Here is a 535942-nt window from a genome sequence, read left to right as displayed (position 1 = left end):
CTATTGCACATTTAATTTCATCCATTTTATTCTTCAGCTCTAGAATTTCTCTTGATTCTTTCTTACAATTTCTGTCTTTTTGTTAAGTTTATTTTGTTCATGTTTCTGGATTTTGCTGAATTGTCTTTGTGTTTTCTTGTAGCTCACTGAGTTTTCTTAAAACAGTTATTTTGCATTCTTTATCCGTTAAGCCAGAGATCGCCATGTCTTTGTGTTCAGTACCAGATCATCATTGGTGGTGTTATGTGTCCTAGATTCATCATGTTCTTTTGAGTTTTTGTGTTGCTGTCTTCACATTTGAAGTAGCAATCATTTCCTCTGCTGCTGCTGCTGCTAAGTCGCTTCAGTTGTGTCCGACTCTGTGCGACCCCATAGATGGTAGCCCACCAGGCTCCCCCATCCCTGGGATTCTCTAGGCAAGAACACTGGAGTGGGTTGCCATTTCCTTCTCCAATGCATGAAAGTGAGAAGTGAAAGTGAAGTTGCTCAGTCATGTCCGACTCTTAGCGACCCCATGGACTGCAGCCTACCAGGCTCCTCTGCCCATGGGATTTTCCAGGCAAGAGTACTGGAGTGGGGTGCCATTGCCTTCTCCCAATCATTTCCTCTAGCCTTTATTAAATGCTCTCTTCAATGCATCTTTTTTTTTTTTTTTTTTTGCTCCAATGGAGTATGGTCATTTCTCCTCCACAAACATGGACTTCTACAAAAGCTCTTTGTTTTGTGAGTGATTGTCTAAGTCAGTGTTCTCTAAGGACTACCAGATCTTGATCAAGAAAGGCTGAAAATAGTTTATGGATCACTGCAAGGACCACAGTTAGAATCAAGGTTTGTCTGCCTGTCACCTGACATGGGATAAGACTTCTCCTGGGTCCCTTGACATATGATGCTAGAATCCACAGCTCCCTCAAAGGCACTACTGTCCATGGATGTATGCTGACTTTTTTGTTGTTGAGGTGGGAGGGAAGACAAAAATGAGGGATGTCTATGGCACTATCATATTAACATCACTGCCTCCGCCCTTAAACAAACAAACAATTCCTGAAACCAAGAATTAAACCGTAAGGGGAAAGGTTGTTTAAAAGTGTCAGATTTTAATTTTTGTTTGTGCATGTGTGTCATTAAAAGGGGAGTTTTACAATTAATTTAGCAAGTTATAATTTCAAGACTCCTGAAAAGTGATTCAACTGTTGCAGCATTATATCATGTCAATAGTGTTTTAGGATTTTTTTTCTTCTAGAGTTTGTAACTCAGTAATAATTTGTTACACATGGGGAAAATATGGTAGGCGTCTGATGCATTTGTTTAAACACTTAAAATTTGTTATTTTAAAATTGTTATCAATATAAAACTCCACTGATAAAGATAAATATATTTGAACAATGTTTATATTCATGTAATAGAAAAACACAGCTCATAAAGAAACATAAGAGATATAAAAAAATGTTTAACCTTCCAAGAGTCAGGGAATGTAAAATAATTATCAGGGTTCTATTTTTCCTCCAAAAAATTATGAAGTTAGAATAGATCATATAAATGTTAAGAAAGGTAGATAAATAAACAGTATCCAATTTTATTTTATAAATGATGGTACAATATGAATCTTTAGGAAACATTCTTTGGTAAAGATTAGTTATTTAATTTTTTTTAAACACTTTGGAAACAATGTAAATGGTTTGTTATAGAAAAATATTTGTTTATAAATAAGTTTATTCTACATATTAAAATAAGTAAATATTATATTTAAATGTAAATAGAATACCTTGTTCTTAAAATAATTTTAAAAACAGGGTACCGGGATTTCCCAGGTAGACCAGTGGTTAAGAATCTGCCTGCAAATGCAGGGGACATGGGTTTGATCCCAGGTCCAAGAAGATCCCACCTGCCATGGAGTAACTAAACCTGTGGGCCACAACTACCAAGTGGGGGCTCTAGAGCCCACAAGCCTTAACAAGAGAAGTTACCGCGGAGAAGCCTACATACGATAACCAGATAGTATCCCCTACTCTTGACAACTAGAGAAAGCTTGCAAGCAGCAACAAAGACCCAATACCACCAAAATAAATAAATAAAAAAAAATAAAAACAGGGTACCACCACAAAAAGAAAAAAAAGAACTCCTTAGTCCTTAGTTGTAAGTGAATGAATATATATTAATATTATGGCAACAATTATGTTTAAAACAACACAAATACAATAATTGGAGAGAAATATACCCATACCTCAAATACATTTGTGTTTATATAACAGAAGTTTGAATAATTTTACTTTCTTTTTAACTTTGAAATTTTTTATTTTCTTCATTCATTACTCTATAATGTGTTAAAAAATAACTTAGAAACAAAAAGTCACTAAAAATTCTAAAAAAAGTGCCATCTTATACCACATAAACCTGGACTTTCACTCAAAGTTGCATCTATTTACATCTGTTTATCCAATTTTAAAATTATAAAACAATCCTTCATAATTTATTTCCTCAAATAGCCTATCCTAATAGAAAGAACGCTTGCTGGGAGTTAGTAACTTGGCTCTATCACAGGCTATCTATATGAACTAGGGAAGATGACTTATCATTCTTGAGTCTTAGCTTCTTCATCCATAAAATAATAGTCTGGATCTAGTATCTCTAAGATTTCTTCTAGCTCCTAGAGCTACAAGTCATATGAGATGCAAATACAGGCTAACTATATACCAAAAGGTACTTTACGGTTCTAAAATGTACTTTTTAAAGAAAAATACAATAATTATCACACAGAAAAAGTAATCTATGAGGGAAAAAATAAGGAATCATTAAAATACAGTGTCAGTTCAATAGGTGATCATAAATCACAGAAATGTTTATTTGGCAAGAAATTCTATCATTGGAAGAAAACATGAACCATAATAAAGCTCTTCTAGACTTATTGGCCTAAAGTTATTTTTCCTTTCCTTAGGTAAAAATGAATCATTCAACTTTTACAATACTTATAACTAATTTATTACATGTTACTTTATAGAGCTTTAATGAATATAGAATTGCAAGATCAAGTCTATAATCAGTAGTAGAGATCTCAGCATCCAACAAAGGAAGTTGTGTTCTTTCTACTCCTAGTAAAGAAGTAAGAAGAGACTTACTTCCCTAGCTATTCTGAAAAACATACATATAATGAGCTTTTTATTGGCTTATTTCTAGTAAATGAAGGTCTCATTAATTTTAGAAATTCTTTGATCACCTACTTAATAACTGCATCTCTCTAGTTTTTAAATTATCTTTTATGCTAACTCTTTTACTTTTGTTGTTTTGAAATGTTATTCTTTCCAGTCTTTCCAAGTCCATGTAGACTTTCTAAGTTCATCCAGCCCAGGCCTTTTCCACAGCTGACAAGTCAGGGTAGCAGAGTTTTAACTAGACACATTTATCATTAGTAAGGATAGGAATGGAGAAGGAAATGGCAACTCACTCCAGTGTTCTTGCCTGGAGAATCCCAAGGACGGGGGATCCTGGTGGGCTGCCATCTATGGGGTCGCACAGAGTCGGACATGACTGAAGCGACTTAGCAGTAGCAGTAGCAGGGATAGGAAGGAGTCCAAACTCCGCCTCTTTGGGGTTAGAGACCAAATGTGCCTCTCCTTCCTGCAGATTTGCTGGGCCCCTGAACTTGTCTAGGCTGGGCCTCAGGGAGGGGAGGAAGGTGGGCACTGCAAGCACCTACCTGTATTACCACCCCTTTAACTGACACTGCAGCGGTGGACTTTGGGAAATGGAAGGAGAATCTGTACAAATGGGCACCTTCCTCTTCTGAAGTAGGTGGGGCCTGTGCCCTGTGGGAGTCCAGGAAGATATGAATGACTCTTGTCTCTTCAACCAGAGACCAGAGGAGGCATACAAGCTCTGTCAAGCTGTTCAAAGACAGTCAGATACTCTGGCGTCATTTTATTCTGAAAGGAATGGAGGTACTGCGCACTAGCCTAGAGTCAGAAGACAGGAAGCTCCCTGCTGACTTGTGACCTTGACTGAAAAGGTAATGCCAAAGAATGCTCAAACTATCGCACAACTGCACTCATCTCACACACTAGCAAAGAAATGCTCAAAATTCTCCAAGCCAGGCTTCAGCAGTACATGAACTGTGAACTTCCAGATGTTCAAGCTGGACTTAGAAAAGGCGGAGGACCCAGAGATTAAATTGCCAACATCCGTTGGATCATCGAAAAAAGCAAGAAAGTTCCAGAAAAACATCTACTTTTGCTTTATTGACTATGCCAAAGCCTTTGACTGTGTGGATCACAACAAACTATGGAAAATTCTGAAAGAGATGGGAATACCAGACCACCTGACCTGCCTCGTGAGAAATCTGTATGCAGGTCAGGAAACAACAGTTAGAACTGGACATGGAACAACAGATTGGTTCCAAACCAGGAAATAAGTATTTCAAGGCTGTATATTGTCACCCTGCTTATTTAACTTATATGCAGAGTACATCATGAGAAATGCTGGGCTGGATGAAGCACAAGCAGGAATCAAGATTGCCAGGAGAAATATCAGTAACCTCAGATATGCAGATGACACCACCCTTATGGCAGAAAGTGAAGAAGAGCTAAAGAGCCTCTTGATGAAACTGAAAAAGGAGAGTGAAGAAGTTGGCTTAAAGCTCAACATTCAGAAAACTAAGATCATGGCATCTAGTCCCATTACTTCAGGCTAATAGATGCGGAAACAATGGAAACAGTGGTAGACTTTATTTTGGGGGGCTCCAAAATCACTGCAGATGTTGACTGCAGCCATGAAATTAGAAGACGCTTGCTCCTTGGAAGAAAAGTTATGACCAACCTAGACAGCATATTCAAAAGTAGAGACATTCCTTTGTCAACAAAGGTCTGTCTAGTCAAAGCTATGGTTTTTCTAGTAGTCATGTATGGATGTGGGAGTTGAACGCTGAGCACCGAAGAATTGATGCTTTTGAACTGTGGTGGTGGAGAAGACTCTTGAGAGTCCCTTGGACTGCAATGAGATCCAACCAGTCCATCCTAAAGGAAATCAGTCCTGAATATTCATTGGAAGGACTAATGCTGAAGCTGAAACTCCAATACTTTGGCCACCTGATACAAAGAACTGACCCCTTGGAAAAGGCCCTGTGCTGGGAAAGATTGAAGGCAGGAGGAGAAGGGGATGACAGAGGATGAGATGGTTGGATGGCATCACCAACTCGATGGACGTGAAGTTTGAGTAAACTCCGGGAGTTGGTGATGGTGGACAGGGAAGCCTGGCATTCTGCAGTCCATGGGGTCACAAAGAGTTGGACATGATTGAGCGACTGAACTGAACTGAATGGAAGGTAATTGACATTATCAGATCAACATTAAAAAAAAATCATTCTGATAATATATGCCTGTAGTGGGTAGGGTAAGATGAAAGTAAGGATGTTAGCCTGGAAGTATTACTTCCAAGGTCTGTGTGAAAAGAGCTGAAACCTGAATAAGATAGTAGCAGGAGGGGTGGGAATAACTGGATGGATTTTAGAGGGGCATAATACACAGGACTGCTGGACTTTTCCAACTTCGCAAAAGGGAGGAGTTAAAGATGACTCCAGAGTTTTTAAAGTCATGGGCAACTGGGTAGGTGGCACATTCACTTAGAACATATAGCAGAAGGAGGTTTGTATAATATTGAGTTCAGTTTGGGGATTACTAAAGATTGAGAAATTGTGAGACTTCCAAAGTGAGATTCTGGTAGGCAGTTCAACATATAGTTGTGGACCTCAGGAGAGAGATTTTAGTGAAATGTAGATATGAATACCTAAAACATTAACAGTATGAAAAAGCTTGGTAATTCACTCAATACTTTCTTAAAATTTAATGCAGTTGTCACTTATACAGATTATTGAAAAACATTTAGAGAAATCATGTACGTGTGTACGCATGCTCAGTTGCTCAGTCATGTCTGATTCTTTGCAACCCCATAGACTGTAGCCCACCAGGCTCTTCTGTCCATGGAATTCTCCAGGCAAGAATACTGGAGCAGGTTGCCACTTCTTACTCCAGGGGATCTTCCTGACCCAGAGATTGAACCCATGTCTCCTGCATCTCCTACACTGGCAGGCAGATTCTTTACCACTGAGTCACCTAGGAAACCCCTGTAGAGAAATCATAGATACCAAAAAAAAAAAAAAAAAAAAGATGAGGGAAAAGGAGGAAGAGTAGGATGGAAAGTAAGGGATAAAGAGGAAGTGTTGGAGGGAAAGAGAACAAAAAGTTGTACTTATCTCCTTGAAACTACTCATTTTATTCCATGTTAAAGAGTGAATCATCTGATCCTTCATATACCTTATATTGAATATGTTTGGGAGTATGTGAATGGGACATTATTCCAAAGAAAACTTGCATGAGAACCATAGTGGGCACCTTGTAAGTCTGTGGCCTCTCGGAATCTTTTGAGTATTCTAACTGTTCACAATTTCCCACACTGTGAATACCAGGTCTGCAAGCTAGAAACTATGCTTGTTACCTCTCCAATCTCTCTCTCATCTCAGACACCCAGCGTATGTTCTAGGTTCTGCCGTCAGTGGCACTCATGGAATGCCTTTGACTCATAAGAGCATTATGAAGAGTCTGGCTGAGGCACAGAGCTCTCAGTGGCGTCAGAGGTGAAGGTTGGTGATACTATCTGTGCTCATTGTTCCCAGAGGCACTGTGGACAGTCTCATGGCTTTGGTTACAGCTCCAAGAAGCTTTGGGCTTCCCTGGTGGTTCAGTAGTAAAGAATCCACCTGCAATGCAGGAAGTGCAGGAGCTGTGGGTTCCATCCCTGGGTTGGGAAGATCTCCTGGAGGAGGAAATGGCAACCCACTCCAGTATTCTTGCTTGGGAAATCCCATGGCTAGAGGAGCCTGGGGGGCTACAGTCCCTGGGGTTGCAAAGAGTAGACACAGCTGAAGGGACTTAGCATGTATGCACCAAGAAGCTCAAACCTCTGAGAATGATTGGCCCTTCTCTGTTAAAACTAGCTAGACTGAGTTGGTTCTGTTGTTTAGAAGAGAAAGAAAGCCCAGATATAACCATTTATAGAATAAATTCACAATGATGATGATTTTTATTATTTTCTAAACACAGCTTATTAATACATGAGAATTCCTGAAGGCAGACACTAGCCAGTGGTGGCACATACATAGGAAATAGAGGAAATACAACTTAGTTGCTTTATTCTTTTTCCTTTTTTCTATCCTTCTACAGGTCTGTGCTATGTGCATGCTAAGTCGCTTCAGTCCTGTTCGACTCTTTGCAGCCCTATGGACTGTAGCCCACCAGGCTCCTCTGTCCATGGTTTTTTCCAGGCAAAAATACTGGAGTGGGTTGCCATGTCCTCCTCTAGAGGATCTTCACCACCCAGGGATTGAATCTGTGTCTCCTGTGACTCCTGCATCGCAGGCAGATTCTTTACTGCTGAGCCACCAGGGAAGCCCATTTACAGGTCTATACCACCGCATTTCCAGAATTAAATTAATGAATGCACAGGATAAAAACATATGCTGAACCTGATATACATATATAGTTGCCTGTTTTTTCCAAGACACAAATAAACGCAATGCTGAGGCATCTCTAAGAATTTATAGAATTTCAGAATAGAGTTATAAAATCAGTGAGGGGTATGAGGAAGAGCATTGACATCTAGTTCTAGTTAATTATTAACCAATCCTGTGATCTTGGGCTTCTTTGATCTAGTTTCCCCCCTCTGTAAATGTAGGGTTGTGTTAATAACAATAGCTATTATTTCTTGACCACATACTTTTGCTAGTCACTGCTGAAGGGGTGATAAGCAAAATTACTACCTCAGGGTAAGAGAGAAGATAAGAAAGGTTAAGAAAATTGCTCAGAGTTCCATGTATGATGGACTTTGATACATAGTCACCAAAGTTTTACTCCTTAACCTTCCTTAGGTGATCTCTTACTTTCTTTCAGCTATACCCCTCTAAATAAATATGTGTTCTTTTTTAAATCAAGAACTGCAAGGAAGATGTAAGTTGACTTTCATAAGCAACACTATGCATTTTGATTTTTAAACAGCCTAAGGTATTTTTAGGTTCTTGTTAGGCTTAACATCCTGTTAACGCCTGTTGAAACTGACTAAGAAAACGAGTCAAGAGACTTAGCTGCTAAGGGAAGAATCTGATTAACAGTGAACATGTTTAGAACAGCGTAGCGATAAGGCAGAGACCCTGGGGTAGGGTCTGCGCCAGCAGTGAGGGAACACTAAGCACAAGGTGGCGGTAGCAGAGCTATGGAATAGAATTAAAATCCCTATGGTTATAGAACAGCAGGAACAGGACTGGCGACTGCAGAGAGGTCCCAGCAACATCACCAGCAGCATCAGAAACAACTGTGGAGTATTTTTATGTACCAGGCCATGTTCTAACTATTTTATGTACACTATTTTATTTAATCTTTTTTGGTTAATATAGTTCTAATTTTACTATGGATAAATGAATATATTTATAAAAATATAAAATTTATAATATTAAATTTTTGTCACCTGCTTTTGTAATTTCATATACTTGAATACCTTCCCCTGTCTTTGAAAACAGAGTTTTTCAAATTGTCTGTGAAGGACCAGGGTCCTTCCCAAACCTTTCAGACCAATATATTGTTAAGTGACTCTGCTCATGCTCTTGAACGTCACAGCAATGTTAAAATGGTATTAAAGTTTATAAATGCTTACTCACAATTTCTGTATTTATCTCACTGTGAATTGATAAGTGTATTGACTGGTTCTAACATACAGATCACACTTTAGGTAGCACTGTTTTGAAGCCCCTAAAATTATTGCATAGTATGAAGGAAACCCAATTTGATAACCAGTCCAGTTGGGGATATAAGAAAGCACTGTTCCACAGCAATCACTCCATTGAGTGGCTCTAATAATTTTATTGCTTTGAGAAACAAGGCCTTTGTTGTGAATATGCTACACCTTTGTAATAAAATCGATTCCCCATAGCATGATACCAATGACAAAAACTTACATTTCAACTTAATCAGTTAGCAGTTAAGTCTTCAGTTTTGTTTACCCTACCTCTGACATTTGCCTTCTTTTTTACTGCCATCATCCTGTTGGAGACCATAGAATCACAATTCCTGGACTATTTTAAAGGCTGTCTTAATTGTCTCTTTGCCACCAGCATCTTTTCTCTTTTTCTTCATTTGAAAAATGAAGTGAGCAGAGACTGATTTTAAGGTGTTCTCTAGCTTTAATAGCCATCATTTATCCCTTGCAGTTCTTATCAACACTGGCTTCGTTTCTGCCCAAAATAGTATATCCTAAATTTTCCATTAGAGTCTTTGCTCCAAACATAATTTTGAAAGGAAGTACAACCTGGAGATCAGCAACTGAGATTTGAAACCAGGCTGAATATACTGACAATTGAGAAATTGTACCTTGGCTACTCTGCATTGATGTTTTCTGCTGTTTAATTTGGCACTACAGTACTCAAGGTAATTAATATTTCTGTAGTTCTAGGAAGGTAACCTCTAAGGGCAATGAGAATAATAGGAATCATATAGAAATAACGAAACACAAATTTAAATCCACAGTATTAGTACTTTTTAATTGCTTGAAATATAAAAGTAGTAATAAGTTTTATAATCAATATAATCTGTTTTTTAGTTTGATAAATGTGTATATAATATTTAAGAAGATCTGATATCTAGAATGTGAGGTCAAGTGGGCCTTAGGAAGCATCACTACGAACAAAGCTAATGGAGGTGATGGAATTCCAGTTGAGCTATTTCAAATCCTAAAAGATAATGCTGTGAAAGTGCTGCACTCAATATGTCAGCAAATTTGGAAAATTCAGCAGTGGTCACAGGACTGGAAAAGATCAGTTTTCATTCCAATCTCAAAGAAAGGCAATGCCAAAGAATGCTCAAACTATTGCACAATTGCACTCATCTCACATGCTAGTAAAGTAATGCTCAAAATTCTCCAAGCCAGGCTTTAGCAATACGTGAACTGTGAACTTCCAGATGTTCAAGCTGGTTTTAGAAAAGGCAGAGGAACCAGAGATCAAATTGCCAACATCCATTGGATCATGGAAAAAGCAAGAGAGTTCCAGAAAAACATCTATTTCTGCTTTATTGACTATGCCAAAGCCTTTGACTGTGTGGATCACAATAAACCGTGGAAAATTCTGAAAGAGACGGGAATACCAGACCATCTGACCTGCCTCTTGAGAAACCTGTATGCAAGTCAGGAAGCAACAGTCAGAACTGGACTTGGAACAACAGACTGGTTCCAAATAGGAAAAGGAGTACATCAAGGCTGTATATTGTCACCCTGTTTATTTAACTTCTATGCAGAGTACATCATGAGAAACGCTGGGCTGGAAGAAGCACAAGCTGGAATCAAGATTGCCGGAAGAAATATCAGTAACCTCAGATATGCAGATGACACCACCCTTATGGCAGAAAGTGAAGAACTAAAGAGCCTCTCGAGAAAAGTGAAAGAGAAGAGTGAAAAAGTTGGCTTAAAGCTCAACATTCAGAAAACTAAGATCATGGCATCTGGTACCATTACTTCATGGAAAATATACGGGGAAACAGTGGAAACAGTGGCTGACTTTATTTTGGGGGGGGCTCCAAAACCACTGCAGATGGTGACTGGAGCCATGAAATTAAAAGACGTTTACTCCTCTCAAGGAAAGTTATGACCAACCTAGACAGCATATTCAAAAGCAGAGACATTCCTTTGTCAACAAAGGTCCATCTAGTCTAGGCTATGGTTTTTCCTGTGGTCATGTATGGATGTGAGAGTTGGACTGTGAAGAAAGCTGAGCGCTGAAGAATTGATGCTTTTGAACTGTGGTGTTGGAGAAGACTCTTGAGAGTCCCTTGGACTGCAAGGAGATCCTACCAGTCCATTCTGAAGGAGATCAGCCCTGGGATTTCTTTGGAAGGAATGATGCTAAAGCTGAAACTCCAGTACTTTGGCCAGCTCATGTGAAGAATTGACTCACTGGAAAAGACTTTGATGCTGGAAGGGATTGGGGGCAGGAGAAGAAGGGGACAACAGAGGATGAGATGGCTGGATGGCATCACTGACTCGATGGACACGAGTCTGAGTGAACTCCGGGAGTTGGTGATGGACAGGGAGGCCTGATGTGCTGCAATTCATGGGGTCGCAAATAGTCGGACATGACTGAGTGACTGAACTTAACTGAACTGAACGTTTGAGTAATAATCAATGTTTAAATATAATTTATTTGGATTTAGTATCTCATAATAATTCATGCTTAAATAATTAGTGCAGTAAGTTAGCATTGAACAAAGTACCTATAGGAGCGAGAGTTCCTTCTGTAAAATGCTCCATGATGTTGAAGATCCCATCAGCACTCTCACCGTTGCCCTTAAGGAAGTAGGCCATTTTGTGTTTCAGAAGATTGGAAGGAAGAAGGAGAAGACAGAGATCAGTTCCCTGAGGTGAAGATGGATTCAAGTCTGGCTTTGGCGGCATTTTTCCTGAAATATGATGGAGGCAGTCCTGAGAGTGAGGAAGATCTCAGACACATGCAGCTCCCCAGGAGACCGAAGAAATGGGGCAGCTGCTGAATTGGAGCAGTTTGGAGAGGACTGGGGATTGAAACCAAGTCTCTTGATTTGTAGAATAGATGCTACTCTTTTTCAAGCATGGTATTAAAAGAGTAGGTGTACTTCCCTGGTGGCTCAGTGGTAAAGAATCCGCCTGCCAATGCAGGAGACTCAAGAGATGCTGGATATATCCCTGGGTGGGGAAGATCCCCTACATCAAGGAAATGGCAACCCACTCCAGTATTCTTGCCTGGAAAATCCTATGGACAGGGGAGCCTGGCAGGCTAAAATCCATTGCATTGCAAAGAGTCAGACATGTTTTAGCAATTAAACAACAACATGAAAAGAGCAGAGGTGACTGCCTGTAAATAAGTTGTGTAGGCGTCAATAATTAACATCTCAGAGGTGATCAGAGGGTTTGGACAGAAGACCCAAATCCTTTCCTCCAAATTTTCTGATGGGACCCAGATTGTTTATGATCCTAGAGAGAGGTGGAGCCTGTCTGCCTTACATGAATTCTCCCATATAATCAGCTAAACTTCCCACCAATTCTTTTGAGTAGAAAGCTTAGGCAGGCATCCCTAATTAAGAACAATAAAGAAAATGAAGTTTTTTTTGAACCCAGGATTGTGAAGCAGATTCACATCCTTTACAAATATAGTGGAGCCCAGTGTACTCTGACTCAGTCTGAACTATTAATATTTAGGACCTACTGAAAAGGAAGGCCACTATGGGATTACTGGTTCCTGACAGAGTGTGTCCACATTTGAGAGGAGACACAGAAAAGGACCACCAAGTGAAACAGGTAGAGGTAAAGCCCAAAAATGTGATGTAAGCCAAAGATGATAAACTGGAACCTAGTCCTTTATTCCTATGGTCTAGGAAACAAAGCCTATCCTTAAATCAACTTCTCCTGCTTCAAGAAAAGGAACTGTGCCACAGTAAGAAAACTTTTTTCTGTTTTGAGGCCTAAAGTACATTCTGGAAATCAAGTCAGACCTTGCTTAAGACAGTAACAAAGTCTGCTATACTAGAAATTCTTTTCCCTATAATAATCTTTTGATAATCAAACATATATTTGGTTTTTCTTTAGAAAACTGAGTAAGATAGTAAATATATTCATTACAGTTCTAACAAGATAATGTAGTAGACTAATAGACTTAAAACTTGTCTATTTTTGTTTTGATTTATACTATTACTTGTATAGTTTATGGATAAATGAGTTAATATCTAATTAAATATTATTAAAACTTAAATTCATAAATATATAAATTGTGGTTTCTACCTTAAGGTATTTCAAGAGTCTCCAGGAAATGGGTCTTTTAACTTATGTTCCTTATTTTTAAAGCATGAGAAAATATTTGTACTTGTTACTTGGGAGAGAGTTGGTAAAAGACCTTGGATGTTCATGGGAAAGTGCCAGGATGTATACTATTGGTAGCAGGAAGTCAAAGGTTTGGTAAGGAAAATGGCACAATTAGGGCTGTTTTGTTTTCCCAAGTTTTAAATTATAAAAGTAATCCAGGTTTACAATTTTAAAAAATCAAACAGTACAGGAGTGCTGTCTAAAATTATTTCCTATATGATAAGATATTGGCTTTTAATTTCACATTGGTGTTCCCAAGAGTAGTGATTTAATATATACCAATTCTGTGGTCAGTCACATTCATGCAAAAAAAGAAAACAAAGAAAGGATTCTAATTAGGAAATGAAACAATGTAATTTGAAAATATTGATAAACATTTCAAGTCTATGATATTATACATAATAGCTCCATTTAATCTTCAAAAAGAAAAGCATGCAAAATGTTAATGAAAAATTAAAGGAATTATGCTTAATGAAGGAGAAAATAGCCTAATATTTTAATAGGCTCTATAAAAATAAGTTCAACTGTGTGTGAAAGAGTAGGTAAAAATAATGAGAGACAAAGCATTAGTGTTTGATTTTTTTTTCACGTCTGTGACTATATCAAGCATCACAACTTTCATGCTAGTATGCATTAGAAAAACATTTTTTATTTTATATATATTAATGTAAAATTACCTATTATGGATGGTGAGCATGCAATTTTGCCTTGTGGACTCCAGCTGTAAGAAAAGGAAAGCACTGTGATGAAATGGAGGTTGTCAAAACAGAGCTCACTAAACTCTGAGGCTAGTGGTAGCAAAGGCCACACCACCAAGTTGACAGTTTTGTCCTCAGTGCCTAGCACAGTGTCCAGTGCATAATAAGTACCTAAAAAAATTGTCAAATACTTAGTAATGGTAATGTCTAACATTGATTGCTATGTGTTATTACTTTAAGCACTGACATCATTTTACACAAATCTTGAAAAAAAACCTCACAGACTACTTCATGAATTAGTTTTTTCACCATAGGGCAAAAGTTAAGCACTTCCAGAATTACCCAAATACCTGAATTTTAGGTTTCCTGTGATTCACCTTTGTTGTCCAAAATATGGAATTTCTTTTCCTGTGAGTGGCTCTCTGGTCTTTAGCATCTTACACACTACTTAATCCCTAATGCTTGCTAGAATTTCAGGAGCTCAGTCATTGTCTGTTTAAAACTTCTTGAGTCCCAGCACCTTTGAGTTCATATCCCATAAATTGTGAATTCCTGCACTGGGTCATTCTTTTGTTCTGTTTCTGCTCCGGAACTTATATATCACAACCATAGGAAAAAAGGGAAAGGGAGGGAAGTCGCTCAGTTGTGTCCGACTCTTTGCGACCCCATGGTAAATTCATAAGGACAATTTACATGGATAAAAAAATATAAATTTGGGGAACAAACAAAGAAAAACTTGCAAGGATCTCAAAAATCTGATTTTCTTATTTTAGAATGTGTCTTTAAAAGAGAAGATATTTTAAAAGACTATCACCATAATACCATTATCACACACAGGAAAATAATTCCCTAATACTATCAAATATCTAATCTGCATTCATATTTCATTGCTATCCCCTTATTTTAAATACATTTTTATTAAGTTTTTTCCTCAAAATTTTATTGTGAAAATTTTCATACCGCAAAGTCAAAATAATTTTACAGTGAACACCTATTTTCAGACCATCTAGATGATACCATTAATGTTTTACTATTTCTGGTTTTATCATATCTATATATATCTGTGTATATACATTAGTTCATCTGTTTTTTTGTTTGTTTGTTTACACATTTTTAATGTAAATTACAGGACTACTCTGGTGGTGCAGAGGTTAAGAATCTACCTTCCAATGCAGCGGACATGAGTTTGATCCCTGGTCAGGGAACTAGGATCCAACATGCCTCTGGGAAACTGGGCCCTCACAGTCACTTGAGAGCCCAAGCTACAATAAAGATCCCATGTGCCACAAGTAAAACATGCTGCAGTCAAATAAATAAGTTCAGTTCAATTCAGTTGCTCAGTTGTGTCTGACTCTTTGTGACCCCATGAACCGCAGCACGCCAGGCCTCCCTGTCCATCACCAACTCCCAGAGTTCACCCAAACCCATGTCCATTGAGTTGGTGATGCCATCCAGCCATCTCACCCTCTGTCGTCCCTTTCTCCTCCTGCCCTCAATCTTTCCCAGCATCAGGGTCTTTTCCAATGAGTTAGCTCTTCGCATCCGCTGGCCAAAGTATTGGAGTTTCAGCTTCATCATCAGTCCTTCCAATGAACACCCAGGACTGATCTCCTTTAGGATGGACTAGTTGGATCTCCTGGCAGTCCAAGGGACTCTCAAGAGTCTTCTCCAACACCACAGTTCAAAAGTATCAATTCTTCGGCGCTCAGCCTTCTTCACAGTCCAACTCTCACATCCACACATGACCACTGGAAAAACTATAGCCTTGACTAGACGGACCTTTGCTGGCAAAGTAATGTCTCTGCTTTTGAATATGCTGTTTAGGTTGGTCATAACTTTTCTTCCAAGGAGTAAGCGTCTTTTAATTTCAAGGCTGCAATCACCATCTGCAGTGATTTTGGAGCCCAGAAAAATAAAGTCTGACACTGTTTCCACTGTTTCCCCATCTATTTCCCATGAAGGGATGGGACCAGATGCCATGATCTTAGTTTTCTGGATGTTGAGCTTTAAGCCAACTTTTTCACTATAAATAAGTCAATTAAAAAAAAAGTGAATTACAGACATCAGTACAAATGAACAAATCTCAAGTATATATTGAGTTTAACAAACATATCTGAAACTCAAACTGCTATCAAGATACAGAATATTGTCACTGCCATCATGCCCCTTCCAAATTATTCCCTATCTCCATTCCCTAATGGAGAAGGCAATGGGACCCCATTCCAGTACTCTTGACTGGAAAATCCCATGGATGGAGGAGCCTGGTGGGCTGCAGTCCATGGGGTCGTGAAGAGTCAGACATGACTGAGCGACTTCACTTTCACTTTTCACTTCCATGCTTTGGAGAAGGAAATGGCAACCCACTCCAGTGTTCTTGCCTGGAGAATCCCAGGGATGGGGGAGCCTGGTGGGCTGCTGTCTATGGGGTCACACAGAGTTGGACACAACTGAGGTGACTTAGCAGCAGCAGCAGCAGCAGCAGCAGCAGCAGCAGCAGCCATTCCCTAAGAGATAACCACCGTTCTGATTTTTTTTTTCCCAGAATAGATTAGATTTGACTGTTCTTAAACCTTATATAAACAGCCTTCCTCTTTTGTGTGAGGCTTTTTTACACTCATCATAATGTTTTTGAGTGTCAGACATCCATATTGTTGTGGGATTCAGCAATTCACTCCTTTTTACCTACTGAATAATATTACCTTGTATAAGTATACCACAGTTTGTTTATACAGTCTCTGATGGACACCTGGGCTGTTTCCAGTTTGGGGATATTACGAATAAAGCTATAAAAAATCTTATACAAATCTTTTATTGTGGTCAGATGTACTGATTTTTCCTAAGTATTAATGTCATAGGGTAGGTACATACTTAATTTGGTAGAAAACTGTCAGATCTTTTTCCAAAGAGCTTGGAGCTTTTTACATCCACCAATAATGGTTGGTGTGATTTTCTCACATCACCAAAATTTGGTATCAGTCTTTTTTTATTTCAGTTCAGTTCAGTCACTCAGTCATGTCCAACTCTTTGCGGTCACATGGACTGCAGCACACCAGGCTTCCCTGTCCACCACCAACTCCTGGAGCTTGCTCATGTCCATTGAGTTGGTGATGCCATCCAACAATCTATCTATCAGATCTAATCCCTTGAATCTATTTCTTTCTTCCACTGTATAATCGTAAGGGATTTGATTTAGGTTAAACCTGAATGGTCTAGTGGTTTTCCCTACTTTCTTCAATTTAAGTCTGAATTTAACAATAAGGAGCTCATCATCTGAGCCACAGTCAGCTCCTGGTCTTGTTTTTGCTGACTGTATAGAGCTTCTCCATCTTTGGCTGCAAAGAATATAATCAACCTGATTTCAGTACAGACCATCTGGTGATGTCCATGTATATAAGCCTGTGTTGTTGGAAGAGGGTGTTTGCTATGACTAATGTGTTCACTTGGCAAAATTCTGTTAGCCTTTGCCCTGCTTCATTTTGTACTCCAAGGCCAAACTTGCCTGTTACTCCAGGTATCTCTTGACTTCCTACTTTTGCATCCCAGTCCCCTATGATGAAAAAGACATCTTTTTTAGGTGTTAGTTCTAAAAGGTCTTGTAGGTCATCACAGAACCATTCAACTTCAGCTTCTTTGGCATTAGTGGTTGGGGCATAGTCTTGGATTACTCTTATATTGAATGGTCTGCTCTGGAAATGAACAGAGATCATTCTGTTGTTTTTGAGATTGCACCCAAGTACTGTATTGTTGACTATGAAGCCTACTCCATTTCTTCTAAGGGATTCTTGCCCACAGTAGGAATAATAATAGATAGATATAATAATAGTAGTAGATATAATAATGGTCATCTGAATTAAATTCACCCATTCTGGTCCATTTTCATTCACTGATTCCTAAAATGTTGATGTTCACTTTTGCCATCTCCTGTTTGACCACTTCTAATTTACCTTGATTCATGGACATAACATTCCAGGTTCCTATGCAAATATTGTTCTTAACAGCATTGGACTTTACTTCCATAACTAGTCACATCTACAACTGGGTGTTGTTTTTGCTTTGGCTCCATCTCTTCATTCTTTCTGGAGTTATTTCTCCACTCTTCTCCAGTAGCGTATAGGGCACTTACCAACCTGGAGAGTTCATCATTCAGTGTCATATCTTTTTGCCTATTTTAATACTTTCCATGGGGTTCTCAAGGCAAGAATACTAAGTGGTTTGCCATTCCCTTCTCCAGTGGACCACATTTTGTCAGAACTCTCCACCATGACCTGTCTGTCTTGGGTGGCTCTACACACTATGACTCATAATTTCATTGAGTTAGCCAAGGATGTGACCCATGTGATCCGTATGGTTAGTTTTCTGTGACTATGGTTTTCATTCTGTCTGCCCTCTGATGGATAAGGATAAGAGGCTTGTGGAAGCTTCCTGATAGGAGAGACAGACTGTGGGGGAATCTGGGTCTTTTTTATTTATCAGTCTTTTTACATTCTAATGAGTGTATAGTGTTATTTCATTTTGCTGTTTATTTGCATATCTGTGATGACTAATGACATGGAGCACTTTTTTTTTTATGTGCATCTTGGTCATTACCATTAGTTTGTATAATTTTGTGAAGTGTCTGTTTAAATCTTCCAGATTTAGATATATCATTTATTACTTTTTTTTTGATTGTCAGTTTTTTGTTCTTTCTTTTCCCTTTTCCTGCCTTCTGGTTTAAATGTTTTTGAATTTTGTTGTTTTAGTTGCTCAGTCATGTCCGACTCACTGTGTGACCCCATGGACTGTAGCCCATGAGGCCGCTCTGTCCATGGGATTTCCCAATTTTTCTTTGCCTCTTTGCATTTTTATTTGAATTCTTAATTTAGTGTTTTCTCTAGGGATTACAGTATATAGTCAACTTTCATACTCCACTTCACATAACATTTGCTATATTCTCAATGTTTGCATCCTTGCAAAATTCATATGTAAAAATCTCAGTGCCCAGTGTAATAGTGTTGGAATGTAGGGCCTCTGGAAGGTGCTTATGTCACGAGGGTGAAGCCCTCATGAATGGGATTGTTTTTCCTATAAAAGAGAATGCACAAAGATCTCTTACCCCTTCTACCATGTGAGGATACAGTCAGAAATCAGAGGTCTGCAACCTGGAAGAAGGTCTTCACTAGAACCTCACCATGCTGTAACCCAGATTTTGGACTTTCAGCCTACAGAGCTGTGAGCAATAAATTACTGCCATTTATATACCACCCAGTCTCTGTTACTTTTGTTCTAACAGCCTAAACAGATTAAAACAACATGTGCAAACTTTGCAACCATTTGAGTTCATTTACCATCTCCTGTCTTTCTTTAAAAAAAAAAAAATTTATTTTTGGTTGTGCTGGGTCTTCATTGCTGTGCATATTTTTGTTGTTTGGTCTCTCAGTCATCCAACACTTTGTGACCTCATGGACTGCAGCACACAAGGCCTCCCTGCCCATCACCATCTCCCAGATCTTGCTCAAACTCATGTCCATTGGGTTGGTGATACCATCCAACCATCTCACCCTCTGTAATCCCCTTCTCCTCCTGACTTCTATCTTTCCCGGTATCACGGTCTTTTCAAATGAGTCAGCTCTTAGCATCAGTTAGCCAAAGTATTGGAGTTTCAGCTTCAGCATCAGTCCTTCCAATGAATATTCAGGACTGATTTCCTTTAGGATGGACTGGTTGGATTTCCTTGCAGTCCAAGGAACTCTCAAGAGTCTTCTCCAACACGATAGTTCAAAAGCATCAATTCTTTGGCATTTAGCCTTCTTTATGGTCCAACTCTCACATACATACATACATAAATGATTACTGGTAAAACCATAGCTTTGACTAAACAGACCTTGTTGGCAGAGTAATTGTCTCTGCTTTTTAATACGCCGTAAGTGAGCTTTCTCTAGTTGTGGACAGAGAAATACCCTTTATTGTGGTGTGCAGGCTCCTCATTGTTTTGTCTTCTCTTGTTGAGGAGTATAAGCTCTAGGTGCACCAGTTTCAGTAGTTGTGGTCCGCAGGCTTAGTTGCTCTGTGCCATGTGGAATTTTCCCAGACCAGGAATCAAATCTGAGTCCTCTGCTTTGGCAGGAAGATCATTATCCACCCTACCACCAAGAAAGTCCACTATCTCCTGCCTTACCTTATGCTGTAGTTGTTATATGTATATTTCATTTCTATTTCACCCCATATAAAAGGCTATAATTTTTGTTTTAAGCAGTTATATGTGTTTTAAAGAAATCAATAGAGTTCAATTACATTTATGCAGTTATCTACCATTTCTTAAAGTTCTTCATTTCCTCCTGAGGATTAAAGTTTCCAGGTAGAATCATCAACCTGAAAAACTTTCTTTAGCATTTCTTGTAATGTCAGTGTGCTAGCAATTAATTCTTAGTTTTCCTTTATTTGAAAATGTCTTTATTTTGCCTTCATTCTGGGAGGATATCATCACTGGATATAAAATTTGGGTACTAACTGAAAAAACTAAAACTAAAAACTACTGCTGCTGCTGCTTCTGCTGCTAAGTCGCTTCAGTCATGTCTGACTCTGTGCGACCCCATAGATGGCAGCCCACCAGGCTCCCCCGTCCCTGGGATTCTCCAGGCAAGAACACTGGAGTGGGTTGCCATTTCCTTCTCCAATGCATGAAAGTGAAAAGTGAAAGTGAAGTCGCTCAGTTGTGTCTGACTCATCACTACTAAGTTTTTTCTTTCAGTATTTGTTTAATGTTGTACCACTGGTCTCCTGGTCTCCACAGTTTCTAAAGAGAAGTCAGTATTATTTGCAAATTGTTGTCCTCCTATTTGTAATGTGTCTTTTTTTCCCCATGGCTGCTTTTAAGATGTTGCCTTTTCTTTGGATTTCAACAATTTGACCATGATATGCAAGCCATTCTTTGTATTTATCTTAATTCGTCTTGAAATAGAAACTTTTTCTTCTGGCAAAAGCTATGTCTTTTGCCAAATTTGAGAACATTTTGGTCATTGTTTCTTAAAATTATTTTCCTCCTTTCTCTGTCTCCTTCTGGGATTCCAATTATATGTTATACTTTCCCACAGGTTCCAAGAGCTCTCATTGTTTACCCCCAAATTTTCTCTTTGTTCTTATAATTGGATACCTTTTATTGATTTATTTTCAAATTGACTGACTCCATTATATTATTAAGCTCATCCTTCTCCTTAGTGCAGTAGGGGTAATCTACTATTTAGCCCATTATTATTATTATTAATCATAATCTACTATTTAGCCCACCCAGTTAATTTTTTAGTTTAGGTATTATATTTTCCACATCAAAAATTTCCACTTGGTTCTTTTTAAAAGTCATGTTTATTAGAATATTACTCAGTACAGTAAAATTCATGACTTTTGGCAAAGATGTACATTTGTGTAACTACTACCAAATCAAGACATGAGTACTTCCATTTATCATCCCAAAGAGTTCTCTTGTGCCATTTTGCATAGACTGACTCCTACCCCTTTGCCCTGTCAACCATTGTTATATTTTTTGCCCCTTTATCGTTGTCTTTTCCAGAATGCTACATCAATGGAGTTATACAACATGTAGTTTTTTTGTTTCTGTTTTTTTTTTCACTTAATATGATGCTTTTTTTCACTTAATAAGAGTTATCCATTTTGTTGCATGTAAACTGCTGATTATTTTCCCAGGTTTTGTATTTCCTTTTTATGCATTCACTAAGGATATACACATGGGTTTTTCCTAGTTTTTAGCAATTTTGAATAAAATTTCCTCAAAGTCTCCTCCCATGCACATCTTTTGGATTACCTCAGGTTGAGTTTTTCCACATGTGTGTGTACAAGTAGCATTCTGCCTACAATTCAGACAGAAGTCACCAAAAGGTCTTTAACTCACGAAAGGTAAATATCTGTATTTGTTACGATATTTTATATATAGTGCTCAGTTGAGATATATATTTAGCAAAATTATTTTTAAGTTGAAACAACACAGTAAATAATATAAGGTTGCTTGGATGTTGCCTCCTATATAAATCTATTGTATTATTATACTTGTTATAATTTTAACTATTAAATCATAAAGGTCTAATTGTTTCACAGCCAGTCTGGGATGAGCTTCATTCATTCCAGTTATGCTGTATATGAAAATGAAAGTCACTCAGTTGTGTCTGATTCTTTGTGACCCCATGGACTGTAGTCTGCCAGGCTCCTTTTCCCATGGAATTCTCCAGGCAAGAATGCTAGAGTTGGTAGCTGTTCCCTTCTCCAGGGGATCTTCCCAACCCAGGGATTGAACCCAGGTCTCCCACATTGCAGGTGAATACTTCACCGTCTGAGCCACCAGGAAGCCCTATGGTATATATACTTTGAATAATATATAAATTGTTCCTCCTCTTGACCACCCCTTCCCATCTCAGTATTTTGCAAGATTTAATTAGTTGTACATCTGTTGCCACTTACTTGCTACACTTGTTATAATTTGATGGCAAACCCACTCCTCATCATTGAAGGAGAGAGAAAAGATGTGTGTCTGATTAATCCCAGGAATTTTTTGAGCTGTGCCATGCATGATTCTCTCTGCCTAGGCAACTCCATCTTGGGATTTTTTTTGGTCTTACAATTTTAATCACTCTATAGAGAAGAGGCTAGTGATGAGTACTAGTCTTTTTTTAAGATTATTTTAAAAATCCATTATTATTTGACTGGGCTGGGTCTTAGTTGTGGGATGTGGGACCTTTAATTTCAGCATTTGGGCTCTTAGTTGTGCCAGCATGCAGGATCTAGTTCCCTGACCAGGGATTGAACCTGGGTCCCCTGCATTGTGAGTGCAGAGTCTTATATGCTGGACCAAGAGAAAAGTCCCCAATACTAATCTTAAATACAGTTTTATTTTTTTCTGTCCACAAGTAAATTAATGTCTGCTCTTAAATATCTACTCACACTATTTTGGGGGAAAAAATCCAGTATCAGTACTAATAGACGTTGCATGTAAATTGTTAGCAAGTAATGACTACAACTCATATGATTAAGAATTTTGTAACAGAAAGTTCTACTAAATCTTAATTTTTACATACAATTATGATAATTAGCACATTGTAAGAATATAAATCTTTGCTTTTTAAAGTTTATTGTTTACTATTTCTTTATCACCATTGGCTTCATTATGTAAATACTAAATATAGAATAAATTAAGTGTCAATTTTTTAATTACCATAGTTCATGTTACTAGTGGGACCTTCAAGTGTTTAGAGATTTTTTGGGGGGGTTAATATTCAATGCAAAAGAACTAGATGGTGTATAACTCCAGAGTTGAATTTTAAGATTCACTAATATGCATACTATTTTTTTATCTGAACTAATAAATGAGCTATGATCTTGAGAGTGGGGAAAAAGAAAAAGACTCGTACATAAGAATGGTATTGCTGGGTCTTTTGGAAATTGTGTTCAATTTTGTAAGAAACATCCACACTAGCAATGTATAAGAGGTCATGTTACTACACATCCTCACTGGAACTTGGTACCAAATCTATCTTGAAGTGAAAAAAGGATTTAATTTACTTTGCAAATTCACAGAATCAGTATAATAGTCAACCTTGAGAAATGGGCAGAAGCTGGAGAGCTCCAGAGATATAGGCAGTGGAAACATAAGCCAAGATTACTGTACCCAAAGAATCTGCTCTGCACGCTGTTGAAGCTATTAGAATGTATATGATCCTTAACTCTTTCCACATGTTTGTACGTGTGTGTTAGTCTCTCAGTCGTGTCCAACTCTGCGACCCCATAGACTGTAGCTCACCAGGTTTCTCTGTTCATGGAATTCTCCAGGCAAGAATACTGGCCTGGGTAGCCATTCCCTTCTCCAGCAGATCTTCCCGATCCAGGGATCTAACCTAGGTTTTCTGCATTGCAGGCAGATTCTTTACCATCTGAGCCACAAGGGAAGCCCTTCCATATCTTTTGCACATGCTAAAAATTCAAAGTCCTCTGAGAAAGCATAAGATTGACTGAGCTCTAATCATGGGAAGAGGATGGCTCCACTCAAATCTACGGTAATAGACAAATACTACCTCCCATTAAAACCATATTCAATGAGGAATTCCTCAAAAGGGAAATCACTGTTTTTAGAAGGAACGGTTTAACAGCCAGGAAAACAACTGTCTACTAAAACACTCATGATAGAAAATTTGAAAAGTACACACACAAAAAAAAAAGGAAAGGAGAGAAAGAAATAATCTCTCTAAATACAGCAGTCAAGATACAAACACTAACAACATTTTGTATATTTCATTTATGTTAATTTTTTTCTAGGCATGGGATTTATATATAGTTGAACTATGCACTTGAATATCACAAAACTATCTCACCTTTAAAATATTTTCCAATGCATTTCTATTATTTCTTACATGTAATTTTTCCTCTATTATTAAGCCCACAGTAAATCTGCTTATGCTAAATGTTTATGCCAACTGAGGCCAAATATCCACAATTTTTTGATGGCCTAGGTTCCATTTTTATTTCAACTGAATCGCAATTATATTTTTTCCATTCATTTAAATAGCAGCAACAAAAGATCTAAGTATAATCAAAGTATTCAAATTATTGTCATAGTAAATACTACCCTACAGAGATGGAGTTACTGTCAAACTAAAATGAAGATAGAATCACTTTAGGATAACTTGGATGTTTACAAGTCAGTTGATAGCATGGAAGAGGCAGTTTATAAGTATTAGTGTATAATGAATGAAAGTGTAGGTTGCAGGAAAATTGAATTTTTGAAATGGAAAATTGCCTATGTTCATAAACAATGGCACATTTTATCTCATCAGTTTCGTACCATTAATATTAACTCTTATCCATTCATAGCTGGACTAAATATGGTATTAAAAACCATTCTGTTCTTTGGTAATTTACTCAACTGTCAATTAAAGATGTAAATTATTTTATCCTTTTGTAAATTTATTAATTATGGAAATATACTGCTTAATTTTCCCTGAAAAATTGTCATATATATGAATTAAAGTAAAAATAATAGAAACCTTTTTTAGGGGAGAGGTCACTCACCTATGATCACTCACCTAGAGCCAGACATCCTGGAATGTGAAGTCAAGTGGGCCTTAGGAACAAATCTAGTGGAGGGGATGGAATTCCAGTTGAGTTATTTCAAGATGATGCTGTGAAAGTGCTGCACTCAATACGCCAGCACATTTGGAAAACTCGGCAGTGGCCACAGGACTGGAAAAGGTCAGTTTTCATTCCAATCCCAAAGAAAGGCAATGCCAAAGAATGCTCAAACTACTGCAATTGTACTCATCTCACGTGCTAGTAAAGTAATGTTCAAAATTCTCCCAGCCAGGCTTCAACAGTACATGAACCATGAACTTCCAGATGTTCAAACTGGATTTAGTAAAGGCAGAGTAACCAGAGATCAAATTGCCAATATCTGTTGGATCACTGAAAAAGCAAGAGAGTTGCAGAAAAACATCTACTTCTGCTTTATTGATTATGCCAAACCCTTGACTGTGAAAGTGGAGAGTGAAAAAGTTGACTTAAAGCTCAACATTCAGAAAACAAAGATTATGGCATCTGGTCCCATCATTTCATGGGAAATAGATGGGGAAACAATGGAAACAGTGTCAGACTATTTTTTGGGGCTCCAAAATTACTGCAGATGGTGATTGCAGCCATGATATTAAAAGACGCTTACTCCTTGGAATGAAAGTTATGACCAACTTAGATAGCATATTCAAAAGCAGAGACATTACTTTGCCAACAAAGGTCCATCTAGTCAAGGCTGTAATTTTTCCAGTGGTCATGTGTGGATGTGAGAGTTGGACTGTGAAGAAAGCTGAACACCGAAGAATTGATGCTTTTGAACTGCGGTGTTGGAGAAGACTCTTGAGAGTCCCTTGGACTGCAAGGAGATCCAACCAGTCTATTCTAAAGGAGATGAGTCCTGGGTATTCACTGGAAGGACTGATGCTAAAGCTCAAACTCCAATACTTTGGCCACCTCATGCGAAGAGTTTACTCATTGGAAAAGACTCTGATGCTGGGAGGGATTGGGGGCAGGAGGAGAAAGGGATGTCAGAGGTTGAGATGGCTGGATGGCATCACCAACTCAATGGACATGAGTTTGAGTGAACTCCAGGAGTTGGTGATGGACAGGGAGGCCTGGTGTGCTGCAATTCATGGGGTCGCAAAGAGTCGGACACAACTGAGTGACTGAACTGAACTGAACTGAACTCTAAGTTAAAAGAAAGAGGATTAAAGGAATCGGTAGAGAGAAGAGTATATGCAAAAATCCTTTAGAAGAAAGGCGAGAATAGAACTCAAGGGGAAGAAAGTGAGCATGGAAATGAGTAGAGGTCAGGTCATGTAGGCCTAGTAGGATTGAAGGGTTTTAAGGAGATAGGGATCTGATGAGTTTGGATTTGCATAATGTCATTCTGAATGCAGATTGGATAATTAATTAGAGGAAGGCAATATGGATTCTTGGAGATCAATTACAATGCTATTCATGCAATAACTTTTGAGAACATCCTATGTGCCAGGAACCGTTGCTAGATGCTACAGATCAATACATTGGTGAACATGACTAACAAGGCTCTTATGGGACTGAGAGTATCTTAATGTATACAAAAATAAAATATAAGCAGTATGAATAAAGATATTGGTACTTTTAAGTTTGGGCTACCCAGGTGGCTCAGCGGTAAAGAATCCACCTGCCAGTGCGGGAGACGCAGGTTTGATCCCTGGGTCGGGAAGATCCCCTGGAGTAGGAAATGGCAACCCACTCCAGTACTCCTGCTTGGGAAATACCATGGACAGAGGAGCGTGGTGAGCTATAATCCACAGGGTCACGAAACAGTTAGACACAACTTAGCGACTAAACAAGAACAACTTTTAAGTTTAATGTGAAATATAAATTAGTATTGTTATTATCTTTAATAAAGGACAAAATAGCTTAATAGAAATAATTTTTGATATTGGTTTTGGCATTAACTAGTTACCCGACCTTGGTAAAGGAATATAAGCTTTATGTTGTAGGCCTTCGTAATATTCATTTGTAAAAGAAAGAATGAGACTAGTGAACTGAGATTTCTTTTTCCACTAAAATTTTACTAATCAAATTACATAATTGAAAAAATGGCCTCATCATATTTAGAAACCTCTTGCTTCATCAAGGAAAGCTAATTCTATTTGTTCAAGTGAAACTTTAAGTGGTAAATTTGTATAGTCTTGCAAATCTATTCAAGTGATTTATAGCCTAATGATTCATAAAAATAAAGCAATGATTCATATCCTAATTACTGACTATTGAGGTATATAAAATAACTTCTTCTGTATCACAGTGATTATAATCTCTAAAGCTTGTTTCACAGGCAGAGATGACAGGTTAGAAGATGTTATATTAAAACCAACTTGGAAATATGACATTTTAATTGGAAAATGTTAATGACTGTACTTCAAGAAAGTACAGAATTCCATGGCTACTCATTAAAGATTTTGAAACAAAACTCTTAAATGATAAATTCTTGGATAAAATGAATCTTTGTATCCGTACCCGGTGTGGCTTTATATATAGCTATGTATGTCATAAATGCTTTGAGGGGAAAAGTATGACAATATAGGATAAAAACAATTACATGAGTTCTGTGCACCATTACAATATCTAGTTATGGTAAAACATTTAATCCTATAATGAAATATTAAAATTTACTATAAAATAGTATTATTGGTTGATGACATTTCATACTTAAAAATAAAACCTAGAAATTGTAACATATTTCATCACATCTTTAGGTAATAGAAACAAAGTTCATCACAATGAATATTGCCCATTTATTGCAACAAATTTAATAATTCTTTTAGATATACTAGTTCTCATTAGCAGATCAGAACAAACCGCAAAGCTATGAGAAATCTTGTTCATTCTGATTTGAAGAGTGATGGCATGGGCAATGTGCATATTTGTGAATGTGTGTGTGGGGGGTATAGGGTGGAGAAAGATATTCCATAATTCTAAACTAACTTTTCTAACTCCCCATTCTCTGCTGCCCTGAAGGAGTACTGATGAAAAAAGAAGACGGAGATGGACAGGGGAGGGAGTAAGGAAAAAAAGAAACTATACACAAAGAGGAGGGGATAAACTGAAGTAGAAACCTATAAGTTTAGAGTCAGGAAAGATGGTCCAGTGTGTCACTCAATTCAGAGATGAAGGTAGGGAAGTTGATCCTCAAAGGAAGAATTTCAGTAGTTCTATCTTGTACATTTCATTTCCCCACCTCAGAAGTTATCTTATTGCTTGATGAAAATGTCACTCACTTTAATATATTAAGTACTTAAATTTAATTCAATTTCTGTAGTATTTTTTGTTTGAAACCTGTTCATTCAGCATCTTAGGAGTCGTGAATGACATAAGAATTTTTTAAATGGTCTATTCTTTCAAGGAAGTTCTCATTTTTGATCTATCTATCCTGTACTGTGAACAGTTTTGTCCCCTTGATATATGCATTCAATAACTACATTTCCAGTGAAGGTACCTGAAGGAAGAGATTCACATATCACATAAAAACTCTTGGCTGGGACCTGCCTTGGAAGGGGACAGAAACCTGGCCAAGGCCACCAACAAGATGGCCTTATCTTCCAGACAAGAGGAGACATCATGAGCATTGCAAGCTTTCCCTTAAAAGAGAAGAGAGATCAGGTTTGGTGTGGAAGAAGGACTGTCCTCTCTCTGGTAGGAGAATAACATGATGAAGGTCTTTGCTACAACAAGCTTGGTCTGGCAGGATTTGTGGCTGGGGAAATGATGGGGCAAAGGGAACAGAAACATAGGAGCCTTGCTCCTATGGTCAGAGTTGAGAAGGTAGTGTAGAAAACATCAGTCCCATCAGGTAATTATAGGGCCGCAGCTGAGTTGGTAATAGCAGCAGCAGCAGCAGCAGCCAGAGTAATGGTAAAAATAACAGTAACAGTTAACATCTATTGAATGTTTATTATCTGCTTTGTTGTTGTTGTTTAGTTGCTAAGTTTTAATTATACATATCAAATTTTAATCCTCACAACAACAGTGATGAGGTAAGTGCCCTTTTATAAAAACTCAAACTGAGGCATAGAAAGTTTAGTTATTTGCCTGCAGTTATGTGCCTAGGAGATGAAAAGGATGTCACAAGATTAGGAAATATTAGAACATCATCAGTTCAGTTCAGTTCAGTCGCTCAGTTGTGTCTGACTCTTTGGGACTCCATGAATCGAGGCACGCCAGGCCTCCCTGTCCATTACCAACTCCTGGAGTTCACTGAGATTCACGTCCATCGAGTCATCATAGTGCCTGTTTATTTGCTAGTCAAACTGCCATATATCCCTTAAAAGGAATCAAATATAGGGATTTCTCCGGCAGTCTAGTGGTTAAGACTGTACTTCCAATACAAGAGGCATGGGTTCAGTCCCTGGCTGGGGAACAAAGATCCCACATGTTGTGGGGCCAAGAAAATAAACTATAACTTTTCGTAGGCTATCATACAATTTGTGTGGTGATTCATTGTAGGAAATCAATAAATTTGTGTACAAAGCTTAACAGGAAGCAATACACAGAGGAAATAAGTTGCTTTCTTCACTGTGTGTATGCTCAGTTGTGTTTGACTCTTTCCTCACTAGGTTAATATCTTTTCAGTCTGGAGGCTTTCTGGAATGCTGGCCACACCCTAGTTTAAATACAAAAGTACATTCCACAGGGAAATAGCTGTGTGCCTGAAATTTCAGTAACTGTTTTTCCACACCCGTTTAAATACAAAAGCACATTCCACAGTGAAATAACTGTGTGTGTGTGTGTGTGAAATTTCAGTGACTGTTTTTCTTTGCTTTTGCTGTAACCTTCACGTGCATGCTCAAATGGAGCCCAGCTCTGCAACCCCAAGGACTATAGCCCCTCAAGTTCCTCTGTTTATGGGATTCTCCAGGGGTTGCCATTTCCTTCTCCAGGGAATCTTCCGGACCAGGGACTGGACTTGTGTCTCCTGTGTCTCCTACACTGCAGGCAGAGGCTTTACCACTGAGCTGCCAGGGAAGTCCTTGCTGTAACAGTTATTATGGCATTAAGTGGAGGGCTGAAGGTAAATATTCTTCAGTTATGAAGAAGGAAACCAGCAATTACCACATGCTTCACTCATTCTGTGGAATGCATTATACGCTTTTCAGGCATTCTAAAGTGGCCTGACAAAATTAGGAAAAATTCTAAATACTGAGGATCTGTTTGAGATGTTAGGAAGTGTTCCATTACAAAGTATGTTTTCCTTCTCTTGTCCAAATTTAATGTTCTAGCAATGGGTTCTCCTTTCTGCCTTTATTTAACTAGCAAATAGTTTGAAACTATGCAGAACTCACCTTTGGGAGGTGTGTTTTTTTTAAGAGACGGTGGCACAGAGCATTATATTTATTAATAGGAAACAAAGGAAAGATTTTCATTATAGCAATAGGAATTATAGGAAAGATGATAAACTTGGCTAGATGTCAGAGGAAAGCAGCAACAGACCTCGAGGAAGAGAGGGTGCAGCAGGAAACAATTTACTTTGGCTTCAGAAAATTCTAGAATCTCGTGCCATAGTTTTACATTTGTTCAAATGCAAGTTTATATATTTTAAAAAGTGCTAGAAACACTAAGAATTTATTGTAATCATGCGTGAAATTCCCTAGACTAGAGTACAGTGCTTTACATACGTCAGGATATAAATAGGTGGCTTCTGAAAGTCCAGCTGTCGAGACCCCAAGTTCCCATGTGTTGGACACCAAGACAACTACCAAACTCTAAGCCCCTTAACACACGTTTAAATTCCTGAGGCCGGAAGCATACAGGCAGAAAAATCTTACAACTCACAGGAACCACTGAGGAAAAATTCATCTGTCAAGGCACAGATTACATTTAAGGGATCTGGCAGAGTCTAATCCATTAAAAAAAAAAAAGAAAAGCTGAGGGGACCGAAAATCCACTCAACCTCTCCCTAGAAATGGGATGTTTACTGAGTAAACAAGCGGTAGCCTCAGACACACCTGCTAATCACTCCCACAGAAACCCAGGAGCCTCTATCGCCACCTACCGGTCGCATCCCGGCGCTTCTCCACAAATTCGTGACGTTCTGACGTCGGAGCCGTTGGGTTTATTTGAAACACACGCTCGACCAATCCGTCAGCGTCTGCGGGGAGGTGCGCAGCGGCCAATCACCGCCCCTCTGGAGACTCCAGCAAATGGGAAAGAGGTTGACATCACGCGCCAATCGGCATGCCTTTTAGAGAGAGCGACTCACTTTTTGAATTGGCTGTGGCCGCGGCCGGCGAGGAATGGCGGTAACAGTGAGAAGGACCTGTGCTTGAAAAGGTGGAACTTCCAGGGCGTCCTTTGAGAGTGGTGAGGGCTCTGTGGGTGCGCGTGGCGGAGGGGGGAGTGGGCCGGCGTCCCCAGAGCAGTGGGCCGCTGTGCTTGTGCCCCACGGCCCCGCCCCGGTGACCGCGAATTCCGGAGCACCCAGCCCTGGCTTCCCGGCTCTGGAAACCACCCCGCCGTCTTCCCAACAGCGGGGCCGGGTTGCGGCCGGGGGCTGGAGGTCATCCTGGCTGCTATGCTTCGTCATCTCTTGCCGGGTTGGATATTTTTTCCGAAAGAGTTTCTGGGCAAAGGGGGGAGTTGTCGGAAAGGGGGTCTTGGCAAGCCACAATGGGCTCTGCGGATCTGGGGGCCGGCAGCTGTGGCCTTTGGGGGCTTATCTCAGATTACTTAGTGGTTTCAGTCTTGGATTCTTCCTGGCATCTTTAGTTTTTAGTATTTAATGTAAAATGCCAGCACTTTAGGGCTCTCCACCCCGCGTACAGATGGGTATGGGTTTAAGGGTTAAAAGCGCAGCCTCTGAAAGCGGCTCGGAATGGAATGTTTTGCCACCAACAGTTTGACCTGGGGGAAGTTTATCTCTCTGCTCTAGGTTTCTTATCTGTAAAATGAGTATAATAACAGTACCTGCCCTTTAGGATTGTTGCAAAGATTAAATGAATGCAAGTAAAAGGTTTAGAACAGTGCCATAAATTGGTTAAATAAAAGTTCTTTGTTAATGACAGTATTAGGTAATGTGAACAGTGTTATTGTCAATCACACCACCAACATGTCCAGTATGGCGTTTAGCTCCTCCACCCTGAAAGATGATTGCCTAAAAAAATAAAAGGAAACTTGTTTAAATGACAGATTTTTATCTTTGTTATGGAAAGAGGCATATGTTGCATTTAGTTAAAAACTCCTTGAGTATGTTCTCAGATGAAAAGTAATCTGTATGGGTTTATGAACACTGATTTTTTGTGTGTGTTTATCTTAAAAGCTTACAGAATACATGAATGTGAAAAAATTATTAGTGCTTTTCAGTTTGTAATCAGACTGTTGATACATGGTAACTTTAGCATGCATCTTTTTTCTAAATGTTAAAGCTGTTTTCCACTGTTTCCCCATCTATTTGCCATGAAGTAATGGGACCGAATGCCTTGATCTTAGTTTTCTGAATGTTGAGCTTTAAGCCAACTTTTTCATTCTCTTTCACTTTCATCAAGAGGCCTTTTAGTTCTTCTTCACTTTCTGCCATAAGGGTGGTGTTATCTGCATATCTGAGGTTATTGATATTTCTCCTGGCAATCTTGATTCCAGCTTGTGCTTCATCCAGCCCAGCATTTCTCATGATGTACTCTGCATATAAGTTAAGTAAGCAGGGTGACAATATACAGCCTTGACATACTCCTTTCCCAATTTGGAACCAGTCTGTTGTTCCATGTCCAGTTCTAACTGTTGCTTCCTGATCTGCATACAGGTTTCTGAAGAGGCAGGTCAGGTGGTCTGTATTCCCATCTCTTTCAGAATTTTCCACAGTATATTGTGATCCACACAGTCAAAGACTTTGGCATAGTCACTTCATGGCAAATAGATGGGGAAACAGTGGAAACAGTGGCTGACTTTATTTTTCTGGGCTCAAAAATCACTGCAGATGGTGACTGCAGCCATAAAATTAAAAGACGTTTACTCTTTTCAAGGAAAGTTATGACCAACCTAGATAGCGTACTAAAAAGCAGAGACATCACTTTGTCAACAAAGGTCCATCTAGTCAAGGCTATGGTTTTTCCAGTGGTCATGTATGGATGTGAGAGTTGGACTGTGAAGGAAGCTAAGTGCCGAAGAATTGATGTTTTTGAACTGTGGTGTTGGAGAAGACTCTTGAGAGTCCCTTGAACTGCAAGGAGATCCAACTAGTCCATCCTAAAGCAGATCAGTCCTGGGTGTTCATTGGAAGGACTGATGCTGAAGCTGAAACTCCAATACTTTGGCCACCTGATGCAAAGAGCTGACTCATTTGAAAAGACCCTGATGCTGGGAAAGATTGAGGGCAGGAGAAGAAGGGGACGACAGAGGGTGAGATGGTTGGATGGCATGACCGACTCAATGGACATGGGTTTGGGTAGACTCCGGTGATGGACAGGGAGGCCTGGCATGCTGCGGTTCATGGGGTCACAAAGAGTCAGACACGACTGAGCGACTGAACTGACTAAAAGCTATTTTGGCAATAAACTGATCATATATAGTATCATCAGTGACAATTTTACTTTTTAGTTACTTCCCTATTTTGATGGTCTTTAAACAGAGAGGCATAAGTGAAAAAATGTGAACTCATGGTATTTTTGATTTATTAAAGACTCGCTCTTATGTTCCTTAAAGCAGCAATCATGTCTTGATTTTTCTTTTGTTAAAATTTTATTTTTGGTTGCGCTGGGTCTTTGTTGCTGCATGTGGTCTTTCTCGAGTTGTGGTGAGCGATCTGGGGCTACGCTCTTCATTTCTTGTGGCTTCTCATTGTGGTGGCTTCTGTTGCCAAGCACAAAAATTCAGTAGTTGGGCCCTGGCTTCAGTAGTTGCAGCATATAGGTTAGTAGTTGTGGTGGATTTTTCTTTTTAACATCCTTTTAAGGGGACTTGAAATGAAAGCCTGTTTAGAGCCTTTCTTTTTCACTGGAAACATTTAAGTGTGAGAGAGGTAACAGAAAAATAAGGGCTGGATAGAATTTATTATTTATTCTAAGACTCTTACTAACAACTATTGGAGCTCTCCTTTGGGGAGCCTTTAAATAATGATTGATGTGGATGTATGGTAAAACAATGGGAAATGTTCACATTGTGAATATTATCAGTTCAGTTCAGTCACGCAGTCATGTCCAACTCTTTGCAACTTCACAGACTGCAGCACACCAGGCTTCCCTGTACATCACCAACTCCCAGAGCTTGCTCAAACTCATGTCCATTGAGTCAGTGATGCCATCCAACCATCTCATCCTCTGTTGTCCCCTTCTGCCTTCAATGTTTCCCTGCATCATGAGAATGAATAATTGTCACTCATGTAAAGACATCATCTAATAAGTTTATCACAATTGGATTTGAGTCCTGGTGTGGAAACTGAGATATAACCTACTAAGTGCAGAGTTGAGACTGGAAGCTGAGTTGCTTGACTTTGAAGCAACTAGTATAAGTTAGTGCACTTAATAATCAGGCTTAAGTCTACTATTATTAGTGTGTACCTTGTCACACTGTTTGATATCACTTTGCAGAAATGAGGCTAATAATACTTTAAACATTACTTTGTTAAAAATCTAGTGAAAGTTAGTTGTGTATTTTGTTATTCTGAAAATGTAGGAAAAGGTAAATTAGATCAGGTATGCACCTTTAAATAAGATATGGCCTCTTCTTTGTATTTGCCCAGTATTCTGGAAATTTACCTCAAGATAAACTTACATTAAAAACTCCGGTTTGAATTGATAAAGGTCTATTCAGCTTTTTCTTTATTCCCTGTTTGCTTAACGTTTCAACTCCTAAGTCCTAGAAATTTAAAAAAGAAAGATTTTCTTTCATAGTCCAGGATCATAATGACACTTGTTAACTGTCTCATGAAATCTTTTAGAGGAGAAACTTTTGTAAGGTAATATGAAAATACAGATAAGGGAGCAGTCCAGTTATATATGAGAAGTTTGGAGAAATCTACAGAAGATAAGTCAAGTGGTGTGATGCGTTGAAAGACATGCTAGGTGGAGAATTGAGCCCTATTAAATGCAAGTAGGTGTGGAGTAAGTTGTTTGCAAAAATCTGGGAAATTCTTTGTGGCCGGAGCAGTACAGTCCATATGGACTTGGGGAAACAGAGGAGGTGAGGTTAAATAGGTGGGCTAGGATGAAAGTGTAAACTGGATGGTGAATTTGAACTTGATTGTCTAAGAAGCCCTTCTCATGCACGTTTGAAGGAGGGAAGTAACATGGTCACATTTATTTTTAGAACCATACCCTGAAAACCATGTGGATCGTGACCTCTGAAGAAACTGGCGATAGAGACAGTTGTCTGGAACTGTTGTTTTTCACCAAGTGGGCATTGTGGCATTGGCCACAAAAAGACTGGCTGGATCCCAGAGATACAGAGATGCTTGAGGGATTGATAGCAATTTGGGGGAGGGCAAATGAGGTAGATGAAAGAGTAAGGATGGATCAGGTTTTTGACTGGGATTATTTAGGGGATGATGGTGACATGATAAATGAAAATAGGAAGAGAAATAGTTTGGATGAGGGCAAAGGTATGGAGGGGGAGGTAGCATAGTATTTATGAGTACATTTTGAGTACTTTTTGACTGTCTGGTAATATCCTGTACTTTTGTACTTTTATACATATAATGTACTTTTGTTACATTGTTATTTTACTGTATCTCTATGAGTCAGGTAAGAGTATCTTTATTTTATAGATAAAGAGCAAACTGAGCCTCAGAAGTTGATTGACTTCCTTCAGTTCAGTATTTTTAAAAAACGGGTAATGATATTTCTTGTAAGTTGTAGGTGTTAATGCTTGTTTTTGCCTAACAATTATGTTCGTTTTTTGTAATTTTATTTACATTTTTTTTTCAGCCATCATAGAAGAGAACAAACAATGGCTGATAATAGTGCATTAGCATCCACTGCTGGCAGTACAGGCTTGGCAGACTCTTCCATTTTTGATTCGAAAGTTGCCGAAACTTCTAAGGAAAACTTATGTATTAGATCTGCCTCATGTGTTGAAGGTAAACATGTTATCTGCTTTAAAATGCCAAATCACTCTTTTAATCCTAAGCTTACTGACTAGCAATTTTCTTATGATTTGACTGTAATATTGTTAAGTTAGGGTACAGGCATTCCGTAAAAATTTGTTAACAAAAACCCATTGCACTAGATTTTTTTTTATTATTGTTTGGCATTTTCCAACTTCGAAGGAGAGGGTGTCTTGTTGGATATTGCTTTTGCTGTATGTGAGGGCAATCTAGCTGCAATATTGTTTACTAGAATATATTCATTTAGGACTGGTAGGTGAAGAGCCACTTCTTCCCTTTCCACTATGTTAACGTATCTTTCATAGAGTTGTATGCACTATTTAAGAGGATGACTGCAAGTTGGTGAATGCTTTCTTTGGTTATGAAGAGTGCTAATGTTTGAATACTTTGTTTATAATACAGTATGTTTCTCTTCTGAAATGATACCTGATGAGATTTTTTTAAAAAGCCAGGAATTAAGTCATTTTAATTTCAGGGAATGTTATTATCTCAAAGATGGAAAACATTACAGATCTAGCCAAAAAGGGGTTGGAGACTACTGATTTCGATGTTAGTGAATAATAAAAGTGTTTTACTTAAACGTTTTTAATTTTAATAGAAGAAATGCCTCAGATTGAAACAAGAGTCATACTGGTTCAAGAATCTGGAAAACAAGAAGAACTCATAAAAGCCTTAAAGGTATGGAGATTGAGCTTTTTATTTTTATTTTTAAAGAGACTATTTTCCTTCCATCGGTGCATAAATTATAGTTTTTTTAATCTCATCACAGACTATTAACATAATGGAAGTCCCTGTTATAAAGATAAAAGAAAGTTGTCCTGGAAAATCGGATGAAAAATTAATAAAAAGTATTGTTAATATGGTAGGTCAAGCTTTTCTTTGCATGTGGCATGCTGCACTTCCTTTGATTGTATTCTATAGTCCACTTAATGGTGATTGGGCCTAAAGTAGACGTGAGGTATACTTTGAACACTCTGAAACTAGATTAATGAAAACTATGACATTTATTTTAAAATTTGGATGTTTCTGAAACCTCAAACTATAATGTTTTATAAATAATGAAATCCTTATAGAGTAATTTGGCATTGTTAAATTTAAATGACATTTCACTTATTGTATTTGTGAAGATCTAATACTTTAAACTCTACTTTTTCCTCAATAATTTTATTTTATTCCAAATTCTTGCATTACTTCTACAATTGCAAGTCAATACTTGACAGTCATCAGGGAATTTACCTCACTGTATGAAATATCTCTAATTCCCTATACCAGCTAATACTAGATTGTGAGGGTTTCCATAATAACATATGCTGGGCAGCTCAAGCAATAGAAATATGTTTTCTCACTTTCCGGGAGGCTAAAGTCCATGATCAAGGTGTCAGCAGGTTTGGTTTCTGTTGAGGCCTTTTTCCTTGGCTTGTCGATGACTGCCACCTTCTTGCTTTATCCTCATGTGGCTCATCTTCTGTGCATGCATATCTCTCTTGTATGTCCAGATGTCCTCTCTTACAAGGACACCTATCCACCTCTAATACAGTCTGACTAGAATCCACCCATGTGACTTCATTTAACCTTCATTACATCTTGAAAGGCCATATCTTGAAATAGTTACATTCTGAGGTACAGGGGATTAGAACTTCAACATGAGTTTTGGGATACGCAATTCATCCCTTCACATCAGCCTGGGAAGTAAAGCCCAAATATTGACTCCCCCATTTGAATTTTCTTTTAAATGGTTCTGTTCTTTTTATACAAGTCATGTAGATCCTTAACTATCTTCATTCTTTGTCATGGATGTACATTACAAAGTTGTCTTTTTAAATCCTGTGTATACAAAGTTGTAGTTGCCTCCATATTTTCTTATCTTTCTCTTATTTCCCTCATATATACTGAACTTTCTGTAGATGTTACATGTCATAGTATTTTTTTCTTTTTTTCTGACTATAATTTGTGCAGGAAGAACTATGTGTATGGCATCATTTTCTCAGTCAGAATAAAAAGCAACTCTGGATATCTTTCTAAGGCATCCTACTATCAAAATATGTGTACTTAAAAAATTCATCATCCCTATTTTTATATCCATACTAGATGCTTTATAATGGCTACCAAGTCATGTCAGAAACTTACGCCTTTATAATAATTTTCAAAATTTAAAATCTTAATGTCGAGATATATTTATATAAATAAGTAAAGAAATATGACTTCACTATTAAGTATAATGCTCATTGTATGGTTTAAAACTTAAGTTTCTACATTTCTACAAATATACAAATAAAAATGTTGATACTGAGTTGATTTGGGGGTCTTATTTAGAGAGATTTATAATTGATTTTATAATATATAAATTTTATTTCTTAATAATGCCATGGAAAAAAATCAAGGAAATTAAACTGCCATTTGTAAAGATGGAATCAGTTGAAGAAGTTAAAAGTTTGGATTCTCCAGAATTTGAAAATGTATTCATAGTCATGGACTTCCAGGATTCTGTCTTTAATGAGTTATACAAGGCTGATTGTAGAGTTATTGGACCACCAGTTGTATTAAACTGTGCAGAAAAAGGAGAGGTAAGAAGGAATATATGCTTATTATAACTTTTCAAGGTTAATAAAATTTTATTAATGAATTTTTTGCAGAAAAATCTCATTAATTGTTGAGAATATGAAATATTTAAAATAGGAATAGTAGTGGCTACTCTATAGTACTACCTTCTGTAGAACTCAGAAGTCCTTTAATCATAAATAATATGTGTGTGCGTGCGTGTTAAGTCGCTTCAGTTGTGTCCAACCGTTTGCAACCCTATGGACTTTGGCCCGCCAGGCCATGGGATTCTCTGCCCTCCCTCCTTCAGGGGATCTTCCCAACCCAGGGAACGAACCTGACCCAGGGATCAAACCCCCGTCTCTTTACATCTCCTGCATTGGCAGGCAGGTTCTTCACCACTAGCGCCACCTGGGAAGCCCGAAGAATATCATATGTATATACAAAATCTTAATACCTGCAGTATCTTGGGAAGAAATAATTTGCTTTAAACCTGAGTACCAAAGATATGTATATATAAGTACATAAACTTTAATTTTCTTCCACATAGAACTGCTACCACAATTGCATTTTTATCAGTTTCTACTGATAAATTAGGGAAATTACTTTAGCTTTTTGTTTTTGAATAGCATTTCATTCAAGTTGTAGCAGAGGTGATACATATTTTATTGCTCTGTTTTGGCATTCTTAAGCTTGCCTTAGTAACTTTAAACTGCTTAGATCTTTGTGCTTCTTTTATTATAGATACTAATGATGAGCACATTATAATCTTTTAGTTTTCTGTTTTGATTCAGAAGTCTTGTTTTTAAAAAACACAAACATTTTAAAGGCCAAGATTATGGAAAAGTATATTTCTGCCCAATAGTGGGAATTAAATTTATATCTGTTTTTAAGCATTCTCTTTCATATATAGATAGATAAAATCACTTGTTAAATTATTTAGTATCTCCATTTTTTAGCTGAAAAGTTAGAATCATATTTGGTTCAAGTATATATATGATCAGTATTTATTAGAAAAATATTTTTGACCTCTTAACTTTAATTTGAAGCTTTTACAGTAGTATATGGAAATCTTTTATTATAGACAATACCTCATGTATCAAAGTACATTTTGGAAACAAAGGTGTGGGTATGGATATTTATGTTTTATTTGGCAGTAGTAAAGTGTGTTTAGATTATGTGTATCAAATATGATATGGGAAATCATGGGAACTTTTATTGTGAAATTGATCCTTGCGATTTCTTGCATGTTGAAAGATGCAAGTATATTTTGGGGTTTGGAGTGTTAAATGGCAAGAGAGGGAAATATGTTTAGTTTAGAAAGATGTGTTCTATTTTTGCTGTAGAGAGTCTCACAGATTTAAAATTGTATCCTTCAGCCCCTGCCATTTGCATGTCGCCCACTCTATTGTACCAGCATGATGAATCTAGTAATATGTTTTACTGGATTCAGGAAGAAAGAAGAACTAGTAAGTATTTTAAAACATTCTAGTCAAAGAATATTTTCTCTAGAAAAATAAATTTAAATTTGCCTTTTTTTGGTAGTTGTATCATGATTTTATTTTTAAAATATTGAAGGAGAAATTACTGTGAACGTGAAGTGAAGTGAAGTTGCTCAGTTGTGTCCGACTGTGCAACCCCATGGACTGTAGCCCACCCGGTTCCTCCATCCATGGAATTTTCCAGACAACAGTACTGGAGTGGGTTGCCGTTTCCTTCTCCAGGGGATCTTCTTGACTCAGGGATCAAACCTGGGTCTCCTGCATTACAGACAGACGTATTACCGTCTGAGCCACCAGGAAGCCCACTATGAGTATGAAAGGGGTCTTAAACTTTGTGAAGAAACACTCTGAAGAGCCTTGTGAACAAACAGATGTTTTGTCTAGGGTGGCTGGTCTGTGAATTAGGAAAACTTCGTAGCTGTCTGTTTAAATTGTCTTTTTAAGTATTTTATTAGCATATTATTTGAAGTTTTTGTTTATGCATTGCCATTTTTTATTATATATATCTAGTCTTAAAGTATTCTCATTGCTCTAGAGAATTCATAGAAATTTCTTTCTTTGATCTGTAAAATTATTTATGTTGGAACTAATGCCTGGTATGCTGCAATTTATGGGGTCGCAAAGAGTCAGACACGACTGAGTGACTGAACTGAACTGACTGAATGGGGTATTAATAGAATTCAGTGGGAAGAATCTTGATGTGATGACAACCTGGCTTTTAAAAAGTAATAAATTGAGGACATACATTTTTTTGGGACACAAGCCTGTTGTGTCCCCCTTTGCCTGGCAAAGCAACAAGCTTTTTTACTTCACCACCCACCTCTAAGAAGTAATATCTTTACTTTTTCACTTGTGTGAAAGCCAGTCTTTAATTAACTTAGTTTTGTATGTTAATCTTAACTAGCTTATCTCTGTATGATTTTGCCTATGCCAGTAAGGCAAATGAATCTTTAATTTTTTTAACATAAACTTTATAAAAATTCTTTCATGTACCTGATAAATAGAAATCAGTATATGCTAAATGAACTATAAACATCATTTAAAATTTTGTTTATATTAATCAAAAAAAAACAATGTTTACTTTTTCTTTTGAGGTCAGATTGGTGACATTGGTTCATCACATGGGTGGAGTTATTAGAAAAGATTTTAATTCAAAAGTTACACATTTGGTGGCAAATTGTACACAAGGAGAAAAATTCAGGGTATGTAAATTTTAGTGTTTTTGTGTATTTCAATATAGCACTGTTTGGTAATGGATTTAATGAAAGTGTTCTCATTTTGTCTATTTCTCTCACAATTTATTGAGGATCAGAAATTCAGTTTTTGCTATATGTGTGTTTAGTAAAAAATTTTAAATCATAGGAGTGTGGCCCCTGAGGTTTGAAGGAGGCAGTGGAGCTTGAGTTAGGTCTTGAAAGATGATTTGGATAGTGGAGGTTGGTAAGTGAATAACATTTTAGATGAGTAATATTAGGAAAGAATTACTATGAGCGTTGGTGAGTAAGGGGGTCAGAAGGTGATGAGGGTAGGTATTTTTCTCTTATCTAGAGCAGAACTTTGTTCTTATAAAATAGTTCCAAGATTTAACTTGTGAAAATTATAGAACAGGAGAAAATACTTTTATTGGGATTAAAGTCTTAGTTTAAGATTGCACTTGAAGAGTTTATCACTTTGTTCTCACCCTCCATCAGTGTATATATGTAGCAAATGGTAAGTTTAGGGTAATCTTGAATTCCTGGAAGGTATACTTAGAATTCATATCTAAGATTTGGTGACCTAATCAGATATATTCTCTTAAACTCTTAGTGCTATCATGGGGGTTAATACTTCTAAGGAGACACAGAAATAGAAATGTAATAAAGATGAACTGAATTAACTTGGGAGATGTATTTATTTAAAATAAAATGAAACAGCTTGGACCTTGTGGAACTTGTTTTGGAAGTTATTTTAACCTGGATTGTATGATGGAAAGATAGTTTTTTCTTTAATTTTTCTTTATATTTTGTTACAAAGCAGATGGGCAGTGATCTAAGAATGTAATTATAATTGTTCATATTTTATAAGAATGCAGTTATTTAAGGTAAAAATGCATCATAATTAATGTTTGTGTTTTTAGGTAGCTGTGAGCCTGGGTACTCCAATTATGAAACCAGAATGGATTTATAAAGCTTGGGAAAGGCGGGATGAACAGTAAGTATTTAGAAATTCAGTTGTTAATTATGTGAATCAGTCACATGTCATAAGGAAACCCATGTGCCCAAAATTCATAAATTAATATATGAAAAGTTAATTCCGTCTTCGTGAAGCTTAGGGAATAAAGTATAGGAGGAAAAAAATTTTTTTTATTATTATTATAGTTATTGAAAATGGAAAGACATCTATGATATCTTTGAACTTTATTTTATAAAATAATTTAATAACCAATAAAAGCATTCTAAAATTATCAGGTAATAGCTTACTGCATCTGGATGTTTGGGTTGTGCTATATTTTTTCTTACGTTTGGCTGGTTACATTTTAAGTGGTAATTGCATTTCATAACCTTGTTAAGCTTTCCAGTCTCACAATTCCTTGCTCATGTACTTGATTATTACTTAAGATTTCATGAAACTGTAGAACCCCTGTAATACATATAAAATTTCATGTACAGAGCAGATATTTGCATCTTTAACAATTACCTGTGATTAAACTGTGTGGGAAGTTACTTCTGGGATGACGGAGGACACATCAGTTTTTTTTTAGCTATAGTTTTTATGAACATTTCAGGACCTAATGTAAAATATTTTCAATAAATGGATTATGCTAAAACCTTGAAAGTTACTGTAGATTTATAAATTGATCTGCTTCACTTATATTGAATTTCAGTTAAGCTGGTTTTAGAAGAGTGTACTTTGTTTTTAGGGACTTCTGTGCATCAGTTGATGACTTTAGAAATGAATTTAAAGTTCCTCCATTTCAAGATTGCATTTTAAGTTTCCTGGGTTTTTCGGATGAAGAGAAAACCAATATGGAAGAAATGACTAAAATGCAAGGTAGAATTCAGCATAATTTAAAAGCTAACATATTTTATTCCCTACTCCTGCTAATCACTTCCTTGAGAATATGTCTCTTTAAAAAATTTGGGCCTGGGGATAAACAGCTGGTCTTATGTATGCTTGTATGCTTTCCTCTTTAGGAGGAAACTATTTACCAGTTGGAGATGAAAGATGCACTCACCTTATAGTTGAAGAGAATATAGTTAAAGAACTTCCATTTGAACCTTCAAAGAAACTTTATGTTGTGAAACAAGAGGCAAGTAATTGTAAAATAAGAGTGATTTTTAAAAAACATTAGTAATAGCTTTTCTGATGAGATAAATTCTTAATTAAAGTCTTCTTTCCACTAGTGGTTCTGGGGAAGCATTCAAATGGATGCCCGAGCTGGAGAAACTATGTATTTATATGAAAAGGTATGCTGTTTGTCCCTTTTTTCATTTGTTCTGTGAGCTTGATTGTATGAAGACGACACTTTTTTATTCCAAAAGAACCTAGGATAATTAGCACATAGATCATGTTTTTTTGTCATGTTTAGGAATGTCAGAATAATTAAACAGTTGGATATTGAGGGATAGTCTATGGAGATTTAATGTATTGAATCTTATTTTAATCTGTGTCATTCTGTGCTAATTCTTGGTGATACTGTTATAAACCGTAACATCCCTATCTTAAAAAACTTAGAACCTTAAAGGAACGAGAGATGTGCATACAATTACAGTACACAATGAAATGTGCCATAATTGAGCAATGTATGTATTCTAGCCACTAACTCAGAGACTCAGGAAGGATTGAAAAGAGCAAATAAATGCTGAGCCATCTTCCTTGGCTAACTTAGTAAGGAAATTCATGTTAGACAGCAGGTGGGAGAGGGTATGAAAGCTTAAAAGTACATTAAAAGTATGGCTTCAGGAAAGAGTGTGGGAAAGAAGGCCAACAGATAAAGCTGACTAAATAGGCAGAATCAAGTTTTTAGTATGTTAAAGCGTTTTGATTTGTCCTGTAAGTATTGGAGCAACTGAAGAATAGGGAGAGATGTCATTTAAAAAAATGACTGTAGTAGAAGGAATTATAGGCAAGGAAAATCCAGCCTTCATTGCTGGATCTTGGTGAAAATGGTGTCGTTCACCAGAATGTGACAGAAAGATATAGAAGCAGGCTTCAAGGGAAAATTTACTTCAGTTTGGGATTTAATAATTTTGAATGGAATGTTGAAGGTGAAGTATAAAATCTAAATATTACTCTGTTATGTTCTCTTTGGGCCCTTATTCTCAATACAAGTTTCTGAGCCTAAAGTTTAAAAAATATGCCTCAGATTGCAAGAGAGAACTCTGAAAAAAATCTAATGGTAGGACTTCCCTGGCAGTCCAGTGCTTAAGAACCTGCCTGCCAATTCAGGGAACATGGATTTGATCTCTGGTCTGGAAGGATTCCACATGCTGTGGGGGAGCTAAGCTCATGTGCTGCAACTACTGAATCCCACAAGCCTAGAGCCCGTGCTCACCTCAATTCGTGAAAGCCCTTGTGCAACATCGTCAATGCATTTTTTTTTTCCTTTTTTTTTTTTTTGTCAATGCATTTTTAAAGACAGTACAGTTTAAAAAAAAATCAAGTGGTATTTGAGAAATATTGAAGAGCACTGTATCCAGGCACTGTGCTAACTGCCAGAGATACAGTGAACAAAATATGAATGAATGGTCCCTGCCTCCCCGGAATTTATGGTCTAATGGAGAGTAGATTATAAACAAGCTTATAGGCAAATATGTAATGGTAGTATTACTGTGGAGAAAAAGAATTAGGTGTTAGTGGTTAGACAATTACAATAGTCCTTTGATTATTATGTTTTATGAAGCAGCCGAATTATGTGGAAAAATGTGTAGTTGTAAAATTATTGTGCAAAACCCAGATTTTATCAGATTCTTAAGTTTGTTTTTCTTTTGTTCTTGTCTCACTAAAGAACCACAGAAGTAAAATTGAGCTTTTGTGCTTTTGATTACAGGCTAATACACCTGAGCTCAAGAAATCAGTGTCACTGCTTTCTCTAAATACCCCAAACAGCAATCGCAAAAGACGTCGTTTAAAAGAGACACTTGCTCAGCTTTCAAGAGAGGCAGACTCGTCACCTTTCCCTCCCCGTAAGCGCCCATCAGCTGAACATTCCCTTTCTATAGGGTCACTCCTAGATATCTCCAACACACCAGAATCTAGCATTAACTATGGAGGTAATTCACATTTTTAAATCTTTAAATTTAGTGGAATAGAATAATTATTAGAATGTAGATAAATCCGTACGACAGTGACTGGCCTTTGTTCTAGCTGAGGAGAAGAGGCACATGGAAATGCTTAGATTTAACAGTTGCATGCTATATACTAAGTGTTTGTATGTTTTGTGTGTTTATAAGATAAGTTTTATTGCTCCTGTTTTACAGATGACTGTACTGAGATTAGAGAAGTAAAACTTGTCTAGAGTCACACAGCTAGAAAGTGATAGAGCTGTTCAGAGAGCAGATTGTTAACACAAAGAATCACAGGAGATGTCACATGAATAATGGAGAAAATAGGTACAATGAAGTCAGAAAAAGGTGAACTTACTTTGTTTATCAGCTGATATAGGAAGCTGCATATAATTAGTTCTTGTACCTTGATCTTCAGTTTTTTCCCCTCTTTTTTTTTTTCAGTCTGCACACAAGTATGTTGTTTTCTAATTTATGAAATAATCAAAACCTTCCCTTGACTTCATAATACTTTCCACTGACTATCCTATTTCTCTCTTCCCTTTCATATAACTACTCTTGAAGGATTTATCTTGATCCATTGTCTCATTTCCTTTCTTTTTACTGTCTTCAGTTCATTCCAATTGAATTTCAGTGCTCTTGCTGGGGAGCCTGACAGTTTTTGTATAGTCAACAGCATTTAGCACATGAGCAGCTATTCCTTCCTGGACACATTTTTAAATTTTGGCTTTTGTATATCACTCATTTGTCTTTCTCCTTGGCCTAACTTACCTTTCCAACTCTAAATGTGGAATGTTATTCCTGAGTCATTTCTTTTCCATTGAATTCTTCCTAAGTGATCTCATTTAATTCTATGGCTTTTCTTTCTATAGCTGATGATGCCCAAATTTGAGGTTTTTCCTGTTCAACTGTATTCTTCACACCTCCTTGTTCATGTCTAATACACAAGCTGTTCTTCACATAATCACATTAGAAATCTTGATTCAATCTCTATTCCTTTGTTACCCTTCCTTTATCAACCTTTTTATAAATAGTCTCTCTTAGATAATTGCAATGGTCCTTTAGATGGTCTCCCTATATTCATCTTTGCCTTTCTACATTCAGCACTTAGAGAGGTCTCTAAAAACATGTAAATTAGCACATGCTGTTCTCTGCACAGACAGTAAGCTCTGTATTGCCACAGCTTCAGGTTCCTGGGTAACCCTTCCTCAGTTGTTTCTCCTGTCATGTGCTACTGTCCTCCACTAATGCTCTCTGGGTATTAGTCACAGTGTCTGTTATTCTTCAGATTTTTCTACTGTTAAAACCATACCTCGGAAACTTTATACTTGCTCTCCCTATTTTAAAGAAATCTTACCGGGTTCTCTGTAAAGGTAAGGCCCTGTCCCACTACTCCTTCCTACCAACCTGACTGTGGGTTGTCATCTTCAGTAGTAGTTACCACTGTTAGAAATTGTTTGTTTACTCCTTTATTGTTTTATTCTCTGCACCAGCATGTAAACTTGAAGAGAATAAGTACCTTGTCTGTCTTCTCTGCTTTATTCCCAGTGCCTGGAATAGAGTTGTTGTTTAGTCCCAAAGTCATGTGTGACTCTTGGGACCCCATGTACTATAGCCCACCAGGCTCCTCTGTCCATGGGACCTCCTAGGCAAGAATACTGGAGTGGGTTGCCTTTTCCCTCTCCAGGGGATCTTCTCAACCCAGGGATTGAACCCGAATCTCCTGCTCTGGCAGCTGGGTTCTTTATCACTGAGCCACCAGGCAAGCCCTTAGTATAGAACAGGTAGTCACTAAATATTCATGGAAGGAATTAAAAGTCAGTTTCAGATAGGTGTAGAAAGCTGAGCTGGATTTGAGATTTATTACAAGAGGAGCAAGAATACTTGTAACAGCATACAGAATGAGTTTTTAGGAAATAGTTTGCTTTGAATATGGAGGAGTGAGTCTAATTAGGTTAATTGTAATTAGGAAATTAACATTTAACATTCATCTACTCTATAGACCTTCAGATCTTACTAGTTGTTCCACTAATATCCTACCATGCTATTTGGCAAAAGCAAAAAGGTTTTTCTGAGTTAAAATTCAATCCAGGATTATAAATTGTGTTATCTTTCTTTAGTCTCTTCTTATCTGGAACAGTTCTTCTTTTCGGTATTTCTTTGTTTTTTAATGATCTTGACGTTTTTGAAGAGTACATGACAGTTATTCCTTTCTGGCCTTATTCTAGGATGAAACTCTACTTTAATGAAAATATATATGGTGGTATATTTATAAGAATAGATACCCTTCGCTCTCTCTCTTTTTTTTTTTTGTTAAATATGTACAGTGTTTGGTGCTTATATCTGGCTTCCATTTTAAATCTTTCCTCCTTTTTCCTTTAGAAACACCAAAGTCTTGTACTAAGTCTACTAAGAATTCTACTCCAGTTCCTTCAAAGCAGTCAGCCAGGTGGCAAGTTGCGAAAGAGCTCTATCAGACTGAAAGTAATTATGTAAACATATTGGCCACAATTATTCAGGTAAGAATTTGGAAAAATGATCTCTGTTTCACCATTCATAAGTAAAAACAAAGAAATGTGTTATTTTTTGTAAGAGAATTGTATAAGCATAGAATTTAAACATAGATATTGAAAATCTATGACAGAAACTGCTGTTAGGGAAATGCCATTTAAAAGTAGCTTTTTTTTCATGCAGAAATAGCCTTTTTTTTTTTTTTTTTAATAATGACTTTAAAAAGAGAAGGATCCTCAATAGACAGTCTTAGAGGAGACTGAATTTAATTCACAATGTTGCAGCTTCCATGTCAGGATACTGCATTTACATTTGGAAGTGGTAGCTTTTTATGATAGTGTGTATTCAAGTCATTGCTTTATTTAGTACTGTTTATATATGACTCATTGGAAAAGACCCTGATGCTGGGAGGGACTGGGGGGGCAGGAGGAGAAGGGGACAACAGAGGATGAGATGGCTGGAAGGCATCACCGACTCGATGGATATGAGTTTGAGTGAACTCCGGGAGTTGGTGATGGACAGGGAGGCCTGGCGTGCTGCGATTCATGGGGTCGCAAAGAGTCAGACACAACTGAGCAACTGAATTGAACTGAACTGATATATGAAAAAACAGTTAGCGATGAAGCATAACAACATATTTGTCAGTAAATTTTTATTTTTTAAGTTTATTTTTAATTGGAGGTTAATTGCTTTGCTATATTGTGTTGGTTTCTGCCATAGTAATTTTTTAAAAGTTATCCTTTAATGTGTCATTTTCTAAAATTTTGCAGTAGTCAAATGTTGACTCATTGCTTACTACTATTAAAATGTACTATGAAGTTATTTCTGAAGAAAAACAATTCTAAGAAATCCTTGTAGGATGAGAGCAAGGAAGATATTAAGGAATAAATAAAAATTCAAGGTTCTGAAAAGCATAATAATAGGACATTATTTTGGAATCTGTAGAAAGAAGGAATAAATTTGTTTGTGGTAATGAAGAAGATAATTTGTCAGGAAAATAAAGTTGATACCACCTAGCTTAACTTTGAATAGAAAATGATAAGGAGTTTCTTATTTGGGTTTAATTTTTAATTCTATTTTAATTATTAATATTGTTCATTAAGGTCCAGTATAATGGCCTTTAGTTGCTTGTACCATTGATAAGATGCATGAATAAGAAATGAAAAACTTTTTTCTTGGTATTCATGGAAAGGTTATTCTTCATAGTTGATTTGTTTAGCAGTAGTCAGGGTTTTATGAGGCCCTCTGCTATACTAAACTAAACTTGTTTTAAGTCAGTTCTGCTCTTCCTCAAGGGAAGCCATCCTAGAGGAGTTTCCTGTTGAAGTGTTTATAGTCAGCCAAAATGTGGCTGAGGAGCAGAAAATCCCTTTGGCATGTACTGTTCATGTACTTTGGTAGCATTTATAACCTAGAAATGTAAATCCTTTCAGGCCATGGTAAATGCCCTGGAGTTTCAAATTTTAACCTGCATATCAATTACATGCACTAAAACTTCTTTTTAAAAAGCACTTGTAATTATTACACTGTAGACAAACTTCCACACTACTGTGCTTAGTATAAATTCACCTAAGTTTACTTAAACCTCCATGGGCCACGTTCATTATAGTGTTCTCTTCAAGCTTGTTGTAGGACTAATGTGTCCTACTAATGTGTCCTACAAATTTTTTTTTTAATTTGAATTTGGAATAGCTTAATTTTTACTTAACCTCCAAAATTAAGTGTAGCTTCTTGATTTTTTTCCATTTAATACTTAGGTGCCTATTAATATAAGGTGTTAAAGAGGATTCCTGTTTTAAAGGAACTTAGACTGGAATAAGAGTTAAAACATACACACCTAATTATAACTAAATGGAAAGTTTTGAACCTCATGAGAGAGGTTTAGTTACGGTATTTGGTGATATGTGGGGTGAGAATTTTGCTCCTCTTCCAGTTTAGGGAAGGTGTTGGGCTGGAATTTTCAGTGGTTGAACACTGAAAAAGTATACAGAAGATGCAAATTGAAATGAGTTTTAAAGCATGATTATGATTAGTGCATGCAAAGAATATGGGTGGGAAGTGTATTTGAGATTATTCCAACAATACAGAAAGACTAATCCTTCCCGGTATTACTGAATAGTCCAGGGGATTTTGAGTTGAGGGTGGGTTAAGGGTAGGGAGGAGCTGAAACACCAATACTTTGGCCACCCAGCGTGAAGAGCTGACTCATTAGGAAAGACCCTGATGCTGGGAAAGATTGAAGGCAGGAGGAGAGGGGCGACACAGGATGAGATGGTTGGATGGCATCACCGACTCAATGGACGTGAATATGAGCAAGCTCTGGGTGTTGGTCATGGACAGGGAAGCCTGGCATACTGCAGTCCATGGGGTTGCAAAGAGCTGGACACAGGTGACCTACTCAACTGAACTGAACTAAGGGTAGAGTTTAGGGTGTGAATATAGTAAGAGTTGAGATAAGATATCTTACTCCAGACTGGGGAAGGCCTTTGTACAGTGTGCTAGGTCATTTGTTGTTAAAGAATTTTTGATAGGAAGGGAAAGATGGTAACATTTGACTTGTATTTTAGAAAGTCATTTGGTTCACTTTGAAGGAGGTATTGAAGAAAGAGAAAGAAATCGTGGAGGCGAGATCAATTTGAAGATTATTTCAGCACTCTTGGTTAGAGATTTTAATAAACTAAACTTCTTAGGATAGTATCAGTGAGAATGAAAAGAGGATAGATTTGAGATATATTGGAAAGGTAGAATCAGAGTTTTTAGCTAACTAATTTTATATGTGGGATTAAAACAGTAAAAATATTTTAAGATATTGTGTCTTAAGAGTATGAGAAGTTTTAATCTTGATGTGTTTTGATGGTCTGAATATTTTTGTTTAGGCTATTTAATGAAATGTTGACTATATAAAGGAATGCTTATAAATGGTTATAGATATCTTTGCATCTTCTATTACATTTTTCCCCAATCTAGTTTCTTTTCCCTCTCTCATAGATAACCATTACCTGGAGTTTTGTGCTTACCATTTTCCTGATAGATCTATCATATATATGTATAAAATCAAACTGTCTAAATGTAACAGTATATATTTTTTAGTGAATTGCTTTTTTTACTTGATGGAAATGTTCTTAAGATACATCTGTGTCATTGCATGTGGCAGTAATTCATTTTCCTGTATGATTATACCCACCTAATTAACTTTTATTTTTAGTAGACATTGGAATTTGTTTTGGTGTTTTCATTGCTGTTTGTTTTTACTGTTACTAGTAGCGCTTCTGTGAGTGTTCTTACTCATGGCTGCTTAAGAACATATTGTGGGCAGAAATCTGGAATTTCTGGGTCATTGGTTAAACATACTTCTAACTTTACTGGAAGTTATTAATATGTTGGAATCTAGGTTTTATGTGGGTCTTCTGTTCTCACTGAGGCTTTTATAGGTGATGCTTAACTTTAATTGATTTAGGCAAATGTCTTTGGGAAAAAGGTTGGTTTAGTACTCAGCTTTCTACTTTCACTTATATTTTGGCCTCTGAAGATACGTCACTTTCTTGTCAGCTTGTTGATGTATTTAGGCAGAAGTTTTTCTTACTTCATTATTTTGTTTTCAGCAAGTAGGTGCTCACCATGCTTGCAAAAATGGAAGGCCTGAATATACGTATGTGTTTTTTGTTGTAAGAACAATTCATCATCTTTATGAAGTTTCTTACTATTTACAATGTTCTTTATTTTCCTCCTCTCTCTCACCCTCCCTCCTTCCTTTCATTAATCCCATCCTGGCCTTTGTGCCATTTTCATTTTACTTCTACATATGTTAACTCAATAATACATTATTATTTTTACTAGAATTTTAATTATGAAGTAAAATTGACTCTTTGATACATTTAACATTTCTATCTCTCCCCCAAACCTCTGTTACTATTCCTTTATGTCATACCTTTTTCTCATTCCAACTCCTGGTAATCACTAATCTCTTCTTTGTTACTATAATTTTTTTTTTTTAATGTCATAAAATAGAGTCATAGTATACAACCTGTTCCTTTGGGTTTTATCTAACTTGTGTGTATAAATAGTTTGATCCTTTTGGTGACTAGTATACCACTGTATGGATGTACCACAGTTTATCTATTGACTTATTAAAAGGAGGACATTTGGGTTGTTTCCAGTTTTGAGTGGTTATCAACAGAGCTGTTACAGACATTTGTGTACAAGTTTTATATGGACATAAATTTTCATTTCTCTTGGGTAAACACCTAGGAGTGATACTGCTGGATCATATGGTAAGTAATGCTTGATTTCAAAGTGAAAGTGAAACTGAAGTCTCTCAGTCGTGTCTGACTCTTTGCGACTCCAGGGACGGTAGCCTACCAGGCTCCGCCGTCCATGGGATTTTCCGGGCAAGAATACTGGAATGGATTGCCATTTACCATCAAGCGTTTTTGCAGAGGGGCTGTACAATTTTGCTCTTCAACCAGCAACATGTAAAAGTTCCAGTTGCTCACGTCCTCACCATTGCTTTATGTTATCAGTGTTTTTTATTTTAGCCATTCAAACATGTGTGTAGTATTATCTCATCCTGGCTTTAATTACATTTCAAAAAGACTAGTGATACTGAACATCTTTGTCCTTATTTAATATCTGTATATCTTGTTTTAATTGAAATAACTAAAGATTTTACTTGTTTTTAATTGGACTGTTTTCTTTCCAGAGTTTTGAGAATTCTTTATATATTTTGAATATAGTTCTTTGTTAGATAATGTGATTTGCAGACATTTTTTTCCTATTCTATAACATGTTTTCTTGTAAGTTTTTTGCTGAGTTGTTTTTAGTTTTGATAAAGTCTAGTTTATCAGGTTTTTTCTTTTATACATCATGCTTTTGATTTCATATTTAAATACTCTTTACATAAGCCTAAGTCACAAGGTTTTCTCCTAAGTTTTCTTCTAAATATTTCATAGTTGTGGGTTTTTTCTTTAGGTCTATGATTAATTTTGAGTTAATTTTTGTATAAAGATTATATTTAGGCTGAGGTTCATTTGTTTTGCCTATGGCAAATGGTGTTTTAGTACCATGTGTTGGACAACTAGCCTTCCTGCACTAAATTGCTTTTTCACCTTTGTCAAAAAATTTGCATGGATTTGTTTCTAGAGTCTGTATTCTGTTCTGTTCATCTTGAATGTTTCTCTCTTCACCAGTGTTGTGCAATCTTGAATACTGGAGCTTGATAGTAAGAAGCTGTTTGCCCTTCCATATGAATCTTTAGAATCAGATTTTCTTTATCTATGAAAAGTCCTGGCATTTTTGATAGGCATTAGGGTAAATCCTTAGGTCAATTCGGGGGTGGGAGACAGTTGACATTTTTACTGTGTTGAATCTTTCAATCCATGACCGTATGTCTTCATTTATCTAGGTCTTCTTTGATTTCTTTCATCAACATTCTGTAGTTTTCGGCATCATGTACGTGATTTATTCTATTTATACGTCAGCATTTTAGTTTTTTATTGTAAATGATACTGCTTTTTAACTTTCGGTTTCAGTTTGTACAGTACTGGTTTATAGAAATATGATTTTTTTTCAGCGTGCCTGCGTGCATGTGTGTGTGCATGCATGCATGTGCCTGCTGACCTTGTATCCTAAGACCTTGCTAAATTCACTTCCTAGTTGTAGGAGCATTTTTTTAAGATTGATAGAAGCAGCAGCATGGATACAGACAGGTCTTCTAGCTTCAAAACCAGTCTTTTTCCCCTAAAGCAAGTTTTTTTTGCTATCAGTTCAAAATATTTAGTACCTATATTAAGAGTATGATTCCTTATTGCTTTCTTCCTTAGTAACTTGAATTAAAAAAGTAGAAATTACTCTGTATCACACTAACAATTTTAATGATTTGTAGGACTGTGATAAACTTTTACTAGATTCCAATTAATATTTTGTTACCAGATTATGTATATATATACACACACACACAGATGTGTAAATCAATAGGATAAAATAGACTAGAAAATGTTATGAGAAAAGGTCTCAAATTTAGGTTAGGAAGAAGTATTTTTCTTTTCCATTAATATCTTATCTCTCCTTTATCACTGTATGTATATTAGATTTTTAAAAATTCTTTTCTTCTTCTAGTTTACCTAATCTAGTCTTGTTTTTCCCTTTAGTTATTTCAGGTGCCATTGGAAGAGGAAGGACAACGAGGTGGGCCTATCCTTGCACCAGAAGAAATTAAGACTATTTTTGGTAGTATTCCAGATATCCTTGATGTGCACACTAAGATAAAGGTAAATTTGTATATGTTAGTGTGGTAGTAATTCTTTTTAGATTATTTATATTTCCTATGATTTTTCATGTACTTCTAGTTAGCTAAATAAATTTTGTATTTAAAACTTTTTAACCCTCATTTATTCCTTTGAATCATTTGCCTCTTTGCTCTAGCACCTTATTAATGTTTCTTTCCTGCTACCTGTGTTTTTACTTTGATTAATTTGAAAACGAAGACTTTAGACCTTATAAAGTCTTTTCTATTAAGATAATGTGTTTGCTAGTACTATTTTTCTTGTTTTTCTACTGCTATTCATCTTGGGTTGTATGTTTTTGTTTGGGTTGTTTAAAAAATGGAAGTTGGAAAGGGTTAGAGATCATTTCATTCATTCCTCTCTCTCTCTCTATGTATATAGTCAGATAAATGCCAAAACTGTAAAAGACAATGCTGTCTATTTTTTTAATAATAATTTTCCTTTGTTGAAGGATCCCTGAATTCCAGGTATCAATCTCTCATAGTAAAGTAATTTGGGGAAAGATTTAGATGAACTCTTAAAAGTAATTTAGCTTTATTTCCTCTTCATATATGATGCCTGAGCACAACTGATCAGTTTTCTTCTCAGAACAACCTGTTTTGATGTTTATAACAGCTTTGCGGCAGTATCATAGCCAGTGAGGTTTATTTGAGGCACAGTATTATTGCTAACTTATCTTTTCTCTGATGTTTACTCCGTGTTACAATAAAATGATCAGTCTGAGTTATAGAATGTTTTCAAACAAATACATTAACTTACTTTTTATTCTAGTGCATGTTGTAGACAAAAATATGAAAGATCTGTAAGTTAATAAAAATGCAGTTTATCTAATGCTTATATTTTGTATTTTTTCAAAATCCTTGACCATATTTCACCTGTTTCTAGATTTACAAGTAAGTTTGAAGGAGTTTTTTCTTAAAAGATTAAAAAGCTATGGAATCTCAAGCTAGTTTATCCCTATTTCCAATTAGGATTCTGAATATTTGAAGAGTAAAGTCTTCTTGGAATGGTCTTTTTTTTTTTTTCCCTCATGAGAAACATTGAGAGGTATAAAGATAGAGTAGAATGGCAAGCAGATTTTCATCTTGGTGTTTTACTTGCTAATTTGTAGATCACTTGGTGTCAGTCATGTAGCCATTCTGGGCATGCAAATGCCCACCTAATGTAAAATGTTATAAACTTTCTATGTGTACAGAATCATAATCTCAGTTTGGCAAATTTTGTTCTCTGATTCACTGGACCTTTTTTGTTGATAATAATTTTTTTCTTTTAACTGAATAAACGGTTATTTAAATTCTATGTTGCTTTACAGTTTTGAAAAGTTTGCGTACATGATTTCATATAATCTCATAATAACCCTGTGTGCCCTCACTGTCGCTGTATGCCCTTCTCACTTCTGTCTCCCCAAGGGTAGCCATTAGTTGTACTCTGTATCTGTGTCTCCTTTTATGTTTCCTTCACTAGTGAGTCACTGGAGCTTTGAAAACGATTGTTACGCTTTAGTTTTCTAATGTGTAACCCAAATTTTTAAGCTTCTTCTACAAACTTGGAGTACCAATATTTCAAGTAGTAGTGGTTTTTTAGCTAATTTCAGGTTTCTCATGCATTTAAAATATTAAAGCCTGTGGTTTTTTTCCTACCACGAAACCAATATGTGCTGTCAAACATTTATTTGTAAAGTAAAGGAGAAAAGGAACAAGTAGAAAATACCTATAATTTCATAACCCAAATAGTCCCAAAATTATGCTGTATTTTCTTTGTCTTTTTTTGCATAGCTTTTTTTTTTTTTTTCTTTTCCTCCTTTTAAATGTAGCCTGCCCTTTGTCAGGTACTGCCACATCCACTGAACATTACCAAGAAGTTGATACTATAATTGTCTACATTTTACAGATGTGAAACTGCTATGTACAGAGATTAAATTATTTTTCTAAAGTCAATCATCTAATGAATGCTGGGCATTGACTTTGAACCCTTTTTTATCTGACTTCAGAGTCTGTTCTCCTAAACCCTTATGTTTTCTTGCTCCCAACCCCCTTTTTTTTGAGATAAAATTAACATGTAACATTGTGTTAGTTTTAGGTATACAGCAATAATGGATTCATATGGGTATGTATTGCAAAATGAACACCACAGTGTTGAGTTAAGATCTACCACCACACAGTTTTTTTTTTATGATGAGAACTTTCTAGTTCTGCTTTCTTGGCAACTTTCAGATACACAAATTAGCATTGTTAACTGTAGTCACCATACTCTACATTACATCTTCAGGCTGGAGTAAGTAAAATAACTGGAAATTTGCCTTTTGACCACCTTTACCCATTTTACCCACCCTCCTTCCCCCGTCTCTGGCAACTGCCAGTCTGTACCTATGAGATTTTTGTGTTTGTTTTTTGTGGGATTTTTTTAGATTCCACATGTAAGTGAGATTATATAGTACTTATTTTTCTCTGACTTATCTCATGTGTCATAATGCCCTCAAGGACTATACATGCTATTACAGAAGGCATAATGGCTTTTTCATGGCTAATTAATATTTCATTGTATATAGCACAGTTTCTTTATCCATTCATTAATTCACGGACATTTCGGTTCTTTCCATGTCCTAATTTACTACTGCTATATTGCTTCTTGATTATCATGCTGTAGATACATTCTTTTAGTATGTAAATGAGTAAATCATGTAAATATGGCTTAAACTTGTACAGTTTTTCATATCACATTGGTATGGTATTCCTAAGAAGCATTGGTATTTGTATTTTATAACATTGCATAGTTGTTACAAATTTGGACTGTGGAATAAAGAAGATTTGGGTTCAAAGTAAGTTAACTTTATTTAATTGCTTCAGTTTTCTTCTCTGTAAAATGGGGATAGTAGTGTCTGAATCATGAGTGGTTGTTTTGTGAAGGATTAGAATCATTTTTCACCCACTGTGTTTACAACCACTCTCTGGCAGTTAGATTTGTGTCAGTAGATATTGACTGAATATTGGTCATGCTACTTTTTAAATGTCCAAATCAGGACTGGAAGTTAAATTTATTTTGTCATCTTAGATATCATGTGTACACCTTTAGCCTCATTCTTCATTTGTCTGCAACTTATAGCATGCTAATAGTTAGCTTAAGATGAGGATGTCTGAGATTGTTATCAGCATCTTTTTCTGTGTGTGAATTTTTCCTTTTCAGTGCTAATCAGCATTGGTTCTTGATGCGCAAATGCCTGCTTTTATATGGAACTACTGAAGTGACTTAGCAGCAGCAGCATGAAGAAACAAAAGAGAAAGAGGAGTTGAGGGAGGACCTTTTCTTTCTATGTTTATGCTTTGTTATTTGTTAATTTAGTGTTAAGTCTCAGGGTACTTTGAACTTGTTTCAGGAATAGGTTTGTATTGGGTAATCTGCTGATTTGGTGTCTTGTGCAGTGAGCTAAGTAAAAGAGAAACCCATTTTGTGTAAAAGTAGATGGTAATGGTATAGAAGAAATCTTAGCAAGGAAGAAAAGAAAGAGCTTAACTTTTTTAGGCCAATCTGTTTACAGCTTTCTCTACTTTTTAAATAGGCTTTGGGAGCTCTATGCTCAATGTCTTAGAACTATAGAGTTTTCCTTTCTTACTGCCAGGAGGTAATGTTGGGAGCATCCTATGGAGAATTGTATATGGACAAGGAGGAGACATGTCCCAGGGTCTGTACTAAACTGAGTCAAGCATATTCCCACAGAAACATTGTAAGAAATGACGGCAGTATGACTAATGCTCTTGGGGGCTCACCTGCCCACCTGACTCCCCATTTCTAATGGTGATAGCTGTGCTATAGGTCTAGTAGAATAACGTGGAATCTGGAGTCAGACAAGCATGAGTGTGAATACTGGTTCACAACTGTGTGATTTGGGGCAAGTTAATTTCTCTAAGCCTTAGTTTCTTTATTACTTAGTCTCTGAGCTGACCAAGTGATTAGGGCAGAGATCTTTATTTAATCAACAGGCTTAAGGATTTAAAGGTTAACCAGAAACAGTAGACTTTTTCAGGTGGCCTAGAGATTATTTTGCTTTCTGATTACAGTGGTCTCATATAACTATATACCGCCATCCTGTAATTGTTTACACATTAAAAATGTACCACTAGATTATATTTGCAGAGCTATAGGTTTTTCTCTTTTACATCACAGTTTTCTAAATAGCTCCCATATTTATATTAAATACATAGGAAAAGATAGTTACTAGTAACTTACTGAGCACTACTCTCTGTTAGGGTTTCTTCTAAGTGCTATACAAATATTAGCTAATTTAATCCTTTATAAGATAGGAGTCATTTATATACTTATTTCTCAGAATAAAAAATTGAGGCACTTATAGGTTAAGTAATTTGCCCAAGGGCACAACACTTAACAGGCTCTAGAGCCAGTATTTAAAACAGACTAGTCAGTGCTAGAATTCACTGCATTATATTGTTCCAATATTATTCTTATGTATAATCCTTTTATTCTCTTGTTTCATTCAAGTGCAATTTTAAATAGTTAAATCTTAATTCTTGACTCTGTAGGCTGTTTAATTATTTTTGCTTGAGTTCACCTTAATGCTACTGAAAGTAAATTTTTTCCCATTTGACTTTTCTGAATTTGCAGAGTATAGAATGTGAAGTGAAGTGAAGTGAAAGTTGCTCAGTCGTGTCCGACTCTTTGCGACCCCATGGGCTCTACAGTCCATGGAATTCTCCAGGCCAGAATACTGGAGTGGGTAGCCTTTCCTTTCTCCAGGGGATCTTCCCAACGCAGGTATCTAACCCAGGTTTCCCGCACTGCAGGCGAATTCTTTACCAGCTGAGCCACAAAGGAAGCCCAGAGTATAGGATAATGGTTCTTAAATTATTTGGTTTCAGGATCCCTTTTCATTCTTAAAAAATGATTGAGGAACTTGTATTTGCTGCTGTTGCTAAGTCGCTTCAGTCGTGTCTGACTCTGTGCGACCCCATAGACAGTAGCCCACCAGGCTCCCCTGTCCCTGGGATTCTTAAGGCAAGAACACTGGAGTGGGTTGCCATTTCCTTCTCTAACGAATGAAAGTGAAAAGTGAAAGTGAAGTCGCTCAGTCGTGTCTGACTCCTAGCGACCCTAGGCTCCTGCATCCATGAGATTTTCAAGGCAAGAGTACTGGAGTGGATTGCTGTGGTTTATGTGGGTTTTATTTATTCATATTAATTGTTTTTGAAATTGAAACAGAAAGTTTAAAAATACTTTTAAAAATATATGATTCAGTGATTTTAATAAGTCACCAAATCAGGCAGCCGTCACCATGTACATTTTAGGACATCTTCATCTTACCCACTAAGATCCTTCATGCCCATTCCTAGCCCTGGTCCAGGAAACCACTAATCTACTTTCTGTCTTAGAAATTTGCCTTTTCTAGACATCCCATATAAACATAAATATATAATAGATACTGTCTTATGTCTGGCTTCTTTAACTTAGTATATTTTTGAATTTCATCTATGATTTAGCACGTTAGTAGTTTGTTCCTTTGTGTGGCCAGGTAGTAGTCCATTATAAGGATATGCTGCATTTCTTTATCCATTCACCAGTTGATAGAAACTTACGTTGTTTCCAGTTTTTGGCAGTTATGAATCATGCTAATATGAACATTGTTTGCAGATCTTTGTTTGGGTGTGTTTTCATTCTCTTCTATAGATACTTACGAGTAGAATTGCTGGGTTATATTGGCAGTCTTCATTTAAAAATTTTGAGAAACTATCAGGTTTTTCCATCATTTTATATTCTTAATAGTAATGTATCAGCATTCAAATTTCTGTCCATTCTTGCCGGTACTTACACGTTTTCCTTTATAACCATTCTAGGATATAAAATGATTTTATTTGCATTTCCCTAATGATTAATGATGTTGAGCATCTTTTCATCTGCTGCTTTTTCATTTGTATATTATCCTTGTGAAATGTGTGCTTAGATGTGGTGCCCATTTTTTGGTTGGGTTGTGTGTTGGCTTACCAAGTTGTAAAGGTTCTCTGTAAATTCTTGGTACAAGTCCTTTATCAGCTATGTATTTTGCAGATATTTCCTCCCAGCCTATTGTTGCATATTTCATTTTTTTAATGGTGTCTTTTGAAGTACCAAAATTTTTAATTTTGATGAAGTCCTGTTTATCCATTTTTTTAAATGTAATATGCTTTTGCTGTTATGTCTAAGAAATTTTTGCCTAACCCAAGATTTTGAAGATTTTCTCCTATGTTTTCTTCTAGAAGTTGTATTGTTTTAGCTCTTACAGTTAGATCTATAACTTATCTTGAGTTCATTTTTGGCTAGGGTGAAGGTTTAAAGATCATCTTTTTGTATGTGGATATACAATATTGAGAGGAGGTAGCAAGAATACAAAAGAGATCTTCATGACCCAGATGACCATGATGCTGTGATCACTCACCTAGAGCCAGACAGCCTGGAATGCAAAGTCAGGTAGACCTTAGGAAGCATCACTATGAACAAAGATAGTGGAGGTGATGGAATTTTAGTTGAGCTATTTCAAATCCTAAAAGATGATGCTGTGAAAGTGCTGCACTCAGTATGTCAGCAAATTTGGAAAACTCAGCAGTGGCCACAGGACTGGAAAAGGTCAGTTTTCATTCCAATCCCAAAGAAAGGCAATGCAAAAGAATGCTCAAACTACCGCACAATTGTACTCATCTCGCATGCTAGCAAAGTAATGCTCAAAGTTCTCCAAGCCAGGCTTCAGGAATACGTGAACCGTGAACTTCCTGATGTTCAAGATGGTTTTAGAAAAGGCAGAGGAACCAGAGATCAAATTGCCAACACCTGCTGGATCATGGAAAAAGCAAGAGAGTTCCAGAAAAACATCTACTTCTGCTTCATTGACTACACTAAAGCCTTTGACTGTGAGGATCACAATAAGCTGTGGAAAATTCTGAAAGAGGTGGGAATACCAGACCACCTGACCTGCCTCCTGAGAAATCTGTATACAGGTCAAGAAGCAACAGTTAGAACCAGACATGGAACAGTGGACTGGTTCCAAATTGGGAAGAAGTATGTCAAGGCTATATTGTCACTCTGCTTATTTAACTTATAGGCAGAGTACATCATGAGAAATTCTGGGCTAGATGAAGCACAAGCTGGAATCAAGATTGCCAGGAGAGAAATATCAATAACCCTAGGTATGCAGATGACACTATCCTAATGGCAGAAAGCGAAGAGGAATGAAAGAGCTTCTTGATGAAAGTGAAAGAGGAGAATGAAAAAGCTGGCTTAAAACTCAGCATTCAGAAAACTAAAATCATGGTATCCTGTCCCACCACTTATGGCAACTAGATGGGAAACAATGGAAGCAGTGACAGACTTTACTTTGGGGGGCTCCAAAATCACTGCAGATGGTGATTGCAGCCATGAAATTAAAAGATGGTTGCTCTTTAGAAGAAAAGCTATGACCGATCTAGACAACCTATTAAAAAGCAGAGACATTAGTTAGCCAACAAAGGTACCTATAGTCAAAGCTATGTTTTTTCCAATAGTCATGTATGGATGTGAGAGTTGGAATGTAAAGAAAGCTGAGTGCCAAAGAATTGATGCTTTTGAAGTGTGGTGTTGGAGAAGACTCTTGAGAGTCCCTTGGACTGCAAGGAGATCCAACCAGTCCATCCTAAAGGAGATCAGTCCTGGGTGTTCATTGGAAGGACCGATGCTGAAGCTGAAACTCCAATACTTTGGCCACCTGAGGTAAAGAACGGACTTATTTGAAAAGACCCTGATGCTGGGAAAGATTAAGGTGGGAGAGGTAGGGGATGACAGAGGATGAGATGATTTGGATGGCATCACCAACTCAATCGACATGAGTTTGAGCAAGCTCCAGGAACTGGTGGTGGACAGAGAGGCCTGATGTGCTACAGTCCATGGGGTTGCAAAGAGTTAGACATGACTGAGCGACTCAACTGAACTGAACTGAATTCATGCAATTTTAAAAATATATGTTAATAATAATGACTCCTTATGTGGTAGCATAAATAACATGTTCTTTTTGAAAATAAGTAATTTCCAAAACAGAAACAGTGAAGAGTGATGTTGATTTGTTTTGCTTTTTGTTTTTTGTCTGGCTCAATAGAAAAACTTGTTTCTCCTGTCTACTTAATTCATTCTATTGCGGTATCATACATCATGTCGCCTCCATGTTGTATCCTTATGAGAGAATCAAGGAGTCAAATAATGCCTTGATATTGTAATGAAAATAGTTTGATCTTATGGATCCCACTAAAAATATCTGTTGGGAGAGTGTCTGTATGTAACAGTTTGAGAATCTCTTGTATAAGTTTATTGATTAATTTCTACTTTAAAGTTACTTTTTTTTAGAATTTCAGTTAGTCATTTCTTGCCATCTCATTTTATCATCTGGTTTTATTATCTCAGAAAGCTTTTAAATATCTTCTAAATTTTTACAAATAAGTAATATTTTAGGATGCTGATTGAGAAATTTTACTGCCTAGGAAAGATCAATGGACCAAATCCAGCCAGTTTAGCATTTTGGTAAAGTTTCGCTTACTTTCATAAAGAGAGTTTTATTGGTACACAGCCACTCACAATTATTTATATATTGTTTATGATTCCATTCTACAAATACAGAATTGAGGACTTATGACAGAAACCATATGGCCTGTAAGCCTTAAAATATTTACCATTTGGCCCTTTAAGTAACGTTAGCTGACCTCTTTATAGATTACAGTTTCTAATGGCTGATGCTTCAGCAGCCAAGATCAAGGGTGCTTTTCTATAATTAATTAATTCTTTAGTGAGCCAATCAGCTGTACAGTTAAATTAATTATACTTCCACATCATACTGGGAAATTAGACTTAGTCTTATTGATTTGACATTCTTTATGTTTTCTTAATTATTTTTCAAAGGATATTTTTCTTGCAGTCAAAAAGTTAATTTCCTATTGAGAAAGAATGTTATTGTTATATATGCCAAATTAAGGTACTCTGTAAATTATGTCTTTTAAATGAATGTTCAGATTTTAAGAGATGCTTAAAGTGATTGCCAGAATCACTTATTGTCTCATTTTGTGTTTTTTCAGGATGATCTTGAAGACCTTATTGTTAATTGGGATGAGAGCAAAAGCATTGGTGATATCTTTCTTAAATATGTAAGAGTTTTATTTATTTTTTTAAGTATTCAGATTAAAGTATCATCTCATCAAGAAATGGCAGGGAATGAAAGTTACCTGTTTAAATGTGAGAACTTTTTAAAAAACTTAGGCATTGTTGTGTTTGTAAAATATTTTGAAAGTGTTCTTGTCTTCTGAAACATGCCTTCCATAGACAATCCAACACTTTCCTGATAGCTCATCTTTATTATTAACTGTTGTGTTACAGTCATTTTACCATATATCATGTTATTTGCCTATCATAAACAGCCATAGGTTAATGATTTTTTAGTTTTCTACAGTTGAGTTTTATTTTTTTCTTTCTTTAGTTGATAGCACTTTGTACTGTCTTTGTGTCTGCGTAAAACCTTCCAATGAACTGTTTCTTGTCTAAGAAACATAGGTTAAGTTTATTAAATAAAGTATATTAATTTTGAATGAGGTGCCACAAACAGATTTTATAAATTTCCTTCAGTCTCTTTGGATATGATTCATTCCAACCCCATAAGTTTCAGTCCCTTGGATTCTTATTTAGTTTTGATTTCTAAGGTCTCCTAACTTTAATCCTTACTGTATAGCCATTAGATGTTCTTTCTGGTTAACTGAGACTTTCAGATATGCAAATTATTGTCCCAGATCTTTTTGGTATCTGTTGGTCTCAATTTGTCAAGACATTTTCCTTGTATTTCAAAATTGCCCAGTACAGTAGGTCTTTTAATGGTTGTTTGGATCCTTCAAAAGATAACAGCGTGTTCTTGGGTTCTTCATAGATCAGTTATAATTGCTACTATATTCTAAATTAATAAAAGTTTTAAAACTTTGTCATGTTTATCAATATAATAAGCTTATATTGAAGTTAAAAGTATGTCAACTTTTGTTTGTTTCTGAGTATTTATTTGCTTTTCAGGTTTTAGGCTCTGTTTAACAATTGATGCATTTTCTTTAGCAATTAACTCACTAGTTAGTGTGAAGTTTATGAAATAAACTTCCTGTATTTACCTTGAGAAGAAATGTATTTTGAACTTTTCTTTTGCATCTGATATGTCAGATTTTGACTACTGGTTATTGAACTTTAAGTTTCATTGACTAAGGGTAACAGCCATCACGAATTAATGGGTTTGGCTTTTTTTGTTTGTTTGTTACTAGTCCAAAGATTTGGTAAAAATCTATCCTCCCTTTGTGAACTTCTTTGAAATGAGCAAGGAAACTATTATTAAATGTGAAAAACAGAAACCAAGATTTCATGCTTTTCTGAAGGTAATGTATATTTCTTTCAAATAAAAATCAGAATTATTTTCTGAAGGAATTTATTAAAATTAAATTTTAATAGTAAAGATGTATCTTTTAGTAAAGATATATCCACGTCAGAATACCTTAATGTTATGTGTTTAGTTTTACTTGAAAGTGCAGTGATATTTAGCATCAGAAGGTTTGATATGCCACAAGCAGGATCCAAGAGGCAGCTGAGTGAATATGAATGTTGTGTGTATATGTTTTTTAAGTTAGGCATATTCTCAAACACTTCTAAAAATTTGCCAATGAGATTTTGCTTTGCTTTTAGTGATTTTCTTATTGGTGGCTTACTTTGTTTATCCAAATGGTATCAGCATAATTAATATTTTTATTTTTTTTTCCTTTTTAATGATATAGATTTAAGAAAAACTGAAATGAAATGTGTAAGAGTGCTTAGAGGAACTCACTCTCTATTTAAGGTGTTAATCCTTGGCTTGCCAGGAGGCTATTTCAGGCCTTGGGGGATTACTAAACCACAATAATCTGCCAGAGAACAACTACCACCCTGCTTCTCCCATTCTTATCAGGGCACAAATGATAAGGTGTAATCTAATAAATGTAATATATAATAACCTTTGCAGAAAACATTCAAAATAAATTTTGAATAAATTAATTCTTTCCAGATAAACCAAGCTAAGCCAGAATGTGGACGGCAAAGCCTTGTTGAACTTCTCATCCGACCAGTACAGAGGTTACCCAGCGTTGCATTACTTTTAAATGGTACTTGTCTGATATCTTTCCAGACAATTTTGGATGTTTTTATGTAATTGTTTTATTCTAAAAAATTGGCAAATTTCTCATTTTCAAAGTGCTTTTAGGTTTCAGTTTTAAAGTTTGTCTCTTTTATGTAGAAAATATCTTTATGGATAATCTGAATAATCACTGGTGCTACAAAAATTCACTCTGACCTAGAAATGCTTTATTTGTTGTGAAATCAGTTTTGCTGACTAGTATTGAACTTTCTGCCTCTCTCCTAAAAGTCTTCTTATATTTCATGATATGTCACTAACTCCCAAAGAGTTTACATCCACATAAAATTCACCCACAAAATCACAAGATGAGAGATGATTACTATGTCTGAAGTTATTTAGTCTTTTTCTGACTCTTAGTAAAATTCTTTCTGCTTGATCTTAATGTTTTTTTACTTATAGTTTGTAGAATACTCTTGAGACATCCATCCATATATTCTAAAACTTAAATTATAGATTTCAATGAAAAGGACATCTATAGCAGAGTTAATTTTTATAAATAAATTATACCTGCATGAAAAGAAAGGTGTATTTATATGCTTTTATATTTTCCTGACTAAAGTAGTGAATAGGTCTAGAACAGTGTCAGTTTTTCAGTTTTTAAATTTATATTTTATACTTTTAAATTTAAGTATGAGAACTAAATTGCATAAAACAGGAATAAGTATAACAAAGCAATTTGACCTCCAGACCTTAACTACAATAGTGTGTGTAGCAGTTAAGGAGGCTAAGTTTCTGACTCTTTTTATCTATTATTGTCTTTGAAATATATTGGTTAAACTATGAATTGTGGTAGGAACTACAAAAATTGGTAATTTTTATTCTCTTTTAGGTTATCTAATATACTTTAGAATTATTAGCATATAAAATGATTTCCACAGTCTTTAAAAACTATTCTATTTTACAGATAAGGAAAATATATGAATATGCAACCTTTTTAACTTTACAAAATAGGCTATTTCTTACTTATCTCCATTATTGTTTTATTAAGTACTTATAGGAATCCATCAAATGTTATCATGACTAAAATGAACTTGATATCTAAAGCCTTTCTTCTATTATTCCACTTAAAAGATTAGGTCGGGGCGGGGGGAGATATAGGGAACCGTTGGGTAGAACATTATAAGCAACTTGGGTAAGAAGAGTCAAAGTCTAAGCACCTCATTAAAACTATAAACTAAACAAAATCTTCTCTTCACACCATCTGCTCTGTGTGATGGAGCCATGGGGCCCACTATGAAGTATAGCATGTATAATGACTTCTTAGTTAATTGAGGATCATGAATTCAGAGAGAGTTTGAAAAATTTAGGAGTCATCAAACTTTACTAGAAGGGAATTGAAATAGTGAAAGAAAATCTGGTACATATTCTGAAAATGTATTCAGTGAAAAAATGTGGAAACTTATTTAATACATTAAAGAAGAGAGCTCTTAAGGGTGCTCAGATACTCAGTCGTGTCTGACTCTTTGCAGCCCTGTGGCCTGTAGCCCACCAGGCTCCTTTGTCCATGGGATTCTCCCAGCAGTAATACTGGAATGGGGTGCCATTTCCTCCTTCAGGGAATCTTTCCGACCCAGGGGTTGAACCCATATCTCTTAATGTCTCTTATATTGGCAAGTGGGTTGTTTACCACTAGCACCACCTTGGAAACTCATTCTTAAGGGAACATTGTATAAAACCTTTTTTTTTAAAGGAAAAGTTAGATACTATTTTTTTAAATTAACCTGTGTCTGTCACAGTGGACAGCATTTTTAAGTCATAATGGGAAAACCATTGAATTTCTTTTAATCATAGAAAAAATATTTGATAAAATATTACAGATCTTAAGAAGCACACATCTGAAGAAAATCCTGACAAAAGCACTCTAGAAAAAGCTATTGGATCACTAAAGGAAGTAATGACGTGAGTACATTATTTCAATTTTTTTGTTATTCCTTAGATTTACAGTGGAATTGGTGGAACAATTAGAATCGTAAATAGAAAAAGATCAATAACAAAATTCTGTAAAATAGTATCTAAATTATTTTTAGTAGTGTAGTCACATATTAAAATGTTAGAAATATTGTAAAAATATGATTAATCAAAAACATACTTGTGAACGTATGCATGTAGAGAGGGTAACAGTGGTTTAGAAATTTGAAAATGTTATAAATGCATCAATAGACATTTTCTTCATATATTCCAGTCTTAGCTTGTTTTTGTCTTCATATTCTTATTAACTACCCAAATGGAATTTGGGAATTTGACCATGATGAAATGAAAAGGTTAATACGTTTTTCACATTAGCTTTGACTTTTTTTTCTTACTTTGAATTCTGTGGACTTAAATTGATAGGGTTTGTTGGAGATGTATTCAAAGTACGAACTCAGTGAAATTTACTAGGGGAATTGATTATTAAACTTAAGCTGCTACTGCAGGGCTAACTTGGAGACAGCATTGATCAGAAGTGATTTTTTTTTTTTTTTTTTACTAATATGATCAGAATTAAAAGCTGTATTGCTGTTGTTTTGCTTCCTGAAGGATGAGGATATAGCACCTTTTTGAACTTACATATAAGCATATTCAGTTGATTTAATTAAATAGCTTCTGAGATTCTATGAGGTGCTTCTGTATGATATAGAGTTTCTTTCTTTTTTTTTTTTATGTTATAAAACCTAGCACCTGGATTCTTTATTTGGCTGCACTAGGTCTTAGTTGCTGCATGCAAGCTTTATCTAGTTGCAGAGAGCAGGGGCTACTTTTGTTGCAGTGTGCAGGCTCCTTATTGCAGTGGCTTCTCTTGTTGGCTCTAGGCATGCAGGCGTCAGTAGTTTCAGTGTGTGGGCTCAACAGTTGTGGCATTCAGGCTTAGTTGCTCCTCGGCATGTGGAATCTTCCCAAAACAGGGATCAAACCTATGGTCCCTGCATTGACAGGCAGATCCTCAACCACTGCTTCCATGGAAGTCCTGAAATAGAGTTTCTTAAAATACTTGTAAGGAGCTCCTGTGTAGAAACTACCAGCTGTAGTGAAAGGATCTAGCAGTGGAATAATGCTCAAATTAATGGATATGAGCTTCTGTTGCTACTGAAAGCATTATGCATATTTTGGTTTTTGCTTATACTTGTATTTTATATGTTGATCAGCCAACTGTCATGCTTTTGGTTTGTTATTTTAGGATCAGGATAGTAGTGTTTTTCAATACTTTGTAGTTTAACATACACATTCTTTACCTTGATCCTTTCTACAAACTGTGAATTATGCAGTCAGTGTTAACATATTTTCATAAAAGACGCTTTTAATTTTGTTGATTTTTTTTTCTATTATTTTTATAGTCACTAGCTCATATCTTTTGATTTCCTTTTTTCTGCATGCTTTAGATTTAGCTTGCTCTTCCCGCCTCCCCCCTCCATGTGTCTTAAAGTAGAAGATTAGGATATTGATTTGAGCTTATTTTTTTAATTGTTTACTAGCTATAAATTTCCCTTTAAACACTACTTTAGTCATGTTCTTGGTTTTTGTTTTTAGCTGAAACTATTTTCTGATTTCCCTTGTGATTATGTCTTGACTTATTGGTTCAGGAGTTTGCTATTTAATTACCACATATTTGTGAATTGTTGAAGTTTCCTTTTGATACTAATTTTCTAATTTTACTTCACCATTTATAGAAAATATGCTTTATATTATTTCAATCCTTTTAAACTTCCTGAGGCTTATTTTATGGCTTAACCTGGTGAAGGTACCATGTACACTTGAGAGGAATATATTGTGCTCTTACTGGATATTTTCATTATTTTACTTTTAGACTATTCATGTCTTTGGTATAAAATGTACCTTTTGTAGATGAGATATAATTAGGCTTGCATTGTTTGAGACATTGACTTGAAAAACCTCTTTCTTTATACTTTGCTGGGTTTTTTTTTAGTTATTTCGGGCAAAGTATGTATTTTTCCTCTTATTCCATCTTGTCTGGAAGCAATAGTCTTAATTTTTATTTCAGTGAAATGATTAGCATATAATTTGGGAATGATTTGCATAAAACCTTACCTGAACTTAAAACTTCTGAACTTGCAGTTTATACCAGTGTAATGTATTTTAGGAAGTGTATGATGAGTATAGTTTAAAGTGAGAGAGAGAGAATATAGTAAGGAGTATAAAGCAAAACTTACTTTTCTGAAGGATTCTATGAAGAATTTTTTAATGTAGTGGGATACTTTTAGGGAATATATTAACTGATATGGTTATCAAAATTAAGACATATTCACATGGAGGGATTTTTGTGTGTGTGTGTGACACAAGATGTGTATATATACAGTTTTTATGGTCTGTTGTTTTAAAAATAACTTTATTAATTTTCAGCCATATTAATGAGGATAAGAGAAAAACAGAAGCTCAAAAGCAAATTTTCGATGTTGTTTATGAGGTCGATGGATGTCCAGTAAGTATTCATTTTTGATGATTGTCGACTTATTCTTTTTGTTCTTTTTGTTTTTGTTATAGTTGACCCTTGAACTACTGGGAGTTAAGGGCACCAACCCCCTGCCCAGAGTAAAAGAAAATCTGCATATAACTTGATAGTTGGCACTCTGTTTCTGTGCTTGTGTATTCATGGATTCAACCAATCATGGGTCATGTAATACTGTAGTACTTATTTACTAAAAACGAAAACCTGTGTAAGTAGACTAGTGCAGCTCAAACCTGTGTTGTTCAGGGTCAGCTGTATTTAGATTCTGCCAGTTATAATATAAACAGAATCTTGGCACAACTTTCTTTTTAATTATAACTTTAAAAAAGTATTTACCATGAAGTAATCTCTTTTATTAATATTTTCAATCTATTCAGGCTAATCTTTTATCTTCTCACCGAAGCTTAGTTCAGCGAGTTGAAACAATTTCTCTAGGTGAGCTCCCCTGTGACAGAGGAGAACAAGTAACTCTCTTCCTCTTCAATGACTGCCTGGAGGTAAAGTTGTCCTTAATACAGTGTAATAACACTGCTGTTTGACTTCATTGAATCTTTAAAACTAAGCTTTGATTGAAACAATAAGTTTTAATTAAATTAATTGATTAAAGAAGTTTAAAGTAAAGTTTAATCACTTTTTTGATGAGACCAATTGTTGATTTAATGCTATTAATTGAATGCTTTTAGGAGAGGACCTAACATTAAGAAATATGATATTTTTTCATAACTTCAAATCCATGTCAAAATAAAAATTTAGTTTATTTCCTTGCAAATAAATGCCTAGATTAAGAATTTTAGGAACTTCTTGTATATATGTATATTCCTTCAAGATTTACAAAATAATTATGACTTGTTTTTAAAATTAAGTACATTTTCCCAGCAGAGAAATCTGTATTTTGTTGAAGATGGACATAACTTGATTATTTAATATAATGAATTACAATCCCCTGCTGATGAAACTATAGCCCACCGGGCTCCCCGTCTATAGAATTCTCCAGGCAAGAATACTGGAGTGGGTAGCCATCCTGTTCTCCAGGGAATCTTCCCAACCCAGGGATGGAACCCAGGTCTTTATCCTCTTGAATCTTTGGAGAGTTGTGGCTTGCTTTAAATTTTTTTATTTTACTTCCCCTTCAGTTTTTGTGATGTCTTCTACAACTGGCTCATTGACTTACCTTGCACTCTAATTCGTGCCATTGGTGTTTCCTTGTAGCCTCCAAGTCTGTTATCTCATAGCTTGGCCTCTTACTTCCTTCATCTTTCCTGAATTCACTGACTTTTTTTCTACTCTCTCTTAGTCTCCATGTCAAAATCACATTAACTATAACAGTTCTAACATTCAATTTGGACCTTTAGATTTATAAGCTCTTATTCTTTAGCTTGTTTTTTTTTTTTTTTAACACCAAAACTTAGAGCAAATTTGGAATGAAGAGAATGGTAAATGTTAGAAACATTTAAAATGAATAACATCTGAACTGACATCACTTAGATATGACAGGTGATGTATCTGTATTTTGAGTTCTTACCTTGATGGACTAGCATTTGTTTCATAAGTATTAATACTTGTCATTGTTTTTCCTTTTTAAAAATGAGCCTTAAAATTATTTATTTTACTTAGCTAAATTAAAAGTACATTCAAATATTACAGTGGAAGTTAAAGAATTACTTTTTTTTGCCACATTAATATAAATGGGCTTTTAATATTTGGTATGTATCATAGATCTGTGTCATATTTCTGCATCAATGTGAATGTGATACTGACTGCCTTTTGATCTTTTCTCATTAACCAACACAGATTTCAGCCTTACTTTGTCATATTCATCATGATGAATATGACCAATCAATCTCAATTCATTAAGCAACTTAATCTAAATTATTTTGTGTTAGTGTCTTTTAGTAAATAAGCTCAAATGGTCAAGAATCCACATGCAATGCAAGAGACCTAGGTTTGATCCCTGGGTTGGGAAGATTCCCTGGAGAAGGGAAAGGCTACCCACTCCAGTATTCTGGCCTGGAGAATTCCATGGACTTTTTATAGTCCAAGGGGTCACAGAGTCAGACATGACTGAGTGACTTTCACTTTCATAAGCCCGAGAGAGATGTTCTTTTAAAAAGACAAAATAATATACTATGATTTCATAGAAATGAAAAATTTAAAGACCTTATAAAATTCTCAGAATTTATATACATCATAAGTCACAGGATCCTTTCTGATTTTGCTCCTGTCTTCTCCAGCAATACTTTATCTGTCTCTCCTTTTGGTGAGTTCCCAGTTTAATTAAAGTTATATCAGCACATTGACTTTATAATTTGCATCAGTTTGTAATGTATTGTTACTTTGATTTTCATATTTCTCAATAGTATGTAAGTGTCATGAGACCCAGAACCATTTCTATATTATTTGCTCCTTTATCCTCAGTTCCTTGCATGGGATCTAAGATAACTGTGAATTCTGTTTTTAAACTGAAGTCAGTTATTTTTTTGAACCCAAGGAAGTGATCCCAGAGCAACTATTCCCCTTTCCGAATTCAAGGCCATTTATTGAAGATTCCTTCATCCTTTGATCCCATTATTTCTCACAACAATTCTTCTAAGTTCTTTCACACCTCTGTAATCTTTTCCATAGATCCTGTTTTCCTGACTTTTGAGCTCTTTTCATATTAATGTGAACATTTCTGTTACATAGTTACATGTATGAATTTGTCACATAGTAACTATGCTGCTGCTGCTGCTCCTAAGTCACTTGAGTCGTGTTCAGCTCTGTGCGACCCCATAGATGGCAGCCCACCAGGCTCCCCCGTCCCTGGGATTCTCCAGTTAAGAATACTGGAGTGGGTTGCCATGTCCTTCTCCAATGCATGAAAGTGAAAAGTGAAAGTGAAGTCGCCCAGTTGTGTCCAACTCTTAGCAACCCCATGGACTGCAGCCCACCAGGCTCCTCCGTCCATGGGATTTTCCAGGCAAGAGTACTGGAGTGGGGTGCCATTGCCTTCTCTGAGTAACTATGCTACTTACAGATAATTTTGGAATGACTGATACTTAATGAGCTGCATATTGATTTATGTGACTAGTGCCATTTTATTTTTAAGCATTTGGTCTTTGTTTTTGTTACTGACATCAACTTTTTTCCCCCCCAATAATCAGATAGCAAGAAAACGACACAAGGTTATTGGTACTTTTAGGAGTCCTCCAGGCCATACCCGACCCCCAGCTTCTCTTAAGCATATTCATCTAATGCCTCTTTCTCAGATTAAGAAGGTGCTAGACATACGAGAGACAGAAGGTATGGTCATTGGATAAACTGTTGGCTAAATAAAAATAGTGAATATTCATTGAAAGTTTAATTCCCTTATATGTATATTTTTAAACTGGTAAATTATTTTTCAATATTGTTGATTAGTTCTGGCAAAGTAGTTGTTCTTTACTTTTATCCCACTACATTTCTAGGAACTGATTTGATTTTTAATTTTTTTCAAATGAAAGTACTATTTCATTCTGTAGAATATCTTCATCTCTTAAGATACAAAGAGCTTTTAAATGGTTACATGGGTTAAAATAGTGCCCATCCTCCCCATTACCACACCAAAACTTATTCCTTCAGAATCCAAAAGCAGTTGTAGTCTATTACCTGTGCTTCCACATCTTACAACATTCCCTGTTACCAGAGCCTGCATTGTGAGGTGCGATGCATTTAGGATATTACCAGAAATAGATATGCATGAGTAACTATGGTAGACTCAACGTGGGCTCATATGTGTATTAAGGAAAGCTTTTACTCTAAACTTTGGGAATGTTAAGAAAGGGTTCTTTGAAGGCTTGAAATTGGCAAAAGTTTATACCTACCATAAGCAATATCATTTTTTAAAATAGTAACTAATGATATGTATGCTTGGCAATATTTTGCTTGTTTAAGCATATATTTTTACCATGTAAGCTGGTTTTAGCACTGATCCTATCCTCTAATGAAGGAAAGCTTTCAATTTATGAGAAACAAAGAAAACTTGAATAGCAACTTATATTGCTCTCTTTACTCAGTTGTCAAATTCTGGATTTATTAAGGGCTACATAGAGCATTTACTTAAATCGTCTGTATTTTTTAGATTATAATTTTGGAAGACTTCATTGTTTAAAATAGGTTCTGTTTTAGCATCTTGATCACAAAACCTTTTGTAACAGTTTAATATTTGAGTATTTCTTTCAGTTTAAGTAGGTTGAATTATTGAATTATTCTTACAGTGTCACTTTAAAAATGTAAATTCTAGAATTCTAAGAAATGATCTAATTTTTTAAAGCTTCATTAAAGAAAATATTAAATGTTATGGAAAGTACTGCTTACCTAACAACATTAAGTTATTACTGTTGATTCCTCACATGGTATGTCCTATTATTTCCAATGTTTCAACATAATATGATGCTGCTCTTTGTCCAATTAAAAACTAAGGGAACAGGAAAGATAGAGATAATTTACTGGGTAGAGAAGAGAGAATTCAGTGGAGTTTTCTTGCTCTGAGGGAACTAAACTTGTGTTAAATCTGTCATTTTCCAAGGAGTAACTTGTAGTGTTTGTGATTATTCTGGAACCCTAGATTGCCATAATGCTTTTGCATTGCTTGTGAGGCCACCAACAGAGCAAGCAAATGTGCTGCTCAGTTTCCAGATGACATCAGAGGAACTTCCAAAAGAAAACTGGCTAAAGATGCTATGTCGACATGTAGCCAACACCATTTGTAAAGCAGATGCTGTAAGTTCTTAAGCTACTATTGTAATGAAGGTTTGAACTCCATGGTAATGTACATACTAAACCTGTATGTTTCTAATGACTTGTTAATTATGAATACAAGAGAGTTTTAGTTTTGTGTTTATTGAGGAAAAAGTTGTTTTGGAAAAGATGGTTAAAAGTATAGACACATGCAACATTTTTTTGAATCCCTAGCTTACAGATAGGCCCTCATAGCCTTAGAACTTCTGTGGCTCTGCTTTAGTGAAGCTTTTGGAACTTGCATTTTCATTTATGCTCTTTGACTTTACTATTTGTGGGAGGATATTTTGTTCTGTTGTTCTTTTATCTTATTGAGAGCAATATGGTGAGTTGCTTTTCCTGTCAGGCAAGTTGCCAATCCAGTTTTATCAGTGCAGTCTCTTAAAATCAAAAGCCATTATAAATGTATAATCCCTTTTATCCTGTACAGATTAAAGTAAAGATATATGAGAAAATCAAAATCAGGTAGCTTGTGATAGATCTTGGATGAAGTCTAGGTCCATTTAAAGATAATTTGATTTCATCATATATGGGAAGGATATGTGATAGATATTGATCCCTTCATATTTGCACAAATGATATATTAGATGGAGGAGAATGTATAAATAGATGACCCTTTTCAGTATAGTAGATTGCCTTGGACATTTCCTGTGGGAATAAAATGTTTATTATAGTTAAATATGATCTTCAAAGACATTGAAGTATGATTATTATTATTTATAAATACTTGATTAAGGATAGTTACATAACTTTAGAAAAATTAAGAGACTTTAAAGAAATTTTTTCAATTGAAGTCTAGTTTATTTACAGTGTTGTGTTAGTTTCTGATATATAGCAAAGTGATTCAGTTATACATAAATATTTATATTCTTTTCCATTATGGTTTATTATAGGATACTGAATATAGTTCCCTGTGCTGTACAGTAGGACCTTGTTGTTTATCCATTTTATATATAGTAGTTTGTATCTGCTAATCCTAATGTATTCCTCCCCCACGCCTTTTCCGCTTCGGTAATGATAGAAAACATATGTCTTTGAGTCTGTTTCTGTTTTATAAATAATTTAATTTGTGTCATATTTTAGATTCCACATATAAGTGATATTATATAGTATTTGTCTTTGTGATTTACTTCACTTAAAATGATATAATCTTTGTGTGTGTGGGCACGTGTGTGCTCAGTCATGTCCAACTCTTAGTGGCCTCATGGACTGTAGCCCATCAGGAGGTTTCCCAAGCCAGAATACTGGAGTGGGGTGCCATTTTGTACCCCAGGGGCTCTTCCCAACCCAGGGATCAAACTTGCATCTCCGGCATTGGTAGGTGGATTCTTTACCATTAGTTCCACCTAGGAAGCCCACGATAATCTCAGGTCCCATCCATGTTACTTCATGGCATTCTTAAACTATTTTTTATGGCCGAGTAGTATTCCATTGTGTATCTATTCCACATTTTGTTTATCCATTCAGCTATCATGTTGCTTCCATGATTTGGAAATTGTAAGTTGTGCTGCTGTAAAATTTATTGTAATTTGTAAATTGTGCTGCTATAAACATTGGGGTACCTGTATGTTTTTGAATTATAGTTTTCTTTGGATATATGCCTGGGAGTGGGATTGTTGGGTCATATGGCAACTCTATGTTAAGGTTTTTTTGGTTTTGTTTGTTTGTTTTTATTGTTTTTTTATTTTCAGGTTTTAAGGAACCTCAGTACTGTTACCCTCTCTGCCTTTGTTATTTGTAGACTTTTTAATGATGGCCTTTCATTCTGGTGTGAGGCAGTACCTTTTTGTAGTTTTGATTTTCATTTTTCTAATAATTAGTTATGTTGAACATTTTTTCATGTTCTGGTGTCCATCTGTATGTTTTTGGAGAAGTGTTTATTTAGGTCTTTGTCTAGTTATTGATTGAGTTATTCTCTTGTTATTAAGTTGTATGAGCTGCTTCTATATTTTGGAAATTAATCCCTTGTTGGGCACATTGTTTGCAAATGTTTCTCCCATTCTGTAGATTGTCTTTTCTTTGTATGGTTTCCTTTACTGTGGAAAAGCTTTTAAGTTTATTAGGTCCCATTTGCTTGTTTTCACTCTTTTTTCTGTAGCCTTGGGAGACTGATCTAAGAAAACAATTGGACTTTTATGTCAGAGAATGTTTTGCTGATGTTCTCTTCTAGGAGTTTCATCGTGTTATGTCATATATTTGGGGCTTCCCTGGTGGTTCAGATGGTGAAGAATCTGTCTGCAGTGCAGGAGACCCAGGTTCAATCGCTGGATCTGAATGATCTCCTGGAGAAGAGAATGGTGTTTATTGAGTTTATGTATGGTGTGAGAGACTGTTCTGACTTCCTTGATTTATATGCATCTGTCCAGCTTTTCCAACACCACATTGAAGAGACCTTTTTTTTTCCCCCCTCAATTCTGTACTCATGCCTCCTTTGTCAAGAGTATACAGTAGTTTCAAGGTATCTTCTGATTTCCTCTTTGATTCCATCATTGACTCTTTGATATATATATATATATATATATATTTTTTTTTTTTTTTTTAGTAGCATGCTTTTTAGTTTCCATATAAATTTTTTTTTTCTTCTCTAAGGTTGACTTCTAGTTTCATGCTATTATGTTCAGAAAAGACGCTTGAAATAATTTCTGTCCTCTTAAATTTGTTCAGTCTTGTTTTGTGTCCTAGTATGTGGTCAATCCTAGAGATTGATCTATGTGCACTTATAAAGAATGTATTCTGATTTTTCGGATGTAATGTCCTGAAAATATCAATTAAGCCTACCTTTTTATTTAATTTAAGATCATTTATTTCATTTAATGAAATTTATTTCATTTAAGATCTCTGTTGCCTTTTTCATTTTGTCTGGAAGATGTATCTGTTGATGTGAATGAGATGTTAAAGTCTTTTGCTGTTGTATTCCTGTCAGTTTCTTCCTTTATGTCTGTTGATACTTGCTTTTTGTATTTAGGAGATGGTGATGGACAGGGAGGCCTGGTGTGCTGCAATTCATGGGGTTGCAAAGAGTCGGACACGACTGAGCGACTGAACTGAACTGATATTGCATATGTTAAGAAGTATTAAATACATGTAATGTCTTCGTCTTGTATTGACCCTTGTATCATTATAGAGTGTCCTTTTTTATCTTTATGACTTTTGTTTTACAGTCTGTTTTGTCTGGAATGAGGGTTGCTAGATCTGCTTTGTTGTCATTTCCATTTGCATGAAATATCTTTTTCAGTCTCATCACTTTCAATCCATGTGTCATTGGCCCTAAGGTGTGTTTCTTATAGGCAGCAGGTTGTAGGCTCTTTTTTTTTTTTTAATCCAGTCTGCCATTGTCTTTTTATTAGAGTGTTTAGTCCATTGACATTTAAGGTAATTATTGATAGATATGTATTTATTCCATTTTAAGCCTTATTTTCCAGCTGAGTTTATACTTCTTCTTTGTTCCTTTCTGTTTTCCCTGTTTTGGTATGATGGTTTTCTTTTGTATGCTTTTTTCTTTTCTTTTACTTTTTGTGAACCTGTTACATGGTTTTGATTTGTGGTTACCCTGGCTATCAAGTGTGTTAACCCACAACTATATTGACTTGCTGTAGACTGATAGTCATATAGGCTCAAACACATTCTTTAAAAAACTACATTTTTATACTCTCTTTCCCCACATTTTATGATTTTGATGTCCTCTTTTACATCTTTGTATTTACTCTTTTGGTGTTAGTGGTAGTTATCATTACTTTCAGAAAAAATTATTTTATTTTTTAAATTTGTGTACTAGTTTATGTAAGTGATTTTCTTTCCAATTGTGATTTTTCTCTTGATTTTCTTTTCAATTGTGATTTTCTCTTTCATGCAGATATTTTTTTTCTTTATTCTACTTAGAGAAACCTTTGAATATTTCTTTTAGGATAAGTTTAATGTTGCTGTATTCTTTTTAGTATTTGCTTATCTGAGAAGTTCTTTGTCTCTCCCTATTCTAAGTGATAATCTTGCTGTATAGAGTGTCCTGGGTTGCAGGCTTTTCCTTTGTAAGACTTTGAATAAATATATCCTGCCACTCCCTTCTGGCCTTCAGTTTCTGTAGGTAGAGATATCAGTTGACAGCCTTGTGGAGGGAGGTATCCTTTGTAATTAACTCTGTTTTTCTCTTCTGCCTTTAGAATCCTCTTTATAACTTTAAATTTTATTGTTTTAGTTATAGTATATCTTGGTGTAGGTCTGTTTGGCTTCATCTTGTTTGGGACCCTCTGTCCTTCCTATACATGGGTTTCCGTTTCCTTCCTTAAATTTGGGACATTTTCAGCCATAATTTCTTCAAATATATTTTAAAATTCCTGTTCTCTTTTGTTTTCCTTCTGGGATTCCTATTGTGCACAGATCTGGATACTTTATATTATTCCATAGGTCATATATATATATATATATATATATATATATATGTATGTATATATATATTTTGTATTTCTGTCTGCTCTTTTAGTCTGATAATTTCCACTATTCTGTCTTCCAGATCACTTATTAGTTCTTCATTATCCAGCTTGCTGTTGATTGCCTTTAGTTCAGCTTTTGTCTCAGCAAATGAGTTTTCTACTTTTGATTGACTCCTCTTTATATATATATATATATATATATATATTCTTTTTTATTTTACAGTAATCTCTATTTCTATCCATATCATTTCTTAACTCCTTCAGTATTTTCATTATCTCCTTTTTGGACTCAGGATGTGGTAGACTGGAGATATCTGTTTTATTGTTTGTTCTTTCAGGGGAATTCTCTTGGTCTTTTAATTGTGTGGTTCCTCTTCTTCATTTTACTTTTATTTCTCTGACTCTGAATTAAGGAGAAACAGTTATCTACCGTGGTCTAGAAGGGCAGTTTTTATGAGGGAGTGTCCCTGTGTAGCCTTTGTGAGTGTAATATTTTTGAGCAAAGACTGTTTCTAGTATGGGTGCCTGCCATAGTTTTCCTCTCTGTGTGTTACTCATTAGATTGTTATCATGATGCCCAGAGCCTGCACTGGATGTTGAGTGTGGCCTCCTCTTTGCCCTGTGGTTGTTACAGCTCTGTCTGGGACAGGGTCTGCCCACCTTTTGGATAGATGCCCCAGGTCTGTTTCTGAACTCCAGTGTGAGGTAAATAGGACTGGAATGCTCCCACTGGGAGAGATGCTACCCAATGAATATTGGGGAAGGACTTGTCCACGGGAAAGTGCACTCTATGATTTTGCCTGTCACTATTGTGCTGGTTCACAGAGTACAGTCTTTAGCACACCCCTTGGTCCCACCTCAGCTGTGGAGATTTAGATAGTTAGCTCTGGTAACCCTCAGGTCTTCTACTCACAAGGTAATAGCACAGATCTGTTGACACAGAACTACTGAGGTCAGGCACTGGGACCAACATGGCTGGGTTGAGCACCTGGACCCGCCGTAGCTGTAGGAGCTACTGAGTCAGCTCAGACCCTTGGCCTACCTCTCTGTGTGAGTGCTAGCAGAGCCTATTATCTCTAGACCTGCTCCAGCCACAGGAGCACAGTAATCTACACCAGTGTCCTACAGGCACTGAGTTTACCAAGCCATCTCAGGCACATAAATTCATGAGCCATGGGAACATTAAGGTTTCAGCCCTGCTTTCTAAGTTGTAAGGCCACTGGCAATTGGCTAGGATTGCAGCCTTGCCTCTGTGAATGAGCAGCTGGGCCTGTTGTGAGCACACTGAGAATGAGGCTGCTATTCTGTGCCCTACCCTTTCTTTGAGCTTGCAAGTTAACAGTGGGGGTTCAGTGGCAGATCCAGTCTCCTTTTTGCACATGCACCAGATTGTAGCTTGGATCATACTCCAAGCCCCTTCAGACAGTCTTCTTGCAGGCAACTCCAGTCTTCACCCCAGGTCTGACCTTTGAAGCCCAGATTTTAGCAGCCAACCTTCTCAGATGGCTCAGAAGGTAAAGGATCCACCTACAATGCAGGAGACACAAGAGACCTGGGTTAAATCCCTGGTTCAGGAAAATCTGCTCAAGAAGGAAATGACAACCCACTCCAGTATTCTTGCCTGGAAAATCCCATGGACAAAGGAGCCTGGCAAGCTATAGTCCAAAGGGTTGCGAAGAGTTGGACACAGCTGAGCACCTGTGTCCACCAGCAGACATACCTCTCAGGCTGAGGATTGCAGTGAGATGGCCTGGGCCTTCTTTGCAGGTCTCCCTCTGTTCTACTTGTTGCAGACCAGTTGCTGTATTCTCTCTCAAGCCTCTGAAGCTCTCTTTCTCTCCACACTGATCTCCCCTGCTGGTGAAGCGTTTTCCTGTGTCAAGGAACATTTTCTCTTTCATAGCTCCCTCCCAGGGGTACAGATCCTATCCCAATTCCCCTTTTCTTTCTTTTCTCCTACCCTGTTATTTGGTGATCTTTCTTGCATTTTGGTTTTATGAGCTCTTCTGCCAACATTTAGCAGGTATTCTGTGAGCTTTATTCTACATACACATATGTCTGTGGAAGGAGGTGAGTTCCATGTCTTTCTATTGCACCATCTTGCTCTGGTCCTTGATTTGTTTTGTTTTGTTTTTTTTTTCTAATTTCTGTGGGCCAACAATATATTGTTATAAATAAAGGATTGCTCCACACGAAGGTTCATTGAAAGAAATACAGTACTAGTGCATACAACAGAATGCTGGCTAGGAAAATAATGGAGACAGCTTTTTGTAAAGCCAAAAAACTGTTCATTATAGGGAAGAATTTTTTCTCATAGTGCTAGGTAGCCATATATAAAATGGATCTCTGCAGTATAGTGATTTCCTACTATAGAGATTATTCCTAAATTTATCACAATGTCCAACTAGATGGCTTTTGCAGTCTTTTATAAATTTATAACTATGATCTGAAGTGTAAACAGTAATGGAAAAATGCTGAAAATAAAATCTATTGAATTACTAGCCGCAGAATGGCTAGTAATTCTAGAATGGGAATATAAACAATTAATGAAAGTATTTCATAAAGTAAGATTAACCACAAGGTGGCAGCAAACATTAAACCTATATCCTAATTTATACTATTTTAAGCCACAAAATTCTTCCCAGTTATAAAATTTTGTTACTAAAAAATGTTTATAAATTCAGATATTCGGGGACTTCAGTTGAACTCTCTCTTACATTTCAAATAGTATATTTTAAAATGCCCTGATTTGGTGTCTTTTCTTTTGAGAACTTTTGCTGTGTTGAAGAGAAAATTATTTGTATACTCACATATGCACTGTAAAAAACAGCAAAAATTTTGAGTAGTTTGATTTATATAAGCACCTGTGTGTGCATGTTAGTTCTTACAGGTTTGATTTTAGGAACAGCTGTGTATTTTTATTTTATTATTTTAAAAATTAATATTAATTTTCAACAGGAGAATCTTATTTACACTGCTGATCCAGAATCCTTTGAAGTAAATACAAAAGATATGGACAGTACATTGAGTAGAGCATCTAGAGCAATAAAAAAGACTTCAAAAAAGGTAAATCTCAGTGACATTATTATTCACCGTGTCTCCAAAATGTATTTTTCAGAGTATATTAAAATAATATAGCCATAGATGTCAGTGTGAAGGTAATACATAAAACAAAGTTGTTTTTTGGTTTTAGGAAATGGCCTGCAGAGATAATAGTTAAACTTAGCAAATTCCTTGGCACAGTAATTGTAACAGCTTTTGTAACCCTTCCCATTCTAGTTAACTGTGATATTTCTGATGGTGTTTTAAGTATATGTGCATTCATGTTAGAAATTGCCTTAGATATTTTTCAGCAAAGGGCACACCATAGAGTCAGGAAACCTGGGATCTGTTCCTTACCATAGTAAGTTTCAGACTTCTAATGATGAAGATAACTTTCCTACTTACCTTACCTTACCTTATCGAGGTTGTTCAGGACTATACAAGAGGACTATACAAGGACTATATAAGTTGGTAATAGGTTTTTTAAAAGTAGAATTAGAGTTTTAATTTTATAGGTAAATTAATAGCCAGAGTCTATTGTTCAGTTTATAAGTTTTTGATTGTTGTTTTCTTTGCCTACTTTAATCATCATTGTATCTCTGCATTTAACATGAATGATATATAGTAGATAAACATTAACAATGGTGATTCAAATGAAGTCCTACCCTTTTTCAATTAAATTGAGGTTTAAGTGGCTTTGGATCAACGATCTCACAACTGAATTATAGCAGAATTAGACAATAGCAAGGTTTCTTCTCATGCCAAATTTTCCCTCCTACTTTCTCCTGCTGGACTAGTGTTCTATGAATGCAAGATGGAATAATCCACAATATACTACATTTTCACTGCTTTGTCCAGAGATTCTCATTCTGTCATACACTTTTTATAGAAAAAAGTATATGGCAGAATTCCTCCATATTTTTTATAGAAAAACTTTTAATGTGAATTTGGCTTTGTTTTACATATAATTGTTCTAGTCAATTATATATTAGATTTATCTAGGTTTTTAAATTGATTGTATCTTGTTTTAATTCTAGGTTACAAGAGCATTCTCTTTCTCCAAAACTCCAAAAAGAGCTCTCCGAAGGGCTCTTATGACATCCCAAAGTTCAGCAGAGGGAAGAAGTCCTTCTAGCAATGAGAAGCATGTAATGAGTCGTCTGGCTAGCACATCATCATTAGCAGTAAGTGATTTTGATTTAACAGGCTAAATAACTTCAAATTTATCAAGTTGGTATAAAATTTGTTGACTTTTTAAAGGTGGAATTCTTAAATTTCCATCAATTTTTTTGATATATCTAACCTCATTGTTGGGTTAAGATAATTTAGAAAACCTCACTTAGTGAATTAGAGACTTACTTAAAGTGTACTTTATTTGATATGAAATTTTATTGGGATTGAGATGTTAATCTCTGAGAAAGAAACGTTTTTCAGTCTAGCCTATCACTTTACTGAGGTACAGAATGATAGTTCTATTTATAGATTGGCTCCAATAATATAGCAGAGACTGAGTTTTATTTCCTTTATTATTTCTGTGAATAGATCATCACTGAAGTGAGTATCAAAAGGTGTTATGGGTTCTAAATTCATGTGTTTATTTTTAAATGCTTCCTGAACAACCCAAATTCCCAATGGTGTCAGAATTATTAGACATTTAATTAATATTAAGGGCATTTCTGGAAAAGGTCAGTTTTCATTCCAATTCCAAAGAAAGGCAATGCCAAAGAATGCTCAAACTACCGCACAATTGCACTCATCTCACATGCTAGTAAAGTCATGCTCAAAATTCTCCAAGCCAGGCTTCAGCAATATGTGAACCGTGAACTTCCTGATGTTCAAGATGGTTTTAGAAAAGGCAGAGGAACTAGAGATCAAATTGCCAAACAACCGCTGGATCATGGAAAAAGCAAGAGAGTTCCAGAAAAACATCTATTTCTGCTTTATTGACTATGCCACAGCCTTTGACTGTGTGGATCACAATCAACTGTGGAAAATTCTGAAAGAGATGGGAATACCAGACCATCTGACCTGCCTCTTGAGAAATCTGTATGCAGGTCAGGAAGCAACAATTAGAACTGGACATGGAACAACAGACTGGTTCCAAATCAGGAAAAGGAGTACGTCAAGGCTGTATATTGTCACCCTGCTTATTTAACTTATATGCAGAGTACATCATGACAAACGCTGGACTGGAAGAAACACAAGCTGGAATCAAGATTGCCGAGTGAAATATCAATAACCTCAGATATGCAGATGATACCACCCTTATGGCAGCAAGTGAAGAGGAGCTAAAAAGCCTCTTGATGAAAGTGAAAGAGGAGAGTGAAAAAGTTGGCTTAAAGCTCAACATTCAGAAAACAAAGATCATGGCATCCGGTCCCATCACTTCATGGGAAATAGATGGGGAAACAGTGGAGACAGTGTCAGAGTTTATTTTGGGGGGCTCCAAAATCACTGCAGATGGTGACTGCAGCCATGAAATTAAAAGATGCTTACTCCTTGGAAGAAAAGTTATAAGGGTAGTTATAAATATAAACGATAGTATATTCAAAAGCAGAGACATTACTTTGCTGACTAAGGTCTGTCTAGTCAAGGCTATGGTTTTTCCTGTGGTCATGTATGGATGTGGGAGTTGGACTGTGAACAAGGCTGAGTGCCGAAGAATCGATGCTTTTGAACTGTGGTGTTGGAAAAGACTCTTGAGAGTCCCTTGGACTGCAAGGAGATCCAACCAGTCCATTCTGAAGGAGATCAGCCCTGGGATTTCCTTGGAAGGAATGATGCTAAAGCTGAAACTCCAGTACTCTGGCCACCTCATGTGAAGAGTTGACTCATTGGAAAAGACTCTGATGCTGGGAGGGATTGGGGGCAGGAGGAGAAGGGGATGACAGAGGATGAGATGTCTGGATGGCATCACTGACTCAATGGACGTGAGTCTGAGTGTTGGTGATGGACAGGGAGGCCTGGTGTGCTGCGATTCATGGGGTCTCGAAGAGTTGGACACGACTGAGCGACTAAACTGAACTGAAGGGCATTTCTAACATATATTACTGTTACTAAATAGTGATGTATCTATCCTTTGTAAAAATTATTTTTAATATAACTTACTATGGTTAAAAAACGCAAGTGACTGTCATTTCTTAGCTATATGTTCTTCAGCAAGTTTCCTATTGTCTCTTATCCCCAATTTGCAGATGAAAGAAAGGAGTACTTACCCTGTGTTGTTATTGTAAAGGGTAATTACACAGACTATCTCACATATATGATGTGATTATTTTCTCAGAGGCAGTTTGAGTAGTGGTTAAGAGCAGGAACTCTGAAACTCCTAAGTTCAGATCCCAGTTCTGCTGTTCACTAGCTGTATGACTTTTGTCAACTTATTAAAGATCTTTCTGTTTCAATTTCACTGTTTATAAAATGAATATAAAGTAGTAGTTGTAAGGATTAAGTAAGGTAGTATACAGAAAGTGCACAGGGGTAATACCTTGGTGTTTTATAAATGGTTACCTTTAATTATATAAAATGTATACAAAAAGATATATAATGCTCAATAGCTTATTTGTTATAAAGCTAGTTAAGTCTTTAGTTAATATACATCAAAAGTTATAGCTTATTATGAGTATGTTTATATAGATTTGTAATCAAGATTAACCTTCCAATGGAAGAGAAATCATACTTGGTTGACAATATAAATTCTTTGCAAAGATGTTAGTTAATGAAAAAAAGTATTGAAATTGATAAAATACAGTAAACATTCATTTACTAAAATTAGATTGTAAGCTTTCTGAAGCCCAGTGCACTATCCCTTTTTTATTTCCTGCATCTGTTGTAGCTATTATAAATATTACTGCTTTTCAAATGAAGATAATTGGATTTTATAGAAAAATTTTGGGAAATTAATATATATTACTTATGGCTGGACTGGAAGAAACACAAGCTGGAATCAAGATTGCTGGGAGAAGTATCAGTAACCTCAGATATGCAGATGACACCACCCTTATGGCAGAAAGTGAAGAGGAACTAAAAAGCCTCTTGATGAAAGTGAAAGAGGAGAGTGAAAAAGTTGACTTAAAGCTCAACATTCAGAAAATGAAGATCATGGCATCTGGTCCCATCACTTCATGGGAAATAGATGGGGAAACAGTGGAAACAGTGTCAGACTTTATTTGGGGGGGCTCCAAAGTCACTGCAGATGGTGACTGCAGCCATGAAATTAAAAGATGCTTACTCCTTGGAAGAAAAGTTATGACCAACCTAAATAGCATATTCAAAAGCAGAGACATTACTTTGCCAGCTAGGGTCTGTCTAGTCAAGGCTATGGTTTTTCCTGTGGTCATATATGGATGTGAGAGTTGGACTGTGAAGAAGGCAGAGCACCGAAGAATTGATGCTTTTGAAGTGTGGTGTTGGAAAAGACTCTTGAGAGTCCCTTGGACTGCAAGGAGATCCAACCAGTTTATTCTGAAGGAGATCAACCCTGGGATTTCTTTGGAAGGAATGATGCTAAAGCTGAAACTCCAGTACTTTGGCCACCTCATGCGAAGAGTTGACTCATTGGAAAAGACTCTGATGCTGGGAGGGATTGGGGGCAGGAGGAGAAGGGGACGACCGAGGATGAGATGTCTGGATGGCATCACGGACTCGATGGACGTGAATTCCCAGAGATGGTGATGGACAGGGAGGCCTGGCATGCTGCGACTCATGGGGTCGCAAAGAGTCGGACATGACTGAGCAACTGAACTGAACTGAACTTACCAGTTTTATGTAAATAATATAAATAAGTACCTAAAGTATCTTTAAGACATTCCTGTCCTCTTCTCAATTGCCTATTCTGTTCTAACAGATTACCCGTTCTGTTTCCACAAGCAATGTAATTGGATTTACTAAGCATGGTTATGTTCAGCTCTCAAAGTCTACTGGTGCGCACTGTCAAAACTCCTGGTTTTGATCTGTACTTCATTCTGCCTCATGAGCTAGTTTTTCAGAGATGCTAGAAGGAAATTCTGAGTTTTCAAATTTCAGAAAAGTTCTATCCAAGCAAGCTTTGATATTTGTGAAGAATTAGGAGATATGTCAACCAGTAATGGAAACAAGCCTTATGAAGTCTAATGTGAGCTTATTAGCTATTTGAAATTTGTATTTATTATGAAAAAAAGAGAATATTTTTCTCCACTGAATCACTTATTAGGTGTGAGGGCTTTTGAATTCACAACTTTATAACTGCTTTGAAATCACAATAACTTAGGCTTAATGGAGTTTCTCTGTTTATTGGCACATAAAACTATTTTGCAAGATAATTTACTCATAAAGCCTGAAAAAATCAGTCCCATTAGAGATTTTCTTATTTATGGAAGTAATTACTTAAAAATAGTAGTAATTGTCCTATGAAGAGGATTTATATTCCAAATATGATTCTTAATCTTAGAATTATGACATTTGTGTAAAATTTGTGCTTTTAATATGGCAAGTGATAAAGGTTTTACCTGAGGAAAATGTAAACTTTTATACAATCTACTTAAATCATTGCTTTGCTGTCACTTGAATGTTAATACTTTATACTAACTCAGCTCTTTAAACTCTTCAAACCTTGTTGATGAGAACTTACAGCTAGCTGCCTTGTTGGCTCTAAGTTTGTGTGTGTTAGTCGCTTAGTCGTGTCCTGCTCTTTGTGATGCCGTGGACTGTAGCCGACCAGACTCCTCTCTGTCCATGGAATTCTCCAGGCAAGAATACTAGAGTGGGTTGCCATTCCTTTCTCCAAGGAATAGTTAACCATTCATGTCTGTTAATGGAGAAGGCAGTGGCACCCCACTCCAGTACTCTTGCCTGGGAAATCCCATGGACGGAGGAGCCTGGTAGGCTACAGTCCATGGGGTTGCTAAGAGTCAGACATGACTGAACAGCTTCACTTTCACTTTTATGCATTGGAGAAGGAAATGGCAACTGACTCCAGTGTTCTTGCCTGGAGAATCCCAGGGACGGGGGAGCCTGGTGGGCTGCCGTCTATGGGGTCGCAGAGTTGGACATGACTGAAGCGACTTAGCAGCAGCAGCGTGTCTGTTAAAATAGTACTTTTCATAATTTGTTTTGATTTATATCCCCTCTTAACTTTTTGGTATTGTTTCTTTGTTATTAAAAATTCTGATAATATTTAACTTTGACACTCTGAAATAGTAAAGTTTAGACAGCTTAGTATATTCTCTATTATAATCTCTATTATCAGAAGCACTGCTGTTTTGCTTAGTTTTATTTGAAGCAAAATCATACATACACACATATTAAACATGGGTTGAATACATAATATAAAAACTTTTTCAGAGTATATGGCTTTTAATTTAGAAAATTATTTCACATGAAGTAATTTTACTCTTCTTAATTCTGCTTATGATTAAGAGGAAACTGCTGTGGTTTGTCTTTTTAACCTTGAAAATTTGTCTTCTAATTTATAATTTTAAAAAGACACCTGAAACACTAAATCATGTATATCTCACAGAAGTACCACTACTAGCAGTAAGTATATATCTCTTTCATTTAAGTTAATATGCAGTAAACTAGTCTATCCATTTTTCTTGTTTTCAGAATGCTAAAATAGTTCTATGTGTTCTCCCAACCCTTCCCTCCTAATTTTAAGTTTTTGTTTCTTTTAAGAGTTTCGATTTTCATGTGTCTTACTTGTTATGATAATTTGTAAAATGCAAAAGTAGTATGTATGATACTAAGCTATATCTTACTTAAAAGAAAAAATACTTAAGTATAAAATATTTGTCTTTACAGGGCATCCCATCTCCCTCCCTTGTCAGTCTTCCTGCCTTCTTTGAAAGGAGAAGTCATACTTTAAGTAGATCTACAACTCATTTGATATGAAGCTTTAAAAAAAATCTTAATTTGTATGAAGTTATAAACACCTCATTCTCAAATAAGAAACTGACTTAAATGGTACTTACTGTTAGCACTTAGTGAAAGCTGGAAAGAAGGTAACACTACACTATGCCATTTTATTTTTCTCTTTAAAGAGTGAGGTTAACCTCTGACATTTTTTGAGTTAATTCATGTAAAAAGTTATTGATTTTGGTGTAATTTTTCTCTTTGTTGAATCCAGTTGAAGACCAGTCATTTAAGTTATTCATGATATTAATAACTTTGCCACATGATACAGTAAATAAATTTTATTGTTTGATGCCAAATACTGCTGTAAATCTCTTTGTATAGTGCCCGTGAATGAATTTTTAGAAATAAATGTGTATCTCAATTTGTTCAGAAATTAAGTGATATCACAAAGGAAAACGTGCATAGATCTCTGAATAGTGGGTTCTTGGTTCACATACTCTGTTCAGTTATTTAACTGCTCCTTTTGCAGTTTATTTTATAAATAAAGATATCGCATGTGGATTTTGAAAGATTTGCCACTATTGACAAGAATAACAATTAAAGGAGGTGGTTTCAGAATATACTTGCAAATTGAGATAAGGACAGAAGGATTAAAAAATCATGTATATTTTGCACAAACATGATACTGATGTATACTTGTTTAAGGGCCAGTGTACTTATGGTGATTTTAGCCACAGTTCACTTGATTTAGTTTGATAGTGTGTGGAATTTTATTTGGAAAGATAAGACCATGGGGACATTGTGGTTTATACTCTTTATGAAATAATTCCTAAGTTGGCTAATCTGCTGTAAAATGCATAGATATGTGTATGGTTAAATTTTTATTGTGGCCTCATAATTAAATGTAAAATTGAAATACACTTACTTGCTGTTGTAAAATATTTTTCAAACTCTGTCTTTCATAATAGGGTGTTTTTTTAAGAGTACAAAATAATCAAGTTCCTATGAATAAATGCATTGTTATTTCCTACTTGTTTAGGGAGTACTGCAAATGTTTGTCATTTAACAATTTTCAATTATCTGTTATAATACTTTGACTGAGTATAGATTTTTTTCTATGCCACATATGTACCACTTTTAAATAGTGAATGATCTTTTATTACTATATTTTAAAAGCAGTTGTATTAGGAAGAACTTTGTAAATAAATGTCTAAAACTCAAGTATATTTTATGTTTCATATTTTAAACAGTTCTTTTATACAAATTTTCATAGGCCAGTATGAATGCTTTTGTCAACCTTTGCTCTGTTGTGTATTAGTTTCCATATTTATTTGCTTATTCCTCCCTCTATTAATATTGGGCAGTATGTAAGTTTTAGGTGTCTTTAATCTGGAATCTACTTTGCAGAATGTAGGTAGTGAATGCTATGATAGTTTATATAAAATAATGTGTTTATAAGCATCTATGCATTTTTTTCTGGGCTTTCCTGGGGTGACTCAGTGTAAGGAATATGCCTGCCAATGCAGGAAACACAGGTTCAGTCCCTGGGTCAGGAAGATCCCCTGGAGAAGGAAATGGCAACCCACTCCAGTATTTCTGCCTGGAGGATTCCATGGACAGAAGAGCCTGGCAGGCTACAGTCCATGGGGTCACATAGAGTCGGACACAACTTAGTGACTAAACAACAACTTGATTACCTCCAAATATGTGGGTTTTCCAGGGAGAGGAAATGACGTGAGATAAGGCATGAAGTTGGATGTTTGTTCATTGGCAAAATATAGCAGGTAGTTAGTTTTAACTTTAAAGGGAGCTTTAGAGTCAGTGTGAAAAGGTACTATTACCCAGGAGTGTGGATGCAGGGAGATGTGAGCAAACTGGAACTCATTACCACAGCAGAATACCATAATTCTCATACACATATTTCTAGAAAAATATAACTTATTAATACTGATACAGGAAGAAATAGAACACATATAAATATTCCTATAAACACTAAAGAAATGGATTCATGTTTAAAATTATTCCTGGAAAGCCCAGATGGCTTCACTGGATAATGCTATTTAATATTTAATGGAGAACTAATACCAATCACCAATTCTTAAAGAGAATCGAGGAAGGAATCTTCCCAACTTATTTTATGAGTTCTGGACAACCTTGGACATTTTAAGAAACACTGATCTTATCTGGGGCTTTCCTGGTAGAAATCTGTAAACAGTGAAGAATCTGGTTGCAATGCGGGAGGCCCGGGTTTGATCCCTGGGTCAGGAAGATCCCTAGGAGAAGGAAATGGTAGCCGACTCCAGTATTCTTGCCTGGGAAATCCCATATATAGAGGAACCTGGTGGCTACAGTCCATGGAGTGGTAAAGAGTCTTATTTGTGAAAATACTTGTAATATTGCAAAATTTTAACAAATGAGATATTGTAATATATTAAAAGAATAATATAACTAAGTTGGGTTTATGCAAGGCACACGAGGTTATTTTAATTTTAGATAATTTATCAGTATATTTTCCTAACAGGCTAAGGGAGAAAAATTATATTACCTCTGTAGTTGCAGAAAAACATCTGATAAATTTGTCTGCTGTGATCAAACTTCTTGCAGATTAGGTGTAGAATGGAACATCCTTAAACTGATAGAGGTTATCTACTAAAATACTATAATGAATGTCCTACTTAATGATGAAGCCTTGGCAACATCTTCTTTGTGATCAGAAAGAAGAGTACCTACTGAAATACTTAATTATAAGTCTAATAAAAGATGTAAAAGATCTTCAGTCAGTTCAGTCGCTCAGCCATGTCCAACTCTTTGTGACCCCGTGGACTGCATGCAGCACGCCAGGCTTCCCTGTCCACAAACTCCCAAACTTGCTCAGATTCTGTCCATTGAGTTGGTGATGCCATCATCTCATCCTGTGTCATCTCCTCCTCCTGCCTGCAATCTTTCCCAGCATCAGGGTCTTTTCAAATGAGTCAGTTTTTCGCATCAAGTGGCCAAAGTATTGGAGTTTTAGCTTCAGCATCAGTCCTTCCAATGAACATTCAGGACTGATTTCCTTTATAATTGACTGGTTGGATCTCCTTGCAGTCCAAGGGACTCTCAAGAGTCTTCTCCAACACCACAGTTCAAAAGCATCAATAAGTCTGTCACTGTTTCCATTGTTTCCCCATCTATTTGCCATGAAGTGATGGGACCAGATGCCATGATCTTAATTTTCTGAATGTTGAGTTTTAAACCAACATTTTCACTCTGCTGTTTCACTTTCATCAAGAGGCTCTTCAGTTCTTTGCTTTCTGTCATAACGGTGGTGTTATCTGCGTATCTGAGGTTTTTGATATTTCTCCCAGCAATCTTGATTCCAGCTTGTGCTTCATCCAGCCCAGCATTTCCCATGATGTACTCTGCATAGAAGTTAAATAAGCAGGGTGACAATATACAGCCTTGATATACTCCTTTCTCTATTAGGAACCAGTCTGTTGTTCCATGTCCAGTTCTAACTGTTGCTTCTTGACCTGCATACAGATTTGTCAGGAGGCAGGTATGGGAATGTATTTACTTTAATTAAAAACCTTAATGGAGATATTATATCATAGTCATGGATTAGTTCCTTTGCTTTTGAACAGTGTTTCCCTCGAATTGATTCAAACAAAGCCAGTCAAAGGACAAAGTATGTGTTTGATTGTGTGTACCATGATGGATTGTTTTCCAATTTTATATGGAAATACATGAGTTATGAATAATCACTCAGTTGAGGAAGTGAGAGGACTGGCTTTATTAGAAACAAGGTTATAAAGTTGTAGTCATCAGGACATTGAGGTGTTGGAATATTGGTGTATTCATATAAAAATAATGGGTTGTAATTGAAAATCTATAAACAGACAAAATGGCACTTTAAAACTTTGGAGAAAAGATAGTCTGTTCAATAAATAGTGCAGAGAAAAATGGGTATCTTTATTTTAAAACCAGAAGAGAAGGAAATTAGTTTCTTCACATACTATACAAAAATTAATTTCAAGGGAATTATAGACTTAAATATGAAAGGTAAAACTATAAAGATTTTATTAGACAATATAGGAGAGTATCTTTAATCTGAGGGTTGGAAAAGATTGCTTAAACATGTTACCTTGTTTAATTATAGTGGGAGAGGTTGATAAATCTACATTAAAATTAAGAACTTCTGGTCATGAAAAGACATCATTAAGAGAGTGAAAGTCACAGAGTAGAGGTTTGCAATTTATATAACTGATAAATGACTCATATCCAGAATATATACTTAATTAAAAGTCTGAAAAATCAGAGATCTCTATAGAAAAAAATGGCATTTTACAAGTGAAGAAATCCAAATGGCCAATAACCTTATTAAGAAATGTTCCTCATCCATAATGCAGAAAATGCTAATAAGGCACCATTGTACATGCATATTTGCTTAGCACAAATAGGAAGCAGAGAAGTCCTTTCACTGCTCTTTGGAGTGTAAATTGTATAATCACTTTACAAAATGCTTGGGCATTAAACTATAAGGTTTAAAATATGCATACCTTGATACCAAACAACTGCAATCCCAGATATTTATTAAAAAAAAAAATAGGTACACAAATACCAGAATCCATGTACAAAAGAATGTTCTTAGCTGCATTATACATAATAGGTTGAAAATGAAAAGGTAGAAATTTTTATCAGTATTATAATGAATGAATATACTATGTTATAGTCATGCATTGAATGAACTGAACATGAAATGGCCTGGATAAAGTTTGAAAATATTAAGTGAAAGAAAATAGATATAAAAATAATTTTTTATTCTATTTATATAAAGTTTAAAAATTGACAAAGTATTACTTTATTGTGTAAGGTTGCAGAGTTATCTGATAAAAGTTTAGGCAAGCAAGAAAATCACTACTCTAAAAGCCAAAATAGTCTAACCTCCCTGGGGTAAAATGAGAAGGGGCACATGAGACCTTATATGTACTGCTGGCAACATTCTCTTGATATTTCTTAACCTGTATGTTATACGGTTGTTCACTTCATAGTAACTTCTTGCTTTATTTAGTTTTTTGAGACCAATGACATTGACAAACATCTGTCAAGGTTGAAAGAGCAAATATAAAACATTCGATGTGATATATTGACACATTCATATGATATTATGAACAACTTTCTCCCAAATTGAAAACAGTTGAAATTGATCAATTTTGAGGAAAATACAAATAAAACTGACTGAATAAGGGGGAAAAAAATCTGGTTGGTTCTGTTATTAAAGAATAGACTCCAAAGTTAAAATTCTTTCTTACAAAGAAAGTACTTGGTTTCAATAGTTTTAGGGTAAGTATACCCCAAATTTGAGAAACAGAATGAAGAGAGAATATTTTCCATTTTTAATGAGTTTAGCATAACCTTGATATCAAAACAGAAAAGAATGACTGTCAATGGAAAAATTCTAAATTGCTAATATTCTGTTAGCAAAGTCAGTTCAGCATTGAATAAAAAAGATTATGCATCATTACTGAGTTTATCTTTGGAATGCAGGGTTGCTTTTAACAATACAAAATCAGTGTAAATAACCACATCAACAGATGAACGGGAAAACCAATAAATAAAATGCATTTGAAAAATAATGCATAAAAAAGTATTTCCTTAAGGTAATAAAGGACTTCCACCAAGAAAAACAACAGCAGACATCTTACTTAATGATGAAACTTTAAAAGCGTTTCCTTCAAGATCAGAATACAAGGAGTCATTATATTGGAGGTACTAGCCAGTGCAGTGACAATTTTTTAAAAAAAGAAAGTACACAAATTCATGAGGAAAATAATTATTCACAGGGGTGTTATTGTCTGCATAGCCCTATCGTCTCTCCCCTCCTCCACAAAGAACGTGCAGATACATTGTTAGAGTTAGTAAGAGTAATAAAGTTCTGGAAACAAATAAAAATCAATTTTATTTCTTTATACAGACAAAAATCAAAAGCTATAATTTTAAAAAATAACAATTATAGTGTCAACAAAAAATGTAATTCATTCCAACAGAAGATTGGCAAAAGTTTTTTATGGAGAAAATTGAAACTTTATTGGAAGTCATTAATTTAACAATACAGAGTGTATTCTTTGATATAAATTCCCTAAGTTGATTGCCCATCCTCAATGAGAATTTTTAATTTATTAAACTGGCTAATTCTAAAATAGACTTGGTAGAACAAGTAGCTAATAAAGTTAAGATACTTGTAAGGAGGGACAAGGTGATAGCATTTGATTTATAAGATAGCAGGACTTACAAACAATATGATATTTGATGCAAAGATAGGTAAATTGATGTACTGATGAATTGGTTTATTGCACAGAAATCAGTTTGTCATCATGTGGTAAAGTTGTACATGACTAAAGCAGATAGTATATCCATTCTTCCTTAGGGAAGCTCTTGCACACATGTATCTGTTGGTGTCCAGGTATAAGAATGTCCACAGCAGCATTGCTTACAGTATTCACAAATTAGAAACAACCCAAATGTTTACCAGCAGTAGAATGGATAATTATAGACTATCCATACAATTTTGGGGGGCTTCCCTGGTGACTCAGAGGGTAAAGCGTCTGCCTGCCACACAGGAGACCCAGGTTCGATCCCTGGGTTGGGAAGATCCTCTGGAGAACGAAATGGCAACCTGCTCCAGTACTCTTGCCTGGAGAATCCCATGGACAGAGGACCTTGGTAGTCTATAGTCCACAGGGTCGCAAAGAGTTGGACATGACTGAGCGACTTCACTTCACTTCATACAATTTTATGACATACAGTGGTAAAATGAATGTGTTTTATCTACATCCAGTAGCATTAATTTCAGAAACAGTGAAAAAGCAAGTCCAAAAAATAGATACAGCAATAATCTATCTGTATAAAGTTTAAAAACAAAAAGGACAGTTATTTAGGGACAGGTAGATGGAGAAGGAAATGGCAACCCACTCGAGTGTTCTTGCCTGGAGAATCCCAGGGATGGAGCCTGGTGGGCTGCCATCTATGGGGTCACACAGAGTCAGAGATGACTAAAGCGACTTAGCAGCAGCATCTGGTAACATTTTAAGGAAAAGTACTGGGCATAACTAGCACAAAATCATGGGTAACAGTTACCTCTTGAAAGCGTTTGCTTAGGGTGAGAGATGTGGTAGGAGAGGAGCACAGAGGAAGAATCTAAGGTATTGCTGACAATGCAGTATAGTGTATGTGTGGGTATTATTTCCATAATATTCATTTAAAATTTGTATTTCACATTAAAGTTATATTTCACAGTAAAGTTTTTTAAAGAGAAAAAAATCCTCAATTAATAGACATCACCTAAACATAATACTTAGTAACAAGTGATGGCAAATAATCATGTTACATGCAATATGAACAGAATTGCATTAAATTGGAAAAGAAGGATTCACCCTCCATCACCATAGCTATTTACTCTGTTTTTAAAGCCTTTAGCTAATTGAATAAAACAAAAAATTAAGTAATGTTATACATTAAAAGAATAGGCAAGTTATTAATAATGTGGCTGTATATTCCAAAACTTCCTTAAAAAAATCTTACAATTAATATTTGGCTGCTTACATGATTTGTAATACAGAAATCAAAAGCTTTCCTTCAAGTTGGTAATAGCCAACTTGTTGATACACCAAATAAAATAATTTCCCTACAATAATGACAGTTTATAAAAACACTTGGAATAAATTTAATAAAGGAATAGGCCCTGTGTAAATACGAACCCTTATTAAATAAAGGGCATAATGCAACCCTGAATGATTAAAAAGATTTTTTTTCCTAAATGGGAATACATAATATTAAATATAATTAATACATAAATTCACTACATTTCCTTTAGAATCTTATTTATTTATAAATATTGTGAGCTATACTTGGCATAACCAATGATTAAGAAGCTGAAGTTGAACGGTTCTGTGAAGACCTACAAGACCTTCTAGAACTAACACCTAAAAAAGATGTCCTTTTCATTATAGGGGACTGGAATACAAAAGTAGGAAGTCAAGAGATACCTGGAGTGACAAGCAAATTTGGCCTTGGAGTACAAAATGAAGCAGGGCAAAGGCTAACAGTTTTGCCAAGAGAACACACTGGTCATAGCAAACACTCTCTTCCAACAACACAAGACAAGACTCTACACATGAAAATCAAAAGATGATCAATATCAAAATCAGATTGATTATATTATTTACAGCCAAAGATGGAGAAGATCTATACAGTCAGGAAAAACAAGACCAGGAGCTGAATGTGGCTCAGATCATGAAATCCTTATTGCAAAATTCAGACTTAATGAAAGTAGGGAAAACCACTAGATCATTCAGGTTTGACCTGAATCAAATCCCTTACGATTATACAGTGGAAGTGACAAATAGATTTCAAGGAATTAGATTTCTTAGAGTGCCTGAAGAACTATGGATGGAAGTTCGTGACACTGTACAGGAGGCACTGACCAAGACTATTCCCAAGAAAAAGAAATGCAAAAAGGCAAAATGGTCTGAGGAGTTCTTACAAATAGTTCAGAAAGGAAGAGAAGCTAAAGGCAATGGAGAAAATAAAAGATGTACTCATTTTAATGAAGAGTTCTAAAGAACAGCAAGGAGAGATAAGAAAGCCTTCCTCAGTGGTCAATGCAAAGAAATAGAAGAAAACAATAGAATGAGAAAGAGTAGAGATCTCTTTAAGAAAATTAGAGATACCAAGGGAACATTCAGACTTAAATTGAAGAAACTAGGGAAAACCACTAGACCATTCAGGTATGACCTAAATCAAATCCCTTATGATTATACAGTGGAAGTGAAAAATAGATTTAAGGGACTAGATCTGATAGAGTGCCTGAAGAACTATGGATGGAAGTTCACGACATTGTACAGGAGACAGGGATCAAGACCATCCCCAAGGAAAAGAAATGCAAAAAAAAAGGAAAATGGCTGTCTGGGGAGCCCTTACAAATAGCTGTGAAAAGAAACGAAAAGCAAAGGAGAAAAGGAAAGATATAAGCATATGAATGCAGAGTTCAAAGAATAGCAAGGAGAGATAAGAAAGCCTTCCTCGGTGATCAATGCAAAGAAATAGAGGAAAACAACAGAATGTGAAAGACTAGAGATCTCTTCAAGAAAATTAGGAGATACCAAGGGAACATTTCATGCAAAGATGGGCTCGATAAAGAGCAGAAATGGTATGGATCTAACAAGCAGAAGATATTAAGAGGAGGTGGCAAGAATACACAGAAGAACTGTACAAAAATCTTCACGAACAAGAAAATCACGATGGTGTGATCACTCACCTAGAGCCAGACATCCTGGAATATGAAGTCAAGTGGGCCTTAGGGAGCATCGCTACAAACAAAGCAGTTGGAGGTGATGGAATTCCAGTGGCGCTATTTCAAATCTTGAAAGATGATGCTGTGAAAGTGCTGCACTCAACCTGACAGGCAATTTGGAAAACTCAGCAGTGGCCACAGGACTGGAAAAAGTCAGTTTTCATTCCAATCCCAAAGAAAGGCAATGCCAAAGAATGTTCAAACTACTGCACAATTGCACTCATCTCACACACTAGTAAAGTAATGCTCAAAATTCTCCAAGCCAGGCTTCAGCAATACGTGAACTGTGAACTTCCAAATGTTCAAGCTAGTTTTAGAAAAGGCAGAGGAACCAGAGATCAAATTGCCAACATCTGCTGTATCAGGGAAAAAGCAAGAGAGTTCCAGAAAAACATCTATTTCTGCTTTATTGACTATGCCAAAGCCTTTGACTGTGTGGATCACAATAAACTGTGGAAAATTCTGAAAGAGATGGGAATATCAGATCACCTGACCTGCCTCTTGAGAAACCTGTATGCAGGTCAGGAAGCAACAGTTAGAACTGGACATGGAACAACAGACTGGTTCCAAATAGGAAAAGGAGTACGTCAAGGCTGTATATTGTCACCCTGCTTATTTAACTTATATGCAGAGTACATCATGAGAAATGCTGGGCTGGAAGAAGCACAAGCTGGAATCAAGATTGCCAGGAGAAATATCAATAACCTCAGATATGCAGATGATACCACCCTCATGGCAGACACTGAGGAGGAACTAAAAAGCCTCGTGATGAAAGTGAAAGAGGAGAGTGAGAAAGTTGGCTTAAACTCAACATTCAAAAACAAAGATCATGGCATCTGGTCTATCACTTCATGGAAAATTGATGGGGAAACAGTGGAAACAGTGTCAGACTTTGTTTTTTGGGCTCCAAAATCACTGCAGATGGTGACTGCAGCCATGAAATCAAAAGACTTACTCCTTGGAAGGAAAGTTATGGCCAACCTAGATAGTATATTGAAAAGCAGAGATATTAGTTTGCCAACAAACGTCCATCTAGTCAAGGCTATGGTTTTTCCAGTGGTCATGTATGGATGTGAGAGTTGGACTGTGAAGAAAGCTGACTGCCGACGAATTGATGCTTTTGAACTGTGGTGCTGGAGAAGACTCTTGAGAGTCCCTTGGACTGCAAGGAGATCCAACCAGTCCATTCTGAAGGAGATCAGCCCTGGGATTTCCTTGGAAGGAATGATGCTAAAGCTGAAACTCCAGTACTCTGGCCACCTCATGTGAAGAGTTGACTCATTGGAAAAGACTCTGATGCTGGGAGGTGTTGGGGGGAGGAGGAGAAGGGGCCGACAGAAGATGAGATGGCTGGATGGCATCACCGACTCGATGGACATAAGTTTGAGTGAACACCAGGAGTTGGTGATGGACAGGGAGGCATGGTGTCTGTAATACATGGGGTCGCAAAGAGTCAGACACGACTGAGCGACTGATCTGAACTGAACTGGAGCAACGTTTCATGCAAAGATCAACACAATAAAGGACAGAAATGGTATGGACCTAACAGAAAAGGAAGACATTAAGAAGAGCTCTTCTGTGAATACACAGAAGAGCTATACAATAAAGGTCTTCATGACCCAGATAGCCATGATGGTGTGATCACTCACCTAGAGCCAGCCAACCTGAAATGTGAAGTCAAGTGGGCCTAGGAAGCATCACTATGAACAAAGCTAGTGGAGGTGATGGAATGCCAGTTGAGCTATTTCAAATCCTGGAAGATGATGCTTTGAAAGAGCTGCACTCAATATGCCATCAAATTTGGAAAACTCAGCAGTGGCCACAGGACTGGAAAAGGTCAGTTTTCATTCCAATCCCAAAGAAAGGCAATGCCAAAGAATGTTCAAACTGCCGCACAATTGCACTCATCTCACATGCTAATAAAGTAATGCTCAAAATTCTGCAAACCAGGCTTCAATAGTACATGAACCGTGAACTTCCAGATGTTCAAGCTGGATTTCGAAAAGGCGTTGGAATCAGAGATCAAACTGCCAACATCTGCTGGATCATCGCAAAAGCAAGAGAGTTCCAGAAAAACATCTGCTTTATTCACTACTCCAAAGTCTTTGGGAACATAACAAACTATGGAAAATTCTTAAAGAGATGGAAATACCAGATCACCTGACCTGCCTCTTGAGATATCTGTATGCAGGTCAGGAAGCAACAGTTAGAACTAGACACGGAACAGCAACTGATTCCAAATAGGAGAAGAGGTACGTCAAGGCGGTATGTTGTCACCCTGCTTATTTAACTTATATGCAAAGTACATCATGCGAAATATGGGGCTGGATGAAGCACAAGCTGGAATCAAGATTGCCAGTAGAGATACCAGTAACCTCAGATAAGCACTTGACACCACCCTTATGGCAGAAAGGAAAGAACTAAAGAGCCTTCTGATGAAAGTGAAAGAGGAGAGTGAAAAAGTTGACTTAAAATTCAACATTCAGAAAACTAACATCATGGCATCCACTCCTTTCATTTCATGGCAAATAGATGGGGCAACAATGGAAACAGTGACAGACTTTATTTTTGGAGACTGCAAAATCACTGCAGATGGTGACTGCAGCCATGAGATGCTTGCTCCTTGGAAGAAAAACTATTACCAACCTAGACAGCATATTAAAAAGCAGAGACGACTTTGCCAACAAAAATTCATCTAGTCAAAGCTATAGTTTTTCCAGTAGTCATGTATGGATGTACCAGCTGGAGTATAAAGAAAGCTGAGTGCTGATGCTTTTGAACTGTGTTGTTGGAGAAGACTCTTGAGAGTACCTTCGACTGCAGGGATATCCAACCTCTCCATCAAAGAAATCTTGATTCTAGCTTGTGCTTCTTCCAGCTCTGTTTCTCATGATGTTCTCTGCATAGAAGTTAAATAAGCAGGGTGGGCGGCCCCGCCCCCGCGACGCGACCGGCGGTCACGTGATGGCCGCGCACGCGCGTTCCCGGCAGCTGCAGGCTAGGAGGCCGAGGAGAAAAGACGGCTAGGCGGCTTTGGCTGTGGCCACAGAGCACAGGATGATCCAGCAATGGAGGAGAAAATTCTGCAAACTGGCTGACTACTCATGAAGATGAGATTTTATTTTTGTGGCAGGTATCTGTGGGGTCTGTAATAGAAATGATGGCTGGCTGTGGAGAAATTGATCACTCTATAAACATGCTTCCTACGAACAGGAAAGCGAATGAGTCCTGTTCTAATACTGCACCTTCTCTAACTGTCCCTGAATGTGCCATTTGTCTGCAAACATGTGTTCACCCAGTCAGTCTGCCTTGTAAGCATGTTTTCTGCTATCTGTGTGTGAAGGGAGCTTCATGGCTTGGAAAGCGATGTGCCCTCTGTCGACAAGAAATTCCCAAAGATTTCCTTGATAAGCCAACGTTGTTGTCACCAGGAGAACTCAAGGCAGCAAGTGGAGGAAACGGTGAATATGCTTGGTATTATGAAGGAAGAAATGGGTGGTGGCAGTATGACGAGCGCACTAGCAGAGAGCTGGAAGATGCTTTTTCCAAAGGTAAAAAGAGCACTGAAATGTTGATTGCCGGGTTTCTGTATGTTGCCGATCTTGAAAATATGGTACAGTATAGGAGAAACGAACATGGACGTCGCAGGAAGATCAAGCGGGATATAATAGATATACCAAAGAAAGGAGTAGCCGGACTTAGGCTGGACTGTGATGCTAATACCGTAAACCTAGCGAGAGAGAGCTCTGCTGACGGAGCGGACAGTGTACCGGCTCAGAGTGGAGCTCCTGTTCAGTCGTCGTCTGTGAGGCCCCTGACGTCAGTAGATGGTCAGCTAACAAGCCCCACCACGCCATCCCCTGATGCAAGCGCTTCTCTGGAAGACTCTTTTGCACATTTACAACTTGGTGGAGAAAGCATAGCGGAAAGGAGTCATAGAGGGGAGGGAGAAGAAGAGCATGAATCACCATCTTCAGGCAGGGTACCAGCACCAGACACTTCGATTGAAGAAACCGAATCCGATGCCAGTAGTGACAGTGAGGATGTATCTGCGCTTGTTGCACAACACTCCTTGACCCAACAGAGACTTTTGGTTCCTAATCCAAATCAGACAGTATCTGATCGATCAGGAACTGATCGATCAGTGGCAGCGGGTGGAACAGTGAGTGTCAGATCTCGAAGGCCTGATGGACAGTGCACAGGAACGGAAGTTTAAATAAAAGTTTTCAGATCCATGCTCAAGATGAAAATGGTTATCTGTAAATTTCTGCCCACGTAACATTATGCTCATCCCTAGTAGTGCATTTTGGGAGTTGGGGTGGGAAGGGGTATGGGAAGGATAGCCCTGTAATTAAAATGTCTAACACATCTCTGTTGAGAAATTTATTTAATATAAAGAACTTGGATGTTAATAGTTGAGAGCTGTTTAGTAATAATGCAGTTTTCTTGAGGTCTGTTTATTTTATAGTTTTTTTTAAAATACCTTCAGTTCTTTCGGCCAGCGTGTGTGTATTATCTGTGCATTGATGGTCCTCATCTGACTACTGCATTGGTTCATGTTTTTCTGCATGGATTGACATAAAACCATTACTAAAAGTTGGCACCTATGAGATATCTGGTATCAGTACGAACAGAAAGCTTAAATAACGTGAGAACAAATGTGAATTTGGGGTTTTAAAATAGAATAACAACAACTACTTAATAGTAAAGTTACTGAAATGGAAATGTAAAGAAAACAGCTTATAACTTATGTTTCAGAATCTTGCCTGTAACACACTTCATGGCATTCTCATAGGCTTTGCTATCTAGTCCTTGTAGTTAGAAGTTTCTCTTGATCCACATTTTTTTTTAATTTCAGACTTTATAATTTAATAAATACTAGAATTTATAAAAAATAAATAAATAAATAAATAAGCAGAGTGACAATATACAACCTTGAGGTACTCCTTTTCCTATTTGGAACCAGTCTGTTCCATGTCCAGTTCTAACTGTTGCTTCCTGACCTGCATATAGGTTTCTCTAGAGGCAGGTCAGGTGGTCTGGTATTCCCATCTCTTTCAGAATTTTCCACAGTTTCTTGTGATCCACACAGTCAAAGGCTTTGGCATAGTCAATAAAGCAGAAATAGATGTTTTTCTGGAACTCTTGCTTTTTCCATGATCCAGCGGATGTTGGCAATTTGATCTCTGGTTCCCCTCCTTTTCTAAATCCAGCTTGAACATCTGGAAGTTTATGGTTCACATACTGCTGAAACCTGGCTTGGAGTATTTTAACTCATAGCAATTTTCAAATATGCAATACAATATTCCTCATTATAGTCATCATGCTCTGTATTACATCCCTATGACTTATTTAATACTGGAAGTCTGTACCTTTTGACCCAGTTTGCCCACCCTACTCATATTCCTCACCTCTGGCAACCACCAATCTGTTCTCTGTGTCCATGTACTTGTGTTTTGGGGTTTTTTTTGTGTGTATGTGTGTTGTGTATTTTTTTTTTTTATGGTTCCACATATAAGAAGACCATAAAGTATTTGTCCTTCTCTCTCTAACTTAATCCTCAAGTAGGTCTCTCCATGTTAACTGAAATGGTAAGATTTCCTTTTTTAAATAAAATAGGTGAATAATATTCCATTTTTCTTATCCATTCATCCAACCAATGGACACTTAGTTTGTTTCCATGTCTTGGCTGTGGTAAATAATGTTACAATGAAGATGGGAGTCATATATCTTTTCAAGTTAGTGTTTTCTCTGTCTTTGATAAATACACCAAGTGGGTCGTATGGTAGTTCTATGTTTAATTTTTTGAGGAACCTTCATAATGTTTTCCACATGGTTGCCCCAGTTTATATTCCCAACAAGTGTAGATATGTTCCATTTTCCCCACAACCTCACCAGGTCTTTTATCTTTCTCGTGATGGCCTTTGTAAACAGGTGTGAGGTCATATTTCATTGTGGTTTAGATTTGCATTTCCCTGATGATTAGGGATATCTAGCACTTTTTCTTGTTGGCCATCTGTGTGTCTTCTTTAGTAAAATGGCTATTCAGACCTTTAGCCCATTTTTAAATTGGATTTTTCAGTGGGAGGGGATTCTTGAATGAGTGCTTTATGTTTGGATATTAGCCCCTTATATATATGATTTGCAAACATTTTCTCCGATTTAATAGGTTGCCTTTTCATTTTGTTGATAGGGAGAGAGTCATTTCTGAGGCAGGTTGATAAAAAGTCTAGGGATCCCCAAGGAGAGAGCGGTCTAGAATTCTCAAGGAGGAAGAAAAGACAAACTTTTAGATGGTCAACACCGAAATCAGACTGATTATATTCTTTGCAGCAAAAAATGGAGAAACTGTATACAGTCAGCAAAAACAAGACTGGAGGCTGACTGTGGCTCAGATCATGAACTCCTTATTGCCAAATTCAGACTTAAATTGATGACAATGGGGAAAACCACTAGACCATTCAGTTCAGTTCAGTCAGTTCAGTCACTCAGTCGTGTCCGACTCTTTATGACCCCATGAATCGCAGCATGCCAGGCCTCCCTGTCCATTGCTATCTCCCAGAGTTCACTCAGACTCATGTCCATCGAGCCTGTGATGCCATCCAGCCATCTCATCCTCTGTCATCCCCTTCTCCTCCTGCCCTCAATCCCTCCCAGCATCAGAGTCTTTTCCAATGAGTCAACTCTTTGCATGAGGTGGCCAAAGCATTGGAGCTTCAGCTTTAGTATCATTCCTTCCAAAGAAATCCCAGGGTTGATCTCCTTCAGAATAGACTGGTTGGATCTCCTTGCAGTCCAAGGGACTCTCAAGAGTCTTCCCCAACACCACACTTCAAAAGCATCAATTCTTTGGTGCTCAGCCTTCTTCACAGTCCAACTCTCACATCCATACATGACCACAGGAAAAACCATAGCCTTGACTAGACGGACTTTAGTCGGCAAAGTAATGTCTCTGCTTTTGAATATGCTATCTAGGTTGGTCATAACTTTTCTTCCAAGGAGTAAGCGTCATTTAATTTCACGGCTGCAGTCACCATCTGCAGTGATTTTGGAGCCCCCCAAAATAAAGTCTGACACTGTTTCCACTGTTTCCCCATCTATTTCCCATGAAGTGATGGGACCAGATGCCATGATCTTCGTTTTCTGAATGTTGAGCTTTAAGCCAACTTTTTCACTCTCCTCTTTCACTTTCATCAAGAGGCTTTTGAGTTCTTCTTCACTTTCTGCCATAAGGGTGGTGTCATCTGCATATCTGAGGTTCTTGATATTTCTCCCGGCAATCTTGATCCCAGCTTGTGTTCCAAATAGGAGAAAGAGTACGTCAAGGCTGTATATTGTCACCCTGCTTATTTAACTTATATGCAGACCATTCAGCTATGACCTAAATCAAATCCCTTATGATTATACAGTGGAAGTGAGAAATAGATTTAAGGGCCTAGATCTGATAGAGTGCCTGGTGAACTATGAACGGAAGTATGTGACATTGTACAGGAGAAAGGGATAAAGATCATCCCCATGGAAAAGAAATGCAAAAAAGAAAAATGGCTGTCTGGGGAGGCCTTACAAATAGCTGTGAAAATAAGAAAAGCAAAAATCAAAGGAGAAAAGGAAAGATATAAGCATCTGAATGCAGAGTTCCAGAGAAGAGCAAGAAGAGATAAGAAAGCCTTCTTCAGCAATTAATGCAAAGAAATAGAGGAAAAGAACAGAATGGGAAAGACTAGAGATCACTTCAGGAAAATTAGAGATACCAAGGGAAAATTTCATGCAAAGATGGACTTGATAAAGGAGAGAAATTGTATGGAACTAACAGAAGCAGAAGATATTAAGAAGAGGGGGCAAGAATACACAGAAGAACTGTACAAAAAAGACCTTCATGACCAAGATAATCACGAAGGTGTGATCACTCACCTAGAGCCAGACATCCTGGAATGTGAAGTCAAATGGGCCTTAGAAAGCGTCACTATGAACAAAGCTAGTGGAGGTGATGGAATTCCTGTGGAGCTATTTCAAATCCTGAAAGATGATGCTGTGCAAGTGTTGCACTCAATATGCCAGCAAATTTGGAAAACTCGACAGTGACCACAGGACTGGAAAAGGTCCGTTTTCATTCCAATCCCAAAGAAAGGCAATGCTAAAGAATACTCAAACTACCACACAATTGCATTCATCTCACACACTAGTAAAGTAATGGTCAAAATTCTCCAAGCCAGGCTTCAGCATTAGGTGAACTGTGAACTTTCTGATGTTCAAGCTGGTTTTAGAAAAGGCAGAGGAACCAGAGATCAAATTGCCAACATCCTCTGGATCATGGAAAAAGCAAGAGAGTTCCAGAAAAACATCTATTTCTGCTTTAATGACTATGCCAAAGCCTTTAACTGTGTGGATCACAATACACTGTGGAAAATTCTGAAAGAGATGGGAATACCAGACCACCTGACCTGCCTCTTGAGAAACCTATATGCAGGTCAGGAAGCAACAGTTAGAACGGGACATGGATCAACAGACTGGTTCCAAATAGGAAAAGGAGTACCTCAAGGCTGTATATTGTCACCCTACTTATTTAGCTTATATGCAGAGTACATCATGAGCAACACGGGGCTGGAAGAAGCACAAGCTGGAATCAAGATTGCCGGGAGAAATATCAATAACCTCAGATATGCAGATGACACCACCCTCATGGCAGAAAGTGAAGAGGAACTCAAAAGCCTCTTGATGAAAGTGAAAGAGGAGAGTGAGAAAGTTGGCTTAAAGTTCAGAAAACGAAGGTCATAGCATCTGGTCCCTTTATTTCATGGCAAATGGATGGGAAAACAGTGGAAACAATGTTATACTTTCTTTGGGGAGGGTGCTCCAAAATCACTGCAGATGGTGACTGCAGCCATGAAATTAAAAGACGCTTGCTCCTTAGAAGGAAAGTTATGGCCAACCTAGATACCATATTCAAAAGCAGAAACATTACTTTGCCAACAAAGGTCCATCTAGTCAAGGCTATGGTTTTTCCTGTGGTCATGTATGGGTGTGAGAGTTGGATTGTGAAGAAAGCTGAGTGCTGAAGAATTGATGCTTTTGAAGTGTGGTGTTGGGGAAGACTCTTGAGAGTCCCTTGGACTGCAAGGAGATCCAACCAGTCCATTCTGAAGGAGATCAGCCCTGGGATTTCTTTGGAAGGAATGATGCTAAAGCTGAAACTCCAGTACTTTGGCCACCTCATGCGAAGAGTTGACTCATTGGAAAAGACTCTGATGCTGGAAGGGATTGAGGGCAGGAGGAGAAGGGGATGACAGAGGATGAGATGGCTGGATGGCATCACTGACTCGGTGGACGTGAGTCTGAGTGAAACCAGAAGTTGGTGATGGACAGGGAGGCCTGGGGTGCTGCGATTCATGGGGCTGCAAAAAGTCAGACACGACTGAGCGACTGAATTTTACTGAACTAAACTGGTCAGGTCTTTACAACCTCCAGACATTCTTTTGAATCACTGGAGAGTATATAACTCCATTGCTAACACTAGCAAGGGAGTACTCTTTCTGCCCCCTTCTGATGCCTATTTCAGTAGCTTTCTCTTATCTCCTTTATACTTTAATACAACTTTATTACAGAAAGCTTGAGTGATCAAGCCTTGTTTCTCACCCCGGATTGAATTATTCTCTTCCAGAGGCCAAGAATCCCGGTATCTTTGGTTGGTTCAGCAACAACATTTCAATAGTTTCTTCTGCTGTGCAGAGCTTTTGAATTTGATATAGTCCTACTTTTTTTTTTAAGTAGGGTTTTTTTTTTTTTTTGCATCTTTTTAAAGAATAGTACGAATGATTCTAGTAATAATGTCTGTAGGACAGAATAGACATCTGAGAGTAGCCAAAATTCTTTTGCAAGTTAGTGAAGGAGGATTTGCATTGATACTTAGCCCCCAAATTTCTATAATTAAACTCACTTTGTACTGGAATGATGCTAGGTTAGTAAATAATATAGAAGATTCAATAAAAAAGATCAGAGTATATGGATCAGAGAAACTAATTAATGATAACAGGGTCATTTCAATTTGGACATAAAGGGTGGTTTATTTATGAGGATACGTTGGCATAATGCGCTATCCATCTTGAAGAAAATAAAGTTTTGTTTACCGCTTATATCATTTTGTAAATAAGTTCAGTTTTAAAATATAAATGCAATAAAATATAGAATAAAATTTAGGAAAGGAGCTTCGTAACCTCTGTATCTGGGGAAAAGAAGAAATGTCAAGATAGACATGTTTTACTTCATAAAGATTAATAACTTGTTTGTGTATGTGAAAATTTTCATTAGGGCATACCTTGGAGGTTTTGCAAGTTCAGTTCCAGACCATTGCAGTGAAGTGAGTATTGAAATAAGTCACAAGTTTTTTGGTTTCCTGGTGTATATAAAAGTTGTATTTACTCAGGAGTCTGTTAAGTTTGCAATATCATTGTGTCTAAAGAAAGCCACTATCAGTTCAGTTCAGTAGCTCAGTTGTGTCCGACTCTGCATCCTCATGAATCGCAGCACACCAGGCCTCCCTGTCCATCACCAACTCCTGGAGTTCACTCAGACTCACATCCATCAAGTCGGTGATGCCATCCAGCCATTTCATCCTCTGTCGTCCCCTTCTCCTCCTCCCCCCAATCCCTCCCAGTATCAGAGTCTTTTCCAATGAGTCAGCTCTTCACATAAGGTGGCCAAAGTACTGGAGTTTCAGCTTTAGCATCATTCCTTCCAAAGAAATCCCAGTGTTGATCTCCTTCAGAATGGACTGGTTGGATCTCCTTGCAGTCCAAGGGACTCTCAAGAGTCTTCTCCAACACCACAGTTCAAAAGCATCAATTCTTCGGTGCTCAGCCTTCTTCATAGTCCAACTCTCACATCCATACATGACTACTGGAAAAACAATAGCCTTGACTAGATGGACCTTAGTCAGCAAAGTAATGTCTCTGCTTTTGAATATGTTGTCTAGGTTGGTCATAACTTTTCTTCCAAGGAGTAAGCGTCATTTAATTTCATGGCTGCAGTCACCATCTGCAGTGATTTTGGAGCCCCCAATAATAAAGTCTGACACTGCTTCCTCTGTTTCCCCATCTATTTCCCATGAAGTGATGGGACCGGATGCCATGATCTTCATTTTCTGAATGTTGAGCTTTAGGCCAACTTTTTCACTCTCCACTTTCACTTTCATCAAGAGGCTTTTGAGTTCCTCTTCACTTTTGCCATAAGGGTGGTGTCATCTGCATATCTGAGGTTATTGATATTTCTCCCAGCAATCTTGATTCCAGCTTGTGTTTCTTCCAGTCCAGGGTTTCTCATGATGTACTCTGCATAGAAGTTAAATAAGCAAATACAGTATACTGACACATATATATGGAATTTAGAAAGACGGTAATGATGACCCTGTATGAAAGACAGCAAAAGAGACACAGATGTGTAGAGCGGACTTTTGGACTCTGAGGGAGAGGGAGAGGGTGGGATGATTTGGGAGAATGGCATTGAAACATGTATACTATCATGTAAGAAACGAATCACCAGTCTATGTTCAATACAGGATGCAGGATGCTTGGGGCTGGTGCACGGGGATGATCCGGAGGGATGGTGTGGGGTGGGGGTGGGAGGGGGTTCATGTTTGGGAGCTCATGTACACACGTGGTGGATTCATATCAATGTATGCCAAAACCAATACAGTATTGTAAAGTAAAATAAAGTAAAAATAAAAATTAAAAAAAAATACAATAAGCAATAAATAAGCAGGGTGACAATATACAGCCTTGACGTACCCCTTTTCCTATTTGGAACCAGTCTGTTGTTCCATGCCCAGTTCTAACTGTTGCTTCCTGACCTGGATACAGGTTTCTCAAGAGGCAGATCATGTGGTCTGGTATTCCCATCTCTCTCAGAATTTTCCACAGTTTATTGTAATCCACACAGTCAAAGGCTTTGGCATAGTCAATAAAACAGAAATAGATGTCTTTCTGGAAGTCTCTTGCTTTTTCCATGATCCAGACAATGTTGGCAATTTGATCTCTGGTTCCTCTGCCTTTTCTAAAACCAGCTTGAACATCAGGAAGTTCATTAGGAGAACATCACGGTTCACCTAATGCTGAAGCCTGGCTTGGAGAATTTTGAGCATTACTTTACCAGCATGTGAGATGAGTGCAATGTGCGGTAGTTTGAGCATTCTTTGGCATTGCCTTTCTTTGGATTGGAATGAAAACGACCTTTTCCAGTCCTGTGGCCACTGCTGAGTTTTCCAAATTTGCTGGCATATTGAGTGTAGCACTTTCACAGCATCATCTTTCAGGATTTGAAATAGCTCCACTGGAATTCCATCACCTCCACTATCTTTGTTTGTAGTGATGCTTTCTAAGGCCCATTTGACTTCACATTCCAGGATGTCTGGCTCTAGATGAGTGATCACACCATTGTGATTGTCCAGGTCATGAAGATCTTTTTTGTACAGTTCTTCTGTGTATTCTTGCCACCTCTTTTTAATATTTTCTGCTTCTGTAAGGTCCATATCATTTCTGTCCTTTCTCAAGCCCATCTTTGCATGAAATATTCCCTCAGTATATCTAATTTTCTTGAAGAGATCTCCAGTCTTTCCCATTCTGTTGTTTTCCTCTATTTCTTTGCATTGATTGCTGAAGAAGGCTTTCTTATCTCTTCTTGCTCTTCTCTGGAACTCTGCATTCAGATGCTTATATCTTTTCTTTTCTCCTTTGATTTTTGCTTTTCTTATTTTCACAGCTATTTGTAAGGCCTCCCCAGATAGCCATTTTTCTTTTTTGCATTTCTTTTCCATGGGGATGGTCTTAATCCCTGTCTCCTGTACAATGTCATGAACCTCATTCCGTAGTTCATCAGGCACTCTATCTATCAGATCTAGGCCCTTAAATCTATTTCTCACTTCCACTGTATAATCATAAGGGATTTGATTTAGGTCATACCTGAATGGTCTAGTGGTTTTCCCTACTTTCTTCAATTTGAGTCTGAATTTGGTAATAAGGAGTTCATGATCTGAGCCACAGTCAGCTCCTGGTCTTGTTTTTGTTGACTGTATATAGCTTCTCCATCTTCGGCTGCAAAGAATATAATCAATCTGATTTCGGTGTTGACCATCTGGTGATGCCCATGTGTAGAGTCTTCTCTTGTGTTGTTGGAGGAGGGTGTTTGCTATGACCAGTGCATTTTCTTGGCAAAACTCTATTAGCCTTTGCCCTGCTTCATTCCGCATTCCAAGGCCAAATTTTCCTGTTACCTCAGGTGTTTCTTGACTTTCTACTCTTGCATTCCAGTCCCCTATAATGAAAAGGACATCTTTTTTGGGTGTTAGTTCTAAAAAGTCTTGTAGTTCTTCATAAAACCGTTCAACTTCAGCTTCTTCAGCATTACTGGTTGGGGCATAGACTTGGATTACCATGATATTGAATGGTTTGCCTTGGAAACGAACAGAGATCATTCTGTCGTTTTTGATATTGCATCTAAGTACTGCATTTCAGACTCTTTTGTTGACCATGATGGCTACTCCATTTCTTCTGAGGGATTCCTGCCCGCAGTAGTAGATATAATGGTCATCTGAGTTAAATTCACCCATTCCAGTCCATATTAGTTCACTGGTTCCTAGAATGTCGATGTTCACTCTTGCCATCTCTTGTTTGACCACTTCCAATTTGCCTAGATTCATGGACCTGACATTCCAGGTTCCTATGCAATATTGCTTTTTACTGCATCGGACCTTGCTTCTATCACAGTCACATCCACAGCTGGGTATACCTTAAATAATACTTAATTGCTAAAAAATGCTCACCACCATCTGGTGTTCAATCTGTAAGTGGTGTTCGACTCTTTGTGATGATCATCTGAGCCTTCAGCAAATTATAATTTTGTGCTGGCAGGGAGTTGATGGCTGCTAACTGTTCAGAATTGTCTTTACTGAAGGCTGGGGTGAAAGTGACAGTTGCTCAGTGTGACTGACTCTTTGTGACCCCATGGACTGTACAGCCCATGGAATTCTTGAGGCCAGAATCCTGGAATAAGTAAAATGAAAATTGAAGTCAGTCCTCTCAAACCCTCTTCTGCCTTATCAACTGAACGTCTCTGTGTTACTCAGTTGTATCCTACTGTTTTGTATCCTATTGTTTGTGACCACAAACAAACAAAGCCTGCCAGGCTTCTCCATCCATGGAATTTTCCAGGCAAGAATACTGGGGTGGGTTGCCATTCCCTTCTCCAGGGGATATTCCCAACCCATGGATTGAACCAAGATCTCCTGCACTGCAGGTGAATTCTTGACCAATTAAGCCACCAGGGAAGCCTTATCAACTAAGTTATGTAAATCCTCTGTTGTCATTTCTACAGTCTTCACAGCATCTTTACCAGGAGTAGATTCCACCACAAACACATACACACACACACGCACACACAACACTCTGCTTATCCATAAGGAGCAACTCTTATACTGTTAAAGCTTTATCATGAGACTACAGCAATTCAGTCACATCTTAAGGCTCCCTTTCTAATTCTGTTTCTCTTGCTATTTCTCAGTTCAGTTCAGTTACTCAGTTATGTCCAGCTCTTTGCAACCCTATCGACTGCAGCACACCAGGCTCCCTTGTTCATCGCCAACTCCTGGAGTTCATTGAAATTCATGTCTATCAAGTTGGTGATACCATCTAGCCATCTCATCCTCTTTTGTCCCCTTCTCCTCCTGCCTTCAATCTTTCCCAGCATCAGGGTCTTTTCAAATGAATCAGTTCTTTGCATCAAGTAGCCAAAGTATAGGAGTTTTAGCTTCATCATCAGTCCTTCCAATGAATACTCAGGACTGATTTCCTTTAGGATGGACTGGTTGGATCTCCTTGCAGTCCAAGGGACTCTCAAGAGTCTTCTCCAGCACCACAGTTCAAAAGCATCAATTCTTCAGTGCTCAGCTTTCTTTATGCTCCTGCTCTCACATTCATACACAGCTACTGGAAAAGCCATAGCTTTGACTAGATGGACGTTTGTCTACAGAGTAATGTCTCTGCTTTTTAATATGCTGTCTAGATTGGTCATAGCTTTTCTTCCAGGGAGCAAGTGTCTTTTAATTTCACAGGTGCAGTAACCATCTACAGTGATTTTGGAGCCCAAGAAAATAAAGTCTGTCACTGTTTCCATTGTTTCCCCATCTATTTGCCCTGAAGTTATGGGACCAGATGCCATGATCTTAGTTTTCTGAATGTTGAGTTTTAAGCCAGCTTTTTAACTTTTCTTTTTCACTTCTCCAAGAGGCTCTTTACTTCTTCGCCTTCTGCCATAGGGAGGTGTTATCTGCATATCTGAGGTTATTGATATTTCTCCCAGAAATCTTGATTCCAGCCTGTGCTTCATCCAGTCTGTCATTTCACATGATGTAGCCTGTATATAAAGTTAAATAAGCAGGGCAACTATACAGCCTTGATGTACCCCTTTCCTAATTTGAAATCAGTCCATTTTTCCATGTCTAGTTCTAACTGTTGCTTCTTGACCTGCATACAGGTTTCTCAGGAGCAGGTAAGGTGATCTGGTATTCCATCTCTTTAAGAATTTTCCAGGTTGTTGTGATCCACACAGTCAAATGCTTTAGCATAGTTAATGATGCTTGCTATTTCTACTATATTTGAAATTAATTCCACCGCTGAAGTCTTGAATGCCTTAAAGTCATCCATGATGGTTGGAGTCAACTGTTTCCAAATTCCTGTTAAAATTGATATTTTGTCCTTTTCCTATGAGTCGTGCATGTTCTTAATGGCATCTAGAATGGTGAATCCTTTCCAGGAGGTTTTCAACTAACTTTACCAAGATCCATAAGAGGAATCACCATCTTTGGCAAGTATAGCCTTACAGAATGTACTTTTTTAAATAATAATACTTCAAAGTGAAAATTACTCCTTGATCCATGGGCTGCAGAATGGATACTGTATTAGGAGGCATGAAAACAACATTCATCTCACTGTACATCTCCATCAGAGCTCTTGGGTGACCAGGTTCATTGTCAATGAACAGTGATATTTTGAAAGAAAGCTTTTTTTTCTGGGAAGCAGGTCTCAACAATGGGCTTAAATTGTCCAGTGAACAGACATGCTGTCATCCAGGCTTTGTTCCATTTATAGAACACAGGCAGAGTTACTTAGTATAATCCTTAAGAGTCCTAGAATTCTTGGAATGGTAAATGAGCAATGGCTTCAACTTAAAGTCATCAGCTTACAGCTTTTACAAGAGTCAGCCTGTCCCTTACAAGAGAGTCCTTTACTTAGCCCCTTTGCAAGAGAGTCAGCCTGTCTTTTGATGCTTGGAAGTGAGGCATTGACTTGCTACAAAAACCCTAGATGGGATCTCCTTCCAATATAAGGCTATTTTATCTACACTGAAAATCTGTTGTTTGGTGAAGTCACCTTCATTAATTGTCTGGTTCTTCTGGACAACTTGCTGCGGCTTCTACATCAGAACTTGCTGCTTCACCTTGCACTTCTTTGTTTTGGAGATGACTTCTTTCCATAAACCTCATTAACTAACCTCTGCCAGTTTCAGACTTTTCTTCTGTAGCTTCTTTACTGCTCTCGGACTTCACAGAATTGAAGAGATTTGGGGCGTTGTTCTGGGTTAGGCTTTGGCTTAAGATAATGTGGCTGGTTTCATTTTTTATCCAGACCATTAAAACTTTCTCCATATCATCAGTGAGGCTGTTTCACTTTCTTTTCATTTTCACTGGAGTAGCGCTTCATTTTCTGTCAAGAACTTCTCCTTTTCACTCACAACTTTGCTAACTGTTTGGCTCAAGAGGCTTATCTTTTAGCCTATCTCAGTTTTTGACATGCCTCCCTCGGTTAGCTTAACCATGTCTAGCTTTTGATTTAAATGAGAGACATGCAATCTTCCTTTCACTGTGTACTTAGAGGCCATTGCAGGGTTATTGGCCTAATGTCAATATTTTGGGGCTTCCCTGTTGGCTCAGACAGTAAAGAATCCACCTGCAATGTGGGAGACCTGGGTTTGATCCCTTGGTTGGGAAGATCCTCTGGAGGAGGGCATGGAAACCCACTCTAGTGTTCTTGCCTAAAGAATCCCATGGACAGAGGAGCCTAGCGGGCTACACTCCATGGGGTTGCAAGGAGTGGACACGACTGAGTGACTAAGCAGAGCACAATGTCAATACTCTTGTGTCTCAAAGGATAGATGACTGAGGAAAGGGAGAGAGGTCAGGGAGCTGGTCAGTGAAGCAGTCTGGACTCACACAACATTTATAGAAATTTCACTGTCTTATATGGGCATGAATTGTGGTGCCCCCATACAATGGTAACATCAAAGATCACTGATCACAGATCGTCATAACAAGTATAGTAGTATGAAGAAGAATGTGTGAAACGTGGTAAGAATTATCAAAATGTAACACAGAGAAATGAGTGAACAGATACTATTGGGGAAATGGTGACAGTAGAATTGCTGGAGGAAAGTTGTCACAATGTAAGGTTGTCACAACCATTCAATTTGTAAAAAATGCAGTGTCTGCAAAGTACAATAAAGCCAAATGTAATAAAGGTAGGCCTGTATCAAAAAATACATATATATATATCAAATGTATTTTTTTATAGAGTCAAACTCCTTCCACAAAATTGATCATAGGCAAGTAGACAGGTATGTATAGCTGTATTACAGGATTGTCAGTATAAAAATGTTTTATGTTCTTTAATAAGAAATTGGATATGTAAATTGTGATACATTCATGCAATGGAATACTACACAGTCATTAAAAATGACTTTTTAAAAAATATAGATGTATGGACATGGAAAGATGTTCACTACCTATTATTATATGAAAAAATAGGTTATAAAATAGTATGTAGAATATGATTATATTTTGCTGAAAGTATTACATATGAATAGGAAAAAGTCTAGAAAGAGACATACCAAAATGATAGTAGTGTCTATGAATGGAACTAAAAGTGATTTTTAAATTGTCTGAATTTTTAAATAATGAACAGATGATCTATCTCTCATTAAGGTAGAACAGATCTGTCCAACCATCTATCATCTATCTATATCTCTGGTCAGGGGGTGGGTAGAGAAAATTCTATGTTGTTGTTTTTTTTTTCTAACTTTCTTATTGCTCTTCCATTTACTCTGTAACCCACTGCTATTTGGCTTTAGCACTTACCTCCACTGAAACTTGTTTGCCAGTGTCACCTGTGACTTTCCACTTGTCAAATCTAATGTATACTTTTTGGTTCTTATCAATTGTACCTCTGGTTCTGTTCTCATAAACTATCTCTTCCTTTTAAAAACATTTTCCTCCTTTGAAATGTGTCACTTCTTTTTTTCCCCTTCTTCTTGAGCTAGATCTCAGTATAATTCATTGAATTATATAGATGCCCCAGTAGATGTTCCCTACATGTTCATCTTTGTTCCTCAGTTCTTTGTATTTTATGTACTCTTGGTATACTATTTTATGCATGTATGTATAGCTCTATATCTATCATATATATATGTATGTCTGTGTGTATATATATATATATATATATATATATATATATATATATATATATATATATATATGTACAGCTTTTGATAAAATTTCCCACAGGACATCATCCCCTGGATCATTTAAAACCATCTCACATTTTATATATAGTCACATCCGAAGTCTCTTCTTCCTTCACTCCTCCAGTATTGTTTCTTTTTTCTTTACAGCTTTCTGGAAATGGCATCACCATCCACCCTACCACCTGAATCAGACACCTGAAAACCTCCTGGGCCTAGGCTTGTCTCCTCATCATTCCTCATAGCCAGGCTCCTGATCCCACATCCTTAAGATCGTATGAATGAGTTCATTTCCTCGTCTCCATTCCCGCTGCCAGGCTGTATTTCAGGCACACGTGACTTTTTCTGGGATTTATGTGATAGTCTCTAATCTTCAGGGTTCCACAGAAGCAGAATCTAAAACAAGGGCTTGTGTTAAGGTTTATTTGGGTAGTTCATCCTGGGGAGAAGGAATGAAGAAACTGAGAAAGGGAAAAGCCAACAGTCTGCTCTACCAAGCTGGCCACCACCACAACCACTCTTGCTCAGATCTGTTATGTGAAAGGGGGAAGTGTTGATTTCTCAGTTCCCATTCTGGCTGTTTAAAGGTGGCATCATGGATATAGGGTGGTCCCTAGCAATTCCAGGCTGCAATTGGCATGAATGCCGAGCAGTAATCTTGACACCCCCTACCCCACAAAGCTTCAGGGATCTCTGGTGCAGGAAGTGACAGGTAGGTAGCACATACTCCAACAATGGCTTCTGTAAGAAGAGGTGGGGTGAGAGAGTTTGAAATAACCCAGAGGAAGTATCTGATTTGCCTTCTAACTGATATGCTTGTCCTTCTGAAATCCATCCTTTAGAGTGAGAGTAGCCTCCCTAAAACAAAATTATTACATTATTGTCCTGCTTAAAATGGTTCAATATCTCTCCTAGAGAATTCCAGAGAAATATATGCTCCTTAGCATATTATAAAGTGTGAAAGGCCCTCCCTTTATGATCTGGCTCCTTCTCACTTCCTTGGAGACATCACTCACCACTTCTCCAAATAAATCCTTCCCAGAACATGTCTGACTTCCCTGACATGCTCCTTTTCTATCCTGTACCCTCTCCTGAGAATGACTTTCTTTTCCTTTTTAGCTTAACTCAAGAAGATCAAACCAGTTAATCCTAAAGAAAATCAACCCTAAGTATTCACTGGAAGGACAGATGCTGAAGCTGAAGCTCCAATACTTAGGCTACCTGATGCAAAGAACTAACTCATTGAAAAAGACCCTGATGCTGCATAAGATTGAAAGCAAAAAGATAAGAGGGTGACAGAGGGTGAGATGATTAGATAGCATTACTGACTCAATGGACATGAGTTTGAGAAAACTCTGGGAGATAGTGGAAGATAGAGGAGTCTGGCATGCTGTAGTCCATAGGGTGGCAAAGAGTCAGACACAACTTAGTGACTGAACAACAAAAATTCTCTCCTTCAAAAAACCCCACTTGACAGTCTATCCTTCCCAGGCTGGGTTAGTGCCCTTTCTAACTGTTCAGCAGCACCTGTGTTTACCTTCGTCATAAAATTTACTATATTCTGTTACATTTTGGGGATGTCTAATTTATCTGTTAAACTAGATTGTCAATTCCTAGAACATAATAAGTGCTCAATAGCTGCTAAAATTGTTCCAAAGTCTATGGGAAAGCTGCCTATCAGGCAAGATCAACCAACTGTATTACTGAAATGAAGAATAACCATATCCAATGTATATCTTAATACCTTTGATGTTTTAGTTCCTCTCAGAAGGTGTTAACCTAACACATGTCTACTAGATGTACCTTAGGGAGAATGCATATTTTAAGCATTGCATGAGGTGTGGTAGGTGAAGAGATGAGAGAGGTGGTCGCTCTGACATGCTAGAATGGTTCAAAGAGCAGTCTTGTATTACTGATGGAAACACCACCTCTCAGATCACCTGCCTACAAGAGGTGTGAAAACTGATAACTGGTGTAACAATTTGCTAGAGGAAGTATTTCAGACCCACAGATAAGTTACATGCACACACTGGAGCTGGCAAAGCTGTCATGAGTCTGGATGAAATTGGGCTCTGGGCCAGCATATTTCTGTTGATTTTGAAAATATGACATCAGACACTAATATTGTACCTTCCCAAGAACTGAGTCTTTTCTTCAGAAAGTGTGGTACTTCTATAACCCCAGAGAGTGTGGCAAAGACTTGGGAAAATATTGTAGGTGGAGAGATTATTTTTCACTTCCAAATAAATCTGCCTGGCTGAATCCATTTGTAAAAGAATCGATTTGGCTTGATTCATTTGGCTTTCGTGGTTCAGTTTTCATAGAATTAATTTGTGCCAAATATAATTCCATTTTTTAAATGAATAATTGTATAATTCTTTACTTGATTAGAAAAATAATAAGTATGGATATATAAACTATTTCCAGTTTTCATGTTTCTAATGGTTGCCTTTCTGTCTTTTATAAATAATACCAAACAGTGTTGTTTCTTCAGCTGTCAACTTCAGGCATTATTTATTAGCTGAACTTCTGAGAAGCTGGGAGGTATTGTGTCTACTTAAACTGTACTTTCTCTCCTCCCCTTCCACCTCCAACTTAAAACAATTGTTACTATTTTAATTTTGCAGAGACAGCATCTCATGACTCCTCAATGATGTTAGATAATGTTAAACATTTATTTGGAAGAGGGTGTTTGCTATGACCAGAGCATTCTCTGGCAAAACTCTGTTAGCCTTTGCCCTGCTTCATTTTGTACTCCAAGGCCAAATTTGCCTGTTACTCCCGGTATCTCTTAACTTCCTACTTTTGCATTCCAGTCCCCTATAATGAAAAGGACAACTTTTCTGAGTGCTAGTTCTAGAATATCTTGTAGGTCTTCATAGAACCATTCAACTTCTGCTTTTTCAGCATTACTGGCTGGGGTATAGACTTGGATTGCTGTGATATTATACTGTGATATAAATATTACTGTGATATCTCCAAGGTTTGCCTTGGAAATGAACAGAGATCATTCTCTCGTTTTTGAGTTTGCATCCAAATACTGCATTTCAGACTCTTTTGTTTACTATGATGGCTATTCCATTTGTTCTGAGAGATTCTTGCCCACAGTAGTAGATACATGGTCATCTGAGTTAAATTCACCCATTCCAGTCCATTTTAGTTCACTGATTCCTAAAATGTCTGTGTTCACTTTTGCCATCTCCTGTTTCACCAGTTCCAATTTGCCTTGATTCATGGACCTGACATTCCAGGTTCCTATGCAATATTGCTTTTTACACCATGGAACATTATTTCCATCACCAGCCACATCCACAACTGGGTGTTGTTTTTGCTTTGGCTCCATCTCTTCATTCTTTCTAGAGCTATTTCTCCATTCATCTCTTGTAGCATATTGGGCACCTATCGACATGGGGAGTTCATCTTTCAGTATCCTATCTTTTTGCCTTTTCATACTGTTCATGGGGTTAGCAAGAAAAGAATACTGAAGTCGTTTGCCATTCCCTTCTACAGTGGACCACATTTTGTCAGAACTCTCCACCATGACCCATCCATCTTGGGTGGCCCTACATGGCATGGCTCATAGTTTCATTGAGTTAGACAAGGCTGTGGTCCATGTGATCAGATTGGTTAATTTTCTGTGATTATGGTTTTCATTCTGTCTGCCCTCTGATGGATAAGGATAAGAGGACTATGGAAGCTTCCTGATGGGAGAGACTGATGGAAGGGGAAACTGGGTCTTATTCTGATGGGCGGGGCCATGGTCAATAAATCTTTAGTCCAATTTTCTGTTGATGGGCTGGGCTGTGTTCTCTCCCTGTTGTTTGACCTGAGGTGAAACTATGGTGGAGGTAATGAAGATAATGGCACATCCTTCAAAATGTCCCACGCACGCACTGCTGCACTCAGTGCCCCTGACCCTGCAGCAGGCCACCGTCGATCTACTCCTCCACCAGAGACTCCTGTACATTCACAGACAAGTCTGGGTCAGTCCCTTGTGGGGTCACTGATCCTTTCTCCTGGGTCCTGGTGCACATAAGGTTCTGTTTGTGCCCTCCAAGAGTCTGTTTCCCCAGTCCCATGTAAGTTGTGGCAGCTCTATGGTGGGGTTAATGGCAACCTCCTCAAAGAAGATTTATGCCATATCCAGGTCTGCTGCACCCAGACCCCCTGCCCCTGCAGCAAGCCACTGCTGACCTGTACCTCCTCAGGAGACATTCAAACACAGTTCTGGCTCAGTCTTCTCTGTGGGGTCTCTTGGTCCTGGTGCACACAAGGTTTGTTTGAGCCCTCTGAGCATCTCTGGCACATAAAACTAAAATCAGATAGATTATATTCTTTGAAGCCAAAGATGCAGAAGCTCTATACAGTGATTAAAAAACGAGACCAGGAGCTGCCTGTGGCTCAGATCATGAACTCCTTATTGTAAAATTCAGACTTAAAGAAAGCAAGGAAAACCACTAGACCATTCAGGTATGACCTAAATAAAATCCTTTGTAATTATACAATGGAAGTGACAACTAGATTCAAGGAATTAGATCTGATAGACAGAGTGCCTGAAGAACTATGGACACAGGTTCGTGACACTCTACAGGAGGCAGGAATCAAGACCATCCCCAAGAAAAAGAAATGCAAAAAGGCAAAATGGTTGTCTGAGGAGGCTTTACAAATAGCTCAGAAAAGAAGAGAACGAAAAGGCAAAAGAGAAAAGGAAAGATATACCCATTTGAATGCAGATTTCCAAAGAAAAGCAAGGAGGGATAAGAAAGCTTTCCTCAGTGATCAATGCAAAGAAATAGAGGGAAATCATAGAACAGGAAAGACTAAAGATCTCTTCAAGAAAATTAGAGATACCAAGGGATTGTTTCATGCAAAGATAGGCACAATAAAGGACAGAAATGGTATGGACCTAATAGAAGCAGAAGATATTAAGAAGAAGTGGCAAGAATACACAGAGGAACTATACAGTAAAGATCTTCATGACCTAGATAGTCACAGTGGTGTGAACACTCATCTAGAGCCAGACATCCTGGAATGTGAAGTCAAGTGGGCCTTAGGAAGCATCACTACAAACAAAGCTAGTGGAGGTGATGGGATTCCAGTTGAGCTATTTCAAATCCTGAAAGATGATACTGTAAAAGTGCTGCATTCAATATGACAGCAAATTTGGAAAACTCAGCAGTGGCCACTGGACTGGAAAAGATCAGTTTTCGTTCCAATCCAAAGAAAGGCAATGCCAAAGAATATTCAAACTACCACACAATTGCACTCATCCCACATGCTAGCAAAGTAATGCTCAAAATTCTCCAAGCCAGGCTTCAGCAATACATGAACCGTGAACTTCCAGATGTTCAAGCTGGATTTAGAAAAGGCAGAGGAACCAGAGATCAAAGTGCTGACATCCGTTGGATCATCAAAAAAGCAAGAGAGTTCCAAAAAAAAAAATCTATTTCTGCTTTATTGACTACACCAAAGCCTTTGATTATGTGGATCACAACAAATCATGGAAAATTCTTAAAGAATTGGGAATACAAAACCACCCGACCTGCCTCCTAAGAAATCTGCATGCAGGTCAGGAAGCAACAGTTAGAACTGGACATAGAACAACAGACTGGTTCCAAATCAGGAAAGGAGTACGTCAAGGCTGTGTATTGTCACCCTGCTTATTTAACTTATATGGAGAGTACATCATGAGAAATGCTGAGCTGGATGAAGCACAAGCTGGAATCAAGATTGCTGGGAGAAATAGCAATAACCTCATATATCCAGATGATACCATCTTTATGGCAGAAAGCCAAGAACTAAAGAGCCTCTTGGTGAAAGTGAAAGAGGAGAGTGAAAAATTTCACTTAAAGCTCAACATTTAGAAAACTAAGATCATGGCATCTGGTCCCATCACTTCAGGGCAAATAGATGGAGAAACAAGGGAAACAGTGACAGACTTTAGTTTCTTGGGCTCCAAAATCACTGTAGATGGTTACTGCAGCTGTGAAATTAAAAGATGCTTGCTCCTTGGAAGAAAAGCTATGACAAACCTAAACAGCATATTAAAAAGCAGAGATGTTACTTTGCCAACAAAGGTCTGTCTAGTCAAAGCTATGGTTTTTCCAATAGTCATGTACAGATGTGAGAGTTGGACTAAAAAGAAAGCTGAGCATTGAAGAATTGATGCGTTTGAACTGCGGTGTTGGAGAAGACTCTTGAGAGTCCCTTGGACTGCAAGGAGATCCAACCAGTCCATCCTAAAGAAAATCAATCCTGAATATTTATTGCAAGGATTGATGCGAAAGCTGAAACTCCAATACTTTGGCTACTTGATGCAAAGAACTGACTCATTTGAAAAGACCCTGATGCTGGGAAAGATTGAGGGCAGGAGGAAAAGGGGATGACAGAGGATGAGATGGCTGAATGGCATTACCAGCTCGATGGAGATGAGTCTGAGTAAGTTCCAGAAGTTGGTGATGAAAGGGAAGCCTGGTGTGCTGCAGTCCATGGGGTTGCAAAGAGTTGGACATGACTGAGCAATTGAACTGAACTGAAACTTTTATTTTGTGCTTACTAAATACCAGGATCTGTCTTAATGCTTTATATAACTGATCCTGGTATTTGGTAATATATATGAACTCATTTTTCCTAAATTGGCTCTATGCAATAAAGATTATTATCCCCATTTTTCAGAGTGGAAACTGAGGCACAGAGCAGTTGCACAACTTGTGCAAGGTTACCAGTTGAGAAGTGGTAGAACTGGGATGGCAATATTACCTGTGATATTAATTGTTATGATCTAACAGTAACAGGCAAATTTGGCCTTGGAGTATGGAATGAAGCAGGGCAAAGGCTAATAGAGTTTTGCCAAGAGAACGCACTGGTCATAACAAATACTCTCTTACAACAACACAAAGAAGACTCTACACATGAACATCACCAGATGGCCAAGACAGAAATCAGATTGATTATATTCTTTGCGGCCAAAGATGGAGAAGCTCTATACAATCAGCAAAAACAAGACCGGGAGCTGACTGTGGCTCAGATCATGAACTCCTTATTTCCAAATTCAGAGTTAAATTGAAGAAAGTAGGGAAAACCACTAGACCATTCAGGTATGACCTAAATCAAATCCCTTATGATTATACAGTGGAAGTGAGAAATAGATTTAAGGGACTAGATCTGATAGACAGAGTGCCTGATGAACTATGGACAGAAGTTCATGACATTGTACAGGAGACAGGGATCAAGACCATCCCCATGGAAAAGAAATGCAAAAAAGCAAAATGGCTGTCTAAGGAGGCCTTACAAATAGCTGTGAAAGAAGAGAAGCGAAAAGCAAAGGAGAAAAGGAAAGATATAAGTATCTGAATGCAGAGTTCTAAAGAATAGCCAGGAGACATAAGAAAGCCTTCTTCAGCGATCAATGCAAAGAAATAGAGGAAAACAACAGAATGGGAAAGACTAGAGATTTCTTCAAGAAAATAGGAGATACCAAGGGAACATTTCATGCAAAAATGGGCTCGATACCTAATAGAAGCAGAAGATATTAAAAGAGGTGGCAAGAATACACAGAAGAACTGTACAAAATAGAGCTTCATGACCAAGATAATCATGATGGTGTGATCACTCATCCAGAGCCAGACATCCCGGAATGTGAAGTCAAGTGGGCCTTAGAAAGCATCACTACAGATAAAGCTAGGGGAGGTGATGGAATTCCAGTGGAGCTATTTCAAATCCTGAAAGATGATGCTGTGAAAGTGCTGCACTCAATATGCCAGCAAATTTGGACAACTCAGCAGTGGCCACAGGACTGGAAAAGGTCAGTTTTCATTGCAATCCCAAAGAAAGGCAATGACAAAGGATGCTCAAACTACCGCACAATTCTCCAAGCCAGGCTTCAGCATTACATGAACCGTGAACTTCCAGATGTTCAAGCTGGTTTTAGAAAAGGCAGAGGAACCAGAGATCAAATTGCCAACATCTGCTGGATCATGGAAAAAGCAAGAGAGTTCCAGAAAAACACCTATTTCTGCTTTAATGACTATGCCAAAGCCTTTGACTGTGTGGATCGCAATAAACTGTGGAAAATTCTGAAAGAGATGGGAATACCAGACCACCTGACCTGCCTCTTGAGAAACCTGTATGCAGGTCAGGAAGCAAGAGTTAGAACTGTGCATGGAATAACAGACTGGTTCCAAATAGGAAAAAGAGTATCTCAAGGCTGTATATTGTCACCCTGCTTATTTTACTTATATGCAGAGAACATCATGAGAAACACTGGGCTGGAAGAAGCACAAACTGGAATCAAGATTGCCAGGAGAAATATCAATAACCTCAGATATGTAGATGACACCACCCTTATGGTAGAAAGTGAAGAGGAACTGAAGAGCCTCTTGATGAAAGGGAAAGAGGAGAGTGAAAAAGTTCGCTTAAAGCTCAACATTCAGAAAACGAAGATCATGGCATCTGGTCCATCACTTCATGGGAAATAGGTGGGGAAACAGTGGAGACAGTCTCAGAGTTTATTTTTGGAGGCTCCAAAATCACTGCAGATGGTGACTGTAGCCATGAAATTAAAAGACACTTACTCCTTGGGAGGAAAGTTATGACCAACCTAGATAGTATATTAATAAGCAGAGATATTACTTCTCCAACAAAGGTCTGTCTAGTCAAGGCTATGGTTTTTCCAGTGGTCATGTATGGATGTGAGAGTTAGACTGTGAAGAAAGCTGAGTGCCAAAGAATTGATGCTTTTGAACTGTGGTGTTGGAGAAGACTCTTGAGAGTCCCTTGGACTGCAAGAAGTCTCAACCAGTCCAACCTAAAGAAGATCAGACCAGGGTGTTCATTGGAAGGACTGACGCTAAAGCTGAAACTCCAGTACTTTGGCCACCTCATGTGAAGAGTTGACTCATTGAAAAAGACCCTGATGCTGGGAGGGATTGGGGGCAGGAGAAGGGGATGACAGAGGATGAGATGGCTGGATGACATCACCGACTCAATGGACATGAGTTTGAGTGGACTCCGGGAGTTGGTGATGGACAGGGAGGCCTGGCGTGCTGTGATTCATGGGGTCACAAAGAGTCGCACATGACTGAGCATCTGAACTGAACAGTTTCCCATGGACTGAGAAGACTGGGGGGCTACAGTCCTTGGGTTCAGGAAAGATTCAGACTCAACTTAGTGACTAAACAACAACAGTTTCCTTTGGAGGAAACTATTAGAAATCAGGGCCTCCTAGGATGCTCAGTGGGAAAGAATCCACTTGCCAATGCAGGAGGGTCAGGAAGATCCCTTGGAGAAGGGACTAACAACCCACTCTAGTATCTTGCCTGAAAAATCCCATGGATAGAGGAGCCTGGTGGCTACAGTGCATAGGTCACAGAGAGTCAGACATGAGTAAGCACTTGTCCTGTGTAAGCATCTAAGTATGTGTGCACCAGAAATCATGTGTCCACTGACTCCCTGCATCTAACAGATCTATTTCCCTTTTCACTCCCCATGCACATCCTGCTCACCTTCTACATTGGGAGTTTCATTCTTCCTTCCATTCACTCTCTGGCTCTTCTCCCCCAGAGCACGCCCTCTCTTCTGTTTGCCTGTAGGTTCCAGAATCCTGGGCAGTGTGGGAGGGAGAGGTGGTACCAATGGCGGGTGTGCTCTGTCCAGAATTATGCGCTGTCCAGACTTCAGTGTGATGAGTGTGCTGAGGAAGGGGGCTGCATGGAGGTCATGTGGGCAGAATCTCTTAATTTTATATTGTCAAAATTGATAATGTTTACATTCTGTTATGTAACATTTTAAAGTGTTACATGTTCAGTTTATAGATTAATTCAAATACTGAACATTAATAAGCAACATTTATATTATCATGACCAAGTGAACATCATCCAGTGTGGAGACAAGTAAATCATGTGTTAGGATTAAAAACTCCATGTTTCAACTTTGGTACCGACCAAAGCCAAATGATCCTTGCATCTGGTTCAAGTGGATTTCCAGTTCTTATCAAGAAGCTCTCTTCCAGCTGCTCAAAAGCATGTCACACTTTAGTTTACATGGCTCCAAGGATATTCTTTACTTCTTTCCTCTCTCTCTCAGCTCCACCCTCCCTCCTTTCCTTCCTCTTTATTGCTTAACAAAAAAAAAAAAAAACCAAACAAAAAACCACCAAACACTTTAAATGTTCCTTTAAAAAAGCACCATAGGTGAGAGTCATTTCTTGCCCCATTTCTCCCTTCTTCCGCTACGCCATCCCAGGAAAAGGGAAGAGGGTGACCCACAGATGACTGAATCAAGACACTGTCCCTTGGCTGAATAGGGATCGCAAACAAGTTATCTGCTGACATAAATAGTCACAAAACGCACACACTTTCTAGAGAGGAATTTTGCAATTTTCATTCTCATCTGTATAACAAAAACAAATTTTGAGTTTACAAACTTATAAAACCACAAATCAATCCATCACAGCTTAGTAACCCATAGCCAAAGAACTCACCATGTGTCTGGACTCCCCCTCACCGTCTTCACTTCTTTGCATCTCTGCCTCTCATTCTGTGCACCTCGCTCCCTATTTCTCTCTCTCTCTCTGTCTTTCCCCCGCCTCCTCTCTCTGGCTCTTCCTGCCCTTCTCCTTCTGCCTCACATCTATCCTCCCTCGCTCTGCAAACCTGTCCCCTTCTTGTTGCTCTTTCTCCCCAGTCTTTCTTGTAAGGTTCTTTCCCTTCACCTGTCCCTACAACCATCTCCCAGAGTGTTGTTTACAGAGGATTTTTAATCTCTTTTCGGCCCCCTATCTTCTTGTCCTCCTCCTTACCTCTGACCTTGAATTCATTATCTCTCAGGCATTCTGCATCATGATTAACAGTCTCTTTTTTGCTGCTTTTCCTCCTGTGAATTCTAGATCTCTGCTTCCTCAGTTGATTTTATTATTCAACAGGTTTCTGTCATCTTCCCGTCTTTTAGAAATGTGTTCAAACCTTTCCTCTATTGATGTTTTCCCTTCTGCTTGTCCACTTTTATTACAGTATTTCTTCACTCTTTCTTATTGAAGTCTTTATTGGGTAATTATTTGTGACTAAGCTGCATTGGCACCCCACTCCAGTACTCTTGCCTGGAAAATCCCATGGATGGAGGAGCCTGGTGGGCTGCAGTCCATGGGGTTGCTAAGAGTCAGACATGACTGAGCGACTTCACTTTCACTTTTCACTTTCATGCATTGGAGAAGGAAGTGGCAACCCACTCCAGTGTTCTTGCCTGGAGAATCCCAGGGACAGAGGAGCCTGGTGGGCTGCCATCTATGGGGTCACACAGAGTTGGACACGACTGAGGCGACTTAGCAGCAGCAGCAAGCTGCATTTTGAGTGAGAAATCTTAGTTGGTCCACATTATAAATGTAGTAGTCAATATATACATATATACACACACAAATAAACAATGATATATATTCACATATATATCATGTATATGCACATATATACATACATGTGTATATATATATAAAATCTTGCATGTGTACAAATAGCATTGTTAGACAAGCACAGTATTGTTTCTTAAAACTAAATGCCTTTGATATAGATGAATGTTTACTTAGAAATATCTCAGAATTAAAGAAAATGATTTCAGAGTATTATTCTTCATTCCCCACCTACCCCAGGCTAGTAATACAGAGAAAGCTTCTTTATTGGATCTACCATTAATAAGACTCCGTATTAGCTTAATCACGCATATAGCACAATAATATTTGATGTTCATATTGATGTCCTTAAGGCAATGCTAGATGCTAAATACCTTCACAATTATCAGAACAAAGTTAAGTTATGTTCAAGATTAATTTTAGTGCAAATCAGTTTTATTATTTGTGATAAATATATTAATTGCTGTACCGTATTTTAGAAAGAATTTGAAGTGGTTTGCATAAAAGCATGCTACACAAAAAGATAAAAGAAAGCCGTGGGGGAAAAGAATAGGAATGATAAGTGAGAGCTGGGATTGATGTTAGCACTCAAAATGCTTGCAGAGTGTCTGGCCTATTGTTAGACATGCACTACACATTTTGCTCTGGATGCTTGAACAGCTGAACAAAACCCAGTTCCACTGTCGGCAGCACCAGTTCCTGGATTTCCAGTTAGTATAATACAAAAACAGACACTTTGCTGTGGAGGAGAGCTATGTTGAAACAGAGCTGGGGTGAATTACTTCCTGTGGGCTCTGGCAGAGAAGCTGTGCTCAGTGTCGGATATGGCGTACCCCATAACTTCTTCCTAGAAATGGTAACAATATGGCACACATGGGAGCGTTAGTAAATGCGAACAAACAACTTGATAAGGTGCAATCATAAGCAACGTTCTCCTCCCACTCCCACACTATCATTATTTAATGCCTGCTGATTTTTGTGAAATTTAGGACAGGTCCCTCAGGTTCTTTTATCATTCTCAGAAGATGAAATGTTTCCACTCATTTTTAGTCATCAGAATAGTCTCCTTTTAGGGTTTTTTTTTTTTTTTTTTTTATGTTTAACCCATGAAAATAAAACTCTGAACTTCATTTGAAAGCTGAACTTTTCTTTCCAGGCTGGGCTGGAAGTCTGTGGTGATAAAAGAGGGCAAAGTCTTGCATCTCACTTCTAAGTTTTGAAATTTTGCTTCTCCCATTCCTTACTACACAGTACTACTCCCTGCCCGCCCCGCCCACTTGTTAGCACCATGACTAAGTTGTCCCAGATTCCTCCACTCTGAAGAAGAGTGGAGAAGTCCATGTCAGGGAGCATCTTACTGGGCAGGTGGTGCTGTGTCCTCCCTAGTGGGGCAAGTGTGGCTACTGCCCCTGCTGCCTGGGCTCTTTCCAGGCTCTTCTTCCTCAGGTGGTGGATCACTGAGGCTGTTCCAGGGGCGGGAGGTAGGGGGTCAGGGTGGGGAGGGATGCCAGAGATCAGTCCCCTGCGCCCTTCCACATTCCAGAAAACACATATCCAGTTCTTGCAATGTGCTCCTTAAAGCCCCTTTCTCCAAGCTGAGGTAAAACTGAAGGAAACGTCCTTTTTCCTCCCAAGGGAAGGGGTGAGGGAAAATGTCACAGCACCGCAAGTTTTTTGTCCCACCTCTTCTACAAAGCCTTTTTGTACCTTTGACAGAAGGTTCCACTAAAGGTTTAAAACTGTTGTCTCACGCCCTTTGTCATCTTTTGTTTGACTCTGAGCTTCTTGGTGGCCTTTGCTGAAACTGATTCAAAACAGAGTCCTATTTCAATATCTTGCTACTTTTTTTTTTTTTTTTTTGGCATTGCTGCGTCTTCATTGCTTCTCAGGCTCTTCTCTAGTTGTGACGACTGGGGCTACTCTCTAGCTGTGGTGGGCTGCTCACTGTGGTGGCTTATTTTGTTGCAGAACTCGAGCTCTAGGACACATGAGCATTTGTGGTAGGAGGGCTATGGATCACAGGCTTCAGTAGCTGTGGCACACAGGCTTAATTGCTCCATGGCCTGTGGAATCTTCCTGGATCAGGGATTGAATCTGTGTCCCCTGCACTGGCAGGTGGATTCTCATTCACTGTACCACCAGGGAAGTCCAATACCTTGCTACATTTTAAATAAAGTTATGCAGCATAAGTGGATGGAAAATATTGTTAAAGTGCCTTTATGCTTGGAGGACCAAAACTGTGTTTCAGCCAAGAAATACTCTGCTAGTCCAGGTAGATGGCATTGTATTCTACTATCTATTTTCTCCATTTAACTGTAAAACTGATACATACTCATTTTCAATAGATTATAAGACTTGATAAAAGGAAATTTTTTTTAAATTACTTTGTTCCATCTTTCAGGGATAGTTACTATTAACCTTGGTTAGTATCCTTTTATGTGAATGGTAATTCTTGCCACCTTAATCTCACTATCCAAATCTTTGTTTAAATGACTTATAAATGACTTGTAATTTTTTTTTACCAAAACACAACATCTGAAAGGAAGACTTGTTATAACAAATCCACATTGTTACAGCAGCAATGCTGTTTGATCTGTGTACAGATTCAGGAGAGAAAAGAGCGTGCTGGCGTAGGCTTTCAGCTCTTTTGGCAAGACTGAATCCTGTGCTTGCACACTTTAAACATGTTATGCATTATCTCATCACCTTTTCCACATTATGACATGAAAATGTCTTCTAAGAATGCCAAAAAGCCTGTTAAGAAAGTAGATGAGCCCATGAATCGTAGAAAACTATTGACAAAGGTGACTGAACTGCAAAATAAAATTTTAATGTTGATGAAATTGGGTTATTTTGAAAACAAATGCTATCTCGTTCGTTCATTTCAGAAAAAAGGAGATAAAAGTGCCAGAACATAAACCATCCCAAACAGGCTAAGACTGTTCAGAAGTGAATGTGATTCTAAGCTAACAGCTCTGCTGGTGTATCACTTCAGAACCCCCGTTGCCTTTTAGAGACTGTTGAAAAATAAATTGTCTGTTGTGTGATATTCAGTTTGTAAAGACTGGGGGACCAGGGCAGCGTTCAGTGATTACACGAGGAACTAAATGTTTCCATTCATCAATGGGTACAAAAAGATGGAAAACTTGCAAACAATGCTTTTTTGATAATAGACAATGCTCCCAGATGTCCTTCTAGTGTTGACGATTATGGAGATAATGTCGCAGTGGTCTTTACGCCTCCCAGCGTTATGTCTTATTGTAGCCTCTGAGAGTCCTGCAGCCTTCAAGGCACATTGTTTACAGATGGTGATGTACTACGTGGTGCTTATATGCTGATATATGGTCTGGTGTTGCCGGCAACACTGCTTCGATTCAGGATTTATGGAAGAGTTTTGACATTCAGAAGGTCTTCAGATTTATCAACTGGGTTTGGCATGTATCATAACAAACAGTGAATGGAATATGGAGAAAAACTGGTCCCACAATTGTTGCTGACTTCCAAGGTTTCAAGGAAGTGATTAACGCAAAACAAAAATCCTAAATCTTAGGCAGGAGGTTAGATTTAGTGAAGCAGATGGTACAAAAAACTTACAACCAAGAAACTTGCTTAACCTGACGTTCATTCTAGGTCAAAGGAAGAGACAGAAAGGAGCCAGAAATATCTGTAGCTGGATCTTTAGGAAAAGTGGAATTATGCAGATAAAATATTTGTTTTTGCAGTCTTTTGTTTACTTCTTTTGGTCCTTGGTTATCTACCATTTCAGATAATGGTTCATGGCCATCCGCTTCTGGAGACTCAAGGGCCACGAGATGCTTGAACACAGATGCACTGAGGGTGTGTGCTGTTTCACTTGCTCAGTGTGAGCCCACTCCCACACCGCATCCATCCCTGAGAGCCATCACTGTCTACAGAACTGAGGTTTCATCTTCCTCTATAGAACTCACTCCTTACTGGGTAAATAATCATTTAAAAATTTTTCATGTTTGATTATTTAACCAAGTTCTGTCTACATTCACTTCATAACTTTAAATATATAGTTTTTGTTTGCATTACAGCATATGCTTGCACAGAAGAAAAACAAACTTCTACTTATTGTTGCATATTATTATACATGAAAATACATCTACTAAAAACCCATTAAATAATTATGTGATTGACATTTTACCTAATAGATTTATGCAGAAATCCTTGGAGTTATACAGGTGTTTATATCATGAGTGTGCCCCATCTAAAGTTTCAATTTCTACTTTATGTCTTTGGATGTAGAGTACTTTTTGGTAGGTTCCAGTTTTTCTTTTCTTTTTTTCGAATAGTTGTTAACCAATTAGTTGTGACTTTGGTGTTTTCTGAGAGGAATTCAAGGTCTTTCTGCTTAGCCATCTTATCTCCCTATATAGGTGTTTAAGAGTATCTAGTTAAATTTTGGAAAATTGCTTAGGGTTTCTGGATGGGCTTGAAACAGGTATAAGGCCCATTCCCCACTACTTGCAAATTTGATATCCATCATATCAAACCAAGAAATGATTCGATTCAGGTAACAAGCAATGCCTGCATATAAATTTATTCATTTATTATGAAAGTGGGATACTATCTTATTGATTTGAACCTGCTTTCTCATAATATACTGTAACCATATCTCTATGCAATTTAACAGTACATGTTTAAATTTACAAAAATAGATCATTTGCCCTGTTTGTGTAATGGATAAGGGAAGCCAAGAATGTCTGCCATGCCCTTTGCTCCCTTCTGAAGATATTCTATCTATATTCATGGCCCTCTGCTGAGGGAGCAGGACCATATCATTTCTTACAAATAGGGGCTTGTTTCTTGTCACCTGACTCCACCCCTCTGGCCACAAATGATTGGAGCAGAGAAGGGCACTTCCTCAGGGTTTTCAAACTCAAAAGCCAACAGAGGCCAGGCAAATGAGCAGGAAGATGTATGAGACAATAGGGAGAATTCACTGGAGACAGGAAAGAACTGGAGATGGCACGTCCCATTTTCATGGGGATGCTGACACAGATTTTGCCAACTGTTGTCATCCAGGAATGAGGACTAAGGATAGCCCAGATCTTTAGCTTTTCAAGAAAAGCTAAAAATTCAGATTTTAGATGACATTCCTTACAGTGAAAAATGATTTTAATTTGAGTTTCATTAATTTCTGGTAAGGCTAAACTTTTTGTTATGTATGTTTTTCTTTCTTTTCCTCTTCTTTTTCTTCTTCTTCTTTTTTTTTTTTTTTTTAGTAAATAAACTGAGCTGTTGATAATTATCAAAGGGCAAAGAGATTGAGCTCTTAATCTTCTAACAGGTACTTAGAGCCATTCTGTGTTTCTAGTGAAACGTGGAGACTCGAGCTAAGAAGGGTCACTGCCGATGGTTGTGGAGATTGTGTTCCAGCTGGCCCCAAGAGGAGAGTCCCCAAGAGGAGAGTCAAGACTGAAGAACAGCCTATACTTACCAAGGACATGGAGCTACACCAGGCTAGAGGAAGGGGAACTTGTTTGGAACTTTTTTAGGCTGTATTTCTAACAATTTGCTGAAAGGCATGTTTTGTGCTAATAAGGACTGAGTTTATTTAGTAGGAATACTGTTCTCCTTACCTCTTCCACCACCCATAGCTGAGTCTTCTGAGAAAGGGGACTTTTCCAGATTTCTACAGAGACCTCACCACCCTACCCTAAGCTTACTCAGACAGGCTTAGGGCCTGTGTCCACGTGGCTATGAGTTGGTGGAGGAGAGAACCACACACTATCACCGATATCAGTGTATTGCATCCCACAGGAATGTTGGGACGAAATACAAGTTGAAAACTAGTGCCATCATATATGGCAGTAATAATCTTAGCCTTCAACATTGTTCTTTTGTCAAATATCTTTTAGAAAACACCCACAAAACCTCCTTCCCCAGATTTACCAGATCATAGAACAATCATGGAGAAGGCAATGGCAACCCACTCCAGTACCTGCCTGGAAGATCCCATGGACGGAGGAGCCTGGTGGGCTGCAGTCCGTGGGGTTGTGAAGAGTCGGACACGACTGAGCAACTTCACTTTCACTTTCCACTTTCATACACTGGAGAAGGAAATGGCAACCCCCTCCAGTATTCTTGCCTGGAGAATCCCAGGGACAAGAGCCTGGTGGGCTGCCATCTATGGGGTCATACAGAGTCGAACATGACTGATGTGACTTAGCAGCAGCTGCAGAACAATCATGGGGGTTTCCCAGATGGCGCTAGTGGTAACCCTGATTGTGAGACAGCAAAAGAGACACAGATGTATAGAACAGTTTTTTGGACTCTGTGGGAGAGGGAGAGTGTGGGATGATTTGGGAGAATGGCATCGAAACATGTATAATATGATATATGAAATGAATCGCCAGTCCAGGTTGGATGCATGATACAGGCTGCTTGGGGCTGGTGCACTGGGATGACCCAGAGGGATGGTATGGGGAAGGAGGTGGGAGTGGGGTTCAGGATGGGGAACATGTGTATACCCACGGCGGATTCATGTTGATGTATGGCAAAACCAATACAATATTGTAAAGTAATTAGCCTCCAATTAAAATAAATAAGTGTATATTTAAAAAAAGAGAGAACTCACCTGCCGCTGCAGGAGATGTAAGAGGCATGAGTTTGTTCCCTGCATTGGGAGGATCACCCGGAGGAGGCACAGAGACCCACTCCATTATTCTTGCCTGGAGATTCCCACAGATAGAGGAGCCTGGTGGGCTATGGTCCATAAGGTCACAAAGAGTCAGACATGAATGAAGCGACTTAGCATGCACACATGCGCAGAGCAAAGAGCAATCACGAAACACCCTTTAGAGTCCACACATGCAACAAACTCCCCAGGGATGCCTCTTCCAGCAAGGGACAGCATTTATCAATCTTCTACTCATGACAGTCCCAATTTGTCCAAAAACCCAGTATTTCCAAAATAACCAATACAGATACATTCCATTTTGTGAATTACATAATTCAAACTATTAGAATAATTCAAATTAAGATGAAAAGTGTCATTGGTGGCAAATGTCCCATGTATTGGAACAAATATGTATTAATATTTAAAAATTAAAGACCTGAATTCAAATCTCAGCTGTACCACCCACTGTCTATAATATCCCAAGTAAGTTTCTTTTGTAATTTTTTTCTGTATCGCATTTAATTTGTAAAATAAGGATAATAATGTTTTCTTCTTTGACTGTTGTCAGGAGTAATTAAAATTATGCATGCAAAGACAATATCCCCAAAACATTAATAATTTCATGAGTTAATGAAGTTGCTCAGTCATGTCTGACTCTTTGCGACCCCGAAAACTGTAGCCCACCAGGCTGCTCCATCCATGGGACTCTACAGGCAAGAATACTGGTGTGAGTTGTCATTTCCTTCTCCAGGGGATCTTCCCTACCCAGGGATCAAACCCAGGTCTCCCGCTTTACAGGTGGACGCTTTAACCTCTGAGCCACCAGGGAATTCCATAATAAACATAATAAAATGTAAAAACCATATAAATACCTCCAAATGGTGACCACCCTAGGAAAGCCTCATTGATTAAGATCATAACCATGATCCATTAGATATACATATTGGAAGACATAAAACAGTAACAGGTAATTATGTAATTTTTTTCACTTGGCCATACTGCACAGCATGTGGAATATTAGTTCCCCCAACAGGGATCAAACCCATGCCGCCTGCACTGGAAGCACAGAATCTTAACCACAGACCACAAGGGAAGTCCTACATTTATTCTTTTTTATTTTTATTCTCACTCAGATCATAGTATAAAGTCTTTGTATTTCCCTTAAATGACATTTGATCTGTAATAATCTGCCAGACTAGCCAGATGTAATTGCCTTTTTCCAAGTTCAGTTCAGTTGCTCAGTCGTGTCTGACTCTCCAACCCCATGAATCACAGCACACCAGGCCTCGCTGTTCATCACCATCTCCTGGAGTTCACTCAAACTCACGTCCATCGAGTCGGTGATGCCATCCACCCATCTCATCCTCTGTCGTCCCCTTCTCCTCCTGCCCCCAATCCCTTCCAGCATCAGAGTCTTTTCCAATGAGTCAACTCTTCGCATGAGGTGGCCAAAGTACTGGAGTTTCACCTTTAGCATCATTCCTTCCAAAGAAATCCCAGGGCTGATCTCCTTTAGGAGATCTGGTTGGATCTCCTTGCAGTCAAAGGGACTCTCAAGAGTCTTCTCCAACACGACAGTTCAAAAGCATCAATTCTTCACAGTCCAACTCTCACATCCAGACATGACCACTGGAAAAACCACAGCTTTGACTAGATGGAACTTTGTTGGCAAAGTAGTGTTTCTGCTTTTGAATATGCTCTCTAGGTTGGTCATAACTTTCCTTCCAGGAGTAAGTGTCTTGTAATTTCATGGCTGCAGGCACCATCTGCAGTGATTTTGGAGCCCCCCAAAATAAAGTCTGACACTGTTTCCATTGTTTCCCCGTCTATTTCCCATGAAGTGATGGGACCAGATGCCATGATCTTCGTTTTCTTTAAGCCAACGTTTTCACTCTCCTCTTTCACTTTCATCAAGAGCCTCTTTAGTTCCTCTTCCCTTTCTGCCATAAGGGTGGTGTCATCTGCATATCTGAGGTTATTGATATTTCTTCCGGCAATCTTGATTCCAACTTGTCTTCTTCTAGCCCAGTGTTTCTCATGATGTACTCTGCATATAAGTTAAATAAGCAGGGTGACAATATACAGCCTTGAAATACTTATTTCCTGGTTTGGAACCAATCTGTTGTTCCATGTCCAGTTCTAACTGTTGCTTCCTGACCTGCATATAGGTTTCTCAAGAGGTAGGTCAGGTGGTCTGGTATTCCCACCTCTTTCAGAATTTTCTACAGTTGATTGTGATCCACACAGTCAAAGGCTTTGGCATAGTCAATAAAGCAGAAATAGATGTTTTTCTGGAACTCTCTTGCTTTTTCCATGATCCAGTGGATGTTGTCAATTTGATCTCTGGTTCCTCTGCCTTTTCTAAAACCAGCTTGAACATCTGGAAGTTCATGGTTCACGTAATGCTGAAGCCTGGCTTGGAGATTCGTGTGAGATGAGTGCAATTGTGCAGTACTTTGAACATTCTTTGGCATTGCCTTTCTTTGCGATTGGAATGAAAACTGATATTTTCCAGTTCCTGTAGCCACTGCTGAGTTTTCCAAATTTGCTGGCATATTGAGTGCAGCACTTGCACAACATCATCTTTCAGGATTTGAAACAGCTCAACTGGAATTCCATCACCTCCACTAGCTTTGTTCGTAGTGATGCTCTCTAAGGCTCACTTGCCTTCACATTCCAGGATGTCTGGCTCTAGGTGAGTGATCACACCATCGTGATTTTCTGGGTCATCAACATATTTTTTATATAGTTCTTCTGTGTATTCTTGCCACCTCTTCTTAATATCTTCTACTTCTATTAGGTCCATGCCATTTCTGTCCTTTATCGAGCCCATTTTAGCATGAAATGTTCCCTTGGTATCTCCTATTTTTTTGAAGAGATCTCTAGTCTTTCCCAATCTGTTGTTTTCCTCTATTTCTTTGCACTGATTGCTAAGGAAGGCTTTCTTATCTCTCCTGGCTATTCTTTGGAACTCTGCATTCAGGTACTTATATCTTTCCTTTTCTCTTTTGCTTTTCACCTTTCTTCTTTTCACAGCTATTTGTAAGGCCTCCCCAGACAGCCATTTTGCTTTTTTGCATTTGTTTTCCATGGGGATGGTCTTGATCCCTGTCTCCTGTACAATGCCATGAACCTCCATCCATAGTTCATCAGGCACTCTATCTAACAGATGTAGTCCCTTAAATCTATTTCTCACCTCCACTATATAATCATAAGGGATTTGATTTAGGTCATACCTGAATGGTCTAGTCGTTTTCCCTCTTTTCTTCAATTTAAGTCCAAATTTGGCAATAAGGAGTTCATGATCTGAGCCACAGTCGGCTCCCAGTCTTGTTTTTGTTGACTGTATAGAGCTTCTCCATCTTTGGCTGCAAAGAATATAATCAATCTGATTTCCGTGTTGACCATCTGGTGATGCCCATGTGTAGAGTCTTCTCTTGTGTTGTTGGAAGAGGGTGTTTGCTATGACCAGTGCATTCTTTTAGCAAAACTCTATTAGCTTTTGCCCTGCTTCATTCCGTATTCCAATGTCAAATTTGCCTGTTACCCCAGATGTTTTTTGATTTCCTACTTTTGCATTCCATTTCTCTATAATGAAAAGGACATCTTTTTTGGGTGTTAGTTCTAGAAGGTCTTGTAGGTCTTCATAGAACCGTTCAACTTCAGCTTCTTCAGCATTACTGGTTGGGGCATAGACTTGGATTACCGTGATATTGAATGGTTTGCCTTGGAAACGAACAGAGATCATTCTGTTGTTTTTCAGATTGCATCCAAGTACTTCATTTTGGACTCTTTTGTTGATCATGATGGCTACTCCATTTCTTCTAAGGGACTTCTGCTCATAGTAGTAGATATAATGGTCATCTGAGTTAAATTCACCCATTCCAGTCCATTTTAGTTTGCAGATTCCTAGAATGTCTACTTTCACTCTTGCCATCTCCTGTTTGACCACTTCCAATTTGCCTTGATTCATGGACCTGACATTCCAGGTTCCTATGCAATATTGCTCTTTACAGCATCGGACCTTGCTTCTATCACCAGTCACATCCACAACTGGGTATTGTTTCTGCTTTGGTTCCATCCCGTCTCTCTTTCTGGAGTTATTTCTCCACTGATCTCCAGTAGCGTATTGGGCACTTACCGACCTGGGGAGTTCCTCTTTCAGTATCTTATCATTTTGCTTTTTCATACTGTTCATGGGGTTCTCAAGGCAAGAATACTGAAGTGGTTTGCCATTCCCTTCTCTAGTGGACCACACAAGTAAGGAAATTTTCCCTCGTAGCTTAGCTGGTAAAGAATCCACCTGCAATGCAGGAGACCCCAGTTTGGCTCCTGGGTCGGAAAGATCCCCTGGAGAAGAGATAGGCTATCCACTCCAGTATTCTGGCCTGGAGAATTGTATAGTCCATGGGGTTGCAAAGAGCCAGACATGACAGAGTGACTTTTACTTTCACTTTCAAGGAACTTTTCACATCTTTCATTCTTACCAAGTACCTGGAGCATAAGACATGGGCTAGGCCAGAGACCTCATTTTACAGATGAAGAAATTCAGTGATTTATTCCTAACTATGACAGATCTCATAAATCCTTATAGTGCAGGCAAGGGAATAGGTCTTGACGAGAAGAGAATGTGATGGGTTTGTGTATTATGTGTGAAAAATTTGACCAACATTATTGCTGCTGCTGCTGCTAAGTCCCTTCAGTCATGTCCGACTCTGTGCGACCCCATAGACGGCAGCCCACCAGGCTCCCCCGTCCCTGGGATTCTCCAGGCAAGAACACTGGAGTGGGTTGCCACTTCCTTCTCCAATGCATGAAAGTGAAAAGTGAAAGTGAAGTCGCTCAGTCGTGTCCAACTCTTCGCGACCCCATGGACTGCAGCCTACCAGGCTCCTCGGTTCATGGGATTTTCCAGGCAAGAGTACTAGAGTGGGGTGCCATCGCCTTCTCCAACATTATTGCTACCATGCTGTAAAGCTTTTTTCCACATTAAATTGTGAATTGATTAACACTAAGGATCCTCATGAGGAAGACTTCACCTCTTACTCTCAGTAGACACTTCAGGGATTAAAACAATAAAATTTACATGATTACGCCACAAATGTCTTATGACAGCATTAAAAAAAAAATCAGATTCAACTTACTTATTTGTTCTCTCTGAAACTCATAGTCCCACCCAGGAATGAAAGAGTCCATATAACCCATGTTTCCCCACTTTGCTTTCTCTGAGGGAATAGGTGGATGACTGAAAAGATAACAAATGTGAGGAGAACTCCCTGGAGGAAAGACGTTTATAAACAAGAAGTAAAGACTTTGGCTGACACACATATTCTAACAGCTCAGAGATAGGGATAAAACCTTTCGGTATGAAACCTAGATGCTTAGTCTAGCCACCTCATGCACACCTTAAACTTGGATTCTGGAGAGTTTCCAAAATGTCAAACTGATCCTACTTACAACAAAATTCGCCATCGAATTTGTAATTAACACCAAGTATTTATGAAATTAACTGATTTGTCTCTCAGTGCTTTTGCAGAGTGTGAAGCTGATCTAGGTCTAGCATGGAGTTGGAAGGCCCATGTAACATAGCCAAAGCTGCTCTGCTTGGCTGTTCATGGTCTTTTAGGATAAAAAGTGCTATCTCAGAACCACTACTGTTAAAACAAATGGACATTTTTTTTTATTACCTGAAGCTTTTCTAGGAGAGTAGAAATGAATTGGTAAAATTTAAAAAGCAAGAGCAAAAGGTAAAAACTCACAGCTGGAAGAATTGAATGAGTACTATATCCAGCTGTTTTCCAAGGACCTAAAATATGTCAGGAATGTCAAGATGTTATTGTAGATGTGGCTAGAAGCTCCTCATTATGCCTCTGGCTCTGTAGGGTGAAATGGAAAAAATTTCAGAAGAACAAATAAAGAAATGATTTTCCAACCCAACTTTTGAGTTAAATGAGGGCCATAGCATTTTGTTAGATTAGAAAATCACTCAGGAGACACAGTATAGTCATGCACATTTAAGATTGTTATATATTCTTGATGAATTGACTTTAAAAAATCATCATAAAATGTCCCTTCCATATGAATTTCCTTAGCTCGACTTCATTTGTCAATGCTCTTCTGTCTGCTTCGTGTAACAATTTTGGAAATGTCTTATCTGTTGCTGGTTTTCCTCTCTTCGTTGTTGCAGATTTAGAAATTATTCGATGGCATCTCCAATCACTGGAGTAAAGCTGAACTTTTTAATGGTGCTGGACAACTGGGCCATTTGGAAGAAGATAAAATTGGACCCATTTCTCATGTTATACACAAGGAGAAACTCCAAAGGCATTAGGGATCTAAATGTAAAAAATACTATCATATAAGTATGTGAAGAAAACATGGATAAATTCCTCTTTAACATTATTAAAGGTGCAGGGAAAGACTCTCTGTGACTCAAAATCCAGGGTCAATAAAAGTAAAGATTAAGAAATCTGACCATATAAAAATTTAACAAAAAAAAGCTTTTGTTGTTGCAGGAAGGCGGACCCCTTCTAGGGCCGGAAACTGGGCTCTTGTCTAACACTTGGAAATGAATTGTCCGAGGAGACACATGTGCTGACAAAGCAAGAGATTTTATTGGGAAAGGGCCCCCGGGTGGAGAGCAGTATAGTAAGGAAACCCAGGAGAACTACTCTGCCACGTAGCTCACAATGTCGGGTTTTATGGTGATAGGATTAGTTTCTGGGTGGTCTTTGACCAATCATTCTAATTCAGAGTCTTTTCTGGTGGCGCACACATGGCTCAGCCAAGATGAGTGCTAGCGAGAGGGATTCTGGGAAGTGGACGGACACGCAGTGTCTCCTTTAGACCTTTCCCAAACTCTTCCAGTTGGTGGTGGCTTATTAGTTCTGTATTCCTTATCAGGCTCTCCTGTCATAAAACAACTCATGCAAATGGTTACTATGGTACCTGGCCAGGGTGAGCGGTTTCAATCAGTGTGCTTCCCCTAACATTGTGATAAAACCCTCCACATATTATGGGTGGTTTAGCTGCTAAGTCGTGTCTGACTCTGGGATCCCATGAACTATAGCCCACCAGGCTTCTCTGTCTATGGGGTTTCCTAGGCAAGAATACTGGCGTGGGTTGCCATTTCCTTCTCTAGGGAATCTTCCTGACCCAGGGATCAAACCTATGTCTTTTTGCTTGGCAGGTGGATTCTTTACCACTGAGCCAACAGGGAGGAGCCACATATACACAAAACCAAAGGGAAAATGAGGAGAAAATCTCTGTAACATATACCACAGACAAATACATATATATGTGTGTGTGTGCGTGTGTGCGCGCGTGTGTATGCTCAGTTGCTCAGTCGTGTCCAACTCTTTGTGACCTCATGGACTGTAGCCTGCCAGTCTCCTTCGTCCATGGTATTCTCCAGGCAGAAATACTGGAGTGAGTTGCCATATCCTACTTCAGCAGATCTTCCTGACCCAGTGACCAAACCCCCGTCTCTTTCGTCTCCTGCATTGGCAGTTGGTTCTTTATCAATTTGCCACCTAGGAAGCCCATATACACATATATATAACAGAGAGAGAGGGAGATTGTAGGCATTGAGAGGCAAAGGGCTGAAATGAGCCTCATGGTGTTGGATTGGAATCATAGGCATGATTCATGAATATGAATTTATAGATTTACATATATACATAGAGACAGATATATGTAGAAATAAATGTAGATGTTTATATGTAGGTTAGTATTCATATAGATATTTCCCATCCTTGCTCACTGAGCCTAGAAGTAATGATAACCTAGTAGGCATGAGCACACCTAGTGGCAAAATCTTGGTTTATAATTTTGCTTCTTCTGTGAAAGAAACCAGACCTCTTTGGAAAAGATGGGGTGGACAAAAAAAAAAAAAAGAGTTGAGACTGGAACATCTTGCAATGTCAAAAAAAAAGATATACTCAAAAAAAGGATGACAGAGACTTCCCTGGTGGTCCACTGGCTAAGACTCGGTGCTCCCAATGTAGGGCGCCCAGTTTCGATCCCTGATCAGGGAACTAGAGCTCACATGCCACAACTAAAGATCTTGTGTGCTGCAACTAAGACTTGGCACAGCTAAATAAAATATGTAAAAAGGATGTATCATAAGGACATGGGAGAAGGCGATGGCACCCCACTCCAGTACTCTTGCCAGGAAAATCCCATGGACGGAGGAGCCTGGTGGGCTGCAGTCCATGGGGTCGCGAAGAGTCGGACAGGACTGAGCAACTTCCCTTTCACTTTTCACTTTCATGCATTGGAGAAGGAAATGGCAACCCACTCCAGTGTTCTTACCTGGAGAATCCCAGGGACGGGGGGGCCTAGTGGGCTGCCGTCTATGGGGTTGCACAGAGTTGGACACGACTGAATTGACTTAGCAGCAGCAGCAGCAAGGACACGGGAGGTAAGTTGGAACTCCCAAAGGCCATAATGGAATGATCTGAACAATAAAATAAGTAACTATAATATTGGGATTATGACCAGTAGAATAAAATAAGTATCCTTGAGTCAGTACAAATATAAATACATGATGAAATAAATAAATGAGGAGAAGGGACAACTCTTCCTTATACAGTTGAAGGAAATGTAGAATTCTTACTGTGAAAATCCAGTAGAAAGAGTCACTAAGTAAGATAGATGCTAAAATCTTTGGGCAAAATTTGAGGGAATTCCCTGGTTGTCCAGTGGTTAGGGCTTCAGGCTCACACTGCAGGGGGCAGTTGGTGCTCAAAAGACCCAAACTGTCCAATGGCTTTCTAGAAAGGGCTTTTAAAAGCAATATTTGGGGTGAGGGTTGCAGCTTGTGGACTTTCTTCTGATTTCAGTTCAGTTCAGTTCAGTCGCTCAGTCATGTCCGACTCTTTGTGACCCCATGAATTGCAGCACGCCAGGCCTCCCTGTCCATCACCAACTCCCGGAGTTCACTCAAACTCCCGTCCATCGAGTAGGTGATGCCATCCAGCCATCTCATCTTCTGTCGTCCCCTTCTCCTCCTGCCCCAAATCCCTCCCAGCATCAGAGGCTTTTCCAATGAGTCAGCTCTTCACATGAGATGGCCAAAGTACTGGAGTTTCAACTTTAGCATCAGTCCTTCCAAAGAACACCCATGACTGATCTCCTTCAGAATGGACTGGTTGGATCTCCTTGCAGTCCAAGGGACTCTCAAGAGTCTTCTCCAACACCACAGTTCAAAAGCATCAATTCTTTGGCACTCAGCTTTCTTTATCATCCAACCCTCACATCCATACATGACCACTGGAAAAACCATAGTCTTGACTAGATGGTCCTTTGTTGGCAAAGTAATGTCTCTGCTTTTGAATATGCTATCTAGGTTGGTCATAACTTTCCTTCCAAGGAGTAAGCGTCTTTTAATTTCATGGCTGCAATCACCATCTACAGTGATTTTGGAGCCCCCCAAAAATACCACCAGTAAGTCAGAAGAAGAAGAAGAAAAAGCTCTTCTGACTTACTGGCTGTTATGTAACAGTGATGTTTTGAAACTTTAATCATCAACCTTCTGATTCCAACCAGTCTGGGTCTACCTGCCCGTGGTCAGCATGGAGTCAACATCTTTCACCTGGGTATGGGAAGTGGGGGGTGTCTTAGGTTCTGCAGAACAGCTCAAAAATATGCATCAGATTGATACCTTGAGGATGAACTAGGACTCTGCTTTATTCCTGAGCTCTTGTTTAAGTGATCATTACTTTTCTTGCTCGACTGCTTTTCCTTGTTTCTGTGTTTCCTCACTTCCTTGATTAGTAACTGCTTGAATCCACTCTTTGGGACTCAGAAGCCCTAGAAGATTAAAAGCCTTTTTCTACAAACAAAAAATGGGGGACAGAGAAGGGCTTTTATACCTGGGAGAACCTGCAGAGTCCTGCTTGGTTTCAATCCCTCTTTCCTTTGAGACTCTCCAGTCCTGAGGGGAGTAGGGCAAGAAAGAGAATAAATAAAGTTTTGGATAGAGAGGCTAACCATAAATTCAGCGGGGGAACTTGGTTTTGGGGAAGGGCGCTTGGTTTTGGGCAAACCACAAACTGAGTGAAACACACTCAGTTTCACTTCTTGTGTGAGTGCGTTACACTCATGTGACTATGAGAGAGACAAGATATACTCCTTCTGCTAATCACCATCCAGTAAAAAGCTAGATTTTAAAACATTTTCTTTTAACAACTTACATTTAAAAGATGACTCTATTTCTTGAACACATGCTTGTTCCTATGTTCTTTAGAAATGGTAGAATATTTTCACAATTGCTGACCATATGAAATGCATTTACCTTCACCAGTTTCGTAAATATTCAGCTATTGTACCATTCCCCAAACAGGCAGAGATTCATTCATTATATTGAATTGCAATCTCACCCTTTCTTTCTGCTCCTTTGTAAAGAGAAAGATAATATTTCGGCAGTTTTTGCGACACCTCAGCCTTGAGGGAATATAAATATAAGCGTAATTGATTTTCTGAACTGGCTTTTCCCCGCTCTGTGTTCCAGTGCTTTATGCATTGTAGGTGGAGTGACTGACAAACCAACTCTGACTGCTAATTGGAAAGCAGAATATATTAAAAGCACAGCACATATATCCAGTTTGTTTTCAGTGCAAGCTCTGGAAATGTGATGCTCTAGTGCTCTAGTGCGCGCCGTCTAATTACCTGCTCTTTTGCTTTGACTCCATTCAGGAATCACATTGGCAGTGTCTGGCAGGTCAGGGGTGATTGCTAATTAAATGGTGGAATTCACTTTGCCTCACCTTGACTGTCTTTCTTCCCCCTCCCCACTCCGCAGTGACACTCTTCCTCAAAAAGCATTTCTTCCATCCACGTGTAGGCCAGAAAATGAAAGCTGGTGCTCTTATCCCTGTTTGAAGCCCAAATTCTCAAGGTAATTTTACTTCAGGGGTTGGTGAAATAGGAATTCTGTCCTCTCCTCTTTCTTAACTCCCGATATAAAGAGGTCTTTTTGTGTCAGTGCCCTTAATGGCAAGGCAAGACCCCTGGGGTTTCTATTCTTCCCAGCATCACTTCTGCAATCAACTAGCGGCCCTGAAAGGAGAGGCCATCTTTGCCTTTGTGTTTGAAATGAGAGTTCACGGTGCACACCGGGAAGTCAGTGGGCACCTGCAGCTGAAAAGGAAGAATTGATTTCCTTTTATCCTCCCACTAATCTGAATGTCACCTCAGAAGCGCCCAGGATTTAATTGATCTGTGATGACTTCGTGGCAACCTCGAAGCCCTGTTGAATGATTAAAAATATTAAGGAGGCTGGAGACACTATCTACACTGAGAGGGAAGGGTCCCCTTCTCCTGGGACCTCGTCACTAAGCATTTGAATAGATCTTGCTTTAAACTGGCTTCTCTTTGTGTGTCTGAAGGTGGCTTGGAAGCATTGTGAAGAAAGAATCATATAAAAGTGCCAATATTTGTGTGTTTTTCAACTTTGAAGATGGCATTTTCATACAGTTCAGTTTAACATTAACTACTGTCAGAGCAAATGGACGACTGAAGTCCAGATAAATGCAATGAATCCTGAGTTCCCATCCAGAACTCATGCCCTTATAACTAGTGGATTCATCAAGTCACTCATTTATTCATTAACAAGACATCTGTTGCTTATCTTTTCTTGTCTTGAGCATTGAGACAAGAATGCCAAGTGCTGGGTATGTATTGATTCTGTTTCATTACCCAGAAGGCAAATTAGGCATATGCATAAGGCCTCGCAAAACGGGGCACTATATTGTCTGTGTTTCAGTTTAAAATTATTTAACATAGAAAATGTAATACATATGTATGCATTTACTTCATTTAACCAACCTCTAGGGGCAGATTGCTAATATTTGAAGTGCTTTAATCAGAAATACACACTCCAAGGGAGGTTAGTTAGCATTTGAAAGACTCTATTCAGGTAGCTACTGTAAATGTTTAAGTCTCCATCAATTCATTTGGCACTAGAGGGTTTACTAGGTAGCCTGAGGATGCTAGCAATAATTGTAAAGGAGTATTTCACTATAAGGAAGTACTATACAAGATAAACTATTGGCTAGGAATGTGGCACAAGCGTCACTGCTCTTGCATGAACAAAGCATAAGAATCTAGGGTCCTCTTGACCTAGGGCTCTGACTCCCATTAGAGAATATTGGCTGAATCCTGTTATGGGGTATGGTTGTGTTTGCCTTGACTGACTCTTTCATAAAAGGCACCTGTTCCAGTGTTTTTAAAAACAGAGAAAGAGGAAATTCATGGACTTTGATGCTGGACATACAACTTTATGTGAGAGAGTTTGTTTTCAGAAAACAACATTCTGACAGAGGTGTAGAAGCTGCAGTGGGTGATCAGGAGCTAGAGAGAGACAGTGAGAGATGGGGGCCATGGTAGTTACACAGGATGAAGGCCTGAACTAAGGTTGTGGCTGTGTGAGTGGAGGGAATAGAGAAGACAGACTTGAAAAGTTATAAGAGAAAGACAAAGGAATATGATAAATAATTGGATGTGGGGAGAGGGCATGTGAGTAAAGGAGTCATAAGGACTACCCTCCAGTGTGTTTGATTTGCATGGTGTCGTTTACTGAAATAGAGAATCAAAGGTAAGGAAGAGGTTGGGGGCCAGTAGAGAATAGGCCACTTTTGAACAAGATAAATGTGAGATGCCTGAAGGACATTCAGATGGAGTAGTCCAATAGGTAGATATATAATATATATACCTCCATATACATATATACATATTTATTGTCTGGGGCTCAGGAGAGAAACCTGAGTTGGAGATGGATATTTGATGCATTGAACAAACATCTATTAATTACTTTCTATACCTCAGGCAAGATTGCTGGGATCCTTGCTTTCATTATGATTAGAGGAGACAGATTGGCAGACACAGTATAAAGGACCTATTTGACATCTTGAGGGTGAGGGCACCTAGGAAAAGTATAGTTAAAAGTGCAGAAGCAGAATCCCAGGAATCATTAATATTTAAGATGGAGAAAGAAGGGTGAATGAAAGATTTTATATGAGTAAAAATGAGGAAGATTGGCCAAACAGGAGGAAAATGGGATGTAAAATAAGGGATGTAAAAGTTTCAAGGAGGGAATGGTGAACAGTATCCCATACTGCAGGGAGTAAATAAATAAGGAGTGGAAACATCCATGCAATGTGACTCTTTGGAGGTGCATAAGTGAGATCATTTTCCTGTAGTAAAGGGAACTGGTGGTTGAAGGCTGAGTACTGAAGGGAATGAGAAGTGGTAGAGTAGAAAAGGATCTTGAAAAAGATGGGCCAGAGATGGGTATTAGAAATGATTGGGCTGGGGGTTTTGGAGCAAGACAGTGAGCCAGAGCTCTGCTTCCTGCTCTAATATAGAACAGAACTCTATAAAAATGACTTGCAAGCATGGGAATTCTCTGGTGGTCCAGTGGTTAAGACTCCAAAATTTCACTGCTGAAGGCCAGAATTCTATCCCTGACTGGGGGACTAAGATTCCCCATGCAGCCCAGTGCAGCCAAAAAAAAATGACTTGCACAGAAATGAAGTAGGGTAAAAACAAACAAACAAAAAAAACAAAACCACAACCCAAAATGAAACGCTGAAGTTAGTAAAGGAGAGGAAATAAAGGACTAATTTCAAACTTTGTTCATTTTGAAGAAACTAAATGCCCTGGTAGCTACATAGTTTAGGAAAACCTGAGAAACACTGCCTCTAGCACAAACCTATCACGTGAGCATCAAGCAGACAGAAGATATCTCGTGAACACTCTGGATGGAATGAAGGGGAAGAGATGCCATGATCACAGAGGCCTCTTTGTGTCTGCTAGCATTCTGACAGGCCACTTTATATGGGACATGATTCCAGGAATGATGTTCCATTACAAGTGAGTCAGCATTTCTGGGACTGTCCCAGTTTTACTGGAAGTAAGTACCACCTTATCTTTCTGAGTTATTACTTTTAAGAAATATGATGGGAAAAAATTTCAAGGCTCTGACCTCTCCAGATTTCTTCTTCATTTTTTCAAATTCTCTGTAGAGTTGTTCAAAGCTGAGAATTGTTTTCTTTAGAAAGTGCTTGTGGAGTCTATTGGCAATTAAAAGCTGTAGAATCTAATGCCAGAACCAGAAATGAGACACCACCCATCAATCTGGAGCCAGAAACAGGACTTTGAGGTCAGATAGGCTTGGGCATAAGTCCCAACTCTAAAATTCATTAGCTGTGTGACCTAGGGCAAGTTACTTAGCTTCTCTGAGATTCAATTTCCTCAGCTGCATAATCAGGGATAATAAAAACAACTTTACAGAAATGTTGTAAGATAATATATGTATAGTGTTTTGGAAGTAGTTTGCTCAATAACCAGTATATGTGTGTATGTGTGTGTGTGTGTTGTTGGTATATAAATCTACTTGACTTGATTGGTTATATTTGAACATTTGTTCAGCATGATAAGCAATGTACTCTGTCCACATATATTGCAAAGAGGTAAGGCAAAGCCAGTATGAAAGATGGTAAATGACTTTTTTTTTTTTTTCTATTTACACCAATAGGTCAAGAAAGAATGAAGTGAAATTGATGCAGGAGGGTTTTAGATTAAAGTGCAGCAGAATACAATTTCAAACCACAGTGAAATGCCATCATGCCATTATAAAGAGAGTCAATAAGAAACCTTTAGTGCAGATTAAAAAGAAAAGCGTAGTTACTTTGAGATGATTTAAGTGCTAGAAAAAGATGATGTCATTTCCATGGTTTCATGCTATCCTTATTATTTTATATTCTCAGAGATGTCTGTGTCACTTCCACACTTTGAGGCACTCAGTATATGTGCAAATGGAGAAATACTAGAATAATGCTAGAAATCGTACAGCATTAACAATATGTGTATATCTTTTACCAATTGTTTTAAAACAAAAATACAGTGCAATATAAATAGGCTTTTCATAAGATGCAGTGCAGATTCTTTACTGACTGATCTACAAGGGAAGCCCCCTTTCATAACATAGTCACAGGATTTAGAAACTTATTTCAAAGTCCACTACAAGGCACTATGAAGAACAGTCTTCAGTCTTGCCAGTGTATCCTTGGGAAGATACCACAGCCTATATTTGTCTGGACTACACTGGCCTTAGAGCATGTGAGTTTTGGAGTTTTGCCATAAACTCTTGGAAATGGGCTTTGTCCAGCACGTCTGAAACCTCAATCCCTGGCATAACATAGATGCTTAAGAAAAGTTAGCTAAATTAATCAGTGAATTCTTTTGCACTGATTGTTTCCCAGATAGCGTCAGTGGTAAAGAATCTACCTGTCATTGCAGGAGACATAAGCAGCAAGGGTTCGATCCCTGGGTCAGGACGATCTCTGGAGGAGGAAATGGCAACCCACTCTACTATTCTTGCCTGGGAAATCGCATAGACAGAGGAGCCTGGCAGGCTACGGTCCATGCGGTCGCAAAGAGTCAGACACGAGTGAGCATGGATGCACACGCCACCAAGGAAGCTTGCTGAAGGTCTTTGAAACTGGTTACTGCTAGACTGGGTAACAACTTGAGATTCCATTCATTTTAGAGGGAAAGAAGACACTGCTTGTGTTGGGCTTCTGCACTCTTTTTATGGGTAACGGCCTTTCAATCACAAAACGCCCAGTGAGGAGCAGAAGAGGGGAAGTAGAAGACGGTGAGATATGTGAACAAAGGAGCTCCTTCAGTTCCAGTTTACTAGGACTGTTAAGGATCAGAACACTTAAGGATTTTGGATTTTTATGAAGCCCAAACAACACAGCATCAACCTTGTGGTCCGCTAATAGAAGTTGATTCTATCAGCAGCAGCAGCTGGGCATTTCTAATTTCCCTAGAAATTAAGAGAAACCCATTTGTTTTTAAACACAAGGCTATTCTTTTTTAAAAAACTTTTTATTTTGTATTGAGGTATAGCCGATTAACAATATTGTGATAGTTTCAGGTGAACAGCGAAGGGGACTCGCCATACTTATACATGTATTGCAAGGCTTCTTTTTAATCTCAAATCCCTGTTCTTAATAACTCAAAGGTGTGCTGACTCCAGAGATCCAGCTGCCATCTTCACCTTCATGTATCAGGGATAGACTGTGCCAACTGACCTCAGGCCAGAGGCTTGCTATCATTGCTGGGCTTTCTTCTCATGGCAAAGTGATTCATCTCTGACACAGAGAGAGAAGGACACAGCATTTAAATCTTCCTTAAACTGATGCAGCTTAGCAGGCTCAGCTTTGAAGCCCTCTGAGTCCCGAGGGCTTGGTTTTCCCATTCTAGACGGGATAACGCTTCTGTTCATTCCCCCCAGGTAAGTAATTAATTCTTGCTGGTATTCCAGAGAGAAGGTGAAGGCTGGTTGCTTTATAGTTTTGAGTCTTCAAAGAACTCCAGTCTTCATTACCTTTGGGAATCTTTAAGTACTCCTGGGCTCAAGAGGTAGAAATAGCAGCAGTAGTTGCAGTAATAGTAATAGTAATGCTGTTGCCACTAATAAACCCACTATAATTTTGACTTTAGGTTACCTATCTACAAAAATCTGTGGATTTTAAAAAGTATGGCTACATATCATATCAGCCTCCCTAAAAGTGAAAGAAGAAAGCAGACTCACTTCACTGAAAATATTCAGTTAAGCAAATCTTTGTGTTTGATTCTTTTTTTTTTTAATGTATTTATTTTTTTGGCCACTGTACGTAGCATATGAGAACTTAGTTCCCTGACCAGGGATCGAACCTCTGCTCTCTGCAATGGAAGTGTGTATTCTTAACCACTGGACCACCAGGGACGTCCAGGCCAATGGAAGGAATAAAGATGGTGGCCAAATGATTGCACCGGTGGAAAACAGAATATACCCATTTAGCCCTGAGGAGAGGGAGGCTGGGCATTTTTATCACTATGGAGTGAATTCTTCCCTGTGCCCAGGGAAAACCCAGGGTACAGTGGTCCAACCACCCAGGTGGGAATCACAGCTAAAGGTTTGTGGCACACATGTGTGGCTATCCAATAAATACTTGGGCAGAATGACCAGTCAGTACCAAACCAGTCATCAGGCGCATTACCCAACACCACAGGAGTAGCAGAGGTCCAAGGTCAGATATTCAGTAGGAACTTGGATGGGAGCCTCTTTCCTTTCTGTAAGAATTACACCATGACCTGATCCTTGGATATCAGTGTGGTGCAGTTTTAGGAATTTGACCTGCTTGTGTACGCCTTACATGTTGGCCAAGGGAAGCAGCACTGTCAGCTTTGAAGAGATGAATAGGGACGGGATATGCCAAACCAGGACACCCAGTGATACATGTTCCATTCCAGGTACAGTGCATTTCAGCAGGTCTGGTCTGCATTGGACAACAGGAACCCAGTCGAGACTGAGTAGGTCTCCTTCACCCAGGAGTATGAAATAAGTCCCCCATCCCATTACAAATTTTGGTAGATAACGCCTTTCCCAGTCGTGATGGGGCTTGGTGTTCTCAAGCAGCATAGAACATTCATGATGAGAATCAGGGCAGTGGCTGTTTCCAACAACTTCCCAGTCTGGCACATGAGGTAGCAGGTCCTCCTGGCTAGTCATTCACATGTATTAAAGCCTGAGATGGTGCTGTAGTCCCCCTGGCCAAGGTGGCTTTACCTGTATTCTAATCTGCTGCTTTAATATTCCATTCTTCCTTCCCACTAACCTGGGTTTGCACAGAGACAGGGGAAAGCTTGGGTTAGGCCAGACACAGTGTCCACACAGATCCAGGCATATTTAGAACTCTTTCCCAGAGGGACAGGGTCAAGATAATCAGTCTGCGAATCCCTCTCCAGTTAGGAACTCCAGTGGATGGCCCCAGTTTCTTTTGGCAGTTGCCTAGGACCTTGTTTAGAACACACAGGACATGGTGTTCATGCATTAATCAAGTTGCTATATTTCAAGGGCAATACAGCATCCTTGGCAATGTGCATCCCACCCAATCTGCTGTATCTACTGAAAGATCAGTTGCTAGGGCTTGCACCTGAGAAAGGACATCCGCTTTCTGATTGCCGGGGGGTGTCAGCACCTTATGAGTGGGGACGTGGAAGACAGTGAGGAAAGCTGAGGCCCTTGAAGGTGAACCCAAACGTCTTCCCGCATGTCTCAACCTCACAAGGGCTTATTCATGACTATTACCCCTCGGTTTTCCATTCTGCAAGCCATTAGGGTTAATCCCTTTGGAACAGCCCAGCCATCAGTGCAGAGTTGAAAGTCAGCGCTCTTGCTGAGTTCAGTTCACTGGCTGCTGCAGTTTATTCCCGTTTTCATCCAGATGGTGTCAGTGTTGGGCTGAAGAGAGAGCACAGTCCACGTGCAGGAGTTGTTTGCCCTACTAGACCCACCCGTGTAGTGTAGTGGGTGTCAGCGGGAATTTCCCCCCCTCCCTCCCTACAGGCTGCAGGGGCTGCCACCAGGATAGGGGTGGAGGCATTTTGAGAATCAACATACACTGCAGGGCCAAGTAGCCCCCTTTATTTCTAGAGACAGGGGGCTGGCAGACAGGATATTCTACTGTTGCAAATGGTGCTGTGGTGTGCTCAGTCACGTCTGAATCTTTGTGGTCCCATAGACTGTAGCCCGCCAGGCTCCTCTGTTCATGGAATTTTCCAGGCAAGAATTCTGGAGTGGGTTGCCATTTCCTCCTCCAGGGATTGAACCTGAGTCTGTGACCCAGGGATCGAACCCACATCTCCTGTGTCTCCTGCACTACAGGCAGATTAGGCAAACTGGGAGCCTGAGCCATGGCAGAGGTGGCTCACTGGAACACGTTCTCAACTCCTTGCTAGGGAGGGATGTCCTTACATATGACATGCTGTTCCTTTCTGAGAAGCTCTAGTTGGAGGGGCACTGTGTATGCTGCCAGGAGCTGTTGCTCTCTGTTGTTTTTTTTTTTTTTTTCCAGTTCCTGCCCTCTTCCAAACCTGGGTTCCTCTCCTTTTGTTGTCTCTGCTGTAGTGCCCAACCCATACCTGCCAGAGTCACAGACCCATCTAACTCAAATGGTGGCCCTGCTTGGGAGATGATGTCCACATCTGTTTCACGAGTAATTTTTCCTTCCTCATAGGCAGATTGCTGCTCTGAACCTCAGTTTCTCACATGCCCTTTCCTTACCAGGAAGTAGAAGGGATGAAGGCACTGTCCCAGGTGGGAAATCAAAGTCCTCCCAAACGCCTAAACTCGAATGAAAGCTTGCACTTCTCACGTCCTTAGGGACTCGACAGGCTTGCACCATATCAATCACACCTTCTGGGACAATACACATCTCACCTGACACAAATAACTCCCTCAAACTTTGCGGTGGCGTCTGTGCCTTGAGTTTTCTGTGGCGTCACTGCCCCTCTTCTTGCTCTCAGATGTTCCAGGGAAGTCTGCAGAGTGTTCTGCAGCAGAAGCAAGCCTTCATGTTAACATTTTACCATCAAGGTCATGGGCTCATTTTATTGATGTGGGAAAGAGGACAGGGACAAAGCTCACACTGCCATCCCATGCCATTTGGTGGGGCTGGGCTGGTAATATTGGGGAAGCTCCTTAAAGGGCCCTTGTTGACCCTCTATGTGAAGGCAAAATGATCTTGTGACTCAGAGGCCAGGGTTATACTGAAAAAAGCATTTGCTGAGTCCAGTACAGCATGGTCCACTCCTAAGACAGCGCAGTGCTGGGCACAGCCACATGGATGACTTGTTCAATTCTTGAGGGACTTGCTCAATCTTTTGCAGTCCATGGTCATCCTCCAGGAGCCATTTGGCTCTTTTTTTTTTCACTGGCTACCCTGGGCTGTTGCGGAGAAGGCAATGGCACCCCACTCCAGTACCCTTGCCTGGAAAATCCCATGGGCAAAGGAGCCTGGTAGGCTGCAGTTTATGGGGTCATGAAGAGTCGGACACGACTGAGCGACTTCACTTTCACTTTTCACTTTCATGCATTGGAGAAGGAAATGGCAACCCACTCCAGTGTTCTTGCCTGGAGAATCCCACGGACGGGGGAGCCTGGTGGGCTGCCGTCTATGGGGTCGCACAGAGTCAGACACGACTGAAGCGACTTAGCAGCAGCAGCAGCTGGGCTGTTGAAAGCACTGCAGGCAGGATGTACAATACCCACTCAGTACAGTTCTCAGATAGTTTCTCTTATGATGCTCCATCCTCAGCAATTTATATTGTTTAACAGTTGCCATTCTTTGATGCCTTTGAATTGTGCTGCTGGAGAAGACTCAAGAGAGTCCCTGGGACTGCAAGCTCAAATCAGCCAATCCTAAAGGAAATAAACCCTAAATATTCACTGAAAGGACTGATGCTGAAGCTGCTATACTTTGGCCCCCTGATGTGAGAGCAGACTCATTGGAAAAGACCCTGGTACTGGGAAAAATTGAAGGCAAAACAGAAAGAGGACAGCAGAGGATGGGGTGATTAGATAGCATCACACACTCAATGGACATGAATCTGAGCAAACTCTGGGAGACAGCAGAGGACAGCAGAGCCTGATGTGCTACAGTCTGCAGATTCACAAAGGGTCAGACACAACTTAAGACACCGAACAACAACAACTCTTTGAGGAGGCGGTAGACTAACTGCTTGTCAGCTGTTGTTTCCCCTCAACACTGGTTTGATTACTTTAACCTGTAGGTGGAATTCATAACCTGTAGGTGTAATTAGAGGTTTACAAAATTTGACCTTGTATAATATCAAAGCCCAGCATGATAAAAACCTCATATTCTGGTGCAAGCAAACACCTGATATCCAATGCAAAAGGACCTTTCTGACCATAACCATTTGACCTCCAAAACCATCAATCACTGCTTCTGGAGGTTACCGTAATTAGAGTTCATTTGGTACTAACATCAACCAGAGCCATCACTTTCATTTTTTTTCAAAGTCATAGGTAAAGAAGTAGACTTATTTAGAGAGAAACATACTTCATGGAGTGTGGGCCATCTCAGAAGGCGTGAGCGGCCCAGAGCCATCACCTTTTGTTTATTACTAGGGAACTGTGAATAGGAGCTCAACATGAGGCCTCCACCTGGAGGTGACCTTGGCTTGTATTCTATATCCAGGGTGTGAGTCCTTGAAGACTCTGTGGGAGCGGACAGGGCATCAGGGATAGTAGGGGCAGGTGAAGCAGATCTGAATTACTGCTCAGGTTTTAAGGCTTTCCACAGGCTTAACAAGACAGCATTGGGTTGCCTCTCTGTCTTTCCGGTGGGGCCCATGCATCAAAGAGGTCAAACCACATATGCCTCTGGGTTACTTTTACCCAGTCCTTCACAAGTGCTTGGGATAGCCTTTTGGCTTTTTGAGTTCCCTCTGTCTTGGGTCTTGCCCATAGCATGGACCTGTTCCTGGGTTTTGTCAGTTTCCCCCAGCCAGTGATGGATTGCCCAACACCATATGTGTCTTCTCCCTCAACTGGGCTTGGCATGGATATCAGCGTCCCTTACTAGGTACTGAGGGGTGGACTAGAGTATCTTGACTCCTATTCCTGCAGTGAATGTGGCCAAATTGGAATCTTCAGAGACAGGGGTGGAGATGGTCTGTCTCATTCCCAAATGCCTTAGTTTATTGTGCTTCCTCTATAGATTTCCAGGGCCACACAGGCTCAGGGAGGACCCCCTCATTGGGCCAATGCTCCCTATAGGTCAGAATCAATTCAGCTCAGCTGCTCAGTCATGTCTGACTCTTTGTACCTTATGGACTGCAGCATGCCAGGCTTCCCTGTCCATCATAGAGCTTACTCAAACTCACGTCCACTGAGTCAGTGATGCCATCCAACCATCTCATCCTCTGTCATCCCACTCTCCTCTCGCCTTCAATCTTTCCCAACATCAGGGGCTTTTCCAATGAGTCAGTTCTTCATATCAAGCAGACAAAGTATTAGAGTTTCAGCTTTAGTATCAGTCCTTCCAATGAATATTCAGGATTGATTTTCTTTAGGATGGACTGGTTGGATCTCCTTGCCATCCAAGGGGCTCTCAAGAGTCTTCTCCAACACCACAGTTCAAAAGCATCAGTTCTTCAGCGCTCAGCTTTCTTTATAGTCCAACTCTCACACCCATGCATGACCACTGGAAAAACCATAGTTTTGACTAGACAGACCTTCGTTGGTAAAGCAATGTCTTGCTTTTTAGTAAGCTGTCTAGGTTGGTTATAGTTTTTCTTCCAAGGAGCAAGCATCTTTTAATTTCACGGCTGCAGTCACCATCTGCAGTGATTTTGGAGCCCCCCAAAATAAAGTCTGTCACTGTTTCTATTGTTTCTCCAATCTATTGGCCATGAAGTGATGGGCCCAGATGCCATGATCTTAGTTTAGTGAATGTTGAGTTTTAAGCCAACTTTTTCACTCTCCTCTTTCACTTTCATCAAGAGGCTCTTTAGTTCTTCTTCACTTTTTGCCATAAATGGAGTGTCATCTGCATATCTGAGGTTATTGTTATTTCTCCTGGCAATCTTGATTCCAGATTGTGCTTCATTGAGCCCAGCATTTTGTATGATGTACTCTCATACAAGTTAAATAAGCAGGATGACAATATATAGCCTTGACGTACTCCTTTCCTGATTTGGAACCAGTCTGTTGTTCCATGTCCAGTTCTAACTGTTGCTTCCTGACCTGCATATAGGTTTCTCAGGAGGCAGGTCGGGTGGTCTGGTATTCCCATCTCTTGAATTTTCCACAGTTTGTCGTGATCCACAGAGTCAAAGGATTTTGCTTAGTCAATAAAGCAGAAATAGATGTTTTTTGGAACTCTCTTGCTTTTTCCATGGTCCAGTGGATGTTGGCAATTTGCTCTCTGGTTCCTCTGCCTTTTCTAAAACCAGCTTGAACATCAGGAAGTTCATTAGGTGAACATCACGGTTCACCTAATGCTGAAGCCTGGCTTGGAGAATTTTGAGCATTACTTTACTAGCATGTGAGATGAGTGCATTTGTGTGGTAGTTTGAACATTCTTTGGCATTGCCTTTCTTTGGGATTGGAATGAAAACTGACCTTTTCCAGTCCTGGGGCCACTGCTGAGTTCTCCAAATTTGCTGGCATATTGAGTGCAGCACTTCCACAGCATCATCTTTTAGGATTTGAAATAGCTCCAGTGGAATTCCATCACTTCCACTAGCTTTGTTCATAGTGATCTTTCCTAAGGCCCACTTGACTTCTCATTCCAGGCTGTCTGGCTCTAGGTGAGTGATCACACCATCATGATTATCTGGGTCATGAAGCTCTTTTTCGTACAGTTCTTCTGTGTATTCTTGCTACCTTTTCTTAATATCTTCTGCTTCCATTGGGTCTACACTGTTTCTATACCTTATTGTGCCTGTCTTTGCATGAAATATTCCCTTGGTATCTTTAATTTTCTTGAAGAGGTCTGTAGTCTTTCCCATTCAATTTTTTCCTCTATTTCTTTTTCACTGATCACTGAGGAAGGCTTTCTTACCTCTCCTTGCATTTCTTTGGAACTCTGCATTCAAATGGGTGTATCTTTCCTTTTCTCCTTCGCTTTTTGCTTCTCTTCTTTTCACAGTTGTCTGTATGGCTTCCTCAGACAGCTGTTTTTGCTTTTCTGCATTTCTTTTTCTTGGGGATGGTCTTGATCCCTGCCTCCTGTACAATGTCACGAACCTCTGTCCATAGTTCTTCGGGCACTCTATCAGATCTAATCCCTTGAATCTATTTCTCACTTCCACTGGATAATTGTAGGGACTTGATTTTGGTCATATCTGAAAGGTCTAGGGTTTTCCCTACTTTCTTCAATTTAAATCTGAATTTTGCAATAAGGAGTTCATGATCTGAGCCACAGTCAGCTTCTAATCTTGTTTTTGCTGACTGTATAGAGCTTCTCCATCTTTGGCTGCAAAGAATATAATCAATCTGACTTCGGTATTGACCATCTGGTAGTGTCCATGTGTAGAGTCTTCTATTGAGTTGTTGGAAGAGGGCCAGAACAATCCATTCTATAAGGTGGTGAGTTCTTTGAACAGCCCCCTCCCCCCAACCTCATGCAGGCGCTGCCAGATGGCAGGCTGTGTGGTGATGTTGCTTATTTTTCTCTGCCTCCTGTCCTGTTAGATAAATGCCATCGCCCCTGTATAGCACAGCCCCATGAACCACGCTGGGGATCTTCCCTGGCCTTTTGCTAGAACTTGGTAGCTGTATCAGGAGGCTCAATGGGAGTCCATGTTCTCCTCAAGAATGTTTCCTGAACTGGGGGCTGCTGGCTGGCATTGTTTTGTTATGCTTTTGGTCTCCTCTGTTTTACGAGTTGTACCGAAGGAGGTGTTTTGTCCATTTCACAGTCAATTACTGCAACATTCTTCTTTTGCTCTCCTCACTTTCTCAGGGATTTGATCTTAGCGTCCCCATCAGGCTTTGTTAGGGCTTCCCAGGTGGTTCAGTAGGAAAAGAATAGGCAGGCTTGATCCCTGGGTGAGAAGGATCTCCTGGAGGAGAAAATGACAACCTACTCCAGTATTCTTGCCTGGGAAATCCCATGGACAGAGGTGCCTGGCAGGATACAGTCCATGGGGTCCCAAAAGAGTGGGACACGACAGAGCACCCACATAGGCATGCCTTGTTAGGAGCACTCAGACCTTAATTCCCCACAGCTTGTGCCCTCCTTACTTCACAAGATGAGTTACTAAGGTCTCCAAATTATTACCTGGCTTTTCCACCTCCTCTGCCAGCCCTGAAGCTAGCAGAGCCAGGGCCACTGCACACCCTTTTATATCCTCAGCTCTTCTTCCGATTTTGTAAGCTGCGCTTCAGCCTCCAGCTGGGCGTCGGGGCTCAGCTCTGCCCACAGTAGAGATCAGCCCACTGCAGCAGCTGTTTATTTCCCTCTTGGCTGCAGTGCGGCCCTGCGCAGTTCCTCAAACATTTCCGGGCATTCTCAGACTCACTCGGTGGCCCACAAACATCTAGCATAAGGGCCACTCTTGTCTACATAGAAGTCAGTGGCCAACTCAGCCCCCCTGCCCGCCACGTCCCCAGGAGGCCGCTTTCCCATTTCTCCGGTGCCCTGGCTGCCTCGCTAATTGTTGATTAACAACCTAGAAATATCCTGGGTGAAATGTGAAACTCGCCCCATACACGGAGGGCAGGAAACACTGAAGAAAGAGATCACTTGAAATCAGTAGGTAGTAGGATTAACAAGCAAGGAAACTTACATAGGACAGTAGTCTCCTCTGCTGCAAGTATCAATAGATTGCCCCACCCGCCCGTCAAATTTTGAAAGTTTATGTAGAGGCCTTAACTGGATTCAGTCACTTATGCCGTCCAGATGGTCTCAACACCAGAGCGCTCTTTCAAGCTTAAGTCCTCTTAAGCTTGGCTCTGGCTGTGGGAAGAGTGGGCCAAAGGTAGATTCCAAGAACAGGGAGGGGGGCTGTGGAACCTCAGAAGCTTTAGTTTCAGCTCATAGGTCACATCCTCTGCATAACCTCTGCCACTCTGGGCTCTCATCTAAACAAGGAACTTGGCTTGCTCTGCAGAGATGCTCATGCTCAAATTGAAGCCAGAGGCAGAGGTGCAAATGCTGGTGAGGGAGACAGTAGGTGTGTACATGTTTGTGGTCTGTGTGTGTGCTTAGTCTTGTCCAACTCTTTGTGACCCTATGGTCAGACTGTAGCCCACCAGGTTCCTCTGTCCATGGGATTTTCCCAGCAAGAATACTGGAGTGGGTTGCATTTCCTCCTCCAGAAGATCTTCCTGACCTAGGGATGGAACCACCATCTCTTGCCTCTCCCGCATTAGCTGAGCCATGGGAGAAGCCCTGTTTGTGGTCTGGAGCCTCATGAACTTCAGCCTCCACACTCTTCCTCTGATTCCTCTTCCCAGAGACCTTCTAAAGGTTCTTGGTAAGTCACTTGGATATTTTTAGCCTCTCTTTCCTTCGCTTAGTAACTGTTAGGGACTGTATATTGAGTACTCTCAGAGACTATATTGCACAAAGGAGTATGCACAGAAATGAGAACAGCAGACTTTTCTACTTAATCTTTTTGAGGAAATTCTGAGATTGAAAGCTAAGGTACTTAAAGGCAGGAGATGGTTTAGTTTTCCAGGGATCAGGAAGAGTTCCAGGGTCTTGGACAGCCTGGTTGCTGAAGGAATTGTGAGAAGGTTAATGCCAGGAACTGCTGCTGCTGCTGCTGCTAAGTCGCTTCAGTCGTGTCCGACTCTGTGTGACACCATAGATGGCAGCCCACCAGGTTCCCCCGTCCCTGGGATTCTCCAGGCAAGAACACTGGAGTGGGTTGTCATTTCCTTCTCCAATGCATGAAAGTGAAAAGTGAAAGTGAAGTTGCTCAGTCGTGTCCGACTCTTCGAGATCCCGTGGACTGCAGCCTACCAGGCTCCTCTATCCACGGGATTTTCCTGGCGAGTGTACTGGAGTGGGGTGCCATTGCCTTCTCTGATGCCAGGAACTAGGCACCTTAAAAGTTAGCACAGCTGATGATAGGTTTACTTGGAGACTTGGAGAATGAAAGGGTCTGTGTAAATCAGTTGTGGATGAGGTGAAAGATGCTTCTATTTGAACCATGTGGTAGTGATTCACCACTTCCTACTAAATTAAGTTCATTTTTTTTTTTGTGGGGGCACTTTTTACTTAAGTTTTTTCCCAGCTTTATTGAGGTGTAATTGACAATTAAAATTTGTGTGTATTTAATGTGTACAACTTGATGTGACACACATATACACTGTGGAAGAATCACCGCAATCAAGTTAATTAACATATCCATCATCTCATGTAGTTACTTTTTTTTTTTTCTGGTGAGAGTACTTAAGATCTACTCTCATAGCAAATTTCAAGTATTCAGTACAGAATTGTTAATAGAGTCACATTGTGGTACATCAGGTCTCCAGAACTTATTCATCAAGCACAACTGACACTTTGTAACCCAGGATCAACATTTCCCCATTCCTCACTCCCCTCAGCCCCCATAAACATCATTATACTCTATGCTCCGTTGAGTATTTTATATTCCACATGTAAGCAAGATCATACAGTATTTGTCTTTCTGTGTCTGGTTCATTTCACTTAACATCGTGTCATCCAGGTTCATCCATATTGTTGCAGGTGGCAGGATTTCATTTTATATGGTTTATTCATAATACGATATAATTATACAATATTCCCTTGTATGAAAATGTAGGCTACATTTTTGTATCCACTCATCTGTTAATGAACACTTAGGTTGTTTCCACATTTTGACTGTGGTGATAATGCTATAATGAACATGAAAAGCGCAGGTACTTTTCCAAGATACTGATTTCATTTGTTTGGATAGATCCCAGTGCTAGGCTTCCTGGATCATATGGTAGTTCTGTTAATTCTTTGAGAAACCTCTATATTGTTTTGTTTAATGGATGTATCAATTCACATTCCCGCTAATGGTGCAGGGGTTTCCATTTTTCCATATGCTTTCCAGTTCTTGTTATATTTTATCTTTCTGATAATAACCATTCTAATGAGTTGGAGGTGATATCTCATTGTGGTTTTGATTGCATTTCTCTGGTATTTAGTGAAGTTGAGTGCCTTTTCATATCTGTTGGTCATATGTATGTCTTCTGAGAAGTATCTATTCTGGTCCTCTGTCCATTTAAAAAAATTGAAGTATAATTGCTATACAGTGTTATATAAATTACAAGTATATAATATAGTGATTCATAATTTTTAAAGGTTATACTTCATTTAAAGTTATAAAATACTGGTCACATTCCCCATGTTGTACAATATATCCTTGTAGCTTATTTTATACTCAATAGTTTGTCCATCTTAAAAACTGTTTTCTGTTTTTGCTTTGAGATGTATGAATTTCCAATATGTTGTAGATATTAACCCCTTATCAGATATATGACTTTTAATTATTTCCTTCTATTCTGTAAGTTGACTTTTCACTCTTTTGGCCAGTTCCTTTGCTGTACAGAAGTGCTTTTTAATGAAATTCCATTTATCTATTTTTATTTTTGTTACTTGGGCTTTTGGTGTCATATCCAGGAACTTATTTCCTCAACCAAGGTCAAACATTTCCCCCCTGTTTTCTTCTATGAGTTTTATGGTTTCATGTCTTGCTTTAAAGTCTTTAATCCATTTTAGGTTGGTTTTTAAAATCTATTATAAGATAAAAACCAAATAAAATTTTTGCATGTGGATATACAGTTTTTCTAGCACTGTTTATTGAAGAGACTATCCTTTCCTCATAGTGTGTTCTTGAGACACTTGTTGAGAATCAGTTGACTGTAAGGTTTATTTCTGAGTTTTCTATTCTATTCCATTGGTCTATACATGTGTTTTTCTGCCAGAACCGTACTCTTTCAATTGCTGTAGCTTTGCAAAATATTTTGAAATGGCTCCAGCTTTGCTTTCTTGCCCAAAGATGCTTTGACCCTTTGGGGTCTTTTATGGTTCCATACATATTTTAGGAATTTTTTCTATTTCTACAGAGAACGAGATTGGGGTTTTAATGGGAATTGCATCGACTCTGTGAATCACTTTGGGTAATGGACCATTTTTTACAATATTAATTCTTCCAATGCAATAACAGAGCATGTTTTTACACTTATCTGTGTTTCTTTAATTTCCTTCATCAGTGTTTCATCAAGTTCAAATTCTTAACCTAGATTTTAAGATCCTCTGTGGCTTGGTCTTTGACAACCTCTCTAGCTTGTTTTCCTACTATTCTCTAATTGGCTACCTATGCTTCGGCTAACTGAATTGCCCCCTGATTATGTTTTCTCAGCTCAATGCTTTTTCTTATGCTAGAGGAAAATCTCTGTGAGGAAGCCTTTCTCTGCCCTCATTCACATCATCTTATTTATCTGTCTTTCATCTTCTATCGCTTTGCCTCTATGAAATCCTATCCTAACATATCCTCAGAAAAAGTTATCTCCTATTTTTTTTTAAGCATGAGTGACAGTTTTCTTTTTATGTCCTTTTCCATAATGGACCTAGGCTGATAAAAACAGTGACCATATCCTCACCATCTTTGTATCCCTTACAGTGTCTTGCAACAAAAACTCAAGAAATATTTGGTTAATAAATGTGTGTTCTCAAAACTTGAAATGGAATTTTGGATAATTTTAGCCATTACCTTAAATTCTCAATTATTTTCATCTGCTAAAACTGATTCTCATCTTCTGATGTCTTTTTCCCACCAGTTCCTTCCCACCTAGGATGCTTGGTGCTGACTCTGACCATTTTTTCTTATCTCCGTGTCTAGCTGATTTCTATATCTTGTTAATTTTTCATTTAATGGAATCTGTCTTTATCTGATGTTTTCCAACAATTTGCTTAATGATCCTCTTGACTGTAGGCTTTCACTCTCAAGTCTCCCTTTCCACCAAGACATAAAACCAGACTTACTCTTCTAATGAGAAATGGCAATGATAGCTAATTTTTTTAATAGCTAATATTTTTGAGCACTTGAAGTACTAGACATTGCATCAACATAGTATGTCTCATTTTAATTTTCAGTGAGATAATGTTATGGATTGAATGTTTGTCCCTTCCAAATTCATATGTTCTATTCCCAATGTGACTTTATTTGGATATAGAGGCTTTAAGGAGGTAATTAAGGTTAAATGTAGTCTTAAGGGTTCCAGGGCCTTGATCTGGTAGCATTAGTGTCTATAAGAAGAAACATTAGTCTTACGTCATGGCTGCAGTCTGCTCATCATGTAGCTATCTTCTCCACCTAGCAGGGGTTTCAGTAGCTATAGGAAAACTCACAAGACATGGCTCAGAATATTCTATAGTCCTTGAGGAGGAACTAGAAGTCCTTGACTTTGCTGAGGGTCTCCCACAACTGTCAAAGGGGACAGGTCTTTGTACCTCATTGGAGGACAGAACCAGGATCCCAGGGATCTGTCATCAAAACCTTCCCCTAGCAGCAGCAGCAGCAGGCTTCACAGAGATCAAGCCCTGAGCCTTTGGAGTGAGAGCACAGACTCTAAGACCCAAGACTACCAGAGAACTAACCCTAAGCTAAGCTAAGCTAAGTCACTTCAGTTGTGTCCGACTCTGTGCGACCCCATAGACAGCAGCCCACCAGGCTCCCCCATCCCTGGGATTCTCCAGGCAAGAACACTGGAGTGGGTTGCCATTTTCTTCTCCAGTGCATGAAAGTGAAAAGTGAAAGTGAAGTCACTCAGTCATGTCCAACTCTTAGTGACCCCATAGACTGTAGCCCACCAGGCTCCTCCATCCATGGGATTTTCCAGGCAAGAGTACTGGAGTGAGGTGTCATTGCCTTCTCTGGAGAACTAACACTAGGGGTTATCAAATAGAATTCACACAAAGAAAACCACTGGAATACAAGACCCAACATCACCCAACCACCAGTAGCACCCTGTGCAGGATGCCTCATCTAAACAACAAATAAAACAAAAATACAAACCTAATCATCAGTAGACAGGATTATCACCTCACTCAGCATTGCCCATCAGAGGAAAAACAAACAAACAAAATAAAAACTCAGCACAAATCTCACCCTATACGGAACTTAGACAAACAACTGGACCAACCTTATGAGGGCAGAAACCAAAAGGAAGAAAGAATTCAACTTTGAAGCCTGGGGAAAGGAGACCTCAAACACAATAAAGTTAAAAAAAAATAATGAAAAGGCAGAGAAATACAACACAAATGAAGGAACAAACTAGAAACACAGAAGCCCAAATAAATGAAGAGGAAATAGGCAAACTACCTGAAAAAGAATTCAGAATAATGATAGTAAAGATGATTAAAACCCTGTAAAACAAAATGGAGAAAATGCAAGAATCAATTAACAAAGACTTAGAAGAATTAAAGAATAAGCATGCAGAGACAACACAATTACTGAAATTAAAAATACTCTAGAAGGAATCAATAGCAGAGTTTCTGAAGCAGAAGAACTAATCAGTGAGCTGGAACTTAGAATGGTGGAAATAACTTCTGAAGAGCCAAATAAAGTAAAAAGAATGAAAAGAACTGAGGATAGTCTCAGAGACCTCTGGGGCCACATCAAATGCACCAACATTTGAATTATAGGTGTCCCAGAAGAAGAGAAAAAGAAAGGGTATGACAAAATTTTTGAAGAGATTATAGTTGAAAATTTCCCCAACATGTAAAAGTAAATAGTCAATCAAGTCCAAGAGGTACAAAGAGTCCCATACAGGATAAACCCAAGGAGAAACATGCCAAGACATATACTAATCAAACTAACAAAGACTAAACACAAAGAAACACTATTAAAAGCAGCAAGGGAGAAGCTACAAGTAACATACAAGGGAAACCCCATACACTTAACAGTTGATCTTTCAGCAGAAACTCTGCAGGACAGAAGGGAATGGCAGACTATATTTATATTAAAAGTCCTGAAATGGAAAAATCTACAACCAAGATTACTGTATCCAAAAAGGATCTCATTCAGAATTGATGGAGAAATAAAAATCTTTTCAGACAAGTAAAAATTAGGAGAATTCAGTACTACCAAACCAGCTTTACAACAAATGTTAAAGGGACTTATATAGTCAAAAAATACAAGAGAAGAAAAAAGATCTAAAAAATCAACCCCAAACAATTAAGAAAATGGCAATAGGAATATATATATCAATAATTACTTTAAAGGTAAATGGAATAAATGCTCCAACCAAAAGACACAGACTGGCTGAATGATTGCAAAAACAAGACCCATATATATGCCATATATATGCATAAGACAAATACTAACAGACATAAAAGAAGAAATTGACAGTAGCACAATAATAGTAGGAGACATTAATACTCCACTCACACCAATGGACAGGTCATCAAAACAAAAAATTAATAAGGAAACCCAAGTCTTCACTGCTACACTAGATGAGATGGATCTCATTGATATCTTCAGTACATTCCATCCAAATGCAGAAGAATACACCTTCTCAAGTGCACACGGAACATTCTCCAGGACAGACCACATCTTGGGTCACAAATCAACCCCAGTAAATTTAGGAAAATTGAAATCTTATCAAGCATCTTCTCCGACCACAATGCTATGAGACTAGATATAAATTACAAGAAAAAAACTTTAAGAAACACAAACACATGAATCTTAAACAGCACATTTCTAAATAACCAACAGGTTACTGAAGAATTTAAAAAAAATCTAGAAACAAATGACGATGAAAGCATGACAACTCAAATCCTATCAGTTCAGTTCAGTCTCTCAGTCATGTCTGACTCTTTGTGACCCCATGAACTACAGCATGCCAGGCCTCCATGCCCATCACCAACTACCAGAGTCCACCCAAACCCATGTCCATTGAGTTGGTGATGCCATCCAAGCATCTCATCCTCCATCATCCCCTTCTCCTCCTGCCTTCAAACTTTCCAAGCATCAGGGTCTTTACAAATGAGTCAGCTCTTCACATCAGGTGGCCAAAGTATTGGAATTTCAGCTTCAACATCAGTCCTTCCAATGAACACCCAGGACTGGTCTCCTTTAGGATGGACTGGTTGGATCTCCTTGCAGTCCAAGGGACTCTCAAGAGTCTTCTCCAACACCACAGTTCAAAAGCATCAATTCTTTGGCACTCAGCCTTCTTTATAGTCCAACTGTCACATCCATACATAACCACTGGAAAAACCATAGCCTTGACTAGACGGACCTTTGTTGGCAAAGTAATGTCTCTGCTTTTGAAAATGCTGTCTAGGTTGGTCATAACTTTCCTTCCAAGGAGCAATCATCTTTTAATTTCATGGCTGCAATCACTATCTGCAGTGATTTTGGAGCCCAGAAAAATAGTCAGCTACTGTGTCCACTGTTTCCCCATCTATTTCCCATGAAGTGATGGGACCGGATACCATGATCTTAGTTTTCTGAATGTTGAGCTTTAAGCCAACTTTTTCACTCTCCACTTTCACTTTCATCAAGAGGCTCTTTAGTTCTTCTTCACTTTCTGCCATAGGCTGGTGTCATCTGCAGATCTGAGGTTATTGATATTTTTCCTGGCAATCTTGATTCTAGGGTGTGTTTATCCAGCCCAGTGTTTCTCATGATGTACTCTGCATATAAGTTAAATAACCAGGGTGACAATATACAGCCTTGGTATACTCCTTTTCCTATTTGGAACCAGTCTGTCGTTCCATGTCCAGTTCTAACTGTTGCTTCCTGACCTACATACAGGTTTCTCAAGAGGCAGGTCAAGTGGTCTGGTATTCCCATCTCTTTCAGAATTTCCCACAGTTTATTGGATGCACCAGAAGCAGTCCTAAGAGGGAAGTTTATAGCAATACGATCCCACCTCAAGAAACAAGAAACACATCAAATGGACAACCTAACTTTACTTCTAAAACAACTGGAAAAAGAATAAAAACCACCCAAAATTAGTATAAGGAAAGAAACAAAAAAGATCTAAGCAGAAATAAATGAAAAAGAAATGAAAAAAAAAACCAATAGTAAAGATTAATAAAACTAAAAGCTTGTTCTTTGAGAAGAGAAGAAAATTGACAAAACTTTAGCCAGACTCATCAAGACAAAAAGAGAAAGAATCAAGTCAACAAAATTAGAAATGAAAAAGAAGGGGTTACAAGAGAAAATGAAGAAATACAAAGGATATAAGATACTATTATGAACAACTATATGACAATCAAATAGATAACCTGCAAGAAATGGACAGATTCTTAGAAAAGTTCAATCTTCCAAGACTGAACCGTGAAGAAATAGAAATTATGACCCAATTACAAGCACTGAAATTGAGATGTGATCAAAAATCTCCCCCAAAACAAAAGCCCAGGATCAGATGGCTTCACAGAATTCTACCAAACATTTAGAGAAGAGCTAATGCATATTCTTCTAAAGCTCTTTCAAAAAATTGCAGAGGAAGAAACACCCAAACTCATTCTATGAGGCCACCATCACCCTGATACCAAAACCAGACAAAGACAACACAAAAAAAGAAAACTACAGGCCAATATCACTGATGGACTTGGATGCAAAAATCCTCAACAAAATTTTAGCAAACAGAATTCAGCAACACATCAAAAAGCTCATACACCATGATCAAGTTGGGTTTATTCCAGGAATGCAAGGATTCTTCAATATATGCAATCAGTCAATGTGATACACTATATTAACAAATTGAAAGGTGAAAACCATATGATACTCTCAATAGATGCAGAAAAAGCCTTTGACAAAATTTAGCACCCGTTTATGATTAAAACTCTTCAAAAAATGGGCATAGAAGAAACCTGCCTCTGCATAATAAAGGCCATATATGATAAGCCTACAGCAAACATTATTCTCAATGGTGAAAACCTGAAAGTATTCCCCCTAAGAATAGGGCCAAGACAAGGGTGTCCACTTTCACCACTATTATTCAACATATTTCTGGAAGTCCTAGCTACAGCAATCAGAGAAGAAAAAGAAATAAAAGGAATCCAGATTGGAAAAGAAGAAGTAAAGCCCTCACTGTTTGCAGATGACCTGATACTGTACATAAAAAACCCTAAAGATAGTATCAGAAAATTACTAGAGCTAATCAGTGAATTTAGCAAAGTTTCAGGATACAAAATCAATACACAGAAATCACTTGCATTTCTATATACTAACAATGAAATATCAGAAAGAGAAAGTAAGGAATCAATCCCATTCACCACTGCAACAAAAAAGAATTAAATATCTAGGAATAAACTTACCTAAGGAGACAAAAGAAGTGTACACAGAAAATTATAAGACACTAAGGAAAGAAATCAAAGATGACATAAACAGATGGAGAGATATTCCATGTTCCTGGGCAGGAAGAATCAATATGGTGAAAATGACTATACTACGAAATGCAATCTACAGATTCAGTGCAATCCCTATCAAATTACCAATGGCATTTTTCACAGAACTGGAACAAAAATTTCACAATTCATATGGAAGCACAAAAGACCCCAAAAGCCAAAGCAGTCATGGGAAAGAAGAATGGAGCTGGAAGAAGCAACCTTCTTGACTTCAGATTATATTACAAAGCTACAGTCATCAAGACAGTATGGTACTGGCACAAAAACAGAAATATAAACCAATGGAACAAGTTAGAAAGCCCAGAAATAAACCCATGCACCTATGAGTACCTTATTTTTGATAAAGGAGGAAAGAACACAATGGGGCAAAGACAGCCTCTTCAATAAATGGTGCTGGGAAAACTGGACAGTTACATGTAAAAGAATGAAATTAGAACACTTCCTAACACCATTCAGTTTAGTTCAGTCACTCAGTCATGTCTGACTCTTTGTGACCCCATGGATGGCAGGACACCAGGCCTCCCTATCCATCACCAGCTCCTGGAGTTTACTCAAACATGTCCATCAAGTCGGTGATGCCATACAAGTCAAAATGGATTAAATACCTAAATGTAAGATAATAAACTATAAAACTCTTAGAGAAAAACATATGCTGAACACTCGATGACATAAAGCAAGATTCTCTATGACCCATCTCCTAGAGTAATGGAAATAAAAACAAAAGTAAACAAATGGGACCTGATTAAACTTAAAAGCTTTTGCACAGCAAAGGAAACTATAAGCAAGGTGAAAAGACAGCCCTCAGAATGGGAGAAAATAATAGCAAATGAAACACTTGACAAACGATTCATTTCCAAAATATACAAGCAGCTCATACAACTTAATGCTAGAAAAACAAACAACCCAGTCAAAAAGTGAGAAAAAGACCTAAACAGACATTTCTCCAAAGAAGACATACAGATGGCTAACAAACACATGAAAAATGCTCAGCATTGCTCATTATTCCGTTCAGTTCAGTTCAGTTCAGTCCCTCAGTTGTGTCTGACTCTCTGCGACCCCTTGAATCACAGCACACCAGGCCTCCCTGTCCATCACCAACTCCTGGAGTTTACCCAAACTCATATCCATCGAGTCAGTGATGCCATCCAGCCATCTCATCAAATCAAAACGGCAATGATATATCACCTTACACTGGTCAGAATGGCTATCCTCAAAAAGTCTACAAACAATAAACTCTGGAGAGGGTGTGGAGAATAGGGAACGCTCTTGCACTGTTGGTGGGAATGTAAATTGACACAGCCACTATGAAAGATGGTATGGAGAGTCCTTAAAAAACTAGGAGTAAAACCATCATATGACCCAGCAATCCCACTCCTAGGCATATACCATGAGAAAACCAAAATTGAAAAAGACACATGTATCCCATTTTTCATTGCAACACTATTTACAATAGCTAGAACATGGAAGCAACCTAGACGTCCATTGACAGAAGAATGGCTGAAGAAGTTGCGGTACATATACGCAATGGAATATTACTCAGCCATAAAGGGAACACATTTGAGTCAGTTCCGATGAGGTAGATGAACCTAGAACCTATTGTACAGAGTGAAGTGAGTCAGAAAGAGAAAAATAAGTATCGTATTCTAACACACATATACAGAATCTAGAAAAATGGTACTGAAGAATTTATATACAGGGCAGCAATGGAGAAACAGACATAGAGAATAGACTTATAGACATGGGGAGTGGGGAGGAGACGATAAGATGTATGGAAAGAGTAACATGGAAACTTATATTACCATATGTAAAATATATAGCCAATGGGAATTTGCTGTATGGCTCAGGAAACTCAAAGAGGGGCTCTGTATCAACCTAGAGGGGTGGGATGGGGAGGGAGGTGGGAGGGAGGTTCAAAAGGGAGGGGATATATGTATACCTATGACTGATTCATGTTGAGGTTTTACAGAAAATTCTGTAAAGCAGTTATCTTTCTGTAAAGCAATTATCCTTCAATTAAAAAAAAAAAAAAGAAGAAACATTAGAGCGCTTGCTTTCTCTGTCTCCATGCACACACAGAGGAAAGGTGATGTGAAGATGCAATGAGAACATGACCATCTGCAAGCTGGAGAAAGAGCCTTCACTGGAGACTGACTATGCTAGAACCTTGATCTTGGACTTCTAGCCTTCAGAACTGTAAGAAAACTGTTGTTAAGCCACCCAGTCTATATTTGTTAATGGCAACCTGAGCAGGCCAACATATGTAGATTATAATATTAATCCATTTTCCTTGTTTATTAATGAGGATAATGAAGCTTTTTAGGATAGCTAAATGACTTACAGACTGTAGATTGTAAAGTTTGGATTTTGATCCATCTCTCTCCAAATCAAGATCCTCTTTCTAACTACTATGCCATATTCTTCATGCTTTCATATTTTTTAAAGGTGTGCTAGAGAGCTGGCCCTCTGAGCTGGTGTTGAGGGGGATAGAAAAGCTGATTTATAGTGCTTGGCAATTTCTGTGGTGTAAATACATTCATATTTCAAGCTACCAATGGTTTAACAACCAGTTCACATTTCAAGACTGACTTTCCTGGTAGCTCAAATGGTAAAGAATCTGCCTGCAATGCAGGAGACCCAGATTTGATCCCTGGGTAGGGAAGATCCCCTGGAGAAGGAAATGGCAACCCACTCTAGTATTCTTTCCTGGAGAATCCCATGGACAGTGGAGCCTGATGGATTATAGTCCATGGGGTTGCAAAGAGTTGGACATGACTGAGGGACTAACACTTTCACTTTCACACTTTAAACTATCAATGGTTTAGCAACTAGTTCTGAGTATTTTAATAATTGGCTCTTGCAAGTCAATATACACTGCCTCTGGTGCACCAGTGGTTGCTCTCTTGCTCAAAAACCTCTTGAGGAAAAAAAGACTATAAAAAGTAGAACTCTGTGAAGACAGGAACAGTGCTTCTCTTTTAAATTAGTGCAGTAGGCTTTCCATAAGCATTTGTTGAACATTAGCTGCTTAGAAGATTTCGTGTTTATATTTCAGCTAGTAATCTGGTCTTCAACTAATGATCATGGACTTCCCAGGTGGCTCAGTGGTAAAGAATCTGCCTGTCAATGCAGGAGACACAAACGACTTGGGTTTAATCCCTGAGTTGGGCAGATCCCCTGGAGTAGGAAATGGCAACCTGCTCCAGAATTCTTGCCTGGAAAATTCCATGGACCAAGGAGCCTGGTGGACTACAGTGCATGGCGTCACAAAGAATCCAATGTGGCTGAGCATGCATGCACTTAGAAATGACCAGTGGGGTAGGTATTACTGTCATTTTGAAGATTAGAAAAATAAGGTTTGGTAAAATAACTTGACATCTTTCCATTCTAATCCTGGAGTAAGGATTTTGTCTCCCCTCTGGTTTCAACAAAATCAGAGTTCTGGGTAACATAAATACTTGATGGATGATTGCTTGTATCATCCTGAGAATTATGACTCCCAAATTTGTGAAATGATGACCATTCCTATTAAAATTTTTGTCTTGTTTTTTATTGATGATCTGAACTTGTGTGTGCACACATATATACATACATGGAGCAAAATAATAGTGGTTTTCTTAAATCCACTGGGAAATATTAAATCTAAACACAGAACAAGAGATGGTTTTTTTTGTCTCTACTCTTAGGGTTAAAAACATACTCTTCAGTGCCCTGAAGGAGTCAATTCTGAGGGTGATCTCATTTTGAGGAGAAAACAAAAGATATTGTTAATTGCTACTCTAAGGATTTACCTGGTATCTTCACACTCAGTCTGAGACAGATTTCTATGCCAGAGATGAGGGATCTGGAGTGAAGACATTGAAGCCTGATTAATTTACAGATCTGCCTTAAGATATGTATCTTTTGGACCCAGAACCAGGTCTAGAAGAGAAAGTGCTGGGCCTAAGAAACCAGCTCCAGGAAGAATGCTACTCTGAGCAGGAAGTCTGATGCAGGAGGTAACTACTACATGTATATTATAGTTGAAATATCATTGAGCTTTCCTGAATCTACCTAATGGAACTTAATTAAAAGACTCAAGGATAAAGCTGGAAGAGACAAAGAGATATCTTGGATCCAGCCAGCCATATCTTCTAAATATCTTTGTATAAAGTAGAAAAGGTAGTCTTTCCCTGAGATACTTTATGGACATTTTGTGCGGAAATTTTCAAAATGAATAGACATACATATGCTAAATAGGATATGAACCTCACCCCTGGAGTAGTGTAATGCACCTCTTCTACATACACATTGTACATTGTGGTAATACAGGGATTATCCAAAGTGCGTAAAAAAAATATTATGGTGTTTAAGACAAAGGATGGGTCAGGGAGGGATACAAGTTTAGTCAAATGAAGAAAAGAGTCTTATCTAGAATCTATAATAAGATGAAATATTTATATAATCTTTATGTTCTGAGTGGCATGAAAAAGTTAAAAATCTAATTAACCTTTAATCTGAAGATTATTCTATCAGTTTTAAGTGGATCAGGGTGAGACAGGGAGGGCAACTGCCTGGCCGAAGCTGTTGGTGGTTGGCACAGGTATAGTTTAAATGGAACTTACTCTAGTTCTCTTTTGGAAGGATGAGTTTTTTCTCATTCTTCCCTAGCATTTTAGGTGTGATTTAAAGCAAAGCTTTAATACAAGAGGAAAGTGGCATAGATTAAACATACAGATAGATTTGAATATGATTTAGATAAATTCATAGATGACAGACCCTTAGTAGTAACCAAGGGAGATGAATTTGCCTAAGGAACATCCCTAACTATTGCACAGAGTATCACCAAGAATGGCTTCTAAGGGGGCCACTGACAGAACTGGTCAACTAGGTCAAGGGTGGGGATATCCATTTTCTATCATATGGGTCACCCTAAATTTCCAAATGTTTGTACACTGCCTTTCTTCCTTCCTTTTCATTACACATTTTAAAACCTCCTGTAGACACAGGCTGTTACAACAAAAGAAGAGAACTGGAGCTGTATTTCCAACTGTGTCAGAACCACAGAATGTTCAAGGAAAGCTCTTTTCCTGTTTCATGGAAGATCTATGATAATCCTTGCTCCTACATTTGTTTTTCAGTAGCCCAGTCATGTCCAACTCTTTGCGACCCTATGGACTGCAGAACGCAGGCTTCTCTATCCTTCACCAACTCCCAGAGCTTTCTCAAACTCATGTCCCTTGAGTCAGTGATTCCATCCAACCATCTCATCATCTGTCATCCCCTTCTTCTGTCTTCAATCTTTCCCAGCATCAGGGTCTTTTCCAGTGAGTCAGTTCTTCACATCAGGTGGCCAAATATTGGAGCTTCAGCATCAGTTCTTCCAAAGAATATTCAGGGTTGATTTCCTTTTGGATGGACTGGTTGGATCTCCTTGCAGTCCAAGGGACTCTCAAGAGTCTTCTCCAACACCACAGTTCAAAAGCATCAATTTTTTGGCACTCAGCTTTCTTTATCATCCAACCCTCACATCCATACATGACCACAGGAAAATACATAGCTTTGACTAAGCAGACCTTTGTTGGTAATGTAATATTCCTGCTTTTTAATATGCTGTCTAGGTTGGTCATAGCTTTTCTTCCAAGGAGTAAGCGTCTTTTAATTTCATGGCTGCAGTCACCATCTGCAGTGATTTTGGAGCCCAAGAAAATAAAATCTGTCACTGTTTCCACTCTTTTCCCATCTAGTTGCTATGATTTGGTGGGACCGGATGCCATTATCTTCGTTTTCTGAATGTTGAGTTTTAAGTCAACATTTCACTCTCCTTTTTCACCTTCATCAAGAAGATCTTTAGTTCCTCTTTGCTCTCTGACATTAGAGTTGGTGTCATCTGCATATCTGAGATTATTGATATTTCTCCCGGCAATCTTGATTCCAGCTTGTGCTTCTTCCAGCCCAGTATTTCTCATGATGTACTCTGCATATAAGTTAAATAAGCAGGGTGACAATATGCAGCCTTGTACTCCTTTCCCGATTTGGAACCAGCCCTTTTTTCCATGTCCAGTATTAACTGTTGCTTTTTGAGCTGCATACAAGTTTCTCAGGAGGCAGGTCAGGTGGTCTTGTATTCCCATCTCTTGAAGAATTTTCCACAGTTTGTCATGATCCACAGAATCAAAGGCTTTGGCTTAGTCAATAAAGCAGAAGTAGATGTTTTTCTGGAACTCTCTTGCTTTTTCAATGATCCAGTGGATGTTGGCAATTTGATCTCTGGTTCCTCTGCATTTTCTAAATCCAGCTTGAACATCTGGAATTTCTCTGTTTATGTACTGTTGAAGCCTAGCTTGGAGAATTTTGAGCATTACAAGCATATGAGACGGATGGGTACAATTGTGCGGTAGTTTGAGCATTCTTGACTGGAATGAAATCTGACTTTTCCAGTCCTGTGGCCACTGCTGAGTTTTCCATATTTGCTGGCATATTGAGTGTAACACTTTAATGGCATCATCTTTTAGGATTTGAAATAGCTAGCTGGAATTTCATCACTTCCACTAGCTTTGTTCATAGTGATGCTTCTAAAGCCCACTTGACTTTGCATTCCAGGATGTCTGGCTCTCAGTGAGTGATCATATCATCGTGATTATCTTGGTCATGGAGATCTTTTTTGTATAGTTTTTCTGTGTATTCTTGCCACCTCTTCTTAATATCTCTGCTTCTGTTAGGTCCATACTGTCTCTGTTCTTTATTGTGCCCCTGCATGAAATGGTCTCTTGGTATCTCTAATTTTCTTGAAGAGATCTCTAGTCTTTCCCATTCAATTTTTTCCTCTGTTTCTTTGCATTATTCACTTAAGAAGGCTTTCTTATCTCTCCTTGCTATTCTTTGGAACTCTGCATTCAGATGAGTATATGGGGTCTCCTAATTGGATGGGAAATGTGGGCAGACCTACAGAAATCCTAGTTTCAATTTCATCTTCCAGAGTTTTCTTCCTTCATTGGTTGATTACTTTATTGATTGACTTATTCATTCATCAGAAGTAGCAAATAGCTTGTTGTAAAATATTTGACAAGTGTTCATAAAGATGAAGAAATCATGGTTCCCAGTCTAAAAGTGTTAATATTGGTAATAATGATGATGATGGCAGGCTAATAAAAATAACAACCACAACATTTCAGGTACTAAACTGATCTCATTGCATATAGATATTAATCCTACTCACAAATTATTTGAAATGGTTATTATTATATCCTCTTTGTAGATCCAGGCTTCCCTGGTGACTCAGATAGTAAAGAATCTACTTGCAATACAGGAGACCCAGGTTTGATCCCTGGGTCAGGAAGAGCTCCTGGAGGAGTGAATGGCCACCCACTCCAGTATTCTTGCCTGGAGAATCCCATGAACAGAGGAGGGTGGGGTCGCAAAGAGTCAGACATGACTGAACTACTAACACTTTGACTTTTTATAGATCCAGAAACTGGAGCATAGAGAGGGGATGTGACTTTTCTCATTACAGAGCTAGTGAGGAAGCAGTTGTAACATAAAAACTATGAAAGAAGGAAGAAAGTAAGGAAGACTAAAAGGATCACATTCTGAACTGGAAATTCACAACAAGAGAGATATGTTTTGGCTTCAAAATTATGTCTCACTGGGTCTTGGAGGATGGGCAGAGAATGGTGGGTAGAAAATGAACATTCCAAGTGGAGATAATATATCGTAGGTATTTGTTGCTTTTGGCTTTCAGGCCTCTATTATGTGTTTGTTTGGTACTAATGCTTTAATTTACTTTTGAAGAATTCTCTTCTCCCAATGGATAGTGATTGTAAAATGATCTATCAAGGTGCTCTGATTGCCTACAGCTAAAGCCAGGTCAATTTGATGTTCTCTGAAGCTGTAATGTGAATGGAACAGCAAAAACAAACAAACAAAAAACAACTCAAAGATCTGGGGCTCACTTATTCACTTTGGCTGTGCCCTAAGAGATTGTCCAACAGTTCCTGCTATAGAGTACCCCATTGACCCACTCTGGTTCTTGTCCGTTCTGTGCCTTGCTCTTCAGAGTCTTAACTTCCACACATCTTTCCAGCGCATCCATTTGCTCCCAAGGTAACCAAAGTCAGTGTGTGTGGCTTGCAGCAAAGAACTCACAGTGGCAAGAATAAAGGCATGTGTAGAGTACACTGCAGAGTGCCAGATTATCCAGATTGTCAGCAGTACAGAATGCATGAAAGAGACTAGTGACCGCTACATCTGGAAAGGGGATTCTGAGCCTGGTTGTATGAGGTTGAATGCCAGGTGGAGGATACTGGTGAAAAATGGAGACTATTGGAGCATCTAAGCTGGAGCAATATGATTGCATCTCTCCTTCAAGATTAGTATGACAGCAGTGTGCTTATATAAATTGGATAATGCAGATATTGGAGGCTGGGTAGGAAGCTTTTGCAGTGGTCCAGGTAGGGGTCACAAAGTTCTTGGACTCATGGATTGCAGGAGGCAAGGCAATGCTGTGCGTGTATCAAAGAACTTCTTGTTCTTTGGACAGGTGCCAAGAGGAGAGAATACTGGTTTGTAACAGAGCCGATGGGGAGCACATCCCACAGGCATCTAGAGCTGATGAATTCTGCATTGCACCTGAAGCACCCCAGAGAAGGAGGTTGGGCTCGTACAGAGGGATGCAGAAACTCAGTCTAGAGAGCAAGTCAATTAGTTGGATTTGGACCAAATTAATATCTTGAGTTGTTGATATTGAAGCTTCGACCAGTCCCTTGACAAATCACTTTTGATAGGAGCAGCAGGCAAGAAAATTTCCCATTTGGAAGATTTTGGTATTTCTCTGGTTTCTTCTGTTAAAAAATTAAAATACAAGCCCCATCTTTTTTTTTAGTGTTTCATAAAAAATTCCAAAAGGGAAAACATTATTGAGCAATAAAAGATGTGTTTATGTGTATTCATAAGAAGTGGGCTAGAGGCCAAGTCCCATAAATGTGATCACTTGAACCTCAGTGCTGAACAATTATAAGAACCCTGGAGGTTCCTATTTCACTCAGAGGATGTAATAGGGGCAGCCTTTGCAGCCCTTCCAGGCTCATCAAGTTGATAAAGACTGAATTGGGGAGCCTGCCCCTTTAAGTGTGGAAAGTAAGCAAAATTGTGATATTAGCAAAGATTGTCTTGGAGCCCAATTCTCTCTATTTTCCTCCCTGGTTGGAAAATACCTACGTCTTCATACATCCCTTTGTGTTTCCAGCCAGTATCACTGGCTCTGAGCCTATCTCATTGTCAATGTCTGCTGTTTATCAGGTTTGGAGACACCAGTATCAAGTGACATTTGTTGTGCAGGCACTACAGCAAGTGGTTTTCCACTGTGAAAACTAAACCCTTGATATCCATAGATATAAGATTTCCTTACAGAAAGCAAAGAATGGCTGTTCTTTTCCCTATTCAGCTGGCTATGATATTACTTTCCCATTCTCAGGGCCCTGTGGGGAAGCGAGAGGGATTCTTTTAGGAAGTAGGGTGGGAAATCTTATCCTTCCCCATGAAATAGCACTACAGAGGCAAGTGCTCATTTCACATAAGAGCAGGGCTAGCCTTTCCTTCCACAAGAGGCATTACCTGAAACATGCAAGGGCCTTGGAGGCCAAAGATTTTGCCTGATAATCACTTGAATCCTTCTTAGTCTCTATCACTTAGAAACGTTCTGATCAACCAGGACTGAAGGCCCTCTTCAAGGCAGAAGCTCTTAGGAAGAAAATGCCTCAATATTCCCTTCCTTTTGCATAAGCTAAGGAGAGTTGAATCTGTTAGTTTTTTTTTTTTTAAGGCTTCTATAACAAATTTTCATAAATTTGGTGGCTTAAAACAGCACACACTTATTGAAGTTCAGAACTGAGGTAAAAGCAAGGAGTCTGCAGGGCTGCATTTCTTTCTGGAGGCCCTGTAGAATATTTGTTTTCTTGTCTTTTCCAGCTTCTACAGGCTTCCCACATTGCTCAGCTTGTGTCTCCTTCCATCTATGGAGCCAGCAATGGCTAGCAGAGTCTCGCATAACATCACTCTGACACTAACTCTTTTGCTTCCTGCTTCCATTTTCAAGGATCTTTGTGATTATATTGGGACCACCTAGATAATCCAGGAAAATCTCCCTCTTTTAAGGTCAGCTGATTAGCAACCTTAACTCCATCTTCAACTTTAATTCCCCAACATATTCACTTGGTCATCTTTGGGAGTAATATACTGTCCCAGTAAAGAAGGATTTTAAAATCTCCCCCCCTCTCTGTTGTGTTACTATGAAAAGTTTTTATAGTTCTTAAAATGCATTCAAGACTAGTTCACAGGCTTCAAAATAGCGCTGCAGCAAATTTTTTTTTCAAATGACTTCAGGATAGAAGACCCTGTGCTAGGAGCCATTGGAGGTCCAAAGGAGAGCTCGTGGAATTAGACAGCCTTTAAGGAATTTTATACCCTCTTTGAATGAATCACACACACACACAGAACAGAGCAGAACAAGATTTGATAAATGACAATGACTGGTTCAGCCAATTGGTGCCATGGGAGTTCAAGATGAGGGAGCATCACTCTGAAATCCATTGACCGAATGTTTCCCCTTCTGACCTACTTTCACTCCATCCAGTGGAGCATTTCAATAAGGCTTCATGGAAGCAAGTTTTCTCTATTATTTTTTATTACAGCAGGTATCTTCCAGCAAAGCAAGGATGGGTGGGGAAGAGGAAGGAAAGAATAAATGCTAAGTGTCTGCACAGTTGGCCCCAGACAGCTATAACTTACATGACCCTCCCCTTGTACTACTGCTAGAGATACACAGTAGTGGAGAGATTTCTTTCCTTTTCTCCTAAAGCAGCCAGTTTCTTCAGAGTGATAGGAGTCGGCAGAAATCTACGAGCAAGAGTGCAGCTCACTGGCACAGCAACCATGGTAAACAAGGAGATAGATTCATTTCATGGAGAAGCAAGAGGAAAGATGGAGAATATACTAGAAACCTGTATATGAGACCACTAGAAAGTAAACGGCAGCTATAAGTAACTTCCACCACAGATGTTTTGGGGTTTTTCAGCTGCCTTCATCTTTGAGCATCTTTGAGTCTTGATATAGTTGGTGAGGAGATCATGGAAGAGGGGATAGTAAGTGTCTTTGGGGATAGCCTGTGGAACCACTTTAAAATGAGGGGTTTTTAGGACTTGCAGTGGTCCCTCCTTTATTTGTAGAACAATATACCTGGTGATGTGGGCAATGTGCAGAGATGACAGCTGAGCTTGGCCGATGTGGTGGTGGGAGTACCTTGTCCCCAGACCTGCCTTCCTTGGCCAGTTTCCTGCATCATCACCTTCTCCAGAAAAATGGGATGCAGGAAGGCCTTTTTTAATCTACCCAAAGGTATATCCTCTAGAATTGAAAGTATGGAAGCATACAGATATTTCAACCCTCCTAGTAAACACCAAATAGATGTATGCACGTGGCTTTATTCCAAAATTAAAACAATTTCATGATATGTCATTATAATATGTGAAAATGGGAAGATTTTTGAAAAAGGATTCTTTTTCATCCAGAGTGCTTTAGTTTTGAGAATTTTTCACTCCTAGTGAATAAACCTGCTAAAGGATGAAAAAGCAGCCTTGGAAACTTGACCTCCAGCAATGTTGAGGTGAGTCAATAAGCACAAAGCAAGCAGAAGTAGTCTCATAGGTGGCTCCCTCCCCACATAGCCTTGTAAAGAATAGCAAAGGTTGAAGGGCTGACCCATGATTAATACCTGTGATCTAGAGGAAGAGCTTCATTTTAAATCTGTTGGGAAATGCAGAATCAGCGACGGGTTAGGTTACTGTCCCCTTGGCTTCCTTTGAATCTTTCTTGACTGCTTTCTATGATAGTGTCCTGGTGATGCCTGGGATCAAAAATGTATTTCCTTCATTATTTAGAGTATAGACTATATTTAGGAAGTCAAGTGCATTACTGAAACCATGGCTGTATAGATGATGATTTCCTTTTCTACAACTAGTAGTACTGAGCTAAGGTTCGGCTGCCTGCTGCTTGAAAGAGACAAGTGTTAGTTGGAAGGGATGCGTGTGTGTGTGTGTATGTGTGTGTGTGTGTGTGTATGTGTGTGTATGCTCATTCATGTCTGACTTTGTGACTCCGTGGACTACATATACCTTTCCAGGCTTCTCTGTCCATGGAATTTTCCAGGCAAGAACACTGGGATGGGTTCCATTTCCTCCTCCAGGGGATCTTCTCTATCCAGGGATAGAACTCAAGTTTCCTATGTCTCCTGCATTGGTTCTTTACCACTGTGCCACCTGGGAAGCCCAGCTGGAAGGGAAAGTTTGCTTAGTTCAGGCAGCTGCAACCCCATGAGAAGGCAGACTTGTGTCCAGAAACCAATGCTAAAGTTTCTGCTCAACCATGAAAAATTTTTAAGGGAGAGTTGTTTAGGGAAGGAGTCAGAGTCTGTCTTCATTATCTTCACTGTGTGCAGACTTTCCTTTGATTGGTTGGTGGTGAAGTAGCAGGAGTTTTGTGCTCAGCCTGAAGTTACCATCCCCTACTTGGGTGGGAGACTGAAAGCATTTGAGCCTGGGAGGACCCCACAGGGTCCTGCTCCATTTCGCTAGCAATACAGCCCATTACAGGATTGTCAGCCAAAGACAAAATATGAAGTGTTTTTGTCATAGAAATGTAGGCATATAATCATAGTCTTGCCCAGAGGGGAGGACATTTTAAGGTTACCATTCTCCCTTTTAAAGAATGTATTCCTTCTACATCCTGGACAGACCCATCCTCTACTTGAACATTTGCTGCAGTGGAAATCTCACAACCTCATTACTAGATTAGAGGCCAGAAAACTTTTTCTATAAAGGACCAGATAGTAAATATTCTAGGCTTTGAAAGTTCTAGGGTTAGATTTTTGGTTTGCAACTATTCAACTCTGCCTTTGCCTGTGAAAGCAGCTATGGACAATATGTAAACAAATGGATGTGTGACAGTAAAACTTTATTTATAAAAGCAGATAGATGGTGGGCTAAATTCGGCCCAAAGACATAATTTGCCTACCCCTAGATAGACCATTTTTTGTGTGTGTGGGGCAGCCCTAGGTGTTTGAAAGTTCTATCCTGAGACAAAATCTGCCTCCCTTTAAATTAGTCACAACCCTTCATAACCTTTACCATTCATTGCTCTGTTTTAAAAATAGTTGATTGATTAGCTATAATTCTGCCTTCTGTATTTAAATGATTTGTATTGTCACCCTGCTTATTTAACTTATATGCAGAGTACATCATGAGAAACGCTGGGCTGGAAGAAGCACAAGCTGGAATCAAGATTGCCAGGAGAAATATCAATAACCTCAGATATGCACATAACTCCACCATTATGGCAGAAAGTGAAGAGGAGCCAAAAAGCCTCTTGATGAAAGTGAAATAGGAGAGTGAAAAAGTTGGCTTAAAGCTCACCATTCAGAAAACTAAGATCATGGCACCCGGTCCCATCACTTCATGGGAAATAGATGGAGAAACAGCATCAGACTTTATTTATTTGGGCTCCAAAATCACTGCAGATGGTAATTACAGCCATGAAATTAAAAGACACTTACTCCTTGGAAGGAAAGTTATGACCAACCTAGACAGCATATTCAAAAGCAGAGACATTATTTTGCCAACAAAGGTCCGTCTAGTCAAGGCTATGGTTTTTCCTGTGGTCATGTATGGATGTGAGAGTTGGACTGTGAAGAAAGCTGAGTGCCGAAGAATTGATGCTTTTGAACTGTGGTGTTGGAGAAGACTCTTGAGAGTCTCCTTGGACTGCAAGGAGATCCAGCCAGTCCATTCTGAAGGAGATCAGCCCTGGGATTTCTTTGGAAGGAATGATGCTAAAACTGAAACTCCACTACTTTGGCCACCTCATGCGAAGTGTTGACTCACTGGAAAAGACTCTGATGCTGGAAGGGATTGGGGGCAGGAGGGGAAGGGGATGACAGAGGATGAGATGGCTGGATGGCATCACTGACTTGATGGACGTGAGTCTGGTTAAACTCTTGGTGTTGGTGATGGACAGGGAGCCCTGGCGTGTTGCGATTCATGGGGTCGCAAAGAGTCGGACACGACTGAGTGACTGAACTGAACTGAACTGAAGATATAATTTTCCCAACCTGAATAATTTTGTTCTAAACATGGTATAGTTTATTCAGTCATTCATTTATCTATTTATCAATCACTTATAGAGCATTTGAGTGAGGGTGGAAGATATAGAAATTAAGAAAAGGAAAACAGGTTTGTCCACTAGGAATAAATACTCCTGTAGGAAAAGGTAACAAGTAAATGGCACGAAAAGCAATGGAAGAGATATTCACTGAGGTCTGCAAGAGTGCTAAGCACATAGCACCCACATGGATGGAGGGGGGTCACGATTAGGAGGGTTTCCCAGGGAAGTCACACTTGAGCTGAGTTTTAAGCAGTCAGTTAGGCAGAAATTAGTGTATCCTGGGAATCATAGGTGCAAAGGTATGCAACTGAGAGTGACTGCAGCTCTGTGTTTTGAAAATGACAAGTCATTTCCCATGATTGGAGTGCAGTGGATTGAGCGTGAGTGTTAGGGTGGGGTTGAAGGTAGCATGAAAGCAAGGGAGGAACCTTGCCTGCCATCTTAAAGGGAGTCAGCCTAGGTAACTGTAATCCTGCTACTGTTGCCAAAAGAATTTTAGCAAAAGGTTCTCTGAACTTGGTACGAAAATTTCTATTTGGTAAGCAAGACATCATGATGTTAAGCACCAAGCCTTTGCTTTGAAAATACTGTTAAGTTTGAATAACTGTGGTAGAACCTTACATTTGTATCCAGCATGTACATTTGCAGCATAATCTGCTGGACTTTTAGTTGGGTTCTGGAATGCTGATAACAGACACCTACTGCAGGGAGTTGCCTGGAACTTAGAAGACTCTGTCAAACGATTGCAGGTTCTTTGATTCCATGCTGTGCCAACTATAGCAGACACACCAGGTTTCCTAACACATTCTCTGACATCTTTGGAAACTCCTTATTACAAATTTTACTTTTGATTTCTGTGGAATGGTGCCTTAGGTCTTTGCACCTCTTCCCTTTCTCTTCCAAGGAATGTTTTTCCTTCCACTTTACAACTGTCTAGCTAAACTTGCACTAGTGCTGAGTGCTCTGAATGATTCCTCAGCTCTCCTCTCTTCCTTGCTCATTCCCTGACTTGCCTCTGGGCTCCCAAGGCTCCCTGTGTACACACTGGCAAAGAATTCAAAGCATTGTGCCATTACTGTTTTACTTGTTTCTTCTCATGTAGACTCTGAAAGTGGAGACCTAGTCGCACTTCATTTTGCGATACAGTCATAGTTGCTGAAACAATATTTGCTAAGTGAATAAATGAATGGAAGAATGAAAGAGCTAAGGATGGTTACCGTATGTCCTTAGCCAGAGTCTTGAATAACCCTGGCTAATGCTTCGGTTAGTTGGGTCTTACTATCAGTACAGAGTATACAGGGAGGGGAGGACCACAGACAGCTCCTTTGCTGTGGTGATATGCTGTCTGATACCAATGCCAAATTGAGATGAGCTATCAGTGGAAAATACATACTGGATGGCAAAGACTTATGCACAAAAAAGAATGAACATAAAAAGTAAAATATCTTAATACTTGAAAAGTATTATTTACATTTTAGAATTATATTTTGTGACAGATTAGACTAAATAAAAATTATTAAAATGAATTGTACTTTTTTTAGTTCTTTAATGCTAGAAAAAAGTTTAAAATCACATGTATGCTTCACATTTGTGACTCATATTTTTATGGAATAGCGATAGTATAGAGAGCAGCTTGTCCTCAAAGAAATGGTTGCTGCACCCTTCCATCTTGGCAGGTTTTCAAGGTGGCCTTGCCTTCAGATACTTGGTTCTATTACCAGACCATGTGTTTTCATTTTGTCTTCAGGAAATATGGTCCCTGTACCACTTCACTGCTGGGGCAATGGCCAGCTCCTTCAGAAGTGCTCTCATCTACCACCTCATGGTTCAACCCTGCTGGAGATGACTAGTAAGACCTGAGAAGGCAGGAGCTGTGTGCTCAGCCAGTCTCTGCAACAAAACTGCATAGCTGGAGGCACTGTGGTTTGAAATCTTGACTGAACCTCTTGAAAACCCCTCATGCCGTGGCACGAACATTGAATTACTAATTCCAAGTAGGCCTTAGAGAGCTGGGGATTCTCAACAAGGCTGCACTGATTATTTCCCAAGACCCATGAGATCAAGGGAGATAGTGATGCGGCAGAGCAGGGGACCCAAGGTAGTCATTGTCTTTGTGGTTGTCAGTAACGGTCTTGTCTTTGTTCATAAGAATGGAGATGAGCAGAAGCAAAGTCCCAAATTATTTGTGTTGGAATTTGCCTGTATCATGTAATTTATGGAAGGGGAATGGGCATCAGCGGAAAGTGGATTGCCTTTACTTAATTCTATTTTGCTGAGACTAGAACTAAAATTACACTCCCTTGACATACATTTTTTCTCTGTCTTTGTTTTTTCTTTCAAGTATGTCCTTTGAGCTGTCTCCATTTGAAAATGTCCTACTAATTCCTCAAAATTTAACTCAAATAACATCTCTGTTAAACCTGTCTACTTGGGTCTCATGACCCAGATTCTACCACTTAACAAATAGCGCTTGTAATTTGTCTACTTCTCTCCCCACTAGACATAAGCTCCTTGAGGGAAGGGATTATTTCTTGGTCATTTTTGTATATTCTGTGCCTGCTGCCCTCTCATACTGTAGAGTATATAGTAGAGGAAATGTCTGTGGGGTAAATGAGTGGATGAATGAATGAGTTAATCTGTTGTCTGAGCAGAGAGTGATTGGTAAAAGAAGTGGGTCACAAGACTTTTCAAATACTGCTTGCCAACTTTACATGCAAATGAAGAGCAGAGTGTACATTTCATTTACATTTGTATAATAACCACAATTAGGATAAAAAACAAGAGGCTGTTTATATATCCAACTGGAATTCCTGAGGCTGCCATATCCATCAGAAGGCAGTGTGTGGAAATGCTTTAATGAGCTCTTAGATTAGTCACATGTGGTATAATTTACCCCGAGCTTTACATCTTTCCAGGGGAACGTCCCCACAGATCCCAACTGTCACCTGGGTATAAAGCCACCCAAGAGAAGTTGGAGTGTAATAAATATATGTGATAGGGATAGGAGCGCAATTCCATAAAGTTAGGTCAGCTATGGGCATGCTACCAGTTTCTTATCCTCCGTAGATTTTCTTTGCTATAAAAGGCCAGGCAGTCTAGCTGGATCAGGAGTAAAAGGGGGAAAAAATCAACACAGAAGAAAAATGAATATTTTTAATTTAGAAATTACTGGATTTTTATGTCCTTCTTGTGTTAAACCAACTGCGTGACTTGAGTACCATTTGAAAAATTGTAACATATCTATGTCTTTTTCACTTTTTTTTTTTTGCATTGGTGCAGCTATAGTTTTCCAGATGGTTGCACATATAGCACAATAATACAGGTAGGTGTGCACTGTGATGGCTCTACTATAGGCCATAATAGTTAATAGCCAAGCTAGAGCCCAGAGGCACTGGTTCTAAACTTTAGTATTTGTTTCTTTGCATATGAGCATCAATATTGTCACACCACATTTCATGAATTTCTAGAAAAATAGAGAATTTGGTAGCTATACAGGTTCTTATCAATTTTATAGAAGTTTCTATAATACATAGGAAAACAGATTGAGCTGGAAAAAAGTCCCTCCTAAGGAATAAAGGACATTCTTTTGTAGGAGGGTGTTGTGGGGAAAGGAGGGTAGACATTTCCACTGGGTTTACTGACATAGAGACCACACAGGGGCAGAAAACATTAGAAGAAGAATGCCATTTCAAACAGTTCAGGAAAAGCCTCGCTTTGTACCATTTCTTATGATGACAGTCTGGGTCCCTGGAAAAAGATATTAGAATTTAACATCCTAGCTAGTTTATGAAAAGCATTGAGTAGCAGGCTTTTTGCTTTAACCTTTTAAATTTTCCAGAAGTGCATTGTCCAGACCGTCTCACCCTTCTAGGTTAATGAGGTGGCTAACTGGCCACAATAGAAAACAATTGCCCAATCAAATTATGACAAACAAGACAAAAAAGAGAGGTCTCAAGTTACACAGGCTTTTATTGTCTTTCAAAGAATGTACAGTGGCATCACCAGCCTGTTGTCTCCTCGTGATGGATTGCAAAAAGAATCAGAAAAGGCACAACATGAATCTGCTCTCAGGACAATGATTGTAATCAAAATAGGAAATGGTACAAATGTAAGCCATTCTCCTTGCAGTTTAAAGATTATAAATCCCTTATTCATCTGTTATGATCCAGGGCCTACTTGTGATTTTTATAGTTCTTTGCATGCTCAGAATTTTAAAACCGTAATGTAAAGGGGCTACAGCTGTTCTCTTTCCGATTTGGATGCTTAATCCGAGCTTGGAGCATTGCACCCTGGTCTCCCCTCCCTTTGCCCATCTGCAGCCTGAGCCTGCTGCTGAAGCCTCATGCAAAAGTTCAGCCCACCAAGGTCTCTTCCCCTCCCAGGGATTAAAACACAGCTCTGAGTCCTCCAAGGGGCTATGAAAAAATTTAGGAGCATTCGCCAAGGGTTTTGCTCTTTTCTCAGAAAACTGAATCATTCTCATGATTGTTATGCACTTGAAAATGGAAGTGGGAGATGCAGTCGGTTTGGACCCAGAAGGCTTGAATTTTTATCTTCAGTGTGCCTCATTCTAGGAGTGTGACCTTCCTCCTCCGAGACTTTGTTTTCTCATCTAGAAAATAACTGCAGTACCTATTGCACAGGGCTATGAGGAAGATCAAGGAGCTAATGTGTTTGAAAGTGCTTTGGGAGCTATGACCAGCTTTTATTTGAAAATCTAATATTTGCTAAAATGGTGTTCTGAGACCAATTTTGACGTGTGTGTGTGTGTGTGTGTGTGTGTGTGTGCGTCCCACATCAACAAACAGTGCTCCAGACACCGGGGTGGGGGGGGGGGTGTCTTCCAATTTAACTAAATTCTGACACCATCTACCTGGAGATGAAATCAGATAACACAGGTGAAGCATTCAGTCCTATAAGACTGCTCCCACATCTTCAGATGCCAGTGGTAAGGCTGGGTTGTTACCTGTATTTCAGACCAACTGGTTATAAGTCAGTGTTTCCCAATATTCCCTCCTTGCATTTGTTTAGTTTGCTAGAGTGGCTTACAGAATTGACTAGCTTATCAGTTTAGTACAAAAGGCTGTGACTCAGGAAGAGCCAAATGGAAGAGATGCTTAGGGCAAGCTATGGGGAAAGGGTGCAGAGCTCCTATACCCTCTCCGTACTCAACACTCGCCCTGACCTCCACATGCACATCAACCCCAGAGCTCTTTTAACCACATCTATTTGGGGTTTTTTGGAGGTTTCATTATATAGGCATGATTGATTGAAACATTGGCCACTGGCCTTTGAATCAACCTCTAGTCTCTTCTCCCTCCCAGAAAGTCAGGGCTAGGACTGAAAGCTCCAACTGTCTTATCACTTAGTAGGTTCCATTGGCAACCCACTCCTGTCCTTACAGTCCATTTCCTAAGTCACCTCATTAATATACCAAAAAACACCTTTATTACTCTCCACACTTAGGAAATTTCAAGGGTTTTGGAAGCTGTGAGCTAGGAAATGTGGATGCAGACGAAACACAAGGTTTCTTATGAATCACAATTTCACAAAAGTAAAACGTTAGTATTTATGTTGGCAGTAAGGTGGAAAAAACAAAAGGGAGATAATAGGTACAGTGATTTTTGACCCTGTAGATTTCTTAAATATATGGACTACTTTGAGTTGGATTTTTCCTGTTTATGAAAGCTTTTAACAGTGAATGAAGTCCCTTGGAAGACCCAATTCTTCTGTTGCACTTGGGTGATATTCAGTTCAGTTCAGTTCAGTGACTCAGCTGTGTCCGACTCTTTGCAACCTCATAGACTGCAGCATATCAAGCTTCCCTGTCCATCACCAACTACTGGAGTTTACTCAAACTCATGTCCATTGAGTCAGTGATGCCATCCAATCATCTCATCCTCTGTTGTCCCCTTCTCCTCTCATCCTCAATCTTTCCCAGCATCAGGGTCTTTTCCAATGAGTCAGCTCTTCTCATCAGGTGGCCAAAGTATTGAAGTTTCAGCTTCAACATCAGTCCTTCCAACAAATATTCAGGACTGATCTCCTTTAGGATGGACTGGTTGGATCTCCTTGCAGTCCAAGGGACTCTCAAGAGTCTTCTCCAACACCACAGTTCAAAGCATCAATTCTTGGGTGGTCAGCTTTCCTTATAGTCCAACTCTCACATCCATACATGACTACTTGGAAGACCATAGATTTTACTAGACAAACTTTTGTTGGCAAAGTAATGTCTCTGCTTTTTAATATGCTGTCTAGGTTGGTCATAACTTTTCTTCCAAGGAGCAAGCGTCTTTTAATTTCATGGCTGCAGTCATCATCTGCAGTGATTTTGGAGCCCCAAAAAATAAAGTCTGTAACTGTTTCCATTGTTTCTCCAATCTATTTGCCATGAAGTGATGTGACCCAATGCCATGATCTTAATTTTCTTAATGTTGAGTTTTAAGCCAACTTTTCCATACTCCTCTTTCACTTTCATCAAGAGGCTCTTTAGTTCTTCTTCACTTTTTGCCATAAGGCTGGTGTCATCTGCATATCTGAGGTTATTGATATTTCTCCCAGCAATCTTGATTCCAGCTTGTGCTTCATCCAGTCCAGCATGTCTCATGATGGACTCTGCATATAAGTCAAATAAGGACACAATAAAGGACAGAAATGGTATGGACCTAACTGAAGCAGAAGATATTCAGGAGAGCTGGCAAGAATACACAGAAGAACTATACAAAAAAGATCTTCATGACCCAGACAATCATGATGGTGTGATCACTCACTTAGAGCCAGACATTCTGGAATGCAAAGTCAAGTGGGCTTTAGGAAGCACTACTGTGAATAAAGCTAGTGGAGGTGATGCAATCCCAGTTGAGCTATTTCAAGTCCTAGAAGATGATGCTGCACAAGTGCTGCACTCAATATGCCAGCAAAGTTGGAAAACACAGCAGTGGCCACAGGACTGGAAAAGGTCAGTTTTCATACCAATCCCAAAGAAAGGCAATGCCAAAGAATGCTCAAACTACCGCACAATTGCACTCATCTCACATGCTAGCAAAGTAATACTCAAAATTCTCCAAGCCATGCTTTAATAGTATGTGAACTGTGAACTTTCAGATGTTCAAGCTGGATTTAGAAAAGGCAGAGGAATTAGAGATCAAATTGCCAACATCTGCTGGATCATTGCAAAAGCAAGAGAGTCCCAGAAAAACATTTACTTCTGCTTTATTGGCTATGCCAAAGCCTTTGCCTGTGTGGATCATGACCAACTGTGGAAAATTCTTCAGGGGATGGGAATACCAGACCACCTGACCTGCCTCATGAGAAATCTGTATACAGGTCAAGAAGGAACAGTTAGAACTGGACATGGAACAACCGACTGGTTCTAAATCAGGAAAGGCATACGTCAAGGCTGTATATTGTTATGCTGCCTATTTAACTTATATGCAGAGTACATCATGAGAAATGCTCGGTGATATTGGGTATAAGAAAAGATATTTCCTTAGTTGTGTCCTAGGGGACAACAGAGGTGGTATACTCTCCAAGGTGCTCAGTTTATATCCTGGAAGAATCTTGTTTATTGAGTCTTTTGTTCTTATGTACATTTTTTATTTTTTTTTCAAATTGAAGTTCTTTAGGGATGACCAAGATATATATTGACATCCCTCCAATATTTACAGGTATAATATATGAAGTTTAATGGTTATTGTTGTAATACTTGTCGATTTGAAATACTTTCTGTTCATCACTCTAGTCTCATCTTGAATAAGATATCAAGGCTTGCCTATTAATAGAGGTTTATCAAAAGCATACTTTTCCTATTCTTTGAGGAGCCCATTTCTCTATGAAGTGGCCATTCTTTCAATTTTATTATCTACTGTGACACTTTTTCATGGCATGTAACTTTTTGTAAGTAATTCAGGTTTTCAACTGTGCTATGATGTCACAATTTCTGTTTCCTATGCACTTTGTTTCTTCCCTTGAACTGTTCTTTCTTATATAAGCAATGAGGTTACCCACTCCTCCATGAGAACTTCTCATTTCTCATGGTCCCTGCTGACCAAGAGACCAATACTCTTACCTGTGGCGATCTTTAAGTTGAACATCCTGATGCTTCAATATTTTGCGACTATGTTGGTTTTGCATTTTCTAATTTAATTCATTTCTGATTTCTATGGAGGGAAAAATAGTTTTAAACCTCTGATTTACCAGGTGGTCTCAAGATTTTAAGGAATCTTCACACATTAAAATCCCATTTTTATGCAATATCATTTTAATAGAAATGCTCATTTTATGGAGAGAAAATGACTGATAAAAATTTGAATGATTCTTAGGAGTCTCTTATACTCTTTCTATTGCATTTTGATGTGGCTTAATTCATTAATAAGGAGGATGAGTTGGAACTGTGGCATGGTTTATCTCCTATCATTATTCAACAAAAGAGAGCATTTTTTCAATAAAAATTTTAGAGCAAATGTCTGATTTTCCTTTTCTGAAAAATACATTTTAAAAAACAGGCTGACCTTAAACTCAATTCAAAGTCAGAATTTCATAGCCACTCTTTCAGCTTATTTGTTCCCAGAGCTATGCCAGGAAGGCCAGATCTATTGTCAATATCTCTGCTTCTGTTTTGCAGATTAGGCGGGTGGCATTCAGAGAAACGATGTGCGTTGTCCTCGGTCCCAGCACAGCAACTTCTTCTCTAAGGACTAGAGAAGAATAAAACCCCAATATCTTCAACTCTGAACTCAGTTGCTTAACATCTCCCTTCTCTTTCATCATCCGCATCTCTCTTTTTTTAATAATGTTTTCGGAGAATTCACTCTTTCCTAGACACTTTGAAGGGCTACTGACTAGCTGCCCTGGTTTTATAAAGTGGTACCTTGCCCAATCCTATCAATAAATTAGGGATAAAAAGGATCTCCTTTCCTTTCAAAGTGTATGGTGTAATTGAGAAAAATAATGTGTATACACTTATGATGTGACTAGAGCATTGCTAGTGATACGTATAGTGATATGTGAGTTTTGAGAAAAGCATAATGGTCCATTTGGGGTTGGAGATGAGAGAAGTGAACAGGTGAAGGTTTGAAAAAATAAGTGACATTTTCAGCTGAGGCCTTGAAAGCCAGCTATATAAGAAGGGAAACGGCATAGGGAAGAGTGAGAGCAAGGTAACGAAGCCAAGAGATTGTCAGGGTGTGGTGCCCAGAATCTTTGAATATGGGGTGGTGCAGGGTAGGACTGCTCAAGAGAAGGGCAGGGGAGGAGGCAGGACTGGATCTTGAAGTCTCTCTGGAATCTAAATGACCTGGCTTCATTTATAGAAACGGGGAACTGGGGATGGTAGGAGAGGCAGTGCAGTGATGGATACTGTAGGATTCTGAAAGATTGTTCTGGGTTTAGTGTGGACAATGTATTGGAAAAGTGAAAATGAAAGTTGTTCAGTTCAGTTCAGTCACTCAGTCATGTCCGACTCTTTGCGACACCATGAATCGAACCATGTCAGGCATCCCTGTCCATCACCAACTCCCGGAGTTCACTCAGATTCACATCCAACGAGTCCGTGATGCCATCCAGCCATCTCATCCTCTGTCGGCCCCTTCTCCTCCTGCCCCCAATCCCTCCTAGCATCAGAGTCTTTTCCAATGAGTCAACTTTTCACATGAGGTAGCCAAAGTACTGGCGTTTCAGTTTTAGCATCATTTCTTCCAAAGAACACCCAGGACTGATCTTTAGGATGGATTGGTTGGATCTGCTTTCAGTCCAAGGGACTCTCAAGAGTCTTCTCCAACACCACAGTTCAAAAGCATCAATTCTTCTGCGCTCAGCCTTCTTCACAGTCCAACTCTCACATCCATACATGACCACAGAAAAAACCATAGCCCTGACTAGACAGACCTTAATCAGCGAAGTAATGTCTCTGCTTTTGAATACGCTATCTAGGTTGGCCATAACTTTTCTTTCAAGGAGTAAGTGTGTTTTAATTTCATGGCTGCAGTCACCATCTGCAGTGATTTTGGAGCCCCCCAAAATAAAGTCTGACACTGTTTCCACTGTTTCCCCATCTATTTCCCATGAAGTGATAGGACCAGATGCCATGATCTTCGTTTTCTGAATGTTGAAATTTAAGCCAACTTTTTCACTCTCCTCTTTCACTTTCATCAAGAGGCTCTTCAGTTCCTCTTCACTTTCTTCCATAAGGGTGGTATCATCTGCATATCTGTGGTTATTGATATTTCTCCCAGCAATCTTGATTCCAGCTTGTGTTTCTTCCAGTCCAGCGTTTCTCATGATATACTCTGCATATAATTTAAATAAGCAGGGTGATAATATACAGCCTGACGTACTCCTTTTCCTATTTGGAACCAGTCTGTTGTTCCATGTCCAGTTCTAACTGTTGCTTCCTGATCTGCATACAGATTTCTCAAGAGGCAGGTCAGGTGGTCTGGTATTCCCATCTCTTTCAGAATTTTCCACAGTTTATTGTGATCCACACAGTCAAAGGCTTTGGTATAGTCAATAAAGCAGAAATAGATGTTTTTCTGGAGCTCTCCTGCTTTTTCTGTGATCCAACGGATGTTGGCAATTTGATCTCTGGTTCCTCTGCCTTTTCTAAATCCAGCTTGAATATCAGGAAGTTCATGGTTCACGTATTGCTGAAGCCTGGCTTGGAGAATTCTGAGCATTACTTTACTAGCATGTGAGATGAGTGCAATTGTGCGGTTGTTTGAACATTCTTTAGCATTGCCTTTCTTTGGGATTGGAATGAAAACTGACCTTTTCCAGTCCTGTGACCACTGCTGAGTTTTCCCAATTTGCTGGCATATTGAGTGCAGCACTTGCACAGCATCATCTTTCAGGATTTGAAACAGCTCAACTGGAATTCCATCACCTCCACTAGCATTTTTCATAGTGATGCTTCCTAAGGCCCACTTGACTTCACATTCCAGGATGTCTGGCTGTAGGTGAGTGATCACACCATCATGATTATCTGGGTCGTGAAGGTCTTTACTGTACAGTTCTTCTGTGTATTCTTGCCACCTCTTCTTAATATCTTCTGCTTCTATTAGGTCCATATCATTTCTGTCCTTTCTCAAGCCCATTTTGCATGAATGTTCCCTTGGTATCTCTAATTTTCTTGAAGAGATCTCCAGTCTTTCCCATTCTGTTGTTTTCCTCTATTTCTTTGCATTGATTGCTGAAGAAGGCTTTCTTATCTCTTCTTGCTGTTCTTTGAAACTCTGCATTCAGATGCCTATATCTTTCCTTTTCTTCTTTGCTTTTCACTTCTCTTCTTTTCACAGCTATTTGTAAGGCCTCCCCAGACAGCCATTTTCCTTTTTTGCATTTGTTTTCCAGGCGGATGGTCTTGATCCCTGTCTCCTGTACAATGTCACGAACCTCATTCCGTAGTTCATCAGGCACTCTATCTACCAGATCTAGGCCCTTAAATCTGTTTCTCACTTCCACTGTATAATCATAAGGGATTTGATTTAGGTCATACCTGAATGGTCTAGTGGTTTTCCCTACTTTCTTCAATTTGAGTCTGAATTTGGTAATAAGGAGTTCATGATCTGAGCCACAGTCAGCTCCTGGTCTTGTTTTTGTTGACTGTATAGAGCTTCTTCATCTTTGGCTGCAAAGAATATAATCAATCTGATTTTGGTGTTGACCATCTGGTGATGTCCCTGTGTGGAGTCTTCTCTTGTGTTGTTGGTGGTGGGTGTTTGCTATGACCAGTGCATTTTCTTGGCAAAACTCTATTAGTCTTCGTCCTGGTTCATTCTGCATACCAAGGCCAAATTTACCTGTTACTCCAGGTGTTTCTTGACTTCCTACTTTTGCATTCCAGTCCCCTATAATGAAAAGGACATCTTTTTGGGGTGTTAGTTCTAAAAGGTCTTGTAGGTCTTCATAGAACCGCTCAACTTTAGTTTCTTCAGCATTACTGGTCGGGGCATAGACTTGGATAACTGTGATAGTGAGTGGTTTGCCTTGGAGATGAACAGAGATCATTCTGTCGTTTGTGAGATTGCATCCAAGTACTGCATTTCGGACTCTTTTGTTGATCATGATGGCTACTCCATTTCTTCTGAGGATTCCTGCCCGCAGTAGTAGATATAATGATCATCTGAGTTAAATGCACCCATTTCAGTCCATTTTAGTTCGCTGATTCCTAGAATGTCGACGTTCACTCTTGCCATCTCTTGTTTGACCACTTCCAATTTGTCTTGATTCATGACCTGACATTCCAGGTTCCTATGCAATATTGCTCTTTACAGCATCGGATCTTGCTTCTATCACCATTCACATCCACAGCTGGGTATTGTTTTTTCTTTGGCTTCATTCCTTCATTCTTTCTGGAGTTATTTCTCCACTGATCTTCAGTAGCATATTGGGCACCTAATGACCTGGGGAGTTCCTCTTTCAGTATCCTATCATTTTTCCTTTTCATACTGTTCATGGGGTTCTCAAGGCAAGAATACTGAAGTGGCTTGCCATTCCCTTCTCCAGTGGACCACATTCTGTCAGACCTCTCCACCATGACCCACCCGTCTTGGGTTGCCCCACAGGCATGGCTTGGTTTCATTGAGTTAGACAAGGCTGTGGTCCTAGTGTGATTAGATTGATTAGTGTTCTGTGAGTATGGTGATTAGCCAGAAGGTGTTTTCCAGAAACTGTACTCAAGCAGGTTGCATTATTGTTATATAATCCTAAGGAATGTAGAGGAAGAAAAAGTTTGTCCTTTCCTCCTCCTTGAGAATTCCAGACCCCTGTCTCCTCCTTGAGAACCCCAGACCCTTCTCTCCTTTGAGACTCCCGGACTTTTTATCAACCTGCCTAGGAATTGACTCTCTCAGTATCAGTTCAGTTTCATCCATCTTCTGTGTCACATTCCTGCCTCCTCTTGCCTCTGAACATCTACTTTCTGGTTGTCCAGATTCACAGGCACAGCCGGTAATAGCCCCTCCTTCCTTCCTGCCCCTGTGAAGGTGCTCTGGGCTACAGCAGGTGTAACTGTGGGAGCCTTAGGATAATTGCTGTGCTGGTCTGCTACCCCATCTGGCTAGAGTTTTGACTCTTTCAGGACAGGGCCTTTTTTTGGCTCTTTTATCTCTCAGACGCAGGACACTGAAACTTAGAGTCCTTACTGTATGTTAGACACTGTCCTGGCAATTAAAATATATGCTCAGCTTTAAGGCTCTCTGAACCCATATAGGGCTTTCCTGGTGGCTCAGCTGGTAAAGAATCCGCCTGCAATGCTGGAGACCTAGGTTCAATCCCTGCGTTGGGAAGATCCCCTAGAGAAGGGAATAGCTACCCACTCCAGTATTCTGGCCTAGAGAAGTCCATGAACTCTATAGTCTATGAGGTTGCAAAGAGTCAGACATGACTCAGTGACTTTCACTTACTTATATCCATAAAAGGACTGTTATCATTGTTCCATAGATTAGGAGACTGAGACCCAGATCTCATAATGAGAAAGCCAATGCTTTTTATATTATTTCATGTTACTGTCCTACTTCTCTGGTGCCTTAGATGGTAAAGAATCTACCTGCAATGCAGCAGACCCGTGTTGATCCTTGGGTGGGGAAGATCTCCTGGAGAAGGGAATGGTACCCCACTCCAGCATTCTTGCCTGGAGAATTCTATGGACAGAGCAGCCTTGTGGGCTACAGTCCACGGAATCACAAAGAGTCGGCCACAACTGAACGACTAACATCCTACTGTCTACCCCACTCCCGGGCATATACTCAGATGCTCTCTGTAGGTGTGTAATTAGCACTTAAACTGAGGTAGGTATTCTTTTCATTAGGCAGCCCTCTGTCATACTTGCTAGTGGATAGGGATACCGTTGTCCCTGGAGTATAGAGATTGTGTTGTGTTTTAGCTTTCTTCTGGGTTAAATGCATATTGTGTCTTAGTACAGAAATTTCTCTTTGCTGCCACTTGTCTTTATGGGATAATGTGACTCAGGGGACTAACACTTGTTACAAATGTAACCAGCATGTCCTTGGCTTCTCCTGTGATAAGTCCACAGGTGTCACTTTTACAATAAGATCACAAATTTCCCTGCTGTTTGATATCTACTTTCCTGTTAGCAGGGAATTCAGTCTTTTCCTAGGATCCCAGGAGTCCCTGTTGGGCAAGGTGGGTCCCTTTGTGGTTACCATTTGTCAGGAGCCAAGGCAAACTGTACAACTCTGAGTTAGAAAGGCTTGGGGAAACTGAGAGCAAGGTTCCACAAGATGTGGTATACATGATGTGCACAGAAAGGGGTGCTGGGGTGCAGGACATTGTGCTGGACAGAGTGGGGTTGTCCATTCCAGGAGCAGGACCTGTCTGCTTACTGATTCTCATAGGGGAACAAACTGATCGACTCCAGGGCTTTCCTGGCCAGTTGTCTGGGAAAGCCATTTGGTCTGCTTCTGGGAACCTTGGGACTGGTAACTTACAACCTGGGTAAGTCTGTACCCAGGAAGGTCAAGATCATCTTTATCCTATCATACTAGTGAAAGGTTGTTGTCGAATCACAACGCCAGGATTCTTGGCCCCCGGAGGAGAATTCAATCCGGGGCCGGAGACGAGGCTTGATCGCTCAGAGCTTTTGTGTAATAAAGTTTTATTAAAGTATAAAGGAGATAGAGAAAGCTTCTGACATAGGCATCAGAAGGGGGTAGAAAGAGTACCCGCTTGTTAGTGTTAGCAATGAAGTTATATACTCTCCAGTAAGTCCAAAGAATGTCTGGAGGTTGTAAAGACCTCACCAGACCTACTCCCATAATTTACATTTAAAGATAACAGAATTAGCCAGAAGGTTTAATCCAGAGACTGTCCTCAGGCATAATACATTGTTGTTATATAATCCTAAAGAATGTAGAGAAGGAAAAAAGTTTGTCCTTTCTTCCTCCTTGAGAATTCCAGACCCCTCTCTCCTTGGGGACCCCTAGACTTCTTATCAACCTGCCTAGGAAATGACTCTCTCACTAGGAAGAGGGGAGAACTCCCCACTCCAGCTGATTTATTGTTCAGGCCAGTGGTGGTCAACAGAAATATGATGTGAGCCATACATGCAATTTTGAGGGTCTTAGTAGCTACAGTAAAAAAAAAAAAGAAAGAAAGAAAGAAAGAAAACAATAACAAGAAACAGATGAAATGAATTTTTAATAATATATTTTCTTTGAATCACTTTACCCAAAATATCAGGTCAACATGTAATTAATAGAACATTTACTATTGAGACATTTTATATTCTTTAATAGCAGCTCTTTGAAATCAGGTGTGTTATTTCACACTTACAGAATCTCTCAATCCAGATGCTAAATTTTCTTTGGACATACTTGATCAGTGTTTAGTTTTCATAAAATTTACAGTTTAAAAGTAGATTTGCATACCTCAGTTGTTCCAAATATATTTCCAAGTTTTCCAAAATTTAAATTGTGTCCATTTTTAAACTTAACTTTAAAAAGTTTAAATTAAAATTAGTTATCTGGTTGCATTAGGCACATTCCAGGGCTTGATGGTGCTTTGTGACCAGCGCTACTGTGTTGGACACAGTGGAGCTCCTGGGGTCACTTTGGGGGTAATCACAGGTGTGCATAATGCAAATGTTACTAGGGAATACCAAGTCTTTAAAAACAAATATAAGAATAAAGCAGAGAAGTGATACAAACGCACTTCATAGATACCCTGGGTTCAATTCTGGACCACTGCAGTAAAGTGAGTATTGTAATAAAGTGAGTTACACAAAGTTTTTGCTTTTCCAGTGCATACAAAAGTTACCTTTATACTGTAGTCTGTAATAGCATTATATAAACAAAATACCCTTAATTGAAAAAATACTTTTTGCTAAAAATTGGTAACCGTCATTTGAACCTTCAGTGAGTCATCTTTTTGCAATAGTCACATAAAAATCACTCACCAATCACAGACCACCATAAAAATATCACAATGTTGCTCCTGCTGCAGCTGCTAAGTTGCTTCAATTGTGTCCGACTCTGTGCGACCCCATAGACGGCAGCCCACCAGGCTCCCCTGTCCCTGGGATTCTGGGGTGGGTTGCCATTGCATTCTCCAGTGCATGAAAGTGAAAAGTGAAAGTGAAGTCACTCAGTTGTGTCCAACTCTTTGCGACCCCATGGACTGTAGCCTACCAGGCTCCTCCGTCCATGGGATTTTCCAGGCAAGAGTACTGGAATGGATTGCCATTGCCTTCTCAGCACAATATTGAGAAAGTATGAAATATTTTGAATTACTGAAATGTGACACGGAGAAACAAAGTGTGCAAATGCTTTGGAAAAATGGTGCTGATAGACTTGCTCAATACAAGGTTGCTGCAAACCTTCAATTATTAAAAATCACAGTATCTATAAAGTGTAGTAAAGCGAAGCGCGATAAAAAGAGGTGCCCTATGTATCAACTCTCACCTCTGGAGTATAGCTGTCTGGGTTTGACCTTGAGCTTTCCCACTTTCTAGCTCTAAGGAATTACTTCATCTCCTGGTCCTCAGGTTACTTATCTGTAAAAGGGCATAGTATCATTTCCTCTCTCAGCATTGTAGTGAGGACTAAAGAGGGTAATGCTTAGCTGACCATGAGTTGTCAATAAAGGCATTAATGCTTCAGTGTTTAAAACTCAGTTATTATTTCATTGTCTTATTTGCTCCTTACCGAAAACTCATTAGGTAGGGAAAAAATGATTATCCCTCATTGCAACACAGCTAGGACTGAAACCCAGTTTTTCAAAGTCAAAACCCATTTTGCTTTCTGTATCATGATTACAGCCATTGACAGCTAACTTCAACAGAGCAGTACCTGTGCGAGGTACTCTTCTTAGGGCTTTACATCTAGCAGCTGTCCTACACCAATTTCCTCTTCTGGTTTTAAGAAATAACCTGATACATCTATTCATGTCTGTAAAGCTAATGAACAAGACTTAGAGAAAGACTGTCTTGTTATCAATGTCAAGGGTTTAGTCTTCCCATTTCTCAATGAATATTTGCCTTTTCATTTCCCTAAACACTTTTTAAAGAAAAAAGTTAAAGTCTTGACTGTTAATATGTATTTGTTCTGTACATTGCCTTGGATCGATAGAAGATCACAATAAAAGAGCATATCCAATATTTAATTTTCAAGTTTCCATACCATTTATTAAATAATGTACATGGAGAATAATTTTAATCTCCTATTTCATGCAATCTTAGTGTTTCTGGCTTCTTTTCATTGAGGCACATGCAGCCTATGCTTACATTTAGAACTTTGGGACCACTCTTTGGGTCTGTTTTCTGATTTTTCCCTCCCTTTCATAACTTGTCAAAAATAGGTGCTTGCCCCAGGTGTGTCATTACATTCTATTACATCTTGACAATCTACTGCTTGTCAAGGCTGCACAATAGTCCTTTGTATCCGTGTCCCGAGAGCCCAGGAACTGCTGAGTAGATCAGGCAACTTTGTGAAATATCTGATTGAACTTGGACTCCATCACCCCATCTCAGTGAATCAAGTCACTGTAAATCAAAGCTTTGCTCTGCCAGTGGTCTCTCAGCTTTCAATACATTTTGATTTAAAGGACTTTTGTCTGTGATCATCTCATATTTTATAAGATGATATCCTGTGAGTACAGGGAAAGAATGAAACAAAACAATCAGAGGAGAAAGTTATGAGAAAAGGACAAGCAAGGGAGATAGGGACAACTCACAGGTGGTATCAGTTTATTTTTACAGGGTGGTAAAACACCATAATTGGTACTCTGGGTAATAGTTACTTCTGTGACCTTCTGAACTGTGTGTCCCAGAAATGTTTGGAGGTAGTCATAAAAATTTTTATGCCCCAAAGAATTCTGCAAATAAAGTGTTTCTACTGATTTCTGTCTCTGCAACAGCAATTATCTGTGATGCAAGTTTCAGAATATATAATTTTTTATTGTAAACAGGCAAAGAAAAGGTGATACCAATTGGACTTTCTCTGCAGAATGATACAAAATAATAATAATTTTACAGATTTTTCCTTATCATCAAGGAACATATACTTATTGTATAATATTAAGGAAAAGGTAATAAAATCACCCATAACTGTCTCCACCAAAGATAACCATTGTTAAATCTTCTTGTATTTCCTGCCTGTCTTTTATATGTATATATTTTATAACCTAGTTATGCTGCTGCTGCTGCTGCTGCTGCTAAGTTGCTTCAGTCGTGTCTGACTCTGTGACCCCATAGACGGCAGCCCACCAGGCTCCCCTGTCCCTGGGATTCTCCAGGCAAGAACACTGGAGTGGGTTGCCATTTCCTTCTTCAATGCATGAAAGTGAAAAGTGAAAGTGAAGTTGCTCAGTCGTGTCCGACTCTTAGCGACCCCATGGACTGCAGCCTACTAGGCTCCTCCGTCCATGGGATTCTGCAGGCAAGAGTACTGGAGTGGGGTGCCATTGCCTTCTCCAAACCTAGTTATAGTTGTGCTTATATAGTTTTATATCTTTTTTATTTTAATATTATGAAATTTTTATCTATTATTAGTTTAAGCATTGGATAGACTGTCATCAGTCATTTATTCTATAATCTAAAATTTCAGTTGAGTTCATTTTATTTTTCCATTAAAACAAAAAGCCCTATGATGAATACCTTTCTACTTTTCTCTTATAACATGTATAAGATAAAAGTTTGTTCTAAACTAAACTCTAGTATAGTTTTCTAAAAGTAGAATTACTGGAGCAAAGGGTATAAATATCTTTAGGGCTCATGATACACACTGCCAAATCACTTTCTAGAGAGGTTTTAAAGTTTATCCAATTTTTTGTTCCATCAGAAGCATATAGAAACAAACAAACATGCTAGCATGTAGATATCAAGGTACACACGGTTCTCTTCAGAGGAGTCACGTGGAAACCTCCTCTTATTTCAATGTGGTTGCTTTGTGCCTGTCATTACCTCAGAGATGTGCAGGGGCGCAGAGTAACATTACAGCTGAAGGTTTTCTTTAGTCACCAATTTGGGTTCTTAGTAACATCTGGCTGTTTTCAAAAACTGCAACATCTGATTTCAAGAAGTAAAGATTGGCCACAGTTGAAGATATAAAAAAGTATGAATTACCAGTTCTGAGGCCGTACCTTGGGTTTCCCTGGTGGCTCAGATAGTACAGAATCTGCCTGTAATGCAGGAGACCCAGGTTTGATCTCTGGGTTGGGAAGATTCCCCTGGAGAAGGAAATGGCAACCCTCTCCAGTATTCTTGCCTGGAGAATCCCTAAAGACAGAGGAGCCAGGTGGGCTACAGTCCATGGGTTCTTAAAGAGTCTGACATGACTAAGCGACTAACACTCTGTTAGCAAGTAACAAACAGCATTTGTGACTTATTTTTCCTTCTTCAATGACCCTGTCCCTGGTTAATGCTGTTGTGGTCATCAAAGCAAGGCTCCAGAAAGACTGGCAGTGAGGAGGAGGGCAGGGACTGAGTGGCGTGTGCTGTCCATAGCCATTCCCCCAACACTTTATAAGTAGCTCTGCTAACTTGGTTAATTTGATGCAGAGAACAAGTGTAGATCTGCGCATGGGGGAATTAGCATAGTGCATTCACAATAAGGTAATTCTATTAAAAGAAACAATTTGGTTTTTCTGTGGAATGTATTTTACTTGAAGGGAAGGAGGGAGAGAAGAGCACAGAGAATGAACACTGAAGCAAAATGTTAGTAATTGGGGAAATCTATGTGAAGGGTGCACGCTATATTGTACTATTCTTTTTAAATTTTTTATTGATGTATAGTTACTTTACAATATTGTGTTGGTTTCTGCTGTGCAGCAAAGTGAATCAGTTATATGTATACATAAATTCACTCTTTTTTGGATTTCCTTCACATGTGGATCACCACACATCATTGAGTAGAGTACCCTGTGCTATACAATGTGTTCTCATTAGTTATCTATCTTATACACAGTATAAAGCCCAATCTGCCAATTCATCCCACCTCTCCCCAGCTTGGTAGCTATGTTTGTTCTCTACATCTGTGACTCTTATTTCTGCTTTGCAAGTAGGTTATCTGTACCATTTTTCTAGATGCCACATATAAACAATATTATAATATTTGTTTTCCTTTCTGACTTACTTCATTCTGTATGACAATCTTAAGGTCCATCCATGTCTCTGCAAATGGCACAATTTTGTTCCTTTTTATGGCTGAGTACATATTGTACTATTCTCACCACTTCCCTAGGTTTGAAAAGTTTGAACAGAAAAGCTGAAGAAAACATCTATAGGGGAGGAAAAATAACTTCCTTCTTCTCCATTGCTGACTCAGATCCACCTGTAATAAAAAGGTTAGCAGGAGAAAAACAAATTTAACTTACATCTGTGCATGCTGGAGCCTCACAAAGATATGAGACTGAAAGAAGTGACCAAAGCAGGAAGCTTTTGTACCTTTTAGGCTAAGAAACGATAAATTTGTTTAGAATTGACAAGACTGAAGGGTTTGGGCTGGGGTTAGTAAATGGTGAAGTAACAAGGTTTGTTTAATACTGCCTTCTTGGACCTGATTTCAGACTCTGAAGATAAGGATGCCTTAAGATGTCTTTCATCTCCTGGTACAGAGAGAGAATCTTTCATATATGGGAAATTTATTTCTTACTTTTGGGAGAACAAAGGAAGTTCAGAATGTTCTTCTTGCATTTGGCAGTTTCTCAAGCACCTTTAATTCAAAATAATAAACATGCCAATGTACCCTATTTCAGGGTTATATATTCTGAACCCTACACATACAAACAATACCAAAGTGCCCTGAAGGATGATGAAGGAATGGTTGAGAATGATCAAGAACTTGACATTAAGGAATATGAGGGTCAGAATACAGAGGATTTTCATGTGATCATGGGTGGCCACCTTTGGGGTTTTTCCTTTTGGCAATGGGACTTCTGAACTATTTCTTATAGAAGAATACGCAGTGGCAGTCTCCCCAATATATCCTATGTACAGAATTAATCACCTTAATGTAGACAAGCTGGGAAGAATCTCTTAAGGTATTTTGAAAGATAAGTTGCCCCTAGCTCTAGAGATCAGCAGAGTTCTGCTTCTCATCTAGATGCATGTCAGCAAATGTTGGAGGGACACAGAAGAAATAATAGAAGACAAAGGAAACTGTTGATGTATTTAGAGCATGGACTAGCTACACAATTAATAATATTTGAGTTGGTCTGATCATAAAGTGTATACCACTTCTTTTCAGCCATTATGTGTTTCTTTTGTTTCACTTCATGTTTTTGAAAAGTTACAGGATAAAAATCTTAGAGTAAAACGGTAGAGAAAGAACGTATATCCTCTTATTACTGAACTTTAACTTTTTGGTTCTTTTGGTGTATGATCCTTTGCAGAAATGATTATATTAGGAAATATTTGAGGGCCAAAATCTAAGAGTAGCTACATCATCATGTTCTGTGTTAATTTTGAACTGACAGGAAAGTATTTTCCAATATGATAAAAGAGCAAATCTCAAACTTTATTGGGCATATATAAAGTACTCAGCTTGTTAAAAATGCAGATTTTAATACAGTATATTTGGGGATGAGTTTAAAATTCTGCATTCCTCATGAATTCCCTGGTGATGCTTGTGCTGCTGGTCAATGGACCACATTTCAAATAGCAAGTGTGGGACAAAACAGGTCTTTGGAATCAAGCAAGCATTAACCTCTTTGGGTTGATTTCCTCAATTATGAAAGGAGAAAATGCACACACAATGAAATTCTTAGGAAGTTGATATAAGTATTCTGAAAGTACTTTGTAAACTTTGCTTTCTCTGGTATTAATTTTTAAACTAATACCATACTGCTTTACAAATCCTTCATCTGCAGGCAAAAACAAGGAATGGGAGGCCAAGTGTTGTGAATTATACTACATTTTTGCTATTCAAGGTTCCTGACATTAATATTGAAACCAGGAGCAAAATTCATTTCTGTGGACTTTGCTATTATATGTATTATAAATTCTAAACATTTGATACCCTTTTGAAGAGCCATGAATGTTGATTAATTTTTTTCTCAAAAAACGTTTCTTTTTTATTTTTTTGATTCCCATTTAAAGTCATCCTTTCTAAGACCAATTAGAACTGCCTTTGTTTCCCTATTCAAGTCCAAGCCTAAAACAACCAGTGTATATTTAGTATTGGATTTGGGGGAAATGGTCACAGAGTCGTCATAATCTAATAATTGTAACTGTATTATTTTCAAATATAATCTTTCAGCACTGTGGAATGAGAGGACACTAATTTTTGAAGAACAAAAATAAAGCAATTGAACACCTACAGAATGAGAATGTCAATAGGCCGTTCAGAATAGCCAATGCTAAGATTTTGAGACATTGAAAAACAAAACAAAACAAAAACTGTTAGAGAATAGAGACATTCTTTGGGAGAATAAAATCCTAACGCTGAAGTTAAAATTGAAAGCTCAGCAAACTGTCTCCTAGAGATGTTGTACAGATGTGTGTGTGTGTGTGTGTGTTGTGTATTGTTTTGTTGTGTAGTCGCTAAGTTGTGTCCGACTCTTTTGTGACCCCATGGACTGTAACCCACCAGGTTCCTCTGTCCATAGGATTTCCCAGGCAGGAATGCTGGAGTGGGTTGCCATTTCCTTCTCCAGGGGATCTTCCTGACCCGTGTCGCCTGCATCTCCGGCATTGGCTGGTGGATTCTTTACCACTGAACCACCAGGGAAGCCTATATATATATGCATGTGTATATATATATATATATATATATATAATTTTTTTTAATAAAAGAAAATTCCTGGACAGACAGTGATCAAGAGAGATAACAGCAGAAGTGGCTGAATGGGAGGCTGAGGCATTTGTCTTAGACTCCCACATCAGGCTACAGACTCAAGTGCCCATGGAAAGAAATTATTTTCTGCTACTTACAAGAATAGAACTGAGATGCTGTGCTGGTCTGAGTCTAGAAACCAAAAGGAGTTTCTTAAATACCCCTATCTTTAACTGACTACCATTAATAACTAACCTGAGGGAATGTGATGGCAATGATGATCTCTGGGTGGAGTGGGGGAGAAAAGAGAAAAACTCTTTGTTAAAGGTAAGAATTAAGCAAATGGTCTACAGGGAAATCAAGGTCATAATTTGTTTCAAACTTTCAAAATATTTATATCTCACATAATTATGACTATACAAATCTAAAATACACTTAAGCCTAAATTATTGATTTCCTTACAATCTCACCATATAATGAAAAATTCAGCACTAAGTATTTTATTACCCTTTTCCCTTTTCATGTTATTAATGTACTCTGAGATATTATTAATTTTCTCCATTCTTTTTAAAATTTACATTTTCTTATTTATTTTACTCTGCATCTGGGTTCCACCTTCTTACTCTATTCTCAAACCTTCTTATTGGTGTTAACTGAGGTCTTCAGTAATGATTCTTGACTCATTACTTTGTCCAATATGTGCATATGAGTTGAGTGATTTAAGGGCCAGGGGATATGAAGGATCCAGAGGGAAAAAGTACAGATTTTAATGATATAACTGATATTAACCATACTACATTGGCAATCTCTATAAAAAGCAAGAAAGTATGTTATCAGTTTTATAATTCTTAATTTCTGCATTTGTATCTGTATGTGACTGATTGGTAATGAACAGGCACACATACTAAAATGTACTTGGGTAGACCTGGTGCACTTTAGTCAGTGCTGAAAGGACAAGACAGGTGAGAGAGGCAGCAATGGTTATTTGATAAGCTATTTGATAAGCTATTTGATAAGCTAAGATGAATTTGAACAAAAGTCAGGTGAAACTTGCTGAGAACATTTATTGCTTCCGGTTGAGATTAATGAAGTGTGGAACATCTTTGCCAAGAGGAGCACCACCTCATCCTTGTGGCATTAGGCCTCTGACACTGGTTGTCACAGGCAGGCTGGTGGGATGCCACGGCCCCTTTCTCTGGGATGTCTGTGGTGGCGCCTGCTCCCCAGTGACTAGCTTTGCTGTGCAGTTTGAAGCCGCTTCATCTTTGTTTTTTGCCTTCGAGCAGTTCTCAGTTTTTTAGTTTTTAAGAAACTATCCTCTAATTGGTATAGAAAATCTTCAATTCGTCCAACCTGAAAGAAATAAACAGATACAGCAGTGTTTGTTGTTTCCCCAGGTTTTGTGTATATAGGAAAATGCTGAGGAATTTAAAAGTAAATGGCACATGCAGGTCCAAGGTTGGAACAGAACTGGCAGTGACAGATACAATTAAACATAAAAGTCCCCTTTTGATTTCCATTTCAGCGTCCTTTGTTTTAGGAACATGAAGAAGACATGCAGGAATTTACTACTAGGTCCTATATGTTGGAGAATGGAACTTGGGAGTATCATTACCTGCTGTCTTTAATTGTCAGTGAAACCAGGGATTTCAGAAAGAAATAACTGGTAAAAAATTGTTCCATTATCTAAAAGAAGAATGAAACAAAATCTACCCCCCTCAAAACCAGTAATTCTACATTAATTAGTATGCCCCTTAGGCCACTTGTCTGATAGCTCTGTTAATAAAGAATCTGCCGGCAACACAAGAGACCCTGGTTCAATTCCTGGGTCAGGAAGATCTCCTGAAGAAGGAATAGGCTACCCACTCCAATATTCTTGGGCTTCCCTTGTGGCTCAGCTGGTAAAAAATCTGCCCACAGTGTGGGAGACCTGGGTTCAATCCCTGGATTGGGAAGATCCCCTGCAGAAGGGAAAGGGTACCCACTCCAGTATTTTGGCCTGGAGAATTCCATGGACTGTATAGTAGTAGGGTAGCAAAGAGTCGGACACCACTAAGTGACTTTCACTTCACTTAGGCCACTTGGGAGAAAAATGAATTTTCCATATTGTTTTAGCAGGAGCCATTTCTCTTTTAAATAAAAAGGAAAAGTTGAAAAAAAATAAGATAAAATAATATATAGAAAATAGTGATGAAAAATAAATTATTAGTCTTTCTTCTAAGCAAACTTAAAATTATTCAATGACAGTTGAATGCATTGCGCTGTTTGTCAGAGTAAAACAGTTTACATATATGTTGAGTTGGGCTTTCATGATGAATAACAATTCATACTTAACCCCGATTCCCAGGACCTGCATATTCTATTAATCTAAAGTCACTCACTGAAGAGCCTATTGTCATAAAGTTAGCTCAAAGCTAGAGCACTTACTCTTCAAGGTGCATGAACATATCATCTACTTAAGATAAAAGCACTTACAAGTTCAATTTTCCAATTTTGAGCTCTACTTTTAAATCACTTGATTTATCATTCAGAGTAATATCCAAAAGATAATTCAGGTTGTCAAAAAGAGAATAATACATAGTCGCATTCATCTATATGTTATAGTTAGGTCTTATATCACACAAGGTGATGCATACAATCCGTTGGTTTCCATAAGAAAATAACATAGCTTATTTATGTGAAAACAATTATTTTTGAAAACCTAAAATTACTTCAGGTAAATTTTTTCCAAAAGTTTGTGTAATTTATGATATCTGATTATTGCAGCAATCCTCAAAATGATTTGACAGAATATTTTTAATCTTATCATGAAGTCAGTGCATGATTTTATGTATTCCATCCATTTATACTATCCAACTTATACCAAAATCATAGGTAAAAAATTAACATAGAGCATAATCAAAACAAACACAATAGATGGCACGTTACTGTTACTTTTATAGTTGAGTTGATGGCTCACTCAAGTTATTTGCACTGAAAATGTATCATCTAAATTGAAGCTCTTTATAATGATAATGATTGCAATTAGCCCCAATACAATTAAAATTATAACCCAATGCAACAAAAAACATGTCCTACAGAAAAATAATAGTTTTAAAATATCTTTTGGGTGGCTGCTATCTTTTTTGAAAATTGTGTTTATTAAGAGCAGTGTTGACTAACTGGGTTGCTTTTCATTAGAAAAGACAAAGAAGAAACACAAGATATGTTAATTGAATAGAGAGTACCACTGAATTACCCTGGGAGGTCTAGGGTGCAGACTCTATGCATGCTTCTCCTGGCCTAGGTGTTCGCCTCCTGCCTGGTCTGTCTACATGTTATCCTTTCAACCCATTATCCCAATAATACTCAAATGATCTATTAAAAATGTGTATCTGATCACAGTTTGCCCTGCTTAACGGCCTAAATGGATTCCCAAGTCCTTAACATGAGCTACACATCTCTGGGTGATCTGGTTACACTACACTTGTCTTTCTAATTCTGTCTCCTGTAATTCCATTTGCCTTAGCCCTGTGGTATATCTCTCAGTTTTCTAAGCACAACCATGCAGCATTCTATGCACTCTTGATTTTCCTAATGCTATGCCCTCTGATGGAATACTCTCATTGGAACGCTTACATATCCTCTGGATTTCAAGTTCAATATCAGTGTCTCTGGGACATATTCCTTGATGACTCAAGTTAGGTTGGGGTTCTTAGTAACATATTCCCACAGCAGTCCATTCACCTCTTTTCCTATTTTAATTCTTAATTGTTTATAATGATTTATATAGTATCCACCTTCCTGTCTGGGCTTGCTGCAGTAAGGCAGGCAGCTAGGTCCATGGTGTTCCTTAGTCCCAATACCCAGGATATGGTAGACCCTCAGTAATTTTGCTTCTTGATAATAGATCTGAAGACGTCAGTGTGTTCAGAAACCGATGTATTTTTCCATACTCAAAGTGGTGACTGATATGAAACATATCAGAAGGCTTTCTTTTCTCTTACAAATTAAATAAGAAAGAGGGACTTCCCTGGTAGCTCAGGTGGTAAAAAATCCACGTGCAATGCAGGAGACCCTGGTTCAGTTCCTGGGTTGGGAAGATCCACTGGAGAAGGGATAGGCTACCCACTCCAGTATTCTTGGGCTTCCCTGGTGGCTCAGACTATAAAGAATCTGCCTATAATGTGGGAGACCTGGGTTTGATCCCTGGGTTGGGAAGATTCCCTTGAGGAGGGCATGGCAACTCAGTCCAATATTTATGGGCTTCCCTGGTAACTCAGTTGGTAAAGAATCCACCTGCAATGCTGGAGACATGGGTTCAATTCCTGGGTTGGGAAGATCATCTGGAGAAGGGAACAGCTCTGGCATTCTGGCCTGGAGAATTCCATGGACAGAGGAGCCTGGCTGACTACAGTTCGTGGGGTCGCACAGAGTCAGAGATGACTGAGAAACTTTCACAGATTAAATAATCGCTTTCATATGCCATCATTCTATTACCATTTGAGTTTAAGCATGGTAATAACAAGGTGTAGTCTCCATGCTTGAAACGGCCAAAAGTAGAAAGGGCACTGACTGGTTAAGGAGTCAGAAGTGTTGAGTTCTGCTCTTGCCCTGGTTTATAATCTTCAATTACCCCCAGAGAAGTCACTTGGCCTTTCTGAGCTTCAGTTTTCGGAATGGTGGATCCAGCAGGTGGATCAATTAGGGGCTAGCCTTTAGTGAAGAAAAAGGTTAGCCTGGATAATTTCCAAGTGAAAGTGAAGTTGCTCAGTCATGTCCAACTCTTTTCAATCCCATGGACTGTAGCCAACCAGGCTCCTCAGTCCGTGGAATTTTCCAGGCAAAAGTACTTGAGTGGGTAGCCATCTCCTTCTCCAGGGGACCTTTCTGACCCAGGGATTGAACCCAAGTCTCCCTCATTGCAGGCAGACGCTTTACCATCTGAGCCACCAGGGAAGCAGACAATTTCCAAGGACACACTAAGTAAAAAAATTCCATGACTTGTACTCACACCAGATTTAGGTTTGTCCAGTCTTAAGATGTGCCTTCACAGTTTTCAAATCAGAGGTTATTCTCTTAGATTATACCATTAGGGGAATGACACAACACGCAGCAAAGTGAGCCAGTTTTAGCCTCTGTGCTTACTGAAGTGTAGGAGAGCTGCAACGTGTTTTTAGTAAAGCTGGTTCTTTATTTTCTTTTTTTAAGTCAAGGAAAGAAAAGTGCTGGTTGAAGAGAAAATAGATTCATATAACTAAGAAGAACAGATTGCAAATGATAGAAATTTCTATAAAGCCCTTAGGGGAATAAAACACAAATATGTAGGCATGTAAGGAAGGAAACAAACCAGTTTGGGGAGCAGAGGCCTTATTAGACCTTCTTTTTGGGAGAGGATCCACTTGCTTAATTATATCAGATAGTGTCCTTGGTCATTCTGGGTCTAATTTTCCCATTTGCAAAATGGGCAGATAACATTCTCTTGTGTATCTGTGTGCCAATGCTGACGTGGCATTACTGAGATATGGGCATCAGCCCAAATGTGCTTGCAGAGAATTTGGGATGCCAGATGATTGAAAGGAACTGAAGAATTCAGTCCAAGGGCACATTCTCACCTATCATATGGTTATCAATCAAAACCCACATCAAAGAGTTAGGAAATTGTTATCAACTAGTATCTGAGGACTTTTAATTCTTATAGACAAAAGTCTATCTGTCATGACTTAGTGTGGAGTCAAAAAGTTCAGAAAAAAGGTGATTTTGAAACCGTGAAAGAGCAGACAGCCTGAGAAGCACAGGAGATATCAAAGCTGAAATTCTAACAGTACAAAACCAAATAATACCAATTAGAAAGAAATGTGGTGGTAACTAAACAGACCAGTATATATGACAGCTCAGATCTCAGAGGAAATACTCTTGTTCTTTCATGCACATATTTATTGAACATCTACTATGTATTTGGTACTTTACTAAGGTAATATGCAAAAATACAAAGATGCTTGTTTCTGAGGAACTCATATTCACATAGGAGAGACAGTTAATGAAAAAGTGACTGCAACAAAGCATAAATGTTTATCTAAGAATTATGCACAAAAATGTCATGTTAGCAAAAATGTCAGAACAGTGAATTCTCTCTGAAGGAAATGTGGAGGAGTATGGGAGGTGATAGGTGATGGGTCTTTGTCAGGACAAGAAACTCATTCCAGACAGAGGGAAGGGCGTTCATAAAAGGAAGTTGTGAAAGAACATGGGCTATTTGATAGGGGTGAGTCACATAGCCTAGATGTAGGCATGAGGGGACTGGGAGTAGAGATCTACATAGCAGGAAATGTAGATTGGGATCAGCTTATAAAAAGTTGAAAAATATTTAGCTATGTGGTTAAAAAAGATAAATCTGGTGCCATTGTGTGGGGTGGAATGCAGCTAGGGAGACTAGAAGCAGGTAGATCAATTAGGGCCCAGTGCACCAAGATATGAAAAATACTATGGGGGCCTGCATCAAGAGTTTAAGAGACATTTGGGAAGTAAGAATTGTAGTCTTGATGAAAAATTCTATGTTGGGGTTAGAAGGCAGGTAGAACTAGTAATGACTGTGAAGTTTCTCATTTGAGACAATAATGGTATCTTAATGAGGTAAAGAATAAAATTCAATGAATAATTTTAGGGGAAAAGAATGAGTTTGATTAGTGACAAATGTAAGAGGTAGAAAAAGGCCACAAAATCAGAAATGTGTTTTAAAAAATGGACCTGTAATAATAGCCTAATACTAGGCTAAAAGCCAGAATGATGCAAAACTCCTAATTGGAACGAAAAAAACAGTCCACTATTTTGTGGTCTACTGTGTGAAAAGCATTCTAGCAGTTAAAAAGTCATATGAAAAAGAAACAAAAAGTGATGCTGTTGGTTATTGAGAACAAAAAAGTGGTTATGGTAGAGAGAGAGCCTGTTGGGTCAAAGTCAGATCTCCAGCATGTTCTTGGTGTGTGACTTTGGGGCAAACATTTAATTTCTTGGAACCCAAGTTTCTTCATCTGTCAGTGGCTTCACAGGGTCCTAATGAAATTAAACAGTTTATGTGAAGTATTGCATAGCTCTGAATTGTTATTATTTACTAGTAGTATTAATGCTTGAATCTGGAATATATGCCCATTAAATAGAAAAATAAATTTAAAAATACATATAAAAGTGAAATAAAATGAAAAGCCAAAGAACTTTAACAGTCCCTGTGTTTTTGACCTCCACTCTTTAAGGATGCTGCCTCAGTAACTGTGCTAGGTGTAGGTATTTGATATGCTTTCAAGTCTTGTGATTAAGTCTCAAAATTCAACTATATAAGGGTAGAATTAGGAGGGGAAAGAGAAAGGAGTGTGAAGATATGAGTTTCTGATAGTGCATATTTGGCTGCAAGTTCAAAATACTTCAACTGTATTTCCTGGTTACCCAAAACTGATCTGATTATAAACTACAATGTTTAAAATGTGTCTCAATGGGAGTAATAGTTCTCTCCCTTTTTTGGCCATGCCCCGTCTCATCTGGGCTATGATGCTTGGTGCTGGGTATGTCCAGCTCTTAACTCCAAACTTTACGAAGAAAAGTTGGAGGACCTGGAGATGTTTACTGGGAAGAGAGAAAACATAACAGGAACCTGTGGTATCTTTAGGTGATATGTGAAGGGGTGATGAATTTGTTCTGTGTTAGCTTATGTATTTGAAAGAGAGTACCATTTAGAATTACAATATGAGTTTGAGTCTCATTGCTTTCACTGGTGATGTAACTTAACTACTGAACTTTAATTTTCTCTTCTCTAGTGTAAATCATGAATTAATTATAATCAGACTTTATTTACAGGGTTTTAGTGAGGATTAAATGGCTTGATGTTTGTGGAAAGCTCTTCATAAATGTCTAAGTCCTCCACAAAGATTATAATAGCACATTGTGTAATGTCTGGTGGTTTCATAATAGGGTCTCAATAAATATTTGTTGAACTGGTGAACAGCTGAATGAGTCCTTCAGTGAGTAAAAAAATAGATATTATATTGATATTTTCACAACTGTGTAAAAGTGGAAGGTGTTTTGGGGTAAGGTATGGAGACCCTCATCACCAGACACTGGAAATCAAACACTAGATGACATTTTTGGCAAGTGTGAATTATTCGGGTCATGTGTGACCCAGGGGTTGGATTAAATAAACTTTAAAGTACTACTTTAATGATGTTATTTTAGCTGGGATTCACTGTACAGAAATGTGCTCAGTGGAAGCAGAATACATTGCCATTTGCCTTGTATCACATTGAAAGAGCACTATGGAAATGAGAGGGAGCCAATCATTTCTGCTGTATTAGTAATTCAAGGTATCGAACTGGTTGATATAAACATCCATAGATATTAGGGTTCTCAGTACTTCATTATATTTCACTTATAAAAGCATATCCATAAGACCTATAACTTCTCTAGATGTATCAACATTTTATCTTGCATCCAAAGGACCCCTATTATGGATTAGCTTAAGTGTAGTTTATAGCACACTTTATTTCTCACTCTATAACTGGATCAGATTATTCAGTCATTAGATTATTCTTCTTCTCAGTTAATGATTTTTTTATCATATCAAAATTTAAGATTATTCTACTAGTTCTAGGATAGAATGCAACATTTTTACAGATTAAAATGTTCTCCCTCATAAAGCCACTTCAGAGTAACTTTCAGTACAGGCATAATGAAAAGTATTTGGATATTTTCTCTGATAATCTTTTACTGTAAAATTGGTTTGTACCTTATGTGTAGGGGGAAAGTATGGGGATAGCCTGAAGTCAGGAGAGCTTCTATGCACTTGAGAGTTTTCTTGTGAAGGAGAGTTGTTGCTGACTCACTATGATTTTGTGGGGCTGACTATGGTTTCATTTGCACAGAGATCCAACCTATTTTTATTTGGTAATTGAAGGCCTGTGAGCCAGAGGTGAAAGCAATAGCACCACTTTCCATTTCTTATGTAATGGCTGGCCATGAGACCAGAGGCATTGCTGGGGAAGAAAGTGAGATTTAGGGCGTAGAGAGTTAGGAATGGGGACAAACTAAGGAAAAATGACAAGAAGCTCAAAATGAGCGAAGCTGGTGAGAGATGGTAACAGAAAGGGACACACAGCCTCAGCATAATGGAGCTATGAAAAGGGAGTCATTCAGATGTGATAGAGGGGAAGGAGAATCACTGTGAAGACCTGGGTGTCCCTTTCCCTCCCACAGTCATTTAAAATCAAATACTACTGTAATGCGTTGAATTTCATTCCCTCAAAATTCCTGTGTTAGGGTCTTAAGCCCCAGTACTTCAGGAGGTACCCTTATTTGGAGACAGGGTTTTTATAGAGATCATCAAGTTGAAATGAGGTCTTTGGGGTGGGCCTTATCTAAAATGACTGGTGTCCTTACAGAAAGGGGATATTTGGAGACAGTCCCTCACACAAGGAGAATAACTTGTGAAGATGAAGCAGGGGATGGGCTGATGGTCCTACAGCCAAGGTGTGGTAACCACCAAGGTTAAGCAAACCACCAGGAACAAGGGGAGAGGCATGCACTGGTTCTTCCTCACAGCCCTCAGGAGGTACCAGCCCTGATGACACTTTGCGTCTGGACTCCCAGCCTCCAGAACGGTGATGATAAACTTGATGATGATCAAGCCACTCAGTTTGTGATAGTTTGTTATAGCAGTCTTAGCAAATTAATGCAACTATAGACAATCCCTGATTTATGATGTGTCGACATAATTTGTTGACATAATTTTTTGACTTCTTGGTGGTGCAGAAATGATATACATTCACTAGAAACCATACTATGACTTTTGGATTTTGATCTTTTCCTGGGCTAGCAGTATAGGGTCTGATACCCTCAGAGTGCTGGGTGGTAGCAGTGAGTTGCAGCTCCCCGTGAGTCACAGGATCCCGAGGATCAACACTGAGATGTTTATTTACTTTTTAGGCTACACTACTGTGCAGCATGTGGGATCTTATTTCTCTGTCCAGGGGTGGAACCTTGGGCTCCTAGATTAGGAACATGGAGTCTTAACTACTGGGCTACCAGAGAAGTCCCTACCCATACACTTAGAATTATCCTGTCCCCAGACAGTCATTCTAGTGTTCACTCTCAGTATAGTATTCAATGAATTACAGGAACTACTCAACACATTTTAAATAGGCTTTGTGTTAGATGATCCTGCTCAACTATAGGCTGATGTAAGTGTTCTGAGCAATTTAAGGTAGGCCGGGCTAAGCTGTGATGTCCAGAAGTTAGGTGTATTAAATAATTTCCAACTGATGGTATTTTCAGCTTATGTTGGGTTTATAGAGATGTAACCCTATTGTAAGTTGAGGAGATCTGTACTAAGCCATGAAGCTCAATTAGGTTCCGATTATCTCCTCAAACATGACTTTGATGTTTTCTGCCTTTTACTTTTCCTGCTGGTTGATGTTGCCTACTTCGTTGGTGCCCCCTGCATATGCTTAGCATGTACCTTGGGAAGCAGTGTGTGTTTCTGTCTAGTAATGGCAGTGAGAGGAATGTGATCTCAAACATAAACGCATGGGTAAATTACAGCAAGAAGGAAGACACTGTGCTTGAAATAGGATTTCCTATTGGATTTCATGTAGTCTGGATTAAGGAGAGACAAATGTTTTAGGGGTTTGTATATGTTCATGCTTCAGGGATTGGGTGCTCAAAGGATTTTTTATAAAGCTTTTAAAGAAGCCTTGTAAGAAGACAAAAAATAGATAAAATAATAACTGGATCCTTGGGAATAAATATCATGTTTCTACAACTGTAGTGGTGGTTATAGAAGGAGGATGTATTTCCAGCAATTTGCAATGTGGATCAAAATCCTCTTGGCAAAACAGCCATTTAATCCACCACAGTGGATTTCATAACATTAGTTTTCTTGCTGTCTTCCAGTTTAGTTTCCAGACCAAATGCTTTTAAATATTTATCATCCAAAATGGTTTGAATTTTAATTCTTATTAGAATGACAATTGTTTTCAAACAGGCTTGAAATTAATTTCTAAAATAAACTTTAATTTCTGAAACAAAGTTGTTTCTGCTGTTCATAATACAGCAGTTTCCTTTAGCTTTTGGCTAGCATTCAAACAAATAGCCTCATATTTCTCCATTTTAATTTAGTGAATTCTGTATGTTGGTATGATAGTCATAAAAGCACAACGTGGAAATGTAAGGCATTGGATGCCTGTGATACATTACAAAATATGCAAAAAAACTTCTGTTAAACTATATTACCAATTTCTAATTGAAAATCCCTGTAATAATAGCACTTGTAAAACAAATTTAGTGTAGAGTTAGAGTACAATTATGAAATCTTGCTATCACTTTGTTCTTAATGTATCATGGCTTTTTAAGATTTATTTTCAACACTTAATGGCATAATTTATCTGAAAGTTGGAGTACATATATTTTAAACTTTTTCTTTTGAGATAATTGTGGGTTCACAGGCATCATATGCATCAGTAAGAAGTAATACAGGAAGAATCTGTGTATTCTTTATGCAGTTTGTCCCCATGGTAACATCTTATAAAACTTTGGTAGAATATTACAGCTAGGATATTGACACTGATACGGTCAAGATACAGAGCAGTTCCACTACTACAGGATCTCTTGCGCTGCTCTTTTATAGTCACACCCACTTTCCTCCTGCCCACCTCCTTAACCCTTGGCAACCACTAATTTGTTGTCCATTTCTATAATTTTTTCAGTTTAAAAAGGTATTATATATACATACATACTTAAGATATATGGGTAGTTGGATATATTGTTGCCATTATTATTGCATCTCTTTTCTTTTATGCTGTCCACTTTATCCATTAGAGCCCTTAGCATAGTAATCGTTGTTGTGTTAAATTTCTAGTCTGACAATTACAACATCTCTGCCATATCTGCTTCTGATGATTGCTTTGTCACTTCAAATTGTGTTTTTCACCTTTCGGTTTGTCTTGTCATTATTTTCTTGATAGCTGGACAGGATGTACTGGGTAAAAGGAACTGCTATAAATAGACCTTTAGTAATGTGAGGAGAAGGCTTCCCTTGTGGCTCAGTTGGTAAAGAATTCACCTGTGATGCAAGAGTCTGCCTGCAATGCAGGCGACATTGTTTCGATTCCTGGGTTGGGAAGATCCCCTTGAGAAGGAAATGGCAACCCACTCCAGTATTCTTGTCAGGGAAATTCCATGGACAAAGGAGCTTGGTGGGCTACAGCCCATGGGGTTGCAAGAGGCGGACAGGACTTAGCGACTAAACTACACAATGTGAGGGGAGGGGAAGCATTCTACAGTTCTAAGATTAGATTTCAGTCTTTTACTGAACCCATGCCTTGGACTGTGAACTTCACAAGTGTTTTCCTCAGTTCCCCACCTACTCCTCCTTACATGGGACAGGATGGCTAAAGTGGGCTGCAGTTGGGTATTTTCCTCTCCTAGGTCACTTAGGCCCTGATAATACACCAAAAGGTATGCTCTGTTTAACTGGTTTCTTCTGAGGGCAAGCCTTGCTAAGAAGGAAAGAGTGTTTTAGTATATTTCAGAGTGGTTCCTTCCAGAGGCCTAAGGGGATTTTTCTCTGATACTTAGCATTAACTTCTGGAGGTAAATTGCATAATATTGCATAACTCCTAGACTGGGTCCCCTTAGAGTTTGTAATAACTCAGAGTTGTCTGCACTGAATGTCCAGCAATTTGTGAATTATAATTCCAGGTTCACAAAGCCAGTACTGGTTCCCATAGCAGTTTTTGCTCATAAGTCTCTGCTCCAGAAAGCCATATCTCCCTGTATTAATCTGTTAGTCTCTTCCGTCTTTGGAGCAGTGTTTTGTCTTGTGTCGTCCACTGACTCACAGATCCAAGAAGAATTACTGACTTTTAGGATAGAGAGGTGACTTCCCAGCTCCTCATATGTAGAACCAAACACAGAACTCCATGTATATTTAGAATCATATTAAATGATGTTGTTATTTTTGCTTGAATCATCAAACATAATGAAGAGGACAGTCTGCTGTTTTTACTCATATTTTTGCTTGTGTTCTTTCACTTTTCTTGATATTTTAAAGTTCTTTCTTTTATTGTTTCCTTTCTATTTAGGAAATTTTCTTCAGCCCCCGCCCCCCTTTTCTTTTTGAGTGAGTTGGCTGATGACAAATTCTCTTAGTTTTCCTTCATCCGAGAATGTCTTGATTTCCCCTTAACTCCTGAAAGCTATTTTCATTGGGTGTAGCATTCAGTGTTGACAATTCTTTCCTTTCAGTATTTGAAAAATGTACCACTTACTTCTGGCTCTAGTTTTGTTAACTGAAAAATCCACTGTCATTCAAATTGTTTTCCCCCTAATAGTTAGTCAATCATTTTTTTTTTTTGCTGCTTTCAAGATCTGTCTTTGTCTTTAGTTTTTAGAACTAAAAACTAAATATCTGCATCCTGGTGTGAAAGTGAGTTTATCTAATTCGGAATTCATTGAAATTTTTCAGTCTGTAGTTTCTGTCTTTTGCCAAATTATGGAAATTTTCAGCTATTATTTCTTTAGGTACTTTTCCATTCCTATCCCTTTTCTCCTATCTTTCTGGGATTCTGATAACATGAATGTTAGATATGATGTTATAGACTCACAGCTCCTTGAGGTTCTTTTCATTTTATTTTCTGATCTATTTTCTCTGTTGTTCCAGTTGGGTAATTTGTATTGTTTTATCTTCATTTCAGACTTCCCTGCTGTCTCAGTGGTAAAGAATCCTCCTGCCAATTGAGGAGATGTGGGTTCTATCTCTGGATTGGGAAGATCCCCGGAGAAGAAAATGGCAACCCACTCCAGTATTCTTGCCTGGGAAATCCCATGAACAGAGGAACAGAATCAGACACAACTTAGTGACTAAACAACAATCTTCATTTCATTTATTATTTCCTCTTCATTAGGCTGTTGAGCCCCTCTACTGAGTTTTTCATTTTGGTTATTGTATTTGCAATTCTAAAATTTCTACTCGGTTCTTCTTATGTCTTCCATTTCTTTGCTGAGTTTCTGTCTCTTTTTAAAAGATATTTATTTATTTTTGGCTGTGTTGGGTCTTAGTTGTGGTAGGCAGGCTCTCAGTTCTAGTGCTTAGGCTTAGTAGTTGCAACGTGTGAGCTTAGCTGCCCCATGGCATGTGGGGCCTTGGTTCCTAGAACAGGGATTGAACCTGTGTCCTCTGCCTTGGAAGGTGATTCTTAACCATTGATCCACCAGGGATGTCGTCTCTCTCTACTTTTTTTTAAATTGAAGTATAATTGATATACAATATTAGTCACATGTGTACAACATAGTGACTTAAATTTTTTATAGATTATACTTCATTTATAGTATGAAGTATTAGCTATATATGGATGTGAGAGCTGGACTGTGAAGAAAGCTGAGCACCAAAGAATTGATGCTTTCGAACTGTGCTGTTGGAGAAGACTCTTGAGAGTCCCTTGGACTGCAAAGAGATCCAACCAGTCCATTCTGAAGGAGATTAGCCCTGGGATTTCTTTGGAAGGACTGATGCTAAAGCTGAAACTCCAGTACTTTGGCCATCTCATATGGAGAGTTGACTCATTGGAAAAGACTCTGATGCTGGGAGGGATTGGGGGCAGGAGGAAAAGGGGACGACAGAGGATGAGATGGCTGGATGGCATCACCGGCTCAATGGACAAGAGTCTGAGTGAACTCTGGGAGTTGGTGATGGACAGGGAGGCCTGGAGTGCTGCGATTCATGGGGTCACAAAGAGTCGGACACGACTGAGCGACTGAACTGAACTGAACTATGCTGTGCAATATATCCCTGCAGTTTATTTTATAAATGGTAGATTGGATTGTACCTCTTAATTCCCTACCTCTGTCTTGCTGATCCCCTTCCCTCTAGTTTATTTTCTATATCTGTGATTCTCTTTTTTGTTATATTTGTTTTATTTTTTAGATTCCATATATATTTATATATATATATGATAGAATATTTTTCTTCCTCTGACTTATTTTACTAAGCATATACTCTCTAGGTCCATCCACATTGTTGCAAGTAGCAAAATTTTATTCTTTTTATGGCTGAGTGTGTATCAATATACATACATACATATGTACACACAATGGAATATATGTATATATATGCCACATCTCATCTGTTCATTTGTTGATGGGTACTTTGGTTGTTTCCATATCTTGGCTATTGTAAATAATGTTGCTATGATCATTGGGGTTGCTATGAGCATCTTTTCAAATGAATGCTTATGGGTTTTTTTGGATATATACCCAGAAGAGGAATTGTTGGATCATATGGTAGTTCTACTTTTAGTTTTTTGAGGAACCTCCATACAGTTTTCCATAGTGGTTGCAGCAATTTACATTCCCACCAAAAGTGTATAGGTGTTTTCTTTTCTCCGTACCCTCACCAATATCTGTTATTTGTGTTCCTTTTATGATAGTCATTCTGACAGGTGATCTCATTGTGGCTTTGACTTGCATGTCCCTGATGATTAACCATGTTGATTAACCATGATTGACCATTTTTCATGTGCCCATTAGCCATCTATTTGTATTCTTTGGAAGACGTTTATTCTAGTCTTCTGCCTAAGTTTAAATTGGGCTGTTTCTGTTTTTGATATTGAGTTATATGAGCTGTTTACATATTTGGGATGTTAACCTGTTATCAGTCATATTATTTTCAAATACTTTTCTTTCATTAAGTAGGCTGTCTTTTTTGTTTTGTTGTACATTTTACTTTGCTGTGCAGAAGGTTATAAGTTTAATTGAGTCCCATTTATTTATTTATTTATTTATGGTTTATTTTTATTTTTTTTTAATTTTTATTTTTACTTTATTTTACTTTACAATACTGCATTGGTTTTGCCATACACTGACATGAATCCACCATGGGTGTACATGTGTTCCCAAACATGAACCCCCCTCCCACCTCCCTCCCCATAACATGTGCACCATTTATTTATTTTTGCTTTTGTTTCCTTTGTATTAGGAAACAGATCCCAAAATATTGCTACAATTTATGTCAAAAAATGTTATGCCTATGTTTTTTTCTAGAAGTTTTTGCTTTCTAGTCTTCCATTTAGGTCTTTAATCCATTTTGAGTCTATTTTTGTATATGGTGTGAGAAAATGTTCTAAGTTCATTCTTTCACATGTAGCTGTCCAGTTTTCCCACCACCACTTGGTGAAAAGATTGTTTTTCCCCATGCATATTCTTGCCTCCTTTGTTGTAGATAAATTGGCCATAAATTTGTGAGTTTATTTCTGGACTTTCTATTCTGTTCCATTGATCTATGTGCTAGATTTTTGTGCTAGTATCATACTGTTGTGATTACTGTAGCCTTGTAGTATAGTCTGATGACATTTTATAGTTTGTTTTAAGATGTTTCTAACAGCTTAGACATTTTTATGACAGCCTCTTTAAAATCTTTGTCAGAATAATTATAATAGCTCTAATATCTTTATGTTAGCATCAGTTGATTGTCTTTTATCATTTAATTTGAGATCTTCCTGTTTCTTGGTATGATGCATCATCTTCAGTTGAAATCTGGACACTTAGGGTACTAATATTATGAGATCTGGATCTTGTTTAAGTCTTCTGCTTAAGCTGAATTTTTCTGACCATGCTATGGCAAAAGATGGGAGGGGCATTGCCTCATTACTGACAGGTGGGGATAGAAGTTCAAGTTCTACTCTCAATCTCCATTGACTTGAGGAAGGGGTTCCTCATTACTTTTGGATAGGGATGAGCATTCAAACATTCAAGCTCCTCACTATGTTTGCACTGATAACTGTCTAGCAGTACCTCATCACTACTCCTCATGTGGCCTCCACTGACATCACATTGAGAAGGGAAACTCATGATTGTTGGGGGCTGGTGAAAATCATGACCATCTACTAGGCCTCCTCTGACACCATACCTAGTAGGGATGAACATTTAGCCTCCCTATTTGGTTTCTTTGACACCAACCTTTTAGGGTGGGAAGGCTGAGACACCTTATTATAGCCCAATGAAGGTAGAATTCTAACTCCTCACTTGGGCTTTGCTGATGTGGATGGGGGTTTGGATTTCCTTTTTTAATTTTCCCTCCTGTGGTGGTTGGCTGGAATAGAATGATTATTTGCCTAACAGCTTTCCATCTTCAGTGGTTTAGAGGTTAAGAATCTGCCTGTAATGCAGGGCACCTGGGTTGAATCACTGGGTTGGGAAGATTCCCTGGAGGAGGAAATGGCAACCCATTTCAGTATTCTTATTGGGACAATCTCATGGACAGAGGAACCTGGCAGGCTATAGTCCGTGGTGTTGCAAACAGTTAGATACGACTGAGTACTGAGCATAGGCTGCCTTTTCCCTTGTCCTTTGGCTGGAGGGAGCAGGATCTTGTCGGGGTTTTTGTTTTGTTTGTTTCTGTGTTACTAGGTTTCATCATCAAGTGTGAAATGTCTGAAGCAAAAAAATTAGTAAATAAAAGAAAATCCAGTGAACTCATCACCATGTTATTGCTCAGGACTCTAGGTCATTTCTCTTTTCATTCCACCTTTCAGTGTCTTATATTTGTTTTACATATAATGTCCAAAGTTGCTCTGAATGTGAGGAATAGGGAAAAGCATGTCTCCTCCATATTCCTGTAAGTGGAAGTCCTCCATCATGGCTTTAAAAAAATGATTTCTGACCTTTATTCCTCAGGAAGATGTATTTTTATTTCTTGAATCTGTTTTCCCCATTGCTTCTAAAGATTTTTATCAGTATGATGAAGTGAATAACTGAGGCTGAAGGGGGTCTCCTCTCCATCAGAGGTAAAGGAAGTTAAAAGCTTCTCAATTATCTTTCAATTCAATAAGAAAGACTAACTTTATCCTGTCTCTGGGTTAGGCTCTCTAATTTAGGTCCAAATTTCACTTAGCCACCTCATGTTCTCTAGAATCTCTTATCCAGCAAAAAGCCGTTTAAGCAGAGTACACATATGTTTTACACACACAGTTTTGATGATGCTGAGAGATATGGGTGTGTTGGTGCTTGTGGCATTTGTGTGTGTTTTAGATTATGGTCTTGTTTCTTCCTCCACATGTATACTTTAAGAAAGTTATAATAAGAATGATAAATGATCCATACCTTCCTTTAGGGCTGCATGTAAAGGCAGTTTTATTTTGCCCTTCTCCAAAAGACGAAAGGTAAAATGAGTCCACTATAAATGACTGAATGAGCCACAAGTCAATTGCTCTGAACTTGTTAATCCTACTTTCAATACAGAATGGAAGATGTCCTATGGTTCATTTAGGTACCAAGTGGTGTAAGCTGAATATTTTGTTATTCTTCGGAATTACAAAGGATTGCAACTTAACCTATAAATATATTGCTGGCTGCCAAGCAAAGGAAATACTTAGGTAATTTAGAGACAGTAACTTTTAGAATGAATGGCAAACTCACTCTTCAGTTCAAATGAAATTGAGATATATGCTCCTCTCCCTTGCCCCAGAATATTTCACTGAACTTCTGAGAGATGCATTTAGAAAAGTTTTTACAGAGATAGAGATACTAGTAGGTTTGGAGTAATATGAGTATTTCCAATTTCTGTTTCAGTCACTTCCTTATATTATTAGCTCACTAATGGGACAGGCAGGGAGGGATTCCTGGAAGTGGAAGAGTAAACAATGTGCTGTCCAATCTCCAACATATGCCTCTGTGCTGTGAGGTAAGGTTTGCAGGGGTTACAGGAATATGTGCTTCTGAAATTATGTTTTCATGGAGATCCTGGTGCATTTCAAAGTGCTTAGTTAATGCACCAAAAAGTGTAAGCCATAGTAGAAATACAACAGGAATGACCAGACTTCCAAGCTGTTCTCGTGGGGTTCTGCTGTTGCAGGAAGAAGGAAAATGGAGAGCTCCCAAAACCACCTAAACAGATAGGTCTATAACGGGAGACATGGTGAAGGAGGACAATAAAAGTACCATGTTCCAGGGGCTAGTGGGTACCACGCTTCAGCTTTGGTCATGCATCTGCTGCAAAGCAGTCTGGATAAGTTACCATCTGGTTCTGTGAGCTGTGATGTAGAATAGGATGGCTTGCAATTCTCCTATCGCCACTCACTGCTGAAAAGCAGATTCAAAGATTGTCTTCTTGGTTGTCTTACGGAATCAGGCCATGTTCTTTGTACCATTAAATGTTAGTAGCTGCATTTGGTTTAACATAAGTGTTCTAGTTAATGACTAGGAACAGAGCCTTTGACCCAAACAAACTTGATTCAAAACCAAACACTGTCCCTTCAACGTAGGATTGTTTCCTTGTTAATTCTACAAAGCTCTTTCCCTCATTTTCCAAAGGAGGGATAATGACATCTCTCATAGGACTGTTGCAGTCATTAAATATGGTAACTTCCTGAAGTGCTTCACACAGACTAAGAGATCAGTATTAATCATTGATGATATTTGTCATCACATTACTCATTTTTTATCACATTGTTTATTTACCTGAAATAATTTTTTCTATAGCCTGTTTTCACTGTAATAGTTATTCAAAAGCAAACTTTAAACAGACTAACATAGTTTAAGAATTTGTTGGATATCACAGTATTTTATTAAGTATGTGAGGACCTAATCAATGGCTGATTAGTTTTGTCTAACCCTTGATAAACTCCTGGTTAAAAAGGCACAGTTTCTAGATTCATGCTCCCTAGATGAGAGCCATGATAGATCCGACTCCTACACAGAAATGTTTCTGTTGCAGAAATTTCTTGCCAAATCATCAAAGTTTCAGAATACTTTTAGCCAACAAAGTATATGGGAGGTATTCTCAGTTTTGGAGGAAAGGCCGAATACAGGTGGAAAGCGAGTGACTAGCAAATGCAGCCATCGAAAATGTTTAACAAATTAACCACATACTTTTTCCTATAAGTCAGAGGATAAAGATTTTGTTCGATTTAAGTGGTGATTGAAATTCACCATATATCAATATTTGGAGTGTTGCACAGTGGCCAGGGGAGATGTCCAGAACTGAGGCTCTCGGCTTCCTCTGCTTGCCAGGCCAGACATGGCTTTGCTGTTTGTTTGAGGAAGGTCCTCCCTCCAGGTCTGACAGTTGCAGGGCTCAGCCTCTGACCACAGTCAGGAGGGTCTGCCAGGGCTTTGGCAAAGGCTCCTCCACTACAGTTTCCAGTTTAGACGCTTACTGGCACAGACTCATTGTCCCAGGAATTGCAATGATTTATTTATTCCAGGCACCTGGCCTCTTCAGCCCCTTGGGCCTTGCCTCCCTGCCTCCTTCCCCTCAGCATGGTCAGCAAAAGAGCGCTTGGGTTTCTGTGCATGATCTGCATTATGCCACGGACGGAACTGCTTAGCAGTGCTCAGAGCACACACCGTAAAGGAATTTGGGGATATGCTAATGAAGAAGCCCATAACCAGAAGCAGAAAAGATTCATAATCAAGTTGCAGTAAATCTGTGGAGACTCCCTAAAGAACAAGACACACAGGAAAAGCCTGATTGCCGGAAAAACTGCTTTGCAAATGAGTGGTATGGTTGCTGAATCTTTGACAAGATGGCAGTCCTGTCAGACAGACACAATGGCAGGCCCCAACTGCGTATTAGTCAGCTCAGATGCCTGGCCAATGAATGATAGTGCCACACGTGCAGTCTCTCTCAGTAGAGTTTCTGGAAATACTCGGGTTTGAATGCTGATGTGGAAAGTAAACAAAATGCTCCGATTTGTTCTTTTCTCTCCCTCTTGGTTGGTTAACTGCCCCAGCCCATCTCACCAATTTGTGCTTTCCCCTACATGGTCTGCCCATGTCAGCAGCCTTGCATAAAACAGAGTTGCTAAGTGATATACAATTCTATCCCCCTTTTATCTTAAAAAGCAAATGAGTGAATCAATGAATATCATTTCTGTTTGACAGTGAGCATGATTTATAAGTTAAGATTTTGAGATAAAAAGGAACCCCCAAAGCTAAATATTTTATAATAAATTCACATGGATGCTTTAAGCTTTAAAGTTTAAAGATATCCACCTAAACTCCATTTGTTGGATTCACGAAGGATTATGATGTACTGTGTTATATTTTATTATTTGAAATTTTAAGGTAGCATTTTTTCTCATGAAAATTCATAGGATTATGATTATATGTTGAAGTAGCTCTCATTACTTTTAAAGTAACAAAGTTTTATTTCTCTTTATTTAGTCTCAAGTCAGATCTAGAGGCATATCAGAATAAGACAATATTTTATGTCATACCAGATTAAATTTTGATCTTTGCAGTGCAAAATTTAGACTTTGTAAATGAAGAGCCAATAACTTTGTCTTCTGAATTGTAGACAGTGTTGCTTAAATGTTTCTCTAAACTGAGTCTCTGGTGAGAAGAAATAAGAATGTTCCAACTCAACAGTTGGCATCTTTTTTTCTTTAAAAAGACTCCTTTTTCTACAGATTCCTTTTTCTATTTCCTTCAGGTCTAGTGCATTATGGGTCTGAGGATTCAACACACAGTAACACAAAATCACAGACCCTGAAGTTACTAAGTATGTGAAGACACTGTATTTCTCAGTAGGCTGTGATTTGTCCAAGGTCCCACAAGTGGGGCCTGAATTCATGGTCAAGAGTTTGTAGACTGAGGCTTTGTATAGTTTCTGGTTCTAGATGGAGAACTAAGGAACAGAGGAGGAGGAGCCTATACCCGTGGATTACAGAGGGAGACGAAACCAAAAATTCCTTAGTGACCTCTTTGGCTCAGATTGAAAGAACTTTATTTTGAGAACTGAAGACAGACAAACGGGACAGATTTTACTTTGATTAGGGGTCACCATAATTCCCCTTTTGACCTCATACCTGAATGCTCAGCCACACATAAAATAATGCTGCTTGGTTGGGTTTTTTCAGTTACACAAAGCTTGGGCTTCTCTCAAGAAAAAGATTAGGCTCTAAGGTCAGATCAAATCCTGATTCCACCACTTACTGACAGTGGGATTTTAGGAAAATTGCTAAACGTCTCTGTTTACAATAAATTATGCCTTTTACCCTATGTGAGGGTTAGTGAGTTGGTGTATATAAAGTGAATAAGAGTGTTGGCTTGTATTAAGAGCTCAGTAAACATCAATTCTTCTTTCATTTTGATGGTCTGAATTTCAAAAGACCCAATTTTTCAGAGCAGAGAGGGTATTTTCAATCTTAGTTCATTATCCTTATTTTACAGATGAGAAAACTGAGTCCTTGAGAAGAGACATGGATTTGAGTTAATTTGTGACAGACCCAGGTCTCTGAATGTTAGTTCAGGATGTATTTTACTATATTAGCCTCCCTGTAAATAAGCTTTTGTTCTTCTTGTGGATAGAAGATGGAATCTGACCGCTTCTTATAGCCACTGAGTTCAGGGTTCAAGCCACCGGTATTTCTCTCCCTTATCACTGCAGTTACCTCCTAACTAGACTCCCTGACTCTGCCCTTGCCCTCTTCAATGTAGTCTCAATTCAGCAGCTTAAAGTAGTTTTTGTTTTTGTTTGATAAGGCATGCCATCCTCTCCTGTCTCGTTCCATCTCCCATTACCCTTGTCATTCTACTCGTCACCTTGCTCTCCTTGCAGATCCTTGTACCTGGTAGGCACTCTCCAGTCTCAGGGTCTCACATGTGCTGTTTCCTTTACTTGGAATGCTTCTCACGAGACATTTGCATGGTTTGCCTTTTTTTCAGATATTCATTCAGTCATCACCTCAGTGAATCCTGCCCTGACTATTCTATCGCAGTTGCAATCATCTGCTACTCTCCATTTTCCTTTCCTGGCATGTGTTACTTGTATTCCATATTTCTTTAGAAGTTTATTGCCTACTTTTCTCTAGCAGAATGCAAATATCATGAGGGCACTGCTTTTTCATGGCTGTATCTCCAATGTCAGGAACAGTGTCTGCCCCAGACACTGATTGCAGGAATGAGCAGTGTGGTAAGAGGACCTGTTATTCAAAGAGTGTATTTTCTCAGATATTTTTGTTACAGACTAAAGTTAAGCAAAGTGTGATACTCTTATTTAAAGAATCCTATTGTGGCAAGGGACTTTCCAACATGAGAAAATTTACCTCACCTTTTAAAAAAACATAATCTGCTTATTTTTGTATTTGTACAGCAAAACCAACATACATATATCTTTCTGGAGTAATTACTGGAAAGGAAATATTCTGTAAAGCCAAACCAAAACAGGAGTCACTTTCCTAAACTCTGTAAAGAATATACAGTGTTTAGTTCTGGTGAATTGGAAAATAAACACAATTGTCACGCTCTTTCTCTTTCTGGGTCCTTAGAGAAATCTCAAAGATAACAAAATATAGACAGGAGGTCAGCACTCATGAATCAGATTTCATCTTGATAGTCTTTTTATAGACCTATAACAAAGTGGAGCTCTGAAAATTGTGTTAGGTAATAGGGATTCTGACAGACCCTTTAACTCCATGGAACTGGGAGGTGCTGCTATAATTCTGCTGCTTCAGATGAAAATTTCAAGTGTTTTCATTAGGTACAACAGCTGTTTCTATTACAGATAACAGATCTCAGAGGTGGTGATGCTGATGTCAACTTCTAGTGGGCTCAGAACACAGTGTAGCTTGTACAATTAGCTTTTTTTTAATTATTTTTTTTTCTGCACATGCAAATTAACTCTGTAGCAGTAAAAGGAAATTACTTACTTGCTACCGGAATCGTCTGAAAGTGATACAATCATGCTTTGTAGCGTCACATTAACCAAATTGAAAGCCCTTGGGAAAAATTTGGCACCCTTTTCCTTCCCATTCACATCTTCCTAAAGACCTCTCAGGAGCTTCCATTTAGAAAGCTGGGATTATTACCAGGGCTTTTAATTTGGAAAGATTGGCTGCTCACCAGTGAGTCTTTCTAGTTACCCGGTGGTTGGGTGGAGGGGTTCAGAGGTGTTGCAATCTCGGAGGCCTTGAACTTGACTATTCTCCTGACTCCTGCTTGCTTGCAGATATGTTTTCCAGTCTGGGGCCCCGATCCACAGCTCCACTGCTAGAGCTTATCAACTCATTCTCTCCACAAATGTACATATCACTCCACTTGGAAAAACTGCAATCTGTTTCTCCAGTCCTGTGATTCAGGGCTGGCCTATGACTGCTTTGATCGATAGAATGTGGTGACAGTTGCTATCCTAGATCTGGACTTAGTCTTTTAGAAGACTGATGGTTTTTACTTCCTTTTTCTTGAGATACTTCCTCTTGGAGCTCAGCTCTTGTGCTATTTAAAGCCTAATTCACATGAAGAGGCCATACTTAGGCACTCCAGTCAATGTCTCAGCTGACTAATATCAGATATCAACCATATGAGGGAGCCATCCTAGAGTCCAGAACATTTTAGCAGTCAGGTGACTCCAGCAAAAGGCGCAGATGTCATCTGATTGAACTGCAGGAGAGATAGCAAGCAAGAACCACCTGGCTGAGTCTAGTCAACCCATAGACCTGTGGGAGATAATTTTGTTCTGAACCACTATATTTGGGATGATATTTAACACAGCAGTAGAGTAACTGCAGTGAGGACAAAGTGTGAAGCTGCTGGCTAAGCTCTCCTGTGAACGTGGACATCACATCACCAGCTTAGGGTTGAGTGAGACTTTGCCTACAAAGTGTGGGCAGGTATAGACAAATGTCAGTCCCTCTTCCACCTTTTTGGCTGGAACTTCATAATTGGAAAATTCTGATATCTCTTGAATTTGTAAATATATATGTTTACTGTACAAATGCAAATATTTCTTGGAGGGATACTTGTTTAAACCAGGGTACAAGGGTACAGCAAAATTTTTTTTGTGTAGGGGGCTTCCCTGATGGCTTGGATACTAAAGAGACTGTCTGCAATGCAGGAGATGCAGGTTCAATCCCTGAACCTGATCAGAGAAGCCCCATTGGGCTTAAGGGACAAAAGGCCAATAACTGGATTTCCCTGGTGGCTCAGACAGTAAAGAATCTGCCTACAGTGTGAGAGACCTGGGTTTGATCCCTGGGTCAGGAAGATCTCCTGAAGAAGGGAATGGCAACCCACTCTAGTATTCTTGCCTGGAGAATACCATGGACAGAGGAGCCTGGCGGGCTACAGTCCATGGGACCACAAAGAGTCAGACACAAATTGAGTGACTAACACTTTCACTTCATTTTTCAGATAGCAAATATTTTAGGCTTTGTGAGCTATATGGTCTTCATGGCAACTATTCAACTTGGCCAAGGTGACATAAATAATACTTAAATGAATGGCATGGCTATGTGTAGTAAACTCTATTTACAAAAATAAGTACATGGTTGGTTTTGGACCTATGGGCTCTAGTTTGCTACCCTCTGTGCTAACAATTCTTTCTGCAGTAAGCACAAATATTTAATTATATTGCTTGGCTCCCATGAGCCTTAGGTTTGGTTTACTTCTAGTTTGGTTTGCCCTATCATCCCTTCTTAGTCTCCTTTGTAGAGTTTTCCTCCTAAATTTGAAATGTGCTCCTCAAAGCTGTTTTCTCATTGTTTGCTCTTTCTCTGCCATGCCACTCACTCAAGTGATTTCAGTTATCACCACTTTGCCAATGATTTAGAAATCTCTATCTCTATTCAGAACTCCAGACTCCTGTATTTCATCTTGGATATCTTGCCCTAGTTTCAATACCCTAACTTCAATGCACTTTTGTGCCAGCGACCCCATGGACTGTAGCCCACCAGTCTCCTCTGTCCATGGAATTCTCCAGGCAGGAATACTAGAGTGGGTAGTCATTCCATTCTCCAGGGTATCTTCCTGACCCAGGGATCAAACCCAGGTCTCTCACACTGTAGGCAGATTCTTTACTGTCTGAGCCACCAGGGAAATCCAGTTATTGGCCTTTTGTCCCTTAACCCCAGTGGGGCTTCCCTGATTGCTCACTTGGTAAAGAATCCACCTGCAATGCAGGAGACTCTGGTTCATTTCCGGAGTTGGGAAGATCCCCTGGAGAAGGGAAAGGCTACCCACTCCAGTATTCTGGCCTGGAGAATTCCATGGACTGTATAGTTCATGGGATCACAAGTCGGACACGACTGAGTGACTTTCACTTTCACTCTTTGATGCTGGGGCTGGAACTCTGTAAACTCCATTTCTGTTTTGCCCTCTTTTTGTCTCCATCAACAGGGGGCGATCGAGGGGCACTGTAAAATCAAGGGAGAAAGGAGGGACTTGCTGTTCTTGCTTATTTACTGAGGACTTCCGGTCTGCTTGGGGTTCCTGTGAGCATCTATTCAGTAAAGGTTCTTTGCTCTAGAAATATACATTCTTTTCTGTAGTGGCTGTGAAATCTAGTTTTTCCAAAAGTTGCCAAATAACCTCCATTAAAACTGCTTTCCTTCCCTCCCCATCAGCAACAGTGGGTTAGTGCTCCCTCCTCAGAAGTCTTTCACGAACCCTCCTCCAAGCTCCGGGACACTGGCACCAGCTAAACAGCACCTCCTAGTAGGAGATCTGAGTTGTGGCCCAGTCGGGTCCCAACTCTGAGTTTCAATAATTGCAATCTCTTCCCTTTGATTCTCCAGCCCTTAAGGGATAGTAGCTGTTTCTTTTAATGGTTCCATTGTGATAAACTGTTTTCCTTTTCAGTTACCTAAATTTTCATACCCAGTTAACCACCCTGTATATTAACTTCCCTTTCAAATGCCTGGTATGCTTTCTGTGGACTCTGAAAGTGTTTATGTTCTCAGCCCAAAGCTGCTGCTTTGAAGTGTTTCCTTCCTTCCTTTGCACCAGCAAACCTCTCCCTATTCCCCACCTGGTGGCTTAAGCCCAAAGTCTGAGCATTGTTCTAACTTTTTCTGTCCTCTAAACTCCCATATGCAATCAGGAAATAAAGCCTGTGGATTTGCTTCCTGAATATTTCTTATATCTGTCTGCTTCTTTCCATCTCTGTGCCCACCAAAGTAGATCATGCTACCACCTTATAACTGACCTCCCCAGATTTCTGTAGCCTCAGTTTGTTATCCCACTACAGCACTAGAAATGTCTCAAAAATATTTACCACATAAATACTTGCTGAAACATTCTAAATCCTGAACATAATTTATAAGACCTGTGATTTGATTTCTCCTGCCTTTGCACTTCATTTTAAAACATGTTCCTTGTTGCTTTGTCAATTTCACCATGCTTTCTTAGCATTCTTGGTACCAGCTTTTCCCTCTGTGTAAAAATCTCCCTTTTCATCTAGATAGCTGCTACTATCTTTTGAATGTTTTATAAATATCACTGTCTCAGAGATGGATTTTCTGACCTCTCAGACCAGATTATATTCCTCTATTTGTTCCCATAATCACTGAACATCCACTTTTAAAATATAATATTTATAAATGTTTAAGTAGCTGCTTCTTTCCTAGGTGGTAGGGCCCATATAGGTAGGGGCTGTGTTTGTCTTGCCCAGCAAAAGGTCCATAACGCAGGCATAGTAGATATTCAGGCATAGTAGATATTCAACAAATATTAGATGAGTTCTGTTGATTTCTGTTATATACATTCACCCTAGGTTCTCTGAATTGATTACAGAAGAGGCACATTTCTGCAAATGCATCAAAATCCCTCATGGCTGACTTTACCTCTTAAATGGAACAGTGTTTTCTTCTCACGTCTCCTGACACCAGTTTTCCCTCTGCGGGTTTTTACCATGATTGGAAGAGACTGCGTGGGGAGTACATTGATCGGAATTTATCACTTTCATCTGGACTGTAAACCAACACTCCTCCTTCCTACACTGTCAGAAGGTCTTGTGGTATCACACAAGTCTCCTGAGTACCTGGGGCCAGGTGCATCTCAGGGCTTGTTTTGTGTAGCTCAGGTAACCAACGAAGAGATGTTCTCCGACTTCTAACAACCAGTATGTCATTTCTTCACCCCAAACATCAATGTGCTAGTTTTCTTCTAGTTCCCTGAAATGTAGCCATTATTCCTTAAGTGCCAATTACAGGAGAAAGGGTTGGGGAGCAAATTGAAACATTGAGGAAGGGGCTTTACATATATATATAATAACCAATAATGAAGGAGCAGATAATGAAAATATAACATGAAAACGAGCATGATAAGAGACCCCAAAAGTACAGGACCACAGCCAGAAATGCAGCAGACCTGAAGGACCAAGTTAAATAAATGTCCACATTTCATCTTGGTTATACTTCCAGAGACAGCTGCATTTGTTTTAAAAAGAGAACCACGTGGTGGATTCGTGTCAATGTATGGCAAAACCAATACAGTATTGTAAAGTGAAAAAAAAAAAAAAAGAAAAGCCGAGGAACTTTCTTTTCTTTTCACCTTTAAACAGAGTTGACCCCAAATGGATATTTTCTTTGAGAATAACATATCTTCTTTCCTTCAGCTGAAAATGTTACCTTTTGAATTGTATTCCACACACGTTCTTCATCGTTTCTTCTTCCTTCAAGGGTGTCCATGGCGTCTGCCATTAGTGACTGCAGCTGTGGCACCAAGATAAAAATTATCAGTGTGGAATTCACACAGAAATAACTTCTCTAAATACACAGATTAAAACCTAATTAAAAAATCATTTGTACGCTGATGATTTTATTACTCATCTTTCCGACAACGAACACTGCCACCTCATTGCTGCTTCAGTCATTACCAAGTATTATTGCAGATATAAAATATTGAAACAATGGAAAGATTCTTCTTGAAAATTTGTAGAAAACATATAGGTTTTAATGCAGTGGGTGTTGATGTTTTTATGAAAACAGATTTGGGTTGTAAAGAATGAAGGCAGTAGTTAATTCTCTTGGGAAATGGCTTGTAGTACATGAACGCGTTTTAGTGTTTTCTCCTGAGGCTAATGCATCATAATCCTAGGCATCATGCAAAAACTCACCAGAGGACCATACTAGAATTGTGTTGTTTCATTACCTCTTAAAGGATCTAGCCCATTGAAGTTCTTTTACTATTCTTTTCTAAAATTTCAAAATAACCAAGATTTCTCTTTAGGTTCCATTTCAGAGGCAAGTTTTAAAATTCCACCCTTTGCCCCAAACTGCCATATTCCAATTTAAAATAATTCTACACACACACTGGGGCTTTCCAGGTGGCTCACTGGTAAAGAATCTGCCTGCCAAGCAGGAGACATGGGTTCAATCTCTGTGCTGGGAAGATCCCTTGGATAAGGAAATGGTGACCCACTCTGGCATTCTTGCCTGGGAAATCTCATGGACAGAGAGGCCTGGTGGGCTATAGTTCATGGGGTCGCAAAGAAGTGGACATGACTGAGCAACTAAACAGCAACAGCTGCACACAGACGATATATGTGCCTGCAAAGTAATGAGGCCACATCAAGCCATGTGACATTCAAAGCTGGAAAAAAAAAGTTCTCTAAAGAACAAATGCCAGTTCAGTTCACTGTGGTGTCAAACATTATGATAATCTTAGATAATCTTTCTGTTCTTTAGATATTTTAGGTAGGGAGTTGAGTCACTCAGAACTCTTCTACTGAGTAGTCACTGTTTGTGTAGCATTACAAAAGGGATTTCAAGGATATATTATCTAGGTTAACCCATGCTTGGGACTTGGAAAGTAAAATCTATTAAGATGATGAAATCTTGAAAGATACATGAATTAAAAAAAAATATTTGGTTTGCACATATACATCCCTTTACATTTATTTTTTTTTCCTAGTAGGTATATAAATTATGAAAATGTCCCATGAAATCTTATTTTTCAAGGTTTCAGGTAGTAGAGTATTGCATAGATATGTTAGTTAGGGATGTCAGTAATGCTAGTTTCTTGCTCTTTTTGTATATTTAAAAATATAAGAATTTTCAGAAAAAAGAAAGCTGCAGATGTGTGGTTAAGAAGATCTAAGTGCAGAAAACTCCCCTGTATTTTTCATTTAAATCTTGAGTGTGCTTTTCAGGAAGACAGGATCAACATTGTGCCAGCTTCTTAAATTAACATTTTCTTTGCTTTCTCTTATCTCAGAGGAGCATTAATCATCTAAAATTGGCTATAATATGCACTTTGAAAGCTCCACAGTTGCTATACTCCTGAATGCCTTATGAATGGTAGGATAAACACTTAGCCTTTTAGAAGGCATTCTGTGTATAAAACCATACAGATTTAGAAAGTATTATTTCCAGTTGTGACTTAATAATTACCTGACTAATAGACTTTATATCCCTCATAGTTTTAATGTTTGGTATGCAGAATTTTATTATTTGGCTACTCCAACAGTTTTAAATGGTTACTTTGAATATCAATATTTATTTAATATGCTTTTGCAGATTCAGATGAACATTATAAATGTTGGCAGTTCATTTCTTGATTAATTTGTTACAACTTTCAAAGCTCAAAGAGGGAGGATTCCTTTAGTTATCTGAAAATTACAGGTGATAATTTGGGGTTGTTCTTATCCTTGCTATGTGAATTCGGTAGGTCTGTAATTAGTTTTCACTACCTTCAATTAGAGGCTTAGAGTAAAAAGCCCTTCCCAACAACACATCAGCCTTATATGGCATAAATTTTACCTTTCTCTGAATGGCCAGCACACTGATTAGTAATTGTTTTCCAAATGAGGTGCTATAGTTTCTAATATTATGGTTATAATACACATGTCTACTTGAAGATTTTTTTCTGTGAGGTATTTCTCCAACTACATTTTAGAAATTTTGTTTCTTTTTAATTGAAGGATAATTACTTTATAGTACTGCAGTGGTTTCTACCACAAACCAGTAGAAACAGCCATAGGCTTACCCATGTCCCCTCCTACTTGAGTATCCCTCCCTCCTCTCTCCCCATCCTGCCCATCTAAGTTATCAACAAGCCCTGGTTTGAGTTCCCTGAGTCATGTAACAAATTGCCAATGGCTATCTATTTTATATACGGTAATGTATGTTTCCATGTTACTCTCTCCCTCTCTCCATACCTTCCACCCACTCCTTCTTCCTTTCCCAGCCATGTCCATAATTCTGTTCTCAATGTCTGTGTCTCCTTTACTGCTCTGCAGATAGGTTCATCAGTACCATCTTTCTAGATTCCATATGTATATGTACATTCAGTTCAGTTCAGTCGCTCAGTCGTGTCTGATTTTTGTGACCCCATGAATTGCAGCACGCCAGGCCTCCCTGTCCATCACCAACACCCAGAGTTCACTCAAACTCACGTCCATTGAGTCGGTGATGCCATCCAGCCATCTCATCCTCTGTCGTCCCCTTTTCCCCCTGCCCCCAATCCCTCCCAGCATCAGAGTCTTTTACAATGAGTCAACACTTTGCATGAGGTGGACAGAGTACTGGAGTTGCAGCTTTAGTATCAGTCCTTCCAAAGAAATCCCAGGACTGATCTCCTTTAGGATGGACTGGTTGGATCTCCTTGCAGTCCAAGGGACTCTCAAGAGTCTTCTCCAACACCACAGTTCAAAAGCATCAATTCTTCAGCTCTCAGCTTTCTTCACAGTCCAACTCTCACATTGATACATGACTCCTGGAAAAACCATAGCCTTGACTAGACAGAACTTTGTTGGCAAAATAATGTCTCTGCTCTTTAATATGCTATCTAGGTTGGTCATAACTTGCTTTCCAAGGAGTAAGTGTCTTTTAATTTCATGGCTGCAATCACCATCTGCAGTGATGTTGGAGCCCCAAAAAATAAAGTCTGACTCTGTTTCCACTGTTTCCCCATCTATTTCCCATGAAGTGATGGGACCAGATGCCATGATCTTCGTTTTCTGAATGTTGAGCTTTAAGCCAACTTTTTCACTCTCCACTTTCACTTTCATTAAGAGGCTTTTTATTTCCTCTTTACTTTCTGCCATAAGGGTGGTGTCATCTACATATTTGAGGTTATTGATATTTCTCCTGGCAATCTTGATACCAGCTTGTGCTTCTTCCAGCGTTTCTCATGATGTACTCTGCATAGACGTTAAATAAGCAGGGTGACAATATACAGCCTTGCTGCTGCTGCTAAGTCGCTTCAGTCGTGTCCGACTCTGTGCAACCCCATAGACGGCAGCCCACCGGGCTCCCCCATCCCTGGGATTCTCCAGGCAAGAATACTGGAGTGGGTTGCCATTTCCTTCTCCAATGCATGAAAGTGAAAAGTGAAAGTGAAGTCGCTCAGTTGTGTCCGACTTGTCGTGACCCCACGGACTGCAGCCCACCAGGCTCCTCCATCCACTGGATTTTCCAGGCAAGAGTACTGGGGTGGGGTGCCATTGCCTTCCCCGATATAGCCTTGATGTACACGATAATTGTTTTTCTCTTTCTGACTTACTTCACTCTGCATAATAGGCTCTAGGTCCATCCACCTCATTAGGACTGGCTCAAATGTGTTTCTTTTTATGATTGAATAATATTCCATTTTATATATATACCACAACTTCTTTATCCATTCCTCTGATGATAGACATCTAGATTGCTTCCATGTCCTAGCTTTTGGAAATAGAGCGGCAGTGAACATTGGGTTACATATGTCTTTTTCAATTTGATTTCCTGAGGGTATATGCCTAGAAGTAGGATTGCTGGGACATATAAGAATGCTCAAACTACCGCACAATTGCACTCATCTCACATGCTAGTAATGCTCAAAATTCTTCAAGCCAGGCTTCAGCAATATGTGAACCGTGAACTTCCTGATGTTCAAGCTGGTTTTAGAAAAGGCAGAGGAACCACAGAGATCAAATTGCCAACATCCGCTGGATCATGGAAAAAGCAAGAGAGTTCCAGAAAAACATTTATTTCTGCTTTATTGACTATGCCAAAGCCTTTGACTGTGTGGATCACAATCAACTATGGAAAATTCTGAAAGAGATGGGAATACCAGACCACCTGACCTGCCTCTTGAGAAATCTGTATGCAGGCCAGGAAGCGACAGTTAGAACTGGACATGGAACAACAGACTGGTTCCAAATAGGAAAAGAAGTACGTCAAGGCTGTATATTGTCACCCTGCTTATTTAACTTCTATGCAGAGTACATCATGAGAAACGCTGGACTGGAAGAAACACAAGCTGGAATCAAGATTGCCTGGAGAAATATCAATAACCTCAGGTATGCAGATGACACCACCCTTATGGCAGAAAGTGAAGAGGAACTAAAAAGCCCCTTGATGAAAGTGAAAGAGGAGAGTGAAAAAGTTGGCTTAAAGTTCAACATTCAGAAAACAAAGATCATGGCATCCAGTCCCATCACTCCATGGCAAATAGATGAGGAAACAGTAGAAACAGTGTCAGACTTTATTTTTTTGGGCTCCAACATCACTGCAGATGGTGATTGCAGCCATGAAATTAAAAGACGCTTACTCCTTGGAAGAAAAGTTATGACCAACCTAGACAGCATATTCAAAAGCAGAGACGTTACTTTGCCAACTAAGGTCCATCTAGTCAAGGCTATGGTTTTTCCTATGGTCATGTATGGATGTGAGAGTTGGACTGTGAAGAAGGCTGAGTGCCAAAGAATTGATGCTTTTGAACTGTGGTGTTGGAGAAGACTCTTGAGAGTCCCTTGGACTGCAAAGACATCCAACCAGTCCATTCTGAAGGAGATCAACCCTGGGATTTTTTGGAAGGAATGATGCTAAAGCTGAAACTCCAGTACTTTGGCCACCTCATGTGAAGTGTTGAGTCCTGGAAAAGACTTTGATGCTGAGAGGGATTGGGGGCAGGAGAAGAAGGGGACAACTGAGGATGGGATGGCTGGATGGCATCACTGACTCTATGCATGCAAGTCTGAGTGAACTCCAGGAGTTGGTGATGGACAGTGAGGCTTGGCGTGCTGCGATTCATGGGGTCGCAAAGAGTCGGACATGACTGAGCAACTGAACTGAACTGAATGGATGGTGGTTTTATTCCTAGTTTTCTAAGGAATCTCCACACTGTTATCCATAGTGGCTGTATCAATTTGCATTCCCACCAACAGTGCAAGAGGGTTTCCTTTACTCCACACCCTTCCCAGTATTTATTGTTTGTAGATTTTTTGATGATGGCCTTTCTGACCAATGTGAAGTGACTCCTCATTGTAGTTTTGATTTATATTTCTCTAATAGTGAGCGATGTTGAGCATCTTTTCATGTGTTTATTAGCCATCTGTATGTCTTCTTTGGAGAAATATCTGTTTAGATCTTTAGCTCATTTTTTTGATTGGACTGTTTGTTTTTCTGATATTGAGTTGTATGAGCTCCTTGTATATTTTGAAGTTAATCTTTCATCAGTTGTTTCATTTGCTATTATTTTCTCCCATTCTGAGGGTTGTCTTTTCACCTTGTTTATAGTTTCCTTTGCTGCACAAAAGCTTTTAAGTTTCATTTGGTCCCACTTGTTTATTTTTGTTTTTATTTCCATTACTCTAGCAGGTGGGTAATAGAGGATCTTGCTGTGACTTATGTCATAGAGTGTTCTGCCTATGTTTTTCTCTAGGAGCTTTATAGTTTCTGGTCTTACATTTACACCTTTAATCCATTTTGAGTTTATCTTTGTGTAGGGTGTTAGGAAGTGTTCTAGTTTCATTCTTTACATGTCTGTCCAATTTTTCCAGTAGTACTTATTGAAGAGACCATCTTTGCCCCATTGTATATTCTTGCCTCCTTTGTCAAAACAAGGTATGCATAGGTGCATGGCTATATCTCTGAGCTTTCTATGTTGTTCCATTGTTCTATTTATTTCTGTTTTTGTGCCAGTACCATACTGTCTTGATGACTATAGCTTTGTAGTATAGTCTAAAGTTAGGAAGGTTGATTCCTCCAACTCCATTCTTCTTTCTCAAGATTGCTTTGGCTATTTGGGGTCTTTTGTATTTCTATATGAATTGTGAGATTTTTTTGTGGTAGTTCTGTGAAAAATGCCATTGGTAATTTGATAGGGGTTTCATTGAATCTGTAGATTACATTTGGTAGTATAGTCATTTTCACAATATTGATTCTTCCAGCTCAGGAACATGGGATATCTCACCATCTGTTTATGTTGTCTTTGATTTCTTTCATCAGTGTCTTACAATTTTCTGTATAAAATTCTTTTGTCTTCTGTATAAAACTCTAGGTAGCAGAGTAGTTATTCCTAGGTATTCCAACTAGTTTTTGACAGGCTTTGTGTTTTCTAAATTAACTGGTCAGTTCAGTTAAAGAAAAAAAAAAACACCCACCATTTGACTACATTTCCCCTCAAATAAGACAATGCTCTTAATGTGTGTGTGTGTGTGTGTGTGTGTGTGTGTGTGTGTGTGCATGCGTGCATGTTGGTATTGCAAACATATATGTGACACTCAAAGTGAATAAGAAAACTCTAAAGATAGTTTCATAGAGTCAGTTTTCTATCCAGCAATTACTTTTTTTTCCTCTTACTTTTCCATCAAAGAGAATCATATATTAACATGTCTTGGAATGAAAAAACAAAAAATTTATTAAAATTTCCCTTTACTTGAAACAAAAAAGCCTGACTCAGAATATGAATAATCACCCCTTTTCTGTATTTTCATATATTACAAAAGTCTTGCTATGAAATAAAGCAGAGCTAGCTAGTCAGGGTGAGCAAATGAAACACACACATACCCCTTTCTATAATTTCTAGTTTCTTCATTAGAATGCTTCATGAGAGTTGGAGAGTTTGCCCTTGGACTGCCATTTATTGTTACATTCTTTTTCAGACCATATCACTCTTCTGTCGGTTCAGGGCTTGTGAACAAAGAAAAACAGATGCTTACTAATTCCGCCTCCTGTTGACTGATGTCCTGTAGATAGGGAATGGTTGCTAGCTCGGCCATTGCTTGATTGATCACCTGGGACTGTTCCTTTACTCTCTGCAGCCGGCTGAGAAGGCTGGCATATTGCAACTTCTCCATCACACCTGAGCACGCACGAAAACTCCCCTAGTCTCCCAGGAGAGAAGGAAATGGTTTAGAACAAAAACACAGAAATAACCTCTCCCTGAGGAATAACGTCAGGGCTCGTTGTAATATATTAAGTGCCTTGGAATTAATGGCATCTAGTGCAAATAAATATTTTCTTCTGTTATTTTAGAGGATTGTCTGTACCCTTCCTTCAAATAGGCAAATGTATAGAAAAGAGAACACTTTGCAGGACTGTTGATAAAGGTTTAGACATGGCCCTGCCTAAGGAAGCCAGGATGAGGGGGAAAAGGAGGGATTAAATTGAACGTGAACTCTGCTCTTGCCGTGGGAATCCCACAGAGCTGTGTCCATTTAAAAGGGGGTGACTTTGTCTATGTCACCAACGCATGATAAGAATTAATAGTTGCCCACTATTTGGTTTATACGAAGGATGATATCTTATACAAGTTGAATCCTGAAAAATATTATGCAAGTGGAATCTGTCCTACCCTGGTGACTTACATTAAATCTCCAGCTCTGATTTTGTCTTTAGTTCTTATTGGATGACCATGGACTCTGGCTTCTCTCCTTGTGGTAGTGTAGTGTTTATTCTGACTCCTAGGACCATTCGAGCAATTGCAATCCATTTTGAAATAGAATAAGGTGCACTTGTAAGGACCACCAACTCCCGTGAATATACTGGTATTTGAGACTTTCTTAAAACTGGGCACACATAATTAAAGCAGCCCACCTCTGTGTTTGCTACTGCCATCCATAAAAGAGGATGTTTTACCTTCTCTAAGAAATTTATTCAAATTGTACTACTTGATGGAGACATAGTTTATCATAAAATTCTCACATTTTTTATGTAGAAAGAAGTATGGGCTTCCTTGGTGGCTCAGATAGTAAGGAATCTGCCTGCAATGCAGGAAACCTGGGTTCAATTCCTGGGTTGGGAAGATCCCCTGGAGAAGGGAATGTCAACCCCCTCCAGTATTCTTCTCTGGAGAATCCATGGATAGAGGAGCCTGGGAGGCTATGGTCCATGGGGTCTCAAAGTATCAGACATGATTGAGTGACTAACACTTTCACTTTCACATCTGACATAAGGGGGTATATAAGGGTTAGAAAAAAGTCTTGGGTTCACAATCTTGTGATATGTGGCCCCGGAAATAGGAATTTTAGCAAAGTGCCCTCCTGAGTATTCAGATAACCTCAAACAGAAATTGGAGAACAAACCGTAAAACTTAGTATCTGCACATGGACTATTTTAATCTGTGCATGCTCAGAAAGCCAGATCCCCCACCCCCCCACCCAGAAATTAGAGAAGGCAGACATGACTTTTTCTTCTTAAAATAGAATTTCTTTTAAGGAGAAAAATTATTAGAAACCAGTATTACTAAAGAACATCGAAATTTTAACTTGAATTTGGAAGGCAGTCCTTTCTGAAATGTCATACACATCTTGATTGACACCAACCTCTCTGGCACTTTCTTAGAATCTTGGTAATATAGCAAAGTTGAGCATCATTGCCTTGTATTTGCTGTATTTCTCCCTTACAGCTATCTCAGCCATTTTACTAATGTCTGTCAATCCCCACTAATTTGCTATTTCCGATTAATCATTTATCTGAAAACCTATAAACCTATGGGAGCAATGATTGCAAATTGTGGATTTGAGATCCTTTCTTAGAATTGACGAAATAGCCAGCCTACCCATTGAGTTTAAACATGTAGCTAAACAATGGGATACTGTCAAACAGAGGAAAGTGAGTTGCAGGAGACACAGTTTTCTTTCTGAAGAAAAATTGCTTTCTTTGTCCTTCTTTAAAATAAACAATAAGACTGGTTGTAGGAAAGTGGTGTAGTGACTCAACTCCAAAGAAAAGAAACAACTACGGCCTGCTCAGGAACATAATCTATCAGTGTAATTTTCCAAAACATCGGGAAAATAAAAATAGTGGAAGGCAATGGTGCTTTGTTAGCTTGATTGTTGGATGCATAACAAAACAGGAAGTGCTCCTTACCAATAGGATGCTAGAGAAAGAATATAGTTGAAGGCTAATAGCCCTCCCCCACTTCCCCTTTGCCCACCCCAGACCAATTGCAGCTTTGGTTATTAGGAAATGATGGATTAATATTTTACCTCTACAGGTTTGGGACTTTTGAGCGATAAAATGAAGCAAAAATAAAAATGAATAGATGCCAGCAGGAATGCTTTAATGCTGTTGCTTTAAGAAAATAAAGGAAACAATGAAAAATGAAGGAATTAGCTCACAAGGGCTAAATCTAAAGGGAAGTAGCCCTCCCAGTGAGACTTTAGGAGTGATCAAAAGATGCTTAGCTCCTGGCGAGGGTATAATAAAGTGGCCAAGACTGAAGCTAAAACTGCACCTAGCTACAATGAAGTTTAGGTAAATAGCAAGTTCAAATGAAGGCTTCCTCCAGATACTTGTCTAGATTTAATAGCAGGTATGGATAAATGTTTGGAAGATAAGTGGCACTGCTAATCTAATACTGCTGAAAAGCAGAGCCCAAGTATTGGGAATGTATTTCTATTTGACATAATACATACAAACATTCATTGCAAAGGAAAGGGGGTAGGAAACACATATTATTGTTCATTTTGAATGTGCATGTGTAAACATCTTTTATGCTTCACTTGGAAGAAATTAAAAGTGAAATTAACGAGGTATTTAAAATCTGGTTAGTTAGGTCATTTGTTTTGGCAAGTCAGCCTGTGAAAGAAGCTTCATGCACGGCGAGAAATTTTATTATTTTAACTCTTTAACATTTACCCCAGGAAGCACAGTACATAAGGTTTTAAACTGACAGCAGCCAATAAAGTTAATGAATGGAAAAGCATAGTAGCATTCAGTAGCTTGTGAGATAATTAGGACAAAGATCCAGAGAAGAGAGAATACTGGTAGAGCAGAGCAGCTGGTTGAATGGAATTGATGTTCAGTGGGATTCAAAGCCACCAGATAGGAAACTGGAAGAATCTTTTAGACAATAACTCTTAAAATGCCAGAATCATTCTTATTTGGCCATGCATTGTATACTTAGCAAAGGAATCTATAAAGGGAAGGAAACTGGTGTCAGAGTGTAAGGAGGATTATTTTCTGAGACATAGAAACCTTATACCAGGAATGTCTTTGTCGCCTTCGCCAACTCTTTCTGCCACCTGTGGCAAGAGGTGAAAATTCATGTTCTCTGGGAAGTCCTACTGTGGGCATGAAGGGAGATGACACCCTTAATCCTGCCTTTTTAAGGAGATTTAAGTGCATCAGTGACCTAAGGAAAATCATTCAAAATCCTCAGGACACTTGCACAGTCTTCATTTTAGAAGAATACACAATTTCAAATTACATGGCTTTTATAAAGAAAAAGAAGGATCTCCAAAACAACCCTTCTGTCAAAGCAAATGAAAACCAATAAAAATAATTAAAATTTTTAAAAATTTTGATACTTTACAAAGTGAATCACTGTGGATTGTATACTCTTGGTCTCATAACTGTGTGAGGTGAGCCTGGCATATATCAGCTTATTTGATAAATGAGAAAAAAGCTCAGAGGTTAAGTGACATCCTAGGGGTTACACAGCTGGTCTTAGACAAAAGTCTTTTTCCACAGGTGTCACGAGGTAGGGTCACAACTAACAAGGACACTGAAGTGTCTAAACATTCAAACAGATGGTATTTGACATCTGATAAGAAAAAACACACTTCAGGGGATCCTAAAAACACTGCTGAGGGATCCCTGGGTCATAGTTAATTGTACCATGTAGGAATAATTTCTGCTCAGCAACTCATTACTTGTTTCCTTAACCTAGGTTACTTTTGCAGCTTGTTTGATTCAATCCTGCTTTATGAAGCTGTGGTTGGATATATAATAAGAAACCTAGAGGTCAGTATTTGGATATACTTTTGGTCCCTGGGTACCTTTGGACTCATTCACTTCAATTTCATTCAAGCTCTTAGAGACAATTTTCCAACTACTATTATTTTCCATAGACACAAAAGTAAGAAAGTTGATGAAATCTCTTGAAGTAGCAAAGTGTTATCAACTCATTCTGGGGCTTTCCTGGTAGCTCAGTGATAAAGAATAAGCAAGTTAATGCAGGATACTCAGGAGGTTTGATCCCTGGGTCAGAAAGATCCCCTGGAGCAGGAAATGGCAACCTATTCCAGTATTCTTCCCTGGGAAATCCCATGGACAGAGGAGTCAGTTAGCTACAGTTCATGGGGTTGCAAAGAGTAGGACATGACTTAGCAACTAAACAACTGACTTATTCTAAATAAGACTGAGTTATTCATAAGATGCTAAAAATCTTATTCATTATGATTTTTAAATTCTCTTTATAGACACATAAATATCCATGTGTGTACACATTTCAAAGTGGCCAAAATGGCCTTTGTAATGTGAGAGGAAAATGAGTTAAAAGTGTTTAAGAAATGCCTGATGATGCCTAGATTGGCCTAACCTTTATTCACAACACATTGGGAGATCTGAACTGGCAACAGATTTGATGTGGCAGGTTCCTGAAAAGTAGCAAGTTATGGTGGGTATTTCCCCAAAGAACCATGGCACAGACAGATCACCTCCCCAGTATCCCGGACACTGATGCTGCAAGGTTAACCATGTGCAGATGAAGTGAAATGACACTACATGGTGATGGTTCTTATCAGCAAGGCTTCCACAAGAATTCTTGTGGGCTTCCCTGGTGGCTGAGATGCTAAAAATCTGCCTACAATGCAGGAGACCTGGATTCAAGCCCTGGGTTGGGAAAACTGCCGGGAGAAAGAAATGGCTACCCACCCATTATTCTTGCCTGAAGAAGGCTATGAACAGAGGAGGCTGGCAGGGTACAGTCCATGGGGTTGCAAAGAGTTGGACATGACTGAGTGACTAACACTTTGCTTTCTTTCCACTTCTTGCAAGGGTCTGCTGCTGCTGCTGCTGCTAAGTCGTGTCAGTCATGTCCGACTCTGTGTGACCCCATAGCCGGCAGCCCACCAGGCTCCCCCATCCCTGGGATTCTCCAGGCAAGAACACTGGAGTGTGTTGCCATTTCCTTCTCCAATGCAGGAAAGTGAAAAGTGAAAGTGAAGTCGCTCAGTTGTGTCTGACTCTTAGCGACCCCATGGACTGCAGCCCACCGGCCTCCTCCATCCATTGGATTTTCCAGGCAAGAGTACTGGAGTGGGGTGCCATTGCCTTCTCCGCACAAAGGTCTAATGATGACAATGATGATATGTGTTTGTGCATCTAATTAAGATGGGGTGGTGAAGCTGTGTGTGTGTGTGTGTGTGTGTGTGTGTGTGTCTGAAGGAGGTTGCAGTAGAGGGTGAATTGGAGAACAGGACCCCAGATTTGCAGCAGAGTCAGTGAGATTACTATAAACTAAATCTTTGTGTCCACTTAAAATTTCTAGGTTGAAGCCCTAGAGGCCAATGTGGAAATGGGGCCTTTGGGAGGTAATTAGGGTTAGATGAAATGAGAGCTTCCCAGGTGGCCAAGGGTAAAGAACCTGCCTGCCAATGTGGGAGAAAGATCCCCTGGAGAAGGAAATGGCAACCCACTCCAGTATTCTTGCCTGGAAAATTCCATGGACAGAGGAGCCTGGCAGACTACAGTCAATGAGGTTGCAAAGAGTTGGACACAACTGAGCGATGAAGCATGCACACAAGATCATAAGAGTTGGTAGGGCCCTGATGATGGGATTCATGCTCTTTTGAGAAGAGACCTCACAGAGCTTGCTCTGTGCCATGTTAGGATGCAGAGAAAGTAGCTAACTGCAAGCCAAGAAGCTGGTCTTTGTCAGAACCTGACCTAATCCCAGACTTCTAGCCTCTAGAACTGTGAGAAAATAAGCTTCTGTTGTTCGGGTCATCTGATCTATGGTATTTTGAGTGACAGCCCAAGATGACTAAGACAGAAATAAATTTTTGTTAATAGAAGTATAGGGGAGATGATTGAGTGGAACACAGTTGTGAGGAAGGGGAAGTTACGTGGTAGGAAAATCAGTGAAAGTGTGCTTTAGGATTTATAATGCATAGAATTAATTACAGATCATGCAAATAGATGAGGGGTTTTATAGCTTTTCTAAAATGCTGAATAATGTTACTGAGCAGATAAACTGCTGAACAGATGTTAAGTAGCTGTTGGTGATGACCCCCTTGGTTCCTCTTGTAAGGTAAGAACATCAGATCAATGATGGAATACAAAAGCCACAAATGGTGAAATTTTTAAAATTTCCAGCTTAAAGATCTTTTGAAAAATATTTTAAGAGGGGAAATCTGCAACCTTTATAGCCTGTTAATGAGAAGTTTCCTTTATGTACTTTCAGTAAAGGGGCTTAAATTTTGTAAAATAGCACAGATTAATTCAGGTCTTATTTTGGGCTTTTTCTTTTTTAAAGACTGAAAAGTAGAAAGGGCATATTTTCCCTCGGTTGGAAAAAGGAATTCGATCATTTACCTTAAGGGTAAATAAAGATCAAGTGCCAATGTTTAGATTAGCATCCAATTTACTAAAGACCTCTTCAAGAAAATTAGAGATACCAAGGGAACATTTCATGCAAAGATGGGCTCAATAAAGGACAGAATGGTATGGACCTAATAAAAGCAGAAGATATTAAGAAGAGGTGGCAAGAATACACAGAAGAACTGTTCAAAAAATATCTTCATGACCCACATGATTATGAAGGTGTGATCATTCACACTCACCTAGAGCCAAACATCCTGGAATGTGAAGTCAGGTGGGCCTTAGGAAGCATCACTATGAACAAAGCTAGTGGAGGTAATGGAATTCCAGTTGAGCTGTTTCAAACCCTGAAAGATGATGCCATGAAAGTGCTGCACTCAATAAGCCAGCAAATTTGGAAAACTCAGTGGTGGCCACAGGACTGGAAAAGGTCAGTTTTCATTCCAATCCCAAAGAAAGGCAATGCCAAAGAATGCTCGAATATTGCACAATTGCACTCATCTCACATGCTAGTAAAGTAATGCTGAAAATTCTCCAAGCCAGGCTTCAGCAATACATGAACCATGAACTTCCAGATGTTCCAGCAGGTTTTACAAAGGCAGAGGAACCAGAGATCAAATTGCCAGCATCCACTGGATCATGGAAAAAGCAAGAGAGTTCCAGAAAAACATCTATTTCTTCTTTATTGACTATGCCAAAGCCTTTGACTGTGTGGATCACAATCAACTATGGAAAATTCTGAAAGAGATGGGAATACCAGACCACCTGACGTGCCTCTTGAGAAATCTGTATGCAGGTCAGGAAGCAACAGTTAGAACTGGACATGGAAAAACAGACTGGTTCCAAATAGGAAAAGGAGTATGTCAAGGCTATATATTGTTACCCTGCTTATTTAACTTCTATGCAGAGTACATCATGAGAAATGCTGGGCTGGAGGAAGCCCAAGCTGGAATCAAGAATGTTGGGAGAAATATCAATAAGCTCAGATATGCAGATGACACCACCCTTATGGCAGAAAGTGAAGAAGAATTAAAGAGCTTCTTGATGAAAGTGAAAGGGGAGAGTCAAAAAGTTGGCTTAAAGCTCAACATTCAAAACCAAGATCCTGGCATCTGGTCTCATCACTTCATGGCAAATAGATGGGGAAACAGTGGAAACAGTGGCTGACTTTATTTATCTGGGCTCCAAAATCACTGCAGATGGTGACTGCAGCCATGAAATTAAAAGGCACTTACTCCTTGGAAGGAAAGTTATGACCAACCTAGACAGCATATTAAAAAGCAGAGACATTACTTTGCCAACAAAGGTTGGTCTAGTCAAGGCTATGGTTTTTCCAGTATGTATGGATGTGAGAGTTGGACTGTGAAGAAAGCTGAGCACCGAAGAATTGAAGTTTTTGAACTGTGGTGTTGGAGAAAACTCTTGAGAGTCCCTTGGACTGCAAGAAGATCCAACTAGTCCATCCTAAAGGAGATCGGTCCTGAGTGTTCATTGGAGGGACTGATGTTGAAGCTGAAACTCCAATAATTAGGCCACCTGATGTGGAGAGCTGACTCATTTGAAAAGACCCTGATGCTGGGAAGGATTGACGGCAGGAGGAGAAGGGGACAACAGAGGATGAGATGGTTGGATGGCATCACTGACTCAATGGACATGGGTTTGGGTGGACTCTGGGAGTTGTGATGGACAGGGAGGCCTGGCGTGCTGTGGTCCATGGGGTCACAAAGGGTCGGACATGACAGAGACACTGAACTGACTGACTGACTATCATTATGATGTGGAGAAACTATCTTTCAAAATTCTGAATTCTCGTTTAGGTAACAAAATAGTTATATCCAATTGCCCAATATATGAAATAGAGAAAGCATCGTGTTTACTAAAATTCTGCTACTCATTTGAAGCAAGAAATTCAGTGCAACCTTCAATCAGATATCAAGACTAAAAGACCCTTTAAAAAGACACTAGCCTATAAATGCTGGCAATTTCAAACTATAACATTATTATTAATGTTTTGAAATATAAAAGGACTAAAATCATTAGCTAAACTTTGGTTGGTTTTGCAAATGAGATTCACTGTGGAAGTTTCTCAAATCTTCCAGTATTTGTAATATTTACATGTAAACTTTGTATAGTTCTAGAATTGCTTGATATTTGTATGCTGAACAAATATAAAAGACTCATATACCTACATTCAGTTGGGTGCCTCTAATAAAGTCCAATATTGGCAAAATTCGCTTCCCCATTGTCTCCATGTGTCTCACTGTGTCTTCTCTGGTCAGCAGACCGAAGGGAGTTTTATGTTCTAAAAATTGTAACAATAAACTTTTATACTATTTTTTGCTAGACATCCATTTCAAAATGCTTTTCTTAGCAAGCTATAAACAGACATCTCAATATTAATAGATATGAAATGTTTAGTACAGCAACGAGTCCCATCTCAAAGACTACAAGTATCACAATGAAAGATCTATGAGAAGAAAGGCAGAGGAGACATTGCCCTTTGGAGACCATCATTTATTCCTTTTGCTGTGTTTCCTGATTGAGATCTAAGGCACAGCCTATAACAATTCACCTCTCTCTGCAAAGTATGCTTTTCCTGAGTTGTGAAAATAAGGTTGTCATAAATGTGTCTGATTCTTGTCTTATTTCTCCCAGGTATTATTCAAGTGTGCAAATCCCATTGACTTTGAATGTAGCTTGAAGTTGAGATAAGCCTCGGAGGATGGAGTGCCAGACAAAACACAAATCCTTAATTATGTGAGTAGAGTTGAAGGGATAAATTCAGCCTGGTCATGAATTCAGCCTGCAAGTCTGAGACTTCAATTCTCCATGAATATTTTCTTGATTTTTGAAAGTTTTCAACTAGAATTACTGAGCACCACTTAACTAGAATACTCTTTAGGAGAGTAGAAGTCTTGGTTAATTACATAAGAAAAGAGTGGAACAGATATTAATACAATGGCAGATAATCCACATGATTTAAGGGGGGGGTCATTGTCTATACTTTTGATTTCATATGGTAGTTTTGTTGCATAATTTTCTTCTATGTTTGCTAATTGATGGTGACAAAAGCTTGTATTTGCTTGTATTCTTTAAGTGCCCCATGATTAGGCATTGGTGATAGTGTGATTGGGGTGAGATGTTTGGTGTGAGGGAGGTGGGTGCTCTTAGGGAACCAGAATTCCAGGTATTGTTGACTAACCCACAAAGAAGACTGGAAGGAGTTAAGAATGACCCAACAAACTTTTTGGGGCCCAGGCTCTACTATATGCTAGGCTTGAAATGAATAAAGCTTAATGAGTAATGCACATTATTCATTAATGAATAATTAATTGTGCCTTAAAACGGTACTGAAAGATAACAAGTCCAGGTGAATTACCTGTAAATGTTGGTAACTTCCTACTTGACACTTTTTCCAAAAACTTTCCATCTTCTTTGTTTTTGAACCCGAGAGTCAACAGATACTGTTGAGGAGGAAAAGATGACCAGTCAACTGTCTGAGGCAATACGTGGAGTCCTTGAAAGTCTAAAAAAAGACAAAGAACAAAAGATTTATCATTTTATTGTTTTCAGGGTATTTTCCCCCCTAGATTCCAAGAATTATACTTGGAAAAAGGGATAAATACAAAAATTAAAGATACAAAGTAAAAGTATGTGCATCAAAAGGTCAAATAGATGATATGTCAAAATCATACTTTATTATTCATATTTTTCTTAAAATATGAGCAAACACAAGGGATAGCAATAAAATACAGCTAGGTTACTTGGTCCTCATTTGCCATATTCAACATAATACAAAACTCAGGACCACAGGCTAGCAGGCTTGATATTTTTCTGTGTGACACTTTGCAAGAGAATTTGTTTTTTCTGTTCACAGTTTAAGAAAATAATATTATATGAAAGGAAAGAGAAAAATTACCAAGAATTAAAATAAATAATTAATTATAAAGCTAATTAATTTAGTTGCTATTAGCAGCAGCAGCAGCAGCAGCATTCCTCCTATAGCTGAAGGAAATTTAAAATGATAAATGTACTGACTTTTGTAATTAGACTTAATTTGTGTAATTAGACTTAATTTGTGTAATTACTTTTGTAATTAGACTTAGAAATAATTCAAGTGTCAAAACAATGGTTCTAAAACAAACTCTGTTCTTAATGACCACAAGAACTAATATTTACTTAGTAATTATTTTCTACCTTCCCTTGTTCTAAATATTTTCTGTTCATTTGGCTAATATTGTGTTAGTTTCAGGTGTATAGACAAGTGATTCAGTTATATATATGTATACATATTTTTTCAGATTCTTTTCCATCATAGGTTATTAAAAGATATTGAAAATAGTTCTTTGCGCTGTACAGTAAATCCTTGTTGCCTATCTATTTTATATGTAATAGTTTGTTAATCCCATACTCCAATTTATCCCTCCCTTCCTTCCCTTTCCACTTTGGTAATCATGTTTGTTTTGTGTATACATGTTCAGTCATGTCTCTTTGAGACCCAGTAGGCTGTAGCCCACCAGGCTCCTCTCTCCATGGGATTTCCTAGGCAAGAATACTAGGGCAGGTTACCATTTCCTGCTCTCGGGCATGCTCCCGACCCAGGGATTGAACCCATGTCTCTTGCGTCTCCTGCATTGGCAGGCAGATTCCTTACCACATGCCACCTGAGAAGCCCTTGTTTTGTGTGTATTCTCTAAATCCTCAAGATAACTTTACACCATTGGTACTGTTATCCTCATGTTACAAACAGGAGGCTGAGGTACACAGATAGGAAGTGAAATGTCTGGAAACACAGCCTGTAAGTGGACAAAGCAAGATTCATACTGGGCAGTCTGACTGTGGAGACCATGGACCTAACCACTGTACTCTGCTTTTGACTTGCTTGGCTTTGGGTTACTTTTGGGACAGGGACAAATATTAGCCATGGGGTCTTGGAGGCCAGATTTACCTCATTCATTTCCATTCTGAGTAATAATGCTTTATACAATAGACTTCTCAAAAAAGGATAATGAACAGAGTTTAATGAGCCCTCCCTACTTAACACTGCCAGGGAGGGAAAAAGATGAAATTCCAAATATCCTTGAATTATGATTTAGATGAAAATTTTTAATCTAGAATCAGAACTCAAATGGCAACTGTTCGAATATAGTCTTTGCTATCTGTAGTATTTCTTTTAAAAATAATAGACACAGTAAACCATTAGTGTTTTTATCTGCATTTTCTGACTCCTCCACCCACATTTTGAGCCACAAAACACTTTGTTCAAGCTAAAATTTAACTGAGAAGCCCACTATTTAAAGTCAGTAAAGGCAGGGTTTTCCGTTAGAAGCCTGAATCAGTGACCTCTGACCCTCATTGCTTGGCCCCATTTATTATCCCTCACGTGGAAGCCGTCTTGAAACCTCCCCTTCCCCACCACCAGAGGCCCAGTTTTTTAAAGCACAGTTTGGAAAACACTGCCGTAAGCTATGTGGCACATTTTGGTTAAGTAAATAGCATATGGCTGTCAAATAGAGTTAACATGTAGGCTGATAATTAAAAGAAAATATTACAAAATATCTTGTAAACACAAGCCCAGAAGAAAAAGATATTAAACATGATTTAGTCTTTGGTGACTCAGGATCTGATAACCACTCAGTAATATTGAAGACTGACAATTACATGGCCCTTCTTCTGTGTCCTACACAATACCCAGATTATCCTTCTCGCTCAATAACCACATAGAGCAGGACATATTATGCCTACCTTAAAAGTGACCAAACTGGAGCTTCAAGAAGTTACAAACTTATCCAAGGCCATACAACAAATGGAGGGCCAGGAATTGAGAGTCAGGCAGCTGGACATCAGAGCACAGGGCTTAACCCTCAAAATGACCCACTGATAATTATCATCACTTTGACAATCCATGGGAAGTGAGTTACAGAAACAGGGCAATGCCAATATGTAGATGGCTTTAGCAGACCCAATTCTAGATTGGACACTTCCTTACTCTATCTAGAAAAGTACAACAAAGGCTCAAGTTTCATAATTTTTTAGGCGCTTTAAATGCAGATTGCAATATAAGATGCTTCTTTAGTTGGTGTTTGAATTCCAAACTCTTTTTAAAATGATGGCTCATTTTTGTAAATGAGGTAAAATGTGATTTCTGCATTTGTAGAAAACTTCTTTGCCTTTGAAATCTCCTGCAGATATTCACAGACATACCCAACCAAGTACCTGTTTTACTGAAGTTGCCAATCACCCAATCATGTGAAAAGGCAGCTAAATAAAAATAAAAATAAAAATAAAAATGGATACTATTTTGAGCTGTGTGCTCAGCCATGTCCGACTCTTTGCAGCTTCATGGACTATAGGCTCATGGACTGTAGGCTCATGGACTGTAGCCTGTCAGGCTCCTCTGCCCATGGAATCTTCCAGGCAAGAATACTGGAGTGGGTTGCCATTTCCTCATCATTCTGATTAATGGTCATAACTTGTTTTCCTGGATTGCTATTATTCTTTTGCACTCTCTAAGAGCTGGCATTTCTAAATTGCTGCCATTTCCAGGAATTAGCATACTCTAGAGGTGGAGGGTAAGAGAAGGTGTGTGTTCCCTAGCGATGGTTTGCTCTTTTATCTGATTTTGCTTCCTCATTCAGAAGGCCCCAGGGCTTTCTGGTCAGGCTGGTGATGAAGTCTGGGGCCACCGTTTGGAGAGAGCCTTGGCTTTCTAGGTAACTCCAGAGACCCCCTGATTGAGTATGTTTAGGGTGTGCTGTGCATGGGCCGGTATTTGAGGTGAGTTGCAGGAGGCATCTTGAAATCTGGCATTTTCTGATATGTTTCTATTGCCGGAAACAGCCAATGTTTGCAGGGTCTGTTACATAAAAAGAATAAAGAATGACAGGTTGATCTCTTCTTGTTCTTAAATGTTTGATGGCTAAAGAGTGACAGTGGTTAGACCAACTAGAGAAACTAATATTAGCACTATAGCTAATTTATTATGAAATATATTTTCAAAAAGGTATTTTCTATTCCTTTTGGTGCTGTATATTTCATCTTGTTCAATCCATTGTTCAATTCTAGCTGAAGTTTTGAAATGTGAGAGGCCTCTATAAACATACTGCTAAATCAAAAACTATTTTTAAAGTATCATTTTTATTCCATTTGTATGCCAAATAAATTGCAGTTGTGTGAACATTTAGCCTAGCAGGTGGTCTATGACCCAAAATGATGACATACTACCAGATGTTGAATCTTATGTAACATTAATTTGAGCGCTAACTGTTCTCAGTTTTATGCTCATTAACCTCTACCTACGTCCAAAAAGCCCTGAGCCTCTGATGGGTATGAAAATTAACTAGACTATATTGTCCTTTGGTAGGAAAGTTGAATTGATTAAAGATGTCTTCTTTGCTCCTGTCATGTCAGAAGAAAACTTGGGAGAAATAAGTCCCTTAAGGCATTTGTTCACAATTTATCACAATTGCAGATGAAATTTAGATGACTAGGACCAAAACTATTATTAAAAAATCAGTTTGCAGGTATGACACAGTTCTAAATTTTTACCATTAAGGAAGCAAATGTTTTTAAAAAAATACTGAAGATAGATGATACAAACTTAGTTTCTTGTAGAAACGTGATCTTTCAATTCTTTGGCCTCCAAGTGAAAGACGTCCAACTCTCAGCAAAAGAGGGTCACGTTTGCCCTTTATCAAGAACCTTTCATTGTACCTCAGGAGGCTGGAGCTGACTGGCAGGTACTCAAGTCATTCTTGTTCTTGACCTTCTGTATGTCCCCTCCTTTCTCCTTGAAGTCACCTTCCTGAAGCTCAGTGACAGTTTCTGTCTCTCTGTCCCTCTCTTTGCCTTTCTGTCTGTCTGTGTCTCCCTTTCTCTCCTACCCACACGCCTACTGCTTCCTCTTTCTCCCTCTCTCTTCTGTGTGGGCTCTGGCTTACTGTTATTTTCTTCATATGAACACTCTTGTGGAAATTTCTCTATTCTTGTGGCATTAGCTACTACTTCTAATCAAAAGACGGGGGGATCCAAAGCCATAGTCTCATCTGCAAAATTTCATGCATCACATTTCCCAGTGCCTACTGGGACATCGCCATTTGCTCACCATTACAAACGTTACCTCACAAACAGCAAGTCTATACCTTAAAAGTGATTTTTGAAATCTCCACAACATGCCTCTCACCTTCTTTTCACCGGTATATTGTAGGAATGGCCATTGTTCACCCAATTGTTTTGGCTGAAAATTTTGAAACCATTGTTGACTTTTCTTTCCTCTTGTTCTCTGACGTTTAGGGAATCTCATTAAATCTGCCCACTGTAATACAACTCATATTAACCCCTTTCTTTGCATTATCAGTGCTAGCACACTGGTTAAATTTCTGATCACATAGCACCCGGATTATAGAAAACGTTTCCCAACAAGCCTTGCTACCACCAGTAACATTTCACACCGATATAGCTCCACAACGCCAACCAGTGAATACTCCTGAACTATCACCAGTATTACCTTTGTTGCTGTCACATCCTTCCTCAGGAATTTCGGTGCTTCTTTCCCGGTATTCAAGGCTCTCAATTGTGTGCATGTGTTTCGCAATCTATACTTCATTCCTATGTTTTCTCCAATATAAATCTTTCTCATCAACTCTGCTGATTTTACTAATTTGTAGCAGCCTGTGGTCATCCTGCCTTTGAATTTTTCTTTGTGCTTTAACACCTGAAACAACTTCCTATTCTCTCAATATTTCTTTTATTCAATCGATCACCATTCTTCCAGACTGTGCCTAATTTAAGTCCCACCTAGTTCATAAAGGGGCTTCCCTGGTGGCTCAGTGGTAAAGAACCTGCCTGCCAATGCAGGAGACGTGGGTTTGATCCCTGGGTTGGGAAGATCCTCTGGAGAGGGAATTAGCAACCCACTCTAATATTCTCACCTGGGAAATTCTGTGGACAGAGAAGTCTGGTAGACTACAGTCCATGGGGCCGCAAAAGAGTCAGACACCACGTAGCAACTAAAACAACAGTGCATAAAGGGCTTTCTAAGTACTTCAGAGTGAGTGAGTGAGTGAAGTTGCTCAGTCGTGTTCGACTCTTTGCAACCCCATGGACTGTAGCCTATAAGGTTCCTTTGTCCATGGGATTCTCCAGGCAAGAGTACTGGAGTGGGTCCATTTCCTTCTCCAGGGGATCTTCCTGACCCAGGGATCGAATCTAAGTCTCCTGCACTGCAGGCAGACGCTTTACCCTCTGAGCCACAAGTACTTCAGAACCTCTTCCCAAACTCTTAAAGAACACCTAGACCATTCATTCCAGAGTACATCTCCTCATGTTTAATGGGGCTATGTCTCATCACTCCAATAAGTTTTAATCCTTTTGAAGATAACATCTGCAAATGCAGGTTATCTTGCAAGTTATCTTCATGCCCCAAGCACCTAGTAGGTGCTCAGTCAGTACTTGAATCTAAAAAAAAAAACAAACAAAAAAACCTTTTCTCAGTCCAGTATTTTTAATGGTCCAAGTAAGAATAGAACTTCAAAAAATTCAAAGCTAATTAAATGTTCAGAGCTTCTGAGATAGGATTTATTTCTCTGTTACAATGGTGTGATCACTCACCTAGAGCCAGACATCCTGGAATGAAAAGTCAAATGGGCTTTAGGAAGCATCCCTACGAACAAAGCTAGTGGAGGTTATGGAATTCCAGATGAGCTATTCCAAATCCTAAAGATGATGCTGTTAAAGTGTTGCACTCAATATGCCAGCAAATTTGGAAAACTCAGTGGTGGCCACAGGACTGGAAAAGGTCAGTTTTCATTCCAGTCCCAAAGAAAGGTAATGCCAAAGAATGTTCAAACTGCTACACAGTTGCACTCATCTCATACATCAACAAAATAATGCTCAAAATTCTCCAAGCTAAGCTTCAACAATACGTGAACTGAGAAATTCCAGATATTCAAGCTGGATTTAGAAAAGGCAGAGGAACCAGAGATCAAATTGCCAACATCCGTTGGATCATAGAAAAAAAAAGAGAGTTCCAGAAAAACATCTGTTTCTGCTTCATTGACTATGCCAAAGCCTTTGACTGTGTGGATCACAACAAACTATGGAAAATTCTTTGAGTTGGGAATACCAGACCACCTGTCCTGCCTCCTGAGAAATCTGTAGGCAGGTCAAGAAGCAACAGTTAGAACCAGACATGGGCGGAACTTTCCAGAACGCTCGGTGAAAGGCGGAGGAGCGGCGGCTGCCCGAGCTGCGCACAGCAACGCGCTCCTTCCCGCTCCCCCACACCGGCATCGGCCCGCTCACCGGCTGTAGAAAATGGTGAAAGAAACCACTTACTATGATGTTTTGGGGGTCAAACCCAATGCCACCCAAGAAGAATTGAAAAAGGCTTACAGGAAACTGGCCTTGAAGTACCACCCTGATAAGAATCCAAATGAAGGCGAGAAGTTTAAACAGATTTCTCAAGCTTACGAAGTGCTCTCTGATGCAAAGAAAAGGGAATTATATGACAAAGGAGGAGAACAGGCAATTAAAGAAGGTGGAGCAAGTGGTGGTTTTGGCTCCCCCATGGACATCTTTGATATGTTTTTCGGAGGAGGAGGCAGGATGCAGAGAGAGAGGAGAGGTAAAAACGTTGTGCATCAACTTACAGTAACTTTAGAAGATTTATATAATGGTGCAACAAGAAAACTAGCTCTGCAAAAGAATGTGATTTGTGACAAATGTGAAGGCCGAGGTGGTAAGAAAGGAGCAGTAGAATGCTGTCCCAATTGCCGAGGTACTGGAATGCAAATAAGAATTCATCAGATAGGACCTGGAATGGTTCAGCAAATTCAGTCTGTGTGCATGGAGTGCCAGGGCCATGGGGAGCGGATCAGTCCTAAAGATAGATGTAAAAGCTGCAACGGAAGGAAGATAGTTCGAGAAAAGAAAATTCTAGAAGTTCATATTGACAAAGGCATGAAAGATGGCCAGAAGATAACATTCCATGGTGAAGGAGACCAAGAACCAGGACTGGAGCCAGGAGATATTATCATTGTTCTAGATCAGAAGGACCATGCTGTTTTTACTCGACGAGGAGAAGACCTTTTCATGTGTATGGACATACAGCTGGTTGAGGCATTGTGTGGCTTCCAGAAGCCAATATCTACTCTTGACAACCGAACCATAGTCATCACTTCTCATCCAGGTCAGATTGTCAAGCATGGAGATATCAAGTGTGTGCTAAATGAAGGCATGCCAATTTACCGTAGGCCATATGAAAAGGGTCGCCTAATCATTGAATTTAAGGTAAACTTTCCTGAGAATGGCTTTCTCTCTCCTGATAAACTCTCTTTGCTGGAAAAACTTCTGCCTGAGAGGAAGGAAGTAGAAGAGACTGATGAAATGGACCAGGTAGAATTAGTGGACTTTGATCCAAATCAGGAAAGACGGCGCCATTACAATGGAGAAGCATATGAGGATGATGAACATCATCCTCGGGGTGGTGTTCAGTGTCAGACCTCTTAGTAGGGCCTGTGAATAACACTCACTGCTGGTGTTTTATTTGCAGTAGTGATTGAGTGAAGGACTATAATCATAATATGCTCACTACTTGCTTTTGTTTTAATATTCAACTATAGTAGTGTTTAAAAGTTAAATGAAGAATAAACTCGAATATAAAAGCTCAAAAAAAAAAAAAAAAAAAAAAAAAAAGAACCAGACATGGAACAACAGACTGGTTCCAGATCAGAAAAGAAGTACATCAAGGCTGTATATTGTCACCCTGCTTACTTAACTTCTATGCAGAGTACATCATGCAAAATGCCCGGCTGGATGAAACACAAGCTGGAATCAAGATTGCCGGGAGAAATATCGGATATGCAGATGACACCACCCTTATGGCAGACAGTGAAGAGGAACTAAAAAGCCTCTTGATGAAAGTGAAAGAGGAGAGTTAAAAAGCTGGCTTAAAACTCAGTATTCAAAAAACGAAGATTATGGCATCTAGTCCCATCACTTCATGGCAAATAGATGGGGAAACAATGGAAATAGTGACGAACATTTTTCTTGGGCTCCAAAATCACTTCGGACTGTGACTGCAGCCATGAAATTAAAAGATGCTTACTCCTTGGAAGAAAAGCTGGATGACAAACCTAGACAGCATATTAAAAAGCAGAGACATTACTTTGCCAACAAAGATCCATCTAGTCAAAGCTGTGGGTTTTCCAGTAGTCATGTATGGATGTGAGAGTTGGACCATAAAGAAAGCTGAGCACTGAAGAAATAATGCTTTTGAATTGTAGAGTTGGAGAAGACTCCTGAGAGTCCCTTGGACTGCAAGAAGATCAAACCAGTCCATCCTAAGGGAAATCAGTCCTGAATATTCATTGGAAGGACTGATGCTGAAGCTGAAGCTCCAATATTTTGGCCACCTGATGCAAAGAAGTGACTCATTAGAAAAGACCCTGATGGTGGGAAAGATTGAAGGCAGGAGAAGGGGATGCCAGAGGATGAAATGGTATTATGGTATCATTGACTCAATGGACATGAGTTTGGGTAAACTCCGGGAGTTGGTGATGGACAGGGAGGCCTGGCGTGCTGCAGTCCATGGGGTCACAAAGAGTTGGACCTGACTGAGTGACTGAACCAAACTTAACTGAAATTTAGAAAAGAATATCACACAATCTTTGTTTTTCATTTTCCCTAAGCATTAAGTGGTTTCTTGTCAGTTTACAAAGGATGAGTGAGGTAAAATAATCTGTATTAGATAACTCAGGGCAGTTGGTGCTCGAATGAACAGACCAGCTCTGCTGAGACGAAATAATGAGTTTCGTATTCAGGTTGTGCTCTTGATGCAGCTTGTTCTCTGGGAAACGTGGACTCTTAGTCACTAAGGAGATGGGATGAATGGAGAACCCGGCTTAGTGAAACTGTCAGAAGCACCAGAAAAGCAGCTGCAAAAATATGAACTATTGAGTATAGATCAGCTGACTCATCTCTATGTATGAGGGACTGCATATTTTCATGAGGCTACATATCTGTAAAATTTGAGCTCTCTGGACATAAAGTACAAAGCACAGATACCACCATCATCAATATTTTCCGTTGGACACCTCAACATAGCCACAGTCAACAGACTGTGGATGAATATTTCTAAGCAATTTGAAAAAAAGAGAAAAGTCATAGAGATTTTAAAACTTTTTAAGAAGTATGCAAATTTGCCAAGGTTCTCTTATCACCTTTCTCTGAGTTTCATTTCCTTCTCTATTTTCCAGTGTCTATGTCATTTCTCTGCCCTTTGTCCATAACAAAATGTTCTGACATTTTGGGTTAGAGCAAAATCTCATTTCTAAAGGTCCCAGTTGTTCACTGTGAGATGGGACCATGTCAGTTTTATATGACTTCCTTTTAGTGCTCAGTTTCAGAGTTTAGTTTCTCCAGTCCCTTCATAATGCCAGCACTTTGTCACTCCTTCTTTCCCAATCATTTTCTGAGCTTTATCTTGTACTTCTTTTAATACCGATACCTCTGTCTTGGAAGTTATCCACAAATTCACATCAGCAAGAAAATAGCAAAAGGCAGCAGCTTTTGCAGCTAACCTATCATTATTGCCCCCCATAAATAATAAAAGTTTCCACTTTTAAAAGCATAGTGTATTTTGATTTTTGCATTTGATGTGTGAGAAAGCTATATGTATAATGAATCTTTGTATAAAAAATTGTATTTTCCTGTTGACCTTCGTTATAATGTCAGAGCTGTAGATGCAAGCGAAAAAAATTGGTTTTCATTCCTAATTTTCCCTTTAGGCTGCTGGGTTACTTCTCCAAAACCAATCTTTGTATATGTTTCCTCTCATAACCCATTTGTAAAGTGTGAAAAAATTAATAACTACATAAGATTTTTATATGTAGTTTATTTTTATTTCCGGAGAAGGCAATGGCACCCCATTTCACTTGAAATTCTTATTGTTTCTGAAGTTTTATGTTTAATCAGCTGTATTGTATTTATTCTGGGGAAGTTCCTTAATTGCATCCCTAACAAAGTAGATTTGAGATAAACAGGAAAGATACTATTTTCTTCAATATTTATTAGATTTACAGTTAGTGAAATAACATATTGTCGCTATAATGCCCTGAATTTTGGGGGCCTGGAGTAGGATTATTTTTCCCCCTCTTTGAGAATTTTAACTCTAGCCATGGGATAAGGTTTGAATTTATACTAGACCTAGATGCCCAGGAAATCTCAGCTCCAGAAACAAAGGCTCTCTCATTGGTAGGACTCTATAGTGTTTGGAAAATCAAAAGAAATCCCTGGGAGGAAACAAAGCCAACCCAAACTCTATTGGATTCTCACAGGTAAAGCCACACCGAATAGTGGCTTGCACCCAAGAGTAAATAACATACACATGTTACTATCTACAGTGAGTGAGAGATGGTGTGGTATCATAGAAAAATAGTTGGTCTTTGTCCCAGTTTCTGGCATAGAGCTTCTATGATGCTTGGAATTTCCTGAGTGGTAACGGATAATAGGAATGTCTTTTGTTCTGATGAGGTGACTCTTGGCAGTCCCCCAGAGAACTTGTGCCAGGATAGGGGCTAGTCTCAAGAAAGACCAAGCCTTGATTGGAAACATGGAACTTTCAGCCTCATTCTTCATGCTCTGGGGAAACAGGCTGGAGATTGAGTTAATCACCAGTGGCCGATGATTAAACCAATCATGATGAAATCTCCATAAACCCCCCAGATGATGGGGTTTGGAGAGCTTCTGTGTTAGTGAAGTTCAGTGAGGTACTGGGAGAGCGGTGCACCCAGAGAGAGCTTGGGGGCTCCCTGAACACACACACACGCACACCTCTATATACCTTACTTTGCCCTATGTTTTTCCATAAGATGTTACCAAAAGAACCCAAATGAACTTTTTGGCAAACCCCATATCTCTTCAGTTTGGCTGTTCTTGAGTTGTATCCTCTACGATAAACTAGTAATAGGAAGTAAAGCACTTCCTGAGTACTATGAGTCATCCTGGAAAATTATAAAACCTAAATTGGGGGTGATGGGAACCCCCAATTTATAACTTCTTGATTAGAAGTATAGGAGACCTGGGGCTTGTGACTGCCATCTGAAGTGGGGGCAGGCAGTCTTGTAGGATAGATCCCTTAATCTATGAGGTCTGTGTTAACTCTGGATAGTTAGTACCAAAGTTGAATTATTAAAAGCCCAGTTGGTGGCTGAGAGTTAGAGCAGTGGTACAGAAAACACCCACATATTTGGTGTTGAAAGTGTGTGAGGAAAAGGCAATCCTATATTTGGGGTCAGAAGTGAGATTTGCTAAAATGGTTTTGGCTCATGGAAACATGTGGTTTGGGAAGAATAAGAATAAAAGAGTGGAGGGTGAGAAATCTTTGATGGGTGGCCACTCGTGGTGTGAAACTGCAGTTGTGCTGTGATTAATTACTAAAGATAAGAGTTACCCATTGTAGAGATGAATCCAATGCCTGGGAAGCTGATTCGCTGAATGCATTAAGAAATACAAACTAACAAGAGAAAAGCAAAATATACAATCTTGATTATCATTACCTGCTATAGCTAAAATGAAATTAAAAGGGAGTTTGAATTGGGTTAATATTTACAGTTCATGGGGTTCCAAAGAATGGGACATGACTGAGTGACTGACACTCATTCAGATTCAAAATGGATGGCACAGAGAGACAAAGAAATAGAAAATATAAGGAACAGCTTCAGTGATAACAGAAAATTGGATGAAGAGGTAACAAATGTCCAGCTAAAATTCTTCAATGAAAGAATAGCAAGGAGTAAAGATTAGCACTTTTTTAAAATGTTGACAATTTTTCAGAATATATGAATACATGATTCTTTAGATTATGGAGCATGGTGACTTCCAGGTGAGGACAGTGTTTATGTTGGTAGGAGGTAGGGAATGGTTGGGGATTTTTCAGAGGCCGGTAGAGGTTACCTGGAGAGCTAGCAATGTTTTTTTTTTTACATTATTTATTCTGTAATAATTAGTTTAGCTGAGCATTTGTTTTGTGTGAATTTAAATGTCTGTGATATTCATAATAAAAATAATTTAAAGAATAAATGAGAAAAGATGAATAACTTGGCTGAGGGAACTTTCATAGTGGTCCACTGGTTAAAAAACTGTGCTTCCAATGCGGAGGGCCAGGGTTCAGTCCCTTGTCTGGTAACTAAGATCCCACATGCCAATATGGTGTGGCCAAAAAGTAAATTAAAAAAAAAAAAAAGAATAACAAATAACTTGGATAGGGCTCTATTTTAGGTGTGAAAAGCAGTGATTATCTCTGGACCACAAGATCATCAAGAAAAGCTCCTGCTTAAAAGGTGTAAGGTAACTGAGCCAAGTATTAAAGCATAAGTAAATAAGACCTGAATGCCAAATATGTAAAACTGAAGAATAAAAAAAAAGGATAATACTGCAAAATAGAAATTTCCAATTCTGCACACAACCGATTTGTAGAGTTTAAAATTAAGAACACAGAGACATTGTTTTACATAATTGAGAGTTCAGTCTTTAGGGATTTTAATGCTCAGCTGCATGATTCATTAGACAGCAGTGCCTAGTGATTAACTATATTACAGAGTGGCTAGATTAGACAACATAAGTAAGTGTTTCAGGAAAAGTAAAATCTTAACATGAATATTTACCTCACTGCTCCTTTACCTGCCGAAATGAGCTCAGTTAATTTTGAAATTATTATGGAGGTTTTTTTTTTTTTTTTAATGTAGACTGAGGTAACAGGTGGTGGATAAGAGCCTGAGAAACTGTTAAGGCTGCCAAGATAGACAGCAGAAAGGGATTACTCTGCTCATGAAGGACTAAACTTGGGGAGTGTATTTGGAGAGCTTAGAGTGGGAAAAGAGCCTTGGCGGGAGGCTGCCCTGTAAGTTGTGCGTGTGTGCATTACAAGGTTTCTCTGAGCATGATGGATAAAATACCTGACATCTCTTTCTGCCATGTATCTCATTCCAACCACACCACCTTGCCCCAACACATTGGTTTTTCTTAGGAGGCTAGAGTAAAAACTTACATTACTTCCATTTATTTTTGAATTACTGACTGGTATTTCTTTAAATGAAACATTGTTTGTCTTCAGTCAGGTCCCATAAGAAAACACATTAAGCAGGATGCGTTACACTTTCAGAGAGGTCCAGGAGAAATGCAATCATAGAAGGCAAGAGACAGTAGATGATGGAGACCAGAGGCGAGCAATGTTGTAACCTGCTGCTGTAAAGGATAAGTGGGCTGCTCACTGAGAAGTGTTTACTTTCACTAGATAGGATAGTGCCAGAACACCACTCTTCCCATTGGGAAGACCAACAGTTTAATATTTTTAAAAACAGAGACTTTAGCCCCGTATTTGAGGAATTTCTTTACTTTGGGAATAATTCTCTATTTCTACAAAGAATTCTTGCGGTGCAAACATGAGATTATCTATCTTTATAACCAACCTGGCTGTAACACTTTCATAATGATATTGGAGATGTAGACTCTTTAATTCTATAAAAAAATTTTGATTAAGTGAGTTAGAAAGAGGAGGAAAATAGTTTAATCTTGGAAGTTCTTGATCATGATAAAATTATAATATTTTGAAGAAGGAAGAATAAAATAAGGAATTTTAACTTCCCATTTTAGAGAGCATAAGACTGCATTATCCTTACTGGTAAATGATGACTGAACAAGAACAAGGTTATAAAGTTCAGTGAAAAGCAATTTTTAAAGGTCTATTTTAAAACAATATATTATTCCTCTGAACATACATATTTACTCTTGGGAATTAAATTACATTGGAAAGACAAAATATGACTCTATCCACCTAAGTGTTAAAGTAATTGATATCTGATCCAGAAAACTTTTCTATTAAACATTACTAAGCACAGATCCATTACTGAATATTTATTTATTTAGCAAATAAATCTTGATGTTTTCATCAAGTGGAGACAGGATATGCTTATTGTATTACTTTATTATTATTAAAATACAACCATGCAAGAATAAGAACTATAGAGAATTGCATTATTTCATTGAAATATATGAATAAAAATCTCAAGCAAAATCTTTATAAATGAAAACATAATAATTCTAGGGTTACTGAATTATTATTTGTTTTATATATGCTGACTACTCTGCATGAATCAAACTAGATTTTTCCTTAAATAAGAAAAATGGATAGCTACACTGCTAAAATTCAGTAATTTCTTTCCTCCATGAGATGTAGTACAATATAGCTCTATTATAATATAGCTCTAAGATTTTGGTGGGTCTTACCACATTCCCCACATAGCTAAGAATGCACAGTGAATTCCTGAGGATATATAAGCCTGTTTGTCCAACGAGGCAGATTTGAATTTGGACCCTCCCTTATCAGTCTTGTAGAGGTTATAAGGGCAGTATAAACATGGTCTTAGTGCCTGCCACTGAGGGAGGCTTCCGTGGGGGTTCAGTCAGTAAAGAATCCTCCTGCAATGTGGGAGACCTGCGTTCAATATTTGGGTTGGGAAGATCCCCTGCAGAAGGACATGGCATCCCACTCGAGTATTCTTGCCTGGAGAATTCCAAGGACAGGGGAGCCTGGTGGGCCACAAGCCATGGGATTGCAAAGAGTTGACATAACTGAGCGACTAAGCACAGCACTGAGGGTGAAGTGAGTTTTTCTCATAATAAATCACTAATTTAGTTGGTCTATTTAATAAAAAATTAAAACTATTTAGACCTCTATGAATTTCAAAATGAGTTTTTTACAGTTTTTTCCCTTTGGAATTTATTTTTCATGTGAAAATCCCTGATAAGGGTGGCTGTGAATTAGGGGTTAGCTAGAAAGAACACACTGCCTGGGGGATCTCTATCATGAATACTCTTCTTGCTTATCACCATCACCTCTGCCAGCTAATACTGGGCTCACAGCATTGTCACATGACCAAAGAGTAATGAACTCAATACTGTGTACGCTTGCTGAAGGTGACCTGGAGTTGGGCAGAGTTTCTGAGTTGGAGGTTTGTCTGCCAGCCTCTGCTGGGAGAGCTAAATGTACTAGTCTCCAAGTTTTAATGATAATACCTACTTATCCTGTAGAACTTTGATTGGTAGACTTTTCATCCAAGATCTTCAAGGTACAGATTTTATGACCTTCATCTGTTGACTGTTGATTTAGATGACTTCTAAAACTCCTACCTGTGACCTCAGTTTTTCCCGCTGCAATGCAAACTGCATAGTTGTGTTCTGTCTCCTGTGGGGCATCTGTGTCTCTCCTGAAATGTTCCCTTTCTTTGAGTGGGTACAAACACATATGTATGAGAACATCCACCTGTAGTCGTTCAAGGAAGGGAGAGTGAGTGGGAGGTAGAAGGGAGTGTACACAAACTGAGTGTTTCTGAGGGTGAGTTTGACTGCACAGGTGGGGATGTTTATCCTTTCTCCATTGAGTTCACATGAATTTTTTGTGTACACTGTAGATGGGGTAGGAAAGCATCTACTAGTTATGATGTAAGGTAGTCTGTTAGAGTTAATCACCTGATTTAACAGAGAACCTCCAAATCTCAATGATCTGAGACAAGAGAATTTTTTTTTAAAATTTGTATAGGTATTCAGTGGGTTGCCTTCCATATGGTCATTCAGGGGCCCAAGCTTCTTTTGCCTTGTAGCTTCTTTAGTTCTGCAGTTCTACCCACTCAGTCAGTAGCAAGGGAAAGAGAATTCTATATGGCAGAAGTTTATGGGTCAGGCCTGCGAGTGGCATATATTATTTCTATCCACATTCAAACACTGTCTGTTATTGAGTCACCAACCTCACTGAAGTGTAAAGAAAGCTGGAAATGTCTTCTGGTTATGCATGGAGGGGGAAAAGAAAATAGTTTGGTAAACAACTAGCTAGTCTTTGCCACTTTTGGTGGCAAGGACTTCTATTCCCAAACTGCTCTTTCATCTGTTTTCTCCTCCACCATTCTTTTAATTAGAATCAGCCTTCCATTCCACAATTTGCACTTCGGTTTTAATTGAAATATTCTTTAGAAGAGAGGAAAAATACAGTCCAACTTTCACCCTGAAGTATAAATGACTAAAGTCAGGTATATTGTAGCATTACCTAGTATATTGTCTGGAATATATGTATTTAATAAATATTTGATGAATAAATAAGTAGCTGAATATACAACTCATTGCCATTGTAGATCTTCTTCTTGTCCTGAGGATCTTGGGATTCTGGAGCATGGAAAAAAGGATAAGAGAAATGGCAGAATAACACAGCAAGTTGGAGAGAGGACTAAAGTGACTTCCAGTCTCCGGGGGAAAAGAGGAAATCTCTAGAGTGAGATCTAGAATTAGCATTTTGGCAGGGAGAGGGGATCTTAGAAAGTAGCTCTTGTCTGGGCCAATTTGTGTGATAGGGTGGCTGGTGTACATATAAAAAGAATCTGCACCAGGAAGCAGTATGGGGACTCATACAGGTGCCCTTGGGTTCTGCTCAAACTAACAGAACTGTCTCAGGTTGCACTAGCCGTGTAATCAGCAGCTGTGCCAGCGTGCACCAGACTTTGGAAGAGGACCCTTTCCTCACATGCCCTCAGGCTTTTGGGCTTCCCTGATGGCTCAGCAGGTAAAGAATCCACCTGCAATACAGGAGACGAAGATTAGATCCCTGGGTTGGGAAGATCCTCTGAAGGAGGGCATGGCAACCCGTTCCAGTATTTTAGCCTGAAGAATCTCGTGGACAGAGGAGACTGGCAGGCTACAGTGCAGGGGGTCACATGAGTTAGATACGACTGAGGTGACTGAGCACACACGTACAAGCAAGAGTATTGAAACCAGAGGAGAAGGAGAAGAAAGTCCCATGGGAAGCGGGAAAAAGTGGTGAACTGGATCAGATAATTACTGAGGAGAATCTAAATTTTAGAAATGATTGGATGGGATTGTGTCCCATAGGGTGGGAGAGAATACATTTTTGGCTCTGGGCAGATCAAAAGCAAACATGTGTAGGTTAAAAAAAATTCTTATGTTTGTACATATTTGCTGTGTAACTGTCCAGTTACACTGTATGACTATTTGTTGAAATAAGTAACTGAATACATTTTTGGCAACATAGAAGCTTCTTAAATTCTATCAAAGCAGATAAAAGAATCTCCGGGCTTCCCAGGTGGATCAGTGGTAAAGAAATCCTCATGCCAATGCAGGAGACACAAGGTGAGGGTTTGATCCCTGGGTTGGCAAGATCTTCGGAGGAGGAGGAAATGACAGTCCACTTGACTGTTCTTGCCTGGAAAATTCCATGGACAGAGGAGCCTGGTGGGCTACAGTCCATAGGGTTGCAAAGAGTCAGTCGCAACCGAGCATGCTTGCCACAACAAAACACTGTTCTTCTAGGCCCTATCTTTCTTTGTATGACTCACTGCCTAGCTACTGCCTTTGGCTACTGATACCTGCCCAAATCATCACTCTGCACCTCTTGTGAGAAATATACAGAAGCTAAAGACCACATTTGACCTCCTCTCTTCCTCACCTGGAATTGCTTGAGGGGAAAAGAAGAGATGCCACTAAGACTTGCACATACGGTTAGTAATAGTGGTTTCACTATTATTCCAGCAATAGCTTTGGAGAGACCCTTTAATCAGTGCAACAGAGGCAAATAATGCATGTCATCATCGTAATAGTCTGTTAACCCAAAGTACCCATCATACAGAGCAAAGAACCCAACCAGTCCTTGTGAAATTAAAAATTCAAGATTGCCTTCTCTACCTCCCCTTCTCCTTCAGAGACTGCATCTTTTTCTCTCTGTTCTCACACAGCACTGTCACAATCCAGCAATTAGTAATTATAAAATAATGGAAACAATCATCAGTAACTTATAATTATCTTCTCTTTCATAGTATAAGATTCTTTAGCATGAATCGCCTTGCCAACAAATCATAATTCATCTTGATAACAAGTTTGATGGAGTCACATGAGACATGAATCTGGCTCACTAATGTTTTTATTGTTTTTAAATCCTCAGTGGCAACACTGCTTCCTAAGTATTAATTAATCTTCATAACTTTTTTGTGAAGTAGGTTAAATATAACTAAATTTATTCTACCAGTAGAGAAATTGGCAAATTGGTGATCTCCTCAATGAATCCCTCTTCATTACCAATGGATCTGAGAGCAGATGTGGAAATAACTGAATCTTATTAATTTTCCATGATTCTAGATTGACATAATTGATTTCACTCTTTTCCTCCCCAAAACCCTCTGAAGATATCCATAACAAAATGATAAGTGATTTATAACAATTAGCAAAAATTGTGAGTTCTGAAATATTTTTATCTACTCTCCTCAGAATGCTCAAATTAAGTAAATCAGCATGAGTAGTCATTATAGCATGTGATTTCTTCTCTTTCTGTGCCTTCAAATTTTCATTGTTCCTTATGGTTTTACTGTTATCTTTTTTTCTGAAGAGCTTGGGGCATTGTGGAAGAAACAGATTCCATAGGACCTAAAGTTAATGCTTTCGTCCCATCTTGGCTTCTATCAGATGGAAATAAGGTACCCCAATGCGACGACACGGATTCAAATCCAAGGCTCGCTGCCACTGATGTGGTGGTTTTCTGCGTATCTTTGGAAAAACTGTTTCTTCTGGTTACCATTCTCATTTCTACATGAGAATCATCTTAGTCACTTGAGTTATGAGAGTAACAAGAGATAATGAATGTTGAGTAGCTGGCACCTTAAAACTGATCATTAATGGAGTATGTTATTAATCATATAAATCAGTGATTTGACTCTAAAACCCTAACAAAAGGAATGTAGGGGGCTTAACAGGAAGATACAATATTAGGCGTATGTACTGAGAGATTTTGCTTAACATGGTAGTCATTGTTGATGGGTTTTTAATTTTGAAAGTAACAAAATGGTCTTTAATATTGTTTTGAGTCAATGATTTAAAGACAGTAAAACAGCAATAACAAAAGCTTTTGAAAACTCTTAGTATCTTAGATAACCAGATATTTCTATCTCCGTTAGGGATTGGCTCTTAATTTAATACAAGAAAATTCTTAATTTAGAATAACATTTGGAACACAGTAGAAAGTATTGAATGAATAAAAGCAATTGGCTTCCAGAGACAAAAAGAGCAAAAAAGAACACCACAAGTGTCATGTTCTTTGTATATACTTGACTATCCAGGTCTCCTTTGGATACCAGTGGCTGAAGAACATTTAAAAAAAAAAAAAAAAGAGGGGCATTTGAGGTATGAGATAAATGGAGCAAGGAAAATAAAAAAAGAAGGGACTAGAGAAAAAATTTCATCTTCAGGAAAATACTGGAATCACCTAGTCTACTGATGAAGGATATGAAAAAAGGTGACATTTTACACAAGTTACTCCTTCATTTTTTAAAAAATCTTCGAGTTTCTAAGTGTTACCTCTCCTCTTAAAAAAAGAAACATGACCGATGACACAAGGGATATTACACTAGACCTATAAGGCTAGCTCTACATAAAACCTAGAAATAACTTTCTATTTCAACTCAGTTCAGTTCAGTTCAGTCGCTCAGTCATGTCAGACTCTTTGTGACCCCATGAATCGCAGCATGCCAGGCCTCGCTGTTCATCACCAACCCCCGGAGTTCACCCAAACTCATGTGCATCGAGTCAGTGATGCCATCCAGCTACCTCATCCTCTGTTGCCCCTTCTCCTCCTGCCCCCAATCCCTCCCAGCATCAGGGTCTTTTCCAGTGAGTCAACTCTTCGCATGAGGTAGCCAAAGTGTTGGAGTTTCAGCCTCAGTATCACTCCTTCCATTGAACACACAGGACTGATCTCCTTTAGGATGGACTGGCTGGATCTCCTCGCAGTCCAAGGGACTCTCAAGAGTCTTCTCCAACACCACAGTTCAAAAACATCAATTCTTATTAGGCTAGTGTCTTTTTAAAGGGCCTTTTTTTGGGTGGTGTCTTGATATCTAATTGAAGGTTGCACTGACTTTCTTGCTTCAAATGAGTAACAAAATTTTAGTAAACATGGTGCTTTCTCTATTTCATATATTGGGCAATTGCATATAACCATTTTGTTACCTACACAAGAATTCAGAATTTTGAAAACTAGTTCCTCCATATCACACTGATAGTCAGTCAGTCAGTTAATTCAGTCTCTCAGTCATATCCGATTCTTTGGACCGTAGCACCCAGGACTGATCTCTGTTAGGATGGACTGGTTGGATCTCCTTGCAGTCCAAGGGACTCTCAAGAGTCTTCTCCAACACCACACTTCAAAAGCATCAATTGTTCAGCACGTAGCTTTCTTCACAGTCCAACTCTCACATCCATACATGACCACTGGAAAAACCATAGCCTTTCAACTCAACAGATTAATTAAAAAAAAATCCTTAAAACTGAAATAACAAAAGTCAGAAACATCCCTGTATTTGTTTTTTTTTTTTTTTTATGAAAATAAAGTGTCAGCTGATACTTTGGAGATACTGATTCTTACCTGTGTAAATATACTCCACATATGCAGGATGAATTTTTGTGAAAACTTCTTTTACTTTTTCTATTTTATCAGCTCTGATTTTTGTTGCAAATGGTGTGTACATAACTGAGAAAGATTCCGCTCTGGTGATGGCTTCCTCAATCATGGCCTAAGAGAAAGCAAATAACCCATTTGGCATCAATAACAATATATGACTTTTTAAGAATGTAAAAAAAAATATAATTACCTTTATGGATGATTTAAAAATCTATATACTGTACTGCAGAGATAACATTTTGGTCTTGAATATTCATTAGAGTGAACTTTTAATTAGTTCTGGAAATACTCTTTCATATTAGGAAAACCAATTAAATGGAGAAAGTTTGTAAACAGACACCTCTAAACTGAGCTTGCTTTAAGATAAAAATAAAAATTCTATTTTCTGAGGTGTCATTTTTAACTTGGTCTGAAACATCAAATTCTTAAATCTAACATAATTATCTTATGAACAGACACTGATGAGCAATTTGTTCTTTAAAAAAGTAATTAAAATATCTAGATTTAAGTATTGTCTATAAATAACCTGACAAGCTAGACAAACTATATTTTTCTTCTTCCAATACGTGGCAAAGTCTTTTGGAGGTATAAAAAAAACCTTCTCATTTCCCTCCTAGTAAAGCTTTCCTTCCCTGCAGATCACAATGGTTGAGCCATTTGAGATGGATTCAGCTATTTAAGAATTTCTTTAAATTTTCTTTGTTCATGTATGGTACCATTCTTGATAAAACTTGTCATCACCCAGAGCTTCCTGTTTTAACAAGGTCCATTATTATTTGAAACAGACCAAAAGGGAAGTTATGTGAAGTTTTAAAAAGGAATTTATTCCTTTCCTACAACTTTTCCTTCTAACAAGCTTTAACAATTGAATAAAAAGTGGAACTGTCTATAGTTATCTCATTTTTCTGAAAATAGCATAAAAAATATTATAAAAATTCATATATACTTATAGGAATAGTTTTTCCCCTGGAACTCAGAGTGTCAACAACCAATAAGGAAAAATAATAGATTTGAAGTTTCCAACAAAGAAAATCATTTAACAAACAGAAACTTTATTATTACCAGCATGCTGCTGCTGCTGCTGCTGCTGCTAAGTCGCTTCAGTCGTGTCTGACTCTATGTGACCCCATAGACGGCAGCCCACCAGGCTCCCCTGTCCTTGGGATTCTCCAGGCAAGAACACTGGAGTAGGCTGCCATTTCCTTCTCCAATGCATGAAAGTGAAAAGTGAAAGTGAAGTCACTCAGTCATGTCCGACTCTTCGCGACGCCATGGACTGCAGCCTACCAGGCTCCTTCGTCCATGGGATTTTCCAGGCAAGAGTACTGGAGTGGGGTGCCATCGCCTTCTCCGTATTACCGGGATGGTGTATTGTTAAACAAGTTTTAGGCTAATATTAAACTCAGTAAGGAGTTGATTTTAAACTGAGAGACTGAATTTAACTTGTTGATATCCTACTTCATTCCTCAGTGACTCCAAATGGCCTCTATGATCAGTTTTCTAACTTACAACTTAAATTTGTTGTGGGGCAAATTTCTGAATGGCTGAAGGAAAGAACTTGTCCATAAGACTGTCCTTTACAGGTTTGAAGAACTGGAAGGGGAACAAAGAATATGATTGTGATGCCTAATCCAGAGCCAGCAATTAGATGGAGGTAGCCATGGATTATGAAGCAGTGGATTCTGAGAGTGCAGCAGGTCGGGATGCTGAGGCCTGGATGCCACGATGGAAGGCTTACAAAGGGCAATGCAGGCAGCAGATCTGGAATTCAGAAATGTGGATTAAGGACTCAAGCTGTTTAGGTATCAGGTTCTGGTCTTCCAACAAAAATAAATATCCTTTATATTGGGTCGGAGAATATTTTCTCCAGCTTCGTGCTTCATTGTTTATTGCTGGAACATGGAATATGCTGGAATATATTTATTGGTGCAACTAATTCTGGGATGGCCTGTCCAGACCAAGAAGGTAAGTAGTTGTACCTGGATTCGTGCGGAGTGAAGTGCTGAAGAAGGAAGCTGTTCTAGATCTCAATTCTAAGGTGGTGATCTGCCTTCACTGCTTTTTGTAGGCTCCTAGTTCCTGTGTGAGTTTGCTAGGGCTGCCATAACAAAGTTTCACAGACTAGGTGGCTGAAACAACATAAATTTATTTTATAATAGTTTCCGTTCCAGTGGCTAAAAGTCTAAGATCCAGGTGTCTGCAGGTTTGATTTCTTTTTAGACCTCTCTCTTTGGCTAGTAGATGGCCAGGTACCTTCCTTCCCCTGTGACTTCACATGTTTTTCCCTCTGTGTATGTCTGTATTCTAATCTCCTCTTAAACCTGTCATATTGGATTGTTGGTGTTCAGTCACCCAGTTGTGTCTGACCCTTTGTAACCCCATGGGCTGCAGCATGCCAGGCCTCCCTGTCTCTCACCACTTTCTGGAGTTTGCCCAAATTCATATTAATTGCATAGTGATGCCATCCAGCCATCTCATCCTCTGACACCCTCTTCTCCTTCTTTTCCCAACATCAGGGATTTTTTCCAGAGAGTTGGCTGTTTGCATCAGATGTCCAAAATACTGGAACTTCCACTTCAGCATTAGCCCTTCCAATGAGTATTCAGGGTTGATTTCCTTTAAGGTTGACTGGTTTGATCTTGCTGTCCAAGGAACTCTCAGGAGTCTTCCCCAGCCCGACAGTTCAAAGGCATCAATTTTTGGCACTTAGCCTTCTTTATGAACCAACTCTCACATCTGTACATGACTACTAGAAAAACCATAGCTTTGACTATATGGACCTTTGTTGGCAAAGTGATGTTTCTGCTTTTTAATATGCTGTCTAGGTTTATCATAGCTTTTCTTCCAAGGAGCTAGTGTCTTTTAATTTCATGGCTGAAGTCACCTTCTGCAATGATTTAGGAGTCTAATTCCCTGTCTATTTGCCATGAAGTGGTGGGACTGGATGCCATGATCTTAGCTTTTTGAATGTTGAGGTTTAAGCCAGTCTTTTCACTCTCCTCTTTCATCCTCATCAAGAGGCTTTTTAGTTTCTCTTCACTTTCTGCCACTAGAGTGGTATCATCTGCATATCTGAGGTTGTTGACGTTTCTCCCACCTATCTTGATTCCAGCTTATAACTCATCCAGCTGGGCATTTCTCATAATGTGCTCAGCATATGAGTTAAACAAACAGGGAGACAACAGACAGCCCTGTCGTACTCCTTTCCCAATTTTGAACCAGTCCGGTTTTAACTGTTGCTTTTTGAACAGCCAACAGGTTTCTCAGGAGATAGGTAAGATGGTCTGGTATTCCCATCTCTTTAAGAGCTTTCCACAGTTTGTTGTGATCCACACAGTCAAAGGCTTTATATTGAATTAAATCCCATTTAAATACCTCATTTTAACTTAATTACCTTTTTAAAGACCCTATTTGCAAATACAATCACCATCTACAGCTTGGGGTTAGGACTGGCATATGAATTTTGCAGGGGACATGGTTCAGCTCATAACACTTCCTGACATCCAAATAGCCTTTCTGGTGGTCTCTCTGAATATCTTGGTGAAGGATATGTTGCTTTAAATTCTGAATCAAATAATTTTAGTGAAGGTATTTAATCTTCTACTTTGCTCCCAGAAAGGTATTAACAGTATCCCAGTAAGACCAAGACAGAAGAAAACATTCTCTCCATCCCATTTCTCTTCCAATTGCTGGCAGCTTAAGTGATGCTGGCAGAATAGCTTTGCCTTTAAGCCATCGCACAGCAGGACAGAAAGACTCGTGCCCAAGCGCCTACACCAGCTTTTTTTTTTGCAAGTGGCAGAAGAGTGGTTTTCATGACAGTTTGATCTGCTTGTTTAAGGCATTGTGCTCTTGGCTTAATGCTCAAGACATGGCATGCAGGCTTTCACGGTGTTCTCCACTCAGGAGGGTATATGCTGGAGTATATACCCTCCCTCTCTCTTCACTCAGAGTCAATAGAATTGGGGTTCTTTTGAGGCTTCTGCTCTCCATCTTGAAGATGAGTAAAGAAGTGAGTGAGCAAGCAGAGTGCGTAAGAATAAAATTGAATTTTCAATGGAAACACTTTTTCAGATGAAACTACTACAGCCCCAAGAAGAAATATTACAGTGTAATTTTAAATATATATTTACATATAAAGTTTTAAAAACATATATTTAAAATATAAATGTGCACACACAAATGTAACATTCCTGCTATATTGTTAACTAATTTATTTGTGAAGTAGTCTAGAAAAATTTAGCTTTAAAATACTTGTTATTACTATAATTATTATTATTTAAAATAGTGGGAATTTTTTATTGTTTTTGGTTGGTCACCAAAATATCAGGTTTTCATTTTGTGATGGCAATAATAACTTAGAATTGGGCTTGTGTTTCATGAGCAATCTATGTCCATTAAAAAAAATTATTTTATTGAAGTAGGTGACACTGGTGGTAAAGAATCTGCCTACAGTGCAGGAGCTGTAGGAGATGTGAGTTTGATCCCTGGGTGGGGAAGATCCCCTGGAAAAGGAAATGGCAACTACTCCAGTATTCTTTCCTGGAAAATTCCAGGGACAGAGGAGCCTGGCGGGTTATAGTCCATGGAGTTGCAAAGAGTGAGCAATGGCTTAGTGAGTAAGCACATAGTTGATTTACAATGTTGTATTTCTGCTGTACAGTAAAGTGATTCACTTATATATGTATATGTACATATACATTTTTTCCATTTTCTTTTCCACTGTGGTTTATCACAGGATATTGAATATAGCTCCCTGTGTTATACAGTAGGACCTTGCTGTTTATCCATTCACTATTATAATAGTTCACATCTGCTGATCCCAAGCTCCCAATCCATTCCTCCCTGCACCTTCCTCCCCCAGCAATCACAGGTCTGTTCTCTATGTGAGTCTGTTTGTGTTTTATAGACAAGTTCATTTGTGTCATATATATATATGAAAAGGCAATGGCACCCCACTCTAGTACTCCTGCCTGGAAAATCCCATGGACGGAGGAGCCTGGAAGGCTTCAGTCCATGGGGTCGCTGAGGGTCGGACACGACTGAGAGACTTCACTTTCACTTTTTACTTTCATGCTTTGGTGAAGGCAATGGCAACCCACTCCAGTGTTCTTGCCTGGAGAATCTCAGGGACGGGGGAGCCTGGTGGGCTGCCGTCTATGCCATCACACAGAGTCGGACACGACTGAAGTGACTTAGCAGTAATATATAATTTATTTATTTAATTTTGGCTGTGCTGTGTCTTTATTGCTGCATGAAGACAGCTGTCTCCATTTTCTCTGGTTGTGGAGAGTAGAGGGTATCGTGGTTGCTGGGTACAGGCTTCTCACTGTGGTGACTTCTCTTGTTGCAAAGCATGGGCTCCAGGGTTGGTGGACTTCAATAGTTGTGGCGTGTGGGCTCAGTATTTTTGCCTCCTGGGCTCTGGAGCACAGGTTCAATAGTTTTGGCACATGGGCTTCGTTCCTCCATAGCTTGTGGGATCTTCCTGGACCAGGGATTGAACTCATGTCTCCGGCATTGACAGGTGGATTTTTCACCACTGAGCCACCAGGGAAGTCCTGTGTCATATTTTAGATTCCAGATAGTAGTGATATCATATGGTATTTGCTTTCTCTCTGACTTACTTCACTTAATATTACAATCTCTAGGTCCACTGATATTGCTGCAAACGGCATTATTTCATTATTTTTTATGGCCAAGTAGTATTCCATTGTATATATGTACCACATCTTTATCCATTCATCTGATGATGGACATTTAGTTTACTTCCATGTTGTGGCTGTTGTGAATAATGCTGCTATGAGCATAGGGGTGGATGTATCTTTTTGAATTGTAGCTTTGCTTGGATATATGCCCAGGAGTGGGATTGCTAAATCATATGGCAACTTTTAGTTTTCTCCATGGTGGCTGCACCAATTTACATTTCCACTAGCAGTGTAGAAGAGTTTTCCCTTCTCCATAACTTCATCAGTATTTATTGTTTGTAGATTTTAATGAATAATCTAATGTGGGCAAACTGAAGATTTTAAAGGCAAAGATTTTTTTAAACTGGGATATTTTATAGTAAGGATAGATACTAAAATATAAATTTTGATTTACTTTTTACCACCAGTCAAAGATTTTCCTTGGTTTTGAAAATAGAGATGAGAAATTGAAGTTTGTAAAAAAAAAAAAAGTAAGTGCACTGAAAATGAAGGCAGATTTCAAATGGTCGTTTTTCACTTGACAAGAATTTTCTGCAGTTGTGTCATTCTTTCCCAATGTGTGAGGTTTTCTGATGTCAATAAATGTCTCACGTATGTAGAGAATGGGGAGCGCAATCATGGGGATTGTTTGCATGGGGATTGTTTGCATGGGGAGCAGTTTGCAATGGGGATTGTTTGCATGACCTGCTGTTGTGTGCATTGCTATTAATTTTGCTTTCTTTGCTGCTACACAAAAAGAAGCTTTGAAATTAGGTGTTCACATTTGGGAGCCCTAATAATTCTCTATTGTTATCCTCATGTTATCAAGTTTTAAAGATTATAGTTATACAAACCAAGAGTGTGTGTGGGCAGCTCACTTCCTCTACAAACAGTAACATAATAATTTCTCCTTATACTTTAGCTAAGCAAAAAAGAGCGTTTGCTACTTCAGAAATTAACTTGCCCAGGATAATTGTAAACCAAGAAAGACCAGGAGAGATAGGGAAGAGAGATACTCTATTAAGAATAAAGGAAAAGCAATCAAAGTAGTGGAAAAAGATGACTAGCGAAAAAGAAAAGAAACAAAATTTATCTCCTTCTTCTAAATCCAAGTGGGTTGATTCTTCCTGGTAAATTTTTAAGAGGACTTAAAGTGCCCAGGATAAATCTTGCGGTAACCATAAACCTCAGACATTTCCAGGATGATGGGATTATAAAATTTTCCCCCTTTTTTTTTTGCTGGAGGATTTGGATAAATTGTAACCTTTTAATTATGTGTCCAATGATGGTGGTTCAGTGAGTAGAATTCCTGTCACTGCTAATTAGAAAATGTGATAAAGTTATTATAGATTATTATCAAATTATTCCTTTAATGTTCCCTTTATTGGGGTTGCCCATAATTGCAATGAATTGCTTTACTTACAGGATTAAATCTGGAAGGAATCTTGGGAATTTTCCAGTTCAATTCACTGAATTGCAGATGGCTTAAGTGACTTGGAGAGGCATAAGTGACTTTTCTAAGGATTAACAGCTTTTTAATTTTATAGAATTTAGAATTAGGTTTTCAAATATTACATTTGAAAATATGTAATATTTTCAATGTGATATCAAATATCACATTCTTTTTGGAAAATTATGTTTTTATTTCCTCAGCTTTATCCTTGTGTTTACAACAGCCATAATAGACATATCATCTTAAATTCTGAAGTATTTAATTTAATTTTGCAGTATATGTGAGTGCTGCAGAACTTTAGAACATATATAGATCTATTTATCTACCTACCTACCCATCTCCTAGACACCTGGTTAGGCATTTTCCCTTGTAGTTAGGTGTGGCCATGTGGCTGAGTGAGGGCCAATGGAATGTAGGCAGGAATGATATTCTTTCCAAATTCAGCCCATAAAACTTGCCTAGTATGATCTTCTGTTTTCTTTCCTTATCAGCTACCTAGAGAGGAAGAGTCCCAGGATGTGGATGAAGATGGAGTTACAGGATGGAATGAGTACAGGTTCTCCCGTTGCTGACTGGAGGACGGACAATCAGCCAGGAACACCCACATCGGACTGTACTGTAAGTGAGAAATCAATATTTATTGTTACTAGAATTTTGGAGGTTTTTAAAAAATAATTTAATGTATGTATTTATTTTGTTTTGGGGCTGTGCTGGGTCTTTGCTGCTGCGGGGGCTTTTGTCTAGTTGCAGCGCGCGGGGATACTCTCTAGTCGCGAGGTGCCTGCCGGCTTATCACCGTGCGGGCTTCTCTTGTTGAGGAGCACAGGCTCTAGGGTGCATGGGCTCAGTGGAGGAGTCATCCAGGCTCAATAGTTGTGGCGCATGGACTTAGTTGCTCCGTGGCGTGTGGGATCTTCCTGGACCAGGGAAGGAACCCGTGTCTCCTGCTTTGGCAGGTGGATTCTTTACCATGGATCCACCAGGGATGCCCTGGAGTTGTTTGTGGTAGTAGTTAGTCTACCTTAATACACAAACACTATTAAAGGAAAATCGGAATCTCTCTCATAATCCATTTTTTCTACTAAGTCTTATGTATTATTTTAAAAAAGTAAAGAAAAAAGATATTTTAAGATGAAATAACTTCTCAGTTAGCAGTGTGATAAATGTTTTTATATATCTTATGCTTTAATTTTCCTAAAGTCCATCTAAGTAAGTGGATTCATCCTAGTGGATGAATATTATGATTGTATTGTTTTATCTTCAGTTGACACTATTAGATTCAAAGGAACCAATGCTATATTTGAAAGCTATAAATGATTGAGATGGAAACCTTTAGTCCTTAGTGGTTAATATGGCTCTTTGTCATTATTTTAATAATGATGAAATTTGGAATGATACCTAGGATTTTCTAGAGAACAGAAAAATAAAATTGTTGAGCAATATTTTTCAAACTTAATCCTTTTTAAATATATATGAATTTAATTCGAAAGACTTCAACTTTTTTGAAATTTAGATTTAATCTAAAGAGTAGATTTTCTTAAGGAGCAGAATATCTTGCCTTGAGACTTAGCTATAAACTGCTTCATAGTATCATTTAGAAACTAGCCAGAATTGAGATTTTAATGATAATTTTATTAATATAATGATATGTCAGAATAAAATATATAATAGTTTGCCCTGCCCTGATAATCAACATTTTAATGCAGAAATACTGCCTTGGATTTTATGAGAGTTCTTTTATTAAGCAACCTTCATTTTAAGTTGTATATTTTTCTAGTATAAAGGAATATTTGGCAGTTTTTCCATTACATTTATTAGCTCAGTGATATGAACATTGAAAATATCTTCATGCAGTTTAAATATAAGTATTTAAAGTTTTATTTGTGTTTTCTGGAAATTACCAAACATTGTATGAACAGGTTACTTGTACCAAGGAAAGCACATTTTTATATAGCAATTTTGAATTCTCTACTTTGCAACCTGTCTTGTTTAAAACAGTCACAAGAACTACCATTTAAATTATGAAATACTTCCTTAGTTTTGCAGTGTATGTGAGTGTTATAGGATTTTAGAACATATAACTATATATGTATATATATTCACATATTTTGTGTGTAAATGTATTCCACTGTTCACTGTCCAGTCTGGTTAGGGTTAAGATTTTGACTATATATATATGCCTCCATTAGCTGAATAACTTGAGCACTTAGTGTCCAAAATGTACCCTGTATTTGTTTTTAATCATTTATATTTCATAATAAAATTTTATTTCCATGCCTCTTCAGCATGAAACAAAAGAGATGGAAGGGATGTAAGATATTATTTTAAGATCATTCAACTTTATAACCAAGGAAACTGAGGCTCTTGTTAGTTCTGGTGACTGACTTGCAGTCACAAAATTAGAGATGGAAGTGAGACAAGAACACAAGTCTCTGAAACCAGTGCTTTCTCTTACACTGAGAGAATTTTTATCTTTGTAAATAGATTATTTCCTAGAATTATAAGGTCAAGTATTGCTTTCCTTTCCTTTTTTCATGACTGTTTTATTCCTGTCATCAAAGACAAGGATAATTTGACGCTGATGCTAACAAAGAAATAAATGGACCACATTAAGACTAAACCAGGTCAAGTTCCTCTTCACAACAATAATCCTAACATAGAGTATCCATCCTTCACTCCTACTGGCCACAGTAACAGTGTTTTGTCTACAGGCTGCTGATTAGATTTAGGATATGCTATCAATTAGCATGCCTTTCTCAAAGAGAAACATTTACAGAAATTAAATGAAAGGCTTCTTAATGGGGAAGTCAATAATGTGCTTGGGTTGGTCTAACTTATTTAATGGCAAAGCACAAATAATTTGTAAATAGAATATAAAGTATGTTCTTGTACTAAAGACCCTGAATAATTTTCTACATGCACATTAGAGAAACACCAGCTGATAGAAACTCAGAGCTACAAGTGTGGGTTTCAGCAGCCTCCAGACTGTTTAGGATGCCACAGAGCTTTTATTCTTGATGACTTAAAATGAATCACCAAAAGGTATCACATGAATACATAGCTGTATTACAGGTAATTATTTCATTACTGGGTATTACTAATGAGCTTTAGCTCCTGTGTTCAGTGGTGGATGCCAACATGGTTTGGAACCCTTTTTGTTGTTGTGTGTTTCATCTCTATGCTTCGTTTAGTTGTATGAAAGTAGGTATTCCTTTCCCTATTCTATGTATGTGGTTTTTTGATTATATTTCTTGACTGGTGTTTCACAGCTGAGTAATGGTGATATGGGGACAAGAACTTGGTAACGGGGTTTCCAGACTTGTACTGCTTTTTACATATATGTGTGTATATATATATATATATATGTGTGTGTGTGTGTGTGTGTGTGTGTATTTGTCTCTTGGGCCACTATGAAAGATAACTTTCAGTGGAAAAATCAAGGACACCCTTGAAAAAAAGGTATATTGTAGACTAAGTTGAAAGAATCCAAAGATGTTTAATTTGGAGACAAAATGTCAGTTATATGAACTGACTCTGCCACCAGAGTGCAACCTGCTCTTGGACTCTGCCTGTGTAGATTTTTGTTTAATTCGTTGATAAATATGGAAAACACATTTTTATTATTTGAATATGTTCACTGTACCTTGGCTGAGTGCTGTAGATAAATTATTCTATTTGTTGAGTCAGCACTGAAAAATAAGCATTATAGTCCCACTTTACAGATGAGAAAACCTCACTCTTTATCTGTTATAACATGCAGTAGTTCACACGGCTACTTTGTGACAGAGCTGGGATTCAAGCCAGTTGTGTATCAGTCAGAGCTTGTATTCTGAGCCATCTGTGCCATATGGGCTCATCAATGAAGTCTGTAGCCCCATTTGGCATTAAGATAGGATTATAAATATGAGAACCCTTAGTAGAAGGGAAAAACGTTTTAGCAGAGCCTTCCAATGAAAGAACTACTTGTCTTGGGAGCTAATAGCTCCATGGCCCTGGAGGACTTAGGAGGGATTTTGATGTTGGAATCCAGTAATAGGGATCACAGTGTCAAGTAGAGATGCGTCTTTATTGTGCTGGAGTCTAGTACTCAAAGTAGTAGACTTTGGGTGGACTCCTCATCCTGGTAATTTCTTTTCTCCCTCAAGTTTCACCCTTGCCTGGGTACCATACACCTATTCTTTTTCATTCTTATATCTTTAATTTGCCTTTCATTAATCTTTTCTGGGCTGTAGCTCCTCACAGAGGGCCTTATAGTTTAGAAGAAAACAGGGTGCAGGAAGATGATTAATATGGGGCAAGTGTCCTTCCATATGGGCTTCCCAGGTGGCTCAGATGGTAAAGAATCTGCCTGCAATGCAGTTTTGATCCCTGGGTCGGGAAGATCCCCTGGAGAAGGATATGGCTGCCCCCTCCAATATTCTTGCCTGGAGAACCCCATGGACAGAGGAGCCTGGAGGGTTATAGTCCATAGAGTCCTCCTATATATGACTTCTCATCATCGGGAAATCTCAGGAAGGGGATAATTACATCTGAGAAATGCAACAGAACTGTCACAGTGTATGACATACACATACATAGACACTTCCGAGAATATATGTATACCCACACACACTCTGTGACTACAGTAACAAAATCCAGCTTCCAGTGATGGGGAAAGAAATGCAATGCTATCTTCAAGAGGGCTGCCACTGTATTCCAGGTTACCTGTGTCCAGTCAAAAGATTTCTCTCTGCTTCGTGTCATATGCTAATCTTAAAGCGGGCCAACCTCTACCTAATGAAAGATAAATGAAATGAAGACTTGCCATGTTAGTTATGATGTTTTCCATCCCTTTAGGGTTGGGCTTGAAATAATTCTCCTAAGGTCTTCTGGAGGTTTTTGTCTCTCATAGGCTGTTGACTCCTAGTTGAGACTGTGCTGTATGAAATAGCACCTGTGCTTTTCTTGGATAAAAATAGATTCGTTTAACAGTTACTTTGTGATCCTGAGAAAAAGTATATCATGCCACACGTTAAAGGCTGACATTCGAAATGCCAAGGTCTCATTATTTGGAAGATGGGAAATTATGAAAAAGAAAATAATTCCACCAGGAACTGTACCCAAGTAGAAAAGGCAATCTTCACAAATTAGTGAAGAAAGTACAATCAGATGAATTCAAGAAAAGGGGAGAATCTATTTTTTAATTGCTGTGCAATACCATCAGAAGGATGGCTGAATATAAATAAAAACATTAAAAGCTTTGCATTTTACAGATTATCTCATACCTGGGTGAACATAGCTTAAAAAATTTCATGATTTCATGGAATAGTTATTCCACATTTCCAACTGCTAAAAAAAACAGTGACCTCAATTTCTCTGCAAGCTTATAAATCAATAACCCATAAAATCTATGGGAAATATAAAAAATAACCATAAACTCCTCTAAAATTGGTTTTGCTCATAGCAATTTTTGATTTTCAGATGCAAACAAAAACAAAGAAGGAATCCACATGTTCACAGATTTGAACTGGAAGGCAAAGCCTCTATGTAAATAAAATAACCTCATGGCCACCTAGCAGAATAGCCACAGGATTTGGGGGAATTAAATAGTTATACCTGAATTTGTTCAAGTAAAAGAAGGCTCAAATTGCCTTAGATCTCTGAAACTCACATCATTCTCAAATGAAGGAAAATGAAAAGAAATTTAGAGGTCACTTTTTTCTCCCCTAAGAACTGTCGGAAACCCAAAAAGCTTTTTAGGAGAGAAAAAAGAAAAGGAAAAGCTGACTCTATTTTATCATCTATGGATATTACTGCAAAACCAAACCAGCACCATGAAAAAAAATATTATATGTATGTATATAGTTCTGAAGAAGAGTGCTTAAATAAATATTTCTCAGGAGTGGCTGAGGATTATTTTCTTGTTTGATATGATGCCACTCGTTTTCGTTTTATTTTTAGTTGGACGATAATTACTTTACAATATGTGTTGGTTTCTGCTATACATCAACACGAATCAGTCATAGGTATATATATGTCTCCTCCCTCTTGAATCTCCCTCCCATCTTCCACCCCTTCCTACCACCCTTCTAGGTTTTCACAGAGCACAAGGTTTGGGTTCCTTGCATCTTATCACCTGAACATGCTCCATCTCCTCTGATGCCACTCTTTTCTATGAAGGTTGAAATATCAACTTGCAGATAGATAGGGCTGAGGTACAAGTGTGCAGCCCTCTGGAGGCCACTTTCTGAGGCTATGTCCACCCATTCTTGCATGATCTGGATGCCTGACATTGTTTTGGCAGGAGACAAAGCTGTTTATTTCTCAGTGAGAACTAGGATTCCAAAGGCAGGGAAACTACTAAAAGGTGACACTCTGAGTAGATTTCACACCGAGGTAAAGTAATTGAGTGTTTGACTCATTTTTTCAAAGAAAGCTTTGGCTTTTGACATGTACATGTGGGATAGAGGAGGGGGGATGGTGTGGGGAGAAAGGAAGGATGGGGCAGGTAAAAAACAACTCACCTACTTGGCAGTCTTGCCAAATCAATGCCATTATACACACACACACACACACACACACACACACACACACACATATAGTACCGATGTGTACTATATATACAGATAGTAATAGTAGTGAAGTCGCTCAGTCGTGTCCGACTCTTTGCGACCCCATGAACAGTAGCCAACCAGGCTCCTCTGTCCATGGGATTTTCCAGGCAAGAATACTGGAGTGGGTTGCCAGATAGATATGTACTATATATATGTGTGTGTATGTATATATAGTTCTGATATGTATGCATGAATTTAATACATATGTGGTTCAGATTCCTTCCTCCATCCCTCCCTCCTTCCCTCTCTTCCTTCTTCCTTTCTTTCTTTACTTTCTTTCTTCCTTCTTAGTCCCTGGGATACTCACAGAACATTAATAGAAAAACTACACAGAACTATATAAACATAAAATAATGTCACGGTCACTGTCTCCTTCATGAGAACACGCAACCTTGGATCAAATACATGCCTAAATCACATCTTTCATTTACAAGTGAACCTCTTCTGCTGGCATACTACCTCAAATAGCATCAAAGCAAAATGAAACACAGGCAGCGTTTAACAACGCTGGTAACCATAGAAACATATCATTAAAGAATATATAAACAGAAATGAATAATTAGATGAGAAATTCATTTCTACATTTATCTTTTTTCCAAGACCCAGGAAAAGAAGCTCTCTTTTACCTCTCATCTCAATTTGGACATTTCCTCTTTAGCCTGTCATCTAACTGAAAAATACAAGAAGTCATAAAATGAAAATTGCCATATTGCCTCGCTTAATGGACAGATCTCTTTGTAGGCAAGTGACTGAAAAATATTTCAGTCCCATTGTGGCCTCGATGTAGCACTGAGTGCAGGAAAGGATCCTGAGGAAGCCACGGAGTCTGCTTTTGATAGGAGGGCATCACTCACAATGGGCATTACTCACAATGACTTACACTGTGAGTAAGGGGCAAGAAGGGGAGAGCAGTCATTGATCTTTAAAAATGGGAAGCACAGTTTGCCTCACTTACTGGAGGCTTCTATTGTATATAGTGGAAAGACTGAAGGGGGCAGAAATTTGGGGCTTGTGGGTTATATCAATTGCATTGTCAGATAGGCAGCATCACTTGTACAGGTCATCTGCCATTCTACCTTTGCACCTAGGTAAGCCCTACATCAACTTTATTGTAAATTAAGTTGGTCATTAACTTTAAAAGTTACTAATGGTCTTGGAGACCATCTAGCCCACAGTTGTGCAGTAGAATCACCTAGTAGGGGGCAGTAGGAAAATATGATTTTCAGGATCTCACCCAACTCTGGGGAATCTAATGCTTTGAATGTTTTCCCAGGTGTCTCTAATGCAGTGGTCGCTAGACCACTGACCTAACCCAACTTCCTCATCATATAGTAGCGGAAACTAAAAGTCTAGAGTGCTATGGTAGACAGAGTTGCTGGTCTTGATTTCTCCCCTCTCTATAGCAATATCATGGCACTTCCCTGATCCTGTAGACAGGCTCTCATCCCAGGAGCCTGACGGGCTATAGTCCATGGGGTCGCCGAGAGTCAGACACAACTAAGCACAGCACAGCTATAGCAATATCATATCAACAGGGTTGTCATGACTTTTGAGTAAGCAGAAGAATCTAACTCCTTGTCCTTGGGCTTAAGCACATGGTTTTCTTTGACTTAAGGGATGTTAGCAAGCAAGGTGTGGGCAGAGCTTTGAAACGTTCTCATATGGTTTTTTTTCTCTCTTAGAATCCTGCATTTTGCCGTAAGAAAGAAACATCAGGTAGCCATTGGTCTAAGGAGGATGAGACACGTGGATCATTCTTAGGCCTCTCTGCAGCTTAGACCTAAGCATAGCCAAGCCCAGCCTACATCAGTCAAACTCAAGCTGGCCTGCTTATTATTATAAGTCAGAGCTGTGGAGTGATTTGTTACACAGCATTGTTGTAGCAGTAGCTGATTAACACAGCAATGAAGTGACTTATCCAAAGTTGAATCCTAGCATTGGACCTAGAAGTTATATCTTGTGAGTCTGAGGTTTGACTTGGTTCTACTGCTCTGTGTTACCTGCTTCCCTTTGCTTTCTTTCCTTCGCAGAGTTAAGTACAACACATCCTGCGCCATGTGAGGTCCTCCTGCTCAGTCTTCATTCCCTGTACTCCAGGACATTGTCACCTTTCCTCGTCAGAGCTTACCTTCCCTTCCACATCTTGTTCCCTCAAGGTTCTGTCTGTTTTCATGTTTCCAAAGAGACTAGGAAAGTCTCAGACTAATTCCCACATTTGTGTCACCGTTGAGTGAGTTAAACACTTCCAGATAAAATTTCTGTTTCATATTACTAGGGGATGACTAGAGCCTTTATGCCAAGTGGTTGGAATTTAAGCATAATATATGGCAATTCATATGGAAAATATTTTTTAGGTGAGTTGCTTTGGTGTTTCTCAGATGATATCTAATCCAAATACTGTATACCCTGGGTTATACTCAGAAGTTCCTTGCTCAAATATTTTATAAACTCTGCCTGACAGGTCAAATAAATAAATAAATAAACTATAAATATAGGCGGCTTAAGAGAAATGCTTATGTGGTATTTCTATTTTGTTCCTTCTGTGGAAAATTTTTTCATAGGGAAGCACATCTTTGGAGAGAACACATGTTTTTTTTTTTTTTTCCTTCTCTAGAATATGTAGGTGTTTTGTTAAAGATAATAAAAAATTTTGTGGTTCCTTGACATTACTTTGCCTATAATTTCATGTTGAAGATTTTATTTTTATTCTGAAGTTGAGAAATCATAAGTTTTTATTATGTGAATGACTAATATTGGGATGATTTTGCAGTATCAAGAAGAAAAAGAACAGGAGTGAAAAAATTACTCTGAGAGATCAGCTTCTGTTCAGTGTAAAGATATTCCACATCATTCTCTGATTAGCCAGAGAAATCCATTAGATTGTTGCTACCCTGATCACCACTTTTGAAAGAAGAAGCTAATAGCTAAAACCTTGGAAGCTGCATGAAGACATCTGTGAACATAGAAACCAATGAGACAAAGGACTCTTGGAAAACTGCGACCTTCTTGAAATATTCTGATGAATCCCAAACTCAACTATAGCACAGAAGTTGTCTACAATTCTGAACTTAACACACACACACACACACACACACACACACACATATATTTGTTGAAATATCATAAACAACTGAATTTTAAAACTGCATACAAAATAACTGTACAAAAATATTCTCTTTTTTTGGTCTGAGTTTCATGTCAAACTGTAATGGAACTTTGATGGTATTGTGGAAGAAAAATAGATTAAGAAATTATGTCTAATTTAAGTACTGGGTTTTTTTTTGGTAAATATTTTGTGCTAGAATATATACTTTTGAAGACAAGGTGATGTCTATTTTGCTCACTGTTGTATATCCAATGCCTAGCACGGTGTTTAACATAGTCGCTAATAAGTGCTCGATAGATAGGTACTCACTGAATAGGAATGACAGATACAATTTGAGAGTAAAGAAGAAAGCTACCCACTAACTTAGGAGGAGTCTGGAGACACTGGAATGGAAAGATTTCAAGCTTGAATGGCTGCAGTGCAGTCTCGGGAGGCACTATATGACACTAACATTTTGGGTGCTATTTTTTGCTTTGAGCGCTGGAAGCAGTAAATTTCTCCTGTTAGGCCCAATACCAAAGAGAAATAGGGCTGTTGCAAAGAGAAGGAGCAGTGCAAGAGTCTTGTCCTGTGGTCTGTGACCCCTGAAAGCCATGGAAGGGTCTTAGGGGATCACAGATGGTGCACTGTCTTCGTCCAGCATGTGCCTGGGGAAAACCTTTTGTCTCTCGGTGCAGCCAGCTCCTGATCTTGTCTTTTGAAAGCAGACTTATTACACCAAAGAAATATTCCTTTTTGGTGAGCCCTCCTTGGAAACCATTTAGGCCATTGAAATCTTTAAGATGGTGCACATTTCAATGCCAAGCACAACTTGGATTGGATGGGGAGTCTTGGTATTCTCTGCACAGATGGAGGACCCGAGATGTTGGCACTCTCTCAGCTTCTGCTGCTTCACTGAGGAAAGATGCTCCACGTGTCAGCCTTTTTACATGGGCTTGTGTTAGTGTCAACAGCCTTTCCAGCAATCCCCAAAGAGGTCTTCCCACTGCTGTGAAAGTCTTAAACTTCCTCAGAGCCAAGAACTCGAATCAGTGCCTTTTCAGTAAACCTTTGTCAAGATACAGGAGCACACCATGAGGTTCTTTTCTACTAGAGAAGTTTGTTGGCAATCCAGAGAAGAGATTGAGAAGAAATTTGATTTGGTTCATTCTTTCAAATTTTTTAAGAGAAAAGAAAGTCCCTTCTTAGAACAAATTGGATATGAGAAGTTCATTCCAGGACTAGCTTTATAATGTCTCATATCTTCATCACAAAAATGAGGCAAACCTTTTGATTGAAATGTTGAATTTGCTATCAGAGATACTATTGAAGAACAGTGGTTTTGTTTGTTTGTTTGTTTGTTTTGTTTTTATCGAGCTGTTATTCTAAATGAGGTGGCTCATTTAGATAGAAATCTGAATTTTCTAATACTGGAGGTGAGACTGACAAAGTCTTGAGTGTTTCTAGGGACAAAAAATCTACAGAAACTCTGCAGAAGGCTTATTTATTATGAAGGTCACTCTTTGTCTAGATGAAATTAAAATTGAAACAAATTGCTGATGTAGATAACCTTGATAATATGAAGTTAATAAAGATAATCTCATGGACTTGAGGACAATGATGTAATATGAATTTTGGTATTTCTTGATGCGTGCTCCATATGAGATACTGTGAGCTACAGGAGCTCAGACTCCATTTGCTATCAGAGATTTCATGAATCAGGATTTTACCTCTTACTGCTATTAAGAAGAAACACGGACATTGCTGCATTGTCAAATATGATGTATTGGTTTATTCCCAAAAAGTGTACAACCTTTTTACAACTGTGAGAAAACCATAATTCCCTGTCATTGATGTTTTAGCAACTATGTATAGATCAATTTCCAATGCAATGAGATAAAAAAGCACATTTTTTTTCCCTGTGTATGTGTTTCTGAGTATTGTTTCTAGGTGGAGTCTCATTAATTGAATGAGATTCTCAAAGGGGTTTGTGGCTCAAAGAAAGAAAGAATTTAAAAAGAACAGTCAAGGTGGGGAATGAGCTGACCAGGCAGCTTGCCCCCATTTAGTGGGATTTCTCTGTACTTGTTTCATGTGAGTTCTGAAACAATATTAGCTGTTACTGCCTTTTCTCACTCCACTTTGCTGAGTGATGCAGACCAGAGTTGGCTCTGTTCCTCACATTGCAGGAGATAAAGCTGCACACAGGATAACTCATGTGTTTGAGAGCATGGCTGAAAATAAAGGTGAGAAAACAGGAAAGGGAAACAGGAGGGGAAGAGGAACACTTGTTTGTTTTACATTTGTTGATGCTATTAAATCTAGCTCTGCTTCAGATGCTATTCACTTTAGCCCTGGATCTAACAGGGAGGGGGCTTGGGAGACAGACTAGAAGTTACTCTTCAAGATCTTCTTGGAATAGTTTTATGACTTTAGGAGCAATATATAAATACATATGTGTCACTACTTTAAAATGGCTGGACTAGGGACTTTCCATTTTGCTAACTAGTTTGCAATGGTGAAGTTGTGAAGTTTGGGGGTGTTTGAGAAGGGGAGACTGACTGATAACAGAAGATGAGGATCAAGTTGTAGAAGAATGAATGCAGGTACAGTGTGACCCGTTAGTTCCAGCCCTCTTCACCTCTGAAGTGACTGTTCAGACACTTAGTCATGTCTGACTCTTTGCAACTGCAGAGATGGCAGCATGCCAGGTTCCCTGTTCTTCATTGTTTCCTGAAGTTTGCTCAAACTCATGTCCCCTGGGTCGGTAATGCTATTCAACCATCTCTTCCTCTGTTGCCCCCTTCTCCTCCTGTCCTCAATCTATGCCAGCATCAAGGATTTTTCCAATTAGTTGGCTCTTCACATCAGGTGACCAAAGTATTGGACTTTCAACTTCAGCATCAGTCCCATCCAATGAATATTCAGGGTTGATTTCCTTTAGGATTGACTAATTTGATCTCCTTGCTGTCCAAGGGACTCTCAAGAGTGTTCTACATCACTACAATTTGAAAGCATCAATTCTTTGGCATTTAGCCTTCTTTATGGTCCAACTCTCACATCTGTACATGACTACTGGAAAAACCATAGCTTTGAATATATGGACCTTTGTTGGCAAAGTGATGTCTCTGCTTTCTACTGCTGTCTAGGTTTGTCATAGCTTTTCTTCCAAGGAGCAAGTGTCTTTCAATTTTGTGGCTGCAGTCACTGTCTGCAGTGATTTTGGAGCCCAAGAAAATAAAGTCTCTCACCATTTCCACTTTTTCTCCATCTGTTTGCCATGAAATGATGGGACTGAGAGTCCCATGAACAGTATGAAGAGGTGATACTATTATAGAATAATGGGGGCAAACACTTTTAATGAAAGCAACATATCCTAGTATGAGCTGTCACATAGTGTAGAGCTTTATGCATTTTTTCCTGCTGGGCTGATGATATGAAAAATATTCCTAATACAATTGAAAGCCGTTCTTGAACTCACCAAAGCAAAGGCGTGTTTGTTTGCATCTGAGAGTTTGTAAGTTGACAGACTGTGAGAGTAAGTTTAGACTTGTTCTTAAGTTTTTACATTCTGAAATTTTCAATTTCCTGTTGAACATCTCTAAAAGAATAACTGACCAGAATGGTAGAGATTCTATGTGGTTGAAAGGCAGATATATCATAACTTCTTCATTTATGAAATAGTAAAAATAGCCCCTATCTCTTTGGCCTTAATGGACAGCTACTAATATACATGCAGACATAATTTCTAGTCTGTGGTGTTTGGGGCATTCTTGCATTGAACACTTTGATTGCCATGGTGCTTTGGGACGGACTTCTCTTTAAAGTTAACATGGATTGCATACTCTCTGGCAGTGTTCCACAAACCCCTTTTGATTGAGAACAGACCAAGGTTTGGGGAAAGATATATGCATTTGAATGAAGATCAGAAAGAGACTGGTGAGCAGAAGGAATTATGTAACTATGGAGACACTGGTGTGGAGTGCTCATGTTGGAGCAGGTTAGAGGGGTTTTGTTTGTGGAACTTATCTGCAGGATATTTTCTAGTTATGTTATTTTTTTCCTTAAACTTTGTAACTTATATGTGTTTTTTATTGAAGTATAGTTATATAATATTTTGTAAATTGTAAGTGCACAATATAATGATTCAAAAATTTAAAGGTTGCACTCCATTTATCGTTACCATAAAATATTTACCGCATTCCCTGTATTGTATATCATTATATCTTATTTTATACATAGTAGTTTGCATATTTTAATCTCCTTGCCCTATATTCCTCCTCCCTCTTTCCCTATCTTCACTGGTAACCACTACTTTGTTCTCTATATCTGTGAGTCTGCTTCTTTTTCATTATCTTCACTAGTTGGTTGTATTTTTAAGATTCCACATATAAGGGACATCATAAGGTATTTGTCTTTCTCTGCCTGACTTATTGTGCTTAGCATTATATCCTCCAAGTCCATTCATTGTTGTTGTAAATGACAAAGCTTCATTCTTCTTTATGGCTGAGTAGTATTTCATTATATATATGTATATATACACAGGCAACATCTTCTTTAACCACTCTATTGATGGACACTTAGGTTGCTTCCATATCTTGATGATTATAAATCATGCCTCTGTGAACACTGGTGTGCCTGTATCTTTTTGAATTAGTGTTTTTGTTTTTGAATATAAATTCAGGAATGGAATTGCTGGATCATATGGTAGTTCTATGTTTAGTTTTTTGAGCAAACTCCATACTATTTTCCACAGGGGTATACCAATTTATATCCCCACTAACAGTGTGGGAGGTTTCTCTTTCCTCCACATTCTCAGCAACATTTTTTATTTGTGGTCTTTTTGATGATAGCCATTCTAACAGGTATGAGGTGATAGCTCATTGTGGTTTTGATTTCCCTGACAGTTAGCAATGTTGAGTGTCTTTTCAGGTACCTGTTTTCCATCTGCATGTCCTCTTTGGAAAAATGTCTTTTCAAGTCTTCTGCCCATTTTTAAATCAGGTTGTTTTCCTTTTGATGTTAAGTTGTATGAGCCGCTTATGTATTTTGGATATTAACCACTCATTTGCCATATCATCAGTAGGTTGTGTGATATCATATTTGAATGTCCCTGAAAATATGAGGTTTTAGAGCTAAGATGGGCTTTAAGAATAAAACTCAAATCCCTTGTTCTCAGTTCAGTTGCTCAGTCATATCCGACTCTTTGTGACTCCATGGACTGTAACACGCCAGGCTTCCCTGTCCATCACCAACTCCCAGAGCTTGCTCAAACTCATGTCCATTGTCAGTGATGCTATCCAACCATCACCTCTTATTTTCTAGCTGAAGCTCCTCTGGAGTCTAGCCTGCTTTAGGTTAGATGTTGGTGTTAGAACTTGACCTGAGTCAGATCTGACTTCCAGATGAGGGCCATTTTTCAGTATATCAAGTTGCTTCAGATTAAAGGAGAAAAAGAATACAAAGACAAATATGTTTTTTATTGTATTTTATTAATGAAAAATAGTAAAATAATAGCATTTGTTTTATTCCTTTTTTGTATAGCATGTACTTTTTGGTAAGTGGAGATATTTTTAAAAATTTGAGTTAAGTAAAATAGGGATATTAATACTTTTTGAAAGCTGAAGAAGACAGACAAAAATTCATTTATAAAAATTTCAAGCTTAACCTATCTTAGGCTATATCAATATTGGATCTATTTTTCCCTTGTTCAATGTAGAAAAAGTATTGGATGCTCAATATGTGTTTGTTTAATGAATGAATGAATTAGTCAAGCATTCATTTGGAACCTAGTAAATGTCAGGTCTGCTGAATATCATCTAATCCTCAAGATTCGATCGCTTTCCCAGCTTTCTTCAAAAACCTCTGAAATCCTTTAATAATAACCCCTTTCTTTTACTATGGGTTTCCCCAGTGGCTCAGATGGTAAAGAATCTACCTGCAATGCAAGAGAACTGGGTTCAATCCCTGGATCAGGAAGATCTCCTAGAGAAGGGAGTGGCTACCTACTCCAGTATTCTTGCCTGGAGAATACCATGGACAGAGGAGCCTGGCAGGCTACAGTCCATAGGGTCTCAAAGAGTCAGACATGGCTGAGCAACTAACACTTTCATTTTCTTTTAATATAGCTATATAGTAGATATTATTTGCTTATTTTCCACATCTGGCAATTCTTTACAACTATTTGCTTACATACATACAAGTAACTACTGTTTTGCATGGTCTAGATTTCCTTAGGAAAGTCTTGCATTTACATAAATAAAGTCTTAAATTTTACATACTTTGAAGGTCAGTTTACAGGTTTTGAGTATATTAGGGCTAATTTAAATCTTTGCTTTTTATAGCAGGTGAATTGAGCTCCAAATATTCAGATGGTACCGTATAAATTACTAAGAATTTTATATGTTAAACCTAGTACTTTATTGTTCAACAGGGATGATAGGTGATATAGAAACAGAAAACCAGGCACCAAGACACAATACTGAAAATGTGGGGAAAATATCAGGAAGCATCAGGAGACTGTTGACAATTATTTCTATCTTAAATGTCAGGTCTTAGCAGATCTTATTCTAGTTGGTTGCTAAGGTTCATATTCAATTACATTAAACCATCTTGAAATACAAAGGAAAAAAAGACCACACACAGTTTGGAGAGGAGATTTGGAAGAGGCTTCTGTACTGGATTTTTAAATATTTGATAACATTTCATTTGGAAGTGGGTTTCCATTTGGTCCATGTGGCCTCACTGGGAACCACTTGATGAAAGTTTTAAGGGAGTAGAAATCCATTTTAATGAGGACAGTAGTTTAGTAATTAGGGAGTTAGATGTTATTTTTTTGGGAATGAGTTCCTCACCTTGAATGTATTTCAGGAGAAAGTCATTGACAGTTTGTGGGGAGAGAATAGGATAAGAACAGATTTGTATGTTGTGAAGGAGACTGAATTAGAGATAGTTGGATGGCATCACTGACTCAATGGACATGAGTTTGAGCAAATTCTGGGAGATAGTAAAGGACAGGGAAGCCTGGTGTGTTGCAGTCCATGGGGTCACAACGAGTCAGAACACAACATAGCAACTGAACAACCACAAATTCTTCTTAAAATTCTGAGAAATTGTGACTCCCTTCTTGACGTCTAGTTGACCTTTGGTATGATTTCTTCTTGCTATTTTGAATAATAAATAAGAAAGAAGATCTGTAGTTTATAATGGATTAAATGTTTCAGATGCTACATTACCCCACAAATACAATGGATGTTTGTATTTTTATTTATTATGTAATTGGTATTACTTCTAGAATTTGCTTTTACAGTTCACAGATCAAAAAGAATCTATGAAAACACAATGTTCATATTTTAAAGGATCATGTCATTATAGCAGCATGTCTGGGAACATAGTTCCTGGGATGTCTAAAATTTATATTGGGTTGTAAAACTGAAGTATGGGCCAAGGGTTAACAACCTTGAATTTTGCCCTTAAAATTAGTCTCAGAAAATCTACTTAATTATAAATACATTACTACTGAGTAGTGTCCTTCTGGTTGATATGCCCAGAGCTACCTTTTCCAGCAGTTTTTTAAGCACCAGTCCTTCATTTTGGTTCTAAAAATGAAATGGGTTCCTCCTCCCTGGTTGGGACATCAATTTTTACCTGCCAATACAGTTTGATGAGCTTGCTTATACCATGTTCGCTTCCTCCACAGAGCCAGAACATGTAGTCAGCAATCATGGCACTCCTAAGAACAAGGACAGATTAAAAAAAAATTTATAGGTAGGACAGAAGGAAAAACTATAGCAGGCAGTATATATAAATACCAAAGAAGATCTTGTTTAAATTTGACTAGGCTAATATTAAGCAAAGCATAAAGCACATTTTAGAATGTAGAAAGTAGGTCTTTTTTTTTTTTTTTTTTTTGGTACTGAAATTAAATCTAGAAGAGAAGCAACATGCCATTTGTCTTCTACATGGTTTTTCTGTTTATATAGTGTAAGAATATTTAAAGAGAATGCTTCATTTTGGTTACCTCTTAATAAACTTCAAAGCATTTATAGAGTAACAGTTATTTTATGGACTCTAGAACATCTTCAAATCTAGCATAACATATATAGCTAACTGTCATATTGGTATTTAGGCATGTCTCAGACTTTACCTAAATTAGAGATTATTCACCTTGGGATTAACTAGTCATCTTAAAATTGAAAATAAAAAATTTCCAACTCAACAAAAACTTTGCTTTCCTGGCCTTGGTGTTTCATTGAATTAGTTTTGGAATCTAGTGTGTATAACCACCACATTAGTCTTATTAAGCTGAGGGGATATTAAAAACTATTGTGCAGTGGATATTAATTCATTGCTTAGCACCCTTTGGAAAAACAGTTTACTTTTATGACTTTTCCTCTGCTGGGCTTCTCTATTTCTTTTCTCCAGAGATTCCAAATCCAATTAAACCTGACTAGAAGTAATTCCAAATTGTCACATTGGCCAATTAAACATATAATAATCCTGTGTGCCCAATCACTAGTACCAAAAGTTTATTTACTTAAGCAGACCTATCACTTTGTACTCTGAATGTTTTTCTTATCTTTGTCTGCAGATATGTGTTGTTTCTCGACATAACTGTAAATTGAATTAGAAATTTTCCTTCCCTAAATATATATATTGTTTAAGACAAAGCAGCTATAAACTTACTATGGTGCTGGGTTGAAGAATTAGAATGCTTAGATTTTCACTCAGGACAGATAAAAAATTAGGCCTCTCAAGATTAACAATGGGAAAAAGTACTACCATTTGAAGGATTATTCAGCTCAATATTTCTCTTTTCACACATGTGGTATTGAAATGAATCTATCCATCGACATTTCAAAATAAATGGCAATAATTTAAGAATAATTTTTAGAAACCTTTTTATATTTTTCAACTTAGCACAGAAACACTTGTAAAATTTTCTTCCTTTAATAACCGAAAAAGGAAATCTACTTGACATGTAGGTACTTGTCACCTAACAGAAATCCATTTTATAAATTCTGAATTTAAGATATCAAGGAAAATGTAAAATCTTACTGCCGAGGGCAGTACACTCTAGATTCATAGAAGTTGGGTCCTCAGAGGTGAAGACTTCATCTGCACTCTGATTCCTCCTTTTGTCAGCATGCGGATATGTAATACGGCGCAGACAAACACTGCTTAATGAGGACACCAGCCATTAAACAAGGTATGGGAAGCCTCTTTCTGTAAAGGCGTGAGTGCCTGCCAAGTTGCTTCAGTCATGTCCGACTCTTTGCAACCCCATGGACTGTATGTAGCCCACCAAGCTCCTCTGTCCATGGGATTCTCTAGGCAAGAATATTGGAATGGGTTGCCATGCCCTCCTTTAGAGGATCTTCCTGACCTAGAGATCGAACCCATGTCTCTTATGTCTCCTATGTTGGCAGGCAGGTTCGTTACCACTAGGGCCACCCAGGGAAGCCCCTTCTGTAAAAGGCCAAATAGTAAATATTTTAAGCTTTGTTGGCCCTCACTACTTATATTTGCCTTTAGAAGCAGCTGTAAACAATAAATAAACACATAAGGATGACTTTCTGTGTTCCAGTAAGATTTTATTTACAAAACACATATCCTGAGCCAGATGTAGCATAGTTTACCTAACTCTAAGATAAACAGAGTATTAAGCTGAGCAACAGGTGGCAAGCTAGATATAAGTGTCAGTCAGTAGTCAGACACCAGCTTCTACACATTCTAGCCACAGGTCCCCTTAGATATTTCTGGGACAACATACATATTGTACTAAAAATATTGAGCAGAGTTCAGGAAAGAAACTTCACAGTTTTGAGACATGCAAGAACTATAACAGTTAACCCTGGATCATAGACACAGTGGCTCAAGTTAAGTAAAATCTAAATCGATTGTTTCTCTCATGTTAGTCATTGCTGTCCTTCTGTTCAGTTCAGTTCAGTTCAGTCACTCAGTCGTGTCCGACTCTTTGCGACCCCATGAATCTCAGCATGCCAGGCCTCCCTGCCATCACCAACTCCCGGAGTTCATTCAAACTCACGTCCATCGAGTCCGTGATGCCATCCAGCCATCTCATCCTCTGTCGTCCCCTTCTCCTCCTGCCTCCAATCCCTCCCAGCATCAGAGTCTTTTCCAATGAGTCAACTCTTCACATGAGGTGGCCAAAGTACTGGAGTTTCAGCTTTAGCATCATTCCTTCCAAAGAAGTCCCAGGGCTGATCTCCTTTAGAATGGACTAGTTGGATCTCCTTGAGAGAGCCAAGGGACTGTCAAGAGTCTTCTCCAACACCACAGTTCAAAAGCATCAATTCTTTGGCGCCTTGGATTGGAACAATTGTGAGAGAAGAGGAGGTAGGTTACTACAGTGGGCTTCTCAGCTTTCCTGCATTTGTAAACCTTTTGGTGAGTTGTTTTTGAGTTCATCGTTGCAAAATTAGGAGTTTTGTTGTTTTTATTAATGTTTTCCAAAAGTTGCTTTTCTATTACAATGTGTGGTCAAAGTTTACTGCTTTCTTAAGTATGATTTTATGACATGTGGGGGCTCAAGTCCTTTTTCCAAGGCAACACATCTCCAAATCTATATTGAAATTAAGTGAAGAATTAAGATTCATTGAAATTTACTACCTGCCCTCAGTGAAGCAAAATTATTATAACCATAAAAAGATAACAAACTATAGTTTCATAGAGCTCCATGTTTGCTGGGCTATTTTTCATAAGTGTAGTGTGTTTCTCCCAGTACTTGGCACAGAGCTGTATTCATATTAGGAACACAATGGGGTTGCAGTTGCTCCGACACCGTTTGCTTCTCAATGGAAATGGCAGTGATGCTTTTACCCCCTACTTTCCTTTGTCTGTTGCCCTATCTTGGCTGCGCTAGAGCTTAGCCTTTATGAAACAGTGTAAACATCAGTGGAAGAACATGAAAAGGGCATGGAAATAACATTGTGCCATGCAGTGCTTGTGAGACAAGAGACAGTGGTTTTCCATCATGCTGAACTTATAAAGGGCAAAGATAATTGATTAATTATCTACAAGGGGTCAAGTACCTGGCGGGATCCTGAGACTTGACTCACATCATGAGTCAGAAGGAAACACTAACCCGTCACTCTTCCTACATTCCTTCAGGGATCTTTTAGACTTTTGTTTACCTTTATACTAATATCCTAGATGCTAGTTGATGTGACTCAGTGTTACTTCTAAATGTCTTCCTTTCATCTTCTTTATTCTATTCAACTTTCTTTGACTCATCTACTGAATGTTGTAGCTACACTGGAACTGTAAGATCACTTTAGCCAAACCCTTTCAATTGACAGTTGGGAGTTTAATATGTCTGTTTTGAGATATACTAAGTGCTGAGCACCATGAGAAGCACTTTACATGCAGAATGTGAATCCGGCCCACCCACAATTCTGCTCCAGATCTTATCCTGTCCTGCCCACCCATGGAAACTGCTCCAGCAATTTTCTTGCTCTTTCTCTTACTTTCCTGCTCTTTCTTTAAATTTCTCCTTTTCTCAGAGTTTTCTACTAACACACAAAAGTGCTGTTCTTCCTACCATCTTAAAACAAAACAAGACACCCCCAATACCTCTCTTGATTCACTTCCCTTCCAGTTATCATCTTAATTCTTTCTCTTAAAAAAAAAAAAGCAAATGAATGAAAGAACAAAAACTTCCCTCTGCAACTCACTTCAGCAAGGCTCTTATTCCTCCCACTTCACTGAAACTGCTCCTATTGATGCTGCTAATGGGCTCCACACTCTTAAATGCAGTGGCTTATTTCTCAGGCTTTAGTTTACACATCCTCTCCAGTATAACTGATGCAACTGTTCTCTCCTCCAGTATCCTCCTCCCACTGGGCTTGCACAGATCTGCTCTTTATGACTTCCCGCCTATCTTCCTGGGTGCTCTTTCCAGTCTCCTTTGCTGGCGTCTCCTCATTTTCTTGGACTCCTAGCCTTGGAGTTCCCAGGGCACAATGCTTGTACCCATTCTCTCTCTTTCTGTACTCAATCCCTTGGTGATCTCATCAGTGTCATGGTTTTAAACACTATCCATGGGCTGACAGCTCATTCATTTATACACCGAGTTTAATCCTCTTCTTGGATCTGCAGGCTCTTGTTAAAGCTGCCATCTCAACATCTCTACTGGGATACCGAATCTTATCTCCATACCTGAAACCCTGATCTTCCTTTCTTCCTCTGTCTCTAGCAGTCTTCTCCATCTATCTAATTTCTTAGGCAAAAATCTTAGTGTCATCACTGATTTCCCTCTTTGTCTCACATTCCATCCAAGATAAAATTCTGGTCAGGTTATCTTAAACCTATTTCAAATCCTGTCTCTTCTCACCACCTCCAGCATTGCCATCTGGTCCATCACGTCTCACCAGGATTATTGCAACAGACTCCACACTGGACTCCCTGCTTCTCGCTTCTCCCTCCGTCTATTCTCAATACAGCAGCCAGAATGATCCCATTAAAATTAGTGCACCAGAGCAGGTCACTGCTGTGCTTAAAACTGCAAAGGCTTCCTATTCTCACTCAGAGTGAAAACTCATCTTTAAAATGGAATTTGAGCCTCATGCCATCTGGTCACATATTACTTCTCTGATCTCATTTCCTAGTTGCTCCAAACTGTCCACCTGCTTTCCTCAAAAAGAACAGGTACACTCTTGCCTCTGGGATTTTGCACCTGACAGTCTCTGTCCTAGAATATTCTTTCTCTAGACACCCCTGACTCTTTTGCTCAGCTTCTTCAAGTCTTAATCAGGTGTTATTTTTCTCAGTAAAGGACGACCCTGATACACTCTAATCCTATTCATACTCTTGCTTGTTTTTACTTTTTCCACAGTACTTATCACCATTTCACATAGTGTTTATTATTTTTCACTTTGGTAGTATTTATTACTGTCTTCTTCAACTATGGGGTCAGCCAGCCAAGGCCTGTGGGTCAAATCTGGTCTGCTACTTGGGTTTGTTAATTGAGTTTTAATGCAACATAGCAATGCTCATCTATTTGTGCACTGTGTTTTGTCTATGACTGCTTTTGTGCTATAGTAGCAGAGTTGAATAATTATAACACAGACCTTAGGCCCCCAAAGCCCCAGTATTTACTGTGGGGTCATCACTGGAAGGGAAGCTTCCTGAGGGCCAGAACTGTTGCGTATTTGATTCACTCTTCTCTCTGCAGTGCCCAAGGAGTGCCTGGCATTGTGAATGAGGTACTCTATAGTGTGGTCATCATACAATAAATATTTGTTGATTAAATGACAAAACATTATTTACTTCAACTAAAAAGCTTAAACTATGACACATAGTTTACTAGGACTGTAACACAAGCAGCCTGGCTCTAGGTCTACCTCACCATCCATGTTTAACAGAAAGCGTTTTTAGTAGAGGTGACATGGAAATGAAGGGACAGACTGGGCTTTGTCGATTTCTCCAATGTGTTAAATAGAATCCAATGCAACATTTAGCTCATATGAGAGCTTAACAAATGCTAATGGATGCTGATGTATTTACCACATAAATGAAAGAAAAAAGGTACCAAAAAGAGTGGCTTAATGTGTTGCATTTAAATTTATTTTTAACATGATGTCTTGAAAAATGTGTTGATAATTACTATTTTTTTTCTGCAAGTAAATCAACTATTCTTTTGATACTGTATTTGAATTCTTTAAAAAATATTCTTTCTGAAGTCACATTTACTTAATATGTCTGTTAAATGTAACAGGGTCAGAATCTGGCTTTCAAATAAATAGCATCTAAAATAAAAGATTTTTATGTCATGAATTCAGCTTATTGTAAATCAAATCCTATTTCTATCAAATAGCAAATGCACAATAAAAGAATTTGACATGTTGTTATTTATAAGACAGATATCAGTGTTGTTTTCCAAATTAATATTGAAAAAGAATCATGATGAATAAAGATACTCATGCCAGGTGACTTTACACATTGAGTATCTCTAAATAGACTGTGCAATTCTAAAAGTATGAGAATCTATTATTGACATTTTTCCAGGCCTATGTTCAGATTCAAAATTTATAGCATTTCTACTCAGTGTGGCCACATGGTGGTGTAAAACAATAAGATATGGGTAAACAAAAGAAAATCGCATCACACCATCCACTGTGTGGTCTTGTTGGGCTGACTGACTGGGACCTTGAAAAGTCATTCCGCTCAGCATCTTGCCTTTGGGCAGGATCACACTTAAACCTTTCAAATGAGACTGATGATAATCTATTCTATATTAAAGACTTCCGTGGAAGGACATTGCTCTGCTTTCCTCACTGATTCCAGTTTCACAGTCATAAATAGCACCTGCTGCAGTTTTATTCTGTGGGCTTCAGTTATCTATCCAGTGGTGCTGCAGCCCCAACTAGACTTTATCCTCTGTCTACGTATCCTCACAATAGTTTATTAATCTTCTCTTCCCTAAGTTAATTAACTCCAATTTCTTTAATCTTTCTCTGTGGGTCCCCTTTGCTTGACATTAGTCAGTTTCACGGTTGTCTTTTTAACCTTTTTAAGTTGCTACTCCTTTCCTTTCTTCTGCAACCAGAAAATGACCTCTCTCAAGAGTTTATAGATAATCTTTCAGAGTTTGTATGCAGCTATTTCACTTGTGTAACTGGTTTAAGTACTTCTTAGATGTGTATCTATCAGATAATTTTCACTGCAGAATTCTTCTTTATTTTCATTGTATTTAACAGGTTGTTTCCTTCTTCTTATACTTAAGAAAGCTCAAGAGCATATGTATATGCACACCATTAATTTTATATAAATTAATATGGATGCAAAGTGCATATTCCTTCTGAATACAAATACATGCTAATACTAAAGAGATTATATTTTGATTGGGAGGAGGGCCAAACTAGCACATTCACTCAAGTTCATGCACACACACACAAACACACAATGCATCTTTTTGTAGGCTCATATATTTTCCACATGGCAGTTAGCCACAATGATGTTTAAAAATGTAACTGTAAATTACTTCAATAAAACCCGAACTCCTATGGTGGCCTGCCACTATTGTAGTAGGCTGTCCTTTCTTTCCTCCTCAACACTTTTTCCATCCAGTGTGGCTTATTCAGTTGCTCAATGCAAATAGGATGTTTCCAACCTTGGAGCATTTGTGCATGTGGTTCCTCCTGCCTGGAATCTATCTCCTCCTTCAATTATTCATCTGGCTGCTCCTTCTCAAGATTTAGGCCTTTGGGCTTTAGCTTAAACATTGATAACCTCTTCAGCGAGGTCTACTCAGACCATTTTAACTAAATAAGTTCTGCCCTACCTCAACCAGAATCTTATCCTTTTCCTGTGTAAGTCTCACATTGTGTGATTACTTGTTGATTTACTTGTGTATTACCTGCTTTCCCTGGACCTGTATTATCTGATATGGTAGCCACTGGACATATGTAGCTATTTATATTTAATATTTAAATGAATTAAAATTAAAATTTAAGCTTTAGTTTCTCAGGTACACGAGGTACATTTCAAGTGCTCAATAGCCACAAATAGCTAGTGGTTACTACAGTGAGTGACACAGAACATCCCCATCAACTCCAGAAGTAGCTCTAGACTAAACCTCAGGAGGCACTGTTCTTGAGCCTCTTTCCACACCTGATAGGTAGTAGGTGCTTGTGGGGGATAATTTTAAGTGTCAACCTGACTGAACTGTGGTGTACCCAGATATTTGATGAAATATTCTTCTAGGTGTGTCTATAAGGGTGTTTTGGGATGAGATTAATATTAAATCCATAGACTGTGTAAAGCAGATTGCTCTCTCCAAAGTAGGTGTGGTTTATCCAACCTGTTGAAGGCCTGAATAGAAAAAAAGGTTGGTCCGTCTAGTCAAGGCTATGGTTTTTCCAGTGGTCATGTATAGATGTGAGAGTTGGACTGTGAAGAAAGCTGAGCAACAAAGAATTGATGCTTTTGAACTGTGCTGTTGGAAAAGACTCTTGAGAGTCCCTTGGACTGCAAGGAGATCCAACCAGTCCATTCTGAAGGAGATCAGCCCTGGGATTTCTTTGGAAGGAATGATGCTGAAGCTGAAACTCCAGTGCTTTGGCCACCTCATGCGAAGAGTTGACTCATTGGAAAAGACTCTGATGCTGGGAGGGATTGGAGGCAGGAGGAAGAGGGGACGACCGAGGATGAGATGGCTGGATGGCATCATCAACTCGATGGACGTGGGGCGAGTGAACTCCAGGAGTTGGTGATGGACAGGGAGGCCTGGTGTGCTGCGATTCATGGGGTTGCAAAGAGTCGGACACGACTGAGCGACTGAACTGAACTGAACTGAACTGAAGGGAAAATTCACTTTGATTGTCTCTGAGTTGAGACAAGTCTTCTCCTACCTTCGGATTCAGACTTGGCTTGGAACCCATTGGCACTTTGGGTTCTGAGGTCTTTAAACTCAGACTGCAACTGCAGCCCGGGCAGATCCCGAGTCTTCAGCTTGCTAGCTACAGATCATAGGACTCCTTGCCCCCCAATAATCACATAAGCCAGTTCCATGTATATTTATTTCCTACTGGTTCTGTTTCTCTGGAAAACCTGATGAATATGGTGCCCAGTAACTTATGTCTGCTTTTGTTTGCCCTTTGCCTTGGTCATCCTCTTTCCTACTCTACTACCCCTAGTTCATCCGGAGGCTCAGCCCCTGTAGTGCTGAAGGTTCATGCATTTCAGTAGTTGATGGACACTGAGTAAGTTAATTTTAGTCTTTGGATCTTTGTAACAAGCAGGCCACTGTGCCTAATTGCCTAATTCTAATAGCTGAAATTTGTCCCTGAGACCAAGCTTCTACCTTTTGCAGACCAAACCTAGTTCAATGTGTTCCTAACTTGATTCCAGGTGTGGTTATCCTGGAGTCCTAGCCATACCTGCTCTTGCAAGATTGTCCAGTAATGGATGAGAGTTTTCCTTGAAGCTCACTGTCTGCCTGCTAGCCAGGAATTTCAAATATTGTCTGTCTCTAGATTCTCAATTGATAACCACCACACACTACAACAATAATAGTATTGTTATTTGTAACAGCAACTAATATTTCTTGAATGCCTACCATGTACTGGTTGGCAAAAATTTTCATTAGGGTTTTTCTGTAACATTTTATAAAAAATTCAACCGAACTTTTTGGCCAGCACAGTATACAGTAATTATTTTTCCATCTCATGTAATTCTTACACTCAAGCTATGAAAGGAGGAAACTGAGGTTCCTCAGATTGAGGATATTAGTTTTCCAAAAGTGGTGAAAAGATCAGAATTGAACAAAATACATTTGACAGCAAAATTTGGCCTCTTCACTGTGGTACTGTACTCTTTATTAACAGTACTATTTGTTAGTATGTAAAACCATTCTTTTCTTTTGTGGCTTTTACAAGACTTTGTTAACTTTTGTTGGAATTCCTTGGTGCTAATTTCTCGCCAAATTGTTGACTACTGGTACTCTCTAAAGACTCTACTGCTGCGGTTGATGAAACAGTGAGGGTAGTTACTATCACCTACTGGTGTCTGGTCCTCCTCTCCTGTCCCTATCCCCTGTTTGTCTCACCAGCAGACATGCTTTCTCCTTGGTTCTGGCTTGTTAATCTGACACAGTCAACTTTTCCTTTCCTGGCCATATCAAGAAATGTATTATTATTCCTATAGAGAAATATATGTCTAGTTGAAGAGGTCTAAATGAATAAACTCATTTCAGATTATATATATAAGCTTGCTTTTATTTTTGATGATTAATTTTTCTATGCGAAACCCCCAAATAGGGTTATCAACATTTTCAGTAAATGCTTATTACAATAAGATTTAGAGTCATGGCAACATTCAAAAGTATAAGGACACGATGCTGACCTCTGTGAGCTGCCAATTTGAGTATTGGTATAACAGCCATATTTGAAAAGAGTAATCAAAATACGAGGCAGTTTTATAGCTGTAAAGAACTATGCAAATGTTAAGTACATAATGTTAACTAAGAAGTGCAGAGCGTAAGTGCTATAGAATTTTAAAGGGGGAAATGATTACTTTTGGCTGTAATAGAGTGATTCAGTGCTAAGACCTGAAGAATGACTATCATTATTTTTAAGTGGTGATGAAGAAAAGGGAGCTTCCCCCGCCCCCTTTGGCCCTTATATTACATACAAGGGCATTGAAGGTGGAAAGTATTGATGCAGAATCTAAGGAGAGGCAGAAGGTTTGTGTAAAAGAAGAGAGGGCCAGAAAATTATGTCGAGGACAGATTATGGTATTCTTGGATTCCAAGCAGATGAGTTTGGATTTTTTTCCTGCAGAAGTTAGGGAACAACTGAAGGATTATTGGCAGGAAATGTGATGTGGGATCTTACCCAGTCAAGATCTCTTGTGTTTAGCAGGAACAGTGACAGCCTCCAGACATACAGGGGTGTCTCTACTTTGCTCTTTAGATATGGGTTTATGTGGAACTGAGGTCCTGTTAGAGCCATATGGATTTGTAATACATGCTTTTATCAGACTCAAATGTGCATATTTTGTGAATTCATTTATTCCACAAAGATGGAGATTCTGAGATGAATAAGCTAATGCCTATCATCAAGGTCTAGTGGGGAGGCATACATGCATGAGATAATTATATCTCAACAAGTAAAGTGGGATAGTTGATATATGCACACATGCAGCTGAGATGGTTGGTGTATTCAGGGAAGGAGACCTACAGAAGATGAGAACCTGGTCCAACCTAAAATGTTGAGCAGGTATTAGTCAAGCAAAGCGAGAATAAGACTGAGAAGGGCATTCAGGGCATAGGGTACAGTTGGAACATAGATGCAGAGCTTGAAAGTAGAAGGAAGAGTGGGAAACCCCAGTGGGACCTTCTTGCCAAGTCTAGAGCAGGTAAGGAAAGCAGGGAGAAGGCATGAAGGAGCTTGAGTTTTATCCTACAGGTTTAAAGTACTAAATGGCATTAGAAGTTCTGTGGTTTACAGAAAGAACCTTGGCAACTGTTTTTAAAATTAAAAATAAAAATTTTTTAGACCACACTGTGAGACACATGGGATCTTAGTTCCCTGACCAGGGATCGAGCCAAACCTGTACCCCTGCAGTGGAAATGTGGAGCCTTAAGCACTGGACCACTAGGGAAGCTGCCTTTGGCAGCTCTTCAGAGAATGCATTTGAAGGTGGGAAGCTTGCAAGTGGGAGGTCATTGCTGGAATTCTCCTGAGAGATAATGGATGAGCTTAAACTAGGCAGTGACTGTAGGCTAATAGAAAATTAGACATTGGCACCATTCCTAAGGAAAAAGTCAAAAGACAAAGGCATGTATGAAGGCATTTGAGTCCTTAAATATGGTCCATTCCAGGTCCTGGGGTGACCCAGTATCAGACACTGCTGCTGCTGCTGCTGCTGCTGCTGCTGCTAAGTCACGTCAGTCGTGTCTGACTGTGCGACCCCATGGACGGCAGCCCACCAGGCTCCCCCGTCCCTGGGATTCTCCAGGCAAGAACACTGGAGTGGGTTGCCATTTCCTTCTCCAATGCATGAAAGTGAAAAGTGAAAGTGAAGTTGCTCAGTCGTGTCCGAGTCTTTGCAACCCCATGGACTGCAGCCCACCAGGTTCCTCCATCCATGGGATTTTCCAGGCAAGAGTACTGGAGTGGGTCGCCAGTGCCTTCTCCAAGTATCAGACACTCGGGATGTTTAAAAACATTACCTTCTACTCTTGTGAGAAGACGTTTTCTACTATTCTTCTGAGAAAAGAAAAACCTAAAAGTGAATTCTTTCCTTTTCTAGATGAATGAACTAATATCTGAGTCTCAAGGAAATCATAAATAATAATACTGTAACAAGTTTAGCCTGAAACCAACAGTATACCTCTAGAGTAGAGACTGACTCGTGTCACAGTTCAGTCAGTTCAGTTGCTCAGTCGTGTCCGACTCTTTGCGACCCCATGAACCACAGCACGCCAGGCCTCACTGTCCATCACCAACTCCCGGAGTCCACCCAAACCCATATCCATTGTGTCGGTGATGCCATCCAACCATCTCATCCTCTGTCGTCCCCTTCTCCTCCTGCCCTCAATCTTTCTCAGAATCAGGGTCTTTTCAAATGAGTCAGCTCTCCACATCAGGTGGCCAAAGTATTGGAGTTTCAGCTTCAACATCAGTCCCTCCAATGAACACTCAGGACTGATATCCTTTAGAATGGACTGGTTGGATCTCCTTGCAGTCCAAGGGACTCTCAAGAGTCTTCTCCAACACCACAGTTCAAAAGCATAAATTCTTCGGTGCTCAGCTTTCTTTATAGTCCAACTCTCACATCTATACATGACCACTAGAAAAACCATAGCCTTGACTAGATGGACCTTTGTTGGCAAAGTGATGTCTCTGCTTTTTAATATGCTGTCTAGGCTGGTCATAACTTTTCTTCCAAGGAGCAAGCGTCTTTTAATTTCATGGCTGCAATCACCATCTGCAGTGATTTTGGAGCCCCCAAACATAAAGTCTGACACTGTTTCCACGGTTTCACCATCTATTTCCCATGAAGTGATGGGCCCAGATGCCATGATCTTAGTTTTCTGAATGTTAAGCTTTAAGCCAACTTTTTCACTCTCTTCTTTCACTTTCATTAAGAGGCTCTTTAGTTCTTCTTCACTTTCTGCCATAAAGGTGGTGTCATCTGCATATCTGAGGTTATTGATATTTCTCCTGGCAATCTTGATTCCAGCTTGTGCTTCCTCCAGCCCAGTGTTTCTCATGATGTACTCTGCATATGTCACAGAGCAGCATCAAATTGAGTAATGTACTGCCCTATCTGAAGAGTGTTTATGGAGCCTGATAAACCCGAGAAGCTTGCTTAGTTAGTACTTTTTGTTGAAGATTTCCTTTTGAAGTATTCCTCTGGGAACGTTCCCACCTGTGATCTGGTCTGCTTCCCAACCACTAGTGTCCCTTGACCAAGAATTGAGTCCCTGTCCTTGGAACATTCACCAGCAGAGGGCACCCTCCCCTTTCTGTATGTGTCAAAATCCAGAACATCTGTTTCTCTAATCTAGAACAGGATCATAAAGTTTTATCCAGCTTCTTGTGGAAAGATTATGGAAAAAAAAAAAAAGCACCCCACAACCCAAAGAATGTCATCTTAGGTCTTTCTGAAAAGGGACAAAATATCTACAGGAGAGTCTGGCTGTACAAAAACAGACAATTCTGAGTCTAATTTTGCTCTCGATAGTTCACGCCAGCAGTTTCTAGAGCTAATATAAAATGTAAAGCAGTTGGAAAGAAGAGGATACAGAGGAGAAAATAAATCCATTCGCAGCAGAACAGCTTACAGCAAAAGTAGCCAGAGCTGTCTGGTAAAACTCTTTAGGAGTCAGGAAAAAGCATAGTCTTACAGCTTGCCGTGCTCTCTCTTAATCTCTCTCTGGGTAGGAAAAAAGAAATCCCAGATATACAGAGATTATACGGCCTGATAAACCATCTTTATATCTATTGTACCGTGTCACTGAACCACACCTCATAAACTCAGCTACACATTTCTCAAGTGCCTGGGACCTACAGGGCAAGAGGGGGAGAGTAATGTAAAGAGTGATTTGCTGGCATAGGCAAGCTCCAATATGGTAAGCTGGTTCTTTGGAGCTTGGAATCAATTTTCCAACAGAACCAAAATATACACACACTGTGGTGAAAATTTTTTTTTTAATTTTTAAACATTGGGCCATTGTTGCTTTGTGATATGTTAGTTTTTGCTCTAAAGTGAAGTGAATCAGCTATACCTATACATATATCCCTTCCCTCTTGGACCTCCTTCTCACTCAGCCTCCATCTCACCCCTCTGGTGTGAGCACTACACTGGGCTTCCTGCACAATATCACAAGTTCCCACTAGCCAGCAATTTTAAACATAGAGGTGTATATATGTAGATCCCAATCTCTCAGTTAATCCCTCCCCCTCCTACCCCGTGTCCACATGTCCACTCTCTACGTCTCTATTCCTAACCTGCGATTAGGCTCATCTGCACCATTTTTCTGGAGAAGGCAATGGCGCCCACTCCAGTACTTCTGCCTGAGAAATCCCATGGGCAGAGGAGCCTGGTAGGCTGCAGTCCATGGGGTCTCGAAGAGTCGGACACGACTGAGCGACTTCACTTTCACTTTTCACTTTCATGCATTGGAGAAGGAAATGGCAACCCACTCCAGTGTTCTTGCCTGGAGAATCCCAGGGATGGGGGAGCCTGGTGGGCTACCATCTATGGGGTCTCACAGAGTCAGAAGTCGACCGAAGCGACTTAGCAGTACCATTTTTCTAGATTCTACATATATGTGTTAATATGCAGTAGTTGTTTTCTCTTTCTGACTTACTTGACTCTGCATGACAGCCTCTAGGTCCATCCATCTCTACAAATGATCCAACTTCATTCCTTTTTATGGCTGAGTAATATTCCATTGTATACATGAATGTGGTGAGGTTTTGAAGGTAGCTTACAGATTGCCATCTAAACTACAGCTTACTGAAATAATAGGCATTTCTACAGTTTTGTAGTAGTTTACTAATAAAATGAAACCAACTAAGAGAATAAAGATAATTAACACTTCTGAACATCTAACTGGGTAGAAGCAGGTCTCACGTTCAATGGTTCTCAGCAGTGGCTACTCTTGTCAGTTTTTGGCAGTTGCATTTCAGGCTGTGTGGGAATGGCTTGTGCATTGCTGGTTTACCAGCTCTGGGAACCTCATTCTACAGGCAGTAGTGCTTGCCAGTTACTTTGACAACCCAGACACCCTCATTCACTTCCCACAGAATGGAGAGGGGCTGGGAACTGCTCAAAGATGCTTGTGAAGAATTAGAGGCACTTTTAAGGTTGATGGAAAAGGCTTTCAATTCTTTTAGGTTGTCTTTTACTTAACATTTCATAGTTGAGACTACATTATCAAGAACATTTTTTTTTCTTACTGGTATTGAGCAGGATAATTTTTTGGCTCAAAAACGAAACAGAAAATATGAGCCAAAAGAAAACTGCTCATTGCTGGAAGAGTATGTATGTCTTGGAAAAGGACCCCTGGATATAATAACCTAAGCACCTATAGTGTTTTTTGTGTGGTCCTTTGTGAAGGCTGGACCAGGTCATGGGCTCATGCCTCTTACTGTTTTAGAACATGCTTGACCTTGGGCAAATCACTCAAACCAAGTCTTCTTAAAATTCTATGGTCCATTTCTAGAATGAAGATTTTAATAATACCTATATTCTGGAAGGGTGTGTGTATTTGTAAAAGTAATAATATATGTAAAATTATTTGAAATCTATGACATAAAACCTACACATTTTAAGGTGGTACCATTGTTATTTGTATTAGTGTTGTCAACCAGAAGGTGAGTGTGGTGATGGTGAAGGTTGCAAGTTGAATCGAATGATCCCAACTCAGGCAAGCTTGTTTCCTGTACTGAAAGGCTAGGATTGGTGTGAAAAGTGAGAATGAGTCGAATGTAGAGCTGGGAGAGAAATAGCTTATACCTGCGGAACATCTTTATGTGAATATAGTCAAAATTATTACGCGGGATACTTGTGACCCAAGGAGAACAGATCTTTAAGACAATTTATGTGTAGCATTCTCCATTTAACCTAAGTAGAAGAACTAAACAAAACACCACCACCAACAGCAAAACTTATTTGTGATAATCTCACCAAGATACAGTATAGAATCTGTTCTTCAAGTGTTAACAGCTCACTAGTGGAAGACTGATGCACTCTTCCAAGGATAGCAGAGGCTCTGCAAGTAACATAAGCATTTGCTGATTTTTATGCCTGATATGTATTCAGGGTAGATATTAAGCAAAATTATGATGTGTTCAGATATGCTTTCTGTACTTTTCTAGACCCCTTTAAATAGTCCATGCTTCTCTCTTCTTTCTTTTCACTATATTCTGTGGGTATTTTGGTCACAAACCCCCCTCCCCAACAGTGAAAACCCACTTTCCCCTGGCCTCAGGTCTGAACTATAGCATTCAGTTTTTGCCTTTCTTAGTACCTTTCTTCATTTAAACAGATAATTTTTTCAAGGCAACAGTACATCTAGGGATAAGTAGATAATTTATGAAGCATGAAAAAATCTCATACCCCTAAAATGTTTCCCTCAATGACTTAAAGGGCCCCAAATGACAAATTAGTCACTTCTCTAGGTTGCAGTTTTAAATGGTATTGTACAATTGTGTCTTTTCTGAAGATGATGGCATTACCATTCATTAATAACTTTGAAGAAATTATTTTCATCAGGTTAAGAGAGAAGCAATGCAGTACAGGGATTGAGAACAAAGATATAGGAGCTAGACTGCCTTTGCTTGAATCTCAACTCTGCCATCTCTTCTCTGTATGACTTTGGACAAGTGACTTAGCCTCTTTGTGCCTCAGTTTCCTCATATTACCATGTATATGTTAATAGTTGCCAACCTCACAGGATTGTCAGGAGGATTACATAATTTATTATACATGATGCACATCAAGCAGTGCCTGATATGCATTCAATTTGCAGATGATTATTCTGCCCAGGCACTAATACTGGTATTTAGGAAAATAAAATAGACATTGCTTCCTTCACTGAAGAGCTTATACCCACACAGGCTTATTGAGACTGCTTCAAAAGTGTATTAATTTTCTATTATTATTAAAGTTTTTTCCTGTACTTGAAAAACTTAGAGAACCTTATAATTAATATAGGTAGTATAGTTACGTGAGCTTGAAGTGAGAATGCCACTCTCCTCTTGCAGCCTGCTTTAACCCTTATTGCACTCAAATATTCTTGTCTTCCAGCCTGTCATTAGACTTTGCTTCTCTTAGAGCTCTTTAACTCTCTCTTGTGAACCAGCTATTGGCATTCTTCAAAGGTATCTCTGGTACAGTACAATTTTGAGGAGGGCAGAGATCACATCTCATTCATCATTATGAATTCACCAAAGACTTGCTATGTGATTATCAAATGAATGAAATGAGATATGCACAAGGAGACTTCTGAAAGCTTGCTGTTTGCTGTATCTCTAAGCATCTAAAACAGCGACTGGCACATAGTACGTGATCAATAAATATTTGCTAATGATTTTGTTAAATGAAGGGAGGCACAGACATGCTGTTGAAGTACAAATGGGATTCTATGTGTGAAACCAAATTTTCCACTGAATTATATTAAATATTTCGAGATCTATTCCTTCAAAACAAAACGTGCGTTGGGGAAGCCAACAATGGCACATATACTAGGATATTTGCTTGCTCCTTTGGGTATTCCTCTGCAGGTAGAGGAGGATAGAAATAGTTGTTATCCGTAAGCACTGTTCTCCTGTCTGTAGGCCTAGCTATTGCCTCATTTGTCCACTCATTCATTCAAACAAAAGCTATTGAGTGCTTGATCTGTGAAAGGCACTGTGGTTGGTGATGGGTGGCACGAGGCAGGAAGTATGCACAAAGATGTTGATCACAAAGTTTATGTCTGAGTAGCTAGAAAATTTTGAAAAATCCTGGCCGAAACATGTATGACTAGCAATCACAGACACATAAGAACTAGGCTATTCAAAAGAGAAATAATAGAAGGAAGAGAGTAGAGAAGGAAAACAAAGTGCTTTCCTCCCCTTCTAGGTCTCTTGTCCTTCATCTTCCTCTACACTTTAGGCTGCCTTGATGGATAAACATCTTGGAAGCAGTATGCTTGCTCAAGAGGAAACCTCAGCAGAGTGGTCAGCACTGTGATGCCCACATTCTTGACTCCATGCTTAGGGTGACTGTACACCTAGATTTTGCTAAGACAGTCCTAGTCTATGCCTGTTGTTCTAGGGTAATTAATAGCGCCCCTTTAACTATTAAAATTTTCATAATTTAGAGGATAAATGATAAGGTCTCCCATTCTCTCAAGTGAAATGTTTTAGAGCATGAATGCATTGCTGCATGCCAGCCTCCATGGTTAAATATACCTGTTTAATACTCTGTAGAGAGGACAAGGAAATAACAACCCACTCCAGTGTTCTTGTCTGGAGAGTCCTAGGGACAGGGGAGCCTGGTGGGCTGCTGTCTTTGGGGTCGCACAGAGTCGGACACAACTGAAGCGACTTAGCAGCAGCAGCAGCAGCAGAGAGGATTGTTTACCTTTTCTCTAGTAGAATTGTAAGCCCTCAAGGAAGAGAATCTCATTTTCAACTTGTTCTGTTCTTTCTTTCAGGTATAGCTGATTACGTAGTAGCCTGCAATAGATTCTTAGTAAATTTTATTTACCTTTTTCCTTAACTTAGGATTCTATTTTTTTCTATTAGATGTATATTTTCTTAGAGCTATATGTATTTAATCTTCAGATAACTGTCTGTATGACTTCTTTATAGAATTTATTAGAAGATATAATCTGTAGAACTTTGATTTATACAAAATTATGCTTTCCAAATGCTCATTTCATAGCTTTTAATTTGTACATTGGAATCAGAAAGGTTGGCAAATAAACACTGAGGTGTATTTTTCACTACTTTGCAAATTATCCAACACACACAGACATCTAGAGTAACATAAAGTAAAATTTCTATCAATGTTTCCTTAGGTAGAAAGAAAACACAAGCAAGGATGAAGGAAAAAGAGAGAGATTCCAAGAATGGTGAATAATACAAGGAAAGCAAAAGAGATGGGAATTAAAATGATATGCATGTTGAAAGCAAACAACTGTTTCTTTATTGAGCACTGGTGTATGTGTCATTTACACATACACCAGTATTTGTAGTATTTGTATTATTAAGCTTTGTGGGGTAGAATACATGGAAGACTGTAGAAGTCTAGGTTCTAGCACTGCGAATGTTGAGTTTTCAAAGTAATCACCCTGACACTTGTAGGAGGAGTTTTGCACCCTTGAGCTGGTTCATGGTATTGATTTGAGGAAACACTGACATTTCTTTGGAGGCATCATATACTATCCATTTGTTTTTTTTAGATGTTTGCATGACAGGGGTTTAACAGAGGCAGGAACAATGCTCTCTTGTTTATTCTAAACCACATGTTGCATGATATTTATCTTATTTTTTAAGTTATGTTTTTAGTTTTGCAAATGTACCCATAGGCATTAAGCAACAGTAGCATATTTATAAATTAAAATATAAATAAATAATTTCAGAAAGCAATAAAAGCTGGTAAGTATATTTTCATGTGAATTGTTTTTAAGGAAAGAAACAGTTTCATAGGCATGGAGAAACAAATCATACCAGTTCACAGAAGAGTAGAATGCAGCAAAAACTTCTTAAAATTCTAATTTTCATGAAAACCTAAAGAGGATAAATGTATGCCTTGAAGGAAGATGTGCTCTAGGCTGTGTCTAGGTTGGCAGGGAGGAGAGAGGGCTCTGGTGGTTCTACAAGAACTGTAGTTTCTAATATTCATAGTGATTGAAGCAGAAACCCTGCTCTGTATTGCACTCATATAATCTACTTGGTTCTGGGTAGAAGAGAATAACTAGTAAGCCTGTTAATGAACTTCTCAGCTGCTACTACTGATCTGAACATGTGCCATGTTGCTTCAGTCGTGCCCAACTCTTTGCAACCCCATGAACTGTAGCCTGCCTGGCTCCTCTGTCCACTGGATTTTCTAGGCAAGAATACTAGAGTGGGTTGCCATGCCCTCCTCCAGGAGACCTTCCAGACTGAGGGACCAAACTGGTGTCTCTTACCTCTCCTGCATTGGCAGGTGGGTTCTTTACCAGTAGTTCAGTTCAGTCGCTCAGTTGCGTCCGACTCTTTGCGACCCCACGAATCGCAGCACGCCAGGCCTTCCTGTCCATCACCATCTCCTGGAGTTCACTCAGACTCACATCCATCGAGTCCGTGATGCCATCCAGCCATCTCATCCTGGGTCGTCCCCTTCTTCTCCTGCCCCCAATCCCTCCCAGCATCAGAGTCTTTTCCAATGAGTCAACTCTTCGCATGAGGTGGCCAAAGTACTGGAGTTTCAGCTTTAGCATCATTCCTTCCAAAGAAATCCCAGGGTTGATCTCCTTCAGAATGGACTGGTTGGATCTCCTTGCAGTTGAAGGAATTCTCAAGAGTCTTCTCCAACACCACACTTCAAAAGCATCAATTCTTCGGCACTCAGCCTTCTTCACAGTCCAACTCTCACATCCATACATGACCACAGGAAAAACCATAGCCTTGACTAGACAGACCTTAGTCGGCAAAGTAATGTCTCTGCTTTTGAATATACTATCTAGGTTGGTCATAACTTTTCTTCCAAGGAGTAAGCGTCTTTTAATTTCGTGGCTGCAGTCACCATCTGCAGTGATTTTGGAGCCCCCAAAAATAAAGTCTGACACTGTTTCCACTGTTTCCCCATCTATTTCCCTTGAAGTGATGGGACCGGATGCCATGATCTTCGTTTTCTGAATGTTGAGCTTTAAGCCAACTTTTTCACTCTGCTCTTTCACTTTCATCAAGAGGCTTTTTAGTTCCTCTTCACTTTCTGCCATAAGGGTGGTGTCATCTGCATATCTGAGGCTGTTGATATTTCTCCTGGCAATCTTGATTCCGGCTTGTGTTTCTTCCAGTCCAGTGTTTCTCATGATATACTCTGCATATAAGTTAAATAAGCAGGGTGACAATATACAGCCTTCACATACTCCTTTTTCTATTTGGAACCAGTCTGTTGTTCCATTACCAGTAGTGCCACCTGCTAAACCACACCTTGCGTGATAAAGGAAAGGAAGCCCCTGGGGATCATCAAAAGGTGAGATGCAGGAAGTCTCAAGACCCTGTTCAAATGGATTCCAATTCAGCTCTTCCCATTTCAAGAAAGGACTCTACTCATCAAAGCGTTTGGGCTTGCATCCCTGAAGAGACAGTGCAGTAATTTGTGCAGGAGAGGCAGGGATCTAGTCATGGTCAGGACTTTGCAGAATTTATTTAAGGAAAGCAAAATCTTTCACAGAAATCACCTGTTAAAGAGATCCATGACTCAAAGATACTCTTGTGAGCAATTACAATTAGAACACAACAAACCTAGGAAAAGAGTGTTTTGGGATCCCTAAGGAAGTATTCTTATACCTATATGTCAAATGCCAGGCTGGATGAAGCACTGAAGCACAAGCTGGAATCAAGATTGCTGGGAGAAATATCAATAACCTCAGATATACAGATGACACACCACCTTTATGGCAGAAAGTAAAGAACTAAAGAGCCTCTTGATAAAAGTGGAAGAGGAGAGTGAAAAAGCTGGCTTAAAACTCAACATTCAAAACACTAAGATCATAGCATCCGGTCCCATCACTTCAAGGCAAATAGATGGGGAAACAATGGAAACAGCGACAGGCTTTATTTTCTTGGGCTCCAAAATTACTGCAGATGGTGTCTGCAGCCATGAAATTAAAAGATGCTTGCTCCTTGGAACAAAAGCTATCACCAACCTAGACAGCATAGTAAAAAGCAGAGACATTACTTTGCCAACAAAGATCCATCTAGTCAAAGCTATGCTTTTCCAGTAGTCATAAGTGTCAGACACGACTGAATGACTCAACTGACTAAAGAGGTATTCACATTATGCCAGCAGAGAGAGAGTTCCTTTAACTCCTGGGGTTGGAACTTGTTCCCAGTTCCTTGTTGAGGAGCCCAGAGACTCAAGACTGATATGAAAGCAAGTAATAGCGAGGTCACATTATGAATGCATTTAACCTAGTTGGATTTCAAAATTTTGATCAAAAGATAAAGCAGAAGATGGAGATTTAAATAGTTCCCAGTGTAAGCTTGCCATTTTACTTAATAAGCTTAAGCCCACAGGCAGTGAATGGAGTCAGTCAAATCAGCACACTTTCAAATCATTGAAAGTTTGAAACCTATTTTAGAAATGTGAGAAAGATTTAAGGGTTTCCTTGATCAATGGCAAAGGAATCAAACATCTGCCAGGCAACTGGGCTATACTCCAGGCCTTACAGGAAAAATCTAGATAAAAGCTTAAGAAGAGTAAGATGGACTCATAAAGTCGTCTATGGAAAATGATGGAATGATGAGGATGAACAAAGAGGGCCAACAAAATAGAATCTTCATTAATTTGTTGAAGTATTCCAAGCAGAGATATCCTTGAGAGATGATTTCTGAATATATTATCTCTTTGGGATTATATACTGAACATTATAATAAACATTACATTTTTTTTGTGTGTGAGCATATTTGTATATATGTTATATATGCAAAACTTGATGATAGTGGAAAATACACATAGGCTTTTAAAATATATATATTTTAAATTTATGATTGCTTGGTGGCTCAGAGGTTAAAAGCATCTGCCTCCAATGCGGGAGACCTGGGTTCGATCCCTGGGTCGGGAAGATCCCCTGAAGAATAAATGGCAATCCACTCCAGTATTCTTGCCTGGAGAATCCCCTGGATGGAGGAGCCTGGTAGGCTACAGCCCACGGGGTCGCAAAGAGTCGGACACGACTGAGCAACTTCACCTTCACCTTTACAATAATGGTTTGATTTCTGTCATACATTAACATGAATTAACCATAGGTATACATATGTCCTCTCCCTCTTGAATCTCCCACCCACATCCTGCCCATTCCCACCCCTCTAGGTTATTAAAGAGCCCCAGTTTGAGTTCTGTGAGTCATACAGCAAATTCCCACTGGCTATCTATTCACATATGTTAATGTATATGCTTCCATTTTACTCTCCATTCATCTCACCCTCTCCTTCTTCTCCCCTGCCCTTGTTCGTTTGTCTCTTCTCTATGCCTGCATCTCCACTTCTGCTCTGTGAAGAGGGTCATCAGTACCATCCTTCTAGATTCCATACATATGTGTTAATATACAATATTTGTTTTTCTCTTTGTGACTTACTTCACTTGGTATAATAGGCTCTAGGTTCATCCACCTCATTAGAACTGACTCACATGCATTCCTTTTTATGGCTGAGTAGCATTCCATGGTATATATGTTCCACAGCTTCTTTATCCATTCATCTGTCAATAATCTGGGTTGCTTCTGTGTCTTAGCTATTGTAAATAGTGCTGCAGCGAACATTGGGGTAAATGAGGCTTTTTCAGTTTCAGTTTTTTCAGGGTATATGCCTAGAAGTGAAATTGCTGGGTTGTATGGTGGTTTTATTCCTAATATTTTAAGCAATCTCTATACTGTCTTCCATAGTGACTATCAGTTTACATTCCTACCAGCAATGCAGGAGGGTTTCCTTCTCTCCACACCCTCTCCAGCACTTGTTGTTTGTGGATTTTTGATTATGGCCATTCTGTCTGGTGTGAGGTGATATTTCATTGTAGTTTTGATTTGCATTTCTCTAATAATGGGTGATACATATAGGCTTTTAAGGATATTTGACTTTGCCTCTTTTTTCTTATTTTTTTGGTCTTAGATAATGACTTTAAAAACTCACCTCTTCATATCATTCTTCCACTGTATCCTTTTTCTGGAGTGCATGTGAGTCAGTTCACAAGAATCCCAAGTAAGTTGTGGGAGAGAGAAAGTCTTAGGCAGGTGGTTATATAAGCCAGTATACTAAGTTGCTTCTATTGTTATGATTTGATTTGTGTTCAAAGGTTGATAAGGCTTGGGGAAACTCAAGAAATATAAGAGGGTAGAGTAAAAACCATAAAATTTTCATTACAGAGTCTGGGTCAAATATTTCCCAGTAAATTATTTTGTTGCATTTTATAAAGTTTTGGAAGATGGTGCCTCTCTTTTATTCTGCATTTTTATATATAAACATCTGGTCTAAGGGATCTTACATATTTTACTATTAGGATCAAGATATGGACATCTAAATTTTGCTGATCTAAGTAAAAAGCCCTCTTTGGAAGAATTTGTTCTTTGTAATCTGATTAAAATGTCAGCTGTTACAGTATGAATTTAGCAGTAATACCATGTTTTAATTTCAGAGCATTCTACTTGTGATTTGCTATGTACTTTCATAGGCATTCTAATTTCAGTTTCACAATATTTACATTGTGACTAAGGTGATTGGGTCATGAGGATGGGTACAGGAGGTACAAAAGGTGAATTGGTCAGTTCTCCATCTTCAAGAAGCCCATGGCCATTTAAGATGAACTGACATTTAAGGAAATAGTTATGACATAGACTGTGCACTAGTGACAAATAGATTCAAGGGATTAGATCTGATACAGTGCCTGAAGAACTATGGACAGAGGTTCCTGACAGTGTACAGGAGACAGTGATCAGGATCATCCGCAAGAAAAAGAAATGCAAAAAGGCAAAATGGTTGTCTGAGGAGGCCTTACATGACTGAGAAAAGAAGAGAAGTGAAAGGCAAAGGAGAAAAGGAAAGATATATCCATTTGAATGCAGAGTTCCAAAGAATAGCAAGGAGGGATAAGAAAGCCTTCCTCAGTGATAAATGCAAAGAGATAAAGGAAAACAATAGAATGGGAAAGACTAGAGATCTCTTCAAGAAAATTAAAGATACCAAGGGAATATTTCACGTAAAGATGGGCACAATAAATGACAGAAATGGAATGGACCTAACAGAAGCAGAAGATACTAAGAAGAGGTGGCAAGAATACACAGAAGAACTGTACAAAAAAGATCATCATGACCCAATTAACCATGATGGTGTGATCACTCACCTAGAGCCAGATATCCTGGAATGAGAAGTCAAGTGGGCCTTAGGAAGCATCACTATGAATAAAGCTAGTGGAGGTGATGGAATTCCAGTGGAGCTATTTCAAATTCTGAAAGATGATGCTGTGAAAGTGCTTCACTCAATATGCCAACAAATTTGGAAAACTCAGCAGTGGCCACAGGACTGGAAAAGGTCAGTTTTCATTCCAATCCCAAAGAAAGGCAATGCCAAGAATGTTCGAACTACCACACAATTGCACACATCTCACACACTACCAAAGTAATGCTCAAAATCCTCAAAATCAAGACAGGCTTCAACAGTACATGAACTGTGAACTTCCAGATGTTCAAGCTGGTTTTAGAAAAGGCAGAGGAACCAGAGATCAAATTGTCAACATCCGTAGAATGGATCGTAGAAAAAGCAAGAAGATTCCAGAAAAACATCTAATTCTGCTTTATTGACTATGCTAAAGCCTTTGATTGTGTAGATCACAACAAACTGTGGAAAATTCTGAAAGAGATGGTAATACCAGACCACCTGATCTGCCCCCTGAGAAACCTATATGCAGGTCAGGAAGCCACAGTTAGAACTGGACAGGGAACAACAGACTGGTTCCAAATAGGAAAAGGAGTATGTCAAGGCTATATATTGTCACCCTGCTTATTTAACTTCTATGCAGAATACATCATGAGAAACACTGGGCTGGATGAAGCATAAACTGGAATTAAGATTGCCAGGAGAAATATCAATAACCTCAGATATGCAGATGACACCACCCTTATGGCAGAAAGTGAAGAAGAACTAAAGAGCCTCTTGGTGAAAGTGAAAGAGGAGAGTGAAAATGTTGGCTTAAAGCTCAACATTCGGAAAACTAAGATCATGGCATCCGGTCCCATCACTTCATGGCAAATAGATGGGGAAACGATGGAAACACTGACAGACTTTTTTCTCTGGCTCCAAAATTACTGCAGATGGTGACTGCAGCCATGAAATTAAAAGATGCTTGATCCTTGGAACAAAAGCTATGACCAACCTAGACAAACTATTAAAAAGTAGAGACGTTACTTTGCCAACAAAGGTCCACCTAGTCGAAGCTATGGTTTTTCCAATAGTTATGTACAGATGTGAGAGCAGGACTATAAAGAAAGCTTGTGCCAAATAATTGATGCTTTTGAACTCTGCTGTTGGAGAAGACTCTTGAGATCCCTTGGACTGCAAGGAGATCCAACCAGTCAATCCTAAAGGAAATCACTCTTGAATGTTCATCAGAAGGATTGATGCTAAAGTTGAAGCGCCAATATTTTGGCCACCTGATGTGAAGAACTGACTCATTGGAAAAGACCCTGATGCTGGGAAAGATTGAAGGCAAGAGGAGAAAGGGATGACAGAGAATGAGATGGTTGGATGGCATCACTGACTCGATGGACGTGAGTTTGAGTAAGCTCCGGGAGTTGGTGATGGACAGGGAAGCCTGGCATAGTGCAGTCCATGGGGTCACAAAGAGTTAGACACGTCTGAGTGACTGAACTGAACTGATGCACTAGTAGCTATAAAGACAAGGCACAAAAATAGTACAGAAAAATAGTTAATCCTATTTGGAGAAAAAGGTATCAAAGAAACCTTCCCAGGGAGTTGGACCCAATGAAGGCTTCAGAGGTTACCAGAGAGAAAAACTATTCTGAGATGGAGTATGCAAATATGCATATGAATGAGTAGCATACTGTTCTTGGGTCATATTTCACTACTGAAAAGTGTGTGTGTGTGTGTGTGTGTGTGTGTGTGTGTAGAGAAATCTAGAGGGAGAAATAGGGCCTTCATTATGAGACCTTTTAATTTTTTGTCAGGATTTATTTTGTGGATTATAGAGTGTCATTTAAAGTAATTAGTCTGGAGAGAGATGTGTTCAAATTTGTTCTGTAAATAAAGCATATTACACATATTGTTTTTTAGCTTGCTTTCAAAAAGGAACAATATGGTGACGGTATCTTCTACATTAGTAAATATTTATCTGTTCATTAATTAAAATGGTTGCATTGTATTCTATGGATATTTTCACTGTTTAATTAAGCAGTCCCTTATGTTCAACAGTAAAGATACTGGAGAGTTAAATTTTTGAGAGCAATAAAAAGTTCAGTTTAGAACATGTTTTGATTGAAACACTTATGATACAGCCAAATGGGGATAACCAGAAGGTGCTTGAATATAGAAACGTGAAGGCTGGGAGCAAGATCTAAGAAAGTAGGCATGAATTTTGGAGTCATTAGTAAATTGATTAGTTGAAGCCCGGAGAGGGAGTTAATGGCCAATGAAAAGAAAATGCACACTTTTTTAAGAGTAAAGGGGATGAAACCTTCGAAAAGACTGGTTTTTAAGTAGTAGGCTGAGGAACAAGAGATTGGGAGGGAAAAATTAGAGAAGTGGCAAAAATGCAGAGAAAATGATGTCAGGGAATCTGGGGGAAAAGAGAAAGCTGGTTCTCATAATTTTAGAGATATGAGTCCAGGTACTAGCATTATTATTATCTTCATTTATAGGGGCTAAGGGTCTTGCTAAGGCCAACACAGGTTTAAGTAATCAAACTGAATTGCTGGTCCTGATTGTCTAACCCCGATTCTAATAAAGTTAGCACCTGATTCTGTGATTCAGGTAAATAATGTATAAAAGAATAGCAGAATAAGCTTCAGAAGCTAAAATTAAGATGGATTCTGTAGGAGATATAAAATGTAGAAAAAGAACGTGTTCTTAAATTATAGCAGGCAAAGGATATCCCAAAATAGGCTTGGGAGAGAAAGATGATAAATATGTCTTTAAAATGTTAAGTCTTGGCTTTCAAATTTGGGAATATGGTGGATGAGATGATCAGAAAAACCCTACCCAGAACAGCTGATACTCTTAAACAAGAGAAACTGAAAACAAACAATAACAAACAGGTGTTTAAAATTCTTTTTTATTTTGAAAGAATTTAAAATTTACAGAAAGATTGCAAAAATAGAACAGAGAGTTAACATATATCCTTCCAACCAGTTTCCCTTAGCTTTCTCTACTTTTAACAACTTACATAATGGTAATACAAGGAATAAAATCAGGAAATTAATATTCACACATTGCTGTTAACAGAACTATGTAGTGTTAATCGCTCAGTCGTGTTTGACTCTGCGACCCCATGGTCTAAGCCTGCCAGGCTCCTCTGTCCATGGAATTCTCCAGGCAAGAATACTGGAATGGATTACCATTCCCTTCAACAGCAGATCTTCCTGACCCAGGGGTTGAACCCAGGTCTCCTGCGTTTCAGGTAGAGTCTTTACCATCTGAACCACCAGGGAAGCACAAATGAACCATAGACGTTTCAAACTTTTACCAGTCCCCCCCCCCCCGCTTCATGCTCTTTTTCTGGATTCAGATTTTTCCAGGATTCAGTAAAGGATCCCACGACACATTTAGTTGTGCTTTCTTTGATATTTTCTCTCTTTGCTTTTCTTTCATAGCCTTGACACTTTTAATGAGGAATGACTGGTTATTATATAGAATGTGTCCCAAATTGAGTTTGTTTGATGTTTCCTCAAGATCAGAGTGAAATTATAAGCATTTAAGCAAACATACTATAGAAGTAATGTGTTGTCTTTCTCATTTCATCCAATCAGGGGGTACAATGTTGATGTTTTATTGCTGATGATACTAATCTTGATAATTTGATTAAGGTAGAATTTGCTGTTTTTCTTCACCAGAAAGTTACTAGGTTTTCAACTGAGAGATATTGAGGGAGATATTTTAAGTCTATGCCAATATCATATTTCTTCTCAAAAGTTTGCCTACTAATGTTACATTCATTAGAGGATCTTTTAAAAAGTTATATAAATTAAAACTTTTTCTTTTATTAATAAACTTTATTTTATAAAATCAGATTTAGGGTCACAGCAAAACTGAGAAGTATGGAGATACCCCATATACTCCCTTTCCCTACAGATTCATACTTTACCCCACCATCAACATCCCAACACCACATGATCCAATCAGTGAACTACAAGGGCATGTTATTATCATTCAAAGTCCACAGTTTATATTAGAGTCCTCTCTCAGTGTTGTATATCTTATTGTTTTTCAGTCACTAAGTCATGTCCAACTCTTTGTGACTCCACAACTGCAGCACACTAGGCTTCCCTGTTTTTCGCTATTTCCAGAATTTACTCAAACTCGTCTCCATTGAGTTCGTGATGCCATACAAACATAGCATCCTCTGTCACCCCTTATCCTACCGTCAGTCTTTCCCAGCATGAGGGTCTTTTCCAATGAGTCATCTCTTCGCATCAGGTGGCCCAAGTTTTGCAGCTTCAACTTCAGCATTCATGATTGATTTCCTTTAGGACTGACTGGTTTGATCTCCTTGCTATCCAAGTATATCTTATGGGTTTTGACAAATATTTAGTGACATTAATCTACCATTGTAGCAACATAGTTTGTTATCTTGTAGGAATTTTATAGCTTTTTGTTTTACACCTAGGTCTATTATCCATTTTGAGTTTATTATTTTGTATATGGTGTTAGGTCTGTATCTAGATTTGTGTGTGTGTGTGTGTGTCCAGTTATTTCAATACCATTTAGAGAAAAGATTATCTTTGCTCTATTGTGTTGATTAGCTACTTTGTCAGAGATTAGTTTACTGTTTTTATGTGGGTCTATTCTGGGTTCTCTGTTCTGTTTTATTTATCTATTTGTCTCTTTTTTTCCCCAATACTACACTGACTTGAGTGCTATAGCTTTATAGTAAATCTTGAAGTTGGATAGTGTTAGTCCTCCAGCTTTGCTCTTCTCTTTTAAGACTGAGTTGGATATTCTGGATCTTTTGTCTCTCTATATAAACCCTAGGATTAGTTTGTTGATATCACTAAAGTAATTTCCTGGGATTTTGACTGGGAATCAATCTGTAAATCAAGGAGGGAAGAGTTGACATCTTGAAAATTCTGTGTCTGTCTATCCATGAATATAGACTGTCTCTCTATTTATTTAGTTCTTTGGTATATTTCATCTAAGTTTAATAGTTTTCCTCATATAGGACTCATACATATTTTGTTAGTATAACAAAATGTTAGTATATAGCAATATGTTAGTATATAACAATATGTTAGTATAACATATTTTGTTGAGTATAAACTCAAATATTTCACTTCTTTGGATGCTAATGTACATGGTAATGTGTTTTAAAATTCAAATTCCAGTTATTTATTGCTGGTATGTAGGAAGCAATTGACTTTTGTATATTCAACTTTCATCTGAAAATCTTGCTATAACTACTTATTACTTGCAGGCGATTTTGTCAGTTCTTTAAGACTTTTTTTTTTTTTTTAACCCAGGTGATCATGTTATCTGAGAAAAAGACAAATTTGTTTGTTCCTTCCCAAGCTGCCTGCTTTTTTTGTTTGTTTTCTTATTGCCTTAGCTAGAACTTCCATTTTAATGTTGAAAAGGAGCTGTGAAATGGGACATCCTTACCTTAAACCTGATCTTAGTGGGAAAGCGTCAGGTTTTTCATCAAATATGATTTTTCCTGTAGGTTTGTATTATAAGTATTATTTATCAAGGTGAAGAAGTTCCTTTTTATTCCTAGTTTTCTGAGTGTTTTTTGTTTTTTATCATGAGTGGAGATTGGATTTTGTCACATGAATTTTTATGCATCCATTGATCATATAATTTTTTTTTTAGCCTGTTGATATGATGGGTTACATTAATTGATTTTCAAATATAGAGCAATCATGGAATACTTAGAATAAATCCCATTTGATCATTCAGTTCAGTTCAGTCACTCAGTCAAATCCAACTCTTTGCAACCCCATGAATCGTAGTATGTCAGGCCTCCCTGTCTATCACCATCTCCCGGAGTTCACTCAAACTCAAGTCCATCGAGTCAGTGATGCCATCCAGCCATCTCATCCTCTGCCGTCCCCTTCTCCTCCTGCCCCCAATCCCTCCCAGCATCAGAGTCTTTTCCAATGAGTCAACTCTTTGCATCAGGTGGCCAAAGTACTGGAGTTTCAGCTTTAGCATCAGTCCTTCCAAAGATTGATCAACCCAGGACTGATCTCCTTTAGAATGGATCTCCTTGCAGTCCAAGGGACTCTCAAGAGTATTCTCCAGCACCACAGTTCAGAAGCATCAATTCTTTGGTGCTCAGCTTTCTTCACAGTCCAACTCTCGCATCCATACATGACCACTGGAAAAATCATAGCCTTGACTAGTCTCTTAATACATTGCTAGATTCAATTTGTTAATATTATTTTAAGGATTTTACATCTATGTTCATGAGAGAGATTGGTCTATAGTTTTTGTTGTTTTGAGATTTTTTTTTTGGTAATGTCTTTGTTTTAGTTTGAAATTAGGGTAATGCCTGCTTCATAAGATGAGTTTAAAAGTATTTTTCCTGATCGTATCTTCTGGAAGAGATTGTTGAGAATTGGTATAAATCTTTCCATAAGTGTTTGGCAGAATCCACCAGGGAACCTGCTGCCTGGGCCTGGTTGGTTTTGTTCTGGAAGGTTATCAAGTATTGGTTTAGTTTCTTTGATATTGACTACACCTATGGTCCATTTTAGATCATCTAACTCTTCTTTATGGATTTTGGCAAATTATATCTTTAAAGGAATTGCTCCATTTAATTTATTCATATTTGTGGATATAAAGTTGTTCATAATATTCCTTTAATATCCTTTCAAAGTCTATGGAATCTGTAGTGATGTTCCCCCTTTTCATTTCTGATGTATACTTTGTGTCCTAGTTTCCTTAATCTAGTTAGTGGCTTGTTGATTTTATTAAAACTTTCAATGAACCAGTTTTTTTGTTTGTTGTTTTCTAATGATTTTCTATTTTTAATTTCACTGATTTTGACTCTTTTTTATTATACCTTTTCTTCTGCTTACTTTGGATTTAGTTTGCATGTTCAAGGTCAGGAGGGGCAGTTGGGAGGAGATACCCCTTGTCCAAGTTAAGGAGCAGGGGCTATGCTTTACTGGAGCAGCCGTGAAGAGATACCCCACATTCAAGGTAAGAGAAACCCAAGATGGTAGGTGTTGTGAGAGAGCATCAGAGGGCAGACACACTGAAAATAATCACAGAAAACTAGTCAATCTGATCACATGGACCACAGCCTTGACTAACTCAATGAAACTAAACCATACTGTGTGGGGCCACCCAAGATGGGCGGGTCATGGTGGAGAGGTCTGACAGAATGTGGTCCACTGGAGAAGGGAATGGCAAACCACTTCAGTATTCTTGCCTTGAGAACCCCATGAACAGTAGCAAAAGGCAAAATGATAGGATACTGAAAGAGGAACTCTCCAGGTCATTAGGTGCCCAATATGCTACTGGAGATCAGTGGAGAAATAACTCCAGAAAGAAAGAACGGATGAAGCCAAAGCAAAAACAATACCCAGCTGTGGATGTGAACTGGTGATAGAAGCAAGGTCCGATGAGTAAAGAGCAATATTGCATAAAGAACCTGGAATGTTAAGTACATGAATCAAGGCAAATTGGAAGCAGTCAAACAGGAAATGGCAAGAGTGAACATCGACATTCTAGGAATCAGCAAACTAAAATGGACTGGAATGGGTGGATTTAACTCAGATGACCATTATATCTACTACTGTGTGCAGGAATACCTTAGAAGAAATGGAGTAGCCAGCATGGCCAACAAAAGAGTCCGAAATGCAGTACTTGGATGCAATCTCAAAAATGACAGAATGATCTCTGTTCGTTTCCGATATCACGTTATTCATTTCAATATCACAGTAATCCAAGTCTATGCCCCAACCAGTAATGCTGAAGAAGCTGAAGGTGAATGGTTCTATGAAGACCCACAAGACCTTTTAGAACTAACACTCAAAAAACATATCTTTTACATTATAGGGGACTGGAATGCAAAAGTAGGAAGTCAAGAAACACCTAGGGTAAGAAGCAAATTTGGCCTTGGAATACAGAATGAGGCAGGGCAAAGGCTAATATAGTTTTGCCAAGAGAATGCACTGGTCATAGCAAACACCCTCTTCCAACAACACAAAAGAAGTCCCTACACATGGACATCACCAGATGGTCAACACCGAAATCAGGTTGATTGTATTCTTTGCAGCCAAAGATGGAGAAGCTCTATACAGTCAACAAAAACAAGACTGGGAGCTGACTGTGGCTCAGATCATGAATTCCTTATTGCCAAATTTGGACTTAAATTGAAGAAAGTATGGAAAACCACTAGACCATTCAGGTATGACCTAAATCAAATCCATTATGATTATACAGTGGAAGTGAGAAATAGATTTAAGGGACTAGATCTGATAGATAGAATGCCTGATGAACTATGGAATGAGGTTCATGACATTGTACAGGAGACAGGGATCAAGACCATCCCCATGGAAAATAAATGCAAAAAAGCAAAATGGCTGTCTGAGGAGGCCTTACAAATAGCTGTGAAAAGAAGAGAATCAAAAAGCAAAGGAGAAAGGGATAGACATACTCATTTGAATGCAGAGTTCCAAAGAATAGCAAGGAGAGATGAGAAAGACTTCTTCAGCAATTAATGCAAAGAAACAGAGGAAAAGAACAGAATGTGAAAGACTAGAGATCTCTTCAAGAAAATTAGAGATACCAAGGGAACATTTCATGCAAAGATGGGCTTGATAAAAAACAAATGGTATGGACCTAACAGAAGCAGAAGATATTAAGAAGAGGTGGCAAGAATACACAGAAGAACTGTACAAAAAGATCTTCATGACCCACATCATCATGATGGTGTGATTACTCACATAGAGCCAGACATCCTGGAATGTCAAGTCAAGTGGGCCTTAGAAAGCATCACTACAAACAAAGCTACTGGAGATGATGGAATTCCAGTTGAGCTGTTTCAAATCCTGAAAGATGATGCCATGAAAGTGCTGCACTCAATATGCCAACAAATTTGGAAAACTCAGCAGTGGCCACAGGACTGGAAAAGGTCAGTTTTCATTCCAATCCCAAAGAAAGGCAATGCCAAAGAATGCTCAAACTACCATACAGTTGCACTCCTCTCACACACTAGTAATGCACAAAATTCTGCAAGCCAGGCTTCAGCAATACATGAACCGTGAACTTCCAGATGTTCAAGCTTGTTTTAGAAAAGGCAGAGGAACCAGAGATCAAATTGCCAACATCTTCTGGATCATGGAAAAAGCAACAGAGTTCCAGAAAAACATCTATTTCTGCTTTGTTGACTATGCCAAAGCCTTTGACTGTGTGGATCACAATAAACTGTGGAAAATTCTGAAAGAGAAGGGAATATGAGACTATCTGACCTGCCTCTTGAGAAACCTGTATGCAGGTCAGGAAGCAAGAGTTAGAACTGGACATGGAACAACAGACTGGTTCCGGATCAGGTAAGGAGTACGTCAAGGCTGTATATTGTCACCCTGCTTATTTAACTTATATGCAGAGTACATGATGAGAAATGCTGGGCTGGAAAAAGCACAGGCTGGAATTAAGATTGCTGGGAGAAATATCAGTAACCTCACACATGCAGATGACACCACCCTTAATGCAGAAAGTGTAGAGGAACTAAAAAGCTTCTTGATGAAAGTGAAAGAAGAGAGTGAAAAAGTTGCTTAAAGCTCAACATCAGAAAACGAAGATCATGGCATCCGGTCCCGTAACTTCATGGGAAATAGATGGGGAAACAGTGGAAATAGTGTCAGACTTTATTTTTTGGGCTCCAAAATCACTGCAGATGGGGACTGCAGCCATGAAATTACAAGACACTTACTCCTTGGAAGGAAAGTTATAACCAACTGAGATAGCATATTCAAAAGCAGAGACATTACTTTGCCAACAAAGGTCCATCTAGTCAAGGCTATGGTTTTTCCTGTGGTCATGTATGGATGTGAGAGTTGGACTGTGAAGAAAGCTGAGCACCGAAGAATTGATGCTTTTGAACTGTGGTGTTGGAGAAGACTCTTGAGAGTCCCTTGGACTGCAAGGAGATCCAACCAGTCCATTCTAAAGGAGATCAGTCCTGGGTGTTCTTTGGAAGGACTGATGCTAAATTCAAACTCCAATACTTTGGCCACCTGATGTGAAGAGTTGACTCATTGGAAAAGACTTTGATGCTGGGAGGGATTTGGGGGCAGGAGGAGAAGGGGACGACAGAGGATGAGATGGCTGGATGGCGTCACCGACTCGTTGGACGTGAGTCTGAGTGAGTCCGGGAGTTGATGATATACAGGGAGGCCTGGTGTGCTGCAATTCATGGAGTTGCAAAGACTCAGACATGACTGAGCGACTGAACTGAACTGAATTTTTCTAGTGTTCTAAGTGGAACCTTAGTTTATTAATTTCAGATCTGCATTCTTTACTAGTGTATGCATTCAAGGCTAAAAATTTTGCTCTCTCTAAACACTGGTTTGCTGCACATACAGATTTTGGTAAGTTTTATTTTATTTTCTTTTAGTTGAAAATTTTAACAAATTCTTTCAAAACTTTTTACTTGACTCGTGTTATTTAGAACTGTGTTTAACCTGCAAGTATCTGGGGGATTTTCTAGTTATTTTTCTGTATTCTTTTCTAGTTTAATTCTACTGTGGTCTGAGTGCAGATACTGTATGATTTCCATTTTTTTTTTAAAACAAAGTATTTTTTATAAACTAGACGTGGTCTGTTTTGGTGAATATTTCCTATGTAGATGAAAAAACTATATAATATGCTGTTGTTGGATAAAGTCTATAGATGTCAATTTTGTATAGTTGATTTATGGTGTTGTTGAATTCAACTTTTTTAACTAATTTATTTTAATTGGAGGATAATTACTTTACAATATTGTGGTGTTTTTTTTGCCATACATCAACATGAATCAGCCACCAGTACACATGTGTCCCACTATCCTGACACTCCTTCCCACCTCCCTCCTCACTCCATCCCTCTGAATTGTCCCAGAGCACCGACTTTGAGTGCCCTGCTTCATGCATTGAACTTGCACTGGTCATCTGTTTCACATATGGTAATATACATGTTTCAATGCTATGCTGTCAAATCATCCCACCGTTGCCCTCTTCCACATAGTCCAAAAGTCTGTTCTTGACATCAGTGTCTCTTTTGCTGCCTTGCATATAGAATTGTCATTACCGTCTTTCTAAATTTCATATATATGCGTTAGTATACTGTATTGATGCTTCTCTTTCTGACTTACTTCACTCTCTATAATAGGCTCCAGTTTCATTCACCTCAATAGAACTGACTCAAATGTATTCCTTTTATGGCTGAGTAATATTCCATTGTGTATATATACCACAACTTCCTTATCTGTTCATCTGCCAATGGACATCTAGGTTGCTTCCATGTCCTAGCTATTGTAAACAGTGCTGTAATGAACATTGGGGTACATGTGTCTCTTTCATTTCTGGTTTCCTCAGTGTGTAGGCCCAGCATTGGAACTGCTGGGTTGTATGGCAGTTCTATTTCCAGTTTTTTTTTTTAAGGAATCTACATACCATGTTTCACAGTGGCTGTATCAGTTTGCATTCCCACTAGCAATGCAAAGGTTTCCCTTTTCTCCATACCCTCTCCAGCATTTATTGTTTGTAGATTTTTTGATGGCAACAGTTCTGGCAGCTGTGAGATGATACTTCATGTGGTTTTGATTTGAATTCATCTAATAGTGATGTTGAGGATCTTTTCATGTGTTTATTAGCCATCTATATGTCTTCTTTGGAGAAATGTCTGTTTAGTTCTTTGACCCACTTTTTGATTGGATTGTTCATTTTTCTGGTGCTGAGCTGCATGAGTTGCTTGTATATTTTGGAGATAAAATATTTGTCAGTTGTTTCATTTGCTCTTAGTTTCTCCCATTCTGAAGGCTGTCTTTTCACCTTGCTTATAGTTTCCTTCATTGTGCAAAAGCTTTTAAATTTACTTAGGTCCCATTTGTTGGTTTTTATTTTCATTACTCTGGGAGGTGGGTCATAGAGGATCTTGCAGTGATTTATGTCAAAGAGTGTTCTGATTATGTTTTCCTCGAAGAGTTTTATAGTTTCTGGTCTTATATTTAGATTTTTAATCCATTTGAGTTCATTTTTGTGTATGGTATTAGAAAGCGTTCTAGTTTCATTCTTTTACACGATTGACCAATTTTCTAGCACTACTTGTTAAAGAGATTGTCTTTTCTCTATTGTATATTTGCCTCCTTTGTCAAAGATAAGGTATCCATAGGTGCATGGATTTATCACTGGGCTTTCTATTTTGTTCCATTGATCTATATTTCTGTTTTTGTGCCAGTACCATACTTTCTTGATGGCTGTAGGTTTGTAGTATAGTCTGAAGTCAGGAAGGTTGATTCCTTCAGTTCCATTCTTCTTTCTCAAGGTTGCTTTGGCTATTCGAGGTTTTTTGTGTTTCCATACAAATTGTGAAAGTATTTATTCTAGTTCTGTGACAGATACCATTGGTAGTTTGAAGGGATTGTGCTGAATCTATAGATTGCTTTGGGTGGTATACTCATTTCACTATATTGATTCTTCCAATTCACGAACATGGAATATTTCCCCATCTATTTGTGTCATCGTTGTTTTCTTTCAAAAGTGTTTTATAGTTTCATAGTTCTCTATATATAGGTCTTTTGTTTATTTAGGTAAATTAATTCCAAAGTATTTTATTCTTTTCGTTGCAATGGTGAATGGGATTGTTTCCTTAATTTCTCTTTCTGTTTTTTCATTGTTAGTGTATAGGAATGCAAGGAATTTCTGTGTATTAATTTTATATCCTGCAACTTTACTATATTGATTGCTACTGCTAAGTCGCTTCAGTCGTGTCCAACTCTGTGCAACCCCATAGACAGCAGCCCACCAGGGTCCCCGATCCCTGGGATTCTCCAGGCAAGAACACTGGAGTGGGTTGCCATTTCCTTCTCCAGTGCATGAAAGTGAAAAGTGAAAGTGAAGTCGCTCAGTCATGTCCGACTCTTAGCGACCCTATGGACTGCAGCCCACCAGGCTCCTCCGTCCATGGGATTTTCCAGGCAAGAGTACTGGAGTGCCATTGCCTTCTGGTCTAGCAATTTTCTGGTATGCCTCTAGGGTTTTCTATGTAGAGGATCATGTCATCTGCATACAGTGAGAGTTTTACTTCTTCTTTTCCAATCTGGATTCCTTTTATTTCTTTTTATTCTCTGATTGCTGTGGCTAAGACTTCCAAAACTATGTTGGAATTCAACTATGTATTTACTGTTTTTGCCTGTTGGATATCTTCATTTCTGATAAAAAGGTGTTAAAATCCCCAACCATAATGGTGGGTTCTTCTATTTCTCCATGCATTTCTATAGTTTTTTCTTCCCATATATTTTGATCCTCTGTTGTTAGGCACATACAACACCTACATTAAAGATTGTCATGTATTTTTGAAGTATTGATTCATTTACCATTGTGTAATGTTCCTCAAGATATTAAGAAGAGGTGGCAAGAATACACAGAAGAATTGTACAAAAAAGATCTTCATGAGCCAGGTAATCATGATGGTGTGATCACTCATCTAGAGCCAGACATCCTGGAAGGTGAAGTCAAGTGGCCCTTAGGAAGCATCACTATGAACAAAGCTAGTGGAGGTGAAGGAATTCCAGTTGAGCTATTTCAAATCCTAAAAGATAATGCTATGAAAGTGCTGCACTCAATATGCCAGCAAATTTGGAAAACTCAGCAGTGGCCACAAGACTGGAAAAGATCAGTTTTCATTACGATCCCAAAGAAACACAATGCCAAAGAATGCTCATACTCCCGCACAATTGCACTCATCTTACATGCTAGTAAAGTAATGCTCAAAATTCTCCAAGCCAGGCTTCAGCAATACGTGAACCGTGAACTTCCTGATGTTCAGGCTGGTTTTAGAAAAGGCAGAGGAACCAGAGATCAAATTGCCAACATCCGCTGGATCATGGAAAAAGCAAGAGAGTTCCAGAAAAACATCGATTTCTGCTTTATTGACTATGCCAAAGCCTTTGACTGTGTGGATCACAGTAAACTGTGGAAAATTCTGAAAGAGAAGGGAATACCAGATCACCTGACCTGGCTCTTGAGAAACCTGTATGCAGGTCAGGAAGCAACAGTTAGAACTGGACATGGAACAACAGACTGGTTCCAAATAGGAAAAGGAGTACCTCAAGGCTGTATATTGAAGGACTAATGTTGAAGCTGAAACTCCAGTACTTTGGCCACATGATGCAAAGAGCTGACTCATTTGAAAAGACCCTAATGCTGGAAAGATTGAGGGCAGGAGGAGAAAGGGAAAACAGAGGATGAGATAGTTGGATGGCATCACCGACTCAATGGACATGGGTTTGGGTAAACTCCAAGAGTTGGTGTTGGACAGAGAGGCCTGGTGTGCTGCGGTTGATGGGGTCGCAAAGAGTCGGACATGACTGAGTGACTGAACTGAACTTAATGCTCCTCTTTGGGGCTTTCCAGGTTGTTCTAGTGGTAAAGAACCCTCCTGCCAATGCAGGATATATAGGATATGCAGGTTTGATACCTCCAGGATCTTCCTTCCAAAGAAGATCGTGGAGGAGGTTGTGGCAACCTACTCCAGTATTCTTGCCTGGAGAATACCCGTAGAGAGAGGAGCCTGGTGGGCTACAGTCCATAGAGTCACAAAGAGTCAGACATGACTGAAATGACTTAGCACACGTGCACAATGCGTCTCTTTATCCCTGAAAACTTTCCTTGGTCTGAAGTCAGCTCTATCTAAAATTCATATGGATACTCCCACTTTCCTTTCATTGGTGTTAGCATGGTATATCTCTCTACATTTACTTTTAATATATAGGCACCTTTATATTTAAATTCAGTCTCTTGTGGATAGTATTTGATTAGGTATTATTTTCTGATCCACTCTGACAGTCTCTGTCTTTTATTGGTATATTTATAACATTGACATTTATAATGATTATGTAGTTAGATTAATATTGACCATATTTATTACTGTTTTCTAATGTCATTACTCCTATTTTTGTCTTTCACACTTTTCTTGCCTTTTGTGTTTTTGGTTAAGCATTTTATAGGATTCATATTTTTTCTCCATCTCAGTTATACTTTTTTTTTTTTTTACTTTTTCAGTGGTTGCCCTAGAATTTCCACTATACATTTACAGCTAATTCAAGTACACTTTCAATAAAGCTATACCATTCCACAGATAGTGCAAGGGCTTTAAAACAGCAGAATAGTCTTAATTCATATCTCCCATCTCTTGTATCATTAGTGTCATTCACTTCATTGATCTAAGTATATACAGGTGCCTTTATACATAAATATAACTTTCATAATTGAATATATTTTGCTATCATTTTTACAATAAACTTACAGTCAGTTCAGTTGAGAGTAAAACAGACAGTACATGTTTTTATTTTACCTTCACTTATTCATTCTTTCATGGTGTCCCTGTTTGCAGATCTGAGTTTCTGATCTATATCATTTTCTTCTTTGAAGAACTCTTAAAAAAAAAACAAAACATTTCTTGCAGGGCAACAAGCATCTTTTAATTTCAGGGCTGCTTTCTGAGAAGTAATCAGATGTAATTCTTATCTTTGCTTCACTATTTGTGATACTTTTTTTCTTGCAGCTTCTTTTCAGAATTTTTCTTCATCTTTTCATTTCTGTGATTAAAAATTATATGCCGAGATGTATTTTTTTGGCATTTGTCCTGCTTTGTGTTCTCTAAGCTTCTTTGATCTGTGTTTTGGTGTCTGACAGTAATATTTGGAAATGCTCAGTGATTGCTTCACATATTGCTTCTGTTCCTTTCTTCTCCGTGTATTCCCATTACATGTCTGTTATACCTTTTACAGTTTTCCCACAGTTCTTGGATATTCTGTAATTTTTTTTTCTATCCCTTTTCTCTTTTCTTTTCAGTATACCATTTTGAAAATTCTTATTTTTATATCCTCAAGTTCAGAGATTCTTTATTCAGCTATATATATACTCTACTAACGAGATCAAAAACATTCTTAATTTCTCTTAGTGTTTTAATCTCTAGAATTTGTTTCTTTCTTAGAATGTTTATTTCTCTACTTATATTATCCATCTTTTCTTGCATGTTATTTATTTTTTCTTTTAAAAGTCCTTAGTACATTAACTATGTATTTTTTAAAAGTTCCCATTCTGATGATTCCCACTTTCTTGTCACATATGATTCTGATTCTGATGCTTGTTCAGTTTCTTCAAACTGTGTCTATTTGCTTTTTAGTATACATCATAAGTTTCTGTTACAATGGGGACATGATGTAATGGGTAGAAGAAACTGTAGTAAATAGGCTTTTGGTATGTAGTGGTAAGGTGTTGGAGGAGGGGAAGCATTCTGAAGTCCTAATATTAGTTCTCAACTGATGATTTACATTAGGTGAGCCTGTGCTTTTGGACTGTGAGCTTCACTAATACTTGCCAGTTTGTATCCCCATCCACTTTTTAGGCATGACAGAATGGCTAGAAAGGACCAGCACTGTGTATTTCTCTTCCTCCAGGTATGTTAGGCTCTGGTAAAGTATGTTCACTTGAAGGCAGGATGTGCTGCAGAATTCTCTGGAATATTTCAAAATGGTTTCTTTTCCTTTCCTTCTGCTGGAAACATGAAGGAATTTTTCTTCTATATTCACTGGGAGGACCTGGTGGAGCACTTGGAGATAAAGCTCACAAAAGTGTTGGGGTTTCCCTATGACTGAGGCCCCCCACGCCCTGAAAATTTTGTTTCTCAGGGTTTTCAACCTGAGCCTCTTGAGTAATCTGTACGTACGTCGAGAAGCAACAGTTAAAACTGGACGTGGAACAACAGATGCAGAGTACATCATGAGAAATGCTGGACTGGATGAAGCACAAGCTGGAATCAAGATTGCCAGGAGAAATATCAATAACCTCAGATATGCAGATGACACCACACTTATGGCTGAAAGTGAAGAAGAACAAGAGCCTCTTGATGAAAGTGAAAGAGGAGAGTGAAAAAGTTGGCTTAAAGCTCAACGTTCAGAAAACTAAGATCATGGCATCGGGTCCCATCACTTCATGGCAAATGGATGGGAAAACAGTGGAAACAGTGGCAGATTTTGTTTTTTGATACTCCAAAATCACTGCAGATGGTGATTACAGCCATGAAAGAAACGATGCTTACTCCTTGGAAGAAAAGTTATGACCAACCTAGACAGCATATTAAAAAGCAGAGACATTACTTTGCCAACAAAGTCCATCTAGTCAAGGCTATGGTTTTCCAGTGGTCATGTATGGATGTAAGAGTTGGACTATAAAGAAAGGTGAGCACCGAAGAATTGATGCTTTTGAACTGTGGTGCTGGAGAAGACTCTTGAGAGTCCCTTGGACTGCAAGAAGATCCAACCAGTCCATCCTAAACGAAATCAGTCCTGGGTGTTCATTGGTAGGACTGATGCTGAAGCTGAAACTCCAATACTTTGGCCACCTGATGGGAAAAGCTGACTCATTTGAAAAGACCCTGATGCTGGGGAAGATTGAAGTCAGGAGGAGAAGGGGGCAACAGAGTATAAGGTGGTTGGAAGGCATCACCGACTCAATGGACATGAGTTTGGGTAAACTCCAGGAGTTGGTGATGGACAGGGAGGCCTGGTGTGCTTCAGTCCATGGGGTCGCAAAGAGTCGGACACGACTGAGTGACTGAACTGAACTGAGGGTTTTCATTATTGAGCCTCCAGAAATTTGTCAGTTACAGTTCAGATTTTCCTATCCCAGCTTTGGTTTTTATGGAGGATTCTGCTCAGAGATTTCACCTCCAGTAACTTCTGATTCTCTTTGTCTGTTTCTCCTATTTGGGGACAGCAGGTTTGGTTTGTGGTTAATATTTACTGGTTTAGTAACTGTATTTTAACAAGACATGTACATGGTGGGTAGGAGACATAGTTTGAGGTCTAAGAATAGTGAAGACCGAATAGAAGACTACGTGCATACTGGTTGCTTTATGAAATAATATGTTCAATGAAAGAACTAGAAGAAATTCTTACAGAGCAAAATAGTGAAACTTCATGCCAGTCTTGACATTGAATCCTGGTGGAGCACAGGAAAAATTTGCAAGTCTTCTTTGGAAATTCCTAGCCAGAACTTAACAGTATCCTGGTTTGGAATTCAAATTCACTCTTTGTAAAATTTTTGTGGAAGAGTAGAAGGTCAACAAGAGATAAAACATTCTTGAAAAAGAATCAGTGGGGGAAGTTTTCTTTGCTATATATTAAGATATATTATAAATCCATTCTATGTAGGATAGTGTGGTTTTAGCAGTATAACAGACAAATAGATGAATGACTAGAAATCAAACCAGAAATCAACATATTCATATGTGTACTGATCTAGACAGAACCAACACTGAAGATCAATAGCAAAAGGATTTAGTAGGATAGTGTCAAGATAATTGACTGTCCATTGAGGGAAAAATATGATAATAGATTCCTACTTCACACCATACATAAAAATTGATTGTTCTTGAGTGAAAGGTTTAAAGGCAGAGAACACTTTAAAAATTTTTGAAGACAATATAGGAGGCTATCTCAATGAGTTTAGAATAAAAGAAAATTTCTAATAGGCAAATCATAAAGAAATTTTACACATTTGACTACACTAAGACTAGTTAAGTCCTTAGGCTTATTTTTTTAATTAAAAAATACCATGAGGAGAATGATTATATAGGCCATAAGCTGGAAGAAATTACTTGCAACAAAGGTGATTAGTACCTAGAATATATAAAAAGGCCATAAATTTAATGGTAAAAGGACAATTTAATAAGAAATGAGCAAAAGATAAAAGCACGTATCACTGATGAGGAAACATGATTGACCAAAAAATACTAAAAATACACAGGCTCATTAGTAATAACAATAAAAGAAGAAAATGTAAATCACAATGCAATGCCATTTCAAACTTGTCCAAATATTTAAAAATCTGGCAATACCAAGTGAGTTTTTTGTGTGTGCGCAGGAATAGGCATTTGATGATAAGATTAAACTCAAATTTCAAATTTGCTACTTATCAATGGTATGATCTTTGACAAGTCATTCAAGCTCTAACTTACATTTCTTCACCTACAAAATGCAGAATATAATTTCTTTCAGAGCTGAAAGAAACAAAGATGATGCAAGACAAGCATCTGATTTGTCAGACTTTGACACTTCTGGCAAGAACAGGGGTTCATAGATGATGGCTGCTAAAACTGAGATAAATTGGGGTAATACGAGAGTAGTATAATGTTTATACCAAAGTTTCACCCAACAGAATTAATTCAGAGTGAAGGTATTAGAATTTTCAACCTCATCTTCAAAGCTTGTAACAACAGTAGCAGCAGCAGCAATAATTCATTGAGGACTTACTATGTGCCAGGCACTGAGTTTAATGTTTTATATTCATTATTTTATTTAATCCTTATGCTTACTTTGTAAGGTAGTATTATTATCTTCATTTTATGGTTGAGGAAATTGAAACTCAAAGAGCTTACTTAATTTACTTACCCAGGGTCACATACAGCCCAGGGAGTGGAACACAATTTTTCCTGGCTTGACTATATTTTCTAGTGTAGATAATTTCTCTTTAGCAGGCAGAAACAAAATCAGAACTTTTGACTTATAAGCATTTTTCACAATTAGTGGCATCAAACTTAAATTCTGTGCAAAATAATATGATGAACCATGCCAGTATTTACCCAAAAAAAAAAAAAAAAAAAAAAAAGGTGAAGAGTTTTGGTTGGAGTTTCTGGCAATGTTAGGATTTCTAGCTTAAATCTTTTGTCAAATGATTGCTATTTTTGACAGAATTGTGGAAAGGAAAAGAAAAAAAAAAAAAAGGGGAGAACGGGAGTAAAAACCAGATGACCTGAACACTTTTCTTTCTCTGTGTAACAACTGAAATTATACCTGACAACCTCAGAGACCTCCACATTGTAATTTGCTTTGGGAATAATTGAAATGTTACTCAGGCGGAAACAGGAAGCTTGAATTTACAGTGTATTCATACACATACACAATTTTTTAAAAACTTAAAGTCTTGCCTCTTTTAATGCCTTAAAGCATCCATAATCTTGTCCTTCAACCTGTGTGTTAACAGTGGTTTTCAAAAACACAGATGTGCTGACTCTCAGAGTGTGATAGGGTCTTGGGATGCCAACTTGTCTCTTGTAGTGCAGTATTTCAGCTAAAGGGTTGCTCAACAAATTCTGGTTTCAATGTTAAGAAACTCACTCTCTTGGAGGGAGTTTCATCTATCTTCTAAGAGCTATAATTGTTAATAACCACAGAAATGATGATACCTCATTTTTTTTATGGAGAGTTTATGATGTGCCAAGCACTGTGCTAAGTGCACAATAAAATTGTTTCATTTATCCTCATAATAACCTCTGTGACACAGGTACTACTATTATCTCCAATTTACAGATTGAAAACATAGGGGGTTTTGATCCATTTATCATAATTGTAACATTTACAGACTTTAAACTCTAGTTTACTTGCCAACACTTAGATATTAGAAAACAGCACAGAACTCTGAGTTCAACTGCAGCGCCTTTGGATTAAACTTATAAATGTTTAATCCTGTTGTAGAAAATAGGGAATCGGGTGGATTTCTGATTCTCTCTTATGTTGTCTTCACTGCTCCACTCACTTTTTTTTAAAGATGCAGGGTTGGATCTATAGCAAAGAAAATAAATCTTTCTCTGTACTCTGTACTACATGTTTTCTAGACTGATATTTGCAGAAAGTGCATGCAGTCCACGAACTGTGCATTTTAAAATTAGTTTAGAAATGCTTAAAGGTAATGCAAATGTGTAGCCTATCATTCAAAAGAGAAAAGGGACAGAAATAATTACCATTATAAACGTCAGCAAGATGGAGAATTTACAAAGTCAATCAATGTTTGTTTTTCCCTAATGGATTTTCAGATGTTGTTTTTAACAGCCTGAGTTATTTTTTTTTCTATATTGATGTAAGATTATGTATCCTTGCAATAATTTACTTATAATTTGGATCATGTCCAAAACTTTTCTTAAGGCAGCAGAATTGCTTTTTAAGCCACCTGATGTCATTACAGCCTTATATTTAGTGTTTTTATTATAAAAGTAGATATTTATAAATCTGCAATTTTAAATCCTTAAGACATAATAAATGGCTAGAACTTGAAGCTGTAGTATGTTTCAAGCTTACTTTTTCCTTGAAATAACAAATACAACACCTTACCTACATAAAAATTGGGTGGGCTGAGTCTTATAGTTAGATATTTAGCCTAAGTCATGTGAAATGACTAACTATTTCTTTAATAATCTCAGTTTTAGAAATCACACCTAAGCAACACTTTTATGATGTTTAGGGTTCATGCAGTTTTGTCATATGTAGGGAAGAGGAAAGTCAGTTTAGTGGTGGCATGATCATGCCCAACTGTATGTTACGTGTGACTGACTAATGCCAGACCACACTCAAGCTGTTCTCACAGTGGTGAACTGCCTCCTGTAAAGAGAAAGAAATCCCTGCTGGCAGGCAGCCAATTTAAGAATAAAAATCAGCCTGTAGTCTTCATTTAATCTATTTGTGGGCATAAATGAGAACTTACTGTAACCAAAAAATCCTGTGATGTATTTTTAGCATCTTGCCTGGTGAATGAATGGATTTTACACTTCCAACTGAATCAGAACTGTTAAAATGAGCTCCCAGCACTGCTATCATCTCTTCAGAATTGCTTGTCTTGAGTCTACCTGTCAGTATATTCTCCTCCTTTGCAAGATACGTAATAATCCCATTTAAAACCATAGAGTCCCATGACACCAAAAAAGCTGACACAGTTTCCTCCTGCTTGCTGTTGTACTACTACTCCTAAGGGATTATCTACAGTAACACCACTGTTTTATGTCACCAGATTTCTAAACAAACACTTCAGTTTAGTTTTAGATCACTCTTTTCTTTTGACAGATTGTAATTTATATTAGCATATGCATTATTTCCAATTTCCAGTATGATCAACTTCATCAGAAAACAACCACCACAAAATCAAAACCTCAAATCCTCTGCTGGATCTCAAGAAACTTACCTACTGCCACCTCTCCCAACCTCTACTATTTGAATTGTCAGTGAGAGTAGCTATGAATTAATGCATCTTAAAATTTTATGTCTTGATTTGGCTTAACAGTAACATACTGCTTGGCAAAGGAATGACCTTGAAACATCCTGATATTCATACAGAGCCCAGACCTTAAGTGTTTATATTAATTCAAACATTGATACTCTAATGTGTTATACCTTAGGCATAGCTGACAATTCAGTTCTAAAAGATTCTGTGTTTTAAGGAATTTAGTATTTGAGATTTTCATTTATATTCACCCATAGAGCAGATTTCCTGAAAATGCAAATATTCAAATTTGTCTCAGAGTTTCAAAAATAAAACAAAAGCAGATGTAATCATTGATTGGTTAAATCAATGACAGTTACCAAGGAGAGTCAAAGTCTCACAGAACAAATGAGATGCTTTGAGAATGGTTTATTGAAACAAGGGGGTGCACAGAAGGAAGGGACTTTTTCCCGGAAAAAAATATTATTGTTTCATTTGCTAAATTGTGTCCAGAAAAAGATAAGTGGAATAAAACAAGAAAAAAGGTGAATGCAGAGAAGGAGGATAAGAATGGCCAAAATGATTAAATAGGAGTGAACTGAAAGACACTATCAGAGGTTAAGTAAGAGAGAGGCAAAGCTGAGAATTAGCTGTGAGGGAGAAAATTCATATTGTATCAATAAACAGACTGATACAACCAACTGTTTTATTTAGTCCTAAAAGGCATATGTAATACACAATAGCTCTGAAATCTAACGTGTCATTTAGTGCAGTGTTTTAAGAGCAAAGATGAAAACATTTGGAGCACATATTATGTTATTTAATCTGTTTCTCACAATATTACATGTGTTGTTAAGTTGCTAAGTCATGTCCAACTCTTTGTGACCCCATGGACTGAAGCATGCCAGGCTCCTCTGTCCTTCACTATCTCCTGGAGTTTGCTCAAATTTATGTGCACTGAGTCAGTGATGCTATCTAACCATCTCATCCTCTATCACCGTCTTCCCCTTTAGCTTTTCAGTCCTTCCCAGCATTGAGGTCTTTTCCAATGAGTTGGCTCTCCCTATCAAGTGGCCAAAGTATTGGAGTTTCAGCTTTCGCATCAGCCTTTCCAGTGAATATTCAGCATTGATTTCCTCCAGGATTAACTGATTTGATCTCCTTGCATTCCAGGGTACTATCAAGAGTCTTCTTCAGCACCACAGTTCAAAAGCATCAGCTCTTCAATGCTCAGCCTTCTTTATGGTTTCTCACATCTGTATATGACTACTGGAAAAACCATAACTTTGACTGTATGGACCTTTGTTGGCAAAGTAATGTCTCTGCTTTTAAATACGCTGTCTACGTAGTTTTTCTTCCTAGGGGAAAGCAGTTTTAATTTCATGGCTGCAGTCACCATCTGCACTGATTTTGGGACCTAAGAAAGTAACATGACACTAAATAACATTTCAAAATATAGAGCAGACCAGATTTGTTGTAGATGATAAGTAAACTAAAGCTAATGAACTCTCTAAGATAACATTGTTTTCTAACAGTGGTCTGCTGTTTAACATAGTTTAACAATGGACTAAAATCTTACCCCAACTGGCCTTGCACAAAATTTGGTATGGGACAGAGTTCTTATGCTAGTAGAAGGAAGCTCGGCCTTTATTGCTGAGAAATTAAACTCTAGTATCCATTTAGAGCTGGAGAGAGGACTCAGTCTGAGCTTTAAATCTGATGGTATGGCCCACAGTCTTCTCTGGGCCCCTGATCAATTCATCAGATGATGAGGTTGTCAAATGACTAATTTGTTAAATTTATAAATATGCTTATTTATTAAGATGGCTTATTTATTTTATTTTTTGAAAACAAAGTCTTTTTAAAACTCTGTATTCTGGTTCATATTTTTTAAAAAAAATTATTGGGGTATAATTGATTTATGATAATGTGTTAGTTTCAGGTATCGGAAAAGGCGATGGCACCTCACTCCAGTACTCTTGCCTGGAAAATCCCATGGACAGAGGAGCCTGGTAGGCTGAGGTCCATGGGGTCGCAAAGAGTCGGACATGACTGAGCAACTTCACTTTCACTTTTCACTTTCATGCATTGGAGAAGGAAATGGCAACCCACTCCAGTGTTCTTGCCTGGAGAATCCCAGGGATGGGCAAGCCTGGTGGGCTGCCGTCTATGGGGTCACACAGAGTCAGACATGACTGAAGTGACTTAGCAGCAGCAGCAGTTAGTTTCAGGTATACAGCAAAGTCAATCTGTTATACAGTTACCCACACATTTTTAGATTCTTTTCCTATATAGGCCATTGCAAGGTATTGAGTAGAGTTCTCTGTGCTATACAGTAGGTCCTTATTAGGTGTCTATTTTATATATAGTAGTGTGTATAGGTCAATCCCTTGCTTCCAGTTTATTCCCCACCCTCTTACCCTGCAGTAATCATAAATTTATTTTCTACATCTTTAATTCTGTTTCATTTTGGTAGATAAGTTCATTTATAGACTTTTTTTTTAAAGATTCCACATATAAATGATGTCATTTGGTATCCTAAGACAGTTTAACTTTTTAGAAAATTTATGATAATCCTTTAGGAGCCAGGTCTCCATTCTGGGGCCTATGATTTTTTTCTGTTCTCAGTCTCCCCTCTGTGAAATACACAACCCAGATTGTACTGTGTTGCCCATTGTCCATTTCCCCTATTTTGACTTTTTCTAGGCAGGAGGTAAAGTAAAAAGCTGTTAAGGTCACCTCATTAGATACAAGTTGTTGTAAATGCTATAAATACTTAAAAGTACATTTTATCACATAGGCAGATTTGGTCACCCTTCAGAAATTGGGGAATGAATCCTAAAAATGATAAAATGTTTTAAAAAATGACTTTCAAAGTAGAAAGAAATTAGTTTAAATTGTTAAACTTCCAAATTAAAATTTTGGTTATGTTACTTAGAATAAACAGTCATAGAGTATTCAAGAATAGTAGAGTAATATCATACACACAAGAATATATTTTTAAGAATCAATCATTCTATAACCTTAGTTTTTGAAGGACTGAAAATTTTCAAAAATTAAAAAGGTTTGCTAAATGTATTCATGAGGAATATATACATATAAATGTATTCATATTAATATTAATTAGTCAATAAGATTATTTCTTAGAGTAAGGTTTTAGTAAACTTTAAATTTGGTGAATTCTGCAAATTGGTCACTTGGCCAGTTGATTCTTCAGTGCATTGCATTTTCATGAATGGGATTACTTAAACTTTCTTAAGTAAGTTTAAGGGAGCCACCAGGCCCCTGGTGGCTCAGAGGTTAAAGCATCTGCCTGGAATGCTGGCGACCCGGGTTCGATCCATGGGTTGGGTAGATCCCCTGGAGAAGGAAATGGCAACCCACTCCAGTACTCTTGCCTGGAGAATCCCACGGAGGGAGGAGCCTGATAGGCTACAGTCCACGGGGTCGCAAAGAGCAACTTCACTTCACTTCACTTCAAACTTTCTTAAGATGACACTGTGTTTGAAAAACTAGTAATAATTGCCAACATTAAAGAAGTTTCTTGGAAAGCTCTGAAATATTGTACTATTTCTTGGAGACTCAAAAATCTACAACATTTGATTATTGTATGCTGTATTTCTATATAGCAACATTAACTGGACTTGAATAAGTTTACTCCTTTCAGAAGGGCTGGTGGTAGGGTGGCTGTGTGGCCGGTGTGCTCTTGACAGTCCTGATTTATGCCTGTTTCCCCGTTATAATTCTTAAAAGTGCCCACTTTCACTATCACAGTGTTCAGTCTGAAAGATGAATTGTATGGTGACTCTAGTTAGTGAGCTCCAGTTTTCTGTATTTTATATAACATCCTTTTATCTTATAATTAGTCCCCTTCACACATCATCTGCATGGGCTTTGTAAGCGTTTGAATGTATTATTCCTGCTCTAGTCTCCCCTGATCTAATTCATGTATGAGGAAACACATAGCTAATTCTTCCTTAGTGATGGATAAACAGACTTTGCTGTGTTTTTCTCCCTTACTGTTACCTTCTGTTTGCTGCCCCTTACACAACATGGTCTTCAACATTCTGTGCAATGTCATCTGTTTTTTGCCCCATAAATCTTCATTATAGGAGGCACGATTCTATCATATGACTTTACCACTAAGTACACACTCTTGTATCTCTTTTTCAACCAGGGTTGTACCAACCATTTCATGTAATATTGCCTTACTGATGAAGCTAAGTGGTTATTAACCACAAACTCAAAAACTAGCTGATTTAATTTGTAAACCCCAAATTTGGTTTGTGCCAAGTGCTATGCTAGCTGATGAATATATAGAGATGTACTAATTAATATTATAAAAAGTCATTAGTTCTCAACATAAAATAGTCAGTCTTGACTTTTGTTTGCTTTTTCACATCTCTATATGTAGTTTCTTGTCTTATCTTTCTTATGAAGGTAAGTCAAATTGCGTGTGTGTTGGAGGAGGGACAGATTTCAGCAAGGACATTCTGCTTCAACACACACTTTTATAGGCACAGAAACAGAAATGTAAAAGGGCTAAGCTGCTGACTATTTCAAGTAGGCCTCACAGATTTACTATTTCTTGGGTAATTATAGTAATCTCAATTTAGATTTATGGTATAAAAATGTGATTTCATCAATTTAACTAGTGTCAAGTATCTTCTTTGGCCACCTGATCCGAAGAGCCAATTCATTGGAAAAGATCCTGATGCTGGGAAAGATTGAGGGCAGGAGGAGAAAGGGGTGACAATGGATGAGATGGTTGGATGGCATCATCAAACCAATGGATATGAGTCTGATCTAAATCTGGGAGTTAGTGAAGGACTGGGAGGCCTGGAGTCTTACAGTCCACAGGGTCCCAAAGAGTCAGAACAACTGAGCAACTGAAAAACAACAACAAGGTACCTTTTTAAGGGTGACTATCATTTCTACAGAACCTAAATCAAAAATAAATGTCCTTATTTTTATTCTGCTTTCTACCATTTATCTATGCTAGCTCTTTCTCCTGGTAGGATGTTTCTGAAAAGATATTGACCAATAAAATAAAAGGACCTTCCCATTGTCATAAGCCTGACTGATAACCTATATTCAGTTACATTTCCTATAGGCTCTCTAATTGAGAATCTGAGATTTTGTGAAACTGTCTTAAATATCTTTTTTGGTCTATTCATTAGGAATTCCTTCCTGAGTAGAGCTGGTTAGGCTTTAGCTTAGTTCAGTTCAGTTCAGTTGCTCAGTCGTATCCAACTTTTTGTGACCCCGTGGACTGCACTACACCAGGCTTCCCTGTCCATCACCAACTCCCAGAGCTTACTCAAACTCATGTCCATTGAGTCGGTGATGCCATCCAACCATCTCATTCTCTGTTGTCCACTTCTCCTCCCTCCTTCAATCATTCCCAGCATCAGGTCTTTTCCAGTGAGTGAGTTCTTTGCATCAGGTGGCCAAGTATTGGAGTTTCAGCTTCAGCATCAGTCCTTCCAATGAATATTCAGCACTGATTTCCTTTAGGATGGACTGGTTGGATCTGCTTGCTGTCCAAGGGACTCTCAAGAGTCTTCTCCAACACCACAGTTCAAAAGCATCAATTCTTCAGCACTCAGCTTTCTTTACAGTCCAACTCTCACATCCGTACACGACTACAGGAGAAACCATAGCTTAGACTAGATGGACCTTTATTGGCAAAGTAATGTCTCTGCTTTTTAATGTTCTGTCTAGGCTGGTCATGGCTTTTCTTCCAAGGATCAAGCATCTTTTAATTTCATGGCTGCAATCACCATCTGCAGTGATTTTGGAGCCCAGAAAAATAAAGTCTGTCACTGTTTCCATTGTTTCCCCATCTATTTGCCATGAAGTGATGGGAACAGATTCTATGATCTCAGTTTTCTGAATGTTGAGCTTTAAGCCAACTTTTTCACTCTCCTCTTTCACTTTCATCAAGAGGCTCTTTAGTTCTTCTTAACTTTCTGCCGTAAGGGTGGTATCATCTGCATATCTGAGGTTATTGATAATTCTCCCGGCAATTTTGATTCCAGCTTGTGCTTCATCCAGTCCAGCATTTCTCATGATGTGCTCTGCATATAAGTTTAATAAGCAGGGTGACAATATACAGCCTTGATGTACTCCTTTCCTGAGCTGGAACCAGTCTGTTGTTCCATGTCCGGTTCTAACTGTTGCTTCCTGACCTGCATATAGGTTTCTCAAGAGGCAGGTCAGCTGGTCTGGTACTCCCATCTCTTGAAGAATTTTCCACAGTTTGTTGTGACCCACACAGTCAAAGGCTTTGGCATTGTCAATAAAGCAGAAATAGATGTTTTTCTGGAATGCTCTCACTTTTTCTGTGATCCAGTGGATGTTGGCAATTTGATCTCTGGTTCCTCTGCCTTTTCTAAAACCAGCTTGAACATCTGGAAGTTCATGGTTTATGTATTGTTGAAGCCTGGCTTGGAGGAATTTGTGCATTACTTTGCTAGCATGTGAGATGAGTGCAATTGTATGATAGTTTGAACATTCTTTGGCATTGCTTTTCTTTGGGATTGGAATGAAAACTGACCTTTTCCGTTCCTGTGGCTACTGTTGAGTTTTCCAAATTTGCTGGCATATTGCATGAAGTACTTTCACAGCATCATCTTTTAGGATTTGAGATAGCTCAACTGGAATTCCATCACCTCCACTAGTTTTGTTCATAGTGATGCTTCCTAAGGCCCACTTGACTTCTCATTCCAGGATTTTTGGCTTTAGGTGAGTGATTACACCATTGTGATTATCTGGCTCTGATGATCTTTTTTGTACAGTTCTTCTGTGTAATCTTGACACTTCATCTTAATATCTTCTGCTTCTGTTAGGTCCATAACCATTTCTGTCCTTTATTGTGCCCATCTTTGCATGAAATGTTCCCTTGGTATCTCTAATTTTCTTGAAGAGATCTCTAATTTTTCCCATTCTATTGTCTTCCTCTATTTCTTTGCATTGATCACTAAAGAAGGCTTTCTTATCTCTTCTTGCTATTCTTTGGAACTCTGCATTCAGATGCTTATATCTTTCCTTTTCTCCTTTGTGTTTTGCTTCTCGTCTTTTCACAGGTATTGTAAGCCCTCCTCAGACAACCATTTTGCCTTTTTGCCTTTCTCTTTTTTGCGGGGGAGATGATCTTGATCACTGCCTCCTGTACAATATCATAACCTCCGTCCATAGTTCTTCAGGCACTCTGTATCAGATCTAATCCTTGAATTTATTTGTCAGTTCCACTGTATAATCACAAGGTATTTGATTTAGGTCATACCTGAATGGTTAGGCTTAGAAAATTTTAAATATTCCATTTCCTAGGGACTAGTTATAAATACACTATCTTGGACCAGATGGGAGATGACCTACTTGACTGGGAATCATGGTTTTAAGACTTACTATGTTACATGCTAATGGCATTCTTTTGTATTTGCTTGGTGCCTTTCAACCTCAGAAGCATGCCTACTTGGCTCCTTAGAGAAAATACCTTGATGTGTGGGCTTTTTCAATGGGTTTTCATATAATGTGTTTGTAAGAGCCCTGAACCAAAACTACCTAAGTATCCAAGCAATTAATCGATATGTGTGAATGCTTAGTATATTGATTTGTATTATTGTTTTATACTAGAAATCTAATAGTTAAGAGACACTAAGATATTCATGTTCTTGGGTCATATTATTCTTTCCCTAGAGGGGAAAAAAGGATGACCAATACTCTGTATTGAGGACTATAATTGCCAAGGAAACCAAGATGAAAAATACTTGAATCTGAAATAAATTGTATCTGCGGCTCTGTTGGAAAGTCCATACCAGTATAGCCAACAGTTATTAGGAAACTTCTCAAGGAGTATTGTCAAGTTAGCCATCAAATGATATGAAACAGATGCACTTATTACACTGCAGGGATATACATGTCAAGGGAAATGGATGTTTCACGCCAATATTGCATGTAGGTACTGACAAATTCCTAATTTTCTAGTTCTCATTGTTTGTTCATTTGTTTTAGGAACCATAAAGAATTTTTATCACTAGTGTAACTCGAATGGTTAGCTTTGATACAATTAAGTTATAGTCAATGATCTACTGGTGTCTGGCTCTCCCCCAAACTCCAAAATCACGGATTTGAAGCATTTGCAAATTTACATAGTATACATTCTCCCAGCAAAGCTAATTTCTTTTACAGTAAACAACTGGCTCTCCTAATGTTCCTGAATATTTAACAATGGGCTCTCTAGAGTCTGTACAAGTTAACCTAACTGTATTACTAGCAGGTTTAACTAGTTGCAAGCTGAAGTTCTGAAGTTCTGAAGTTGCATCTAGCTTTCGCCTGTTATTTTTTGGTTAGATTCAGAAAACACATTAATGAGCTACCTCTTAAAGAAAATTATTTACAGACAACTGTACTGTATCTGTTTATGCTAAACTGATTAGCTTTGTTTGTAGTTAATGACTTTTACAGACAAAAGGAAGCTTACTATCATCTCTTAAATACCCTTTCATTCACATAGTATGTGTGGGCAGAAAATAAGCCTTGGGGATAACTCAGTAAACAAAATAAAATTAGAAGAAGTTATATGTGGGTAATGTAAGACAAAACATTTAGAAAATGAGTATAAGGAAAAATAGAATGTATAAATGAGATTGATAGAGACATGTTTTGAATTTTAAAAGAGGACATTACCACATAGATAAATAGATAGTGTGGCTTATCTATTGTGGTTGACTGTGAATAGAGTATTGTGATTAATTCAGTCTTCCATGTTCATCATTTAATTGAGTTCAAGAAATACCTGCTGTTGCTGCTAAGTCGCTTCAGTCGTGTCCGACTCTGTGTGACCCCATAGATGGCAGCCCAGCAGGCTCCCCCATCCTTGGGATTCTTCAGGCAAGAACACTGGAGTGGGTTTCCATTTAATACCGAGGACTGTCTTATAGAATGCATGTCAAACTCATAGTATCAATTTTATGAAATCATTTTATTACTATTTTTATTATTTATCATTTAAATTTCTTAAAGTTTTCATTTTCTAAGAAAGTGTTATTTATAAATGTTATAGAGATAGTAGCCACCAGCAACCTAGGCTCCCCTTCCTATTACTATGGATTTCTCTCTAGGAGTTATGTTTGGAATGTATGTAGAAACCACTCACACTTTATTGATAAAATCCTTGGATGGTAAATTGGCTGGGTAAGAAACAATAGATACCTATACATTAGGAGATGAAGAAAATTCTTTGAGAGAATTTATCAAAGGGAAGGGGAGTCTAATATGATGATCTTAACTCAGGAATAAAAAGCCTTCATTGTCACAGGTGCAAAGAAATTCTGAGTGTAGCATGGAGGCTACTACACAAGTCTTGTAATTCTTTGCTATAAGTCTAGGTTCTGGGGATGAGAATATCAGGAGCTGCTTCACTAGGTTTTTATGAAACATATTGCAGGTCCAAGAGACAATACTTTAGGACACCTCTTAAAACGCTTGGTGTTATAACTTAGACCATCTTTTCTAGAAATGGGCTGCTGAGATCCTTTTCATGTGGTTGGGTTTTATTTCTAGAACTCAAGAAAGAGATAGTCACAAAATTGTGTCATTACAACTAGGATCAGGAATGTACTTGAGAGCAAGAGGTCAAGTTCATTTCTAATCTTCCCTGGAAGTTTTCCCATCATTATCAGTGACCTCATGGCTGGAAAGTTCGAATTTTCCCATGAGCTATGAACACTGAGTGGCTTTAATTAAAGAAAAAGATAGTCAATAATTGTTGGTTTGACATTTATAAGACAATAATTCTGGTAAAATCATATTCCATGAAAGAAATGGAAAGTTCTATTATGCTATTACCAGAAGCTGAGAATGAAATTAATTTAACTTGAAATAAATCTTCACAAAAGTTATAATAAACATACCGGGCAGCTTCTGAATATCTCTCCAGACATCTAAACACTGTTGCCTGACGAAGATGATTTCGGAAATAGGCAGGGTTTAAAACAATGCTCCTGAAAAGATAAAAGAAATGCAAATGTTTTAAGCTCTTAAAAGTCAATTTCCAGAAGTGTATAGGAATGAAATAACAATCATCCAATTTTACATACATCTATTTTAAAAGATACTAGGAAATGGATGATTTTTTTCTTCCTGTAATTGTCAGTTAAGACAAATAAACAAGCTTTATTGAAAATTAAGTTTGCATGATAAAAGCAATTTTATTTATAACACTGGCTAACTTTTATAGCTATAACAATGACAAAGAATTTGGATCTAACTTTTATTACATATAAGACATGGTATTATTTTATTTGTCATATGCTAATAAATTAGGCAAAAATCTCAGATTGTGGTATATCTACCCATAATGAAGAAGGAGATTGTTAGCTGCTGGATTTCATGTAAAAGAGGAACTGGAATAGGTGACTTGTTCGTTTGCAATCCATGTTGGGTTCTGTGCCTTCTCCCAGTTGGACAATTGTAGTGAAATGGTAGGAACCCTGACCATTGGCTAAGCATTCTGGTCCTCACCTTGCCACTTTTGGTAAAGCCCTTGTTTACTTTGGGTTTACATTTTCTTTTGCTCAAATTTCAAGGCTTGATTTTGGATAAGATTATCTATCCTTGCTTGCTGATTCTTCCATTATCTCACAGAGTTTTGGAGTCACAATCCAAGCTCAGATGAGATGATGATCACTCCACAGCTGCCTTCTTTCCCTAGAGATAGACAGGTAGCTCTTCTTTTCCCTTGCTTCACTGAGAGCCAGGAACTGTTCAAAGCTTTTGATATAATGAGGTGACCTAGACAGATGAAGAGCACAACTCATCACCAAATGAGGGGAGAGCCATTGGTGAAAGTTTGAGGGATAGCTTATAACAGAATGTGTTGTGTTTATGGATGTAAGACACATAATGTTATAGAACCGACACAGGATTATTAAGCAACTTTTTGTGTGTGTGCCTGCTTTTACAAGTTGATGAGAATCACTTAGAATTTGTCTATTAATGAAGGAAGTGATTCTTGATCTTTTTTTTTTTTTTTGAGAGGTTCACAAAGCTTTTCGAGAATTAAAGCTGTGAACCTCTGTCTAAAAAAATGCACATAAACATGGTTGCTTAAATTCAGGGAATTCATGTGATCCTTTAAGGCCATTCATGAGCTCAGGATTGAGAAAAACATACAGACAAGAATAATCCCATTCCCAGAAACATTGCTTATGGAAAGAATAAAATAAAAAAGCTGCATCTATCTGAACCACATAGAGCCATAGAATTATATGATGATGAGGTGAATTGACTGACTAGTTTAGCTCACTTTGAACACAAGTGAATAGAATCCAGAGAGACTAAGGGACCCTTCTAAAATCTGGTTGCAATGCTGCTTCAAGTTTATTTTTATGTTTCTCATCTCCAGCCTCAGCACTTCTTCGTAAGTTATCTTACTCCTTCTCTGTGATGATTTCTGAATTAAAGAAGCCTGGGTTAGTAAAGTTTTACTACATTCTATGACTAGAAATTTGTACAAATAAATACATTAATCCCGCAAGAACACAGACCATTTGCTTTAGTGATTTCTGATTAAGCTGTTGGAAATTTAAAGCCTATTCCATGAGTTTATTCCATATCAACAGTGAACTACTGATAAGTTAAGTCGCTCAGTCGTGTCTGACTCTTTGTGACCCCATGGACTGTAGCCCACCAGGCTTCTCCATCCATGGGATTCTCCAGGCAAGAATATTGGAGTCGGTTGCCATTTCCTTCTCCAGGGGATCTTCCCAACCCAGGGATCGAACCCAGGTCTCCCGTATTAGAGGCAGACGCTTTAACTTCTGAGCCACCAAGCCTCTTATTAATATCTAGTACTAATACTTTATATTAATTCAGAAAAAGGTATGTTAATGAAATATGTTTGTAAATTTTATCCCTGTAAGAGTGATCTTGTAAAACTAGGTCAGAGTGAAAAGAGAAGTGCTCTGTCTAGGGGCCTGGGTCTTCCAACTCTGACCAGAAACTTTTCTTTCACAACACGGCTAATTCTTTCCTCTTACTTGGTAATATTTATTCACTTAAGCATTTTTAGTAAATATCTGCAAACATGATGAGACAAAATCCTTATGAATGAACATATATTTTTTTCCTTTGTTATCTTTTTGCCCATGATGCAGCAATTTGGTTTTACTGAGCTATTCTTCAAGAATCTTGCTTTGCCAGATGTGTTCTTTTCATTAAAATGGATTAGACTGGAGAGAAGCATGGGGTGTGGTGGACAGGAGGAGTAGTGATGAGAGAAGGGTTTAGTAAAATAGAGGGCTAAGGGAGAGGAGGAGTCATTGAAGTGGTTTTGGAAGAGATTTTTGTGGGTAGTGAGATAAACATTGTTTCAGTGTAATTTTTAAAAAGAACAGGTTTCTTTAAGAATTTCTTATAATTACAAGTCCTTTTTATGGTGTTGAAGAAATACAGTAGAGGACATGAGTTTGGAAGTCACTGTTGCTAAACTGGACTAGGTTCTTCTAAACTGTACAACATCCTACACTAAGCCATGTGAATCATTGCTTCATAAGAGGGACCAAGAGGTCTAGGACCTAGTCTACCTTGAAGGTGATGGTACTTACAAAAGGAAGTTTAGAAATTTGGGATGAGATATTATTTGGCCATTTATTATTTTTGGCTTCTTTATAATTATTGCAGCATTCACTGTGTGCTTATGATATGCACTGTTAGTTATTTGGCAAGGAAATGCTAGTAGTGATTGTAAAGCCTACTTTTTACATTTTGTTGATTTATTTGATGCTTTCTATAATGCCCTTTTAAAGATGTATTTTATGTTGTATATAACTTGCAGAGGAAATATTGGTTTATCTTTTAAAAAGTTCTTAATCATTCATCATTTGATGCCATTTGGGGACCTATGGGAGGCTGTCTATGACTGAAATGTACAATCTGACTGGGACTGTAATGAAAATAAATCAACTCTACAGTTATAATCAGAGAGAGATCTCTATGCTGATTGGTTTGATTTTAAAAGAGAGGAAATAGCTATGACTTAGTTATGTTGATAGGGGTTGTGGTAAAAATAAGAATCATGTTAGAATGGTGAAGTTATGGAAGTAATTGAATTTTTGTCAGAGGAATAAAGACAGTGTTAGTAATGAGACAGTCAGTTCCTAGGTAGATTGATAAGAAGTCAGGGAAGGAGAGAGGGGTCTGGAATTCTCAAGGAGGAGGAAAGGACAAACATCTTTTTTATTTCTCTCTCTACATTCCTTAGTCTTAGTCACATAAAACACTTTTTTTTTTTAAAGCAATGATTACACAACAAACAACACAGTTTAAACTCTGTACTAAGGATTATATAACAACAATTTATCCTGCTTGAGGACAGTTTCTCCTTCCTGAAAACTTTCTGGCTAATCCTGTTATCTTTTTTGCCTTTTCAAAAACTGTTCATGGGGTTCTCAAGGCAAGAATACTGAAGTGGTTTGCCATTCCCTTCTCCAGTGGACCTCCAGAACTCTCCACCATGACCCATCCCTCTTGTGTGGCCCTACATGGCATGGCTCATAGCTTCATTGAGTTAGACAAGGCTGTGGTCCATGTGATTAGATTGGTTAGTTTTCTGTGACTATGGTTTTCAGATTGTCTGCCCTTTGATGGACAAGGATAAGAAGCTTATGGAAACCTCAAGAAACTAGAAAAAAGTCAAATAAATAACCTAACTCTGCACCTAAAGCAACTAGAAAAGGAAGAAATGGAGAACCCCAGGGTTAGTAGAAGGAAAGAAATCTTAAAAATTAGGGCAGAAATAAATGCAAAAGAAACAAAAGAGACCATAGCAAAAATCAACAAAGCAAAAAGCTGGTTCTTTGAAAGGATAAATAAAATTGACAAACCATTAGCTAGACTCATCAAGAAACAAAGGGAGAAGAATAAAATCAATAAAATTGGAAATGAAAATGGAGAGATCACAACAGACAATACAGAAATACAAAGGATCATAAGAGACTACTATCTGCAATTATATGCCTATAAAATGGACAATGTGGAAGAAATGGACAAATTCTTAGAAAAGTACAACTTTCTAAAACTGAACCAAGAAGAAATAGAAAATCTTAATAGACCCATCACAAGCATGGAAATTGAAACTGTAATCAGAAATCTTCCAGCAAACAAAAGCCCAGGTCCAGACGGCTTCACAGCTGAATTCTACCAAAAATTTAGAGAAGAGCTAACACCTATCCTACTGAAACTCTTCCAGAAAATTGCAGAAGAGGGTAAACTTCCAAACTCATTCTATGAGGCCACCATCACCCTAATACCAAAACCTGACAAAGACGCCACAAAAAAAGAAAACTATAGGCCAATATCACTGACGAACATAGATGCAAAAATCCTCAACAAAATTCTAGCAAGCAGAATCCAACAACACATTAAAAAGATCATACACCATGACCAAGTGGGCTTTATCCCAGGGATGCAAGGATTCTTCAATATCCGCAAATCAATCAATGTAATTCACCACATTAACAAATTGAAAAATAAAAGCCATATGATTATCTCAATAGATGCAGAGAATGCCTTTGACAAAATTCAACATCCATTTATGATAAAAACTCTCCAGAAAGCAGGAATAGAAGGAACATACCTCAACATAATAAAAGCTATATATGACAAACCCACAGCAAACATTATCCTCAATGGTGAAAAATTGAAAGCATTTCCCCTAAAGTCAGGAACAAGACAACGGTGCCCACTTTCACCGCTACTATTCAACATAGTTCTGGAAGTTTTGGCCACAGCAATCAGAGCAGAAAAAGAAATAAAAGGAATCCAAATTGGAAAAGAAGAAGTAAAACTCTCACCATTTGCAGATGACATGATCCTCTACATAGAAAACCCTAAAGACTCCACTAAAAAATTACTAGAGCTAATCAATGGATATAGTAAAGTTGCAGGATATAAAATCAACACACAGAAATCCCTTGCATTCCTATACACGAATAATGAGAAAGTAGAAAAAGAAATTAAGGAAACAATTCCATTCACCATTGCAACAAAAAGAATAAAATACTTAGGAATATACCTACCTAAAGAAACTAAAGACCTATATATCAAAAACTATAAAACACTGATGAAAGAAATCAAAGGGGACACGAATAGATGGAAAAATATACCATGTTCATGGATTGGAAGAATCAATATAGTGAAAATGAGTATACTACCCAAAGCAATCTACAGATTCAATGCAATCCCTATCAAGCTACCAGCGGTATTTTTCACAGAACTAGAACAAATAATTTCAAGATTTGTATGGAAATACAAAAAACCTCGAATAGCCAAAGCAATCTTGAGAAAGAAGAATGGAACTGGAGGAATCAACTTGCCTGACTTCAGGCTCTACTACAAAGCCACAGTCATCAAGACAGTATGGTACTGGTACAAAGACAGACATATAGATCAATGGAACAAAATAGAAAGCCCAGAGATAAATCCACACACCTATGGACACCTTATCTTCGACAAAGGAGGCAAGAATATATAATGGAGTAAAGACAATCTCTTTAACAAGTGGTGCTGGGAAAACTGGTCAGCCACTTGTAAAAGAATGAAACTATATCACTTTCTAACACCACACACAAAAATAAACTCAAAATGGATTAAAGATCTAAACGTAAGACCAGAAACTATAAAACTCCTAGAGGAGAACATAGGCAAAACACACACCGACATAAATCACAGCAGGATCCTCTATGATCCACCTCCCAGAATTCTGGAAATAAAAGCAAAAATAAACAAATGGGATCTAATTAAAATTAAAAGCTTCTGCACAACAAAGGAAACTATAAGTAAGGTGAAAAGACAGTCTTCTGAATGGGAGAAAACAATAGCAAATGAAGCAACTGACAAACAACTAATCTCAAAAATATACAAGCAACTTATGCAGCTCAACTCCAGAAAAATAAACGACCCAATCAAAAAATGGGCCAAAGAACTAAATAGACATTTCTCCAAAGAAGACATACGGATGGCTAGCAAACACATGAAAAGATGCTCAACATCACTCATTATCAGAGAAATGCAAATCAAGACCACAATGAGGTACCATTTCACACCAGTCAGAATGGCTGCGCTCCAAAAGTCTACAAGCAATAAATGCTGGAGAGGATGTGGAGAAAAGGGAACCCTCTTACACTGTTGGTGGGAATGCAAACTAGTACAGCCACTATGGAAGACAGTGTGGAGATTCCTTAAAAAATTGCAGATAGACCTGCCTTATGACCCAGCAATCCCACTGCTGGGCATACACACCAAGGAAACCAGAATTGAAAGAGACTCGTGCACCCCAATGTTCATTGCAGCATTGTTTATAATAGCCAGGACATGGAAACAACCTAGATATCCATCAGCAGATGAATGGATAAGAAAGCTGTGGTACATATACACAATGGAGTATTACTCAGCCATTAAAAAGAATACATTTGAATCAGTTCTAATGAGATGGATGAAACTGGAGCCCATTATACAGAGTGAAGCAAGCCAGAAAGAAAAACACCAATACAATATACTGACACATATATACGGAATTTAGAAAGATGGTAATGATGACCCTGTATGCGAGACAGCAAAAGAGACACAGATGTATAGAACGGACTTTTGGACTCTGAGGGAGAGGGAGAGGGTGGGATGATTCGGGAGAATGCATTGAAACATGTATACTATCATGTAAGAAACGAAGTGCCAGTCTATATACAGGATGCTTGGGGCTGGTGCGTGGGGATGATCCAGAGAGATGATATGGGAGGTGGGAGGGGGATTCAGGATTGGGAGCTTGTATACACCCGTGGTGGATTCATGCCAATGTATGGCAAAACCAATGCAGTATTGTAAAGTAAAATAAAGTAAAAATAAAATTAAAAATAATAATAATAAAAAAAAAAGCTTATGGAAGCATCCTGATGGGATAGACTGACTGAGGGGGAAACTGGGTCTTGTTCTGATGGGTGGGGCCATGCTCAGTAAATCTTAAATTCAATTTTCTGTTGATGGGTTGAGCTGTGTTCCCTCCTTCCTATTTACCTGGGACCAAACTATGGTGGATGATGAAGATAATGGTGACCTCCCTCAAAAGTTCCCATGCATGTACTGCTATACTCAGTGCCCCCAGCCCTGTAGCAGGCCACCACTGACAACACAAGAGAAGATTCTACACATGGACATCACCAGATGACCAACAGCAAAATCAGATTGATAATATTCTTTACAGCAAAGATGGAGAAGCTCTATACAGTCAGCAAAAACAAGACTGGAAGCTGACAGTGGCTCAGATCATGAACTCCTTATTGCCAAATTCAAACTTAAATTGAAGAAAGTAGGGAAACCACTAGACCATTCAGGTATGACCTAAATCAAATCCCTAACAATTATACAGTGGAAGTGAGAAATAGATTTAAGGGACTAGATCTGATACACAGAGTACCTGATGAACTATGGATGGAGGTTTGTGACATTGTACAGGAGACAGGGAGTAAGACCATCACCAAGAAAAAGTAATGCAAAAAAGCAAAATAGCTGTCAGATGAGGCCTTACAAATAGCTGTGAAAAGAAGAAAAGCAAAGAGAAAAGGAGAAAAGGAAAGATATAAGCATCTGAATGCAGAGTTCCAAAGAATAGCAAGGAGAGAAAAGAAAGCCTTCCTCAGTGATCAGTACAAAGAAATAGAGGAAAACAACAGAATAGGAGAGATTAGAGATCTCTTCAAGAAAATTAGAGATACCAAGGGAACATTTCATGCAAATATGGGCTCAGTAAAGGACAGAAATGGTCTGGACCTAAAAGAAGCAGATATACTAAGAAGAGGTGGCAAACACAGAAGAACTATACAAGAAAGATCTTCATGACCCAGATAACTATGAGTGTGATCACTCACCTAGAGCCAGATATCCTGGAATGCGAAGTCAAGTGAGCCTTAGGAAGCATCACTACAAACAAAGCTAGTGGAGGTAATAGAATTCCAGTTGAGCTATTTCAAAACCTAAAAGCTGATGCTGTGAAAGGGCTTCATTCAATATGTCAGCAAATTTGGAAAACTCAGCAATGGCCACAGGACTGGAAAAGATGAGTTTTCATTCCAAACCCAAAGAAAGGCAATGCCAAAAAAGATTCAAACTACCACAAATTGTGCTCATATCACATGCTAGTGAAGTAATGCTCAAAATTCTCCAAGCAAGGCTTCAGCAATACAAGAACTGTGAATGTCCAGATGTTCAAGATGGATTTAGAAAAGGCATACGAAACAGTGATCAAATTGCCAACATCCGTTGGATTATCAAAAAAGCAAGAGAGTTCCAGAAAACATCTATTTCTGCTTTATTGACTATGAGAAAGCCTTTGTGTCAGTTCGGTTCAGTCGCTCAGTCGTGTCTGACTCTTTGTGACCCCATGAACTGCAGCATGCCAGGCATCCCTGTCCATCACCAACTCCCGGAGTCTACCCAAACCCATGTCCATTGAGTCGGTGATGCCATCCAACCATATCATCCTCTGTCGTCCCCTTCTCCTGCCCTCAATCTTTCCCAGCATCAGAGTCTTTTCAAATGAGTCAGCTCTTCGCATTAGATGGCCGAAGTACTGGAGTTTCAGCTTCAACATCAGTCCTTCCAATGAACACCCAGGACTGATCTCCTTTAGGATCTCCTTGCAGTCCAAGAGACTCTCAAGAGTCTTCTCCAGCACCACAGTTCAAAAGCATGAATTATTTGGCGTTATGACTTTAAGACTTAATAAAACAAATACACACAAACATCAAATAATATCAAACTTAAAATAAAAGACATGACTACTGGAAAACCATAGCCTTGACTAAATTGACCTTTGTTGGCAAAGTGATGTATCTGCTTTTTCATATGCTGTCTAGGTTGGTCATAACTTTCCTTCCAAGGAGTAAGCGTCTTTTAATTTCATGGCTGCAATCACCATCTGCAGTGATTTTGGAGCCCAGAATAATAAAGTCAGCCATTGTTTCCACTATTTTCCCATCTATTTCCCATGAAGTGATGGGACCAGATGCCATGGTCTTCATTTTCTGAATATTGAGCTTTAAGCCAACTTTTTCACTCTCCTCTTTCACTTTCATCAAGAGGCTTTTTAGTTCCTCTTCACTTTCTGCCATAAGGGTGGTGTCATCTGCATATCTGAGGTTATTAATATTTCTCCTGGCAATCTTGATTCCAGCTTGTGCTTCTTCCAGCCCAGCGTTTCTCATGATGTATTCTGCATATAAGTTAAATAAGCAGGCTGACAATGTACAGCCTTGACGTACTTCTTTTCCTATTTGGAACCAGTCTGTTGTTCCATGTCCCGTTCTAACCATTGCTTCCTGACCTGCATACAGGCTTCTCAAGGGGCAGGTCAGGTGGTCTGGTATTCCCATCTCTTTCAGAATTTTCCACAGTTTTTTTTTTTGTGACCACACAGTCAAAGGCTTTGGCATAGTCAATAAAGCAGAAATAGCTGTTTTTCTGGAACTCTTCTGCTTTTTTGATGATCCAGCGGATGTTCGCAATTTGATCTCTGGTTCCTCTAGCTTTTCTAAAAACAGCTTGAACATCTGATTGAATAACAGACTGGTTCCAAATCAGGAAAGGAGTACGTCAAGGCTGTATATTGTCACCTAGTTTATTTAACTTATATGCAAAGTGCATCATGAGAAACACTGGGCTGGAGGAAGCACAAGCTGGAATCAAGTTTGCCAGGAGAAATATCAATAACCTCAGATATGTAGACGACACCACCCTTATGGCAGAAAGAGAAGAAGAACTAAAGAGCCTCTGATGAAAGTGAAAGAGGAGAGTGAAAAAGTTGGCTTAAAGTTCAACATTCAGAAAACTAAGATCATGGCATCTGGTCCCATCACTTCATGGCAAATAGATGGGAAAACAATGGAAACAGTGGCAGACTTCATTTTTCTGGGCTCCCAAATCACTGCAGATGGTGATTGCAGCCATGAAATTAAAAGACACTTACTCCTTCTAAGGAAATTTATGACCAACCAAGACAGCATATGAGAAAACAGAGACATTACTTTGCCAACAAATGTCCATCTAGTCAAAGCTATTGTTTTCCAGTAGTCATGTCTTTTAAGTTTGATATTATTTGATGTTTGTGTGTACTTGTTTTATTAAGTCTTAAAGTCATAATATTTTTGACCAGTATATGTCTATTTCAATGATTATTAGTTATATCTCAATTCACTTGTCAGATGATTCATATTTCTTCCCAGTGATTTGATATGCCACCTTTATTATATACTAAGTTTGTGTGCATGCTTGGATCAGTGGCTGGACTTCGTACATACAATTTTGATCTGCCTGTTTCTATGACAGAAACAAATGGTTTTAATTCTTGTCATTAATTTCTGGAAGGGAAAGAACTGCCTAATGGTCTCTCTGGAAAATGTATGTGATATGACGTATTTATTCTTTTGATGAACTTTATGATATTCATTTTTTAAGGTTGCAAACACTCCCACATTTTGTGGTTTTCATTTGTGTTAAAGGCATTAAACTAATTTTAGGAAGAACTAAAGAACCTCTTGATGAAAGTGAAAGAGGAGATTGAAAAAGTTGGCTTAAAGCTCAACATTCAGAAAACTAAGCTCATGGCATCTGGTCCCATCACTTCATGGCAAATAGATGGGGAAACAGTGGAAACAGTGTCAGACTTTATTTTTGGAGGCTCCAAAATCACCACAGATGGTGACTGCAGCTATGAAATTAAAAGACGTTTGCTCCTTGGAAGAAAACTTATGACCAACCTAGACAGCATATTAAAAAGCACAGACATTACCTTGCCAACAAAAGTCCATCTAATCAAGGCTATGGTTTTTCCATTAGTCATGTATGGATGTGAGACTTGGAGCATAAAGAAGGCTGAGTGATGAAGAATTGATGCTTTTGAACTGTGGAGTTGGAGAGGACTTTTGAGAGTCCCTTAGACTGCAAGGAGATCCAACCAGTACTTCCTAAAGGAAATCAGTTCTGAATATTCATTGGAAGGACTGATGTTGAAGCTGAAACTCCAATACTTTGGCCACCTGATGCAAAGAAGTGACTCATCTGAAAACACCTTGATGCTGGGAAAGATTGGAGGCAGGAGTAGAAGGGGATGACAGAGGATGAAATGGTTGGATGGCATCACCAGCTTGATGGACATAAGTTTGAGTAAACTCCAGGAGTTGGTGTTGGATAGGGAGGCCTGGCATGCTGCAGTCCATGGGGTCTCAAAGACGCAGACACAACTCAGCTACTGAACTGATCTGAGGAAGAACAGACATTTTTATACTGTTATCTTCCTATCCAGGAACATGACATTCTCTTCATTCAAATATTATTTTATGTCATCCACTAATCCTTAACCTTTCTTTTACCTTTTTGTAAAAGAGTTTTTACAGATTTGTTGTTAATTCTAAAGTTTAAAAATTATAGATGTGGATTATACATATTAGTATATGTGTATATGTATACATATCCATATATACACACATAACTACTCAAAGTATGATCAGCATCACTTGGAAGATCATTGGAAATATTAAATCTTGATTGCAAATGTACTGAATCTTCATTTTAGCAAGATCCTCAAGTGATTTATATGTACATTAAAGTTTGAGAAGCACCACAGGTATACATGATAAGAATGGGATTTTGTTTGTGTTGTATATCCTAACTTCTAATTGATTTAGAATGTATTTTAAGATTATTAATTTTTGTATCCTTATTTCTTAATATTGCAATAATATAGTTTTATTCACATCATCTGCAAATAATGATGTCTGGTACTGCTTTTCAATATTCATGTTTTTTCTTTTACTGCTTAGGCTAAAATTTTTTAAAAGGAGTTTAAATAAGTGAAGTGATCTATGGATGCTTCAGTGTTTCATTGATAGCTACGATTATGAATTAGTTTGAGAAAAATTATTTTCCAAGAGTTATTATCAGAAGTAAATGCTTACTTTTTTTTTTCAAATACCCTTTTGATCTATCAATATGATTGTGGACTTTGTCCATTGACCTTTTGTAGGGCTAACTTGGATTAGTTATCAATTCAAAAAAGTGTTAAATTAATAAACAGAATTGTTCTCATTCAGTCGCTCAGTTGTGTTCAACTCTTTGGGACCCCATAGACTGCAGCATGCCAGGACTCCTTGTCCTTCACTATCTCCTGGAGTTTATTCAGACTCATGTCCACTGAGTTGATGATGCCATCCATCCATCTCATTCTCTATTGTCTCCTTCTCCTCATGCCTTCTATCGTTCCCAGCATCAGGGTGTTTTCTAATGAGATGGCTTTCGCATCAGGTAGCCAAAGTATTGGAGCTTCAGCTTCAGCATCACTACAATAAGGATATAGTATTTTTCCAACCACATCAAAAAGTGGCAATGGAGGCAGAATTTCATACTGATTACCGCAGAGACAGATGTGTTTTTCTTCTACATCTCAATCAGAAGCTTGAACTCTGTAAACGAGAACGTTAGTTATCACTACTTCCAGGGCTTAAGGCTTTAGACTGGGGATTAGGAAAGCAATTTCTTATTTAGGTAGAGATTCCTAAATTCAGTTGCCTTTACCTTGCTTAATCATTAGTAAATTAGCAGTGTAATCAAAGTAAATTAGCAATGACACATCCTCCTGAGTGACATTCTTCTTAATATCTTAGCAAAGTGCTGATATTCTTTTAGAAATAGTTGATAGATCTAGAGAATGCCAAGGAAACAAATGAAACATTTTTATTTCACCAAAGCATAATATCTTTGTGATGATATTTATGTGGGATAATGGCCTCATTCAGTAGATTATAACTTGTTGAACAACTGATCAGTGCTGTTGAAGTATAGTCTGGATTGTTATGAAAGAAGTTCAATGGCTTGTCCTTAGCCCTTTTTGTAGACAGTATTTTCCATTAGTGACTAGTATTAAGAGATTGAAAGAATGCCTATAATTTTTTCCAATGGCATAGATTATATGTAGCAAAAAATAGTATTACTGATGACAGAGACAAAATCTTTAAAAAAAACTTTGTTATGGATTCTAAAAGTCAGTTTTACAAATATAATTATGGCTTGAGTATGGCTATGGGGGAAAAGCCTGAATATTTTAACTAATCACAAGCTGAACACAATAGGACAATATGATAGAGCTACAAAAATGGTATATAAAATTTATGCTAAATGAATCAATGGCATTCTGTTAAAATGATAAAGTGTTTATCACTGATAACAATTGATAAACAATTCATTTATCACTGAATTGTTCTATAGCCATAGAGACACACCTCTGGGAACCATTACCATTTTGAGGTGTGTCTAGAGAGTCCAGTGGATCTATAGAACATAGTATGGGAAGAATATGGAATGAAATTGATATGTTCAGAGAATTAAGTGAGATTAGTGGAGACTAAATAAGTACTTTCAAATACAAAGACCTGCCATGTGAAAAATAGAATAATTATTCTATGTAAAAAAGATGAAATCAGGCAAAAGCTAGTATTATAAAGTTACAAATAGTTCAGTTCAACATAAGGAGGGACTTAATAATCAATGATGCAAAAAGCTTTGAGAAGTGTTTCCTTTTACTAGAATCATTTAAGTGATATTTCAAATGCCATCTGTCAGGATGTGTAGAAGAAATTTTTGACTGAGTGGGAGTTAGGCTAAATGACTTTCAAAGATATTTAGAATATCCTTTCAAGGATATTAAAAAATCTCTTAGAACACATTTTTATAATTTTTAATTACAGTATAGTTGCTTTACCATGTTGAGTTAGTTTCTGCTGTACAGCAAAGGGAATCCGCTATACATTTACTTATATCCTGTCTTTTTTGGATTTCCTTCTGTTTAAAGGAAATGAGTGAGTTCCCTGTGTTACACAGTAATAGCGTACATTGTTCACTGTGAAGGGTTCCCCCCTACTTAAAGCTAACAAGTTAGCATGCCATAGTTTTATGGGTACTTTTAGAAGTTGTGAACCTACAAGGCTAGAGACAAGAGGCAGTTCCTTACTCGTAGCAGCAGAAGTAGCCAATCAGTCTTTTATTGTACTGGTTCCTTGAGTGGCAGTTCCCAGATAGTAAAGCAAAGAAGGCCAAGTGAAGCCTTCACATGCAGTAGGTTGCATTATAGGGAGGAATCCTGGGCTTAGGGGATATAAGTGTCTTACAATTGATGGCAAGGATGCCTGTTTGTAGGTCTAGTTCAGTTAAATTGCTCAGTTGTGTCTGACTCTTTGCAACCCCATGAACCGCAGCATGCCAGGCTTCCCTGTCCATCACCAACTCCCGGAGTAGGTCTAGAGGGAGATGCTATTTCATCTTCCAAGGCTGTAAGGAGACTTGACCTCTCTTCCAAGGTTGTTTCCCACATAGTCATCTTTGAAAAGATAGATCAGAGCAGAGGCCAGTCAGTGCCTTGTTTACAAGGCATGCAAAAATTTAGGAGACCCAAGGAGAATCATTTCCCTATATAAATAATTTTCGTTCAGATAAGCAAGAAGTATTTGTTATATTCATACCATTAACAAATAAAAAAGAATTTATAACAAGCTCTAAAAATTAAAATATCATAGGAAAATCTAAGAATACCTAATATTAAAGAATGAGTGATTACATTATTATCTATATTCTATTTTAGGTAGATTTTAAGGCAGCTTGTAGAATATTTATGAAGTTAAATCAAAGTAAAAGTTACAGGGAACAAAAGGAAAAATAGATAAACTGGAGTATATCAAAATTAGAAACTTCTGTTTATCAAAGGACACTATCAACAGAGTGAAAATGCAAAAGTGAAAAGAGAAAATACTTGCAAATTTTGTATCTGAAAAAGGAGCAATATCTAGAATATAAAAGGAGTTTCTAAAACTCAGCAGTGAAGAAACAAACAATCTAATTAAAAACTGAGCAAAGGACTTGAATAATTTCTCCAAAGATAAACAAATGGCCAATAAGCACATGAAAAAGATGCTCAACATCACTGATCATTAAGGAAATGCAAATCAAAACCACAATGAGATACCACCTCATACTTATTAGAATGGCTACTATTAAAAAAAAAAACAAACAGAAAATGACAGATGTTGGCAAGGACATGGAGCTATTAGAAACCTCATGCATGATTTATGGGAATGATGGTGCACCTGCTACGGAAAACAGTATGGCAATTTCTCAAAAATTTAGAAATAGAATTACAGGATGATCCAGCATTTCCACTTCTGTGTATATACCCAAAATAATTGAAAGCAGTGCTTCAAAGATGTATCTCCATGTTCATAGCATTGTTATTTGCATAAGCCAAAAGGTGGAAGCAACCTAAGTGTCCATCAGCAGATACGTGGGTTAATACAATATGGTATATACAGACAATGGAATATTAGCCTTAAAAAGGAAAGAAATTCTGACACATGCTTGCAACATGGATGACACTTCAGGTATTATGCTAAGTTAAATATGCTAGTCATAAAAAGTTGCTTCTTATTAATAGAAATTCTTTCCCTATGGGCTGTTGGTATAATACAAATCTCAATCTAGTTATCAAAATTCTGGGTAGGTGAAAGGAGTAGGAATATAAAGGAAACTTAAGCACTAGTGCTGTCACCACAAAAGGATTTAAAGAAATCTTACTGGTTGCATCTTACTTATTCACTTGCTTCACTACAAAAGGTTGGTAACTGGAATTACAAGCCAAAATAAAGTATAACAGTCCTCAACATATTGAGAAGAATTAAGAAGTCCATGTGTTCACTTTAAATATCTTATATTGACAAATAAGACTGAAAAATAAAATGTCCCAATTTAATTTACGTGGGAGAAATGGAACTATTTTGTGAAGTATTAGAGCATAAAATTACAGTTAAAGGCGTTGGTTTTTGAAATAAAAGTACAGTAGATTGTTGTCAAATAAAGCCTATGGCTCTGCCAAAGCAGTGGCAAAGCATGTTTTTGCAAAAGCATGAAAGTAAATTTAACTCTTTAGGGAAACAACAAGAAGAAATCATTCTCAACTATTTCTTGAGATCTTAGCATGTACATATCACAGCAGAAGAAAAAAAAATTAAAGAAGCTATCAGAGCAAGTTGAATATCATCCTTGATTTTTGTTTGCCAAATTACAATTAATTATATCTACAAAATATTGAATTATGTAATTACTCAAGTGAGCAACAAAGACCTAATTTCTTGACATGACCAAGAGTCAATAGGATAAGTACCTTAAAAATTGCTATATGTCACAGTTCCGAAAAATATATATTTAGAAGAGAGATATTATACTGTCTGTCCTCTTTATGGAGCTGATAGTTCAGTTCAGTTCATTTCAGTCACTCAATCGTGTCCAACTCTTTGCAACCCCATGAATCGCTGCACGCCAGGCCTCCCTGTCCATCACCAACTCCCGGAGTTCACTCAGACTTACGTCTATCGAGTCAGTGATGCCATCCAGCCATCTCATCCTCTGTCGTTTCCTTCTCCTCCTGTCCCCAATCCCTCCCAGCATCAGAGTCTTTTCCAATGAGTCAACTCTTCACATGAGGTGGCCATGGTACTGGAGTTTCAGCTTTAGCATCATTCCTTCCAAAGAAATCCCAGAGCTGATCTCCTTCAGAATGGGCTGGTTGGATCTCCTTGCAGTCCAAGGGACTCTCAAGAGTCTTCTCTAATACCACAGTTCAAAAGCATCCATTCTTCAGCTCACAGCCTTCTTCACAGTCCAACTCTCACATCCATACATGACCACAGGAAAAACCATAGCCTTGACTAGATGGACCTTAGTCGGCAAAGTAATGTCTCTGCTCTTGAATATGCTGTCTAGGTTGGTCATAACTTTTCTTCCAAGGAGTAACCATCTTTTAATTCATGGCTGCAGTCATAATCTGCAGTGATTTTGGAGCCCCCCACAATAAAGTCTGACACTGTTTCTACTGTTTCCCCATCTATTTGCCATGAAATGATGGGACTGGATGCCATAAACTTCTTTTTCTGAATGTTGAGCTTTAAGCCAACCTTTTCACTCTCCACTTTCACTTTCATCAAGAGGCTTTTTAGTTCCTCTTCACTTTCTGCCATAAGGCTGGTGTCATCTGCAGATCTGAGGTTATTGATATTTCTCTCGGCAATCTTGATTCCAGCTTGTGTTTCTTCCAGTCCAGCATTTCTCATGATGTAGTCTGCATAAAAGTTAAATAAGCAGGGTGATGATATCCAGCCTTGATGTACTCCTTTTCCTATTTGGAACCAGTCTGTTGTTCCATGTCCATTCCTAACTGTTGCTCCCTGACCTGCATACAGATTTCTCAAGAGGCAGGTCAGGTGGTCTGGTATTCCCATCTCTTTCAGAATTTTCCACAGTTGATTGTGATCCACACAGTCAAAGGCTTTGGCATAGTCAATAAAGCAGAAATAGATGTTTTTCTGGAACTCTCTTGCTTTTTCTATGATCCAGAGGAGGTTGGCAATTTGATCTCTGGTTCCTCTGCCTTTTCTAAAACCAGCTTGAACATGAGGAAGTTCACGGTTCACGTATTGCTGAAGCCTGGTTTGGAGAATTTTGAGCATTACTTTACTAGCATGTGAGATGAGTGCAATTGTGCGGTAGTTTGAGCATTCTTTGGCATTACTTTTCTTTGGGATTGGAATGAAAACTGACCTTTTCCAGTCCTGTGGCCACTGCTGAGTTTTCCAAATTTGCTGGCATATTGAGTGTAGCACTTTCACAGTATCATCTTTCAGGATTTGAAATAGCTCAACTGGAATTCCATCTCCTTCACTAGCTTTGTTCATAGTGATGCTTTCTAAGGCCCACTTGACTTCACATTCCAGGATGTCTGGCTCTAGATGAGTGATCACACCATCATGATTATCTGGGTCATGAAGATCTTTTTCGTACAGTTCTTCTGTGTATTCTTACCACCTCTTCTTAATATCTTCTGATTCTGTTGGGTCCATACCATTCTGTCCTTTATCGAGCCCATCTTTGCATGAAATGTTCCCTTGGTATCTCTAATTTTCTTGAAGAGATCTCTAGTCTTTCCCATTCTGTTCTTTCCCTCTATTTCTTTGCATTGATCACTGAAGAAGGCTTTCTTATCTCTTCTTGCTATTCTCTGGAACTCTGCATTCAGATGCTTATATCTTTCCTTTTCTCCTTTGTTTTTCGCCTCTCTTCTTTTCCCAGCTATTTATAAGGCCTCCTCAGACAGCCATTTTTCTTTTTTGCATTTCTTTTCCATGGGGATGGTCTTGATCCCTGTCTCCTGTATAATGTCATGAACCTCAGTCCACAGTTCATCAGGCACTCTGTCTGTCAGATCTAGGCCCTTAAATCTATTTCTCACTTCCACTGTATAATCATAAGGGATTTGATTTAGGTCCTACCTGAATGGTCTAGCGGTTTTCCCTACTTTCTTCAATTTACGTCTGATTTTGGTAATAAGGAGTTCATGATCTGAGCCACTGTCAGCTCCTGGTCTTTTTTTGTTGTAGACTGTATAGAGCTTCTCCATCTTTGACTGTAAAGAATATAATCAATCTGATTTTGGTGTTGACCATCTGGTGATGTCCATGTGTAGAGTCTTCTCTTGTGTTGTTGGAAGAGGGTGTTTGCTATGACCAGTGCATTTTCTTGGCAAAACTGTATTAGTCTTTGCCCTGCTTCATTCCGCATTCCAAGGCCAAATTTGCCTGTTACTCCAAGTGTTTCTTGACATCCTACTTTTACATTCCAGTCCTCTATAATGAAAAGGACATCTTTTTTGGGTGTTAGTGCTAAAAGGTCTTGTAGGTCTTCATAGAACCGTTCAACTTCAGCTTCTTCAGCATTACTGGTTAGGGCATAGACTTGGATTACTGTGATATTGAATGGTTTGCCTTGGAGACAAACAGAGATCTGTCGTTTTTGAGAATTTGACCCCGTCAGAATGTGGTCCACTGGAAAAGGGACTGGCAAACCACTTCAGTATTCTTGCCTTGAGAACCCCATGAACAGTATTAAAAGGCAAAATGATAGGATACTGAAAGAGGAATTCCCCAGGTCAGTAGGTGCCCAACACACTACTGGAAATCAGTGGAGAAATAACTCCAGAGAGAATGAAGGGATGGAGACAAAGCAAAAACAATACCCAGCTGTAGATGTGACTGGTGATAGAAGCAAGGTCCGATGCTGTAAAGAGCAATATTGCATAGGAGCCTGGAATGTCAGGTCCATGAATCAAGGCAAATTGGAAGTGGTCAAAGAAGAGATGGCAAGAGTGAACGTCAACATTCTAGGAATCTGCGAACTAAAATGGACTGGAATGGATGAATTTAACTCAGATGACCATTATATCTACTACTGCAGGCAGGAATCCCTCAGAAGAAATGGAGTAGCCATCATGGTGAACAAAAGAGTCCGAAATGCAGTACTTGGAGCTAATAGTAAATACATACTAAATAATGATTAGGATCAATTTTTAAATATATTTTACTTTAGAATTTGAGAATGAAATTTCTTTGTTTAGAAGAATAGACTGAAGATTAAGGGATTCAAATAACAAATTTAGTGTGTCATCAATACCAAGAAATAGGAACCTTTAGAAGGAGATTTTAGGACTTCCATGTTTTTCCATATTTAGTTTGGTCTTCCATATTCTTTTTAAAAATTTTTTATTGGAGGTACAGTTGATTTACAATGTTGTGTTTGTTTCAGGTGTTAGTCTTCCATATTGTTCATTAACATGAATATCATCAGTTAACATACATAAAATAAACATTAAATATGACACCCTACTGGATCTTTGGTAGCATGAAGTGATATGCCTTTTTTGACCAACAGAAAACATTTCTTGTTTTTTTTTCCCTCCCATTTCCTTAACCTTTTTTTTTCCCCTCTATTTGGGGACCTGTAGCAAATTCATGATACATAATGGACACTCAATGTTTATGGAATAAAGCACTGTTTATTACTAAGTGGCTGAACACATTCAGGACCCACCAGAAAACCTAAAAATACTTAAGATTTTACAAGGAGATCTACATCTGTTTTGACCCAAATATACTAAGATCCTCTCTCCACTGACTTTTGCACCTTTTGAACATCAGCTTTACACAATTTCCTAATCCTTACCTGTATGCCAATGTGATGAGGAATTAAAGGTGGCTTATGTAATTAAAGGATGTAGAGATATAGATAGATAAGTAGACCCTTTGAAGAAAATTTCTGATACAAAATTATTTTTCATAACTTGAAATCCTGAAAAGAAACACATGTTTCTGTAGACTATAATTGTGTCTTCCCATTTTTTTTCTCCATCTGTCAAATGCCTAGATTGGATTCCCATTTATTTTTCATCTACATTGTAATCCAAAGACTGTCCACTAAAAGCTGTTAGTAAATCACTTGGTCAGTTCTTTCAACAAAACAGTCTTTAAGTAATACAGTATATCAACCTACCTTTGACATTTTCATTTTTTGTTCTTGACATTTTCTCTTAACAAATAATATGGTCTTGGCCCCATTATCTTTTCTGTAGGGTTCATGAACCAAATACCAACTATCAACTCTCTTGTAGAAAAGCTATCAAGATTCAGAAACCAAAGATGTAGATGTAAAGGCCTATTTATCTGTTTTGTTATATTGAGGGAGAGGAGGGCAGAGTAGTGGTGGGGTGGTTCAAGAACAGCATGACAAATAGTACATTTTTTTTTCTAATGTTACTGGGTGGGCTGCATTTTAGAATGATTGCTTTGAAAAGTATAATTAATAAATTCCCCTCTGTTCTAACCTACCAGAAATTACTTATGATTCATTCAGCAACAATTATTGAAAGTAAACCATGTTCCAGGCACTGTACAGGTTCTAAAGAAAAGAACCAGAAGGGTAAATACATACTTAAACTAGTATTTTAAGTAGCCTTGTTATATGGAAATAAATGTCTGCCTGCATTCTATTATTTTTTCATGCTGTCTTCAACCAGCAGTTATGCAGGAATCTTTAAAATGAACTGAGAAATTATAGTGAATTCTACTATATAGTTTTACTGGATAATGAAACAGCATGCTTATGTCTTTCAAACTATGAGAAGTGGAGGGACTTTTGATTGCTAAATCAAAACTATTTGTATATTAAGTATTAAAATTGTTTATATTAATATCATGAGTTTTTGGTCTGGTGACTAAATAAATGGCTTCCATAAACAATATTTTACCTACTTTACAACCCCCTTTTGCTCCTATACCAAAGGATAAAAAATGTGACTCTTATGCTTGATGAAACAATTGAACTCCTGACAATTTGTGATTTTCCTTTGTTGAATTAACAGAATTAGCGGAAATGTATCACACTGAGCATTGCATTTATTATATGTATAGAGTGGCCATTTCAGCTAAACCCCTAGATTATATATTGTATTATAGTTTATGAATTGAAAGCCCAAATTTGAATTGAATATTGACTTTGATTATGGGAAAGGCTCTCAAGTTTGAATACAGTGATTACTTCTAGACCAAATTACTTTTACTCAAAGTGACTCCAATTAGGAAGTCTAATTACTAATCCTATGAATGAGAATGTTAATGGTATCTCTTTGAAACTAAAAGAGGTTTTCTAGTAAGTTTATTCACTCTCTCTTTGTTGACAAAGATGACTACATCTTCCATCTTGCTAGCCGGTTCTCTTTGGCTCAAAGCACTGAATTTGTAACCTGTTGTGACTTGTGCCAAATAAAGTGTCATCTCCCATTACTTTGGAAAGAATGCATTTTTTCAGATATCTTTTAAAGTGCTGCCATTTCTGTGAATATAATGTAACAGCATATATTTTGGAGGGTTTTTTGTTGTTGTTGTTTGTTTGCTTATCTAAAAAGCAATAATAGGTACTAAGTAACTCCCCTCCAAAAGAAGTTTTAATCCAATTGTGAAAAATTATAAAAATACACAAATAAAGAACAATAAATAAACTAAAACTTTAAACGATTATGGAATGCATACAAAGGAGATGGAAAAAGTTGAAAGGTTTGTGTAAAGGATCTGCAATGACAGAAAAATGCAAACTTTGGAAAGATGTCAGGAGGAAGTAAATCTTGAGCTCACTTTGAAGTGATAACATTTAGAGAAGAGAGGTAGAAAATCCAAATTGAAAGAGTGACCCTCAAATGACTTGATGATAAGAGATGGTAAACCATATTAAAAACTGTCATGTAAATTTGCTTAGCTAAAGTAATAAATTCGCTATAGGGGAAGACAGAATCCTATTAAGGATTTGTTCATTAGTTAAAAGACCTTTAAGTTTTTGGAAGAAATTACTAAGACTTTAGGGATTACTAAGCAAGCATATGATAGAATCATTTTTTAAGAAGATATAGAGGGGTGAAATGGGAAGAGGAGAGGGAGGCTCAAGAGGGAGGTGATCTATGTACAATTATGGCTGGTTAGCATTATTGTATGGCAGAAACCAACACAACATTGTAAAGCAATTTCCTCCAATTAAAAAATAAGGAACACAATCATTGTAACTATTCTGAAGGAAGATGAGAGATACAAAACCTGGAAGGATCCTAAGGATGCTATAAATTGGCATAGTGATTCTCAAAGTGTGGTCTGCAGATTACAAATGGGTTTTACAATATTATTGCTATTTTTATAATAATATTTTAAGATATTATTTTCATTTTTCACTGTGTTGACATTTGCACTGATGTTGCAAAAGCAACATGGTGTGTAAAGCTTCTGGCTCTCTTGCAGGAATCAAATCAGTAATAGCAAACTGTTGTAGCACAAATTGAGTATATTCTTCACCATTGTATGCACTTGCCATCCCCCACATTACCAGTCTCTACCCTTGAGTGTGTGGATTTTTAATATTTGGTGTGACAAAATGGGACATATGCAGAAAACTCTTTTTTCCAGCACAACAAAGTATGATGGTTGCTTTGAGGAAAAGCACTTGTGCACTCATGCCATTGTTTGCATTTGTGAGTTGACTTATCTGCTATTTCCATGGAACATCATGTTTCACTTGGAAGAACAACTAACAAACTATGATTATCAGACTTGGAATTTGGCAGACATTTCTTGAAAATGAAATGACTGTGCCTGTCACTTAAAGGAACACAACTGACAGTATTTATTGCCAGTGATAAAAGTTTGAGCTTTCAAGTAAAAATTAGAATTTTGGAAAACTTATATCTGTCACTGTGAGAATGATGGCCACCCAATGCTTAAAGACTTCTGATATTAGTGATATAAACATGTGCGATTTTAAAAATTTACTATTACATAAATAGAAATCTGCATATGATGCATTATTTTCCAAATAACCAATGTAGGATGTTACTAACTCATGCATGAGTAAATAATCCATTCAAAGTATAAGGAAGACCAGTGGCTTTTTATGAAACATGGTACAAGTTGATTGATATGGCTTCAAAATTCTGATTGCAATTAATTTTTAAGAAACTACTACTTAAAAATTATCAAAGTATCAAAAAAGAATATTGAGGATCATCTGAAAAGTCTGTTAGCCTTCTCTTTCCTTTTCTAACAATACATCTTGTGTCAGATTGGATTTCTTCATATCGTTCAACCATGGTGCAACAGATTGAATGCAGAATTAGATATGAGATCCCAGTTTTCTTTTATAATGCCATATATTAAAGAGATTCACAAAAATGTAAAACAATGTTACTCCTGTATGCATTTAAAATATACTTATTTTTCATAAAATATGCATTTTATATTAGCATGTAATGGGTGTATTATTCTTAAGTGAGTACGTATTTTTAAGTTTCTACATTTTAATTTTTAATATGGTAAACATTTCTAAGTAACTCACATGAAGCAAAAAAAGAATCTTTTGGCCCCTCAATAATGTTTAAAAATATAATGGAGTCAGAATAATAGTTTGAGAACCACTGTACAAGTAAATTGGAGAAGGGTATGGTAATCCACTCCAGTATTCTTGCCTGGAGAATCCTGTAGACTGAGAAACCTGGCAGCCTACAGTCCATAGTGTTTCACAGAGTCGGACAGGTCTGAAGTTACTTAGCATGCATGCATATACAAGTAAATAGTCAAAATCTGCATGAAAGTTCTAACTATAAGAAAGGAGATAAAGAGGCACATGCTGCTGCTGTCGCTTCAGTCGTGTCCGACTCTGTGCGACCCCATAGACGGCAGCCCATCAGGCTCCCCCATCCCTGGGATTCTCCAGGCAAGAACACTGGAGTGGGTTGCCATTTCCTTCTCCAATGCATGAAAGTGAAAAGTGAAAGTGAAGTTGCTCAGTCGTGTCCGACCCTCAGTGACCCCATGACTGCAGCCTTCCAGGCTCTTCCATCCATGGGATTTTCCAAGCAAGAGTACTGGAGTGGGGTGCTATTGCCTTCTCTGAAGAGGCACATGGGACATGTTTAATAATATGCATTATATCACACCATCCTTTTGCCCTTTCTCTTAAACCCAAAATACCTTTCTCCCTTCTTTTTTTGATCTGTATATGTGACTTATCAATGCTATTCTCATATTATTTTCTTTCCACAGAAACTAAAAACTTTTCCAGAGCCTGTACACATTGAACAGGTTCTTTAAGGAAAGTTTATGGAAAATAAGTCTGAAGAAGCAAAAAGAATGAGGTTAAAGATATACTAAGGTTATATATTAGATTTCTTATCCCCTAATCTCTTATTATGAAACACTAAAAAAAAAAAAAAAGAAAAAAAACCCATCAAATACTGCTGTGAAATTTACTGTCTTCTATGGGAAAGTCCCATTTGCTACCAAAAGTTTAATAATTGTTAATAAGACGACTTTTATCTAATTACAGAATTATTTTGCCTCAGATCACCTAGGAAAGGCACATGGTCTGGATTTCTTCCAGTGAAGAAGATTCACACAAAATATATATTGGCAGCTAAGCCCTGTGAGTAGGGCACAGGCAGGGTCACTAAAAGGCCTCTCTTAAACTAACTTAACATATGGCTGCTCTTTAGACTTCTATGAAAAATCAGGCAAGGTCACAGGATAAGCATGAGGAATTCTTGCCATAGAAACAGAGGAGAAAATGAGAAAGAGTTTGGGTAAATACACCAGTTAACAGTACACCCCCAGAATTTGTAAATATTTGTTGAGGCTGATACTCTGTGGTCATTGACATAAAATATTCATGGGATATTCATGAAAATATCCATATCCTTGAAATACACATTCATAAACTGTGAAAAGTAAAATGGATAGGAGAGAGGTATTTTTATTTGTAAGGTACAAATTCTGCTTCTTTAAGGTAAACAGAATGAGAGCAAGTCAGACTCACCTAACAACAGAGTTCTATCTGGAAAAGAAGTAAAGAAAAACTTTTAAATATCAAGCATAGACTGGCAAGAGCTGTAAAATAAATAAGTGTGGGGCTCTAAGCCATGTTTTTTACTTGCTCTGACAGAAACTGGTCTGCTCCAGGTTTGTCCCCAGCTATTTGCAGCCCTATATATAATGGCCTATTTTGTGACTTCCCCAAGTATACCTGGGAAGACCTTTAGGACTGGGAGTGTGAGAAAACATTGAGGAAGTTATTGAGAATAAGACTCAAACAGCAATTTTACACTTTAGCCTGTGTGAAGCAGAATGAATAGCAATGAGTTTTTAGTCCCTTGAAATGGTGTTGGTTAATTTGGAATTGTGGGCAGTCCTCTATTTTTCCTTAAAGTTAATTATTTCTAACATTTTTGGACATGTAGCATCCACCAGGAACTTGTATTTCCCTAGACTTCCTCAGTTTTAGTATTGGTCTTAAACTAGCTCACTTTTTAGACTACTTGTGTGGAAATTTTTTTTGTATGTAAAGAAAACAAATTAGGAGACTAAAAACAAACATCCCCATGGAGACTAGTAAAACAGTTTTCACTCTGTCAATGAACGCTATTAACTACAGCACGCACTCATGAAAAGAATCTTGTAAAATTTCAGGTTGGTCACCTGATATGTTTAGAAATAAAACACAATTGGGACTTTAAGGTTAAGATTTGCACAGACATTTTCCATTTGCAAAACTCTTTCATATTAATAATATCCTTTCACTCTCTTTACAAGTGTTGAGGAAGATATTGTTATTCCTTGTTCAGAGCTACAGTAACTGAGGAAAAGAGAAGTTAAATGACTCGTGAAAGTTAAGGTTAGTTAGTGATGTGCAGAGATTCAAATCCAGATCTTTGGCTTCTGAAGTTTGTTTTACTACATTATAAGGAAACTTCCAGCTCCTTTAGTTTTCTTTGCTTGTAGTTATAGAATTGGCCCTTGAAAATCTACTAGAACTTTAAAAAAAAAATCAATTGACCTTGAAGGAAATTGAGATAAACATATCTCATCTTTCTCATTATGTGTACTTATCCCAGGTCACACAAATTACATTTTAGAATACTTCAAAATTTTAAGTACATAAATGCTTTTAATATCCCAGTGAGAATTTACAGAAGAAGAAATTACTGAAAGGCTAAGTGGCTTGTTCAGCCCATCAGAATGGACTTTAAAGCTGGTATATTAGAAAGTGGGAAACAAATATTAAAAAATCCTCTTAAAATAATGTTAAGAATAAACCCACCCACTAGGAGTGTCTGTACAGCCTTCCTGCTTGCTTTGAGGACCAAAGTGAAAGTGAAAGTGAAGTCTCTCAGTCGTGTCCGACTCTTTGAGACCCCATGGACTGTAGCCCACCAGACTCCTCCATCCATGGAATTTTCTAGGCAAGAGTCCTGGAGTGGCTTGCCATTTCCTTCTCCAGGGGATCTTCCTAACCCAGGGATTGAACCCGAGTCTCCTGCATTGCAGTTAGATGCTTTACCATCGGAGCTACCAGGGAATCCCTCAAAATGAACAACATTTCCTGAAGGCAGTACTCAGCATGGGAACCGTTCATTAGCACTCTCGGTTATGTTTTCCAAGAACGATATGAAAATCAAAAGTAATAACTGGTAGATTTAAATTCTATACAGAGGTCCCAATGGGCAGATGTATTGTTCCATCATACACCACTCCCGTACACTAATATATTGCTTCTTCATTTATGAACCATTTTTATATCAATTAGTAAGTGGAAACAAAAGATAAAAGCTGAATAGCTACTGACCTCAGAGTTAAGACTATCTTAAATTGTCAAAAGAAAAAGAGTGGAAGCTAGGATAACATACAAAACACCAAGCAAGATGATGGTGGACTAAAATGCAGTCAACTTGAACATATGTTGAAAGGAAGTAAGGTAGGGGGTGACATGTCTGGGGGAAAAGCCATGGTGAGGGATGGCAATATTAACGGAGGAAATACAGAAACACTGTGTAGTGGGTATTTTAATGAATCTATTGCGGGCTCTGTTACTGGAGAAGGAAATGGCACCCCACTCCAGTGCTCTTGCCTGGAAAATCCCATGCACGGAGGAGCCTGGGAGGCTGCAGTCCATGGGGTCGCTAAGAGTCGGACACAACTGAGTGACTTCACTTTCACTTTTCACTTTTCACTTTCATGCATTGAAGAAAGAAATGGCAACCTGCTCCAGTATTCTTGCCTGGAGAATCCCAGGGACAGAGGAGCCTAATGGGCTGCCATCTATGGGGTCGCAGAGTTGGACATGACTGAAGTGACTTAGCAGCAGCAGCAGCAGGCTCTGTTATTATGAAAAAATTACAAACATAACCATGAAAGTTTTAAAATATGTTTAAAGAGTATGATCTTTTTATCACATCTTTTGAAACTTGGACAGGCTACTCAAGGAATCTGATGCAGCTTCAGAAACTGCCTGAAAACTTAAGGGTCAATATATTTTTTTTGTTTTGTTTCTTTTTGCCTTTGCTATGTGTTCAAACGTTTCTCTCTTATCAGATATAGTCATTATCTCCTCCTCTTCCTCCGCCTGTCCCACTCTCTCCTGGTCCTCCTCTCCTCCCCTCCCTGCTATCTCCTCCTCCTCCTCCTCTTTCTGTAGAAGAGAAATTTCTAATAAGACACCTGAGCTATCAGTGTCCTATTTCTTGGGTTTGTACTAAGATAAGCACATAATGACTCTCAAATGCTTAGCCATTTATATTCCTTGGGTAATATATGGCCATGTTTAATTGTTAATTTATTTGCTATTTCCTTCATTATCTTTTTTTCTTATTTATTTATTTCAGAAATCAGGCCATGTATTTACCTTACAAAGTTATTTTTTATTGATTCATGTGGTGATCACAAAAAGAGGCAGGCTTCACATAAAGGAAGCGTGAAAATGTTAGAATAGAGTCTTGTGATTTAAAAGCTGCGTTGCATCAGTACTGGAGAGTAGACTTGTCAAGAAGTATTATTATCGACAAATCACACATGAGGAAATCAAGACTTTTTTGAAACAACCAGTGAAATGGTGGTTGAATCTAGATTTTATAATTTTGGGGACAATGCCCACCACATCCCACTGTTCTCTCCATCTGTATAAAAATTATTTCAGATTTTAAAGATGCTATGACTGTCATCATTTTGGGGATGAGATGTGATGACAGCCAGAATTTCCAGGAGAAAGAAAAAGTATTGTGATATCATAGGTTTGCTGGGATGTAATACCTTCAAGTATAATTGTAAGGAAAACTTCTCAGGAGTTACTGCAAATATTAACTGAGACTGCATATGAAATGCCTAATTCACATCTGCTCTACCAAGTAGTAGTAGATAAGATATTCAATAAGTGCTTGTTCTTGTTCCTGTGCAAGAACTATTTCTTAATGTGGTCACCTTTGCACTGCAGAGAAGTATTGTGGCTGTTCTCTGCAGTATGGTACAGTGAACACAGTCTTTGCCGTTCCGTAGATATTGGCATGTTTTATATTCTTTTTTAGGGTTGGAAGGAAAGCTTGGAGTGTTTAGTATCATCTTCAGTGAAAGCTTTTTTTTTTTTTTCTTTATAGGTAAATATACTTTTATGGGCACAAAATAGCCAGAGATATAAATGTACTAATGATCCATGCAGTATTTTAATATGCCCAACTTCCCAAACAGGCAAAGTGCCTACTTGCTAAAAGTCCAAACAGATATACTTAAATGGCCCTGCCTTGGTTTCCCTTTGTTTTCTCCACACTTGCAAGGTCATAGAAACAAGCAAGCATACATGGCCACGTATATGGAGATTGTATTTATTTTAATTCAATTGAAAGGAACAACCAGTAATTTAGAAATAGAATTAGGGAGAAACAGCAATATTTAAACTGAAGCCCGATCTTTAAGAGTTGAGAAAAACAGTATGGATAATGTCATACCTCTCTGAAAGGAGTGGCAATGTCATCCAGTCACCCATATGTTTTCGCAAAGCAAGACACTATGAGATGCCCAGGATTATGTATATTCAGGTAAGAGGATCACATCTTTTTCTTTTCCTCTTGTTTTTCTTATCCTCCTATCTGCAGTATCAACACTGAGACTTGGTGGGCTAAATATTTTTCCATATCAAGAAACTGGGTCCAACAATGTCCCCTTTTGTTTTACTACTAGTATTTGTGATTTTATGTTTACCTAAGATGAGGAGAATTAGTTTGTTTCACTGAATGCTATTGAATGGTTGAATTTACTGGCCATTGTTTTTTTAGGCTTAGCTATTTTAGAGACAAAGCTATTTGTCTCTAAGTTTTATTGAGGCATACTTGACAAAAATCGTATGTATTTAAAGTGTAAAATGTGATAGTTTGATACATGTATTCATTGTGAAATGACTGTTACATCAAGTTAACAGATCTGTAGCCTCACATCTCACATAGTTAACCCTTTTTTTTCTTTCAGTGTGGTGAGAACACAGCGTCAAATTTAAAACATACAATACAATATTATTAACTATAGTCACTATGCTGAAAGTTGAAACTACTTTTCTTCCCACCCTCAGGCCCTGGCAACAAATATTCTACTCTCTGAGTTAGACCTTTTTAGATTCTATGTAAGTGAGGTCATACAATGTTTGTCTTCCTGTGTCGGGCTTATTTCACTTAAGCATAGTGTACTCTAGGTTCATTCATATTGTCACAAATGGCAGGATTTTCTACTTTTTTAAGGCTGAGTAAAATTCTCTGTGTGTGTGTGTACCTATTTCATATTTTCTAAGTGAACACGTAGATTGTTTCCACATCTTGGCTATTATGAATAATGTTGTAGTGAACATGGGGTGCAGATGTCTTTTCAAGATACTGACTTCATTTCTTTGGATATATATCCCAGTAGTGGGATTGCTGGATCATATTATAGTTGCTTTTTAGATTTTTTGAGGAACCTCCATACTGTTTTCCATAATGGCTATAGAAATTTACAACAAGGCACAAGGGTTCCCTTTTTCTCCAACCTTGATAATACTTGTTATCTCACTTTTTGTTGTAAATAATAACCTCCTAACAGGTATGAGGTGGTAGCTCACTGTTTTACTATGCATTTTCCTGAAGGTTAGGGATGCTTATATATCTGTTGGTCATTTGTATGTCTTCTTTGAAAAATGTCTATTCCAATATTTTGCCCATTTAAAAAAACAGGTTATTTTCCTGCTATTGAGTTGTGAGTCCCTTATATATTTTGGATATATATAAACCATGATAACCAGTTATCATGGTTTATAATCCCTAATGTATGGTTTGCAAATGTTTTCTCTTATTGCATAAGTTCCTTTTTCATTTTGTTATTTCCTTTGCTCTGCAGAAGATTTTAGTTGGACATAGCCCCACTTATTTATTTTGCTTTTTTTGCTTGTGTTTCTGGTATCATATACAAAACATCATTGCAGAGACCAATGTTAAGAAACTTTTTCCCTATAATTTCTTCTAGAAGTTAATAGTTTGAGGTTTTACTTTTAAGTCTACTCCATTTTGAATTGATTTTTGTAATGGTGTAATACAAGGATCTAATTTTTTCTGCATGTGGCTATCTAGTTGTTGTTGGTTTTTTTTAATGTCATTGAGAAAGAGACTATCCTTTTCCCATTATGTATTCCTGACATCCTTTTCTTAGACTTACTCACCATATTCACGTAGATTTATTTCTGTGCTTTTTATTCTGTTCCATTAGTCTATGTGTCTGTTTATATGCCAGTACCATTCTTGTTGGTTACTTTGTCTGATAGCTGTAATACAGTTTGAAGTCAGCAAGTGTGATGCCTTCAGTTCTTCTTTTTCTCTCAACATTGCTTTGGCTATTCAGGTTTTTTTGTGGTTCCATATGCATTTTGACTCACTTCTATTTCTTTGGAAAATGTCACTGAAATTTCCAAAGTGATTGCTCTAAATCTGTAGATTTCTTTGGGTAGTATGGAATTTTGACAATATTTATTACTCCAATCCATGAATGTGGGATATCTTTCTGTTTGTGTCTTCTTCCATCTTTCATCAGTGTCATATAGTTTTCAGTGTATAGGTATTTTATCTGCTTTGTTAAGTTTATTCCCAAGTATTATTGGTTTTGATGCTATTGTAAATAAGGCTTTTTTTTTTTTTTTTTTTTAAACAAAGTAGGCCCAAACCAAGGACTGCTTCAGGGTGCACAACCAGAACTGAGATCTGCAGCCATGGTTCTGAAGGCATGGATGGTCATGCCTCCCACCAGATCCCTGGGTAGGTAGGGTTGCTCCCTGACTGCAGTGGGGAGGGGCTGGAGCTGTATCACAGAAACATTTCAGGATCTCTGGGGGTGCAAATGAGACTGTTTCCAGTCAGGTCCCGGCGCTGGTAGGACTGCTTATGGTTAGTGACTGGAAGGGGATGGAATCAGATCATGAGTTACTTCAGTGCCCACAGCCAAGACCAAGGTCTGTGGGGCTATTACTGAGGCACAGGCAGGCATGACTTCTGTGTCTCTTGGCATATTGTGCCAGTTGCAAAACCAAGGTCAAATGGGGCTTCGGGCAAGTCCACAGGGGTCAGAACTGTTTCTGAGTTTAGTTAAGACCACTGTAGGGACATCAACCCCTTGGTTTGGTCCTGCTTTATTAAAATAGACTTCTTTGGTCTTGGGCCCTTCCTTGAGGTTTCATAGTCTCCTACCTATAAAGGCAATGTAGTCTGTGAACACTGCCAAATAACTGTTGCCAGGGGATGATACAAGCTGGAACCTTCTGTTCTGCTGTATTGCTGATGTCACTCCTGGCCAAAATTTAAACATTCAGTAATGGCAAAGAGGAATATGTTGTGTTTAAGCTATCTCATTTCATGAGATCTGCAAGAACTTTTCAACATTTCTGTTACTTCTGCTATAAACCAGTCTATTCTAAAACTCATTAATATCTGTAATACTTTAACCTCATATCACCTCTGAACATTTTAATTATCCTCAAAGTTAGAAATAATAATATCCCCAAAGATGTGTTCTCATAGAAGTTTCTAAATAATCCTCAAAGTTATAAATAATAATATCCCCAAAGATGTATTCTCATAGAAGTTTCCAAATTATCTACTTTATTGAGTATCTGTTAGATTTAAAAACACTATTCTATTTTATTATTGAAGTATAGTTGATTTACAATGTTGTATTCATTTCTGCTGTACAGTAAAGTGACTCATACACACGTATATACTTTTTTTAATATTCTTTCCTATTGTAGTTTATCTCAGGATATTGAATATAGTTCTCTTGCTGTACAGTAAGACCTTGTTGTTAATCTGTTCTATATGTAATAGTTTCATCTACTGCTAACCTCAAACTCCCAGTGCATCCCTCTCCCACTCTCCCCACCCTCCACTGGCAACACAAGTCTGTTCTCTATGTCTGTGAGCCTGTTTCTTTTTTGTAGATAGGTTGATTTGTGCCATACTTTATATTCCATGTGTGAGTGATGTCATATGGTGTTTGACTTTCTCTTTCTGACTGATTTCACTTAGTATATGACACTCTAGATCCATCCATGTTGCGGCAAATGGCATCATTTCATTGTTTTTATGGCTGAGTAGTATTCCATTGTATATGCGTACCACATCTTCTTTATCCATTCAGCCATCCCATGTCTTAGCTGTTGTGAATAGTGCTGCTATGAACATAGGAGAGAATGTATCTTTTTGAATTATAGTTTGTCTGGATTACATGCCCAGGAGTGAAATTGCTGGATCATATGGTAATTCTATTTTTAGATTTCTGCAGAATCTCCATACTATTTTTCATAGTGACCACACCAACTTACATACACACCAGCAGTGCAGGAGGGTTTCTTTTTTTCCACGCCCTCTCCAACATTTGTTATTAGACTTTTTAAAGCTGGCTATTCTGACAGGTGTGAGACGGTGTCTCTTTGTAATTTTGATTTGCATTTCTCTAATAATTAGTGACATTGAGCATCTTTTCATGTCAAAAGGGTATTTTAAAAATAATAGTCTCCTCGAGGGACACTCTCCGTCCCCCTTCTGATGTCTATGTCAGAAGCTTTCTCTGTCCCTTTTTCACTTTAATAAAACTCTGTTATACAAAAGCTCTTGAGTTATCAAGCCTGGTCGCTGGTCCCGAAGTTAAATCTTCTTCGGAGATCACGAATCCAACACCGTTCACTGTAAGGTATCATCTTGGGGGCTCATCCAGGATCTTCAGGACAAGGTAAGAATGCTCAGAGCACTAGCCTCTGTGCTTTCTCAGTATGCATGTTTTCTGCTTTACTTTACTAACTCTATGGTGTGCTGTGTAAATGAATGACATGCCCTGCGTGAAGCAAGTGATGAGCCCTACTCTGCGGTTTTGCAGTGCCGCCTAATGACTGAAGGCAGCCCCCAAAAGGGGAGCCTTGTTGGGGGTTTATACTGACCTGCCAATGCCAAGAAACACCCAAGGTCCCTGCTAGGGGAGCAGCCAGAAATGGACAAAGCATGTGGACTGAACTTTCCTTTCTCAGTTACTTTTCCCTGCTCTCTTTGACCACTCCATGTTTGCGTGGGGAATTAGAACTAACATAATCTGTCGGATTATAGACTTTCAAGGGACTTGTGATCCATGCTGTCATTGTGTACTTTTGCTTAGACCCCATGTATGGAAGTGCTTAGCCTTGCCAGACGAGGCAAGCCTTGCTAGAAAGTTACTAGCAGCACGTATGGAGCAAGGTGGAAATCTAGCTCCAGCAGCATGTTTTGAATTGAGGAAGAGCTCTAGCTCCAGGGATGTCTCTCAGGCTAGAGATCACTCTCTTGGCTGCCTGCCTCAGGGGCCAGCTACCTGAAAGTGAGTCTCTGTCACAGCGGTGTCTCCTGTCTCTGTGGATAAAAGCACTACTGGTGACCGTGAGGTTTCTGAGGATATGAATTGGGAATTGCAGGATCTGTTCAGATTGGAAATGCAACAGCCTTCCTCTTTTGGTAGTGCTAGCTCCTACCAGACCAGAGAAGGCTCTCTGATGGCCTTTGTCTCAACTCCCTAGATATATTCCTTTTGTGGACTCTGTGGAAATGAACTGGAAGAATTGGTCCTAGTAGCTGGAGGACGAAAATAACTTTTTTCTCGCTGGCCAACCCTCCACCACCTCTTTTGCCATCACATATACTGGTGTGGTGACACTCAGAAGGGACATCTTGATTGTTGTTCATCCCTTTATGACTCACCATTTCTACTGCAGTCAGGATGTACTCAGGAATGTGCCCAGACACACATGATATGGATGCTTCCCCTAGTGGTACTAGCTTGGGAGACATTCTGGAAAGCTCCCCTGCTTCACCTTGAGTGGCATCAGAGAAAAGGGCAAATCAGAGAAAAGGGAAAATCAAAGAAAGGTCTTGGTGGTTTGGAACTAAGTCAGTCTGGGATGTCATCAGGTCTATTCCTGGTGCATCTCCACCGCACCTGGGAGGTAGAACCGGGAGGGACGAGTAAGACACCTGCATAAGTAAGGGACAGACTAAGTCCAACCAGGGAAGGAAAGCTTCAGTGGAGAGTCTGTCTACACACCCATCTAGAGCAGGGAAGGACGATTCTGGTGGAAAAAAGCCACGGCTTTGGATGCCTCTTTTTTTCTGTCTTACAGTTGGGAACTAGCAGTTCCAGAACCACTTCTTTAAAATGCATTTAAAAGAACTGGGACAAGTTTGATCCCCAGAGTTTAAAAAAGACACTCTTGATCTTCTTCTGTGATACTGAATGTCCACAGTATCCTTTAGAAGTCGGGGAATTCTGACCTATTGAAGGATCTCAATTATTACTGTTTTACAGCTAGACCGGTTCTGTAGAAAACAAAAGAAATGGGTAGAAGTGACATATGTGTTGCTCTTTATCTCTCTGTGAGACATGCCAGACTTATGTCCTAAGGGTGCAGATTTGGCTGTGAAACCTTCAGCTGCCTCCTGTTCTCTTACTTTGTCCCTGTATCTGGGGCTACCAACCGAACAGGCTGAGAATTGGGGCACCCTCCCAGGAGGGGTTACCTCAGTCTTGGTAGAAATTCAAACAGTACAGTTGCAGTCGAGACTGTCGAGAAGATCCAAAAAGTACATAGAAGGTTTACGGGACTAACTTTACTTTATGCAACTTACTTGGAGAGATGTAATGTATGTCTTGGGACAGACGCTGACTCCTAACTCGAAAACTTGAATTTTAGGGGAAGCTACTACTTTTGGAGATGAATGGCTTGAACATGAGACAAGGGGAAAGAGGGAATATGAAATAGCTCTCCTTCCTACTAGGAGCCAAGTGGTTCCAATAACAGAGCCACTTTGTCAGAAGTATTCCTGAAGGACTCAAGTGAGCACATGCTGAGATTTTAGACTATGCTAAGTTGTTTGACACAGAACAAGGAGAGAAGGAAACTCCTGGTAAATTCCCAGATAGATAAGCGAGGCTCTCTGCAAGTTTACTGACGTCAATCTTGAAAGTGCAGGGGGAATGGTCTTAAAAGATAGATTTCTCAGTCAGTTGGCTCCAGATATCTGCTATAAGTTATGCAAACAGGCATTTGGACCAAATCAGTCTTTAGAAAAACTGTTATAGCTGGCTCAGATAGTATATTATGGTAGATAATATAAGGAGGAAAATAAGAGGCAAAAAAGAACCAGGCAAAAGACTGAAGCCTCAACAACGGCTATTAGATATGCTCTGAAACAGCCTGAGAAGAATGCCCAGAGGAACCCAGGTGAAAGGGGACGGGCTTGCTATTACTGTGGAAAGGAGGGGCATCTCAAGTAAAGTTTCTCTCAGGGATCTAAGCCACCCCTGGCTCCATGTCCAGTCTGTAAAGGACCACACTGGAGAAGAGATAGCCCTCTGAGGTATAGGCCCCAGGGGTTGGACTCAGGACAGTCAGGACTGAAGGTTCCTGGGAGTCCCCACACAAGCTCCCATCCTAATAACACCTGAGGAACGCTGGATATTAATAACTGTGGGGGCCAATCAGTCGATTTTCTTTTGGACACTGGGGCAACTTTCTCTGTGCTCACTGAAGCCCCTGGTCCACTTTCCTCCTGATTCACTACTGTAATGGGACTGTTAGGACGAGCCACTCGCTATTATTTCAGTCATCCTTTAAGCTACAGCTGGGACTCTGTGCTATTTTGTAAATGTGCTGGAGTCTCCCTTACCCCTTCTGGGGAGGGATATACTGAGGAAGCTCTAGGCCTCTGTTTTCATGAATGTGGAGCCTGCTCTTTCTCTCCCAATAATTGAACAAAATGTAAATGCTAGAGGGTGGGCTGATGGAAAAACTATGGGTTGAGCACAAAATGCTGTTCCTGTTGTTATCAAGCTCAAAGACCCTCACCTGTTTTCACACCAAAAGCAGTATCCATTAAAGCCTGAGGTGTTAAGGAAAGGTTAAAACCCATCATTGAAAATTTAAAGGAGCAGGGGCTATTAATTCCCTCTAATAGTCCATGCAACACTCCTATTTTAGGTGTAAAAAAGTCAAATGATAAATGGAGACTAGTTCAAGATTTATGAAAATAAATGAGGCTATGGTTCCTTTTACTCATATGCCAAAAACAAATGGATTTTCTTGCTTACAGGTCCGGGTAGACACTTTTACTGGATGGATTGAGGTCTTTCCCTGCCGTAGTGAACAGGCTAAAGAAGTTATAAAAATTTTAATCCATGAAATTATTCCCAGGTTTGGGCTGCCGTGGAGCCTCCAGAGTGACAATGGCTCCGCCTTTAAAGCTGCTGTAACTCAAGGGGTGTCAAAAGCTCTAGGAATAGAATATCACTTACACTGTTCCTGGAGACCCCAATCTTTGGGAAAGGTAGAAAAAAGCTAATGACATTATTAAGAAACATCTGCATAAGCTAACTCAGGAAACACAAGACAGTTGGTTTAAAATTTTACCCATCGCTTTAATGAGGGCTCAAACTGCCCCTAAGAAGAAGGGACTGTCTCTATGACAGACTGTTTTTGTGCACAGATATTATCATAGATCCTGAAGCCTTAAAATTAACTATGTGACTGAGCTTTTAGCTTTTCAACAGACATTGCTGGGAGACTAACTCCTGACCCAGCCTTTGAGTCAAACAAGCCACTGTTTGAGCCAGGAACCAAGATGGACCTAAGAATCTAGGTGGGCTTGCTTCTGCTGACTCGAAAAGTCCTGAGTCTGCCTCAAGACAGCACATTTCTGTCCTGGACTCATTACTACACTGCATTCCACAATTGGTTTAATTTCTGGGTCTGTGAAGCACTCCCCTCCTCATCAACTGAAGACTTCCTACAGTGTGTTTCTCCACTTCAAGGAAAGGACTTTCTTCAACTCTGAGAATACCTTCACCAACAACAGTCATATGTGACACCTCTTCTTGATCTGATGACATCTAACAACCTAAGATGGACTGATGTAACTATGGACATAATGTAACTTTTAATTTTGATTATGTTTTAACTTGGTTTAATGACTATTTTGCTGAACATAATAAGGTAAATGGGTCTAGATATTGTGGTTTTCTACCTGATGTTTATCAAATATGGGATGAGGTCATATGGCTAACTCCTAAAAAGGGACACCTACTATCTAATGTTCCCATATACTGGGAACAAATAGAGCCATCCCCAGAAGTTAGCTGACAACTTAATTATAATGATTGGAAACAACTGGGATTTTTGCCTCAAGAAATATACAATTCAACATTCCGGTGTTTTCCAATCCCAGTTTATGTCCTCCTTTTGCCTGGCCAGGGGCTGATTGGACTGGATCCCTCAGTCACACTGGTTTGCTCCAAATGGGACCTACTGTATATGTGGCTCTTACTGATGGGTGTGGCTTCCTCCTGGCTGGATAGGAAGATGCACCCTAGGTCTAACTTTTACTCATGGCTTCATATTTTCAGAGCTTCCAGAGAAGCCTACTAATCTGCCACACTTAAAACTTGTTGGGCAAGATCTGTATTTCACTGATATAATTATCTGGCTACAATATTCATTCCCTCTCTGGGTTATGCTACGAGTTGATGCTCTGATTAACTTTCAGCTCTTAATGCTGAACAAATACAAATTAGGTGGTTTTACAAAACAGAGTTGGACACGACTGAGCGACTTCACACACACACACACACACACACAAAACAGACTGGCCTTAGATATTCTAACTGCTGCAGAAGGAGGAACTTCTGCCATTATTCATGCCTAATATGAGTACTAATTTTACTCACTTTACTAAACACATGAACAAGATGATTCAGGCTGTGGATTCTCCTGAAGCCTCAGTCACCTCACTTTGGGAAATGTTAACTAGCTCCCATGGTGGAAAACTATCTTAATCATAATAATTCTAATTGTTCTGTTTTTACCATTTGCTCCCTGCATCTGTAACTGTGTGACTGGATTTGTTTCTAACCATCTGAAAGCTTTTAAGTTACAAATGGTTGTCCAGACTCCTACAAGTGCCATAACCTCCTCCAATTATTACTTGGGGCCCCTGGATCAGAGCCCCTCCATATGAGGGTTAGGAGAATATGTTGCCTCAGAAATTTAGGGACCATGCCCCATCACAGCAGGAAGAGGTTATGGAATGAAAATGATACCCCTTTCCCTTGGCAACATAATTCTCCTAAAAGAAAAGGGTGAATGAGAGAGTCAATTCCTAGGCAGATTGATAAGTCTGGGGTCCCTGAGGAGGAGAAAGGGGTCTGGGGCTCTTGAAGGGGAGATAGGGGTCTGGGGTTCTCAAGGAGGAGGAAAGGACAAACTTTTTTTTTTTTCCCTCTACATTCCTTAGTCACAGAAAATGCATTTTTTTCTTTAAGCCCAGAACTGATAATTACACAACAAACAACTCAGTTTAAACTCTGTTCAAGGCAGTATATAACAACAATGTATCCTGCTTGAGGACAGTTTCTCCTTCCTGAAAACCTTCTGGCTAATCCTGTTATCTTAAAATGTAAATTATGGGAGTGGGTCTAGTAAGATCTTTACAACCTTGAGACATTCTTTTGATTTATTGTAATAACTCATGTCAATGGACATGAGTTTGAGTAAACTCTGGGTGTTGGTGATGGACAGAGAGGCCTGGCGTGCTGCAGTCCGTGGGGTCGCAGAGTCAGACACGACTGAGCAACTGAACTGAACTGAATAACTAATTTAAAAAGTATATAACTCCCTTATTAACACTAGTGAGGGGGCACTTCTGATGTCTATGTCAGAAGTTTTCTCTGTCCCTTTTCACTTTAATAAAACTCTGCTACACACACACACACACACAAAGTCTTCTCTATGCGTATATAGAGTTTATTACTATTACCGTTGAAAATAATCTGCATTTGTTATTGGTGGTGGGATTGAAACAAAATACATATCTGACATTTTAAGATTTAGGAATGATTTCAAAATCTTATTTTACTTAGATTTAAAGATAAGAAAACCAAGGCAAAGAGAAGTTAAGTTAGTTGTGAAAGTCAAAGCTATAAGGGATAAAGCAGAAATTCAAATTGATTTCTTTGTTATTTTATAGTTTGAGTGATGGGTTCTTTAGAGGGGTACTGTTTAACTTCCAAGTATTTGGAGGGATTTTTCTAAATATCTTACTGTTAATGATTTCTAATTTAATTTTATTGTAAAGAAAACAAACTCTGTCAGATTTCAAATATTCAAAATTTCACAGAGCCTTATTTTTATTTTTGGTAATAAATCTTTTCCTGGTATCTACTTTGTCTGGTATTAACATAGTTAAGCCTGATATAAAGAGAGGTTTTTATATTTACTGTATGTCATATCATTTTTCTTGCTTTTGTTTTCAAACTATGTCTTTTTATAGATAGCACACGGTTGAATCTTCTAATTTAATCTAGACTGACAATATCTGTCTTTGATCAATGCAAAGAAATAGAGGAAGACAATAGAATGGGAAAGACTAGAGATCTCTTCAAGAAAATTAGAAATACCAAGGGAACATTTCATGCAAAGATGGACTCAATAAAGGACAGAAATGGTATGGACCTAAGAGAAGCAGAAGATATTAAGAAGAGGTGGCAAGAATACACAGAGGAACTGTACAAAAAAGATCTTCATGACCCAGATAATCACGATGGTGTGATCACTCACCTAGAGCCAGACATCTTGGAATGCAAAGTCAAGTGGGCCTTAGGAAGCACCACTACAAACAAAGCATGTGGAAGTGATAGAATTCCAGTTGAGCTATTTCAAATGCTGGAACATGATGCTGTGAAAGTGCTGCACTCAATATGCCAGCAAATTTGGAAAACTCAGCAGTGGCCACAGGACTGGAAAAGGTCAGTTTTCATTCCAATCCCAAAGAAAGGCAATGCCAAAGAATGTTCATACTACCACCAATTACACTCATTCACACACTAGCAAAGTAATGCTCAAAATTCTCCAAGCCAGGCTTCAACAGTACATGACTTGGGAACTTCCAGATGTTCAAGGTGGATTTGGAAAAGGCAGAGGAACCAGAGATCAAATTGCCAACCTCCTCTGGATCATGAAAAAAGCAAGAGAGTTCCAGGAAAACATCTGTTTCTGCTTTATTGACTATGCCAAAGCCTTTGATGGTGTACATCACCACAAACTGTGTAAAATTCTCAAAGAGATGGGAATACAAGACCACCTGACCTGCCTCCTGAGAAATCTGTATGCAGGTCAAGAAGCAACAGTTAGAAGTGGACATGGAACAACACACCGGTTACAAATTGGGAAAGGAGTACATCAAGGCTGCATATTGTCACCCTGCTTATTTAACTTATATGCAGAGTACATCATGAGAAACGCTGGACTGGATGAAATACCAGCTGGAGTCAAGATTGCCAGGAGAAATATCAATAACTTCAGATATGCAGATGATACCACCCTTATGGCTGAAAGTGATGAAGAACTAAAGAGTCTCTTGATGAAAGTGAAAGAGGAAAGTGAAAAAGTTGGCTTACAACTCAACATTCAGAAAACTAAGTCATGGCATCTGGTTCCATCTTTTCATGTCAAATAGATGGGGCAACAGTGGAAAACAGTGACAGATTTTATTTTTAGGGGGTCCAAAATCACTGCAGTTGGTGACTGCAGCCATGAAATTAAAAGATGCTTGCTCCTTGAAAGAAAAGTTATGACCAACCTAGACAGCATATTAAAAAGCAGAGACATTACTTTGTCAACAAAGGTCCATCTAGTCAAAGCTATGGTTTTTCCAGTAGTCATGTATGGATGTGAGAGTTGGACTATAGAGATATCTGAGTGCCAAAGAATTCATACTTTTGAACTGTGGTGTTAGAGAAGAGTCTTCAGAGTCTCCTGGACTGTGAGGAGATCCAACCATTCCATCCTAAAGGAAATCAATCCTGAATAGTCATTGGAAGGACTGATGCTGAAGCTGAGACTCCAATACTTTGGCCACCTGATGCTAAGAACTGACTCATTTGAAAAGATCCTGATACTGGGGAAGATTGAAGGCACAAGAAGGGGAAAACAGAGGATTAGATGGTTGGATGGCATCACTGACTCAAAGAACATGAGTTTGAGTAAACTCCAGGAGTTGGTGATGGACAGGGAGGCCTGGTGTGCTGCAGTCCATGGAGTCACAAAGAATCAGACACGACTGAGCGACTGAACTGAACTGAACTGAACTGAATTGGAATGTTTAGGCAATTGGTTTAATATGTTTAACGTAATTACTAATGATTTGGTTCAACCTTAGAGTATTGATGTTATTTTCTATTGTTTCATTCATTATTTGTTCTTCTTTTCCTCTTTTCTTGACTTATTTTCACATCATTAAATATTGTTTAGTATATAATCTTAGTTCATTATTGGTTTCCTAGCTATACTTTCAATATTTTTCATGATACTCTAGGGATTATAACATGCATTTTTAACTTAACCCAAGCTACTTAAGAGTTAATACTGTTATTAACTCTTATAAAAAGTTACTGTTATTACTTCATGTAAAAAAAGAAACAAAAACAAAATACTTTAGTACTTAAATTCCATTTGTGCCTCTTCCCATAGGTTTTTGTGATATTGTAGTCAAATATCTTACATCAAAATATGTAATCTTACTATTTATTATTTTTACTTTAGATAATATAATAAAATGCTGTTTTCTCCCTTAAATAGTCATTCATCTTTAAATAAATTTTGGGAAGAAATATATTGTTTAAGTTTACTCATTTATTTATACTTTCTGGTGCTCTAATTCCCTTTTATAGATCCAAATTTAAATATACTGTCATTTATTTCAGGTTATGCCTTACCATTTTTCAAAGTAAAGATCTGCTCTATTAATTTTTAAGCTTTTATATAAAAATGTTCTTATCTCACTGTCATTTTGAACAATTTTTTTTGTTGAATTCTGATTTGACATCATTTTTCTTTCAGCACTTTAAGCTTCCTCTTTTATTGTATTTTGGCCTCCATATTTCTGATTAAATGTTACCTGTTATTTGTATCATTGTCCCTTGTGTATAATGTGTTGTTATCCTTTATCTGCCTTTAATATTTTCTCTCCATCTTGGCTTTTCAAAACTCTGCTGTTCCTTAGAGTGAAGTAAGCCAGAAAGAAAAACACCAATACAGTATACTAACACATATATATGGAATTTAGGAAGATGGTAATGACGACCCTGTATGCAAGACAGGGAAAGAGACACAGATGTGTATAACGGACTTTTGGATTCAGAGGGAGAGGGAGAGGGTGGGATGATTTGGGAGAATCACATTCTAACATATATACTATCATGTGAATTGAATCGCCAGTCTATGTCTGACGCAGGATGCAGCATGCTTGGGGCTGGTGCATGGGTATGACCCAGAAAGATGTTATGGGGAGGGAGGTGGGAGGGGGGTTCATGTTTGGGAATAAAAAGAGAAAAAAAAATAAATAAATAAAATAAAATTCATATGGAACCAAAAAAAAAAAAAACAAAACAAAAATAATGCTTCAACTGATCTTGTGACTAATGATTCAATAAATCTTTGTCCATAAAAAAAAAAAAAAAAAAATAGATATGGTTCTGTTTATATTTATTTTAGTTGGGGCTAACTGTGTCTTACTCTTTTTTCAAACCAAATTTGGAAAATTTCCAATAACTACTTTGTATGCCCTTTCCTCTCTTCTCTTGGAAACCGTTACATGTAGCTCAGCTCAGTTCAGTTCATTTCATTTCAGTTGCTCAGTTGTGTCTGACTCTCTTACTGCCCCATGGCCTGCAGCACGCCAGGCTTCCCTGTCTGTCACCAACTCCTGGAGCTTCCTGAAACTCACGTCCATTGAGTCAGTGATGCTATCCAACCATCTCATCCTCTGTTGTTCCCTTCTCCTCCCGCCTTCAATATTTCCCAGCATCAGGGTCTTTTCCAGTGAGTCAATTCTTCATATCAGGTGGTCAGAGTATTGGAGTCTCAGCTTCAGCATCAATCCTTCCAATGAATATTCAGGACTGATTTCGTTTAGGATGGACTGGTTGGATCTCCTTGCAGTCCAGGAGACTCTGAAGACTCTTCTCCAACACCACAGTTCAAGATGCTTTGGCTCTCAGCTTTAGAGTCCAACTCTCACATCCATACCTGACTACTGGAAAAACCATGCAGGTTACTTGTTACTCAGACTTGTTACTGTGTCAGAATAAGTCACTGAAGCATTAGTTAATTTTTTAAAATATCTTAAATGATACTGTGTGTTCATATCGGGTAATTGCTATTGATTTGTCTTCAAGTTCACTAAACCTTTCTTTAGTACTAAATCTTCAATCTGATATTAAAGTCAACCTGTATATTTTTATTTTAGATATTAATAGCTCATTAATCCATGGTAAAATCTCCATCTGTTTCTTTTCTATAGTTTCTATTTTTGTGTTGAGATTCTCAGTTCTTTGCTTATTATGGCCATCTTTGCCTCAAGATCCTTGAACCTATTTTTTACAGCTTGTTTAAAATCTTTTTCTACCAATTCTAACATGTGGATCATCTTGGGGCCTTATTCTATGGACTATTTATTTTCTTAAATATGAGTCTAATTTTCCTATTCCTTTGAATGTGTAGTAATTTTTAGTTTTATACTAAACATTTTGGATGAAACTTTGTAAAGAATTGAGATTATGACATCATCCCTGCAAACCTGTAGAATTTTTTTCTTATCAGGCAGTTAAATGGCAAATAGTCTTGTTCTTGTCAGGTGTGGTTTTTCAGATAGGTCAATTTTGCCTTTGAGCTTAATCCTAAAGTGTGATTCTTTCTGAAGGTCATGGTCCTAACTCTTAAAGCACTGTCTTTCAGGAATTTTAACTGAATGCCAGAGGTACTCAGTGAGCTCTCTTAACACTGGTTCTTCAGTATCTCCTATCATTGCAGCTCCTCTGGTATTTTCATTTATTACTTGGTCCTGCAGCAGGCAGTCTCTGCTACATGAAGTCTTACTTTTCATATTGGTCAAGAACCTGCAGCAAATCCTCATTCAGTCTTCTACCCCCAACCCCCTCACATATCTATTTCTCCTTCAGTCACCTGCTCTGTAAATTACAGGGTTTTTTAGCAGACTGAAATATTCTAATATCTGATATTCTAAGAGACTTTGTTTTCTTGGGCTCCAAAGTCACTGCAGATGGTTACTGCAGCCATGAAATTAAAAGACACTTGCTCCTTGGAAGAAAAGCTATGACCAACCTAAGACAGCATACTATAAACCAGAGACATCACTTTGCAGACAAAGGTCCATCTCATCAAAGCTATGGTTTTTCCAGTAGTCATGTATGGATGTGCGAGTTGGACTATAAAGAAAGCTGCGCACGGAATTGATGCTTTTGAACTGTGGTGTTGGAGAAGACTCTTGAGAGTCTCTTGGACTGCAAGGAGATCCAACCAGTCCATCCTAAAGGAAATCAATCCTGAATATTCATTGGAAGGACTGATGCTGAAGCTGAAACTCCAATACTTGGAGTTTTGCACTTGATACAAAGAACTGACTCACTGGAAAAGACCCTGATGCAGGGAAAGATTGAAGGCAGGAGGAGAAGGGGACAACAGAGGATGAGATGGTTGGATGGCATCACCGACTCGATGGACATGAGTTTGAGCAAGCTCCAGAAGTTGGTATGGTCATGGAAGCCTGGCGTGCTACAGTCCATGGGGTTGAAAAGAGTCGGACAGGACCGAGCGACTGAACTGAACTGATATCCTAATTTCTGCTTCCTCGGCTCATTGAGATTGAAGTTTAACTTGATCTTCAACTCCCTGAGTTTGATCAGGAAAACCATGGTAGTCACCGTGTATACTACCCTATATATGAGATATACCTATGGCTGATCTCACAAGGATCAAAGTCCTGCTGTGGCCGTTTTCCAGTGCCTAAAAAGAAGTGTTTCATATGTTTTGCCTAGTTTTATACTTATTTATAGCAGGAAGGCAGGTCCTTTTATACCAGTAACTCTGTCATGGCTGGAATAAAGAATCCATGGGTTTCTGTTTAATTTTCACAAAACCTTGTGGGATGTAATTTGTGAAGTAGGTACAGTTATTATAACCCAATTTTATGGAGAATTAAACTCAGATGAACTGGTGAGTGGGGGAATCACATTTAAAACCTGGGCAGTTAGATTCAGACTCCATGAATCTGATTTAATAAATGATACTGCTTCTGCAATGTGAAATTATATTTACTACCTTTGTTGCATTTATCACACTCTTTTTTCTCATATTTATTGATATTTGTTTTTTAAACTTTGCTACCTCTTCTAATGTGTACAGACAACACAATTCCTGTCTACAACTGCTACCCCACTGCCTAGCACAGGCTCTTGGTTAGCATTCAATAAATATTTGTTGAAAGAATGAACATAGATGAGAGCATTATAAAACAATTTTGAAAAGAGGCTTTTTTCTACGTATTTGCTATTTTCGACTTCATCTTGTCTGCCACCTAGTGGCATCAAAATTCTACAGCATAGTATGGCTAAGGAAACTCAAATGGGGGCTCTGTATCAACCTAGAGGGGTGGCATGGGTAGGGAGAGGGGAGGGAAGTTCAAAAGGGATGAGATATACCTATGGCTGGTTCATATTGAGGTTTGACAGAAAACAATAAATAAAAAATAAGTTAATTTTTTTGAAAGGCCAAAAAAGAAAAAATTCTATAGCATAAACAACATCAGTCTAAAGATGGGAAATAGGCAAAAAAGGTGATATGTATTATTAGAATCTTTAGAATTATACACATCAACATATAATTATATGAGAAGAAAGAGTTATAGCAGGATTTCCGTTCTTGATAAGATAGCAGTAATTAGAAATCAGTCTCAGGAGTGATCAAGACACCACTGACAAACAATGACAGTAGTTTGATGAAGTGAGCATAGAGTTGATATGTTCGATTGGTGAGTGTGGGCATTACTTTGGTTTGAAGTTAAAAAAAAAATGACATCTAAATATGGTGCTTTGGATATGTTATTTAAAAAAGAAAAACTTGCTTATAGTTGTTTCTAAAGCCTTTGTTGTCTTCCCTGTGTCTCAGAAGGTAAAGAATCTGCCTGCAGTGAAGGAGACCAGGGTTCAATCCCTGGTGGAGAAGATCACCTGGAGAAGGGAATTGTAACCTGCTTTGGTATTCTTGCCTGGGAAATCCCATGGACAGAGGAATATGGCAAGCTACAGTCCTTGAGGTCACAAAGGGTTGGACATGACTGAACGGCAAACACTTCAACTTTTTTTCAAAGCCTTTGTCTTACTTATTAGCATATTTTAAATGGCAGTACTCAGTTAATTAATTTCAAAATGTATCTTTGTTGAACCTAAAACCATACAGTTATGATTCTTGTAGTCTTCTACATGACAAAACAATATGCACTTATTTTTATCAAAAGCAAAACTACATGATGGTTTTCAAGCTAATTTCTGTATTAACAAATCTGAAGATATGCAGTAGGCCTCACAATTTACATAAAATTAAAGAAAGGATGCTTCAGGAATGCAAATAAATGCAAAAAGTGAATATTTTAATTTTGATCCATGATTAGTATCAACCATCACAGTGTGGTAATAATACAAAAGAAAGATTCTGCATTCAGTGTATAACTAATGGTTATAAGCTATTTATAGACTGAATATCCTGATTATTTATTTTGAGAAATACATTTACATTTCAGATTCTATTTTAAAAATCTGAGATCTTTAAAAACATTTGAATATTACAATCATATGCACTGATTTCTGTAGTTCTGCAACATGACAAGCCTAGAAAAATGATTTATTTCACTTAGTGCATAATTAATTGTATGAATTCACTGTTTAACCTCTATTGATTTCCATTTCTTAGTTAATGTTCAACTTAGAAACAGAAGCAAAAATTATTTTACAATAGAATAAAAAGGATACAGAAGTTAATCCTAGCATAATAGGGAAGATCATTTTACTTTTCATCTTTATATTGTATACCCTCCGCTCAGTAATTTTTAAGGACTTGAAAGGGCACTCTTAGTTTTAAAACAAAAGTTTCAAAGTCTAAATAGTGAACCTATTGAAACGAATCCTTGCATCCTTAGAAACCGTAGCATTTTATTGTTTCTTACAGTACTATTTTGATTAATGTTCATTAAGTTATTTTTATAACACTGAATTGAATTTTGGCATGAACATGCCATTTACAATTTTTTATGATTACAAAAATGATTTGAAAATCCATCAAACCATTCTAATATCCAGGAGATATTTTGATTAATATGTAGGCAATGTTAATGGTACTTCATATGTGTAGTGAAAACCATGGACAAGGTGATAAATAATTACTTTCAGGTGCATCTCAATTCATTATTGTTTATGTATGCCTATAGATTTTCTGGGCTATTCCCAATTTCAAATATTTTATTGTGCTTACAAGTCACCCAAGTGGCTCAGAAATTCCAATATTTTAACATACTGAAGTATACATTACATTTCCAATATTGGCCCTTTCAAATGGAAATGAAATAAAATTCTTCCAGTGTAACCATATGTCCTGATATTGGGTTTGGAAACTATGGTTGCATAAGCTGTTTCTAGAAAATATAGAGTCAGATTTTCTTTGGTATCAAAGAGAATCTGTGTTTAGGTTCTGCAGTTTATTTAAAGCAAAAAGTTTCTTTCCAGCAGGTTATCTTAGAAATTTTAAAGTGATTTTGTTGTCAGCAGGTCTTCGATGTCAAACTTAAGCGTATAAGTTTGAGGTCTCCATAGAGCTGTTAAGAATATCTGATGGAACTTCTATATCATTGTGGATACAGAGTTATAAATGAGTTTTAACGTATTGGCAGATCTGCTCACATAATGAATCTTAATATAATTGATGGTCATGTTTTTTTACTGGTTATTAACAGGGAAGGTGTTATGTTTTCATATTGATATTAGTTTTGTTATTTGTGTCCAAAAGAAATCCAGGATGTATGAGCTCAGAGAATGAACAAGACTAAAGTTTTATGTAAATTGCTCTAAATTAGGCAGGGAGGTATAGAGGAATCATAATTCTAAGAAAAGAGCTATTTAAAAGATGTAACATAATCACTTTATCTTTTTGGTAGATTAAACTGAATACTTCCCATGATAAGATCAAGGTCTTTAGGGAACAAGACATAGGAGAGGACATTTTTATAGAAAAAAAGATAGGGCTGGGTAACCTTGAGGATTCTAGGAAACCAAAAACTAATACAGAGTTCTGAAGAGGATAGAAATATATAAAGGAAATCTTTAAGGACAATGATAAAAAGGTGATTCATACCTTTGGACAGTTGTCGCACTTGCCCCTTCATAACATCCTTTGAATCAGTTGTGTTATCACCAAATAAGCCATAAACTTTGGTGTCTTTGCTCATGGTTCATAGCTGGAATTTCTTTCTACCATTCTTTGTATCGCAGTCAGTTTTGGAAATCTTTCTCCTCCTTCTCACCCCTTACCTAACCTTATTCAATCCCTCCTTTCTTCCTGCAGTCATTTGCTACTGCAGCTGCCTGCCTTTTTATTTTGTCCTGCTTTATGATAGTTAATTATGAGTTTATTTCTTCCCTTAGGTTTTGAGATGCCCTTTGTGATCTCTATGATTGTCTAGCTTAACATAAATCAAGTAATAAAGAGATGGTTTTAGTTTTGTGATTACATTTCAATGGAATCTAAGTTAATCCTACAAGCTCACATCATACCGTCTGCTTGCATGGATAGTACTTACTTGCAGTTATTAACCCTTCATTTTACCTGTGCGCATGATTCAGGGCAAGGTCAGGTTTCCTCATTCGCAGATAGCATGCAACAAGCTTTGTCTCAATGAAACTTGCCACACTAGCTATATCTTCAGCAGATGCTTCAAATGGTTTTCCCAGAACTGCCCCTTTGCTGCAAAGCTTTAAAAGAAAAATAAATACAAGGCTTTAAATTTTCTAATCATCTTGACAAATAATTGATCTTTTAAATAAACTTTACATAATATATACACACACTTTTCCAAACAAGTAAAATATTAACATTTTGATTGTAAATTAAATTATTCCTGTTCACTATTAAGTGACTATAAGTAACACATTTTATTGTAAAATGCTTCCTGTAAAATATTTTAAAAGTATGATATATTTTAAAGGGGTGCCATTAGCTAAGAATGTCTGTTTTAAAAATAAAGCACACAATAAGCAAAGATATTAACAGAAAACCAGGTATAAATCATATTAAATACCAGTGCTTTTATGAAAACCCAGCTAAGCAATAATCTAGCACACTATCGAGTTTGATTTAATATAATAAGGGGTATCGGAAGTAAACTCCTAGGAGCCATTAACATGATTGGTGATTAATTTGAGTCTGAATCATATTCTCTAGGATGTTATTGAAAGAAAAGAAGTGAAAATTTATTAGAATTTATTGGCAGAGGCCACAGTATCTGAAAAACATGGCAGGAATGTGGAATTCTTAATAAAAATTCCAGGAAGTCAATGGCTTCTGGGCACCATAGATAAACTGTAGAGCAAGAAAATAATTAATTTTGGGGAGAGAACCCCAAACATTAAGAAGTATCAATAATATGACAAGGATAGATCGGTCCTTTTTTTTCCCCCTTAGAGTTTTCTACTGTTCCTTAGAATCAAGGCTGATGGGGGAGGACAGACTCCATCACCACTTAGTGACCTTATTCAGAATATCCGCTTCTTTGCTATTTTTACATTTTTGCTCTTGCTATTTGCTGTTTTTATTTCCTGTATGCTTTTCTCACCAGGGATAGTAATGTTTGAGGCTTAGTATCTATTTGTATATATCTCTGTGTAAGATTTCTTGTATTCTAAATCCTGATTTTTAAGAAATGTTATCTAAACTAATTTTCTTTTATAGATTAAGTTGAGGTTGATTTGCCATTTACATTAACATTATTGTCTATTTTTTAAAGTGCAAATACGTTGAGAATGGGTTTATTCTGTTCTAAAATGTGTTTCTCTTCTTAATTTTATCCAACAACTATAAGCTGAAGGAAAATCTAGATGTTTTACATCCTTCGTTTGAATTGTTAGTTACCTGGTACTACCTGGATATTTTGTCAACTATGATAATTCATATCATTTTAAAAAGTCTTTTCCAATTTGATGGGATAAATTTTTTACTACATACATTCAGTCAATAAATATTTATTAATTACTAATAATCATCAGACAAAAAATATTACCTTTACATTTTAATTTGGTCTAATTAAATTGGTTTTATTTAATAGGTCTTTTTAATAAATTTTAGCTATTTTTAGTTCTGTGTAAATTCCTGTTTTTGCATTCCTTGGCTATTTCCATTGGTATTGTAATCTTTTACTTATTAATTATGAGAGCTCTTTATAATCTAGTATTCATTTTCCCATACAACTATGTACACAAAATCAGACATAAAGGTTTTTCCCCCTTTAATTGCCCTTCATAAAAGAGTCAACTTCTATCCATGTATCCTCAGAATACATTTCTCAATTATTTGGCAAGGTGGGGGAACAAAGACTTTTATGGAAGATACAAAGTATTTGTCAATGACCTTAGTCAAGGCTAAGTTTAGATGCTTTATAAAGATTACCTGATAAAATTCATAATAAAAGAGACAAAGTATTTAACAGTGACTTAGTAACTATTCCTGAGAGTATGACCTCACAAATGTCAGTGTGGATGTAAACAGACTTTAAAATATAGTTTAAGAAAGTGTTATAGTTTGAACATGATAGCTTGAGACAGCACGTCTCCTCTTCTACCAGTCTGATCCTATATGACCCTGAGATACCTAAAATAACGGTTGTTTAGGAAGAAAAAATGTTTTTGGATAACACAGCTTTTTAAAAAGTCAGTGGAAAACAACATAAGTAGAAATTATGTAATGCCATTTGTTAGCATATCATTGTATTAAAATTCTAGACTTTCTTGAGTAGTTTTATCCTTTAAATTAAATCAGCATATTTCCCCCAAATCTTAAACACTCAAACCTCATGGATTTTTTTCACATAAAATCTTGAGCTTCCCTGGTGGCTTAGAAGGCAAAGAATTCACCTGCAATGCAGGAGACGTAGGTTCAATCCCTGGGTCAGAAAGATCCCCTGGAGAAGGGAATGGCTACCCATTCCAGTATTCTTGCCTGGAGAATTCCAGGGACAGAGAAGCCTGTTTGCTTAAAATCTTAAACATAAAAGAAACAAGCCCCACATTGTATATGTCCTTTGCCCCTTCCTCCTCTTTGTTCATATCAGGTGTGATAGAGCAGATATAGCTCCTTTCTCAGGCATACTTTTTGTGGGATGAATACAGGGACCATTAGGGTAATAACTTCCACAAGGACGTTCAGATTCTACATGGCAAGAGGAAGCTGACCTTCAAGTTTAATAACATTAAGACTTTGTCTGAGAACACTGAAAGAAAGTGAAAAATAAGCACCTGATCTAATGTTTGCTATAGTCTCTACTTCTATGAGTTTCAAGGCCAAAAAAAGGAATAAAATGATCAATCTTAACACTCCAGAGTGTATACTTTATGAAACCAAACTGTAAGCAAGGAAAGACAATAATAATTTTTCAGTTCATATTAAAATGGAAAAACACACAGCCTGTATATTTGTGGTGATCGTGATTATCAATCAAGTACTATAAGATAGAGAACTTTCTGATTTTATCAAAGGTTACCTTATTTGTTTTCCAAAGTGATGTGCCTTTAAAATAAGCTTTGCAGTAAGGCAAATTGTTACAAATATGATGATGTTAAAGGTAGAAATATAGAAAATATAGACAAAGAACTGGTATCAGGATTATAAAGAACATTTCAGATATTTTGCTGAATTTTAAAATTTCAGGTAGTCATTTGTGAAGACTAACAAATGAAATCTCTAGAAGATGAAGGATTTTAATATGCTGCTAAGTCACTTCAGTAGTGTCCGACTCTGTGTGACCCCAGACGGCAGCCCAACAGGCTCTCCCGTCCCTGGGATTCTCCAGGCAAGAACACTGGAGTGGGCTGCCGTTTCCTTCTCCAATGCATGAAAGTGAAAAGTGAAAATGAAGTCGCTCAGTTGTGTCCGACTCCCAGCGACCCCATGGACTGCAGCCCACCAGGCTCCTGCGTCCATGGGATTTTCCAGGCAAGAGTACTGGAGTGGGGTGCCATTGCCTTCAATATGAGATGTATTTATTTGCATGCAGGAAGGGTGACTTATGTGAAAAAAGTCATGGAAACAAGGTAATAAAAAGTTTTAAACTACCTAATATAGTAAATTAATGAGAAGACTTTGAATTATAAAACAAAAATTAGGTGTGAAATTTTTGCTTTTAAAAAAAGCATGGACAAGTTAAAAGCATAATTTTTTAGAGAAAATGAAGTAAAAACTCTTATGGGTATAGTTGTTGGTTTCATGAGAAACTGGATATTAAAATTTCAAAATTTAATAGTAAATTTCAGTAGTAAATTAAAATCACAGGTTAAAATTTTAATAAAAAATACATACTTTACAAAATATATTTGATAGTTTTCTGAAAATAGCCTGATAATACTTCAGAGTTATAAAAAGTTATTAAAAGTTTATAAAAAGTTATAAAACCTTTTTCTAAGGTATTTCAAAGTTGCTTTAAGAAATAAATATCAAACCTATTTTCAGAAATTGTGGCACAATGGAATTTCAAAGTTTACTTAAAAACACAGATAAAAATAACAGAAAGCCCAATAATAGCAGAAAAAAAACAAGATTAAATACTATGTTATGGGTCCCATTCTTAAAAATACAACCACACATTTTTCTTTAATTAGTATCATCATTAGTAAGATTGATATTGCTAATAGATTCTCACTTAATAGAATATTGTATGATGACTGTTTGCCCACCATACTCCTGGGACATAATTTTGAGTGATCCTTGCAGATCTAGGAAAGAACAATAAATCTTTAAAAATGAGGCATTATTTTAGCTATTAATTATCTACAAATTACAGTATATATCATTCAATTGGAAATTTTTTAAGCTTTTTAATTGTTCAGGAAATTATCAAAAGAAAAAAGATGGAGAGTAAGTTACCCATAACTCTATTGCCATGTCTAATTGCCATTAATTTCTTGAATATTTCCTAACATAATTTTTATATTTTTATAATAAATTATAATTATATATAATAGTCCCATCTTTTTATATACTTTTATTTTTATGTTTCTAATTAAAATCTAAAGCATTACTCACATTATAATTATAGTTGGATATTTTTATATTCTTACTCTCAGCAAGTGATAGAAATATTAGAAAGTAAGTCAGCAAAGACCCTGATGATTTGCATAACATCATTAACTAATCAAATGTAGTCAAAAAATACTCCATCTTACAACATATTTTGCTCAGCTGCCCTGGAAAATCACTGAAAATTCAACAGTTAAAAAAAAAAGAATCCAGTTGGAAAGTAAGCAAAGACATGAACAGAGTTTTCTCTGAAGAGGACATGCTGATGGCAAATAGGCTCATAAAAAGATGTTCAACATGTTTATTGTTTGACATCATTAGCCATCAGAGAAATGTAATTTAAAACTACAGTGAGATATCACCTAGTAGAATGGCTAAAAAGTGGCAATAACATCAAAATGGTGACCAGTTGGATCACTCACACTTTGCTGATGGGAATGTAAAATGGTACAGCCAGTGATGAAAACAGTATGGCAGTTGCTTAATAAACTAAACAAGTGACTACTGTACAACTCAACAAGTACACATTGGGCACTTATCCCAGAGAAATGAAGACTTTAGTTCACAGAGAAATCCATACATGAATAATGTTTATAGCAGAAAGAAAACCAGAGAGCTCACTGAGAGTCTCCTTTTTTTTGGGGGGGGGTGTCTCTTTTATAAGGGAATAAATCCTTTTCAAGAGGGCTCCACCTTCAAGACACCTAATCACTTCCCAAAGTCCCCACCTCCGAATACCATCACATATGGGATTAGGTTTCAGCAAATGCATTTTGGAGGGGCAAATATTCAGTGCATATCTTTCATTACTCATTTTACAGATGAGGAAACTGAAGTTTGGAGTGTAATCTTCTCAGGTTACAGTGTTAGTAATTTGAATTTACACCTAGATGTCTGGCCCTGGAGTCTGTGTGTTTAATCACTACGTCAGTGCTACATGGTGACACTTCATGAGCTACTGATGCACAAAAACAGAGAGCAAGCATTTAGAAACTTTGACAGTACTTTGACAGAGAAATATTATATCTGTTGAATTATAATAAAATTGCTGTTGTTCAGCCACTAAGTCACGTCCGACTCTTTGCAACCTCATGGACTGCAGCACTTCAGGTTTCCCTATCCTTCCCTAGCTCGCAGAGTCTGCTCAAACTCATGTCCATTCAGTCGGTGATGCCATCCAATCACCTCATCTTCTGTTGTCCCCTTCTCCTCCTGCCTTCAAGCTTTCCCAGCATCAGGGTCTTTTCCCATTGGAAAAGTTCTTCACATCAGGTGGCCAAAGTGTAGGAGTTTCAGCTTCAGCATCAGTCCTTCCAATGAATATTCAGAACTGATTTCCTTTAGGATGGACTGGTTGAATCTCCTTGCAGTCCAAGGAACTCTCTAGAATCTTTTCCAGCACAGTTTGAAAGTATCAGTTCTTCGGGGCACAGTCTTCTTTATAGTCCAACTTTCACATCCATACGTGACTACTGAAAAAAACATGGCTCTGACTATGTGAATCTTTGTTGGCAAAGTGATGTCTCTGCTTTTTGATACACTGTCTAGGTTGGTCATATCTTTTCTTCCAAGGAGCAAATGCCTTTTAATTTCATGGCTGCAGTCACTGTTGGCAGTGATTTTCAAGCCCAGGAAAATAAAATATGCTATTGTTTCCATTTTTTCCCCATCTGTTTGCCATGAAGTGATGGGGCTGGATGCCGTGATCTTAGTTTTCCAAATGTTGAGTTTTAAGCCAGCTTTGTCACTCTCCTCTTTCACCTTCATCAAGAGGCTATTTAGTTCCTCTTTGCCTTCTGCCATTAGAGTGGTATTATCTACATATCTGAGGTTGTTGATATTTCTCCTGGCAATCTAGATTCCAGCTTGTTATTCATCCAGCCCAGCATTTGGCCTGATGTACTCTGCATATAAGTTAAATAAGCAAGGTGACAATGTACAGCTTTCACATGCTCCTTTCCCAATTTTGAACCAGTCCACTGTTCCATGTCCAGTTCTAACTGTTGCTTCTTGACCTGCATACAGGTTTCTCAGGAGGCCGGTAAGGTGGTCTGATATTCTTATCTCTTCAAGAATTTTCCACAGTTTGTTGTGACCCTCACAGACAAAGGATTTCATGTAGTCAATGCAGGAGATGTTTTTCTGGAATTTTCTTGTTTTTTTCTATGATCCAAACAATGTTGGTAATTTGATCTCTGGTTCCTCTGCCTTTTCTAAATACAGCTTGTTCATCTGGAAGTTCTTGGTTCACATACTGTTGAAGACTAGCTTGAAGAATTTTGACCATTATCTTGCTAGCATGTGAAACGAGTGCAGTTATAAGGTAGTTAGAACATTCTTTGGCATTGCCCTTCTTTGCAACTGGAATGAAAACTGACCTTTTCCAGTCCCATGATCGTTGCTGAGTTCTCTAAATTTGCTGGCATATTGAGTGCAGCACTTTAACAGCATCATTTTTCAGGGTGTGAAATAGCTCAGCTGGAATTCCACCACCTCCACTAGCTTTGTTTGTAGTGATGCTTCCTAAGGCCCACTTGATTTCACACTCCAGGATATCTGGCTTTTGGTGAGTAACCACACCATTGTAATTATCCAAGTCTTTAAGATCTTTTTTGTACACTTCTTCTGTGTATTCTTGCCATCTCTTCTTAATCTCTTCTGCTTCTGTTAGATTTTTGCTGTTTCTATCCATTGTTATGCCCATCTTTGCATGAGATGTTCCTTTGGTATCTCTTGATTTTCTTGAAGATATCTAGTCTTTCCCATTCTATTTTCCCCTCTATTCTTTGCATTGTTAACTTAAGGAGGCTTTCTTATCTCTCTTTGCTAGCTTTGTATTTTTGTGTCATATTTCCCTTCATTTTTTCTAGTAAGTTTTTTTTTTTACTCTATTTATTAAAATATCAGTCTACAACAGATTGGGACAAAACTGAAGACTAATTGGTTCTTTGCCACAGATAATGAAAAGAACTTTACTAAATTGTTAAAAATTTAGATAATTAAGAAATTTTGAAGAGAAAACAATTCACAATTCCATTATATAAAAATGACCATTCTTAAATGTTAGATATTGGTGTGGATATCTCCATCTTACCTAGTTTTCTATCTATTGATCAATCATCTATCTACGTCTTTATCCTTCCATTTACAATAATGATATTATTCATTATCCATAGTATTATGTTTCTTTCTTTGAATATATCTTGGGCATTAATAAATATAAATTTATGCCATTTTCAAAATGGCTACATAATTTTACTAGATCCCCATTTAATATTTTTCCTAATGAGAAATTTCTCCAGAGACACTGAGAGTTCTTAATGTCATAAATAATATACACTGAATAGCCTTGTGTATACATCTTTGTTCACACATTTGATCATTTCTAAATTTTCATATTCTATCTGTTATAATGTCCTCTTACATCTTGGAATTGCTGAGTCAGGCATAGACATTACAATCCCCAAAAGCATATTTTAGAAAATATACAACATGAAAGTGCTTTCCAGAAAAGTCTTATACTTTCGCCAACAAAGTGTCTTTCTTGTTTTCCTATATCCTCATGCACACTAGGTATTAGAAATGTTTTAATCTATTCTTTGCTAATCATATGGACAACAAATGCACCTTATTTTAATTTGACTATTAAAGCAAGCTCTCATATGTATTGGCCATGTGTATGTATACACTTCATGAATTTCATTCATTTTACAATTGAGATATTCTAATTCATATAGATTTATTTTCACTTAGTGTATATTTTGGAGAAGGCAATGGCAGCCCCCTCCAGTGATCTTGCCTGGAAGATCCCATGGATGGAGGAGCCTGGTAGGCTGCAGTCCATGGGGTGTGAAGAGTCGGACATGACTGAGAGACTTCACTTTCACATTTCACTGTCATGCAATGGAGAAGGAAATGGCACCCCACTCCTGTGTTCTTGCCTGGAGAATCCTGGAGCCTGGTGGGCTGTGGTCTATGGGGTCACACAGAATCTGACACAACTGAAGCGACTTAGCAGCAGCAGCAGCAGTGTATATTTAATTAGATTTTTTCCAAATATATAATATATTTTGAGTTATGTGTACCACACTTTAGTGTCAGGCTTATGCTGGCCATATAAAACAAATTGGAAAGATTCTTATCTTTTTCAGTACTCTGGAACATTTGGAAATAATTTAAAAAATTTCAGCCCAGCTTTTGTAACCTCTTTTTTTTAAATTTCATTATTGTTATGTGTAGGTTTTCAATATTTTGTATTAATTTTGTTAATTTATATTTTCTTATAAAATTATCTGTTTCATTCAGATTCTAAAATCTGTCATTATAGTGAAGAACATTATATTCTTAGACTATCTTAAATGCCTGTGTAGCAGTGATGTCATTCTTTTTTTTCGCTCTTAGTACTATATAGTTCTGTTTTCTGTTTCTTAATTGGAATTGCAGGGATTTGATTTTGTTTTCTTAAAACCAACATAGTCTTAGATTAATTTATTAATTCTCGTATTCTTCTTCCTAATTCATTGCTTTGGTTTTTATGTTGGCTTTGTTATTTTTTCCTTCTGCTTTCCTAAGGGATTTTGTTTTGTTTCTCTGTACTTTAAAAAAAAAAAAAAAAACTAATATCTTTAATTAATACTTAACTCATTTATTTTAGCTTTTCTCATATAGAAGTGTGTTGTGTGCTTTACTTAGGAAAAAAAATTCACAGCTTTTATTTTCACCTTTTTTTTTTTTTTGCCAACAGCTCTTTATTTTGTGCTTCTTATTCTTTAAAATGTTACCACTTGCTTTTCTTGGTTACTTGTATGACTAGACCATTTTGCATATTTGTTAGTCATTTATATTTCATCATTTGTGGACTATTTACCATTTGTCAGGCCCTTTACCGCTTGTCTTTTATGCTCTTACTCTTTTTCTTGTTTATTTTTATGAAATCAGTCATGGGTGCCTGGAGTTCTTTCATGTTCTGCATTTCTTTCCCCATCCTATAAATTTGAACTTGTCTAAAGAAGTGCCTCCTACTCCATGTGGTAGCCTTTTTCAAGGTACAGGTGTTATGACTGTAGGAACTCAATACTGAGGGACCCTTCTTTACTACATTGGACAAACCTCTGAGAAAAAAAGCCGGTATAGAAGGAACAAAGCCAAAGATTAAGAGGCTGGAAAGCCTAATCTTGAATCCTGAAAATCTTCCCTTGAATCAAAATATATAAGATAATTTGAAAAGGTAGTATTCATTTGTTGTTTTGAAACAGTGAGATAGGGATTTGAAGAAAATAAAATTATTAAGAAATTGAGAATTAAATTGTAGCATAAATGTTAAACTAGAAGCAATATGTAAAGAATAAGTGATAGATCAGAAATATAGAGGACAATATTGAAAATAGAAAAGACTAACATGTATACTATCATGTGAATTGAATCGCCAGTCTATGTCTGACGCAGGATGCAGCATGCTTGGGGCTGGTGCATGGGGATGACCCAGAAAGAGGTTATGGGGAGGGAGGTGGGAGGGGGGTTCATGTTTGGGAATGCATGTAAGAATTAAAGATTTTAAAATTTAAAAAATAAAAAACTAAAAATAAAAAAAAAAAAGACTTCATTACTAACAAATGTTTATAATTTCTGAGACTTTTTCTTGTATATAACTACATCTGACTTTTTAGTATCTCCGTAAAGTAGATAAAACAGTTTGTCCCATTTGACAAATACTGAAACCTATGGGGGGAGAAAGTCAACTGCATGATAATGGATGGTGAACAGACTTGTGCTGGTGATCATTTTATAGTGTATAGGGATGCTGAATTATAAAGATAACCTCTTGAAACTTATACAGTGTGTTTAAAAAATATATATATATATGCCAAAAGAAATCTACTGGTTTTCCCAGGGGCTAAAATTGATGGAATGTTCTCTTTCCTTCACATCAATCTCCTTGTCCTAAATTATTCTGTTCAATACTTATTTTTTTAAAATTGTTAGTACCTAGCACGCTTGTTAGCCATTCAGTGAAACTTCTCATGTAAACTTCCAGTGGTTTTTCTGTTGGAGAATGTGAGTTCAGTACTCCATCTGAGTTTAATGGTTCCCCTTCTTTTTACCGTGTAGAATCTTTCCTAAGGCCTGACTGCACAAGAGATTGGTCCAAACCAAACACTAGAGATTGAGTTGGTAGCTGCTTCTTGGTTCTCCTTGCAGCTCACTTTGGTACTATTAGAACTTACATATGGAACTTCCTTTGCCTGGAGAATCGTAAGGAGAAAAAAACAAGCAAACTTCAACCTCTAGAATTCACTGCTCTTTCTTTTACTGCCTCTTCTTCTCATTCATATCTCAAGGGGACATAAACCATTGCTTATCAATTTCCATTTCCTAAATGTTGAAAGGATTGACATTTATGCATAGATATAAAAAGAGAGTACTAATAGTGGAATTAAGGGATGAAATAGCACTGAGAGCCCCAGAAATGAGTCCTCGAACACAGTGGGGAACTGCTGGCATTCTAGCTGCAAAAGGCCCCGTGTCTCTTAGTTGGGCATGCAGTAGATATAGGTGATAGTCTGCTTTTTATCATCTGTTTTTCCTTGAGGCTTTGTTTTTTGAAGATCCTACCTGGTGTCTGGCAGACCTTTGCAATGATCTTCCTGTGGATTAATGCATATAGAAGGATGGGCTTTAGGCACAAGAGCTAACCACCATCCTATCCTGCCAATTTGTCATTGGGATCTTTACAGTCTCTTTTAGATACCAAGCTAAATGTTCATGCTGCAAGGGTCTCATAACTAACAGTTTTCAATTTTAATATCTTTTTATACTCTCTTAACAGACTAGAAAGAATCTCTACACCATAGAATAACACTCATTGGTTTTAAATTTTCTCTCATCTTATTACATGGAAGAGGAATGAATCAGAGAGCTCATCCCTTGTAACTTTCCACATGGTGCCACATAGATCTACTAAAGTGTCTCCCTGGGAGAGAGAGAGTATGTGGGGCTGAGAGATGCAGAGAATTATGTTCACACATCACTGAACTTAAAAGTACCATCAAGGTTTTAGGAGCAGTGCTTTTCAGCCAAGTAGGCCAAGATGTGACCTCTATTAAATTTATGGGAATTGGAGAAATGAGGTTACTCCCTGGATGACATGCTGTTGAATGACAGTAAAAAGTAATTAATCACTCCTACTCCTATTTGTTAAAATAGCTATGCTTCAATCTGTTTTTTTTTTTTTTTTCCCCTTTCAAGTAGCCTTAAGCTAGAGGTGTGGCCACAGTGGGTTCCTTCTACTGTGATTCACCTTGATCTGACCAGCCAGTAATTTGCTTATGCTCTGAAGCATGTAAATGATACACATTAACCTTCAGGGTGTTTTTCAGGGATACCCCTAAACTCTAGCTATCTGATGTGCAAAGCAGATCAGAAATATGGCAGGAGTGAAATGAATTAATATAATAAATCTTCCTTCCTTCTTGCCCAGGAATTTCAGCTCATAAAGACAGCAATTTTAAAATGAAGATAATGTTAATAGAGTGCTTGTTTCAAGGTATTATTTATATTATAAAGTAAATGTATTATCACATACATTATTATATGTATTATATGTATTATACTGTATTATTATACAGTAATTATAATAGCCAGCAGTTATTGAGTGTTGACTCTGTGTTTGGCATTGTGCTAAGTTCATATAATATTGTACTTGATATTGTCTTTTATTGATGATATCTTATTAAATATTTTACTCCTAATTTTCAGGTAAGGAACTTGGCTGAAGAGAGGGTACTAACTTATTTGACAGTAAGTTCTAAAACTATGATTTAAATCCAGGTCTGTCACGTCACCTGATCCTATATTTTTTAGATAGCATTTTCCTTGGCTGGCCATTAATGAGTCACAGTCACATCTAGAAGGACAAATGTGAATCTTTACAGTTACCATTAGTGCTAGTTTCTTACTCATGATTACTTAATTCATATTCATACATGCAATGAGACAGATATATATAGCAGTCCAGTGATCTCTAAGTATCTATATATGTATGTATGTATCTATCCATCCATCTATACCTCACTGGATTACCACTAAGGAAATGAGAAGATAGTTAAGATAGGCAGGGAAAGAGAGAGATGGATCAACATTTACCAAGCAACAAGTAAGGCACTTTTACATATAAGAATCACTGAATTCCTACTATTACCCACTTTATAGACAGTTCATTAATTCTAGAAGCAGAGGAGGCTGGAACATGTAAAAATGGAGAGAAGAAGGACTAGATTATGTACTTGAATGAAGAAAAGAGATGGTGGAGTTTCTCTAGGGAGAAAAAGAGCACAATTCTTGTCAAGATCACAGGTCTTTGCCTGGCATCTAGGGATGAAGGCCTTGCTGGTACAGTGAGGGCCTACTGGACTATAGGTTGTCATGTCAGAGTGACTAGTTCTGTAAGCAGGGGATCTTTTGAGCTACTCCTTCATCCTCTTTGCTGAATAGCTTAAAAAGTAAAATTAACATTTTGAGGACATTTGATAATAATTGGGGTTTTTGTGGAATCTTTGGTCTTTATATATTAATCTGCAGTTGTATTTCTTTTAACATTTATATTCAGATCAATTAAATGTTTTTCATTACATAATTTTGTTTAAATGGGGGAAACCTGGGTTATCTTTGAGTATATATTTTCTTTTAAAATGTCAGGATAACCATACTAAGAGAAATGAGATATCAAACAATTACATGCTTTTGACAGGCCATCATTTTCAAGAATTTAAAAGGAATTAATAAAACAATAATCTACAAATTCATTGCCCTACAAAACATCACTTCATTTCATTCTTATGTTCTCTTTTAGCTATTATGGACATTTATAGCAGTTTTAATTATCTTGGAGCAAACTCCATGAACACACAGTAGGAAAAAACTACCCCTAAACTCACTGGCAATTTGCAGTTATTTTCTGTCCACACATTTATAGGTTGGCCAAAGACTGGCCATTCTAGGCAGTGTTCAGCTTGGTAGTTAACTCTGGGTTAACTATGACTTGTAACAGCAGCTGCCTGAGATATGATCTTCTCATGGAAAAAGCAGGAGTGGAAGAGAGCAAGACAATGGGACAAGCACATTGAAAGTCTCAGTCACTTCAGGTCCACTAGCATTCTGTTGGCCATAGAAAGTCACATAGCCAAGCCCAATGGCTAGGGCTGAGGCCATGGCTAGGATACGCATGAATAATAATGCTATGATTGGGCAGGAGTGGGGTGACGAATTGGAACACATAATTTAATCTACTGCAAGCAGAGAAACATATTTATTTCCCTAAGAATTTCTTTTCCAAATTCCTCAACCACACATACTCATGTGAAGATGTGCCATGCGGGTTGAGACACAAAATAAAAGTTTAGGTCTTTACTGCCACTGGTCTCTTCCTTTTCTTCCAGTAACGCTGAAGTTCTTTCAGGACAGAAACAGTTCTGAAATTGTATGTTCCACAGAAATTTGAGGAGTTGTTACATTAAAAACATTTCTCAGGTCAAATAAGCTACTGAGAAGCCTAACTGGAGAGGTACTAAAACCATTTAACATACTAATGTATACTGCAAATATCTAACAGGAAAATATGGCAAACAGTATTTCACAAACTTATTTGACCGTAGAATCCCTTTCCTGCAACAAACTCATTTTTTTAAAAAAGAACATCTTGAAGCCCAGAATTTTGTCAAGTTCATTTTGGGAAATGCTATCCTAAGGCAACTTCCATCTTTCTTACTTCTTAGTTCAAGTGGGGCTGGCATCTGGTTAATGCTCCAATTTTGAGATAAATGTTTCTAAAAAGAATTTGAGGAGAGGAAGAAGCCGGGTTAGCACATCTGATCTGAAGGCAATGTAATTTTATTATTGATGTGAGCTAGTGTACTCTATTTCAGTTTATATGTTACTCGTGTTACTATTATGTTAGATTTAAGTGTGTCTCACTGTCTTTAAAAATTCTCTTTTTAAGCATTTCAGAGATGTTTGTGTACATATTTAAAGCACATTGGAACTTACTGTTTGTGGATGTCAAGAGATTTTTCTTTTTAGGCCCAGGAAGAATGGTATTCTGGGGTCATTTAATCCTTTCTGTTATATCATATATAAAAATCTAATTCATATTTTTTTTTGTTGTTGTTGTTGTTTTCTTTTGTTTTAAATTATCAATACCAATGGTTATTTTCCTTCTTTACTTCTCAGAATATAAGTTTAAACTAACAACTTGTTGTTGTGCTATGGAGAATAACATATGGGGTTTTTAAAAACACCCATGAGACTGGAACAGTTTTAGCTCAGTAGGAAATATTTTTTTACACGTAAAATTTTTATAGTATGTAATAAATGAAAAAAATTATTTTAAATATCTGAGATTTTAAGGCTAGTCATAGATAGTAAAACGTTTGAAGAATATGTTATATTATGTGGATAAAGGGACTGTATTAATCAATATTGTGACTTTTTAAGAGTTTGCTTTTAAAAATAGGATAAAGGAAAATGATTCACTATCTTTGAGGTAAAATGTCAGTATGTTTCTGCATAATCCCTTTCTTATCAATATATTCTAATGTCAAAAGAATGATTATGTGGTGTTTGATGTTCTGGCGTAGTGAATATGACAGGGCAGTGCATGGTCCCCAGTTCCAAGGGGCAGCAAACTCTTTGGAACCTTTCAAGAGAGTTTCTGGAGAGGAGCTGAATAGTTAATTCTATACTACTAAAAATATTTTCATGGGGATTTGCAATTTACATAAACCATTATGAAAGCGAAAGTGTTAATCACTCAGTCGCGTCCGACTCTTTGCGACCCCATGGACTGTAACTTGCCAGGCTCCTTTTTCCATGGAATTCTCCAGGCAAGAATACTTTATTGTCTTATTTTCTCTTTACCGAAGCTCTAAGAAGCAGGTCAAGCAGCCACTGACTGCCAGTTTGTGGGTGATAGAACTAAGATTCAGAGAAATCTAGTGACTGCCTGAGGTCACATGGTTCATAAATAGACGATGAAGAAACTAAAAATATTTCTTCTCATTTCAAATTTAGTGTGTTTCTGCTATCTTTGAATGTTTCCTTCTGAGCTGTTTCGTTCACAACGTTTGCTTTCTGATTCCTAAAGTATATAGTTCATGTTACAAATTAGACTTCCTCTCTCTCTCATGACTAGCTGAAAAATGGTGGAAAGGGTGGGAGCTTAGGAGAAATAATATGGTCTTCAAATTTCAATATTTTAGGTGAAAAGAGGCATAAAAGCAATGATAAGAGGATCTGAATTCCTGAAGGGACTATTTAAGCAATAATTTATGAGTCTTTGCAGAGAAAAAAAAGTTTATATAGTACATGCAAGTCATTCCTCCATACAAGGAAAAAACTTTATTTAAAGTGCAACCACTGAAGTTTCAATGTAAAAGCAGGCATGCTGTTTCCCAGAGCTAGTGGGGAGATATAATGGAAGGAGTACTTTTGCTAGAGAACCAATCAAGATTTCAACAGATGTGAGAACAGGTGATAACTTACTTTGATGGCTCTCAGTCCAAGTGCATAAGACGGGAACGATTACCTTCTCTTTCACCAACTAATACCCTCACATCAGAGTCTCCTACAGGCTCTGTGAAAATGTTTTCCTTTTCTAAAATAAAGGGAAAGACTCACCCAGACAAATAGGAAGTGAGTTTCTGTATTGACCTTGTTTGGGAAATTCAGGTTTAACATGAAGACAACACTTCCCATCTCTTGTCTGTCTATATCCTAGCTAATACCAGGAATCCCTAGGAGAAAAATGTATGAAGAAGAAAATATATTCCTACTTCAATATTTTAGCTAGTTACAAGTGATGGGGAGAAATTTCATGAGGAAATCTGATAATTATAACACAGATGTAGTGAATTATACTATAATGTAACTTAAATTTGTTAAACTTCATTTCTTACCAGAAGAATATAATTTTGTATACCATGAACTCTGCTAAGCCCTTTACTTGTATTACCTTATAGATTCAATATTGTTTTCACCTTATTATTTTCACTTTATAGATGACTTCAGGTGTAGGCAGTTTAAATAACTTCCTTAAGGTCACAAAGCCATAGTAAACAACTAAACTTGGATTCAAATTCACATAACTCAGAGCCCTGAGGATATTCTCTTAACTACTGCCTTTACTTATTTGTTATTGGAGTATAGTTGTTGTGTTTTGGCTGTGTGGCAAAAGGAATCAGTTATACATACACATATATACGCTCTTTTAGATTCTGTTTCCATATAGGTCATTACTGAGTATTGGATAGAGTGCCCTGTACCATACAGTAGGCTTTTTATTAGTTATCTATTTCATATGTAGTAAAACTACTGCATTTTAAAATAATCTACTATTTAAATACTGACTACTACAGTGCTGGTACTTTAGTACTAGGTCCCAGACCAGAAATATGTATATCTTTCTAAAGGAAATGTGTGTATCTGTCCCTTATCAGTCATGACAAAGTTAAAAAGACAAATGTATTGAGGGAAAAAAAATAAAGAGTTAAAAGCATCATGTCTTTAGAATGGGAGTTCTTTGGATAAAAACATACCAGGTGGTTAAATATATCTGAAGACTGAACCAACTAGCAACATGCACTGATTCTGTTTCAGTTGTTGCCATGTCATATTAACTGTGGATCCTACTTGAGTGATTCTGACCATGTAAAATCATTTTAACACTGATGCCAGATGACCAGAAAGGAGAGATGATATCAAGTACTACTTTAACTCATCAACTTCCCAATTGTCAGATATGCACATTATCTTAGTTTCTTTTTACTGCCAAGAAATGATATCAGGACAAGCCAGATGAATGAGAATTGCTTTCCCCCAATTAGTATTATAGATCTTCCTTCAGGGTCCTTGTGAGTCCTGAGGCCACGTCACTTTCCAAAAATACCCATTGAGTAGCTGCAGACTCTCCACTGCCCAACCTTTATGGCTATCTTTCACACTAGTATTTGGTAATGATGAATAGAAGCAAACAGGTCTGCAGATGAGAAGGAAATCTTCTTGCTGTTATTTTCCATCTATCATGGTTACACTAATTACAAGAACTTGGGAAAATTTGCAGTACAAACCCATTTTGCAATTCTGGCCTACATATGATATCTAAAAAATGTCTATCATTAATGTCACCCTGAAAATGTTTTAGTTTGTTAAAGAATTTCTCTAGGTGCCCAAGTTTATAAAGTTACTGTCTGAAATATGATACTGTCAGTCTTTTGACAGTGAGTTGATATAGATAGGGCAGAAGTTCAGGTGCAATTCTCTGTATTTCTTGTGAGCTTGACAAGTCACAAATATTGTGTATGCAGTCCTCATTATGACTTGAAATCACTGCTAGTTTCAAGGAATGCATTGTTGATGATAATATGGTGAACATAAAAAAGAAAAAGCATATCCATGATGAAATTCTCATTTAAAGTAGGTCAAAAAATTAAAAATAATCTCTAAGCCCCTTCTGTAAAATGAAACCCTATCATTGATAAAATAACATTTTTTTCTTTGTAGGTTATAAAAATTGTGTCTTTTTTTAATACATAAGGGAAGAAAAAAACCAATGATATTACTACATCTTTTCCATATGATTTTATTTCTTTATCTTTTATTTACTTTAAAACATAAGTTTAAAAAAAATAAATAAAACATAAGCTTTCTTTTATCACTTAGTATTGAGTCAACAGAAATAATCATATTCAGTGATCAAATAGTACATGTTAAAGCTATAATTCCCAATCAATAACACAAAAAATGTAAACCAAAATTTCTCTCATTTTATTTATTGAGTTCAGTTCAGTTTAGTTGCTCAGTCATGTCTGACTCTTTGTGACCCCATGAATTGCAGCACGCCAGGACTCCCTGTCCATCACCAACTCCCGTAGTTCACTCAAACTCACGTCCATCAGGTTGGCAATGCCAGAAATCCACTTCAGTACTATAGCCTGGAAAATCCCATAGACAGAGGAGCCTGGTAGGCTACAGTCCATGGGGTCGCTAAGAGTCGGACATGACTGAGTGACTTCACTTTCAGGCCTCCCTGTCCATCACCAACTTCCAGAGCTCACTCAAACTCACATCCATCAAGTCGGTGATGCCATCCAGCCATCTCATCCTCTGTAGTCCCCTACTCCTCCTGCCCCCAATCCTTCCCAGCATCAGAGTCTTTTCCAATGGGTCAACTCTTTGCATGAGGTGGCCAAAGTACTGGAGTTTCAGCTTTAGCATCAGTCTTTCCAAAGAACATCCAGGACTGATCTCCTTTAGATCTCCTTGTAGTCTAAGGGACTCTCAGGAGTCTTCTCCAACACCACAGTTCGAAGGCATCAATTCTTCAGCACTCAGCTTCGTTCACAGTCCAACTCTCATGTCCATACATGACCACTGGAAAAACCATAGCCTTGACTAGACAGATCTTTGTTGGCAAAGTAATGTCTCTGCTGTTCAATATGCTGTCTAGGTTGGTTATAACTTTCCTTCCAAGGAGTAAGCATCTTTTAATGTCATGGCTGCAATCACCATCTGCAGTGATTTTGGAGCCCAAAAATAAAGTCTGACACTGTTTCCACTGTTTCCCCATCTATTTCCCATGAAGTGATGGGACCAGATGCCATGATCTTAGTTTTCTGAATGTTGAGCTTTAAGCCAACTTTTTCATTCTCCTCTTTCACTTTCATCAAGAGGCTTTTTAGTTCCTCTTCACTTTCTGCCATAAGGGTGGTGTCATCTGCATATCTGAGGTTCTTGATATTTCTCCGGGCAATCTTGATTCCAGCTTGTGCTTCTTCCAGCCCAGCATTTCTCATGTAATCAATAAAGGAAACAGTTTTCCCACCCAGTGTGTGAGTAGCAAAATGTTATTAATGTTCTCATCAAAATTATTCCTGAAATGTTATTTTAATAATTCTTAATTTTTGAAAATGTGGGATTATTGGTGAGGGTATATGTGAAGGAAAACAAGTCTGTTGTGATTAGAACTGTAACAGGGGTTCCAGATATAGCAAAGAAAAATACATGACACCTATTTAAAACTGAATTTCATATAAACAATGTTTATATAAAACAATTTTTATAAATTATTTAGTGTAATTCATGTCTCGTATATTTACATATTCCATACTATCAGTTCAGTTCAGTTCAGTCACTCAGTCATGTCTGACTCTTCGCAACCCCATGAATCGCAGCACTCCAGGCCTCTCTGTCCATCACCAACTCCCAGAGTTCACTCAGACTCATGTCCAATGAGTCAGTGATGCCATCCAGCCATCTCATCCTCTGCCGTCCCCTTCTCCTCCTGCCCACAATCCCTCCCAGCATCAGAGTCTTTTCCAATGAGTCAACTCTTCAAATGAGGTGGCCAAAGTACTGGAGTTTCAGCTTGGCATCATTCCCTCCAAAGAAATCCCAGGGCTGATATCCTTCAGAATCGACTGGTTGGATCTCCTTGCAGTCCAAGGGACTCTCAAGAGTCTTCTCCAATACCACAGTTCAAAAGCATCAATTCTTCGGCACTCAGCTTTCTTCACAGTCCAATCTCACATCCATACATGACCACCGGAAAAACCATAACCTTGACTAGACGGACCTTTGTTGGCAAAGTAATGTCTCTGCTTTTCAATATGCTGTCTAGGTTGGTCATAACTTTTCTTCCAAGGAGTAAGCGTCTTTTAATGTCATGGCTGCAATCACCATCTGCAGTGATTTTTGGAGCCCCCCAAAATAAAGTCAGCCACTGTTTCCACTGTTTCCCCATCTATTTCCCATAGAGTGATGGGACCAGATGCCATGATCTTAGTTTTCTGAATGTAGAGCTTTAAGCCAACTTTTTCACTCTCCTCTTTCACTTTCATCAAGAGGCTTTTTAGTTCCTCTTCACTTTCTGCCAACATACCATACCCTAAAATATCAACAATGTTTATCGTTGTTGAGTCATGGAATTATTTGCAGTTTTAATGTTCTGTTCTTTATGCACTGAGTGTTTGGGGTTGTATCCAACTTGATTTTGTAGAACAGAAGTCTGGGACGGGACAGAACACAAGTCTTGTGTTCTAACAGTAAGAGCCCTAGAGAAGGGAATGACAATCCACTCCAGTATTCCTGCCTGGAGAATTCCACTGAAGAGCCTGGTGGGCTACAGTCCATGGGGTTCCAAAGAGACTGACGTGACTAACACCTTCACTAAGGTAAGAGATTCCCTAAACCCAGGCTGGGACATCTTTTATCAGAATCCACTGAATTACTCTGCAGAAAGGAGGAATCAGAAAAGAAATTCCTCAGAGGATCAAGACTAGGCAAACCCTGGAGAGTCAGAAAGCAGGCATGCACACTGCAGAGGTGACTGGAGCCCACTGTGTCAAGGAGGAGAAACCAAGAATGGGCTTTTCATGTTGAGATTCCACAGTGCTAAGTGAAGCCACTTCAGGGCTCTTCACTTGCCATTTGGTTATTCTTACTGAGACCTAGGGCTGTGGGTGTGAATTGGGATGGAGAAGAAAGGAAGGAGGAGGATGGTGAGAAGTGAGATCCAGTGGAGACAGGTGGGGAAGCCACCACAGAGAATTTTATCATTTTATAGAAATAATATCTTGGATATCACTTTTGCTGTCAAAATTATATTTGACTAATGGGAGAATCAAATTTAGGCAACTTCTGTTCTTGCCAAGACTGAGTTTAAGCAAACACTAGACAACTCTTGAATGGATTCCCTGATTTTTGAACTTATAAAATGGTCCTGCAGGGATGATGAAAAGCACATGTCTTCAAGTCCTGCCTTCTTGTTAAAGTTAGAGAGTTCTGCATAAACATGCTTGATGTCCCCCAAGTTATCAAGGGTCCTAAATTGCTGGGGAGAAAAGAATCTGGTACAGGCTCAGAATATGATAAATTCTCTGAAAATGTACTTTGAGAACAGGCAGCAGCCCAGTTCTCGTGTTCTATTGTAAAATTTGAGGAGTGAGAAAGGAACACCAAAACTGCTGCTTCATAAAAATGTCTTTCCCTTAGATATCATTTAAGAATGACTGTTTATCAAGTATCAAAAACCAAAGTCTTATCTGGGAATTTATAGCTCAGAAATAGGAGAGTCAGAGAGAGGGGATGGGAGAGAGAGAGAGAATGAACCTGCAAGCACAGTAGCTAACAGATGCCTGGCAGTGACCAGGCAAACAACTTTAAAATAGACTTGTATTCTTTACTCAAATTAAAAATGCCATATGACTTGTTTCTATTCAATTAACTGCTTGCTTCTCATAGCCAGTCAGGCCAGAACTTCCACCACCACTCTTTTCCTCTGCCAAGTTCCTGATTATGTGTTAAGACTGGAGGGTAGAGGGAATTCTATTTGCCTCCAGCTGATGCAGATTAATAACTGAGACACAGGAACCATTTGGGAGAATAATGAGTCGCTTCCTGGTCTAAACACCAGCTCCGGGCGATGGTTGACCAAACAAATACAAAATCATAAGGAGGAAAATGGAGGTCTCTGTTGAATCTTGAAAGATGAACATTCGAAATACATAAAAGTGTATTTTAACAAGCAGCTAGTAATTTTATGGAACATGTGCCTTCAAGACGGGATATAGGCCAGCAACAACAATGATGACAAACCAGAAAAAGATAAAGGACTTTAAAAATGTTGTGGAGTAAATGACACAACACAGTTCTCACTTAAAAAAATGTTCATTAAACCACTGGAAAAGGGAAAAGAAATTAACATCTGCCAAATGAATTGCCTAGAAATTTTAGATCCATGTTAAATAACTAAGTGATAGTTGCATTCTTGTCTTTGGTTACATTTCAAGGGAACATTGTTGGTCCTTAAGATTTCTGTGTGATGTCAATGTTTACTTTCATAGACATAAAGCATTTATTGTGCCATGCTGTTATTCTACAGGAGTTGTTCAGGTGCTAAGTTGTGTGCCACTCTTTGAAACCCCGTGAACTGTAGCACACTAGGCTTCCCTGTCCTTCACTATCTCCCAGAGCTTGCTTAAAACTCATGTCTATTGAGATGGTGATGCCATCCAACCATCTCATCCTTGGTCACCCCCTTCTCCTCCTGCCCTTAATATTCTAGAGTATTAAGTATTAATTTAAACATGACTGTTTCAATTCATCAAATACATTTTTGGGGCATTTATTAGGATGAACATATGACTCTTCCACCTTTAGTCTATAAATGTGGCAGTTATATAGTAGAATATCCTCTGGCAGATCCTAGGCTACTGAACCATGATTTACTCTGAGAGGCCATCTATGATGCCCCCATATAAGGTTAGATCCTCCTGTGAGGTGTCCCCACGGCACCACATACCAGACCTGCCCCAACATTTGCAAGGCCTGGGGCAAGAATATAAATGAAGTGCTACATCCTGTTTGTCTAAATATTTTAAAACTATAAATCAAGCTAGCAACCCGTTAAATAAAATATGTTTCATCCTCCTACCATGACAAATATATCCACAAAACCACCTGGAAAACAAGGTCCAAATTAGAATTTTCAGAATCTTCAGAGCTCTGTTCTAGAACATGACTTTCGGGGAGAAGTGGCCCCCGCCCCGTGTCTATAGTCTGTGGGCACTCTTCTTTCTCTTTCCCTTCCCACTCCTGCCTCCAACCGGAGCTGCCAGGGGATTCCTCTGCCTGTGTGTAGACCACTCAAGCCCTGTTCACAGCCTTCCCCAAGCATTGTGTTTTACCTGTCCATTGCTGGGCATATAAACACAAGCTCAACATTCAGTAGGTGGATACAGAGACATCTGCTCTGGCCCTAGGAGTGGGTTTAGACTATTCGAGGAGGAAATTCTGGCATCCCTGTTACTCAGAGGAGGGTCTAGTAGGGATTGTGAGTTCCAGATGGACATGTCCAAGATATCTCATAGATGTCTGCTGTCTCCTTGCTTGGTGAGAAGGGGCACTGTGAGTGGTGGGGTGGGGGGCAGAGAGAGTTTCTCTGAAACCTAGGACTGAGGCCAAAGACCCTTTCTGTCTGAGTCTAAGGGTAGTAGTGCCTTGAACCATCCTATCATAACACTTCTCACAGATTTTTCTCACTACTCTTTTTCCTAACTCTGTAAGCACTGGATCTGTCTTGTTCATTCTTGCATCACAGGTTCCTAACATGGTGCCTGGCATCAGTTAGGTATTTATAAATATTTCTGGAATGAAAAAAATGCTAATCATCTTTAAAATAGGCTATATCTTTTAAAATGTATCTGTGAAATTTATAAAAATTATAATGTTTTAGGGCTTAATGAATAATTTTAATTAAAAGTCAAAGTTTTATAGGCTTCAGCTTTTTACTACATTGATATAAAACTGGAAATAAATAACATACATATAATTAAAACTCATATACATAGAAACCAAAAAATCCTTTTAAATGATAATAGAGAAAAGGGAATATCTTAAAATTTGACAAGATATTTAGGAAGAAAATCTATATGTAGGCAGTATTTCTAACATAATTCTCTATTAAAAAACTTTGAGGCATTTTAATCAGTACTAATTGGGAAATGGTTATAGTATATCTAGTTGATGAAGTATTATACTATAAGCTGATGAAATTATAATAAGGATTAATGATAATATGAAAAATATGTGCAATATAATTTTAAGTGAAAAAATACAATGTAAAATTTATACCACATATTTATAATAACAAAGTTATTTTTATGTATGAGAAAGATGGGCAATATAGGAAAATGACAAAAACTGCATCAGGGTGGTAGAATTGTGGTTCAGCTTTTTCTTTGAAAAATAATTAAATGATACAGCAAAGCCTCTGTCCAAAACTAAAAATTTAATAATAGTAAATAAAACCATTTAGGTATGAGTAGATTTTGAGTGCCAAAGGATATTTTTTTCTGTTAGTTGTTTACTCATGCTCCATACATTTATGTAACTTTATTTAGAAAAATAGAGTAACCAAATTTTATACTCACACCCATATGATTATATATGCTACTGCTGCTGCTAAGTTGCTTCAGTCATGTCCAACTCTGTGCGACCCCATAAACAGCCCACCAGGCTTCTCTGTCCATGGATGTTCCAGCCAAGAGTACTAGAGTGGGGTGCCATTGCCCTCTCCAATGATTAGTCATATACATAAATGTATATTTAAATATAATTTATATTTAAAGTGTTCATTTTCTTTTTTTGGTCGTGCTGGGTCTTCGTTGATGTGCACACTTTTCTCTGCTTGTGGTGAGTGGGGGTTACTCTAGTTGCGCTGCACGGGCTTCTCATTGCAGGGCCTTTTACTGTTGTGGAGCACAGCCCTCGGGCACATGGGCTCAGTAGCTGTGGCTCCTGGGCTCTGGAGCACAGGCTCAGTAGTTGCCACACACGGGCTTAATTACTCTGTGGCATGTGGGATCTTCCTGGATCAGGGATCGAACCTGTGTCTCCTGGTCTGGCAGGCAGATTCTTTACCACTGAGCCACCAAGGAAGCCTGAAACATACACACACACACACACATATATATATATATATATATATATATATATATATATATATATATATTTACCATGATTTATATTTAAATATAATTTTTATTTTTAACTTTTATATTGTTTACTGAGATAAATTTAGACACACTGGAGAAAGCCCAGAGGAAAGGAAATATAACCTGAAAATTTCCTTATAAAAACTAAGGACTTTTAGCCTGGAGAAGACCCAAATTATATTTCATATATTTCTCAGATATAAACTGCAGTCCTCTAGAAAAGGCCCCAGACATTTATTTACTCACTCACTCATTCATTCAACAGATGTTTAGAAGACTGCTATGCTTTGAGAGCTGGAGAAGAAGTGATGAATAGCACTAGCAGGTGAGTGACCGTAGAAGCTACTGTGACGTCCTGATGGGAGAAAGTATAATCAGAGGGTGTAACACTCAGGAAGGAAGGTTTCCATGAACCCAGGTTAAACACTTCTCCTGGTCAGAGCTGTTCAAGGATGGACTGACCGCCTAGGATGAAGTAAATTCCTTTTCAGGGTGCATGACCCATTGGCGGTGATGATGATGATGGTATTTTTAAAAGTAGATATGTAATTGGACCAGAAGACTTCTGAACTTTGAGATTCCCTCTATCTCATGCCCAAATCAGAGACAAGTGCACCAGAGGAGACCAAAGAAGGGAAACAAGACTCAAACTACCTGGGTAGACAATTGGTTTGGACATAAGAGACAAACTTACTTTCAGGGGAATGCTTTTCTTCAGGTTGTGACTAGAAGTTAGAGGGAATGATGACAAGTTGAGGAAACACACATCTTGTGTGGAGCCTTCTCTTCTCCTTTATAGGCAGGAGGCTGCACCTGATGGACCCTGCAAGTTTATCTCAGCTTAGCTATTGAAATGTTCTTATTTGTCGATGGCGGAGGAAATTAGTACCTGAGAGGAAGCTTCAGGAAAAGAGCTGAGAAGCAGAAGAGGCCTCGGAGTCAACAGCTGAGACGCAGAGCATGATTGTCTGCATCAATGACAGCCATCAGGGGAAGCAAGGATAGGGCCCATTAGTTTCTACAGGAAATGAGCCAGCAGAGGCTCTGAAGCGGGGCATCTCTGTGACTTGAGGGAACCTGAAGAAACGGTGGTGGTAGTTTCTTGGTGCCAGGCCATGAGAGGCAAGGATGAGGAGCTGTCACCGTCAGGGGTTTTGCAGGTGAGCCTGTTGCAATCAGGAGTGAGAAAGGCACTGGTGAGTCACTGATGAGCAACAAGGAAGGGATTGGGACGCCAGGCAGGAGGAAATGGGGAGGAACTAGTAAACTCTCCCTCCTGGATTCAGCACACGCAGCCCTTTCCACACAGCAGGCCCTCAGGCATGGCTGGGCTTGTGATTTCTGACTTGAAGGTTGGAGTTGTGGATTGTAATCACACTCTTTATTTTTCAGATATACTCTTTACTAAAAGTCTTGTTGTTAACAGGTGCTGCTTAACTCCCTCAATGAAAATTTTTAAAAAAATGAATGAAATTCAGATTAAAAATTAAGCGTATCCTTATGAATTAAGGTGCTTCCACAACACCATGTCATGTCACCCTGAGATCATTTCTTCACAAATGAGGAAACTGAGGCATAGAACTCACAGGGATTAGGTGAGAATGAGCCAGACTGAAAATGCAGGTTTTCTGATTGCAGTTACTGAATGCCTTCCACTGAATTGCTAGCACTGTGCTTGTCAAGGAAAGCGGCTGCAGTTTGTCATGCTCCTCGGTAATTTGTGCTTCTTTTGTCAGCATAGTATACAAATGGATGAATTTAACATGAGAGTAGTAATCTATTAAAGCACAAGAATATGGTTAAAGTAGGGATGGTGCTTTAGTTTTTAGAAGTGTTAATGAGATAAAAAATTATGAGTGGCAAGATTGTGATCATTACATATGTCAAATATAAATATAATCCAGTTGGCTTCTGAGCAACTCCCTTTTAGGAATAAAGACTGCTGTTTTGCCCTTAGTCTGAATCACATTGTCAGTCTCAGGACAATTAGATGGGAGAACACTGACAACTCATCTTATATATTAACACATCTGGGGAAAAAAGTTGCTCAAAGAATATGCCTTATTGATATGCATCTACTACCATCATTTCTGCGCATAGAGGCTAAAATGTATTCCCTTTCTTGTTTCCTTCTGACCTAGCTCATTTTTATTATTAGTTTAATATTTTACTTATAGCCTTCTTTGCCCTTAAAACTATGGAAAATGTACCTAATGAGTAATTTCAACTTAGAAGAATGTCAGCAATAGGGGGAATAGATCCAGAAGCAAATTCATGAATGTTGGTACTTCGAATATAAAATATAATCATTTGTTTTTTTAACCGGGTCTCTAACTTTACAGCCATCTTTTGCTCTCAGAATGGATTTGGATTTAATACATAGAAATGAATTTGTCTGTTTTCCCCTTCTTATAAAGGCCCCCTCTCAGTCCCTGTTCTCACAGAATGACATTTCACATTAGGGTCATATTGGCACTTGGTTTTCTTCATAATTACCTGTTTGTATGAGTGCCCTCATTAGTAAATTTGCTAATATTTCCTCATTATGAACTGAGGTCTGTTTATGCATTAGTCTGTTTTTGCATTAGTCGTTTGTGTATTAAGCCAGCCAAAAGTAACATGTTTTCATTTAGAACTATCTGATGATAAGTCCTTGGAAGAAAAGTTATGACCAACCTAGATAGCATATTCAAAAGCAGAAACATTACTTTGCTGACTAAGGTCCGTCTAGTCAAGGCTATGGTTTTTCCAGTGGTCATGTATGAATGTGAGAGTTGGACTGTGAAGAAGGCTGAGCACCGAAGAATTGATGCTTTTGAACTGTGGTGTTGGAGAAGACTCTTGAGAGTCCCTTGGACTGCAAGGAGATCCAACCAGTCCATTCTGAAGGAGATCAGCCCTGGGATTTCTTTGGAGGGAATGATGCTAAAGCTGAAACTCCAGTACTTTGGCCACCTCATGACAAGAGTTGACTCATTGGAAAAGACTCTTATGCTGGGAGGGATTGGGGGCAGGAGAAGAAGGGGACAACAGAGGATGAGATGGCTGGATGGCATCACTGACTCTGGACGTGAGTCTGAGTGAACGCCGGGAGTTGGTGATGGACAGGGAGGCCTGGCGTGCTGCGATTCATGGGGTTGCAAAGAGTCAGACATGACTGAGTGACTGAACTGAACTGAACTGATGATAAGTAAAGGGTAACAGGGAACAGATTAGGCACTAGAAAAATAATTCAGTGTAATGTATAAATAAAGGTTGACTTGATCAAGTAAAAGAAAAAGTTGAAAAAATTATATTTGTAAATGAAAAACAAAGCTTTTAACTTAAAATGAATTGATTTTAAAATGGTGTTTGAAGACCTAGGCCCCACATTTGAGAAACTGCAGATCAGGTTATTAAAAGCAGATGCAGCATAGGCATATTCATGGACAACTTTCCAAGGTTCTTTAGGTTTTTTCTGTACATCTTGCAAACATCTTGGCTAATAAAATGTTGGCAATCTATATTTAAAAATTTTATGCTCATTCGTGAAATTAAAAAATCTAGGAACTACAGCTCTTGATGATGGCACATGCCATAGTATCTCATTCTTCCTTCATTGGGACACACACATTTCATTTTCATTGTTTTTTTTTTTAAATTTCTGAGTAAGAATTCTCATTAAGAGAGACCCCCATGGATTGCATTCCTGGAGCCTGATGCAATGCCTGGCATGGAATAGGAACACAATAAAATTTTGTTGAATGACATTGCATTATGCAATAAAAATTTGTTTGAAAGATGTACTTTTTGTTCTGGATTATCCTTTTAAGGATGTTTGTAAATTGAGCAGCTTTGGAAGAGAGAGGTTGTGTTTCCCTCTGGAGAAAAGGAAAGGCATGCTTATTATTCATTGTAAATGATTCAGGTTCCCTAAACTTGAGGTTCTTCTTCTATAATACAGTCCACAGTGGATGCAGGTATCCATCAGACCTCATCTGAATCACTCCTGTGGGACTTGGGGGATAAGAGAGGCCGAGGCATATGTGATGAGGCTCATGTTACTTGCTCAACCATGAATAATGAAGTCCTTTGTTTGTGATCCAGAAGTCTCATGCCTTCTGCTGCCACACTGAACTCTGGCAGGCTTCTTGTTAGCTTTCAAGCAGAGTATATCTCATACTCTTCACAATTCTTCACAAGCTAACGGTTGAGAAGGAAGCAATTTAGCATATACTATGTTTTCCATGAGTCAGAGGTGCGGTAGGTAGAATACAAGCTTCCTAAAGACGTTTACATCCTATCCCCCAGAATCTGTGAATATATATTGAGGAGAGGAGGAACTAAGGTTGCAGATGGAATTAAGGTTGCTAACTGGCTGCCTTCAAGATAAAGAGATTATACTGGATTATTTGGAGGGGCTCAATGAAATCACAAGGGTTCTTTGAATGTGGAAGAGTGAGGCAGAAGAGTCAATGTCAGAGTCAGGAGAGAAACTGCACTGTAGATTTGAAGGTGATGGAAGGGGCTACAAGCCAAACAATGCAGGCAACATCTGCAAGCTGTAAAAGGCAAGGAAATAGATTCTCCAACAGAGCCTCCAGAATGAAAGCAGTCTTTTTACCATGCCTTGATTTTAGTACAGTGAGTCTCATTTAGTCAGTAAGCCTAAGGTAATAAATTGTGTTTAAGTTGGTGATTTTTTACAGCAAGCTCAGAACACTAATACAGAGGGGAGTGTGTTAAGCCTTCCTGACCGAAAGTTTTGGGTTTTTCCCTCCTTGTCTGCCTGGTTTATGTTCATCCTTTGGGCCTCAGTTGAAATGTTCTATCTTTTCTAAGGAGAGTTCCCTATTCTCCCTTTCTGTAGTAGCCCCTCCTGATACTTTCTTTCAGAGCACTATGATTTTTGTACAAATTACAATTAAAACCAGGTTCTGATGTAATTTTCCTGCAGCTAAAACCTTATACATAGCTCAAGTTGAGACTGAAGATTGTCATTGTCTTTTTTGGTGAATGTCTACCCTTCATTCTAAAATGATTTTCTTCCTATATTTTTAATTTAAAATGTCCTTTGAATGAAAGGATGTTGTTAGAAGGTGATATAGTTGACTCTTGAACAAGTTAAAGGCTCCAACTCCCACACGGTCAAAAACCTGTGTGTAACTTTACAATCAACCCTCCATATCCTTGGTTCCAGCTCCACAGATTCAACCAACTGTGGACCATATAGTACTGAAGTATACATTTAGTGAAAAATATCCGCATATAAGTGGACCTGTCCAGTTCAAACCCAAGATGTTCAAGGGTCAAATGCAGTAGCTTTTAAAATCTTTTCAGTGCCTTTTCTTGGCTAGTAAAATGTTGCCAATCTATATTAACCACCATTTAAAAATTATTATGCTCATTCATGAAATAAAAAATCTAGGAAACACAGCTCTAGATGATGTCAGATGCCATAGCATCTCATTCTTCCTTCACTGGAACACACACCACATTTCATTTCCATTGTCTTTTTATTTCCAAATGAAAATCCTCATGAAGGGAGACGACTCCCCCCCCCCCCTCCCCCCATGGATTGCATTCCCAGAGCCTGACGCAATGCCTGGCATAGAATAGGAACACAATAAAATTTTGTTGAATGACATTGCATTATGCAATAAAAATTTCCCAGAGATTAATATGTACATAATGATACTGAAGTATTAAGATTATATTCAGCATGCAAATGCCACAAGATGAAAACCTTCAAAAGTTATTTTTTTTTTTGAGACAAAAACAGCCATTGCCTTTGCATACTCCTAAAATTATACTAATATTTCCAAATCAGTGACCTCAAAAGATACTGATATTCCTCATAAAGATTCTTATGTAACAGATTTCTTTTAGATCTTGGTAATAATAAAAAGATTATCTCTTCTTATGGATCAGTATTATTTAAAATTAGTAAATGAATTAGTTAACTAACTAAATGAATTCCTTTTCCCTTTTTACCTTGGTTTCTAATCAGTAAAAAATAAGTTTCTTGATTTACTTTATTTCCTTTTACCCATCCTACTTTTTCTGTCCCTTCTCTACTTGTCCTCTTTTTCACTTGTGTTCAGTTCAGTCACCCAGTCATGTCTGACTTTTTGCAATCCCCTGAACTGCAGCATGCCAGGCCTCCCTGTCCATCACCAATTCCTGGAGTTCACCCAAACTCATGTACATTGAGTCGGTGATGCCATCCAACCATCTCATCTACTGTCATCCCCTTCTCCTCCTGCCCTCAATCTTGTTACTTTGCTTTTATCTTACCTATGTTTCTTTGTATAGTAAGCTAACACTTGGGCTTTCTGGAGGGAAAAAAAAGAGAATTAAGGTACTAACTGGTTCAATCACTGATATATTGAGGCTCCAACACACTAGGCTTGTCCTACACACTTCCTTCTAATTTTGTCTGATGTTCTCACAGTAAGAATAGCATCCAGTTTCCCACTGAGCAGTTTACCTGGTAACTAGTTAAACAAATGAATCACAAATGTTTACAGTCAAACCCCCTCTTGGACAATATACTTTCTATATAATTGTAAAAAGGAAAGTAATTTTGAGCTAAAGGGAAATTGTAAGTATACAGTTGTGAACATTCAGTAAATGACCATAAAAAACAGACATATATTATCTGCTGCTGCTGCTAAGTTGCTTCAGTTGTGTCTGACTCTGTGCAACCCCATAGATGGCAGCCCACCAGGCTCCACCGTCCCTGGGATTCTTCAGTCAAGAACACTGGAGTGGGCTGCCATTTCCTTCTCCAATGCATGAAAGTGAAAAGTGAAAGTGAAGTTGCTCAGTCGTGTCCGACTCTTCGCGATGGGCTCCTCTGTCCATGGGATTTTCCAGGCAAGAGTACTGGAGTGGGGTGTCATCACCTTCTCTGATATTATCTAGCAGGTAATATTATTTATATATAAGCTAAAATGTACCAGGATCAGGGTCTTTTCCAATGAGTCAACTCTTCGCATGAGGTGGCCAAAGTATTGGAGTTTCAGCTTTAGCATCAGTCCTTCCAATGAACACCTAGGACTGATCTCCTTTAGAATGGACTGGTTGGAGCTCCTTGCAGTCCAAGGGACTCTCAAGAGTCTTCTCCAACACCACAGTTCAAAAGCTTCAAGGGATTGGGGGCAGGAGGAGAAGGGGACGACAGAGGATGAGATGGCTGGATGGCATCACCAACTCGATGGATGTGAGTCTGAGTAAACTCCAGGAATTGGTGATGGACAGGGAGGCCTGGTGTGCTGCGATTCATGGGGTCGCAAAGGGTCGGACACGACTGAGAGACTGAACTGAACTGAACTGCAAATGTACCAGGACAGGTTTCCCTATGAAATGACCCTAGAAATATTAGAATTAGGTCCTGTCAAAAGATTTTCAAAGGGATTTGAATGAATCTGCATCTTTTTGTTGTTGTTCAGCCATTCAGTCTTGCCTGACTCTTTGCAACCTTGTGGACTCTAGGTTTCCCTGTCCTTCACCATCTCCCAGAGTTTGCTCAAACTTATGTCCATTGAGTTGGTGATGTCATCCAACCATCTTATACTCTGTTGTCTGTCATCCCCTTCTCCTCCTGCCTTTAATCTTTCCCAGCATCAGGGTCTTTTCTAATGAGTCAGCTCTTCCCATCAGATGGCCAAAGTATTGGAGCTTCAGCTTCAGCATCAGTCCTTTCAATTAATAAAGGGTTGATTTCATTTAGGATTGACTGGTTTGATCTCCTTGCAGTCCAAGGGACTTTAGCTTTATAGCTTCAGCTCTAGTTAATCACAAAGAGTACTAGTAAAAGAGTACATGATCTATTGGATCATGTATTGATAAATACATTATGTGACTTTACGAGAGTTTTTCTTTTTTTAAAATCAAACACCCATTTCTGTGAAGTGGGAGTTGGAAGGAGAAGTGAGGATGGAATGAGCTTCTTCCTGTGATGGGCAGGCCACAGGGGTGAGTAATGGGCCCTTCATAACCACCTCAGAACATTTCCACTTGATTTTTCTAATTTATTGAGCTCATATTCAGCCATTGGTTGTAGGCATCTGTTCATTAGTGTATGCCCTTTTAATGATTATGCTGTGATTTGGCTATGTTGATTATAAAATATTTGGAATATCACTCATGGTTCAATGTTGGAATTTATTTGAAAAGTGGCTCAACTACTGAGTAGGCAGCATTACATAATGATTATAGTTACAGTGTATTTGGAACACATAGTCCTAAGTTCAGGCTCTAATTCTACTACTAACAGGTGATCTTAAGCAAGTTATTTGACTTCCCAGAGCCTTAATTTTGTTATCTGCAAAATGGGTCTAATGATAATCCTGCTTCTTTGGGTGGTTGTGAGAACTGAAAGAGGTGTAATAAGTAAATAGCTGGCAGACATCAACCAGTTAAAAATGATGACTTAAGTATACAAACAACAGAGAAAATCAAGAGTTAAGACTAAACCTCTAAGTGAATAGAAGGAATTTCAGGACAATAGAAAACTTTTTTTTTTTTTTTGGCTGGGTATAGAAATGTTTCTTCTCTCCATTGTATCTTGGAGAGGAAGAAGGAATAAAAATAATTTCAAAGTCACCTGTGTATCTATAATCCATCTATAGATTTCAGATATTTTCTTTAAACAGTAATCCTGGAGGTAGTTACTACTCAAAGTTCAGTAGTGATATCATGGAAGACAAATGGCTTTTCTATCAAATCACTCCCACCAGTCAGTGGGAATTCCAAGTTGGGTATTATTATTGACCAAGCCATTATTGACAGTCTCTTTGTTTCTTATTCTAAAATAAATACGAAATAGGAGGAATCACATTGTTTGAAATCACATCTATTTGAAATCAATGGTTTACACCAGACACTAATTAAAATATAACACTTTCAACAAATTTTAACAAGGAAAAATTCATCCAGAATTCATATAACAGCACTACCATATGCTACCTATAAAACACATTATTAGGTGAATATTCTAGGTGAAATCTACCTTAAGCTAGGTAGCGTGTTTATTTTCCCTCTAAGGATTTTCTAGGAGAGATGATAACACTAGACCTCATGTATTAGAAACATCAAAATCTAAAATATTACAATTTCAAATAATACACAATTCCTAAAGGGCCAAAAATTTTACAGTGTCTAAGAGAAATTATGCTTTTATATAAGAACCTTACTACTAATAATAAAGAGCTTTCTGATTTTTATGGACTAGGAATATTTTTTTCTAAATGTTATTGCTTAACTACTCTCCCATTTCTTGAAAATATGAGCATGCACTTCATTTTAAAGACATTTACCTCACACTGTAAGAAATGGCCAATCAGGTCAGCATTGGCACTCCTAAAGGATGGTAATTGTGCTCTAATGCAAGCTTATAACCCAATGCAAATTAAAAGAAGTCATTTACTCCTACTCTGCAAGGAATCACCAGAATTATATAGGGGAAAACTTACCCACAAGATACTTTTCAGACTTGTTTTGAATTTAAAACCATCACACTCCAAGACAACACCAACAGCGCATTAGAAATTTGGAGTTTATAGCACAGAAATACACAGAAAAGCCAATGGTGCTTAGACATAGTAAAAGATTCTCAACTCATACACAGTAAAATAAATGAAAATTTATTTTTACTGATTTTAAAAAGGCTATTATTTTGGAAAAGATTGAAAATTGGATAACATACTGGTTTGGTGAGAATAAAGAAAAATAAGTCTTCTTATGCAAAGCTGATGGAAGTGTAGCTTGGCAGTATTTATTGAAATTTCAAATGTGCAAACTCTTAGATTCTCGTGTGAGAAATGTCTCCTACAGACCTGCCTGCATTCATTCAAAATGACATGTGCACAAGGTTATTAATTACAGCACTATTTCTAAGAACAAAACACTGGAAGCAATCCAGATCTTCATCAATGGAGAATATGCATCTTCCATATACTGAAATACTAGGCAATGAATAAGATGGGGAAATATATGCTGATATAAAACAGCATCTAAGACTTATTTCTAAGTAAAAAAAATAAAGTTGCAGAAAGAATATGTACTTCCATATTGCTTGCATTTATTAACTTAAAAGATAAGCAATGATTGCCCATTTAGAGGGAAATTGGCTGGCTGGAGGAGAGGGCTAGATAGGAGTCGTTTGCATACTATTTTATACCTCTTAAATTTTGAACTATATGAATATATTACCTATTCAGAAAAGTGAGAAACTTCAAATATATAATCCAAATGCAGTGAGTGGCCCACCTCACACTAGAGAGAGTCATGATGTGTTGCAGTGAGCTGATGATTGACCCAAGGATTCCACTGTGCATGTTACTGTCATCAGGGTGCACTAAAGTGGAGGTCAAAAACCCATCACGGCCACCTACACTTCCCTCCAGCTTCAGCTAAGCCTTTGGCATTCCTTTTCATTTTTTGACATTCCTCCTTTGGCAGCCTGAATTAACTAATGGCAGTGCTACAACTGCGTGATGCCATTAATGGACATCCCCACACGTAAGATCCTGTTCCCTGGATGTCACCTCTGAGAATTCTGCCTAAATTAATCACTTACTGATAGGAACCTGCTTTAGAATACACCCTCAGTACTCATGCCACTAATGCAGAAATAAATATGTAATAACACAGTTTTAACATAGCCATGAGGATGACTCTCTATGGGAGCCAGAAATGCCGAGCATGTCCATGGAGCCAACAACGGCTTCCTGTACTCTAAGCTGATATGTATCTCTGGCGTTAAGAGATTATAATATTTTACTTACTTCTTTTGTTTAAGTGGATATGCTTGATTGCTGCTTCCATAAGGCATGCACACAGTAGGGCATTTCCTTCATTCCTAACTTGAGATTTAGATCAGGGCTGAGCTACTTTATATTTCAGGTATCTTTTGTTTGGGCCATTGCTGAGTGAAGTTTTAAAGTTAAAAAAACAATTAAAATAAAAACAAAAGAACCAAGTGGTATGAGGTTACTAGCTTTCAACATTCACACCTTATGAAGGCATCAGAAGGTGTGAATGTTGACCATTATATTAGTTTTCATTTTTCACCATTATGTTTGGTATTTAAGAACATGTATTTGTTGTTTAAAATCTTCATGCCAGTGCATAATTACCACCCTATCGCAAAGCCAGTACTATAGGAAACATCCCAAATAGAGTAAACTAAAAACACACAGTATATGCGCATGTGCACACACACACACACACACACACACACAATGTTAATAAAACTACTGAGAATTCTTATTTATCAATATTCTAATTTTTTAAGCACTCAAATTAGGATAATCCCTTTATTAAAAAGATGTGCTTATCTCTATATGCATATGTATTGATATATTTCCTCCTGCTGCTGCTACTGCTGCTAAGTTGCTTCAGTCGTGTCCGACTCTGTGTGACCCCATAGATGGCAGCCCACCAGGCTCCTACGCCCATGGGATTTTCCAGGCAAGAGTACTGGAGTGGGTTGCCATTGCCTTTTCCGATATTTCCTCCTAAAGTAGTCAAAAACAATTATTCAATAAGTCCTAGTATCAAAAAAAAAAAGAGAAAATCCCATAAATATAAATGAACATGCCAAGATATAAAAACAACCTTGCTGACTAACTTTAAGGGTGTATTATAAAAGCAATTTATCATTGTAGCAGTTTACGTAATTCTAATAACTCTTACTGCCTTTTGCTTAGTGATTAGTGTTGTACATACACGGGAAAAAAGGACACAGTAGAGGTACAAGTAACCAAAAGAAGAAAATGCCCCTTAACTTTCCTGGGCATGAAAACCCTCTTTCCACTTCTTTTCTTTCAGACTAAGGCTTGCTGAGCCTGTCCTTTAGCATAGTGTCACACACACACACAAACACATCATCTAGCTGTTCTATCATAACTCTATCAGACTCATGACTATTTCCTCACATTTACTAAGATTTGACACCTGGATTTTGGCTCCTCTTTGCTCTTTGTCCCAGAATCATCCTGAGTGACTTCAGATATTCAATATCCAGCTGTGAAAGTGACTCATCTAATATCCTGCCTTATTTTTTTTTTTGAAACTCCTGAACTCTCATTGAGTAACCCAATCTCATGGAACTTCATCTCTCAAATCTTACACTCCAGGACTACTCTTTGACCAAACCTCCTAGGCTTTCAGCTCTTTCACTCTTTTATCCTCAAGAGCTTTCCTTTAACTGTCAGTCCCTGGACCATTGCACCCCCTCTATTCTGTCCCTTCCTGCCCCGCTGAGAGCCATAGTCCACTATGATGACCATTCTGTCATCACTAATCACAATAATCCTGCCCTCTCATCCATTTTATCAAAACCTCAAGCCTTCAGTCAATGAAAATTTTTGGATGCTCAGAGACACATTGTTGAAAATCACATAACTTTGCAGTTTGCTGTCACTGTGAATTCATGGTCCCTCTTCTGAGGGAAGCCTCGAGTATTTAGTCTTTTGTCTAATTTGTCTCTGTTGTCTATCCAGTCTTTCTCAAATTCTCCCACTGCTTTCAATTCAATTAAAAAATATAGAAATTCTCTCAGATTACCCTCAATTCATGAAACCGCTTCTTCCTGTCCAGTAATAAGATATAACCCAGAGACAGAGGACAGTCTTTGTTGTCTGCATACACTAGAGTGATATAACAAAAATAAACATGTAGTTGGCACTCCCATTCCCCACATTAATCCTTTTGGGAGATCTCCTGTTATTTACTGAATAATGTCTAAGATCTTGACAGGGTACTCATTGCCTCCTGGCTACCTACTAGCTCTTCTAGCTTTATTTCTCCTGTTTAGCCTTGGACTTTCTACCATGATGTGCTTAGTTGCTCAGGCATGTCTGACTCTTTGCGACCCAATGGACTATAGCCCTTCAGGCTCCTCTGTCCATGGGGATTCTCCAGGCAAGAATACTGGAGTGAATGGCCATGCCCTCCTCCAGAGGATCTTCCCAACCCAGGGGTCGAACCCAGGTCTCCTGCATGTAGGCAGATTCTTTACCATCTGAGCCACTAGGAAAGCCTTTTCTACCATCAGTTCAGTTCAGTTGCTCAGTCTTGTCCGACTCTTTGCGACCCCATGAATCACAGCACGCCAGGCCTCCCTGTCCACCATAACACTCCATACATTCCTGTTTTACCCCGGCGTTTTCTCTTTTTAGTTCCTTAGTTTCTCTCTTTAGTTCCTTTAGTTCCTCTCTAGTTCCTTCATCCTCCCGACTGTTTCCCCCTAAAATCAATACTTGGATCATGGCAAATAAAATGGCTACCATAAGAAGAGCATAGTTATATTACAGATGTAGCTGAAGAAAGGATAAAGAACAATAATATTGGAATTGAAATCTTATACTTCCTTGTAGATCTTGTGGTAAGCATCATAGTGTTGATAAAGTAGTAACTACTCAATATTTTTTTTCACTAGTTCCCAATCCTTCTTTTTTTTTTTTTTTTTTTTTTTTACATTGTTACTTTTCTATCCTAGAACTCACTTATTGCCTTTAATGCCAATTCCAATGTTCTCTGCCTGGTTTTTAAGACCATCCTGTATCTGGCTTTATTGCTTCACCCTTATCTTATAATAATGCCTTCCTCTGGCCTGCCCATCTCTTTGCTGTCCTTATTCAGTTTCATGCTTCTTTCCTCAAGTTCTCCATCCTACTGATAATGTTTATCTCAAATATTGCACTCCGTTTCTGTCCCCTCTACCATTCCCAGTTTTCCATTCTGGTTCTTTTTCTTTTTTCCAGGATCATTCAAACTTTTAAATTCACCCCACATCCCCTTAGCATTTCCATGAGTACTTTATGCATTCTTATCTTTTTATCCTTAATAGAGAATAATAATAGTTCTCAACTCACTGGGTTACTGTGAGAATTAGAAGTGTTAGTATAGGTGATGTATCTGCCAGAGTTCATGCTCATAGATGTATATCACAAACTTCATCAAATGTTCTCATCCTAAACCTTTGTTCTACATGGCCATTGCACATCACGAACACTTGATAGATTTCTAATTTTCTTACAGTTATAGAACTTCTGTCTAAAGCTTGAATCTGAGTTCCTTGAGAACCAAATCCCTGTCATATACTATGGTCTTACCACCACATCACCCAACAAGACAGAAAGTAGTAAGGAAGTAGTCACTTAACTTGTGGATGACTTCTTGGTAAATGTTATCCCACAAAATCAGGGATTAATTACTAATAGATTAGTAGCATAACTTGAAACATCATCATCCGCATAGCCTAAAACAAGTTCTCCAGAAGTTATTTCTTTCTGGATATAAAATATACATTGGTAGCATTCAAGTATGTATGAATCCAATGTTCTTGGTATTCATAACAATTCATTCAATAGGGAAACCATACTGAGACCATGTAATGAAAATTTGTTTCCCTTTCTGTATTACACCCTGCCTGTCTACATCCTATTCTCTGATAGAAACAGAATCATCTCTCAGGTGGAAAGAAAGTTCTTCTCTATTTTAGTGACTCTCAAATGAGGCAACAGAATAGGGGAACTAGGTGATTAAATAAAAGTTTTGTTTCCTAATTTTCTTCTAGATAATCTGAATCAAAAGAGTAACCACAACCTTACTCTGTGCTACATTCCTGTGAACAAATTTAAGTGAATCTCATATGCTTAGTACATGCAGAGTCTATTTAAACATCACACTGTGTTGTGTATGAAGTCTGGAAAGGAGTAGGGGAAAGAAAATATTGCTGTTTTCAACTGTATCTAGCTTGGGAAGCCTTGCAAAAAATTTAGAAAGTTAGACAGTGAGAGAAATGTTGGGCAATATTACCCAATATTTGGATAAGAATAATTTGTTTTTAATGTGTGTGAGCCTCAACATGGAATCATCAAGTTGAATTACAATTTAGGGTTGTGCAAGGTTTCAGTGAGTTGGTTTTTTATTTACAACAGTGTAAGCAGAATTAACTGCATTTAAAAACATACTAACATTTACTGAAATTTGAAACAAACCCCTAACAACAACTCATAAACTATGAAAATGATCCTGTTTACTAAAGAGATCTTGCTCAGCTTCCTATGGATTAATAATTATTTTTTGTGAGATAATCACTAATGGGATTAATTTAGAGAAACATTCTAACCAACCATTGACTGGTGTTTAGTATCAACCTATTTTATTAGTGTTAATAGAAAAGTAGTCATTAAGTTCATTTGCTTTTTCAGTGAATATGAGAAGATTGTTTTAAATATTAATTTCCAAAGAATAAATTTTCAAGACAATAATATTTACCTTTTTAATTGATGCTTTATAATAGCTTTAGAATGTTTAGATATTATTTCTCTTAATTCCCTTTTAAAAAGCACACATGGGTTAACATCAATTGTAGGTAATTGTGAAAAAGAAAGATTGTCTATGCTAGCAGTTCTCAACTGTTTTTAACTATTCTAGGTACTTAAAAATACCACTGCCCCAAGCACAATCATGGTCTGAACCCCAGACAGTTGTATCTCAGGCTCTCTGAGAGTGACTTTGGGCACCCCATACAAGTATATTTAATATCACTTCTAGGTGATTGAAATTATGTCAGGAATTTCCAAAGTTTATAATATTTCTATATGAAATGTGATTCTTCTTTCATTCACAAATGTGATACAGATTATATTGTAGTCTTATTTATAGAAAAATTTTCCCAGTCACCTCTCTCCCTGACACTTTACCACAATGGGAAAACCTTCTTGAGGGCAGGGTCTAAGTTTTAAATATATTTGTATCCCCTGCATCTAGTGCTATGTCAGGCTGAAACAGCCAGTGAATGTTAGGGGTGTTAACATACCTTTTTCTTACAATGACAAATCTTGCTCTCGTAGAGATTATTTTTATTTAATTAGTGCTTACTTATAGAGATATATCTAATTTTTAAATTTTACTTTGGCGATTAACAGAGGCATTTGTTTTGTATTTTCCTGCTTTGTAAATTTACTAGCACTTAAAACCTATTTTTATCATTAATTAATTATATGATGCCTCCGGATGGAACAAAGATGGCAACAATCATGATAGAAACTGAAATGTTCAATTCTGATCTTACCAGACAGAGTTCAAATCACTTTATATGTAAGAACTAAGAACAAAATGAACTGCTTCTAGCATGACAATTTGAGCATTTAAGTGAAAGTTTGTCAGAAGTGGTTAATAGTTCAAAATAGTGTTTGATTTAATTATTTCTTCTAAAAAGGTATAAAATAAAGTAAAAAGCAGTGAATTATTTTGGTCCCTTGCTTTGATTAAATATAGTTTTTAACAGAAACTATGAAATTTTAATGTTAATTAAAGGAAAAAAGGATATGGGTTAAAATGATGATAAACTACTGAATTGGACAAAATCCTCTGGGGCATTAAAGTTTTAAGTTGAATACATACTGTACAAAGAAATAAAATGACAACCTGAACACGTATTTTGGGCTCATCATGTTTTCCAACAAGCAGTCTGTGTGAAAGCATCTTGTGATTAGCCTTTAGTTCTTACCATTCCTGCTTAATAGTGTTTTAAGAGGTTTAGAAAGTTGCTCAAAGTCACAGAGCAAGTGGGTACCAGAAGCAGCATTAAACAGATAATCTGACTCCAAATACAGCACTCTAACAGCTCTGGACCCTCGTGGCCACTTAAGGTTATGTGAGCTAGATATCTGCAAGTGCTTACTGCCTAGACCATGGCAGGCATTTGCAAACCTACCAGTGTGTGGCATAAATCTCTGCTACTTGAGTGATCCCTGGACCAGAGACATGGACGTCATTTGGAGCTCATTTGAAATGAGGAATCTGGATGTTCCATCACAGACCCCCACATATCAGAATCTGCTTTTTTAAAGAAATAATACTCCTATACAACTTTTATAAACTGTTAAGAATAAAAAGCAAGAAAGTAAAGATATTCAGATATGAAATTAGGACACAGGAATGTGATCTCAGCCCTAGCAGGAGTTTAAGAAATGAATACTGAATCCCTTTGCAGATCCACAGATGGGTAAAAAGACAGCTAGCTCCAGGGCACTCCATGAATTTGGTGAACTCTCAATTTCTTGGTTATGTTGACTAGGAACTATCTGTGTTAGAATCCATTTAAATTAAGCTTTCTGGGATGTCCACATTTTCATGCCCTAGAGATTTGCTACAGAATTATTCTCAGAGCAATTATAGGTGAGGCGGCCCTATAATGAGATATCTTGGCTACTTCATTAAATAAGCCCCTTTGGATGGGCTCCAAAATGGACCTGCCTCATACCAAATTCCATTACACTGGAAGTAATCTCATAAGAAGGCCCTGGTGTGGGTTCAATTGTCCTGGATACTTAATGTTTACCATAAAGGAAATGTGTTCTAGAAGAGTGATTCTCAAAAACTGGTTCTCAGACCAGTACTTTATTGATCTAAGGGGCAATGAAAAAAAAAAAAAAGACAATTTAGTCAACTTTTCATGAAGTTGAATTATAATCTATTTTAAAAATACCCTTCATTCTGAGAATATGCCATATTTTGAGAGTATGCCCTTTCTATTTTCTTTTTTGGTGTTAAACTGCTCCATATTTTAATGAAATAATGGAATTTTAATGAAATAATATAATGATAGCTATTTTTGTGATATTCTTGCACAGTACAAATATGAGGTCAATCCTTTCACCTCTCCAACTTAAAAAAAAAAATTAAGGTCCTTGAAATACCAAATTCCACACAATTGTTAGAGAAAAATGCTTAAAAGGAAATTCTTTCCTATGAAATACAGTGCAGTTCAGTCACTCGGTCATGTCCAACTCCTGTGACCCCATAAACTGCAGCATGCCAGGTTTCCCTGTCCGTCACCAACTCCCAGGGTTTGCTCAGACTCATGTCCATTGAGTCGGTGATGCCATCCAACCATCTCATCCTCTGTCATCCCCTTCTCCTCCTGCCTTCAATCTTTCCCAACATCAGGGTCTTTTCCAACAAGTCAGTTCTTCATATCAGGTGGCCAAAGTATTGGAGTGGGTAGCCTATCCCTTCTCCAGCAGGTCTTCCTGACCCAGGAATCGAACCAAGGTCTTCTGCACTGCAGGCAGATTCTTTACCAACTGAGCTACTCAGAGAAGCCCTCCTATGAAATGAGCAAGGGGCATAAAGCATTTTAAGTCGGAGACCAAACTGTAAAGTTTTCATTTTAGGGCAAATTTGTGCAGTGTCAGCATCTCAGAGAGTGCAATTCTCATCTCATCTCCTTGAATTGCTATGTGTACCAGGACCATTTGGGATCTCTTAAAATCCAGATCCTGATTCTGCAGGTCTGGTACAAAGTTCTGTATTTCTCACAAACCCTCACTTAGGGTGGCAAGGGCATAGCGGTTAAGGTGGTGAGCTCTGAACCAGATCGCCCTGGTTTAGTCCCTGGCACTACCACTTCGAGCTGTTGATCCTTGAGCAGGTGATTTAACCTTTCTATCCCTTAGTTTTCTCATTAGCATAAAAGAATAATAGTTTCATCTCATATGCTTATTGTGAGAATAAAATGTAACATTGAATGTAAATATTCCCAGGATGTAAAATATAATACCTGACACATAGAAAGAGCTCCATAAATGTGAGTTATTACTCTAACTTCACAGAACAGTGACTGGAGCACCAAGATATTAAGAAAAAAAGCACCTTAAGGAGTTCCTGCATGATGAAATCGGGATTGAAAATTCCATTTGGTGAGGGAGGTTGTGCTCTATGTTCTTTGCCTGGTTCTGTGGGATTGTTTGAAGCTGCATCTCTTTAAGGGTGTGTATAGGTCTGTTCTACTTCAAAACGTGGAAGCCTCTGAGTTACTAAGATCCTATGAGTAAGGCTGAAATGATGGCATTGTTTAGGTTGCATACCACAAAATTATTAAACTTCATAATTTGAGTGCTTTTCTTATAAATGACAAAAATGTGATTAGTACATTCCCAGATCTTTAAGTTTTCCTATTAGCAAAACCCTTAAGGTGTTTGCTAATAAAAAGTTCAACTAGAATGTTTATGAATTAATCTCTTCTAACTTTTTATTGACAGCCAAGAAGTTCACTGGATGGTTATACGGCATCACCAACTCAATGGACATGAATTTTAGCAAACTCCAGGAGACAGTGAAGGAAAGGAAAGCCTGGCGTGCTGCAGGCTGTGTGCTGTGCTTAGTGCCGCAGTCTATGGGGTCACAAAGAGTCGGACATGACTTAGCAACTGAACAACAAGCAATTTATTGGAAATAGTGTGTATTGCCTAATGTGCCTCATTGGTCTATGAGGCCAATGTCTTTATTTTTTAATAGAATCTGTAACATTTTAATAGAGGGGGAATTTATACAGTTGTTCTTTAAAAATTATAGGTAATAGCATCTAGGCATAAAACTGTGATTTCACATGAATGTATGTTTTTTATCTTTCAGTTTATACCTTTTGCCTATCTGGTATGTTTTCTGCTGTGATTTCAAACACAGGAGCAAATATGACTGATTTTAGCAAAGATTGAGAGCTAGTCACAGAATTAGTTTCATCAAGCACATTTAAATAAATGCCTCCTATGTTCTGAAATCCTGAAAGATTAAAGTTGGCTGCTTTTTGGAAGCTAAACTGTTATCTTCTGAATCGCTGCATATCATTTTATCTTATTCTTTATAAAATACCATGAATTTACTTGTCTAGTTACCATGTTATAAAAACAAAAGGAGTTAAGATTTTGTCAAAAGCACAGGGAAACTAACATAGAAGTAGAACATTCCTAATGGATTTATTAGATGAGTTGGAAATTATTGTGTCTATTAATAGCCACAAATTTCTAGTGCCTTTCCCCAGTTTTTACTTTTTCTTTTCATGGTCATACCTTCAACCACAAGCAGCCTTCGGTGTATTTCTACAGCCTGACTCTGTACCTGTACCACTCAGATGCCAATCATTTTGTATACCTCACAGTGCCCTCCCCGCCCATATAGTAATCACAGGAGAGTTGCTAGTTATCCTTCAACAGCCATGTCCAGTCTCCCCTTCTTTATCAGTAATAGGACCCCTGAATGTTAGGGCCATTGGGAATCAAAACTGTATTTTTCAGCATTTCTTGTAGGTCTGTGCAGCCACATGACCAAATTTGTGTCAATATAAAAAAATGGAAATGGTGTGTGCAACTTCCCTTGAAGTGTGCTTAGAAAGACACAATGTGACTCTTTCCTTCCTTTTGTCCTTTCCTGGCTGGTTAGAAGGTGGGCGTGATAAAACCAACAGGAGCTGTCATTTTGGATCCTGAGGTCACAGCCACATCTTTAGGAACATAATAGAATCTGGTACCTGATGATCATACTGTACCAGTCCTTGACTACCTAACATTTACGTGAAAATAAACAACAACTCTCTTGCTTTTGACACGGGTATTTTGGGTTTTTGTTATTTGCAGCCAAACCTAATTCTAACTTCACACACTGAAATATTCATTGATGCATCTATCTTTTAGGTGTGATCCTTATCATTATGCCTTGGTCTCTGTCATTCATCCTATCTTAGTCATGGTAGGACCTAAGGAAAAGCAATAGATGCATTAAGTAATACCTGAGAATACTCAGTATGGAAGCAATTAAATTCAATAGGAGTTAAATTCAGGCGAGGAGAGTTAAAAAGGTTAAATATCTTTTCTATTCCTAGTAACTTCGGTTTATTAAGAGACATTCTAGGTAAGATTTCAAAAGTTAACTCCCAGGATAATTAGACAAAAGCTAGGCCAGATGTCTAAGCTAAGTTTTGGTCTCAAAATAATTACCTTTGTTAATTACCAGTAATTAGTGTCAGCATCCAACACTCTCCTAAAAACCCTTGAGAGAGGGGGTTGGGGGGCAGTAAGAGAGAGGGAAAGACAGACAGAGAATGTGCACAACAGAGTCAAAACACTTAAGCATATTCCAGTACAATTACACATCTTGGGGTCATTAAAACTGAATTCAAATTTTACAATTTTGAACACTGGGATTTATGGAAAAAATCGATATTTTCTTCTAGTTAATGCAAATACCTTTTGCTTCTCTAACTAGACTTAATTTGAAGTTTATGTTTTTTCTTATTCTATGCCTTTTATCCCCCATTGCCAAAATAATTCTTTTCCTCTATCTGGAAAGGATAAAATTACACTTGTAAACCTGCAATAATAGAATTGCACCTTTAACCCTGTCCTTCCCCCCCAAAAATTTTCAGCTGAAAATAGTCCTAGCAGAAGTGCCCATGATTCTTCCTGGAGTCTACACTTAGCTTCCTTTCCACAGTCAATAGCTTCTGGTCTTTAGCTCAAAGAACAGCAGAAGGTTCTCAGTGCTTTGAAAATAATTTGGGGCACTTTTTACACAGCTCAGAAGTTTACAAAGTGCACCACTCTTGACTTGTGTAAATGACCCTTAATAAGGACAGAAGTACCTATAGATGCATCTGTTTGTATGCTACCTCATCACTTCATGTCTCTTTGGGCCTTCTTTTTTGTGCCTAGGGTTTGTTTTTCAATATTTAGGGACACATTTTCTTCTATTGTTCATTAATAACTCATTGTAGATGTAGTCATTTTTAACCTGTGACTAAGACTGGAAGTAACACTTTACTCTTTAAATCTTCATCACAAAATCTCACATTTGACTCCTGCACATGGCCCTGGTTCCATGGTGGAAGAGTCATGCCTTAATACCATTTCCATTTAACTATTTACTGGTTTGTCTCCCTCATAGACTGTTAGAGGGAAGCTACCATGTCTTAACTTATTTTTGATATCTCCAGTGGCCACCAGACATATATAAAATGCATTGAAATTTTTAAAAAATATGCAGTCACCAATATTGCCAAGCCAATAGGAGTTCTAGCTGCATACTTTGGTCCTTTTATAAGTTCAGTGAGTCACGAGATGGTGCATTTCTTCCTGTGACCTTTTTTTGTGTTTTATTCTTACATCTATTAGCCCATGGGCTAAATCTTTATGCCAAAATATTGATCAACTTACCTGCTTACAGAGAGAAAAATAATTATTCATAAAGCTCACTAGGAGGGGAAGGGAAGTTTGATGGTAAGGTGAAATGGTTATTTTGTTTTCAACCAGTATTACACATAAATTATCAGCCCATGCTAAAAGTAAGATGGTTATGTTTAATCATGAAGACTACATATCAAAAGGGGATAATATGTATCCTCATTAACTGCCTATTTCTAGGGAATCTATATTCTACCCACTACTACTGTATTGAAACTTTAAGGCTTTTATAGGTGTACATTGAAATTGCAAAACCAACTGCATTTTAATATATGTTACTATTCACTGCAGTGTTTGTTAGGGAAAAAGCATGAAATATGCTTCGGGGCTGATTTCTATATGTCGAGTGTCCACAAGCATATTAATTTGTAGGCATATTGTATTGGTATAAACTGAGGACTAAGAAGTCCTGATATTCAATATTTTCATACTGTATTTTCATTACAGCATGATCAGAGTGGCTCACAGTAATCACAACTTTCCCTTTCACAGCTTACTATCACCAATCTGTTTCCTCTTACCCCGTACCTCCAGTGCTGTTCTGAACTGCCCTGCTGCCACAGCATATTTCTTCTGTCTGTAGCAAGAACTGGCATCCTTTAAGGCTACCTGAAGCCATTTGTCAATCTGAGGCAGAACGCTGAAATTAGGTCCACGCAAAGGGTCCACTGTTTCAGCAGCTCGGCATATTGGCTGATTCCCAGTGGATGGGTAGGATTCTACAAACTCATAGCTCACGTTCTCTTCATCAACGTAGACCAACTTCACCTCCACATCCATGATATTCTTTAAGGGTATATGAGGGAGGGGCATGGTGATCAACAGACTGTCAAGTTCTATTATCTTTGCCTCTTTCTTTCCAGCTGGCTTTTCATCACCTTCTGCCTTCCGTTTAAAGGCCACTTTCTCTAAATCATTGCCTTGTTTTTCTTTGAGACTCTTTGCCACTTTTATTCTTTCAACTGTGATTTCTACCTGTTTGTCTCCACAGCTTTTCTTAATCTCTTGTGGCATTTCCAGGATGCTGGGTGGGTTTGCTAAAGTGGACATTTTGTTGCTGTATTTATCTTTGGAACAAGATCTTATTTATTGTATTCTCCAAGCTCCTACTGCTTCCTGAATCCACTGATTGCCCCTTAAAACACCTGTAAAGGGGTGAGAATAAGAAAAATAATTAAAATGAAAATTTGAAATTCCAGTAGTTTTAGTCAGACTATATAGTTAACTTCATTGAAATTGCTGTTTAATTCATTGTAGGTATTCATCATCTTAAACTAAAACTGTATAGACATCATCTGCTGACTGTTTTACTAGAGAAATATATGTTTTAGTCTCAAAATTCCCCAAGAATTCATTGAAAACACATTTAGACAGTGTCTTTAAAAATAATCATCTATAGCTGAACAACACTGAATGAATATTTTTATGGGGTGCTCAAACTCATTGAATAGGAAAATCTTATACATAACCACTGAGGAAAAAAAAAGACCTAAAAAAATATATCTTGATCTTAATTTCCTCAGGAAGGCAGGTGGTCTAGAACTCATTATAAAATATACTGCTAACCTGCATAATAGACTTAGGAGTCGAAAGAAACCACAGCTGCCTCCTCTGAAAGGCTTCCAGAAACTGTTATGAGCACAATGTTTCCTCAGTTTATTTCTCCTCTTATTAATGGGAATCTCAAGTTTAAACAGCTTTAAAGGTAACTCTTATTTGGCATGAACTTGAAAGCAGAAGAACCTGGCATTCACCCTCTCATCTCAAGGAGCCACAGATTCAACTTGAGTCTACTGTATTCATATTTTGGTAGCAATGATATCAGGCATCATAGTATATGAAGATGAGATATATTCTTAAATTACAGATGTTCAAAAATATAACTAACCGTTATTTGATTCAAAGATTTCTGCATACTATTTCTGCTTCTAGATTAGTTTCAAAATATAAAATGTGTTAAACTAGTTATGGTATAGTTTGGTCGGTACTTATTTTTAAGACTCTTTCACCTATTGTATCCTGTTCTGGAAATAATTCTGTAGGATAAATAGGAATAAGGAACAAATTTTTTCAAGGAAACTAAGGGACAGAAATATTAAGTTGCTTTATATGAGTCATGCTGTTGGTCATTGGGGGAACCTGGATCGCTATTTCCTTCCTGGATCGCTATTTCCTTCCTGGATCGCTACTTCCAGTCACTAACTCCTGATTTGGAGTACTTCCTCTAAGGCATGCTGTTGTTTAGGATACCTAATAGGAGACTCGGAACACAAAGAGAAGAGAAAATGTAAGAAAGAAGAGCCAAATATGATAAGATAATAATGAAATAAAAGCTAACACTCTTGCTTATTTTCAACTGCTACAATGTCATTGCCTGACTCAAGAGAAAGTCTTGACTAGCTTCTCAAATCTTATGATTTTGTTAATCATAAGATGTTGATTGATGTTGATTATTTTCATTTGTTTGCTTGAAAGACAGATATGCCCCAGAAAACCTTTAAAATGATCCAGAAGTTTAACAACAGTAATTCTTGGCAAAGTGTAGGAAGATACAAAACTGTATATATGACTGTAACCTTCGAGGCACTTTCCACCTCCTTACCACACTGAACTTGGGTCATCAGAAATGGTTCAGGTCAAAATTGGACACATCAAAACATCTACTGTGATGATCCGTATTATCTTATAGGAAAGACTGAATTTCAAATAATTCTAATACCAGCTATCTTGAATGTTAATTTGCAGAAGTTAAACACTAGAAAAATATTTCCCCAGTGATTTGCACTGATTTATTAGTACATTGTGTCTATGTGGGGGAAAACGCCTAAAAGATTAAAAATTTTGCCAGTCTGTGTTATACTCAGTATTGAAAGAGATAGTTATGGCTGAGCATCATTAGACCCATCATCACAGCATAACTGCATTCAGGAAAGGCCCTGTTTTCTTTTCCTCTCTTGATTTCATTGCTGGTATCCAGTATATCTTTTGGATCACTAATGTAGCTACTCAGGGTAGAGAGGGAAAAACTCCTTACCATCACTCTATCTTTATTTGCTCTTTTATGCCACATACATTTTGGTTTGAGAAAAGTTAGCTTCAGTCCTTGAATTAAGATCTCCAGTGGATGAAGACTCAAGATATACATCTGTACCAATAAGCTTTTTTCAGGAGTAAAGCTATAGACATGGAAGTAGTAAAACTCTAACGCCATACATACATTATATTAGTTTTTAAGGGTTTTATAAAATTTTGAGTAGGATTTATATACCACAAGGTGGCTAAGTTCCAAACTCAGCTTGTTTCTTACCAATACTATAGAAATTATATTTGTGTTCCCCTCTTGTCCAGTACTATCTGCAATGCAAAAGAGATGTGATGCTCTTAAAACTTGTTTAAAGCTCAAAATACCTGATTTTAAGGATCTCTGATTCATATTCATTCTTACAATCAGCTTCAAATATATAAACAGGAAATATTTCACTTTTCACTTTCATGCATTGGAGAAGGAAATGGCAACCCACTCCAGTGTTCTTGCCTGGAGAATCCCAGGGATGGGGAAGCCTGGTGGGCTGCCATCTATGGAGTCGCACAGAGTTGGACATGACTGAAGCAACTTAGCAGCAGCAGCAGCAGCATGGGCTATTTCAAATTTTAAGCTATTTAAAGATGTTCATAGTATCTCCTGGGTATCTTTTCTAAACTCTCTCTACTTCAAGCATAGTAGCTAAAATATGTGGGATTATCTGTAGTTGGTTGTGGCTAGTAATTTTTAGTGTCTACAGCAGCATTACCTCTCTCTTCTGCATTTACTTCACCTCTTGAATACATAAACTTATCTTTACAACCACTTCTTGTAAGAGGTAATTGTTCTCTCTTTCTCCCTCCTTCCCTCTCTCCTTCCACCTCTTTTCCTTCAAATTCCCCTACTCCAGTCTTCCTGTCAGTTGTCTGCACCCCCAACCCAACTATGCACCTTTTTACTTTGCAAGAAAGTTAATTGTTTTTTCAAGAAACAGGCTTCTGAGTATTTCTTCATCAGTCCTTTAACGTCTCTATACAGATCACAGTTTTGTTCTTCAATGCAGTTTTTTGCAAGAAACAACAATAGAAAGAAAGAAGGAAAAGAACGTGAAGTCACTCAGACGTGTCTGACTCTTTGTGATCCCATGCACTGTAGCCTACCAGGCTCCTTTGTCCATGGAATTTTCCAGGCAAGAGTACTGGAGTGGGCTGCCATTTCCTTCTTCAGGGGACCTTCCCAACCCAGGGATCGAACCCTGGGTCTCCTGCATTGCAGGCAGACGCTTTACCATCTGAGCCACCAAGGAGGCCCCAAACAACAACAGAGGAGGAAGAAATGTACATGGCATATACAGCAATCAAGGGAAAATATTTGTGACATTTTCAAACATCTGAAAGAGTAAATATCCCAAATTTGTCCAAGAAACACATAATTCAGGTCCCCACAAAAACCAAGAATAAATATCCTAATGTCTAAAAGTGACCTCTATGTACAGGCTGAAAAAGTATGGCCAAACTCAACCAATATCTTTCAGTGTTGTTCTAAATCAGGTGATTTCAGCTTCAGATTTAGAGCCAATTCTTTCTAAAAATTGTTGCATGTCTACAAAAGTGTTATGAAACTGTTCACTTACAGCTTTTTTTTTTTTTAAATATACAACACCATTTAAATAATCTGGAATTTAAGGCCTTTTACCAGCTAGCTCAATGTGTGTTACCAGACTTATTTAGCACACCTTCTGCAAACTGCTCTGTAGTCAAGCTGAACTTCTTGTTACTACCAAAAAAGATACTTGTTTTCAGTCTGTCTGCTAAGAATTCTCCATTTCCCTGTTCTCATCTCATTCTACCTGTCCAAACCTAGCCAGAAGTTTTCCATCTCTCCCTCCTTAGAATAACGACAGCATTTACAGTCCTATTTTCCACATTATGGTTATATGTGAATGACTTATTTCTTCCACCAAGCCCCCTAAAAACAGAAATCTGTTTATCTTGACATTAGTTCAGTGCTTTTCATAGAGCAGACATTCAATAGATATTGATCAGTATGGATTCTGTGAATCAAAGACTAATTTAAAAATTTTAAGGGAAGTAAATTAGATTTTTTAAAGGTTTGGTTTAACTTTCTAAGAGTTGTTTCTGAGGTGGTTTTCCTACATTTTGTTTGGTTTCATTTTAAATTTGGTCCTGGGTAAAGTACATTTTCTTCTTTGATAGTTCAAGTGAATCATCTACCAACTAGATTTAAACTATCAACCTCTTCAGTGTTTTTTTAGTACTCAAGTTGATTAACATGACATTAGTCAGTGTTCCTAAGGCACTGAGTTACATTTTAATCATTACTTCAATAAAAATACATTTAGAGAAAACTATTAGATAATCATTATGTATATCAAAGAAGTATTCACTGATAACATTCTGTAAAAATACCCATTCTTTCATTTAGAAGACTGTAAAATTGATTTCCTCTTAGAGGCCATGTCTTTAAAAACTCCAGAAAATATTGATATGAAACAGAACACTCTTGATGGTTTTATAATAAATGCAGGTACTAGAAACAAAGGTTAATGTTCAATCATTTCCAGAGGGTAACTGTTGAAAATTTATTCAGTGGATTTTCAACACATTCATTTTTTCTGAGAACATTTCATTAAGCATTCTGTCTTATATGGGAGACTCTATCACTTCATAGATACAATCAGTGGTTTACATGGCTGTTAGTATGACAAATTATTTATTAGCATTTTGATTGAAATCAGCAGCTTAAACATGGGCAATTCAGAAAAAGAGAATACTTAAAAATTTGCTCTCTGAAACATTCAACATCACAGTTGCTATGGTTTTCTTTCTTTAAAAAAAAAAAAGAAAGGATCTAATTTTAACTTGCTGTTAAATGTAAGAGAGACATTATAAGAAAAAGCATCTTGCTTGTTAGTCCACTAGTACACCTTGATATTTTTAAAAAAACACACTACAGAATGTTTCTTTGATCCAATAATAATTTATTGGACACCTACCAAGAGAAATGTCACATGCTATGTGTTATAAAGGAAACCAAGGATGACCAAGACAGGATTCTCGGCATTCTAGAATGCATGGGGGTGAGGGTGTAGGATGGCGAGAGGGATGTATAGGTAAATAACTTGGCATAGAGCAGACATTGTCTAACAAGACTGTGAAGTGCTGAAGGTGCAAGAATTCATCACAATCCCCCCCCCCTTTTTTTAACTTATTTTGTATTGGAGTTCAGTTCTGTTCATTTGCTCAGTCATGTCCGATTCTTTGCAACCCCATGAACCACAGCATACAAGGCCTCCCTGTCCATCACCAACTCTCGGAGTCCACCCAAACCCATGTCCATTGAGTTTATGCTATCTAAGTTGGTCATAACTTTCCTTCCAAGGAGTAAGTGTCTTTTAATTTCATGGCTGCAATCACCATCTGCAGTGATTTTGGAGCCCCCTCCAAAAAAGTCTGACACTGTTTCTCCATCTATTTGCCATGAAGTGATGGGACCGGATGCCATGATCTTAGTTTTCTGAATGTTGAGCTTTAAGCCAACTTTCTCATTCTCTTCTTTCACTTTCATCAAGAGGCTCTTTAGTTCTTTTTCACTTTCTGCCATAACGGTGGTGTCATCTGCATATCTGAGGTTATTGATATTTCTCCCGGCAGAGTATATCATGAAGATCTTTTTTGTACAGTTCTTCTGTGTATTCTTGCCACCTCTTCTTAATATCGTCTGCTTCTGTTAGGTCCATACCATTTCTGTCCTTTATTGAGCCATCTTTGCATGAAATGTTCCCTTTGTATCTCTAATTTTCTTGAAGAGATCTCTAGTCTTTCCCATTCTGTTGTTTTCCTCTATTCCTTTGCATTGATCACCGAGGAAGGCTTTCTTATCTCTCCTTGCTATTCTTTCAAACACTGCATTCAAATGGGCATATCTTTCCTTTTCTCCTTTGCTTTTCACTTCTCTTCTTTTCACAGCTATTTGTAAGGCCTCCTCAGACAGCCATTTTGCTTTTTTTGCATTTCCTTTTCTTGGGGATTGTCTTTATTCCTGTCTCCTGTACAATGTCACAAACCTCCATCCATAGTTCATCAGGTACTCAATCAGATCTAGGCCCTTAAATCTATTTTCCACTTCCACTGTATAGTCATAAGGGATTTGATTTAGGTCATACCTGAATGGTCTAGTGGTTTTCTCCACTTTCTTCAGTTTCACTCTGAATTTGGCAATAGGGAGTTCATGATCTGAGCCACAGTCAGCTCCTGGTCTTGTTTTTGCTGACTGTACAGAGCTTCTCCATCTTTGGCTGCAAAGAATATAATCAATCTGATTTTGCTGTTGGCCATCTGGTGACGTCCATGTGTAGAGTCTTCTCTTGTGTTGTTGGAGGAGGGTGTTTGCTATGACCAGTGCATTCTCTTGGCAGAACTCTATTAGCCTTTGTTCTGCTTCATTCTGTACTCCAAGGCCAAATTTGCCTGTTACTCCAGGTGTTTCTTGACTTCCTACTTTTGCATTCCAGTGCACGCTAAGTCACTTCAGTCCTATCCAAGTCTTTGCAATCCTATGAACTAGAGCCCACCAGGCTCCTCCATCCTGGGATTCTCCAGGCAAAAATACTGGAGTGGATTGCCATGTCCTCCTCCAGGGACTCTTCCCAATCCAGGGACTGAACCCACGTCTCCTGTGTCTCTTGCATTGGCAGGCAGGTTTTGAACCACTAGTGCACCTGGGAAGCTGATTAACAATGTTGTGATAGTTTCAGATGGACAGTGAAGGGTCTCAGCCATATATATACATGTATCCATTCTCCCCAAAACTCTCTTCCCATCCAGGCTGCCACATAACATTGAGAAGAGTCTAATCCTGATGTTTAGTGCCTTCAGAATCTGGAAACTAATAGGTCCTCAATACATTTTTGCGCTTTGCAAGGAGCACATAGGTGAGGTGAGTGGTATGCTAGCAATAACAAACATGCTTCTGTGGGAACAGGGGACTGATGCAGTTGAAGAGATTTGGTTTTGGAAGAGGCAGAATGAGAGGTGTTCCTATACAGGCAATTTTTCTTCTCTTTTATCCACGTAATCATAAGGAATAGTTCACCATTATCGGAAGGGAGAATGAATTGGGCTCACGATACTTATTAAGAAACACAAAATAAAACATACTGTGTAGTGTTATCTGAATAATAATAGCAGCCAACAAGTACTCCCAGTGTACAAGTTTATCTCACTGGATTATTCCATTTGTTTCTCACAACAACTTTTTTGCATAAATATTATTACCCTTATTTTACTAATGAGGAAAGCAAGTGATTAAACAACTTGAGGGGTCACCAAGATAATTTAGACCTAAAACTTAAACTTGGGACAGTTGATGTCAAATTCCATGACTTTTGAACCACAGGATAATAAATTCCTCTGCATTTCACCACCATTGATTGGGATTTACACTTTCTCTACTTTAAAAAACATTTTTTTCAAAATTTAGTAACAAGGTATTCAATTTTATCACTGTTTTATTGGGTGGACTTTCTATTAGGTGGAAAAAGGATTAATTGGCAATTTACAGCTAACAAGTATATGAAGCAGATTTGTTGAGAAAGGCACTAGACATTTTTAATAAGATCATTAGTTGCAAGTATACGTATGGTCCTGTTTTATTCCAGAAGTCATTAAATTCTGAAAAAATAATGTGGGCACTACACTTCCATATGAGTGGGGGATTCCAGACTTGAAATTGACAAACCATTTGCTGATCAGAGAGTCACCAAATGGTAATAATGGCATCAAAGCAACTGTGTTTCATTGCACCTGGTACACTGTGAACATTTGTTATGTTGCATCAGACAGCATTAGAAAGGTATCTTCATTGTTCATGGCTTTACACCGTGGAAAGAGCATTCAGTTTGGAGTTGCACAAAAAGATTGAATTCTAGATATATTATTTATAAACTGTGTGTTCTAGGAGAAATTATCCAACCTCTCTAAACATTATTTTCCTCCCCCAGAAATGGGAATGATTGGATTCAGGAGAATCATGTGAGAATCAGATGGGATAATGGATGTAATGGCACATAAGAGAAGAAGTGAGCTCATTGCACATGCGGCCTCCTTGAACACGCCTCCACTCTTTCAAAGGTTAAATGCTTTTGTCTCAATCCTGTGTCTCCAAACCTCTCAACCACTTTGCTTCTGCAATCATCACTTCCTCTCTTGCTTAATCCACTAATGCGCACACAGATCTAGCAACACCTTAAGGAAAAGCAAGCAAACTTTCTTGCCTTCACATCTCCTTCCTGCTGCCATCCCATAACTGCTGCTCCCCTCCACTGCAAAAGGACTGAAGAGAGTTTTTATATTCTCTGTCTCCACTTTTTCATCACAAATTTTCTTCCCCAATCCAATCTCTGCAGACTCCACTCTTTCCTACTCCATTAAGACTGCTCTGACAAAGGTCATCAGTGACTTTCATGTTGCCGAGTATCTCATCTGCCAGACCTATTGGCAGTATTCTTAACTGATGACACTCTCATTAGTGGAACATCATCATCTCCCCTTCTATGGCACCTTGCAATTCTTATTTTCCTATTACTTCACTGACCACTCATTCTTGATCTCTGAGGTTGGCCCTTCCTCTTCTGTTACACCCAACAGCTGGAGCTGTTTTTTTTCTCCATCTGCATTGTCTGGTTAGGTGATCTTCTCCAATCCTGTTGCTTCAAATACCATCATAACTCTCAGGGTTACAACTCTAGCCGTCAGAATACTCCCAGGAATTCAAAACTGTAGACCTCACCGTGTGACACCTCTACTTGGACTGCCTAATATACATCTTAAAATTTTAAAGCCCAAAACAAGTCTCTTAAATCTCATCTTCAGTTACCCATCACCCAGTCTTCCCCCTTCCAGTATAAGCCCCCACATCCATTGGTCAGAACAGAACCTTATGAGTTTTCTTTCCTTCCCTTCTTTTACTTAATTCTATTGTCCAATCCATCATGAGGTCCTACTGACTTTTTCTTTCAAAGGTCCACCTCTATCCATACCCATGCTGATGCTTTCCAACCCCATAATTTCTTGCCTAGATTATTGAAGCTGTTCTCTCACACACAGCAGCCAAGTCATCCTTCTAAATGAAAATCAGATCCCACCATATTCTTGTGTTAAATCTTTAAGTGGCTGCCCACAATACCTAGAACAGAATAAAAACCTCTTATACCTGAAAATTCATCCTGCATTTCCTGCTTTGTCTACTTTGTTTCAGCCTCTTGGCTTTTATTTTGTTCTGCTGTTTTAACAAGTTCATTCCCACCTTGGAGCCTTTGCAGTAGTTGGTCTATGAGCGTTTTCTTCATTGTGTTTTTCACATTATTCAGATTACAGCTTAAAGGTTGTTCCTAAAGAAATCTTCTCTAATTAATTAAAAGTAATTCCCCCAGTCGTATTGGAGAACCCCATGGACAGAACCTGGCAGTCTACAGTCCATAGGGTTGCAAAGAGTCGGACACGATAAAGTGACTTAGCCTAGTCTAGCCCAGTCATATATCTTTTAAATCTCACCATACTACTTATCACAGATATATTTAGTCACATATATTAGTCTATGTATATGTGTCATTTATTTTTTTCATTATTTATTTATTTTTATTTTACTTTACAATACTGTATTGGTTTTGAATCTACCGTTTCACACCAGGATATAAGCTCCCTGAGACAATGAACCTTGTATGCCTAATTCACTGCCTCATATTCAGAGCCTGACACAGAGTACACAATAAATATTTGTTGACTGGGCAAACAGATGATTGTATCTTACAGTACATTTATCAACAAATTCATAGTTATGTTCTTTTTTTCCTGCTGTACCATATTACAGGAGCTTAGACAGTTAGTTGAAAGTCAGGTGGCGTTAGTGGTAAAGAACCCAACTGCCAGTGCAGGAAACACAAGAGATGCAGGTTTGATCCCTGGATTGGGAAGATCCCTTGGAGGAGGCTATGGCAGTACCCTTGCCTCCAGTATTCTTGCCTGCAGAACCCCATGGACAGAGGAGCCTGGCAGGCTATAGTCCAGGTGGTCACAAAGAGTTGGACACAACTTAAGCAACTTACCACACAGGCCCCTAAATATAAGCTAGCTTTTACAAATTGACTTCACTATGGAGAGTTTCTCTAGACACTGTGGCATCCTGATTCTGTCTGTCTTTTCATTTCCTTCTATTTTTATTGTTTTCTTCTCTAAGTCAACAATATTTATGATGTGCCTACCCTGGTCTCTTTTATTTTAGTCTTTGTTAGGGGATAAATAATTTCCCTGGTTCTCTGTTGACATGAAGTGTGGCTCATTCAGAACCAAAAGCATTAGAAAAATCAGACCTTTTGGGGGAAGTCATAAGGATACAACTTGCTATCTTTACAAGTGTGGTCAATAAGAATACAAATGTACTTCTCTAAGATCCTTAATCTAACTTGATTGTAAAAAGAATAATAATAACTCATTTGGTTTGGGAGGAATATGAGGGTAAGGCAAGTCATGCTTCAACGTACTTCAGAGACCTTTGGCTACATTTCTTCTTGAAGCATAAATGCAATCAGCCTGGCAAATTCATTGGCATCCTGAGAGAAAGTTCTCTTTCTTTGCAAACATAGCACTGTCTGTCTGTAAAAGTAATCCAAGTTTCTATTTACTTAAGAGGCTGAGACTATACAGATGTATAAAGAAAAAAAAATTTTTTCCCCTAACTTTGGCCAACTCTTTAATTCTGTTGCTATAGTGCTTACTTCTTAGACTTTCACATTTTATTTCTTAAAATATAACTTAGAATTGTAGAAGGGTGGAGATGGAGAGGCGTCTCAATATATTCTCATCTGATGAAAACAATGAAATCTTATGCAGGTGAAATGACCTGCTCATGGTCACACAGCAAAACAGTGCTTTCAATCATATCTTGCAACTCTCAGGGTTCTTTCTACCTCACTCCACTGCCTCCACCATAATACACAAGGTAAATGGTTATCCCAGTTGCAATTTCCAAATGAAGAAACATATATTGAACAGTTTAGTGCTTTGTTTGCAGAAAGTCACACAATTAATGAACAGTAACCACAAAGATTTCTTATCCTTTTATTTACCCTTTAAATTATTAACTGTTCTCAAACATGTTTTAAAGTTACATTCACCCAGAGGTGACAAATGTATTTTTTAAATGAACCCATTAACTTGTTTGGAAATAATTGCGAATTTATAGATAAGTTGTAAGAATAACATTAAGAACTCTCAATTGCCCTTAACCCAGATTTACCAATTTTAAACATCTTGCCCACATTTATAATTCCAGTGTGTGTGTATGTGTGTATGTAGTGTAGACAGCTATAGAGACACACATTCATGTATGTAAATTTATATTATTCATTTTTTTCAGAGTCATTTATGAGTAGGTTGCATGCATCATGTCTCATTACCCTTTGTTACTTCAGTGCATATTTCTTAGAATCAAGGATATTTCACTTATGTAACACAATATAGTTATGAAATCCAGGATTGTTAACATTGATACTATGCTGTTGTCTAATCTATAGTCCCTATTTCAGTTTTGTCAACTGTCTTCATAACATTCTTTTTAGTACTTTTTCCTCCGGTATAAGATCAAGTCTAGGAAAATGTATTGCATGTAGTTGTCACATCTCTTTAGTCTTACTCTGAACCAGTTCCTTTAGCCTTTCTTTGTTGTCCAAAGTGTTGGCATTTTTTAAAAGTAAGAACCAGCAATTCAGTAGACTCTGCCTATTCGGTAGATACTTCTGCATATTTAGAATTGGGTAAAGCATCCCCAGGAAGATTATATCACAAACTGATGTGTCTTCTTTCTCAGGGTCCCGTGTTTGGAAGCACACAATGCACTTGTCTTTCTTTGGTGATGCGAATATTTTTTAAGTTTTTAAAATTAATCTACTTATTATTTCTGCACTTGGTCTTCATGGCTGTGCATGGGCTTTCTCTAGTTGTGGTGAGTGGGAATTAATCTTCGTTGTGGTGCGCAAGCTTCTGATTATGGATCTTCTCTTATTGCAGACCATGGTCTGTAGGATGTGCGAGTTTCAGCAGTTGTGGTGTGAGGGCTCCAGAGTGCAGGGTCAGTAGTTGAGGGGCATGGCACGGGCTTAGTTCTCCAGTGGGATGTGGGATCTTCCCAGACTAGGGATTAAAACTGCGTCTCCTGCACTGGACCGCCAGGGAAGTCCAGTGATGAAAATTTTAATCACCTGGTCAAGCTGTCATCTAGTTTCTCCAGAGAAAAATTTCACTGTTACAACTTACAAGCGGTCTGTGTGGAGACACTTAAAACCTGCAGTTTTTCTGTTCTTCATCAAACTGCCTCTCTTGATATGGCATCCATTGATGATTCTTGTGTGCATGAATCTTAGCTGTGATGATGGCTACATGGTCATTTTTGCCTTCACGATTCAGTGTTATTAGAATGCTCAGACAGAGGGTTGGTCACTACTGAAGTATCTGATACAAACATGTGTAGCCTGTGCTTTTTGACTTTATGTGTTTTTTTAAAAAAGTAAATCCTATAGTTTCAAGAAACAATAATTAAGTAGAAGTGTACTAAAATGTTTAAATTTAAATAATAGATACTGCATTATTTTAAAACAAATGTTTTTAAACATGAAAAATGATTTTTTTTTAGCAATTGAGGGGAATCATAGGGTACATCTATTCCAATTTCTACATTTTGGAGATGAGGGCCAGAGAGGGCACAGCTCTGTTTAGTGGTAACAGCAGGACTTGAAATTGGTCTAAAGGGTCTGATTCTAGGTTCCATCACAGCAACATTATTTTTAATTTTTATATCCTACTGGACTATAGTTGATTTACAATGTTGTGCTGATTTCAGGTGTACCTCACATTACTTTAAACATAATCAAAACTTGTTTGTTAAAAATACAGTGTACTCAGCTGGAAGCAAAAACTTGTGGCATAAAGTAGACAATGAAAGAGTGGGATACACTAATGATATCTAAAAATCTACCTTAAGAATTCCATTCATTCAGCAATCATTCCTGATTGACTAAGCAACTACCCTGTGTCATGACCTGTGTCAGCACTGGGATGCAATGCTGAAGCAGAGATCACCTCCATTCTCAAGGAGTTTATGGTTTAATGGGAGATCATACATTAATATGCATCAGAATCTTCTGAGGCCTCTTAGGTTGCAGGTCCAACAAATTTTGATTTACTGGGTCAGGAGTGATCTTGGGAATCTTCATGTTTGATAAGCAGAGGAGGGCTGTACTAGAAATATAAAATGTCCAAAGGGTTAACGTGGTTACAGTATATGCACCACCTTCTGACTCTCCCACTCCAACTCCATACCACTCCAAATTAAAAGTGTTAAGAGAAACAATGCCAAACTATTAAATAATTTTTTAAAATGTTCAACAAGTTTCAGTGTTATGATCATTACTTTTTTGAAATATTAAAACATGCTAGATTTTCCTAGAAAATTATTTTCTTTTGGTAATGCTACTTTGCTGGTGCTGTAAGCATGTCCAAGTTCAGTCTACTCCAGTGGAGTCTGATACAAGTGGTTGGGTGACCATGCTGGCATTGAGCCAGCACATTTTTATCCTGGATGTGGATGCAGTAAAACGGGTACTTGGGCTGGCACTGATGAAGCAGTCTGACAGGAAGACAGTCTGCATTAGGCGCTGATACTTAAGAAACACTTGAAGGTCTATATGCGTACGTTCCTGAAAGAGAGGCTTATATGGATGGATTATTTTCAGGCATTCATTACATCCATTAGTCAACCAACACTTCTTGAATTCCTATTAGGTGAAAATACTGGGCTCTTTCCTCAGTTCAGTTCAGTTCAGTTCAGTTACTCAGTCGTGTCTGACTCTTTGTGACCCCATGAATCGCAGCACACCAGGCCTCCCTGTCCATCATCAACTCCCAGAGTTTACTCAAACTCATGTCCATTGAGTCGGTGATGCCATCCAGCCATCTCATCCTCTGTCGTCCTCTTCTCCTGCCCCCAATCCCTCCCAGCATCAGGGCCTGTGTTTTAGACTTGAGATCTAAGCTCAAATCCTAAATCTTTCTTTTTTGCTGAAGAAACTTTCAATAAGTTACTTTACTTTGATGGATCTTGTTTTTTCATCCAATTCATTCCTTATAGGGGTGACTGAAGGATTAACAAAGCAATGTTTTTTAGAAACTGATTAATCATCTGGCACATAATCTGTTCTCTACAAACAGTAGCTATTACAGTTTTAAACATAGTACATATATATTATACCATGAACAAATTATAAACATATTTATAAAACATACTAATAATGTTTAATAGTTGATACTTTGCTTTGCTTTACATTGTGAAACTTTGTTTACAGATGCATACACACATCATTTTTCTTCAGTTTCAACAAGTTGGCAACTAATATTTACATAAAAATTGAATCTCAGGATATTTATTCCCTGTGGATTTTGTGTCCTGGAGAGCAACTGGTAAAATGAGAGAACATCCATCACAAGCAGGATAGCTAATCTACTTTCATTGTAATCATATATAACCAGTCAAATAGTGCATGATCCATAAAATGGGTGCACCAAGGGTAATGCATGAATAATTAATATCTGCCACTCTTACCTCACAAGGAGAACCTGAGGCAAGAATATGAGACTGTTCCTAAATCATTTTCCCTGAGGTTGAACTGGATATTTATTTTCACCTAAGATCATCATAAATCTCTGTAAATTGTATTCTGGAGTAGGGTGGAAACAGGTGGAGAGTGAACACAGAAATCTCCTAATCTCAAAACATATTATATAGCAGAAGTATGACTATTGTCAATTTAATATTTTCTAATACATTTACAGTGCTTTTTAGCTTAGTAGTCCCTAAGTTGCCTTTTCCTTCAGAGACTGAAAAATAAAAGGTTATTTTTTTTTAGGCTTTTTTTTTTAATTTAAAAATCTTTAATTCTTACATGCGTTCCCAAACATGAACCCCCCTCCCACCTCCCTCCCCATTAAAAGGTTATTTTTAACACTTGAGAAACTACTGCATTAGATTTTCTATATGATTGGCCTAAGGATTAATGGTACAATGTTATATGTACTTTCCATAGAACCTGGCATAGAAGAGAGAGAGGGAGATTAGAAAATGAACTGTTTATCTGCCTTCCTATGCATGCCAATCCATTTTACATCATAAATATATTTGAGCCAACTAGTAGAGCTTATCTGATTCTTTGCAAGAGTTCTAGCTTTATACTTTACTAAAGATAAGTATGAAGTGGCTTCCCTTGTGGCTCAGTGGTAAAGAATCTGCCTGCAAGCAAGAGATGTGGGTTTGATCCCTGGGCCAGGAAGATCCTCTGGAGAAGGAAATGGCAACCTATTCCAGTATTCTTGCCTGGGAAATCCCATGGACAGAGAAGCCTGGAGGGCTGCAGTTCATGGGGTCACAAAAGAGTAGAACATGACTAAACGGCTAAACAAGTATGAAGTACTTTCCGATGGAACTACTTAGATCTTGTATATATTCGTTTAAGCTATTTTTGCACAAATGACTCATTTAATTCAACTTCATTGTTCCCCTTCTCGAAGCCAGTATGCTCAGTTTACAAACCTGTGATCTACTCACTGTCGGTGCTTCCCCATACAAAGCAACAAGCGTCATGTATTCTCCTCAGAACCCCTCTGCCTCTGGCTCAAGTTGCCCAGGCACATATTGTCTCTTACCTCTGTCCCCGGGTTTGAAGCACTTAGCCTCATTTCCAGGCACAGGCAGCTTCCCTCTACCCTCCTCTGGGATATATAAAGAGGGTAAATGAGCAAAGAGAGCCCCCTGGGCCTCTCTTCTCATCTACTTAGACTGTCCCTTCTTCACCGATCAAAAATAAGTAAAGAAAAACAAGAATGTAATTTCTTTCTTGTATAGTTTTTGGTATTATTACTTGAAGGTTTCTTCTGAATCTTTTTATAGTATAAATTACGATACTTATTTTGCAGAAATGCATTTGTCTATGAGAAATTAATTCTGGAGTTAATATAGAGAAGATATCAAATAATTTAGAGATACATTTTTAATCTGTTCAATCATGTTTCAATTACATTTAATGAGGATTTACAGGTTTACAGTTAGAACTGGACATGGAACAACAGACTGGTTCCAAATAGGAATAGGAGTACATCAAGGCTGTATATTGTCACCCTACTTATTTAACTTATATACAGAGCACATCATGAGAAACGCTGGGCTGGAGGAAGCACAAGCTAGAGTCAAGATTGCCGGGTGAAATATCAATAACCTCAGATATGCAGATGACACAACCCTTTTGGCAGAAAGTGAAGAAGAACTAAAGAGCCTCTTGATGAAAGTAATAGAGGTGAGTGAAAAAGTTGGCTTAAAGCTCAACATTCAGAAAACGAAGATCATGGCCTCCGGTCCCATCACTTCATGGATGGGGAAACAGTAGCTGACTTTATTTTTCTGGGCTCCAAAATCACTGCAGATGGTGATTGCAGCCATGAAATTAAAAGACACTCCTTGGAAGGAAGGTTACAACCAACCTAGACAGCATATTAAAAAACAGAGACATTACTTTATCAATAAAGGTCCATCTGGTCAAGGCTATGGTTTTTCCAGTGGTCATGTATGGATGTGAGAGTTGGACTATAAAGAAAGCTGAGTGCAGAAGAATTGATGCTTCTGAACTGTGGTGTTGGAGAAGACTCTTGAGAGTCCCTTGGACTGCAAGGAGATCCAACCAGTCCATCCTAAAGATCGGTCCTGGGTGTTCATTGGAAGGACTGATGTTGAAGCTGAAACTCCAATACTTTGGCCACCTGTTGCAAAGAGCTGACTCATTGGAAAAGACTCTGATGCTGGGAAAGATTGAGGGCAGGAGGAGAAGGGGACGACAGAGGATAAGATGGTTGGATGGCATCACCGACTCAATGGACATGGGTTTGGGTGGACTCCAGGAGTTGGTGATGGACAGGGAGGCCTGGTGTGCTGCGGTTCATGGGGTCACAAAGAGTCAGACACAACTGAGCGACTGAACTTAACTGAACTGACAGGTTTACAGAGTTGTGTGATATTTGAAAACTGACTGTATATTAATCATCGATTAATATTTTCCTAGTCGATCCCAGAAAAAGAGAACCATGAAATAAAAAACCTTCTTTGAGGAAAGTTCTGATGTATATCAAACTTTAAAAAAAAGTGATACTTTAAAATCACTATTTTGACAATTTGAACCTAGACAAAATATATCATTCAAATTATTCCGTTACATAATAACTTCTGCATTATGGGTGGCATGGACTTGTTGGTAGCAGACAGGATTTCTGTTGAGACCAAGTGAAAAAGCAGGGTTAAATACCAAATCATCAGTTTGAGTGTACTGGAGAGATGGGAGGCAATGGAAAATAGATGCGGTACAACTTCTTCATCAAAATGAGCTGACTTTTACAGCCATTTTTATCTGGGGGACATTTGCCAATTTGGTATGGGAAGGGGAGAGGCAAGATGCTAAAGACCTAAGTAGAAGGCCTCTCAAAAGCAATGCAAAGTTTTGACAGTCTTGTGAGATCTGCAGGAGAAATGGCCTTAAAGAAACATCAGATATACAGCTGGAAACTCTTGGGAACCACAGTGACCTAGGTATAAACTATTTTCAGGCCTGCAGCCCAGCCTCAACATATAGCAGTTCCTGATTAAATTAAGATGAATAACTGTGTTGTCTGCTTAGTGAAGGCAGGGAGGAATCCATTACAGAGGATGATACATCATGTGAATCTTCTACAGCCTCCTATACAAAATATTCAACATTGAATACAAAATTACCAAGTATGCCCCCCAAATACCAAGAAAAAAATCAAAAATCACAAGGAAAAATAGACAATAGAAACACACCTGTAGGTGATCGAGATATAAGAGTTAGCTAGGAATTTAAAATATCTCTAATATGTTCAAGGCAATAGAGGTAAGACTTTCCTAAACACATGCTCTCTTCTCCCCCACCTACAATCTCTGCATTGTTTGAAAATACAAGTTATAAGTCATGGAAATAATCTGATGGTAAATCAGAAGATGTTTTTCTATAGAACTCTCCAGGAGGACAAAATCACACAAATGAAATGCAGTTCATGTGAGTGGCTTGTAAATTATTGGTCTGTGTGTATGGTGCGTAGAGTGAAGAGAGAGAAGAAATTCTCCGCCTGTGTTTCTGAAGGCACTGAGGAGCCTGAACAAATGGCACTGGGCATGAAAAAGTTGCTTGCTCTCATTATCAAAACTTTTTAAAGTTTAGTTGTGTTAAGGGGAAAAAAATCCCTCCAGGCTTGATTCTTTTTATGACTTAATCTCCCTGCAGCTGTAGATATATTAATTGGTAAAGATGATGACCTGATGATTAGATTAGTGACCTCAGGATCAATCATACTTCAGTCACACTCAATCCTAAGAAAAAAGTGGAAAGAAGGCTGTATCAATAGAGGCCAGGGAGGACCAGAATGGAACTGATACAAGGTCCCTGCCAATTTTGATTGCTATGAAGATGAGTTTCTTCCTCTGTCCTCTTAAGGGTAACTACTTGAGTTGGAGAAATAGGCATAAAAAAGAACCAGAGCTTCAATTTTATTAAATATTTACTCAAAGAGGCTATTTTAAATCATTACTGAGTTATCTCTGATTGGTATGTACAAATAGTCCCTCTCTGCATTCTCACATTCTAACTTTAAAAGAAAAGAGGCCTCAAGAGCTCACTCCAGAATTCTGCTACAAAAATTCATGGAATCAACTTTCCTCAGCCTTCACTTTAAAACATCTATACCAGCATAGGGCAACATCTCCTGATATGCATGTTCCAAAGTGAAGAGGCATTTTCAAGCCAGGAAGAAGAAATGAGGCAGGCTCCTGAGGAACATTTTAAAACTACATTTTCCTCCCTGCCCATAACCCAGCTCCATCTCATTATTCTTTAGAGTATATTGTAGATATGAAAGATTTGGAAGAATGAAAAATACTGACAAGTAGGGAGATGGAGTGATAAGTGGAAAACATCGGTAGTCACCTACTATTGGAAGATAAGACCAAAACCAAATGACCAGTTTCGTGTGGGTACTGGTTGAGCAAATTCTGTGACACAGGCAGAGTATCATGCAAGCCCGTGAAAGGCAGAATCTCTGGGAGAAAAATGGGAAGAAATGGCAACTGTGTGAGAAGATAGAGCTTCTGTGAATTGTAGATCATACTTCCTTTTCTGTATTCATGGAACTGACGAAAGAAAGCATGGGCGACATGTGAAGGGAAACTGTACATAGTCAGGTTGTAATGTTTAAATGAATAGATGCTGTGATTTGTAATGTATCTCAAGTCTTGCCCCTCAGTCTGGTAATGGCTCTCCTGTCTAACATGATGTTTTCTCTTCACTGTGAACTATATTCGTGAATATAAAATATGGGGGGATTAACTGAGATCTGAACTTTTGAGAGTCTTTAATTAAGCTTTGTCCCCAATACTTAAGGAGATTGAAATGCCATCTAGGCCTACATTATCCTCATCATCTGAGGAGGAATCACATAGACGCTCAAAACATACACCTCCCTAAAGTAGAAAAGATATGTTACATTTGGGAATGTATGCTGAGGGCTGATTGTGGAGGCCATGGTAGTATTGCATTCTTTTTTTCCTACAACTTAAACCTAGGTTTCCAAATGTCTATTGAACAGAGGTGTGAAGTGGTAGTCATAGTTTTGCTCCTTAAACCTTCGTTCAAACTTAACAAACTTGAGCTGATTTCTAACAAGTTAAATGCACAGCGTTTTTGGAAGAGGATGGTGACAATACAATGTCTTCTCAAACTATAACTTAGGTGATCTTTAGAGACAGCATTGAATTCTTCTGCTTGAGTTATGCTGGCTAATAGGAATTTAAGTGATAACTGGTAGGAGAGCACTGAAGCATTCATGCATGTGAAATCAGATGAACACCCAGAATTGGAATTTCCTAAGGAAAGTTATTCTAGCAGAGAAACACAGGCTCAGGTTGAGTGCCAATAACTTTTAAACTAATATGTGCAACTATCATTCTAATAAGTAACAGCTAAAGGTGCCTGAAGAAAAGCAAGACCAATATTTTCAATTACATTTAAAAAAAACAGCTCAAACAGAGTTATAGACAAGTCCCCTTTCTCTGTTAAAGGGAATTTAATCTGTCTTAACTTTGACTCCATGTACTAATGCCTGCTCTTGAAAAGCACACGTACAACTTAAGTAAATCTTAAATTAATAAATTGTATTATTTATATTACTCTTATTTATCAATAATAACTAATTTATTAATGATTTACTCATATAATTTATTATAGTTTAATAACTATTATTTAATTAAACAGAATGACTAATTCATCTACAAAAAGAAATTGAAATCAAGAACTTCTGGTTTCTACTGGTAATTTTTATTTCTATTCAGTGATAATACTAGTCTGAAATATTCCCCTTTAAATTATCTACTCAACACCATATCAATTCTCCACCTGTCATGCAGTTCTAGATTGCAGTGTGACTTCAGCTTCAATTTCTATTCATTAACATTAAAGGATACAGTCTCATGCTTATCCTGCATAAAATCAGTTACCTTTCAAAGTTGCCTAAAATTTATGAAATATTAGTGATTCAAATATATGAATCCTCAAAATTTCATAATAGACATATTTAGGTATATATCGATCTATATCAATTCTTACAGTATGTAAATGAACTTACCCCTTCAGGTTTTCTAAAATGTAGAGGTAAGGCTGAATCTTTGCCATCATAGTTATTTTTCCCATCCCATGGAGTATTTGGAATGATTTTGATATCAGTAATGGCCATTGTGCTCTCAGTTTCCTAATTTACAAAATAAGGTTAATGATAATATCTAGCTCATGGTTGTTGTAGAGAGTAATAGAAGGTTTCCTGGTAAACACTAAGTGCTTGAAAAATGCTGTTATACTATTGCTGTCATCATTTTTATTATTATTGCTCACTGATTTTAAAAAAATTATACAGGAAAATGGTCTTTCTATTGGACCCCTCACTTATGCTTCTTCACCTTGTATATTTTGAAATCTAGCCAGAGCCGTGATAAGTTATAGTCTCTACTTCAGTGATCTTTAAACTAGACTGCTATAGTATTTTATTTTATTAACATCCCTGAAAAAAACTCAGCAAGGCTCTTCATAGGAGCAAAATGTTACAATTTGACTGACACTTTCCAGGAAGATGACTCAATATATTTTATACTAGTTGAGTATATACATCCCTGATGTAAAGGGATTTAAAAGCCCTTGAGCATTTGGGGTTTGTATAGCTTTTGTTTCCATAACCCTCCATGGTTTGGCTACCTATTCATCTATTTTCAACTGATACATCACATAAAACAAAGAAAAAGAAACTGCAGTCAAATTCTATGTGGAGATTTGAGGTTCTAGTCATTGTGTTTCTTAATTAGAAAAAACTGTCCTGCTGTTAGGAAGAAACTATGGATTTATGCCTGGAGACCTTTTTAAGGTCCTGTATATAACAATTATTATTTATGTTCATTTGTTGTTTTCCTTTAGGTTGTAATTAATTTCCAACATACTGGTTTCACTACTCAAAAGATGAACAACTTTATGAATTTAGGGCAGATACTGTAACAAGTAGTTATTTTCCATTTCAAACTGTGGCAAAGAAAAAGAAGAGGGTATTTTTCCTGAATGGCCTTTAAGATTATTTCTCTGGAAATATCTTTGCAAATGACCAGATTGGAAGTTTTAGCTATTTGGTTATAATAACACTGATGAGTAACAGATTGAACAAGGTTGAAAATGTACTTCACTGAAAAGTCCACTTTGGGAACAAAGAAAAATCTCAGTTCTATCTTGATTATGCACTTGTGCTACACACCATGACAACTTACCAGTTTAGGTGCTGAACTGGTACAGCCAGTTGAAAAAGAGGCTGAAAAATTGAAAACCTCTTTGAAATACTACAAAACACAGTCTTGCCTCCAGTCATATCCCTGTCTTCCATATCAGAATCAATATTTCATTCCTTACTCAAATCAGGACAATGAAGAAAAACTATATGCTGTATGCAGTTAGGTGATTAGAAGGATTCTGGCCTCTCTCTTACTTCCAGAGCATTTTTTCTTCTCTTCTACCTTTACAGTTCCCTTTACAAAACAATTCTCGAGCTTTTGTTGTGTATGAAGGGGAAAAAAACCTGTAAAATATTATTATTGAGTCCCAATTTATTTTTCCATTTGGAGGAAAACAGTCCATCCAATCTGCAATAATATTTAAATGATAGCCTCTCTATAGGACCCAAGTTCTTACTGGTGAAATCTGAAAAGATCCAAAGCCCCTTTGTGTGTATAATAACATTATTAGCACATTAAATTTAATCATAGGGGATTAAAAAGTAGTTATCATAACAAATAAGTTTTTATGCATTTATTTAAAACTAGTGGCTTATTTCCCCTGGTGGCTCAGACAGTAAAGCGTCTGTCTACAATGTGGGAGACCCGGGTTCGATCCCTGGGTTGGGAAGATCCCCTGGAGAAGGAAATGGCAATCCACTCCAGGACTATTGCCTGGAAAATCCCATGGACAAGAGAAGCCTGGTAGGCTACAGTCCATGGGGTCGCAAAGAGTCGACACGACTGAGCGACTTCACTTTCTTTCTTTCTTTTCTTAGTGGCTTATTAAACATGGCAAATATTTTGTTGGTGTTCCAAAAAGAGATCCTTATTGATACTTATATTTTATAGACAAGTATTGTGAAAAGCAAACTTTAAACAAGGTTGACACTGTTTTTCAATGCTCATGCTGAATCCCCTTTGAATGGCAGATTCTTAAGATATTCACTCATTCAACCATTCATTCCCTCACTCATACACCACCTACACCCAGAGAACACATTTCATGCCAGGTAGGAAACCTATATGCAGGTCAGGAAGCAACAGTTAGAACTGGACATGGAACAACAGACTGGTTCCAAATAGGAAAAGGAGTACGTCAAGGCTGGATATTGTCACCCTGCTTATTTAACTTACATGCAGAGTACATCATGAGAAACACTGGAAGAAGCACAAGCTGGAATCAAGACTGCCTGGAGAAATATCAGTAACCTCAGATATGCAGATGACACCACCCTTATGGCAGAAAGTGAAAAGGAGCTAAAAAGCCTCTTGATGAAAGCGAAAGAGGAGGGTGAAAAACTTGGCTTAAAGCTCAACATTCAGAAAACAAAGATCATGGCATCTGGTCCCATCACTTCATGGCAAATAGATGGGGAAACAGTGGAAACAGTGTCAGACTTTATTTAGGGGGGCTCCAAAATCACTGCAGATGGTGACTGCAGCCATGAAATTAAAAGATGCTTACTCCTTGGAAGAAAAGTTATGACCAACCTAGATAGCATATTCAAAAGCAGAGACATTACTTTGCCAACAAAGGTCCATCTAGTCAAGGCTATGGTTTTTCCAGTGATCATGTATGGATGTGACAGTTGGACTGTGAAGAAAGCTGAGAGCCGAAGAATTGATGCTTTTGAACTGTGGTGTTGGAGAAGACTCTTGAGAGTCCCTTGGAATGCAAGCAGATCCAACCGGTCCATTCTGAAGATCAGCCCTGGGATTTCTTTGGAAGGATGCTAAAGCTGAAACTCCAGTACTTTGGCCACCTCATGTCAAGACCTGACTCATTGGAAAAGACTCTGATGCTGGGAGGGATTGTGGGCAAGAGGAGAAGGGGACGACAGAGGATGAGACGGCTGGATGGCATCACTGACTCCATGGATGTGAGTCTGAGTGAACTCGGGAGTTGGTGATGGACAGGGAGGTCTGGCGTGCTGCGATTCATGGGGTTGCAGAGTCAGACATGACTGAGCGACTAAACTGAACTGAACTGAACTGATGATGTTAGAGTACCTAGATGAAGACATGGTCTGTGTCTTAGAGAATGAGAGAGCTCAGATTGTCTCTCTACCTAAAACCATACTCAGTGATATTGGGCGCCTTTATTTCCTCAGTAATATCATGAGTTAGGGAGACAACAGCCTATAATATAATCTGAACTCTGAAATAATGATCTTCTTTCACTTGACAAGAGATAAATAACCTCATATCATACACTTTATTAAGGAATACAGGTTAAGACAAAACAAAATAAAAATTAAGTCTGTTATTCATAAACCAAGTAAGATCTTGGTCTGTAAGGTCTGCTGCGTAGAGTACAGGGACCCAGTGTGGAATTCCTTGCCTTTAACTGCCTGCAGGAAATGATTTCTTGGCTACTTATTACGGTTATCAGTAGAAAACGGTCCTCATTCCTAGGGTGAGAAGGATGAAAGGAGCTCCTATTTTCCCCAACTTCCTCAAGCTTCCTCCTGAAGGCCCCCTTCCTCTCAGGCCAGCCTGGGAAGCTGAAAATTTTTAACTGCGCAGTTAAATCTTCTCTTACCTAGGCAGTTCAACCCCGCACGGGCGGGAGGAAGCTCTGGACACCTCCCAGCTGCCGCATCTGGCCACACCCGAGTCCAAACGTCCGGATTTGAGGCCACGTTGGTCAGTGTGCTCGCGGAAGCCCAGGTTTGAAACGTCACATTCCGCGTGGCCACGCCCCTCTGCCCGTAGCCCCGCCCCTGCACGTGGCCCCGCCCACACGCCCTGCCCTTGATAACTGCGTGGCTGCTGTCATTTTCTTCCAACTGTAAAAAAAAGTTTGTATCTCCTCCCTTCAGATTCTAAAAGTAATGTGATAGTTAAAAAATACTTTGGAAAATACAAAAATATGTGTGCAAAATAATCTGTCGTCTTAAGAGAAATACTAAGACCATTTCAGTATATTTCTTTGCACTCTCCTTACCATGAATAGATAATAAATAGATTGAGCTTCTTCTTTGCCTTTTTCACATACATATAAGTGCACAGGTAGGAAACGCATAGTAAATACACTTCATAACATTTTCTATATCTTTTCTTTTTTAAAGAAAAATACTTTAAAACTTTTCTAATGTAAAATGTACATACGTAGGAGTTAAAGTTCTGTTGTATATATTAAAAAGTGAAAATTTTTAAAAGATCAGCCAAGCACCTTTCACAGAATGTTCTACTTCCTACATTTTAAGGAACCTATGTACCCCTAAGGACTACATCCATTTCCTCAGCAATATTATAGATTTTATGACAAACATTACCTTGCTTTTCTTTATAGTTTCAGTTCAGTTCAGTCGCTCAGTCGTGTCCGACTCTTTGCGACCCCATGAACCGCAGCATGCCAGGCCTCCCTGTTCATCACCATCTCCCGGAGTTCACTCAAACTCACGTCCATCGAGTCGGTGATGCCATCCAGCCATCTCACCCTCAGTCATCCCCTTCTCCTCCTGCCCCCAATCCCTCCCAGCATCAGTCTTTTCCAATGAGTCAACTCTCCGCATGAGGTGGCCAAGGTAGTGGAGTTTCAGCTTTAGCATCATTCCTTCCAAAGAAATCCCAGAGCTGATCTCCTTCAGAATGGACTAGTTGGATCTCCTTGAAGTCCAAGGGACTCTCAAGAGTCTTCTCCAACACCACAGTTCAAAAGCATGAATTTATTCAGTGCTCAGCTTTCTTCACAGTCCAACTCTCACATCCATACATGCATGACCACTGGAAAAACCATAGCCTTGACTAGATGGACCTTTGTTGGCAAAGTAATGTCTCTGCTTTTGAATATGCTATCTAGGTTGGTCATAACTTTTCTTCCAAGGAGTAAGCATTTTTATTTCATGGCTGCAGTCACCATCTGCAGTGATTTTGGAGCCCCCCTAAATAAAGTCTGACACTGTTTCCACTGTTTCCCCATCTATTTGCCATGAAATGATGGGACCAGATGCCATTATCTTTGTTTTCTGAATGTTGAGCTTTAAGCCAACTTTTTCACTCTCCTCTTTCACTTTCATCATCATTTTTTATTCAAGTATGGTATATGTTACAGAATAGTCAGTCAACTGTAGGTGTGTTCAATGAGTTATCACAAAGTGAACCCACCAGTATAACTGCCACCCAAGTGAAAAAAAATAAAACATTAGCATCCTAGAAGATCCTCCTAATGACTATCCCTTTTCTGTTCCCCAGGGGTAATGATTATCTTGCCTCTAACACCATAGTTTAGTTTTGCCTATTTTTGTACCTTATAAAAATAGTCCACTCATTGTTTTACTGTTCAATACTGCTATTGATTATAGTTATCTTTTACGAAGTACACTCCATATACTAACCATATTTATGGCAAGTCTATCCTGTCTTCTTCACTTAACACTCTACAGAGTCATTTTTGCATGTCATTTAACATTGTGCTAAAACAAATGAGTTTTGCCTTATAGTCTACTGGATGGATATAATGGATATAGCACGATTTTATTGGAAGTATAGGGTTTTTGTTTTTTTTTTTTTAAGAAGGGGAGGCAATATCTCCTAAGTATATAAATTCACTTGCATGTTGTTTTGTGTACATCTGTGGGTTATCTATTTAGGATTATTCCTAAAAATGGAATTTCTAAGTCAAAGAGCATTAACTTTTTAAAAGTCCAGTGTCCTACTGCAAATTGTGTCAATTTATGTTCTTACTAGTGATGTGTGATAGTATCCCATTAAGTCTCTCAAATAATTAAGAAAAATCTGTTAATCTGATAGGTGAGAAATATTTTCTCCTTGATGTTTACATTTACAGTACTTTGATTACAGGAGAGGCTGATTACACGTTTATTATTAATCCATATGTCTCTTACTACAATTTATATAGACAATTTTTTCCGATCACCACAAGTTTTGACATTGGTTTCTCCATTAGTGGGCTTCCCTGGTGGCTCAGATAGTAATGAATCTGCCTGCAATGCGGGAGACCTAGGTTTAATCCCTGAGTCGGGAAGATCACCTGGAGAAGGAGTTGGCAACCCACTCCAGTATTCTTGCCTTAAGCAGACTGTTGTGCTTGAGTCTCTTAGGTTAACATGAATGAATTGTGGTCCTTAAGTCAATGATTGGCCTAATCTCAGGACTATCATGGAAATTCCTTCAGGGTTCTTTAATATCCTTTGAATTCCCCACCCTTTCCTATAGATGACAGGATTGTGACAGATGATAGCAATGTCATTACCTCATTGCAGTAACTACATGAAATCAGATTTCACTACTGTCACATTATAGCTCAGAGAATGAGGTTGAGTCCATATGTGACTTGCTCAGGTTAATGAAAGGACACTTGAACCTGTATATTCCCACATAGTTCCTCTACTTTGGCTAGTTTTGAGCTGAAAGTTTCTCTTTATCATCACAAATCAAGTAGTTGAGGTTCTATTAGGCATGGTATCTGTATATGACCAACCTAGATAGCATATTCAAAAGCAGAGACATTACTTTGCCAACAAAGGTCTGTCTAGTCAAGGCTATGGTTTTTCCAGTAGTCATGTATGGAAGTGAGAGTTGGACTGTGAAGAAAGCTGAGAGCCGAAGAACTGATGCTTTTGAACTGTGGTGTTGGGGAAGACTCTTGAGAGTCCCTTGGAATGCTAGGAGATCCAACCAGTCCATTCTAAAGGAGATCAGTCCTGGGTGTTCTTTGGAAGGAATGATGCTAAAGCTGAAACTCCAATACTTTGGCCACCTCATGCAAAGAGTTGACTCATTGGAAAAGACTCTGATGCTGGGAGGGATTGGGGGCAGGAGGAGAAGGGGACGACAGAGGATGAGATGGCTGGATGGCATCACCGGCTCGATGAACATGAGTTTGACTGAACTCCAGGAGTTGGTGATGGACAGGGAGGCCTGGCGTGCTGCAGTTCATGGGGTTGCAAGGAGTCAGACATGACTGAGTGACTGAACTGAACTGAACTGTAAATTTGAGACTCAAGAGAAGAGTTGCAAAACTGGGCTAAGGAGGTTGTAGTTGCCAAATAATGCAGAACACATGGGATCACCTCTTATGCTCCATAATGATAGAGAAATGAGCCCCCAAGGAAATGATGCCATTGTGCATGGCCATGCAGGTTGTACACAGTATAACTCCAGAGGGGGCACCATCCACATCCACTATGACTTGAATAGCATTCCGTGGAATCTGCTAATCAAACCTGAATCTTTAGTAACTTCTCAATTTTTAATTTTTGTAATAACAAGTGGTTTGCAAGCATAGGTCAGTGTAAACTAGAAATAAGAGTACATGATGCTGGATTAGAACTTTGCTGTTAGTTGTCAAAACAATTGATACAAAAATTTGAAGTATCAAAGGTCATTCTTTGTTCCAGAAAACATAATACTAAGGGCAAAACATTTAAAGTACATTTGTCCCTGTAGAAATATAGTTAAAACACTGTGTGGGTATATAGAAAGATTTCTGAAGCATCAAAACAGAGTAGGACATTTTCTTACAAATACCAGGTAATTGCAATACAGATTCTGTAATAGCAGTTACTTGGTCAGCCAGCATATAGGAAAATACTCATGTGGAGGAGAAAGTGACCACACACTTAGCAATGAGCGTTTTAACAGTAGAGCCATATTAGAGGCCATCTTGTTTTGCAATTACCCATTGTGGTTGCTTAGTCAAAATCATTCAGCATGAAGTTAGGAGAGATTACAGATGACCCTAATTGAAGCCACCAGTTTAGGCTCTCTTGGGTTGCTGAAGAGAGGAGTCAGGATTATTCAGGCTTCATAGTAACCGGCTTTGCCCTTATTCAACCACAATTGTTAAATATATAACACACCTTAGTATTTTATACCCCTCTGTCAATCGTTATTATTTCTTTTCAGGGAAGCAGTGTATCATAATCTTAGAAAGTCCAGAAGACTGGACTTGAGCTCTTCCATTTGCAAACCAGTGGAGTTTCCTCATTTATAGCATTTAGGTTTTGAATTGATTGATTGATAAGACAATTTTTCTGCTCTAAATCTGTATATACATATATGTGTGTGTGTGTGTGTGTGTATACATGGGTAGCCTTTTCCTTCTCCAGGGGATCTTCCTAACCCAGGGATTGAACCCAGGACTTCTGCATTGCAAGTGGATTCTTTACAAGCTGAGCCACAAAGGAAGTCTGTATACATACACACATATACTTTCACGTGAAGATTTTCTTGAATTATGATTTTCTTTAGTATGAGTTTTTAAAAAGAAACATCAGAAAGGTTTTCACATGTGCTTAATGTAGAAAACCCAACACAGACATACAACATATATTTGAGCTAAGTTTTGATAATATCCTTAGTTCTGGTTTCAGATATTCTTTATAAAATAACTATTGTATTTGCAATAGTAAGTAAAATAATGTCTTTTCAGAGCAAAAGAGATGAAAGGGCTCTCTTGCACATCCTGGGTAATTTCATAATCAGAGTTTTAAAAATTCTTTATCAGGATTGGCAGGACTTTTGGTACAGAGAATATAAAGAAATGTGTTTCTTTTCTGTTCTTTGGAATAGGCTTAGCAATTACCTCCTTAAGAGTAAAAGCAATTATCTGCTTGCCCATACAAACACAGGTTGTTTAAGCTTTGTCCTTGTCTTGAAGTTACAGAAAAAGCAAATTGACAGGTGGGTTTGATATTGTTGAGCAATTCAGGGGCCACCCCTGAGGATGCAGGCTGAGGCCTTGTTATCACATGTGGGGCCTTTACTGGTGTGTGGGTGTCCTCTGGACCCTCTGAACGCAGCTGTACAAATTCCAGGTATAGCTCTGCTTGATCAAATAGCTATTAGTTTCTCTTTGGAAGTGGGTGAAGTTTAACTTTATATCCTTGCCTTTTTGGTATCACTCTCCCACCCTGCCCTGAAACTCACAGCATCATCTGGGACTAAGATTTAGAAACTATACTCATTAGAACAGCTAATTCAGGATTTGAATTTTTTAAAAAGAAAATCCAGGATGCAAACAAAATAAAAATGTACATGTTTACAGAGCATTGGTTTCTAACTATTATTTAAAATTTACATGGTCTCTTTTCTCCTCCTCAACATAATTTGAGATAAACTTCTTAAATTTCCATTCTGAATTGGATTTGGATGGGTAGGACTTTTAAATCTGGGGAAATTATACCAGACTCTTCCTTCCAAGTCTATTTCTAGGTCTGTCTTTTATGCCTCAATGAACACATCCTCTGGCCTCAGGCCACTTCTCTGAAGGCATCCTGGGCCTATTGCTCCTATGCTGTCCCTGTCAGGTTTTTTCTCCTGTGTTTTAGATACTGGGCAGTGCTGTGCATGTAAACTAGCTCTGAGGAAAGCAAACAAACAAACACCAACTAGTAGCATTTGTCAATTTCCATGTATAAATATTCCTACCATGGCCACTTTCAAGCTACCAATCTGAGGCATTGGGAAGAGAAGTGCTCAGCTGACCCCCAGACACTGGCCAGAGCTTGCTGCGATACCCTGCATATATCTGTCTTTGCAGACGGCATCTGGGTCTCAGTCCTAGATGTCTGTATGGCTTTTGCATTGGATCCATTTCTGTCTTTTTTAATTTTTATGAATTATGTTTTTTAGTAGACATGCTCTTTTTGCTTGGCTAGTTTGTTCCAAGCCAGTTTTTCTGTGTGGTTTACATAGTTGCAGGGTCCCTCTGATCACTGCCTTTCCCATGTACCTGACTACTTCACGTCACTCCAGTCACACAGTATAAACTTGTTATACCTTCTTGTTCCAAAGTACATGCTAAATTTCTTTAGCTTGCTTTCGAGACAGATAGCAGGCAGGTTCTGAGCTTCATGTATGATGAGGCCTTTCTCTGCTCAAAGGGGCATTTCCATTAATTTCTTTGATGGCTGTATCCTTCAGGAGCCTGGAGGCAAGAGGATATGATCTTGAGCATCATATGTCTGAGATTTTACAGTATGAAAATTATGGTACACCTTAGGAAGACGGATGTTGTATAGATGGATGTTTCACCTGCGGGGTAGTATAGTGAAAGTTCATGGGGAGACCAGACTTGGACCCACAAAGGTAGCTATCTTTAAGCATAAAAAATTTGAATATGTTCAGATGTAAACGTATCATTTTATGTTGATTGTTTTCTGATGTGCCTTTACACTGATAAATAGCTGTGCCACACAAGCCCATCACTGGTTTATAAAGGCTCTTGTACAATACTGAAGAGAAACCATCAGAGTCTCCAGGGACTTCTCTGCTTCCTTGGATGTGTAGACACCTCTAGTGCTAATTCTTTTCCAAGTTCTCTTACTATACCTCTATACCCATATCTTTATTCCTGGTTTAGCCTCTGGTTTGCTGAGCATTATATTGTGTGCAATTCAATTAAATGGATATTTATGTGACCTTCCGATTTTCTCAGAGAAGACCCATAACCACCTCCTACCTAACCAAGATTAGCTACTTTTGTTAGTGGCATTCTGAAGAAAATGGCCTTTTTTTTTTTTTTTTTTTTTTGGTAAAGTAAGACCTTTAGAACAGAAAGCTTGTAACTAACAACAACAAAACGAGGACGCTGTCCAACCTCACTATCACATTATTGTGTGTCCCTGTTCAACTCTGAACCTCTGTTTCCTCAATGGAAAATGAGGAGATTGGGCCTGGTCTTAGACCTGAATAGCATTCCTGCCTCACCTCTGAGTAGATAACTTTTATGGAGAGGCTTTTCAGGTAAGAAGATGAATTGGTGGTAAGTTTCAGGGTAGGGAGTGGGGAGGGATGCGGCTGGCTAGGAAATAGAAGTGACTTTTGAGATGATCTCTTCCTGGCTTCAGCCCTCACAGCTGGGGTTACTAGATTTAGCAAATAAAATTAGAGGCTGCCCAGTTAAATTTGAATTTCATTGATTAAAGAATAATTTTTAGTACATTACAAATAATGCATGGGGCAGTACACTTCAAATTATTCACTGTGTAACTGAAATTCAAATTAAACTTGCATCCTGTATTCTGTCTGGCAACTCTACATAACAGTAAATAACAGCTTATTCTGTCTCAACAAGTTGAGGTGGACAAGTAGGGCGTTGTAGTAAAAAATAGAACCTTAATTTGTAAAGACAGAAACCAGGTAGTTATTTGATACCTGTGCAGCATGGGGTGGGGAAGGTGTCATTTTTTTCTTTTTTTGCCCAGGTTGTAATACCACTTCTATAATAAAAAAAATTTTTTTAATATGTGACATTTTATTATTGACATAGGTTGCCAGGCTAATCCCTGAACAGACCTAAAGACTCTACATGGAGTTGTAGATAAGAAAGGTCTGTTACCAGAAGGAGAGAGAGATGAAAGAAAAGCTATTAGACATTTTACTTAAAGCAGAAAGTACTAAAATTGTGTCTGGCTTAGGAATTGAGTTGAATAACTTTGTTTAGTTTGTATATTAAAATGGAGAAAAAAACTTAAAAGAGTTTAAATTTTTAGTAAGTGCAACATTTAACTAATAGGCTGTCCCTGTATTTTCTTAATCTTCAGCCACTTGGAAAAGATGATGGTTGTGCATTTGTGTGGAAGATTATTGTACTGCTCTGTTTTACTGACTGTTGTATATTTAGTAGCTAGAGTCTATAAACTGGGTAACATGAACTACACGTTGGCTATTGTGACTGCTGACATTTCTGTCATCAATTCACTGGTTGATAGGCCTTATTACTGATGGCAGACAAGAGAAATACAGCTTCTGACCTGCCTGAGTTCAACAGTCTTAAACCACATCCAAGTTTCATATATACTCCGTCTCTACCACCTGCTGCGAGATTATCATATGTTTCAATTCTCTGTTTTAACATGAATAAACTTGCTCATCTACAGAGCACACAAACAGATCCTTCTCATTCATATTTTTGGGGAAATTAATCATGTAGAAGGTATAAACACTTGTACAACAAATACCCGCTAAGGGGTGACTTAATTTTTCATTCATTTAAAACTGTTTATATAGCATTGACTCTGGTCTTGCCCTGCTGCTAGTTGGATAAAAAAATAAGAGAAAATCTTGGTGCCATTTGTATGCCAGTAAAGAGCTCAGCAGCAGGATAGTGAGGGACCACTGCGGGACCACACTAACCTAAATCAGGGAGTGTAGAGGAAAAGGTTTCTGCAGGCGATAAGCTTCAAAGACAAAAAGACTGGGGAAGCAGGAGGAGGAACTGCACAGAGGAAGAGGGCATGCTGAGAAGGGAGATACAGGCATTGCGAACAGAGGGATTGCATGTGCTAAGGCTTGAAAGGAAAGAGAACATGACACATGTGGGCATTTCAAGGAATTCCGTGGATTGGCATGGTGGGTGAAGGAGCGGGCAGTGACAGGAGATGAAGTGTGGGGCTGAGCAAGGGCAAGACTGTTTTGCTTTCTTTCTTTTGTTCTTCTGTGCCATATGGCATCTTAGTTCCTTGACCAGGGATCGAACCTGTGCCCCCTGCGGTGTGAGCATGAAATCCTACTTGATGGACTGGCAGGGAAGTCCCAAGATTGTGATGGTCTTCATGTTCTGCTCGGGTTTTAAATTCCTGAGGATTGCGGAAAGGGATTGAAGTATTTATAAAGGAGATTTGTGTTTTAAACAGTCTGGCCGCAGCGTGCAGTATGTGAGAAGGACCACACGGGAGGCAGAGAGACAAGCCAGGAGCTGCAACAATAATCTAGAAGAGATTTTCCTTAGGTGCCCTCTCTCCCAGTCTCAAATTGGCAATTTCAAGCGTCCTGCCTCTCCTCACACCTCCTACCTCATCTCCTGATTTGTCATTCTCAACACAAGACCTCTCCTCTCATTCAGAGAGAGTGAGCTTTTAGATCTTCGTTATTGCTGAGTTATTCCTCCTCCCAAGCCTGACTGGTTCCACCTGTGCCCTGAATCCCAGCTGTCTGGCCTCCCCAGAGAACTTGCCTCAAACTCGGGCCCCCTCCCTCCTGCTTTTGCTGCATCCCACTTCTGTTTATGGCTTCCTTCCCACCAGCACTAACCCCAGCATGATGCTGGTGTGTGTTAGGCAAGCAGCAGTGGGCTCTGAGAGAAACACAGAATCAAGGTTTATGGAGAAGAAAGAATTACATGGATTTTATGTTTAAGTGAAATGAAGTTGGAAAAATTTGTATATATATATATATATATATCTGAAAAAAATTAGTTATGTGTGTGTGTATGTATATCTATATTTTAATTTGTCCATGCACACATATGTTTCTGGCTTGAGAAAACGGGAAAGTTTGAGGGTGCCACTTACTAAGCCAGAGAAATTTACAGAGAATCAGGAGAGGGCAGACGAGTTTGCAGCAGACAACTCATACCTAATGAGTTATATTTTGACCATATGAATTTTAGAACTCTGTTGCATGTCTCAGTGAAAATACCTAGTGAGTAGTTGTGTATATGGGTCTAAGTTTCGGTGGAGAAAGCTGAGTTATAGTTCTGGAAGTTAGCCTAAAAATGGTAAGTGAGTCTATGCAGGTATAGATTAAATCATCAAGGGAACATATTTAATATAAGAGAAGAAAGCTAAGAGTGGAGCCTTGATACCTGGCTGAAAGGGATAGGCAGAACACCTTGGTTGGAGGGGCTTCCCTGGTGGCTCAGATGGTAAAGAAGCTGCCTGAAATGCAGGATACCTGGGTTTAATCCTTGGGTCGGGAGAAGAAATGGCAACCCACTCCAGTATTCTTGCCTAGAAAATTCCATGGACGGAGGAGCTTGGTGGGCTACAGTCCATGGGGTCGCAAAGAATTGGACATGACAGCAATTAACACAGCTTGGTTGGAGAGTGAGAAAGAGCACTGAATGCTGAATGAAGAAAATCAGGACAGTGTAGTGTCAGAGAAGACGCAGAAAGGAGGAATTTTAGGAAAGAAAGACAAATCCAAATTATCGCATAGACCCAAAAGATCAAGTAAGAGTAGGATAAAAACACATTTATTGAATCGATAAGAAGAGATCATTGACAGCTTGATAGGGCAGTTTTGGTAGGATTTTGAGGATGGAGTAAAATGGAAGGAATTGGGAAATGAATGTGAGGTGAGTAAATGGAAGTGACTAAGAAAGGTCAAGGGAGAAGGCAATGGCACCCCACTCCAGTACTCTTGCTTGGAAAATCCCATGGATAGAGAAGCCTGGTAGGCTGCAGTCCATGGGGTCGCTAAGAGTTGGGGGTAGCTAAGAGTTGGACACGACTGAATGACTTACACTTTCACTTTTCACTTTCATGCTTTGGAGAAGGAATAGCAACCCACTCCAGTGTTCTTGCCTGGAGAATCTCAGACACAGGGGAGCCTAGTGGGCTGCCGTCTATGGGGTTGCACAGAGTCGGACATGACTGAAGTGACTTAGCAGCAGCAGCAGCAAGAAAGGTCAAGAACATTTATTTTAACATGGAGGAGACTTAGGAGGGTCCTTGCTGGTGGGAAAGAATCTGTAAGCAAAGAGGGATGCTGCAAAAGCAGGAGAGAGAGGGCTTGGTGTGAAGGCCAGTCCTCTGAAGAGGTTAGATATCTGGGGTCCAGGACACAGGCGGGGCCAGCCAGGTCTGGGAGGAGGGATTAAAGTCTCTGAATAGGAAGAAAAGTCTTGTGATGAGAAAGACAAATCAGAAATGAGGTAGAAGGTGTGAGGAGTAGGGAGGATGTTTGAAATTGCTAATTTGAGCCTGGGAGACAGGGTGAGAAGGGAAACACAGAGGGTTTGCTAGGCAATTGTGAGTGCCCAGTGGATGTGGAGGTCATAAATTGAAATTGAAATCGATCCAAGCCATTGTGTGATTTTCCCCATCAGAGCTGAGAAGCATGTAGAGCCTGAGAAAGCAGACAGTGAAATTTATTTAAGTCTGGGGTATGCCAGGCAGTGTGACGAATGTCAAAAGGCCCCTAGCCAGAGAGACAGAATTAAGGACCATAGAGATGGGGAATTTCCCATCTTCAAATGAAGAGTTGAGAATTGAAGGACATAGAGAAGAACTTTACATCTTCAAATAAAAGGCCCATGCAGAAATCTTGATTTGCAAAGACAAATGCATACCAAGACTTTCTTATGAAATTTGTAAAACTAGAAAGAAATTAATTAAAATTGTTTCAATTAGCCATTTTGAAACAGCATATGACTGTAGAAAAATACTGGAATATTACATGAAAATGAAAATTGCCATAATGTAAGAGGAAATTTATTGTACATAAACATATTTTAGGAGGATATAGATGTAGCCCTTAACAAAAGGGCTCATATTACAAGCAATAGGCAATAGATTTGAAAATTGCTAGAATTTTTGAAAGCAAAAAGATGTTAATTATTCATATATCATTTGTAAAGTCTCAAATCAGTGATGAGCTTTATGAGCATAAATACAGAGTTAGACAAAAATAAGTTTACAGATGGTACATGAAAAATAAGTAAGCACATTTACATTATTAAAATATATGATATTAGCAATCTACCTCTAAAGCAGTTTTTGCTGATGTCAAAAATATGCATATTCCAAGTTAGAAGCAAGTGATTTTGGAAATAATATAGATGAGATAGGGAGAAACACTTAGATCCTTTAGAGTCAATAATGCTATCAAATTTCTTGGTACAAGAATAGTTTTGCTGTCTTACTTGGAGTATGTAATTTTTTTATTATAATACATTTTAAGTGTTAATCAAAAATACTAGAGACTTAAATTTAGTAGGATCACCAGGACAAGTTACTCAGATTATGGTGGGTTGCTTTTTATTGTTTCACTTAGTTTTTCTGCATATTGTAGTAAAAGTTGCTTTTCATACATTTAAAATATCTACTGGACAAAAATGTGAAAAAAGACCTTGGCAGTCATTGAATCTATAAATGTAAATCTGGCTGAACTATATTTTAATTCAAATTGCTATTTAATACCACTTGGAGTTAAACCTTTAAAAAACAACACTGTTCATATCAAGTAACTGTGTTTCATAAATACCTTAGTGGTTCTAGTGTTGAACTTCATTGAGGTCAGTTACAGTCCTATGAATATAACCATGTGCCTGGGAATCATCTTTAAGCTGTTTCTGATAACAAAATAGAAAGTAAATGAAAGGCATATGCCAGTGGCTGATATCTTATTCTGTGAACAGGGCTGCAAAAGTTTTAATTTCTCCCCAAACTCCTGTTTTTCTGGGATATGTCTTCTGTTTCACATGGTCCACTATCTGCATCATAGCAGCAAATTTTCTGGAACATGCAAAGCAGACACTCTTTTATTGGACCCCATTGATAAACTTCTGCCAGTACGGAGGAAGATCTTACTTCTACTTCCATAAGACTTCTTCCCTCTATGGCTTTATTTCAGGTGTGTATGTGTGTGTGTGTGTGTGTGTGTGTGTCTGTGTGTCTGTGTGTGCATGTGTCTGTGTGTCTCTGTGTGTATGTATTTCTGTGTACATACAGATATGGACCTTCTTCTCTCTTTGGTTGAGTATGGAAAAACAGGGAATAGCAGAAGGGGAGAGGTAATTGTATTTCCACTGTAGCATCAGACATGGCTAAGAAATAATGAAGAGGGAGAAGCATGGAAAATAGAGGGGCCATGAAATAACCTTTGGTCTATTTGACAGTTTTGCCTAAAACTTGCTTCTGTCTTTTCATGCATTAGGAAAAAAAAACGTAAAATCTTGGGAGTGAAACATGACTTAATATTTATATATGCTTTAGAGTTTACAAAGGATTTTTACATACACATCTCTATAGGCTGGATAGTAACCTGAATTACAGATAAGAACCTCGAAGTTCAGGTTAAGTGAACTCAGGCCTATAAGACAGTATAGGCCTTTGAATTCAGATTTTTGATCTTAGAACTGATGCTTTTTGAACTACATGACAACTTATTTTTAAAATAAAGATAAAAAATAAAAATAAATAACAATTAGGGTAGTTCAACTATAGAAAAAATATAAATGTTAACTTCATTTAATTCTCCTTCCCCACTTTCATTTCTTTCTGCTCTCTATATTTAAGGCTTCTATATCATGAGAGTAATAACATTTTTGCAAGTGTTGTCTTTAAATTGAAAGAGAGAGAGGGAGAGAGACAGAGAGAGAAAAGGAACTTCTGTAAAACACCTAGAAATTCATAAGAAAACTTTTTCAATTGCACATAGGTTTTTCATTTTTATTTTAAATAAATGTTGTTTAGGGTGTAAAACCCACGTTTTATTCTTAGCCTTGCTGTGAGTCATTCTCTGCCCTTGGACACCTCACTTAACACATTGTAACCTAGTAAGGTTTTCCTTTTTTCAAAGCTAAATTATGTTTGGAAAGAGAAAACTTTAGTTTTCCTTATTGTGCTGTTCTCTTTTCTTAAAGTACTTGAGATCCTGGGTGTCCTGCTGTGACTTGTTCAAGCATAATTTGTAACAGAAATAAGACTGAAATTTTTCTGGACTTAAAGTGAAGATCTCTTCAAAAGCCATCTTTCAAGTTGGAGTATGGCTAACCTATCATTTTCTTGTCTATTGCCTTGCATTAGTTCATCCTAAAGTGAGGTAAGAGGGAAACCATCCACTGCCCGCGCTCCCATGAGGCTGTGGCACTGGCTTACTATGCCGCAAGGAGAACTTGACCACCACCATTTTAACTTGATCTTTGTTTCATGAGTAGGAATAGGATTAAATTTGTCTTTTCATTTTTAAGATTATTTAATCATTTAAAGACCCTTCTAAAGCTGTTTTCCTACTCATGTTCCATGTCTTCTATGACTAACTTCTTCATTTTCCCCCTCACATCTTTAGGAATGCCCATACTTCCGTACTTAGTTGTGAAAACTAAGACCACAAAGGTTGATCATTAATGAGATTTTCTTAAAACTTCTTTTAAATTCTATGTGAACTTTGAAAGTCAGTCATCACTAATTTTTTTCCGTCTCTCTTCTACCTACATTTTCTCTTCTTTAAAGCTCATAAAGTGACATTTTATTACCTATATCAGTCATTTGACAGTTAATCACATAGTATTTGTGTCAGCTCTTACATGAACATTGCTTTTAACTCCCACTGATATTTAATATAAATATAATATTTCTGCAGCTGAAATATTAGTACCTCAAAAGCAGGAATTGGTTTTACAGAATACTTACAGTATTATACCTAACAAGCTTTGAAAGTCAGTCATTGCTGATTTTTATTCATTATTGATTTTGATTTTTTCAGAATTTATTTATTTTTAATTGGAGAATAATTGCTTTACAGTATTGTATTGGTTTCTGCCATACATCATCATGAATCAGCCATAGGTATACACACGTTCCTCCCTCCTGAACCTCCCTCCCACTTCCCACTCTATCCCACCCTTTCAGGTTGTCACAGAGCACTGGATTAGAACTAATTTCCACTAGCTATCTAATTTTACATATGACAGTGTATATCAGTACTATTTTCTCAATTCATCCCCCCTTCTCCTTCACCCTCTCTGTCCACAAATCCGTTCTCTATGTCTGAGTCTTCATTACTGCCCTGAAGATATGTTCATCAGTACTGATTTTTGTTTGTTTTGATACCATTTTTTTCATACATTTGAGTCCCCAACTAAAAGTTTTATTTTATTGGAATACAAAAACAGATTCATTAATACATTAGGTAGGTTAGATCTCAGGTGGTTGTAGGTTAAAAATAGACTTAAACATGAAAGTTTTTATTTATTTCCATACAAGTCAGTGTTTCAGATGGTTTTTTTGATTGACTGTGGCTGATGTAAGTATTCTGTTAAATGAATTCCTGCTTTTGAGGTACTAATAATCTGGCTGTGGAAATAGTATAGTTACATAAAATATTAGTGGGAGTTGAAAGCAATGTTCACTAACACTATACAATAAACTGTCAAATGACTAATGTAAGTAATGTCACTTTATGAACTTGAATGAAGAGAAGGTATAGGTAGAAGAGATGGAACAAACTAGATCTTGAAGGATTATAAGAATATTTGTTGGGAGGCTAGAAGTAGGAAAAGCTAAGCAGGCATGGGAAATAACTTCAATAAAGGTAGGGAAGTGGCAAGGAATAAACCAGTTAAAAGAAAAAATGTTTCCTGGGGAGAAGAGGAAATAAAGTTGATCAGGCCGGATAGATCAGGGAAACAGGAGAAGTTAGAAATAGAGAACTAAAGAAAGCGTTATGGAAGAGGAATCGCATGATTATTTAAAGGCAAACATAAAATAGATAGACAGCATTCATGGGGGGGGGAATAATCGAGTAACATAGAAGTAAGGGTTCAAGGAAAGATATGGCAATCATAGCGGTAAATGATTTATATAAATACCAAATTTACTTTGTAAAAACTTATACGTATTTTTGTCATTATGGTAGACAGCTTACAAAATAGCCCCCAATGACTTTTGCCTTCTAATCCTTGTTTAACTGCCTCCTTTGATTGTGGGCTAAATTTAATGCCTCTCTTGCAAAGAATTAACTATGACCTAAGAGATAGGATGCCACTTCTGAGATTCATCTCTTCCTTGTTTTCTCCATCTCTAGTTTGCTCTGAGGGAAGCCAGCTGTCAGGTTGTGGGAAAGCCCATGTGGAAAGGGACTGATGACCTTGGCCAATAAGCCAACAGAGACCTCAGTGAGTGAGTGAGCTTAAAGGCGTATCATCTTCCAGTCCAGCCTTGAAATAACTGAAGCTCCAACCATCCTTGACTGCAGCCTTGTGACAGGCCCGGAGCCACAGACACCCAGCTAACATCTCAATCCCATGTTGGCATTCTTGGCCCACAGAAACTATGAGCTAAGAAATGTTTGTTGTTTTAAGCCACCCAGTTTTGGGATACGCTGTGAGACAGTAGTAGATAACCAATAAACCATTATAGAATTTTATATTCTTCTGCCCCTACTAGCACAGCTGACTGGATGCTATGAAGGACTCTTCCATTATAATACCAAGGAATTCAAGCTAAAATATATACTTTTTAAATGTGTTATTTAAATTAACATCACAGAAAATAAGAGACATTTCTAAGGATGAAATAAACTGAAATCTTTGCAAGGAAATCTCATACTAAGATAAATATTGACTTTTTTCAGGAAATAGACCAAGACTGGGTCTCATGCAAGACACAAGACTAGAAGAGATCTTTAAATGGGGCTCATGAAGCTCCAAGGACAATAGTGCCCCTGAGAAGTTTACCCAATTCAAGCCTTTAGGAGTTAGATTAAAAAAATATGAACTCACAAATAAAATAGAATCAATAGCAAATGAAAGGCAATAAGCAGCTTGATGTGGATGGAACATTAAGATACAGATATTCAAGGACTTTAGTGATTGGAATTATCAGATAACGTGTACATGTTAAATGTTTCTGGCACTTGCAATAAAAAGGAACATAAATTGAGGAAACAAGTAATCATTAAAAACTTTCAGTTATTCTTGAAAAAGAATGGGAAAGAACTTTTATTTTTTTATTTTATTTATTTATTTTTTTATTTTTTAAATTTTAAAATCTTTAATTCTTACATGCGTTCCCAAACATGAACCCCCCTCCCACCTCCCTCCCCATAACATCTCTCTGGGTCATCCCCATGCACCAGCCCCAAGCATGCTGTATCCTGTGCCAGACATAGACTGGCGATTCAGTTCTTACATGATAGTATACATGTTAGAATGCCATTCTCCCAAATCATCCCACCCTCTCCCTCTCCCTCTGAGTCCAAAAGTCCGTTATACACATCTGTGTCTTTTTTCCTGTCTTGCATACAGGGTCGTCATTGTCATCTTCCTAAATTCCATATATATGTGTTAGTATACTGTATTGGTGTTTTTCTTTCCGGCTTACTTCACTCTGTATAATCGGCTCCAGTTTCATCCATCTCATCAGAACTGATTCAAATGAATTCTTTTTAACAGCTGAGTAATACTCCATTGTGTATATGTACCACAGCTTTCTTATCCATTCATCTGCTGATGGACATCTAGGTTGTTTCCATGTCCCGCCTATTATAAACAGTGCTGCGATGAACATTGGGGTACATGTGTCTCTTTCCATTCTGGTTTCCTTGGTGTGTATGCCCAGCAGTGCGATTGCTGGGTCATAAGGTAGTTCTATTTGCAATTTTTTAAGGAATCTCCACACTGTTCTCCATAGTGGCTGTACTAGTTTGCATTCCCACCAACAGTGTAGGAGGGTTCCCTTTTCTCCACACCCTCTCCAGCATTTATTGCTTGCAGATTTTTGGATCGCAGACATTCTGACTGGTGTGAAGTGGTACCTCATTGTGGTTTTGATTTGCATTTCTCTTATAATAAGTGATGTTGAGCATCTTTTCATGTGTTTGTTAGACATTTGTATGTCTTCTTTGGAGAAATGCCTATTTAGTTCTTTGGCCCATTTTTTGATTGGGTCGTTTATTTTTCTGGAATTGAGCTGCATAAGTTGCTTGTATATTTTTGAGATTAGTTGTTTGTCAGTTGCTTCATTTGCTATTATTTTCTCCCATTCATAAGGCTGTCTTTTCACCTTGCTTATATTTTCCTTTGTTGTGCAGAAGCTTTTAATTTTAATTAGATCCCATTTGTTTATTTTTGCTTTTATTTCCAGAATTTTGGGAGGTGGATCATAAAGGATCCTGCTGTGATTTATGTCTGAGAGTGTTTTGCCTATGTTCTCCTCTAGGAGTTTTATAGTTTCTGATCTTACATTTAGATCTTTAATCCATTTTGAGTTTATTTTTGTGTGCGGTGTTAGGAAGTGATCTAGTTTCATTCTTTTACAAGTGGTTGACCAGTTTTCCCAGCACCACTTGTTAAAGAGATTGTCTTTACTCCATTGTATATTCTTGCCTCCTTTGTCAAAGATAAGGTGTCCATAGGTGTGTGGATTTATCTCTGGGCTTTCTATTTTGTTCCATTGATCTATATGTCTGTCTTTGTGCCAGTACCATACTGTCTTGATGACTGTGGCTTTGTAGTAGAGCCTGAAGTCAGGCAAGTTGATTCCTCCAGTTCCATTCTTCTTTCTCAAGATTGCTTTGGCTATTCGAGGTTTTTTGTATTTCCATGCAAATCTTGAAATTATTTGGTCTAGTTCTGTGAAAAATGTGGCTGGTAGCTTGATGGGGATTGCATTGAATTTGTACATTGCTTTGGGTAGTGTACTCATTTTCACTATATTGATTCTTCCGATCCATGAACATGGTATATTTCTCCATCTATTAGTGTCCTCTTTGATTTCTTTCATCAGTGTTTTATAGTTTTCTATATATAGGTCTTTAGTTTCTTTAGGTAGATATATTCCTAAGTATTTTATTCTTTTTGTTGCAATGGTGAATGGAATTGTTTCTGAGGCCACCATTACCCTAATACCAAAACCTGACAAAGATGTCACAAAAAAAGAAAACTACAGGCCAATATCACTGATGAACATAGATGCAAAAATCCTCAACAAAATTCTAGCAATCAGAATCCAACAACACATTAAAAAGATCATACACCATGACCAAGTGGGCTTTATCCCAGGGATGCAAGGATTCTTCAATATCCGCAAATCAATCAATGTAATTCACCACATTAACTAATTGAAAAATAAAAGCCATATGATTATCTCAATAGATGCAGAGAAGGCCTTTGACAAAATTCAACATCCATTTATGATAAAAACTCTCCAGAAAGCAGGAATAGAAGGAACATACTTCAACATAATAAAAGCTATATATGACAAACCCACAGCAAACATTATCCTCAATGGTGAAAAATTGAAAGCATTTCCCCTAAAGTCAGGAACAAGACAAGGGTGTCCACTTTCACCGCTACTATTCAACATAGTTCTGGAAGTTTTGGCCACAGCAATCAGAGCAGAAAAAGAAATAAAAGGAATCCAAATTGGAAAAGAAGAAGTAAAACTCTCACTGTTTGCAGATGACATGATCCTCTACATGGAAAACCCTAAAGACTCCACCAGAAAATTACTAGAGCTAATCAATGAATATAGTAAAGTTGCAGGATATAAAATCAACACACAGAAATCCCTTGCATTCCTATACACGAATAATGAGAAAGTAGAAAAGGGAAAGAACTTTTAAAATGTAATCATTAGAATTTAAAAATTTAAAAGAAATTCAAAATGATTGAGATTGTACAATGAAAATGAATAGCTTCTTTTCTCTTTCCTCACCTAATTGTTAGAAAGAATAGACTATACCTGTTGATTCCCCACCATTAAAGTCAAAGAATTCAGTTCACTTGTTCTGCGATTTCTCTTCTCCCTTTGCTCCATCTGCATATTTCTGCTGGTTGTGATTTTCCTTTTAGGTCTCATTAAACTTAGAGGTTCATTTATTATTAAGCCATTACCACCTGCCAGTGTTATGCGCATTGTTTGCCTTTTCAGAATGTAAACTGAGGGATTTAGAGCCATTACATATTCCTTTGTCTTTTCTTGTTTCCCTCCAATTCTCAGGGTCTTTTCCAGTGAGTCAGCTCTTCACATCAGGTGGCCAAAGTATTGGAGCTTCAGCTTCAGCATCAGTCCTTCCAACGAATATTCAGGGTTAATTCCCTTTACAATCAATTGGTTTGATCTCCTTGAGATCCCTCCAAGGGACTCTCAAGAGTTTTCTCCAGCACCACATTTCAAAGGCATCAGTTCTGTGCTCAGCTTTTTTTATTGTCCTACTCTCACATCTGAACATCACTACTGGAAAAACCATAGCTTTAAATATACATACCTTTGTAGGCAAAATAATGTCTCTGCTTTTTAATATGCTGTCTAGGTTTGCCATTGCTTTTCTTCCAAGGAGCAAGTGTCTTTTTAACTTCATGGCTGCAGTCACCGTCCACAGTGATTTTGGAGCCCAAGAAAATAAAGTCTGTCACTGCTTCCCCATCTATTTTATAGAGATAAGAGAGTACATCTAATAATCATCTAATGGACAGCTTTTTAAAGTCAGTGAAATATGATTATTATTTTTTTTGAAATGTGATTATAAGACATGTATGATCTTTCAGTAAAGTCATTAAAATCTTTTAGCTTCCTTGTTTTAGTATTTGTTAGAGGAAATTACTTTCTTTTTGATTTTTGTACAGAACATTCTAACACTCTGATCTCATTTGCTCTGCAGGCCTTTATGACAGAAGCAGCAGCTGTTCCACCATTCTGGTCCCCATATAGCAAATACATTACCCCTTTCTGGAGTTACAGTGGTTTTGACTGAACACATTTCTAATATCCCTCATAGCTATGATATGACTATTTTCTGTCCATGTGATGCAGACAGAAATTATGTATGGAATTTCTGGCTTGGGCATCTAGAACAAAAAGAACTTTCTCCACTTCTCTACCCTTGCATTCTTTTTGCTTTCCCTCCTCCCTGAGGCTGGAGCATGAATGTGGCATGAAGCCATCTTTGACAATAAATCCAAGAACAAAAAATAAGGATGCAAGATAAGATGCAAACAAACAAACAAAAATCCTAATGCCCCACAGTCATCCTACTACCATCGGACCATCTTTACTTATCCATATATGAGAAAACATAATTTTTTGTTTTAAGTCAGCATATTTTAAAAGATGATAAGATCACTATGTTAACATGAAGTAGATCATAACAGCTTGGAGGATTCACCATTCTTTAGAATAGATGAGATATACCAAAGTCTAACTTCACCTTTTAAATATTTTTTTTCTGGAGTTACTGAGAATTAATATAAACATTATATTACCTTGTAAATATCATCTAAGTATCATCAGACTCTAATTTTTGATATAATGAAATTATTGCACAAAAATCATGATTCCATATGTGATTATAGAGCTGAAAGAATCATAGGGCATGAGAAAAGCAGAAAGGCACCTGTATTACTTAAAGTAAAATGCTAGATATGTAATAGATTCACCCTGAAATCTCAGAGACTTAGTAATTGTTTAATTTCTTGCTCATGTTAAGATGTAATGTGTACCAGTGGGCTAAAGACTCATCTCTTCTAAGCCCCACAGTCATTTCTGTTCAGCAGGGGAAGGGAAAAAGGAGTGAGGATCACACATGAGAAGTTCTAATTGAAATGTTACTCATCACTTCTGCTCCTGTACCTTGATCAGAATTCAGAAACAAGGTGTTAGCAGTTGGAGCCCCACTAGATAGAAATAAACTATTTTAAAGATCTAAAATAAAGAATTTGTTACAAGAAATTTAATACAGAAAATTACATAGTGATAACAGAGCTGAGAAGCCAAACAAAGGACAATAAGCTAACCTCATGTGTGCCAAGTTGCTTCAGTTGTGTCCAGCTCTTTGCTACCCTTTGGACTATAGTTTACCAGGCTCCTCTAACCATGGAATTCTCCAGGCAAGAATACTAGAGTGGGTTGCCATGCCCTTCTCCAGGGAATCTTCCTGACCCAAGGATCAAACTAGCATCTCTTGTTTCTTGCATTGTCAGGTGGGTTCTTTACCACTAGTGCCACTTGGGAAGCCTCAAGGTAACCTCACGGATTATCAATAGCAAGAAATGGTTACCTCCTCTAGTTGGAGGAGGCAGTGTTAACAGAATCTAGGTCATGTTACTTTTTGGAAGCTAAAATCATGATGATGCTGTCTTGTGGGAGCTGGAGTCATGCAGGTCTTTCCTTTTGCTCCATATCCTGCTCCAGTATCTCTCACTTGCCAAATCCAGCTTGAAGCCACTACTGCCAGCCTAGGAAAGATGGGCTGCAGGGGTCAGTGCCCTGCAAGGCAGAGCTGATAAGGGAAAGGTGAAGGATCTGTGAGAAAATATGTCACAGATGGACATGTTGTCCTAGACTTTCTACAAAAACGTTAGAGAATATAGCCTGTGTGCCCAGAGAATATTGATGTTAATGAGCCTGGCATGCTGCGATTCATGGGGTCGCAAAGAGTGGGACATGACTAAGCGACTCAACTGAACTGAACTGAAAACCCAAATTAAAGAGAGAGGTTGAGGACTTCTAAAGTCAGTTGAGAGTACTGGAGTGGGGTGCCATTGCCTTCTCCGAATATTAAAAGGTACCAAATCACTATTGATAGATTTTATGTCAGCTTCTTACTATACGACTGCCAAAATTAGCAGAGTTTAAATATCTCCTATATTTAAAATAAATTTGACAAATTTTTGGCATATTTGTAAGAAACTTAGGAATTTTGCAGAGAATACTGGGCTACTGAAAGTTAAGAAAGTTTATTTGATTTTAATTAGTTGTGTTGAGATTCAGTTTGTAGTGAGTGTACCAAGTCTAAAAATATTCATTTTTCTAATCTTAGTATTTTCCAGTGTCTTAAATTTTGGATTCTATAGCTAAAATATTATTGATTATTTTCAGTTAACACAAATTTCTATTAATATTTGTTAGAAAACCTGAGAAGGAGAATGTCTTTAATCTCTTGCCTGGATGTTCACTGCAACATTTTTTTGAAATATACAGACTGCATATATATTCTTCCTTTCTCTGACTATTGCTTGCTCTGATGCCATGTAACTCTTATTTGGTTTTTCCGCCTTATCTACACCATTACTTCATTTTTATTTAATAAGTGCCTGCACGCGTGCTAAGTTACTTCAGTCGTGTCCTACTCTGTGCAACCCCGTGGACTATAGCCCACCAGGCTCCTCTGTCCATGGGATTCTCTAGGCAAAGATACTGGAGTATGTTGCCATGCCCTCCTCCTCCAGGGGATTTTCCTGACCCAGGGATCAAACCTGTATCTCTTACACCTCCGGCATTGGCAGCCAGGTTGTTTACCACTAGCGCCACCTGGAAATTGGCATCAAATAACTGCCATAAGGGATTATTTCTAATTGAGAAGACCAGAGGATTATTATAATCTAATAAATTGGTCCTCTTGGAGAAAAAAGAATTTGAGTTTCAAAATGACATGGAATTAGATTAGAGGGTGATTAACCAACTATACAAATAATAATTTTTGTTCTTAAGGTTGAATTTTCTATACTAGCAATACATGTTAACGTTGTGAATTTGGGGTAGACATATTCGAAGGTCTACTTCAAGGAAGAAATAGTGCTTAAGAGGTAATTATTAAAAAAAAACAGAATTCTTTGATGTCATAAGCAAGGATATTTGTTTTGATTTGACTATAGCTCTTTGAAAACTCAATATCACGTATCATTTTAGGAAACTTGTATGTCTTCTTCCAGTGTGCTAGAGGTAGGCAAGCAAAAACACTTTTTGAAAAAATAATAAGGTTCACTGTGCTCTTTCAGCCTATTTTACCAAATGTATTCAAAAAGCATAGCAAGTAGTAATTAATTTTAACTCACATGTGCTCTGTGTCATATGAGGCTAGAAGATGCCATGATGGTTTTAGTACTACACTCCTGATTCCTTTATTTAAATCATAAATATTAATCTCATTTTACAGCTATAGTATCTGGATCAAATAAAGTCATACTAATGGAGATTCAGAACAAGAAAAGTGAATAGTTTCATCTCACTATAATGATAGTGACTGTCTCAGGTGCTGTGAGATCTTGCTTAGGTGAGAAAGATTCTGAGGCCGTACCTGGCTTAGCAGGATAGAGCATGGTGATTAACACTGATGTCTTCTGTAAGCATGGGAAGGGCAGAGATGTGCCATTTCTGTTTCAATAGCTGAGATTTCTGAATTTCTGTTCTAAGTGGAAAATAAGATTAAGTTGGAACAGATTTTCAGTGGGTAGTACTATGTAGATAGTTTTCAAATTAGTAAAGAAGTTATTTATTGAATGTGAAGGCGACCAAGTTCTTTCCACTTTCCCAGCTGGGTATAATGGCTTTTCCTTCTTCCCTCACTGCTTCACAAATGACTGTTCTAAAGATTAACCATCAGTGAGAAGGGATAATTTACCAGCTATAAGCAAGTGCTGTTCAGTCACAAGTGCTGTTCAGGGCAAGAGTGTCTGTATGCCTGTTGATAGGGCCAATAAAGAATGTATTGGATTGCTTCATTGTTTCCTTCTTTTGTTTTCTGAATGAAGATATAGAGAAATCAGCAGAAATTGATGCTTAAGTAAACGTTAAGTAAGAATTCTGTTTGCATATTTTGCAAAAAGTCATTATAAAATCTATGATGAAAAAGGAATGGACCTAATGGGAAAAAATGGAAGTTAAAAATTTGAATGCTGGGGAGTATGTGGTTTTAAAACCTTCTGAGAGCTGCAGTTATCTTTCTCCCCACTGTTTTATTGTAAGACTGATACTTCCTAATTTTAGGATAAATGTCCTTACTAAGCACTTATTAAATAAATTATGTGTTTCAGCCACTAGGAATGATAGAACTTTCACAAATCTAATACATCTGGTAAGCCTATTATTAATTTTATTGTAGTGCTGGAGATAAGAATATGAAAGCAGGGTGTAAGCAAGCAGCAGTCAAAGACGGTTTTAGGATATTCTAATTGAAAGCCTTTATTCAATGTTTTTTTTTTTTTTTTTTACTTTTTCTTTCTTCTATAGGAATTATAATTTCCCACTAATAATAGTAATCTTTCCAGAGAAATATTTATTTATTTTTCTATGGTGTAATTATTGTATAATCAAATACACATATATTAATTGTTTTGCTTAATTATTTTGGCATTGGGTTCACCACTGTAACCACCACTCAAAAAAAGTATAGAACATTTTCATCACTTAACAGAAAATTTCTGCATGCATTTTCCCAATCAACTCTTTCCCTGTCCTCCTTTCCCTGATCATTCATTTTCTGATATCAGTTAGTTTTGATATCTGGTAATTTTATAAATGCAAATATTCAATGTGTACTCTTTTGTATCTAGCTTCTTTCATAAATGTGATTTTAAGATTCACCCATGTTGTTATATGTCAGTACTGTATCATTTTGTATTTTTGCATTGTATTTCATTATATGACTATACCAGTACTTGCGTATTAATTTTCCTGTTGAATTGTTTCCAGTTTTTGGCCACTTATGAACAAGATGGCTATCATGATTCTTACAGAAATATTTTGGTGGTCATATATTTTTATTTCTTTTAGCTAATACTTAGGAGTTAAATTTCTGGATCATATGGTATATATATATTATAAGAAGTGTACAAAATTCCTCAAAATGATGGTATGTACACATTAACAAAGAATGAGAGTTCTGATTTCTCTCCATATTTGACAGCATTTAATTTTTTTTAAAATTTTATTTTAAATTTAGTCATTGTGAAACCTGTGAAGTGAATCCTGCTGTGGTTGGGAGTCCTTTTACATGTACTTACTGCCTTGTGGGGGCTCCCCTGGTGACTCAGTGGTTAAGAATCTGCCTGCCAAAGCAGGAGATATAGGTCCAGTTCCTGCATTGGGAAGATCCTCTGGAGAAGGAAATGGCAACCTGCTCTAGTATTCTTGTCTGGGAAATACTGTGGGTAGAGGAGCCTGGTGGGCTACAGTCCATGGGGTCAAAAAGAGTCAGACACAACTTAGAAACTAAACAACAATAAATGGCTTTTTGAAAAAAATATCTGTTCAAGCCTTTTCTCCATTAAAAAAAAATACTGGATTTCTCAATTTTTTTGTTCTTTCCTTTTCTCATTTCATTGGTCTGGCATCTTGATGGAATAATATTTTATTTTATATTTATTAGTCTATATCTAGACTCTGTTCTGTTCCATTGATCTGTTTGTCCTTATGCTAATAAAACATCCACAATTATTATAATTCATTAGTGAGTCATGAAATCAGGTAATGTAAGTTCTCCAAATTAGTTATATTACTTCATGATTATTATGGCTATATTTAGAATCACTGCATTTTCACATATATTTTAGAATCATCTTATCAATTTTTATACCAAATCCTGCTCTAATCACGATAAGAGATTTTATTGAATTGATAGGTCAATTTGGGGAGAATTGTTATCTTAGATACTGTCTTACAGTGCACAAACATGGCATATCTTTCCATTAATTTAGGTGTTCCTTACTCTCTTTTAGCAATGCTTTGCAGTTTTATCCTATATATTTTATATATCTTTTATTAAGTTGATTCCCAGATCACTTAATGTTTACTGATATTATTACAACTGAAGTTTCTAAATTAATTTTTTTTTCTTTACTAGCATTGAGAAAATAGATTTTTATATATTGACCCATAACATGCAACTGTGCTGGATTAATTTATTAGTTCTGGTAGATTTTATTTCGGTAAATTCCATACAGTTTTCTATGTACATAATTATATCATCCAGAAGTAATGTGTTTTCTATTCTTTGTGCTTTTTATTTATTTTTTCTTGGCTAATTGTTGAGTAGGTATTCAACTACAATGTGTACTAGAGGTGATGAAAGTGGATATATCTGCCTTGTTTCCAAACCTAAGAGGAAATTGTACAATATTTAATCATTAATTATGATGGCAACTGTAGATTTTTTAAGAGATATGTTTTATTGATTTGAAGTTTTCTTCCATTCTTAGTTTGCTGAAAGCTTTTTTCATGAAGACATGTCAAATAGTTTTGGTATACCTTTTGAAATAATCATTTTACCATTATGAAATTTATCTATTTTAGTCATACTGTTTTTCTTGAAGTCTATTTACATTAATAAAGTCACTTCAACTTTTTCATGCTTAGTATTGGCATAATATATTTTCCCACTCTTTCATTTTTTACTACTTGTATCTTTATCTTCAAAGGATGTTTCTTTTAGACATTATATAGTTTGACTTTGGATATTTTATCTAGCCTGAAACTCTGTTTATAGTTCACTTATATTTAATGTAGTATTTGGTGAGTTAAATATATCACCTTATTTTTTTTCCTGTTTCTTGCCTTATTTTGGGTCCATTATATATCTCTTAGTATTCCATTTAATCCATATGTTTATTTTGAGTTATGTATAATTCTTTGTATTATTTTGGTTGTTTTCTCTAGACATTACAGTAGGTATCACTAAGCTGGTGCACTTTACTATAGCACAAATTTTAAGTGATACTGTATTGCTACCTTTTGTTCTCTGTTTTTTTAAATTTATTTCACAACTCCATACATTGTTGTAAGCTATGTTTTATGCAGTCCATATTCCTTAAAATACAGATGCAAAGACATACTGTAGGCATTTATATTCATATAAATTTTATATTTACATGTAGGTACTTAAAATGCTTCTTATATTTACTTTCTTTCTCACAAATATATTTACTTGCTATATGCTCTTTGTTTTTCCCCATGTTTCAGAATGCTGATATCACACTTATGCTAGAAAGGGACTATTGCACTACTCTGTGCTTTTGTCTGCCTGAGAATATGTTTCAGTTCAGTTCACTTCAGTCACTCAGTCATGTCCTACTATTTGCAACCACATGGACTGCAGCACGCCAGGCCTCCCTGTCCATCACCAACTCCCGGAGTTTACTCAAACTTGTGTCCATTGAGTCGGTGATGCCATCCAACCATCTCATCCTTTGTCATCCCCTTCTCCCGCTTTCAATCTTTCCCAGCATCAGGGTCTTTTCAAATGAATCAGCTCTTCCCATCAGGTGGCCAAAGTATTGGAGTTTTAGCTTCAACAGCAGTCCTCCCAATGAATATTCAGGACTGATCTGCTTTAAGATCAACTGGTTGGATCTCCTTGCAGTCCAAGGGACTTTCAAGAGTTTTCTCCAACACCACAGTTCAAAAGCATCAATTCTTCGGCGCTCAGCGTTCTTTATATTCCAACTCTCACATCCATACATGACTACTGGAAAAACCATAGCCTTGACTAAACGGACCTTTGTTGGCAAAGTAATGCCTCTGCTTTTGAATATGCTGTCTAGGTTGGTCATAACTTCCCTTCCAAGGAGTAAACGTCTTTTAATTTCATGGCTGCAATCACCATCTGCAGTGATTTTGGAGACCCAAAAAATAAAGTCTGCCACCATTTCCACTATTTCCCCATCTATTTTCCATGAAGTGATGGGACCGGATGCCATGATCTTTGTTCTCTGCATGCTGAGCTTTAAGCCAGCTCTTTCACTCTCCTCTTTCACTTTCATCAAGAGGCTCTTTAGTTCTTCTTCACTGTCTGCCATAAGTGTGGCATCATTTGTGTATCTGAAGGTATTGATATTTCTCCCAGCAAACTTGATTCCAGCTTGTGCTTCTTCCAGCCCAGTGTTTCTCACAATGTACTCTGCATATAAGTTAAATAAGCAAGGTGACAATATATAGCCTTGACATACTCATTTTCTTATTTGGAATCAGTCTGTTGTTCCATGTCCAGTTCTAACTGTTGCTTCCTGACCTGGATACAGATTTCTCAAGAAGCAGGTCAGGTGGTCTGGTATTCCCATCTCTTTCAGAATTTTCCACAGTTTATTGTAACCCACACAAAGGCTTTTGCATAGTCAATAAAGCAGAAATAGATGTTTTTCTGGAACTCTCTTGCTTTTTCGATGATCCAGTGGATTTGGCAATTTGATCTCTGGTTCCTTTGCTTTTTCTAAAACCAGCTTGAACATCTGGAATTTCATGGTTCATATATTGTTGAAGCCTGGTTTGAAAAATTTTAACCATTACTTTGTGTGAGATGAGTGTAATTGTGTGGTAGTTAGAGTATTCTTTGTCATTGCCTTTCTCTGGAACTGAAATGAAAACTGACCTTTTCCAATCCTGTGGCCACTGCTGAGTTTTCCAAATTTGCTAGCATATTGAGTGAAGCACTTTCACAGCATCATTTTTTAAGATTTGAAATAGCTCAACTGGAATGCCATCACTTCCACTAGCTTTGTTCATAGTGATGCTCCCTAAGGCCCACTTGACTTCATATTCCAGGATGTCTGGCTCTAGGTGAGTGGTCACATCATCGTGATTATCTTGTTCATAAAGCTCTTTTTTTTTTTACAGTTCTTCTGTGTATTCTTGCAACCTCTTCTTATTATCTTCCACTTCTGTTAGGTCCATACCATTTCTGTCCTTTATCGAGCCCATCTTTGCATGAAATATTCCCTTGGTATCTCTAATTTTCTTGAAGAGATCTCTAGTCTTTCCCATTCTGTTGTTTTCCTCTGTTTCTTTGCATTGATCACTGAGGAAGGCTTTCTTATCTCTCCTTGCTGCCAGGGTCCAGCCCCAGTGGATACAGGGAATTTGAAGAGGGGGTGGAGTCGGCATCTAGGAAAGAACTATTTAATTAGAGATATAAAGAGAGATTAGGAAAGAATAGTGTGGTAGGAAAATTAGTGGAGAAAAGAGGCTGAATAACTTGGTTTATGCGGAGAACCAACAAAACTCCAAGACAAGGAGTTTGCACCACCTATGTAGGCCACAGGCATCTTCCCCGTCTCCCGAAGGATCAGAGACACAAAGTGCCTACCTGTTCAGATCTTAGAAGCCCAGGCAAAATTAGTAGGCTTGGCAAGCCTCCATGCTCCAGATGGGAATTCAGCCAGAAAAGAAGAGAACGAGGAAAGACCACAAGGGGGAAACCAGTCTTTCTAGGAACTGGTCCGTTTCTTTATTTTCCAGGTCCACTTTTATACTTTTTGTTATACATAGAGATAAATGGAAGATACAAAGTCACGTGGGGTCAGCAGTCCTGACCCTTATTGAAACCATGCTTACTTTCTACATTCCTTCCCATATACAAAGTTCTCAGGTGATTTACATCATCTTCTGGCCAAGAGGCCTGCTAACATTTTATGACCCTTTCTGATGATGACTAGTCAATCAAAAAACTTATTTTCCCCAAAGGTGATTTTTCTTAAGTCAGGCACCATCCTCTGAAGGCACCAGATAAAGTTGCATTCCTACAGGGCAAAGGTGCAGTGGGCTATAATCAAGAAAAGAATTTACTTAGCCTAAGGTCTAACGTGATTGATATCAAGGTTAATACTTAATTCTCCTTTATGCTAGTTATATCAATTAGTGTGTATAAGGGGCAAGGGATATGGAGGCTTAGCAGCAAATATTGGCTCAACAATGAAACCCTCCACTGATATAATTTCTAACTAACTCACTAATACTATACTAATAGTTTTCTAACTTCTCAAAAGAATCTGTTTTTAGAAAGTTTAAAACATCTCGTGCCTCTCACGGTTGGGAGGCTGTGAACAATCACATGTGGCCGGACAAACAAGTCAGGCAGGCTAGAGAACCTTCAGAGGAGTTTGTGGACTGAAATACTCTTGTCACGCCCAGGAGATTGATTAACTGGAGTTCTAAGTTAGCTCCTTTTCAGAGAGTGGTGGTGGGGGACAGCCCCCCATAATGTCAGAAGTGTAGGTGAAAGCATAAATCAGTAAGGCAGGCAGACTCTGGTTTTGGGGGAAGATGCTCGAGAATCTCCAGGGGGACCCCTGAGGCTCGATCCCGCCTTTGCGTATGCCGAGCTTCCTTCCTCATGACCTTTGCCACGGGCAGGATTCCTCATGCTGGCTCCCAGCACCTTGCTATTCTTTGGAACTCTGCATTTAAATGGGTATATCTTTCCTTTTCTCCTTTCCTTCCACTTCTTTTCACAGCTATTTGTAACCCCTCCTCAGACAGCCATTTTGCTTTTTTGCATTTCTTTTTTTGGGAGATGGTCTTGATCCCTGTCTCCTATACAGTGTCAGAAACCTCCATCCATAGTTCATCAAGCACTCTGTCTATCAGATCTAGTCCCTTAAATATATTTAAGAATAGATTTATTAAATAGAGAATATGTTTATTTCACCTTGAATTTTGATGGATATTTTGGCTGTATGTCTAATTCTAAGTTCATAGTACTCCCCCCTTGCCCACTAGCACCTTATAGATTTTATTTCATTTCTTTTAGCTGCCATTGTTTCTGCTGTGAAATGAGCTATTATTTGTAATATTATTCTACTCTGCATACTGTGTCTGTGATACTGCTCTTGATGTATTTGGCCTTCATCTACATTCCTGGCTTCCCTGGTAGCTCAGATGGTAAAGAATCTGCTTGCAATGTGGGCGACCCAGGTTCAATCCCTAGGTCAGGAAGATTCCCTGGAGAAGGATATTGCAACCCACTCCAGTATTCTTGCCTGGAGAGTCCCATGGACAGAGGGCCTGGTGGGCTACAGTCCATGGGGTCACAAATAGTCAGACACAACTGAGTGTCCAAACTACATACCTGGCTAGAGCTCCTAGAACTAAAACCCTTGGTATTTCCTAAGTGATAAGAATAAGAGTGATAAAGATATCTTTTACTATTCCTCACAAGCCCCTTTCAACCACCCCTGAGTTCATACTAATGAGGTGACCTTTGGAAAGCCCCTGAGGATGGAGTTTTGTTCTTAGTGGGAACAAACCACATAATTAAAGGGTTGGAACTTTCAGTTCCACTCTTGACCTTCAGAGAGAGAAGGGAGGTTTGACTGTGTTAATCACTAGCAGCCAATGATTTAATCAATTATGCTTATGTAATGAAACTTTCATAAAAACTCCAAGAAAAAGGTTTGGAGAATTTTGAGGTTAATGAACACATAGCAGTATTGGGAGGTTGATGGGCCCAGAGAGGGCTGAAGCTCCACATCCTTTCTCCCATACCTTGCTCACACACCTCTTTCATCTGGCTGTTCCTGAGTTATATCCTTTTGTAATAAACTGCTAATTGAGTAAGTAATGGGGTTTTGAGAATGCAAAATTTATGGCTCATTTGTCAAAAGCAGAGATGATTACCTGGATTTGAGATTGATATCTGAAGTGGGAATGGAGGTGTAGTCTTGTAGGACTGAGATATTAACCTGTGGGATCTTCCCCAGGTAGATATTAGAACTGAATTAAATTATAGGACATCCAGCTCAGGTCACAGAATTGCTTGGTGTAGGAAAACCCTCCCAAGTTTGGTCATTGGAAGTGTTCTGGAAATACAATATGAGATGAGAGGAGAAACACAGGTATACATTTTTACTTTAGTGGTGTTCTTGTTCTCTAGATACTTTTAAGATGTGCTCTTTGTCCTTGGTTTTCAAAGACAAATTTGATTATGGTGTGCCTTGAGGTTTTTTTTTTTTTTTTTTTTTTTAATGTATCCTGCTTAGAATTCAGTAAGTCATTTGGATGTATAGTTTGATTTTTTTTCCATTGGTTTTGAAAAAATAATAGCCATTAAGTTTACCTGCCCCATTCTTTCTTTCAGCTTCTTTTAGTAGTCTAACTACCAAAGTATCAAACTGTTTGATATTATCCCTCATATTTTAGATATTCTGTTCTTTTCAACTCTTATTTTGACTTCTTTTTTTCCCTCTTTGTGTCTGGTAAGCAACTTTTTATTGATCTGCTTTTTGGTACTAATACTGTCCTCTGCTGTATCCAGCAGAGAAGGCAATGGGACCCCATACCAGTACTCTTGCTTGGAAAATCCCATGGACAGAGGAGCCTGGTGGGCTGCAGTCCATGGGGTCGTGAAGAGTTGGACACTACTGAGCAACTTCACTTTTCACTTTCCTGCATTGAAGAAGGAAATGGCAACCCACTCCAGTGTTCTTGCCTGGAGAATCCCAGGGAAGAGGGAGCCTGGTGGGCTGCTGTCTATGGGGTTGCAGAGAGTCAGACATGACTGAAGTGACTTAGCAGCAGCTGTGTCCAGTCCATTAAATCCTTTTTTTTTTTAACCATACCTTTGACATATAACATTTCTGTTTAGATATTTTGTGTCTTTGCTGAAACTTACCTTCTTTACATTTGTTTATACACCATTTTAAGTATTTCTTTAATTGTAAAAAAAGTCATGATCAGTCAAAATTCCCTGTTTGATAACTCCAACATTTGAGCTATCTCTAGATCTATTTACATTCACTATTTCCTCTCTTGTCCATTTGTTGTCTTATAATCTTTCATTGTTTGCCAGGCATTTTGTATAAAAGAATAGAAAGAGGCTAAAGTAAGTAATATATGCTTCTAGAAAGAGGCACACTTTTAAATTAGGCCATGAGAGCAGGAACTGAGTCAACTGTTGTTTATTCACCCTGATGCTAGGAAAGATTAAAGCAAGAGAAGACAACGGCAGAGGATGAGATGGTTAGATAGCACCACTGACTCAGTAGACATGAATTTGATCAAACTTGGGAGTTAGCGTATAACAAGAAGGCCTGGAGTGCTGCAGTCCACGAGGCTGCAAAGAGTTGGACAAAACTTAGTGACTTAAAACAGCAGAATTGTTAGAGTGGGAGTAAAAGTCTCTAATAACCTTCTTTTCTCTGATTAGAAAAGAAACTCCATTTATATTATTGTTGTTAATTTGAAATGTATTTATTATGCATGGTATCTTTGGTACAGGTGCAAGCAATACATGTAAAAGGAGTCAAAGAATTACAACACCCCTATTCTCCCTGGAAAATGCTTATGGGAAAGTAGATGTTTTTGTCCTCTTCTGAGTTTAGCAAACTGAATTTTGTAGTATTTAAAACATGAGGGAATTCTGGAGCAGGGCATCTCAGTGACTCATGCTCTCCTTCTGGTTTCTTGAAATCCCAATTTGGAAATATTTAGCAGAAATATTTTGGTGCTCTGAACTGGTGATGGTGTATATAGGACCCTATTGTCACTGACTCATTTCACAAAAGATTTTTTTCCCTGCATTCTGTTTCTTACTTCTTTAACGTCCAAGAAATATTTTTGATAATTAAGGAAGACCTGTAATTTCATGTATTACTCTTCTTTCCCTTTACAAATTAAGACATCCTCCATATTCATGGTTGTAATTTTTTCAGATGTTGCATGATATGATTATGCTATTAATCTTTTTATTTCCAAACTTCATATATTTACTTATTTTAGTCTTTTCTTATACATCAGTGCTTTTATCTGTTTAATTGCTGTCACTCTTGCTCAAATACAATCCAGGTTGTTTACACAAAATTTCTGGGGTGCTTATCCAAACATATGCAAACATAGTAATGTGTGTATATATACACTACACGTATGTGTATTGCTGCTGCTGCTGCTAAGTCACTTCAGCCATGTCCGACTCTGTGCGACCCCATAGATGGCAGCCCACCAGGCTCCTCTGTCTCTTGGAGTCTCCAGGCAAGAATACTGGAGTGGGTTGCCATTTCCTTCTCCAATGCATGCATGCATGCTAAGTCACTTCAGTCGTGTCTGACACTGTGAGACCCTATGGACAGCAGCCCACCAGGCTCCTCTGTCCATGGGATTCTCCAGGCGAGAATACTGGAGTGAGTTGCCATTTCCTTCTCCAAGTAATATACATGCACACATCTTAACAGAATTTCTGTATCATGTTATAGCAGTATATCAGTATTTAGACTCTGAAATAGAACAGACAGTTTTGGACTTGTTTCTCCTATTCACTATCCATATATTTTTAAATATATGAATATTGATAGCCCATTTTTCTTTTGTTGTGAGAATTGTCATATTTACAACTTCAATAGATCATGCTGGCAATTTGATCAGGCACCTTGCCCTGATTGAATTCTGCCCAGACAAGGATTAAGTAGCAATTTGACACACATTTGTTTTCCTTTGGGGAATATAAATCTCTCATTCTTGGAATGGACAATGGGTGCCTTTAAAATTTATTTTTTAAGCATTTGCTTGTAAACTCTTCAGAGTAATTCCAATTCCTGAGATCTCTTTTATTGGTTTTGTATTGATGAGTGTTCTTCATAAAGTGGAAAATAAAATTGCATAGAAGCAATGATGAACAGCTTTTTTTCCTTCTTTTATATTACAAGTATATTTTAGTCTGATTGTCCAGTATTGGATGGGACCCAGTGGGCACTCCACTTCACAGATGATTTACTTTTCTGGGTTAGAGAAGTACAGATGGGGTTTGAAATATTACATACCATTGCCAAAGAAATTGGACAACAATAAATCATATATGGAAGTTCTGTTTAGGTTAATGTGAAACAACATAGAGGGAATTTTCCAAGCTTTTCGAATTACTGGCTTCCTCAGATGCTCCTCTAACATTGAGAATAATCTATAACCCCTAAACTCTTGACCTGGACAATAGGATTCCCTTCCTTGGGTCAGCAAGTTAGATGTTCTTTCACAGCACAAACATATGCAAAAATAAAAAATACAGACAGAAAAGAAAATTAGGGAAAAAAAGAATATCTCTGTCACTTGAGATCTGACACTCACATAATACAACATGGCCAGTGGTCCTAAACTCTGTTATTGTGGCCAACTCCATTCAGGCCCCAGGAAAAAGCCTTTTCATGTCTTCAGTCTTTTGTCCTAGAAATCATAGGAGACAGCCTCCAAACGTGGTGAAAGTTTGAGGATTATGCCTTCATGAACATCAAAAATTGACACTGTTTTATAGTACAGGAAGGAGTTGAGAGGCAGAAATGCTTCACTGGCAGAAAAGACACGTTAATTAAGTTGTCAAATGCTTACTTCCAGGTAGCATGACTGCAATAGATTTTGCAGTATAATGAAGTATTGTTTCTCAGGAGTGATGAGAGTCCTTTATTTTGCTTATTTTTCCCTGTTCTAATTCATGGTTCTGGATGTACTAATGAAAGAATATAAAGTTCACAACAGTTGCATATGATGACTGAGGAATTTTTACAATAAAAAATCATTGGTACTTACTCTGAATCTTTCATATATTACATCTAGAGGTGAAGTGTGACACTAGCTTTTTACACTGGCAACAAGATGGACACTGAATGCAAGAATTGAGAAAACTTGTCATTTTATCAGAAAGTAGTAACTTAATTATAATTTTCAACAATTAAGCGCAAATATCAGATTTTAAGTAATGGATTTAAATTTTAATATTCATTAATATTTTAATTTTAATACTTGACAGAATATTTATAAGAAAATAAGTTTTTGGAAGACACAATACTTTCAATAGAAAAATTTGATGTCATTTAATGAAGCATATTCAAATTGTGTTTACTTATGAAAATAATGGTATTGCTTTCCTTTATTTAAATCATTTCTATTAAGAGAATACAAATGCTAAATCATGATCAGAATGATAAAAATCAGTGTTTTTACTGAATTGAAATCAAGAAAAATAAAATTTATATAGTAAACAAGTTATGAACTATGTATATCTGTATTTTATCATGTGTCCAGTAATTATCAACTAATCAAGGAACACCCAGAAATTTGAATAATAATAGTCATCTTTTGATATTTTTTTTAAAATTAGTGAGTAATTACTTTACAATGTTGTGTTGGTTTCTCCCATACAACACAAATCAGTCATAACTATATATATATATATATATATATATATATATATATATATATATATATATATACACTGTCCCTCTTGAGTCTCCCTTCCAATTCCCAATTCCACCCCTCTAGGTCATCACAGATTACCAGGCTGGGCTCCCTGTGTTTTATAGCAGCTTCCCATTAGCTATCTATTTTACACATGGCTGGGTATACATCTGGAAGAGGGCATGACAACCCACTTCAGTATTCTTGCCTGGAAAATTCCCATGGACAGAGGAGCCTGGTGGGCTACAGTCCACGGGGTCACAAAAAGTTGGACAGTACTGAGTGACTAAGCACAAAGACACAGTTTATGCATACCTATGCTACTTTCTCATTGTGCCCCACCCTCTCCTTCCCCTGCTGTGTCCACAAATCTGTTCTGTATGTCTGCATCTTTATTCCTGCCCTGCAAATAGGTTCATTAATACCATCTTTCTAAATTTCATATATATGTGTTAATATACGATATTTATTTTTCTCTTTCTGACTTACTTCACTGTGTAAGGGTTTCTAGGTTCATTCACTTCAGTTCAGCAGATTCACATTTGTTCCTTCTTATGGCTAATAATCCATTGTATATATGTACTACAATTTCTTTATCTGTTCATCTGTTGACAGGCATCTAGGTTGCTTCCATGTTCTGGCTATTGTAAATAGTGCTGCAATGAATGTTGGGGTACATGTGTCTTTTTGCATTGTGGTTTTCTGAGGGTATATGTCCAAAAGTGGGATTTCTGAATATATGGTAAGTTTTATTCCTGGTTTTTAAGGGATCTCCATACTGTTCTCCATAGTGACCAAGTAATACCCAGACATTTGCAGTAATAATAGTCATCTTTTGATATCTTTTAAACTTTGAGTTACATAAAACCATAACTGTACATATATTTTTCAAGTTTTATTATTATATAAATATATATTTGTCAAGGTAGAAAGATGAAGATGATGTATCTAGTAATTCATTAGCTTGATATATAATTTTGAAGTTATTAATTACTTAGTGGTTAAATATTTAGTACAAAATTTTAAATATTTAACTATGATATATGAATCTCATTTGGAATTTGATCCTGCAAATGTTAGAGGTAGAATTGCCCTTAATTCCCAAAAAATTAAATATAAACTAGTTCAGTCAGTTCAGTTCAGTCGCTCAGTTGTATCCAACTCTTTGCGATCCCATGAACTGCAGCACGCCAGGCCTCCCTGTCCATCACCAGCTCCCGGAGTTCACCCAAACTCATGTGCACCGAGTCGGTGATGCCATCCAGCCATCTCATCCTCTGTCATCTCCTTCTCCTCCTGCCCCCAATCCCTCCCAGCATCAGAGTATTTTCCAATGAATCAACTCTTTGCATGAGGTGTCCAAAGTACTGGAGTTTCAGCTTTAGCATCAGTCCTTCCAAAGAACCCCCAGGGCTGATCTCCTTTAGAATGGACTGATTGGATCTCCTTGCAGTCCAAGGGACTCTCAAGAGTCTTCACCAAGACCACAGTTCAAAAGCATCAATTCTTTGGCGCTCAGCTTTCTTCACAGTCCAACTTTCACATCCATACATGATCACTGGAAAAACCATAGCCTTGACTAGACAGAGCTTTGTTGGCCAAGTAATGTCTCTGCTTTTGAATATGCTATCTATGTTGGTCATAACTTTCCTTCCAAGGAGTAAGCACCTTTTAATTTCATGGCTGCAATCACCATCTGCCGTGATTTTGGAGTTTATTATATATTAACGGAGAAGGAAATGGCAACCCACTCTAGTACTCTTGCTGGAGAATCCCGTGGACCGAGGAGTCTGGTGGGCTACAGTCCATAGTGTTGCAAGGAGTCAGACATGACTAAGTGACTGAGCATGCATGCATGCATTATATATTAAAACCTGTTGATTTCCTTTTATGTAAGATAATAGTATTAAACAATTAAATGTCTATAGTTTGTAGGTATGTTTTCAGAATTATTTAATAATTGACATGGGACAATGTCAGAAATTTGCTTTAAAATATCACTCCCCCCCCAAATGGTTGTAATTTGCTCATTTTTTTTTATTATCTTAATGGAACTGTGTTTGAAAAAAAAAGGAGTAGGTAGATATTCCATTTATGAATTAGAGTTTAGCAAAAGTAAAAAAGTCTGTTATTCAATTTGATTAAGAACTTTATTTTCATTTGCCTTAAAGTGTATTTTGAAAGTCTTACAAAAAACCCTCATGGCATTAGAGTACAGAGGCAAAAATATTGTGTTTTAAAAAGAGTCTGACCTAGGTTTCAAGTCTACATTTTTACTAGCTTCTTCACTTGTGAGTCAGTTGTTTATCTATCCTAAATCTCAACTTTCTCATTTAAGAAATGACAGTATTACTATGTATTCTAATCTATAGCATCATATGAGAATTAAACAAAATGCTGTATTTTGCTTAACACAATGCTTAATACATTGAGTGTTTACTCAAGTGATAGGTTTTTAGTAGCATTCAGTTCAGTTCAGTTGCTCAGTCGTGTCCAACTCTTTACGACCCCATGAATCGCAGCATGCCAGGCCTCCCTGTCCATCACCAACTCCTGGAGTTCACTCAGACTCACGTCCATTGAGCCGGTGATGCCATCCAGCCATCTCATCCTCTGTCGGCCCCTTCTCCTCCTGCCCCAAGTCAAAGTAAAGAGTTGACTCCAGTGAGTCAACTCTTTGCATGAGGTGGCCAAAGTACTGGAGTTTCAGCTTTAGCATCATTCCTTCCACAGAAATCCCAGGGCTGATCTCCTTCAAAATGGATTGGTTGGATCTCCTTGCAGTCCAAGGGACTCTCAAGAGTCTTCTCCAACACCACAGTTCAAAAGCATCAATTCTTCGGCGCTCAGCCTTCTTCACAGTCCAACTCTCATTAGTCAGCATTAGTTTTGGGTTATAAAAAGACTAGATATGAAAGTGATTTTTCCTACTTTATGGAAATAGGTTATTGGCAATGTTTATAGAGTATTTACATTTTCGGGGGCACTCAGTTCATTATAGCTTTGGTTAAAAGCACATCTTTTCTTTTCCAGCATGAGTTTCTGAAAGGAAAGTAAGCATTTCTGGTTTGAACATGATGAAGCTCAGAAATTCTGGGGTTGTTGAATTGGATGTTTGTGCTTGAGCAGACATCATTTGTTGAACTGGGGTGGTTGGTAGTGGGAGAAGAGGGCTGAGGTTGGATAGGAAGAGAAAGAAAAGAGTAAGAAAAAAGAATAAGAGAAAGATTTAAAGAACTAAAGAAAGAAATGTTGGTGCCAGTCAGTTAAAAATGGCAGAATATAGAAGAAAATGTTCTAATTTTCATAATAATGGAAATCTTCAAACTATATGAGTCATTCATTATTAGAGATAGGAGTATATACAGTAGAAATATATTTCTACATTATATATTTAACATATGCATAGATAAAAGATGAAAGAGAAAATTAGAAAATAGCTATAAAAATTAACATCTATGCCTTTGCTGCCTATTATGTGAAATTAAGGCAGCTTGAAATTTCTCTTATGTTACCACTTACAGAAAGATGTTGTAGATTTATGTATATATGTAATATACACATATATTCATATTTAAGGAGCCAGTTATTTGACATGCTAATCGATGTCTGCAGGTCATAGGATTTTTCTGAGGTGTAATATAGTATCTGAACCAAAATATGTTCCAATTACTCCTAGAAAAATTACTCTGGGTTAAGTTTCTCATTTTGAATGTCCACTGGGTAAGAGTTCTAGACTTCCTGCATATAAGACTGTACTCCTCAGCTAATGTTACAAGCTCCAGAGTTCTGGGATGACTAAAATAGTATTCAGATAGCTTTAGGATAATTTAAAGTTTTAATATTATCTGATCTCTTTCCTCTTGATCTTTCTGACCTAAAATCTTGGAGATATTTTCAACACTATTCTCTCAACCTCACATTCCAACATATACAAGATCCTGCATTATATCCAGTTCTCCTCTGTAGTTACTCAAGAAAACAGTCACTTATTTATTCTCATACTGACAGACTTTTTCCGTTTCTAGATTTCCATATAACATAGGGGAGGCAGGACATGCTGCCGAGGCATAAATGCTCATAAGAGAGAGAGTGAATTCTTTTGCAGGGGTCTGTTGTATATTCTCCAAGGGTGAGGGTACCAGAGACAGGGTTGAAATCTTGTTTAAAGCTAAGCTTCTCCAGCAGGTTTGTAAATTCAGAAGCAGGAGAGGATGAGTCTTAAGTACATACACAGCTCTTGCCTCAGGGAACAAGAGTTGCAAAGAGGCAATTCCCATAATATTGACAGGGAGAAATATGTCAGAAGAACTAAAGAATTACTCCTGAAAAAAAAAAAAATTACTCCTGAGACCCATTACCTTTGAGGATGATGGCATCTGTCTAATGATCTATAGCTTATCTGCTATGCATGTATTTTGCTTCAGATGATCATTGGCTGTGTGTACTGCAAATGCCTCTCCATGCGAGAGGAAAAGCAGAAAGGAAACCTTGGGAGATGTTCTTTTGTTGAAAGGGTGACTTGTTCTTAGGCATGTTGGAAGAAGTAAGCCAGAGGAAATCACTGATAAGGTTTGTGAATAGAAATTTGTAACTCAAAGTAAAAAGTGGAAAAGAAAACAGTAAGAACACTAAAATGCACAAACAGAAAACCTAACCACCATGGAAATTTTAACCTAGTTAAGAAGATTTCCTCATTGGAGTGAGTGGGAACTGTTTGAAGAAACCATGTCCTATTCTCATTGATAAACCTGAGAATCTTCAGTTCAGTTCAGTTGCTCAATTGTGTCCAAGTCTTTGTGATCCCATGGACTACAGCATGCCAAGCTTCCCTGTCCATCACCAACTCCCAGAGCTTGCTCAAATTCATGTTCATTGAGTCAGTGATGCTATACAAACATCTCATCCTCTGTAGTCCCCTTCTCCTCCAGCCTTCAATCTTTCCTAGCATCAGGGTCTTTTCCAATGAGTTAGTTCTTTACATCAAGTGGCCAAAATTTTGGAGTTTCAGCTTCAGCATCAGTCCTGCCAATGAACATTCAGGACTGATTTCCTTTAGGACTAACTTGTTGGATCTCCTTGCAGGGCAAGGGACTCTCAAGAGTCTTCTCCAACACCACAGTTCAAAAGCATGAATTCTTCAGCACTCAGCTTTGAGTTTTAAGCCAAGTTTTTCATTTTCCTCTTTCATTTTCCAAGAGGCTTTTTAGCTCTTCTTCACTTTCTGCCATAAGGGTGGTGTCATCTGCATATCTGAGGTTATTGATGTTTCTCCTGGCAATCTTGATCCTAGCTTGTGCTTTATCCAGCCCAGCATTTCACATGATGTACTCTGCATATAAGTTGAATAAGCAGGGTGATGAAATACAGCCTTGGAGTACTCCTTTCTCGATTTGGAGCCAGTCGGTTGTTCCATATCCAGTTCAAACTGTTGCTTCTTGACCTGCATACAGATGTCTCAGGAGGCAGGTGAGGTGGTCTGGTATTCCCATCTCTTTAAGTATTTTCCACAATTTATTGTGACCTACACAGTCAAAGGCTTTGGCATAGTCAATAAAGCAGAAGTAGATGTTTTTCTGGAACTCTCTGAGAATCTTGGGCTCGACCAAATCGAAAGAATCTTGCTAACAAGCTGGGAGGAAAAGCCTTCACATGACAACCCACCTATGATGGGTTAAGAGGCAGCTGCAGGTGAGCTTACCATGACTGTGAAGGAGGCTTTTCATTAAGTGTCCATCATGGGGAAAATCAGAATAAGTGGGACACAGTTGCTCTCCTCTTTGCATCAGTTTTTTTTAAAGTTCTGATCAGATACTACCTGAACTTTAGTTCAGGAAATTTCTCAAGTTTCACCTTCCTTTCACAAACTTTAATTTTTTTTTCATTCATTAGATCATGTTTCAATCATGAATCAATTCTTGTTTCATCCGTTACTGACATACTTACGTTAAGGTATTGGTCTCTGTCATTTAATTTTCTCATGTTTGGATTGTCACCCTGCTTCAGACAGTAGACTGTGTACGTGTGTAAGGGTGGCTAAATCCATAGTTTCATTCAGCTTGTCATCTGACTTCAAGGTGATAGAAGTAAAAACAGAAAATTACCATAAGGGAGTGCTATTGTAGAGGTACAAACTAAGTCTGAGCCACCAGTGTCCCAGGGAACAGGGCTCTGGAACTTTGTGCCCATGATGGAAGCTAGAGAATCAAGGAGCAATTGCCAGAAGCAACCCCTTACATTGATACACAGTCTACTGTCTGAAACAGGGTGACTTAATCAACTCAGTGGGTGGAACAGACAACTAGGTTTATTTTTATTAAAGCCTCTGAAAAAGATCTCACTATATCTAATGGGAAAGATGCAGGAAAGTAGGTGAGAAGTACTTCTTTATCTAGTTGGATAGCTATCCCGAAGTAACTAATAATGTTGATCAATGAAGTAAATGATGGAGTGAAATCTTGAATCACAGCCCTTACTAATGAGCAGAGTAAAACATAAACAAGTGGTGATGTTAACAAGGACTGATACCTAAGAAAATGACAGCAGTGACAGCTACCACTTATCTAATAGTTGAACTGTACCAGGGCTTTGCAAATGTCACAGATAATCCTCTCAGACTCTAGGAGCTAGGTCCTTATTTTTATTTTATAGATTTAGGAAGAGGAGATAACTTGCCCAGGTTTGCACAGCTAGTACAAAAGGGTCAAGATTTCGTCCCAGGTTGGTTCATGTGAAAGACCCCTTTATTTGTGTTAACACTTTTCATTGTTTCAGTAACACACTGAGCTGGATTTTGTCAGCATCCCCGTTTACAAACAAGAGAATGGAGGTAACTCTATCTCAACATTAGAATATAATGTTAGTTGTAACAATTACAGAAACACCTGATCCAATCTAATAGTTAAAACTTCATTAGAATAGAAGTTGTCTTGAAAAAGTACATGATTCATTATTTGTGGGTCAGAAGTGAGAAGACCTGGGTTATAGTTCTCTTTTATCATTTATTATCTATGTGCCCTTGGGCAAGTGTGTTAAACTCTCTGTACCTTAGTTTCATTATATATAAAGTGTGGAAAATAATATCAGCCTACACACCTCATAAAGCTTTAGAAGGAGAAAATAAGACAATGTATGTGAAATTTACTTGAAAGTATGTGTGTTATGCAAATCTATGCTTTTTTATTATTTTGATAAGGCAACTGGTTTAAAAAAAAGTCATCTGAAAATGGTGCAATAAAAAGTGATATTTTATGTTTACATGAATTAAAATAATTCAGACACATGATTTTAAAGATCAAGGAAATAGAGGTTTCCCGTTGCAATGAAAATGAAAATTAAACACACTTAAAAGCCAAACCTAATAAGATAACACATGGGTCAAAAGTATAGCTGTTCCCTTAAAACTCCTAGGGCTTTTTACTCCTTCAATTAAAGAAAGAAAGAAAATGAGTCTTGTAAACAAGATAACCTGTGGGCAGTCAAAGCACAAAAGAATGCCTTACTAGATAAGTAGACCAGACACCACGATCTTCATTTTCTGAATGTTGAGCTTTAAGCCAACTTTTTCACTCTCCTCTTTCACTTTCATCAAGAGGCTTTTTAGTTCCTCTTCACTTTCTGCCATAAGGATGGTGTCATCTGCATATCTGAGGTTCTTGATATTTCTCCCAGCAATCTTGATTCCAGCTTGTGCTTCTTCCAGCCCAGCGATTCTCACAATGTACTCTGCATATAAGTTAAATAAGCAGAGTGACAATATACAGCCTTGAAGTACTCCTTGTCCTATTTGGAACCAGTCTGTTGTTCCATGTCCAGTTCTAACTGTTGCTTCCTGACCTGCATACAGATTTCTCAAGAGGCAGGTCAGGTGGTCTGGTATTCCCGTCCCTTTCAGAATTTCCCACAGTGTATTGTGATCCACACAGTCAAAGGCTTTGGCATAGTCAATAAAGCAGAAATAGATGTTTTTCTGGAACTCTCTTGCTTTTTCCAGGATCAAGCGGATGTTGGCAATTTGATCTCTGGTTCCTCTGCCTTTTCTAAAACCAGCTTGCACATCTGGAAATTCATGGTTCACGTATTGCTGAAGCCTGGCTCGGAGAATTTTGAGCATTAATTTACCAGCATATGAGATGAGTGCAATTGTGCAGTAGTTTGAGTATTCTTTGGCATTGCCTTTCTTTGGAATTGGAATGAAAACTGACCTTTTCCAGTCCTGTGGCCACTGCTGAGTTTTCCAAATTTGCTGGCATATTGAGTGCAGCACTTTCACAGCATCATGTTCCAGCATTTGAAATAGCTCCAAAATCATTGCAGATGGTGATTGCAGCCATAAAATTTAAAGATGCTTACTCCTTGGAAGGAAATTTATGACCAACCTAGATAGCATATTGAAAGGCAGAGACATTACTTGGCCAACAATGGTCCGTCTAGTCAAGGCTATGGTTTTTCCAGTGGTCATGTATGGATGTGAGAGTTGGACTCTGAAGAAAGCTGAGCACCAAAGAATTGATGCTTTGGAACTGCACTGTTGGAGAAGACTCTTGAGAGTCCCTTGGACTGCAAGGAGATCCAACCAGTCCATTCTGAAGGAGATCAACCCTGGAATTTCTTTAGAAGAAATGATGCTAAAGCTGAAACTCCAGTACTTTGGCCACCTCATGAGAAGAGTTGACTCATTGGAAAAGACTCTGATGCTGGGAGGGATTGGGGGCAGGAGGAGAAGGGGACGACAGAGGATGAGATGGCTGGATGGCATCACTGACTCGATGGACGTGAGTCTGAGTGAACTCCAGGAGTTGGTGATGGAAAGGGAGGCCTGGCACGCTGCGATTCAAGGGGTCGCAAAGAGTCGGACACGACTGAGTGACTGAACTGAGCAGAATACTAAGGAATGAGAAATCTATATAAAATTAATTATATGTGTCATCTTTCGAAACTTGGTCCGTGTGGGTCAATCCCAGAGTAATCTCTCTTGCAGAAATGTGTAATCTAAATAATAATTTTATTGTTTTTTCATTTCTCTAGATGAATATACGGGAGAAGCCATGTTTCACAGAAAAGCTTATAAAAATTCTAGGTTGTCTCCTGTTCTCTCAAATCCTAGATCTCTAAGGTATTTATGTCATGGCTCTTATTATACAAGGGATAAGTAAGATTTATTGAACTTGCTCATCATAAGCACCTAACAGACATTAGCTATTTTCAATAGCATCTGAGACGATCTTTCTTCTCATTCATGACTTTCCATCCCTTCCATTTTTCTCCATCCCCAACCCCAACCACAGACTCCCCTCTGAACTCTTCTGGAACCCGTTTGTCCCCATCTTCCACTTTTATCATCACAGCCTACGCTCCCTGTTTCACTCTCACTGTATGTCTTCTCACAGTGTGCCAGTAAAGTTATAACCTTTCTATGGTTTGACCTTTTCTTCCAATTCTGCAATGCTGAAATCCAGAAAAACTAAAGTAGCAGCAGCAGAAACTTCCTTAGAGGGATGGGGAAGACCAGGAATTGAGGAGGCAATGCCTCTGGCAGACTGAGGGGGAGAAAAGACTGAGAACACTCATGTTCATAGGTACACAGAATCAGAAAGTTGAAGGTATTATTTTTTTCCTAGTCTCAGTGATAACACATATACTAACAATTGTGAAATGTGTTCTAAATGGGAGCACTTAATCCTCTCACAACTTGGTGATGCTGGTATTATTGCCATCATCCTTGGTGGCTCAGATGGTAAAGAATCTGCCAGCAGTGAAGGAGACCTGGGTTCAATCCCTGGGTTGGGAAGATCCTCTAGAGAAGAGAATGGCTATGTACTAAAGTATTGTTGCCTGGAGAGTTCCATGGACAGAGGAGCGTGATGGATTACAGTCCATGGAGTTTGCAAAGAGTCGGACATGACTGAGCAACTAACACGTTATAAATAAGGGATATGCATGACAATAAGTCATGAATCTGGGCTGCAGTTCAAAACCTTGTTTCTAAAGATGGTACAATCACCATGTTGTTGTTCAGTTGCTAAGTTGTGTTTGACTCTTTGTGACCCCATGGACTGTAGCCCACCATGCTCCCCTATCCATGGGATTTCCCAGGCAAGAGTACTGAATGGGTTGCTATTTCCTTCTCCAGGGGATCTTCCTGATCTAGGAATAGAACTGGCATCTCCTGCTTTGCAGAAGATCTCTTGCATCACAGGTAGATTTTTTACCCCTGAGCCACCAGGGATTCTGTGCCTAATTTCCCGTCTGTCAAATGGGTGTGGTAGTAATACCAGTTCATAGCACTGTTATAATATTAAATAACTTAATACTTGTAAAGTTAGAAAAGTATCTGACCCATGATGTGTGATAAGTCACTTCAGTCATGTCTAATTCTGTGACCTAGTAGACTGCAGCCCGCCAGGCTCCTCTATCCATAGGATTCTCCAGGCAGGAGTAATGGAGTGGCTTGGCATGCCCTTCTCCAGGGGATCTTCCCAACCCAGTGATTGAACCTGGGTCTCCTGCATTGCAGGCAGGTTCTTTGCCATCTGGCCACCCATCTGACCCATCAGTTCAGTTCAGTTCAGTCGCTCAGTCTTGTCCGACTCTTTGTGACACCATGAATCGCAGCACACCAGGCCTCCCTGTCCATCACCAACTCCCAGAGTTCACTCAGATTCATGTCCATTGAGTCAGCGATGCCATCCAGCCATCTCATCCTCTGTCGTCCTCTTCTCCTGCCCCCAATCCCTCCCAGTATCAGAGTCTTTTCCAATGAGTCAACTCTTCACATGAAGTGGCCAAAGCACTGGAGTTTCAGCTTTAGCATCATTCCTTCTAAAGAAATCCAAGGGTTGATCTCCAGAATGGACTGGTTGGATCTCCTTGCAGTCCAAGGGACTCTCAAGAGTCTTCTCCAACAGTGCAGTTCCAAAGCATCAATTCTTTGGTGCTCAGCTTTCTTCAGAGTCCAACTCTCACATCCATACATGACTACTGGAAAAACTACAGCCTTGACTAGACGGACCTTAGTTGGCAAAGTAATGTGTCTGCTTTTGAATATGCTATCTAGGTTGGTCATAACTTTTCTTCCAAGGAGTAAGCATCTTTTAATTTCATGGGTGCAGTCACCATCTGCAGTGATTTTGGAGCCTGAAAAAATAAAGTGTGACACTGTTTCCACTGTTTCCCCATATATATTTCCCATGAAGTGATGGGACTGGATGCCATGATCTTCGTTTTCTGAATGTTGAGCTTTAAGCCAACTTTTTCACTCTCCTCTTTCACTTCCATCAAGAGGCTTTTTAGTTCCTCTTCACTTTCTGCCATAAGGGTGGTGTCATCTGCATATCTGAGGTTATTGATATTTCTCCCAGCAATCTTGATTCCAGCTTGTTTTTCTTCCAGCCCAGCGTTTCTCATGATGTGCTCTGCAGAGAAGTTAAATAAGCAGGGTGACAATATACAGCCTTGACGTACTCCTTTTCCTATTTGGAACCAATCTGTTGCTCCATGTCCAGTTCTAACTGTTGCTTCCTGACCCGCATACAGATTTCTCAAGAGGCAGGTCAGGTGGTCTGGTATTCCCATCTCTCTCAGAATTTTCCACAATTTATTGTGATCCACACAGTATATAAGATTTTCTTAATTAAATAAAAATCAATCACAAACATATTTTGCTACAACCTTTATTAATGCTATAGGCTATTCCAAATTTATTGTTTTAAACCTAATATCCTAAATATTGAAGATGCCTTTAAAACATTTCTTATAATAAAACTTACTGACATTTATTAGAAGATGCAAGTTCTCTATTTTACTCAAGCATATAAAATTAAATATTCATGTATATAAAGTACATATATGTCTGCATGTACTTTTAAGTGATAGTTTTAATGGGATAAAGTTATGAACTATTAGCCAACATAGACAAAGGATGGGCATATTTAAGACAGAAAGCTTTGAACTGAAAGGCAGCATTTGTAATTTTACGGTGTCAGTTGAATTACAGATTTGTTTTAACCTGTTCCCCAATGGTTAAAGTTACATAAAAAAAATGAAGGCACTGTAACTAAGAATGGACACAGGCAAAGGAAATTGCTTAGGGGATTAAAATTTAATGATAGTACACTTGAACTGGTTCCTTAGTGGTAACTGTTAAAAGCATTGTTAATCTGTCAGCATGTGGTTAGTAGTCACAGTATTTGTGTGCACCTTTACAGGGTCCAGGCTATATCGTTTCCATTAAGAGAAGAAAAAAAACCCTTTTCTTCCATTAAACAAGTGAGAGAAATTGTTATGGCTTCAAACAACAAATATTATTGAACTCATGCAAAATTTTTAAGGCATACAAGAAAAATTGCAGTTGGTTCCTGGCCTTGTTAGGGAGGTAAGGCTTAAACCTGAGTTAAGCAATTCAGGAAAAGTTCATCTGATGTCACAAAACCACAGGTGCCTTAACTGAAAAATAAACACTGATATAAAAAATAAAAAAAACTACTTGGAGGTGAAGAAAGTAACTAGTGTGGCTGAAGTGATATGGAATTCCATCCTTTCTGGAGAAAACTGAAGTCAGCAGGTTCTTGGAAGATGGATACAATTTGAGTATTTAGAGAAGAAAGAAGAGAATATTTCCATTCAAGGAAGATAAAATGGAGCAAGGTCTGTTCAAGTAACTAGTTTTTAAAGAAATAGAAAGGACTAGAAATAAGGCTTCTAGATCACATTTTTGACCAAATAAAGGGTCCAGGTGCACTGACTTAAGTTGAGGTTTCTCAGGGTTGAGCCCTGAAGGAGGTACAGATATGATCTATGACTTAGAAGCATGGAATCAAGGGGCATCTTAAAAATTAACACCAAGAACAAAAATAAATGAAAATCAAAGTGGTCAACCCAGAAAACCATGTATGAATTAAAGGGACTGCCTTTAAGGAGATCAGGATGAAAGGAACAAATTTAGGTGGGCATACAGTAGATGTTGGGGAATTCTCCCAAAAGTACTCCTCTATAGGGTAAGGGATGCATGACCTTTGGTCTCATCTAAGGTTGGTGATGGAGCTGTGAAAGACACAGGTTCCAATGTAAGTTGGAATGCTAATTTGGGACCAGGTAATCAGAAATCATGTATGGATGTGAGAGTTGAACTGTGAAGAAAGCTGAGCACCAAAGAATTGATGCTTTTGAACTGTGGTGTTGGGGAAGACTCTTGAGAGTCCCTTGGACTGCAAGGAGATCCAACCAGTCCATTCTGAAGGAGATCAGCCCTGGGATTTCTTTGGAAGGAATGATGCTAAAGCTGAAGCTCCAGTACTTTGGCCACCTCATGTGAAGAGTTGACTCATTGGAAAAGACTCTGATGCTGGGAGGGATTGAGGGCAGGAGGAGAAGGGGACGACAGAGGATGAGATGGCTGGATGGCATCACTGACTCAATGGACGTGACTCTGAGTGAACTCCGGGAGTTGGTGATGGACAGGGAGGCCTGGCGCGCTGCAATTCATGGGGTCGCAAAGAGTCGGACATGACTGAGCGACTGAACTGAACTGAACTGAACTGAATCAGAAATCATGAATTTTAAGGCAGGCATGAATTTTACTCTGAAGGCAATGATGATCTGCTGGAGGTTTGTGTAGAACTAAGATAAGGAAATAATAAATTTAAGAAGACCACTTAAGAGGTTATTCATGTACCCCCAAGGTGATAGATATGAACCAGAAAATTAGAAATGGGGATGGAAAGAATGAAAATGATATGAGACATTGAGGAAGACAAATTGTTAAGATTCAACAGTTATTTTGCTTCCAAGAGTGAAGTTAAGAAAAAGAAGTCAAATGTTATTCTCAGAAGTTGAGAACAAGTGACTGGGAGAATCATCTGAGGGAGCTGCTGAAGGAAGGAAGGTGAAGACTACATTGCTTTCCATTGGCTGGTGGTGAAAATAAACTGTAAAGTTATTTAGTGAATTTAATTAATGAGGAATTCATAGCCAATTATATTTCATAAGCTTTGCTATCTTAAAAAGGTAAAAATTCTATATTAATAGCTGTTCACTCATAATTAATTTTGATTAGCCTATACTATTTTTCTTGTAAGCTAATAGACAATATTTGGTGTTTGACTCAGCATTAATTTGTTAAGTTTAACTCTCATGGGTTTGATTTGGTTTCTTGGGAATAGATGTGTAATTTCACTTTTTGCCATATTCTTAGAGCTAGCTCCTAGGGAGGAAAATGATCTCATTGAAGCCACAGTTCATTCCACCATTGAAATTTCAAGTTACAAGTCAGTCATAGTCCAGCACAGCTTTGAAAATTTTGTCGAGCTGGAAAAAGTGGTACTAGGAAAGAATACAGCAAGGCAGTAGCCAATGAGGTAGGAGGCAGGAGAAGACCAAATATAATGAAGTTTGAGAATGATGGTTTTGAAACTCTGATGTGCATATGAGTCACCTGAGGAGAGATTTGGTAGTTCTTTGGAGAACCCAATACTGTGCATTTCTAACATGCTCCTAGAAGCTACTGAAGCTGCTAATCCCTGGACCACATTTTTAGTAGTAAGGCACTAGAAATCAAAAGAGGATTTTTAAGTGAAAGAAAGTTTCTGTGCTGTATGCTTTCAGTTTGCCTTTTCAGATCCAGTCTTCATGCTTCTCCACCGGGCATTGTGCCCCAGGCGTCTATACTTTAGGGATTATAACGGTGGGCCTCGTTGCTTTGGTTTTCTGTTGGTTTTGGTTATTAAGAAGAATTGGCTGAAAATGGAAGGAGGCATATGAGTGAGATCTGGATATGCAGAATTAGTATTGCTGTAACAGGATATTTATCGTCCTAAAAATCACCACACTGTGAAAAAATCATGCAATTAAAACCACAGGGTTATGGGAAAATGGGATTGGGGCAGAGCACTCAAAATCTTTGTCAGTAACACACACACAAACATGCACACACACACAGATGGAAGCCTAATAAAAACTGTAGCACAGTTTTACACTTGTTAAATGGTAATAAAGCATATTACAATAAATATGGTACTTTACCTTGGAAAGGACCTGCGGTTTGATTGAAGAAGTGGACATTGGAAAAGTTACAGAATATGAGTTATCATAAAGTGGTAGAAGGTGGGGTACGTGAAATTGGAAGGAAAGTTGTAACAACAGCTGTGGACGGACGTGGCTCTTAACACACACAGTGTAGCAGGTAGATTTTGAGGTGTATATGTATGTGTGCCTTTTTGTGTATTTCTGCCCCAAATGGTTCAGCTATGCAATTTTCTCTGTTCATTCAGTATTTCTCATGGATGAAATTGTGCATAAACAAACATCAAATTCAGTTAGGCTTAAATTCTTTCTCAGTATATCAATATACTGAAACAAACGTGCTTTTTCAAAAGAAGAGTTTTGCTGCAGGTTGCTGCAGATCGTCTGCATCTCTGTTTTGATGCATGGCTTTTGTAGGTATCCTCTCCTACAGCTACAGAAATTGCTTCTGGTAACCACCAGTCTCCTTTCTTCTCCTTACTTCAGAGAAGGCATGGTAACTATTCCCTGTTATTTCTAACCCAGGGTGGTTTCACCATTGACTGTTAGTTTTACTTAACTTACCTACACCTTTGTAAATAGTCCTTTTAATGCATGCCCATTAATTACCTTCAGTGTTTGAGTTTGCCAAATGTGTCCTTCCAGTTCTGGACAGTGTTCAAATGTGATTAGTGATGTGAAGAGGTAAATGAGAATGAGGGCTTACTGGGCGACTTTGGGCTTAACTTTTATTGGGGTCCACTAGCAGATATTTTAATTAATTGATTCTGCACACAGCAGCCAGGGAAATACTTTAAAAAGTAAGTCAGATCAGATCATTCTCTTTCTCAAGGACTTAGAATGACTTTCGTTTGTTCTTAGGGTAAAGGCAGTGGTACTTTCAATGACTTATAAGACTGCATGGCCTGGTTTCCCCCTCCTTCTCTGAAATCTTTACTCTCCAGGGTTAAGTGTTTGATCCAGGTAGACTGGCCTCCTTGTGTTTCTGGGACACATAAGGCAGGCTTTTCAATAACATAGGCAGGAGTTTGTGGAGGCATCTTGACTGAAGACATTTGAAGGCTGTTTTCTGAATTAGTGTAATCTGTAACAAGGATCAGATTTTCTAAGCATGAAACCTCTGATTTTTCTGGCTGGGTCAGACAGTTCATTCATCTGCTGAAAAACTGAGCAATGTTGTTCAAATTAAAATGTTTTCAAATTATGCAAATATGACACTAGTGAAAAGGGAGGCTACAAAGCTACCACAGGCTGTTGGAACTCATTCAAGAAACCCACTGCCTGACCACGTAGAAATCTTATCATCTTAAAGCTGGGTGTTTCGTCATGGCCTGGAAACAATTCATGTTCTATGTTTTATTAGGATTCATTTATAAATGATTTTTGAATAAAAAAAAGTGTCTTTCTGCCCAATAGCTTCAGCCAGGCTCTATGGGAATAATATCCAACTTTGTTTCATTAAAATGAAAGTTTCCATTTGTGTTTAAAGTTGATTCTTAAAAGGTTCTGAAACCCAGCCTTTCTCCCTCAGACTCTAACAACTCCATCCAACTTCGTCCCAAAACACAGCTAGAATTTTGTCCACTCTTCAAGGCTCATATTTTGCCAGAAAATGTTCTGTTTTACATTCGTATAACCATCACCAGAATCATAAGCTCTCAAGTGACTTAAAGCAGACAAATGAGGGAACCTTTTCTAATGATACAACTAAATTACAGTTCATAGTTTGAAAGATTAAAGAATGTGCCTTATTTTCCTCCCAACATTCTCAGCTTTAGTTGGAATAGATGAATTCCCCAGGATTGGGGTTTCCATACGTTTACACATAAGAAGACCAGGGTACCTATTTTCTTATCTTTCTATCTGAGAATAATTTTTATTGATCTTTCAAGACTAGTTTCAGATGAGTGTTATTAAATTGAGGTCATTGAATTGGCTATGACAAAGCTGTCATTTGGTCATGATGCCTCTATGATAAGAAATATTTACAGTAGGAATCTATTTCACTGTTCTTCGTTAAATGGTTCAAAGCAAAGAGGAAAGCAAAACTTCAATTCTTATACCTAAAACAGTTTTTGTGAATGGCAGTTATATAAATTCTTATAGGGTAGAATGCGTGCATGCATACTAAGTCGCTTCAGTCGTGTCCAACTCTTTGTGACCCTATGGACTGTAGCCCACCAGGCTTCTCTGTCCACGGGATTCTCCAGGCAAGAATACTGGAGTGGGTTGCCATGCCCGTCTCGAGGGGATCTTCCCGACACAGGGATCGAACCCACATCCCTTATGTCTTCTGCATTGGCAGATGGGTTCTTTACCACTAGCACCACCTGAGAAGCCCATGAATAGAATAATGGCACCTAAATAATCACAGGATTCATTCAATTTCATATATTTGTTGCTAATAGAATGTTGAATATGTAGAGATATTACACTAAAATAGCAAAAAAAAATAGTGTTTTATACTGTTTCATGTTTTTATATTGAAGGACACATTAGCCTTAAAACTGATAAATGATAGACTCTTTGGGCAACTAAATTACAGTTTTTGCTTCCTTGTAATGAAAATCTTGCTGACATAGATGTTAGAAGATGAATGCTATTCTCCAGCTGTGTACTGTGAACTCATTTACATCTCACTGACTAGCAGCCAGACACAAAGAGCAGGAATCTCACACTTCTGTGTTCTTCAAGTGCCTAGCTGAAGTGTAAGGCAAAAAGTGAGTGGAAACTGAATGTGTTGAGTGATGTAAAATAATTCACGTAATCATGTGGATGTTTAGTGACTTGAAATGGTGTAACATCTGCAAAACTGAATTTGTGTGTATGTAGTTTGTTTAGTTACTCTTTATATATTCTGTCAAATTGAAAGCCTTTATTATAATCATGTAAGTACTAAGTATGAAATGGATAGTAAATACTGTTATCAAGTTTTTGCAAAAATTTTATGTGGGGAAATCTTAATCAGGAATTATTTCTCCATAGGTACTTTGTTTTCACTTTCATAAAAGTCAGATGCCCAGAAGAGACCCAAAGGGAAATTACTACAAAATATAGAAGACAAAGAATGCTGTTTAAAAAAATGTCCTTGACAATGTTTTTAGATAGTTACACTGTAAAATAATAGAGCAGCCATTGTAAGTTTGACCAGATAGGAGATGCTATAAAAGCAATAGGCAATGACATAATTTAGTATGTTCATGACAGTTGGCTTACAGTGCAGCTGACGAACAGGAAGGTGAGTTCTGAGGAAGGCATTGATGGTACCGGCCTTACGTGAGGATCAACAGAGACTCACTTTCCAGCCAATTTTCTGTTCTTGTGTAGAAACAGAAAATGTACAGTGATGACTGCAACATCTGTCGAATTGTTTTCAATGTGCCAAGCTAGAATGGGCTTTTCCGTTTGAGAAACAGGATTTAAAAAAAGAAATAAGGAGAAAAATGTGACACAAAATTAGGAAAGAAAATATTTATGTAAAGAAAGCTTCGCAAGAAATACTGTAAATTCCTGACTAAAAATAGGTTGACAAGCAGCTTGATGGCATGGCTGAGGGAAACAGACAAGAGATTCTAGGTTTTATTTTTTCACACAGGGACAGCTAAAGGCAACAGCAGATTTGGTACCGTTAGGTTTTAGGAGAGACAGGATTTTTGTCTGACATGTTCCTTCTGCTTGCTGATTTATAGGGAGACAGTGGCTTTGAAGGAAAGGAAGGGAATGGCTATCTGTCTATGAGGAGGAAGAGTCCAAATAATGTGGCAAATGTAGAGAGGTGGCAGGAAGCTGGCAGAGGGTAGTGACTCCTCATTCGCAAAAGTCAAAAAGGATTTAACATCAAACACAAAGTCTTCCCACAGAAACAGGAGCACAGAACATGGATGATATTATAGGAAGCCTAGCGAGGATGCCGACTAACATTTTGGCCAAGCTGAGTATAAATAAATGTATCATTATAGAAATTACATCTATTTATGTTCAATATTGAATATGGATTATTACCAACAGATAACTCCTTGCTTTCCTATCTAATTCTGTTGGTTAAGATTGACATGTTATTGGTTGAGTGGATATTCCATTTAACAATCAATACTAATCACTAAGGTCTTATTACCCGGTTATGTTAGTGCTGACTGAATCTGATCCTGTTTCACGGCTGAGTCGTTGAAGAGAACTAGAGTGAGTGTGAAGAATAAGTCACTTGTCAAACCAGTAACCTATATTCATAGGAAGTAAAGCTATAAAAACAATAACTTTATTATCAGTTTTTAGGACTCCCTCTTTCCCTTTGGAATAATCCACTACATTCATGATAGGTCCTTAAAAATATCAGTTATTAAACAATTATAAAACAATGATTTCTCTACAGTCTGCATCCTGATGTAGCATTTTTCAGGAATTCCAGAGATTGTAAAAGGAAATTTGTCTTATTCCTATGAATACTACAGTTGCGAAAGTCCCAATAATTCCACATTACAAATGAAAGAGTCTCTGGAAAAAAAATTAAAAACATTTTATGGAGAAAAGAACAATATGGTTTTTTTAATGCTAGAAATAAAAAGAAAAATATAAATGCATTGGTAATGAAAGGCTTTATTTCACAAGTTACTGTACATGTGTGCATGCTAAGTCACTTCAGTCGTGGCCAACTCTTTGTGACCCTATGGACCATAGTCCAGCAGGCTCCTCTGTCCATGATATTCTCCAGGCAAGAATACTGGAGTGGGTTGCCATGTTGTCTTCCAGGGGATCTTCCCAACCCAGGGATCAAACTCACGTCTCTTCCATCTACCTGCAGTGGCAGGCAGGTTCTTTACCACTAGCACTACCTGGCAAGCCTGTCCATGCATAAGCTAAATAATGTACTAAGGTACATGTAGAAATCTGTTTTCTGGAAGCACTACCTTTTCACATGCATATGGATTATGTGTAAAAATTGCAAAACTAACCCAAGTAAAGATCCATAACCCAGACTAGCTGTCATGGTAAAGCAAAGGAAGTTTCAAAGAGTAAATAATATATATTCATCCACCCTCCATAGCTCCCAGTTCTTAAGACTAGCTAGTGTTAAAAGGATATTCTGCTGAATCTTTAAAATTAATATCTCAAAAGAGAAAAATAATGGTGATTATCTCTGTAGATTCTGAAAGGTATTAGACATTTAATATGTAATATCTAAAGTAAGAATCAGGAAGAGTTTGAGGAGGATAGGTGTTAGCTCTTCTCGAAATTTTTGGTAGAATTCAGCTGTGAAGCCGTCTGGACCTGGGCTTTTGTTTGCTGGAAGATTTCTGATTACAGTTTCAATTTCCATGCTTGTGATGGGTCTGTTAAGATTTTCTATTTCTTCCTGGTTCAGTTTTGGAAAATTGTACTTTTCTAAGAATTTGTCCATTTCTTCCACGTTGTCCATTTTATTGGCATACAACTGCTGATAGTAGTCTCTTATGATCCTTTGTATTTCTGTGTTGTCTGTTGTGATCTCTCCATTTTCATTTCTAATTTTATTGATTTGATTTTTCTCTCTTTGCTTCTTGATGAGTCTGGCTAATGGTTTGTCAATTTTATTTATCCTTTCAAAGAACCAGCTTTTGGCTTTGTTGATTTTTGCTATGGTCTCTTTTGTTCCTTTTGCATTTATTTCTGCCCTAATTTTTAAGATTTCTTTCCTTCTACTAACTCTGAGGTTCTCCAATTCTTCCTTTTCTAGTTGCTTTAGTTGTAGAGTTAGGTTATTCATTTGACTTTTTTCTTGTTTCTTGAGGTATGCCTGTATTGCTATGAACTTTCCTCTTAGCACTGCTTTTATAGTGTTCCACAGGTTTTGGGTTGTTGTGTTTTCATTTTCATTAGTTTCTATGCATATTTTGATTTCTTTTTTGATTTCTTCTGTGATTTGTTGGTTATTCAGAAGTGTGTTGTTCAACCTCCATATGTTGGAATTTTTAATAGTTTTCCTCCTGTAATTGAGATCTAATCTTAATGCATTATGGTCAGAAAAGATGCTTGGAATGATTTTGATTTTTTTGAATTTATCAAGTTTAGATTTATGGCCCAGGATGTGATCTATCCTGGAGAAGGTTCCATGAGCATTTGAAAAAAAGGTGAAATTCATTGTTTTGGGGTGAAATGTCCTATAGATATCAATTAGGTCTAACTGATCTAATGTATCATTTAAAGTTTGCATTTCTTTGTTAATTTTCTGTTTAGTTGATCTGTCCATAGGTGTGAGTGGGGTATTAAAGTCTCCCACTATTCCAGAAAATTGCAGAGGAAGGTAAACTTCCAAACTCATTCTATGAGGCCACCATTACCCTAATACCAAAACCTGACACAGATGTCACAAAAAAAGAAAACTACAGGCCAATATCACTGATGAACATAGATGCAAAAATCCTCAACAAAATTCTAGCAATCAGAATCCAACAACACATTAAAAAGATCATACACCATGACCAAGTGGGCTTCATCCCAGGGATGCAAGGATTCTTCAATATCCTCAAATCAATCAATGTAATTCACCACATTAACAAATTGAAAAATAAAAACCATATGATTATCTCAATAGATGCAGAGAAGGCCTTTGACAAAATTCAACATCGATTTATGATAAAAACTCTCCAGAAAGCAGGAATAGAAGGAACATACCTCAACATAATAAAAGCTATCTATGACAAACCCACAGCAAACATTATCCTCAATGGTGAAAAATTGAAAGCATTTCCCCTAAAGTCAGGAACAAGACAAGGGTGTCCACTTTCACCGCTACTATTCAACATAGTTCTGGAAGTTTTGGCCACAGCAATCAGAGCAGAAAAAGAAATAAAAGGAATCCAAATTGGAAAAGAAGAAGTAAAACTCTCACTGTTTGCAGATGACATGATCCTCTACATGGAAAACCCTAAAGACTCCACCAGAAAATTACTAGAGCTAATCAATGAATATAGTAAAGTTGCAGGATATAAAATCAACACACAGAAATCCCTTGCATTCCTATACACGAATAATGAGAAAGTAGAAAAAGAAATTAAGGAAACAATTCCATTCACCATTGCAACGAAAAGAATAAAATACTTAGGAATATATCTACCTAAAGAAACTAAAGACCTATATATAGAAAACTATAAAACACTGATGAAAGAAATCAAAGAGGACACTAATAGATGGAGAAATATACCATGTTCATGGATTGGAAGAATCAATATAGTGAAAATGAGTATACTACCTAAAGCAATCTACAGATTCAATGCAATCCCTATCAAGCTACCAGCGGTATTTTTCACAGAACTAGAACAAATAATTTCAAGATTTGTATGGAAATACAAAAAACCTCGAATAGCCAAAGCAATCTTGAGAAAGAAGAATGGAACTGGAGGAATCAACTTGCCTGACTTCAGGCTCTACTACAAAGCCACAGTCATCAAGACAGTATGGTACTGGCACAAAGACAGACATATAGATCAATGGAACAAAATAGAAAGCCCAGAGATAAATCCACACACCTATGGACACCTTATCTTTGACAAAGGAGGCAAGAATATACAATGGAGTAAAGACAATCTCTTTAACAAGTGGTGCTGGGAAAACTGGTCAACCACTTGTAAAAGAATGAAACTAGATCACTTTCTAACACCACACACAAAAATAAACTCAAAATGGATTAAAGATCTAAATGTACAATCAGAAACTATAAAACTCCTAGAGGAGAACATAGGCAAAACACTCTCAGACATAAATCACAGCAGGATCCTCTATGATCCACCTCCCAGAATTCTGGAAATAAAAGCAAAAATAAACAAATGGGACATAATTAAAATTAAAAGCTTCTGCACAACAAAGGAAAATATAAGCAAGGTGAAAAGACAGCCTTCTGAATGGGAGAAAATAATAGCA

At 38.2% G+C, this 535942-nt stretch overlaps 2 protein-coding genes and 2 pseudogenes across 10 annotated transcripts; 3 read left to right on the top strand and 1 right to left on the bottom strand.

Annotated features, from left to right (window-relative positions):
* Positions 1-30665: 30665 nt before the first annotated feature.
* On the top strand, positions 30666-89731 carry ECT2 (epithelial cell transforming 2). 6 transcript variants are annotated; one of them, XM_069559815.1, is made up of 25 exons: positions 30666-31001; positions 35555-35706; positions 36332-36411; positions 36503-36595; positions 38115-38297; positions 39651-39740; positions 40868-40975; positions 41890-41963; positions 42673-42803; positions 42947-43062; positions 43157-43219; positions 44803-44938; positions 47420-47556; positions 53695-53814; positions 62904-62972; positions 64119-64229; positions 64889-64985; positions 66835-66916; positions 69353-69431; positions 69836-69955; positions 72599-72737; positions 74041-74195; positions 81599-81706; positions 82720-82866; positions 88457-89731. In XM_069559815.1, exons 2-25 carry the CDS (start codon positions 35577-35579, stop codon positions 88544-88546), a joined length of 2658 nt encoding a protein of 885 aa, XP_069415916.1. In that variant the 5' UTR covers positions 30666-31001; positions 35555-35576; the 3' UTR covers positions 88547-89731. The 6 variants fall into 6 exon arrangements, with proteins under 6 accessions (XP_069415916.1, XP_069415906.1, XP_069415924.1 ...); XM_069559805.1 differs by having other exon boundaries at positions 44803-45025; XM_069559828.1 differs by having other exon boundaries at positions 30851-30971; positions 44803-45025.
* Positions 89732-100658: 10927 nt separating this feature from the next.
* Positions 100659-102505, top strand: LOC138436010 (E3 ubiquitin-protein ligase RNF146-B pseudogene; annotated as a pseudogene).
* Positions 102506-207128: 104623 nt separating this feature from the next.
* Positions 207129-476623, bottom strand: SPATA16 (spermatogenesis associated 16). Of its 4 annotated transcripts, none has more exons than XM_069579802.1 (11): positions 476455-476617; positions 451439-452055; positions 403891-404036; positions 354234-354323; positions 297324-297408; positions 272823-272970; positions 251730-251876; positions 250540-250652; positions 241741-241905; positions 234446-234529; positions 207129-207437 (listed from the first exon to the last, which is right to left on the bottom strand). In XM_069579802.1, exons 2-11 carry the CDS (start codon positions 451958-451960, stop codon positions 207315-207317), a joined length of 1623 nt encoding a protein of 540 aa, XP_069435903.1. In that variant the 5' UTR covers positions 451961-452055; positions 476455-476617; the 3' UTR covers positions 207129-207314. The 4 variants fall into 4 exon arrangements, with proteins under 4 accessions (XP_069435903.1, XP_069435924.1, XP_069435907.1 ...); XM_069579823.1 differs by lacking the exon at positions 451439-452055 and adding an exon at positions 472733-472855 and having other exon boundaries at positions 476455-476570; XM_069579806.1 differs by lacking the exon at positions 241741-241905 and having other exon boundaries at positions 476455-476623.
* Positions 258548-260013, top strand: LOC138435317 (dnaJ homolog subfamily A member 1 pseudogene; annotated as a pseudogene).
* Positions 476624-535942: the final 59319 nt, after the last annotated feature.

Source organism: Ovis canadensis, chromosome 1 (assembly GCF_042477335.2).
Source record: "Ovis canadensis isolate MfBH-ARS-UI-01 breed Bighorn chromosome 1, ARS-UI_OviCan_v2, whole genome shotgun sequence".
NCBI lineage: Eukaryota > Metazoa > Chordata > Mammalia > Artiodactyla > Bovidae > Ovis > Ovis canadensis.
This window is presented reverse-complemented; position numbering and strand designations above follow the sequence as displayed.

Bases quoted from the DNA above. Each gene is read 5' to 3' on its own strand.
- SPATA16 (XM_069579802.1), bottom strand. From the start codon at position 451,960: ATGTCCACTTTAGCAAACCCACCCAGCATCCTGGAAATGCCACAAGAG. The intron at 251,877-272,822 runs GTAAGAATCAGT...GTCTTTTTTTAG, and splicing joins TGTGGAGTATATTTACACAG to ACTTTCAAGGACTCCACGTA. The intron at 207,438-234,445 runs GTAACATTTTCA...TATTTCTTTCAG, and splicing joins TGTGGAATACAATTCAAAAG to GTTGGACGAATTGAAGATTT.
- ECT2 (XM_069559805.1), top strand. From the start codon at position 35,577: ATGGCTGATAATAGTGCATTAGCATCCACTGCTGGCAGTACAGGCTTG. The intron at 36,412-36,502 runs GTATGGAGATTG...ATCTCATCACAG, and splicing joins AACTCATAAAAGCCTTAAAG to ACTATTAACATAATGGAAGT. The intron at 38,298-39,650 runs GTAAGAAGGAAT...TGTATCCTTCAG, and splicing joins ACTGTGCAGAAAAAGGAGAG to CCCCTGCCATTTGCATGTCG.